The sequence below is a fragment of the Meriones unguiculatus genome, chromosome 7 (assembly GCF_030254825.1).
Source record: "Meriones unguiculatus strain TT.TT164.6M chromosome 7, Bangor_MerUng_6.1, whole genome shotgun sequence".
Classification (NCBI taxonomy): domain Eukaryota; kingdom Metazoa; phylum Chordata; class Mammalia; order Rodentia; family Muridae; genus Meriones; species Meriones unguiculatus.
The window spans coordinates 76,338,163-76,914,878 of NC_083355.1; the positions used below are offsets into that span (position 1 = coordinate 76,338,163).

The following is a 576,716-nucleotide window of genomic DNA, read 5'->3' on the forward strand; positions in this document are numbered from 1 at the left end:
GCCCCACCCCCGTGGGAGGAGCAGCCTTGCTAAGCCATAGAGGAGGACATTGCAGCCAGTCCTGGTGAGACTTGATAAGTTAGGATCAGATGGGAGGGGAGGAGGACCTCCCCTATCAGTGGACATAGAGAGGGGCAGGGAGGAGATGAGGGAGGGAAGGTGGGATTGGGAGGAAAGGAGGGAAGGAGCTACAGCAGGGATACAAATTAAATAAACTGTAATTAATATTAAAAAATAAAAATTTAATTAAAAAATAAAATATCAAATAATGAAATCTTAAAAAGTTGTCCTCTGCATGTCATGTTGCATGTCATTGCACACACACACACACACACACACACACACAACCACCACATGTATGCACAAATAAAAGAAGCAAATATGTTAAGAAAAGATCATTAAATACCTAAAGAAACCAAGCAAGAAGGAGGACCCAAGGTAGGACGATCAATCCTCACTCAAAAAGACAAATGGGATGGACATTGGAAGAAGGAGAAAACAGGAAACAGGACAGGAGCCTATCACAGAGCACCTCTGAAAGACTCTACCCAGCAGTGTATCAAAGCACATTTTAAGACACACAACCAAACTTTGGGCAGAGTGCAGGTAATCTTACGAAAGAAGGGGGAGTTAATAAGATCTGGAGAGGACAGAGTTCCTCTATGGCTAGCTCTTTGACCACCTCCCTCTGAGTGGGGAATAGCCTTGCCAGGCCACAGAGGAAGACAATGCGGCCAGTCCTGATGAGACCTGATAAACTAGGGTCAGATGAAAGGGGAGGAGGACCTCCCCTATCATTGGATTTGGAGAGGGGCATAGGAGAAGAAGAGAGAGGGAGGGTGGGGTTGGGAGGGAATGAGGGAGGGGGCTACAGCTGGGATACAAAACAAATAAACTGTAATTAATATTAAAAAAAGAAAAGATCATTAAGCCAAGCATGGTAGCACACGCCTTTACTCCTAGCACTCAGGGAGGCAGAGGCAGGTGGATCCCTGTGAGTCTGAGGGCTGCCTGGTCTCAGAATGAGTCCAGGAAAGCCAAAGCTACACAGGGAAACTCTGTCGAAGAAGAGGAAGAAGAGGAAGAAAGAAAGAGAGAGAGAGGGAGGGAGGGAGGGAGGGAGGGAGGGAGGGAGGGAGGGAGGAAGGAAGGAAGGAAGGAAGGAAGGAAGGAAGGAAGGAAGGAAGGGAAGGAAGGAAGGAAGGAAGGAAGGGAAAGAAAGAAAGAAAGAAAGAAAGAAAGAAAGAAAGAAAGAAAGAAAGAAAGAAAGAAAGAAAGAAAGAAAGAAAGAAAGAAAAGAAAAGAAAAGATCATTAACTCAACACTTCAAGGTCTCTGGCTTTATTAAATTTCCTTACCAATTCCTGGGTTTCCCAGCTACCGGCTATAAGAAACTAAGTTGGCCACAATCGTAACTATGAGAGATGCCAGCCCTCTCCCTGTTCTACCAGACAAAATCCCCTGATCTTCACAGGAAGCCACTATCACTGATATAATGAATGAAGTGTGGAAGAAATGAATGTGATAGGGATGTGTCATACAGCAGAGGGTGACAGTAAGAAAAGACAACCAGAGAATTGTCACGGCCATTTGGGTAAGGGAGCTCATAAGGAAGGCAGAGCAGACAAAAAGGAAAGAGTGTTTACGAGGCGTTTCCAGGGGGTGTGGCAATAAGCAGGTCTCTGAGTGTTTAGAGTGTGAAATCTCCACGGGCTTCCCTTTGAAAATAGATTCTTGAAACAATTTGAGTGACTCAAATCCTGCCCCCTTCACCTCCTATGGGTAAAAATTGGCTCAGTGCTTTTTAAAAAAATAAGAACTTTGGCCATTTTAAAATGCTCTAATAATACATATATGAGGGTTATCACTCTAATGAATTAGCTAGACATGCTTTAGGTACAGCTTTAAGGGGCCCATTGATGAGGCCATGTACTCTGAATACAGAATGATTATAAGTGCCTATTAAATTTTATCTGGATTTGCCTCCCAACTCAATGGGAAAAAAATAAGACTTTTCTATATATATATATATATATTTATAGAAAAGTCTTATTTTTTAAAGTCTTATTATATGATATATATATATATATACCATAGGCCTACAACCAAAATACAATACATTTCCAAAATCTTAAACAACTTTTCATACCATGACATCAAAAGTGAGAATGAAGATGGAAGGGATTCCAGTCTGATCATCCATTGGGTGATGAATCCACAGTGGGAGGCAGACAGCAAGTGAAATTCAGCTACCTTGGAGAGAGAAATGAGAGGTCCAGTCCTCTTGGTGGGTATTGATGGGGATTGTTTATAGAAATCAAAATGCTGGTGAAGGAGCGCGTGCACACGGACAGGACAGACCCGTCCTGGGTGTCGTAGAGAAAAGGCTGTGTTTTTGCAGATGGTATCTCTTTTGCACATCTCTTATTTTTAAATCATTTATTAATCATAAAGGGTCTCGTCTTGGCTAAAAGGCAAACTGTTCCATTTGTAGCTGCTCTTGTATTTAAATTAACCTTCCTCCTGGTTCCTTACAGCCCATTTGTACCCTCGCTGGAGCTAATAATAGGTACTGTGCAAGGTCAGTCTTGCCTAGGGAGTTCAATTATGATCCTTCCTCTTTCTTAAATCCCTCCCCTGTACTATACAAAGACAGACAGAGACTGAAAGAGTAAAAACTGCAATGCTTTCCACCCCAAGAATGATCCGTTTATCCCAACAAGGTGACCCAATTATCACAGCGAAGCCTCTGGAAGGAGAACCCAGATGAGGAGAGATGCAAACAAATGGCCTAAGCGCTCGGGCTCGGGAAATGGGAAGTACAATGAGAAGAAAGGGATCTTTTCAGAGAAAGGACCCAAAAGCAATCATCCCCAGTAAAAGAAGGGGACGTATCGGCAGGAAAACAGACTGGTATTAGAAGGGAAACACAGAGGCTAAACTGTCCTTAGCTATAACTATTACACACCAGCATTTTCCTGGGTCTCTGAGAAGAATTAAGACATAAAGCAAACAGGAGTCAGGTAAGCTCCTCTGGGGCGTGAGATACGCTATGAATACTTTCAGTTCAGGCTTCGCAGAGGTAATAGAAGACACTCACGGGCATGTATCGTTTTGTTAAACCTGTGTCATGCGTTTCTACAAGATGAAGACTACGAACTATAGTCTAGTTCTTCCAATAATAGTTGAAGGGCTCCTCTGAAAGCCATAACGTATTAGATGCATTAACTTCATTTCTTAATTATTTCCTCCTGGAAATTTTTGAGGCCCTCTGTTAGATTCACATAAATATTCAATAGCTCCTTGAAACCAATCAAAAACAGTAAGTGCCACTAAGTTTGAGAGAGATTAAGTATCTGTTCTTAATTCCTTCTGATGGTAGACTCCCTAGCTTAAAGACACCTTCTAAGTCTATCTTTGACTTGTCCCCGGCACAGACTAGCATAATCAAACTTCAGCATCAGAAAGTTAATGGTTACCACCCTCTCTGTTTCTCAGCTCACACAGCTCTCACTTCTGAAAAGTCTCACACCCATGAGCAAAACATGAAGAAATGATTGGATAACATGAGATTATCCAACAACCACATTTTTCCTTAAGACAAGGTGGCACCATGTCACCCCAGGAAGCCTCAAGCTCACAATCCTCTCATCTTTACTTTCTTTATGCTGGGATAACAGGCATGTGCTTCCATACCAGGCCAGAAGGCATTTATTTCCTTCAAGGAAAGAGAGAAGGAAGAAATGAACCTCAAGGGACACAGCGCAGTCACACAGCAACCACGACTTTTCTCGTGACTCAGAGTACCACCTGGCTATTCATCACCTTCTAAGAGGTCATGATTCCCCGCTAATGAAGAAGGACAATCCTCCTTGACCACTGGAGTCCGTTATGTCCTAGATCATAAATGTCCCCCTCATGTGTTGAAGGTATGATTGCTGTTCATTGTTGGCAGGTGATGGGATCTCTAGAGTGAGTCCAGCAGAGAGACAGGAGCCGAGCTACCACTGACCGAAACGTCAGTAACTAAGAGCCAAAATAAACCTTTCCTCCTTTTAAGTTGTTTATCTCAGGCATTTCTTCATGGCTACTGGAAGCCGACTCACAAATAGCCTTTCTCCTCTACACTTCACCTCACAATGTGGAAAACTGATGGGTTCCACTGGTCTCCCAAGAAAACTGAATGGCTCGAGTCATATAAAATTATAACCTAGGTAACTCTCACACTTAAAAAATAATTCGTTTTAAGAGTGCTGTAGGATTACTCTCATTCACCTGTCGGGAAATTCATATGTGGATTTGTGCCTAATGATTTAACAATGGTGACAAGTAAAAAAAATAAATATATGTATTGTTTTTCTTATTTTTTCCAATGACTTTGTATATTTCAGCAAACGCAGCCTCCCCACCCCCACCCCAAGCAAATCTTAGAAACACAGATTTAAAAAAGAGAAGATTATTCGAATTTACTCAAATCCAACTGTTTCCCATTGAGACCCAAATGGAAATGACACCTGATCTGCAGGACTGAGTGATGGTTACAGAAAAAAAATACCAGTCCGGCCTTCCACTTTCACTGAAAGAGAGTATCAAAAAATGTGGCAGCTGCCTGCTAGTGTTGTCACTTTCCAATGACATGGCCCTGTGGCTCCAGAGGGCTGTCTGAGTCTGCTTCTTTTTCTGTCCTGGAATCCTATGGAATCTCCAGCCTTCTTTTGATAAGCTCCATTCCCCCTTAAATCAGACAGCATCCCAGGCTACCTTTCTTAAATGAGCTTGAAGCAATGGAGATTTTCTTAAGAAAGGTGTCAGAATATACATATCTGGGCAGCTTATGCATGCCATTTCTCTTCAAGTAACAAATCTTGGATCATGACACATTTACTACCGAGCCATTACTACTCTTTAAAACTCTTTAGAAATCACTCACAAGGCTGAAGAGATAGCTCAGCAGGAAAGGACGCTTGCCCAACCAAGCCAGATGACCTGCATTGAATCCCTAGAACGTACATGATAAAGAGAGAGAACCAATTGTGGTAAGTTGTCCTCTGACCTCCACACGCATTTCACGAAGCATGTGCTTGCACATATACACAGACACATACACACACACACACACAAATAAATTAAAAATAGAGTTTTTGTGATGACCTTGTTGTACCCATAACATATTTGTTTTTAGTTTATAAAAGTGTGTGCTTGAAGTTTCAAATATTAAAAGGTGAGATGTGAACTGAACTGAGAGATGGCTCAGCCTTTAAAGGATAGGCTCACGACCAAAAAGAAAAAAGAAAAGAAAAGAAAGAAAAAAGAAAAAGGAGGATTTTTTTTTCTTTCTCAATATTTTCCTTTTCTTTCTTACTTTTCCTCCTCAGTACTAATATGCTGCTCATTCCTTTAAGTTCTCCCAGCATCGGTATAGGCATGTGTGTCTGGAGCTATGTGTGGGTTAGTATGTCTCTACTTGCTTTTTTAAAACAAAAGTATTGGGAATAGAAAGATGGCTCAGCAGTCAAGACATTCATTGCTCTTTCAGAGGACCTGGGTTCAATTCTCAGCACCCAGATCCCAGCTCAAAACCTCCTGTAACTCCAGTGGCAGGGGATCTGTTGTCCTCTTCTAGACTCCATGGCTGTCTGCACACATTTGGCACCATTGACACAGATACACACACATATACATTAATAAGAATAAATATTTAAAACAAAGTGACAGTGCAGTCTCCTGTGTCTATTTACTTGGTGTGCACCTCTGCCTTGTTCTTACTAATTACGGAATCATGTTCTAACTTAAAAATTCTCCAAAATTCCCCGATCTGCTCCTATTGTTGAATATGTATGTTCTCTCTTTTCTCCGTGTAGCAAATAGTCCGTGCAGGATTTTTTTTTTTTTTTTTTTTGTCTTTCCTTAATGTATCTGTGTGGTAAATTCAAAGAAATACAGTTTGTGGGTCAAAGGATAAATTTACTTATGGATTATAAATATTTCTAAAGTATTTCCAAAGAGACTTCATACGGAACAGTTGGGTGCCTGAGAACATGGAACGGCTTCCTTCCTCCTGACCTCTCTATTGCTGTGTATTTATAGGTACACATACATGCTCCTGTAGATGAGGGTGTAGGTACTTGTGGAGGCTAGAGGACAAACCTGGGTCTTATTCCTCAGGAGCCATCCACTTTTTTTTTTTTTCCTTAGAGACAGGGTTTCTGAGTGACCTGGAGCTCTAGGCTAGGCCAGCTGGCCAAGGAGCCTTGGGCAATCTCTGTCTCCACATCTCCAATGCTGTGATTCCAAGCATGTACCAACATCTCCAACTATTTTTATTTGGAGTTTAACTGTAACATGGATCCTGGGGATCAAAAAAGGCCCTCATGCTTGTAAGGAGAGCATTTCCCAACCCAATCCCAAACCCCTATCTCTCCAACCCAACCCCAACCCCTTTTTCAAACCACCTTTGGTGATAGCAAATTTCTTCTTTTAAGAATAGCTTTAACTTCTGAAAAATGCACCCAAACCATTTAAAGCCAAGTCTGATGAATAAAAGTAACGGTGTCACTGGGTAACACCGTGCTCAAGATGAGTTCGAGCTGCGCTGTGACTCTTAAGCGATTAGATGAGGCTTCTTGCTTTTTAAATGATTCTGAAGTCAGCTCAAAAGTGGGGGTTTCGGGGAGACCCAAATGTATTTTCAGCAACAGGGGCGCTGTTGAAGTAAGAGCACTGCCTACAGCAGGGTACTACCGAAGAACATCTTCAGTCAACAGATCTTCAGCCATTTCCTCCCAATACCGAATCCATTCATTAAATATTTCTAATCAGCTAGGTGTGGTGGTACACACCTTCAGTCTCAGCATGGGGGAGGCAGAGGCAGGTGAGTTACCTTAAGCTTGAAACAAGCCTGTTCTGCAAAGCAAGTTTCAGGCCAGCCAAGGAAACATAGCGAGACATATCTGAGAAAGAGAGAGAGGAAGGAAGGAAGGAAGGAATCTAATTTGTTTTTTAAATAATTCTCTTTTATTTATGCCTGTGTCTGTGTATATAAATGCCAGCTATGTGGGGTTGCTCATGGAAGACAGAGGAAGGCTTTGGGTCATCTAGAACTGATGCTACAGGAGGTCATGATATGGGTCCTGGGAACTAAACCTGGGCCCTCTGGAAGCTTTCCTAATCTCTGAGCCATCTCTCCAGCTCTTATTAAATAATACTTACTGCAGCATAATTTCATGATTTCACTATATCTGAGGTACAGAGACCAAACAATGGGCTTCCTTATACCCACTGATGCAAATCAACATCATTACTTTGTCGCCAATCTTCTCTTTTATCCTGTGTATCCTTATAGTCTCCTTAGGTAGGAGGTAGCAATTACATTTCTTCTTTGTTGAATATAAAAATTCTGTAGAATCTCAGAACCTTGGACAACTCAGGAAGCAATCAGTTTGCCCCTTCGCTGACCTCAGCAAACCCTGACTTCCCAATAAATGTTCCAAAGTTCTAAGCAGAACGATGAGGTGAGTGAATTTCTGTGAGTTTAAAAGCTAGCCTAGAACACAGAGCTAGTACTAGGACAGCCAAAGCTATACAAAGAAACCCAGTCTTGGGACAGAAAAAAAAAAAGCCAAAATTTTCTGTAGCATTTACTGTTTTCCATGACATTAATTTTCCTATAATAGGCTGTTTTCACAACCTACCTGATATCAACCTGCCTGAAAAGCTTCGGTATGGCCAGGCCTTGGAACACCTCTGCATGACAACTGCAGCCCTTCCCCAAGGTGCTATGACACAAAGGCTTTTGCCTTAAGCAAAAAGTAAAACTCCCCCAGACTTTGATATACTATACCTTTCACTTTTGTACTACTGTGTGTTATTGTGTTCTTATTTCATATATTTCTGAAGTCAAACTTTGCTTTAAGCTTCATTATCCTCAATGTACTGTGCTTCAAAGCATGTAACTTCAATTTTCATAAAAATCTATTTCTTACATAGGTTGATGTGTGAGTCTGTTAATGCTCACTCGTTCGGCACTTCTCTCCTACCTTCCTCTCCATCTCGTAAATATGAAATGGAAGGAGGGCAGGAAGCATGCACAAGACCATTTTCTGTATTTACATAATGAAAAAGTTGTAAGCAATGTGAAGAAAAAGTCAAAAGGAAATGCAATACAAAGCAATTCGGATCGTCTTGATTGATGTGACATCCTGCAGAAAGTCTACCTAAATGGCTATTGGAACAGCAGATTTCTCTTTAAAAGATGGTGGTGGTTGGATGTTGTTGGTTGTTGATGGATGTTGTTTTATTTGAAACAAGGTTTGTGTCGCCTAGATTGGCCTTACATATTTATGTATCTCATGATGGCCTTGAACTCCTGATCCTCCTACCTCCACTACCTGAGTGCTCGGATTACATGCCTGCAACACCATGCCCTGCTAAAAAGACGATTTTTTTAGAAAACAATTTTTAAAACTGATTAAAAATGGTTTAATATGCTCGTCAGCACAGCTTGCAGGTGTAAAATGTGTGAGTGCCGGAAATTAGAGCTTCTGTGGACTTCCTCTTCAATGCAGTCACCTCAAAAGGGTGTACATGATCACTCGTTCTTCTGCTGTGCAGAATGCCTCAGCGCTGCCTTCAGAGCCTGTCAATCACACAGAGAAATTTAGTCCAGGCATCCCTTTATAGTTTATGCCTTACAAAGTAGAACTCCTCAACTTGACGACCTATGTTTTCACCAGACTTGATGCCAAGTGACTTTAGACATTCCCAAAGACCAAATGTAGCCTCAAGGAATAAAGATTGTCAGCATTCAAAAGGTTTCCAAGCTGGACATGGCGGTGCCTGTCAGTGATCCCAGCACTCAGAAGGCTGAGAGGAAGGACTGTGTCTTTGTGGCCAACCTCACTGTAATTGGGATGAGTAGGGTTGAGGGCGAGAAGGAGAAAATTCAGAGTATCTTGAGCAGCAGCCAAAATATGGAAACTTCCAGGGAGGTGATTTGGAAGGATACAGGCAGGTTTATGCCTACTGTGTGACAATTATCCAATAAATACTGAGTGATAAAAATAAGTTGTGAGCTATGCAGACAGCTCAGTTGGCAAAATACTTGCTCTACAAGCATAAGGACTTGAGTACAGATCTCCATCGCCTGCGCATGTAAAATCCGTGCCAGGCGGCACACATGTAGAACCTCAGTTCTGGGGTCCAGGTAAAACAGGAAGATTCTAGGGACTTGCTAGAGAGCCAGTTTAGCCAAAACAGGAAGTTCTGGATTTGTTGAGAGACCCCTATTTCAAAAATATTAATAATAATCTGGAAAGTGATAGAGGAAAATACCTGAAATTGACTTCTGGCCCCCACATACACATTCCCTGGCCAAGCACACCTGCACACATAACACGCACTTGCATAACACGTACGTAAGTAAATAAATTGTATTTCAATCATTACTGTTAATCACATCTCACAAAGTCCTGCATTCAGTTTGGGTGAGGGGAGGGTGGATAAAAATTTTTTTTTTCTTCTTTTATCCCACAATCTGAAAATCTCTCAGAACTCTTATCCCTTTTCCTGGTTGAGATGCTTAGATTAGCCAAAGTTAAGTCCGGGCTGGAAAGCAGAGATGTGGAAAGCAATAATAATTATAATGTAATCAAGTAGAAAGAAGTTACAAGAACACCTTACTCCAGAAAAGAGCTCATGATTCATATTCAGGACTAAGGGAATGTAATCAACCCTCTTCTTAACTAAAAAGGTAGCCATTGTATCCATGAAACAGAAGTTTCACATAGGGAAAAATGAGCAGTCTCAATATTTTATTTAATCTCTGCCTCCTTGTTCAGCATCATAACCAGCAGTGCCTTCATTCTGCTCATGATTCACTATGTGCCCTGCTGGCCACGCACACCATGGCCTCACAATGAAGGCAGTCCTGGAAAAGTGAGCACAGAGGAAAGACAAGAAATAAAGCACAGCCAGGCATGCCCCAGAAGCGAGATTGCTCAGTCCAGCTTCCTAAGAAGGTGAGGCTGCATCAGCACTAGACTACGTGAACCCCCAGAACACCCACCCAAGAGAGGAACCTGCAGAGACACAGCTCAAACAATCAAGGAGAGAGTGTCAGCTCTCCTCACACTACCCTCCCATTGACTTGACCCCTCCCACAGAGCAGTCTTCTTAAGTGGACTTCGCTAGGCACAGCCCAGCATCTGTAAGGAGCATTCTCAGTGTAAGCATCGCAGCGTAAGCTTCTAGTAAATGACAAAGTGCATACATTGCGGGTTATATAAATACTCAACAATTGAAGCATCTCTGCTGCTCTGCCCACAGAAAACCATTACCACTGTCTTTATGACAGAAGGTTTAATGTAGCTGAATCCCGCTCAACTGTAATATTCACTCGAACACTAAGGTCCAATTTTATAGTGGCAATTTTTTATCCCAAATCACAGTCACAACCCAATCTGATTCTAGTATTCTGATAGCACATCTTCCATGAAATAGCTCTCCTTCAGCCTTACCTACTTTCCAGCTCACTGCCTTCTTAAATCCCCAGAGCCTGGCCCAGTGCTCAACTCATAGTGTGCACTCAATAAATTATGAAAGAATGGATGAACAGTTCAAAATTACAGCCCTTGTCTCCTCCGAGAGGGGCCCTAAACAAGAGAGATAATAATGACAGCCACCAGATGAAGCGGAGTCTTCAAGTACATTCTCACTAATCCTAACCATCACCTTACAAGGCTTAGTACCTACTTAGTACCTACTTTCCATGCAGGGAGCTGACGCTTAGAGTCAACGAATAATAACTTTACCCAACTTGAAATTATCAGTTGGCAGATCTGAGCTATAAACACAGCCTTCTGGTCTCTGGCATCAGAGTTTTTTACTAACTTTGGAAAAGACCAGGTATAGTTCCCCTTATGGTACTTGTTCCTGTCATGATGTAGGACATTTACATAAAGAGCTCCCTCAACTACCATGTAACAACCATCAGTTTTTCAACTCTTGTCATGAATTCTGTTTAATCAGAACATCATCTTCCGGCCCTTCCACTTACAGAAGTAAGTAGTGGAGGCTCAATCCTTGACCTTCATTTGGGGTTCACTCAAAGAGGAAAACCAAGTAAGGAAAGGTGGGGCTCTAGAGATACCTCAGGGGGAGGTTCTTGCCTTACAAGCATGGGAACCTGTGTGCAGTCACCAGAACCAGGCATGGTGATGCAGGATTGTGATCCCACCACTACAGAAACAGATCCCTGGAGCTTGCTGGCCAGTTAACCTAAACTCCTGGTAGGCTTCAGGCCAGTGGGAGACTCTTTCTTTCAAAACAAAGTAGGTGGCTTTGAGGAATGACAGCTATCTTAGTAAGGATTTCTATTGCTTCGACAAAGCACCATGACCATAAAAGCAAATTAGGGAGGAAAAGGTTTATTCGACTTACACTTCCACATGGCTCTTCATCACCAAAGGAAGTCAGGACAGGAACTCAAGCAGGGCAGGGGCCTGGAAGCAGGAACTGATGCAGAGGCCATGGAGGGATGCTGCTTACTCACTGGTTCCCATGGCTTGCTCCACCTGCTCTCTTATAGCACCTAGGACCACCAGCCCAAGGATGGCCCTACCCACAATGAGCTGAGCCATCTCCCATTGATCAGTAATTGAGGAAATGCCCTAGAGCTGGATCCCGTAGAGGCATTTTCTCAACCAAGGCTCTTCTTCTCTGATAACTCCGGCTTGTGTCAAGTTGACACACAAAACCAACCAGTACTATACCTGAAATTATCTTCTGGCCTCCAAATCTGCACACACACACACACACACACACACACACACAAGCACACACATGCACCTATACACCTACCTTCAAATCCCCTCATTTTTTCCCTTAAATGCTCTGTAGCCAAGACCAACTACAAGAACACCTTCTATATTCAAAATTACCCATTCCTTTCTTGTTCCACATTCTCTCTCCGTAAGTCTTAGGTCCTCATAAATAGCTCTAGGAGACCTGAGAACTAGCAGGAGACTGAGTTTCTAAAATCAGCAAGTTAAATAAATAAAATTATTCTTACAGTTATACGTAATATATATAAATAAATATACTGTATAAATAACTGATACATAACTTATACACAAACCAGAGCTGGAAAGATAGCCTTGTGGGTAAAGGCATTTGCCATGCAAGCTTGGAGACCTCAGTTCAATCCCTGGAACCCACCTAAAGGTGGAAGGAGAAAAGTGATCATGCATAAATTGCCTTCTGGCCTTCACATGTATTTTATTGATTATTAATAATTAATAAAAGTTGATTCATACAAAAATAAATAACATGTAGGGAAGTCTAGATGCAGAGGCAGGTATTGGCACATCTCACTCACTCTGCCTATGAGGATGTTTCTGGGTGGCTGGCAGAATTTATGACATTCTTCACTGATGCATGATACTTTCTGATGTATGACAGACACCTTTGCAACATACTTAAAAAAACCCTCTTTGTTGTTGTGACATCTTACTCCAGGGTAGACACTGAAGTCAGAGATTAGCTTCAGTCCTTAAGGAGAAGCGGTGTCACCCAATTACCTGCCCAGACAGGACCAATAAATCCAGGGATAAACACAGCTCAGTTTCTCAAACCACCATCTCTGTTACATTAGGAGAGAAAAAAAGAGAAGAAAGCAGCGCATCAAAAATCACCCTGAGCTACCCGGCCTAATCACTCAGAGCCATACATAGTTTTTACTTTTGTTATTTTCATTCATTTCTCCCCGTATGTCTCCATGTATCTTCTGCAGTTCCCATGGCCCTTTCTTAGACATTTGACAAAGTCACTAGTGCCAGGCACAGGCATTAATGACATCTTCAAGTCTCCCTGGAGATGTTTTCTTTCCTTTGGGGTTTCTCGTTCCCTTCTCCATCTACTTACACACACACAGCGCTTAGAGGAGAAAACATCACATTTTGACACATTAATATTTTGCCTCATTTTCTGATTCCCATCTTCCATCTCTTTTTTTAACTTTTATTAATTACACTTTATTCAGTTTGTATCCCCCCATAAACCCCTCCCTCCTCCCCTCCCAATCCCACCCTTCCTCCCCCTTCTTCACGCATGCTCCTCCCCAAGTCCACTGATAGGAGAGGTCCTCTTCTCCTTCTTTCTGATCTTAGTCTATCAGATCTCATCAGGAGTGGCTGCATTGTCATCTTCTGTGGCCTGGTAAGGCTGCTCCCCCCTCAGAGGGAGGTGATCAAAGAGCAGGCCAATCAGTTTATGTCAGAGGCAGTCCCTGTTCCCATTACTATGTAACCTACTTGGACACTGAACTGCCATGGGCTACATCTGTGCAGGGGTTCTAGGTTATCTCCATGCATGGTACTTGGTTGGAGTATGAGTCTCTGGAAAGACCCCTGTGTTCCATCTCTTATTGGTTGAAGTTATAGGTATCTTAGAGACACTGCCTGGTTGAATGCTACACTGGAGATTCTAAGCAGAAAGATAGTAAGGATGTCTAAAGACGGCCCAACCCAGCAAGCAAGCTGGGGAAAAGATGCTTCACTATAGCCCCCTGGATCACCAACACCCAGTGGCATTTCGTGAGCAAGATAGTTTCCATCCTATTCACTCTCGATTTTGGGGGAAGTTGTGGTTTTTGTGGGGGTTTTTAGCATTTTTCAAAAACTTTAAGCAATGTTCACCAACTTTAGTAAGCAAAATCACTTTAGATGCTGTACAAAAAAAGACTGATCTGATAAATGGCTGACAAAAAAAAATTCAGAAAGGAAAAAAATCTTCTTTTGGAGGCAGGTGGTAAGAAAGGATTTTTCTGTGTAGTCCTGGCTGTCCTGAAACTCACTCTGTAGATGAGGCTGCCCTCAAACTCAGGGACTCCTCTGCCTCTGAGGAGGAATCTTCTTAAGGTAAAGAGGGAAGCCAAAAGCTCTAGACTAGAAATAAACTCGGTCAGCAAGTCAGAGTCTTGAAAAGGGGAAAGCTGTAAAGGTTTGGTTGAAATTCCCGCTGCTGGTTATATTTGCATGCCTGCTCAGCTGCTCGTAAAGGAAGGGCATCTTTATTGAGAACACTGTAGATCACTTTGATTGCATTCCCGTGTACTTTGAGTTGTTCCTTCCTCATCTTCCTACAATAACAGAAATTAAAGGGCAGAGGCATTAGGTAGCAATGATGGATTTTTGCAGCTATTTGGTTTGTGTGGCAACAAACCTTAATATTATTTTAGCGATGTGAGTTATTTGACCTAGAAGGATCAGCCTGTTCAATACATGCAGTGGTAGTGCTGAGGAATTAGCTTTCTTAGCCTGGGGCAATCAATAGATTGACAAACTAGCCTTTTTTTTTTTTAAGTCCAAGGCCTATTTTATGGGAATATTAAGCTTTCGATGTTCCTACAACAAAGGGACTCCAAGCCTGCACAAAAGACTTCGCAGCAGAAAGCCCTCGTAGAAGCTTTTTATGTCTTTAAAGAGGTTCTCATATATACAGAACCAGCCAAAGGTGTGGGGAGAGGTGGCTAATAGACGCAGCCATTCATGTGAAATAACTACGGACAGGTTTGAAAATACATAAACACAACCTTGAACATCTGAGATAGAGAGAGGCACTCTGTGTGAATTACCCTGTGGCTGCTGCAGCTTCAAACAATGCCCCTCTAGCTATTTTGTGAGAAGCAAAATAAGAAGTGAGTAATGCATGAAAAGCTGTGATAATGGGTGAAAGTGTTACTCCGCCATTTGCCCAGACTCGTGCTGAGCTGTCATGACCCAACCATATTCCCGCTATGTCCAGAGGTGGAAAAGTACTGAAGGTTCACAGGAAGCTTGCCTGGACTGTGGAGAACCCTCTAGCAAAGCATCCTTTTAGGCAGTTGGAAAGGACGAAGAAGAAAGCATCTGAGATGCAGATCCCCAAGCCTTCTCAGAGAGATAGTCATTGCTTAAATGAATCCCTCATAAAAAGCTAATCCAGAACTCCAGGAGCTCCAGTCATTAAAGAATACGGGGTGGGCTGTCTTGCGTTGGAAAAGGAACTGCTTTCTCAAGGGGGGGGGGAATATATATATATATATATATATATATATATATATATATATATATATAGTCCTCCCATGGACTCCTGCATAATACCTGGGATTTGCCATTTCCGGTGATGTGTACCTCGGGCCCCACTCTCCCAGGCTTTTAAATATCCCCTATTGAAAAGACAGAGCCCATGCGGTGAATTTTGATTAGAAACTCGTATCATGACTCTCCTAATACCAAGTTGGTGTTTTCAAAGGGTACTGTAATTCCTAGCTGGAGAACTATAATATTTCAAACAAAGGATATGATAAATTATAAAGCAGGCAAGAAATTATTCGATTAAAAAAGACAGTGTGAGCCATTTCCCTCTGGAACATATTAATAGCCCCCCCCGACTGATCCCTCCGATATCCAGGCAGGGTGAAATCGAGCTTTTCCAAGCAATCCACAGCAAAGCCAATGCCAGAGAACGGAGCTGGAGGAGGCAAATCAGAGCCCAGGAGGAGCAGGCACAGCAGTAACGAGGAGCATTGATTACACTTCAAATCAATGCGAGATGCTGACAGGGCGCTGCGGTAGGAAAAGCCGTCAACCAAATTGCGTCTCCTGAGTCCTGCCCGTCAGTGGGTGTTACTATTCATACATGCAAATCAAGGAGAACCGAGCGCAGAACAGAGATTAGAGCGAGAAAGGAGCCAGAAGACTGGCTGGAAGGAAAAAAAAAAAACTTGAGCTCAGCCTGCGGATCAGAGAGGCAAGCATTATCATCAACCTAAAAACCCTCAGGTCCCCCTCCATTCAAGTTCGCAGGTGCTTTGCTTTAGAAAAAAAAAATGTAAAAAATGAACCTCAGATTCCTTTGCATTAAAACGGCCTGGATTCTGTGTTATCATTAAACAGCTCTTCTTTCAAGTTCTGGGAAGGCCTCCTAAATCTCTATCTTCATTAGTCTAATTATGCAATGGGGGAATCTACTTAAAATCTAAGACCAACCTTGTATTTAGCTCTGCATTCTGTCCCCACACACGTCATTACGCTGTTCTGAGTGGTACCTCAGGCAACCCTGGAAAGCATGCCTCTGAGAGCAAGCAAATCTAAGAGCATATTGATACATAGAATAATTACTCCATGTCCTGGTACCATCAGCATAGGAAACCCCAGAAGGTTTTTTCTTTTTCTTTTTTTTTTTTTTCTTTTTTCTTTTTTTTTTTTTTGAGATGTGAAAACTGACTTTGTAACAGGCTTGTACCTATTCAGAACTGCTACAAATGATTTACCAGCTCACAGAGACGATGTGAAACTCCATAACCAACACCAAAATAGAAATTCTTCTCACAGGGAAAATCCACGGTGGCGCAAGGCGTGAATGCTCTAGGAATTGCTGGAAATACCCATAGGAAAAGCGTAACCAGCCTGAAAAATGTAGGCCTAATGTTACTAATTCTCAGTCACAGGGCTCAATCAGAGACACATCAAACAGCCAGAAGATGCACGAGCCTAAGGAAAGAGACCTAGGAAAGATGCAGAATGACCACCACACTCCTGTTTGAGGGAGAAATCTCTTCTTTCCAATTCTATCAGTGAAAGCGTCTTCCCTGAAAAGTCTCAGCCAGCTGTGAGGTGTTTCACCGCAGCAACATCCCTTCATTTACACATGCTTTCATACACACTGATTCGTTTACTCTCAACCTCTACTGAGAATTTCTCTCGACTGGAAATCCATTGCCACAATAAGTAGGAAAACGAAACGAAGATCTGGGGCTCTGTGGGTAGAGGCATGTGTTCCCAAGCCCGGTGGCCTGAGTGCAATCCCTGGGACCCACCCGATAGAAGGAGAAGGCTGACCCTCGCAGACTGTCCTCTCACCTACACTGAAGCACTTGTGTCCGTAGCCTTACATGCACAGGTAACTAAACATAGCAATTACTGTCTGCTGCTTACCCATGAAATGTGCTAAAAATTTTTCCCCAGGGTGCCAAATGTTCTCAACCTAAGCACTGCCAGAACTTTCTTTAGAATTGAAAACAATGGCCTAAGTAGCGGAAAGAGAGCTCTCACATTCCCAAAATTCAGAATTAGTCTTTAATCAAAACCGGATTTGTAGTGATTTGAATAGGGAGAGCCTGTGTAGACTCAGGTGTTTGGATGCTTGGCCATAGAGAGTAGCACTGATAGGAAGTGCGGCCTTGTTAAAGAAATTATGTAACTGTGGGGGTGGACTTTGAGGTCTTCTATGCCCAAGCTACACCCAGTGTGATATACAGTCTTTTTCTGCTGCCTGTGGATCAAGATGTAGAACTCTCAGCTCCTTCTCCAGCACCGTGTCTGCCTCCATGCCACCATGGCGATAATGGACTAAACCTCTGAAACTATAAGCCAGCCCCAGTTAAACGTTTTCCTTTATAAGAGTTGCCATGGCCATGGTGTCTCTTCATAGCAATAGAAACCCTAACTAAGACAGCATCGTAGAAATATTTTTTTTTTCAAAATCTGGAAGTGATCTATCTACCAAGGAAATAGGGTAGCATCTACCAGGCATATGCCGTCCATCTCCTCACATCTCATACCTTCAATCACATTTGCATCCCAACATCAGCACAGGAGATTAGACCACCTTCCCTAATAAAAGCAGAAACTCTGTAAAATTATGTTTCTTTACTTATTTTGTGTGCACATGGGAGAGCATCCCAGAGCGCACACCCATAGGCTGGGTTCTAGCCATTCAACTCAGCGCATCAGCTTGGCAGCAAGCACCTTAATCCACTGAGCCATCTTGCCTGCCCAAGCACAGACCTTTCTATAAACAAAGTTTGAAACAAGCCAAGTAAAATAAAGCGTTCACATTGGGATTCTGGCAGTGAAAAGGGGAGCAAGCAGACCAAGATTCCTTCCCCAAGCATCTAGACAAATGAAGTACCTCAAACCTGTCTCTTCCACTCAACTCACAATGAAATTCACTGTGTGATAGTATCTCTGGCCTCACTCATATCTGACTTAGAAGATACTTAGATGGGATTTGACATTTGGGCTTTGAAGTTGATGCTGGAGCAAACTAAGATTTTGATGAGTGTCTGTCAGCATACATGAGAGACTGGTTTTTGAACCAGAAAAGTATGCAAGTACTTAAGCCTCGATATAAAATGTATAAAATGGTTCATAGTATTTGCATATAACCTGAGCTCCACATCCTCTTTAAGTCATATCTAGATTACCTTTAACACCTAATTCATAGTTTATAAGTCGTTACTATATTGTATTATTCAGAAAGTGATGTCAAGAGGCAACATCTGTAATGTGTTCAGGACCTATGCAAACGCTGACAGGCCTAACTACATTTTCAATCTGTAGTTTATTGAATCTATGGATGTGGAGACCATGGATACAGGGGACCAACTGTGTTTTGCATGAGAGAGAGACATTCATGGGTGGGGGCTGGAATCCAAGAGTGATATTCCATGGGATTTGTTTGTCCCCAAATTTCATATGTTAAAGTGGTAACCCCTAATGTGATGGTATTACAACATGAGGTCTTTGGAGCAATCATGTCATAAGGGCTGAGCCCTCATCGTTGACATTAATGCCCACACAAAAGAGATCCCATGGGGCTAACATACCCCTTCCCTCGTGAGAAAACACAGCTAGAGGTACCTTATATGGCTGACAATATTTTAATTGACTATTTCAAAACAGCTAATATAAATAATGTATAGGTCACAGCCGAATCACCCTGATCTGATGCCTGTATTTATACACACGCATTTAAGCTCTGCTTTGTAGCTTATAAATATAGATAATCGTTGTGTCAGTTATAATTACAAATTCTTTAGAAGGAAATTACTCTTCCGATCTATTTCCATGAAAAGATCCTTTCCCTCACTCTTCCTATCGATTTCTCTTATGACTGTAGCGTTCTTTCTAGATCAATCTCAGGGTTATCTTCACCCTCAAGTGAAAACAGTTGCTTTTGTTAAAAAAAAAAAATTACTTTAAATTATTTCTTTCATGCAATTAACATTCGCCGTGGTTGTTTTCAAATATGTCCACAAATCATCAGATATGCTTATCTCTGTTTCAGCTCAGTTCTCTGCCTGGAGTATGTAACTGTAGTTAACAACTGTTGTGGGAGCCAGCAAAGCCCTGACTGTGTGTCGTTGGCATGAGCAGCTATGTCAACCACCCCAATGCCTCAGATCCAAGGGAATGGCAAAACCTTCCTTTCTCTTCCCTTTCCTTCCTGTCACTTCCTTACCCTTCCCTTCCCTTCCCTTCCCTTCCTTCCTCACCCCTCCCTTCCCGTTCCCTTTTCTTCCCCTCCCTTCCCTTGGCCAGTGTGCAGACATTGACACCGAATGCAGAAAGAACTCACCACAACTTCCTGCTCCCTGATACTGAGAACCTGAGACTGCTCCCCTAGAGAGAACCCTCCAACAAGACCAGCTTCATCTGCCTTTTTGTTCAGCTGTATACACTAAGCTTGCCTCCTTTTCTGGACCTGTGTCTGTGCTTGTCCTTTCTTCACTCCTTTGTCGTCCCAGTGAGGAGAATCCCAAAGTCATGCAGGTGTTTTCCTCATAGCTGTGAAAATCTATCTCACAAAAGTTGGAGAGCGCAGCTCTAGCTGTGACCACCGGAGCGTCAGGGGGCTGGTCACGTTGTGCTCACAAACAGGAAATAGAGAGATGAATGCTGGCATGCCGCTGGATTCCTCCTCTTCTCCTGTTTTAGTTAGCCGGGGACCCCAGCTCACGGGAGGGCGCTGCCCACTCTCAGGGCAGGTCTTCTCTTTTCAGGTAAGCCTCTCGGAACACACCTACAGGTGTGCCCAGAGGTACCTAACTCCCCTAGGTGGTTCCGGACCCCGTCAAGGTGACGGTGAAGCTGAACCATGACAGTACTATTTCGTAAACAGAGACCCTGGGGCAGAAATGACAGAGCACGACCAGAACACACACTGTGGCTGTTGTCTTACTCTCTCGCATTAATCTCTCTAGGGAAAGCAGATACCCATTTCTAAGGATGTGCACCCAACTTATGGACAGTAGCCTCATGACGAAAAATAATAATAACATCTTCTCTCACCTTCATAAAGTTCCTGGACATGGGTGCGATGCCATCCGAGTAGATCTTGCTGCTTCATTTGGACCTTCAGAGGGTAGCAGTCCCGGCCAGTGGAACCTCAGGAAAATCCCTGAGACAGTAACAACCGGTAAAACCTCACCTCCATTCCCAGCCCACGGAAACTCTCTAAGTTCCAACAAGCCAAATTGGGGGCAGTTTGTTATACAACAATAGATAGCTCACAAACTCACCATTACAGAAAAAAAAAAAAAAAAAAGGCTGCATTTGGCATCTGCCCTGTGCAAGACCGGTGCACATAGCCCCACGTATGTACATACACATAGCACCTACATATTCATGCTTTTTCTCCAATGGCATGCATAGACCCGAAGGAAAGTCTGGAACACACAACTTTCGTTCAGACTTACAACAAGCTCATTTAGAAAAGCAGGTTTTCCCCTGCTACACTTTCTTCAGCATTTTACAAAAGCTCTGTGGCTCCCCAGAAAAATGTGCCATCATCACTGGTGTCTTTGGAATGCGACCCCGAGCCACATTCACGCTCCATTCCCGCTGGTCGCCTGCTAGGTGAGACTAAACCAGAAACACAAAGACATTTTCAAAGAAACAAATCCTCGGAAGAAAACTGTCACCTGACTTTAGTGGCAGCGCAAGACTCAGTTTTTCATGAACAGAGCAGAGATAAATGTTCCCGCTTGTTCTAAATGTTAATCGTTAACAAAACAGACCAACATCTAAGATTGTGGATAGGAAGGGAATACAAATGCAGACAGAATGCCTATGCCTGGGGGTGGCACAGACCATCCTATAGCTGTTTAGAAAACCTCTCCCTGGGTCCTAACTCTCAGGCAATGAGCTGATGACCCTTTTGTTTGTCTCGCCCTTTGGATGTTTCTCTTTTAAGGCAGCCTGAGAGTATCGTCCTCCCTGCTCCCCTGCACTTTTCTCTGAAACACTCCACAAGCAGATGCCCTTCTTTCCCCTGCCAACACATGTAGGACCCAACCAGAACCTCCCTGAAGGACACCAGTCCATGCAGCAAATCCCCCAACTGGCAAAGATATGAGAGCTTCGGTTTCAGCCTGAGTGCCATGCCCAGACGCTGAATAAAGGGTCTCTGTGTATGGACAATTGCCCATTCCAACACCAAAGATTTTTTTTAAAAGTTTAAAAAATGATTCTTAATAATATTCTGCTCTACTCATAGACAGGAGCCTAGCATAATCACCATCAGAGAGGTTCCATCCAACAACTGATGGAAATCGATGCAGAGACCCACAGCCGAATAGGCAGAACTCAGTAAATCCTGCAGAAGAAGGGAAGGAAGAATTGTAGGAGCCAAGGATACCACAAGAAAACACACAGGATCAACAAACCTGGACCCACAGGGTCTCACCGAGACTAAACTGACTGTCAGGGGGCTTACGTGAATCTAACCTAGGCCCAAATAACCTGTGTATATTATAGTTGTGTATAGCTGGTGTCTTTGTGGGACTCCTAACAGAGGGAGTGAGGGCTGTTTCCGATGCTTCTGCCTGCTTTGGGAACCCTTGTCCTCCTACTCATCCAGTCTTAATTTGAGGGGTGGTACCTAATATTATTGCAACTTGATATGACATGTTTCATTGCTATCCCCGGAAGCCTGACCTTTTTGGAAGGGAAATGAAGAAGCAGATAGGAAAGGGAGAGAAAAGGAGAGACTGGAAGGAGAGGAAGGAAGAGAAACTGTGGTCAGAATATAATATATGAGATAATAAATTAATAGATTTAAAAAAAAACAAACTAGAAAGAGGTGGAGAGGAAAGAAGGGGGTTGGTAGAGAAGAAGCAAGGAAGGAAAGAGGGAGGGAAGAAAGGAAGGAGGAAGAAAGAAAGGAGAGAAGAAAAGAAGAAGGGAGGAAAGGAAGGAAGAAAGGAAGGAAGGGAGGGAGGGAGGCAGGAGGAAAGGAAGGAAGAGACAGCAATGGATGAGAGCTCCCTCAGGTTTCAATCCTGCTGTTGCTCATTTATCAGGAGTGGTGCACATCAGTGCTCAGCACTTTTGACAAGAAGCAGAAGCAGAGTGTTGGGGCCATTGGATAGCCTGGCTTTGGATCCTGGTTTAGCCACTTCTCAGGATTGTGACACTTAGAGAACAGGACAGTATGTTCCTGGGAACCTGAAGCCACTCAATCTCTTTAAGCCTCAGGTTCCCAAGGTTATAGGGATGTTAGATGATTCAGCCCATGTGAAGCACTGAGCAGCGTCTGGCCTGCTGCCTGTGCTTGAGAGACAGCAGCAGCTACTGATTTATCATGATCACATGACTGCATGAACAGCAAAAAGCTTCTCGGTTAGCATATGGGAACCAAGGAGCATATTTTCCTACTCTCCGTGCTATCCTGTTAGCAGCATCCTATCGAATCATCTACTTACCGTCATTTAGAGAGGATGTTTCTTCTGCTGAGAAATGCCTTGGATGCCAGTGGGGTCTAGTCAGGCAGACCACAAGCAGAGAACTGTGGGTACAGCTAGCACCCCTCCTGATGAAGATCTGACTCCAGGTGAAAGAGAGGCGGAAGCCTGGCCAAATGTACTTTGACTACCAGGCAGCTATGCACTCGACAGGCCTGCATTTCTCTGAGCCAAAGTCATGAATCAGTGAAGTCCCATGTCTCCTAGGATGATCCTACCTTAGTGTTCCTCCTCATTGAGTCATTTTTTGGAACAGTCTCCGGGGTCCTCGTGGCAGAAGTGTGTTTGTTAGGTTTCAAGGCTCAGCAGCTACCAACTTTTGCCAAGTATGTATCTCCTGTAGTCTGAGATCTTATAAGTGAGTCCTGCAATATAAAGAGGCTGGGAGTTGATTTAAAGAAAAGGTCTTATCTGAGCAAGGTGGTGCATGCCTGTAATCCCACTCAAGGAGGCAGAGCCAGTAAGTTCAAGGCCAGCCTGGTCTATAAAGCGAGTCCAGGACAGCAGAGGCTACACAGAGAAACCCTGTCTCAAAAAAAAAAAAAAAGTCTGTCTCTTACTGAGCGAAAACCAATCTTAGAGAATCAAGCATTTTAGTTCCCCTGGCCAACTAACAGTCTAACAGAAAGCCATCAGAATTTGCCTACGATACCCAAAAAATCTGAGGATACACCAGACCAAAAAGCCTTGCTGAGTCCTTAGTGACGGTTTGTCTAGCTCTTGTCTTGGATTCCCACACAGAGTGTGAGATCTCAAACAGGAAAGATTTCATGAGAAGAGTTTCTGTCATCCTTTCTCCCCTCTCCTTCAGAAGCAACAAACCAGGGAGGAGGAGGAGATGATCCTGGAGGGTGTTGTACAGACATTAAGACTAAAGTGACTGTATCTACCCTGGTGGCCTTCAGCTAGGTTGCACATTCTGAAAACAGGTGGCTCTTTTGAGTTCCTTCTGATCCTCAGCTCATCAGGGGACAAGGAAAGAGAATCTGTGTCCCCTTGACTCTAACAGAAGGCTCATCCCCTCACAAAAAAAAAGGGGGGGTTGAGGAAGAGACTGAAGATCCTTCTGACAACGTAAGGAAGCTCTTTACTGGAAAATAATTATTTTCAGCTCCCTGACTGAGATTCATCATGAGATCCCACAGGCTCCTGTGGAGAACTACATAGGACTCAAGAGGTTCATTAGCAGACTCAAGAGAGGGGTGAACTAAGTAGATCTGCTGCCTACAAAGGATATCTCTGAGGTCTTAGTTCATTTAGAATACCCTGTAGAAGTTTGTCATTGTGGATTACAACACTTCCAAATTACAGCAGGATCGTACAGAACATTCTGAGAATCAATGTTTGGGCAGGCAAAAACAGAGTATGTATTCAACCCATGGAATAAAATAAAACAGTTCCAGTATAGGGCTGGGGTCCTCAAAGGTTCAGTCAATAAAATGTCTTCCATGCACCACGACCTGAGGTCAATCCTCAACCTAGGTAAAAGCCAAATATAGGAGAGATTGTTTGTACCCCCAGTGCCAGACTGGGGCAGAGACAGAAGGACCGGGGTTCACCAGTCACCAGCCTCACCAAGAGTGATAAACTGCAGGTTTGGTGAGAGACCGTGTCTCAAAAAAGCATACGGTGAAGCCTGATCGAAGAAGCCACCTGATGTCCACTTCTGGCATTGATAGTCACATGCACACACACATACACCCACGCGAACATACTAACACAAAAACAGTAAACAGCATTACTACAAAGCACACAAAAATAATAAATAATAAACAAAAAACAGTAAACAGTATTACTACAGAGGAGAAAGTTAGAGATCCATTATTGTGCTGCCTTCGCTATTGTATTTTTTTTTCTTTTAAAGATGAGGTTTTATATATAGGTAAACGGAGAACCAGGCATTTTATAGATAAACAGAGTGATTTCTTCTTCAAGCATGCATAGGAATTTGTCTAGGGTATATTTTTCCACAGCCAATAAGGAAGGCTGTATTTGTTTCCCATTTATTCCTGGGACCCAAGAGATACATAGCACTTAGAGCAGAAATTATTTAGCCCCGTGTATTTGTTAGGTTTGAATATTCATCTCTTCCTGAATAGAGGACTGATTGTGACACTGAAATCTTGCATAATTTTTTTTTCAAATAACTTAGCTAGCTCGCGCACTCGGAGCGGCATCTGAGTGACAGTAGCTCATCGCGCCCGACCTTGCCTCCGGCTCCAGTTCGGGTTGAAGAGCTGCATCAGCCCTCTGCCTTAGCCCAGACGCGGCAAACTCTTCGGAAGACCACTGAACGCCTGAGCCCATCGGTCATGCCCCTTTTCACCCCTCACGCCGAACGGCATGGGAAGAGGAAAGAATGCATAAGAAGCTTGCTGTGCGCCTCGCTTTGCGCTACGTTAATATCACTCAGCCTGTTCATTTTTTTTTTTTTTCGTTATTGCCCTCACAAGGAGCCATTTTAGGACATTTTTTTTCCAATCACTCCCCTCTCTCATCGAGTTTAAGAACAACAGATCTACTATGTATCTGCTTTTGTACTGTGTGAACATCTGCATTTGGTCCACAAATCTAAAATCTTTTTTTTTTTTTTTTTTTTTGCCTCTTAGTACCCAGTTTTCCCATCCGTCAGGGCAGGGTAACCTCACTGAAACTACTAGATTATCCACAGTAGGTACTTAACTTGACCCAAGGAGCAATGGCATGATTTAAATATCATTCTGAACCAGACTATCTTGGCTGAATTCAATTCCAAGCAGTACCATTTCCCACAGGCTTGATCACTGGAAATTAATGTGACTGTGCCTCAGTTTCCTCAACTATAAATGGGGGTGATAATAATAATAATAATGATCCTACAAAGATCACTGTGACAATCTAATCAGTTGATACAATGTGTTTAAAACAGTTTTTGCTCTATAGGAATCAACATACTATGAGTTGCTGTTTTATTCGATATACCCCCCCAAAAAAAAAAAAAAACCATTAGGCTAAGTATTTGACAGTGCATCCTTTTTTATCATTGAAAAACTTTTTTATTAATTAATTTATTTATTTGCCTTACATCCCTATCTTAGCTTCCCCTCCCTTGCTCTCCTCCCAGTCTCCCCTCTCACCTTACCTCCCTGCGCATCCTCCCCCTCCTGTTGCCCTCAGAAAAGGGGAGACCTTCCATGCATGTCAACCCACCTTGGCACATCAAGTTGTAGTTGAACTAGGTGCATCTTTTTCTATTGAGACTAGACAAGACCACCCAGTGAGGGTAAAGGGATCCAAAGGCAGGCAACAGAGTCAGAGGCAGCCCCTGCTCCTGCTGTTAGAGGTCCCCCATGAAAACCAAGCTGTACATCTGTTACATATGTGTAGGGGGCCTAAGTCTATCAAATGCACGCTCTCTGTGAGCCCCTACAGGTCCAGGTTAGTTGATTCTGTTGGTCTTCTTGTGGAGTTCTTATCCCTTCCAGGTCCTTCAATCCTTCCTCGACCTCTTCTGAAGATTCCCCGGGCTCCTCCTAATGTTTAGCTGTGGGTATCTGCGTCTATTTCTGTCAGCGCCTGGGTGAAACCTCCCAGAGGACAGTTATGGTAGCCTCCTGTCTGCAAAAAAAGCAGAATATCATTAATAGTGTGAGGGGTAGACTCCCTTTCATAGCATGGGACTCAAGTTGGGCCAGTCATTGGGCGGCCATTCCCCTGACTTTTGGCTCCCTCTTTATTCCTGCACATCTTACAGGCAGGAAAAATTGTACGTCAAAGGTTTTGTGGCTGGGTTTGTGTCCCCATCCCTCCATCGAAAACTTGCCTGGTTACGGGAGGTGGCCTGTGATTCCTTTTGCTAGGAGCCTTAGCTAGAGTAGACTCCCTCGTAGACTCCTGGGAGTTTCCATTGTCCTAGGTGCCCTCCACCAACCAAATATAGTTCTCTTCCCTGCTTCCTCCCAACAGTTGATTCCTCTCGTTCTCCTCCCCCCCCCTCGCCCCGCCTTCCACCCCATTCTCTCCCTCCATCCACCCCACCCCCATGTCTATTCTATTTCTGCTTCCCAGTGGGATTCAAGCATGCTTCCTTGGGCCCTCCTTGTTACTCAGCTTCTTTGGGGACTGTGGATTGTAGCGTGGCTATCCTGGACTTTATGACTGATAACCACTTATTAGTGAGTATATACCATGTGTGTCTTTTTGGGTCTGGGGTCCTCACTCAGGATGATCTTTTCTAGTTCCATCTATTTGCCTGCAAATTTCGTGCTGTCATTGTTTTTAATAACTGAATAGTATTCCCTTGTGTAAATGTAACACATGTTCTGTGTCCATTCTTCAAGTGAGGGACATCTAGGTTGTTTCCAGCTTCTGTCTATTATGAATAAAGTTGCTATGGACATAGTCGAGAAAGTATCCTTGTGGTATTGTGGAACATCTTTTGAATATATGGCCAAGAGTGGCATAGCTGGGTCTTGAGGTAGCACTAGTCCCAATTTTTGAGAAAGCACTATATGGATTTCCAAAGTGATTGTACAAGTTTACATTCCCACCAGCAGTAGAAGAGGGTTTCCCTTTCTCCATATCCTCTCTAGCATGTGCTGCCACTTGAGTTTTTGGTCTTAGCCATTCTGATGGGTACAAGATGGAATCTCAAAGTTATTTTGATTTACATTTCTCTAATGGCTAAGGATGTTGAACATTTCTTTAAGTGCTTCTTGACCATTAGAGACTCCTCTGCTGAGAATTCTGTTTAGCTCTGTACCCCATTGTTAACTGGGTTGTTAGGATTATTGGTGCCTAATTTCTTGAGTTCTTTATATATTTTGGATATATATCCCTCAGTCGAATGTAGGTTTGTAAAGATGTTGGTAGAATTCTGCACTAAAATCATCTGGTCCTGTGCTTGTTGTTGTTGTTGGGAGACTTTTAGTGACTCCTTCTATTTCCTTAGGAGTTACAGGTTTGTTTAAATTGTTTACTTGATCTGATTCAACTTTGGTAAGTGGTATCTATGTAGAAAATTGTCCGTTTCACTTAGCTTTTCCAGTTTTGTCAAGAGCAGGTTTTTGAAGTAAGACTTAATGGTCTTTAGGATTTGCTCAGTGTCTGTTGTTATGTACCCCTTTTCACGTCTAATTTTGTTAATTTGAATACTGTCTCTGCCTTTTAGTGTGGCTAAGGGTTTGTCTATCTTGTTGATTCTTTCAGAGAACCAACTCCTGGTTTCATTGATTCTTTGTATTGTTCTCATTGTTTCTAATTTATTGATTTCATCCCTGAGTATGATTATCTCCTGCTATTTATTTCTCTTGGGTGTGTTTGCTTCTTTTTGTTCTAGAGCTTTCAGGTGTGCTGTTAAGTTGTTAGTATGAGATCTCTCCAATTTCTGTATGAAGGCACTTATTGCTATAAACTTTAACACTGCTTTCATTGTGTCCCATAAGTTTGGCTATGTTATGCATTCATTTTCATTAAACTCTAGAAAGTCTTTTAGTTCTTTATTTCTTCCTTGACAGTGGTCACTGAGCAGAGTTGTTTAGTTTCCATGAGTCTGTAGGCTTTCTGTTGTTTCTGTTGTTGAAGTCCAGCTTTAATCCATAGTGGTCTGTTAAAATACAAGGTGTTATTTCTATTTTCTTGTATCTGTTGAGACTTGCTGTGTGACTCAGTATATGGTCAAGTTTGAAGAAGGTTCCATGAGGTGATTAGAAAAAGGTATTTCCTTTCGTGTTTTGGTGAAACGCTCTGCAGATATCATTAGGTCCATTTTATTCATTATGTCAGTTACTTTCATTATTTCTCTGTTTAGTTTCTGTCTGGATGACCTTTCCATTGGTGACAGTGTATGGGGGTAGGGAGCTTGTGACCAGAGGAACCAGTGTGGAGCAAGAGTGAGGTTCCAGTGTGTCCAAACCTGAAAATCTCTTGAGACCAGCAGGCGTAGGACCGTTCCCTCTCAGTTCTGGGCCTGCATGTCCCAGCACAGGTCACTTTCCTACCTCTGCCACCCTTGTGATGGTCATGTAGCCTGGCCACCTGGTGACAGGTTGAACTTCCTCTCTCCTTATAAGGGCATGTCCAGCAAGCCCCTGGAATCCCTTTTCATACAAATAAGGCATTCCCAGCACCTTGGCCCTGGCCATTGATGTACACTCACCCTGAAAGCCTCTACCTGCTCCCCAAAGGTTTAAATAGCCCTTGTTCTCCCCAGTTAAGCAAGCTCTCACTGAAGCCTGTCTCCCAGGAAATCTGTTTCTTGAGTGTTCACGAATGCCTGGGGTCTCTTCTCTCCTGGCCATCCCTGCCTCCTGCTTCCTCTTCACCTGCAGCAGTCACACGCCTACAGCGCCTGAGATGGGCTGGAAAGTGGAGCCCAAAATAGCAAGCATCGGGGTGTTGCAGTCTCCCACTGTTAATGTGTGAAGTTCGGTATGTTATTTAAGCTCTAGTAATGTTTCTTCTACAAATGTGGGTGCCCTTGTATTTGGAACATAAATATTGAGACTTGAGATGTCGTCGTGGTGGATTCCTCCTTTGATGAGTATAAAGTATCCTTCCCCATCTCTTTTTGATTAATTGTAGTGGCAAGCCTATTTTATTAGATATTAGATATTAGATATTAGATATTAGATATTAGATATTAGAATGGCTGTTCCAGTGTTCTTCTTGGGTCTTTTTACTTGAAAAAATTTTTCCAGCCCTTTACTCTGAGGTAATGTCTATGTTTGTTGCTGAGGTGTGTTTCTTGTATACAGCAGAATGATGAACCCTGTTTTTGCATTCTGTGGATGGATTATTGTGCCTGTGTCTTTTTATTGGGGAATCAAGTCCATTGATTTTTGAGTGATATTAATTATCAAAGATTCTTAATTCCTGTTATTTTGATGTTGTGGTAGTAGTGTGTGTGTGTTTGTGTACTTTTCTTTTGGTTTTTCTGGTGTGGAGTTTTTATTTCTGGTGTTTTCTTGGGTGTAGTTAGCCTCAGAAGTTTTCCTGCTAGTATCTTCTGTAGAACTGGATTTATGGATAGATATTGTTTAAATTTGGTTTTGTCATGGAATATCTTGTTTCCTCTGTCTGAGGTGATTATAAATTTTGCTAGGTATAGTGTCTGAGCTGGCATCTGTCATCTCTTAGAGACTGCAAGGCATCTGTCCCACCCTTCTGGCTTTTAAAGTCTCTTTTTGGGAAATTGGGTGTAATTCTAATAAGTCTGCCTTTGTAAGTTATTTGGTCTTTTTCCCTTGGGGTTTTTAATACTTTTTTCTTTATTCTGTTCATTTAATATTTTGATTATATGGTGAGAGGATGTTCTTTTTTGGTCCCATGTATTTGGTGTTCTGTAATCTTCTTGCACATTTATAGGAATATCTTTCTTTAGGTTAGGGAAATTTTCTTCTTTGACCTTGTTGAAAATATTTTGTGGGCCTTTGAGTTGGAAATCTCCTTCTTCTATTACTATTATTTTTAAGTTTGGCCTTTTCATAGTCTCCCAAATTCCCTGGACATTTTCTGTCAGAAACTTTTTAGATCTGGCATTTTCTTTGACTGATGTATCAATTTCTTCTATCGCATCTTCTACATCTGAAATTCTCTATTCCATCTCTTGTATTCTGTTGGTGATGCTTGCTTCTGTAGTTTCTGTTCTCTTAGCTAGGTTTTCCATCTCTGGTATTTCTTCAGTTTGTATTTGCTTTATTGCCTCTCTTTCCATTTTCACGTGTTAAAAAGTTTTATTTATTTCCTTTACCTGTTTGATTGTATTTTTCCCATATTTCTTTAAGGGATTTATTTATTTCCTCTTTAAAGGCCTCTATCATCTTCATAAGATTAGATTTAGTGTCATTTTCTTGTGCTTCAGCTGTGTTAGGATATGCTGGGCTCTGTTGGTACCGTATTGCTCTCTTTTGTTGATTGTGTTCTTATTCTGGCCTTTTGCTGTCTTGGTGTCCCTGATGCCAGCAGGCTTCCAAGATTGTGAGTGGTGTAGTGGGCCAGGAAATGGGGTGCACAGGGAACAGGGAACAGCTCAATACTGCTGGACTTGCCTCCTGAGGACCTGGCAAGTAGGGATTAGGGGTGGAAAGGGTTTCACCTAGTTGTCCCTGATCAGAAGTATACATTTGCAGAGGGAAAAAATGACTATCCCAAGTTTACCTCTCTTGTAAAAGTAGAAACTGCAACTGACAGCCAGAGCTTCAAGACACCAAAATAAGAATTTCTTGTCCATGTCACCTTCATTATGTCTTGATGCTCACCTCTGTCCAAAAGAACACTTCACATGATTTTGCCAGCCATGAACAAAATGTTCTCTTGCATTTATTTTTCTAAGAACATGTACCTCACCCTTCAAATGCCACAAGCCCATGTCTTGGCCCATCTCCCTGCAAGGGCAGTAGTGCTTTTCCCAGAGAAGATCACAGAGGTCCTTCTTTTTTGTCTTAGGTCTTGCTTGATCTCATTCAAAGTCAAAGTGTCCAGTCTAAGAACCAAAACCTGCTACCAAACTCAGGTGTGTCGGACTGTGATAAAAAGCCTCCACTCCAGTCCTCATTTTCATTTGTTTTTGGGGTCAAGAACCCCCTTTACACTTTGCACAGTTCACTGAGAGATGGCAGTCACTGCAAGCATAAGCCCAGGACCTCATAAGTCTGCATCGTACCCATCTGTCCTCATCTAACAACCTGAACCTGAAATGAGCAAGCTACAGAAAGTGTCCCTGTGTCCCCTCCTAGGACAAAGACCACCCAGACTGTCCAGAGAAGGACAGCATGCGCCTGTGCTAGCCTCCACCAGAGAAGCAAGGATGAGCAAGAGAAAATACAGTCCATTCCTTAACCTAATACTAACTAAGTTCTGTTAACTTGAAAACATTGAGTAATAACTGATGCCCTTTAGAAAAAGGACAGTGATGGCTAGATGCCTGTTTGATGTGAGACAAAACAGTGCTATGGTCAACAAATGTCTTAGAGTGACAGCCAATCATGTTTTATGCTAGCATTTTATAACAGTAGAGTAATTCATACTTGGGGTTTTAAGACTCTGTAAGTTTATTCTATTGTGAATGTATTTCCTCTGCTTTAAATTGCTTTTAAAACCATGGTTTTAATGGATGTTTATGTCCCCTCATAAGGGCAAGCTGTCATTATTTAGCAATTCCTCTCTGGTTGAAGAGTTAAAATGTTTTCCGTTTTCACATTATATAAAAGGCTAGCAGTCACCAGGCCATCTTATAAATCATGTTTGTGTGACTTTCTAATTGTTTTCATAAAATAAACTTCTCGAAGCAGAAATACAGAACCACGTTGGGAAAATGTTTTCAAAGTTCTTAAACATACAATCAAACCTCGGTAAAAAAGATGAGATCAATATTTTCTCCCACCAGCAATGCCTAAAGAGACACTCTGTCATCTATGTGCCTCAGTTTCCTTATATGAAAAGTGGGATAATTGTGCGTATCGAATAAAGACATTTTGACATTAGTTGATTTAAATTAAAGTGTTTTAAATGTGTTCTTGGAACCTACAACCTTAATGATCAGTTTTCAAAATGTTTGCCAATATGTTACGTTTTTTAAAAATTGCGGATTTGGTGCGGGAGAGATGGCTAAGCAGTTAAGAACACTGTATGCTCTTCCAGAGGTCCTGAGTTCAATTCCCAGCAACTACATGGTGGCTCACAACCATCTATACTGGGATCTGATGCCCTCTTCTGGCATCAGGTGTACATGCAGATGGAGCACTCATATACATAAAATAAATAAATAAACAAATATTTTTTTAAAAAATGTTGATTTGTGACTTGTCGTGGCAATGCACATCTTTAATCCCAGCGTTCAGGAGGCAGACACAGACAAATCTCTATGAGTTCAAGTGAGCTCCAGAAAAGCTAGGGATACATAAAGAGACCCTGTCTTGGAGCTCCACAAAGAGAGCAACAGAACCAAAAAAATCTGGGCACAGGGGTCTTTCCTGAGACTCATACTCCAAGTGACCACCATGCATGGAGATAACCTAGAACCCCTGCACAGATGGAGCCCGTGGCAGTTCAGTGTCCAAGTGGGTTCCATAGTAATGAGAAGAGGGACTGTCTCTGACATAAACTGATTGGTTTGGCTCTTTGATCACCTCCCCCTGAGAGGGGATCAGCCTTACTAGGCCACAGAGGAAGACAATGCAGCCACACCTGTTGAGACAAGGTAGACTAGGATCAAATGCAAGGGGAGGAGGACCTCCCTTATCAGTGAACTGTGGGAGGGGCATGGGTGAAGAGGGAGGGAGGATGTGATTGGGAGGGGAGGAGGAAGGGAGCTACAGGGAGAATACAAAGGGAATAAATTGTAATTAGTAAAAATAAAAATTTAAAAAGACACCCTGTCTCAAAATAAATAAATAGATACATAAACAAATAAAACCAAAAACAACATGGCGTTTAACTGAAGGCTTGCTTATATTTTACGCCTCAGAGTTCCCTTGGTCTTGGTGTCTCTTCACAGCAATAAAACAGTAACTAAGACACTGGAGAATTGTGTGAAATAGGTGTGAAATAGGAGAATTGTGTGAAACACTCTAGGGCCCAGTAGTTACAATCCTAAATTATTAGAACATCTGGGAAAGACCTCAGAATCTGCCTGTTGTTGTAAATAAAAAGTGAGTGTTGTGCTATGTCACATTTATTATTAGCCCTAAGATTATTGAGGTGGTATTATTTAACCTGCTACCACAAATAATAAGACAGAGACACCTGTTAGATTTATAATTGCCTTATTTACCTTGGGCTGGGCAGATATTTCACATGCTGGCTCACTAACCTCACCATCCATCGCCCAGCCCCCATGCAATGCCATCCACCATAATCCTTGCTCTTCAGTCTACCTTCCATACATATTCCCATGGTACTTGCTTACGTTCTTCTTCTGGGCCTTTTCACGCCATTATTGGAGTCCTTCTTCCTAGCCCACGTGGTTCCTTCTCCACGCTAACCCATCGGGATGTCCTCCTTCTTCCTCTCTTCCCGTCCCTTTTCCAAGATTCTCTCTTGAAACCAAAAGCCAGGGAACCTTAGCCATGCCTACCCCATTCTGCCCTGCCCAGGGGTAGGCTGTTTACTCAACCAAACAGAGATAATGACTTAGACAGGTTTACAAAACAAGGATAGGTTTAACCAGATCTTGAGGGCTACTGTCAGAAAACCACCAACATCTGCCTTTTGAAAAAACTACCCCAGCAATTCTCAGAGAGAAGGAGATGGTAGAAGAGCCATGCTTTGGAACACTAAGAGTCCAACGGTTTGAGGATCCTGGGCCCAGAGCCTATTTCCCATTTGAGCCTTTTCAGATGGTGCAGGCTGATCCAGGAGTGGCTAATGCTGTGAGGTGTCACACGAATCAGACTGATGCTAGTGTCCATCTTGCAGGAGAGGGATAACTGTTGACTAATGTAAATATAGGATTGTGATGGCCTATTGTGTTGACTAATGTAAATATAGAAATTTGTGAGCCTCAAAGACATATCTAAAACATTTGCAGCTGGAACCATGGTGATGTCCAAGGCCTGAGCTACTGCTGGAGGTTGTGTTAACCTGCCTGGCCTAGAAATCTGAGGCAGGGTGAATGCCAGGCAAGTAGCACAGGTCACATATTAACTGAGCCTACTTCCTGTTTCTACCATCTTCAGAAACTTTTTTTATTAATTACACTTTATTCACTTGGTATCCCCCCATAAGCCCTTCCCTCCTCCCCTCCCAAACCCACCCTTCCCTCCCCCTTCTTCACGCATGCCCCTCCCCAAGTCCACTGATAGGGGAGGTCCTCCTCTCCTTCTTTCTGATCTTAGTCTGTCAGATCTCATCAGGAGTGGCTGCATTGTCATCTTCTGTGTCCTGGTAAGGCTGCTCCCCCCTCAGGGAGAGGTGATAAAAGAGCAGGCCAATCAGATTATGTCAGAGGCAGTCCCTCTTCCCATTACTATGGAACCCACTTGGACACTAAACTGCCATGGGCTGGGGGTTCTAGGTTATCACCATGCATGGTACTTGGTTGGAGTATGAGTCTCTGGGAAGACCCCTGTGTTCAAATTTCTGGTTCTGTTGCTCTCCTTGTGGAGTTCCTGTCCTCTCCAGATCTTATTATTTCCCACTTCTTACATAAGATTCCATGCACACTGCCCAACAGTTGCCCATGAGTCTCAGCGTCTGCTTTAATAGTCTGCAGGGCAGAGCCTTTCAGAGGTCCTCTGTGGCAGTCCCAGCCTGTTTCCTGTTTTCTTCCTCCTCTGATGTCCTTCCTCTTTGCCTTTCAGGATGGGGATTGAGCATTTTAGTCAGGGTCCTCTCTCTTGATTAGTTTCTTTAGATGTATAGATTTCAGTAGGTTCATCCTATATTATGTCTATATGAGTGAGTATATACCGTATGTGTCTTTCTGCTTCTGGGACAGCTCACTCAGGATGATCCTTTCCAGGTCCCACCATTTACCTGCAAATTTCATGATTTCCTTAACTCCATTGTGTAGATGTACCACAATTTCTGCATCCATTCTTCAGCTGAGGGGCATCTGGGCTGTTTCCAGCTTCTGGCTATTACAAATAAAGCTGCTACAAACATGGTTGAGCAAATGTCCTTATTGTGTACTTGAGAATCTTTTGGATATATGCCTAGGAGTGGTATAGCTGGATCTTGAGGAAGCACTATTCCTAGTTCTCTGAGAAAGTGCCAGATTGCTTTCTAGAGTGGTTGTACAAGTTTACATTCCCACCAGCAGTAGAGGAGGGTTCCCTTTTCTCCACAGCCTCTCCAGCATGTGTTGTCACTTGAGTTTTTGATCTTGGCCATCCTGATGGGTGCAAGGTGAAATCTCAGGGTTGTTTTGATTTGCATTTCCCTAATGGCTAATGACGTTGAGCATTTCTTTAAGTGTTTGTTTCTCTGCCATTCGATATTCCTCTACAAAGAATTCTCTGTTTAGCTCTGTTCCCCATTTTTTAATTGGATTACTTGGTTTGCTGCTTTTCAGTTTCTTTAGTTCTTTATATATACTGGATATGAGACCTCTGTCAGATAAAGGATTGGTGAAGATTCTTTCCCAATCTGTAGGCGGTCGCTTTGTTTTGATGACAGTGTCCTTTGCTTTACAGAAGCTTTTCAGTTTCATGAGGTCCCATTTATTGATTGTTGCTCTTAGAGCCTGTGCCATTGGTGTTCTGTTCAGGAAGTTGTCTCCTGTACCAATGAGTTCAAGCTCTTCCCCACTTTTTCTTCTAACCAATTTAATGTGTCTGGTTTTATGTTGAGTTCTTTGATCCACTTGGACTTTAGTTTTGTGCAGGGTGATAAGTATGGATCTATTTTCATTTTTCTACATGTAGACATCCAGTTAGACCAGCACCATTTATTGAAGATGCTATCTTTTTTCCATTTTGGTTTTGGCATCTTTGTCAAAGATCAGGTGTCCATAAGTGTGTGGGTTTATTTCTGGGTCTTCTGTTCAGTTCCATTGATCCACCATTCTGTTTCTATGCCAGTACCATGCAGTTTTTATAACTGTTGCTCTATAGTACAGCTTGAGATCAGGGATGGAGATACCTCCAGAAGATCTTTTATTGTAGAGGATTGTTTTAGCAATTCTCGGTTTCTTGTTATTCCATACGAAGTTGAGAATTTTTCTTTTCAGGTCTGTAAAGAATTGTGTTGGCAATTTGATGGGAATTGCATTAAATCTGTAGATTGCTTTTGGTAAGATGGCCATTTTTACTATGTTAATCCTGCCAAGCCATGAGCATGGGAGATCTTTCCATCTTCTGATATCTTCTTCTAATTCTTTCTTCAGAGACTTGAAATTTTTTCATATAAGTCTTTGACTTCCTTGGTTAGGGTTACACCAAAGTACTTTATGTCATTTGTGGCTATTGTGAAGGGTGTTGTTTCCCTAATTTCTTTCTCAGCCCTTTTGTCTTTTGTATACAGGAGGGCTACTGATTTTTTGGAGTCAATTTTGTATCAGGCCACTTTGCTGAAGGTGTTTATCAGCTGTAGGAATTCCCTGGTAAAATTTTTGGGGTCACTAAGGTATACTATCATATCATCTGCAAATAGTGATAATTCGACTTCTTCCTTTCCAATTTGTATCCCCTTGATCCCCTTTCAACTGTCTTATTGCTCTAGCAAGGACTTCCAGAACTATGTTGAAGAGATATGGAGAGAGTGGGCAGCCTTGCCTTGTCCCTGATTTCAGTGAGATTGCTTTAAGTTTCTCTCCGTTTAGTTTGATGTTGGCTATAGGCTTGCTGTATATTGCCTTTACTATGTTTAAATATGTGCCCTTGTATCCCTGATCTCTCCAATACTTTAAACATGAATGGATGCTGGATTTTGTCAAATGCTTTTTCAGTATCTAAGGAGATTATCATGTGGTTTTTTTCTTTCAGTTTGTTAATATGGTGGATCACATTGATGGATTTCTGTATATTGAACCCTTCAGAAACTTTTAAGAGTTTGGCAGAACAAAACCCTCATATTTCAGACCCATACACACAACGTATAGCCTGGTATAGCATTACAATAAATTTCTTATTTGATGCATAAACTTAGGGCCTTTCTTTTAAACACCTGTTCATCTTCTCCCTCCCTCTCTCTAAAATCCAACATTGCTGATCCTCAATTTCATTTGTGTGATACCTGCCTCAAAGAATCATTCCAAAAATCAACTTAGAACTATATAATTATGTATATAATTATATACATAATATATTCTAACAGTTTCAAGCAATGAAAAAAGTGGTAATTGTTATATCAATAAGATGAGAATTTACATACCTGGGATGGGAGGAGACATACATCTATGGTGATAGCTTGTAATTACAAAATACCAGCTCACAAACTAATCTCAACAGAAGCATCTAATTTGACCTTTAGCCTGGGAATAAAGTCCCAAGGATAGGAAAACTGAGCCACCATGCCATTTTTTTCCAGGTTCTTATTGCTGTCAAGATGTGACAAAGTAAGGAATATGGAGAAGTTTGTTTTAGAGTGAAGTATACACGAGGGAGTATGAGGTTTTCAAGTGAGTTAATGGCACAGGATCTTAGATTTTGCTCATCTTATGAGCAAACTTTGAAGTAGGAGAAGACTGGGGCTGGAAAGATGATGGCTCGGTCATGAAGTGAACTTTATGTTCTTCCAGGGGAACCAGGTTGGATTCCCAGCACCCACATGGTGGTCTGTAACTCCATCCCCAGGGAATCCAACCCACAATGTGCACATGATACGCGCACATGCATGCAGGAAAAACACCCGTACACATAAAATAAAATAAAAGTTAAAAAAAATCAAGGAGAAAAGAATTACACGAAAAAGTGAGGAATTCCAAGAATGTGTTGGGATTCTTTTCCAGAACAAGGTTTATCCCGCACGTTTTGTCCTTAAGTGGGGGTTTTGGATCTACCATGCCATCAGAAGGATGAGAGAGTGCTCAGTGCTACAATGTCAACCATGTGGAGATGTCATCACAGCAAAGCAAAGGACAGTTAGTGTTTGTCTTGTTTAGCGATGCTGGCCTTGCATGGTATTGGGTGGCCCCATGATGTCCTACCGTGAGCACAGCTCTGCAGTGCATCAGCCTCCAGCCAAGACAGTTTGCTGAGCACCACCATGCCTGTCTAGCCCACCCAACCCTGAACACGGAAGGGAAGCAGGAAGAAGAGCTGTTGGTGCCCTATCTCACCCACAGATTCAGCCAACCGAAGCTTAAGCAAACTACAAACTTACACAGTTTGTAAGAGGTAGAGCTTTTGATTCTAGAGCCTAGGAAACAAGAGTCGAAAGCCTGCTGGAGAGACTCTGATAACCCTCTTATACTTAACATGTTCTCTATAATGAGCATTTTAGACTTAAAATACTTCTTCTCGGGCTCTGAAAGAACAATAGCAACCAGTAAACAAAACTGGCAATAGCTATCATTGTTCCACAGTCTTGGCTTCTAGCAACTACTCCAAACACCCCAACTTACTTTCAAGGTTATCTGCAGCGCATAAGGAACCATCAGGCCATTTTTAAAACCTCAGTGATACAAAAGCTACTTGTGACACTTTGCTGGCCCTTCATAACACTCAAAATGCCCTCTCGTAGGCTGGTGAGATGACTCAGCAGGTAAGGTACTTGTCACACAAGCCTAAGGGCCTAAGTTCAATCCACCTAAAGGTTTAAGGAGACAAGTGAGCTACAAAATTGTCTTCTGGCTGCCACATGCATGCTATGGCACATACACACACACACACACACACACACACATACACACATACACACAAATAATTTTTTTTCTGATTCTCGCAGCCTGTCATTTACAAAGCTTTCAATTCATTCCAGTTTCCGGGTTTTGTCTCAACTGCATTAAAAATGTCTCCATAATATTCACAGTAAGATTAAGATCCAAATTATCAAAATGAAAATCCTCTGTCCTGAGGCATAAGCTAATGAAAACAGATATTATTTTATTCAATTCCCCAAACTCCTGATGTGGAAGGTACTCTAGTCAGGACTATTATTCTTGAAGTTTCTCCACAGTGAAAAATATTATCCAAAGAATCATAACACTGAGATTATAAAAAGTGTATCACTCTTTACAGATCAATACGTCTTCTGAATACAGGCTGGTTCTGTGTTCCTAGCTTTTTGCCAGGACCATTCATAGTTCAGCACTTCATAATCACATACAATTAACAGCCTGGAGGCTGAGAGACAGAATGCCCAGGAAGCACTGACAACCACAAATCCGTTTTACAGGAGCATATGGTTGGTGTTTTTTTTTTCCTCCATTGATTTTCTTTATTGTTATTTTGCTTGTTGCCTATTAACATGCCTCTGGGGACTCTTTTCAAGATGTAATGTTAACAAGTAAACACTGTGAGATTGCCAGCCATTCCAGATGACTTTCTTTCCAAGGCACAGAAAGAGGGAGATGAAATGACACGCTGTTATTCGGCAAAACAGAATTATGCAGAAAATGCAAAATTATGCAAAATATCTATGCGGAGCACATCCCTGAAGAATAGAAGGCGTCATTGATTAAGACTAGGAAAGAAAGGAGGAATATATCTGAATATTACTGCCTACTAAAGAATCTTGTTCGTACAAGGGCACCATGGGTATTTCAATGCAAAAGACAGGACTGTCTGTCCTGACACGAACAGACCGAATGAAAGGACAAGACACTGGGGAATATAAGAAATAGAAATTTGCAAAGAGAATGGGTATACAAAGATCTGTCTGGTGCAAGACTCACTCTAGGATAATAATAAAGTCATAAAACCAACAACAATAACATGAGCACAGCTAACATTTACTGAACTGTACCATGTAACAGGCATTGCTGTGAGTGAAGCTTCTCTTCTGCTTTGCTTTCTATTTCTGTAATAAAAACACTGACCAAAGCCCATTGGGGGGTGAAAGGCTTTATAAATGCCTTATGCCTCCACATAACAGTCCATTGTTGAAGGAAGTCAGAGCAGAAATTCAAACAGGAACCTGGAAACAGGAACTGAAGCAGAGAACATGGAGGAATGATGCTTGCTGGCTTATTCTCCTTAGCTCGTTCAGCCTGCTTTCTTAACACAAGCCAGGACCATCTACCCAGGGGTGGCACTGCCCACAACAGGCTGGGCCCTCCCATATCAATCACTAACCAAAAAAATGCCCCACAGACATGACCATATGCCAGTCTGGGGGCGATTCCTCGTTTGTCATCCCCTCTTCTAGGTGACTCTAGCTTACATCCAAAATCAACCTAAGAAGCACAATCTTGCATACACTCATTGAATTCTCGTGACCATTCTGTGAAGTGGCTAGCACTGTCATCCCATTTTACTGTCAAAGATACTAAGGTCCAAAGGAGTTAAGTTACTTGCCTATGATTACATAGTGAATAAATGAGCAAACAACAAAAATAATAATAAATTGACCCTTGAAGACTAACTCTGAAGTTCCTTCCTTTCGGCTGCTAAAAAATGAGACTCGAGCTGATGAGATGACTCAGGGAGTAAAGGAACTTGCTTCATGAGGCTGATGACCTGAGTTCAATCCCTGCCACATAGAGATGGAAGGAGAGAAGCAAATCTACAAAGCTGTCTTCCGACTTCCCCATGTACATGTGTGTATGTTCGCGCACACACACACACACACTCATACACACATCATGCATGCACACAACAATAAATAAATTTTAAAAATTTTCACCATTGGAGAATTCTAGACTTTGATCTTAAATTTCAAGCCTCATGAGCCCTTTTAAGACAAATGAAAACAATGGGCATCTCCTGATGAAAGCATATCTAAACTTGTGTCAAACTTGGCCAGTATTGTCAAAGGCACAAAGGATTCCTTCAGGTGCATCCCTGGGTCCCCGTCCTACACATAACAGGAAATAAAGCTGACACCTGAGATCGACTCTTGGACCTCATGGAAGTGATACACCACAGAGCCATCCTGCTTTGGGTGTGACATCACACAGGTCATGTACAGCAGCTCACATCTTTGCAAGAAGACCCGAGATCCTTTTGTTCTCTGACTTGCTCTAAGACTGTGAACTCATCGTTACATTTTGTCCTTACAGTTCTAATTTGTCCAGTTAGATCCCACTTCACGTGTCCGCTCAGAGCCCTGGCTACCCAGAGGAGCGGGTTAGCCCGACTGCTAAGGACAAATGGAAGACAGGAAGTCTGCTCCGTTATGTTATCTGCTCTGTTCATGTTATCTTAGCATGGAGCCCTCCCTTTCCCCCGGACCCTCTACAAAGCGTGAGTCTCATGTCATTTCGCTCAGAAATCATTTTGTTCAGAACAATTCCAATATTTTTGGCTAAAAAGTAATAGCCAGTTTGGTAGTTTGCTGATATTTACATATTCATACGAGTGGAATTAGCAGGTCCTGTCATGATGGAATCTGAGACGCCAAGTTCAGTGTGTGAAAATTCAGCCCCCCCCCTCCCAAGGAGCTCACAGCCTGAAAATCTCATGCAAGAAAATGACAACCTGGAAGAAAGAATGAATCCCCAGGTTTGGGGAAACTTTCAGAAAACACTGGGGTTTGGGCAGGTGTCGGAGGCTAAGTTGGAATGAACAGAGAAAGGAAAAGGTTAAGAGGCAGGAAGATCCCTGCAAAGACTCAGGGCAAAGAATTTGAATGCCATTTTTTATGCCCTTGGTTCTCAAATGTCAAAGTGCACACTAGTTACTTAATACTTGCCGTAATTATGGCTCTCTAGCCCCTCCCCCCTCTCAGAACTGCTAAGACACAGACGCGTATTTGTCGAGCTGGTGGCTAAAATGCAAGCGGTACATAGGCCATCCTTGGAAAGAGAAGTAACGGGAAGAGTGGAAGCCTTCTACCCACTGCGCAGAGGAGAGTGTGCACACAGAAGTGTGCGCATTTGGCCACACCCATGGAAGCTCCTGGGTGTCACACGTCTACCCGGCGTTGATCCAGAAAAGCAAAAATCAGAAATATCCTCACCAGCCAAGACAAACACACGCAAGGCCCGCTGGTGACACTTGGGAAGGGTCAGTCATGATGCCAGGCTCAGCAGATGCCCAGGACACAGTGTAAGCAGACCCTCCTCTCCGACAGAGGAGCAGAGATGACCTGACACCCTCACTTTAACAACAGAGACTTACCAGGGACTGTAACTGACACCCAGCAAACGTGCCTGTCTATGGTTTTGAGATCACAGATCACCATCTCCTCTGGGGACGGGAAGGAGGAAGAAGAGCCCCCTCTAACAGACTGCATCTTTGCTTTATACAAGGAGACGGGAAGGTCTTGTGGGTGAAAGTTTGCCCAGGCATTTAGCAAGCCTCTGGCTGCCGCTGACTAGCATGGGAGACGGACGCTGCTTATGGCTTAATACTCTGCTGTGATGACACAGCATCCCTGGGCAGAGCCCCTGGGAAGGCTTCGGTTTCCTCTTTACTCAGATACAAACAGATCAGGCACATCCCCAAACAGCCCTTTCAGGGAGTTTTTGGAGAACTTTTAGGCCCCATCCTCTTGAACTCTCAGAGGCACCAACAGACCTCTGAGTGAGCAAAATATAATTACTCCGCGGCTGAAAGCCCATCAGAAAAGTTTCATAGCCCTCACAGTGGGGCGCCTGACGTCCTACTGCCCAGGAGGCTGAGGCTGAAGGATCCCATGAGTCCTTGAGTTCTAAGCCAGCCTGGGCAACATATTAAGACACCATCTTAGGTGTGGGGGTGGGAGGGCGGGGAACTGAACTTCTCATGTTTGCGAAAGGAGGCTTGAGCTCCCAAGAGCTCATAAAGCAGCCCTCCCTGCTGCTGGGTTCTCTTGCTCCAAGCTCACAGCATTCTGAGCTTTGACTGTCGAGGGAATACGGTGTCCCTTAATCATCTGTCTGGACCTAACTGCCTAAGTATTTACTCAGGGTCAAATGGTTTCTGCTGCAATAGATCAGACCTCCTACAAGACGGATGAGAAGGATAAACACCCTCCAGCTAAGACTTTTGTTCTGTGTTCACGTCACTGAAACATTACACATAGGTAAAGAAGGGGACATGGGGAGAGGGCGGGCTTGTGCGGTGTTTAAATGCAGAATAATTGTTGAAAATATTTGCATTTGTCTAAACAATCCTAACTTTTTTTTTTAAGACCGTCATTTACAGCAAATTGTTGGATATGAATTTTTCCGGCAGCAATAATCAGGCATTTTTCATAAAACGGCTTATTTTGCAAGAAAATCACCAAATAATGGCAGAAAAAATATATATATCCGGTTCTAAATACAATGAAGCATGAGGAGACGGAGTCTAGATTAAAACCGGCTCTCACGCTGCGGGTACAGCCTGGAGTCCTAAAATGATGTCTTGCTGTGGCAGCGCTCGCTGGGGAGCTGCTGCTGAGGCGTTAATGGGCCCCACGCGGGTCTTTAGAGTGGCTTCCTCGCGGGGCATCAGTAACATCTGGGCTGAGGGGGTACCGGGGGAAGTCAACAGGGCTGAGCCCCAGAGGAGAGGTGCAGGCTTCTGCCCCGTCCTGGGCTGTTCACCTCTAGAGGGAAGAGCCCCACGGAAGGCCACAAGCCTCTTCAGGGGGCCCTGGGAACCCCTGAGACCAACATTCATTCTGCTCAGTCTCCCCTCGGAAACGCCGCTGTCTGCTTAATAGCTTGTATCTGCTCCGCAGCGATGTGCCCAGGGAGGCTGGCTGCGATGTCAGTGTCTCCGTGATTAATTGCTAGGGTGACGGGAGGCGGGGGGGGGGGGGGGGGGGGACGGGACGGGAGCGTCTTTAAAGCTAAAGTCACCGGGAAACTGTTCGATTGTGTTATCAAATCCAAATTACCTCTAAAGGACCCCTCTGATTTCACCTGAGTTAAACACGTTCAAACATGGGCGACACACGTAGCTGGTCCGAGGTATTTTCCCCTTCCAGATCTGTCTTCGGTTCAGTTTAGCCCACGTGGACAGGGCGTCTCAATGAACCTTCGTCTTCCCACGAGTGGCCAAGATAAATCCACTTCCTTTAGCCCTGGGAGTCTTCTGTAAGGTAGGCCCGCTCTGTGTGCCCCAACACCCTCACCGACTCCGGCTGAGCTCTGTGGGCCTCCCTCTGCTCCTCTGCAGTGTCCCCCGACCTCCCTCATGCCAAGTGGTAGGTATACACTCCCCCGGCTCCACACAGCTCCAGCAAACAGTCCCTGGAATACACCGCTTCCAACTTTCTCCCAGTTTATTCCTTTTTTTTTTTTTTTTTTTTTTTTCTCCAGGTGAAGCCTTTGCTGTAATCTATAACCTGCTCTGGTTTATTTGGAAATAAGCTGATCCCTTTGGCTTCATATATATATATATTCTTATCATATATATTTTTTCTCATCATATATATATTCTCATCTAAGAGCTGGAATTTGTGGAGGGCATCTTTTCCTCCTGTCAGCTGACGCCTACCATGAATCTACCACTCAAGCTGTCACTCAAATGATGGAGGGTGGTGTTTGCTGGAGAGCACTGACTGAACACATAGACTGGCGCTGACTGACTTAGTGAGCGTCCACCAGGCTCACTTTGATTTCACAGTTCTTTACTGTTGGGGAAAGGGTTAATGAGCACACACACACACACACACACACACACACACGCTCTTTATGAGTTTAACATACAGGGTGCTACCTTTGCCCAAGCAGGGACGGAATCGCTTGAAGCATTGAGCCTGATGACCCCAAGCATAAGGAGAGAATAGTCCAGAACCAGGTAACTCGCAGCCCTGTAGGGAGAGGGCGAGTCTCAGGCTCTCTCTCGTCTACTACCCTGGGTGGGATGAGAGCCAGCTTGCAGACCTGGCATGATCAAACCCACTCAGCTCTGCAGCTCCTGACTCCCACGTGATGGCCAGGAAACTACAGACGAAGCGAGGTGGTGATGGTGCAATGTCCTGGCTGAGGCAGGTAGGGAAAAGCTCTTCCCCGTCTCTCTGCCCCTACGCTTGTGCCTGACTGCCATGGTATCCATACCCAAACACTGACATCTACCAAAGTCCTCTGTGAGGACAGCAATCCAAAAACATGTGGGGCCACCTCAGGGCAGCAGCATCCCTCAGCATACCCCTGGGAGGCGAGCTGAACAGCGGATAGTTAGCCCTGGTAAGTCGAGTCCCCCATCAGATCCATGTTATTCTGTGGATGATAAGGAGCAAGAGTTGGTTTGCCTGGTACAACCACTTTGGAAATCAATCTGGCACTTTCTCAGACAATTAGGAATAGCGCTTTCTCAAGATCCAGCTATACTACACCTAGGTATATATCCAAAAGATGCTCAAGTACACAACAAGGACATTTGCTCAAACATGTTTGTAACAGCTTTATTCATAATAGCTAGAACCTGGAAACAACCCAGATGTCCATCAGCGGAGGAATGGATACAGAAATTGTGATAGTTTTACACAATGGAATGCTACTCAGCAATTTAAAAACAAGGAAATCATGAAATTTGCAGGCAAATGGTGGGATCTAGAAAAGGTCATGCCGGGTGAGGTATCCCAGAAGGAGGAAGACACACATGGTATATACTCACTTATATAGACCTGTAAGATAGGATAAACATACTGAAATCTATACATCTAAAGAAAATAAACAAGAAAGAGGACCCTGGGTAAGATGATCAGTCCTCACTTAGAAAGACAAATGGGATGGACATTGGATGTAAGAGAAAACAAGTAACAGGACAGGAGCTTACCACAGAGAGCCTCTGAAAGACTCTACCTAGCAGTGTATCAGAGCAGATACTGAGACTCAAAACCAAACCTTCAGCAGAGTGCAGGGAATCTTATGAAAGAAGGGGGAGTTAGTATGACCTGGAGAGGACAGGAGCGCCACAAGGACCAAATATTTCTGGGTACAGGGGTCTTTTATGAGACTGTTTCTCCAACCAAGGACCATGTATGGATATAACCTAGAACCTCTGCTCGGATGTAGCCCATGGTAGTTCATTATCCAAGTGGGTGCCCTAGTAAGGGGAACAGTGACTATTTCTGACATGAACTCAATGGCTGGCTCTTTGACCTCCACCACTCCCCAAGGAGGCCACAGAGGAGGACTTTGCAGTCCTGAAGATACCTGATAAAACAGGATCAGATGAAAGGGGAGGAGGTACTCCCCTGTCAGTGGACTTGGAAAGGGGCAGGGAGGAGATGAGGGAGGGAGGGTGGGATTGGGAGGGAATGAGGGAGCAGGATACAGCTGGGATATGAAGTTAATAAACTGTAACTAATTTTTAAAAAATTTAAAAATTAAAAAAGTTGGTTTGGAAGTTTCTCACTTAATTGTCTCATCTGTAAAGTGGGGTCATAATGCCTGAATATGAAGAATTTAATAAGCCAAACAATACATTTAACACAGTCCCCAATGCCTCTGAGTCTTGCCATTAACCCACCTCTCTTCTCCTGACAGAAATTAAAGTCTCTTCCTCATCATCCATCTTCTGCTACCAATTTTCTCCTGCTTCTCCCTGTCCTCCCATTCCCCACCTTTTCCTACAACCAGGAAAGTCCAAGGGCCTTTTCTGAAATCACACTTGAACCAAAGAGAGTTGCTGGATCACACATACACACATACGCACACCTCTCCTGTGGCTCCATCCCCTGTCCCAGTTATTCAGTGCCGACAGCAATCCCATCACCACTGTCTCTGTACTAGAAAACCCTTAACTTCTTGGCTCTCCTAGACATTTCCCTCAGGACGTGCTAAGGAAGTCTTCGGAATCAGCCAACTCATGTTGCCACTGCTCATGTCTTCTCTGCCAGGGTGCACTGCACTTCCTCCTTTAAGCTGTTTTTGTCAGCTATCTTGTCACAGGAACAAGAAGAATCATCAATACATTGTGTGTCCCAGGATAACGAAGCATTCTAGTATCTTCCATTTTGACCAAGATTTACTCAGAAAGTAAATTATTTAGAAAGCGATAACCTATATGTAGATATATTGAAAAATGGACATTTGTCTTTGATTATATAAAATTTCTGTACTCAGTTAAGACTTTTGTGTTTTGTCTTTTAAAAAGCAAAACATAACATAGACTGTTACTGTAGTTTCAGTTTTACTGGAATCCACATGCCTTCGGACCTCAGTTTGATCTCCATTTATGGAAACTGTGGTTAATATTTTTGTCTCCCAGTATATTTCTGCTGTAACAATGGAAAAGCATTTTGCTTTGTAGAAGCCAGAATACCACATCAAAAAGATCTAGTAACATACCCTTCGGTAAATTAGCAAAGAATGTAGCTTTATCATTTATTTATTAAATAATGAAGCTGCTTTCATGGCAAGAAGATTTCAAAGTGCACAAGGGTTGACTGGCATCTTCTCACCTTGCTGTAGGAAGCAGAATAATGGTCCAAGGTTGTCTGCATCCTATTCCCCAGAACCTGTGCATAGGTTACCTAACGGGGAGTGGGGGGGGGGGGGGTTCTAGGGCCATGGACCTTGAGATGAAGGGTTTTTATTGTCTTCTTGGCAAAGGCTCTCAGACTAATCACACGACCCTTTAAAAGTGGGCACTGTCAGAGCTGGAGAGATGGTTTGAGGGCTAAGAGCTCTCCCAAAGGATCCAGGTTCAGTTCACAGCACTCACCCACATGGTGGCTCACAGCCATCTGTAACCCAGTACCAGGGGAGCCAACACCCTCTCCGAGCCTCAGTGAGCACCAAGCACACACATGATACCCATATCCACAGATACATGCACGTAAACCACTCATATACATAAAATAAATAAAGCTTTTGTAAAGACTAAAAGTGGGGAATCTTGCCCAGCTGTGGCTGTAGAGATAAGCAGTACCAGAGAAAGGCAAAGTGAAGACTGTGTCTGCCATTGCTGGCTTTGAGGGTGGAGGAAGGAAGGGGAACTAAGAAGTGTTTGCAGCCCCTAGAAGCTGGAAAAGCAACTGCCTCTCTCTGTCTGTCTGTCTCTATCTCTCTATCTCTCTTCCCACCAGCAGGAAAAATGCAGTCTCCTGTGTTCCTTGGATGTTTTGCACCCACCTTTGTTGTGCATCTTAGATTTGCAATGTCTCAGCTCACTACATTTATGATAATTTGTTGCAGCAGTAATAGGAAACAAACCCACTTGGCTGAACTAACCTTAATTTGAAAGCCTACTTGGATGTGAAGTTGTTGGAGCAAGTTAGAGGTTGACCGTTAGGAGTAGACTGGGTTGTTACTATGGTTCTTTTTGTATGTGCTCTTCAGTTGCTGGTTAAGAAACTTCTAGTGACTGAAAATTCCAAATAGATACACAAAAGGTTAGGGCTATAATATGACAATCTACTGCACTGGGGATTATACAGTTTATGAATTATTATGATCATTAAGAAATATTGTTGGAGAGACAAAACTCCGGGCCTGAAGAGACTGATGAATCATCCAGGGACCATGCATGGAGAAGACCTAGATAGACCTCCTGTTCAGCTGTAGCCCATGGGCAGCTCAGTCTCCATGGAAGTTCCCTAGTAAGGGGAGCATGGGCATGAACTTGGTTGCCTGCTCTTTGATCACCTCCCCCTGGCAAGTTGTCACAGAGAAAGAAGATCCAGACAGTCCTGCTGGGACCTGATAGGCTAAGGTCAGGCAGTAGGGGTGGAGGACCTCCCCTATCAGTGGACTAGTGGAGGGACATAGGGGGAAAGGAAGGAGGGATGGTGGGACTGGGAGAAGATGAAGGAGGAGGCTGCAGCAATTATATAAAGTAAATAAATTGTAAATTATTATTATTATTATTATTAAAAACAAAAAAGAAGAAATACTGTTGGGTATAGCCATACATACCAGTAATTCTAGTACCAAGTGAAAGAAACAGAAACAAAGATGAAAACCCAGCCTGGGCTACATGACACTGTCTCAAAAACCAATGAAAAAGAGGAAAGGAAAGAACTATTACCCTAGCGCTACACCAGTTCCCAACAAAAAAAAGTCACTGTTCCTTTACATGGAGAAATTATGAGCATAAGTCAGAGGTTGTAAATAGACTGACATTGTTTTGCTAATGACAGCAAGTGATGTCACAAGATCTTGGTCTACTGTAGGAGACTTGTCTAGCCTTGGTCGAGCCAGGTATGTTAGTGCAAACCTACAATCCCAGCACTTGGGAGGTCAAAATATGAGGGAGTCACAAGTTAGAAGCCAGCCTGAGCTACATACTAGGACAACTAGTTGAGGTAGCATTACGATGAAAAGATAATGAACAATCACTCAGGTTGATCTCAAGTTTCTCCCTGTTTGGGATGGGAAAAAAAAAAGTGTTCAATGAGAAATGGGAAAGATTATAAAGCCAAAAATCTTAAGTCTGGCCTCACAGGGGAATCACTCACTATTAATTAAACAAAAGCACCTGGAGGCTGAGTCTATTTATTTCTTCAAAAATCATGCAAACTCAAAGAAGGGGGAGATAGAAAGACCTGGAGGGGACAGGAGCTCCACAAGGAGAGCAACAGAACTAAAAATCTGGGCACAGGGGTCTTTTCTGAGACTGATACTCAAACCAAGGACCATGCATGGAGATAACCTAGAACCCCTGCTCAGATGTGGCCCATGGCAGTTCAGTGTCCAAGTGTGTTCCCTAGTAAGGGAAACAGGGGCTGTCTCTGACATGAACTCAGTGCCTGGCTCTTTGATCACCTCCCCTTGAAGGGGGGGAGGTGGGGACAGCCTTACCAGGCCACAGAGGAAGACAATGCAGCCAGTCCTGATGAGACCTGATAGGCTAGAGGGTCAGATGGAAGGGGAGAAGGACCTCCCCTATCAGTTGACTGGGGGAGGGGTATGGGAGGAGTAGAGGGAGGGAGGACAGGGTTGGGAGGAGATGAGAAAGGGGGCTAAATAAACAGTATAATTGAATAAGTTTTAAAAAAATTTTAAAAACATACAAACTCACGCTCAGCATTGCACAATTAATATAGGTTTAAGGATTTTTCCCTTAATGCCTGTGTGTAACATATCTTCCTGGCCAAAAGCTCTTAATCAAACTATTAATACATACGAAGTACCCCCAAATTGTATGCTTCTACAGTAGAAGCAAGAGCTGCCACTGTGAGAGTCTAGACTTAGTGGAGTTTCTGCGTAGTTGGCTCTGTAATGTGAAATTTCTTGGTTGCATTTGTTCTTTTCATAAACCAACTGAGCTCACCAAATTGCATGTAGCCGCCTCCCTTCGGGTTTCATGATACCGATAAAAATGTTACAGATTTGAGGAGAATTCATTTTTTCCTTCTGGGACTGTGCGGTGGTCACATCTTATTTTTCATATTTGGCAAATTGACAGATGACAGAGCCCAGGGTGATTGTAGTGAGAGATCCCCCTAATTACCATTCCAAGTAAGTTAACGAATAACTAATCTTACTTAGCCTTCTTCCAGGGAGTGTAGCCAAGCATTCTCATTAATCTGGGGCAAAACAGAAAGGCACCTTCTGGGAAGTTTTGTCTAAATATAATCAGAGCATGCACAAGAGAAATCAAACCATATGCACATCTGGAGATTTTGGAGTCAGTGTTATGTGACTGTACCATCTCTCCAGGATAGAGCAGTGACTTGGTGCTGCTTGCATCCTTTCAGTACCTAGGATTTTTATTAAGACATAAATGTCAGGGAAAGCTTCTTTCTGTTCAATTTATCTAACTTCTCCAAAACCAGACTGAAAAAAGAAAGGTCTCTGAATGTCACTACTTTAGGATTCAGATACTCAGGGCCCATCCCAAATTCCAAACTCTCTGTTTTATTAGTCCCAACACCAATAAGATGCCCTCCCAAACAGTAGCTGAAAACATCCTGTGCACAGCTTCACTGTAGAGTCTTGTTAGAGTCGGTGCCAAAATTTTCAGTGAAGAAAATAACATCATCACAGTCCATATCAACTCGTGTTTTAGCAACCTAAAAGTGAACCATAAGCCGTACAACATTAGGGAAAACACCAAATCAGATTAACTAAAGGTCAAGACAAACATACATATGGACATTTTCTCTGCTTCTCTGCTGGAAAACAGTACTCTCAGATCACACAAAAATCTATTCTTGAAAAATGTTTATAGCTTTAAAGTAAAACATTGTTTTACTCTGAATGTGTCCCTCCAAATCCCTGCCTTGGAAACTTAACCTTCCATGTAGCTGTATGGAGGCGAGGTCTTTGGAAAGACCATGCCCTGCTGAAAGAATTCACTGAGGCTCCTATAAGAAGGGGTGATAACATGCGTTTGCTCTTCTGTGGCATGAATTCAGAGCTTACCCCTCTTCCGTGAGTCTATCTTCTTTCCCATATGGACACAAGAAGAAGGCCAGAGCAGGGTCTGGAAAGATGGCTCAGTGGTTAAGGCCAGCTACTGCTCTCACAGAGGATCCAGGGCCAGTTCCCAGCACCTACATGGCAATTTGCAGCCAGCTGTAACTCCAGTTCCAGGGGATCTAACACCCTCTTCTGACCTCTGAAGGCTTTTGACACACATGGTACACATTACATACAGACACACATACACATAAAATGAATAGAATTTTTCTTTTTTAAAAAAAAAAGCCCAATCCCAGAAGCAGAAAGACACACAGGGTATATACTCACTCATAAGTGGACATATAATATAGGATACACCTACTAAAATCTGCACACCTAAAGAAACTAATCAAGAGGGAGGACTCTGGTTAAATGCTCAAACCCCATACAGAAAGGCAAAGAGGATGGACATCAGAGGAGGGAGAAAACAGGGAACAGGGCAGGAGCCTACCACAGAGGGCCTCTGAAAGGCTCTACAGGGTATCAAAGCAGATGCTTAAGACTTATGGCCAACCTTTGGGTAGAGTACAGGGAATTTCATGAAAAAAGTAGGAAATAATAAGAACTGTAGAGGACAGGAGCTCCACAAGGATAGCAACAGAACCAAAAAAAATCTGGGCACAGGGGTCTTTTCTGAGACTCATACTCCAACCAAAGACCATTGATGGAGATAAACTAGAACCCCTGCACAGATGTAGCCCATGGCAGTTCAGTGTCCAGGTGGTTTCCATAGTAATGGGAACAGGGACTGTCTCTGACATGAACTGATTGGCCTGCTCTTTAATCACCTCCCTCTGAGGGGGAGCAGCCTTACCAGGCCACAGAGGAAGACAGTGCAGCTACTCCTGATGAGACCTAATAGACTAGGATCAGAAGGAAGGAGAGGAAGACCTCCCCTATCAGTGGACTTTGGGGAGGGCATGTGTGGAGAAAGGGGAGGAAGGGTGGGATGGAGAGGGAAGGAGAGAGGGGCCATGGGGGGATACAATGTGAATAAAGTATAATTAATAAAAATTAAAATAAAAAGTGGAAAAAACACAAAAAAAGATATACTTAGGGAAGCTTTTCAAATATATTTTAATAAATAGTTTAAAAAAAAAGTCCAAGGCCTTGGTCTTAAACTTGCCAAGTTCCAGAAATGCATGAGAATAAACGTCCATACTTCATGCTACCCAGTGTTTTCATTGTGCAACCAATGATACTAAAATACCCAAGACCAGATAATGGGTAAAGAATAGAAGTTAATTTGTTAATGGCCATTTAATAGAAGTTCATGGTTCTAGACACTGAGATCCTCAGGAGCATGATGGCAGTACCTGCTTGGCATTTGGTGGGAACCTTCTTGCTGCATCATACCATAGTAGAAGGTATAACATGGCTAGACAAGGCAAGGAAGCCAGCTTGAGTCTGTCTTCCTCATCACTACCTGCACACATGACTTCATATAATCCTAATTACTCCAAAAACTATTAACATATCATTATGTTTATGATGCATGAACTTTAGGGGGGAACATGTTCAAACCATAGCATTCATTCTTGACCACTCCATTACAACAGCAGAGAGTGGACTTCCTGTCATTGAACTTGAAACTGTAGTTTCCTTCCATGGCATTTTAAAGGTGTCCACAATTAAAATAGGTGATTAACTTCATGCTCTCCTAGGTTGTTTCTGTGGAGATACACATATCCTACAGGTGATGGGAACAGAGGAAAAAAAGAATAATAGTCCTAGTTCAATACCACAGATTCTTTGAGAAAAAAGATGGAACTTCAAATACCAAGTAAAAATGACATGAGATTCTTTATCTGAGAGTTTAAGTCCAGAAATAATTCCATGGTCCTCACTTGGCTTTGATACTAATACTCCCTGAGACATGTGTATAACTCCAACAGCAAGATTAAGACTCTGGAAGCACTGTATTAAGGTGGATGTGCCCAGAATAATATACTAGCTGAAAGCCTAGCATCTAAATCCCTTCATCTTCCACTTACTAACTCTTGTTTAATATCTCAAATCTGACTTACCTTATCAACAAAATGAAGATCACAATAAGATCTGTCTTGCAGCATTGTTACGAGGGTAAATGCCCTGCTCAAGGTCTCTGGTTTACAAAGTTAGACCAGAATTCATGTGAAACGTGAGTTGTATGAAAAAGAGGAGGTAAATGGAGCTGAAGGAAAACCTCAATATCATCACTAGACATGAAGGTTCCCCAGAAGGATGAGAGAAAGAAGGAAAACAAAATAGGATGCTTCCAATGACGGTCTGAAAGATCTACAGACATGGCCACTACTTGAGCCCAATCTAAATGTCAACTAGAACAAAGAAACAAACCATAAACTCAATAAAGTCTTGCAAATGTGGTACACTCACCCTCCGAGTCTAAGAGGTTAGCAAGTAGAGTAAAAAGCTGATAAACTGAAACAATAAAGCATCTCCATCCAACCCTGAATGTCCCAGGAATCCTTAAGCTGTGATTGACAGGAGGTGCTAAGATATAAAAAAGAATTGAATAGAATATCACTCTCAATGGATAAAGGCAACTGGGTCAGTCATGAAGGCCAGTAACTGAAAACAGTCAAGTCACACTCACTACCTAGCTTTGTCCTGCTGGAATTATAGCTCTCTGGAAAGATGGACGGGCACTTCATCCACGCCACAAATGTTTGGGGATCTTGTTCCCTTTATGTTTTTCACTCACAAGATCTCTTTTTCAAGACTGAATTGTTAAAATAATAATCCAGAGGAGATACATGGGGGTGGGTGGAGATGGGAAGAGGAGGGATTGGGTTGTGGAGAGGGTGGAGGGAGAGAGTACTGGAAGAAACAACTGAAATTGGGGAACAATTCTGAGCAAGATATTAATCTAGTGCAATGGAAACCCCCAGGAATCTATTAGGAGGCCCCTAGCTAAGGCTCCTAGTAACGGGGGATATGGAGCCTGAAATGGCCATCTCCTATGATCAGGCAAGACTTCCAGTAAAGAGATTGGGACACAAAACCTTTGACCTACAATTTGTCCAGCCTACAAGATGTGCTGGGGTAAAGGTGGCACGGAAGTTGTGGGAGTGGCTAGCCAATGACTGGTCTAGTTTGAGGCCCAGGCCATGAGAGGAGCCCACCCCTGACACTGCCTGGAGAACTAGAGACCAGAGGCAGAATGCCCAGAAACCTGGGATAGAATCAAACACACACACCCCAAAAAAAGTAAAGAAATGATTCTTTATGATATTCTGCTATACTCATAGATAGGAACCTGGCATAATCACCACCAGAGAGGTCCCAGACAGCAACTGATGGAAACAGATGCAGAAGGTACTCAGTGAATCCTGTGAAAGAACTGGAGGAAGGATTTCAGGAGCCAGAAGGGTCGAGCACACCATAAAAAAACCCACAGGATCAACAACCCTGGACTCAAAGAGACTCACTGAGGCTAAACCAACACCTAGGAAGTCTGCATGGGTCTAACCTAGACACTCTGCATATGTTATCATTGTGTAGCTTGGTGGTTTTCTGGGACTCCTAACAGTGGATGTGGGAGCTTTATTTCTGATGCTTTTGCCTGCTTTGGGGACCCTTATCTTCCTGCTGGGTTGCCTCATCCAGCCTTGATATGAGGGGAAGTACTTAGTCTTATTGCGACTTGATGTGCCGTGTTCTGTTGATATTCCTGAGAGGCCTTCCCTCTTCTGGGGGGAAGCAAAGGAAGAGTAGGTGGAGAGGGGACAGGAAAAGGGGGAAAGATTGGTAGAAAAGGAGGAAGGGGAGGCTGTGGTCAGGATGTAATAAATGAGAAAGTAAATTAATAATAATAATAATAATAATTAATAATAATAGCCCGGATAGTCAAGGTGGCAGCTGGAAGTGTCATTCACATGTACAAATACTGATGAATAAACTCAGCCATTTCTGAGTAAATGTGAAGATGATTTATCAGTCATGAGTGATAAGACCTATCAGATGCCTAATGGACTTGAAGACATATACACACAACAGAATATGTGACTCCATAGGGTAGAGAAGACTGGGTCTTACTCTGGTAACGTATCAGGTGACTTGAGTAGGGCACATGAGTAGGCCATTTAATTTTCTGGACCTTGAGGATCTAACTTGTAAAATGAAGCAGTGGAACAAGATCATGAGTAAGATTCTTTCCCAATTATGAATCAGGATTTAGAGAGCATGAAGCCACCATTTCCCGATAAGCACTAAATTGGGTACCATTGCAAATATTAGGGACAATCTGGTTCCATGGCCAGAAATGGTCCTGAGCTGACCAGGGACCCCACCAAGATGGAGGATGATTTCTTCTAGCATAGGGAAGGGGATGGAGACCATCGGGCAAAGAATAAAGAATATGGCTCTTCCATTCTTTTATTTCTTCCCTCTCTATTCCAAAAGCTGCCTGAAGTACTTTCTAAATTAGAAAGGAGCTGCTAGAAGCCAAAGCCACTTCAGTAAAAACTATTAGTAAGGCTGGTTGAAAGGATAAATTCTGTAGTATGCTTGAACTCTAGAGTGACCTGTATGGTGTAGCTACACGGGTTTTTATTACCTAGGAAAAGCTGTACTTAGAACTCTTGGCAAAAGCCTTCATTTGACAACTCGGACTTTTTTCTCTTGGCTCAGATATGGAATCAGTGTCATTGAAAAATATGTTAGACCCCTACTTTTTTGGTAGACACACTGATCTTCTGGTGCTTTGGTATAACTTAACTGCTACCCCAATGAGAAAGTAACTGGTTTTTTGGTGGTGCTGCTGCTGGTTACTGTGGCGCTATAAGGAGCTAAACTCAATCCAGGATCATCTGATTGATTTTCCTCCTTTGCATCTTGGGATGTCTACCTTCTTTGATTTGTGTGTTCATGCAGTCAACATGGATGTGATTATATAAAGTTGGAATACTTTCCAAAACGTTTTGTCTGTGTTAAGAAGAAATGAAGGGCAGTATTTCAACTCACCACTGGTATGGGAATTTTAACTTATGATGGAAAATCTTAAAATTCTGTTTGTTTTGTTGGGCTTGTTCAGAAAATCTCTCTGTCTGTCTGGTTCTCTCTCCCTCATTCCTTCACTGCCCCCCCCCCCGTGTGTGTGTGTGTGTGTGTGTGTGTGTGTGTGTGTGTGTGTGTGTTGGGGTAGAGATTTAGGAATTTATTTTTCTTCTTGTTGTTTTTAGAGGTGTATAATCCTGAAGCAGAATACTTGCTCTTTTTATAAGTCCCTCTTGCAACTTAAAAGGGATGATCTATGATCTCACAAGATTGGATTTCCATGGTGAAATGACTTGCAGGAAAAGACAGTTCAAAACTGAGCACTCAGCTTTAGTTCATGACTGAGAAGTGAATAGAATCCTCTTTATCAGTCATGCTTATTACATTGTTGTGCGTTCATTTCTAATTTCGGCAGCTAATGGCTGCAATGTCATGGTATTTAGCAATAAAAGAATGTGGACCTTCTGTTTCTTTCTCTGCCAGGAATGAACCTCAAAAACATGCTAAATGAAAGAAGCCACAGTAAGGAGACCGCAGAGTGTTATGAAATATTGTTTGAGGCCCAAGGTAGAGGCTGTACATGGGCTTGAGCATCCCTAAAGAGGTGTGAGTGAAAGTGTCGAGACAGATTTTGCAGATAGTTATATCATTTATTTTATAGTTATTAAAAACTGAATTCTATGTTAGCAGTAAGTGTGCTGTCTGGTTTTAAGAAAGCTTGACATTGACGCAAGCTAGAGCCATTCTGAAGGAGGAGCCTCAATTGAGAAAATGCCCCCAACCAGGTTAGCATGTGGGCAAGTCTGTGGTGCATTTTCCTGATTGATGATTGATGAGGGTGGTGCCATCCTTGGCTGGTGGCCCTGGGTGCTGTAAGAAAGCAGCTTGAGCAAGCTGTGAGGATCAAATAGTAAGTGCTGCCTCTCTGTGCTTCTCTATCAGCTCCTGCCTCCAAGTTCTTACCTGGATTCCTACACCCCTGTCCTCTCCAAATTGCTTTTGATCATGGTGTTGTTTGTTTGTTTGTTTTTATCAGAGCAATAAAAACCCTAACTAAGACAGCATGCAAATTTTATACATAAAATACTCCTCAATAACGTTGTGTTTAAAGGGGATTACTGGGAGGTGCGTTAACAGAGGTGAACGGAAGACTAGAGAGGATGCAGGATACAGGACTTCATACACACACTTTATACATGTGTGACACTGTTAAAGAGCAAATTCAATGAGAGTTAGACTGGGGAAAACCCCTTACCCATGGACATTTGGGGCACCATGTGGTATGGGTTCTTGTGACTCAGCACGTGGCACAAGGCTGTTCTGAACGTTGTCATCACAGTCCTGCTGGGATGAGCCTGCCTCAGCCCACTGCCCGGCTCCATGCTCTGCATTCTGCCTCGGTCTCCAAAACCTCCAAGTTGCTAGTCCTTGAACAAAACCGTTCTCCAACTCAGTGTCTCGTCTTCCTTCCTCCAGCCATTAAAATCCCGTGTCTTCTTCGCTGGGAACTTTGAGTGTTATTTCCCTGTGGGAATCGTCTGCTGGAGGCTTTGTGTCCTTGAGGACATGAGCTGACCACGTGCTGCCACCCTCGCTCATCACTCTTCTCCCACGGGATCGTGATTTGGCAGTATCTGCCCGGCCTCTGGACTGGAAAAGGGGACGCTGGACTGTATTCATGGTTATAAGCCCAGACTGGCTCTGCCTCCATTGTCTATTCAGAGGACTGGTGTTCGTGGTGCTTACTTAGGCTGGCGCTGCATCGATTTCATCTTTATCCCCTTTCAGGTGAATCATAGAGGCTCCCTGTGGTGTGGGTTGAGTACAGTGTTCCCCTAAGCTGGCTAGAGCCACGTGGCTGCTACACAGTAGCTGTATGCGTCTCGTTAGTGAACTAGGGGGTGATGGGTGTACTGACCCCAAAGAGTTTAAATGAGGACTGGGTTCATAATTCTATTCAAGTATGTTCTGTTTGATCAGATGACTATTTTTTGTTGTTGTAACTATTAAACTATTTAGCTTTTCACACGCTAAACATGAATTCTATCATTGAACTACACCCTAACTCTTACAGACATATTTTAGTTAAGTAAAATAAATTTGGGTAATCTGAATCACCACAGTAGATAAAAGGTGGGTAACTAGAGTCCGGTCCTTAGATGGCACAGACCAGCCATTGGGATGGATCTGATGCCAGTTCATATCCTAGCTCACTGAAGGAGTAAAATTTTACTATCAATTGAAAACCACCGTATAGCCTCAGCTTAAGATAACATGTCACAGTTTTAACACCCCTCTTTTCTGGTTTTATGTCTGTAACTGTCACTTGATCACACCACAGCGTTCTTATTCCAAACTCTTTAATAGTCCTCCTGGGGCCCTGAGACCTTCCTGAGCCCCATCTCTGCACAACCCCCTTATCACCCCTGCTCAGCATGAGGTTTCAAATAAGAACGCTCCTTGGCTCCTAAAGCCACAGAGCCCACTCTTAACTTTCCTCCAAATGTGTTTTTTCCTTGCCTCTATAATCACACCTCTGTATTGAGTTCTGGCTCTCAATTCAATTTGAGCATCGCCTCTTCTGCGACTCCTCTGAAATACTTAAGAGGTTCTTTGCCCTCTCCTTCCTGAGCACGCCAGACCCTCCCGTCCAACCATTGATTGCACTTTGTGCGCGCTGCTGCCGGCCTGTCAGCCTTCTCCATCGGATTGCAAGCCCTTGCCAGGCAGACACCAAGGCGGTTTTGCTCAATGTTCTGTTTGCAGCACCTTGAACAAAGCCTGGCAGAGAGCAGGTACTCAATACATACTTAAGCGGCGGAGTGTTTACTTTGACACATCAAAAACTTTTAGCTTTAGCCCAGTCTAAATTTCAACTGTTCGGGTGTTCCCAAGTCCTCTGCCTGTTGCAGTGAGAACATCCATTGAGACGGAGAGAAATTGGCTTGATTTTCCATCCCACTTGTGCTGGGCGATCGAATCTCGGCAGGTCGTTGGAAGGTGTTACATTTCTCCTGGGTATCTCAGATGACCTCTTGCAATTTACTCCCTGTGCCAGCTGGACCTTTTCTGTATTGAAGCTCACTGCTGGACACCGTCCCAATTTAATCCTTACCCAGAGTACTCCATCTGGAGGCCCTGTCCATCAGAGAATGGCTACTTAGCGGTTACTTAGCAGAGCATTACAACAAGCTGCTTAAATTAGGACTCGTCCAGTGTTTGAAAGATTCTCTGTGTTTTCCCAAACCCAGAACTTGTTTAACTTTTAGACAGCAGCTAGCAGGCTTGCACACAAAGGGCTCCAGACAGGAGTCCATTCCTCAGTCCTACCCTGGAATTCAAGAGGTCCTTCCTGTTTATTTCATATGCAGATTCGACTGGACTATTCCATGGTCTGGCTTTTACTGCCTATGGGTCGTGTCTTTTTTTTTTTTTTTAATCACCATAATCACCAAGGAAAGGCAGCATAGGGCTGTGTTAAGAGGGTAAGCCCTAGATTTACTTGACCAGCTTCTAAACTGGGTTTTTTTTTATCTTCGTAGGCTGTGTGGCCTTTTTCATATTTGAACTGTTTTAATGTGTGTGTGGTAATTGCAATGATGCCAACTAGTTGTTGTAACAAGGAACAAATGAGCAAATGCAAAATCCTTAGGAAACTTCTTTGCATATAGTAAGTACTCACTAACTCATGATGTTTATATGTATTATATATGTATGTAGCATATATGTACATATACTATATATAAATATATATTTGATAGGTTCCTCCTGGGATAGAATAGACAGTAGAGTACTTCCTGCTCAGTTGCCAAATATAAATGGACTGTACACTGTAAATGTAACTCTTACATGATGGTTTTCCTGATTGTTCCACGTTTGTACTTACTGTATGTAGTTTATTACCGTAAAACAAAGTGCCTTTTTATTTAGACAAAAAAAGGAGATTGCTGGGGGTTGGTCTCATGCTACATATTCTAATGCCAATTACTGGCCCTCAAGATCTGGTTGACTCCCAGGTGGCGTACACCAAGTGACATTGTGTATGTGACTTTGTATGACTTTGCTTGCCAACATTCTCTGGCTAAATAAAGTAGCTGACAGCCTATAAATGGGCAGAAGAGAAGTAGGTGGGGCTTAGGTCCCCAGGCTGGGGGTGATTGGACCATGGAAGTAGAAGGCAGAGAAGAAGAGGAGAGAAGAAAGTCACCACAGGGCAGCAAGGGACTATGAGCACGTGGCCGTGAGGGACAGCCTGACGGAACAGAAGCAGCCCAGGAAGGAATAATTATGGCAAGCAACTTGGGGTGTATAGCTGGGAAATAGCAAAATCGCATAGAAGGTTGATATCTGCTCAGCTCTAGTGCCCTAGAGCTTATTATAAATCCAAAAGGTCTCTGTCTCAGTTATTTGAGAACTAAATGGGTAAAGAAGACCAATAAAGTAATATTCTTTACTTGATATTAATTCCACAGCATATATATATGTCATATATAGAGAGAGATATAGATATATTACATTTTCATTATCCATTTTTCCATGGATGCATATCTGGACCAACTCCATTCCATTCCTACACCCTTGTCTCATTAGTGATCTTAGTGGAAGTGGATCAAAGATTTCTCCATTTAGCAAGATGTCTGTAAATTTGTCATGTATAGTCTTTATTATGTTGAGACACATTCTCTCCATTTCCTAGTTATTGTTAACATAACAGCTATGGACACAGAGACACAAGCGTCTCTGAAATAGAATACAGTCTTTGGATACGTTCCCAGGAGTGACATAGCTGGATAATATGACACTTATATTTTTAGCTTTCCTGAGAAACCTCCACAATGGCCAAGGATGTTTGATAGTTAAAAAATACTGAATAGCCATTTGTATTTCTTCTTTTGAGATATTTCAGTTCTGGTCTACAGCTTATGGCTTTGGCTGAACTGTTTCCTCGATTTTTTTTTTTTATTCTTTGTATATTCTCTATATTAATCTTCTTGGTCACTCAAGCAGTGTCCAGTAGCAGTTCCGTTTCTTGGAGCAAGCCTTCGGGCAAATCAGATATTGACTGGTTACTCCCACAGCTCTGTGCCACTGTTGCACTAATATATCTTGCAGGCAGAACACCATTGTAGATCAAAGACAATGTGGCCGGGTTAGTGTTTAAGTTTCTCCTTTAGCAGCGGGCAGAATATCTTCCTGTACCAAAGACGCTAGAACCTAGGGGCAAAGGCTCTATGTAGGCACCGACTCAACTTCTCCATATGCAATGAGTTGTGTAGGTATTGTCTTGTAGACAGCAACCTATAGTCTTGGCAACAGCCTGAGTTGTTTATGGATTTCCATGGGACCCCTTTGGCCAACAGCACAATCAAATGTAACCCAGTCCCAGTACTGAAAGCTTCATTTGGTGACAAGAGATGGCCAGTTGGGGCTCTGTCTCCATATTATTTGATGACTCCATTTAGATTGCTTTCATGTATGTACATATTGTAGGAAGCTTCTACCATATTATATTTCCATACTACCCCTAAACTGGCCCCTAATTTTAGCTCTTTCTCTTCATTTTAGCTCGTTCTTCATTCTCTTCTTCCCCTTCCATCCCCACTGATCCTCCCATTCCAGTACCCCCACTCATCCATTTATAGCTATTCTATTGCCCTTTACTAGGGAGATTTATTTTCCCACCCTCAGCCCTTACTCCAAACCTAATCTCTATGATTCTACAGATTGTAGCTTGGTTATCACTGACTTAACAGCAAATATCCACATCTAAGCGAGTACATACCATATTTGTCTTTCTGGGTCTGGGTTACCTCACTCAGGGTGATTTTTTTCCTAGAGCCCTCTCATTTACCTATGAATCTCTTCATCTCAATTTTTTAGTGACTGAGTAATATGTTGTTGTGTAAACGTGCCACATTTTCTCTATCCTTTCTTTTGTTGAGGACGTCTAGACTATTTCCAATTCCTGGTTATTAGGAATAAAAGCAGAAATTAACATGATTAAGCAAGTGTCTCTGTGGTTGGATGAAGCGTCCTTTGGCCATATGCCCAAAAGTGGTATCGCTGGGTCTTCATGTAGGTTGATTCCCGTCTCCCTGAGGAACTGCCATGCTAATTCCATGATGGCTGTTTACATTTTTCCTCTCACCAGCAATGGAGGAGCGTTCCCCTTGCCCACATCTTCACCAGCATGTGCTCTCATTTGTTCTATGGATCTCAACCACTCTAACAGATATAAGATGAAATCTCAAAGTGGTTTTAGTTTGCATTTCCCCGGAGACTAAGGTAGTGAACATTTCTTCAAGTGTTTGTGAGTCATTTGAGTTTCCTCTTTTGAGAATTCTCTGTTTAGACCTCTAAACAATTTTTATTTGGATTTTCTTGATATCTAATTTTTTTAGTTCTTTATATATTTTGGATATTAGCCCACTGTCAGAGATGTAGTCAGTAAAAATCTTTTTTTCCATTCTGTAAACTACTGTTTTGTCCAAATGATGGTGTCCTTTGCCATGCAGAAGTTTTTCAGTTTCATGAATCCCATTTATTAATGTCAACCTTTTTAATTTATTTATTCATTCACTTTACATCCCATTCCTAGCCTCCTCCCTCCTCTCCTCCTAGCCCCATCTTCCCTCCCTCTTTTCCCTCTTCCCCCTCCTTTGCCCCTCAGAAAAGGGGAGCCCTCACTACCACCAACCCACCAGCATATCAAGTCACATCAGGACTAGCTCATCCTCTTTTACCATAGCCTGGCAAGTTTTAGCCACACCAGGGGGAAGTGATCAAAAAGCATGCAACAGAATCCTTGTCAAAGACAGCCCCCATTACCCCTACTGTGGAACCCACATGAACTCCAAGCTGCTCATCATGTGGAAGGGGCCTAAGTCCAGACCAGGCACAGTCCTTGTTTGGTGCTTCAGTCTCTGCAAGCCCCCCTGAGCCAAGGTTAGTTGGCTCTGTTGGTCTTCTTGTGAAGTTCTTGTCCCCTCCAGATCTTTCTATCCTTCTCCCCACTCTTCCTCAAGGCTCCCTGTGCTCTGCCTAACATTTGGCTGTGTCTCTGCATCTGTTTCAATCTGTTGCTAGGTGGACCCTCTCGGAGGACAGCTATGCTAGGCTCCTGTCTGCAAGCATAGTAGAGTGTCCTTAATAGTGACAGGGGTTGGCTCTTTCCCATGGGGTAAGTCTCAGGTTGGATCAGGCATTCCCTCAATCTCTGCTCTATCTTTATCCCTGTACATCTTATAGGCAGGGTAAATTTTGGATCAAAGTTTTTGTTTTAATTGTTTATCTTAATGCCTGTGTTAACGATGTTCTGTTCAGAAAGTCTTTTTGTGTGTCAATGAGTTCAAGGCTATTCTTCACTCTCTCTTCTTTCATATTCAGTGCAATAGGTTTTAAGTTGAACTCTTTAATCCATTTGGAGCTGAATTTTGTGTAGGGTGATATGTATCTATTTTCATTCTTCTACATGTAGCCATCCAAATTGTTGAAGATGCTGTCTTTCTTCCAGTGTATATTTCTGGCTTCATTATCAAAAATCATGTATCTATGGGTATGCAGATTTCTGTCTGGGTCTTCAATTCAGTTTCATTGATTTTTGTGCCAATACCATGGTGTTTTTATTGCTATAGCTCTATAGTACAATTTGAGGTCAGTGATGGCGATATCTCCAGCAGTTCTTTTCTTATTCAGGATTGTTTTACCTTTCCTAAGTTTTTGTGTTTACATATGAAGCTGAAAATTGTACTTTGTAACTTTGTACTTTGTAACTTTGTACTTGTAATTTTGATGGATGCAGTAACTTTTACTCTTAAGCATTGAATCTGTAATCTAACTTTGGTAGGATGAACATTTTGACTATATTAATCCTATTGATTCATGAGTATGGAAAATCTTTTCATCTTCTGATTTCTTCTTTAATTTCTTTCTTTAATGTCTTAAAGTTTTTGTCATACAGGTTTTTCATTTGCTTGGCTAGAGTTCACCCTAAGGCATTTCATATTATTTGAGGCTATTGTGAAAGGTGAGTTATACACCACTGAAAACCCTGCCACAAAAAGCAAGTAGACGAAGCCTACCAATCTGGCTGCCTAGCAAGACCTGAACAATGATAAAAAATCAATGAATATGCTTTGGATCCGTGCACTACTCAACCTTATCAGAGAAGCATCTTCTGGAGGTAAATGGTAATCAACAGGGACCCACCACAGGACAGTGTTCAAAGAGCAAGGGACTTTGGAGTCTTCAGCCATAAATAGGATGTCTTTATCTAGCCCTTGCCCTCGAGGCTCAGGGGAAGAGGAAGAAGAGGAAGCAGAAAGACTGTAAGAGCCGAAAGTGGTAGATGACTCCAAGGAAACAGAATCTTCCAGACACAACAAAGCTGATACACATTCAAACTCAGAGTCTGTGGCAGCGTGCACAAGCTCAAACCAGACCAAAACTTATCAGGGAAAGTGGACACAGAGTTCCACCCCTAATCAAGAAGGTATTCACAGTTGATACCTGCTGGAAAGGGAAAAATCAATCTTCTCCAATAGAGTCACACTGGATATTCCAACCACACCTCAGAGCAGACCCTAGAAGAAATTGATCAACACAAAACAATCTATGTTGGGAGACGGGGGTTTCGTTATGTTTTGGGTTTTCTTGTCTTACTAATTTTGTTTGGGTTTTTTTTATCTTTGTTTTTGCCTTATGTTATTTAGAGATGGGGGGAAGAACATGAAGTTGGTTTGCTGGGGTAGAAGATAAATATCTGAAAGGAATTTGTAGGTGTAAAGGGATATGATGAAAATATATTGTATATAAAAACTTTAATAAAAATGTTTAAATATATCAGAAGGTAGAGCAAAATGAGGAAAAGAAGAAGAAATTTTAGTCTGGTTCTCCAATAACTTTATCCAAATTATAAGCACAAAAGATTCATTTATTTTTCTTTACCTTCCAGTGTGTTTCTAATTTTAGTTTTTACTTTCTTCAGCCCTAAGGAGTACTTAGATATGTTATGTTTAATTTATAAGAACTTAATGTTTAAAGGAGTAATCAAAGACTGTGGATTAAAAGTTCTCTTCTACAGAAACACTTTCTTTATGGACATGCTATTAATAATTATTATAAATACACCATATATTAACAAAAATGTGTTTTCTCCTTCCATAAATATAATTTTGCACAATATTGTATAACTGTGTATGTCTGTTCACAAAGTCTAGTTTATTGGCCATTTATTCTGTCTCTTGTCTGTTATATCTGTGCAATTCCCAAATGTGTTACAACAAAATCCCCTTTAAAAAAAAAAAAAAAAACACTAATTGAGAAGAGAGAAATCCCACAGGGTCCCGCCCTCAAACAAAGAACTACAAATTTCTAATGACTATTGAGAGAGGAAGAATTAGCCCCTCTCAGTGATGAGCCCCTTAATTGGTTAGCTAATATAAAAGTGGAATCATATACACACAAACCACACCAAATGGACTCTGCAAATTATATTTATATATTTATGCATATATACCTAACAATAACAATCAAAAAGAGGCCATCAGTTTGAGAGAGAATGAGAGGGGACATGGACAGGGTTAGAAGGAGGAAAGGGAAGGAGGGAGTTACATAACTGTATTTTTTTAATTTAATAAATGTAAAATAAGAATGGCTAAGGATGTAACTCAGGGCTAGAGTGCTGGTCTAACATACATAAGACCCTGGGTTCCATCCCTGGCAACACACACACACACACACACATAAATGAAGAGCTCTTTCCTGCTATCATCATTAATGCTGTTGATTTTCTGGTGTAGCTTTACAATAGCTGTCATGTTTTAGCTTAAACCAATGCAGTAAAATAGCAGAAACCTAGGTGGCCATCAAATAAACTGAGTACAAGAAAAAGTCCAAATATGTCCTGAGTGGAAATTCACCCCAGCTTCACTGCTATCCATAAGACGAAAGCATAAGCCAATGTGTTCCTGGTGCATAATAAAATTCCTGTAAACTGCTTTGCTGCTTACGCTTAGCTATGAGTTTTATCTAATATGCATGGCTTTTTTAAATGAGAAATAACTTGCAACTTTAGACAGAAGAATCCATCCCATTTTATCTAGAGGAATGCTCAAATCAACCATGAAAGATTGCCCAGTGGCCTTTTCAGCTCCGTATATTTACCAAGAATGTATTTACAGCATAGCAGGTACTGCATTAAGTTTGGGGAGAAGGAAAGAGTATTCACCGTCAAGGAGCTCATTCCCAGCCATGAAGCATCCTCCTTAGGTGACTAAACTAAGCACTGATCTGTTTTAATCAGGCAATTCGGTGGCATCTTTCTGAAATATTAGCTTAAGAAAAGGAGTAAGAGAAAGGTTGCCAACCAACTAAAAATAGACAGGGCCTTCTTGCAGCTCACCCCTATCCCTTCTTCCAGAAAATGTGATTCAAAGTCAGAGGGTTTATCCCTTCTTATCAAAAACTGCATTGATCTCAGCTGCCCAAAAGCCTACTCCTGGTTTTCTGCTCATATTCTCTACTGAATTCTTGGATGCTGAGTTTCATTCTTGCTTTTTTTATTTTTTTATTTTATTAATTTTTTTATATTAATCACAGGATATTTACTTTGTATCCCAGCCATACCCTATCCCTCATTCCCTCCCAATCCCACCCTCCCTCCCTCATCTCCTCCCTGCCCCTTTCCATGTCCACTGCTAGGGGAAGTCCGTCTCCCCTTCCATCTGACCCTAGCTTATCAGTTATCTTCAGGACTGTCTGCCATATCCTCCTCTGTGACCTAGCAAGGCTGTTCCTCCCTTGGGGGTGGGGGGAGGTAAAAGAGCCAGTCATTGAGTTCCTGTCAGAAATACTTCCTGTTCCCCTTACTAGGGCACCCACTTGGATAATCAGCTACCATGGGCTACATCCAAGCAGGGTTTCTAGGTTAGATCCATACATGGTCTTTGGTTGGAGAAACAGTCTCATAAAAGACCCCTGTGCCCAGGTATATTTGGTCCTTAGGGAGGTCCTGTCCTCTCCCGGTCATATTAACTCCCCCTTTTATCGTATGATTCCCCGCACTCTGCCGAAGGTTTGGTTATGAGTCACCGAATCTGCTGTGATACGCTGCTGGGTAGAGTCTTTCAGAGGCCCTCTGCAGTAGGCTCCTGTCCTGTTACTTGTTTTCTTTTTTTAAATCAGACCATATTCACTTGTTCTAACTCTTCACTGCTATGCATACTGCCAGAGCAGATAAAGCAATCCTCTCTCTCACCCCGCTGTGAACCTTGCAAGCTACAACAGTGACTGGTCTGACAATATATGCTCACTGGTTCCACAGTGACACAAATATTATGAGAATAACCAACCACTTTCTGATTGGGGCTACAGGCCACTCAATGAGATAGAACCCATAACTGGCATTGTTTAAAGGGGCTAGAATAGGTCATCGGCTGTAGGAAAACACTCAATACTATTATTCTGATAAAAGGATATAGTATTGAAGTGACTCCTGACTTATTGCTATATCCATAGATCAGTTCTCATCAGAGAAGCTTCTCCTTGCAGAAGATGGTGATTAGCACAGAATCCCTCACCCTGTCAACCTGCAGAAAATAAGAGTTTGTGGAGTGTTCAGCCCTAAATATGCATATCACACCCCTCCTGGAAAGGCTAGGGGGTCTTCTAGGAAAAAGGGTCAGAAAGATCATAAAGGCCAGCAATGGTTAATTACATCAAGGCAGCAGTCCTTTCCAGACAAAACAGGAGAGTTGCAAATATGAACTCACAGCAATGCACACAAGCTCTAGCCAGACAAAATCCTAGCATGGAGTGGGAAAGGTAGACATAACATCCATCCCTAGCTGAGGGTATATTGATATCTGGTAGCTACTGGGAGATGGAGAGCTAGTTTTCTTTAACGATGTGATCCCCTAGTAGGCTGACCACAGGCCAAGGCAAGCCTTATTTCCAAGACTAGCTGGGTAATAGGAACTAAACTGAATGGAGAAAGAAAATTTCTCGAAGTTGAGAGAGAAAGGTTGGAAAAGTAGAGAGAATGATTATGGAAGCATTAGGGGGTCTGTATCTCCACACCAGCTAAGTAGGAATCATGCGAGCTACTTCGTGGAATTACTGAGGAGACGGCATGAGATAAGTTAGATAAAGTACATAGTAATGATTCTCACATAGGAAGTTTCCAGTAAGCTATGGCCATCTTCATTTGAAATTTTAATCATTGTATGAGGTGGTGGAGGTGGGGGAGGGGGTAGGTAATGATGGTGGTGGTGCTGGTGCTGCTGGTGGTGCTGGTGATAACCGTGCTGGTGGTAATGGTGCTGGAGCTGGTGCTGGTGCTGGTGGTAGTAGTGGTGGTGGTATTTCTGGGAAAGATTCAGGATTGAACTTAAAAGGATTCTAAAAAGAAACCTGATGTGCAAAGAATAATTCAAACTGGAAATTATAACAGTTCAATTCAATGTTTAACTTTATCATGCGAGAATGACATAAAGAAATTAAGCTCAAGGACTATACATTTTAACTACACAGAAACAGTAAGCAGGTATGCTTTTAAATAACTGACTTGGCCTTTTAAGTGAAACAATTCTCTTATCTCTGGGAAAGCACCATTCTCACGAGTGGAACAAAGTGTGACTGCCTATACTGTAGCAGTTTAATGTGTCCCCAGCCTATAATTGGATTTTTTTTTTTTTGCTACTTTATTTTGTTTTGTTTTATTTTCTTTTTTGAAACAGGGTCTCTTGTATCCCCGGCTGGCCTCAAACTTCACTGAGCAGCAGAGGACAACACTGAACTTCTGAACCTCTGGAAGGAATGCCACCATGCCTGCCTTATGTGATGCTAGGGGTAAGTGCCAGGGCTTTGTGTGAATGCAAGGGGAGGATTCTACCAACTGAGCTCCACCCCCAGCCACCTAGAGTATAATTCTACCATTTGTAGTTTTCCTCTCTCCTAATCTGATGGGACTAAGTCACCCTGATCCCTTGACTGGTAGGAACTTGCTTTGTCCAAAGAAATGGCATGCATCCCTGCCAAACACAAACCTCTGCCTAACTCCCTTCAGCCTTCCTGGGGACCGTGGGGGTGCACGCTGAGTTAAAATCCCATCAGCCTCAAGTTCTAAGGGACTATGACAAGCAGAGCTTCCCTGCTGATTTTCACTGATCTTGTAGCATGAACAAAACTAAACGTTAGTTGTATTAGCCACTAAACATTAAGGGCTGTTTGTTGCTGTCACAGTCAGGGTGTCTATTGCTGTGAAGAGATACCAGTTGTCCACAGCAACTCTTATAAAGAAAAACATTTCATTGGGGCTGGCTTACAGTGCAGAGGTTTAGCCCATTACCATCATGGTGAGAAGCATGGTGGCATGCAAGCAGACATGGTGCTGGGGAAGGAGATGAGAGTTCTCCATCTGGATCAGCGGGCACAGGAAGAGAAATGCCAACTGGGCCTGGCTTGAGCTTCTGAGACCTCAAAGCCCGCCTCCTAGTGACACACTTCCTCTAACAAAGCTACACCTACTCCAGCAAACCCACACCTCCTAACAATTGCCTCCCTGCAGCCAAGCATTCAAACACCTGAATCTATAGGGACCTATTCAAACCACTTGCTATAGCTTTACCTAGCCTGTCCTAGCGGAGTAATGTGAAAACTGTAAAGAAAGTGAATGAATGTCAGAGAGTGACTCAAAACTTCCAGGAGGGGCGCATCACATTTCAACTGCTGGCTGGAACAGCCAACAGGACTAATTTAGCCATTGTGACCTGCACATTTATAAGAAGCTTCCTCTGAGCCTCACTATTCATGCTAACTTTGGGAGATAGCTGTTTCTTTTACAATAAATAATATTAAAGCCTATCTTATAAACTTTGCTTGGTTTGGGCAGGCTTGAAAAACTCTGCGCCTTTAATAGTATGTAGGCACTAAGATTGTCTGTACTAGTTAATATGGGCCTTGAGTATGTGGACAGACTAAGAGCCTTTGTCTCTTTGCCTCTCCAAGAGGAGACAGTTCTGTTGGCATCCCTCTGCTTGCCTGCTTATCACAGCATCAGAAGGAGTTAAAATTCTAAAACGCACAGGTGCCTACTGAAGAGATAAGTAGATAGCAGGACTTGAAAAGCTATCATAATCACAGAATAGGTCCTGGCCTGAAGATTCAAAGCAACCTTTCATACAAAAAAAAAAAAAAAAAAAGCTCACCAGAGTGCAATAATGACAGGATAAGCTACTCTTGCCCCTACAAAACAGAAGTATCTCCTATTTCCTACCTAAGTCCCATGTTTGCTGGCTCAGTCCTACCTCAGCAGGAACTCTATGAGATAAACCATAATTGACCTGCTGTAAATTGCTGCAGAGTTCAGCATGAAAATCAAAAAACGCTCATTGAGCCTTTTAACACAGCTAGAGTGAGTTATAAAATCCTGGTCTATGAGCAAGCTTCACTTGACACAAGTGAAAGTTGCACATGAAAAAGTTAGATAAGAGACAGGGAGAGGGATAGGTGATGATTGTGAAAATGGTGGTGATGAAGATAGATAGACAGACAGACAGACAGATAGGGTGATAGATGATAAACAGATAGGATATAGTTAGATGAGAGATGGGCAGATGGATAGATGATAATAATGTAGATAGAGAGAGATAGGATAGATGATGGGAAGATTAGAGATGAAAAATAGAAATCCATTGATAGATATCTACAGATAAATATATTTACATTTTCTAATATTTGAAATATATATCCATATAGACAGATACAGAGACTAATTGCAAATTACAGAAGTAGCAAATACTTAGTGGCCAGTGATTAACTGCTTCCCAATCTCTCCATCAGGATTTACACCATGCTCCCTATTTTGTGACCCTGTATAAATGTCTGGGGAATCAATTACCTTAACAAAGGCACCTAACTGCCTGGTGTTCTGAAAAGGTAAACCTGTCCAATGAAAGCCTACTCTGTTGAGACTGCTCTGTTTCATCATTTGATGTCTGCCTCCTGTGAGTGTCAACAACTGAAAGAAAGGAGCCCCCAACTCCACGTCAGACCTGAGTCCCCTCTAAGGACTTCTCTGGGCTCTGCATCCAGGAGGACAAGTATCCTTGGTTCTAAAACCTCCACAAGTTTACTTCCTTACTAGTGGACAGTGTTCAGTGTGAGATGATGAGCTGCAATCTAAATATAATCTCTAAAACTGTTTCCAGATGGAAAACCTCTAGTAATAAATGCACAACTAAACATCTGCTCTCACTTCAGGGGAGCAAGAACAAGAACTGAAAGCCCGGAGAATTGTGAGAGGGACGGTAAAATATGCTAAGTATTCTTCCTGAAGTAGGTTTTACTGGACTGAAGTTTGCAGTTTTCTTCACCTGCAGTGCCCATGCACATATCGAGCCCTTAATGTGCCTCTGTGTGTTTCTAGGACCCACACCAAGCACAATTCCTCCCCTGATCAAGAAAGGAGGATTCCAACAAAATACGTACAAAACCATAGGGATAAAAGACAGAAAGAAAATAGACTCGCCAATAACAGGTGTAATTGTGTCTTGTTCTCATCTTACTTACTACAAAGCTATAAGCTGTGGTCGTGGGACTCCTTCTCAGATATTTCTACATGCCAGGAGAGAGTTAACTACAGATGCAAACCTCAAAGTAGGCAAGTGAAAAGCAGAGATTGTTAAAATCAGAAAGAAGTATGTGGTCGCTGACAGTGAGCTCCAATTTGTTTTTGATTTATTTCTAGCACGTTTACTGATAGAAAATAGAGAAACCCAAGCATCTCAACAAAATAAAAAGGCCCAGGGATAGGAAGGTGATGACAGTCTTACCCTGTGGAGCCCTGTGGTTTATGAATGTCTATTTCTCTAATCTGGCCTCATCATCAGTTGCTTCCCAGGATCTTTTGCTTGCGGCACCCTGAATATACTCCTTCATCTCCCGGCCTTCACACATTCTGTCCTCTAGCCTGAGGTACTATTGTCCAACACCTTCCATTTCACCAAAGCAGCTTATCTTTCTGCCTTTGTCCCTCTCACAATCTCCCTCTGACATTCCAGAGCTGAGTTAAATGCTCACCCCAGGCACACCCTGCAGTTAAAACTGTTTGCATAGGCCCAGGGTGTCACAGTCATCCCAAATGGCCTTACTGTGTCTTGGCTCCTTTACATCAGTAGCAAATAGCAGGTACCAGGCACACAGTTCTCAGCAAATATTAGCCAACAGGTGACTCGGCTCACTCTCCTAGCTTCATAATGAAAATCTAACACTAAAGGCTACTAAATGCTTTTTGCCTCTTCTCCAGATTAGAAGAAAGAAAGAAAGAAAAAGAAAGGAAGGAAGGAAGGAGGGAGGGAGGGAGGGAAGGAAGGAAGGGAAAGGAAAGGAAAGGAAAGGAAAGGAAAGAAAAGAAAAGAAAAGAAAAGAAAAGAAAAGAAAAGAAAAGAAAAGAAAAGAAAAGAAAAGAAAAGAAAAGAAAAGAAAAGAGGAAAGGAAAGGAAAGGAAAGGAAAGAAAAGAAAAGAAAAGAAAAGAAAAGAAAAGAAAAGAAAAGAAAAGAAAAGAAAAAAGAAAAAAAACCTAAAAGCCAGAGAAATAGTTGAAGTTCTGGAACCAGACCTACAATTAGTCTTTCCATTTTCTGTCTCTCACTCCATCCTTGCCATAGACCCTGATAGAACCCTGGCTTGTCAAATATAACCTTCACGACACTGTCCTTTAAAACCCGCAGAACAGCTTGTTGATAGGCCAAGGATGAAGGCTAGACCATGTCTGGAATGAACTCTGAAATATTTTTGGTCAGAGCATTAAACACCCAACAGATTGGCAGGGGGTTAGCTCAGTGGCAGAACACTTGCCTGACATGTGTGAGGCCCAAAGTTAAGGCTCAGCACGGGCAAGACCCACCAAAGAGACTCCGGGCTTCATAACGATCCGTCTATAATCATCTGTCTCCCGGCTACCAGCAACCCCGCTCCTGCGCTACTGCAGCGGCCCCTTAGCCGCCTACCTGTCCTTAGCTCATGGTTCATGAGGGAATTCTCCTCACAAGGTGGCCACCAGGTGATACTATTTAAATTCTAGGTCACAACATGGCACTCTGCATCTAAAAATTCTCAAGCGATCTCACAACTCATTTAGAGAAAAGAATCAAATATTCAATCAGTCTAGTTTGCTCTGGTTTTTTGGTTGGTTGGTTGGTTGGTGGGTTGGTTGGTTTTTGAGACAGGGTTTCTCTGTGTAGCCTTGGCTGCCCTGGACTCACTTTGTAGACCATGCCGGCCTCAAACTCACACCGGCCTCAAACTCACATCGATCTGCCCACCTCAGCCTCCCTGAGTGCTGAGATTAAAGGCATGCACCACTGCACCTGGCTTCCTGCTCTATTCTTAACACTTTTCATGAACATAATCTATTTTTTAGCCTTTTTATTATGCCTGATGTGGTGGCTTATGCCTTTAATCCCAGCACTTAAGAGGCAGAAGCAGATGGATTTCTGAGTTCAAGTCTAGCCTGCTCTAAAGAAAGAGCACCAAAAAGAGTACCCAGAAATAAGTAAATATTGTATTATCACTTTATTATTTTGTGTGCATAGGTGTTTTGTCTGCAGGTATGTCTCAGCAGGTATGCATTCCTGATGTCTGAGGAGTCCAGAAGAGGGCTTCAGATTTGTTAGAACTGAAGTTCTAAATGGTTGTGAACTACCACGTGAGGGCTGGGAATTGAACCCTGGTCATCTAGAAAAACAGCCAGTGCTGTACAGCAGAGAAAGAAAGAGGCTGGGATGGGAGTGGTGCAAACAAAATGCCTGAGCAGCAACTGCAGCCAGCATATTTTAAAAACCCAGCTTACAAAGTGTGGATCTAAGTGCGAGGAGCAGCCAGAAGTCAAGGATGACTCCAAATTTCTCATAAAAATGAAAACTTTTTTTTTCATCTTCACTGGTTTAAAAATATGAAATATAATATAGATATGTAAATGTAGCCCTTGGATTTAAATTGTCACCTGCAAAATTTTAAAAAAAAAAGTGATGGACAAGGTACAATCATCCCTGATAAAATGAGCTAGGGTTCTTGTTAGGCCTCAAGCTCCTTAGAAAGGCCCTTGATAAGTAAAAGAACCTGACTGAAGACTGGGGACTGGAGAGATGGCTCAGCATTAAGAGCATTGGCTGCTCTTCTGGAGGGCCTGGGTTTGATTCCCAGCATACACACAGAAGCTCACAACCATCCATCTAACTCCAGTCCCAGCGGATTTTAAATCCCCCCTTTTTTTGAGATTATAATTACATTTCTTCCTTTCCTTTCCTCCCTTCACACCCTCCCATAGATCCTTCCTTGCCCTCTTTCAACGTCATAGCCCCTTTCGTTCATCATTGCTACATATATGAATCTATATACATAAATATCTCTAAATGTAACATGCTCAGTCTGAATAATGTTACTTGTATGTATATTTTCAGAATATTTTGTAGATGTGTCTGTTGGGGCTGGGCTCCCCAGCTCTACATTTTGTTTGGTTGTGTTTTCCTGTAGTGTCTTTTGCAAAGAAAAGTCTCCTTAATGAGGGCTGAGGACACTTACTGGTAAATACGGGGGGGGGGAGAATAAATAAATATAAATAAACACAAGAGCAGTCAACCAAGACAGAAGATCCAAGTTGTGAAAGGCTTCTCAGGCTCCCACTTCCCACATGACGTCAGAGGGTCCTTAACCTGCATTTCAGCATCCTGCGCTGTGATGGACTGGATCATGTCACCCTGGTACCTACCCAAAAGGGAGGCGCATGAGCCCAAGGGGTACCCTCTAACAGGGGACCACCTATGGAGCTGTGGGGTAATATAAGGCAGAATAATGAAGCCCTTCAGAGAAAAGGTTCTCTGGGCTTGCCAAAGAGGAAAAGGGGGGGGAGGGGATAAGAAATTAATAAAGGACACTAAGCAGGAGCAAACGTCCCTCCCTGGCAGTGACTTTTTTTACTCTTTATTAATTACACTTTATTCACTTGGTATCCCCCCCCCCGTGGTTCCCTCCCTTCTCCCATCCCAATCCCTCCCTTCCTCCACCCTCTGCATTACATGCCCCTCCCCAAGTCCACTGATAGGGGAGGACTTCTTTTCCTTCCTTCTGATCCTAGTCAATTTGGTCTCATCAGGAGTGGCTGCACTGTCTTCTTCTGTGGCCTGGTAATGCTGCTTCCCCCTCAGGAGAAGGTAATTAAAGAGCAGGCCAATCAGTTCATGTCAGAGACAGTCCCTGTTCCCATTACAATGGAACCCACTTGGATACTGAACTGCCATGGGCTACATCTGTGCAGGGGTCTTAGGTTATATCCATGCATTGTCCTTTGTTGGAATAGCAGTCTCAGGAAAGACCCCTGTACTCAGATTTTTTGGTTCTGTTGCTCTCCTTATGGAGTTCCTGTCCTCTCCAGATCTTACTGTTTACCATTTCTTTCCTAAGATTCCCTGCACTCTGCCCAAAGGTTGCCCATAAGTCTCAGCATCTACATTGATAGTCTGCAGGGCAGAGCTTTTCAGAGGTCCTCTGTGTCAGGCTCCTGACTTGTTCCCTCTTTTCTCCTTCTTCTGATGTCCAGCCTCTTTGCCTTTCTGGATAGGAATTGAGCGTTCCTCATAATATCCCTCTTAATTAGTTTCCTTAGGTGTACAGATTTTAGTAGGTTTATCCTATATCATATGTCTATATGAGTGAGTATATGTGCATCTTTCTGCTTCTGGGATAGCTCACTCAGGATGATCTTTTCCAGATCCCACCATTTACCTGCAAATTTTATTATTTCCTTGTTTTTTATTGCTGAGTAATATTCCATTGTGTAGATATACCACAATTTGTGCATCCATTCCTCCACTGAGGGACATCTGGGCTGTTTCCAGCTTCTGGCTATTACAAATAAGGCTGCTACAAACATGGTTGAGCAAATGTCCTTATTGTGTACTTGAGAATCTTTTGGATATATGCCTAGGAGTGGTATAGCTGGATCCTGAGGAAGTGCTATTTCTAGTTGTCTGAGAAAGCACCAGATTGATTTCCAGAGTGGTTGTACAAGTTTACATTCCCACCAGCAGTAGATGAGTGTTCCCCTTTCTTCACAACCTCTCCAACATGTGTTGTCTCTTGAGTTTTTGATCTTAGCCATTCTGATGGGTGTAAGGTGAAATCTTAGAATTGTTTTGATTTGCATTTCCCTGATGGTTAATGAGGTTGAACATTTCTTTAAGTGTTTCTCTGCCATTTGATATTCCTCTGCACAGAATTCTATGTTTAGCTCTGTTCCCCATTTTTTAATTGGATTACTTGATTTTTTGCTGTTTAACTTTTTTAGTTCTTTATATATACTGGATATTAGCCCTCTGTCAGATATAGGGTTGGTGAAGATCTTTTCCCAATCTGTAGGCTGTTGTTTTGTTCTGAGGACAAGTGTCCTTTGCTTTACAGAAGCTTTTCAGTTTCATGAAGTCCCATTTATTGATTGTTGCTCTTAGAGCCTGTGCTGTTGGTGTTCTGTTCAGGAAGTTGTTTGCTGGGAGCCACTTTTAAGACGCGTATCTCTCTAGAAACATCCATCCAAGGCATCAGAGCTTTTCAAACACACCAGCTGAAAATGCGCCGTTAGAGGTCAGCTCCACTGACAAGGCGGTACTCATGGACCAGCAGAGATGGATGTCCGTGTAACAGGAGCAGCCAGATCTGTCAGGGCGGCCTCACTGTCCCTCCCGTCCGGGTGAAGTCATGGGACAAAGAGAGAAGAAGGAAGTGCCAACCACACAGTAGGCACGTAAAAAGCTCCCCGGAAAAAAAAAAAAAAAGTACCCAGCCGGCCTCGAGAAAATTAGCGTTCCTTCCAAGTTGCCTCAACACCCGCTGACATCTCGCCCACTGAAGACGCCCTCGTCTCTTTTCTCTAGGGTCTGTGGGTATTTAATCCCCACGTGAGAAAAGAACGGCTTATAACATTAGGACCCAGAAAATCGAAACCACCGTTCCTTTTAAGCCAAGACAAGCCAGATCTGCAGCGCTCTGTCGGGCCCACTGGCTCCATACTGAGAAGTTTAGCTGCTTGGAAAGCGATTTCGCCCTGACAGACGGAGTGCAGGAGTTCAGCGTTCTGCCACAGCAAATTCTCTGCATTTCCATAGTAAGGCAGAGCCCCATCGTTTATTTAATTCCTAACCAGCTGGCTGGGACTGTGGCTTCTGCCACCTTTTCATTCTCGTTTCTTTTTCTCTCTTCTGTTTTATTTATTTTGAATTGAAGTGTATTGGTGTTACACCGGCATTTGCATCGGTGCGCCGCGTGCGTGCAGTGCCCATGGGGGCCAGAAGAGGGCATCAGATCCCCCGGAACTGGAGTTATACAAGGCTGTTAGCCCCGTGCGGGTGTTGGGAACTGAATTTAGGTCCTCTGGAAGAGCAGGAAGAGCTCTTAAGCACTCAGCCATCTTTCCAGCTCTCAGCCTCATCTTTGTTAGTCACTTTTCTCTTTACATACCAGTAGGGACAGGCCCCTTCACTGCCTAGTTTCTACTATTCACAACACTGCCCTTGTTCCAAAGCCCTTAATCTAAACTATCTCATCAGGCCTCTGTCCAATGATCCTACAGGTGTGTGATCAACTAGCCCCGCATCTGATTGCTGTTTCAAATGTCCCCTTAGAAGACATTTGATTAAGATTTGTATCTTTTCACGACTTTGAAACTGTGTAGGTGTGGTTCCTGACTCAGTTGTGCCTTTTAGAAATCATCAATTAGCTGACTTTGGTCTCTCTGTATGTGAAGAGGCCTTACCAAGTTGGCTCAGTTTTTTTGTTTTTTGTTTGTTTGTTTGTTTGTTTGTTTGTTTGTTTTTTGATGTAAAAAAGTCCCGCAGACATCAGGTGAATATGTCTTTCTTCATTCAATGGCAAATCTTTTCCGTAACACCTTAGTGGCTGGGAGCTTTGCAGGGGTTTCAAAGCAAGCCTTGCAAATACAATTTAAAGAGAGTTATCTATAAGTACAACAGAAAGAAATGCGTCTCTGGGCAATAATAAAGTTCAGAGTGTAAGCGTAGTCTAGTTCAGCTGAGCAATGTGTTCTGGAAAGCCAAAATCAAATATTTTAAATTAGTTCAGAGAAATGATTATTAATAGGGATAATACCCATTGCAAATCCTTCTGTGAGGTACACAATCCATTTCTAATGAAAATATATACCTTCCAATTTAATGGTTTTAAGTTTGGATTTGAGCGTTCCGTTTCCCAAAGGCAGGGGATGCATGTATGGATTTGTTTTTCAGCGCTTGGGATAGCTGTCCTAGGTTAGCAGAAATGTTTTACGAAGCAAATAAGAACCTTCAAATTCCAAAAGCAAATTTTAGTCTTTGCCACACCACTTACCCATGGCTTCTGCAGCGGGCACAAGTTGCCAATGAACCCAACACCAGATCTCTCAGGGGCCTTAAGAAAAGCCTCTTCTAAAACAAAATAAGAGCACACATTGTCATAGCGCCTCAGAAGATTAGCCACTGGCCCTCTCCTCGGATTATTTAATTGTTTATCAGAACATAATGCTATTTTCTATGGCATCATGTGGGAACTTACATGTTTTCGCATAGAAGAAACACTAACAGTTTTGTCTATTTGAGAAGACAGCACCACCAAAGTTTGGGTTTTTGCTATCCTGTTGGACATTAGATAGCTTTGTGTCTAACCTTGCACACTTATCTCAGCAAATTTTTTCCTTGGAAATCTCCTTTGAATCACCATCACCTACCCTGCTAACCACCTCAGTAACAAATTAAATACTGACACATACCCTCTCTATACGCCTATGAGACAGTCAACTTCTGTGAAAAGTATTTTTGATACCCGCCTCTTTTCTCTCGCCGAGCTTCTTCTATAGGCTAAGAAAGTCATACAACGCAGAAGTGATCAGCCAGATAGAAGCAAGCAGTTGGTGGGAGCTGCTGGGGATGTCTCTGCTTCCCTGATCAAGATGGGAGTACCTGGCACTTAACTGTCTTTTCCAATGGTTTGTTGAGGAGATTTTTGAAACAAAGGCAACTAGTCTTGCACACAAGAAGCAAAAAAGAATGGCAAAGGGAAAAAAAAGGCTAGGAGACTATCAGAGACGCCAGCCTGACATCACTGAGCCAGCGAAATAGGAGTAGAAGAGGCTGTCAACCCCTAAGCTTATGTGAGAAAAATGAAATCCCATTTCTTCAAGCTTCTATAAGCCCGAGTTCTTTCTTGCCTCCAACCAAACACATTTCCAGCTGTACAGTTCTTGAAGAGCATCCTTCCGTGCTCTCTGTGTTTTTAAGTTTCTGGTTTTCAAACTGAAACACAAATACCTTCGGCTAAGCCTAAAATCTATACTGCAAAAGAGCATAGGCCAATTGAGTCTTGGAGCAGATTCACAGTGCTTTCTATGCCCAGAAACAAATTCATATCCTCTTCATGGGTGAAGGAGAACAAGGCACAAGCCATCTGGAATATCCAACAAAGTCGGTGGGTTATAAACTCTTCCCAGGGATGTTCTTTCCTAAGGGTTTAAAGACAGAGGAGTCAAGGGCTGTGGTGGCACACACTTCTGATCCAGCACCTTAGAGGCAGAGGCAGGCCGATCTCTGTGAGTTCAAGGCCAGCCAGCCTGATCTACAGGACAGCCAAGGCTAAGTGGGAGAAACCCTGTCTCGAAAAACAAAACAAACAACAAAAAGACAGAGCCCCTCCCACACCCCGATATAGGACATCAAGCGAGAGCGTCCTGCAGAGGCTCAACCCACCCTCCCTGCAGGGCTGACTGAGACCTGGCTAAGCAGTTTCCATCTTCAGATTCTCAAAGAGCTGAGCTGCTAGGAACTTCGCAAGCCAAGACTAGATCCTTCAGGGAGTGCTAAACTCAGCGCAAGCGTGTTGGCCCAAGGTTTGCTTTCTTCTCACACTCACGTAGCCAATCCACTTTTTCTACAGTTCTGGCTGTGTACAGGAGGCCTCTTCCGGGCTGATCCATCCCCAGGAGGGTGCAGAGTCCTCCGTATTCCTCTTCTAAATAAGACGCCGCTTTATGCGTCCAGTGAAAGGTTTTACTTGATCTGCCTCATGAAACGAGATCTGAGCCTGTCTGCTCTCTGCTGTGTGCTGAGAGAAGAGGAGCTCGAGCCCTGTCAGATCTTCTATGCTTTCAAGTATTTCTGGTGTCTTCTTTCAAGTCATCATAATATCTGGTTCAACACATGTATTTGTTATTAGTCCTGATTTTTTTTTTTTTTTTTTTTGAGACAGGGTCTCAGGTAGCCTAGCCCCAAACTCCTGATCTTACCGCTTCCATCTTTCAAGTGCTGAGGCCGCAGGCGTGTACCGCTATGCCCAGCTTAGTCCCATTTTCTATGTGACACAGTTCAGACACAAAGATTAATGCAATTTTTTTTGTTTGTTTGGTTGGTTGGTTTTGTTTGTTTGTTTTTGCCTCTTGAGACAGGGTTTCCCTCTGTGGCTCTAGAGGCTCACTCCAGAGGCTGGCCTCAAATGCACAGATCTGCCCTCCCTCTACTTCCCGACTTCTAGGACTAAAGGCGTGCACCACCGCTGGCCAGTTAGCAAGTTTTTAAAAGGCAATACTGGGATTTGAACCCAGGCTTACTCTTCCTGTTTTTATAATGCCTTGGAGCTATTTCCTCTCTTCTCCCAGTCTCTCCTCCCAAGACACATTTCACACTCCTGTGAGCATGTGCTTACACACACATACACACACAATTTCCTTACCTTCTTCAGTGCCTTTAATTTCAAATTCAAAACATTAAGGGGGGGGGCAATTGTTTTACATGTAAAATTTTACTCTGGGAAACAAAATGACCTATAAGGTCACTATCATCTTAGGTCTTTAGAACTATCAACCTATTACATGCATTCTAGTGGTCCCTTTGTTTCTAAAAGTGAGAGTGGTTCTCTTTCTTTCTCTGTCTCTGTGTGTCTGTCTGCCTGTCTCTCTCTCTCCCTCCCCTCTACTCTCTCTTCTTTTCACTTCTCTTCTATTTACTTTTGACCCAGAGGTTTGTGTACTCACAGCCATTCTCTTACCTCTCTAATCCCACATTCTTCCACGCCTTCTCTTCTTCCCTGTTTTGTGTTTCTCCCCAGATCTTTCTACGTCTTAGTGAAAGTGAGCAAACTGGAAAAGCGATGGCAGGAAGGGACAACAATGTAATAACATAAAACTTGCCTGAGAAGAGACTGATTTTTGTTTTAGACACATTCAGATCATCTGTAAATTGCAAGCCACTTCCCTCTATGCCTTGTCTAACTTACAGTGTGCCTGGACAGTCTAAGCTAAGAGCTTATATTAGACCACACGGGAAATGGGATGCAAATGGTCTCCTCTGATAGAGATATCTCTCCTGAGGCCAGGACTCCTAAGTAATGGATATTCACTAATTGTCTTCTGATCTGGGTACTGAACCCCTGAATGTGTTTTGTGTTTTGAGGGATGAAAAAACAGACCCCTAAACAAAATCTTTCTTGAAATGATGAAGCAGAAAGGCTGGAAGATAGCCCTACAATCACAGCAGCCATTCCTCCCATGTAGGAAAAACAAGAGGGGGAACGCTTTACCAATGAGGTGTCTTCTGTGTCAGTTGCTATTCTGAATGGAAGGTGGTGGCCTAGGAATGCCAGATGTCATTTCTTCATCGTGCCTTGCTGTATTTTCAGGTGTGTCATTTTCTCTTCAATAGGAAACAGTTATCAATTTTAGCTAATAAATTAATAAAGTCATTAGTCTACGAGTGAACACAAAGCACATCTCTGAGCTGACTGGAACCACAACCAAGCTCTGCTATCTTAAACTGTCCACAATACAGACCTCACTATTAAATGAGTAAGTAAAGGCCAGACTGTTTGTAAAGGCGACCCCACTCACAACCTACTCACAGCTTCTTGTTGTTTGAGGAACCCACGGGCTTTCTGGGGATGGGTCCTGTTTGAGCACAGTGCAAACCCGTCTTCAAGGATAATTACTTTGTCTGACTCTCACTTTGCACACATCTTTCTCAGAACTGACATCTCTCAGAGAGTGGCAAAGTCTCAGCTCAATGTCAAGTGCAGCGGAGCCTTATATTTTCCTTAAAGCAAAAAGGTTTCAGATATATTTTCCCATCCTGACAGCAGTGACAAATGGGACATTAACTCAAATGGATCACAGATGGGCTCTCTGAACCACAGAGAGCTCCATGCAAATGAGGAGCCACTAATACTTTTGTTTTGTAATGTGTGTGTGTGTGTGTGTGTGTGTGTGTGTGTGTGTATTTTGCTTTTGGGTCCTGGGTTTGTGTGTGTGGGTGTGTGGGTGTGTGCTTTTTTAATGTCAGAAAGACTCAAAGGGATGCACACACACACACACACATACATATGTACGTATGTATTCAGAACAGTTGCCAGCTCTACTTCATTGCCTTTTTCATTTATTGTCAGCAGTAGGGTGCTGCAAGGAGAGCAGTTAGGAGGGCCCAAGGGAGAAGCCAGCGTCAGAAAGACAGAGCCTTTCTCACCCAGGCAGGCACTACGTTTACAAAACGGTCTGCACAAAGGGCTGAGGGACAGATAAATAGACCACTGGCCTTTTAGTGCAGGCCAGCCAGATGATAAACAATTTGGCCTTTTTAGACAATGGGGTCCAGAGTGTAGCCCTCCACTGTGCTTTTCTGGTGGTAACATACCCAGAACACTTCCCCGGGTGCAGCTGCATTCCAACAAAACTTCTGTAAAAATAGGGAAGGGACAGATTGCCCAAAGACTCCAGGGTTAGTGTGAGGGTGACCTCTAAACAGTCATGCTTAGCAAGGAATGGAAGAGTCCCAAAAACATCATGCACGAGGCTTCTACTTGCCAAAGACCTAGAACAGGTGGAAGGCCCTTATAGTAGCCACTTCTGTTACTAAGTTGTGGGGTCGCGGTAGCTTCTGGAGAAAATAGTCAGGGGATTATTTGGGAGCTTCAGGTATCAGCGAACTCCAACCTGCACTAACGGTTAGAAGCAGGAGCTGCTCTTGCAGAGGACATGGGTTTGAATCCTAGCACGCTCATGGCAACTCACAACTGTAGTAGTTCAAGTCTACTTGAGAGGAGGATGCGGATGCCCTTTTCTGACCTCCATAGACAATGAACACGTGTGATGCATGGACATACATGCATGCAAAACACATGTAAAATATGGTTTTGGGTTACCAACATTTTAATAACTTAATAATGTAAAAGCATGATGGTGAGTGCCAGCTAACAATAGCTCAGTACAGCCCAGACTCCCAAATTATGGTACCACACCAAGAAACAGATGAAGAAAAATATTTTTTTAACTTTTTTATTTTAATTGAAATATAATTACATCACATTCCTCCTCCCCTTTCCTCCCTCCAGTGCCTCCCATAGTCCCAACTCCCTCTGGAGCTGAGAGCTTCATTTTCTCTGATTACTATTGTTGTGTGTGTGTGTGTGTGTGTGTGTGTGTGTGTGTACTAATAACTATATAAACACAACCTACTGAGTCTGTTTAGTGTTGATTGTATGTATACTATTTCAGGACTGACCACTCATTATCAGATAACCAATTAGGGGACACATCCCTGGGAGACACTAATTCTTTAATCTTTCTTAAATGAGAAATTTTTTTTTCTATCCTCATCCCCCAAAAGGCTCAAGAGAACAACTGACTCATTTACAACCAACTAAATAAATAAATAAAACAAAGAGATTAAAAGCCACAAGAAGACAACACAATTAGCAACTTTAAAGGCCATTTTAAAGTATGAAGAGGAGGAGGCAGAATGGCATGTTTCCCACAGGACTCTAATTACTTGGCCACATGACTCAACAGTGGAGTTGAGCAGAGAGACAGCGATGGTTTGTGTGCCTTGTGAAGAGTAGATGAAAACTGCTTCAGAGGAAGAAATTTCCTTGGGAACATCCACCCCACCCAACAGAGATGCCAGGATCCTCCTAGCTACTGCCACTTCCCCAACACACACACACACACACACACACACACACACGCATACACCAATCTAAATATTCCTCCTCCCTCTTAGTCCTCAGCTAGTACCATTCAAGATGTATAAGCTGAACTAGTTCAGGCTAAAGTGTTCAGATAACTGCTTTTACCTCTCAGAAGTCTGAGAATTTTCAATTGCTCCCTGGAAAAATCAATCTTTTTATCCAGTGAGAGAGCCCCCCCACACACAAAGGGCTGGTGAGATAGCTCAGTGGTTAAGAGCACTGACTGTTCCTCCAGAGGGTCCAGAGTTCAATTCCCAGCAGCCACATAGTGGCTCGTAACAACCTGATTTTTCTCTTCTGTGTGCATGAAGAAAGAGCACTCACATACATAAAATGAATAAATAAGTGTTGCGTGTGTGTTTTGTTGTTGTTGTTGTTGTTTTTAAGGGAGGAGAAAAACAGATCTTTTTGGATATTCAGTCAGGCAGCTTCCTTGTCGTAATGTCCTCTGAACATAACAGACATTGTCATCTTCAGTGGCACATAAATGATCCAGAAAATCAGGAGTGTTGGCTTTCCCTTCTAGAAGGAGGGTGGGAGGTGTCAAACCCTCTGCTGGGAGACTAGCCTCCTCTTTGCCCGTTCCTCCCTCCCAGCTGTATGTAATTCTGTTCCAGCTGCAAGTGGTTTTGTGATCTCGTGAGATGCTAGACCACTGTATACAAGGTGGAGGGGGACCCCACACAGGGGACCCCACCTCTGCAGCTGTGCTAGGTGAGCCTCTTTGGTGCTATGTGGGCTTTTAGGCCACCCCCACTCCTGTAGGTAACCCCTCCACCCAGGGTTTCTCTCAGTAAGCCAAAAGCTCTTCAGCCCACCAAGGCAGACCCGGTTGCCATCATTACTCTGCTTTGTCATTGGTGCCCTCTCCGTGCTGAATACACTCTTGCTCAGTCTCCCCCAAAAGAAACCTCATGCAACACATCCCTCCCCCTTCCCTCAAAACACAATACATAGGCAGCCGTTCATGCTTTCCTAGAAAGAGCAGACTGGAAACATGATGTTACCAGCTCTAGGTCCTATCCTGGCATGCAGAACACTGGGGACCTTTGAACAAATTGCTCCCTGACCTGCATCTCATCTAAGCCTCACCGTTTTGAAAGGATCATGTCAGGTATAATGGGCCTCCGGGGGTTGGGAGGGGCTTATTGTGCAATGAACACAGAGATCTGCTGCAGACCTGGGCAGTCCAGCTTAGAGGAAGGGAAGATCTTGCCTCAGCAGCCCCTGGCCCACTGGGGCCTCTCCATCACAGATGCAGAAAGGACGGATGCTCCCATGTTAAGCTGCCTCTGAGGAGCTCTGCTGGGGCCAACCAGCAGCCAAGCAATTTTCTTTGCAACAATTTTACATGGTCTTTTTTTAAAAAAAATAAATAAAAAGAAAATAAAATAAAAGACAAAGGGCATGGCCTATAAATCACAGACGCAAGACTGAGCAGGACCTGTGACTTTCTGTTCCCAGACCCACAGACTTCTGCTCGTCCTGTTCTGCCCAGGCTTGCTCTTTAAGCACACAAGCTGCATCTTTAGAAATGTTTGGCCTTCAGCTACCCGCATTTAATCAGAAGACGGAATTGTGAGCCCCGGCTGTGCACTTGAGCAGCTGCGGCCTGCGAAGCACCCAGGGAGGATGCGCTTTGAAGGCCCCGGTTCCTGGTAAAAGCAATGAAAGCCTCCGAGTTCGGGCTAATAAAATCCCCTCTAAAAACTCTCCCTGACCTCACCTGGAGCACTGGAGAGTGGTTTTAAAGCCTTTCTCAGAACCATTTAGTTTGGCTGAAGGGGCGGAAGTGGGGAGAGGGGTGCTTTTCCATCTCAAACCACGGAGCCTGAACTCCAGTGGGGGTCTGATGACCTGCTTCTCCTATAAAGCGCTCAAAATGGGGGGCAGCCTGAGGTCAGGACCGCGCCCCTGGATAAAGGAATGATAATCGCCACCAGAGGCAAGAGATCTTTTTCCAATTAAACTCTCCCTTGCTTCCCAGAAGCCTTTGCCAGCCAAGAGCCTCAGGACAAGTCTCAGAGCTGTGTGAGAGAGAACCGCAAAAGAAAAAGATAATAATAATAACTTCACCAATAGGAGGTTTGGCTTGCTGGAGAAAATAACGAGTGGAAAGGGGGCGGGGGAGGTTGCTGAAACGCAGGGCAGCAAGATCCTGAGACATCCCTGGAGATTCAGAGGCTGCTGAGCACAGCTGGAATGCCCCTGCCTCAGCTTTGCCATGGAGTCTAAACCTTGATAAGCCGGCGCACGCGGGGGCATTGCAAAGTACTAATGAAAACTGTTACTGCTGGGGTCCAAAGGTGGGCCCAAACCAAGTGCCCAGAGGGGGACATGGGGAGGAGCCAGAAGGAATGGCCGTAGGTAACCCGAGCTCTTGTCCAGCTCTGGCCCAGAAGCCAGCCAGGCAGATTATGGATAGATGCAATCTGTCCTTGACTCCTATCAGTCTCTCCGGGTGGATTGACTTTACTTTCTGTGCCCTTGAGGCTCACAGAACCTTCTTCAAGGTTTCCCTCTGAGCCTGCCTTCTTCCTTAGACTCTGTCCAGCCTGGACAAAGGAGTTTGGTTTTCCCAGAACCTGGTTCTCTTAACAACTAGATCCTCTGATCAACGAACCTGCCAGTTAATGGGGATAAGGAGGACAATTTCCTCAAGTCTGAGATTTACACATTGACAAGGCTCTTCCTGATCGATGCCTTCTCAAAAGAAAGGAAAAGAAAAAACTGGGATTTAAATGCTCACTCAGCACTGGAAGTCTCCACCCCGACTAACAGGAGAGAAAACTGACCCCATTGCCAACACTGACCAGGACCCATAGATTAGACATGAACTTGGGTCATACCTGTGGGTCTCCTGGATATTACTAAACCTCCATCTCCTCTCGGGAGCCAAAAGGTAAAACCCTCATGAAATCTTAAAATTACAGCTTCATGAGCTTGTGAAGTGGGGACAGTGGCGATGTCCCAAGAGACATGATGAAGCCACTGCAAGCAAGTGCCACCTGCCACGTCTACTGGGAAATAACAGACTTGCCCACTTCGCTGCTCAAATGGAGCTCAGGATTAGGGCAGGACTGCTTCAATTCCTCCTAACTGGAAAGGAGCAGGAAGTTGGCCAATAGGTCTTACATATTCTGGAAGTACATACACATCAGCAATCTCCTCCAACCACTCGGGCTTTTTGTTCTGGAAGGTCCAGTGTCCTGTGTCTCTTAGTGGTGAGCTTGGTAAGAAATGACTCTGTAATGATGATGCAGAATCTGGAGTATAACTGTAATAATAATAATAATAATAATAATAATAATAATAGAAGCACCTTTGGCTCAATAAGATTTCACCTGGAACAGTGGTTGTATAAGGTACAATAAAGTGTGTGTGTGTGTGTGTGTGTGTGTGTGTGCACGCGCACTTACAACAGAAAGGAAGCAGAGTGAAGGAGATGGAAGGATGGGTGAGTGGGGATGGCTAGATGGATGATGAAGGAGATGGAAGGATGGGTGAGTGGGGATGGCTAGATGGATGAGTGGATAAGTAGATGGATGATAAATGAAAGAGAAAGGATATTAAGCAGAAACAGAATCAAGAGAAAACTACCTATGATATGAAGAAAGGATAAAGACAAAATAGAGTATGACCCCTACTCTAAAGACAATTCTTTCTGAATATCAAAACTCCCTATAATAAACAAACAAACAAAAAAAAACCTCTGAATTGCCACTCATACTAAGTCAGATCCTACCAGAGCAACATTATTAAAGAAAGACCTGAGGATGCAGCCTGTTAAAAGTGCTCTCTCTCTCTCTCTGTGTCTGTCTCTCTCTGTCTCTCTCTCAGCTGAGAGCTCGTGTAATTGCTTTAGTGAAGTTTCTTTCTTCTATTTCCATATGTCTAGACTGCATAGCAGTTCATTCATGGCCATGAATAAAAACCAAAATCCATCCTTTTGGCTGAAGAAGAAACCCCAAGGCACGTGTGGGAGGTAGCAGATCGACAGTGACAATGGCCACTGGTGGCCAGCGGGGAAGTGAAGGAAAGTGGAAATGAGCACTTCTCTCATCCAGCCCGAGATTCAGGATCCATAAAGCACTCAGCAGTTTCCCTGGTCCCATGCGTCACAGAGCGAAACCGTTCCCAAAACAGGGATCGGCACACGTTGCAACCGGGTGGAAAGGAAGTTCCTAGACTACATTCGTTTACCCACTCTGTCCAAATAGGGTCAGTAAACCGTGAAAGCCCAAGTGGGAAATGAGAAAATCTGTGTTCGTCTGTGTGTCTGTGTGTGTGTGCAAATTCTTCTGTGTGCGTGTTCATGCTCTCCTAAGTCTGTGTGTACATCTGTCTGTTTCTCTGTGCTGTGTTGATGCTCTGTGTGTCTGTCTCTCTGTCTCTGTATCTGTGTGTGTGTGTGTGTCTGTGTGTCTGTGTGTGTGTCTGTGTGTGTTCATGCTCTCCAGCTATGTGCACATATATGAGGAGAACATAGGTTAACTTCAGGTATCTTTCCCATCTTGTGTTTTGAGACAGCATCTTTCACTGGGACAGGGCTCATGGATTAGACCATGCTGGCCAGGAAAGCCACGGGAACCTTCCTTTCCCCAGCTGCCCAGTGCTGGAATTACCAGCCCACACCCTCACATTTTACGTGGGTGCTGGGACTCAACTCGGGTTCTCACGCTTGCACGGGAAACACTTTCCCAACTCAGTTTCCTCCACAACCTGAAGGGAAAAAAAATATTTTAAGCACATATATATGTATATGTATGTTCAGAACAGGGTTGAATCCTACTCACTCTCCTCAAAGCGCTCAATGATTCCTTGTGTTCTAGGCCCACTCTCCAGAATATGGTGCCCCATTAAGTCCTCCATTCCCAAGATTACTTTTTGTAACATCTCCTCAGGAATCTGAATAAATCATTCCTTCTCTGTGTCTCATGCTTTAGCAGGCTCAACATCTTGCCACTTAGTGCCAGCATCGACTTGGCCATGCCTTACAAGCACCCAGCCTGTTATTTTCAGGAGGAAAGCCTGTGTTTGCCTTACAAGAGCACCGCCTAGTGTTTGGATTTGGAAGTTCATGCTTTTTTTTTCCCCCTTCTATGAGCTAGGGATATACATTTCTGTGTGATACCAAATGGCCTTGCTCTATAAAATGCTAATAGTTACTGACATGCCTGGCAACATGAGTCTGACACCCCAGGTCCCACATGGTAGAAGGTGGTAACGGACTCCCGCCAAGTTGTCCTGAGTTCCACACATATACCATGGCATATGTGTGCCTACACATAAAGACACACACAAATAAAAATAGACGGACGAACGGACGGACGGACAGACAGACAGACAGACAGATAGATAGATAGAGTGATGGATGGGTGATAGTAGATAGATAAATCGGTGCGAGAAAGAAATAAGCAAACAAAAGTCAGACAACTAGTTAAAATTATAATTTTAGTTAAAATAATTTTTAAGCTAGGCTTTTTGGTTCATGCCTATAATTTCAGCATTTGGAAAACTGAGGCAAGAGAATTTTATAGAGTTCAAGACCAGCCTAGGCTATCTTTAACCAAAAAAAAAAAAAAAAAACTCCTAACAAAATTCTGACAAAACGTTGGGTTCCTACCGAAGCAGTGTGCATTATGAGGCCCAGTAGTAGACACTAAAGGTCAAGCTCAGCTCCTGAGAGAAATGGTTCTGCCCCCACACACACACCGTGGCCACACATGGAGCTTGGAAGAACAACGCTAATAATGAAGCCAGAAAAGTCTAGTTTGTTTACTAGTTTGCCAAACAACCGCAGACAAGTGGCTGAATTTTCAAGCACTCTTTTTTTTTTTCTATAAAATCAGTAAAGAGAATGCCTTATAGAACACAACTGGGACAATATCACAGGATGAAGCGGCCTACTATGCAAATGGTGCTCAATAAGTGTATATAATGCCGCCATTGTTATTGACATGATGTAGGCGCTAAGCTAAGCATTAAAATACAGGACCTGAGTTCCTGCTGCTTAGTCTAATGAGGCATGCAGACTAGTCAAAAGCCAATTACAATTTTTAAGCCAATTATACGTGGTAATTGTCTGCGGTGTTATGTAAACACCTAGAAGGGCTACCAGACCTGTCTCCCTGAGCTCCCTGAGTCCATGAATTAGACTTTAGGTCTGTCTGTAACAGTCACCACGCACAGTCCACTCCTTCACTTCCTGACACTACAGCTGGGAAGGTGATTTGCAGGGTCAGAGGTACTTAGCAGCAGGTTGTTAGCAAAGACTGAAAGCAAAGAGATCTGAAAGACCAGAGCCAAGGAAAGACAAAAGTTCTCAATAAAATGTCTTCTTCATTCCTTGGTTAGCGTATCAGTCTCAGGAAAAAACCCCTGTGCTCAGATTTTTTGGTTCTGTTGCTCTCCTTGTGGAGCTCCTGTCCTCTCCAGATCTTACTATTTCCTATTTCTTTCCTAAGATTCCCTGCACTCTGCCCAAAGGTTGGCCATAAGTCTCAGCATCTGCTTTGATAGTCTGCAGGGCAGAGCCTTTCAGAGGCCCTCTGTGGCAGGCTCCTGACTTGTTCCCTCTTTTCTCCTTCTTCTGATGTCCATCCTCTTTGCCTTTCTGTATAGGGATTGAGCATTTTAGCAAGAGTCCTCCCTCTTGATTAGTTTCTTTAGGTGTACAGATTTTAGTAGGTTTCTCCTATATTATATGTCTATATGAGTGAGTATGTACCGTGTGTGTCTTTCTGCTTCTGGGATAGCTCACTCAGGATGTTCTTTTCCAGTTCCCACCATTTACCTGTAAATTTCATGATATAACCTTGGACCCCTGAACAGATGTAGCCCATGGCAGTTCGGTGTCCAAGTGGGTTCCATAGTAATGGGAACAGGGACTGTCTCTGACATGAACTGATTGGCCTGCTCTTTGATCACCTCCCCCTAAGGGAGGAGCAGCCTTATCAGGACACAGAGGAAGACAATGCAGCCACTCCTGATGAGACAATATAGACTAGGATCAGAAGGAAGGAAAAGAAGACCTCCCCTATCAGTGGACTTGGGGAGGGGCATGCGTGCAGAGGGGGGAAGAACGGAGGGTTTGGGACAGGAGGAAGGAGGGAACCACAGAGGGGATACAAACTGAATAAAGTGTAATTAATAAAGAATTGTTTAAAAGTATCTTATTCGGACCCAGTGCTTAGAGCTCCGAATAGGAGTGTACCTAAGAACCACAGAGCCATAGCCTCAGTGGCTTTCCTTTTGATCAGAGTTCAGTTCTCAGGGACTAACGAAGATGCTACGGTGATGCTATGATCAGTGGGAATAGGATTTGGGATGGGTGGAAGGAAGATAAATGTGGCCAGTAAACGGGCAACAGCTCAACCTAAGCATTTCGTTCTTGACTGCAGTTGGGGTCACACAAATGTGCTAAAATTTCAGGAAACAAGAAGCAGAGAGTGGTAATTGTTGCAAAACTGAATTGCTGAAAAAGCACTAATACACCCTTAGATTGTAAAACGAGCAAGGGCGAGGGGAGTGGATGTTTGGAACCAGATACAGAGCCGTAAGTTCATACAGCAGAAGCAGAGCTGGGGAAACCAGAGTGAGAGCGGCTGGGCCTCACCCTTGTGACAGTGTGCCACTCTTCTATAAAGGTGACCTTGGGGACAAACCGGACAGATGCGCCCTGGGATCTCTCGCTTCCCTGCTTCTTAGACCTGCCTGTCAGTCTACAATTATTTCAATTCAATGCTCAGTCATTTTTATAACAGCTGTAGTTTTTCAAGACCAGTTTTGTCATATAATTTTAATCATTTTATAACCCTACCTGAAAATATTGGGGAAACAGTATTTCATTATTTCATTAAATGGGAGCATTTCCTAAATATGAAGTTTTTTTTTTCCTTTGGGGATCAAAGATTTCATGGCATCCTAAGTGGTCCACATGATTTACTAGGGGTCTGCAAAGCCAGGAGGTTCCCAAGTGGCCTCGCCCAAGAAAGTTGAACTATTTGTTTTTTTCAATTCAGATTTGATGCCTGAGAGTCATTTCTCTTAATGATTGTGGTGGTTTGAATAAAAATGCCCCCATAGGCTCATAGATTTGAATGCTGGTTGCCCAATTGGTGGATTGTTTGGGAAGGATTAGAAGGTGTGGCCTTGTTGAAGGAAGTTGGAAGGGAGAGGGCTTTGAGGTTTCAAAAGCCCCGAACCAGGCTCTTTCTGCCACCTCCCTGAGGATCAGGATTTAAGCTCTCAGCTCCAGCTCCCTGCCACCCTGCTCTTCAACCAATTTTATTATGTTCAAATGGGCATCACACATGTGCAAATGTGTCTTAGTGCTATTGTTGTGAAGAGGCACCATGACCACGGCAACTCTTGTAAACGAAAACATTTAATTGTGTCTGGGTTACCATTTCAGAGGTTTGGTTCATTGCCGTTACGGCAAGAAGCATGGTGGCACGCAGGCACCACGGTGGCACACTGGATTAGGAGCTGATCAGATTACATCCAGATAAGCAGGCAGCAAAATAGAGAGAGCCACTGGGCCTGGCCTGAGCACTCAAAGCCCACCCCAAGTGACACAGTCCCTCCAACAAGGCCACACCCCCTAACAGTATCACCCCCTATGAGCCTATGGGGTCCATTCTTATACAAAACACCACGGGGTAGTGAGCTGTCATTATTCCCAGAGTCTAATCCTTAGAGGTGCTGTGTTTGTCCACTCCAACCACTCTTCTGCATCTCCTTCCCCCAAAGCCACACACTTCACTATAATCAACACTCCTGATTTATCTATCCGTCCTGCGCCTTCCTTGCTTATGGTGGGACTGCCTCTGTGTGTGTGTGTGTGTGTGTGTGTGTGTGTGTGTGTGTGTGTGTGTAACAAACACACACCTTCTAAGTAGCCTACACCTGCATGCTCTTCAGACAGTGCTACCTGCTGATGTACAAAAAAACATGTGGAGATTCTTTCATAAAGTCCCCAAGGCTCTGTGCTCTGTCCTTTGTCCTAAGCAGTACCATTTGTTTTCCTTTAAGAAATTTCATGACTGAGAGCAGTAAAATGAACCTCCAAAGTGTGTAAATGATGTGAACAGTGAAGCTTATTAAAACTACTTTTTCATCCAAATGACCATAAGGCGATAGGGCCAGATTTTTAAATACGCATAGTTCTTGCTGGTTCTGAAGGCAGACTCGGAGATCCAATTACGAATAGGCAACAACGGAGCGGAATGAATGGGGACCGTCTACTCCCTGGGGATCTCTTTAGAAGACAGGTGTTTTGATCATTTCCAGCAGATGCATATATCAGGGGTGCGGGTCATAAAAAGAAAGAGCCAAAAACCACAATTCACACCCCTAGGACAATGACAAGGTAATGTTTTGTCAAACCCAAAAGAGACACATAACTTTTGGAATAGTAAAGCATACAATAGAGTTGCCAAAAAACATGTGACAATAAATCTATAAATTGTAAAATAATGTGTTTAATGAAATACATTCCCGTGCAATACAGAAAATGGAACAAGAGACAGGGACACCAGGAGCACCATCTTGAGGTGAAAACTACCTTCACAACTTCAGAACCACTATTTACACCTGAGTAGAAAAAGCAAGAACTCAGGATCCAACTCATCACAACATAAGCCCAAGAATGTGGAGCATACCTATAATCCCAGCACTTAGGATGGAAAGACCATCTCCAGCTATACATCAAGTTCAAAGCCAAGCAGGATACCTGAGCCCACGTCTAAAAGAGAGGGGATGTTAATCAGGCTTTTTCCCTTGCAAATATGTGTCCTCTTCTTTTTTTTTTAAACAATGCAAATGCTTTACTTAACAATTGCAGAGATTCCCATGGGCCGAGTGATAGAAATCCAGGAGGCAGCGAGCACCAAGTTCAGGGAGGACTCTGACCCCCTGCTTCTGACTCCAGCAGAGTTGGGGGCCCTCACGCTGCAGATGATGGTGTGGCTTGCGTCCTCCATAAACACCACATGCATCCGTTGTGCACTGTCGCTGCACCCGCCCTGCTCAGCACTTTGGTCCATGATGGTCAAGATCTGGACTAAAGTTCACCTTTAAAGTAGACACACGTTCCCCAGCACAAAAATAGACGCTCAATAAATCGCTTATGCTGGGTTGAATTATTACCTCTGTCCTTAGGATAAATTGAATGTCTAAAACAGCCACGTGATTAAATGCTAACAGTTGGATCTAAGAAGCTCATGAGATGAGAAGCTTTCTGCATCAAACTTGATGCTTTGAAAGGCTACTGTGTGTCCTCACAGTTCTCAAAGATGCGGAAGATGACTGCCAGCCTTCATGTTTTTCTGCACAAAAGACGAAGGCAAAAACTGCAAGCCTGGTCCCACACCCTCAGTTCTGCCCTGACATTTTTCTAACTCTCACCCTGTGGACTTCATTTGGCCAACAAACTGAAAAGCTTAGCAAATAAAAGAAGACTTTGCAAAACACCGGACTGTTAATGCACGGTTATGCCCCACAAAACAGTGGACATGAAAATAAGAACCCCCAACCGCAGGTCTCCGATAAAACCCCCAGGACAACTCGGTTTTTCTATTCAACTCAACTGTTCCTTCCAGATTCCGAGCCCTGACTCTGTCTCACCCAAGATTGACCTGGTCTTGGGAGGACTTCCCTGATGCACATCAGCTGAGTACAGTTTGTCCCATCAACTTCAGACCCTACAAAAAGTCCTATTACCAACAGTGGGTGCATGCGCCTGCATCCACAGGAGAAGCGGTGCACAATTTCAAACCAGTGTCGGAGTGGCTCCGTCTCTCACCAGCACTCACCGGCTCCTTTGTCCATCACTGACTGCACAGTTCTCTTGCGGTAGCAGCTGTCGATGATTTAAGAACTGGAGTGGGAGGATTTGAAACAGAGATGACCCTATCCATTCTCTTATTTATTGTGGTTATTATCTGTTGTCAGAGGTAAAGCACCAGGGTCTCCCAGGATCACAGCCTGAGAGCAGCTGCAGTTCATATAGCATTCACAGTGTCCTCACTTGTTACATTTCTCAAACGGAAGCCGTGTCTAGAATGCAGTTAGGCAATGATTGACCGTAATTAATCCAGAAGGGTTACACCTGGGAAGGTGCAGTTGCCCTCCAAAGACAATATTTGGGTACTCTGTGTAATGAATCAGGGGGTATTAGCCACAGGATAAACATAGCCCAGGGCGATGGATTAAGTGACTTCCCGGGCCTGGAAGGAAGAGGGAGAACCCAGGCAGCCCATCTATAGTCTTTAGGAACTAACAAAGGGCAAGAAGGAGAAGGGGAGGACAATACGACAGGGGAGGGGGTCAAAAAGTGGGGGAGGGTATTGTTGTTTCTGTTAACATACTGGTAACTCTCAGTGCCTATGAGGTTCCTGTTGGGAAAAGGTACTACAATGAAGGAGACATTCTCACCATGCTGTGAGCCAAATTGATTAATTCGAATTTAAATGCTAATTGGATACAAAAAAAGTTACTTCCTAAGTCCTCAGTGACTCAAAATTGGGATCTAACAGCAGCTCTAACCCTGTTCTGAATGTCAGAACCTTGTCCTGTTTGATGACAGCCTAATTAAAGAAGACCCTTGGGAATAAAGCCAATAACCCTTGTTAAATTGCACCCCCCACGCCCATCCGCACACACACGCACGCGCACACACACACACACACAAAACCTTATCGATAACAAAGAGCACATGCAAACTTCAGGGATGGTGATGAAGACATTGTTTTTCCTGAGGCTTTCAACCAGACCTCGAGGAAGGCTTGAAACCCCAAGTCCGTCGGTCCATACGGCACTGAGCTGAGCTGAGGCCAGCTGGGCATAGCTTGTGGCGCAGTTCTCCCTACTGAGGCCTCCAGTCAGCGGGAACACTAGGGGTTAGCAGAACCTTGAGGTGTTTGTACTTCACTCCACAGTTGAACAGGAAGGACTTCGGAGTTAGGGTGAGGGTTCTGAGTCTTTCTGCAGCCAGGCTCTGCTGTCCTCAAAGCAAGAGCAGAAGTGAAGCTCCGAAGCCAAAGGGAGAATACAGCATATTTCTCAGGCCAGAAAGATGGCTACGCCAATAGGGATGATTGCCACAGAACCTAACCACCTGCACTCCATGCCCAGGACCCTGTATTATCTGTGTGTGCCTTAAATGAACGACAAGTACCCTTAAGAGGCAGGTGATCTGACATATACAGGAGAGAAGAAGATGCAATCACAGAAATAGTGGGATGTGGCCATAAACCAAGGAGGGCCAGAAGCCACCAGAGGCTGGAAGAAGGAGGTTCTGGAGGGAATCCAGGCCTGCCCCTTCATTAGAGTCCTGAGACATAATTTAGGCTCCTGGACTCTATAACTTAAGACACTACATTTCTGGTTTTGTTTTGAAAGCCGCCAAGTTTGTGGTTGTTTGTTACAACATCAGTAGATAGTCAATCCCTAAATTATCCAATAGGAAGAGTCACTACTCTAATAAATAAAGAAAGAAGAAACCAAAAGTTGCAGGTAGGGACAAGAGTAACCCCCAGTGGTAGAAAGGCCTCACAGTGAAAATGGAAAATGGGACAGTAATGCAAGCTAGCCCCAAGGAACTCCAATCCAAGCGGAGAGGGGCGGTGACTTTTTCCCTTTATTAATATTTTATTTTTATTATTATATATTAATTAGCAAATGGGCTTTACTATGACTCTTTACATATGTAAGTAAGGTATTTTCATCATAGTCACCCCAACATTAGCCTCTCATTCTTCTCCTCACCTCCTGGCTGACCCCCTTCTCTTCCTAGCTAGTCCCCTTTCTATTTGGGGGTCTTTTTTTTAATCATGTATAACCTGACAGATTCTATTTGGGCTGCTTTCAGGATCATGGTCAGGGGCTCTTGCAAACCTAGTCGTATATTTTTTAATAGTTGGATTTTTTTAATTCTTGAGATTATAATATATAATTTCAACATTTCTTCCTTCCTTTCTCTCCCCCAAAACCCTCCCATCTACCCCTCTCCAGTCTCCTTCAAGTTCATGGCCTCTCTTCCACCCATTGTTGATACATGCACATATGTGTGTATATACATATATATTCATAAACATAACCTGTTAGGTCTATAGTATGTTATTATATGTGCATTCTCGAGGCTGACCATTGTCACTAGGCAACCAAATGGTGTGCTCTTCCCTAGGGAAGACACCTATCCCACTCCAGATTTTTCCCATCCACTTTGATGTGTTCAATGGTGTCATCCTTGTTCAGCTCATGACTAGGTAGTAAGGTTGGTGAGATTTTAACGGGTATCACTTCCGACATTCCTAAGAGACACAGTCTCACAGCAAACTCAATTATCCTCTGGCTCTTTTCATCCCTTCTTCTGCAGTGTCCCCTGAGCCTTAGGTGTGGGAGTGTTTTGTAGATGTGTCCACTGGGGCTGGACTCCACAATGTAGCCATCTTGTTGGGAAGGAGGGAGTCAGGAGAGACTGGGATTAAAGGCAGGTGCCAGCATACCCAGCTCCTTGTCTATGTCTAATCAGATTCTATCTAGGCCTTCCTCTAGCATAGCCTCCCAGCACTCAGGGAGGCAGAGGCAGTCGAATAGATGAGAGTTTGAGGCCAGCCTGGTCTACAAGGTGAGTCTAGGACAGCCAGGGCTACACAGAGAAACCTTATCTAGGGGAAAGAAGGAGAAGAGGAAGACAAAAATGACAAGGGTCAGAGGAGTACAGCTGCAAGAAACAGAACGAAAGAAAAGTAAATCCCTTACAATAAAAGACATCATGGGCACTCTATTGCTTCCCTGCTCCAAAACGCCAGCAAGAAACTGTTTAAAAGAATCTTCCAGTCACTTCAGATTGTGTTTGGCAAGCAGGTGTAGAATCACAACTCCAGAAAAACAGAAGCAACAAGATACAGAGTCAAAAAGAGATTGGGTATATTTGTATTAGTTACTTGTCTCATTGCTGCAACAAAGATGCCGACAAAAATCTACTTAAAGGGAAAAATCAAGACGGTTCAGCAGATGTGTCTGCCAAGCCTGACAACCGGAGTTGCATCTAGGGGACCCACATATCCGGATGAGAGAGCCAAGCCTGCAGGTTGTCCTCCGTCCTCCACATGCACACCACGACATGTGCGTGACCACACACTCAGTAAGTGAATAAATAAATATGTAAATATTCCATTTCTAATTTTCAGGAAGGGTTTGGTTAGGGCTCACAGTTCCAAAGGATACAGTCCATCTTGACTGGGAAAATATTTCAGCAGGAGCAGGAGGATAGCATCTTCAACAAATGGTGCTGGTCTAACTGGATGTCTACATGCAGAAAAATGCAAATAGATCCATATCACCTTTCACTAAACTAAAGTCAAGGTGGATCAAAGATCTCAACATGAAACCAGACACACTAAATCTGTTGGAAGAAAATGTGGGGAAGAGCCTAGAACTCATTGGCACAGGAGACAACTTCTTGAACAGAACACCAACAGCACAGGCTCTAAGAGCAACAATCAATAAATGGGACCTCATGAAACTGAAAAGCTTCTGTAAAGAAAAGGACGCCGTCAGCAGAACAAAACAACAGCCTCCAGATTGGGAAAAGATCTTCACCAATCCTACAGCTGAAAGAGGGCTAATATCCAGAATATAAAAAGAACTCAAGAAATTAGATATCAACAAACAAAATAATACAATTAAAAAATGGGGTACAGAGCTAAACACAGAATTCTCAACAGAGGACTATCAAATGGCAGAGGAACACTTAAAGAAATGCTCAACACCCTTAGCCATCAGGGAAATGCAAATCAAAACAACTCTGTGATTCCATCTTTCACCCATCAGAATGGCTAAGATCATAAACTCAAGTGACAACACATGATAGAGAGGATGTGGAAAAAGAGGAACCCTACTCCATTGCTGGTGGGAGTGCAAACTTATACAACCACTTTGGAAACCAATCTGGCACTTTCTCAGAAAATTGGGAATAGCACTGCCTCAGGACCGAACTATAAAACTCCTGGGCATATACCCAAAAGATACCCCACCATTCAATAAGGACATTTACTCAACTATGTTCATAGCAACTTTATTTGTAATAGCCAAAATCTGCAAACAACCTAGTTGTTCCTCAATGGAGGAATGGATACAGAAATTGTGGTACATTTACATAATAGAATACTACTCAGCTATTAAAAACAAGAAAATCATGTGGATCTCCAAGTGAGGGGAACAGGGACTGCCTCTGTCATGAACTCAGTTGACTGCTCTTTGATCACTTGCCCCTGGTGATGTGGCCTTGCCAGGCCACAGAGGGAGAGGATCCACACAGTCCTGATGAGAATTGATAAACAATGGGCAGATGGCAGAGGAGAACTCCCCCTTTCAATGGACTAGGGAGAGGGGACAGGGGGAAGAGGGAAAGAGGATGGGACTGGGAGGAGTTAAGGAAGGGAATTTCAATCGTGATATATAATGAATAAATTGTTTAAAAAAATAATAAAAATTAAAATTTTAAAAAAAAGAAGAAGAAAGGCCCAAAGCCTGGAGGGTCCAAAGTTATCTTGTCATGGCGGGAACAGAAGTCACATGCCGCAGATACTGAAGCAAGAGGGTAGAAGCCTGGACCTTTGACTATTTCCTACAGCAGCACTTGTGTTAGACAACAGAGCCTGGCTTTATTTATTTATTTATTTATTTAGGAGGCAGGGTTTGAGACAGGATTTCTCTGTGCAGTCCTGTCTGTTCCTCGAGCTCACTCTGTAGACCCGGCTATCCTCAAACTCAGAGCTCCACCTGCCTCTGCCTCCCTGAGTGCAAGGATTAAGGGTGTGAATCACCACTGCCTGACTTCCTGGTTTTATTGCACGAAACCAAACAGACTCCCAGCAGATCACATCTTAGTTCTTAAACAGCACTGTGCTCAGGGTAGAAAACACGTTTAACATATGTAAGGCTGTGGGCTCAATCCAAGCATCTCAAATGACCCCTTCAAAAAAATAAAAAATTAAAAAATTAAAAAAAAACAACAACAAATAAAAAGGCAGGCAGAAAGAACTTAGGTCAAGCAAATGAGTTATCTGAAAAAATTTTTATCTCTAAACTTCAAAAGTATACCCTATCTCAATACTTCAGTTTCCTTCCAAAAAAAAAAAGTCTTTTTTATAATTTATTTAACTTTTATTTATTTAACTGTTAAATTTATTTAACAGTGCATGACTGTTTCAAGTGCATGTTTGTATGCATACCATGTGCGTGCCCTAAGAGATCAGAAGAGGGTATTAATTTGCCCGGAGTTACAGATGGTTCTGCACCACCACGATGAGAATCAAACCCACGTCCCCTGCAAGAGCAACAAGGGCTCTCGGCCACTGAGCCGTCTCTCTAGCCTCCAAATATTTTTTCTTAATACATTTTATCTTATGCATATGAATGTTCTGCCTGTATATAAGTGCGTCACAAGCAGAGCCACTGTCAAACAGCAATAATGTAATGTGGTAAATATTTTCCCAAAGTAAAGGTATGTGGGAGAAACATTTTTCATTATCGCTGACAGGTTGAAGCTGCTTTTGTTTAAAAAAAAAAAAAAAAAAAAAAAAGCCTGGAAGTTCCTCATAGTATACTTCTTGGAAAATATTAATACACAGGGGCCACTTAGAAGGGAATTGCTGGTGGCAGTGTGGATGTTCACAAGAGGATATCTGAAGATGTTTGTTATACGCCATACTTCTAAAAAGAAGAATATATCTAGCTTTCTCCTGCCGCTGTAGCAACACACAGGTGTGCCTTAAAAAGCAGCTAACGTTTGTTGTCTTATAGGTTTTGAGGCAAGACATCCGAGGGCAAGATGACATGTTGGCCGAGCCATGTTCTTTTGAAACTTGTAGAGGACTGTTTCACTGCCTTCTGCTAACTTCTCGTGGCCGATTTGCCTTGTTTTCACACAGCAGTCTCCCTGTGTCTGTACACATCTTTTTCCCTCTGTGTGTACCTGTTTCTTTTTTGGTTGGTTGGTTCGTTTGGTTTGTTTTTTCAAGACAGGGTTTCTCTGTGTAGCCTTGGCTGGTCTGGAACTCACTACGTAGATCATGCCAGCCTCAAACTTATAAAGATTTGCCTGCCTCTGCCTCCTGAGTGCAAAGTTCATATTTTCATCATTCTTTTTTAGGGCCTGACCCTAAAGATGATATTTTGACTCCATTATTTCTTTAAAAACCTCATTTCCAAAATGGTCATATAGTCTCGGACATCTGGCAGCACATATTCTTGGGGGGGATGGGATTCAACACACAACACAGATGATTGGTTCATTTTATGAGTTAACTTGGTTGGACTAAAGAGTGCCCAGAGGGCTGGTAAAATATTATGACTAAATGTCTGTGCAGGTGTTCCTTGAAACTGGGCACCTTGCTGGATTCAACAACAAGGCATGGTAGTATATGTCTTTAATCCCAGCACTCAGAAAGCAGAGGCAAGATCCCTGTGAGTGTGAGGCCAGTCTGTTCTACAGAGAGAATTCCAGGTCAGGGGTACATCGTGACAGGGTGTCTCAAAGATGGCGATGGTGAAGAAGAGGAAGAAGAAGAATAAGAGGAGGAAGAGGAACTGCGTTCACTGAGACAACACGAACAAATAATTGGGAGTAGAAATGTGACTCAGTGGCAGAGCCCTTGCCTAGAATTCTATAATCACACAGGTCCAATTCGCAGCAAACAACAAGTGATACCAATAATAATAATAATAACTGGCACACACAGAAAGAAGAGGAACACTTCTAGGCCTTTGTGCTCAATCATTTTAGGGTCACAGAATCATAGCTGGGAGAATGAAGGCAGACTGGAGGTCATCATCCAGAGAACATGAGCCAGGTACTCACTCTCCCCTGGCACCCAATCCTACAAATGAGAGCACAGAGAGTCTGTGATGAGATCTCCAGACTTTCAGGCCACTCAGCTTCTTCTGAGCGAGATGAACGCTAGACGGTGCACATACACCAGGAGTCAATGATCCTTTATAGAGATCAGTGAACTTTCCAAATTCAATTGCTTGGAACCATCGGTACATCAAATAAAACTGTGAAGCCCTCCATCACTTTAGCGATTGCGATTTTCATGTCTCAAACCGGCGTCTGTTGAGCCCAGGGTTATTCAAGGCCTAATGTCCATGGTGCTAGAGTGTACAGTTTAACAAATGGAGTTTTGGATAATTAAATGCCTGCAAAAAACTGAGGTGCTTGAAAACTCTCAAAATCCACCTATTGGCCTGTCCCAAAGGCAAAAGCTGCTACTATTATATGACACAATAAAAAGAGATGCTATGTACATTTTTAATGTTTTATTAAAAATAAATAATTAGAATATCTAGCCATTTTTTAAAGTAGGAGTATCTGATGGCTAACATACAGAAAGCATTGTAGATTTTCACAAACTGCAGAAATGTCTGATCCTTTTAAGCAATTTTTTTTACACTAAAGAAGTGAACATTAGCCCTGATAGACTAAGGTTAAATAGAATAGTCCCTATCAGTGGACTAGGGGAGGGGCACAGAGAGAGAAGAGGGAGAGAGGGTAGGATTGGGAAGAGATGAAGGAGGAGGCTACAGCCAGGATACAAATTGAATAAATTGTAATAAATTATAATAATTTAAAAAACAGAGACTCAGCCAAACTTTGGGCAGAGTGCATGGAATCTTATGAAAGAAGGGAGAGATAAAAAGACCTGGAGGGGACAGGAGCTCCACAAGGAGAGCAACAGAACCAAAAAATCTGAGCACAGGGGTTTTTCCTGAGACTGATACTCCAACCAAGTACCATGCATGGAGATAACCTAGAACCCCTGCACAGATGTAGCCCATGGCAGCTCAGTCTCCAAGTGGGTTCCATAGTAATGGGAACAGGGACTGTCTCTGACATGAACTGATTGGCCTGCTCTTTGATCACCTGCCCCTGAGGGGGGAGCAGCCTTATCAGGCCACAGAGGAAGACAATGTAGCCACTCCTGATGAGACCTGATAGACTAGGATCAGAAGGAAGGAAAAGAAGACCTCTCCTATCAGTGGACTTGGGGAGGGGCATGCATCGAGAAGGAGAAGGCAGGGAGGGATTTGAAGGGGAGGAGGGAGGGAACTACAGGGGGGATACAAAGTGAATAAAGTATAATTAATAAAAAATTAAAAATAATAATAATAAACATAAACAAACAAAAGAGAAGTGAACATTTATAACTGTGAAGAAATTGTTTATGTTTTAGACAAATGTTTAGGAATATTCAATAAAGCATTCATATAAATATTCAACTATGGAGATAATTTGATTTAAATGGTACTTTCAATAAATAAACATTGTTCAACATGAATAAACATTTTAAACAACCCACAAGCATCAAAACCGAGCTGATGTTTCATGCAAATCTTTGGAAAACACCTTGTTTGGCAGTTCTTCCTAAATCCAGCACACACTGTTAGCAACGCTTCCTTACCCTGCGTCATAAGGAGCGTTCGTGTGAAAGCAGAGCCTTTCTCCAGAGAATGGACACACCCCACAGCACTGCCATTTTATTGCAGTCTTTCCTTCTTTGCAGCCTTTTTCTCTTTTAATTTATTATTATTTTATATGCATTGGTGTTTTATCTCTATGTATGTCTATGTGAGGGTGCCAGATCCCCTGGAACTGGAATTACAGACAGTTGTGAGTCACCATGTGGGTGCTGGGAATTGCACCAAGGACCTCTGGAAGAATAGCCAGTGTTCTTAACCACTGAGACATCTCTCCAGCCCCCGACACCCACCCCGTGGCCTTTTACTGTGCATCACTATGGTGTCCAAGGATCTGAACAGAATCAAAAGAGCCCAGGGTTCCAGCTGTCTCCAAGTTTTACATCTCTGTGGCCTGGGGTAGTTTAACCGTGTTTGCCTTCAATCTCACCGTTTGTGAACTAGAACCCAGAACACCATATTCCTAAAGTTGAAGTTAAATAAGATCCTGCTGTCACCTATATGATTTATTAAACTGAAAGCTCCGTTGTAGTCATTGAAAGCAGGCTTTGAGAAGCCACAGTCTGCAGCCTGTAACTGCTCTCACATACTGTGAATGGGATGTTGGCTGGCATAGCACTCTTGGAGAGCAATTTGATCATAGCTGTCAAAATTGGACTTGCACATTTCCTTTGGTCCAGCCACAGGGAATTTGCTTATCATTAACTAGTTGACAAATGTATCACTAGATCAATGTTCCAAAATGATCACTGTTGCCTTTTTGTACTGGGTGGGGGAACTAGGGGGGCTTAGATGTTCGTCAAGAAATGATTGAATCAAATAACATAATTGATTCAACATAATTGAATCCATAAGTTGAATCAATTATGGGACTTGTCACCATAGAAAACCTTTGTGTGTTTGATTATAAAGCTTATTGTCTTCCTTGCTGGTGATAGGAGGGCACTTTTCCTGCCTTCTAAATGGAGGAAGCCTGGCCATCGATAAACTGTGGCCCTTTCCTGTCTCTTCATGCATGTGATTCTGGTGTGTTTGGCGGTTGAGGAAGAACAATTAGACGAGATCTACTCATCAAGACCTCTTTACTTCTTGGTAGAGACCAGTCCACAGCAAACAGCGGCCCTTTCTCCTCCCAGTAGCTTCCCTCAGCAGAGGAAACCCGCTGTTAGCCTCCCCTGGGATCGAGTGCCCAGCTCTGGATATGTGTCACCAGTCTGATGATGTGCACACTGTCTTGTTTCTTTAAGCATTGTCATTAACAATAGAGGGAGGTGGTGGTCTCCATTTGCCTTTTTCTTTACATTTATATTTGATCGAATTGTGGACAAGAAAAAAAAATGGTGATGTTTGAAGAACCTCATGAAGACCACCACAGGCCCCCAAAATGACAACTCTTTGGTGATAGGGATGCCCTTATCTTCTATTGTATGAATTAATAAATCACACAAGTAGTGCTATTCGAAATCGTGTAATGGAAAGTGCACGCCTGTAATCCCAGACAAAAAGATCGCCCACTCGAGGTTAGCCAGTTCTGTTGCGGATGTAAACATGTTTTTGTTTTGCTCCCAGGGGTGGGCAGCTGGTCCGCAGGAAGACTTGCACCATGTCGCCTTCACAGGTTAACTCGGAAGACAAGGGTGCTCTGGCTAAGCTGGTGGAGGCTATTAGGACCAATTTCATCAGAGACGATGAACTCCACCGTCGCTGGGGAGGCCACCTTCTGGGTCCTAAATCTGTGGCTCACATTGGCAAGCTGGAAAAGGCAAAGGCTAAAGAACTCGCCACTAAACTGGGTTAATTGTACACCGCTAAGTTTTCTGTACATAAACATAATTACAAAATTTAAAAGTATGTGTCTTCTAGCTGTGTGGACATGATATTGCAAACCTTTAATCCCAGCACTTGGGAGGCAGAGGTAGAACAATAGCCATGAGTTCAAGGCCAGTCAAGTCTACATGGCAAATTCCAGGACAGCCAGGCCTATATGATAATTCCCTGTTTCAAAAAAAATTATATTTTCTAGCTAGCTTATAAGGTAGTAGCTTTCTGTGTGCTTTTTGGGTAACACACTTCTACGTTTCCCCCATTCCAACAACTCTATCCCCTTTTTAGCCTTGGGTTTCCTCCTCTGTTTTTTTTATCTCTCATATGCTTTATTAACTCCCTTACCTTTAAGGCCTCCTAACTGTTGCCTCATGGCTCCTTTGTTGTTTTCTGGCCCCAACAGATGCTCTCTAATTTAAAGACTGTTGATATAATGCTCTTTTGGAATGTATACACTTTACCCTTGTTTATCCAAATGCTGATTTCTTTCCCCCACTCTCTGGTTTCAATCCGACATTGCATTGTGATACTTTTTCTAAGCATCACCTGTCTCAACTTTGTGTAAACATGCCAAAATAAAACAACCAGCTACAATGTTGAGCAAAGGAGTGGGAGTCAGAGACGGAGAGAGAGGAGAGAGCTGGGAGCAGAGGCTGGAAAGAGATCTTGGAAAGACATGGAGAGATGGACTGGACCTCAGATATCACTAAAAGCAAGTAAAATGGGTAAAATCTGAATGGTAGGAAACTATGTGGGCTTGGAGGTTTAAGATGGAAAAACTATTGCCCAGCATTGTGATCTAGGTTAATTAAATAAATCCCAGTCTCTGTGTGGTGATTTGGTTAAACAACGGTTTAGGATTAACTGCAGCTTTACTAAAAGATGTACAATAGTAAATATTAATCGCCACCTACAACAAATGGCGCCCAACTAATCTAACTATCCAAATACAACAAAGACAGAAATGGAAACATTTAAAGCTAAGAATGAATATGAGAGAGAACATACATCTGTCTTTCTAGTCCTGGGTTTCCTCACTCAGTATAATATTTTCCAGCTCCCTACATTTTCTAAAATTTTCATTTAAATACAGAACAAAAATTCCACTGTGTTTGTGAACCACCTTTTCATTCGCCATTTGTCAGCTGATTGACATCTAGGTTGGTTTCACTTCCAAGCTATCGTGAATAAAGCAGCAGTGAGCATGGCTGGGCATGTGCCTCTGTCACAGGTACAGAGTCCTTCTGGTATGTGCCCGGGAGTGCTAGAGCTAAACACAACAGTTTTCTCAGTTTAAAGCAACAAAACTCAAGGTACGTTAAGTAAATAAGGAATGTAACGTGCTTATTTGTGTGTGTAGATGCACATAAGCACATGAGTGTGCTGGCACAAGTGCACATATGTGTGTGTGGATACACAAGTTGACATTGATCACAGGGTCTCTCACTGAACATGGAGCCCACTGTTTAGCTAGACCAGCTAGCCAGCAAGCCCCCAAGGATCTTCCCCAGCACTGGTGTTATAGGTGTGCTATGCCACTCTGAGCTTTTTATATGGATGCTGGGGATCTTAACTCAAGTCCTCATGCCTTTTAGCAGGCGCTTAACTGACTGAGCCACCTCCCCAGCGGAGAAATACATCGTAAGAAGTCAAATGCTAACACACGAGGAGGCTGGAGGCCAGCCTCAAGGCAACCCTGAGCTGCTGTCATGATGATAGCACAGGAACTGAGTAGCAGGATGCTGCCACACAGGACCACTGCCACTGATACCCTTGACAGCCACTTGACTTTCTGAGCCTTCCCTGTTGTGGGGTCACAACCCCAAGGTTCAAAGTTCAGTGCAGGACCAACCAACCAATACGATAAAGACTCCTACCCAAGAAGGGGCTGTAGGGTCAGGGATACCTCACTCCCTCATTCACTGCAACAGGAGGGCAAGCTAGAAGGTGAGTTTAGAGTGAAAAGGTGAGGGAATCTGGTTGTCTGCTTCTGTTTTCTCAATGCGTCATGACAATGACCATCAACTGACAGGAGGGAGGAGGTAGTAATAGAGCCTTGAGGAGAGAAAGGATGAGAAATAGCACTTTAGAGGATGGTCTTCCATTTACCCATATAGTAAACTACCCCAAAACAGTGGTCTACAAAAATAACAACCACTTATTTACCCATAAATCTGGCAGTTCTCTTTCACGGTACCTCACATGATTGCAGTGAAGATGGTGGTGGAGCTGACGTCATCCTGAAAGGCTGTTCAGACATAAAGCTGGTCCTGGGCTAGGAAGGCAACACTGGAGCACCTCAGATTCTCCCCTTCTCTCCCACTCCCTCTTTCTCTGCATTTACATATATACAAACATATTCGCTTATACTTATTTTAATTGTATATGCATATTTAACATACATGTACACATGTATATAAACACATCTACCAATTGTCGATATTTTTATTTATATGTATATTCACACAGACGTCGAAGGCTTCCCACAATCCAAGAAAAAAACAGCAGCATTTTTATGGCCTTTCTAACCTGGCCTCAGAAGTCACGTAATGTTCATTCTGCTATTTTCTATTCATGGCAAAATAACGGCTTTGATTCTGAGTAGTAAAGTCCTACCCAGACTCAAGGAAAGGGGGTATAAATGGTCTCTCAATGTAAGAAATGTCAAAGAACTTGCCGAAGTAGTTCTAAAGCACCACCAGTAGGAAAAAGAAAGACTGAGGAGGAGAAGGAGGAAATGCCAGGGATACACAGGGTGTTCCTTTGGATACGTGGAAGTCATGTGTTTGTGTACTGACTGTAGGCTTGTTGGGTGTGATGCAGGAAGAAGACAGTCTATGGTAGATTTCATTAACAGTCCTCCCTGTGAGAACATAAGCACCATGAGGGAAGGACTTTTGTGTGACTTGTAGCTAAATCTCGGAGGTCAAAGCTGATCAAAGGGTCCCTCGATATATCCTTGTTGGGTGGATCCCAGCTCTTTCAGTTCTTTTGAGTCAGGATATCTGTCTGCCTCCCTGTCTCCAAGTCCCCCTTTGGACTTGACACAGCTCACTCGAGTGCTTGGATCCTTCGGTCTCACATCTATAAAATAAAGATGGCTTGATTTTTAAGATCTCTTTCAGGCATAAAAGTCATACCTGGCTGCCTCGTCCCATTCATCCGATAACTTGCGACACTGCTGCCAGAGCACATCCATTCAGATGAAGGCACCAGCAAGGCGCCCCCGGGTTTTTACCTTACAACTGATCCACTTAAGACGAAGCCTCTGGAAACACACTGAGTCTAAAAGCAAAGCCTCCTACACTCAATAAATCCTCGTTGGATTTCAAATAAGAACACACAGAGAGAACTATTGATGCTGGGGCTGTAAAGAACCTAAAAACAGATAGATCTAGGCCATTATTTGCCCTCGTGGGTGTTCACATCCTTTCTTAGCTATCACCCAGCCTGGTCAAGTAAATATATCTCTTTTTAATCTTTCCACATATGGCAGTCCCTTTCTCTCCCAAATCCTTTTTGTTATTTTTCTCTGAGCATTCCCCAGTCTGTCTTTGGCCTTCCAATATTTAATGCAAATATTGTGCACAGGGTAGGAAGTTGGAGTGAGGTTGTGGAGCAATTGGAACAAATGACATTGCTAAGACAGCAAAGTTGCCTGAGCATTCATCCAGTGCTCTAATGGCTGAAGTACACCCTGAGGCCGGATTTATAAACCTGGCAACTGCCTATGGGGTGGATTTGAGGACTAAAATTAGGTCTCCTCAAAGTGGCTAGGTAGGGTTCGATGCCGGCTCCACCACTAATAAAATGTATGTGTGATCTTGAATAAGCCATTTCTTAACTATTCCATTTCTTGGTTTGCTCTTTTAAAATATGAGTACGCTAGGATACAGGGTTGCAGGATCAAGCGAAATAAAGTACATGAAGTGCTGTGAACCACCTCTAGGACATAGTGAGTACTTGCAAAAGCAAGAATAGTATTTGGTTGTTTTGTTTTTGTTTTTGTTTTTGTTTTTGTTTTTTTCCATGCCACTTGAAATTCTACCCTGCACAACTTACTCCTTGGGACAAAGGCAGGGACCCAGCCTTGCTGCTACTTCTGCTTCTAACCACACTGCCAGGCTAAGAAGTTCATTCGTTCTCCTTTATTCTACAATGGACGGAATTCTCACGTCAGGCCCCTGTAGCTGGCCCTGACTTGAAAATCTGCCCAATGTCCAGCTCCTCTCCTACCAATTCAACTTCTCCATCATTTTCTTCAAGAACTGAACTAAAATCCGGACCGACGTATGGAGTCCAGCCAGCTATGAGTTATTTGACTGACAACTGATATGAGTTGGTTGACTGATCAGCTACCTTCCTCTAGTCTCCATGATGCTGACCCAGAACGGTGCTCAATGGCCACCATCCTCTATCTCTCTGTTTGCATTCGGTAGCTGCTTTTCACTGCCTGCATCTAAGTTCTCAGTTCTCCGTCATCTTCCATGAACACCAGCCAAACCACTACTTCCTTCCACTTTCTTGGCTAAATAATTGAGGTTGTTAAATCTCTAGGGTTTTTCTCCAGAACGCACAGACCACAGTTCTCCTGTTGTAGAACTCTGCCCCTCGGGGTCAGACAAGGATCCATTGACTGCACTTAGTGACGTGTTCTCATCTTCTGTACTGCCTTACAGGCAGAAATCCATGAGTATTCCAGGGAAAGCCCCCTCATTCCATCCCAGAGACCAAAATCCATTCCAAATGAAAGAGAGTTTGGACTATGATTAATTAAAAAAAAAAAAAAGTCAGCCTACCTAAACCAAAGATGGCAGTAAGAAAGGAATATAAAATAAGGCTGGGCACAGAATGATGGCTCATTGAATAAGCCCAATGACCCATAACCCACAGCAAAAGGAGAAAACCAACTCCTGTAAGTTGTCCTCTAATTTCCACACGTGTGCCATGTCATGTGCTTGCATTCATGCACACACACACACACAATAACAGTACTGATAAACAAAAAGAAGGCTAGAACTGCAGGATGCAGGCAAGCCAGTCGGGCTTTAGAAGGAGAAAGTCCAGTCTAGCATGACAAGGATGATTCTTCAGAGGGGAATCTTCATGTTAGAAGCTATAAGTTTATGATTAAGAAAAACAGTGAGGGAAGCACAGCCTGAGGTTTTCAAAGTGTTCTGGTAAGTTGACAGACCTTTTAGATTATGAGTTGTAGTGTCAGGGCAACCCCTGAACTCCAGGTTCAAAACCTTGAATTCCAATTTTAAAGCCAATCAGCACCTGCTGGAGAGTAGGCCCTTGAGTTATTATGAATGTGTGCATCTCCCCAGAATCCTTTTAAAGTCCTCACCCATGATATGGGTATCAGAAAGTTATGCCTTTGGGAAATAATTAGGTTTAGATGAGGTCAAAAGCTTAGAAAACTCATGATAGATTAGTGGCTTTATAAGGAGAGAGACACCTTAGATTTCCCTCTCCCCCATGTGACGTCATAGCAATAAGGCAAACAGTTACAAGCCAGAAAGGAGGGCCTCAGCAGAAGTGAAAATTTGCCAGCACCTTGATCCTGGACATTCTAGAACTTTCTAGAACCATGACCAAAAAAAAAAAATCAACCACTGAGTCAATGGTATTTTTATGATAGCATCCTGAATTAATTAGGCCAAGTGTTGTGACAGATGCTTGGTGATCACTTGGGAGTCTGAGGCAAAAGGATCACACGTTAGAGGCTAACCTGGGCTGTATAATTATATTATAATGGGGGAAAAAGAGAAAGAGGTGGAAAAAAGACAAAAGAAAGAGAAATCAGAGACTGGATAAAGGTGATGTGGAATTGATATTGTAAACGACAGAGAATGGACTCCACGCCACTTAAAAAGGAGAAGGAAAAACAGAGACTGTTGATTTTGGGGTTTAGGAAATAAGGAAAAGACTCTGAGGATTTTAAATCAGGTAATAAGATAGATATTGATGCATCTAATGAAAAAAGATGCTATCAGGTCTTTTGTTGATTTATTTTTTTGCATGGCTAATAGGTAGGGATGGGAAGTTTGACTTGTTCACTGGACGAGTCTAATAAAGTACATAGGACATTACTGACCTTGACAGCATCATAATGAAAAGTCTGTCTTAGCCTTGGTGGAATTTACACTGCCGTGGTAGAGCACCCAGGCAAAGAACAGTGGTTGCTGGTAAGCAAAGGAAGTCGGTGCAATGTTGATGATTGGGAGCCACAGGTGACAGGCTAGAAGGGTCATTGGGGAGGCCCAGGAAGAAAAAAACAGAGCTTTGCCTGACGTAGGAAGATAGTACAGAGCTCTTAAGTTTGCACTGGAAGTATATAGTCCCTGATTAAATGTAGGAGAGGCAGGAGAGACCACAACAGAAGGGTGTGAAGCAGGACAACTGGTGACACACTAAGATTCAAGAAGAAAAATGCCAAAGTTGTATTTGTGAACCTAAACTTCAAGCAGTTTCTCCCACTAAGTTAAAAAAAAAAAAAAAAAACAACCAGCAGAATGTGAAGGTGTGACTAGCACAGTGGTACTCCACTTAGGTCCACTTCTGGGTTGACAGTAAGATCATCTTCCAAAGGTCTTAAGGATCCTAAGCCTTTGAATTGGGTTTTAACAAAAAAAAAAAAAAAAAAAAAAAAAAGAAGAAGAAGAAGAAGAAAAAAATGGGGTCAGGACTCTTCTGCATTCAGCAGTTCTATTGGCCTCTTTGATCTCTGAAAAAGTCAAGTAACAGATTTTTCCTCTTCATTCCAAAGCTTTCCATGGGTGGCTTCTTGAGAGCCTTTAACTGGTGTGTGGTACCCAGGAGGGAACCCCAAGACTCTGAACAGGCCTGGCGGTGGGCAGGGAGACAGCTGCAGGAGGGCAGGTCCCCCACCTTCAGAAACCTCTTTTGAAAAAAGGAAGCTAGGAGAGTCTAAAGTCGCAGGAGAAGCAACGCAGGTGGAAAGGAAGTGATGAGCACCTTAGAAAATAAGGTAGAAAGGAAAAACAAATTGGAAGTAAACCAGGAAAGTAAAAAAATAAAAATTTTAAAAAAAAGGATTAAGAGTGCTGTGTAGGTATATTAGTCAGGGCTCTCTTCTAGAGTAACAGAGCTTATAAAATGAATCTCAATAGATGAGAGAGAGATTTATTGGAATGACTTACAAGTTCCAGTCAAGCTAATCCAACAATGGCTGGCTGTGAATAGAACCTCCAAGAATCTAGTGACTGCTCAGTGCACAAGGCTGGGTGTCCCAGCTGGTCTTCTGTATATGCTGGAATTCTGAAGAAGGAGACCCCAGTGCCAGTAAGGGAATAGAAACATTAACAAGGTAAGGGCAGGCAGGCAGGAAGCAAAATCTTCCTCCTTCTAAGTCCTTATAGAGACTTCAAGCAGAAATATGGCTCAGACTAAAGGCTTGACTTCCCACCCCAAGTCTCAGATTAAAGGCATGTGTGTGTCTTTTTTAAAGACATTTGATCAGCCTTCCACTTAGCTAGAACTGCTAAATACCGCAAGACATGCTCATTATTACCATTTCTATGTCTTTTTTTTTTTTAAGATAAAGGCAGGGAAGACAATGCAAAAGAAGGTTTCTGCTTCAGATGTGACAATCTTGGAGCAGATGGATAAAGAAGAAACTAGCCTGTGCTTATGACAACTGTTTCAGCTAAAAGACTCTGTACTGAGGTTTGCCAATAACATGACTGCTAAAACATAGATACAGAAGTCTTGTGGCAGGTTTAAATAGTTTAAATATGCTGCTTATAATGTCATCTAAGAACCCAAAGCTATGGCGTTCTTTGCTGCCCAGCTGAAGTGGAAGTTTCTGGTTTCTTTGAAGACTCTGTTTTGTCATGTGACGTTTTGCTACAGACTGGCTTGTGAGAGGGCATGTGATGTTTTTCTGTGAGCTCTCTCTTGCAAGGGGTGTGACTTTGGCTGGCTGAGAACATCCGTGGGTGGACTTTGAGGAGAGGACATCTATAGAGGCCCTTGTGGAGTGAGAATAAGACATGGCTTTTTGGATCAACATCACTACACTGATAATCGTGCTTTGACACTTGACTGTGAAGAGAGAAACATTTGAGAGAACTTCTCAGGGCAATTCAACTGAGTCTTGTGGTTTTCCCTGACTTGTAATGTTGCTGCTTGGTGTTGGCCTTTGGACTGGACTGCTGTATCCTGATGACTGAGTCTGGTAATCCCTTAAAGACCCATCAACCCTAATCAGCAGGAAGTAAATAAAATAGGTCTACACCCCATTTCCCTACTAATCTCCTAGCTAGGTCCAGGGGTTGGAAGGGAGGTAAAAGTGTTAAAACCTGAATAAAGTAGGTTTGGTGAAAATCTAAGACTATACCCAGCCATAAAAATTAATCAACTTTTAGACCCCACTCTCCTTCCTCCTTTGTATTTCTTACCTCTTCTCTCATTGACTGAACCCAGTGGGAAACCGGAAGCCAAGTCTATGAATGCATTATGTCATAATTAGTATACCAGATGGAGATGCTGAAAATACAGTGTTCATGTATAAAATTTGCAAAAAAATAAAACAAATTGTTGTAAGTGTCAATTATATTTACTAATAATTATCTTTTAGTAATGCTTGCTGTTAATTCTAAACAGCTGTATAACCAAATCACCACACAGAGACTGGGTTTATTAAGTTAACCTAGAACACAATGCTGGGCAATAGTTACTCCCTCCTAAACCTCCAAGCCCTCATAGTTTCCTAAAATTTAGATTTTACCCATTATACTTGCTTTTTGTGAAATCTTAAGTCTGGTTCATTCTCCACGTAGTTCCAAGACCTCTCCCTCCTACCTTTGTTCTCCCCTCTCTGCTCACCCTTTCTCCTCCCACTCATTTTCTGCTCTCTGGCTCCTCCCCTCTTTCCTGTCCTCTGACTCCTCCCATTGCTTAACATTGTGGCTAGTTGCTTTATTTTGGCCTATTTACACAAAGTTGAGACAGGATGCTTAGAATAAGTATGACAATGAAATATCTGGATTGAAACCAGAGAGTGGGGGGGAGAAATCAGCATTTGAATGAACAAGGGTAAGGTGTATACATTTCAAAAGAACATTATGCCAACAACAAATGTTAAAAAATTATTTGCCAGAATAGAGATTAATAGGAAGGATGAAGAATGGTATGGCCAGCAAGCTTTTAATCCATGCTCTTAGGAGGCAGAGGCAGGAAGATCTTTGTGAGTTAAAGGCTAGCCTGATCTACAGCTGGAGTTGCACAGAGAAATCCTGTGTCAAAAAACAAGAAACAACCAAAAAAAAAAAAAAAAAAAAAGAATGTCTATATGTCTATGTCGATTGAATTACTATTGACAATAATGAAGTTATGGAATCTTCCTTACGGTCCATTGACAAATGGATAGAGAACTAAAATGAGGTCTAGGGGGCTGGAGCCATGGCTCACTGGTTAAAAGGAAGTACTAAGCCTGTAGAGAAGCCAAATTTGGTTCCCAGTACCGACATCAGGTTAGCCACAACCACCACTAACTTCAACTCAAGGGGATCCAATACCCTCCTCTGGCCCCTGTGCGAACTTACATTCATAAATATGCATACACATGCATAATTTAAAATAAAATAATAAATCTTTTCTAAGGGAGAAGAAAATGAAGTCAGTGTATGCAGCAGAAGTTTTATTTAGCCATAAACAAGAATATATATATATATTTTTTTTTTTTTTTTTTTGAGAAATGGCCAGAACTAGGTATTGTCAAGTAACTGGAATAAGCTAAACCCAACAAGACACACACTGCATGCTTTCTGTCCTCTGTGGAATCTAGGTTTCTACAACATACACATATATACACCACACAACATGAAAATAGGAGGGGGACTATTTGGGAAAAGAAGAGGACTAATGAGGAGTGTGAAAAAGGGTAATGAGGAGGGAATATGATTAAAGTACATGACATATTTGAAGAAAGTGTTACATTGAAGTCCATTGCTTTGTACACACTAATGAATGTGGGGGTTAAAACGACAAATGCCCAGCAAAGGCAATAACAATTGAGAAAAGCTGGGACTAAAATGCCTTAGTCCATCTGTAGTAAAGAAATCCTTTATACTGGATAGCTTATAAACAGAAGAAATGTATTTTTCCTGAGGCAGGAAAAGACAAGATCAGGGCACCAGAAGATTCAGCACCTTGTCCAAGGAAAGTCTTCATGAGTCATCCATTGTGATACATCAGGCTTGCCTCCTGGGTTCTTTCTTCGTTCATTCATTTATTCATTTGTTCGTTCGTTCATTCATTCTCCTTTCTTCCTCTTTTTTCTAAGGCATCTCACAATGTAGCCCAGACTGTTCTCAAACTCACGATCCTCCTACCTCAGCCTCCTAAATGCAAGAATTATAGGTACGTGCCACCATGCCTGACCAAGGCGTTTTCTCATGATAAAAATACTTTGCTCTATCTCTACACTAAATGTAAAAACAAAACACAAAGAGATGAAATTTTCTTAAAAATTGACTTTACGAAAGGGAAGAGTTTTCATACATGTTTTAATATACACATAGAGTATTTCTGTTTCTAAAACATGTGGACTTTTCCTCAGCTTACTTCATTCAGTTACGTTACATTCCTGGAACTCTGTTGGCATTTCAGTGTGAGCTCCTGGATGAGAACTATGCCATTAGAAAGCAGGAAGATTATCCAAATTTTACAGAACTTACACATGGCACGCTCGCTGTTGACTGCTGTGCCCTGGCACTGATTTTAAACTTTCATATATCTCTATGCCATGACCTTCTTTTTCCACAAAGTCCTCTTAGTAAATGAAAGCATCTACACCAAAAATGTTTACAACACTGCAGGTAGGGAACCCTCTAGGCAAGTTAAGGAATGCTACTAAAGGCAAAGACCTATAAAGCAGATAATGATTAAAGGAATGGGGATAGATTAATTCACTTCGTTAAAGGAGCATATAGACTTGAAAAGAACAAAGGGCAATAGCAGAGCTAGAAGAGATACAACTAATTAAAAACTGAGGGAGGTAACACAAGAAGGAGGAATTAACACGGGGACTAGTTACAGGAATGATGGAAGAGCTGAGAAGCAAAATGGACAAGGAAGTAACACAAAGATGAGCAACACCAAGATTTTTGCCACTGCTAAGATGGATGCATCACGGAAAGGAACGCCGAAGCCCAAAGTCAAGGTTGCTGGGAGAAATGGGGGGTGGGACCTGTGCTGAGGCTGACCCAAAGGACAAAGGATGAGACCTAGAGAGAAATGTTGTCTATAAGATTGGAATCATGGTGTAGACTGAGCTGCTGCTGAGGATATTAACTGACAAGTCTACCGGTTCATCTACTGTCCAATTCTAACCAGAAAAAAAAAAAAAAAAAGATTAACCTGAAAGCAACAAGAAAATAACTAGTACTATTTAAGATTTAATAGGAATGTGGGAATAAGAAATAGAAGTAGCACACTTGTAATCCCAATGCTTGGGAGACAGGGGCAGGCAGATCTCTGTGAGTTTGAGGACAGCCTGGTCTACAAATTGTGTCCAGAACAGTCAAGGCTACACAGAGAAACCCTATCTTGAAAAAAATAAATAGAAACAGGACCCAGGCAGTGGTGACACACACCTTTATTCCCAGCACTTGGGAGACAGAGGCAGGAGGCTCTCTGTGAGTTTGAAGCCAGCCTGTTCTACAAAGCAAGTCTAGGAAAGCCAAGGTTACACACAGAGAAACCCTGTCTAGAAAAACCAAGAAGAAGAAGAAGGAGAGAGAGAGAGACAAGAAAGGAAGGAAGAAGGAAGGAAGATAAGGAAGCAGGGCTGGCAAGAGGGAGCAACAGGTAAGGACATTTGCCACATTGTGGAAACAAAAAGTTTCCACATTGCTCCCCAGGCCCCCACAGAGCAAAAGGAAAGGAACCAACTCCCGTACATTGCCCTCCAACCTCCACACACAAAAGTAAATAAACGAATAAGTTTATAAAGAGAGAGAGAGAGGGAGAATGAGAAGCAACAAATACAAAGCACACGTTTCAGGTTTCAGTAGCTCGAGCTTGCTCAGTTTTCTACTACATCCTTGAATTGTTTCCATTCTTCTTTCAGACCTTCAAAAAAGCAGTTCTATAAAGTCCGTTGTTAAGAAGCTCCATTTTGACTTCTTCCCAATATGAGGTAACTTTTCTCTAAGTTTTCTCTTTTTCTAGGTGAAATGTATACTCTCTTCATTAACCTATCATGTCTTTTCTTCCAGGGCATTAATAAAGATGGTAAAAAAAAAAATTGTTTTTGATTCCTTCAGAAAACAACCTGAACTCAGCTCCTCCACATGAAATCTCTTCTTATAGAATCCTTAACTCTTCTCCAAGGTGGAACTCAATGACAAGATTGCTTTGCAGCTACAACACAATCAATCCATTGACCTGAGAGAAAGCCAGTCAGGATTTTAACGCACATCTGGGAAAAGGCTGCGAGGAGGCCGCTCTCATTGGCTAGATACACTTTCTCGTTTCAGCCATATGAATGTCTCAGGACACAGGCAGGCAATCTACGTTCAAGTGATCTGTTTTAAGTGAGGTGGTCACAAATTTGTTATTATATATCAGAACTACTTCTGGTTGATTTAAAAGAAAGAATATCAGAGGGACATGGAGGATGAGGACCTGGGGGGAAAAAACAATAAAGATATTTATGTCTTACCTTCAGTTTGTGAAACTAAAAAATAAAAGTGATTCTTTCTGCCCTAACTACTTCTTAGAACTTTTAGAAGAGCAAATGAGATACATGGTTGAAAATACCTTATAAAATGCAATATAAAGGCATGCAAACAGAGTCAGAACACCTCGGGTTCAAATCTAGTTAAAATATTAACTGCCCATGTATCCTTAACTAAATTATTGAACTTCTGTGTCCTGCTTTCCTCGTCTGTAAAATAAGAAGAGTAGGAGGCCCTCACTGTGTCTGGCCCCTTTTATCAACAGTGAAACCTGACACCATTTACACCCCCCAGAAAACCGTAGGACAGGCTGAGATCACACCTCATCTCTCTCTTCTTCTTTTCCCAGCATAATATTTTTTATTAGTTATTTTGGAACTTCATACAATGAATCCTGACTACACTCGCCTCCTGTTCCTCCTAGGTTCACCCTCTCACTCTTGAGACCTCCCCCTTCCCAGCGAGAGAGAGAGAGAGAGAGAGAGAGAGAGAGAGAGAGAGAGAGAGAGAAGAGGGAGGAAGGCACCACATCCAATTTGTGCTGCCATATACTTATATACTTACTGGAGCTCCGTCAAGCCCCCAGTGGCCAGCCCCTTAAAGAAAACCTTTCTTCTCTTACCCCTGACAGAGCTAGCAGCTGTGAAGAGACACACTTCAGCATCTTTGTCACAAGTTCCCAAGGACTCTATTCAGTGTTTAGCGCTATCCTTCCCTTCCCTTATTCAGTTTTCCTAAAAGCACTATTTGAATAATCTCTGCGTCATTAACACATTGTCGTGGCCACTGCCTCTAGACGGCTCACAGGGAGCCCACACTGCCTCCTCAGGCTGTTCGTGATAAAGGTAGGGCACATAATACGGCGTCTATGATTGCTCCGTAAGTCAGAGCAGAAAGTGGGCCAGAAAGAATGGGATAAATGATCATGATGTTGATATAAAAAACCCAGGCTAGCGGTTAACCCCGTGGAGGCTGCCGCTGCCCCCCGAGAAGTAACAGGCTGACCAAATTGAAAAATCAACCGTTCCTCTGGGATCTGACAGAGGAGCAAGATCGTCATCGAGCAAACTGCTGCCCCCAAAATGGGAGAAACGGACTGACGGCTACAGGCAATCGCAACTTGCCCTGCGGAGGCCTCTGCCAGAAAACTGTGCGTGGCTGAAGCCCCAGCAAAGGCCAATCTAAAGCTTTCGGGGAGCCCATCACAGGAGGCATTTAGAGTTTTACCTCTAGAAGCCCTATCAGATTCTCCCAGCAAACGTGAAGGAAAAGAACCATTTTGGACCAGCCTGATCTACATAGTTCCAGGACAACCAGGCTATGTAATGAGACCCTAAAGCAGAGAGTGTGCTATGCCCTTCCAAAACCCACAGAGGGCCCACTGTGTGGTTCACCTTTAATCCGGGCACTTGGGAGGGAGAGGCTGGCAGATCTCTCTGAGTTCAAGGCCAGCCTGATCTACAATATCGAATTCCAGGACAGCCAGGGCTACACTGAGAGACTCTGTCTCAGCAAAACAAAAAGCCTGTCATCAGAAACCGACTTCTGCCTGTCAGGCCCCATCTTTTAAAGTAGCACCTTCAAGCTGAGTATTAAATATTCAGAACATGAGCTTGTGTGAGACATTTGAGATTCAAGCCATTAAATACACCTTTGTGCCACAACAGAAACGTTTGTTTATTAACATTCCTTTTACCCATGTTAAGAGGGTTTGTGGCTTTGTTTTTGCTTGTTTGTTTGTTTGTTTGTTTGTTTGAGACAGGGTTTCCCTATGTAGCTCTGGTTGTCCTGAAATTCACTATGTAGATCAAGCTGACCTGGAACTCTCAGAGATCCACCTGTCTCTGCCCCCACCCCAAGTCTCGAGACTAAAGGTATGTACCACTATGCCCATCTGGGGGCATTATTTTTAGCTCTGCTTCTACACTAGGCCTCAATAAATCTGACTGAAATTTAAAGTGGAGTCACTCACGCTGAAGTTCCTCTTCACCAAACAGGAACTAAGTTCTTATCAATAAGGGAAGAGACAAAACCAAATTCCTCCAACAGGCCTACTCCAGTTAGTATGATAATTAAGGAACTTGAAAAAAAAATATATGAAAAAAAAATTACAGCCAAGGCTACACAGAGAAGCCCTGTCTTCAAACACAAACAAAAAACAATTAGGCAAAAATAACCTGATGTCAACCAGTAGTTATTTTTCTATCCCTTTTTCTCACTGCCACCTCCTTGAAAGGAAAGTAACTCTGAAATGGCCAGTCTTCTATTTGTTCATTTCTGCTTTCTTCAGCCCTTTTCTTCCTATAAAACCAATCTCCTCTGCTCAGCTCATTGGAACGCCTGTTTTGTTTTATGAACTGGAATGTTGCCTGATTCTAAAATCACAAATAAAGCCAATATATCATGTCTAGCTTTCAACAACAAGAAGAAGAAAGGAAAAAAAAGTAATAAGTCATACCAAAATGCAAAAACGCAGTCCAGAGGCCCAGCTAGGGATAGAATCAGTGTGGTAGAGACACTGGAATTATCCAACTGGGAATTTAAAACAAGTAGGTTAGGGGCTGTCTGGATAAAACAGACAGCATGCACAAATACATGCTGTAAACAGAGGAGGAGAATCCAGAGATATGCTGAAGATTAAAACACATAATTATAAATTATACATGCCTTTGAAAGGCTTATTTGTTGACTGAACAGGGCTAAGGAGAGTTTCTGAGTCAAGAGAAACTTGCAAAACTGAAAAGCAAAAAGAAAAGAGGCATACTCGTGTGTGCCCACAACCCTGTGTGTACCTGTGAACACATCAATATTAAAGAAGTGTGGAATAATTGCAAGCCCCCTGGCTTTCCAAGACCTCAGACAGATTACTGGAATTTACTTATCATTTATACAGTATTCTGCCTGCATGTGTGCCACGCAAGCACAGAAGAGGGCACCAGATCTCATTATAGGTGGTTGTGAGCCACCACGTGGTTGCCAGGAACTGCCCTTAACCACTGAGCCATCTCTCCAGCCCAGATCCTTAGATTTTAAAATGACTTCCCATTTCCCTGCAAACTACAGTCTCCCGGTGTAATGAAAATTCTCAGCTACTGGGACTACCTGCTGCCATTATGGAGCATTGAAGAAGAGCACCATTTCGTGAATCCAGCCTCAGTGGCGTATCCCTGGGCAAAGCTCCCTGAATAAGCCCTTTCTCTGAGCAGGAGCCTGAAGAATGTTGTGTTGGCTGTCAGACTTGGTACACGGCAATAAATAGCTAATAATGTGAAAAGACAATGAAGTCCCAGATATCAGGGTCTTGGTTCAAACCAATGAGGAACTTATAGAGACCAGGAATAAGAGGAAGGTGGGCTAGAGAGGAATTACCCTTTGTATGGAAAGCGTGAGGAGAAGCAAAGAGAAGAACTTCACTGCCAGCATGCCAATATGAAAAGAAAAGAAAAGAAAAAAAAAAAAAAACAGCAAGAAACACCATTAACAATGACAAACTCAATTTCTAAGGTCCCTGAGGCAGCCAAACCAGGAGAAACTGAACAGTAAGCCACATGCAGTGTGTCACTATTAAGAGAAAGACAGAAAGTCTTTTTTTTTTAGAAAAACAGAAGAAAAAAAAATGAGTAGGCATTAAAAAAAAAAAAAATCAGGGGGTGATCTTCAGTCTTCCGTGGCCTGAACAAGGAACTCCAGACAATGCAAACTCTCCGATCTAACTCGGAGCTGCTTCTCTGTGGTCAGCTGACTGTATCAATTAGTAAGATGCTGCTTTGAGTTCAGTCCTAGCTACAGAGATTTCAATAAACTTCCTAAAGTCATTACACATTAATAGGTTCCCTGGAAATTTTCCAGCGCTTCACTTTCCCAAGGCAGCTCTGTAGCTTCCTTCCCAAAGCTGCAACGGCTTCGTAATGACCCCGAGTGTCTCCCTGGCAGTGTGACGGCGCAAGGCTTCCTGGGGCTGGGACTTGGATTCTGGTCCCAGCATTGTCTAATGAGCCTGAGGTCCTCAGCCAAGACCTTCTGCTTCCGGAACGTCCTTATTTGACAAACATGGCTGGCAATGCCGTCCTTCACAGCCCTGACGTCAAGATAAATAACAGATGGATAAGCACTTGGCAAACTGTAAAGTGCAGTGCAAACTGAAAAGAATTCCTTTTAGCAGCCGTGTTTTCAGAGGAGGCTGCCTCTCCGCAGGACCAACCCTTCAGTCGGTTTAGACGAGGAGATGTTTCTCTCCAGCGTGTTCTCCGTGTCCCCCGGCTTTGAGCACCACAGTCTCGGCGCCCCTCTGCTTTCTCCCGCACCTACCTCTGCTCGCCTCCTGCTGTTCACACGCCTTCTCTGACTTTGTCACACCCCTCTCTGCCTTCCTTACCTGAGGAGACATTACCCACTAGTAAGTGCTCAAGTGTCCTTGAGGAAAGCCCAGTAGACTCATCCTGCTTCCACTTTCCGGAGAAAGAGCCACCCGCGGAGCGACCCTGCCAGCTCTAAATTAACAGAGCTCCTGTGAGCCAGGGGCCCAGAAGACCAGGAAAACTCACATTCTGACGAGCACCTGCTCGTTCTCCCGAAGCTCTGCATTCCCCAGTATCCTCAGCATCAAAAGGCCATCGCTTCCCCAAGCCTCTTTGCCCGAGGGAAGTATGTGATGATCAAGAACACTGGTTTCAGCCGGGTGTGGTGGCACATGCCTGTGATCCCAGCTCTCTGGGAGGCAGAGGCAGGTGGATCTCTGTGAATTCGAGGCCAGCCTGGTCTACAAAACCGGACTAGGACAGCCAAGGCTACACAGAGAAACCCTCTCTCAGTGAAGAAGAAGGAAGAAGAAAAATAAATAAAAAACCCACTGATTTCAAAACTGATTGGGTCCCCATGGGCAAAGTGAGCTTGCTGAGCTCACTGACCTCGCTGAGCTTCAGATTTCCCATGAGAATGATGTCATCTGCCTCTCAGCCCTAAGTGCACCAGTTTGTTCTCTTGCTCTGTGATCAAATGCTAGACAAGAGAAGCGACTTAAGGAGGGGTGTATGCTAGCTCATGGGGAGTGGTCCATGATGACAGGGAGGTCATGGCAACTGCATGCCTGCCGTCAGCAGTCAGAAAACAGAGAGCCATGATTGCTCGTGCTCAGCAAGCTTTCTTCCTTTTTTCAAATCCAGTCTCCATGGAAGAGGCTTCCCACACTGAGAGTGTCTCCTACCTCAGTTTACCCAGTCTACAAGCTCCCTTGTAGACATGCCCATAGCTTTGTCTCCAACTTGACTGACAATCAATGCCAATCATCCTACCAAGTAAGCATTAAAAAGAACAATGTCCATGAAAGTGCTTAAAAACATGACCCCATGTGGAGGCCGGGAGGGAGCCTGGAGAGATGGCTCGGAGGTTAAGAGCACTGGCTGTTCTTCTTCCAAAGGTCCTGAGTTCTATTTCCAGCAACCACATGGTGGCTCATAACCATCCATAGTGAGATCTGGCGCCCTCTTTTGGCATGCAGGCACAAATGCAGGCAGAACACTGTATAAATAATAAATAAATCTTTTACTTTAAAAAAAAAAATGCCCCCACAGAGGAACCTATAATCAGCAAACAAAGCATTACTGCTGGACGCGGGCTTCTGTCCCTCTGTCAGTCTAGCCTAGCCTCCTGCCCTCGCCAACCCCTTCTTGTCCTTGGACCTCCTTCTCCCTTCCTTGCCCCCGTTCCTAATGGACCTGAGAGGGCCCGATCCCTCACAAAGCGTGACTATGCCACAGTGTTCTACAGGGACATCTTCTTCACTGCGCCTCGAAATAAGTTCTCACATTCATAGTCCAGCCTGACCTCAGTCAGGGGCCCACCTGCTTCAGCCTCCCGGGACTAGAATTACAAGCTTCAGCATCCAGCAAACACTGACTCTCAAAATGTAAGCACGTAAAACGAAGAGCAAGAAGGGCAGAAATGTTGGAAGGTTGGTTGGTTGGTTGGTTGGTTTCGAGACAGGATCTCACTATGCAGACCAGGTTGGCCTCAAACCACAGAAATTCACCTGCCTCTACTTCCCTGATGAAATGTGTCATTTTAAAGGCCAAACAACAGGCCAGACTTTGCTTTCAGAAACACTTGGTTTTCTAGATACAATTCTAATACAGCTTTGTCGTCAAACTCGTCAGGAAAAGAAGTAACCTAAGACAGACAAGCTTGAGAAGATAGACTATCAGGTTTCATTTAAGGTGACAGCGACTGGCTGGAACCAGTAAACGCATACCTGGAATCTTGATCTTTAAAACGGGGAAAGGTTGGAGAAAGGTTAGTTTGAATGATCATCCGCTCAGAACTCATGGGTGAGCAACTTAATTCCAAAAGTCATTTGTTAATAGTATTTAGAGGTGGGACCTTTAAGAGGTGATGAGGTCATAAAGGCTAACTCGTGGATTAATGGGTTCTTCCTAATGATGGTCTGTTTAAAAAAAAAAAAAAGCCAGCTCCGTCTCTCAGATGTGCCTTGCGTCCCGTGATGCCTTGCGCCACCTTGTGGTTTTTTTCGGAGTCCGTATCGGGAAGAAGTCCTCCACCAAATGCTGAACTTCTCAGTTTCCAGGACTGGCAAATGAATAAACCTTATTCCTTTAAAAAAAAAAAAAAAAAAAAAATTAAAATTAAAAATTACCCAGTGTTTTGTATCTCCTGTCATAGCACAGAAAGCAAACTGACTCAGTAGGCAATGGACAAACAGGAACGGGACTGGGGAGGGAAGCTTCTCACAGGGGCTTACAAAGAAGTAGGGGCTCCCAGCTTCCAAGAACGAGCTTCCAGGGCCCAACAAACAGCAGAAGCCTCTAGAAGGGAGAAACATCCTTCCCTGAACAGGCAGTTGGGAGCCTGTAGGGGTCACCTAGGCCCTCTACATACGTAGTATGGATGTGTAACTTAGTGTTCTTGCAGGACGCCTAACAGCGGGAGCGGGGGGCTGTCTGGGAATCATTTGCCTGCTTTTCCTCCTACTGGGTTGCCTCATCCAGCCTTAGCATGAGCGGATGAGCCTAGTCGGATTGCAACTTGATATTCCATGCTCGGTTGAAATCCCTGGGAGGCCTGCCCTTTTCAGAAGAGAAACCGAGGAGGAGTGGGTCTGGGGGACGGGGAGGAGGACCTGAGAGGAGAGGGGGAGGGGAAGCCGCGGTCAAGGTGTAATATGAGAGAAGAATAAAAATTAATAAACTGATTGATTTAAAAGATCTAAGATGATTTTAAATGTCCTTGCCCAAGGAAATCACCACCGTGAGTTCGCTGGCCTCTAAGAAGCCTTTTCTCTCGCAATGAAACACGGAAGCTTTAGGTGTGAGCTTGTTTCATACATCAATCACCAAACGCAGCTAGTGCTAAGCCGCCCTGCCGGGGTGATATTTGACTAGGAACGAATCGGAAGACCGGTGCCCAGTGAGATTCACAGAAGGGCGTCAGCCAATGCTGAGCTTCAAAGCCGAGCCGGACTTATGCTCCGGGTCAGCTTCCTCCGGCAACACTGGCGCTTGTAGGCAGCTTCACCAGTGTTAGGATGCCTCCATACATCAGGAAAGCGGCAAAGTCAGAAGCCGGTGGGTAGCAAAACGCCGTTTTCAAGACAGTTCCTCCACACTCCTCGGCCAGTGTTCAAGGGTTCGTACAGACTAAACTCTGAATGCCCACATAAACCTTCTCCCTACTCCTCACCAGCTCAAAATGCTGAACTGCCAACGGCCAGTATGACTGTATTTGAAGTCAGGGCCTTTGAAAAAATAAGGAAAGCTAAATATGATCAAAAGGGTAGGTTCCCGATCCAACAAAACTGGTGTATTTGGGGGGTTGGGATTGTGTTGTACCATTCCCTCCCTCCTACATCCATTATCCTCTTCCTCCTTTATCCTCCTCCCTCCTACCTCCTCCTCTCTCTCTCTCTCTCTCTCTCACACACACACACACACCACATATAAACACATCTCCATGTGGAGATACAAAACAATCCACAGGAATCAGTTCTTCCCTTTCACTGTACGGAGGCCTCCAGGGATCAAACACAGGAGATCAGGTCTGGTGGCAAGTGCCACCCACCGAGCCTTCTCACCAGACCTGTGGTTGTAGTTGTGGTAGTTGTTGTTTGAGATAGTGTCCTCTCATACAGTTCATGCTGACTTCCAACTCACGATCCTCCTGCCTCCACCTCCCCAAGTGCTGGGATCACAGGTGTGTACCACCGTGCCCACTAACTGGTCTTGGTAATAAAAGAAGAGAATAGTAAGTGCACCTGCAGAGGAAAAGGCCATGTGATGATACAAGTGTCAGAGGTCAGCTTTCTGAAAGCCAGGGGAAGAGGCCTCGCCAGAAACTAACCCTGCGGGCACATTGGTCTGGGACTTGTAGCCTTCACGACCTTTGAGAAAATAAATTTCTCTCTAAGCCACTTTATCTATAGTATTCTGCTTTGGCAGCTGGAACAGGCTAATGCATGGCCCTAATTAATAACTATGGAACTCATTCAGAGCACTGGATACACAGAGAGATAGACGGAGAAAGACTTTCCAGTAAAGAAGAGAAGACTAGACAGTCTTCGTTAGTCTTTGAAGAATTCTCTTTCAAAGCTTTTTTTTTTTTACAACAGTGTGTGTGTGTGTGTGTGTGTGTGTGTAGGTCAGAGATCAACTAGGCATTGACTTTCTCCTTTACCATGTGGGTTCCAGGGACTGACTGCAGGTTGCCAGGCTTGATGACACGTGCCTCTACCGCTAAGCCATCTCACTGCACACACAGGCACCCCAGAATTCTTTTGACAGGCTCCAGGCTGTTGGTGGGATGTGCCTGAACCCTTCTCACACTGATCCTCTTTATCTCATCCGAATGTTTTTATAATACCAAGGTGATTGCTCTAGAGTATTAATATAAATAGATTGACAAAGAAGGAGTGGGCAGAACAGTAGGTCAGGGGGAACAAAGAAGATGTCTACCCTCACCACACCCCAGCTCCCTCTGCCCCCTCTGACTTCCAGGCATCCCTAGTCCAATAGACTCCTGGATCTCTGACTGTGTGGGGAATGGACAGCTTTTTTTTTTTTTTTTTTTTACTTTTTCTAATTTTCAGATGTTCCACTTCTAAGGGTATATTTTTTCCCATTATTCTATCGAAAGATAATCAAGTTTAAAAGGTGTGGTTTTGCTCACATTATTGCTTTCATGCCTGTGGTGAGGTAGCATATCAAGATCAAGGCAGAGGAAGACGCTTCTGTCATGGCAGCCAGGAAGCAAATCCTTTTTTGAGGAAACACAACCAGAAACTGTTCCTTCCTTGAGATGATGGCTCCGAGATGCAGGCTGTGCTCTGGGCTTCCAACTGGCAGGCTGTAAGTCAGCATTTCCAAGTCCGCTTCTCGGGTTCAATTCACTTGCAAGACCGGCTCACATAAATCATCAAAACACTTACATTCACTCATTTGTGTTTGTCTGCTTACCAGTCTTTTAAGTTAGCCTACAGAGTGACGGGTTCCACTGTGGCATCTCCCGTATGTAAGTGTCATTCTACTTGGTTTTTATTCATCTCCCTTTCCCACTTCCCTCCTCCATTTCCCTATGTTGATCCCAGTCCTCCCTCCCCACTCATCTGTTATAAAACACTCAGATGAGCAAGCAGATGGAAGAGATGCACAGGACGAGGTGAAGCAGGGGGGTGTTCATCAATGATCATCTGTGAGCGGGGCTTAATGGGGCACACCTTTAAACCCAGCACTCAGGAGGCAGAGGCAGAGGCAGAGGGAGGCAGGTTTCTATGAGTTTGGGGCCAGTCTGATCTACACAAGAGAAACACAGGGAGTTCCAGGATATCGGGACATCCAGGGCTACAAAGAAAGACCATGTCTAAAAATCATCATCATCATCATCATCATCATCATCATCATCATCTAGGCACCTCCTGGTGTCTGGCTATCCAGAAGTTCCTGGCACCACTATTTTGGGTGAAGAGAGACTTCACAACATAGGTATGGCTGATTAAACTCTGGTCAGAGGTGGATGGAAGTTGGTTCTGCAGTTAAGAGCACATGTTGCTCCCTCAGAGGATCCAACTTTGTTTCCCAGCACTCATATCAGGAGGCTCACAACCACCTGTGTCTCCACTTCTCGGGTATCTGACACCCTTCTGTGGGCTCTACAGGTACCCACACATGTGACCTACACACAGGCACATATGTAAGTCCACAGGCACCCACACACACACATACACATAAAATAATTTTAATTTTTTTTTAAACACTAGCCATTGATCAGAACAGCCTTCAGCACTTCTCCAGCCCTGTGTGTTGAGGGAAGAGGCTGGCTGAATGCTCCAATCTGCCAAACACAGGAACGCGACCCTATCTCTGCCATTCTGTCCAGGGGACTCCCAGTCCCCCACTGGCCGCCTCATGAGGTTACAAAAGCATCCATCATTTGAGCTCAAGCAAGGGTCTTAGGAGCTATGTGCTGGGACCCGAGGGCATAAACTAAATATCCATTTCTCACTATCTCACAGCATCACTGCAGTCGGTCCGCACAACGCAGCAGCTCTGCAGCACAGCGTGGTAAACCTCGCGTTTGCAAATAAAGAAAGGCAGCGTTCAAAGAAATGATGCAACGTCACAGGACCTTGGTAGCCGAGAGGCTAGCCTGTGCTACATAGTAAAAAACTGTCCAAAGAGCAAGGAAGAAAGAGAACTCCCTATCCTGGCCTCTGCCAAATCCATATCTCTATTAAACTCTGTTATTCTTTTTTTTTTTTTCCTTTTCTTTGTTTTTCGAGATAGGGTTTCTCTGTGTAGCCTTGGCTGTCGTAGACTCGCTTTGTAGACCAGGCTGGCCTTGAACTCACAGTGATCCACCTGCCTCTGTCTCCCTGAGTGCTGGGATCACAGGCGTGTGCCACCATGCCCAGCTATTGTCATTCTTTTTTTAATTTTTAATTTTTTTACACTATAGCTACTTTCTAACTCTTTAAGAATCTCATGCATGAAGTTGGTTATAATTATCACATCTATGACATAAACATTTTTCTGACTTTAACCTTCAAAAATGTTTTTTAACCATCAAATCACAGTACCTCGTCTCTATCATTCATATAAGCAAGAATTGCACTCTTTCTTTCTCTTCCTCTTTCTCTCTCTCTCCCTTTCTCTTCTATTCAAGGGCTTAGCTTCTCTTTACAACTGCATGCAAAGCTTTTTACGGTGTGATCACTCTGCCATCTAGCTTCCTAAGCCAATATAGTTCTTCCTGAGATTCTCCTGGGCCACGTTAGAACTAATCACTACTTTGGTTTAAAGTTCATTGTTTTAGAACACTTAACAAATGTCCAGTCATGCTGGAGCGAAATCACAACAGGAAACATCAACACTCCTCTGCAATAAGAAACAGACCTTATTTGAAAGGTCAATCTATAGTGTTGTCAGTTGAGATTTCTTCTTGTTAAATAAAGGTCAATTGAACAGCATACCTTTCCCCCCCAAGAATCTATAATGTAGATTTGGGACTTAAACTTCACAGGTTAATGTGAAAGGCCAACAGACCAAATGAGGATCCACCTTTCTGCTGTTTCATGAGTCTTGACCATTTATTTGAAAAAGGCAAAGTTTTTCCTAGTCTCATTTCCTAGAGTTTGTGTCTCATTGATCAACCTCACTACTCTTAAGTCACCAAGAATAACAATTACTGTAGAAATTGTGTTGTTTCTAGACAGTGGTATTATACACCCAAAGAACGAGGGGAACTCTCTATTTTGGCCTGCAGCTGTATTCGAGATCATCCTGAAGCACTATTCTTGAGTCCCCAATATTAGAATATAAATGTCTTCCTCAGGCTTGAGGACCCTGTTGCCAATGGAGTGTGAGTAAGGAGCAGCAAAAAGCAGCCTGGCTGGTCTCACCCAGAGTGGGAGCCAGATCTTTCCCTGTGAAAATGTTCCTTTGTTACCAATGGATTTGTGCATAGTTGTTCTGGAGGTCTCAGTGTTCTGCCTTGTTCCTCTGGAGCTCCCCAACACACACACACACACACACACACACACACACACACACGTGTGCGCATGCATGAGCCCACACACATGCACACACACTACACACACAGCTGTTTCAGCAGAAGCTTCTAATTTGAAAGTGTTGTCAATGGAACATGAATAGAATAAAAGGTATACTTCTCATTCCATCATCAGCTTTTAACGATGTTTTAAGGTGAGAAATAATTATAAAATTATCATTTATAAACTTATGAAAGGGGAAGACTCCCAGAGGCCCACCATCATGGCCTGCCCTCAGTAGAAGCCACTGCGACGGGCAAGAATGAAGTAGAGAAGTGGGAGAGAAAAAAGAGGAACCGTTTGAGCACTGTGAAGAGAGGTAGAACCGGAGAGACAAGGGTGAAGAGAAAGAGCCTGATGTGACTAGCCTGCCTTGCCGCCCTAGGCCATAGTGATTACTCATATCAGCCATCGGATATCCCTGGTCTGGGCTCCCGATTAGCTGGACCCATCTCTACCAGCTGCAGAATTCTGGTTTGTTTTTTGTTGTTGTTATCGTTGTTTTTTGTGTGTTTATTTTGTTTTCTGAGTCAGGGTTTCTCTGTGTAGCCTTGGCTGTCCTGGACTCAGTTTGTGGACCAGGCTGGCCTTGATCTGCCTGCCTCTGCCTCCCTGAGGACTGGGGACTAAAGGTGTGTGCCCCCACACCTGGCATGCGGAACTGTGGAGTTCAGGCCCTGTACCTCTCTCTGGCAGTACTGGGCTGCAGGGGCACCGGAAGCCACCAGAGCCACCGGAGCCACTGGAGGGCATGAAGGAGGGAGAGCTGGCCCCACCACTTGCCTACCGTGCAGCGACATGGGCTCGGGAGAGATGCCCTCTGCCCCTCGCCACCTGCGGCAGGTGGGAGTGCCAGCCCAAAGGCATAAGAGCAGGAGTTTACCCTGCCCCTTCCCAGCTGAGGGACTGAGTGAGCTAGCCATGACAGTCCTGGAGAGCTCGCCCTGGTGGTGTGGACGCAGGAGAGCATCCGGGCTGACTAACTCAACTACCACCCAGGCCCAGATCCAGGGCTTCGAATTGGCCCACCCCATCCATGAACTGCAGGAACACAGATCCAGAGCTGCAGGATCTCCATGACACAGGGCAACACAGGGACTCTAAGAGGAGTCCCGGTAAGAATCTATTATTGACGGGGTAGCAGAAGCCAGGAGCCTCAAACCAGACCAATGACTCACTGCAATGAATATTATTTACCAGTAAAGAAGTGTGGACAAAAGATGTACACTGTGGGACACACTGTGACACACTACAGCTTCCATGACAAGATTTTATTTGTTTTAATTTTTTTTATTTTCTGGGAAAGGTTGCAAAGGCAGGGGGTAGATATGAGGGGATGTGATGATGAACGGGACAGAGGTACATGATGTGAAGTTCACAAAGAATCAATAAAAAGTTTCAAAGAAGCTTATGAAAGACTTCAATTAGGTCAAAACGATCGCTGAGTATAACTGAAGAAAAATCCACGTTGTTTACCGGCCTCTGGATGAGCTGCCTCTGTGGGGTTTTATTTTCCTTGAGCTTTTCACACCTCTGTAAATAACGGATGGCAATGAGAAATTCTTGCGTACAGGATATGCAAGTAAATTCCAATAACTGGAGAGATCATTCTATTTCCCCTACCTACAAAGGTAAGGAAAAGTATTCAATGGTGCTTACTGAAAACATGGGAAGATAGACTTTACCCAGAACCACTGAGATAAATACAGCAAACTCAGCTGTGGGTTTGTGCATGGAAGAGAGGTTAGATTCAACCTCTGCTACAGCATTGGCAGGTAGGCATTTATAGCTAAAAGAGCGTGATGGAAAGTTCCTAAAGAGGACTTCAAGGGCAAGGAGGATTCTGGGTAGACCAATAAGAGGCTTCATGCTGAACATAGGGAGCGTGATTGGTTACCAGCTGGGAAGAAGTAGGAGATCAGGTATTAAAAGCTACCAAATAGGAGTTAGAGAGACGGCTCCGTGGTTGAGAGCACTGGCTCCTCTTCCAGAGGACCTTGACTCCACCCAGGTATGAAGCAGACCTCTCAATCCCTGATTCTAGTCAGAGTCCTCATTCACCACCATCTGCTCAGCATAATGACTGTTGCCCTTTTCCTTCAACAAATATTTTCTTTTCGAGACAGGGTTTCTCTATGTAGTCTTGGCTGTCCTAGACTCCCTTTGTAGACCAGGCTGGCCTCGAACTCATGGTGATCTGCCTGCCTCTGCCTCGCCTCCCTGAGTGCTAGGACTAGAGGTGTGTGCTATGAAGCCCAGTAACGAATATTTTTCAGGACACACTGCTTCAGCCTGAGGTGGTGGCACACAGCAGGGATCCAAGCTCTGGAAATGGCAAGGCATGAGGACTGCAAGTTTCAGGCTAACCTTAGCTACTTAGCAAGACTCTATCTCAAAAGCAGATAGATGGATGGATGAAAGGCAGACTGGTTCCTTCACTGAACATAGGTGTAGACTTTTATACACAAACATGGTAGCCAAAATTTCCCTAAAACTAAAACAACATGGAGGCAGGAGAGATAACCCACATGATGTAACATCCCTTTGCATTTTGTTGCTGGGGAAAGCCCCACAGTCTTGGAAACCAGATATCATAAACTCAAGCCCCAACTTTACCTCTGAGCAACTGAGCTTCTCTCTCCTGACCACACGTTTCCACACTTGTAAGATAGAAGTTAAAATTGCATCTCAGAATTTTGTAAAAATGTTTGATAGGCGGGGCTGGAGCAATGGCTCAGTGGTTAAGAGCACCATCTGCTCTTCCCGAGCTCCTGAGTTCAACTCCCAGCAACCACATGGTGGCTCACAACCATCTATAGTAAGATTTGGCGCCCTCTTCTGGCATGCAGGTGTACATGCAGGCAGAACACTGTATACATAATAAATAAATCTTTTTAAAAATGTTTGATAGGGACAGACGCATGCTACAGTAGTTTAGAGCTGGGATCTCTCCCAAGGCCCATGTGTTAAAGGCTTGGTCCCAGCCCATAGTATGGGGGTGAGTAGAAATTTGAAAGGGCGGAAGGAATTATGGTTTTAATGTTAAATATTCAACACAGGTAAAAAGCACTTAGCCCCAAGCTGATGGTGTTATTTTGGGGGGGGGGGCTGTAGAACCCTTGGTGGGTGCGAGCTGGCTGAAGGTTGCTGAGTAGTTAACACTGAGGGTCTTTGCAATGCCTTATTTCCTGCCCAAGCTCTTTCTGCTTTGGCAACATGAACAAGGCATGCTCCAAGCTCCCACTAATAGCCTTTCCCAGCATGATGAACTCTATCTCCTGAGCCATGAGCCAAAATAAACCTCTCCTCCCTTAAGCGTGTTCTGTCATGGCGACAAAGAAAGCTAAGCGATCCGAAGGATCTAATAGGAGATCTAGTCACAGGAGACTTGCCTTTGAGGCGCGCACTGGGATTTCAGCCCCTTCCTCTGCCACCTTCCATCCCGGCCAGGAGTGGAGAGGTTTCCCTCCACCATAAGTGCCTCATCGTGAAGGGCACCCTTACCACCAGCAAACTAAATGTGAGCTGAAACCTACAACACTGTGAGTCAAAATAAACCTATTCTCATTCTCTTTGGTTTTTCCCAGAGACTGCAAATTCATAGAAAAAAAAAAGTTAGAATTTAACTTAAAATTAAAAAATAAGACACTGAATTTGAGAAGAATCCCAACAATCTGGTCAACTATGGAGACTCAGGGGCAATGAGGTAGGGACGGGGGGGGGGGCTTTTAATTAGGGACCCAGAGGTTGGTATAGCCAGGTTATTCTGAAGCAGGAGGTAGTCCCAGCCAGCTAGAGAAAGGATTAGTAAAAAACAAGCCGACAGAGATCTTGCTTCACCCTCTCCATTTCCTTGAGACATCCCAGTCCTGCTTTAGATACCCGGATTGGTCCAGAACATGATGTGGTAGCCCCAACATAAAATCAGGCTACATCAAGTCCTCCGTAAGAGAGAAGCTAAGGAAAAAAAAAAAAAAATGGACACAAAAGTTACCAACCTGAAGCAGGGTGTGGTAAAACCTGCCTGTAACCCAGCTCTCAGGGAGGCAGAGACAGGTGGATCTCTGGGAGTTCGAGGCCAGCCTGGAACACAAGTTCAGGACAGCCAAGGCTACACAGAGAAACCCTGTCTCATTTAAGAAAAGAGAGAGAGAGAGAGAGAGAGAGAGAATAAAAAAAGGCATACCAACCCTGAAAAAAACCTGAAAACATGAAGTAAAAGATCGAGATAAACTGAAAGTAGGTTTACATAAATGGAGGTATTTTCTATCTGAAGGTAAAGAATTAGCTTTGCCCCTTTGTTCTGAGGTCAGTGATAAAGAGATCCCTGCTGTGATGGTTGGTACCAACTTCCCAGGATCCAGAATCACCTGGAAGACGAAGCTGTGTGAACATCTATGAAAAAGTGTCTAGATTCGGTTAACTGAGGTTGCAAGTAAAAAAGCCACTTGGTACTGGATAGCCATGTGGTGTGCTCTTCCCTGGGGAAGGCTGTTTCTTCTACTCTGAGCACTCCTTAGCTATCTCTTGTTCCTCATCTAGGGTTGAGGCCTCCTGAACATTCCCTCTTTCTCCTTAGCAAGTCTATTGTTGGCATCCTTGGTCAGGCCTTGTTTAAGCAGCCCTGTTGCTGAGACTTCATGGGTCTAGCTTCAGACATTTCTAGGACACACAAACTCACAGCAAACTTCATGTTATACTGGTTCTTACAATATTTCCAACCCCTCTTCCACAATGGTCCAGCTCTGAAAATAAATATATACAAGCACTATTATATAAAATGAGCAGGTTATATTTATATGTTGAAGAATATAAATACATACATATATTATATATATGTAATAACAAATTTAAAGAGGCCATGAATTTCAGATTGTATTTGCATATTAAATATATATATATATCAACAATTAAAGAGAAAAAGGTTATGAATTTGAAAGAGAGCAAAGGGGATCCATGGGAGGGTTTGGAAAGAAGGCTAGGAAGAGAAGGAAATGATGTAATTATATTAAAATCTCAAAACAAATGTTTTAAATTATATATGAAACACCCACCCTAAATATGAATGGCCTGTGCCTGTTGCCTTGGCTACCCCACAGTGGAACTGGATCCCTTTTTTTTTTTTTCTTTTTTTTTTGAGACAAGGTTTCTCTGTCCAGTGTGGACAAAAGTCAATTCTTTGTTTTGTTTTTGTTTTTTGTTTTTCATGACAGGATTTCTCTGTGTAGTCTTGGCTGTCCTAGACTTGCTTTGTAGACCAGGCTGGCCTCAAACTCAGAGATCCGCCTGCCTCTGCCTCTGCAATGCTGGGATTAAAGGTGTGCTCCACCACTGCCCAACAATACAGTTTTCAAAAGGATCAAAAATACATACTTCACACGGGCATGAAATAAACACACGCCAAAGACTGAGAGCAAATGTAGGTAAAATTTCCTCCTAGCCTTGGAGTAATCAAAGAGTTCTTAAACAAAATACAAAGCCAAGGTATATTTACAAAAGAAAAACACTAATATCCTGGACTCGTTACAAAGTGATACACATTTTTAAATTATCATTAATAAAACTACGTAAATACTAATATTAAGGTGAGATGGCTCGGCAGATAAAGGCACCCACCTGATGAGCTAAACTGGATTCCCTGATACCCACATGGTAAAAGGAAAGAACCAGTTCCCATAAGACAAGCACACTGTGGTACGTGTGCACCCTTACACACACACACACACACACTCACTTACTCACTCACACACACACACTAAAGCAGTACATGGAAAATAAACCTGAAGATACTGGCAAACCACAATCTGAGAGAAGAATGTTCATATTCCAGACATGTACACATGACAAGAATATATGCACGGGGGCAGACACAAATAAGTACTTTTTAAAGAATAAATATGACATGTTTTGAAGAATTTTATCGAGGGGTTAGGGGTACGGCTCTGTGGAAGCGTGCTTGCCTAGCACACACAAGGTCACAGTGTTTGGTTGTAAAAGATTCTGGGTGATGTCTGGATGACAGTTTTGCTTTAGAGGAACCGGTTGTCCCTTACTGCTCCGGGAATCATAGCCTGTTCTGCTATGAAATGAAACAAAATTCTCCTTGTACTGTGAGATCAGGGCCTCTCTGGTTTGGACCGCAGCAGCTTAGGACGTACTAAGCGACACCCAGTATCTGCCTGGTGGCTGAGGCGGTGACTAACCAGCCTTTACAAAGCTTTAGGCCATAATCTCTCATTTGCATTCACTTAAATGCTTTCAGCCACTCCCCCCACAAATAATGTTTGCCCCACTACAATTAATTGACGTCTGGCTTTGTTCACCTCCGACTGTCCTCAGCGTGCTGCCCTGAGGCTTAGCCCAGCGCTTCCGTGCTTGGGAGAAGCCTAAGAAATGCTAAGGCCCTGTATTCACAGGCCTAATACTCCTGGATCCCAAGCTCAAAATGTAAAGGCCAGCGAGAGCCGAGCAAACAGCGTGAGGGCAGGGCCGGTGGTGTGCAGAAGCGGCGGGCTTGGGGCTGCACAAGATGCCGAGATGGTACCCCTGAAGCACATGCACCTGGAAGCCCTGCACACCCTTCAGGATCCTGAAGCCATGGTGACTCCATTCAGGGGACCACTGTCTGGCAGAATGGCTGAACCCAGATCCTTGCTCCCAGCATGCCTAGCCTCCCCTCTAGTCTTGTCTGGGCTCCTCAGACCTCAAGGCCCTGCACCATCTGAAAGCACTCACACTAGACTCTCACTTGTTCACTCATTTGGTGTTTTCAACACTTCAATAAAGTGGCACCGTTATGGCTGTTTTAATAAAAGAGGTTAACATCTCCCGGAATCACACTTCATTGACACACGTCAAATTTGTGTCCCTTGTGCTTAATAGTATATATTTGTTCATATACTTTCTGTTACATGATAAAGAATGTTTCTGGCCTTTCTGGCGAGTTCCAGGGAGGGAGACTCCAAATCATTGGAATTTCTGAGTCATGGTAGTGTCTTTGTCATTCGGGAATCCCTTGAATCACATGTGAGTTTATGCCAAGAGATGAGACAAAAAATACCAGCTTTGTGATTTTAGGATTAAAGCTTGGCTCAACATGGCCTTAAGGGGCTGAGAAAAGGAGCCAGGTTTGATGGTGCATGACTTTAACCCCAGCACTCTGGGAGGCAGAGGCAGGTGGATTTCTGTGAGTTCAAGGCCAGCTTGGTCCACAAAGCCAGTCCAGGGCAGCCAAGGCTGCAAAGAGAAACCCTGTCTTGAAAAACCATAAATAAATAGATAGATGATAGATAGATAGATAGATAGATAGATAGATAGATAGATAGATAGATAGATAGATAGACAGATAGATGAGGCTGAGAAGGGGGAAAGGAAGGGGAAGTCAGATCAGTTCCCTGGCTAACCAACGATGTCCACATAATGAAACTCCAATAAAATGTGTAGACTGGGAAGCAGAGTGAAGTTCCTGGAACACTCCTCGGGCAGAAGGGGTAGCACAGCAGAGTGACAGCTTGGGGAGATCGTGGAAGCTGCCTCTTGGAACCTTCCTCACACCTCACCTTATGCCTCTCTTCAACAGGCTGGTCCTGGTTTGTAACCTTTAGAATACAGCTGTAACCAGGCAAGGCGGTGCACTCCTGTAATCCCAGCACTCAGGGAGGCAGAGGCAGGTGGGTCTCTGGGAGTTCAAGGCCAGCCCAGTCTACAAAGCAAGTCCAGGACAGCCAAGACAGAGAAACACTGTCAAAAGAAAGGAAGGAAGGAAGGAAGGAGGGAGGGAGGGAGGGAGGGAGGGAGGGAGGGAGGGAGGGAGGGAGGGAAGAAGGAAGGAAGGAAGGAAGGAAGGAAGGAAGGAAGGAAGGAAGGAAGGAAGGAAGGAAGAAAACAGCTGTACTCAATTCTGGGATCTGTGGGAAACCTCCAACCTTGTAGCTACTTTTCTGTGGCTCAGAGACTCCCTGTTATTAGGCACAGTTGGCATCTAAAATGATGACAGCCTCACAAAGGAGGGACATGCCCTTTAATTTGTGTGGCCTGTGCTAACTCTAGAATTAAATTATAGTACATATGTTATGTGTCAGAATACTTTCCAGTTAAGGCACACCACTTTTATGAGATTTTTTTATGCTTAATTGGTATATTTTCCTACTTGTAAACATTACTTATCTTGTGGTGTAATGGAATACAAAATATTTTCTGGGACTTTGATGGATTAGGTCATTGTTTTTGCTTTGGCTGGTGGTGTTTGTAGACCAGGCTGGCCTCAAACTTTAAAAGCTTACTTGAACACGTAGTTTTTTCTTACTGCACTTGTACTGAAAACCAGTTCAGGCCAGCGCAGTCCATCTTATATGCTGCCCAGACATAACTGGGAATATGATTAATAGAAACTGTCAAAGTTTCATGGTCGTTAAGAAGGGAGAAACTTATTCCATTTTTGAAGTCAGATACGTATGCAGCTCAAGATAGATGAGAGTCCTGGGTTGATAACAGATTGCTAGGAACATTGTTTAAGTGGGTTGTAAGGGTCTCAGGCTGCCAAGCATGTTTTAGAAGAGGGGGACTGTTTATAACCCAAATAAAATGGAGTCCATTCGTATATGTGCCTGTCTTACAGGAGATATATTTTTAAAAATACCCAAGCCAACCCAGCTCAGTCTCCAAACAGGCTCCCTAGTAAGGGGAAACAGGGATTGTCTCTGACATGAACTCAGTGGCTGACTTTTTGATCACCTATCCCTGAGAGGGGAGCAGCCTTACCAGGTCACAGAGGAAGACAATACAGCCAGTCCTGATGAGACCTGATAGGCTAGGATCAGATGGAAGGGGAAGAGGACCTCCCCTATCAGTGGACTGGGGAAGAGGAATGGGAGGTAAAGAGGAAGGAAGGCAGAATTGGGAGAGGACAGGGAGGGGGCTACAGTGGGATACAAAGTGAATAAACTGTAATAAATAAATAAATAAATAGAAAAAGAAAAAGAATACCCAAGCCAGACATGCTTACAAATATTGTAACCCTAACAGTTGGGAAGTACAGAGTTTATGACTAACCTGGCCTCCATCACACAGCAAGTTCAAGGCCAGCCTGGGCTTTGTGAGAACCTGTATCAGAAAAGAAGAGAAGAGAAGAGAAAGGAAGGAAAGAAAAAGAAGGGAAGGAAAAGAAAGAAAGAAAAGAAAGAAAAGGAAAAGGAAGGAAAGGAAAAGAAAGGGAAGGAAAGGAAAGAAAGAGAAAGGGAAGGGAAGCAAAGGGAAAGAGAAGGAAAAAGAGCTGAGAGGCCACACACTTTTAGTGCCAGCACTTGGGAGGCAGACGCAGGCAGACGTGAGCCTGGTCTACAGAGTGAGTTCTAGAACATCCAGGGCTAAATAAAGAAACCCTGTCTTGAAAGAAAAAAAAAAAAAAAAGGAAGGAAGGAAAAGAAAAAAGGACAAGGAGAGAGAGAGACAATAGGAGGAAGGAAAAGTTGATAGAGAGAGTAAATATAGTGGAGCTAAGGAGATGGCCTAGTAAGTAGAGCATTTGTCACACAAGCAGACCACACAAATGCTGGCTAGGCATGCTGGCCTGCTTATAATACCAGTTCCTGAAGGTAGGAGCAGGGGATCGATCTCCAGAGCAAGCTGGCCAGCTACATTAGCCAGAAGGTCTCAAAGGAGAGTCTCAGCCTCAAAATATAGAGTGCAACCACAGGAGATACCTGACACATTTACACACACCCAAACACCCAAGTGCCCTTGCTCACATGTGAACACATGCACACACTACACATAGACATGCAAAAACAAACAAACAAACAAAAAAAAAAAGACAGGAAAAAACTACTCCCCCCAAAATAAGGTGAGCACTGTCAATAATACCCATAATGCAGAAACGGCCTTGCAGCCAGTCGATCAAATTACAGCTACAGAGCCTATTAGCAGTGCATCTTCCAGTCACTTAATCCCTACCGGTCTCAGTTTTATGTTCTATAAAACACACATAGCAACACATCATCTTATCTGAAGACCAGTGGGACAATGCCAGAGAAACTGCTCTCACAACAGTAAATAAGTATGAGATCTTGCTGTTACAAAATCTCAAGTCTGAAGACGTCTTTCAAACACAGCATCCCAAAGAACACTCTGGTGTAACGACAGTGTTTTATTGGGTTTTGTTTTGTTTTTTGCTGTTTGTTTGTCGTTTTTCAGGCAGAGTCTCACTAGAACTTGCTATGTAGACCAGGCTGGCCTCAGACTCACAGAGAGCCTCCTACCTGCCTCTTGCCTTTGGAGTGTTCGAATTGAAGACATTAACCCTCACGCCTTGCTAACAGTAAAACAGTAGTGTTTTCTCTCCCAGGGCCTGAGAAATGCCTTCCATCCTGACAACAGGTTAAGATGAGAAGATAGAGTGGTAAGTGGTGAAAAGCTGCAGCATCCTGGGGCAGAGGTACGGCTGAATAAAACACATACCCCGAACGAGTTCTGGCTGGACACCAACAAATAACCCACCCTGGGCAAAAGGCAGTTTTGAACTTCGGAAGCTGAAATATCTGACAGTTTGCCTAAATCATATGCCAATAATTTCAGTATTTCAGAGGGTGAGGCAGGGGGATTGTTGTGAGTTTAAAGCCAGCCTGGGTTACATGGTGAGCTCCAGACCAGCGTGGGTTACAGAGCAATATCTTGTCTCAAAAAATAAAATCTAGTCGGGCGGTGGTAGCGCTCACCTTTGATCCCAGCACTCAGGAGGCAGAGGCAGGTGGGGCTCTGTGAGTTCAAGGCCAGCCTGGTATACAGATGGAGTTCCAGGACAGCCATGGCTACACAGATAAACCTGTCTCAGAAAAACCAAACTAAATAAATAAAATAAAATCTAGTAAGAGTGATGACAAAAACAATAATAATAAAACAATCTAAATCCTAAATCTTGCAATCTTGTAAAGCCTGGCTTGTCAATCACTCACGTACCCCTGCCTGAATTTCTCCAAGGTGTCAATGCTAGTGTACTGAGCCATCTCTGTCGTGGTTGCAATTCCATTTAGGTGCTAGTTTCCACAGCCTTCTCCTTTTGCAGTTGACTGGACATATCATCTGCACTGAGTGTGAGTGTCACACTCAGTGTTCTTGAATGTTAATATGAGTTAATTACCATCAAAGGAAGATGTGTAAGCTCCCCGTGAAGTGAGCTTGTGAAGTGGGTAGGTGAAATGAGGGCATGAGGTGAACAGGGCTCAGCCTAGGAAATCCAATGAACACACTGCGGGAAACAGGCTCCATTTCTCTTTATCCTATTCTCTTATTGATTTGTCTGTGCTGCCATGAATGTTTATCACTCTTGTCAACTAGTCCTTTAATTTTCAATCTTGTTATTATTTAGGAAGTAAAATGCAAACCTCCTTTAGAATTAATATAATGAGACATTACCCTTTATGGGCAATTGTTAGGGGTTTTAGTAACCCATATATCTTTGATTCCTGGGGAAAGGACTTATTGATTTTTCTAGCAGTTGCTGCTAAGGCGTGATATTCAGCAGTAGAGTCTCAGCGAGTCTACACAGGGGAGCTGTCTGCACAATCAGCATAATTACCATCAGGTTGCTTGTGTCTGTCCTGCTAGTGGTACTTACACTCTTACAGCGTTATTAAACTAAGACATTCTTTTCCCTCACTGCCTCAAACATACCTACCGCACTCCCTTTGAATTTAAATCACATACAAGAGGAACTTACAAAGTTATCTCCTGAATATAGTCGTATCCAAACACATCTTCAGACAGATCAGTACAAGTATATCCCCAGGGGCAGGAAGAAAGAGGGCATTAGTTGTTTCTCTATGTAAAAGGGCTCCTCACTTACTTCTCCAAATACTTCTCCACTCTCTCCCTTTCTTCAAGACCTCAGCAACTGGCCACAGTCTTCTAATGGAAATGTACTCATTTGCTATTTGTTAAGGATGTTGTATAAATGTTGGAAGATTGTCTTGTAATGGGTGCTGGCAGTCATATAGATCAGCGGTTCTCAGCCTTCCTAATGCTGCGACCCTTTAATAGAGCTCCTCATGCTGTAGTGACCTCCAACCATAAAATTATCTCATTGCTACTTCATACTGTAATTTCACTACTGTTATGAATCATAACGTAAACATCGTTGTTTTCTGATGGTCTTAGGCCACCTCTTTGAAAGGGTCCTTGGTGTCCCCAAAAAGGTTGCAATCCAAATGTTAAGAACCACTGATCTAAGGGAATCTCTAGACATCCCTGACACAAAGAGCCGAATGTCAGTGAAACACAAAAGAAAGGGAAAGTAAGTTTTATCCCTTCAGGTTGGAAGGAGCCCTGAGGTTGGGAAGCCTATCGCTGGAAGTTGGCTTGGGTATTTACAGCATCCCTGTGTCCTCCCATTCTTTTTACTGGCCCTGTTTAGAAACTCACCCCTGTGCCTTCCCCCAGTTTCACCTCTTAGTGTCAGTGAACAAGGAGCCATTATTTCAGGGAGACCACACTTCCTATCCTTGTCTGTGTCCCTCTAACTTTCCATCAGTTTTACAGTCAACTTCTAGTGACTGCAGGCTTGGTCTCACAAGTTGACCAGGAACATTAAAAGCAAGTTCAGGAGGAGTCAGCCACACACAGAAATGGGAAGGCCTGAGGACAAAAAAACAGAAATCCAGAAACAGAATAACTAAATGGTATGAAGATAGAAAGACGAGGATAATTGAAAGGACATGAGGTAGGGGTGGAGAGCTGGGTGTAAAAAAAACTTTTATTCATCTGTTTCAACTGTTGTTTCGGCAGATAATTGCCTCTGTCTACCAACCCAGGCCTAGTCCTGGAAGTTTCTAGCCTCTGTACAATCTAACCTAGGCCTAGAATGTTTTCAGCCTCTGAGACTTACTGCTGAATAAGCTCACCCTTTCTTGTTCTGAGCTCTGAGCTGGCTGGTTTAATTCAATTGTTCTGGTTCAAACTCCTCTCCCAGCTAGCTTATTCAATCTGGGTTTTCTCTTGGCCTCTGAATTGCTGTTTGGCCTCAAACTAACTCAAGCAATCAGCTCAAATCTCCTGGCTCCTTATTCTCTGCCTCATTCAGTCTTCCCCTGAGTTCTCTATCTCTCTGCAACCTGTTTCTCTATTACTGCCCCAGTTTACAAAAAAAAAAAAAAAGCCTCTTTCCCTGCATTGCCCATCCTTGTGAGAGTTGGGCACATCCTATGCTGTCAAATCTTTCTCTGATTTGACACCTTTTCAGCCACTCAATTAGGCATCACTTTCAAGTATGGGTGCTTCCTTCTACAAACTAACTCTACCTTCATTGTTTTGAATTAAAAGCATGTACCACCACACCTGGACCTAAGCATTTCTTTACCTGAAACTTGCTCTATACCAGGCTGTCCATGAACTCAGATCTGCTTGCCTCTATCTCCTGGATGAAAGGTGTATTTGTATTCCACCCAGATCACACAGACCTATAAGGTCTTTGGATGTGATCTCTTGCCAGCTGGATCACACAACCTGGGTCTTTAAATGTGATCTCTTGCCAGAGCAGCCATGTCCTGGATTAAAATTCCTCTACCTTTCCACAGGCCTCCCTCCATTACCTCACACAAGGGTTGGGACTGGCTAGTGTTTGTTCCCTAAGAACATGTATTACAGAATTTATGGGATGCCATGGTATTAGAACAGACCTCAGCTCATCCAACAGGTCAGATTGCTCACACTAAATCACGAAATGTTATGCTTCTCTCGTCTTCGCTCCCAGATTTTGGTAGATTTGCTCAACTGACAATTTCTCATCCATCCTCAATCTGTAACAATTCTCATCTCTACCAAAACACCCCCAAACATCTTACACCCTCCTGACTACAATAGCTTTCCTAGACACTTCCCTGACAGCAACTGAGGCATAGTTTTCATTTTGCACAGATGAGACCGTGCAAACACTACTTAGCCTAATTGTCCTTGAACTCTATTCTCCTGTCTCCACCTACCAAATACTGAGTTTAGAGGCAAGCATACCTTGATCACAGCTACAGCTTGATCAAAGGCGAAGATGGATTAGTATGAAACTTGTCAACTTTGCATTTCAAAATTCTTGATCCTATGAGCTAAGTCCTTTGGGAGCTCTAAGTCCATTGGCAATATGTCTATCAGTTAGTTCTTTTAAAAACTAGTTTGCCAGGCATGGTGGAACACACTTTTAATCTTAGCATTTGGGAGGCAGATGCAAGCAGATCTCTGTGAGTTCAAGGACAGCCTGATCTAGAGTGGAGCTCCGTGACAGCCATGGTAAAATACGCATAGAAACCCTGTTTTAATATATGTATTAACTACAGTTAAAATCCAATCAGCTTCTTCCACAACCACTTCTGCCACCTTCCCGGTCAAATGAAATAGAAGCAATTGTCAGCTGGGCAGTGGTGGTGCACACCTTTAATCCCAGCACTCAGGTAGGCAGAGGCAGGTGGGTCAGATTGAGGCCAGTCTGTCTACAATGAAAGTCTAGAACAGCCAATGCTACACAGAGGAATCCTGTCTGGAAATACTCCCAACTCGATTCTACTGCCTCCACCCCTAAGATTACTGGCACACACCAAACCCTGCTTACATCTCTACCCTCAGGCTGCTTTCCTAAACCCCTAACCCCAAATTTTTCATATATGCTCAGATGAGAGCTGAAAATAATTCTTTCATCTTCCACTCTACCGTATTCCACAATAATTTAAGCATTTCCTAGAAAGCTGCACTAGTTGTCTATGGGCATTGAAAATTGTGTTGATACTCTTCCAAACCCATTTTCAGTCCTGCCAAGAGCAATTCTTCCATTTTATCAGTTCAGCAGTATTTGAATTTGGCTTGGCCACAAACACCTTACCCACTGAACCATCATCTATACCACCCTGGGACTGCCAGTGTAAGAGGCTAACAACTCACTTCTATCTCCAGGGGTCTAATTTAAGAACACTGCAAACCAACTGTAGCTGCACTCACTTTTAGTCTGAGCACCAGAAGTTAAAGGCAGACCAGCCAGAGATCAAGACAAACCTCAACTGCAGTGAAACCCTGACACCCCCACCACCACCAAAAAAAAGTCATTTTACAAGACTGGTTTTTCTGTGTAGCTCTGGCCTGAAACTTAAAATATATGCCTGCCTGGGCCTCCCTGGTCAAGTTTAAAGCCATATTATGTCCATTACTGATTGAGCCCTCAGTAATCAGCTTTCTTTCTAAGTTTGTACAGTTATCAGCAAACACTTGTCTGTGAGCCACTGCCACAGAGGGCATCGATTCCCTGGAACTGGAGTCTTGGTTTTAAGCCACAACATGGGTACTAAATCTAACCCATGTTCATCAAATTACTACCTCTCCAGACCCAAGGTATTTTTAAAAAGCAATTCTGAGATTACTTCTACAACAAATTATTCTAGCCAAATTAAAAGACCTATCTGGACTGTAAATTTAAGTCAATTGGTAAAGTGTTTGCCTAACAGGCAGGATGCCTTGAGTTGGATTCCCAACACCTCAATGATGTGTGTCTGTCTCCCTGCACTCTGGAAGTAGAGAGATCAGTAGTTCAAGGTCACCCTCAACTACAGAAAATGAGACCTGTCAACAGAAACTCAAAACGAAAACCAAAGGAATTGGAGGTCTTCACTTTTTTTATTCTTTATGTACAAAGACTAGCATGATCGTTTCAGGGGTAGACAGCCTGGAATAATCCATTAAAGGTCGCTCAGTCCAACTGCAAAGAGAAGAGAGGGGAATTTATTAATTTACTTTAGAATGAGATTCTGGTGTTTTCCCTGGATTCCCCTAAGAATTATTTCCCAATAGCACACAAAATGGCCTTAACCCAGTGTTCTGGAGAGCTGTCAGATAGCCAGTTACAGAGGTTCATTTGAGTGTGGGAGTCAGCAACTGTTCTCTAATCTATGAAACATTCACATCATTCAAATCTCTAAACTTTAGCACTAGGCTTACAGTAATTACTTGGTCAATACTGGAAATCTGAGTGTAAAACGTTCTCTGCTGGAACTGAGAGAGCAAAGGAAGTGTGGGCCCATTAAACACAATCTCATTTTAAAAATGGGATTTTAAAAAAAAAAGCCTTTAATCCCAGAAGCCCCAGCCTTGTCTAAAGAGTTCCAGGAGAGCCAGGGCTCTACTACACAGAGAAACCCTATCTCCAAAAACCAAACAAAGGTCCAAATACACAGAAAGTTGATTTTTACACCAAAAAAGCTAACAAACTTGTTTTTGACCACAAAGAAAAAAGAAAAAAGTGACGTTATTATGTAAAACCCGTAGTATCCCTACAAAGCTGTAACATTTTACTCAACCTGTCACCTAAACCTGGCCAGGCACCGAGTCCTTCACCCTTCCCTTTCTAGGACTGTTGACGGCTTAGCCCTCCGCAGCGTGGGCCGAGGTCTAACGCTCCTGCCCGCATCATGGAGGACGGCACCCTAGGGCGCGTACCTTGATGAAGCCAATGTCCTTCGCGTACTGACGGAAACACTGACGGCACATGTTCAGCCCGTATTTCCGGATCAGACCGTGGCGGTTGGAGCAGACGCGGCTGGATGGAGGGGGGGGAAAGAGACGGCATTTATACAGGCCGCAGGAGAGCCAGCATTCCTCACCGCCAGCACCAGGGCCGGCCCGGCCTGGCAGAGCCCGTAATGGCGGCGGCGGCGGCGGCGATGGCGGCCCCGAACGCCGGGCCCGCGCGCCGCCCCGCCACCAGCAGCGGCCCTGTTCCCTAACCACGATCCCCGCAACCCGCTTCTTACCAGGAGCGAGAACCCTGGCCGAACTTCCGCGGGTGACTCCAGTAGAGCTGCTGGTGACCCATCTTGCCTTCAGACAGCCAAGGAGGGAAAAGGACCGAGCGGGCGCACGCATGCGCTCTTCAAGGTTTCCGGAGCCACACTCTACCCAGAATGCAGCGCCGGGGCGCGACGCGACGCCTGCGCGGTGCGACGTTGCTCCAGGGGCGTGCTTCGAGCGACGTGTCTGAGGGCCGGCTGGGCGGGCACGGTCCGTGACGTCACGGCTGCTCGGCAGCTCGAGTAGCTCCCGGCCGCCCTCGGCCCTCGCCGGGCGCGGTGGCGCACGCCTGTAGTCCCAGCTACTCGGGAGGCTGAGACAGGAGGATCGCTTGAGTCCAGGAGTTCTGGGCTGTAGTGCGCTATGCCGATCGGGTGTCCGCACTAAGTTCGGCATCAATATGGTGACCTCCCGGGAGCGGGGGACCACCAGGTTGCCTAAGGAGGGGTGAACCGGCCCAGGTCGGAAACGGAGCAGGTCAAAACTCCCGTGCTGATCAGTAGTGGGATCGCGCCTGTGAATAGCCACTGCACTCCAGCCTGGGCAACATAGCGAGACCCCGTCTCTTTTTGCACCTCTCCAAAACGTCTTTCTTTCCCCCCCCCCCGTCCGTTTTTCTCTGCAATCTCTTAATCTTCACTGAACGCAAACGCTTCCTCCCTTTACTCAGCACTGACACCTGCTGGCGCGAACTTATAAAAACAGCTTAACATAACTGCAGTGAGCACGCGCCGTCGGTAGGGGTTTCCCTCTCACCTTTTTTAACTTGATAACGCTCCTCCGAGAGATAAAGCCGCATCCTTCCGGGGGGTGGGGAAAAACGTTAAGGTCTTTGGTATACTTGAGTATATCACCCTTAGTATATTTGATACCTAAATGTACTTAGCAAAACTTTGTTTCTCGTTTGTTTTAATTGGTTTTTGTTTTTGCAGCAGTCTACCCTTGTAACCGATGCAGGCTTGGAACTCACTTTCTTGCCCATAGTGAATTCACGTTTTCTCTTCTCTAACACTGCTTCAGTCTCAAGTACTGGGGCTTGTTTGTACCAACAAGAGCAGTTTAGGTGACTGAATTTGAAAAAGTAATGTGAAATAAAGGCTGCTTTCCTCAGGTAATTTTTGACAACAAAACATCTAGCAACAAATTTCAAAATATAGATTTCTGACGAAAAAAATCTGGATGCCATGTTTTCACAGAAACCTAAAATTGCACAATGCTCTGCCCTGAAATAAAAATAAAAGCTTTAACTAATTCTACAGGATGTAGCACAGTGTGCCACAGTTTAAAAAAAAAAAAAAACAAGCCCTCTGCACAAGAACTCTTATGAGAACTTAAAGAAAAACTTCATTAAACTATGCTACTTTGGGATTTTGGTAGATAATCCTTACCCAATCCTTACCTTCTTTCATAATAAAAGAGTCACAGATTTAAAGACCAGATTTATTTTAATTTGTGTTGTCAGTTTCTTCAAATCGAGTATTTTACACACAATACACACACACACACACACACACACACACGATTCTCTCAGCTCTTCCAATTCCAATTCTATTATTTGTTTGTTTGTTTATCTTGCATTGATGGAATGTAATACAACGGAGCAGATGAGACACAGGCCTGGAACAGTATCCTGCTGAACAAAGTAAGAAGCTGAGAACGCAGAAGTACCTGCTGGCTGGTGCCTTACTTCTCTTTCATTTGTGCAGCACTGGCTGCTGTCGGGATCACCAGCTTTACCAAAGCAGGCGGCATGCCTCTCCTGGCTAGCCACGCTTTCCTGAGGAGTTTGGATGGCCTGTTTATCAGCTGTCTTGGGACACAAAGAGCATTTGTGTTTTCCTAGCTACCTCTGAGAGATTAGCTAGCATTATGGCAGTAAGTTTCTGCCAATCTGGAAAATATATTTCCACAGGGTTGAGTGTACATACCTGCCCATTTACTGATAGTTACCAAACTTTGGATTATTAGATTGGCTAGACTTCATCATTAGAAGCTATGGTTTGTACTTTTTTATTTTTTGGAAGAGGGGATTGCTGATAATTGAATCTAGGGTCTCACACTTGCTAGCAAGGCACTGTCACTGAATCTAAACTTTCACTACTTCCAGTGACACTCAGTGTTGTCTCAGAGAGCCTAGAAGTTTAGATAAAATCAGATAGAAAACCAGTTCCATCTGGGTGTTGAATTAATCCCAGCGCTTAAGAGGCAAAAACAAGCAGATCTCTGAGTTGGAGGCCAGCCTGGTCTGCATAACAAGTTCCAGGCTGGTCAAGGCTACATAGTAAAACCATCTCAAAATTAAATTTAATTTAAAAATAAAATTTCAGAAATGCCAAAACTAAGTAATGTAGCTCATAGTAAAATTCTGTTTCTTGGCCAGGTGTGATAGTACTTTAATTCCAACTTTCAGGAGTCAAAATGGAACCTGGCTTACAAAGCAAGTTCCAGGTCAGCTAGGGCTGCCTAGTGCAAATCTGTCAAGGAAGAAAAATCTTTGTCAGGTCAGGTGTGGTAGTGCATTTAGGGGGTAAGGTTAGAGGACCATGAATTCAAAGCTGGCTGGGTGATAAAGCATGCTGCATGTCAGCCTGAGCTACATAGCAAGAACCTATCTTTAATAATGATGGTGGTGTTGCTTTCTAGTGTTATGCCAGGTTCACGGTACCCTCAGAGACCACCAGGAAACGACTCGATGCAATTGCAAGAGCTTTAATACGAGAGCGATCGAACTTGGGACCCAAGTCTCACTGGCACAGCAGTAGAGAAGTGGGACCCCGAGCTCTGAGTGAACAAGATTTTTAAAGGGAAAGTCTTTGAGCAGGGGGTTTCCATGGCAGCAAGCAGGGGAACACAAGCCTTGGCGTTACAGAATTGGGTGAAGTTTAGCAGGGGAGGGTGACCTTTTCTGAGGCACATAATCACAATGGCTAAGGCATATAATCACAATGGCTATTTTTCTAAACTATATCTGAAACATTGGGGAGAATTTTCCCACCCGATTCTCAACCGATTCCCATTGATTATTGCCAGGGAGTTTGTCTCTATTTTCAATGAAGCATTTATTCTGTTATATTTCCTGGAGGCTGTTGCTAGGAGAGTTAACTTTGTTTTCTGCCAGGTGTACATTCTGTGATATTTCCTGGTACCTGAATTTAGTTCCCAGTCAAGATCTTTATTTCAAAATGGAGTTATATTCAGGCTATCTTAAGCTCTTCACTAGAACTACTGACAATAAAACATATATTATTCAAGGTTCTCCAAAGGGACAGAATCAATAGGATAAATGGGTAGAGAGATAGATAAATAAATGATTGATATCCATACTGGTAAGGGGGATCTATTATACAATTGGTTCACATACTGCCCCGTCTGTTAACCGAGGCTTACTCCTGGAAGGTTCTTGCCTCTGTACAATCTATTCTAGGCCTAGAATGTTTTCAGCCTCCGGGACTTAGTGCTGAATAAGCTCGCCCTTTCTTGTTCTTTTTAAACTCTGGCTGGCTGGTTCAATTCAGCTGTTCTGGCTCAAACTGCTCTCCAAGATGAATGATTCAAGCTGGTTTCTTTCAGTTTCTCACTATATAGTTCTGTTTGGCCTCAAACTAACTCTAGCAATCTCTTCTAATCTTCTGGCTCATTCCCTGGCCATGTTCTAAACTAGAATTCCTTCACCGGTATTCCTTTTCTTTTTCTTTCTCCCTTTTGGTTTTTCAAGAGCGGGTTTCCCTGTGCAGCCCTAGATGTCCTGACTGTCTTCACCTGTGTCTAGTTTGCTCTCTCTTCAACCTCTCTCTGTAAAACTCTCCTGGTAAAAACTGCCTCTGAATTCCAGGAAGTGAACTGCCATGAACTCAGCTTCACTGAGCTGCCTCTCACCTCACAGATTCATCCAAACTAACTGAACAGCACTGACTAGAACTCAAGAGATCTGCATGCCTCTGTCTCCTGACTGCTGGGATTAAAGGTGGACCTAAGCTTTTCTTTACCTGAAACTTGCTGGCCTTGAACTCTGAGTTCTACTTGCCCTTGTCTTCTGGAATTAAAGGCGTGTCTGTGTTCCCGCCAGATCACACAGACTGAGGTCTTTGGATGTGATCCCTTACTAGAGCAGCCATGTTCTGAATTAAAATTCCTCTACAGAGCCAGGCGAGATGGTACAGGCTTGTAATCCCATCACTCAGGGAGGCAGAAGCAGATGGATCTCTGTAATTAGAGATCAGCCTGGTCTACAAAGAGAATCCAAGGTTACACAGAGAAACCCTGTTTTGAAAAACAAACAAACAAACAAACAAACAAAAAAATCCTCTACAGGTATTCCTTTTTTCCCTTTTCTTTTTTCCTTTTGGTTTTTCAAGACAGGGTTTCCCTGCATAGCTCTAGCTGTCCTGAAACTCACTCTGTAGACTAGACTAGCCTCAAACTCAGAGATCTTCCTGCCTCTGCCTCTACTGGAATTAAGGGTGTGAGCTACCACTGCCCAGCAGTATTCCTTAAACCAATTGACATCCAAAACTAATCATCACACTATATTTTTATGCAAATTTTTAAAGAATTTCATTCATAGTGAGGAATCATGCTAATGCATAGTACCAATTTTTAAATTAATTTCATATATGTATACTTATTTAAATCCCCTTCTCTCTCCTCCCTCATACCCCTCTCAGGCTTCCCTTCCTCTCAAATTCATGACCCATTTTCTTTATTACTGTCACACATATGTGTAAATAAATGCAGAAATAGAACCTGCTGAATCCATTTAGTGTTGCCTATGTGTGTATGTTTTCAGGGCAGAGCACTTGGGACTGGCTAACCATTTAGAGGACTCATGCTTGAAGAAGACTCTCTGAGCAGTCTTCAATTCCCTCTAACCGTGGGCCTTTGCAATTTCCTCCACTCTGACATGTGAATTTGCTGTTGTCATTGTTCAGTTCTTGTTAAGGCAGCCATATTGTTCCCATTTCACGGGTGCAGTTTTCCTGTCATATTTAGAGGGTACAATCTGGAAGCGGGTATGCTTGTCCTCTGACTCTTACAATCTCCCTACCACCCTCTTCTGGGATGTTTCTGGAGCCTTAGGCATAGGGGTTGTGTTTAGACGCAACAGCTGGGGCCGGGCATCCATCCCACGGTCAGTCGTTCTCTTCATTTCATCTAGCTGTGGCTTTCTGCAAAGGTCTCCATCCGCTGCGAAGCATAGTGTCTCCGATGAAGGGTTGAGTTATGCCTGTCTTGGATATACAGACAGATTTAGAATGAAGTCAGGAATTATAGTGGTTTGGGAAGGTGGCAGTAGTTGGTTCTCCTCTAAGATCCATGACCTCACGAGCCACGAGCGTTTGGCTAGGTTTCCAGTCACAGGCGGAACTGCCCTCCTCTTGAATGGGCCTCACATCCAACCAGAGCAGCTGCTGGTTCTCCCCAAGATGTAAGGGCTACTCTTGTATCTGTAGGGATATCTTGTTAGCCGTGCAGAGAAAAACAAAAAGTTTATGTACTTATTATTATTTTTTATTTCTTAAATTACCGCTCTGGGGTTTTATTTAGGAATTCTTGTATTGGGGCTGGAGAAATAGCTCAGCGGTTAAGACGCCGACTGCTCTACTGGAGGACCCAGGTTCAATTTCCAGCACCCACACGGCAGTTCACAACTGTCTGTAATTCCAAGATCTGACACCCTCACACAGACATACATGCAGGCAAAACACCAATGAACATAAAATAAAAAATAAATAAAATTAAAAAATAAATTCTTCTGTGTTCATGTGTTTGTGTGCGTGGGTGTAAGAGAGAATCCTTAAGAAAGTCCCTTTAGAGATGTGGCTTAATGGTTGAGTCTAGCGGCCCCAGAGCCCTTGGTTTAATTCCCAATTCCTCTCACTGACTTTTGTTTTGGTGTTTATTGTTATTTAAAATAAATTATTTCCCTGTGATACTTTCATCTCATGTTTCATTTTAAAACCTGAATCCATTTAAAGTTTAGTTTTCTAATCCACCGCCAAGGTAGAAAGAGAATGAAATCAGAATAGAGACCAAATGGCTATCCACTTTTACAAGGACTATGAATTTAAGATGAGCCTGCTCTGTTGAACAAATAGCGCACATTTCTATGATTTAAGTAGCATATCTACATGTGCTATTGACTTATCCTTTCTGCAAATATGCTTGAGTACCTACTGTACACAAACACTATTTAAATCTTGTAGATAGCACTGGTAACTCAGAATCCAGGAAGCTTGTAGTCTAGAGGTTAAGATATGCAAAAATAATCGTAGCCCGGTGAATGTTCAAGGTGCTGGTGTTCCAAGACAAAGGACTGCCCCAATGGGACATATGGTTGAAAATAAAAAATAAATTCATTGAGAAACGGAAAGCATTCCAGAGAATGGGAGTGGATCAGGAAGCTAAAAACAAAAACAAACAAAACATGAGTTGTCATGGGACTTTTACATAGTGACTGTCTCTCCCAAGTTGGCATAACAGAGACTTTTTTTTTGGCACTTATTTTCTGAGATTCCCGAAGCCTAGGAGAGGAAGGCCTTCCAGCCTATTTTGGCAAACTGGGCATGCTCGCTCCATTTATTGTATGAAGTCCAAGTGGGCAAGGGTCTTTGTCAGCTGACTTCAATCTCCAGTGCCTATTATCTTGACACCATCTAAATTGGTTACACGCCACAGTGAAAAATGGTGATTATAGGCACAGATGAGGACAGTCTGAAAAATTCCGTTTCAGTTGAATGCCTAGTATATGCCAGAAACTCCGGAAAATAAATGAAATTTTAGGTGTAACTGGTGTTTTCAATAAGGAATATCAGTGCCAGGTATGAGAGTGCACACCTTTAATCCCAGCAGAAGCAAAGCACATCTCTGTGAGTAGTTTGCAGAGTGAGTTCTAGGAACCTCTTAAACCAGGATAATTCCTAACTGCATTTTAAATCTTTATTCTTACTCCCACAGATAAATGTAGCTCTCAGTTAACAAAGAAGCTTTTATTTGCAGCACACAGAGACCACTGCAAAATGACACAGTTGGTCAAAACGCAGAGAACCACTGAGCATGGGAAGCCCGCTGGACCAGCAGAGCTCACCGGCACCCACCACGCCCCCTGCCAAGGACGTGGCGCCCTCGGCGGCAGCCTGTCCGAAGACAGAGCGAGGATCCTCCGTGCACGCCGAGCGCGCAGAGGTTCTGTCAGTAAACGTAAAATAATGCTAAGAAGCGGGCACTCCACCCGTCCTAAGGGGACTTTGGAGTGGAACTACGAGAAGCCACAAAGCCGGCAGGCGCAGGCGTGCCACGGACAACCCTGACGTGAGGACCCCCCCGGAGGCCCGGCCCGGAAGAAAGGCGCCAAGCTTCAAAACCTGGAGTCCAGGAGGCCGGCTGGCGGCGCGATGAGGCTGCACTGTGAGGTGGAGGTCCGTAACCAGCACTTACCGGCCTTGGGACTCAAGGCCCGAGGCAAGGGCGTGCGAGCGGTGGTGAGCCTGTGCCAGCCGCCGCGCAGGAGTGCGCTGCAGCCTGGGGCAGGAGCAGAGTCCGACGGCCGAGCCTGCTTGCTGGTCTCCACTATGAAGGACAGGCAGGGAACCCGCTACGAGGTACGCTGACCGGGCGCCTTGAGCGTCCGCCCACTCCTTAACTCAGTTCCTTCTGCTGTGGTGACTGACTTGGTAGATACCAAGCCCCTGAAACTGCAGCTGTGACAGCTGATTGGAGGGGGACAGAGAGATCTGTTCTGCGTCTGTCCCTAGTGCTGGGGTAAAAGACCTGTGCCTGGCTCGGGGGGGTGGGAGGGTTGTTTGTTTGAAAACATGACCTCACTCTTCGTAGCTCAGCTGCCCTGAAACTCACTCTGTTGAGCAGGCTAGCCTGGAACTCACGCAGATCCACTTGCCTCTACTTCCTGAGTGCTGGAATTAAAAGGCGCGGGTCACCACACCTAGCTTTCCAGAAAAAAAAGAATTTAATGCAGATCTAATTGTTTCTTAACTTAAATCCCTTAGTAAATCTCAGGGTTCTTGAATCTTTAGCTCTTCGCTGGTTTGTTTTCATATTCATCCGTACTCCCCCTTTTCCCTCCAAAAAGCCTCTTACCACCCTAAATTTCTGAGTCTTTGGCTCCTCACAGTTACCAAGCTCTCCCTTCCTGGGTTTGCATATGTTCCCTCCACCTGAAGTGCTATTTCCTTATGTACCTCCTGACCGTTTCCCTAGCTTGTTCCTATTCCTTTAATTCTCTCACCTGTAAAATCACATTTCTACTCCTAAACTGGGTGAGGTTTCCTTACCTAGGTTATAGTAGCCCTGCTTGTCTTTTTGTTGTGCTTATTTAGTATCCTCCCTCATACTGTAAACTCTGCCTGTTGTCACCATACCATTCTTGTTAAGCACTGCTCCACGTTCTTATTATGGTGCCTGATACAGAACAGCCTCTCAGCAAAGAGCTGTTGAAGCCTAAAGCAAAAGCATCAGTTATGAAAAGTTCTGAGCACCAGTTATGTCAGTCAGCAGTAACCATAGCAACAAGACAAGCTTTCTGCTCTCAAGGAGCTTGCACATAATCTAGCTGAAGGCACGTTCATCTGGACTGGGGAACTGAGGCTATGAAGGTAGGGAACTACTTCTGGTACTTCTTACTATAGCCATGTGACTGGCTTGGAAGAAGGGGAAACAGTCTCTAAAAAGGAGGGAAAGACACTGAGCAGATAGAGCAATACTGATAAGTGTCAGCTGCCTGAAAGCTATAACTTCGTCTGTTAAAAAAAAAAGTCAACCAAACATAAACTTCATAAAACTGCCTAGACATGGGACTAAAAGCGAAAGTAGAACCTGAAAGAAGACTGCACATTCCAGTTGCAGTGAGTGTTATTGAATAATAATGCCTACTTTTGTTGTCTCCCCCGCCCCAACCCCCTTTCATTTTAATCAGCTAAGAGAGAACATTGAGCAGCTCTTCACCAAATTTGTGGATGAGGGGAAAGCCACTGTCCGGTTAAAGGAGCCTCCTGTGGATATCTGTCTGAGTAAGGTACTATATTGGAAATGGTAACAGGAATGACACAAACCAGGCACCACACCGAATGCTTGGAATCCCGGCACTCTAGGAGCAAAGGCAGGAGGGTTTCTATGAGCCCAATACTAGAGTACTCTACATGGCAAGTTCTTGGCCATCCAGGGAGATACAGAGAGATTGTATCCAAAAATGGAAATCCAAAGACAAAGACTGTTCGGCTGTTCAAGCATCTTGATAGCCCAAATGGCAAGTAGGTGTCTTACTGTTGTGTTTGGGATGGGATCTGAGCCCAGACTGTCCTAAAACTGCTAGCAGTCCTGCCTCAGCTTCTCTAGGGCTGGGAATACAGGCCCGAGATAACACATCAGCTTTCCAGTATCTGTTATTAATACATCTTACATTTTATTTTTGTTTGTTTGTACCAGGCTCTCTCTGTGTAGCCTTGGCTGTCCTAGAACTTGCTCTGTAGACTAGGCTAGTCTTGAACTCACAGATATCTGTCTGCCTCTGACTCCCAAGTGCTGTGATTTGAAATTTATTTTTATGTGTGTCTTAGTCACTGTTCTGTGACTAAGAAGACACTGACCAGAAGAGGGAGGGCGGGTGGGGTTGGGATGGGATGAGGGAGGGGGCTACAGCTGGGATACAAAGTGAATAAATTGTAATTAATAAAAAAATAAATTATGTAAAAAAGAGAGAAAGACCGTGACTGAGGCAGCTCTTACAAAAGAAGCTTATAGTTTCAGAGGCTTAGTCCATTATCATATCATCATGGCAAGAAGAATGGCAGCAAGAGGATATGTGCTGCAACAGTGTCTGAGACCTTTACATCCTTGTCTCTGACCTGTAGATCTGTAGGCAGAGAGAAACAGAGACCACTGTGAACTGCCTTTGAACCTGGGTCCTCAGCAGGAATAACAGGTCTCTTAACTGCTGAGCCATCTCACCAGCCCTGGCTTTTCATATCCTTGCTGTATGCCTGTGCATATCTATACATGGCAGAGGTCTGAGGACAGCCTGCAAGGGTTGGTTCTCTCTGTCCACTGTGTGGGTTTTAGGGATTGAACTGATACTTAAGAATAAGCACCTTGGGCTGGAGAGATGGCTCAGAGGTTAAAAGCACTGGCTGCTCTCCCTAAGGTCTGAGTTCAATTCCCAGCAACAACATAGTGGCTCACAACCATCTAAGATGAGATCTGGTGCCCTCTTCTGCCCTGCAAGTGTATATGCATGCAGAACACTGTATAAATAATAAATAAATAAGCAAATAAATCTTTAAAAAAAAAAGAAAGAATAAGCACCTTTACCCACTGTCTGTCCCTCTCAATGGTCCCGTCCAAACCTTTCAAAGTTAAAATTTAGACCACGTACTAAAATATTTTTTACAGTCCATTTAAAAAAAAAATGATGACATATGGTATGGGTATGGTATGGCCTGGGTATGCAGCTGTAGGATTTGTTTAAGGGAAGAACTAGCAACCATGAAGTACTTAAAATGAGATTTATAATTGCATAATGTATTTTTATTTATTTAGGCCAATCCTAGCATTTTAAAGACTTTCCTTTCAGCTATAAAACTGGCTCATAGAGGTTGTGACATCAACACTCCACTTTCAACACCTAAGCCAGTGAAGACTTCAGAATTTGAAAATTTTAAAACCAAAATGGTAATCACATCCAAAAGGGATTATCCCCTAAGCAAGAACTTTCCGTATTCTCTGGAACATCTTCAGGCTTCTTACTGTGGCCTTGTCCGAGTTGATATGCGTATGCTTTGTTTAAAAAACCTTAAGAAGTTAGACTTGAGTCACAATTGTATAAAAGAGCTTCCAGCTACAATTGGAGACCTCATCCACCTTCAAGAGCTTAACCTTAATGACAATCGCTTGGAGTCCTTTAGTGTGTCGTTGTGTCAGTCCACACTCCAGAAGTCACTTCAGAGTTTGGATCTCAGCAAGAACAAAATCAGGGCCCTCCCTGTGCAGTTTTGCCAACTCCGGGAACTTACAAATCTAAACCTCAGCGATAATGAATTGATTCAGTTTCCCTTCAAGATAGGACGGCTAACAAACCTTCGCTTTCTATCAGCAGCTCGGAACAAACTTAGAAATCTACCTTCTGAATTTAAAATGTTGTCCCTGGAGTACTTGGATCTTTTTGGAAATACTTTTGAAAAACCAGAAGTCCTCCCAATTATAAAGCTTCAAGTACCATTGACTTTACTGGAATCTTCTGCACAAATCATACTATCCAATAGGTAAGACTCTCAGGCATAAAATATGACTTTGGTAGCATCCTAATCTGAGGAAACTCACAGTAATAGCCTTTCAGTTTTTTAACTTTGTTATTTGCTGGAATCAGGGAGTAGTGGGGGCGTTTGCATTCCTGCAGCATTCGGAGGTCAGAGGACAGCTTGTGGGAGTCAGTTCTTTCCTTTACCATGTTAGTTCTAGGGACTGAGCTCAGGTCATCAGGCTTGGCTACAAGCACCTTTACTGAGCCATCTCACCGCAGCAGTCAAGTCTTAATCACTCCTAGTGTTGTACATAGCCTGATGCTTGCTACAGTAGCCTTCATGTTCTTCATGAGCTTGGAATCCCACAGCTCGTTCCATTACTTCATTTGGTCCTCTGCCCTGTCTTTCCAGAAAGCTCTTAACCTGCCCACCCTATCATGAGTTTTATTCTCTACTTTATATTGCTTACTTTTTTTTTTTTGGTATGGTACTTTTTACTTGCTATTTTTTTTTTTTTTTTGAACATTTATTTGCTATCAGTTTTCAATAATATAAGATTTACAAGGGAATGACTTTTTGTTGGTCACCATTTCCTACTTGTGTCTTAAATGTTTTATCTTTGGGCTGGAGAGATGGATCAGTGGTGAAGAGCACTGACTGGTTTTGCAGATGGACCCAGGTTCAGTTCCCAGCACCCACATAGGGACACTCACGGTCACCTATAACTGTACTTCTAGAGGATCTGGTCCCCTGTACACACATGCACTCATGCATGTACAGTCCCCTGTCCATATGTATGCCCACAGGTGCCTCCACAGACACACTTACATTGCACATTATGAAGTAGGACATTCAGACAAAACATTCATACACATGACATAAAAGTAACTAAATTGTTTTAAATATGCTGCCCTGTGTTCCTGACTAATATCAGACATTGATGGTTAGATGACTGTAGCACCATTTCTCAAAATATGGTTCCCTGAGAAGCTGAAACAGCATCAAGTAGGAACCTGTTAAGAGTTGCAGGTTCTTGGTGTATACCCAAAACCTACTGAATCAGGAATTTTAAGAATGGGGAGGTCTCCCTCCCCACCCCCCTCATCTGACCCTAGCTTATCAGGTTTCTTCAGGACTGTTGGTAATGTCCACTGTGGCCTAGCAAGGCTGCTCCTACCCTGTCTGTGGACTTGGAAAGGGGCAAGGAGGAGATGAGGTAGGGAGGGTGGGATTGGGAGGGAATGAGGGAGCAGGATACAGTTGGGATACAAAGTTAATAAACTGTAACTAATATTTAAAAAATAAAATTAAAAATGAATGGGGACCAGGGAGCTCAGCAGTTAAGAGCACAGGTCATTCTTCCAGAGGTCCAGAGTTCAATTTCCATCAAATATGTGGTGGCTCTTAACCATCTGTAATGTGATCTGCTACTGCCTTCTGGCCTGCAGGTGTACATGCAGATAGAGCACTCATAAAATAAATAAATAAATCTTAAAAAGAAAAGAATGGGGACCAGGCTGGGTATGGTGGTGCATAACTTTAATCCCAGCATTCAGGAGGCAGAGGCAGGCAGATCTCTTGAGTTCAAGGCCAGCCTGGTCTAAAGAGTGAGTTCCAGGACAGCCAGAGCTACACAGAGAAACACTGTCTCAGACAAAAAAAAAAAAAAAAAAGGCCGGGCATGGTGGCTCATACCTTTAATTCCAGCACTTGGGAGGCAGAGGCAGGCAGATCTCTGTGATCTCTGGTCTACAGAGTGAGTTCCAGGACATCCAAAGCTACACAGAGAAACCCTATTTCAAAAAACCAAAACAGGGAGAGAGACGGGGACCAGCTGTTTTAATAAACTCTCCAGGTGATTCTGATGTGCCCAGAAGTTTAGGGACTCCGATGTGGCACAGTGCTGAAGTGTGGTCTGTCAAGCCAGACTTGTTCTGGACCACTGTCTTCATCCATTTGTATGACTTTAGAATGTTAGTTAACCTCTTAATCTCATCAGAAATTGGAATAATAGTATTTTACAGAATTTTGAGGCTAAATAAGCTAATGTTATACCAACACATTTTGTGTATGAAGGGCTAAGTAATTGATGGTCCTTTTGCTCTTAGCTCTGAACACTAACTGCTGTGGTTTCATGAGATCGAACTCCATTGGCTTGGATTTTATTTGATTGGTTTTGGTTTTGTTTTCTTTTGTTTTTCATGTTTCTTTCATCTAGATGTGGAAGCTAGTAAGTGAACTAGCCTAGTTACCATCAACTGTTAACTTGACAGTCTAGAAACACCTGAAGAGTCAGTTGAGTAATTAATTGTCTTCATCAGGTTAGTTCTGTGGTACTGTGAAGGAATGTTTTCATTAGTAGTTGACACTGGAGGACCCAGCCCAATGTGGGTAGCCCTGTCTCTGGGCAGGTGGTCCAAGACTATGTAAGTAGCCTGAGCTAGAGTGAAGTGAGTTATCAGTGTTCCTCCATGATTTTTGCTTCACGCTCCTGTTTGGGTTCCTGTGTGACTTACTGATTTGACTATGACCTGGAAGCATAACATGAAATAAGCCTTTTCTTCCCCTGAGATGCTTTAGAGATGGTCTTATTTTATCAGGAAGGAGCTTACCAAGTAGCTAGGCTGGCTGACCAGGGAGCCACCTCCTCTGCTGTGAGATCACAAGTGCTCCACTGCACCCAGATTTTGTATGTGGGTTCTCAGGACTTTGTGCTTACTCCACAGGGACTTCACCTGCTGAGCCATCTTCCCAGCACCCTCTCCCAGCCCTAACCCTTGAAAAGATTAACTTGGTGGTTTGGGGAGAAGTTTTACCGTGTAGTTCAGGTTGGCCTCAAACTTGTAGTCCTGCTTTCCCTCTTGCATGCTGGGGTCCATCTGCACACCACCACACCCAGCTTCTGATTTCTTCTTAAACTGGAGAGTGAATATTAGGCTTGCAAGTTCCCTTCTACCAAGTTAGGTCCTCTGTCCAGTCAGGCCTTGAATTTAGGATCTCCCTCCTTCAGCATCCAGCCTCCAGAGCTGAGATTACAAGCATTTGCCACCAAGCCTTGCTTTTGTTTTTTTTTGTTGTTGTTGTTTTGTTTTCTTTTTATTGAGACAGGGTTCCTCTGTATAGCTCTGGCTGTCCTAGAACTCGCTCTGTAGCCCAGGTTGGCTTCAAACTCATAGAGATCTGCCTGCCTCTGCCTCCCAAGTGCTGGGATTAAAGGCGTACGCCACCACTCCCAGCCAAGCCTTTTTAAGACAGGGTCTCATACACTCAGGCTTACCTCAGTGTGTTTTTGTTTGTTTTAGACTTCTCCCTGGCCTCAACTCCAATCTGCCTCAGCCTCCAGAGTGCTTCCAGAATTATACCTAGCAAAATCTAGATCTTATTGTTTTTGTTCTTAGCACTTGGGAAAATAAAATGGTTATATTGATTGTCACGTAATAATTTACTCTGTTTGTTTGTTTTGAGACAACAAGGTTTCTCTATATAGCTCTGGCTGTCCTGGAACTCTGTAGGCCATGATGGCCTCAAACTCAGAGATCCGCCTGCCTCTGCCTCCCTGAGTGTTAGAATTACAGGTGTGTACCACCACTGATCAGTTTAATACTTTATTCTAATTTCATTATAATCCAGTGCTTTGTTTATTTGTTTTTTTTGTGTTTTTCAAGAGTTTCTCAGTGTAGCCCTGGCTGTTTTGGAACTTGATTTGTAGACCAGGCTAGCCTCAACTCACACAGATCTGCTTGCCTCTGCCTTCCAAGGGCTGGGATTAAAGGTGTGTGCCACCAAGCCCAGCTTCAATGTTCTAATTCTTGTCTACATACATGAAATTAATCTAATAACATTTTATATGTATTTATTCCCCCCCCATTAGGATTCCATTTGGCCCTCATATCATTCCTTTCCATCTTTGCCAAGATTTGGATACTGCCAAAACCTGTGTCTGTGGAAGATTTTGTCTACAGTCTTTCATTCAAGGAACTACTACAATTAACCTACACGCTGTTGCCCACACTGTGGTTTTAGTAAATAATGTGGGTAGAATGGAAGCTCCGATTATCTCTTACTTTTGTTCTCTAACCTGTTATGTAAATTATTCTGATATGTTAAAGTAGTAGTATAATAGAAAGTTCTTTAGATGTAGGACAGTTGAGTATTTGGAGAAAGGGAAGCTCTTTGTATATCTGCATGGGAAGAAATGTATATTAGCATAAGCCATTTGACTCTGAAACTTTAATTAAAGCTGAGTTTTATTTTGGGAGTGGATCAATAATGGCTCAGTGGTTAAGCGCACATACCCTTTGCAGAGAACTTGCAGAGAACTGGAGTTCTGTTCTCAGCACCTACACTGTGCCTCTGTGTACACCAACTCTATGTACTCCAGTTCCAGGGAATCCAGTGTCCTCACTGCAGGGACACCAGACATGCATGTGGTACATGTATATGTAGTCAAAATACAAATCTTTAATCTTATTCTGAAGTTAACATATTCATGATTACAGTGTTAGTTTCTGCCTCAAGAAGCCAGGATATGCTGTAGTTAATCATGTCATGTGTATGTGTGTGTCCTGGTTGGTGTTGGGGATTAAAGCCAGAACTTTGTGTATGAGCTGCATTTAATTTTTTTGTTTTTGTTTTTTCAAGATAGGGTTTCTCCGTTGGCTGTCATGGAACTCGCTTTGTAGATCAGGCTGTCCTTGAACTCAAAAAAATCTGTCTTGTGCACCACCACACCAGGCCTACATCTTATTTTTAACATAAAGTTAAACAGATACTAATGTTAATCACACAGATCATAATAATGTTCTTGGGCTCAGCAGGGAAAGGTGCTTATTGCAAAGCGTGATGTCCAAGTTTGATGGTTGGCACCCACATGGTAGGAAAGAACAGATTCTTGCAAGTTGCACACAGGCATTCAACTTTTTTAAAAATGTAGGAAGAGAGTTGGGCATGGTGGTACACACCTTTAATTTGTTGCACAGAGAAACAACAAACTGTAATGGGGGAAACTGAAGAGATGGCTCTGAGGTTAAGGGCTCTGGTTGCTCTTCCAGAGGCCCCCCAATTCCCAGCACCCACCTGGTGGCTCATGTGGATAGCTCCAGTCACAGGGAATCTGAGCCTCTCTTCTGATGTCCTTAGGCATAGCCCAACATAGCGCAGATATACATCCCGGTAAGCACCCCATAGTGTAAATGTTTAAAATGTAATAAGGGCTGGAAAGAGCTGAGTGGTTAGGAGTTAACACTGCTCCAGGTATTGAGTTCAGATGGCAGCACCCTTCCTAGGCAGCTTAAAATGTCCAACTCCAGCTTAAAAGATCCAAAACCCTCTCTTGTCTCTATTCAATTTTTCTGAAATCTTTTAAAAATCTAACATTCTCATCCCAAACATTCCAAGTTAAGGATGTATAATCAGTGTACATTATTAGATACTTTGTTCTATTCACCAAACACTAAGGCAGGTTAGCTTTCATAAGCTTCACAATGTCCTTTATGTAATCTGTTGATTTTTTTCACTTTTGAAAATAAAGTGAAAAGCTTTGTTTTTTTGAGACATGGTTGCTCTGTGTAGCCTTGGCTGTCCTGGACTCCCTTGGTAGACCTCAGAGTTCTGCCTTTTTCTGCCTCCCTGAGTGCTGGTATTACAGTATTCCTACGCCTGGCAGGAAACTTTTTAGTGACTTCATTACTTATTTGGTGAGAGTAGTATTTGTCACTTAATGTTTTGAGGTTTGGGAACTTGGTAGTTCCCAAATAACAATTGGTAGTTATTCCTTAGCCTGCTTAAATCCTGAGTTCTATCTCCACCCCCAAGCCATAAGGAGGTTGTGGACATAACACATTTAATTCTGGCACTTAGGAGGCAGACAAGCAGATCTCGAGGAGTTGAAGGCTAGCCTGGTCTACTTGAGCTCCAGACCAGCCAGAGCTAGAATGAAGGCTAATGGAGACAACCCTCCCTCCATAGTGATAGTTAATGTTGCTGTTTGGCTTGGAAAGCCTCTAGATTCTTACCATAGAATTCATCCTCTAAAATTTTCCCATTTGAAGCTTTTTTCCTTAAGATTCAGACATTCATATTAGATTAGGCATTACAACAGTTTTATTAGAGCTTTATTCAAAGAGAATATAAGGACAGGCATAGTGGCATACACCTTAAAAAAAAAAAAGAGGCAGAGACAAGTAGATCTCTTGAGTTTGAGGCCAGTATGGTCTTCCAAGACTGCCAAAGCTAGAGACCCCATCTCAAAAATAAAAATTAGGTAATGGGGTAAAGGTCAGCAGTAGAACACATGCTTGGTATATGGAAGGCCCTCAGTTTGATCCCTGGCACCATCACCAATGAAAAGGCTTGCCTTCCTCATTAGCTTTACCTATTTTATTCAAATGGTATCTTCCCTGCATGTGTCTGCACCGCAGGCATGCCCGGTGTCAGCAGGGCTGTAGCCCTGTACTAGTTACAATTGTGAGCCACTAGACAGATGCTGGGAATCTGTCTTACACAAAAGCAGCCAGGACTCTTAGCTACTAAGCCATCTATCTCTCCAAACCTATTTGTATTAATCACTCCCACCCCATAAAAAGTAATTCTTTGGTTACAATAAAATTTTGATTATTTTTTCCAGCCCCAAAAAATTTGTTGCAATTTTTTGAATGAATTATTCAATACATATTACTGTCCATGGTCAGTTAACCAAGATCAACAAGTCTGATAATTCTTAATGGAAAATTATCTTCAACAACAATTAAGTATTAGTCTGCAAGTCATTCTGAGCAGAAGAGTATCTTTGCCGATGGCTCTGGGAAGCAAATTACACAAAACATGCAATGTATTTTTGTGCCCATCAGTTGGTAGTTCTTGTATAAACTGGTAGTTCCCTGTATAATTTCTTGTAGGGCAGTTGGTATAGTGCAAATCTAGCATGCAGGAATAAATAAGGTGCAGTTTGCTAATCCTAATACTTAGGAGGTGAAGATAGACCCTGACTCAAAGTACATTTGAAAACAAAAATGCTAAATATGCAATTCTACTTAGATTCAAAACAGCACATGGCAGGCGGGCCACCTGTAATCCCAGCAGAAGAGGCCAGCCTGGTCTACAAAGTCCAGGACAAGGCTACACAGAGAAATCCTGTCTCGAAAAAACAAAAACATCACCAGTCTTAGTATCACAATAACTTTATTTTCTAGCAGGTTATTTTTCTACTGCCTCAGTATTTCTCTCAGACAACGTGAGTTTTAGAACTGGATCACTTGGCCCTTTCTCTTCTTGTCGCCTCCCAGTTCAAAATGCTTGCACCTCTTAATGGCCAGCATCCTCTTCGATCTGCAGTTGGGCTCCACACACTCAAGCCTGAGCACAATCTTCTTTGTGGTTTTGGCCTTCTTTCTGAAAATTGGCTTTGTCTGCCCACCGTAGCCACTCTGCTTGCGATCGTAGCGCCGCTTTCCTTGGGCGTACAGGGAATCCTTGCCCTTCTTATACTGCGTCACTTTGTGAGGCTGGTGCTTGCCACATTTCTTACAGAAAGTCCTTCTGGTTTTAGGTACATTGACCATCTTTGCAGTAGAAGTGTCTATGCGATGAAAACTGCAATAAAGTTTCAGATGTTAAGGATCTTGAATGTAAAATTTTTAAACTGATTTGTAGGAATACATAAAACACAGTAATCGTCAAAAATGTGCAAACCCACTAAGTATTCATTTTCCACGTGAATAAAAGGCCAGGAACGTGTACGCCTGTTTGAGTGCCTCAAGGGTTGGGCTGGGCTGGGTTGCAGCTCACTTGCCTAGTGTGCGTCAACATCCTGGGTTCAATCACCACTGCAAGCCTATAGAGAAACTAGCTTTCCCAAACGAGACATAAAATAGTTACTAAATAAGGCCCGATGATGTCCCGGAAGGCTGAGGCAGGGGATAGCTAGCTCGAGGTCAGCCTGAGCTCCGTAAAAAAAAAAACAAAAAAAAAAAACCTTCCAAATTAAAAAAAAAAAACAAAACAAAAAAAGCAACGGACCCCTGGAGCGGCCAATACAGACACAGCATTCAATTTTGCCACAGCTCGCTGCCAGGACAACACAGACCAGTTTTCGGACTACCCCAACTCCCATTTCCTAACTCTTAGGTATGACTGTGTAGAATGAGAAGCAGCTCCTTCCCCCGAGCCACGTTAGTCCGGTTCGCCTTTAACCCTCTAAAGCAACAACACCCGCCCGCGGCGCCAAAGGCTGACGTGTTGTTAGCAGCCGGCGTGCCGCGCGGCCCAGCAACCGCCATGCTGGAGCGCGGCCGCGGGCTGAGGACCCCAGCCGCGCCGGGCAGCACCTGCGCGTCCCCACGCCTCAGAGGTCGCCGGCCCCGGCCTCCGGGAGGCCGCCACGGTCCCCGAGGAAGCAGCTACGGCTCAGCTCCAGACTTACCGAGAGAGAGAGAGGTAGAGACACGGCGTCCACGATGTCCGCCTCGATCGCACGAGCCGAACAGGAAAGGGGACAGGCGGAACGGAAGTCGGAACTGAACCTGAGCGACGGGACTCCGAGCCAATAAGCAGCGGCCTCCCCCGGAGCGCCGCCTCCGGACGCTTCTGAGAAGCGCCAATCAGAGGCCAGCGGGGCGGGGCGGAGGGTGTGGGTCCGAGGGCCCGGACGCTTGCGGGCCAGTCGCGGCTTGTCAGAGCGGTCGCCGCCGGAGCGGGGCGAGGCTGCGGCGCTCGGGGTCGGCGTTCGGCCGTGCGAGCGAGGATGAGCGCACCGAGGACGCAGGGCCACGGGCGGCGCAGGTAACGGAGCCGAGGTGCGGCGGCCGCGGCTTCTTCCGGGACCCCGGGGGCCGAATGGAGAGGAGCGAGGCGACGCTGAGCCGCGGCTCGTAGCGCCTGGGCGGCTGCTGGAGCTGCGACGGCCAGAGAGAGAGGATGTGCGGAGCCCGGGCGGCGCGAGGCAGCTGAGAGCCTTCGGGCCCCAGGAGGCCGGGGCCCGGGGATGAGTTAGCGAGGGCCGCCGCGGGGGCCAGTTCCTAAGGGCTACAGGCCAAGGCGACGGCGCCGCCCGCCCGCCCCTTCCGCGCAGAGGCCGCCAGCTCCTTTCCGCGCCCGCGCTCCCGGCCCTGGAGACCATGAGGTTCCGCATCTACAAACGGAAGGTGCTAATCCTGACGCTCGTGGTGGCCGCCTGCGGCTTCGTCCTCTGGAGCAGCAATGGGCGACAAAGGAAGAACGACGCCCTCGCCCCGCCGCTGCTGGACGCGGAGCCCCCGCGGGGTGCGGGCCAGCTCGCCGTGTCCGTAGGCATCCGCAGAGCTTCCAACGAGTCGGCGGCTCCCCTGGTGCCCGCGGTCCCGCGGCCCGAGGTGGACAACCTCACGCTGCGGTACCGGTCCCTGGTGTACCAGCTGAACTTTGATCAGATGCTGAGGAATGTCGAGAAAGACGGCACCTGGCGCCCCGGGGAGCTGGTGCTGGTGGTCCAGGTGCATAACCGGCCGGAATACCTCAGTCTGCTGATAGACTCGCTTCGCAAAGCCCAAGGCATTGATGAAGTCCTAGTCATCTTCAGCCATGACTTCTGGTCCGCAGAGATCAACCATCTGATCGCTAAGGTGAATTTCTGCCCGGTTCTGCAAGTGTTCTTTCCCTTCAGCATTCAGCTGTACCCGAATGAGTTTCCGGGTAGTGACCCCAGAGATTGCCCCAGAGACATAAAGAAGACTGCAGCTCTGAAGTTGGGGTGCATCAACGCCGAATACCCTGACTCCTTCGGCCATTACAGAGAGGCCAAATTCTCACAAACCAAACATCATTGGTGGTGGAAGCTGCATTTTGTATGGGAGAGAGTCAAAGTTCTTCAAGATTACAATGGCCTTATACTTTTCCTGGAAGAGGACCACTACGTAGCCCCAGACTTTTACCACGTCTTCAAAAAGATGTGGAAATTGAAACAGCAGGAATGCCCTGGGTGTGACGTCCTCTCCCTAGGGACCTACACTACCATTCGGAGTTTCTATGGCATTGCTGACAAGGTAGATGTGAAAACTTGGAAATCCACAGAGCACAACATGGGGTTAGCCTTGACCCGAGATGCCTATCAGAAGCTGATCGAGTGCACGGACACTTTCTGTACTTATGATGATTATAACTGGGACTGGACTCTTCAGTATTTGACTGTATCTTGTCTTCCTAAATTCTGGAAAGTCTTGGTTCCTCAGGTTCCTAGGATTTTTCATGCTGGAGACTGTGGTATGCACCACAAGAAAACATGTAGGCCATCCACCCAGAGTGCCCAAATTGAGTCGTTATTAAATAATAACAAACAGTACATGTTTCCAGAAACTCTGGTTCTCAGTGAGAAGTTTCCTGTGGCAGCCCTCTCACCACCTAGGAAGAATGGAGGGTGGGGAGATATTAGGGACCATGAACTCTGTAAAAGTTATAGAAGACTGCAGTGAAAAGAAAATCACAATTGCAAAAGTGACAGTCTTCTATTTTTTTATATTTGTCTCAATAGGATATACAATTGAATAAAGGGTATAGGAACTGGTTTCTGCTTTAATACATAAACTTCTTGTAAAAGGCATCCAAATATATAGTAATCCTTTTCAGTTATGGTTGACTAAATTTTCAAACTGAAATTTTCATTTTGGGATTTGAATTTTAAAATTCAGCCTATATCTGCTTAAAGGTAATGATTATTATTGCTAAAAAGAAAGGGGGAAGTTTTATTTAAATCACATCTGTTAATCTTTGTATCTAAAACTTTGTATACTTTTCCACTTTCAGAACTTATTTTAAGTACAACAAGATTTATTTAAAACTGTCACAACAGTAAAAAGTATTACAATGAAATTAGAGTATTGCTGGAACAAACCCGGCTTCCCTATTGGCAATCACTAGAAAGGAATTGTTTGACTGGTTTAATAACTCAGAAGTTATGTTTGTTAAGCGCCCTGTCAGAAGAGCATTTTCAGTATTACTGATTCCTGTGCTATTGTGTTAAGATCTGCCTGTGCTTTCAACCTTCATATTACCTGATTTCTTTTGGAATGTATTTGATTAATAAGAAAGTTTAAGCACTGTTTCCACCTCAATGTAGAAATACAGTGGTTTTTTTTTTTTTTTTTAGTGCTGCCAAAATAAAATACTCATTTTTACATAAAAAGTTCCCTAATCACTTTGCAAAATGTCCTATTTGTATCAATAAAGGCATTCTAGAAGTTTTGAGTATGAGCATTACATCTTAGTATTTACTAGCTATACGTTGTATAATTTTAAAATGAAGCCTGCTCATGACGGTGCATTCTCTTGGGAAGAAATTGTTTGGCTTTCAAATTAGCCAGGCATAGATAATGACCAGTAAGAAAAGCTGCTGCATAAGGGAAATACTGCCTAAATTGGTTTTGAAGGCCAGAAATGATACAAAGTTCAGTCTTGCCAAGGTGCAGCAGGTCTGGTGCCAGCAAGAACTGAGATACTTTTAAAAGGACAGACACAGAACAGGAAGCAAGCTTGAGATTTACTCCTTATTTTGCATTGCTTTTCCACAATATAATTTTATTCAGCCAAAAATTAGTGGACTTGTTTCTGTGTAAAGATCATTTGAACAAAAAATTATTTTCACCAATCCCGTACTGGAAATGTGTGTGCTTGTTGAAGGTGAAGCAAAGTTCTCTGGTTTTACCCTGTCTCTCAACCTGTCACTATCTTGGCTTTTTAAATGTTTGATCACGTTTGTATCGTGTGTGCAGACGTGTGGGTGTGCACGTGTCTGTGGTGCACGCTGAAGGTGAGAGGGTGTTGGTTCTGTACGCTGAGTCCCAGGGACAGACTCCAAGCACTTGGTGACGGGTACCTTCACCCACTGAGCTGTTTCACCTCGCTCTTTTTGCTTGTTTAAAGATTGGTTTATGTGCATAGCTCTCCTGACCTTGTGTTTGTAACCCTTCCACTTCTGCCTTTAACTGGGATTACAGAGCCTCAGGCACGAAAAGCCAGGGCTGTACCGGAAGCTATACTCTGAGGACGTGGTGCTGGTAGTGTAAATCAGGATCTCCAGGACTTATCCTGACCTGTCATCGCCAGTTCAAAGGATGAAAGGAAGGAAGTGGTTTGCAGGAGTGTTCAAAGGCTGGTGATAATTAGTAGCCTTGTCTGAAACAAATACAGCTCAGCCTTGGGACTAGTGATGACAGAGATTTTCTTTTTTACACTTTCTTTCATGCTGTCCTAAAATATTTTGTGGAGGAAAAAAAAAAAGTACCTGCTAGGATCTCTTTACCTCATTTTAGGAATTATAAACTGATTTTTAAAAGATTGAGGTTTGATGTAAAAGGCAATTTTCTTGTTAGAACATTGACCAGACTTTAAATTTCTGTTCTAAGGTAAATTTATTTTTATGTGTATGGGCATTTTGTCTGCATGTATGTCTGTGTGCCACCTGTGGAGGCCAAAGGACAGCATTGAATCCCTTGGGACTGGAGCTACAGATGGTTGTGAGCTACCATGTGGATGCTGGAAATTGAACCAGGTTCTAGAAGAGCAGCCAGCACTCTTAACCACTGAGCCATCTCTCCAGCCTCTCTAGAAATCTTAAATGTATTCTTTAAAACCAAAAGATGTTTTTACTACTTTAACAGTAACTTCCAAGAAATTACTTGTTTGAAAATGATGAGCTTAAAATTTTTAAATGTGCCAGGTAATAAATCTTTAATCCCAGCAATTGGGAGGCAGAGGCAGGCAGAGCTCTGCGAGTTTGAGGCCAGCCTGGTTTACAGAGTGAGTCCAGGACAGCCAAAGATACATAGAAAAAACCTGTTTCGAGAAAAGAAAAAAGTCTGTAATGTATATTAATGTTTTGCCTACATGTATGTTCACATGCACCTGCTGCTCACATAGGCTAGAAGAGGGCGTCAGATCCTCTGAACCTGGAGTTAGGATGGTCATGAGCTATCATGTGGGTGGTGGGAATGGAACCCATGTCCTCTGCCAAAGCACTAAGTTCTCTAAACTGCTCAGCCATCTCTCCAGGCACAAAAGGATTTTTTCCCCCCCAGATCATTTGACAGGTTTTCTCTACAGCCCTAACAGTCCTGGAACTCACTCTGTAGACCTCTCCTCATATTCACAGACCACCTGCAGAGTACTGGGACTAAGGCATGAATCGCCACACCCAGCTTGAAGATGTATTTTTAATTTCATTTTTATCTGTGTGTTGTTTGTGTGCCACAGTAAGTGTAGGGGTCAGGGTAAACTTACAGAAGTACATTCTCTTCTTTCCTCATGCAAGTACCAGGTATTCAACTCAGGTTCTCAGGCTTGCCAGCAAGTATCTTTATCTGCTGAGCCATCCAACCATACCCCAAATTATCTCAACTCAAATATATGACAGACTTATATGAGAATACATGATTGGTGCAAAAATAACTAGATTAAAAAAAAAAAAAAACAACACCTACATCTATTATAGAGTTCTTTCCCCTCTTAGAAATTCATTTTCACCATAAATATATCCCACTTAGATATGAATAAATTTTAGGAATGTATTCCTCCCATATGTTCATATTTCAGTTAATTGAATTATTGAGAATTTAAGACAAACAACTCAGTGAATATTTATTTTGAAACTTTAATAAAGTAATATTGAAAAACTGAACACAAAAGCCAGTACATACTTGCAGCACAATGGTCTATTTTCAGAGCCCAGTGTACTGGGGCATGCCAGCAGTCCTAGCACTCAGAAACTGAGGCAGGAAGACTGCTTACAAGTTAGAGGGTAGGCCAGGCGACAGAGCGAGCACAGAACCAACCTCTGTCTCACCAAACTGGGGCCAGAGGTATGGCTCAGTGGGTAAAGACCTTCCCACTTAGGCTGATGACTTGCATTTAATGCCTGAGACATATATTGTCCTCTGACCTCCATATGCATGTTGTGGCCCATATGTTTGCAAATAAATAAAAACAAACAAACAAAAAAGAAACTGTCCTTGAGAAAAATATTTCTATTAGAAAAAAAAATTACAGTTTCTATAATTAAGGAAACTGTTAAAAAAAGTATCTACAGGCTTTGTTCATTTGTTTTTTGGTTTTTCAAGGCAGGGTTTCTCTGTGTAGCCCTGGCTGTCCTGGACTCAATTTGTAGACCAGGCTGGCCTCAAACAGAGAGCTACCTGCCTTTGCCTCCCTAAGTGCTGGGATTACAGGCCTGCGCCACCACGCCTGGCCCCAGTCTTTGTTGTTGTCCTGTAGTCCAGGTTGGCCTCTAACTCGTAGCTGGGCCTGACCTAAACTGACCATCAGGTCTCCAGGGCTAGTTGGGATTACAGGCTGCTAGCCTCCCCACAAGAATCAACTGTAAATGTTTATACAATCATTTTATAGTTAAAAGCACAAAGAAGCTATTTTAGGTCCCAAATATTTTTACTCTTACTCAACATTTAAATTTCAAAACAATATAAAATTAATCTAGATCATATAGCAAAGAATTCTGAAAACTGAATGAACAATGAGTCGTGTGGTCTCTAATAATTTGCACACTACCATCCTCCATATTGGTTTCTTTTATACTGTCAAAGTCCGGTATGTTTTGAACTACAGTTTTGTTTGGTAATGAAGACAGGTCATCTCCGTCTAATTCTTTTTCCTTACTTATTACTGGCTCTTTTATGTTTTCCTCGGCTGAGTTGGTAGTACTGCTTTCTTTTATTAATTCAGGATCCATTGTTGCCAGCAGTCCCTGAGGTTTTCCAGGCAGCATGTGAGGACCGTCAGGACAACTGTGTTGAAGGCCCACAGCTGAACTGTAAGTGCTTATTTTTAGTGCCTCAACTGCTACAGATGAATTGGAATCAGCTGTAGAGGTGGTGAAATGTTCGGTGTCTTCCTTTTCACTTTCAGGACATCCTTCTTTGACTCCTTGTTCCTTTCCTTGAAGCCCATCAGGATCACTGCATTCTTGCAACTGTATCAAAAGAAATAGCAAATTAGTCTGAAACAACAGAAACTGAATCATAACAATCTGAAAATCATATTTTAAAATATTTTGTGTATGTATGTATGTGTGTTCATGCATGATACAGCATATATAGAAAGGTCAGAAGGCAATTTACAGGCATTTGGGTTCTCACCTTTTACCACACAGGTGCTAGGCTCAAACATATCAAGCTCGGCAGTGAGAGCCTTTACTGTGTGTGTGCAGCAGGAAGGGTGTATAGCTTGGCGGAGGGGTGTTCAGAGGTGAAGGACAATTTTCTGGAGGTAGTTTTCTTCTTTCACCTTTACATGGGTTTCAAATTCAGTTCACCAGGCTTGCACAGCAAGCACCTGTACTTACTGACCATCTCAACTACAAACCAGCTTCAATTGTCTTTTGAATTGAATTATTTTAGCACTGGGAAGATGGTTAAGCAGCTAAGAGAACCTGCTGAGAGGAGCAGGTTCATTTCCCAGAATCCATATGGTAGGTAACACACACAGCACACTTGTATACATGCAAAGAAAACACGTACACACATAAAATAATGATCTTTATACGAGGTGGTACTTTCATCCTAGCACCCAAGAGACAGAGGCATGCAATTCCAGTCAAGTTCTGTTCAGGCGGTTTGGTTTGAGTCAGTGAGTTGAGAGGCAGTGCAGTGGAGCTGAGTTTGTGGCAGTGCAGTTCATGGAATTCTGAGGCAGTTTTACCAGGACAGTTGTACAACTGTCTATCGTGCAGAGAAAGAACAAGCTAGACACAAGTGAAGATAGAATGAGCCAGAGAACGAGGAGCCAGATTAGAACAGATTGCTAGAGTTAAGTTTGGGGCCAAGCAGAGCAATTCAGTGAGAAATGGGAGAAGCCAGGTTGAATCAGTCATCTTGGTGAGGAGTTTGAGCCAGAACAGCTGTGTTGAACCAACCAGCCAGCCTTCAGAAAGAGTTAGAAAGGTTGAGTAGAAAGGGTCAATCTTAGAGGCTGAAAACATTCTAAGCCTAGATTAGATTTTATGGAGGCTAGAAGCTTTCAGAACTAGGCGTAGGTTGGCAGACAGGCTTGGAGATGACAATTACATCATGAAAATAAGTTACTCTTAAAATCTCCTTCACAATAAAAGAAGCAAACTTTTAAAGATGGCCTATAAACACTTCAGTTACTGCAAGGGCACTGCTGAAGTTTCTCAACCTTTCTTAGGCCAGGAGTGCTGGTCCCTACACTGTTTTGCCCAATGCTGAAGGCCATAAGGATGACCAAACTTAAAGCTTAGCTAAAAACAATGAGTACATTGTATGATAGAGTTTTCAGATTTGAAAGCTGAAAAATACTTATCTATGCAAAATCTTTCTAAAGACATATATGCATAGCTGGAGAACTACTGTGAGATTAAAAACATTCTATCCTTCTAAAAATCAGATTTAAGTTTACTTACTATTTTTTAATTTAGGGGATGGAGAGCAGGGTCAGTAGCTACTTTTCCAGAGCACATGGATTCAATTCTCAGCACCCACATGGCATTCACAGCTGTCTGTAATGCTAATTCCAGGGGATTTGATGCTTTCTTCTAGCCTCCATGGGCACCAGGCACACATATGGTACACAGACATACATGAAGCAAAACATTCATACACATGTGTGACACAGTACATATGCAGAAGTTGCTCCCATATAAGTATTTTTCTTGGATTGGCTAACAAACTAAATTGTCTTTTGGTGCCTTTTTTTTTTTTTTTTTAGCAGTAAGGTCATGATGGATGTCTTTTGAAATGTGTGAGCCTTAAGATGCTTTTGCTGTGGTGCTTCTATAAATATTATCCAGGATGTAAGACTCTTGGCTTTCAAATAACAGCAAGACAAATCACTAAATTTGTTTAAATGCAAAATTCTGATTCCAAGGTTCATTTGAAGTTCAACTACTGTTTAGAAGAATGTTAGATTCACCTGATGTTCTATCCCCAAGGTTGTTCATAACAATGGACTAATCTTTAATATGAAAATAGTGAAGTTTTTAATCACATAGTAGACACGCAGACAGAAGTCTTGCCATCACTCTGCCCTGGCATTATATACTTGCTGTTTCAAGTTCTACTGCCAAGAATTGAACTGTAGTCATTTGTCCAATAGTCCCTTTGACATAATCTTGCCATTAGTCACTCTTTTTTTTTTTTAAAGATTTATTTATTATTTATATGGCATTCTGCCTGCATACCAAATCTCATTATAGATGGTTATGAGCCACCATATCATTGCTGGGAATTGAACTCAGGACCTCTGGAAGAACAGCCAGTGTTCTTAACCTCTGAGCCATCTCTCCAGCCCTAGTCACTCTTCTTTAATGCCCACCAAAATCTTACCTCTGCATGGATCTGAATCTGCTCATCAGTAACCTGAAGAACTTCAATCAGTGGCGGGGCTAGAGGCCTTGCCTGCTTCAATGGGGAGCACAGGACCTCGTCTAGAAACTCATCAACATTTTCCTCACTGACAAACAATCTTTCCTAAAGTAAAAAGAGGAAAAAAAAAAATTTATCTTACAGGTCACACTTAACAGTCATACTAAACGCAGCTCATAAAAGTTCTCACAAAGCTCATTGTTACAGATTTTTAAATGCTTATCCCACCAACACTAAGTGCTGTTGTGTAAAGAGGAAATCTAGTATTGTCCAGAATATAATTACTATGAAAAACATGTAATCATGAGAGCCACCTAAAAAGAGAAAGAAAAAGAAAAGGAAGTCTTGATCTTTCCTAAATTTACTTGGGAAAATAGAGATGTGCTTTCCTTACCAGGATGGTCTTACAAAATACAATTTTTCTTTTTCCCTACATATATGTAGCGTTAGAGGTGGCCCAGGCCAGCCTCTGTGTGCTGCAGATGTCCCTTCTGTCCCCCCCCCCCCAAGTGCTGGGATTGGGCACACATCACACCACCTGGTGCCTCCAGATAGTCCTTAGGAATTCGCACTTCACGGCTGCAAAGGCAATCCCAGCTCTAAGAGTCCAGTCTTCTAATAATCCCTAAAAACCAGCTAAAAAACATACAGCTGGATCGGTTCAAATATACCTGCTAAGTTCTTGACTGTGTAAACTGGACAGAGTGACACAAACCTGTCTTTCCAGCACTTGGGAAGTAGAGGCAGGAAGATCAAAAGTTCAGGGTAACCTTGAGCTACACAGGAATTCAAGGACAGCTTAAACCACCTCAGAGCCTGTGTCTCAAACAAAATGCAACAAGCAAAATACAGAAAAAGTTCTGTAAGCAATTACAATATTTAAAAGAATACATTCTATTTAATTTTTTGAAGCAATGTCAGGTTTAGCAAAGATTGTTTTGTTTTTTAAGACAGGGTTTCTCTATGTAGCCTTGGCTGTCCTGGACTCGGTTTGTAGACCAGGCTGACCTTGAAGTCAAGATCCACCTGCCTCTGCCTCTCTGGTGATGAAATTACAGGCATGTGACACCACACCCAGCTCTAGCAAAGGTATTTTAATAGTGACTTTAAGAACAAGGATAATGGAAAGTAAGGCCCTCAGTGCTGGGCACAGCATCCCACATCTTTACTCATAGTGCTCAGGAGGCAAAAGAACAAAAGACAAGGCCAGACTGATCTACAAAGAGAGTTCTAATTTAGATAAAGAGAGAGAAACACTCACAAGGAGACACACTGAGAACACACTGAGAAACACGTGTGGGCTTTTCAAGGGGCTACAGAGTAGCACTTGGCTGCTCTTCCATAGGAGGAATTGAGTGAGTTCAATTCCCAACATCTATATTGAGATCTGATGTCCTCTTCTGGCATGTAGGTGTACATGTAGACAGAGCATTCATATACATAAAATAGATAAGTAAAATTAAAAAAAATCAGGTCACCATATATTTTAGTTTTAAGAATTGAAATATCAAAAAAATGAAATATCTTAGTGTGCTATGTGTATATAGTTATTTAAAATGAAGTAGATTTTTAAGACAATAACAGATTTCTCAACTATTACTAGAAACTTTAAACATCACTATCACCCAAATCCAAACACAATATAGTTTGTTTATATTCATGTCAAATGAGGAATAACCATTTAACCAATTTAAAATTATTTAATTTATAAGATCAATTCACTGTTACCCCAAATAAGATTATTTTCTTCTGTGCTTTTATGTAAGTAAATATTATAATTACAAAATAAAGATTATTATGTGGTCCAAAGAGAGGGACAAAATCAGAGATAAGTTTCAAGTTCTCTTTGATTAAATAGCATTTGAATTTGGAAGTGAACCAATGAATTAGAAGAATTTTATATTCAGAGCAGTTTGCCTTGCTATTACTTGCAGCTCAAGAATCTTATGGTCTGGATATTACAGAAACATGCCACCAAAAGCATTTCTAAGGCTCACACTTCTCAAAATTATTATCTTTATTTTTTACCTTTTCCTCACTCTAAAAGATCTGACAAATACTTTGGATTTTTAGCTAATCCAAGGAAATACTTGTATGGAAATGGTACCATTAAACTACAGAAAAGCCACACTCATTCTAATGACTGATATTATTATAAAAGTTGCTGAATTCATTCACTGGCCCTAAAACATTTAAGAATCCCTTAGTTACTACATGTGTAAAGTGACAATTCTGGCCTTGAAAGCCAGACTTGAAAAGTCTCTCTATGACTACTTTCATAGAAAATAATTGAAATAAAATTATTATATGTCTCACTATTCCCAATTTTCGTTGAGACTGTGCCTCAAACAGGCTAGCCTCAAATCCATAATCCTCCTGCCTCAGGCTCTCAAATGTTGGGAGTCCAGGTTTACATCACTATGCCCGCTACTCGGGGCTTGATACATTACAGTGAACGATGGGTGTTATGGTCCTATTAGCCCTATTGAGGTAATAATTAATGGCCTAATTATAATGAATCTATTAAAGTCTTCACGGATACAAAATGTAGTTACCTTAATTCCATTTTGATTTAGAAAGCGACCCAGAAGTGAACTGCCCTGGCAGGCTGAAGCTCAGGTCAAATAGTCTGCAGCTATTACTGTCTCTGACAACTCGACTCCGAGAGGCCCCAGGCCAGCACCCTCTACGCTTCTGCCTCTTCACCAGTCTCCCAACGCACACACTCATTTGTTTTTGTGAGACATTAACTCACTCATCTTCCAGGATGCTGGGATTACGGGCATGCAACAGGCTATCGATTATTCTTTCATGGATTTCAAAGTCCTTTAAAGCTTCAGGTTTTAAAGTAGCTTCTCCCCCCACGCACACCCAGTATTTACCGACCACGGTGGAGTACTGAATGTGAAACTCAAGAACCTCCGTAACCCAAAAACAAAACAGAAGCACAACAGGTAACGCAGAGTCGTTCACCAAAACTTCATCCTACAACGGTTGTTTTTCTTTCTCTTGGGTAGCCTCGGTCATTTTGTTTGCCCAGAACTTTATCAAATATAAGTCAAATAGTTAGGGGTCCTAACGACAACTAAAAACAGACGGAAGTTTTCTGTGTAATTTGCAGCAGCCACCAGAGGGCAACCTCGCTGAAGTTAAGCCGCAGCAGCTAACCAAATGGGATGTAGGGAAGGAGACAGGCCTTGTGCTAGGAGAGGGGAGTGCTCTACAACTACGCTTAATCTGCAACCTAGCACAGGACGCAGATTTATCATTACTTGCACAAATTTCTAAACTCAGAAGAAAGCGATTTCCTAAATTAAAAAATGACCACTCTGGGGTGCTTTGGGGACCTAAACCCTTTTTGGGAACGACTAACGTTATTATCCTTTTCTCAGGAGAGACAGAACTCTCAATTTTTTTTTTTTTTTTTTTTTTTTGCATACAATTCCAGAGGTCTAGGAATCACTAAAATCCGATCTTCTCTAGTCTAAGTCGGTGGACATTACGGGCAACTTTGAAGACTTTCAGTGCATCCTTCAGGATAGAATACGTGCAAACTTCACCTTGAGAACGCACTTAACGCGAATATGGATAAACAGAACATACTCGTTTATTATAATGTGGGTTTTTTCAAATAGCGGAGACGGTTACCTCCAAGGAATCGTCGTTCAAGCCGCAATACCACTCTCGCCAATGTCCGCGGCTCTCTGGAGATTTTGCCAGTACCACCACGGCATTGTTTAAAGAAATGCTGAGCTCGGGTTCTTTGGTACCCAACTTATTCTCGGGAGCAAACTGCAAAGTGAAGGAATAACCCGAGTTCTGTGTGCAGAAGCACAGTTTGTAACGGAGGGGGCTCAGATCCCCGTCAAGGCTTTGCGGCTGAATCCCAGGCACCTGAATGAGCAAAGTCAAGGAGTCTTCGTCCTGGTTACACTGTAAAGGAGGGCACAGCGGTTCAACGCTCTCGGTCCCAGGGCCACCCATGGCGGGGCCCGGGGGGTCGTAGCGGGTCCCCTCCTGCGCCACACTCGCCTGGGCACAGAGGTCTCCGTACAATCCCGGTCTGCCCGCAGGGGATTCGGCGTCGCGGCCCGGGAATTCGCTGCAGGGAAGGCTTCGGTCCCCAGGAGCAGCCCCTTCCCCGAGGCCCAGGGGCGCCACCGAGTCCCCACCGACGCCTCGCGCCGGCTCGGGAACGAGCTCCCCTTCGGCGTCTCCAACCCCGCGATCCGCGGCGCAGCTCTCCTCCCCGCCGGTCCCGCCCGCAGACTCTTCCCGCGCCGCGTCCAGGTCCGCCGCGGAAGTGCAGGATCCGCTCTCACTTCCGGCGTCTTCGGCGGGCTCTTCCGGCGTCTCCCGGAAGTCCCGGCGCGCCGCGGCCAGCGCCACGGGCAGCGTTACCACCAGCTGCCGCCGCGCCTTGTTGTACTGCGCTTTGCCGCGGCCGTCGTCCACCGGGTACGGCAGCGGGAGCCGCAGCCGGTAGTCGGGGCTCCGGGAGTCCAGGCACAGCAGCTTCCCCTTCACCTCCAGCTCCGCGCGCTCCGCTGAGCGCAGCAGCGGCAGCTCGATGGTGACCACCAGCTCGTGCGGCACCGTGCTGGGGGCCGCGTCGCGCGAGCAGCGGTAGTCCTGCAGGTCCACGTGGTGGCGCTGCACCACGCTGCAGCGCGGCTCGGTGGGCTCGGGCCGCTGCGGGGCCTCGGGGGCCGGGGACGCGGGCGAGCGGGCCGTGCTCTCCGCCGCCGCGGGGTAGCGGTACGGGTAGGGTGGGTCCGGGAGGAGACTCAGCGGCTCCCCCTCGGGCCGGCCGGGGACGCCCCCGGGGAGGGGCGTGCGGAGCACGGCGGCCTCGGGTGTCCCCTTGTACTTGATCTTGAGGGTCTTGGCGTTCCGGCGGTCCAGCTTGACGCCGAACTGCCGCTCCACCGCATCCAGGGCCGTGGCGTCCAGCATTTCTCGGAAGCGCTCGTGGCTCCGGGCCAGCGCCAGCGCTTCGGGATGGAAGACCACGTCGTAGACGGTGTAGTGGGCCTCGCGCCCCGCATACTGGCGGCCCGGGGCCAGGCTGTAGGGCAGGGACCAGTGGCTGCCTGCTGCCGTGCCGCCCCGGCCCGCCGGCCGGCTGCTGGGCGCGCCCACCAGCGAGTTGCAGCACACGTTCACGAAGCAGCGCTGCTCCCCGTCCAGGCTGGTACGCAGCACGTGGCCCGGCTCTGGGTGCACGAACCTCACGTCCACCCCGCGCTCCCGCTCCAGCGCCGTGATCTCCTCCTCGTAGCGCCGCCGGTTCTCAGGGTCCGTGATCTCCGCAGCGTACTCGGTGAACATTCGGCGGAACTCCGGGTCCTGAAAGGCCGAGGTGAACCGCTGCACCTCCTCTCCGCTCAGATCTAAGTCCTCCAGTGCAGAGGAGGCCGCCGCCTTGGCCATGGTGCCCCACGCGGCCCGTCGCCCTGACGGATGAAGGAGTTCCTAGGATGCCCTTCACAGTCACCAGAAGTGACCGGCCCAGGAAGGTAACGGCCGGCCGGGGAGCAGGGCAGCGCGTGCCTAGTTGCCATAGTAACACCTGGGAGGCGGGGCAGTGATCGCGTGGAAAAGCGAGAAATAGACTCCTGTTTCTTCAAACCAAGCAGACACTACCGTGCCTGCTGCAGGTTTTTGACAGGCTACAACTCACAGTCCTAACTTTATCTGGCCCTTTTTCACTTTTCAAAATCAACATTTAATTTTTGTTCTTTCCATGTTCATGTATTCCACCTTATAGGTGTCCTGCAGAAACTTTGGGGCAAAAGATGGACTCTCCAAAAACAAATCCCAAAGCCCGGTAAATACAGGAAATCTGTTCACTCCTCATAATGTAAATATAGGATCTCATAACTCAAGTAGTAAAATGACAGACTAAGAACTAAGAACAGAACTAAAACTGCACATTAAAACAAATAAAAACACATATTCTTAGATTGACTGTGTAATCTGTAACAGAATATAAGCTCCAAAATGGACCAAAGCAGCATATCTGGTAGTACTGTAATGGGATTTTATGCCAGCAGACTGTAGAATTTTTGTTTTGTTATAGGGCTAGGAGGGGGACCCAGGACCTCATAGCAGTAGCATGAGCTCAATCGCTGACCACACGCCCAGGTCCGGGAGTATGGTCGATTGATAGCTGTTCGGTCCCCGATCAGTTTTGCGTGTGCAGCATTTAGCACAGTTTACACTGCCATTGCTGCAATCACAAGAGCGTTTCCAGGCTTCTCTAGTAACTTGTAGGAGGGAGTGTGTGCACAGAACCAAACCCAGGACCTGCCACCTACAAGACAAGCATTCTTCCCACTGAGCTGTATCCCAAGCCTGTCATATGTTCTTTCATTTCTGCAGGCCTTCCTCTTATAATTTAAGTAACATGTCCTAAGACTGGGATGGCGCCTCATGTCCACTACACCATCTCTTTCACAAATTAAATACATGTACTCAGCAGGAGTAGTAGCTCAGCACGCAGAGGCAGAGGAAGGCAGATCTCTGAGATCAAGGCCAGCCTGGTCTACAGAGCGAGTTCCAGGGCAGCCAAGGCTACACAGAGAAACCTTGTCTTGAAAATCCAAAATAAGTAAATAAATAAAATTCACAAATAATGGCCCAATCACTTGTAGAAATTACTATTGAACATAATTTATATAATTTAAAAAATTCCATTTTGAAGTATACATCTAACAAACATCACTATGTATTAGATGTTTGTATACATATTTAAAGATTTATTTTTAATTGTCTATGTATGTGCAAGGGAGTGCAGGTGCCCACCAAGGCCAGAAGAGTAAGTCATATCTCTGTGCTGGTATAGGTAGCTTATAGCTACCTACTGTGGTGCTGGGAACTGAACTTGGGTCCTCTGGAAGAGGAATATGCATTCCTATCCACCCAGTCCCTTAGAGTGTATATACTTTTAACAGCATTATTGGTAGTCCTCAAGTACTAGAAACTAGCCTAATTCTCACTCATAGTTAGATAATTAATAGCATGTATCTACCACACATCAGCTGTACAGCGCAATAGTTACAAGTACCTTCTAATATAATGTTATGTAGAGGAAACAAGATGCAAAATAATGGTTGGGCTCCGCTACATAATCAATAAAACTTGGCTAAGTAAATCTCACTGTTTGAAACTGGGCTGTACAACTGTATCAGTAAAAAATACCAAACTAGTGTTTGCTCTTTTTAGGAGAAACAGCATTGTGACTGGGAAGGAACAAGCGTGATCTAGAGTGGACTCCTTTCTTAATCCTGGTATATTGTTCCATTGGGTGCACAGCTTGTGAAGATTCATTGAGGTATATACACTGATAATGGGGGATTTATTTCTTGTATTTTAAAAGCTTCAAGATTTGTTTAAAAAAAAAAAAAGACCTTGAGCCAAGTGCAGTGACTCAAGTACATCTATAATCTATCACATAGGAAAGAGAAAGCAACTCAAGTTCAAAGCCAGACCTCTTAAAAATATTAAAATGCCTTCATAGATCTTTGGGGTGAAACCTTCATTCCTACCAGACCACTGAGCCCTTGGAGACCTATAGACTTGGATTTTTCACCAAACCTACTGTATTTAGGGTTCTTAAACGGTTAAACCTCCTCTCCACCCACTAACCAGAGGCAGGGGAGAAAGATTATTAGGTAAAGGGGGTTGTAGACCTTCTTAGAAGTAGTTCCTGGGGATGAGTCCACTCTTCGTTGTCCGGATACCAGCAGTCCAATCCAAAGGAAAGCAACAACCTGAATCAGCACCATTCAGAAGGTTGCGACAAGTCAGCAAAAGCTGCAAGACTCAGTTGGATTGCCGGGAGGACATCTCTGGACCATTGCTCTCTGTCCTGTCTCTTTGTCTGTGGACTCTATCTATCTTCTCTCCTCAGAGTTCACCCACAGATGTTCTCAGCTGACCAAGTCATACTCCCCGGCATGAGACGGCTCACAACAAAACACATGCCCTCTCACAAGCCAGCCTCCAGCAAAACATCACATGCCCTCTTACAAGACAGCTTCTAGCAAAACATGACGTGACTCAACTTAGTCTTCAAAAGAAGAAACTTCCACTTAAGAGACCCATGCATTTCTCCACCTGTTTGGTAGGCAGCTCAGTGAATCCCTGAGACTCTCAAGTCGTAGTAAATAACACCACTTTTCCAGCTTTTAGGCTGAAAACCTAAATATCCTTGACTATTTACCTTATCCTCTACTGCCATTCAGCTACCAAGTCCTACCTTGGCCCTAGTATCTTGAGTTCCGTGTCTGGTCTGCGCTGCCATATCCATCGCAGGCTTCCATAATAAATTGTTTCCAGTCTGGCTTACAATTTCTCTTCACACAGTTGTCTTGGTATCAGTTTAAAGTTATTACTGCATTTGTTTGTTTGCTTATAGTGAATACCAGTGTAGGTCAGGATAACTTGGGGAAAGCCATTTTCTCCTGCCATGTATAATCCCCAGCAGGGGATCACAGTTAGGTTGTCAGGTCCACAGCAAGGGCTTAAGCTGCTAAACTGCCTCACTAGCCCTTGAAACTCCACCTGATTTATGCCACTGTTTCCTCTGATGGACTAGCACTCAAATTCTTTTCCCATGTCTCTTGACCTCTAAGCTACTGTGCAGTCACCATCTATCTCCCCCTAGTTTAGCCTAATGGCAGAACACCCTTGACTCCTAGTCCCTCAAATCTTAAGAATTTAAATGTCATCTTAATTCCCATTGGCATGCTCCCACCTTCAAACATCAAAAATTAGCCCCTGTCAAATATTTTACTATAGGTCCTTTTTGGTACTGTTGTAGATTGGTTTTCCTCATTTGAAGGTGAGCTCCATGAAACCTATAACTCTGCTTTTCTCATGTGGAACTGGATTCCCGGGCACCCAGAATTTATCATGTAATGAATACATATAGTACAGAGGGAGAGAAATATGTTTAACATGTAAAGCCTGATCCCAAGATACTTCTGCGGGAGAAAAATATACACAGAAGAAACTTGGATTTGTACCCAAATATTAAAAATTATTTTTTACTTAAAGATGTATTTTCTTGCCTTTAATCTCAGCATTCTGGAGGTTGAGTTAAGCAGATCTGAGTTTGAGGCTACCTCATGTACAGAGCCAGTTCTAGGATAGCCAGGGCTACACAGAGAAAGCCTATCTCAAAAATAATTTTTCTTTATTATGTATACAATGTTCTGTCTGCATACACACCTGCATGCCAGATGAGAGCACCAGATCTCATATATAAATGGTTGTGAGCCACAGGGATTAAACTCAGGACCTCTGGAAGAGCATAACCTCGGAGCCATCTCCAGTGCCGTGATCAAGTTTTTAAATACCTTTTCATTTAAGGTTTAAAGCTTTGTGGCAGTGGTAACTAAGGCTGACAGGTGAGTCCTGGGAGGTCTTTCGAGGCTCAGTAAACATCCTCAAGGATTGGGTACCTAGTTAAGTCACCGTTATATCTTCAAATTTCAGGACAAGTTTGATGTTTTACTGGGTTTGAACCTCTGGCCTTGTACAAGCTAGCTGAGCTCTCTACCATGGAGCTAAACACCCAGCCCGTTTCCTCCTTTTGAGACGGTCTCTTTGCCCTTCTGTCTTGGACTTAACTACCAAACTCAAGTTTTTGTTCATTGTAAATTATTGTCTTTGGTATTTTTATAACAGCAGAGAAAAGTGAAACACAGAATTCCAAGTAACTATAGGGCATGGGGTGTAGCTCAATGGTAGAGTACTTGCTTAACAGTGAGTGAGGTCCTGGTTCGATCCTCAGCATAGCAAAAACATAAGCAGCAAAACCCTTATGTTTTGTAAGTTTGAAAACTATGCCAAAAGACAATTATGGACAATTATGTAGTAAATATACCAATACTCCAAAACAGATTTTTCTCAACCTTATAAGAAGACATTTTGTGAGTAAACAGTTAATATATTATTAGAGTTGTTATGGTGTCAATAGCCAAAGTTAGATTAAAATAACTCACAAAATTTTAAATAATTCTTAAACATATCTACATATATATAAGACAGCAAAGGAACTGCTTTCTCTATAAAACTTTCTGAAGTTTTATAAAGAATTTTCATGAAATATATTTTGTGTAGAACACTCTAGGGTTATCATAACTTTATTACAATTTAATATACAAATTACACAAGATAAAAATGAGAAAATTAATTTCATGTGTTCTCATCGGTCTCAAAAGCCCTGAAGTTTGCTGAAATAGAAAAATAAAATTAAGCATTAAGTTATTGCTCTTTTCTTAATATTTAGTTGTAGTTACATTTAAAAACAGGTCAATCAATACATTCACATTGTTGCAAATTCAAGAGGAAACGTTGAAAATGTGCTTCACGCCCAGCCTGTTCTCCCAAAGGAATATATCTTCATAAAGGCATTCTCTTCAAAAAAAGGAAGAATTGCTACAAGCTGAGACCAGCCTGGGCTACACAGTAAGTTCTAAGCCAGCTAAGAATGGCTCGAACAAACACACACATGAAAGCTGAGTGTGATGTGACATACACACATTATTCCAGAGGCTGAGGTATGACTGCAAGTTCAGCCTGGGCTACCCTAAAAAATACAAGAGGTGGGGCTATAGCTAATTGGGAAAACGCTCACCTGGTATGTCTAAGACCCTGAGTTCAATCTATAGCAGTATAAAATGTGGGGAGGGGTAGGCTTTAATACTATGTACTCCAGCTGTGCAGTGATGGCTCATGCCTGTAGGCCCAGCACTTCGGGAGGCAGAGGCAGGCGGATCTCTGTGAGTTTGAGGATAGCCTGGTCTACAGAGCAAACTCCAGGACAGCCAAGGCTACACAGAAACCCTGTTTTGAAAAACCTTTAAAAAAAAAAAAAAGTACTCCAAAAGCTGGGTATAGTGGCACATGCCTTTAATCCCAGCTGCCTCAAACAACAACAAAACCAAAAAAGTAGTTTGTTAGTTGGAGAGATAGCTTAACATACTTGATGATCTTGCAGACCAGAGTTCAGTTTCCAGCACGCATATCAGCACACAGCTGCCTGTAAGTCCAGATTCAGGCGCTCTGATGGCGTCTTCCAGCACCACTCTCATCACCAGTCATTTTGGTCTTTCCTGAGACCTTTGAACTACACACATCCAGCTTCTGTCTACTTTGCTGCCAGTTTACCCAGGCTTTGAGAAAGCCATGTGGAGGGCAGGACTGGCCTATTGGAAGAATATGAAACCTCCTCAAGTGTCAGCCTTGTGAGAACTAGCTCACCTACACAGCCAGCCCGAGAATCCACTCAAAAAGTTGTCCTCACCAGAAAAATACCAACCAAGAATTAGCACGACTACTATTCAGTCTAACACATTCCCAGTAGGCCACTGCAGACATACAAGGAAAATTTAAATATATCAAATGTGACTTTCAGCAATATAAAATCAAGAGAAAGCCCCTGCTGGTTTTGTAGGCATGCTTACCTATCTTCTACTGTCTTACTGGAAGGGTAAAAAACTTTGAATGCAAATCCACTTCTTGGAAAAGAGCCCTTTAAAGATAAAAATGTCCGTAAGTAAATTGTATAAAATGAACCCTATTGTTTAATAATCACATTTCTTTCTTTCTTTTGAGATAGGGTTTCACTGTTTAACCCTCACTGTCCTGGAACTAGCACTGTAGACCAGACTGGCCTCAAACTCAAGAGATCCACCTGCTTTTGACTCCCAAGTGCTAGGATTAAAGGCATGCACCACCAGTCTTACAGAATCGCATTTCTTAGTCATGACTTAACAATCACAGGTTGTGACTATAAAATAGACTCTGGCATATTCTTTATGTTGGGATGACTCAAACATTGTATTTACTGACTGAAAAAGTATGCCCCTGTATTCTCAAGTGTTAATTGAGCTGGTGCCAGGCTAGTAGGGTATGTGAATGTCGCTTCCTTGCCTGCCTGAAAAAAAAGGCAAGCTGCTAGTTCTCGTTCTCATAGGCCCCAAAGCCAACTGGTTCATTAAGGAGTGTGGCTTTTTGTAAAATAAAGAGCTGCTTGGGGGCTGGAGAGATGGCTCAGAGGTTAAGAGCAGTGCTTACTCTTCCAGAGGCCCTGAGTTCAGTTCCCAGCAACCACCTATAATGATGGTTCACAACCATCTATGATGAGATCTGATGCTTTCAGGTGTACATGAAGGCAGAACATTGTTTACATAATAAAATAAATAAATCTTAAAAAAAAAAAAAAAGAAAACAGATTTAACCATAACAACAACAATAAAAGAGCTGCTTGGAACTGGTCCAGCCAAAGAAATCCAGAAAAATTAGCAGACAGACACAGGAGGAAGACTGAAGAGACACTGGACAGAGCTGGGAAGAAGGCATGGCGAACCATGTGGAGACGCAATGCTGGAGAAGTTGGGTTAAGTTAGAGGTTAGATGAGAGGCTAGGCGAACAGCCTTAAACTACATAGATGTCTCCGTGTCTTATTTTTTAAACCCCGAGCAGGATCCTGAAAACTCCACATTACTTTAAAGAGAAGGTTACGATAGATAGATAGATAGATAGATAGATAGATAGATAGATAGATAGATAGTCGTCTTGTAAGTTGACCAGTTTTATGCCAACAAATGTCACTAGAAATGCTTTGGCACTGCTCAACTCAGTGTGGAAACACATAGTATTGTAAAATACTAAGCATGCATAGAAGACAGACATGTTCAAGGAGGCTTCCCTGCCGTCCCCGCAATGACGGGTTGACAGATTTCTGGTGTGCTCCCAGCACTACTGAACAAGAACCACATGCAATTATCTAAGATGAAGCTCTAAGGTTACCACAGAGGCTCCGTTTTTCAGTCCGTCTGAAGCCCTGTCTGAAGTACTTGCTGGACCACAGCTCAGTACTCTTAAGTACTAAAGAGAGATAAAGAAAAAAATGGGGCTGGAAAGATGGCTCAGCAGTTAAGCACATACACTGCTCTTTCAGAGGATCCAAGTGCAATTCCCACACGCACCTCTGGTGGCTCACCCCAGCTTCAGGAGCACCTAGCACCTTGTTCTCTGTGGGCACCTCTACTCATATACACATACCCATACACAGACACGTACATATAACTTAAAAAATAAGAAGAATCATCGTTAAGCCAGGCGGTGGTGGCACATGCCTATAATCCCAGCACATGGGGAGGCAGAGGCAGGTGGATCTCTGTTAGCTAGAGGCTAGCCTGGTCTACAAAGCAAGTCCAGGACAGCCAAGGTTACACAGAGAATCCCTGTCTCAACAAACAAACAAACAAAATAATCTTTAAAAAAGAAAATAAAACAGTAATTACATAATATCAAAACCAAGTTTTAAACCTGGTGAATGAATGGTGTAGGAGGTGGCTGCTTGTACACTTCAAGATCAAAGATTGGGAAAACTCACTGGTAAGTTGCTTTTAATATAGTTTCAACTAAGAAATTTTCCAAAGATATGACAAATATGAAAAGAGAGTACCCAATGAGGAAATAGCCTCGTTTATTTGAATGTAATAAATACTGAGGGAATGGAGCAATGGCTCAGCTGTTAGGAGCACTGGCTGCTCTTGCAGAGGACCAAGGTTCAATTCCCAGCACCCACGTGGCAGCTCACAATCATCCATTAACTCCAGACCCAGGGAATCTAATGCGGCCTTCTGACATCCTTGGTCACCAGGCACGTACATGGTGCACATAGGTATAAGAAACAAAACATTTATATGCATAAATAAATCTTAAAAAAAATCCTGGGGCTGGAGAGATGGCTCAGTGGTTAAGAGCACTGTCTGCTCCTCCAGAGGTCCCAAGTTCAATTCTAGGTAACCATATGGGGGCTCACAACCATCTATAATGAAATCTGGTGCCTTCTTCTGGCGTACAGGTATACATGCAGATAGAGCACTCATATACATAAAATAATAAATTAAAAGAAAAACTGGACCACGAATGTCATGCAAAAAAGCCAAGTTAATTATGCTGACCCTTAGAGAATGACTCTCAACCACAGATTGTCCCTTAAGTGGTGGCATCTAGTGGGGGTTCAGGGATACTGCTGAGCTTCGTACAGGGCATATTAGAATAGCCCCTACAACAAAGAATTCCTTGGGCCAATGCAAATGTGCCAAAGTTTATGTGTAGATAAAGCCACACAAAATGTTCATTTGACAAAGTAATAACCAATCCAAGCCTTAACGATTCTAGACCTGACCCAGATAAAAACAAAAACGTATTAAAATTTAAAATTCATAAGAATCACCATGAAGACTAAAAATCACTCGTGGGCCCAAATGTGGTAATTCCAGCACTCCAGAAGCAAAGGCAGCCAGATCTCTGGGTTCAAGGCTAGCCTGGTCTATATAGAGTTTCAGGGCTTCACAATAAGACCCTGCAGATAGATAGATAGATAGATAGATAGATAGATAGATAGATAGATGATATATACATACATACATACCTAGATGATAGATGGATAGACAAACAGACAAACATCACTAGTAAAGAAAATACTATGGGGGGCTGGAGAGATGGCTCAGAGGTTAAGAGCACTTGTTCTTCCAAAGGTCCTGCGTTCAATTCCCAGCAACCACATGGTGGCTCATAACCATCTATATTATGATCTGGTGCCCTCTTCTGGCTTACAGGCACACATGCAAGCAGAATACTATATACTGTATAAATAATAAACAAATAAATCTTTGAAAAAAGAAAATACTATGAAGCCTGGCAGTGTTAGCATATGCCTTTAATCCTAAGCTTGGGAGGCAGAAGCAAAAGCAAGTGGATCTCTACGAGTTCGAGGCCAGCCAGGAAAAGGAAAAGGAAAAGGAGAAGGAGAAGGGGAAGGGGAAGGGGAAGGGGAAGGGGAAGGGGAAGGGGAAGGGGAAGGGGAAGGGGAAGGGGAAGGAAATATTTTGGCTAGGTAGTGGTGGCAGCACTTGCATGCCTTTAATCCTAGAACTGCAGAGGCAGACAGATCTCTGTGAGTTCAAGGCCAGTGTGGTCTACAGAGTGAGTTTCAGAACATCAGTGCTACACAAACCCTGTTTCAAAAAAAAAAAAAAAAAACAAAATGGGGAAGGGGGAATATTGTTAACATAAACTGTGTTTATATAATTACTTGTATGGTACATATTTTCTAAGTCCTCAAGTCAATCATATTTTCAGGTACTAAAGCAGCTTGACTATTCTAGAGTAGTTGTAAGGTTCTAGATAAAAATCAATGAAACTTCATTCACTAGGACATTTGGGCAGTTTCTACAAGTCACAATTCTCAAAAGAAAAGCACCATCAACAAGGTTAAAGAAAATGGTGACAGGACCTGAAAGCAGTTCCCAAAGATGTGACTTTGCTACTCTGAATAGAAAACTACTCATTTGGTTTTATGTTTTGGTCTGCTTGCTATTTTATAAATTGACAGTACTTTATGATTACAGCACATACGGAGAGTTTAAGAATCTATGTATACCAATTATATCAGTGTTTGACTATATGTTTTACTGCAATGATGATTTTATTCTCTACATAAAGTCATTAAAATGTACTGTAGGATCGAGGTGGCTTGGTGGGTAAGGTACTGGGCTGCCGACCACGTTGACCGGAGCTCCAGCTCTGGGCCCCACATGGTAGAAGGAGAATGGATTCTCACCGTGGTATACCCCCGGCCCCACACCTACACACACCACACTGTACCCCTGACCACCCACCACAGCCTTACGGGGTTTATGCAGAGGCACTCTGTGTTGGTCACGGTGAAAGGGTCATACTTGTCTGCAATGACCAGAAGATCAGGCACGGGGTACACTCTCAAAGCGTGGTCATATGCCCAGTAGACGGGGCACACATACAGAGGGAGAGGAGTCAGGTGTCCTTGAGATAGGATGGTCTTTATGAACTACAACAGAACACAAAACCAAGCCAAATGGTTCATCCGTGAAGGTAATAACAGTGAAACAAGTGAATGAAATGGTTAATTTCCATGACGACCTAGAATATTTGTGAATCAAGGAAGCCTTGAATCACAGAACATCAATAACCATTGCTCTTAGAAATTTTAGGGGGGAAAAAAATCTAAGTTTTCACTTATATCAGAACACTGACCCTTTTGGTCATTTTGAATCAGCTGTACATATAATAAGCTCATTTACTAATTCAGCTCAATTAAAAAAAAAAAAGCACCCAGGTTTGGTAATCTGTACTCCCACCAATCAGGAGGCTGACACAGGAGTATTGCCATATATCTGAGGACAGCCTGGGCTATAAAGCCATCAGGCACACACACGGTATACAACCCTACATACAGGTAAAACACGCCTATACACAAATTCATAAAATAAACAGATATAAAACAAAAGGTAATTTATCAGAGAAGGCTACTTACATGAGTAGGAATATCCAAATTGCTACTAGGAAAACGGACACAGTTTCTACACATTTTATTCACTAAGTCTTCACGAAAGATAATAATTTCTTGTGTACAATACTGAATTCTGAAATAAAGCAAGAGTTGAAAATTTGACTTCCTCAGGAAAAAGATAATTTTAAAGGTAAACAGTCATAAAATATGAAGGAAACCTCACTGTACTTCTCAATGGTCACCACAGCAGAGATTCAGGCAGTGTATCTTATCTGTTCCCCCATCAGTTATTTACTGAGTTCTGTGTGTGTGTGTGTGTGTGTGTGTGTGTGTGTGTGTGTGTGTGTGTGTACAGCCCTAGCCCTTTACATTTCCTATGGAAACATTAAACCACTGAGATGTGCTCCCAGCCCTGTTCTTAGCTCTTAATATGTGCCCAATACTATTCAAATGATAAGTGAACATAACAGAAGAAAAATATATGCACTTTACATTCTGATGGGGGAGGAAGGCAGAGAAATTAAACAGACATGACGATGATGTACGCTGGGGAAAAAGAGAATGGTGAAGAGGGATCACAGAGCGTACGGAAGGCTAGGGTACTAAGACAGGATTAAAGCAGGGAAGGGTCATCAGGCACAGTGACCTGAGCACAAGCTTGAAATGGACCAGCAGCCAAGGCATCTGGAAGAGGGGCACTGAAGGCAGGAGGAAGAGGCAGAACACAGGGCCTAAGACTTGAATCTGCCTTGCATGCTGGGGGTACAGAGGCTGGTGTGGATGAAGTCATTGGGGAAAGGAAATCAAAGTAGTAGCAGGGCAGGCCATGCAGGCAGGGCATGGCTACCACAGCAAGGAAGAGGGAGCCCATCTTTCAAGACAGGAGGACGACATGATATGCTTTCTTGTATAGAGAACGGACGACACAGGAGAAGGAGCAGAAACCAGAGGCCATTTTAGAGGCTACTGATCCAAACTAGAGAAGATCGAAGGTCACAGAGGTGAAAGGTGACCAGATTCAGCATTCTGAAGATGACAGGGCTACCTCAAGAGCTGTGTGTAAGGAAACCTCTACAGTTATGGTCTGAGTAACTGCAAAGATAAGGGGAAGGCCCCAGACAGGTGAGAGATGGCGCTTGGGGAGGATCGGAGTGCTCATTTATCTATCAGACATCTGAGGGAGGTGACAGTGGCCATCTATACCCACAAGTATGGGCCTCCTGAGGAAGCTGGAGATACTGTTGCCAACACACACATCCTCTATTGGTTAAATATTTGAATGTAATTAAAATCAAGTTTTCTTTTTACATACCCTCTAAGGCAGTTGAATTCAGAAATAAATTACAAGAACAGCTTTTGGGTGAGGGGAAAGAAGCTGAACACAGAATGCTCTCCTGACCTACTCACCTGCAGGGGTTGGTGGTGAACACTGAGAGCGGAACCCTTTGTCTGAACTCCTTCGTGATGCTCTCCGAGAGCGGTGGCCTAGAAAGACGGCGTGGGGTAGAATGTGTTTATACATTTTACACAACTCTCTTGACTGTCCAAAAAAAAAAAAGAAATGTGAGCAAAGATTACCTTGGTAAAATGGAGCCAAATCCAGGGTCCTCCGGGCCAGGCACAAACACAAAACGGCTACTGCATAAAAAGCCAATGGCAGCCATTAAAAACAACAGTGTGCCCCCCACCAGGAGCCAACACTAAGTCACTGCCCTCAACCAAGTCACGGGCTGCCTGTTTTGTTTTGGTTTTTGATTTCTGAGTAGAGGGCTTGCTATACAGTCTAGGCCAGCCTTAAATACGCCATCCTCTTGCCTGAGTCTCCTCAGTACTGGGGTGCTACCATGCCTGTCCACATTTCCTTAAACATTTAAATAAACTACTAAGTCTCCAGTCTAAAACTATCTGTTAGTGATAGTGCCTTGCCTGCTGACCTGCAGCTGCACTGTCCAGTCACTCAGTGAGCTTTAACTGTCCCCGGTGGGGCTGATGGACTCAATCTCATTTAATTTTATAAGTGCGCGCGTATGTGTATGCGGGTGTATATATGGGCCTGTGTCTGCTGTGACACACATGTGGAATTCAGAGAACATCTTGTGGGAGTTGGTTTTCTCCTTCATGTGGGCGTCAGGAATCACACTCAGTTATCAGGCTTAGAAGAGAGCACCTGCACCCACTGAGTCACCCTGCTGGCCCAGATTAATCTGTCTTTACAGAGGCACATAGGCCAATGCTGATCAGACTGAAGGTCCACCTCTGGACAAGTGGTGTCGCCAAAAACTATGGATAAAACTGTTACTCCCCCTTCCAAAACAGGTTTCACTTTAAATCCTGAGAGTAGTGTAACCCACGTGATGATGAAAGGATTTTATCCAGGGCTCTTTTAACACTCTCAACTTTTTCTTTCTACAAACAGTTCTTTACAATCATTGATATAAACCTCATGATGCATTTAAAAAAAAAAAAAAAAAAGGTAGCCATAGAGATCTTTACCTTTGGTGGATACTCGGGTACTCACATATTATGTCTGCCAAAGACTTTAGGGAATCTGAAAATTATAAAAGATATTTAATTTGTTAAAGTTACAGTTGATTAGATCTCTTTAATAAAATTAAAATATTACATATAATTTGTCAATATAGTTTAGGCAAATATAAAAACACTCTTAAATATTTTTTGTTTTTGTTTTTTAAGACAGGTTTCTCTGTGTAGTCCTGGCTGTCCTGGACTCTCAGTAGACCAGGCTAGCCTCAAACTCACAGAGATCCATCTGTCTCTGCCTCAAAAGTACTGGGATTAAAGATGTGCTCCACCCCACCTGACTTAGAAACACTCCTATTAACAAGATCCTCAATACCTTTCAAAGCCTGAACCTGATTTTTTCCATACGGTGCAGATGAAAAATTTCCACACAGAATAAAGCAGGTTGGAGGTGCCGGTGAGTAACCTAGAGAACAAAAGAACATCACTTTTCGAGACTAAAAATTTTGTTTATTTAGTTAATTTTTTTAAAGGATTTATTTCTTTATTTTATGTATATGAGTGCTCTGGTTGCATGCACACCTGCATGCCAGAAGAGGGCAACAGCGCCCAGTGTCTATGGTTGTGAGTTACCACATGGATGCTGGGAACTGTCTGGAAGGGCAGACAGCGCTCTTAACCACTGAACCATCTCTCCAGCCTCAGTTAATTATTTTTGAGATAGGATCTCTCTATATATCCTTAGCTGGCCTGAAATTAACAAAGATCTACCTGCCTCGGCTTTCCAGGTGATGAGATTAAAGGTGCGTATCAGTGTGTCTGGCCAGCTTTAACTGGGAGAATTGTAGTTTTGTTTTGTTTCTTTTTAAAACAAGGTCCTCCGATGTTGCCCAGACTGACCTTTAATCATGGCTCAATAAATCCCCAACCTCAGGCTCCCAGGTGACAGGGAAAGGGCCCACAGATGCACTCCACCACAAGAGCATGGCAAACATTTAGAACACAATCTCTCACAGCAGTTCAAGGATGACAGTGACAATAACGACGGTGACAATAAGTACCAGAAAACATGATGTGGAGCTTCTCCAACACTTGCACTTGGTCCAACCAGACATCAGATACAAACACAAACATGGTGTCCTTGTTCTCATCTTCCAGCTGTCTCAGTTTTGCAGAAGTCTTCACTGATGCATTAGAAGGCCCTCCAAAAAAATTAATATTTCCATAGTACGCCCTATGTAATTATAACACAGTTATCTCCTATACCATGTTCTGTTTACCAAGAAAGCAAACACATGCCAGATACGATCATGCAACAACACAGTATTGGCGAGGTGAAATACGTTGTCTGCAAATGGCTTAGAGCACACACGTGAACATAGGCTACACTGGCTGTCCGGTGTGCACGTTCTGAAAGCCGTCCCAGGGCATAGCACACACTTCCATTTTAGATCAGCTGTGACTAGCCACCAGAGGCTGTCAAGAGACCCTCAACGAGGCCTACAGCATTCTTCACAGAAGGAGAGGATGGACAGTTAACAGAACCTCACTGGAGATCCCAGCTGCTCTGCTCACTGCTGTATGCTCTCAAGCGCCAGCTCCACAGTCCTGGGAGGTGCCCAGCACATGCAGGGGGTGTAAAGTGAACTGGGGAGAGGCAGGGAGAAAGGACTCGTCTATGCTACTACGGGAGGTCCAGACTGGGGTGAGACCTTTCAGTGATGCAGCCGTCTGGGGGGTCACCTGTGGTCTTGTACGCTCAATAAAACCATTGTCTCACCAGGTAGATATCAGTACAACTGATACTTTGGGCTGTCACTGATGCCCTATCTGGGTGAATAGACCTTTGTTCAGGTCTCCTCAGGAAAGGTGAAAGCAACAGTATACTTCAGTGCCAAAGGAGCAATTTTCATATCCGCTCACTCGCTCCCCTCCCGGGCCCCCGGCTTTAGCTCCTTGCAACTTCCCCTTCTCTATGAAACAAGAGGGCACTGTCACCAGCCACCTTGGCTGGGGCCACGAATGCCTGGCAGCTCAAATGCTTCATTGTTCTGTCCATAACCACAGAGACACAGCACTGCACATTTACAGGGGTCTGGACTAGATGCCATAAATAACGAGAATTTACCACTCATGTTGATACATAAATAATATGAACCACAGCTCATTAAATTCACTTTTCTTTTTATGCCTTTATATTCCTTTTTTTTTTTCAGTTTAAAAATTTTATTTGTGTGTGTGTGTGTGTGTGTGTGTGTGTGTGTGTGTATGTGAATGTAGGTCACATTTATGAGCATTTGTGTGTGTAAATGTACGTCTGCTTGTAGAGTCCAGCAGAGGGCATCAGATCTCTGGAACTAAGGTGGGTGGGTTTCCATCGCTTTTTTAAATCTCGGACACAAAGCCTGACACCTTATAGTGACCGAGACAAACTGTGTTACGCTCACTACTGCCAATACACAAAATCCCAGAGTCTAAATCAAGCCCCTTAATACCTTGTGGTGCTAGAGGGCTCAGTGGGTGGAAATCCAAAGGCATTGACATGAAACACTTGATCTTCAAACCAACCTAAACAATCAAACAAACCAGGTAACAAGTCACTTTTATCTGCTCAGTTATCCTTTTTTGAACAGACAAATTCCTGCCACATAAAGCAATGAACTAAACTACAGAAGTCACCGATCTTACTGAACTGTCCGATCCAGAGCCATGCACAGTCCAAATTCTATACGGAAAACGTTAAACAGGTATACCCCACCCCAACTGAGTCATATTTTAGGGTCTGGTGGTGCACTGGGGGTTTGTGCACGGGTTGGAGTACAGAGAGGAGCTGCAAGGACGGGAGGTGACTGAGTGTGACCATGAAGTCCAAGTGAGCGTGACAGTTTTACGAGCACAGTGTGTCCTTGAGGGCGTGCACACCGGTGGTTTTCAGCGCACAGGAGTGGTGCAGCTTTCTCCACTGTCTAATCTCAGGGCGTTTTCCTCAGCCCTGAAAGGCTTCCTAACGGCCTTTTTCTTAAGAGTCACCTCATCATCCTGCCAAGGTCACATTCCCATCGTGAACGTCCTCCGGAATTCCATCATCGGGTGTCTTCCCCAAATAGGAACAGTTGCACTGTCACGCAAGGCCATGAACAGGGCACACACACTTACCTTCAGCCAGGACAAAGCACGCCTCGGTGTACAAGCCACTGTGGAACTGGTGCAGAGCAGATGAGGAAGAATTCAAGTCTACGCTTGAAACAGTTGTATCGCCAGCATACAGTCTGGGCCCCAAGGCACTTTTAGCTTCGTTGTGTTGTTTTAGATTTCCCTTAGGGGTTGTTTTGGTGTTGGGATGGGAGGGTATTGTGTGTTGTAGGGGAAGGTGGAGACTTGTAGCCCAGGCTGGCCTCAAAACCCCTAAAACTCCTGCCTCTGTGTTCCAAGTGCTAGGATTACAAGTGTACGCCCCCATGTTTGGCCCAGACAAATAATAAACTGCACTGCTGTGAGCTGCCATGTGGGTGCTGGGTAGCAGCTGGTACTCTTAACTGTTGAGCCATCTCTCCAGCCTCTATCTATCCATCCATCCATCCATCCATCTATCTATCTATCTATCTATCTATCTATCTATCTATCTATCTATCTATCTACTTATCTGGAGATAGGCTCTCACTGCGCAAGTGTCTATCTATCTATCTATCTATCTATCTATCTATCTACTTATCTGGAGATAGGCTCTCACTGCGCAAGTGTCCTGGAGCTCACTATGTAGACCAGGCTGACCTTAAACTCACAGAGATCTGCCTCTCTGCCTCTGCCTCTGCCTCCCAAGTGCTGGGATTAAAGGTGTTACACTATCATTCCTGGACAGAATTTTTTTTTTTAAAGGATATAGCTTTACTAAGGTCCAGCTGCACTGTTCCAGTAGGATCTTCTAGAAAAAACTTCCCCTAAAAAAGAAATTAAATGAAATGTAGTCACACTTGTATAAAAAAAAAAGAATGCCATTCCAAATAACTAACATACTACCCAGTGTGACAACAGGATGCATCAGAGAAGCGGCTCTGTAGATACGAGTGATTTCATGTTTGTTTACTGGCAACCTCAGACAACAGCATACCTGAGACTCACAGACAGTAAAATTTGACCGTTGCAGACCACAGGGTGACAAGGAAAGGCATGGCTGGTTGCCACTGGGCCTCACCAGATGCCTTCAACTAAGAGAATGACCCCCAGAGCCCCAGGATGTGGTCAGCAGCTTGGTCATTCAGAAACTCGGTGTCAGTTCAAACAGAGGCCACTGCGGTCTACCTGGAGGCTACGCAAATGAACACCTGGACAGTCTTTCCCACTAATGCCGCAGGAAAGCCGACACAGGTGAAGAGGTTAGCCACGGACTGTTTTCTGTGAAAAACATGCTCCAGTGTTTTCTATGAAAAAGCACTGCTGCGGCCACGCATCGCCACCTCCAGTGCAAAAAAAAAAAAAAACATGTCAAACTTAACTTACCTCTTTCAACTGGGTTATCATTCCAAGAACAATCACGTCACCAACTTTGCTTGTACTACCCAATAAAGTTTCTATTGTTTTAAGCTAAAATAAAACAGAATAAAAACTTAAAGACTAAAAAGCATATTCTAATTTTTTTTTTTTACAAGTGTTGAGAACACATTTTCTGACATGCAGCTGCTTTACAGTAGAAAAACTAATCAGCAAGTTTAGTTTTATCCTACAAAAAGCTGAAGGGTGAAGTGTGTATACTAATGAACAGAAACAGCCAGGTGTGGTGGCTCATGCCTGTGATTCTAGCACTCAGGGTGGCAGAGACAGGCAGATCTCTGTGAATTCCAGGCCAGCCTGGTCTACAAATCAAGTCCAGGACAGCCAAGGCAACAAAGAGAAACCCTGTCTCGAAAAAAAACAAAACAAAACAAAAAACAAATGTAACCAAAGAAGACAAGTGTAGGCAAACAGGCAAATACATAAACATAAAATAAACCTTAAAATTAAAAAAGTTAAAGTGTCACTCAAATAATCAACAAGTTTTTTCAAAATTTATGTCCTAATTATATATACTATTTTTTTAAAGTTGTTATTTACAGTCTCAACCTGATAATTATACTTTATATCAGAAGCCAGAGCTGGTGGTGGTATACGCCTTTAATCTCAGTACTCTAAAGGCAGAGATAGACAGATCTCTGTGAGTTAAAGGCCAGCCTGGTCCATGTAGCAATGTCTCAAAATCAGAAAGAACAGAAAAAGATTACGGAAGTAACAATAATTAGGGCACCATCTTGTTGTGGTGGTATAGCCTTGGCTGGCCTGGAACCTACCACGTTGACGAGGCTAGCCTCAAACTTCCAGAGATTACTCAGTGCTGGGATCAAAGGTGTGAATGAAAGAATATAAATATTCAGCTTCCTTTATCTATGGATTCTACCCCTGAGGTTTCAACTAATTTTGGCTCAAAAATATTTGGAAAAAAAAAAAAGTTGTATCTATATTGATTGTACACAGACCTTTTCTTTAAGTTTTATTTATTTATTTTATGTTTATTGAGCACTCTATCTGCATGTACACATGCACGCACAAAGAGGGCATCAGATCCTAGTGAACCTAGTAGAGATGGTTGCCGGGAACTGAACTAAGGACCTCTGAAGAGCAGACAATGCTCTTAACCACAGAGCCAACTCTCCAGCCCTCTTTTCTTTTATTTAAACACTACCAGGGATCAAACTTAGGTGCTCATGCAGACTGGTGAAGTGTTCTAGTTCTGGTCAAGGGTACCACGGAGCTACATCCAACAACTACATGAACTTCATTCATTCATTTATATATTTATGGTCTTTTAAGAGAGGGTTCCTCTGCGTAGCCCTGACTGTCCTGGAACTAGCCTCAAACTCATAAAGATTTGCCTGTCTCTGTCTCCTGAGTGCTGGGATTAAAGCCGTGCGCCATCACCACCACCACCACCTGGCTGAACTTTCTTATTCATGCCATTATATTCTAAGCAAAAACTTATATAGCATTTCCATTGTATTACATAGTATAAGTGATCGAAGGATGATTAAGTATACAGGAAGATGCACAGGTTACATGCAGCTAATATGTCGTGTGATATAAGGACTGGAACAGCCATGGATCTTGGTGTCCTCCGGCTCGGGTGCTAGAACCAGCTGTTACATATGCTAAAGGATGACAATTTTGTCTCCAAATGGCTATTAAAGAAGAGTTAAGTTGCTCACAATTTTCTGCAAATACAAACAATACTTGATATTTCTGTACACATTGCTTAGTCTACGACATGGGCACAGCTGTTAGCCAACTTTCACAGCCTCCAGACGTGATACTGCTACATCAAAAAGCTTTTCTAAAAATTAGCAGGTAAAATTTCTTTCCTCTTTATCACACTGTGTTTTTAACACAAATAATCCATGTATACTTTGGAAGCAATTAAAAAAACACAGGCAAAGAAGAAATCCAGACATGCATAGTCTCATCACTCCACATTAATCACAGTTAAGGGTTGATGTTGGGGGCTGGATGATGGCCTAGTGGCTAAGAGCACTGGCTGCTCTTGCAAAGGAGCCGGGTTTGGTTCCCAGCACCCACGTGGGAACTCACCACCATCTGTAACTCCAATGATAGGAGATCCAATACCCTTTTCTGGCCTTCATGGGTATGAGGCATACACACAGAGCACAGATTCACATGTAGGAAAAATATCCGTACATGGGGCTGGAGAGATGACTCAGCAGTTAAGAGCACTGGCTGCTTTTGCAGAGGACCTGAGTTCGGTTCCCAGCACCCACATGGTAGCTCACAGCCACCTGTAACTCCAGCCTCATAATGTCTTCTGACCTCCTCAGGCATGAGGCACACTCATGGCACACACACAAATACAGGCAAAACACTCATAGGTGTAAAAATTAATTTAAAATTTTTTAAATAAATATGAATTTAAATTTTAAATAAATATTAAATAAAGTTGATGTTTGGAATTCTACAGAACATCAACGTGAAGCAACAAAGACATGAGAAGGTATGATTGTTTTTAGAATCAAGCCCAAGGCTTTCTACGTGCTAGGCAAGCGCTCCGCTGCCCAGGTGCACCCCAAGCCTTCCAAATAAGTATGAAAGACACCATTCTTGTTGTTTATAAAAGAAAGTTTCCACTTAGATTCTATTAATACAGTCTATTTAGGGATCTGCTTGTTCTTAAGTGCAGCTTAAAGAAGAAACAAGCCGCGAGAGACACAGAACGAAACAGGAAGGCTGAAAAGAGCAATACATTATTTAGCCATGTAAGTCTAAAAAGTATTTTGACAAAGAGGAGAGAAAGTATCGCATGCTCGCATTAGAAAGCTAATACACAAGACACAGACAGACTTTGGTAGGGAAACATTGAGTCATTTCCAAAACGACACAAATTATACTCTAATACAGCTAAGCACAGAAACTGTCAAATACTATTAGTGTTTCTCTTGGTGTGCCACCACTGAACACTAATTTTTGTTGTTTTTTGTTTCTTTGTTTGTTTGTTTGTTTCTGAAACAGAGTCTCATGAAGCTCAGGCTGGCTTTGGACTCACGACAGAGCTAAGGGTGAGCTTGAATTCCTTACTCTCCTGCCTTCACCTAAGTGCTGGGGTTTTAGGCCCACACCACTACTCTCGCAAGCATCATTCTGAATATCATCCCGTATTCCTAATTCCTAATCTCTAACAGACTACTCAGCATAATGAATTCTGACCTACCATGGCAGAGAACACTGAGGAGTTGGGGCCCCCTTCAAACCCACTTAGAACCTCAGGAAAATGGCAAGGCCCAGACGGAATCAAGGGCCATCCCTAAGCAGGGTTCTGAATGCTAGAGAGGAAGGCAGAGCCACAGATAGCCTGACCAGACTGCTGGAACTAAAGTGACAGTGCTATCTGGGGATCGCCCTCTAAACTGGGACAGTGGAGGCTGCACAGTCCAGCTCTCCTCCCCTCAAGCAGCAGCAACCCTAGGCCCACCTGCACCCTCACAGTCTCTCTTCATTGTTTCTTCAGTACACTGGGAGGTGGGGAGGTACTGAAACCAGCATTCCCTGAAGTGTTCCTTACAGTGGATATGGCACATTTCAGTCCACAGATCTGTGGTCTGTGGTGGTCAAGAGAAGGACAGGCAATAGCCAGTATTCTGAGTGAGGGCACGAAGGGTAATGAAGCCGCCCCCAAAGGTGTGCAGGGCTCAGTTTGGAAGCCAGAGACCACATGGACGTTTCCCTGGCACTAGGCCTGCTCCAAAGACGGAGCAGTAATTCTGCTAAAGATTTACAGGGCCCAGCACACTAGACACGGCCTCACCAGCAACAGCCAAGTAGCCCTGCCTACAAACCAGTTGAACAGAAACACAAGTTTATTTTCACTTGAAATTCAGTGAATTAACCGTGCAGTACATGCTTTTTTAATCCCAGCACTGGGAGGGAAAGGTATGTGTACGTTTTGGGGGCCAGCCTGTCTACACAGCAAGATACAGGCCAGCAAGGGTACAAAGTGAGACTCTATCTCAAGCAAAAATTTTTTAAAAAGTAGCCCATAGACTCTCCAAGTGGGGTCCCTAGTAAGGGAAACAGGCGCTTTCTCTGGCATGAACTCAGTGACAGGCTCTCTGATCACCTCCTGGGGGGCAGTGCAGCCTTGCCAGTCCACAGAGGAAGACAATGCAGCCAGCCCTGATGAGACCTCATAGGCTAGGGTCAAATAGAAGAGGAGGAGGACCTCCCCTATCAGTGGACTAGGGGAGGGGCACAGGGGGAGAAGAGGGAGGGGGCCACAGCCAGGCTACAAATTGAATAAATTGTAATAAATGATAATAATAAAAAAACAACAACAAAAACCTGAATGAATTAAAAGTAGCCAGGCAGGCAGGACAGCTGTTGGGGAAAGTACCTGCCACCTAGTCTTAATGGCCTGAATTCAATGCCCAGGTCCCACAGGCGGAACAAAGAACCAACTCCTGCAAGAGGTCCTCTCACTCCTGTGTCATAAGCACACAAGTACACACTAAAGTAAGTGTACAAAAGGTAGCAATAATATTACACCTGTATTAACACATACACTCCTTCATTAAGACAAACCTGGAATTTGCTTCCGCTCTCCTCGGGGTTCGAGCCTATCACCGGAGGGGTGAACAATTCATGTCTGTGTGTCCTCTGTAAAAAAGAGAGATCCTTATGAATTAGCGAACTAGACTGCAACCTGCCTGGGCTACTTTGTGGGTTCTTTTTTCTTCCACTCTTCTCCACCCTTTCAACACCCTAACACTAGATATGAGAGGGGGAGAAAAGGATAGAGGAAAAGAGAGAGCCCTAGATAAAGTCAGGGTTTGGAAAGGGAGCGATATTATCTCTAGACTCCTTCCTGCCGATGAGGGGTGTCTAGCTCCTTGGGGCAAATTTGATCTTTGTTGTCAGGATAACTTTCTTCCTGTTGTGCGTGACTACTTAACCAACCGTGACCAACTGCAAACAACAACCCACCCTACCTCTCGGGGGTCCCAGAGACGTCCCCAGAATTCCAACTATTACACAGTGGTAGGAATTATCTGTAGCTGGCAAAATCACAGCCCTGCTAGAGCTCCAGGCAAATCACAGCCACCTGCTGTGAAGCAGCCCCACATCCCCACATCCCCACCCCTGGGATCAAAACGAAAACATTTTTAGAACATTTGTATGTTTTTAAAGAAACCAAAAACTCCAAAATTGTCACTACACTAGACATTTAAGAGAAAGATTCCTTAAAACACTGAAGATAAACAATGACCCTAAGCTATCACTGTTGCTTACTCTCAACACATTTGAAAACCCCTATGAATTTAATAAGCATGCAAACACCTAGCAATTCCCCAACTGCAAACCCAGGGGCTTGCAACAGGTCGGCAACTCTACCACAGAGCCAATCTCCAATTCCTATAGCAACTTTTAAAACAGAAGTATTAAAAAACCTGAGCATGGAAGCTAGTGAGAGAGAAAAGTCACCATACAACACAGCTCTGTGAGGGCTGGCTGTACACTAGGCCAAAGAGGTCATCTAACAAGACCCAAATACAACATGGTGAGGAAGAAAAAGACAAGACAATTCAGGTGAAGAAATTGAGGAGTCCAAAGGAAGAGGGACATGAGTAAAGGAGCATATGAGAAGCTCTGTATTAGCTAATTCTCTCATCCATCACTGCACCCAAATCCCCAACAAAAAGCAGCTTAAGGGAGGAAGGGTTTTACTTGGCTCACGGGTGAGAAGCATAGTCCATACTGACCATGAGGAAACACAGGGAATGCCTGGCCTGGCCACTTAGCTCGCCTTCTTGTTTGGTTTGTATTTAGTCTGGTGATGGTGCTGCCCACACTGGAGTGGAGAGGGTGATAAATTCCTTCACCCGCCATAAGGAGCCCTCATAAACACATCCAGTGGTAATTTAAAGCATTTCTTGGTCCAGTCAGGTTCACAGTTAAAATTAATAGTCTATGGCCGCCCTGAAAGCACCCACTCTTATCAAGATCGACTACCACCCCATACAGAGTTTAGTGTGAGTGTGCACGCGGTGGACTGTTAGAAGATGCACAAGCAACTACTGAGGGAACTGTCCCTCTCCTCTCATCACGCACTCATGCACTCACGCACTCTGGACAGGCTGGTGCCCCATTTCCCCTTCTGCAAACAGCCCAGGCCTAAAAGATGAAAGCAGAGGTGGACAGACTCAAGGACGAGCAAGTACATTAAGTTATGCCAATAGGAGATACGTTCAAGACTTTTGCCAGGACTACAGGAAGAGAGGACCCTTTCTGACCGCTATGGCTACTAGTGGCCATTTTTGTCACTCCCTAAGGAAAACTTGTTTGAAAGGATAATCTTTGGCAAAAAGGTACACTAGAATCCTAACCTGGCAACATATCAAGGCCAACATGGCTCCCATCTTTTGTTCCTGACCCAGGTGATGAGAGGGTCTAATAAAAGGATATGAAAAAAACAAAAGCTGAGTACAGAAAAGACGGAGGCCTTGAGATGTCCGTTGTATGAGCACCTGGATCTAGCCAGGCTTGAAACCACAGCCCTTTAGTCTTTCTGGTAATACAGGCCAAACGAATATATTCCTTCTTAGGTTTTAGTCTGTTTGAGTTTTTCACAACCTTAAATTAAAAGGACACTCACAGGAAGAGTTAGGGATGTGGCTCAGCTGGCAGAGTCCTTGCTTAGCATGTACCAAGCTCTGGGTTCCATCCCGAGCACCACAGAAAAGTTGTCCACAGTGGTTGGTACACACTTGGAATCCCAGCACTCTAGAAGCAGAGCAGGAGGATCAGAAGTTTAAGGTGGCCCTACCTAGTGAGTTTGGGGCTGGTCGGAGAAACACGAGACCCTCTCTGGGAAAATTCTGAAGTAGAAAAATGACAAAATCAAGTTTGTTTCCAAGAAAATAAATACTATAAAACTGTGAATGGACCTCAGTTCACTTCTATCCATGCCTGAGGACACAGAAGAAGGGCTAAGTGACACACTTAAAACAACACTGCAGGCTGAAATACATGAGGAGGGTCTGGGAATGCTTGCGCATGCCTCTCACGTCACTACTCGGGAGACTGAGGCAGGAAGTCTTTAGCCTGAGGTCAACCAAGGCTACACAGTGAACTTGACACCAACCTTACCTACCCAGCAGAAGCATGTCTCAGACACACCAAGAGGGAGAAAGACAGACTGACAACTCTTCACATCTCTGTAAAAAGCATGAGGCAAATGTTGCAGAGGAAAAGGACAAAGAAGTAAGCTTTGGTAGAGAAAGAGATGAAGCAGGGCAAATTCAAGGCAAGGTAAATTCAAGTTACACAGAAGATACACTGCTCAGTGGCTTGAATAAGGAATAAACAGCATCCAACTGGAGATCAAGAAAGGCTTCAAACGGCAAGACATTGTATGAGCGTGGGTTGGCAGAATTAATATTGTGAAAATGGCTATATTACCAAAAGAATCTATAAGTTCAATACACTCTCCATCAAAATTCCAATGGCATTCTGTATAGAAACGGAAAAAAACAAACAAACAAAACTAAGACCTACAATTCTTATGAAAGTACCAAAACCCTGAATAGCAAAAGCAATCCTGAGCAAGAACAACACCCGATTTCAAACTATGCGACAGAGCCACAGTAACAGAGCCTGTAGGGTACTGGGACAAAAACAGACATATCAACAAAGGGCACAGAATCCAGGACCCAGAAACACACCCATGTCACAACTGTCATCTAATTTTCAACAGGTGCCAAAAACACTGAGCCTGAATTCTAACTCAACTCTCTACATGTGCTCTTTGGGAAAGTCATGAACCCTCTCTAGCTTTCAGCTTGCTCACTCGTAAAATAGGGGTCATGCTGGCATTCGTGAGTCTACTCTTGCTAGTGGACTCAATCGCAGAGCCCACTGACAGTCTACAGAATGACTCTTTTTTAGACAGGGCCCTACTATACAGCTCCAATGCTGGTCTCAAACTTGCAGCAATCCTCCCGCCTCTGCAATCTCAAGTACTGGGATTATCAACGTGAGCCACCAAACCCAGCCTTGAATGACCAACTTTAACATATAAAATTGCACCCTTTAAATATCCTTGAGATTTCCCAAAGCTCCTTTTCCTCCCCAATTTACCGAAGTTCTCCTTGTTCCCAACTTACCTGGTGTAAAATGGTATATCGTTCACGATAAAGCTCAGCTTTATCTCTTGCAGTTCCAAACAGGGTTGGTGCAGCATGATTAGTCATTGATAGACTAGAAATAAAGAAATGTCGTTTAAAATATTGATAGTATATATTATATATATGCATGTATGTACATGATATTACACACACGCTATATATATATATATATATATATATATATATATATATTCCCCGTGGATAAGAGCACCTGCTTCTCTTGCAGGGGTCCTGAGTTCAATTTCCAGCACCCATATAGTGGTTAAATAGTCTGTAAATCCAGTTTCAGGGGATAAAACACCCTCTTCTGAACTCCATGGACACCAGGCATACATGTGGTATATACTCACTCACACATGCAGGCAAAACCCTCATACACATAAAATAAAGAAATCTTTAAAAAATTTTTATATCAATAAATAATACACGGTATACTTACGGAAGAAATTTTTTTCTTTCTGAATTGTAAATAAAATGTGGAATATCAAAAGCTCCAATGATATTGAAAATATGCTCTCTGAAAAACAACCCATAAAACACAGGTCTGACTAATTAAAATACAAGTATTATAAACATTAGCAATTCACATTATCATCTTTTGCATATAATACTTTCACATTTTCTTCAAGCCATGTACCAATTTTTTGAAGTGTCACAAACAGTAAGAGGATAAAGCTTTTAGCTCGTGCATTCTCCTTCTGAAAGACACGAAGGTGACAGGTGTGCCGTCGCCTCCCACCCCCCACATCCCTGCTAGGAGGGCGGAAGCAGCAGAATCAAACTCCTGAGCACAACCTAGGCTAGATGGTGAGACCTGCCTCAAACAAACCGCTAAACTGATGCTCAACTTAATCCATTTATGGCACACAGACTATTAAATCAGAGTGGTTGGAAACACACCATGTCACGACTATAATCTCAACGGAAAAAATAGTAAAGACAAATCGCTTAATAACGAGATTCATAACGTAGGCTGTGACTTAAACTGAGACAAGCAATGACAGCTTCTACAGTAGAACTGTTGGTCGCTAGTCGCTTTCCCGTGAAAACAAGCACCCAGTCAGCCTCCCACAGGAAAATGCCAGCTTTATGCACGCACATTGTCTCGTCGACTGACTGACTGCACTCCTGGACTGCCGCCTCCACCACACCTCGCTCGATCATGTTTGACGACACTGAAAAGGAAGCTCAAAGTCAGCTTTAAAACAGGCATGAAAAGCCGGGCACACAGCTGTAATGCCTCTAGGAGGCAGAGGCAGGCGGATCTCTGTGAGTAAAAGGCTAGCCTGCTCTACAGAGTGAGTTCCGGGACAGCCAGGGCTACACAGAGAAACCCTGTCTCAAAAAAAACCAAATAAAACAAAACAAACAAACAGATAAATAGAAAGACAGCCCAGTGGATAAGAGGATTTGTTCTATTCTTTGGAGATAGAGTTTGCACTGTGTAGCCCCAGCTGGCCTGGAACTCTTCACTTAGACCAGGCTAGCCCCATAGTCACAGGGCTCTACCTGCTTCTGCCTCTGCTAGGATTAAAGGCATGATGCGCTACCATACCAGGTGAAACCAAACATCTTTACATGCGTAGCTCTTTTCTTGGAAATAATATGCAAAAACCAATTTTGGGATTTTTGCAGTAGGTCGAGTATCTCTTATTAAAAAATCTTTGACAGCAAAAGTGCTTTGGATTTTTAACTTTTTCAGATTTTATAATATCTGTCTACTATACAGAAATGAAATGTCTTGGGGATAAGACCTAAGTCCGAATATAAAATTCCCCTTTAAAAGATCTATTTGTTTGTTTGTTTGCTTTGCTTTGCTTTGAGACAGGGTTTCTCCACACAACAGTCCTGCTGTGCTGGACTCCCTTTTTAGACCAGGCAGGCTTCAAACTCACAGAGATCTGCCTGCCTCTGGCTCCCAAGTGCAGGGATGAAGTCATGCACCACCACTGCCCAGCCTGGATGGGCCTTTTTTGAAACAAGGCTTCTATATTTCAGGCTGGCCTTCTGAGTAATGGAAGTACAAACATTTGCCAAGTGCTCGGCTTTTTATGCTTTCTGTACAGCTTACAAATAGCCTTGAGGAAGCTAATTGTGTACAACACCGTGACTCATCACATCAGGGCAAGTAAGGAATTTTTCCATTTGCAGAATTCTTTTACACTCAGAAAGTTTTGAGATTTGGGGGCATTTCTGATTTTGGATTTTCAGCTTTAACTAAACCTGTCTATAGAAAATATTAGGTCAGGAAAACTGTAAAAGCCACATGTCAATACCTTAATTTTCTGTGGTCAATTGCAGACACGATACCTCAAAATATAATCAAGGGCCTTTGTTTTCTAAAGACTACTTAGTGGTAGCAATGTAGCTTTAAGTTCTCTGAGCTTCTGGCTTCAGTGAAGTTGGAGAAGTATAACTTCTCCATTCATTCATTATAGACCTGGCAAATGGGTAGCAAGGTCTTTAGTATTTTACAAACTTTATTCTGTGAGACAGGTGCTTCACAGCACTGATGTCAATATGCCTGCTTTTTCCCTCTGGTTGGTTGGTTTTTGAGACAATCTCACCGTGTAGCCTTGGCTGGCCTCGAATTTACTATATAGACCAGGTTAGCCTTAAACTCAGATCTGCTGCCTTTGCTTCCCCAGTGCTAGGATTAAAGATGTGTGCCACCACCCCTAGCAATATGCCCATTTCTTATTGATGAGAACGCAACTTTGAGTACTAGCCCAAGAACACAGCTAAACAGGTGGTTTGAATAGGTATGGCCCACAGAGACTCAATTTGAATGCTTGGCCTATGGGGAGTGGCACTATTAGGAGGTGTGGCCTTGCTGGAGTAGGTGTGACCTTCTTGAGGGAGGTGTGTCACTATGGGGGCAGGCTTTGAGGTCTCCTATGCTCAAGAGCTGTCCACAGTGAAACATAGTTTTCTTGCTGCCTGCAGATCAAGACATAGAACTCCTCCAGCACCATGTCTGCCTGCATGCTGCCATGCTTCCTGCCATGATGGTAATGAACTAAACCTCTGAAACTGTAAACCAGTCCCAATTAAATGTTTCCAAGAGCTGCCTTGGTTATAGTGTCTCTTCACAACAATGAAACCCAAACTAACACAGAAGTTGGTACCAGGGACTGGGGAATTGCCTGGGATGGACCTGACCATGCTTTTGCTTGGAGGAATGTAGATTTGGGGACTTTGGGTTAGAAAAGCAGTGGAATGTTTTGAGTGCAGCTTAATGGGCCTGGCTCAAGAGGTTTCAGAGAAGAATTTCAGTATGTCTAGAGATTGTTCTTGTGATATTACGGTGAAGAAGGTGGCTGGTTTTTGCCCTTGTCCAAAGAGTCTGCTTGAGAGAGACTAAGATTTAGATTAATTGTATTGACAAAGGAAATCTCAAAACAGCCTACCATAGACTCTGTCCTGTAGTCCACTCTTCTGAAGAGCATTTCGATGAACCGTAGCAAATGAGAAAGAAAAAATACAAAATGTATGGTTCAAGGGTTAAAGGGGAACCAGGAAGTAGAATAGATCTCTGACTTCAGGGTCAGCCTGGTCTACAGAGCAAGTTCCAGGACAGCCAAGTAATCTGTAGTAGTGAAGGAAAGCATCAAAAACAGCTGGTGAAGATGTAACTGAGTGAGGGGCCATGTTCCAGCCCCAGCAAGCAGCAGAACTTGGCAGCTTAGGCCACATGGTTCTAGCTTTAGAGTCAAGGACAGAAGAAGGGGTTATAGAATCTCCCTCCACAGCTAAGGAGGGCCGCTGAAGCCAGTTGTGTGGCCGGGGGGGGTCCCTGTGTGGAGGCCCAGGGAGACCATCGTGTGAAGCTGAGGCATGGATTGCCTCAGAGACCTCAAGAGGTTGGAGATGCTAGAGCCGTGGGATACCTGCTGGGGAAAGCTGCTAACAGGAGTGGACCCAGCCCAAGAGAACGGAGTCTACAAAGCTGAAAGGAGTTGGAGATCTGAAGAGCACTTTGACATCAGACATGGAGATGCAGAGCTTAGAGTTCATTCAGTCTTGCTTTGGTCCAGTATTTTCTCACTGTGCTCCCTTCCCTGTTTTGGAATGGTAATGTATATGCTGTATGTTGGAAGTATGTGACCTGATTTCTGATTTTGATTTTTATGGGGGGGGCATTCCTTTAATCCCAGCACTTGGGAGGCAGAGGCAGGTGGATCTCTGTGAATTCGAGGCCAGCCTGGTCTACACAGTGAGTTCCAGAACATCGGGCTAAACCAGAGGAACCCTGTCTTGAAAAACCAGAGAGAGAGAGAGACAGACCGAGATTGCATGAATCTAAGAAGAGACTTTGAACTTTGGACTTTTAAACATTGTTGAGACTGATAAACTATGGGGACTTTTGAAGTTGGAGAGAACACATTTTGCACTATGTTATGGCTACAAGCCTATGGTGGCGAGGGAGTGGAATGTGGTGTTAATAGATATGGCCCCATAGGACTTGTGTGTTTGAATGCTTTGACCATGGCACTATTAGGAGGTGTGGCCTTGGAGTAGGTGTGGCCTTGTTGCAGGAAGTGTATTACTATGTGGGCAGGCTTTGAGGTCTCCTATGCTCTTGCTCCACAAAGTGTGGAACAGTCTCTTTCTGCTGCCTTCCAAGCAAGATGTAGAACTCTCAGCCCCTGCAGCACCATGTCTGCCTGAATGCTGCCATGCTTCCCATCATGATGATAATGGACTGAACCTCTGAAACAGTAAACCTGGCCCAGTTAAATGTTTTCCTTTATAAGAAAACATTGCCTTGGTCATGGTGTCTGTTCACAGCAATGAAACCCTACCTAAGACAGACAGCAGCACAAATTCAGGCCAGACTGGAAAGTGTACACACTTACTCACTCTGTCTTCAGGCAAAATAGCATACATTTGAAATTAATATATAATGATTAACATCAATCATGATTTTCTACATGTTTACTGGAAAGGAATTTCTAAAGGAAGACTGTGTTTAAAATCCTGCCTTCAGCAGTGAAAAGAGAACTAATTCTTTCCTGCGTCATGAACTGCATCACCTCCTCCATCACTGAAGATGTTCTCCATAACATGAAAGTGAGCTAAGCCTCCTATCCTGTGGGCGGTACAAACACTGAAGCATTTCTCCTTGTTGGGCTGCTGCAGGTAGTGGCAGGGGAAGTATTTAACAGACAGACAGGGAAGTTTAGGCCTTCTCCCCCCCCCCCAACATTTAGAATATCTAACTTAATAAGAGACACGGGTGCAAAGAGTAAGAGAAGTGATCGTTAAGGATCAGATCAGGCCAACAGCAGAGTTCAGCAAGTAAAAGCACTTGCCATGATGACATGCGTTTGATCCTCAGGCCCACAAGGTAGGAGAGAACCCACTCCAAAGCTGTCCTCTGACCTCCACATGTATACTGTGGCGTAGGTGCACACATGCGCGTCATTGTATCATCATCCATACAATTCTTTAAAGAACAAGATCAAATTCAAGAAGTTAAATACAGAAAAGAGGCTGTGGTGAACCCACCTCCCCAGGAGATGAGGAACTACAAAGGAACCATTAAGGAACAGAATACCCTGAGGTCACGCCTGAACTAATTCCTTGGGAAAAGATACTACCACGTGAGTATCTCGGAGCTCTAGGGTATCTTACTAATGGAGCCTCAGTTTCCATTTAAAATTACCTCAGAGGTCGCAAAGCTGTAACAATTTAAGCATCAGAAAACATTACTTACAGGACTGCTTTTCAACTGCATCGATGATCTTTTCTAGGGTCTCGTCAAGCTCCAGTTCAGTGACAGACTGAAGAGCTTCCGTGAGGTACTTGGTGGCTTCACTAGTGAGAGAAAGGAAAGATGAGACCCTAAGTGTCCATTCACTCTTCCCTTCAAGTGGTTCTCATTTTGCCTACAGTTTCTGAACAAAACCACCCTTCCAGCCTTGGCTAACAAAACTGTTTTGTTTGGTGGTGGTGGTGGTGGTGGTGATGGTGGTGGTGGTGGCAGTGGCAGGAAACTGTTATTTAAATCTTAGAAAATACAAGCTTTATAAAAAGTCAGCATAACAGAAAACTCAGTTCTCCCTGTAAAGCCTGAAGTATCAAGGCTTGAAATAGTTAATTCAAAAATAAGCAAACAATTAAAACAACAAATCCCCACAGATCACATTAAAATACCTTAAAAAAAAAAACTAAACTAAACTAAACTAAATGAGCTGGCTATCCTGGACAACCTGACCCCATCATGACTGGAGTGTATGAGGTATGAGACCCAAAGCTAAAACCCCAACTTAAGTCTTACTCTGTTTGTTTGTTTGTTTGTTTGTAACAGGGTTTCTCTGTATAATCCTGGCTGTCCTGAAGCTCACTGCGTAGGCCACGCTAGCCTTGAACTCAGAGATTCACCTGCCTCTGCCTCCTGAGTGCTAGGATTAAAGGCGTGCACCACTACCAACCAGACAGACTTTAGTCTTGTTTGGGTTTTTGGCCCACAGAAAATGTAGGCTAAAACATGAGTGCAGTTTTAGTCTCTAAACCGTAGGGTAATCTATTACACGGCAATAGATAACACTCTTCCCACAGTAAAGCCCACGGTGTTTTACTCCACACAAGGTGTTTCAAAGCTAAAAGATTTGAGTGTGTGTCTCACTGAGTCAACTAATGAGCTTCCAACAGCTTAATAATGGTACTTTTTTTATTATTAATTACACTTTATTCTTTGTATCCCCCTTGTGGTTCCCTCCCCCTTCTTCACGCATGCCCCTCCCCAAGTCCACTGATAGGGGAAGTCCTCTTCTCCTTCCTTCTGATCTTAGTCTATCAGATCACATCAGGAGTGGCTGCATTGTCTACTGTGGCCTGGTAAGGCTGCTCCCCCCACAGGGGGAGGTGATCAAAGAGCAGGCCAATCAGATTATGTCAGAGGCAGTCCCTCTTCCCATTACTATGGAACCCCCTGGTATCTCCCTCCTTTCCTTCTGGACCCAACATTCTTCCTGAACTGTCATGTGCTACATCTGTTCAGGGGTTTTAGGTTATCTCCATGAATAGTCCTTGGTTGGAATAATGGTACATTTTAAGTGAAAGGAAAGAAAAGCCAATTGCTCAGTTACTCCCCTGTTTAAAATTCAAGGATTAACCAAACTAAATTCATCACTTTCTCCCCCAGGAAAACCCAGACTGACCAACCCTTGGACACTACTAGGCAAAACATAAACTTTAAAGTTTCATAAAGCTCATTTAGGAAAACAAAACAATAAACTACATAGAGAAACTCTGACTACATATTCAAACTCTGACTCAAAAGAACTCAGCAGGTACCCTGTATTATAAAACATAAAGACATTTAAAATATAAAGCAAGCTCTTGGAGATGTTCATTCCACAGGACTAAAAAGACATAGGCAGGAAAACTTCCTTTTGAGCAAGCTCTAAACTAGGAAAAGTACAAAAAAAAAAACTAAAAATGTTTTAAATCTATCCAATTTTTAATTCTCCTGAAAACAATGCGAATCCCAAACAGAGACCACAACATAAATCCCATCAGCCAGGCAGTCTGCTTTGACCTGCTTTGACCCTGCAGAGGCGGGGTCCCACCTGCCGTCTTCCCGGGCTCAGTGCGGCCGGGACGACACGGCCCCGCCCAGCCCGGAAGCAAGGCTTGCGCCCGGTGCGCGGAAACCTAGAGAGGCTCTGTAGCCTCAGAGGCGCCAGGCCGACCTCGCCTCCTCCAGGAGAGCATTCCAGGGGTCTCCGCTGGCCCGGGGCGCTGCGGCGGGACTCACCCTCTGAGCAGCAAGCCGCGCAGCTTGAAAGCTGAGACCGCGCGACTCCGCAGCCGCTCCGGCGCCATGTTCGCGATTTGGCGCCACCGCCGAAGCCCCGCCCCCTCGTGGATAGACACGCCCCGTTGCTCCACCCCTATCGGCGCGCCCCGCCCCTATATTCTGGGCCTCCACAAACTCCAGATCCCCGGGGGAATCTCAGATGCTAAGCCTAAAGCAGGAAGCCACTCGCGGGCTCGCCCTCCTGGGGAGTGAAGCAGAGTAGTCTGAGTGGGAACAAGCATTCTTTATCCCAAGTGTCCTTTTGAACACTCAGCTGTCTCAAACTCAGCTACCCTCTGCTTGTACCTTCTCTGACCCTAGCCAAGCTTCCCCGCACCCAGGATCTTCCCTTAGGAGAGTTACAGGGTAGCTCTGTTTAGCGGTTCGACAAAAGCTCTGGAAATACTGTCTTCACTGTTTTCCTCAGCAGGTCCTCTTCTACCACTCCTGTTCCACAAAGCACTTTATTGGAGGGCCTGCTCACAGTGCACTGTCATTAGCAACTTTAAATGCATTAATTGATGTGTTACATACATCAATTAGCAATGTCTCACTTTTCCCACGACAGAGTTTTGTTTTTTTGTAACCGGTGGAGAGACAAACCAAACATTATAAAGGGTTGGCTTGAGGTGAACTGTCAATGAGGTGGCGCTGCTCTTGCTGTGTGTTAGCGCATGCCTTTAATCCCAGAACTGAGACGGCAGGGTGAGGCAGACCTCTGTGAGCTCCCAGGCAACTTGTTCTACATCGTGACTTCCAGGCCAGTCAATGAATCAGAGTAAGACCAAATAAATAATAAATAAATAAATAAATAAATAAATATGCTTGCTATGGAGGTCCATCAGTGAGGGCAGGCTTTGAGATCACGTAGCTTCACCCTGCTTCCAGCTCTCTTCCTCTGCTTTGTGCTTACATGTGAAGGTGTTCTGCCGATTGTTGCCATGACTCCTTCCTCTGCTTTGTGCTTACATGTGAAGGTGGGAGCTGTCAGCTTCCTGGTTCTGCCGATTGTTGCCATGACTCCTTGCCATGGCGTAGTGGGTAAAAAGTGCAAGCCTGAGGAGCTGGGTTCTAATCCCCAGAGCCTACATAAATCCAGGTGTGGTGGTGAGAATCTAATCCCTGCAGCATTCCTGTAGCCAAATAGAAGGTTGGACATAGGGTCTTTGGAAGTTCATGAGTCCCAACAGTGAAGAGCTAAGTGACCCTGTCTGAAATGAGGTGAAAGACAAGGATGGACACTGATCTGACCTCCACATGTATGCTGTAGTGGCACACACGTCATGTACATACATGGATACATCATAATACACACCCACAATTAAAAGGGTTAAATTGTCCTGGTTATTAATTATGCCCACCTCTCCCAGGAGTATGCTGTATGCATTTCTCCACTGCAGGAGGACATTCCGGGACACACCCTGCATGCACTGGAGAGTTCTGCTGAGAGGACAAGCCGAGAGGCAGTCATATGTGGTTGGACGAGACAGGAGCCTGTAAAGTGACCTGTCTTGATTAGACCTATGACTACCGAACAGCACAGGCTGCCCGGGGGGCGATGATGAGATCACAGAAAGCTTTAAAAAGTCAGGGTAAAGATAAATTGCTCTCTCAAACATCCAGGGGATGGGGTTGGGGGGTAGGAGCTGTGAAAAAGTACAGTGTCTCCTGAAAGTGAAGTGGATTATAGAGAACTGAATAAAGAAGTGGCCATGGTGCCCCATTCCACTCTTTTGTCAGAGCAGTTAATACAGGAGATGGGATCTCTCCATACTGCACTTGAAGCTTGCTAAAGCCTTTTTCAGTAGTCCGTTTGCCTGTGGATCCCGAGGCCACTTCACACTCACTGGTATGAAGGACAGGTCACGTCCAGATACCTTCACCAAGGTCACCACCCAGAAACAGTAAAGGGAGATTACCTGAGGACAGAGATGTCATGGGATAGTGACGGAAGACCTTGTTTTGTTTTCTTACCTATTTTTCAATAAGAAGATTTTATTATGTAGATGAAGTGAGGCAAAACTGAGTCTTTTACAGCTTTAGAAAAGCACCTGAGAGGCTGGGGAGATGGCTCAGCTGATAAAGTGCCTGCCACACAATATGAGGACCTGAGTTCAGATCTCTAGCACCCACATAAAAGTTGGGCATGGTGGCACGACTGTAGTTTTTGCAGGGTGGGATGGGGTGGGGGGAGCAGAGACAGATGGATTCCTAGAACTTACTGGCCAGCCAGTCTAGTCAATTGATGAGATCTGGATTCAGTGAGAGACTCAGTCTCAAAAAATAGGGGGCGGGTCAGTAAAGGAAAACACTCAACCCCAACTTCTGGTCTATGTGCGCACCTGCACACACTCATGAACATACACACACACTCACAAACATGCACACACACACACATTTGCTCATACACATTACATGATACAAAGTTTTAAAAAGTAATAATAAAGAGGAAGGAATCTCAAAGACCAGGTAAACCTAACAGAATGAAGATGAGGTTGGTATGGTGGCACACACCTTTACTCCCAACACTTGGAAGAGGGAGGCAGGTGAATCTTTGTGGGTTCAATACCAGCCAACTCTGTCTCAAAAACAAACGAAAAATAGTAGCTGGAGAGATGACTCAACAGATTCAGAACCCAGTTCCTGAACCCATATGGTAATTCACAATCATCTATAATTCCAGTTCAAAGGACCTGATGCTCTCTTCTGGCACTATACACACAGGGTGTACAGACACACATCCAGGCAAAATACCCATACACACACACTCACACACAACTCTTAAAAAAATTATGGAGGCCATCACACCTTTAATCCCAGCACTCAGGAGGCAGAGGCAGGTAGATCTCGGTGAGGCTGAGGCCAGCTTGGTCTATACTAATGAGTTTCAGGACAGCTAGAGCTACATAATAGAAAGACCCTGTCTTAAAAACAAACAAACAAAAACAAAAGCTAGATCAGTCCATATTAGGTACAGTGGGCAAACACAACTATACAATTCTTGAAAGTACTTTAGCCTAGTAAGATACATGTGATACAAAGAAAATTATAAATAGCTGGCACCTGTGAATGTAAACCCATGCAGGTGTTTGCAGAGCTCCTAAGCCATTGGTATATTTTCATGCCTCGATTCACCTGTTACCCACCTGTTGTTAGCAATAAAAATGGTGTTGGGCTATATAATGTTTATTGTTATTTGTCCTATGATTATCTTGGCGGTATCAAGATACCTGCTATCACAATCAAATAAGACACAGACACCTGTTAGATTTTATAATTGCCTTATTTACCTTGGGCAGGGCAGATAGTCTACCTACACTGTCTCAATAACCTCACCATCCATCTCCCAGCCCCCATCCAATGCCATCCACCTTAACCATTCCTCTCTGGGCTGCCTTCCATCCATTATCCCAGGATACTTGCTTATATTTTCCATCTTGGTGTTTTCTCCATCCACAACATCCTTGGAGTCCTTCCTCCCGGCCCAGGTTCCTTCTCCACGCTGACCCATCGTGGTGTCCTCCCCCTCCTCTCTTCTCATCTGTCTGTTTCCTGTGACTCTCTTGAACTCAAAGCCCAGGAACCTTAGCCACGCCTACCCCATTCTGCCCTGCCCAGGTTTTAGGCCTTCAATTAACCAATCAGGTATAATGTCTTAGGCAGGTTTACACAAGGATAGGTATATCCAGGCAGTCACCAAATCTTGAGGGTCAGTAGTTAACATCAAAACACAAACATCAGAGCAAACCCCAACACCCATCCTTTTAATCACTTGAAAAAAAGAGGGGAGGGGTACCCTGTGGGGCTGGGATAGAAGGCCAGAGAAGCTGACATTCTTGTAAAACAAGCTAAATTGGTGTGTGCCCCATGACCTCAGTGTTCTTCAGGTTAGAAGCTGCCAGAAGATCAGAGGGTGATTGACAGAAGTTGTGGAAAGACAACCCAAGCAATGTGCAAACTGTTCCAATGCAGTTTTGGTCCTGATCAAGGGACCAAAAAGCTGGGGGGAGGGGGAGAAATTGGCATTTATTTGGCATTTATTTCTAAAACAAAATTGCTAGCTTTTTTTTTTTTTTTTTAGTTTCAACAGGTGAACTCTATCACAGGTGCCTTGGTAATAGTAAGAACAGATTACCAAAGCACAGGTTGGACTGAAGGCCTCTTTCTGGGGTGGCACAGAATCAAACTCTGTGAAACTGATAGGCATACTCACAGCAATGAGGTGTGTAATCCCTGCCATGAATGCCATGAGGCTATGTTGGAGCCAGCATCCTTTCAAGCGACTGTACCTCCATCAGTAACTGAACTAACAGCAGAGCCAGGAAGGGACTTTGTTTATCCCTGTTAATGTCTGATTCATGAATGACAACAGCAAGGGCTCCAGACAGGAATGGGTGACTGTAACAGTACCAAGAAAGACAGATGTCATATGGTTGGAGAGCAGGGAAGAACAGAGTAGCCAGTGGGGCTAACAGTAGTGTTGTGCCTTAGTTACTGTTTCATTGCTGTGAAGAGACACCACAACCAAGGCAATTCTTATAAGAGAAAACATCTAATTGGAGGCTGGCTTACAGTTTTAGAGGGTTAGTCCAGGATCATCATTCAGGAAGCAGACAGGCATTCCACAACATTTGCATTTCCAAGAAAAATTATTCTATTCCCAAGCAAATAAACATCATCAAGGGCCTATTCCAAATCAATATTGTGTATAGTCACCCTCAGAGATTGACAGTGACAGGGCTACTCATTCACAAATACTGGTATGCAAAGCTGGGCTAAGGACAACTAGCTCCGATGGTACTTAAACCTACCTTACAACCCTACGGAGGCTGAGTTCATTGAAAAGAAAAATGTGTTGCTAAAATAGCAGTTAAAGAATTTGAATGCACTGGGCATGGTGGCACAAGCCTTGAATCCTAGTGCTTGGAAGGCAGAGGCAAGCCAACTGCTGTGAGTTCAAAACCAGTCTGATCTACAAAGCAAGTCCAGGACAGCCAAGGTTACACAGACACACAGACACACAGACACATACACACAAAACCTGTCTCCAAAAACAAAACAAAACAAATTTGAATGCAGTGGAGGGGCATTCCCCAAAGCCACAAACAAACAAAAATAGCAGTGTTAGGCCTGGCCTACAAGCTCACGAGTTGTTTGCCAAGGAGGTACCTTAAGTTCCCCAAGCTATTGCTATTGCCACTGCTATTGGTTGCTCACCAGAATTAGATCGTGTGGTGACTACTCTTGGTTAACAACTTGAGCACATCTGGAATTAACTGAAATAAAAAATGGATGGCACAGCTGTGAAAATTTTTGGCTTAATTTGAAGTAGGTGGATCCACTTCTAAACTGGATGTTGGAGAGAGAAGGCATGCCCTTCTGTCCACGCCTTCTGCTGGCAGCTTACATAAGGACAAGAAAGAAGAAAGCTTTTTCTCTTTGCTGTTTGGATCCTTTGACAGGCCCCTATAGGTGAATCACAGAAGAGACCATTGGGATTTTGGAGCAAGGCTCTATCATCATTTGGAGACAAGTACTTTCCCTTTGAAAGACAACTCTTGGCCCGATATTGGGTCTTAATGGAAATTGAATATTTGACAATGAGCCACCAAGTTACTGTGAAACCTGAGCTTCCCATCATGAGTTGGGTGTCATCTGACCAACTAATTCATAAGGTAGAGAATCCACAGCAGCTATCTATTATAAAATAGAAGTGGTATATATATATGATCAAGCTGGAGCAGGGCCTGAAAGCCCAAGCAAGTTAGCTGAAGAAGTTGCCCAAATGCCTGCTGGTCCTACTCCTGTTATAATGCCATTTGCTGCCCAGTATGCAGCTATAGCTTCATGGAGTGTTCCCTATGATTGGCTGACTGAGGAAGAGAAGAATAGGGCCTGATTCACTGGTGGTTCTTGTTGGAGGATGTTTTGTGCACTGTGTATTCAAGTGCTGATTTCTGTACCCAGAGATCTGGTTGCAGTCTAGACACTGGCATTTCTATGAAGCATCTCCTATCTCAATGTTCTGTAAAATTTGTTCTCCATCATCCTCTGATGGGTTAATAAAGAGCTGAACATCCAATAGCTGGGCAGGGGAGGATAAAGCAGGACTTCTGATCCCAGGGAGGGGGCCCAGGTGAAGAGCAGGGAGTGAAGGTCACCATGAGAGAGTCACTCTGAGGACATGGATGAACAAGAAGTGCCAGAGCAAGACTAAGATGGAAGGTAACAGGCAGGAAGTAGGCCAGGCCAGGGTTAGAAAAGCTCAGAATCTGCCCAGATATAGTGCCTAAAGATATTATTAATAAATATAAAGGTTTCCATGCCATTATCATTCTCCATTCGGTAGAGATCCAGATTTTGGCGGGGTCCTGGATCTCTGGACAGAGAACAGGGTTCTGTTTCTCTCAGGAGCAGCTAGAGCATTTTAGGGCAAGGCCCGTATGCTAGGCCCAGATGTGGAAAAAATTTTCCACAGAGTATTGCAGTTAGCTAGCCTTTTGAGAATGAGATCGCTGGTGGCAGTGGAAGCTCAGGTGTTCCAAAGCCTATGGCGATACCAGAGTGTTACAGCTTTTGGTTAAGCTGCTGTGCTGAGCATGGCAGAGGTGAGGGCGAAAGCCCATGGCTGGTGGGCTTGCAGCTGGGACATAGGCCTGGAGAGGCCCAGGCCCAGAGGGCCAGAGGGCAGACCCAGTGAGATGTACCCCGAAGGGGATAAATGAGGAATCTCAGACGGCCATGGTAGAAAGCTGGCGGCATCACACAGCATGCAACCAGCCAGCAGTTTATTTGAAATCAGGGATCTATAAACCTTGGGCAGTGGGAGGGATTTCGAGGGTGAATGTGTTTGATTGGCTGGGGTCAGGTGGTCAGGAATACTAGATTTGCATGTAGTGGTACTGTGCCTCATGTTCCATGCAGTATCATGGTCCTATCACAAGAAGGAGAACACAGTACTTAATTACCCTATGGAGGGGGGGAGAATCTTCAAGTACAATTGAAGGCCACTACTGAAAACTAAGATCCTTAGCAGGGTGGGGCATTCCTAGGAATTCCCAGATGCTTGTTGGACCAGTTTCGTCATCAGGAAAGAGTCTGGGCCTGAAATCTGCCCTGAGGGCTATGTGATGCTCCTTACAAAATCTGGGGTCACCCAGACCAAGGGGAGGGGGCTTTTAGAACCTTGTTCAGAAAAGGGAGCTCATCATCATAGACTGAGTGAACAAATGGCTATCCAGAGATAGCCTGGCTAACCCTTGCCAGGCCTGTGTCTTGGCTGCAAGCCAGCCAGGCATGGGCTTTCTCACCGAACCTTCAACCTAATCCAGCAAAGCCCCACAGTCATTATCTGGGAGCTAGGGCAGGCATAGGAAAAAAAAAAGCCTCTATTTTTATATTTGGTACCCAACATGAGTTCTGTATATTATGCAAGCACCCCTCTCCCCCCAAAAAAATGGTCAGATGCAGCATTACAGCCTCATCCTGGGACAACCCTGAAAGAAACCAGTGAAGGGAAATTTATAGGCAGCATACATTGTGTTGGGAAGAAGAAATGGTCAGATGTACAACTGTTCACTGATTCATGGGCCAAGGGGTTGACTGGATAGTCAGAGACTTGGGAAGAGCATGACTGGAAAATTGGTGAAAGAAGTTTGTTGAAAGATCTCATCAAATGGGTGAAGGATGTGAAAATATTTGTGTCCTAGGCAAATACTCCTCAAAAGGTGACTTCAGCTGAGGAGGATTTCCTTCAATAATCAGTTAGACAGAATGATCCATTCTGTGGATGGTCAGCCTCTTTCCCTAGCCGTTACGTGTCATTAACCATGAAGTGGCCATGGTGGTGGAGATGGGGTTTATGCCTAGGTTCAACAACATGAACTTCCACTTACCAACACTGATCTGACTACAGCCCCTGCCGGGTTCTAGATCTGTAAGGGAGATTATGCCTGGCATGCAGGCGATCCTTCAGGCTGTCTCTGGTGCTACTGGTCCTGTGATTAAAGTCAACGGGAAAGTAAAACAGCATGATCCAGGCAGGGTGACAAAGGACATAGACCCATAAGGAATGAAGATATGGGTCACTCCTCCAGGAATACAGCTAAAACCTGTTGAGGTTCTTGCCCAGGGATGGAGGAAATACAGAATAGATAATAAAGGAAGGGGGTTATAAACACCAGCTATGGCCATGCGATCAGTTACAGAAGCAAGGATATTTATAGTTGACATGAATGCTTCCACTGTATATTGTTAAGAATTCATTTGTACAGATATTTGTGTTTTCTTTCCTAATTTTTTTACCATGCGATGTAATATCAATTTAAGAGAATATTTATGGTTATCATACTTAAGTTTGAGATAGTAAAAGAATGTCCTTTCAGGGACTTTGCCAGCTATTTTAAATGTATAATGCACTTGTGGTTGTGGTTATATCATGTTAAGCATAATTATGACCTGGTTAAATATATAATGGGGGTTATGCACAAGCTCAACAACATGGATTTCCACTGGCTGAAGGTGGAATAGTTATGTTTAGGTATTATTATGACATGATTATTGTTTTCATTTGGAAATTAATCACAACAGAAGGAGAGACGATTGTGAGTCAAGTTGACAGAGGGTAGGGTTGTGGTGGCTATTCTTGGTTGTCAACTTGACTACATCTGGAATCAACTACAATGGAAATGGAAATTTCCTGCTTGGTTTGAAGTGGGTGAACCCACTTCTAGATCTCAAGGCAGGAAGACACATGCCTTTGATTCGGATTTGAGGTAGGAAAACGCACCTTCAATCTGAGCCACACCGCCTGCTGGAAGCCTGTACAAGGACACGGAAGGAGGAAGCTTTTTTTTTTTTTTTTTTTTTGCTTTTTTGTCTGCTTGTCGTTTCCTTGCTAGCAAGTCTATTCCTTCACTGGCATTAGAGCCTGCTTCTTCACGATCCAGCATATGAGAAAGACCAGCTGAAGCGTCTAGCCTTGTGGGCTAAGCAACTACTGGTTTCTTGAATTTCCAGTTCACAGACAGCCATTGTTGGATTAGCTGTAAATCATCTCAATAAATTCCCTTTGCATATATAGAGAGATTCATTTTAGAATTTTCTGTTACTCTAGGAAACCTGGACTAATACAGATGGTAAGTAACTAATGCCAAAAACACCACATACTACATGTCTTGGTGGAAGAACATGTAAAAGTCAAGAGTGAACTGGCCCTTCCTCCCTCCTCGCTAGCTTGCTAGTGAGAGAAGGCACTAAGCTTACTGCTGGCTGAGAACTGTAACCACTTTGTCAGGGATCCTGAAGGCTGAAGGCTACAGTATCAACGTGTCAGGCCTGATGTTCCACAAAAGGGAATTGGTGCCTGGCTCTGTATTTTGTCAAAAGCCCAGGCTGTTATCTTTGGTCAACAATGGGCAGCAGTTACTGAAGAGACTCAACTGGTCAAAGTGCTGTTGAATGCCCAGCCCTAAAGGGGCAGCTATACATCCTATACCAAGTCTCGGGGAACATCCTGGAAGAGGAGCAGAAAGATGGCGGGTGGAGTGCTGTAGAAAGCTATCATCACTGCTTATTATGTGGTGGGGGAAGGGGTTCCTTGCCATCACTGGATTTTTAGGCAGTTAACAGCAGCAATGAAAGGGGAGTTCTCAAGAGCCCACGCCCCAGCTTTTGTAGGCAGTTAACAGTTGCTAGGCAGGGACATTTTATTCAGTGGCATAACCAGGCTCTTGCAACTGTAATTAAACTCACTGGCTCTTCAACAGAGACTTGAATGGAATTGTGCCTTTGTTCTGCTGAACAGGGGTTTGTCCCTCCCCCACCTCCCCGGAAAAAAGTTTATACAAGTGGAAAAGCAAGACACAGGGCAGTGCAAACAGTGACGCTTCCTTTTGTGTTAAGAAATGGGGAATCGTGTCTGCGTTCACTCTCACATCACCACAAAGAAACAACAGACACTCTCACTCAGTGCCTCAGGTATCAACACCTCCTACTGGGATTAGCAAGCAAGCACACGTAAAGGAAAAAGAAAACCACCAACACCCAGACTCTACAGAACAAAAGCGAAGTTCCTCAGACGGGAATCCGGACCTGAACGCACTACAACCGGGCGTGGTGGTGCATGCACTCTGGAGGCTGAGGCACGAAGCTCCGGCGCTGGAGCACTGTCAGCGCTGCACAATAAACCTGCCTCTACCACACAAGAGAGCCAGGTGGATGCTGGCCCAGGTGGGGTTCATAAACGCGGTGCGCGGCACACACGGATGCTGAAAACAACAAAGCTCACTTCACGTATGAACCGCACGGAGCTGCACAGGCTGCTCGGTGGTTGGCGCATTTGTTCTTGAGGAGGACCCAGCACCCACGTGGCAGTCCCGGATTCCTAAAGACCTAAGAGGTCCACGGGCTAGCGGCCGCGAGAGAGAGGCTCCGGGGAGAGGAGCCGGGGAGCGGCCGGGCTCGGCGGCCCGAGCGGGCGCCGCGCAGACGCGCAGGTTCCCTCGGTTCCGCCTCCGCCAATCTGGACCCTCCTCGCGTTCCGTCGGTGCGCGCGAGCCGGCGCCGAGCAGGCTGGGGCCGCGGAGGGCGGATGGCGGACTCGCAGGCCTTCTGCGTGGCCGAGGAGCGCAGCGGCCACTGCGCCGTGGTGGACGGACACTTCCTCTACGTGTGGGGGGGCTACGTGGTAAGGGGAAGGGGCGGGCGCGCCGGGGCGGCGCGGGAGCGGCGGCAGGGGGAGGGCGGCCGGCGGCGGCCGGGGCAGCTCGCCCGCGCAGCGCACCCCACTCGCCGCGCGCCGCCCACGCCGCTCCCGTTCCCACCAGCCACCAAACCGGGGTTCCGGGATGCGTGCGCCGCCCCCCTCCCCCTCCAGCCTCCGTTGGCTCAGGACTGGAGAGGACCCCAGGGCGCTGTGCCGCGTCGTCTCGGGTCTCGTTGCCACCGTGCGACGCAAAATGCCGAAGTCACCAAGCAGTTAAATTTGTCAGCCCCAAACTCTTTAGTGGCGTTTCTTGGCTAATTAAGTACTACCCCTGGAGCCTCGAAAATAGGTTCGTATTCGCAGCGCTGCCGGCGCAGAATCTTGCGGTTGGAAATTCGTAATTACCATGGCGGTTGGAATGTGTGTTTGCTTTGGTTCTAGGGTCGTAGGGTGAGAGCCAGGGTCGTCGAGCTGGGAAGAGTAATTCAGGTGGTACCTGCCAGCCCCGTTCGTTCACAGATCACAGAGTGATTCCCACGGAGCCCTACCGCAAATGGAAAGATAACTTGTCTTCTGACTTCCTCGGTTGCCCCTGTGTGACGGACCTGTAACACGAGTGAATCAACGAAATAAAGTGCAAACATGCTGTGTGTGTTCAGAATCCTCAGGTCCGAGTGGGTTTCCGTTGCTGTTCTGTGTGCTCGCTTCTAATTTAGTGCAGTATCAGAAAAACAACAGAACTGGTTTTTGAGTGCCCGCTCTTATCTGGCATGCCCCTGGGAGCTCTCCTGCTCTCCTCAGTAGGACCATAGGTTAGGATCTAATGGTAATATTAATAGTTTAAGAGCTATTTTATGAACATGTGTGTTTCTGGCATATGCTTGTTGCCCATGGAGGTCAGAAGAGGGTGTTGGGAATTGGCGATACTGACTGACCTGCACCATGTAGGTGCTGGGACACTGAATGCAGGTCCTCTGCAAGAGCAACTAGTGCTTTTGCCTACTGAGCCATCACTCCTGCCCCAGGTCTCCATTTAATGAAGAAAGGCGTTGACTGTTTAATGGTCAGTGACACTAGGGAGGGGCTTCTTTCTGGAGCTTTATTTTGCTTTACTAATTAATTGAGACAGGATCGCACAGTCTGGCCTGGAATTTCTTGTGTGGCCCAAGTTGTCATCGGAATCAGGACAAGCTCCCACGTGTGGAAGTCTACAGCGGCGAGCTACCACAATTAGCGCTCCCGTTTTTTTGTTTTTTTGTTTGTTTGTTTCTGTTTGTTTCAGACAGGGTTTCTCAGTGTAGCCTTGGCTGTTCGCCTGCCTCTGCCTCCCTGGGTGCGTGATTACAGGTATGTGCCACCGCAGCCCGCTTTTTTGTGTATGTTGTTTTGTTTTGAACAGGGTCTCACATAACTACAGGTTGGTCTTGAACTCCTCATCCTACAGCTGCCACCTGTTGGGAATCACTAGTGGTTATCTCCTGGCCTGGCTTTAAATTAGTTGTTTGTTTGTTTGTTTGTTTTAATGGAAAAACTAGTTTTTGATGCACATACAGTTTTTAAAAATGTTTTTTAAGCCCAGCCACTTGAAGATACAGACTTACCAGACTTTGTTGCTGTGTTTATATTGCGTTGTGTCGATAGTGGTATAAGTTAAATGGAAAATATTAAAATAATCCTGCAAGCCAGGCTGTATGGCAGCACACCTGTAATTCAGCACGTTGGGAGGCACACGCAGGACAATCAGCAGTTGGAGGGCATTCCCTGTTACATGGTGAGTTCAAGGTAGCCTGGGCTACATGAGACAGTCTGTGGAGAAATAATGGTAATCTTCTAATGTCTCCTCTTTGAGTGGATTCACTTTAACTCCATAAATGAAATATATCAGTGTAGAAGTCTCTGGGGCCTTAAAGGAAATGCCTGGGTGTTTTAAGTCTAATTTTACTCTTGAAAGCTGTAATGGATGAGAGCCCAGTTCTCCAGGGGCAGCTCTACAGACTTCTATTCTGTCTACTTGTTATTCCAACGAGCAGAGGTGGTACAAACACAACCCTGTAAAATACAACACAAATTTAAGTCCTGGCTCTATTCCTTCTTAGATCCCAGAATTCATCAGTAGTCCAGTAATGTCCCCAGTGTAAGTGGAGGAAGCAAAAAAGACAAGTCTTATCTCCAGAAGATGCAGGATCTTCCAACAGCTGTTTTGGGATGCCCTCCAGAGCAGGACATGGTTGTAAGGTCCTGGAAGCTGGAGGGAGTCCAGCAGTCAGGGGTTAGGAGAGTGGCTGGTGTCATCTATTTTGCATCCCGACCCGTATTCCTCATTAATATAAGCTGTGTGTGGAAATGGACAGACCTGTGTCCTGAAACCTGATACCTGTCTGAAGTACTTCCTGTTTGAGGCAGTTTTAAAGAACTGTGTATTTGAAACTACTCTCCAGAGGCCAGGTAGTTCGGTGCCAGAATATTCTTTTGTTTCTCCATGACTTTTCTAAGTCGACATTCATGCTGGTCCCAGTGCTGCTGGCAGGAAAAATGTCAGCCGTTTCCCCAGACCCCCCTCCACCAACACACGCACACCAAACAGGGTTTCTCTGTGTGTAGCCTTGGCTGTCCTGGAACTTGCTCTGTAGACCAGGCTAGCCTTGAACTCAACAGTGATCCACCTGCCTCTGCCTCCCAAGCAATGGGACCAACGGTGTGTGCCACCACCGCCCAGCTTCGGTTCCCCAGATTTGGCAGGAAGAGTCATTGTCTGTTCACAGATGGTGCAGGTTCACTCTCTCAGCCGGACGGTTCTGTTTCTCTAACAGAATCAATAAGATGGATTTTTCTTCAAGATTATGTATAATTTTGATGTATAAATATGATAATCTAGTCTGTTATGTATGGAAGGTCAGTTTAGGAAATGTTTGGGAAGAGTGAAGTTAAGAGGGCTGTAGTCACAGAGACAGTTCTACAGTCGTCGAGGGGCTCTGATCCATCAGGCAGCACTGCAGACTAGGAAAGAGATGTTAGAAGCAGTGGCACATGAGGCTATTTTTTGTTCCTAAAAGATAGCATTTTGAAGCCGCACAAGCAATTATACAATAAATTGTATTTTCTACGATACTTCTAAGATAGCTGGAGAAAAATTATATCAGAGCCTTAGGACTGACAAGTTAAATATAGGAAAACTGACCTTCGCTATGAGGAAGAAAGATAGGACTATTTCAGAATCTTTGGTTGGGAAAAGAAAACCTGACTTGGAAAAAAAAATCAAACTTTAAAAAAAAAACAGTATTAAAAAAAAGCACCACAGAACTTAAATGAGAAACTTAATGAGGAAATATTTGTAATGTGTGTGAGAGACTGAACTCCTACAAAAACCAAGAGCAGTGAGTAAGCCCAAGTGAGTTTAAAGAACCAGAGGGGTTCATGTGCTGGAGTCCTTGCCTGATGCACAGGAGGTCCTGGGTCGGACTGAATAAACTGGCCACACAAGTACACACTTGTGGTCCCAGCACTTAGGAGATGGAGGCAGGAGGATCAGATGTTCAAGGTCATCCTTGGCTACATAGGGAGTTAAAAGCCAGCCTGGGCCAGAGACTCAAAACAAAAATGTTTTTAAGTAGAAATAAGATAGGAGTAAAAACAAAACTCCAGGACCTGCTGTAGAGGAGGGCAGCACTGACAATGATTTCTGAAGCTCAAGGTGCCTGGCCTCAGACGCAGAGGGACAAGCTGCATGCCAGTGTGAGTCTGCAGACTGTTCATAGTGTGGCCTCAGCTTGCTGTCTGCATAGACCAGATCCCAGTTCTCCAATCTCCCTGATAACTTGTGACCTCCTTAATAGACCTTTCTTAAATACGAGGTGTGTGTCTTTGTTTGAGACAGTCTCCCTGCAGCTCTTGCTGTCCTGAAACTCATGTAGACCAGGCTAGCCTCTAACTCATAGAGATCAACCTGTCTCTGCCTCCGGAGTGCTAGGATTTAAGATATGCACCATTATCCTAGCTAAGGTTTTGGGTTTTAAATTTTGAAGTATACGCACCAAGGAACACATAAAATACCACTTAGAGATAAGCACACTCACCTGCCAGATTAAGAACCAGGGCCAGTAGAATTTGGTGATTCATAATAAAGATTATAAAATTGTCAACTGTGCAGTTAAAACAAACAAACAAAAAAAACCAGGGCCAGGGAGGTTGTGCAGCAGGTCAGGGTGCTGGATGCCAAGCTTCCTGAACTGAGTTTGCTTCCTGAAACCCATGTGGTAGGAGGAGATAGTCAGCTCCCACAAGTTGTCTTCTGATCTCCATACATGTGCCTTAATATGTGCCTGCCCCCTACACACACACACACACACACACACACACACAGAGAGAGAGAGAGAGAGAGAGAAGAAGAAAAACATTTAGAATTATTACTATCACTTTCAAAGTTTTTTGTCTTTCTGTCTTTTTCTTCATTCTTCTCTTCCTTCCCTCCCTCTTTCTTTCCCTCTTTCCCTTCCTTCCTTCCTTCCTTCCTTCCTTCCTTCCTTCCTTCCTTCTTTCTCATTCATTTTTCCTTCCTTTCTTCATTCCTTCCTCCTTCTTTCTTTCTCTCTTTCTCTCTCCTTTCTTTCTCTCTTTCTCTTCCTCCCTCCCTCTCTTTCTCTCCTTCCTTTCTCTCTTTCTTTCTTTCTCTCTCTTCTTCCCCTATTTTTTGGTTCCATCATGCTATTATCATGGGTAGTAGCTTAAGATAAACTGCCTTTGAATGACAGATTTCTTCCCAGCACTTTTAGATCTATAGGATAACTTATAAAATGTACAATATGAAAAATGAAGCCTTCAGAATGGATGTGGGAGGAGGAGGAGGAGGAGAGAGAATGTAAGTGCAGGTGCTCAAGAGGTCCAGAAGAGTTTCAGGCAGCTGTGAGCTATCTGTTGTGAGCACAGGGAACTGAACTTGGGTCATACTCTTAACCACCGAGTCATCTTTCCAGCCTGTATGGTGTTTCTTTTTATTAATTCCTGTGACACTGCCCCTCTGGTGGCTGAGGGAGTTTTACGTTTCCTTTGGACATCATTAAGCCTTGAAGCTCTTGCAGACAAATTTGACACTACGTGAATCCTACCACATTGTCAGCACTGATATGGCTCCTGGGTTTACTGTTCCCACTAGAAACTGTTGACTCCATTCCTTAATGTTTATTACAAATCTTATAGGAAATGCTTCTGAGTATTTAGGTCTGTGTTCTATTATTGTTCCTGTTGTTTTATTTTTATTAAATTACTTTTTCTTTTGAGTAAGGGTCTTATGTATCCTGGGCTGCCCTCATACTTGCTATGTAGTCAAGGACAACCTTAAACCTTTGATCCTCTTGATTCTGTCTTTTGAGTCCTGGGATCATAGGTGTGCAATCTATGCTCATGAGGTCTGTGAGGAAAACACTATAAGCACTTCACCAGATAAGCTGCAGCCCCAGTGCCCTTCTGTTTTAAAACAATATTCTGTTTTTGTAACTGTTCTGAGCCCTTGGTGTCTACCATCTCACTGGATTATCACTATCTTGAATTTCTTCTTTATTACTTTTTAGTAGTTTTATCGCGTGTGTATCTGTAAACCGTAAAGTAGTTGATCTGAAAATTACAGCATACTTTCCCTTTGTGACTTACCCTTCAGTTTCAGACTATGTATTTTTCTTCCATCAGGTTTACTTGTTCTCTTTATTTTAATTTTAAAAATGGACTTGTCAGTGTATGCACACACACATTTGCTGTGTGTGGGGGCTTTCAGAGGCCAAAAGAGGCATCAGATCTGAGTTAGGAGTATCAGGTTGCTTTGAGCTGCCCGATTGCCTGACATGCAGGCTTGGTGAACTCCGGTCCTCTGGAAGAGCATCAAGCGCTCTTACCCACGGAGCCATCTCTCCAGCCCTATTTATGTATATGTTGTTTAGTCATTCAGAGTGCACTTGTGTGGCTCGTCCCATTTTCCATCCCTATTCATCAGTGCCTATTCATTAAATATCAGCAAATATTTGTCAAGTCCCTTGTAAGTCATCCTTAGATCCATGAATGAATGTGTGTCCCATAGAGTGTTGTATTGTATAAACTGTTACTTCCTTATCTAGTCCACTCTTGTTCTTTTCCCCCTATAACCATCAATGCAGCAATGGACATTCTTACAACATGCCTGTTATACACAAGCAGAGTTTGTGAGTTCTCTAGGGCATGTACTGAAGAATGGAATGTTGGGCCACTAGGCGGGCAAACTGAATTGGAGATTTCAGACTGTTGACAAAATATTTGTACTAATTTGCATCTCCACCAGCCTCCTCATTCTTCTCAAAAGCACTTGATACCATCTGCCCTTATTTTTTTCTGCCAACACAGTGAGGGCAACATGGCATTTCATTGTAGTTTTAATTTTCACCTCTCAGATGAATGATGTTTGTCGTTTTTATTGTGTGTGTGTGTGTGTGTGTGTGTGTGTGTGTGGTGTGTCTGTGAGTGCGGGGACAAGTGTGCTATGATGAATATGTTAAGGTCAGCTCTCTGGAACTGGTTCTCTCCTTCCACCTTGAGGAAGGTCCCTTTGTTTCTGCCATGCTGCATGCTGCTTCAGACTCCAGTCTAGCTGGTGCTCACATTTCTGGGCAGTTCTCCTGTCTCCACCTCCCATCTCTGGGGGGTAAGCTGAGGTTTTCAGGCTTGTGTGGTAAGTACGTTTACCCATAGAGCCATCCTGATGGAATCCTTTGTCCTGGCCCACATGGTTCCTTCTCTATGCTAACCCATCCTGGCATTCCCCTTCCTCCTCTTTCTGTCTCAATCTGCTATCTGATTCTCCTGTTTCCAAAATCCGGGCGCTTTAGCCACACCTACCCCGTTCCACCCTGCCCAGGTTTTAGGCCTCTTAATAAACTAGCCTGGAAATAAATAAATAAATAAATAAATAAACAAACCAGTCTGGAATAATGTCTTAGGGAGGTTTACACAACAATGATAGTACAGTAACCAGATCTTGAGGGCCAGTAATTAGCATAAAAATTGACACATCAGAACAACCCCCACCATTTTCTAATTCTCTTCACCGCAGAGCAGTCTTCTGCAGTGTGTAATCTCCGTGTGCTGCGGGGGCTTTTAGTTTCTTTTTTTGCTTTCTTTTTTTTCCTGTGTGAACCCTGAGTCTTTTTTTTCTTGAGACTTATATATATCTCATTTTATCTTAAACATTCATTTCAGCTTTCCTTAACCCAAGGAACTATTTGTTACTATATAATTGAAAAAAATAATGAAAAAATGGTAATTCTGTATATTCTTTATTTCTAGTCTATTGAAGACAATGAGGTCTATTTGCCAAATGATGAAATTTGGACCTATGACATTGATAGCGGGCTGTGGTGAGTGATTGTGAGTTGTGAAGTGTTGTGTCTCACTAACTCATAGAGGCTTTAGTGGCCCACAGGGAGCTCGGGCGCATTCTGCGAACACCCTGCACCACTTACGATGCCCCTCTCCACTTCTCTACTTCATTTTCTGGCTCTGTCCCTCCTCCCTTCCCAGCATTCCATGCCCCTCACCATTCCTAAGCCCCCTCTGCCTCTGAAGACTGTTTTACTCAGCTCATTCCCAGTCCTGGCAATTCCCATTAGGATGGAAAGTCTTCATTATGGATCTCCTTACACATTTTTTTTTAAGCTTTATTATTTTTTAATTATTTATACAGCATTCTGCCTGCATGTGTGCCAGCACACCAGAAGAGGGCACCAGATCTCACTCTAGATGGTTTACCTTTGCTAGAACAGCCAGTGCTCTTAACCTCTGAGCCACCTCTCCAGGCCCGTTTATCTATTTATTTGTTGCTTTTATTTTGGGGTAGGGTCTCACTTTGTAACCCACACAGGCCCACAACTCTTCATCTTCCTGTCCCAGTCTCCCCAGCACTGGGATTACAGGCCTGTGCCACAGCATCTGGCTACAGTTACATTTTACTTAAGGTTGGAAATGATACTTTTCATGGAAAGAGTACTAAAGGGGGCTTTTATGTGTCTTCTCTGTGATCCTCATTGCAGGAAAATGCACCTGATGGAAGGAGAGCTCCCTACCTCCATGTCAGGCAGCTGCGGGGCTTGCATCAACGGAAGGCTGTATGTTTTTGGAGGATATGATGACAAAGGATACAGCAACCGAGTAATCCTTTTTTTAAAATTCAGGAGTGTGGTCAAATGTAATCGCTAATATGTCATTTCATCTCACATATTTGAAAATGTTTTAAAAAGAAAATAACTGGAATACATATTAAATTTATAGTCATTAAGCTTTAAAGTTAGATGGAGAATGCAGCAGCCATATTCTTTGTCTGTGTTCCCTTACTTCAGTTAGCCGCACTCTTGATTGTTACCCACAGCCAGGAGCAGAAGGGGATGGATGGTTGCAGTGTGTTTTAGACTTCATTTTGCTTCCGTCTTGTTGTCTTCAATTCTGTAATTCAAGTTTCCTAATGGGGGAAGTGTTTACTGGAAATAAAAGCAGTGTTAGTTTTTGGATGACAGAGCTTGAAAAGGTTTTGTTTTCAGATGCTCTGGCTCCTAACGACAATCTCATCTTTTAAAAGCTTTACTTTGTCAATTTACGAACAAGAGATGGAACTTACATCTGGGAAAAAATCACCAAGTTTGATGGACAACCTCCCACACCACGTGATAAACTTTCCTGCTGGGTGTATAAAGACAGGTAATACAGCAACTGAACTTTAATGACCAAAGCTGAGGAAGTGCCATGTTTTTCAGTAACTGTAGACTTGTTTTGATGTCAGTGGCAACAGCAGTCCTAAAACTGATAAAAACTCTGTCCTAAAAATGAACATAGAAGAAATGCTATTTATATTTTTACCTTGAATAATTAAAGTTTCTAGATACTAACACATTGATAGGCTAAAAATCTGAAGCCATAATAAAAAATACACAATGAGCCAGATGGTGGTGGTTCATGCCTTTAATCCCAGCACTTGAGAAGAAGAGGGAGGCAGATCTCTAAGACTGAGACCAGCCTAGTCTACAGAGAGAATTCCAGGACAGCCAGGGCTATACAAAGAACCCTGTCTTGAAAAACCAAAACCAACCAACCAACCAAAGTCTACACGGAAAGGCCAGCTTCCTCTGTCCACCTTGACTTCCAGTTTGCCCCAATGCAGAAAGCCCCGAAGTCCATACTTCTTTTTGTTCTTGGAGCGAGGCTCCCACGTCTGCCGCTGCAGCCTTCTGTAGCTCTAAGCCTCAAAAGCCCATTAAAGCAGGGCAGTGATAGGGCGACTTGTTGAAACTCATCAATTGATTCCATCGTGCAGCAGCTCTTTGTCAGATCCAGACACTTCCCGAGGTTGACTCTAGGGGACTTGCTCACCTGTCCTCTCGATTGTCAGCTTCTTTTCCCCTTCATTTCATTTGACCCATTCCAGGGCTTCACAAAGCTAGGCCTACACTCTGCTGCTAATTGAACCACAAACCCCTGTTCCAGCTGTTGATAACGACCTGAGCCTTCCCCCGACAGACTACCAGAAGTCAGGGTGTGTATTCGAGACCATGAGGCTTCTTGCTTCTGACTCCTAATTTGCCATCCCAGCCTATGCATGATTTTGGTAACTTGGAGCTTTGTTTGCTTGTTTGATTTAACAAGTCCCCAGGTACCTAGTTTGGGCTCTCTCCTTCCCTTGCAGGAGGCATGAGGATAGCCGTGGGTCTCTTCCCCCCTGCTGTGGGTTCATCTCCTGCTGGAGTTGCCTTCATTTCTCATTGTTCCCTCAGTTCTTTGATTTTTTTTTTAAACTATAATTGTGTAGTTTATTTTTGTTCAGGTGGTTAAGGTAAGAGAAGAAATCTATTTGAAACTTCTTTTGTGTGTGGGGTCTCACTCTGGAGCTAGGCTAGAACTCATGGAGCTCAGGCTGATTCGGAACCTCGGAGACTCCTCTCTTGTCAGCCTCCTGTGTTAGTATCCTTTTAAAATTTTTATTTCCTTTTACTGGCTTTTATTATGCCTCTTTCTCCCTTCTCCACCCCAGTTCTTTCCAACACTTCCTACTCCACCAGGTAGAAGAAAGGTTGGTGGGGAGAGGGGTGGAGTTCTCTTTGGCTCTTTCCTGCTGTTGAGGGATGAAGTTCTTTGGGGAAAGTCCAGTCTTTGTTTTAGGAGATCTCCAGCTTCTTGTCAAACTGCATCATCAGCAACCAGGAGCAGCAGGGGGAAGCAGCAGCAGCCTTCTTTCTCAGAGACCACATTCTCTTTGGCCTCTGGCTTTTATTCCCTCTCCAGAGTCCTCAGATTTAAACTGTCTGCAGCTGGCAAAGAGCCCCTCTCAGAGCCCCTCACAAAGCAAATAGCCTGCTGCTGTGGACAGTCTGGGCCATTCCCACATCTCACACCTGGGATTAAAACAAACATGTTTACATAACATAACTGAATTTTTAAAGAAAAAAAAAAAAAAAAAAAAACCCTCCACTACACTCCTGAGTTCTAGAATGGCAGGCATGAGCCACGGTGCTCAGCTATTTCAGCTTATCTGTTCACAAAGACTGTGAACAAAGTGTGCCCTTCTCATTTGTTTTTCAGATTGATATATTTTGGTGGTTATGGGTACAGGAGGCACAGTGAGCTTCAAGACTGTTTTGATGTCCATGATGCATCTTGGGTAAGGAAGTAGTCACTTTTTAATTCAGTACCACTTTAAATTTTAGGAATAATGAACCAGTTATTCTTGTTTTAAGTGCTTCCAATTTGCCATAATTAACCCTATGGAAAACCCTGTGTTTTATTCTTTTACGTTTGTGTCCAGATGGAAGTCGTCTCACTCAGTGGATTAGCCTTCACCGGTCCTTCTTAGCTTACATCATTAGTCACTTGCCTTCTGTTGGACAAGAGAGGCTTTAGCACAGCTTGGGAAAATGTCCTGCTTGACCACTTGTCTATTGTAGACCACAGCTCCATGTGAATGAGTGGCCCAGAGTTAGTCATAGTTCAGCGTGACCTCCGGAGAGCAATGGGAGGGTTGGCGGTGCTCTTCTTTTCTTGACCTACTCTTACCAGTCATAAATTATAAAAATTTTTTTTTTCAAGATAGGATCTTACTCTGTAGCCCAGGATGCCCCGGAACTCATTGTGTAGTCCAGGCTGGCCTTGTGTCCATGGTGCTCTGCCCACCTCTGCTTTTGAAGTGCTGGGACAGTAGGTACAATGCATTGTACCCAGCAAATAAAAATGGAGTCTTATGAAAGATTACTCTCACTGGGTGGTGGCGGCAGCCCACACCTTTAATCCCAGGGAGGCAGAGGCAGGAGGATCTCTGTGAGTTTGAGATCAGCCTGTCTACAGAGTGAGTTCCAGACAGGCACGGCTACACAGAGAAGCCTTGTCTCAAAACAAAACAAACAAACAAAACCCAGACCAAAAAGATTACTGTCACTCTAGTGGGACCGAGACTACTTCAGTCTTCTAGCACAGATCACAACTGTACATTTTATTTTATTTAAGTCTTATTCATTATTTTGTGTGTGCTGTATATTAGTGTACTGAATGCATGCAGGTGCCCTCAGAGTTCAGCAGAGGGCGTCAAATGCCCTGGAACTAGCATTGCAGGTGGTTGTGAGCTGGCTGACATGGGTGCTGGGAAACAAACCAGTGTCTTTTGGAAGAGCAGCAACTGCTCTTATCTGCTGACTCTTCGCTCCAGCCCTGATTGTACATTCTAATAAACATACACACAGAGAAAGACAGAGACAGAGGAGACAGAGACAGAAAGAGTTAGGCCTCTGGAAACCCAGAACAAAGGGCTGAGGAGCTATTAACATATCAGAGCTGACTCTGATGGCCAGTACCTCAGTTCCTACAGAGTCATTCTGGATGGCATACCCCAGCCCCTACTGTAACCTCTGCAGCCCAGGGCTTGGCTTCCGTTCACTGAGCCTTTCTGATCCCTCTATACTCAGCCATTTTGGCCTCTTCAGTCTTTTGGCTCACTCTTGGTTCCTGCTCTCCTGGCCTCTTGGCTTGTGGCTCTCCACTCCCCCTCTCCCATAATGGCCACGTTCAATATGCCAGCCATGTTCACCCTGGACTCTTCCAGATGCCTCTGCCTGTGCTCACCCTCAGATCTATAGTAAACCTCCCCAACTACAGCTAGGCACAGTCATGTCCTCATTTTTTTTTTTCATTCATACACACACATTTCATGCATATAAACAAACATGGATATTTTAAAAACCTCCAATGTATTTTGTTTGTTTGTTTTCAGCTCCTAGGGTTTGAGTCCAGGGCCTTGTGGTTCTGGGAGCTACAGACTCATCCCTCAGCAATTAAAATTAAAATTATTATTATTAGGATATATGTGTGTTTGAGAGAGAGAGAGATAGACAGAAAGCTGTCCTGGCTGTCCTGGAACTTGCTCTGTAGACCAGGCTGGCCTCGAACTCAAAAATCCTCCTCCCTTTCCCTCCCAAGTGCTAAGATTAAAGGCATGCACCACCATGCACCACCATGCTCCAAAAACAGCTTTTATTAGCCTTTATTTTATAATAAGTACGGAAGGTATGCTGCCTGCATCTGTCTATGTGCCATGTGTGTAGTGCTGCCAGAACACAGAAGAAGGTGTTGGGACAGACAGTTGTGAGCTGCCATGTGCGTGCTGGGAATTGAACCCGGGTCCTCTTAGAGTGGTTAGTGTTCTTAAATGTTGAGCCATTGTGCTAGCTCACTCCCCAATTAGAACTCTTTTGAGAACAGGAAGCAGCAGACCTCTAAAGTTTCTTATAGCAAAGAGAAGGTTTGAAATAGGTCTCAAAATATAACTATTCATCCTTGCAACTGAAGACGTGGAAACTGGCCAAGTGAGGGGGTCGCAGTCCTGCAGGTGTGGAGCAGTGTAGCCTGGGATGGCCTGGGGCCCGCTGTGAGGTACGGTTCGCTGTGGTGATGCTGAACTAGTTGTGTGGGTGCCTGTGACTTCCCCAGGGAATAGGTGGCACAGCCATGCTGATGCTTTAGCTACAGCTGTTTGCTTCCGTTTCAGGAAGAGCAGATATTCTGGGGGTGGCACAATGATGTCCATGTGTTTGACACAAAGACAAGGACTTGGTCTCAACCAGAAATTAAAGTAAGTGCTACTAAGCTCCCTGGAGGCCTCTGGAGCAGAAGCCCTTCCTCTGACCCCCGCCTTCTCTCATTTCTCCAGCTTTCCCTTTCTTAAAAAACTCACTTTTTGGTTTCTGGGGCAGGGTGGGGAGGGAATTGTTACTTTTCTATTCATTGATATTATAAAAATCTCTTTTTTTCCTAAGTTCCTTCATTTTATTAATTGAATTTATAATTACTTGTAAAGTAATTTTCACTCTCTTCCTGCCCTCCTCTGTCTTTGTTGTTTTGAGAGGACCTCTTTCTGTGACTACATTGGCCTTGAACTTGCAATCTTCTGACTTCTACCTACCCAGTACAAAGATGATAGGTGTTACCACCATAACCAACTAAAGAAGCTCCCTTAAAAACTACTGACAATTGCTATTTTTTAATCATATATCCCAGAAAAAATATTTTAAAGAGAAGTCATTATAACTTTGCTTTCGTCTCTGAGGAAGTCTTGTGTGGCTTAGGTAGACCTCAAACTTGCTCTGTAGTTGAGGCTAGCCTTGAACTCATTGCCTTTACCTCCCCAGTTCTGGTATTGCCAGAATGAGCCACAGGCTCAGCCTCTGTAATCATTCTTTGCCCGTAAGTGTCTGTGTGAATTATCAGAGTTCTTTTATTTGAAAGTCCTTTTAAAACAGAATCTATCATTCTTCCTTCCTTCCTTCCTTCCTTCCTTCCTTCCTTCCTCTTTATCCTCTTTCTTTCTTTGTTTTTTTCTCTCTCTCTTTCTTTCTTTCTTTCTTTCTTTCTTTCTTTCTTTCTTTCTTTCTTTCTTTCTTTCTTTCTTTCTTTCTTTCTTCCATGTGGAGATCAAACCAACAGCCTCATAAGTGCTAGGCTAGCACTCTATCACTGAGCTGTATCCCAAGCCCAACCCTGTGTTTTCATATGAACTACATGCAATTCTAGCATGACAAAATACATTATCAATATTATTTTATTTGCTAGAAACCAAACACAAATTCAGATTCATTTAAACAGTATATAGAAATCAAACAGAATCAACATCTTTTAAAGATTTATTTTTATTTTGTGTGTTTGAGTGTTTTGCTTGCATGTATGTACGGGCAACACGTGGGCATGTTTCTCAGGAAAGCTGGAAGAGCTCCTAGGATCCCCTGGAACTGGAGTTACAGGAGGCTGTCAGCCAACATGTGCTCCTGACCACTGAGCATCCTCCCGCCCTAGGAATCAACTTTTAAAAATGGTTTTTTCCTAGTTTAACTATTGCAGAGGGAAAGGTTAGTTCATTATTAGCAGCTAGATCTCAGCACAGTTATTCAAGGGAGCCTGAAACATGAGATGAGCTTCATTCAAGATAAAGTATACAGAAGGTTTTTTTTTTTTTTTAATTCTAAGAGTTTTAGAAAAAACAAAAACATTTTCCAAATTCTAAGACATCTAGATGGAAAAGATAAAGGGCTTCTTTGGTTTGGCTTAAACCATCAGTGAAGTTTTTGATTTTTTTTTTTTTAATTTGAGGACTTTTTGGAGTCATATGTAAATTCTTAGAGTCTCTGAGATGCAATAATACATCAGTGGTGAGGGGAGGCTTTTTTTTTTTAGATTTTTAAATTTTTTTCTATTTCAGGCTTAATTTATATGAACTTTTTCATTCTGCTAGGGTGGTGGGCCTTTTAAGGGCAGGGGGGTGCGCTTTCTTCCTAAGAAGCTGTTTGTAGTTATGACTGAGCACAGGATGTGGCCAGTACAGCTGTTTCAAGTCTGTCCTCTGTTCTGCTCTCTGCTTGCAGGGTGGAGTTCCACCACAGCCACGAGCCGCGCATTCATGTGCAGTTCTGGGAAATAAGGGTTATGTCTTTGGCGGACGCGTTTTGGTCAGTGTTCTCAATGGAAATTGTATTTTCATGTGTGATGTTTATAAACACTTGTCATCTGATTTTGTGTAGCATCTGAACATTCAAATAACCTAGAGATTAAGCTACACCTAGTACTAATTTGTATTTATCTCCTGTTTCCCAAAGAGACCCTACACAGGCTGTCACAGATGGTTTTTAATAATATTTTAATGAGAAGAACCCTTCACTTGAATGCAGGGTCAGCAATGGTTAATTTCTCATCGTCCAAGCTCTGTTAGTTCAAACCCATCTCTTCCTTCTCGCCTGGACACACTAATCTGGGAGCTTCATGCTAATTTTCTTAATGCTTAGAATTCACTTTCAATGGTTAAGCTTTCAATGCTAAGAAGAATAGGGCAATCTGTGCTTAATCTGAACTTGTTTTGAAACTAACATTTTATTCCATAAAAGAGTTAAAACACTGTCCAATTATCGTGCTTTTATTTTAGCAAACTAGGATGAATGACTTACACTGTCTAAACTTAGATACCTGGATTTGGTCTGGAAGGTAAGTGTGAAGTCTATATTCTAGTCTGTAAGAGTGGGGGGGTCATAATCCAAGTGTGGGTCTCGAAATTGAGTTGATATTTTTCCTTTAGATTATATCTCTAAACAAGGGCTATAAAATAAGAAATATAAATTTTAATTTTTTTCTTTCCTTCCGTCCTTTTTTTTGAGACAGAAGCTCACCAGGTAGCCCAGGCTGGCCTTGAACTCTGGGTTGTCTTGCCTCAGCCTCCCAAGTGAAAGTACTATAGGTTCTACAGTCAGCTAAATGGAGTTTATACAAACATAGAAGACGTTAAAATAGCAAGAGTTGAAAAGTATCATGAGAAAGTACTGGCTGTATAATGAGCATTCTTTGGAGACGGGTCAAATAGAGGAGAAGGGAGTGGCTAAATGGAGTCATCTCACACCCCTAGATAATGAAACTGAGAAGTCAGATTTTGTCTATGGCTCATTGTATTGTTTAAGAACTAAATATATTTAGGTATTAATTTGGACATCCTGTAATGTGATGGAATCAGGGCTCGTTGTCTATCTTTCTGTCTATCTATCTGTCTATCTATCTATCTAGCTATCTATCTAGCTATATTTTTTTAGACAGGGTTTCTTTGTGTAGCCTTGGCTATCCTGGAATCGATTTGTAGACCAGGCTGACCTCAAAACTCACAGAATTCTACCTGCCTCTGCATCCTGAGTGCTGGGATTACACGTGTGTGCCACCACACCCAGCCTATCTATATATTATAGATATACTATGAAGTAGAAATACCATTAAAAATAAAACCATGAGGACTGGGGAAACAGGTTAAGCAAGAAGTACTTGTGTAGGAAACATGAGGACACATGGGGTTTAGATCCTCAGAACCCATGTAAAAAGTGAAGTGTGTTGCCTGTGCTTCCTGTCAGTACTAGGGATGCAGAGATAGATGGATTCTTTGGGCTCTCTGGCCAGTCAGCCTAGGTGACTCAGCAAGTTCCAGGCTGGTGAGAGACCCTGTCTCAAACAAACAAACAAAACCCCAATGTAGACAGCTCTTGAGGCACAACACCTGTTACTGACCTTTGCCCTCCACACATACACACACAAAACTGTGAGCCAGACATGGTGGTACACCATGTAATCTCTCTTATAACTCAGGAGACTCAGGCAGGGAGACGATGAGTTTGGGGTTAGTTTTGCTCTGTAGCAAATTTGAGACCTGTCTGGAGTACATAGCAATACCCTGTCTTATAAGGAAGCAACTCCCCCAAATAAAAAATAGAACCATAAATGTATGAGCAGAAAGAAATAGGAAGGTATTCTTAAAACTTTGGCATTAGGGACTATGTGAATCTGAATTTGGAAAGTGAAAAAGACTGATTCATAAAACCAGCTAAACTACATTTCTCTGCAAAAAATGTATGTAAAATGTTAAAAGGCAAATTGGAAACTATAAACCAAAAGTCAACTGAAAGCAATATTTGTAGCATTTTAAAAAAAGAAAGATGAGTCAGATATAGCGGTACACAGAGGCAGGCGGATCTCTGTGAGCTCTGGGCCAGCCTGATTTACAAAGTGAGTCCAGGACAGAGAAACCCTGTCTCAAAAAACAGAGAGAGGGAGAGGAGGGGGGAGGGAGAGGGAGAAGGGGGGCAGGGAGTCAAAGTCAAAGGTCCACAAGAATTTAGGGTTAAAAAAGACACTCTAGTGGGAAAGGACACAGATGGGCGGCTCACCAGAGGAGCAGGTGACCAGAGGCCCCTGTGCTGGGCTGGGACAGCACACTCCGTAGACAGTTTCCTGAAAGGTAGTCTGTGGTGTACAGACAATGGAGCAGGGAGCAGCAGCATTCAGGAGAAGGAGGCACAGGAAGGCAGACCTCTGTGAGCTCTCTAAGGACAACCTCCTACAGAGTGAACGTGTTTTGTGGTGGTTAATGACATATAACCACAGTATTTATCTTCCTTCCGTCCCTGCTTCATTTCCCTTCCTCCTCCTCTGTATATATGTCTGGTATAGTGTTCAGGCTGACCTTGAAGTCACTATGTAGTCCAGGCTAGTCATATTTCAGCCTCTTGGGTACTGGGATTACAAGTATGCACCTCCACCCCCTCGCTCAGCTTTTTCTTTAAGATCTGTGGTGAATGCATAGCACTAATGGGCCAAGGCAGGGATATCATGAGCAAAGGCCAGCCTGGCTACATGGCAAGACTGTCTTGGGAAGATGATAAAAAAAAAAAATCTTTTCATTATGATTATTTCAAAGTTGGATTTTAATTTTGTTTTCCCCTGCTACAGGATTTCTGTTAATGGAGAAAACCCCAAACATCGGTCATGGCACACTTTAACAGCAATAGCTGATGATAAGCTTTTCTTATTTGGTGGACTAAGTGCAGATAATATTCCATTAAGTAAGTCCATGCAGCTTAGCATACAGCCATCACCTCCTTTACCCAGTACCCAGGCATTAGGCATCTGGGGAAAGGCGTGGGAGTGGTGTCCTGCGGGGGCCTCCTGGGGATGGGGAGTGGCTAAAAACTGGTTTACATTTCTTCCCGTTGTGTGTGTGTGTGTGTGTGCATGGATGTGGGGAGACAGGAGAACTTGGGGGAGTTGGTTCTCCTTCTACCATGTGGGTCTCAGGGATCAAACTTGGGTGATCAGGCTTGGCAGCGGGCACCCTCACCTCCTGAGCCGTCTTGCTGGTCCCAGGGTCTTGGAATTTTTGTTTGTTTGATTCATTTTTTTAATTTTTATTTTATGTGTTTAGGTGTTTTGCTGGTATGTATGTCTGTGTACCACATGTGTGCAGTGTCCATGCAGGCCAGAAGAGGGTATTGGATCCCCTGGAACTCGAGTTCCTGATGGTTGTGCACGGTCTCGCGGGCACTGGGAATCAAAACTCTGCAGGAGCAGCAGTGCTCTTCACCACTGAGTCATCCTCTCTCCTGTCTCTTGTTTTGCTTTGTAGAGACAGGGTCTCCCTGTGTTGCCCTGGCTGACCTGGAATTCACCATGTAGAACAGGCTGGCCTCGAACTCTGAGAGAGCTATCTACCTTTTCCTCTGGAGTACCAGCATAAAAAGGCGTGCCCCACCACCCCGGCTCATTTTTTTTTTGACTAATGGTGTTTTGTACTTACACTGAATTCTATCTTTTCTCCCTATATCTCTAACCAGATGCTTGTACTGTGAATTGATGTGACAGGGCAGGGGTTAAAGCTCACTGGTTGAATGTTTGCTTGGCATCTGCAAGGTCAAGGCTCCAGGACAGAGGAGAGAGAAAACAGTAGAGCTCCTTTTCATTCCCACACCCCGTGATTCTGTGTCTGCATCTCTTGTCTAGAGGCTTATTGTACTGTAAGCTAGACTGTGGTTGACAGTCTTCCCTCTGAGGCTGGAAAGGCAAAGGTGGAAGGCCAGTTTCTTCCTTTTGTTCAAGAATTCCAACGTGCTCAGCGGGATCCTGGAACCCGTCTAGGTGGTGTTTTGTTCGCTTTCCATGTATTTATTCATTTATGCATGTATTGACTATGTGTGTGTGGTCATGTGTGTGCCGCATTGACATGTAGAAGTCATAGGTCAACTTGTGGGAGTCAGTCATCTCCTGTCCTTTTGTGGGCTTCAGGGACAGAGCCAGGTCCTCAGGTCTGGGCAGCAGGCACTGCTATCCACTAAGCTGTATTGCTGGCCCACAAGTCTATAACTCCTGTCTAGCGCAGTTTTTGTTTTTGTTTTTGTTTTTTCAGCAGTAAATTGTGGCATCAGAGGAACACAAATGACCAAGAATATGTATATTTGTGTTTGACAAATATGTTAGATTATTTTCTTAACCAAAAAAAATTTATCATTTTCCCACTCTATTTGCTTATTTAGTGTGTGTGTGCGCACTCAGTGTATGTGTAACATGGGTGTGGAAACCAGAAGACAACTTTTGGGAGTCAGTTCTCTCCTCCGTCCAGGTGGATCCTGGGAAGCAGGCTCCAGGCTCTGCAGCAGGTGCATTTACCACCGTGTCATCTTGTGGGCCCTTAGCACAAAGCTTTCTGTGGGTAGCGATAGTTTTCACTCCGGAGCTTCACTGTTAAAACTACTATAATGTCTTCAGAAGAGGTCCTGGGGACTCGGTTGGAAGGGTGTTTGCCGTGCACGTGTGAGCCCATGAATTCTGATGTGGGCGCCCACATTAAGATCTGGGTATAGGGAGGAACTTCTGTAATCCCAGCACCAAATGAGGCAGGAGAATTCCTGGAGCCCCAGGTGGTCCAATTACATAGCCAAGCATGATTTAACTTCTGCTCCTCCCACCTCTGTACCTTCTAAGTGAACTCAGTGAGAGAAACCTGTCCTATTGAATCTGAAAGCAGCTTCTTTTTTTTCTTTTTAATTCTTCGAAACAGCGTTGGTTTGTGTGTGTGTGTGTGTGTGTGTGTGTGTATGTATGTGTATGTGTGTAGCCCTGGCTGTCTCAGAATTTGCTTTGTAGACCAGGCTGACCTTGAACTCAGAACTCAGAGACTCACCTGCCTTTGACTCCCTAGTGCTAGGATTAAAGGCTTGCATAAACACGCCTGGCTTCATTTCCAATATCAGTAATCCTCTAGCCACCAAACTCCAGAGGAAGTTCTTAGTAGGATTATTAATTATTCTAGAAATGTTTCTCAGTTTTTGAGGACTTTTTGTTGTTGTTGGTGGTGGTTTTGTTTTTGTTTTGTTTTGTTTTGAGACAGGGTCTCACTTTGTTCATCCTGGCCTAACTAATTACATAGCCAAGCATGACTTAACTTCTGCTCCTCCTGCCTCTGTACCTTCTAAGTGTTGAGATTATAGGCATACACCAACATGCCCTGATGAGGTTTTTAATTAAATTTGGAATACAATAAGACTGACATTTGTACATTTCAATACAGATTAATATCATAACTTTATACCAGCTACTGTTTTTAATTCATACTTGCTTTTTTAAAAAAATTTATGTGTATGGAAGTTTCCTACGTTTATGTCTGTGTAACACATGTGTGCAGTGTCCATAGAGACCAGAAGAGGGCATTAAATCCCTTAGGACTGTAGTTACAGATGGTTGTGAGTCATCATGTGGGTGCTGGGAACAGAGCCCAGGTCCCCTGGAAGAGCAGCTAGTGCTTTTAACAGCTAAGCCATCTTTCCAGCCCCATAATTGCTATTTTTGATCATTAGCATAAGGGTCATTGGATGCTCTAGCTCTTCCTTCCTTATAGAAAAAGATTAAGATGTGTTTGCATGGGTACCGAGACCCTTCGTTTTGTTACACAGCCACAGCATCATGGTTATATGAAAGGTAGTATCCAAGTGACAAAGTTTCTCTTTTTCTCTCTCTCCCTCCTTTTTGTTCCCCCCTCCCCTCACACCTTTTTTTTTTTTTTTTGACCCTTCTTTTTGGTGCTGAAGTTGAACCAGGGCCTCATGTGCTAAGTATAGACGTCACCAAAAGCCACAAACCTTGGTAGTTGTTACTTCTAGGAAGTGGGGCATTCTCATGTTGTACATGTTTAAAATGTTTATGAAAAATATGCAAACTCACCCAAGATAATGATGCAATTGTAAGATGATAAACCTAGAAAAAATTAAAATTATATTCCAAAGGCCTAATCATAATATCTGAACTGTCTTAATATTTCAGGTGATGGCTGGATTCATAATATAATAACAAACTGTTGGAAACAACTTAAACATTTACCTTATACCAGGCCCAGGTAAGCCCAAAAGTAAAACAATTGAGAGTTTTTACAGTATTAAAATTTAGAACAGTGCACAGTGTTTGTAAGGGAACCATAAGCAACAGAAAGTTACTTCTCAAACTAGTTTTATGTTAATTAACTAAATTAATTATTTTGATTATGTTTATTAGAAATGATTTATCTATTTTTATCCATAGTTGTAAAATTGAAAATATTACTTTTAGCTAAATATGTTTGCCTAGTAAGTATAAAAAAAGCACAAAGTAATTTAAAACCTGTCATAAGATCATTTTTAATGTTACTATTTTTAATTAAGAGATAGGAATATGGTTAGCTTTAATCATGGGTTTTTTTTTTTAGAAGACATTTAAAGCAATTTATTGGGATATTTGCTTTTATGTTACTGTAGAGGCAGATTATTTTTTTTCTTACCATCAAGGTGAACAGGGCGTGATGGCCCATCCCTGTTAGCCCAGCACTGGGGAAGTACAGGCAGGAAGAATAGGACCTTAAGACCATTGTTTGCTATGTAGTGAGTTCAAGAGTAGCCTGGGCTACATGAAACCTTTTCTCAAAATAAGCAGCAGTGTGATATATTCATTAATGTGAATATTTAGAAAATGCTGTTTGTTGTCTATTACAGGATCAATATTGTAGAAACAATATGCTATTATGAAAGAAAATCCAAAAGTACCATAATAATTTTTCAAATTGTATTGACTAGTATAATGAAAATGTCCTCATAAGAAATTCAGATAAGCAGGCCATAGGATCATCTGCAGATAGCATGCTGTCTCATGCCACGTATTTCAGAAGTGACCTTCCTCCAGATCCTTTGTTAGCATAAAGTCATCGTATGATACACTTTTCTTTGTTATTTAACAAATGGCAACTGATAGCTTATTTGAGAAAAAGACCTAAATATTCTTATGAATTTGATACATAAATCTGTATATACTGTTTAGAGAACATCATAACTGCATATGCTTTTTATGTTTTTTTGTATAAATGTCATTAGAATATATTAACACATCTAGCCCTTTGAAACTTTAAGAGTTTTTATTGAGACAGCATTCAGCTTGAGCTACTGCTTATCTTTTGGCTTTACAAAGTTACTGAAGACATGCGTGTCCTCATCTGTAAGATGACAGCTGTCATCTTTCCTAGGGTTGTTTTTCTTTGCTTTTATGAATACACTAATTATAATTATGGATGTCAGTGGTAGCAAATGTTTAATTTTAAATTTTCTGACTGATATTTCAAGTCTTAATGAGTAACTTAGCAGAACAATTGTTATCAATAATGTGCTCGTTAGAACTAGAGCTATTTATCTCGATTTCTTTTGACTGAGCTCACGTGTCCTGTCGATGCTATGCTTTATTAGAACGTTTAGGTGATAAGTGTAGAGCAGCTGTGAGAGGACATAAGCTGTCAGTCTGTAGAAAACATCAGGTTGCAAGCTAGATGCCACCAAAATCAAGGCAGGAAAGGCTTTCCAGTGTCCTTCGGAGATGAGATCCAGGTTTCCAGTTTCCCTCAGGCAGATAAGACAGAGGCAGATCTGCCCTCAGGTATGACGTGAGGAGACAGGTGGGGTAGCGTTGAGTGTAAGGAGAGCTCTCTGGGTGCGTGTGTGGTTTGAATGAAAGAGACAAGTGAAGGCGCTTCTCCGTGTGTTCTGTGGCTTCCCACACCACAATGGGAACTGAGGCTGCCTGATTCTCCTCTTAGGGTGCCAGGGTTCCTCGGCCTCAGCACTTGTGACACTTTCCAGTGAACAACTTGCGGTTTCGAGGAACGCCTTGTGCGTTGTGGGATGCCTGGAAGCATCCAGCTTGAGACTGTCCTGCGGTGAAGCGCTCTCCTCTCCAGGCCTCATCTTCGCAAACCTTTGCCTGCTCACGTGACCTTGGAGCGTGCCATTTTGTTAAAAGTGGCTGTTAGGAGTGACTATTGCCTGTAAATATGCCATAGAACGTGCAGGCTTGACAAGCACTGAGTCCTGTCAGATGCCATCAAGTCTGCCGGCATTACCCATAATTCCCATGGCTTCTCTCCTGGAAATTAACCCAGCCCTTCCCATAAATGAGGACATTCAGGGTTTTCCGTCTCTAATCTCATGCCACATCCCTTGACACTATCTGGGTTCCTGCTGAAAACTTAGACCAGTCTCCACTCCAGCAGGTGATACGGAGAATCGGGCAGAGAGTTTACCAAATATCCTATCTCATGTTTCATCCTGGGCCATGAGTGCATTTGTCACTGAGTGTGTGTGGAACTGAAGAAAGTGTGCAGAGTCCCACTGTTTGCACTTGTGGGGGTTAAGTAAAAGGGATAAATGTATAGAAGTAAATATTCAATAGTAAATAAGTGTAATATATTGTTGTTTTGGGTGGCTGTTGTTTCAGTAATTTGTTCTATTAAGAGAAGCACCCTAAATCAGGATGCCATGGGGTTGAGAGCCGCGTGGGCTGTATAATGGGCGCCAGGCCAGCCTGGTCTGAGACATAAGAAACCTGCATCCACAGAAGCCAGGTGCCTGGGAGGCAGGGCCAGGCACAGCAAGTCCCAGGCCAGCCTGGTCTGTGTAGAAAGATTCCCCCACTTTTTTTTTTTTAAAGAAAAATATTGTGCTCTCTTAAAGTCAAAGTAATGACTTTGTAAAATTCTAAGTTTACTTTATAAAATTGAGAATTTATCTTTATATTTTTCTGAGAGCTAGAGCCTATGGAAATACTGAATATAAAGCAATAAAATTGTTTTCAGTAAATAATGTGAAACTTGGAAATAGATGTGAGCTCGCTAGCAGTCCATCTCCCAGAGAACAGTAGATGCTCTGCTCCTTCCTGAGATAATTGGCAGAGTTAATGACTGAATGAACTGATCTTCATGTGTGTTTGCTCTTGCTAGTCAAAGGTTGTGGAGTACAGGTTGGGTGCAGAATACCATACTGGCGTTCTCTGGAAGGGAGAGTATTCAGATGCCGTGCTGGACTGGTGTACCGTTCCAGCCACTCCTGAGAGCAGGAGCACCTAATGTGTAGCATTTGCTGACTTCCAAGGTGTAAAATCTCCCACCAAGCCTGACACCAAGCCACCAACGTGATGACACTGAGCCTGAAGCTGGAGGGAGATTTGCAATACCAGCCTCGAATAGCCAGTGACCCAGCTCCAGCACGGCACAATGGCCATTTCTGGCCTCACAGACGTCAGTCTTTTAGGGAGCTAGAAGATACGCGTGCAATAGCAAATAGAGAGCCGATCTCCAAATGTAAGTTAGGAGAGTGTAAAGTGAGCAAGTCAATGCCAGCGGCAAGAGCAGAACCAGTGCATGGGTGATTTGGAGCAGTTTCTGGGGGTTGAGCCTGTAAAGGAGAGAGTGATTTAACCCAGGTATAAGAAGAGGGAGAACAAAAGCCTGGAGTTTTTATACCTTAGGGTAGGTAGAGATATAGAAGGCTCATCTGGGGAAAGGCAAAAACTAAGCTTTGTAGGGGAAAATAATTGTTCATTGTAAATATTAGGCCAGGAAAAAACAAAAAACAAAACAGTTCTTTTAGCAGAGAGTCCTCCTGATCAGGAAGTTCCTGAGACAACAGTGGATTATGACAGTGGGAGAAGGATTGCCACATACAGAGGCCTTGCGTTCAGCCCCTAGGACTGAATCAGCACAAAACCACACACATATCTGCAGTATATTCCAAAACGTTTAGAAGAGATGAACCTGAACATTCCTGACACAGAGCTGATAAGTGTCTGAGGGACAGAAGTACTGATTACCAGCCATAACTGCCGCACACTTGGGTCTGATTATTTCACCATACCCTGTATGCATGTGCAGGTACTAGGTACCAGTTAAAACTCTTTGAAGTGGTTAAGATGGCAAAAAGCCTTTTAAAAGTATTATCTAATGCCTCTATGTGAATGGGGAGATGATGGATAGAAAAACGAGGGACACATTATGGTATTCTGTACCCACACTGAGAGGTTTGAGGTAGAAATATGAAAGGAATTCCATGTGCGTTTGTCAGCTGGTGGGGCCTGGAGCAGGAATGGAAGGGCAAAGGTGACATGGAGGCTCCCAAAAGAGGTGGGAAAGGTGCCCATTGTACCTGACGGGTTGATGCATTTAAATTCATTTCAGGGATAATATGTGTGAGAGAAAGGGTTTAGCAGAGCTGGGCACCGAGACAGAGATACTAGAATCATTGTAACTGGACCATGGTGTGGTGAGCTGAGAGAGCTGGTTAACTAGACCTTCAGAGTGTGCGCTCTGGAAGTAGCTTCTGCACTCGCCCTTGAGAGCCACTCACTCTGCGCGTACTTTTCCATCACAGGTTATGGCACACAGCCTGTCTGGGAAAAGAAAATGAAATAATGGTATTTGGTGGGAGCAAAGATAACTTACTTTTCTTGGACACAGTAAGTAAATCTTATATTTAAGCATTTTGTCTGAGTGATCATGATATTCAAACAGCTTCTCAGCAGTATTGTTGCTATGGTAACGGCAAAGCACAGAATGACTAGAAGTGATGCCTGGAAGGACCACCCTTCCAAGTCAGAGGCTTTGTGATGTATGTAGGGCTATTTCAGGTTTACAGACCAAGATCAGTCTATTAATTTCATTAGCTAAGTTATTAAAAAGGGCTTTCTCTTTCCAGTGCTGGGGCTCCATCTAGGACCTTGCTTTCACACACACATTGTGATAGCACTAACCCCCCAGGCTATGGCTTCATCTCCTTTTTCTTTTTCTCTCCAAGCCTTACCACAATACAAGAACTTGGAGTTTAAATGTATTAAAATGTCTGTGTATAAAAAAAATGCAAGCCAGGCAGTGGTGGCTCTTTCCTTTAACCCCAGCACTCAGGAGGCAGAGGCAGGCAAATCTCAGTGAGTTTGAAGCCAGCCTGGTACAGAGTGATTTCCAGGACAGCTGAGGCTACACAGAGATACCATGACTTGAAAAACAGAGAGAGGGAGAGAAAGAGAGAGAATACATAATTAAAGTAATAATCACCCAGATAATTAAAATTATATTTGTTGTTGTTGTTTTGACACAGGGTCTAACTATGTAGCTCTGGCTGTCCTGTAACTCACTATATAGACCAGGCTGGCCTTAAACTCACAGAGATCTATTCATCCATGGAATTTATTAATGGACTTAGCTATGTTAAAGTTTGTTTGTTTGTTTGTTTGTTTGTTTTTTATAAAATTGCATTTGTTTCTCTCTTAGCCTGGCTATTACCCAAATAATCGAGACTCTTATTTTAACAAGCCTCACAGCACAGTAACTGAGCTGTTATTACTCATTCCTAACCCTCTAAGCTAATCTGGCTTCCTCCCAGTACACAGCCCAGACATACTTGCACTTTGTGGCTTTCCTGCTCCAGCTCTTCTCTGCTGATGTCTCCTGGACCTCTGCCTGTGGCTGACTCCCCTAATTCCTCTTCTAACTCCTCCTCTGGTTGGCAGAAAGTCTAGCCCTAGTCTCTCCCCTGCTCAGCAATTGGCTATAAGCTGCTTTATTGGCATATCAGGGGACTGTTGTAGAGCAGTGTTTACACAACACTGGAGAACAAGGATTCTCAGAACAAGGACCGCAACCAGATATCGGGGTATAGAAATCAGCATGTGAATTACACAAGAACCGTATGCCTACATGGCCAATCCTTCTAACTCTCAGTGGCTGACTTCTCTGTAGAAGAACCTGCTCTAGTTCTTTTTGTTTTGTGGGGTTTTGCTTCTGCTTTCCGTCTGTTCTACATTTGAGTTTTCAATGTTGCAGCTTTAACATGGCTTAAAGTCAAAGGAATAAACAGGTCACCTGAGGAGAGCCTTGCTCCTCTGCTCCCTGGCCCACGGGAAGTGTAGAGCAGCGGGGCACTCTCACCTGTGGTACTTGGCAGACAAGCACTGAAGGGGCCAATTTGCCTAGGCTGCTGAAGTGTATCAAGACCCTGAGTGAACAGGGATGGGGCACAACTAGCCAGAGTCCCACCAAAAGGGCAGTAGCTCCTTTTCTTGTCCTTAGGCACAGATTGCTTCTACAGAGTGACAAACCTTAAACAGAGATGGCTTCTCTGCAGGGACTTTGGTTGGTTTTGTAGTCTATGGCCACCAGCTCAGACATGTACAATGAAGGCTCCAGAGCAGCCTGCTCTGCTAAAGCACTGGAGCCAAGGACTCTGTTAAAGGCCATCTGCACAAGGCCCTGGCTTCAAGTCCCATCACTGCTCCTCCCCCAGTGGAACATTTGTGGTTTATCTTATTTTCCTTGGCACTAAAAGTCCTTATTTAGGAAGTAGGCATGTTGATACATTCTTATGCCCCAGCAGTTGCTCAGGACATTCAGGCAGGAGAATTGAAGGTTTAAAGCCAGCCTGTGCTACATAAAAAGAACCTATCTCAAAAAAAGAAAAGAAAAGAAAAACAAACAAACAAAAAAACAGTGACGGGGCAGTGGTGGCCTATACTTTTAATCCCAGTGTTCTAAAGGTAGAGGCAGGCAGATCTCTGAGTCAGAGGCCAGCCTGGTCTACAGAGTGAGTTCTGTAAAAGTATCTTTTATTTGCCTGATGTAACTGTTATCTCTGAGGCTTATTGTCTCTGCTAACCTAGGCTCAGAAGTGGAAGCTTTTAGCTTCCATACAGTATAACCTAGGCCTAGAATGTTTTTAGCCTCTGAGACTTGCTGCTGAATAAGCCTACCCTTCCTAGTTTTTTCTGAAGTCTGGCTGCCTGGTTCACCTCAGCTGTTTTGGTCCAAACTCCTCTCCAAGCTGACTGATTCAGTCTGGCTTCTTTCAGTTTCTCACTGAATTGCTCTGCTTGGCCTCAAACCAACTCTAGCACTCTATTCTAATCTTCTGGCTCCTTTTCATTCTCTGGCTCATTCTGTCTTCACCTGTGTGTAGCTTTTTCTCTTTTCAACCTGTCTCTGTACAGCTGTCCCAGTAAAACTGCCTCTGAATTCTACAAACTGATCTGCCACAAACCCAACTCCATTTCACTGCCTCTCAACTCACTCTCAACTGAACTGACTGAGCAGCACTGACTAGAACTCAGAGATCTGCATGACTCTGTCTTCTAGGTGCTGGGATTAAAGGCCTTTACCACCACACCTAAGCTTTTCTTTACCTGAAATTTGCTCTATGCCAGGCTGGCTTCAAACTCTTGAGATCTGCTTGCCTCTGGATTAAAGACATGTCTGTACTCCAGCCAGCACACAGACCTAGGTCTTTGGATGTGATCTCTTGCCAAAGCAGCTATGTTCTGAATTAAAATTCCTCTACAAAGTTCTAGGACAGCCAAGGGCGACATAGAGAAATCTTGTTTCAAAAAAAAAAAAAAGATGGAAGAAAGATAAAATTAAAAATTGAACCATGAACAAACAACCCTCTACTTAGAATACAAAATTTATCATTAAAATAATAGTCCTGAACACTCATGATAGCAAACACCTGTAATTTTTGAACTCAGAAGACCGAGTCAGGTGGATTGCTGTAAGTCTGAGACCAGCCTAAACTACATGGTATTATGGTATTAGTGCAGCCAGGGCTTTATAGCAAGACTCTGCCTTAAATATTATACAAAACCAGGGGCTGACGTGATGGCTCTGCACTTACGAGCACATATTCCTGTTCCAGAGGACCCAAGTTCAGTTCCCGGCACCCACATCAGGCAGCTCGCAACCACCTGTAACCTAAGAGGCCCCGACATCTCTGCCCTCCAGGCACAGACATATACACAGAATTAAAAATAATAAAAATAAATCTTAAAAAATATGTAATTAAGAAAATACATGTATAAAACAAAGTAAGAGCTCTTATTAAATTAAATTATCATCATGATTGTGAAATTATAAAGACCTATTGAAAGGATTAGGGAACTCCTACCATATTCATATATCTATATATGTTTTTTTACTTTTGAAAACTATTAGAGTTTAAAAGAAACCCCTCAGAACAGGCAAGGTGTCAACCCTGGAGCTGCCTGGAGGAAAATGGAGAAGATGGAGCAGCCTAGAGGTCAGACACGTGTTGGCAGGCAGTCACAACAGGCAGGGAGCAGAGCTCAAAGAATGAGAAGCCCACAGCCACCAGAGACTTTAGGAGCATGAAGGCCCTGGCCAGCATCTAAGAGAGAAGAAAAGGGAATAGTTCCTCTCTAAGTCAGGGCTCAGAACCCAGGGGCAGGCCCAGCCTATTGGCAGCTCACAGAGACTGCCATGTTAATTTTATGAATGATGCATTAATCAAAGAAAACTAAACCTTGATATTCAAATGAGAAATCTGTAGGACTGAGGTAGAGTACTTGTCCAGTATGTGTAAGACTGAATTTGATCATAACAACAGCAAAAACAACAAATATTTTAAATATGCCTGGCATGGTAACACATGCTTTAATCCTAGCACTCAGGAGGCAGAAGCAGGCAAGAGTTTGAGGCCAGCCTGGTCTACAGAGCTAGTTCTAGTACAGCCAGGGCTAAACAGAATAACCATGTCTGAAATAAAAAATAAAATACATAACAATAATATTTTAAATACAAAGGAAGACTTCACAGGGAAGCCAGGTGTGGTTGCTCATTATACAATTACAGTGCTCAGGAGCTGAGGCAGAAGGATTATCACAAATTCAAAACTTGCCTGGCTACATAGTATGTTCCAGGCAAGCCTGGGCTACATAGTGAAACCTTGTCTCAAAACAGTGAGACAGCATCAACAGGGAGGAGATGGTGCTCAGTAGGGAGCTGCTGGCCTGTTAGGGAGGCCTTGCCAGACAGAGAGAACCACCTGGAGGCAGGGCATGGAACCTTTAACATAAGAGTAATTTGGAGGAAATACTTCTGTTTTAAGAAGCAAATATTAGCTGGGCTGCGTTGATGCATGCCTTTAATCCCAGAACTTGGGAGCCAGAGCAGGTGTATCTCTGTGAGTTCAAGGCCAGCTTGCTCTACAGCGTGAGTTCCAGGACAGCAGCCAGGGCTACCCAAAGAAACCCTGTCTTGAAACAACCACCCCCCCCAAAATAAACAAATATTAACTACTTCTGTTACTTACTATTCTCAGAGAACAATTGCTAATTTTTAAATTTGTAATTATATAGGGTATTGATTAGATAAAATTTTGCTTACTGAAATTTGATATTCATATACCTCATGTTTTCAAGCAGGAAAAATACATATGTGCAGGTATATGTCTGTGGATATGTACACTTGTATGCTTGTGTGTATGTGTGTTACTAGTTAAAGAGAAATTTATTGGGTATTTTACATTCATAGAATAGAAATGTTCTATAGTTAAGGTACTGTTATTTTCTTCACATCATTGGTAAAACCTTTTTTTTTTTATTGATTAGGGTCACTGTAATGATTTATTGATCTTTCAAACACAGCCCTATTCACTGCTCAGGTAAGTAAATACAGTATTTTTATGTATATATGATATCATACATAATGTATATGTATGTGTGTCTGTCTGTATGTCTGTGTGTATGTGTCTGTGTGTGGCTCTGTGTGTGTCTGTGTGTGTGCTGGGGCTGTAAATTCAGTTGGTTGGAGGTTCACCTACATTCCCAAGGCCCTGGGCACAATCTGCAGCACTGTCTAACTGGGCATGACAGCTGGTGTCTGTCATCCCAGTGCTCAGGAGGGAGAGGCAGGAGGATGAGGACATACTCATCACAGTCATCTTCAGCTGTGTAGTGAGTGGTTTGGTGGGGGTTTGTTGGAGTTTATTGTTGTATTGGGCTTTTGTTTGTTTGTTTTTTTGTTTTTTGAGAAAGGACTTATAGTTGGATGGGTAGGGATCAGGAAAGAATCTAGAAGGACTTTGGGGAGAGAAAGAGTATGATCAAGTATATTTAAACATAAAAATGTTTCAAATAATTAAATGTAAAAATTTTAAAGAAGGCTAATTGTGATATGAGCATAGAATGACCTTTAAGATGTGTACAGTGGCCAGGTGGGGGTGGGGTGGCACACACATTTAATCCAATTGCTTGGGAAGCAGAGGCAGGCAGAGCTCTGAGTTTGAGGCCAGCCTGGTCTATAGAGTGAGTTCCAGGACTGACAGGGTTACACAGAGAAATCCTGTCTTGAAAAACCAAAAACAAAACAAAAGCAAAACAAAAAAATCCATCACCAACAAAAACAAAAACAAAGATGTTCATAGTAAAATATGTCATTCACAAAGGAGCAAACCCTGTTTGTTTGCTGGTGTCTGAAGTAACTGGAGAGGGCACACTCATGTGTCAAATGAGATGAGAGTAAAGGAGACTTGGCATGGAGGAGGAGGAGACTGCGGACGTGGAGGGTGTGATGGTTGCAAAGGAGCTGAACAGCGCAGACTGTTAGCATGGCAAGTTCTGTGCTGGCTTTATTTTATCTTAATTTTTAAGTTAAATTTTTATTTTTTCCTTCACAACGTATTCATTATATTTTAACAATAACAAAATGTCTGCTAAGCAAAGAAAAGGCAAAATATGTGTTATGAATGTGTGATAATCTCTGTGCTTCTCCTTGGGGAGGAGTTATGCTATTTTACAGGTAGTTTATGACTTACATTCGAGAAAATATTTACATCTGCCTAAGAATAAAAACTAGATATAGTGCACAGGCATTTTATCCCACATTTAGAAGGCAGAGGCAAGCAGATCTTTGTGAATTCAGGCCAGCCTGGTCTACATAGTAAATACTAGACCATGAAGAGCTATACGTGAGACTGTGTCTCAAAATAAAAAAGTATAATCAAATTATATTCAGACCATTCATGAGCATTATTTTTAAAATTAAAGTAAACAGTATATTTTTGTAAAGTTGTTTGTAATTCATATAGTAATATCAAAGAGTATATTTCCAGCTGAGCACAGTAGTTGATGTCTTTAATCTTATCACTCAGGAGGCAGGGGCTATATTTCAACTTTTTGGAAATCAAATATGTCTGGTAAATACCATATATGATAAAATATATACACACATACAGTTAAAATGGAAAATTTTAAGCTTGGTGGAGCTTAAAATTTAATCCCAGCATTTTGGAGCAGAGGTGGATGAATCTGAGTTTGATGCTAACCTTGCTATAATGTTGTAGTAAACAAAAAAAATGTGTTGGGCTATATAATGGTTATTATTAGCCCTAAGATTACTGTAGTGGTATTATTTAACCCGCTGTCACAAATAAGAAGACACAGGCACCTGTTAGATTTATAATTGCCTTATTTACCTTGGCTGGGCAGATATTTCCTGTCCAGATATTACTTACACTGTCTCAATAACCTCACCATCCATCTCCCAGCCCCCATTCAACATCATCTGCTTTAACCATCCTCATCTGGTCGACCTTCCATCCATGATGCCAATATACGTACTTGTATTCTTCATCTGGGCCTTTTCACGTCATTATTGGAGTCCTTCCTCCTGGCCTATGTGGTTTCTTCTCCATGATAGCCCAACATGATGTCCTCCTCCTTCCTCTCTTCCCATCTGACTCCTGTGAGTCTCCTGAACCCAAAGCCGGGGAACCTTAGCCATGCCTAACCAATTCTGTCCTGCCCAAGTATGGGCCGTTTAATCAACCAGTCAGATATAATGACTTAGGCAGGTTTACACAGCAAGGATAGGTTTGCACAGCAAGGAAGGGTTTAACCAGATCTTGAAGGCCAATATCAGACCAACTGCCAACACTACAATGTGAGTTTTAGGACAGAACAGCCAGGGATAATTAGAGAAACCCAACAACAACAACAGAATTTCTTTTAACACAGAAGCTGTTATTTAGTTGCTAGAGCTCAAAGACCTTCTGTCTGTCTCCAAAATGCTAGGATTACAGGTGTGTGCCCCATATCCAGATGACAGAGTCATGAAGAAGTAGATTTTAGCTAAAGAGACAAACAGACATTTGTCAAATGGGATACATAGTAGAGCTCTGGAGTACAGCTCAGTGAGGAAGTGTCTACACATCAAACACTTTGGCTCACCAAAAACAGGAAATAAAATAGTGGAGAAAAGAAGAAAATGTAAAAACAGGTCATTGAGAAAGTTTTATTGGTAGTGGGTTATCTGGTGAGGAAAAAGAGATGAAGATGTGAGCCTGAGAAGAGTGACAAAGACTTGACATGTCTCTGGAGCTCACTGGGAGCTTGTTGGCCAGGACTGTGGGCACAGTGATGCTTGGGAGAGAAAGTAGTTAGTTCAGTGGTAGCCTGTCTGCACAGCTGTGGTTTACTTCAGCTTCACAGGGCAACTAATCCCAGGGGCAGAGAACCTGATAATGGTTGGAGATGGCCAGGATGGTGTAACAGGAACAGTGGAGAGGGAATCCTAGCTGCTGGCAAGAGAATGGAGTGCAGATGACCTGAACTGGATAGGAAAGCAAGGTAAAGCTGGAGGAGGTTAAATATTTGGAGAGTTGGGAGGAGTAAGGGAGCCGAGCAGGATGGTACAGTCACTTCAGTGGCTGAGTGGGGGAGTGGGGGCTCAAACCAACCCGTGCCACTTGGTAAGTTCCAGGCCCACCTGGCTACAAGGTAAGACCATTTCTCTAAAGCCGGTTGTGGCAGGCCAGAGTACATCAGGCTAGAGAACTGTGTCAGTAGTTGAGAGCACATGCTGTTTTTGCAGGGGATCTAACCAAGTTCAGTTCCCTGAACCCACAGTGTGTAGCTCGAAACTCCCTATAACTCCAGTTCCAGAAGCTCTACACCCTTCTCTTCTGCAATCTGTGGGGAGCTGTACACCTGTGGAGCACATAAGAACACACAAGCACATGAACATATATATCAAAATTAATATTTAAAAAATTGACACGCAGCTAGGCATGGCGGACCATGCCTTTAATCCCAGCACTCAGGAGGCAGAGGCAGGCAGATCTTTGAGTTCAAGGCCAGCCTGGTCTACAGAGTGAGTTCCAGGACAACCAGGGCTACACAGAGAAATTCTGTCTCAAAAAAACAAACAAAAACATTTATATAAATTTGTTTTGAAAATATTTTTTACACGAAGCTAAACTCAACAAAGAAACAAGCTTATGGTGAACTGACAAATTTCTCAGTGATTGGCCTAGAAAGAGCAGAGGTAAAACTAAGGTGGCCTGGAAGCAGGCCGAGGAGACCAACACTGGGCCACATGTGGGTCTAATACTCAGCTAATGCTAAACATAATTTGAACATATGAGGGCTGAGGAGATGGCCCGGGTAGTAAAGTGCTGGCCATGCAAACATGGGGCCTGAGTCTGGAGCCACAGTACATGTGGAAAACGCTGGACACAATGGCAGGTGCCTGTAATCCCAGCACCGAGGAGGCGGAGACTGTCAGGTCCCTGGTGCTGGCCACCAGGCAGGCTACCCAAGTTACTGAACTCCAGGTTTAGTTAGAGAGCAGGCCTCAAAATCACCAGCATCATCACCATCATAATAATCTGTGGAGAATCATGTGGAGAGTGACTGGGAAGACAGTGTTGACCTCTGCTTGCTGTGCAAAGCCCCATGCATGTGCACACACTTGAACATGCTGCATACATACAGCACACTCATATGCAATACCCTTCACACACACAACACACAGGAGTGTGACAGGAATGTAGTGGTTTTGTTGTGTGATACCTACTCACCATGGTGAGTTGTCCACACTGTGGTCTATGTGATTATTTTATTTTAAATGTTATCCAAGGCATTTATCACTGGCGTGTACATATAATGAAACAAATTATGTATGCTGTCTTATGGACTAGGTATCCCTCATGTAAGTATATAATCCTTAAGCACAATGGGTCTATATCTGTGTTAGCAAAGGCTGTTAAGGTTCTGTCTTATGGACATGATTGACAGGGCTAAAGATAGATATTTAGGATGTCTGCAGTTTGGGGCTGTTACAAAAACTTAGACAGGAGGTCGTCATGGATGTCCTCTTCGGAAAGCACGCAGATCCCCCAGGAGAACTTCCCAGGGAACACTGATGGGTCAGAGACTGCGCTGTCATGCCTGTTGGTGGCCCCCACTGCCTTGCTCAACCTCCACCTGAGTGTTGGCCTCACTTTGCTGTGCCATTCTGACCTCCAGCTGTATTTAACCCACTGACTGAATTGCTCTTTCTCTGATAAAGCTAGGCTTTCCTCTCCAGGGCTTTGGGGAAGTGACTCTCCTCTGTGGTTGTTGAAGTCCTGAGGTCTCAGCATGGAGTCCTTCTTCTGGCCTCTGGGGGTACTTGCTCTCTCATGGCGCACATTCACACAGAGGCACAAACATGTAAAATAACATAATGAATTTGAAAAACAACAAAACCAGGGCTGGTGCTATGGCTTGGCTGTTAAAAACCAAGATTTCTAGCCAAAAACACAACAAAACCACCAGGCAAACAAAAACCTGCATAAGTTCAGTGCGGAGGGATAGCTCTGTGTTAGTGCTTGCCTGGAATTCCTCACCCCTGATGTCAGTCTCCAGCCCTGCAAAGGAAGACAAACAAATACACCTTGAACAGGTACTGTGTAACCTGGGCTCAGAAGCTAACCCTTCCCCTATGCTTTATTGACAGGTTGTGTCTTGACTGCATTGGGAAAAATGCTGTCATTTTGAAGAGTCAGATATCCTTATTACCTCCTAAACTTCGGCAGCAAGTTCTGAAAAAAATAACATTTTGGACTGCAGCCAATTACCGAAAAGAGCAAAGAGTCGGAAAAGAAGAAACAGAAAACAAGCAGCAGTGGGTCAGTAGCCACTGAGTCGCTCTAGGCCCAGGATGTCAAAGCGTTTTGATCAGACTGCCCATTTGACCGTCCCCTCCAGGTGCAGACTTTACTTAAAGGATGCAGTTTAAAACAAATGTTTTGCTAATGTGATTACCTGGTACGGGATATATGGAAATAAGATGTAGTTGACTGCTTATCTGTATAATTATAAACGGATTTGCTTGTAAAAGACAGAATATGTGTTCTTTCCCAAAATAAGTACAGTCACAGCGGATCTTAACCCAATGTGTACTCTTTTCTAGAAAGATTATATAAATCTGAAAAACGGAAATCGCCCCAAGATCTTCAGAAACCCTCTAATACAACTGTGAATGTGCTATAAAATACTCCTAATTAACTTTTGTTACTTCGAGATCACCTAAGTGTCTCCTTAAACAGCATCGTCAGAACCTCCCGTCCCCACCGCTGAGCAGGGAAACGTGTTTTCTTAGTTCTGGCCCTGGGACCACAGAGGGGGAGGGTGGTTTGGCTACTGCTTTGAAATACCGGGCCGCGGGAGATTAGTACTTTTGAGACATGGTAAAATAAACGTTGCCTTGGAAAAGTGTTCCTAAAGTACTATTTGCAAGTAATGTGGGGTGATAATCTGGTATTTTTGACTCTCTAAATCCCCTGTCCCAGCTACGCCACTCTACAGAGTTGACGCTGCAGACACCACATGTCCAGACCTTGGTAAGCTCTCTTCTCTCAGCACCATCGATCCGCGAACAGGAGACTCCGCTGTTAGTCCTCAGAATGGTACTTTGGCCATTTTGAGACATTTTTCTTTATACCAACCATCTTTTTCTTCCATTGACATACTTGTTACAATTAATTACTAAAGAGTTCAATATATGACATTATTTCCCTCCTGTCACCATGTAAGTTATCTCTGAACTTTAAAATGCTGTGAAAGTATATTTCTATATTGTATATAATTTATAGTGAAAATTGTACTATTTCATTAAACTATAGATAATGTTTTATACATGCTGTATTTTAGATGTGTAAAGCTTCTATTTATGTATTAGAATAGCTTATGTTTACACTTTATTTATTGAACACAGAATATAGAATTAATGCCTCACACCTTTGTCAGTGTGGACCAATCAGAGTTCATTTCACTGTGGGGCTGACAGTGTGGCTCAGTGTGTAAAAGCGCTTGCTGAGGAATACTGGCGGCCCAGGTTCCATCCCTGGTACCAGCATCAGGTGTGGGGAGAGAACTAGCACTGTAATGGTTGCTCTCTGACCTTCACATGTGCTCAAACATACAATGCACACATACACACAATAATATCAAATAAATAAAAAATCAATTCAGCGTGAGTTTTTATTTTTTCTTACTATTTTTAGTCTATATAACACTTGGAAAATGAATTTTATAAATATACTTCTTGGGGAAATTATTATTATGAACTTAAATATCATCATTTTATAATTAAAACATAATTAACAGTTGTAAGACCCTTGAGAAGCCACAGTTCAAAGCTTCAGACTCGTCTCCCAGCTTTGGGGTGTCTGAGCATCATCCCTGTGAATCTAGCCTACAGCAGAGGAGATAGAATTCTAGACCTGGAACTGAGCATGCTCTGCTTCTGGGGTGCCCTGTTCCATACCTTGGAATCTTAAGTGACCTGTAGTGAATTAACATCTTTGTGTTATCTTTATGAGTGTTGTGGTTTGAATGAAAATGACTCCCGTAGGCCCATAGGGTGTGGCACTAATAGGAGGTGTGGCCTTGTTGGAGGAAGTGTGTCACTGGGGGTGGGCTCTGAGGTTTCAGATGCTCGAGCCAAGCCAGTGAAACTCTTCCTGCGTCCTGCTGATCCAGATGTAGAACTCTCAACTACCTCTCCAGCACCATGTCTGCCTGTGCGCTGTCATGCTTCCTGCCATGATGATAATGGACTAAGCCTCTGAACTGTAAGCCAGATTAAATGTTTTCCTTGGTAAGAGTTGCTGTGGTCGTGGTGTCTCTTCACAGCAGTAAAACCCTAAGACAATTGAGGGAAATCTCACTTTAAAAAAATTAACTTATTTGTTGGGAGGGAGTTAGGGGTGGCACGTGAGAAGGTGAGAGAAGAATTGGAGGAATTGGTTCTCACCACAAGTTCCTGGTATCCAGCTCCAGTCATCAGCTTGCTGCAGGTGCCTTTCCACAGGGAACCTCTGTTCCAGGAAGCCTGCCTTAGACTGTCTTGAATTTCCTCTAGATTCGATTAGATGGGTTCGAGTAGATTAGGTTATGTTTTATTGGTTGAAAAGCCAGAGGTCTTCTGTTCAGTTAAGAGAGTCAAAGGATATTAACATATAAACATGTAAACATCAACACAGAGTAGGATAAGCAATGCCTTGCAGGAGTGAAGAGCCACTGAAACCCAGGGCGCTGGCACATGCATACACGCAAACACTAATAAATCCAATTTTCAACATTAAAAAATACCAAAGTCAGTTTAAAACTAGCACTAATTTAAAATTTTAATATAATCCATTGAAATGTAGCAATGAACCCAGTAACATAAGACTTTGGCAAATCCCAGAGACACCACTCCCTTCTGATTTCCATTCTCTCCCCCAACCCTCTCTAGCCTCCCTCCCTACTCCTAATGTTCACCCCTGTTCCACTCCCCATCCCCTCTCCTCCTCTGAAAGGCTTCACCTGGCAGTTGGTAGAAACAGATGCAGAGACCCACAGCCAAACATTAGATAGAACTCAGGGAGTCACATGGAAGAGTTGGGGAAACGATTGAGGGAGCTGGAGGGGTCAAGGACTCCACAAGAAGACCTACAGTCAATTGACTTGGGCCTATGGGGACTCACAGAGACTGAACCACCAACCAAAGAGCATGCATGGACTGGTTCTTGGCTCCCTGCACATAAGTACCTTGGTCTTCATGTGGGTCCCCCAATAACTGGAGTGGGGGCCTCTCTGACTCTGATGCCTCCCTTTGGATCCTTTTCCCCTAACTAGGCTGCTTGGTTTGGCTTCAGTGGGAGAGGATGCGCCTAGTTCGGCAGCAATTTAATGTCTCAGGGTGGGTTGTTACCTGGATGGGGAGGGGAGAGGAAGGAGGGGCCCTCCTCCTTCTCTGAGTTGAAGGAGAAGAGAATTTGGGGAGGGACGTTCGAGGTGGGGGACTGGGAGGAGAAAAGGTGGGGTTACAATCAGGGTGTAAAGTGGATAAATAGTTTTCTAAAAGAAGTCTAATGTGAAAAAAGAAAAGAGTTCTTTCTCTTTCTCTTCCTTCCTTCCTTCCTTCCTTCCTTCCTTTCTCTCTTTCCTTCCTTCCTTTTCTTTCTTTCTTTCTCTCTCTTTTTCTTTCTTTCTCTTTCTCTTTCTCTCTTTCCTCTCTCTCTCTCTCTCTCTCTCTCTCTCTCTCTCTCTTTCTTTCTTTCTTTCTTTCTTTCTTTCTTTCTTTCTTTCTTTCTTTCAGAAAGGGTCTCTACATAATTCCAGCTGCCCTTGAACTCACTGTGTAAACCAGGCAGGCCTCAATTCACAGAGATCCTCTTGCCTCTGCCTCCCAACTGCTGGGATTAAAGTAGTGTGCTAAGCAGCACCTGTCTCAAGTTTGTGTAAACATGCCACCATTTGTTCTCTGTATTGTCAATAAAACCACCAGCCAATGCTGAGCAATGGAGAGAATAGGATGGGACATCCTGGTACAGAGGGGAGGAGAAGGACGGGAGGAGTTGGAGAGGAGAGATTGGCAGGAGAGGACTTGGAACCACAAGGAGAAATGAACTGGCCCTCAGATATGACTAAAAGCAAGTATAATGTGGGAAATTTGAATGGGAGGAAACTATGCTGGCTTGGAGGTTTAGGATGGAAATAACTATTGCCCAGCATTGTGCTCTGGGTTAATTAAAGAAATCCTAGTCTCTGTGTGGTGATTTGGGTATACAGCTGGTTTAGGAATGACCACTGATTAACTAAAAGATAAATCAATATTAAATATTAATAATCAACAACATGTGAGTTTGCTGTGCTTCATTACAGAGTCTAGCTGAGGGGTTACTGAGATAAGTGGACACTCCTCCAACTGGCCACACCTGAGGAGCCTTACCCAGGAGGGATGAGGATGTCTCTCCCCATTGCTAACCACAAATGGAGACCCTGAAGTCTTCCCTGGCCTTTTATACTGTAGCCTTTGCCCCAGGCTGTGTGTAGAGTAGCCAGGTGGTAGGGAAGAGCTGGATACTCTGGAGAGAACCTCAGTTCGATTCAGTGGGTGTAACCCATCAGTCAAGCAGCCAAGTGGGATGATCTTTCACAAGGGGGGGGCTACAGCTGAACTCCCCCAGATGGCAGCTGCTTGGCTCTGAGGGCAGTCACAATAACATCTGAGAGAGGGTTAATGGTCAGAATATATAAACTCAAGAAACAAAGATTAAACAACCCAGTTAAAATGGGCTATAAATCTGAGCAGAGAGTTTTCAAAAGAAGAAACAAAACGGTTAAGAAATATCTCAAAAAAATGTTTATCATCCTTAGCAATTAAAGAAATGGGAATTAAAACAACTTCAAGATTTGATTTTTAGTCCAGACTGAATGGCTAAGAGGAAGAAAAAAAGCTGACAATAAAAGCTGGTGAGGATGTGGGGTTCCCCACTCACTGTTGGTGGAATTGCAAATCGGTGCAGCCGCCGTGCAAACCACAAGAGAATTCTTGAGAAGCTAAAAATGATTCTATCGTATGACCCAGCTAATTGCACTCCTTGGTATATATGTGCCTGAAGGACTTAACGTCCGACTGCACATGTTCATTGCTGCTCTAACCATAAAAGCTAGGAAGCAGCTGAAATGTTTTCAACTGATGGAGTGATAATGAAAACGCAGTACATATACACTGTGGAATGCTGTTCAGCCGTAAGAAAAACGAATTCATGAACTTTGTAGGTGAATGAAAGGAACTAGAAAATACTACGGTGAATGAGGGGACCCAGAAAGACACCTGTTCTTTCTCATCTGTGGTTCTTGGCTCCAAATCTTCAGGTATGAGTATTTAACCTAGTGTAACCTTAAACACCAGAAAAGTAAAAAGGGGACCGTGGGAGGCCGGTGTGAGGAGCACCCCAGAGAAAATAGCAGGCTGTGGGTGGTATGAAAGGAGAAGTGGAGATGGTAGGGGTATACTCGGGGAAGGACAGAAGAGGAGAGGAAGAATAAGGAACACCAAGGATGCTTTAAAATGCCACATGGAATCACATTATGTTATATACACCAAAATTTACATATAATAAAGTGTACGTGTTTGTGTGTGTATGTATTTGGATAAAGTTTAGTAAATTAAAATTTAAAAGTTATTTTATGTACACCTAAAATTATACATAACAAATATGTTTGTGTTTGTATGTCTGTGTGTGTGTGTGTGTGTGTGTGCGTGTGTGCGTGTGCGAAGTAATGAAGTTAACAGTTACACCACTTGGGTAACAATGTCCCCCCTCCCAAGAGTTGTAAACTTATAAAAAACCCAGAGCCAGGCATGAAAAATCTTTTAAGTTACAGAAAGTTCAAAATACTCCCAAAACAATATAGGCTGTTATTGTCGCCCTTGGTTGCCTCCAAGAAGTCTTTATTGCGACACTATTTAAATTTTTTTTTTTTTTTTGTGCACCATGTATGTGGGCCCTGCTGAGCCCAGAAGACACGAGATGCCCTAGAACTGGTGTCTCAGGAGGTTGGGAGTCGCCTGATGATGTAGCTCTGGGAACTGAACTCATTCCCTCTGAGCCACCTCTCCAGCAGCAACACTGAATTGAAAACCTTCAGAATTCTACTTATTTGATTTTGATCCCAAGAAATTCCCTGTAAGCGTGTTGTTATAAATAGGTTCTGGTGTGAGTCAGCTCAGAATCTGAAAAATATTCTTGAACGTTGCCTTTGAGGAGATACACAGTGTAAACAAAGAAATGCTTTTTCTTATTTCCTGTGTAGGGACTAAGGAACTCGTGTGTGTGTGTGTGTGTGTGTGTGTGTGTGTGTGTGTTATACATATGCAGGTGGGTGTATATATGTACACATATGTGCATGTATAGGATGTAGAGGTCAAAAGCTGACACGGGCATCTGCCTGAGTTGCTCTCCACCTTAGTTCTTGAGTCTGGCTCTCATTGGAGTTCACAAAGTCATCCAGGCTGGCTACATAGTGGGCTCTGATGACCTGCCTTTCTCCATGTCCCCAGTGCTGGGTTCTGGGGATCTGAACTCAAGGCTTTATGCTTGAATCAGCACTTTGCCAACTAAGCCATCTCCTCAGGTGTCTTCGTGTGTGTGTGTGTGTGTGTGTGTGTGTGTGTGTGTTTGACCAGATCTCTTTGTAGCCCAGGCTGGCTTCAGTCATGGCAGCCCTACTGTCTCAGCCCCTAGAGTGCTGGGGTTGAAAATAACTTCATTTGCAAAATATCTTCATTTGGAAATTTGATTGCTCTTTAGATAAAATTTCAGTGACTTAGTTATAGTCATTTTTACGTTTCTTCCAAAATTATGTCAGGTAACAAAAATTCATGTTAAAGATCTTTTAAATTTTATTTTTAAGCAAACTTTATTATTAAAAAAAAAAAGTCTTGCAAATAAATATATCGCATAACCAAAATTAACCAGACCCAAAGTCCATATAGCTTAACGGACTTATAGAGATACACCTGGCAGTCGAAATCTTACAATTTCGGGAGCTGGAGAGGTGGCTTGGAGGTTAAGGCTCCATCTTAATAGGCTGAGACCGCTTTATTGGAACACTTTCTGTATGATGAAGACTCAGAGCATTTAGAGCCGCTGGGAACACACACACATCAGGAAGATACAGCTATCCTTTGTGGCCTGACTCGGAGCAAGGCGGGTTGTTCTTAATACCCAGGCTTATTTCTTCAAGTGGAGGCTGGGGCTGAGCCATTCTCTCTGGCTAGGGGCTACTGTCCGGAACAGCCTGACTCAATTCCTCAGGACCTGAGGCTATCATCCAGCAAGAGTATTCCACTTTTTATATACACCAAGTTTTCATTACTCATCCATCTGTCAGTAGGCAACTGGATTGATTCCAAGTCCTTGCTATTATGATTAAAGTGTGACTAAACACGGGTGCGAACAGTTCTGTGGTAAGATACAGCGTTCTCTGCGTCTATGCCCCAGAGGGAAACTGGTGGGTCGTACGATAGTTCTATTTTTAATTCTTAAAGAAATCTCCAAACTGACTTCTACGCCCTGTGTCTGCTTCCTCCTCAGGGTTGGACACTGAGCTGGACTGGAGGAGGCTTTGCTGGGGCAGGTGGGCGCGGCACAGGATCTCAGTGGGCCTTCTCGGGAGACAGCTTCACTGAGACAGCTCCTTTAATTGGAGGCGGGGACAGAGGCTATTTAGCCCTTTGGGGAGTGGGTAGAGGCTATGGGGTGAGTGGACATCGTTGGCCAGGGCTAAGGTGCTGGGAATGACTTGTTTGCATGAAGAGGGATCCTGGGTGCTTGCTGGACATGACCTTTTAAGGGCAGACGAAGTTTGGCCTGAAACCTGGCTGCCAGGCTACGTGACTACCTCAAGGGTTGCCGAGGTGGGAGCCGTAAAGCTGTGTGCGCTCAGGCATGCAGCCCCAGAGAAGGGAGGAAACAGTCCTACTCCTGTGGGCCTCAAGATTTGTGGGGTTTGGACATGCCTCCACCTCACTTTTGCTCCAGGCTGGCTACCCTGGTTGTAGGATATCCTGGCCCACACTTTCACAATGGCTGTATTAATTTGCATCTCCACAAAGAGTGAATAAAAGTTCCTTTCTCTCCACATCCTCTCCAGAACTTGCTGTCACATTTGTTGATGATAGTCATCCTGACTGGGGTGAGGCTCTATTTCTAGGTAGTTTTAATTTGCATTTCCCTGATGGCTAGGTCCATTGAACACTTTTAAAAATAGTTATTGGTCATTTGTGTTACCTTTTTTTTTTTTTTAAACTGTCTATTCTGTTCACTTGCCTATTTGTTGATTCAGAGTTTTATTTCCTTTGTGTTTAATTGCTTCAATTCTTTGTAAATTCTGGATATCAGCCCAATGCCTGAAGCGTAGCTGGTAGAGATGTTCTCCCGCACTGTGGGCTGTTGGTGGGCTCTGCTGACTGCTTCTTTTGCTGTCCAGAAACTTGATTTTTTTCATGTCATCTCATCTGTTGATGCTTAGGGCTAGTTCCTATGTTATAGGTCCTTTATTAAAAAGGCTTTATGTCCCCCAATATCCTGAAAGGGATCCATGGTGTTTTCCTCTACAATTTTTAGTGTTTTGGGTTTTAAACTAAGGCCTTTGATTCACTTTGAATTGATTTCTGTACAAGGCGACAGATAATCCGCAGGGAGAAACCCAGCTCGGCCAGCGACATTTGTTAGACACGCTACCTTTTATCCAGTGTGCATTTCTTCTTCCTTTGTCAAAAAGTGAGTGGGCCCAGCTTTGCTGTTTTATTTCCAGGTCCTCTATGCGAACCCATTGGTCTCTCTGTCTATTCTTATGCCAGCACCAGGCCGTCTTTATCACTACAGCTCTACAGTATAAATTGAAGTTGGGTATTTTGATGCCTCTAGTATTGTCCTTCTGCTTCCGTATTGCTTTGGCTATTTGTGGTCTTTTCTGATTCCATGTGAACTCTTGTATTATTTTTTTCTAAACCTGTGATAAAAGGACATGGGAAAGATTTCACAATTTAAAGATTTTCACAATTTAGTGTATTTTTCCTATTTCGCCTTTTACTGCTTTCAAAGCTGGTAATCCATAAGCAGTATGGATTTAAAATCACTTTATCTGTACAGGTCTGGATGTAGGTCTGTGCACCACATGAACACTTAGTGACCCTGAGGATTAGAAGTGGGTAATGGTCCATGGAGAGCTGGCTGTAAGCTGCTATGTGGGTGCTTGGGAATTGAACCCAGGTCCTCTAGAATAGCAGCCAGCACTCTTGACCCCTGAGCCATCTCTCCAGCTCCCATCACTTAACATTACATTTTCTTTTGTAGTCAGCTTTACAGAAGAAACTTTGCTAGAAATGGGGCTGGGGGGTGCAGATCAGTTGGGAGAATGTACAAGGCCCCAAGCTTGGTCCTGGATAAACCCAGGGTGGTGGCACACACCTGGAATCCCAACACTTGGGAGGTTCAGGCAGGAAGATCAGAGGTTCGTGGATACCCTTAGATACATGGTAGTTTTGAAACTAGCCTGGGCTTATTTTCCTTGAAGTCATTTTTTCACAAATCTCATGTACCAGCCTGGGTAATCCTTGTGTCTAACCTTCCTCTACCCCCACCCACTGCTATCTGAAAGGGAAGGCACCATGTGACTGCTCTGCATAGGACAGACAAGGCTACAGAGCATCCAGGATGTGGTCTATCTTCCTGACCACCTTTAAACTTTCCTGAGATGAGGCTTTCAATTTTTTGTACACATGCCCTTGTTGAGTTCGCTAGCCACCAGCCACTCAGCCTCCTCCACTGACACACACATCTCCTTGACCTGCACAGATGGGCCTTCCATCTTCAGTCTTCTGCCTGGACTGCAGCCGGAAGTCTCATTACAGCCTTGTGCTCGGTTTCTGGTTTCTTTTTGACACTCTCAAGAATGGCGATGGCCCAGCACTGTTTGTACCTATCGACTGTCTTGTGGAAGCGGCAGCAGAAGCCTAGCTTCTTGTGGACCAGGGCCAAGAGTGGCTCTGTGATGTAGGCCACCTTCATCCGTTTCTGGGCCAGGGTCCTCTGGAATGCCTAAGTCCAGGCAGACCATGAAAAGCAGGATGGAGGGTGGCAGCCCCCAACAGCATACATACCCTGCTCACGTCCTCAAAGTGCTGCTCGGCCAGATTTTTCTCTTTCACCTGTTTTATTTAAAAAAAAAAATCCATTAACTTTTGTGTGTGCATGTGTGTATATGGGTGTAGGTGCCCAGCTGTGTGTTTGTGTAGGACAGAGTTGGATGACTTTCTCGATGACTCTCTGCCTTCTTATTGTCATTTTCATCTTTTAAATTTAGCATTGGAGTGCGCTCATGTCACAGTGGAGGTCAGGGGACAGCTCTGTGGAGCCGGTCCCCTCATTCCACCTCTCCTGGTGTGATGGTTGATTTTAGCTGTCAATTTAGCTGTTAATTTTGGCTATGACCAGAAGCAGCTGGACACTCCTAGGAGAATTTTCTTGATTAGATTATTTGAGGTCGGAAGACCCGCTCTAAATTTGTACCGTACCTTCTGGTGGCAGCCCACATAAAAGAACATGGGAGAAGGAAGGTTTTGCTCCTTGCCTGCTTGCCCTCCGTCTTGCTGGAAGCTCATCTATCCTGCTGCTAAGGTCCTCTGCCAGTACTAGAACCTGCTTCTTCAGGATTCCAGCAGGGACTGAAGTCTGGCAGCTCTCCAAGAATCCCCTGGGACTCAAGCACCAGGCTGAGATACATTCGGTCTCATTGACTCAACAACTACTCCATCCTTGACCTCCCCATTGGGAGACTTCCACTGTTGGACTCCTCAGACCACAGCCTGTAAGCCTCCCTAATAAATCATATATGTATGTGAAATACATATATATGTATATAAGTGTGTATATGATATACATATATGAATATGAATTTATATACATATTAATTCTATCAGTTCTGCTTCTTTACATAGCTGATTAATACACAGGGGTTCAGGTCATTAGGCCTGTGCAGTGCTTTTAGCCACTAAACCATCTTGTAAGCCCTCAGCCTCACTTTTTGAGGTAAGGTCTTTCTTGATCCTGGAGCTTGCTGACTGTCTAGGACTGGCTGGCCAATAAGCCTCTAGGGTCGTCTCATCTCTACACCTCAGTGCTTGGACTGCAGATGTATAACTTTTACTAGGTGCCAGGAATCTGAATTAAGTTTCTTCTGCCTATATCGAAAGTATTTTATCCACAAAGCCATCTCCCCAGCCCTTCTGTTTTGCTTTTGAGGCAGGGTCTCAAATAGCTGAGGCTGATCCTCCTGCCTCCACCTCCCAAGTACAGGGATTGCAGGGATGCACCATTACAACTGTTGTTTGAGGCAGAGTTTCATGCAGCCCAGGCTGGCTTTCATCTCACTACACAATCAAGGATAACCTTCAATTTCTGTTCCTCTTGTTTCTATCTCCCAAGTGCTAGGATTACAACCCTGCCATGTCCAGTTTATGTGCTGCTACACGTTGAACCTAGAACTCCACGCATGCTGTTCAAGCACTCTACTTATTGAGCCGCAGCCTCAGCTCTCTACTGTAACAGGGCCTCAGACCTTATCACAACAGACTCCATGATGAAAGTGCTCAGCGGGCCATAAAACTCAGCATGTAGACAGCACAACTTGTCAAAATGAAAAACAAAACAAAACAGAGACCTAATCCATCAAAGCCCATAGTTCTAGGAAAGTCCCTAACTGTACTAACCTTACTTTTTGGATTATGTAGTTCTGCTTCTGGCTAGCTGTTCTTGATAAGTGAAATATGTCAACTCAGAACATGGTTTTCCTGCTTAAAAGTTCACTCTGAGGCTCTCTTTGTCCCATCTACTATGAGAACGAAGACCATTCTCGGCAATCAGGTGGTCGAGACCCCAGAAAATGTCGGCATCACTCTAGAAGGGGCACACAGTCATTGTGAAAGGCCCTGGGGAGCTCTGTGGAGGGGCTTCATTCACGTCAGTGTAGAGCTGAGTCTTCGTGGAAAGAAGAAGAGGTGGCTCCGGGCTGACAAATAGTGGGGTATTTGGAAAGGAACTGGCCACTGTCAGAACCATCTGCAGTCATGTTCAGAACATGATCAAGGGTGTTACACTGGGCTTCTGCTACAAGATGAGGTCAGTGTATGCTCACTTCCCCATCAGCATCATTATCCAGGAGAATGCGTCTTTGGTTGAAGTGTGAAATTTCTTGGGTGAAAAATGTATCCACAGGGTTCGGATTGAGGACAGGTGTTGCTTGTTCTGTCTCTCAGGCCCAGAGGATCAATTAATCCATGAAGGAAATGATATTGAGCTTGTTTCAAATTCAGCGGCTCTGATTCAGCAAGCCACAACAGTTAAAAACAAGGATTTATCAGAAAGTTTTTGGATGGTATCTGTATGTCTGAAAAGGGAACGGTGCAACAGGCTGATGAATAAGACCTCAGTTACCCAGCTCTAGGAATAAGATCCTGAATTATAAGTACAATTTGGAGTATCTTTGGGAACAATAAAAGACATATTTAAAAAATTCACTCTGAGGCTGGGTGATGGTGGTGCACACCTTTAATCCCAACACTTGGGAGGCGGAGGCAGGTGTATCTCTGTGAGTCTGAGGCCAGCCTGGTGTACACAGTGAGTTTCCTGACAGTCAGAGCTACACTGAGAGACTGTCTCAAGAAACAAAAACAAAGAGCCCACCTTGAGAAAAGCTCAAATGCTACACTAGGATCCCAAATACCCAGTGTAGTCGCTGGCTGGCTAATAAAGACTTCCTGTTAGTTTAAATTCACATCCAAGCAGTTTTCTCTGGTGGCTACCCTCAGAATACCACAAAACTTTTCTTGCCCAAGTGCAGCTCATCTGGGACAAGGCTGATGTTGTAGAGACTACCCACTTTCAAGCTCCTGACCCCTAGGGCAGGGTGATCTTCACTGCTGGGAGATCAGTTGCTTATCACAAATGCCAGCTTCAGTTCGGAATGAGTTACAGACAGACTTGCAGTATTGAGAGTTTATGGCCAGCGATGTGGACTCTTCTACCTGCCTAAGGAAACTGATGCTGGATTTTCATCTCATTCAGTACCATGAGCCCAGTAGGAACACTGTGCCCTGACAGGGTATGGCCTGGGAAGCAGCAGGAAGACTCTTTTCACTGTGTGGCTGTCACTGATAATGGAGGGTGAGGAGGGCCCTTTCAGCACTGCGGTGTTCACAGTGTCTTCTAGGGCAACACTGCCCCAGGGAGATCTGGATGATGCCTACGGGGCACGGTGTCACACACCTCTGATCTCAGCACTTGAGAAGCAGAGAAGACAGATCTCTATGAGTTGGAGGCCAGCCTGGTCTACATAGTGAGTTCCAAGACAGCCAGGGCTATGTAGAGACACCCTGGTTCAAAAACAAACAAATAAATAAACAACAATAAAAAGAAGAAAGGAAAGAAGGAAAGAGAGAGGTTACTGTTCCCACAGTACACTTTAAATACATCCTGACTGCAGGCAGAGCCATGTCTGAAAGGCTCCAAAAGCAGGGGATCCTTGGGGGTTCTTCTTCACATGTGGAGAAGCAAGTTTCACGAATCCGGTCTGGGTCTTTGTTGGAGAGGGTAGAAATAATGGTTGCTGTTAAACACTATAAAGTGTTTCACTGTGTTGTAAGGATTGTAAGCTTGTAAGGAGGAACACTGGTAGCTCATGCTGGTTAATGCCCAAACGTCAGATAAAGGTAGTGCGACAGTGTCTCAAAACAAAGAAACAAAAACCGGAAAGGCCTTTGTTCCGTACATAATAATGGAGCTTTATATAAGACAGTGGATTCGAAAGAAATAAAACGACCATCTCACAACTGAGAGTCAATCCAACATGTTTGTTTTGGTACATAGTTCTGGTTGTCCTTGGAACTCTCCATGTATACCTGGCTGGCTTTGGGCTCAAAGAGATCAGCTTCCAGAGTGCTGGGATGAAAGGCCTGCATCATCCCATCCAGCTGTTATTTTGTTCTCATGTAGCTCAGCTGGCCTCACACTTTCAAGGAATGATCTTGAACTCTGGTTCTTCCTGCCTCTATTTTCCCAAGTGCTGGACTAACAGTCCTTTGGGAGCCACTCCAGGCCCTTAACTCTTCAGTTACAGCAAGCACATCTTCAGCAACTGGGGGAGTTTCAATGAGAAACGCTTTTTCTGTTGCTTTTGTTCAATGTATATTTTGTTCAATGTACATTTTTGACAGTCCCTAAACGAAGAGAGGAAAGAAAAAATAAAGATGAGCAGCACGGAGAGCCACCATTTAGATGAGGAACCTGAGTTGTTTTCCAGTCCAGCCTTATTTTACGGGCTAGAAATTGGTTTTAAATAATTCGTCATTCTCATCTGGCCTCATTAAAAGCTCAAATTGTGAGTATGGGATTCGCCTTCCTCGTCCAAGGGTGGGCTATAACGGTTTAGGAACAGTCAGGCCTGGAGCACGCGGAGGCGGGAGGACAAGCGTTGCGAGGCCTCGGAGACCAGAGGACCCGAGCACAGGAGGACTGCGCACCGGTAGGACCCGACGGCCGGAGGAACGGCCGCGCAGGGGGCGGCGGCGCTTCCGGAGCGCGAGGACAGTGTCCGCAGCGGACAACTTCCGGCGGCGGCGTAAACAAGGCCCGGGCGGCCGGAGGCGGGGCGGGCTGCGAGTGCGAGCCAGCTCGGCCGCTCTCCCGCTCAGCGCCTGCCTGGTCAGGGGCGGCCGAGCGGTCCCCGCGAGCCCCGCAGCCGCTGCCCGCGCGCGCCCTAGCGCTCGGCCGGGAGGCGGAGGCCCCGCGCGGGAGAGGCTGGTCGCCGGCGCTGGCTGCGCGCCGCGGTCCGCCGCTCCGCTCTCCTTTGTCTCCCGCCCGCGGGGCCGGAGAGAGCTAAGTGCACGGCGGTGGGTGCAACCTCAAGATGGCTGATGGCAACGAGGATGCCCGAGCGGACGACCTGCCAGGCCCGGCCTTCGAGAGCTACGAGGCCATGGAGCTGGCCTGTCCGGCCGAGCGCAGCGGCCACGTCGCCGTCAGCGATGGGCGCCACATGTTCGTCTGGGGCGGCTACAAGGTCAGTGGGCCCGTCGGGCTCCGCTGTAGCGGTCGCCGTGGCTCTTGCTCGTTCGGGAGAGCACCTTCCCGCCTGCCCCGGTGGACTCAGGGTTCCTGGGCTGTTGTCACTGCCCTTTTGAACTTGTGAGTCAGCCCGTCTCCCCCGCACCTCCTCCGCGGTGTTGTCTTTGGAGTGATCGGGACGAGGCTCTGTTAATGTGGGTTGGGTAGCGGTGACTGTGGCCCAAGTTACGGAGAAGGTTGGAGGCGAGGATATGCAAGAATCACTCACACCTTTGGCCCAGCTGATCCACTAAGGCTTTACCATCCTGGCCTGCGGCCATTTAGCCGACAGGTAATACATTGTTTGTCCGCCGTCTAAACCTAGGCCGCAGGGATCGCTTACTCAACCTTCCCGAAGGTGTAGCGGTGTCAGCAACACCTGTGCAGAGCTCACCAACCTATTGTTTGAGTGCAGAACCGTTTTCCTTTAACTGGTTTCAGCTGAGAACGGATTGCTTCTCAGAAGACCCTACTACGAAAATTAAAGGGAAAAAAATAATCCCACCAGTAACCAATGAGTCCCGGCATCATATGTAATTGGAGTGCAAGTCTTTGGCCTTTGTGGCCAGCTCTCTGCTCAGAGGCATTTGCACTGCCTGCTAGACCCCGAGCTGGCGAGTACCGCTGTTTTCGATTTCAAACAGTGCTCACTGGTTTTGCTGTACTGGTTTTAGAATTCTACGATGCCCTCTAATTCTTGGATTTCATTTGGTGCTCCCTCACTTGATCCGTTTGAACCAAAACCATGAACACTATTTTAATGTTAAAATGCCCTCCCCTTTGGTATTCTTGAAATCCAGTTCTCTTCTCCTGTGCTGGGAATGTTTGCTTCAGGACTCCAGGAACAGTTTAGTTTCAGGTACTGCGACCTGGTGATAGTTGGCCATTTTGAGGTAACTGTCCTGATCTCTTCATTTGGTTTAACCATTAGTTGTATTGCCAGTGCAAATTAATGTGTCATGTCGTGCCCTGCTTGCAGGGACTAGGTTTTTGGAGGTTGCTGTCTCAGATAGCTAGGGAGCAGGTATAGTGACCATTATTAAAACGTAAATTCCGGGAGTGGAGGGATGGCTCAGTGGTTAAGAGCACTAAGCCATATTTCTTGGTTGAATTCTTTTTTTCTTTTTTAATGATTATTTATCTTTACTTTTTCATTTTATGTGCATTGGTGTTTTGCCTACTGTATGTGTGAGGTCGTCTGATCCCCTGGAACTGGAGTGAGCTGCCATGTGGGTGCTGGGAATTGAGCTCAGGTCCTCTGGAGGAGCAGGCACTGAACCATTTCTCCAGCCCTCTGGGCTGAATTCTTAACACCCACATGGCAGCTTGCAGCTGTCTGTAACTCCAGTCCCAGGGGATCTGATACCAACCCCTTGCCTTTTGGGGTACTGCACCTAGGGCTTTATAGACAGGCATGCAGGCAACACACAAACATAAATCTTTTTCAGAATGTAAATTCTCTTTGAAGAAGGTAAACCTGTTGGTCGATCACACTTTGGTCTAAACTGTTATTGTTCTCTTTGTAAAAATTAGCACTGAGATATGGTGTCATAGAGTTTGGCTTTGAACTCTTGATCCTCTGTTTCTTCCACCCAAGTGTTGACATGGGAATGAGACTCCTCAGTAGTGTGAGGGAAAATTACCAGTGGAAAATTTCTGATGGTGGGTTTCTAAGGTCCTCGGTGCCTTGGTCTTAGTAGAAAGGGAAGAATCACTGTCAGTGAGGTAGTTGGTACAGGGTCTGCAGTCCTCCCCTTGGGGGTGGGGAGGAAGGGTCCCTAGCTCTGGCTGGCCTCAAACTCCCAGAAATCCCCCAGCCTCTGCCTCCAGTGCTGGGATTTAAAGTGTGTGCACCACTGCTGGCAACCTCAGCTAGTCTCTGGTTGGATCCCTGAGAATAGACACAGGAAGCCTTGGAGATTGTATCAGAGGCAATAAACTGGCTGCTTTCTAGTAGTCAGTACTTGTCCCCACAAGCCAGGTTGGTCTGCTTGAGGTCAGTCCACTCTTCCCTTTCTAGTCTTCACCTTCACTTGTGTTACTGCTCCACATGAAGAGAAGAAAGAGTTACATGGCTGGCTGCTCCAGTACTGCGCTGTTAATACTCGGGTCTATTGGACCCTGATGCATTTTCAGTGAAGTGCAGTTCTTACTGTGTTTTGTCAATGTCAGAAAGTTGCCAGGGAGGATCCAGGAATGAAATAAGGCAGTCCTTACCAGAGAGAAAGATTCCTGGTTCTACCACTGCTTGCTCAGTAACCTGAGGCAAATTATGTACACTTTACAATCTTGTAGTAAGTTTTTGTTAGTATTAAATAAAGGAATTTAAAGACATAGGGTAAACTTGGTCTTTGTTAATACCTGAAGGGAGGTAGAACAGAACAAGGAAATCAGAGTTGTTACTAAGACTCAGTGTTTACCTAGTTGCAGTTTTGCCCTCAGGATGAGTGGGTGAAAGGCAAGCTTGGCTAGAACACAGTGTTAGCATGGGTGGGGCTTGTAAGTCACTTCAAGTCAGGTGACTGAAATCAAGTCCTGGTCTGTTCTGGTCAAGATAGAGCAAGATCTTAGGGCAGCAGCTCTCAACCTGTGGGTCTCCACTCCTTTGAGGAGGGGTTGAATGACCCTTTCACAGGGGTCACCTAAGACCATTGGAAAACACACTTATTTACATTACAGTTCTTTAACAGGAGCAAAATGACAGTTATGAAATAGCAAAAAAATAATTTTATGGAGGGTCACCATAGTATGAGGATCTCTGTTAAAGGGTTGCACGGGTAGGAAGGTTGAGAACCACAGTCTTAGGAGGAGCTCCCCAGGTGGATCTCTGTTAAAGGGTTGTAGGGTTAGGAAGTTTGAGAACCACAGTCTTGGGAGCTCCCCAGGTGGCCCTTGTCCTTTTTGCACGTGTTGTATCAAAAGTGTGACTGAAGATCTGTCTGCCCTTAGCTTTATTGTATGTGTGTTAGTCCTGAAGACTGCATTTAATATTAGTAAGTATACAAAATGTAATTTTATATGATCAATATCTTAAGTAGTATCTCAGTAAGATAGAAAAAAACCTACAAAATGCCTTTTTAAAATATCACTTGCTGGGCTCAGTGCATAAACCACTTGCAGCACAAGCCTGATGATCTGAGTGTGATCTCCAGAACCCATTTCAAGGTGGGAGGAGAGAATGGACAGCGCAAGGTTGTCCTCTGACTGCACGTGGGCACTATGACACGTGTGCTGTCCCACGTGCGCACACACCCCAACACTCTAGTAATAACTAAAATAAAATGTCAGTTATTTATATTTGTAATCTTCTTATGCTTCACAGAGTAACCAAGTGAGAGGACTATATGACTTTTATCTGCCCAGAGAAGAACTATGGATCTACAACATGGAGACTGGAAGATGGTAACTGGGTGTTCGGGTGTGTGGGGCTGACTGGAAAACTTCAAATAAGGTTGCAGAGGAAGTTGAAAACCTATGGGGGGTGTGGGGAGGTTTTTTGTTAGTTTTCTTGAGATGAGGTCTTTTTACACAGCTGTCCTGGAACTTACAGAGATCCTCTGCCTGGGATTAAAGGTTTGCCTCACATTCTAAACTATTAGAAAACCCATTATGAGTAATTGAGATGCTAAGCTTTCTTTTTCTAGAAACAGTGGACTAGGTTAGCTGCTGAGCTTCAGACACAGTGGATACTGTCATGATCTCAGAAGCTTCTAGTTAAGACAAGGTAGAGATGTAGAGCCCGGAATGGGAGGGTGCGACGAGTGCGGTTGGTATTGAGAAAGAGGCTTTTAGTTTGCGTAATTGTTAGGTTTTGTGTGGCTTATATGTTAATAATGTATTAACTTATTTAATGTACATTGGAGTTTCACCTGCATGTATGTGAGGGTGTCAGATCCCTCACCAGAGTGACAGACAGTTGTGAGCTGTCACGTGGGTGCTAGGGGTTGAACCTGGGACCTCTGGAAGAGCAGCCAGTGCTCTTAACTGCTGAGCCATCTCACCAGCCCATGCATGGTATAATTTTTATCTGTTGAAAAGAAGTTTTGAGAAAAGCCTTTTAAAGTAGTATTTTCTGGCTTGCATTAATAGCTGAGTGGCAAAGTACTTGCCTGCTTGGTATGAGGCCCCGAGTTTGCCTTTTCAACTGGAAGAGAAGACAAAAGGTCTGCTTAAAGAGAAAAATGAAGGAATGGAGAGATGGCGCAGGGGTTAGTTAATAAAAGTAGACCGACTGCTCCTCCAGAGGAAGAGCATCTCCCATCTCCCACTTGGTGGCTCACAACTATCTGTAACTCCGGTCATGGAGATCTGATGCCCTCTTCTGGCCTCTGAGGGCAGCGGGCACACAGAGTACAGGCACCAGTACAGGCAAAATTCTCCCCCCCCCCACATAAAATAGGTAAAGTAATTTTAAAAATTAAAAAAAAAAAGAGCCTGGTATAGTATACATGCCTTTAATCCCAGCATGTGGGAAATAGAGGAAGGTTAATCTCTTTGAGTTTGAGGCCAGCCAGGTTTACAGAGTGAGTTCCAGAATAGCCAGGGCTACACAAAGAAACCCTGTCTTGAAAAACCTGAACAAAACCTGTCATATCTGAGAGGGTCCTCAGTGTCATCGCTGCCTGTTCACAGCTGTACAGGTTAGGGATGCCAGTAGACTGTATAGGGCTCTCAGAATCCTGGATTAGCCTTTTGGGGGTGTATAAAGATGTTTCCCTGTAGTTTGTTTCATGAAAGCTTTACACTTTAAAAGAGTTTTGTTCTTTATTGTCAATCTTAAAGCTAGAATGGTAGTTCTACTTGGTTGGTTTAACATAGGTCACAATCATTTTTGTCAATAGTAAATCAGTTAATATGGGCTATTTGCTAATCTTTTTTTAGAGGACTGAAAAATTCCCAACAGAGGAATGTAACATATTTTTTTAAGATTAAGAGTATAAACAAATAAGCCTGCTTTAAGCCAGCAAAGATTAAAATGATAATATCTAATGATGTGATCAGGACGTGTACCACTAATATTGTGAACCTCTAAAGCTGAGCATGGTGGTACATTTGTTTAATTCTAACATGGGAGAAAGAAGTAGGCCAGCCAGGGCTGCATAACTGATAGTATATGTACAGATTTATTTAAATCACTAAAAGGATCTGTTGAATTACCTGCCAGCAGTAGGAATGTTGAAGTTTTCCTTTTGGTCCTTGGTGTGCTTTAGAACAATCAGGGCCATGGAGATGGCTCAGCAAATAAAGGTGTTTGCCGTCAAGCCTGATGAGCCAGGTTTGCATTCCTGAGTCCATACAATGGAGAGAGAATCTTCAGCACCTATGATGTGCAGGCCTTCATATGTATGCTGTGACAACCTGTGCCCACACCGACACAGAAATAAATGTAAAGCAAAGGCCTCCCAGCCAGTTAAGTCCATATAAATAGAAAGCGGACATTTTGAGAAATGCTTCATGGAACAGGAGAGGCTTTCAGAGCCTTTCCTTCTGCCTGTGTGTGAGACTGTCTTCCACTGTCTGGACAAGCTCAAAGGGGCAAAACTGTTTTTTCCGGTTACTTTTCTCTTATTGTGGGGATATACCTTAATCAATTTTGTATTTTTCATCCTCTGGGAAACTAATCATCTAACTTTCCCCCTTTTAGGAAAAAAATGAACACTGAAGGTGACGTTCCTCCTTCTATGTCTGGGAGCTGTGCTGTGTGTGTAGACAGGGTGCTGTACTTGTTTGGAGGGCACCACTCAAGAGGCAATACAAACAAGGTTAGTGTTCCCAAGGATTGTGGTTTGTGGCAGGATTCTCTTTTCTCAGTTCGACCTCAGAGAAGTTCGGCTTATCCTGTGAGCTCTAGTTAAGTGTACTTGATTGTGGTGTGAGTGTGCGTTGCAGGATTTTCTCGACCAGTCTGTTTACTATGCCTTTGTGAAGCCGACGTTAGCAGCCTCTGTGCAGTAACTTCCTAGGTGTTTTCTGCTTGGTGTTCTCAATTGCTTGTTCTAACAACCGTGAGTGGGTATGTAGGTGAGTGTTAACTAGAAAGTATTTTCAAAGACCATTACAGACAAAGGACTTGGAGTGAAGGGTAAAGGTGAACTCAGAAAGTCATAGGGATAAAGTAGTACTGAAAAAAAGAAAGCAAATAGTAACACTTCTCTGTTGTTGCCCTAAGACACAGGCTGTTCTGATTTGTCCATTTTTTTCCAAATAGGAAAAAAGATGTCAGTTGTTCTTTTCACTCCAGTAAAGATGAAGTTTCAGAAAGGTATACACAGTATATAGGTAGACTCATATTAACTCATTGATTTTGCAACTCAGTAAACACTTTGTATGCAGAGTACAAAGCTGGACTGGAGGCAATAGAGATGAATGGTGCCGTTCCTGAGTTCAGGAGCTCACATTCTGGAGCAGACACATTCTGGAGCAGACACCTAAAGGAATCTGACCACATGACTGCAGGATAGCTATCCAGTGGGGACATACGCACAGAACCTGGTGCTCCTCCGTCTCTCAAAGAGTGTTTGACATTGGGTGTATAGGATGGCGTTAGAACACGTGTTTCTCAATAGTTCTCAATTAGAACAGTGCTCGAATTGAACAGTAAGAAGTCACAGTGTTGAGACAGGCTGGCATGTTTATTCAAGGAGAAGTCAGTGGCTTGAGATCTGGGGGGAGCATTGTAGAGTCACTCACACTCCAGACCATCACTTCTTCCTTAGGTAATAAGTGCAGATATGAGAGGAAAGAAGTGGACACGACCTGGAAAGGCTTTGGAGGGGTCGAGGCTGCTTTCCAGGGGGTGGGTAATAGAATGATTAATAGTTACTAACTCTGCCAGAGGTCAGTGTTTTACATTTCACCAAAAGGATACCTAGGTGTCTGAGAAATGTGAGATGTCTGTGTTTTGTTACCTGGGTTCAAGTCCTTAGACCAGTATTTAACCTTTTTATAAGACTGATTTTTATATGTGTGGGTATTTTATTTTATGTGTATGGGTATTTTGCCTTTGAATATGTTTTTGCACCACGTGTATGCCTATTGCCCGACAAAGCCCCTGGAACTGGAGTTCAAGACTGTTGTGAGCTGTGTGGGTGCTGGGAATCAAACCCAGTTTCTCTGGAAGAGCAGCTAGTGTTCTCTCAGTACTGAGCAATCTGGCCAACTCTGAGTATTTACCCTTAAGTACTGACTTGTCTTTAGGCAGGCAGACATGTTAGGTTGAATATGAAGATCCTTGTTTATTTTTGTAACATGGTCCTGCTATAAATTGGTCAATCAATTAAAAAAACAGGAAAATTCAAACTACTTATCTAAAGTTTAGGACAAGATGGGGAGCTTGTACCAAGATGTAAATGAACACATAGCCAATTACTTTGTCATAGAGTAGAAGTGTAGCTAATGAAAGCAAAAGGAGCAGAACAAATTTAGTTTTAGTGATTTAAATAATTTACATTCTGTTGTAAATTCATAATTTTTTTTTTTTTTAATTCATAATCTTGACCCAGACCAGTGTGGCAGCCAGTTGGCAGTCAAGCTCAGCAATGAATTAGATGGCACCTTTATGACACAAATGCCAATACTGAGTTTTCTACATAACCAAAACTAACTGAAATCATTGCTTCTTAACAGTTCTACATGTTGGATTCAAGGTCTCCAGAGAGAGTGTTACAGTGGGAAAGGATTGACTGCCAAGGAATTCCTCCATCATCCAAGGACAAACTTGGTGTCTGGGTATATAAAAACAAGTACGTTAGAAGCGCTGTAGGTTTGTCCTTTTGTGCAGAATGTAGTTACCCTATCCGTCAGCATTATAAATAAGCATGGAGCATATCACATAGTAAATTAATACATGAGTTCATTTAACCTAGCTCCTAAAAGCTAGTTGTCATGTTAAGCATGCTTATTTAATAATTAGTGTGCTCAACTCATTCCATATATCAAGATTAAAAAAAGTCCTGTGACCTAGCTTTCAGACACTTATATCTTTAATGTTTCGGCTTTATATCAAACAGGTTAATATTTTTTGGAGGGTATGGATATTTACCTGAAGATAAAGTATTGGGAACTTTTGAATTTGATGAAACATCTTTTTGGGTGAGTGTTTTCATAATTGCACATGTTTACTTAGTATGTTGAAAGTGCATTCTACCTGCTGGAGAGATGGCTCCATTGTTAAGAGCACCGTCTGCTCTTCCAAAGGATCCAGGTTCACTCCCAGCACCCACATGGTAGCTTGCAACAGTCTATAACTCTAGTTCCGAGGAATCTGACACCATCACGTCAGTGCACATAAAATAAAATCAAATCAAATTTAAAAATGCTTTCTATTTTGTTTTTATTTACTTTCTGAAATTTGTAGCAATTTTGAAATTGTAATTTTGTGCGTGTGAGTGTATGCCTCGTATAAGTGGCACAGTGTTCATGTGTTAGTCAGAGGGTAACTTGGGGGAATGGGTTCTGGAAATTCAGTGTAGGCCATCAGGCTTGGCAGCAGGTACCTGGCCAGCTGAGGCATCTTACCGGCCCAGAAATAATATTACATTCGCTAGTAGTTTATTCATTTTGCTTGTTAATAAACTGGGCAAGCAACGGTTGCATAATTTTGTAAACAATGTTTTACAAACAATTGTAAAATAACATAGTTTTTGTTTTTGTTTTTTTTTTCTGTAGAATTCAAGTCATCCGAGAGGGTGGAATGACCACGTACATATTTTAGACACTGAAACATTTGCCTGGAGCCAGCCCATCACTACCGTGAGTTACTGAAGAAGGAAGTGTGCTTAGAGAACTGGTGCACCAGAGTTGGGAGGGGTCTGAAGTCTTCGTTTTCTCTAATGAGGCCCTCGGTAGCTTTATTGCTCTCCAAGGAGCGCAAGCCTCAGAAGTTTAACAGATACAGAGACTCTGTATTGGACCTTACTTGCTAGTAACTAAACTGGGCTTTAAATTGAAAGTTATTTAAAGATTAGATTTTTTTTTCCTTTTAAAGATACTGTACAATGTGCCAGTCATTTTTTTTTTTTTTAACAACTATTGTAACACTGACTAGCTCATTTAGTGACAGTCTCAGAGATATGGAAACACTCAGTGGCATCAGCTTTCATACTGGGGCTGTCTAGTGGCCAAGTATCTGGCATATTCTTACTCTGTGATTGGTATTTTTCCTGTTGGTATTTTTCCTGTTTGTAAAGTTCACGTTCATGACGCTGTTTTATACCATTTCAATAGGGTAAAGCACCATCCCCTCGTGCTGCCCACGCCTGTGCAACTGTTGGAAACAAAGGCTTTGTGTTTGGGGGCAGATACCGAGTGAGTATAAAGACAGTTTTCAATGGCTGGCTTGTAGGTGCTTCAAATGGTAACTACTTACTTAACTCTTTTTTTAGGATGCTAGAATGAATGATCTTCACTATCTTAATCTGGATACATGGGAGTGGAATGAACTGTAGGTATTACCTTAGATATTTAGAAAAGCTTTCCCAGATACACTTCAAACCCCAGCCCCATTCCCTATTAGTATGTAATAAACGTGCTTCAAGTTTCTGTCATTTTGGATTTAAGTAAACATGATTACTAGGGTCCTTAAGGAAGGAATTTTATTTTTATTTCCAGTTTCCCTAACTATGTGCCTGGTACAGCATGTGTTCAGTGTTTGCTGAAAGAAAATATCTAAAGTTGATTCTGCCTTCAAAGAACATAGTTCAGTATAAAGTATGTAGTTAATATTGAGAGGCTTCTCTTTTTAGCATGTGTCTGATATAAGATGTGCATACATGATGTATGTGTGTGGGGGAGCATGTTGTGTGTGTAGGTGTGAATAGGTCCAAAGCTAACACTGAGGGTCTTCACATTGTGTACTGTATCATGGAGGAAGGGTCTCTCAACTGAATCCAGAGCTCACCAACATGGCTAGCTAGCCAGCTTTCTTGAAGTGTCTCGTGGCCGTCTGCGTGCCACTATATGCACTTATAGGTGGGCTACCATATCCTCTTGTTACTAGTGTAAGTGCTGGGGATCTGAATGGTCCCCACACATTTATAGCAGGTACTCTCCCTGCTGAGCCCAGGAAGCCTTTTTCAAGTGTTCTTTTTCTATAACCATGTATATTTGAAAGGAGTGCTCGGCATTTCCCTGGTGTTGCTTTAAACGTAATTTCACGTATGAGGTGACTGTGTGCATGTGGGGACCAAGTTTAGTACTTGGCACACCCAGTGCTGTCCACGTTTAGTTCAGGATTTTTTTTTTGTTCTTGTGACCGTCTTACAACACAGTATAGGTTAGCATGGAATTCGGTCTATAGTCTAGACTCTCCTCTAACTTGTGGAAGGTTTCTTCATCAACCCCACAGTGCTGGGATTCCGAGTGTGAATCTCTTCTTTCTTTTCCTTTTGAGACATGGTCTCTCCTGGCCGGGGATTTGTCTAGTAGGATGGGCCAGCATACTGTAGGGGCTCACCTCCCCACCAGTAGGATTGCAAGCATGCATCAAGCCTGACCCCCACCCCCTTTTAAATGCCTGCGTTCTGGGACTAAAACGTGGGTTTTCAAGTACTTTATTGACTGAATTATCTCCCACACTCTAAAAACAGATATTATAACTCAACTATTTATTTACTTTTAGAATTCCACAAGGTATATGCCCCGTTGGCCGATCCTGGCATTCACTTACACCAGTCTCTTCAGACCATCTTTTTCTCTTTGGAGGATTTACCACTGAAAAACAGCCACTAAGTAAGTCCTTAAAATATATATTATGGGGGGGAGGGGGGAATGATACATTGTAGCTGTGGATCATATCTTTAGTAGTATATGTAGAGAGACTATCTGGTATATTGTATGGATGTATTGCCTGTCAATTAACAAACCTATGGCCTATATAGGAAAGGGTAGAAGGTGGGAATATCCGGCAGGCAGAGAAGATGGTTAGAGCCAGGTGTGGGAGATATCCAGCCATGCAGGAGAATATAGATTAGCATAAATGGGTTATTTGAAGTTCTGGACTAGTCAGAGAAAAGCCCAGCTCTATGGCCTACATATCTGTAAATATATTTTGAGTCTCATGTGTCTTTTTTCTGGCAGCTTGGGGCCAGGAAGAAAAACCACCCCAATAATGCTACCTATGCTACTCACTGAAATTCAGTCCTAGATGTAGCCTTTCAGGTTGGCTTGTTAGGTTTGGTCTGTAACACCTGATATTGACCTAAATACATTCTGCCTGGTTAAGAAAAAAATGACTTGGGGGCTGGAGAGATGGTTCAGAGGTTAAGAGCACTGGTTGTTCAGTACCAAAGGTCCTGAGTTCACTTCCCAGCAACCACATGGTGGCTCACAACCATCTATGGTAAGATCTGATGCCCTCTTCTGGCAAGCAGGAGTACATGTAAGCAAAACACTGTATACATAATAAATAAGTAAATATCTTAAAAAGAAAAAATTACTTGGAACACTTAAAATCCCTGCTGAAAGGCACACCCAGGAGAGCTTCCTTAACCACAAGAACAGGATTTGACTTTTTAAAGCTGTGCCCTTAAATGTCACACTGACAGGATGAATGTACTTCATAGCCTTTTCTTTTGGTTTAATCAGGTGATGCCTGGACTTACTGCATCAGTAAAAATGAATGGATTCAGTTTAATCATCCTTATGCTGATAAACCAAGGTATGATTTCTTACAACTAATTGAGAAGGCCCATGGGTATAGGGGACTGATAAGAACTGAGGCTGCTTTGGCTGCAGTTTTCCTAAATCTTGGTATTTATTAAGGTTTACCTTACTTCCCCAAAGGAAATCATTACTAGCTTGCTTTCCTACCGTCTATAAGGAGGACACTGGTAATGTTTTAAATTTTTTAAGAATGTTTATGAGGGGAAAAAAATCAAACCAAGAATCATTCATTGGTTTGTAGTAGGATTATTCAAGAAAGAGTAAGTCAAACTTTTCAAAGGCAGGGATTAAAAAAAAAAGCTGGTTGAGGAGGCATATATTTGTAATCTCAGCCCTTACAAGCCAGAAGCAGGAGGAACAAGCAGATGGCCAGCTCTGGGGTCCATGAGACACTAGAAAAGTTGTATGGTTTGTTTTTAAACACTGATAGGATATTCTTAATCCTCAAAAGGAATTGCTACAGGCAGTTTACATACATAGCATTGGTGTTTAAAATGAATTTAAATATTCCAGCCTTCATCCAGGCCTCCAACCCAAGAATAGTCATGCTGCTATGACATATTGGCAGACCTTTCCATAGAATTATCCAGCTTGGAGAGCTTTGTTAATTTCAGTGTTTCTTAGACACTGTGTGGGGCCAACTCACCTTGCTACTGTTTAGGCCCCATAAGATTTTTTTTTAAAAGATTTATTTTATTATGTATACAGTGTTCTGCCTGCATTGTATTGAGTTACTCTGAACTCACACTTTTGTTTTACATGCAGGTTATGGCACACAGCTTGTGCAAGCGATGAAGGAGAAGTGATTGTTTTTGGTGGTTGTGCAAACAATCTGCTGGTACACCACAGAGCTGTGAGTACACCTTCAGTGTGACTGAACATACATTTTGGAAAATAACACTTTGTATAGCAACAATCCATGTGTGCATGTGTGTCATGGGATGAGGACAATAATGTATTTAATTGTCCTATCATATGGGCCTTGGGGATCTAATTCAGGTTGTCATCCTTGGTGACAAGAGCCACTGAGGTGAATTTTTGGAGGGGTGAGAGGGGGCAGGGTATTTGAGACAGGGTTTCTCTCTGTAGCCCTGACTCCTGGAACTCACTTTGTAGACCTCATTTTGTAGCTCTGGCTGGCCTTGAACTCCAAGAGATCTTCCTCCCTCTGCCTCTCAAGTACTGGGACTAAAGGCATGTTCCATCACTGCTCTACTTGTTTAAAGAACAAAACCCCCTCCTATGCTAGGTCTTTTGCTTTTATGTATGTATGTATGTGCATGCATTTCTCAGTGGAGACCAAAAGAGGTTATTGATTCCCCTAGAGTGGGATTGCAGGTTGTAAGCACCCCTAGTTGGGTGCTGGGAACTGAACTCAGGACCTTTGGAAGAGCAGCCAGTGCTCTCAACAGCTGAGCCATCTCTCTCCCCAGGCCCCCTTTTTCTGCATTGCTTAGTACTGAACACAGGTCTGCGCATGCTAGTTGGCATTTTACTAGTGAGCTGCAATCCTAGCTCTGGGACCAGCCCTTTCCCAGTACTCTCCTGCCTTTGCCTCCTAGAGCTGGGGTTACAGAATACCACACCAGCCTGCTTTCAGTGCTTGCATTTTAATGTGTTCCTTTTTTTTTTTCAGGCACATAGTAATGAAGTACTTATATTTTCAGTTCAACCAAAATCTCTTGTACGGTAAGTTCTTACCAGGCATTTGGCACCAGGTATATGATTACTTAAAGGCAATAATGAGTCTTCATTAATGTACTTAATGTACTTCTTAATAAAGTTATTTTTCTCTTTCCTTGTGCACTTTTAGGCTAAGCTTAGAGGCAGTCATCTGCTTTAAAGAAATGCTAGCCAGCTCGTGGAACTGCCTTCCAAAGCACTTACTTCACAGCGTTAATCAGAGGTTCGGCAGCAACAACACTTCGGGATCATAAGGCTTTGTATACAACACTTCTGCTACTGCATGGAGAACAAGCCTGTCTGTCACAGAGCGGCACCCTTTGTATAATTATATGCATTGTTGTAGTTTGAAGCTTTCTGGGTTTTATGTGCATGTGAATGGCCTAGAGAACCTATTTTTGTGTCTAAAGTTTACAATAAATGTATTTAACACCAGTACCTGTCCAGTGTTTAAAAAAAAAAATTCACTGTATTGGCTTTTTATACCAAGAATGGGTATAACATTATTTTTACATTTATCTTTTGATAATTTGGATGTAATATGTGTAAAAACGGAAAAATTCTACATCTTTGGCATTTCACTTATGTAGCCAATGCTGGTCTTGAATCAGTAAAATTCTATTAAGTGATAGCACATTTTTTTTTTAATCCTATCAATCACACCCAAGTGTGTGGGGGTAGGGAGGGGCAGTGTAAGTCAGTCTTATATAGCCCAAGTTGCAATTAATTTCGTATTAATGTGTTGATGTAGTCCTGGGACCCGTGGTCATGTTTATTATCCAGTTAATTAAAAAGTAGCAGTCTGTACCTCATAAACGGAGAGATAATGTATAACTTCACCCTCCATTCTGACACGAGACAGAAGAAAACTGGGCCAGAAGTCTTTAGTGATAAGCTTAACACCCCCCCCAGGTTTCTCTGTGTAGCCTTGGCTGTCCTGGAATTGCTCTGTAGACCAGGCTGGCCTAGAACTCGAGATCTGCCTGCTGCCACCACTGCCCGGCAAAATAAAAAGAAAAGCAAGCACTTTTGCTATTACAGGTTAAGACACTTGAGGCTGGCAGTGGTGGTGCACACCTTTAATCCCAGCACTTGGGAGACAGAGGAACGTAGATCTCTGGGTCTGAGGTCAGCCTGGTCTACAGAGCGAATTCCAGGATAGCTAGGGCTACACATAGAAGCCCTGTAAAGACACTTAACTATTGATAGCTGCTAGAAAATGGCATACAACTTAATGACATTACAAAGAAGAAATCAGGGTTGAAGGTGATGTATATGAATGCATGAAAACAACTGTCATCTTGTGTTAATTTTTGCATTTGGTGTAGATTTGACAAAATGTTTAAGACACAAACCCTAATTTTTAATTGCCCCACAAAAGCAAACCAAAACCTCTCATGATTGGCTGTGATGTGTATTAGATGGTATATACAGTCGACCACTGGTCAGTAGTTTATGCAGTTGAGCCACGTCAGGGGCTTTACATCATGAAATGGGAGAATTACAGATGTGTATCTTTCTAAATTTTCACAAATATTTTAGGAAATACTATTGTAATAGTTTATATATATATATATATAAAATTTGGGAAAAAACATCTTTAGTCCTTTTGGTGATACAGCAAGGCAATGTGTTCATTTGACGATGTGGAAATCTATTAGCATATTGTCTGCATCTTTAACTTCCAAAGGTTATAAAACTGGCTCTTCCAAGTGTTGAGGATTTCATTTCAGCTATTTTCTTTTTACATGCAGAAGGTTAGGTGCAGACACTTTCACTTTTCCAGGAATGTTTCTTGATAAATCTGTGTCCTAAAAAAGAAAAGTGCGTAATATTCTCATACCCTGTATAGTAAATCATGTTTAGTATAATAATGGGTACTCTACTGTGAGAAGAAAGGTATTTACAACTTTTGCCGAGAAAGTCTAGGGTTCCTGGATTAACTGTATTAGGACAACAGAAAAGAGCTGGACTCTAGTCACAGAGTTCTGAAGGGAAACTTTACCTTCACACTGCGGAATAAGTCTTTTTCTCTTGCTGTTGCTTCTTTGGAGTGCATGAAACTGTTCAAGGCTGTCTTTGCAGCTGTAAACAGAGCACAAAACAGTGCACTTGTGGTTTAGTCACTAAACTATTTTAAAATCACAATTTAAAGAAATCCTAAATTACCTTTTCCTTTTTTCTGAACTCCAGGAGTAAGTTTCACTTTGTATCTTAAAAAAAATATTTGTATGAGTTACTACAGGGAGCTCACAAGATTTGTAAAGCCATTGTGCCAACTATTATGAGCGAAATAATAGTGACTTACTTATAGTTTGTCATGGTGGTATAAGGTGCACATATTGGAATGGCAAACATTAGTACATCTTCAGGGTGTGGCTGTCCTGTTAAAGAATCAAACAGATTTTCCTAAAAGAAGAAAGTAAGAACAATTATAAAAGGAATTTATGCTGAACTTTAAAAAACAGTAGGTGCTTGGGGGAGGGAGTGCTGTTAGGCTACTGAGCCCTTGGCTAATGTGCCATCATAAAGGCAAAGGCAAGAGCTAAAACATAACAAAATTATCTGAGTATATAGCCTTTTCTAACAGATAATCTGACAGCAGTGCCCAAACTCCCAACTGTTCCAAAGAAATGAATAATGTTTCAATATATATTTACAACTCACAACAATGGGAACAGTTCTCAAAGTAGCATTTAATTACTTTTAGAGGGGGACAAGACAAGCTGGCCTTGCAATTAAGCTGCAGGAAAACTATCGCAGATTAAAATTACACACACAACTATAAGGAGTTGAAGTCCATTGCAAAGATACAGGGTTTACATATACCTGGGTTAAAGCAGTGGTTTTTATTTTTGGGGTGTGAAAGCCTCTGCTAACCTCCAATTATTTAACAGCCTCTTACTGAACCTAGAGCTCAGACTGGGCAGGCCCAGTTGGTCAACAAGCTCCAGAGAGCCTCTTGTTTCCACTTCCTTTATGCCAGGATTATAGGTACATGCTGCCTTGCCTGTTTTTTTTTTTTTTTTTTTTTTTTTATGTGGGTCCTGGGGATTGAGTTCAAGTCCTCATGCATGCATGCGTGGCAAGCACTTTACAGACTGAGCTATCTTCCTGAGACAAAATAAGAGTCTCATTATGTAGCTTTTGCTGTCCTGGAACTGACTCTAGACCAGGCAGGCATCAGATAACACCTGCCTCTGCCTCCTGTGTTCTAGGGTTATATGTGTGTACTACCACACTTGGGCTTCACCAAGGATTTGACAGCCCTTATAGGAGACTGAACAATATTTAGACACGATTTTGGCTTTCAGAATGAAGGGGTGGCATCTAATAGTCAAGAAAATTGCAGCCAATTTATAACACGGGAGATAGGCCTGGCAACAAAGGATCATCCTTCCAAACTGTTAACAGTGCCAAAAGGTGACAAAGTCTAGGCTACCTCTCCTATTTGCCTTTTTTTTTTAGTTGTGTGTGTGAGAGAATGAACTACATGTGTGTGTGTGCGTGCCAGAAGTGGCCCCACATAGAGGGCAGGAGTACTCTTAACTGCTGAGCCATCTCTTAGGGAGAATTTTAGAACTCAGACTAGTTCTGATTTGTAGGTTATCTACAGGGGCAAAATGCTTGATGACAATTTTTTAAGTAATTTTCAGATTCTCAAGTGTCCTAATGGTGATTATTATCCCCATAATAATTGGAATATTAAGGCACAAAGGAAGGGGAACGATAAAGTATATATTTAGGCTAGGTTGGCCTCCCAGCTCCAAGGAAACAAAGGGAGACATCATCTGAGTTCAAGGCATTTCAAGAACATGCAAACAAGTTTGAGGCTGGCCAGGGCTACCTCCTGAGCCCACCAAAATAACAGAAACAAAAGAATATTTTGAGATCTGCAGAGTTCTATCTAGCATAGATGATCCCTCAAGCCCAGTTAGTGGCCGCCGCACCTGCAGTTGTCTTTTCAGTTGTGAGTAGTATCAAGATATTCTGGTCGCAGATTACAATGAAATTAATAAAAACCACAACTCAGATCATACCTCATTTCCCTGCTGATCCAGATCGTGTTCTTCCTAGTCCCAAACACAAAAATTAAAGTCAGCTATGAAATTCTGTACCAATAAGCCACAAGCAGAAAGTAACTGATAAACAAGGCTGTTGTATAACGCATCAAAACTGAAGAATACAACTTGGATCCTCTAAGACTGTAACGTGGCATTTGAAGCCGGGTCTTCATCTGATAGGCTCCCTTTAATCTCTTATAAATTATAGATACGACTTCCCTTCCTAAAAGCACCACTTCACACTAGGTTAGACCATAATCCATAATCATGAAAGATGAGTAATAATTCCTCTTAGGAGTTTTTCCCTCTCCTTGACCTGCTGGCCTTAAACTTGCACTCCTGCTCTAGCCCTCGAAATACTGGAATTCTAGATATATGCTAAAATAGATATTGTTGAGCATAAAGTTTATAGATAAAACTGCAGATATGGCAATGGTATAATATAAAAACTTTAGAACCAAAATGAAGTTTAAAACCATTAACAACAGTGTTTGGAAAAGGGGGAAAACAGTGACAAAAAGTCCCTGCAAACATCTCATTGAACTAAACATGTAATTATAACTGAACTAAAAACAATGCAAAAACAATAGTTGATTGCGACGGTATTGTAGTGATTATCCCACCTGTCACCTGCAGCCTGTAATTTACACAAATTTATTTTTAAAAGCTCACTATTTCAATATTTATTCATGCATCAAGATGGACTTAACTGTGGCCTTTAAACGATTTATTTGATAAAGCAATTAAATAACTACCTTAGCTAAAAAAAAAAAATGTTAAGTTCTTATTGCCTCTCTAACAGACCTGATAAGTTATTTTTAATATTACATAACAATAAAGTTTGAGTCCTATAGAAAAGCTTACAGAAGTACTTTATTCTCTGCTCAAGAAAGCCCTTAGTTAAACTTGAGTTCCATAGGAATCATGTAGGGCTGGAGACATGGCTCAGTGGTGAAGAGCACTGTCTGCTCTTCCAAAGGTCCTGAGTTCAATATCCAGCAACCACACGGTGGCTCACAACCATCTATAAAGTGAACTGATTCCCGTCCCTGCTCTGGCATGCAGGTGTACATGCAGTAGAGCACTCAGACATATAAAAGAAATAAATCTTAAAAAAAAAAAAAATAGATAGGAATCATGTAAAACCTCTTCCATAAAACTGTTGGTTTGTGTGTGCTATGTGCCATATACTTGTGTCCATGTACCTGTAGAGGTCAGAGGGCAACTGTGGATGTCATCTTCAGGAACGCCATCCAATTTAAGAAAGACCTTTCACTGGCCTGGAGCTTGCTGAATGGGTTCTGTTCCCTGGCCAGCAGGCCTCCCCAGTGCTGGGATCATAAGCACAAAAATTACACCCAGTTCTGGCGCTAGGGCTCAGGCTCTCTAGGAGCACTTTACAGAAAGCCATCCCTTTAGCCTCAAACTAATTTTCCAAAGGCTTCTAATAACTATCGCTACCCATTTTTATGAAACTAATAGTAGTCTTTGTTTCTAAGATGAAAACTGCCTTTCTTGGACTAGTCTTGTCCGTCCCTGGCTCTGGTTACCCCACTTGGGAAGGCTTACCTTGTCATCATGTGGATCATCTACAGCTAAGTCTTGTAAGTCATGAGTTAAAACCTGAAGCGACGGAGTTTCCTTCTTAACGACGTCTAAAACCCTCGGTCCACCTCTGGGTTTCTGTGGCTGTTTTTTCACAGGTTCATCTTTTGTTTTTCCCTTCTTTCCTTTCTTCCCCTTTTCTTCTTTGTTTGAACCTGCAGACTTTCAATTCATCAAGGGGAAAAATTAATATAATTATTAGTACTAAGTCTTTAAACAGTTTTATTTTAATGTTCTGAATCTAAGCTTTTGCTTTCCTTACATTTGTGTATATGTTTATGAGCATAGATGTGCACATGCCACAGCATGCCTGTGGGCTTAAGAGGACACAGAGGAGTTAGTTTTCTCCTCTGAACATGTGGGCTCTAGGAACTGAATTCGGGTTGCCAGGCTTGGTGAAATTGCCTTTACCCACTAAGCCGTCTTACTGGCCCAAATCCTGCTAAGGTTTTGAATGTTTCTCATAGCCTAGAAGCCACTGAAAAGCAAGAGAAATGATTTTACTTACTGCCAGCAATTTCATAATAAGTTCTCGATCTTCTTCATCCTGGTCTTTGTATTTTTCCTTCATTTTTTTCATTTTACTCTGAAATCAGAAGATTAAAAAAAAAATCAGTAGTAAAGAGTATTTTTAAATGTCTCTTTTGTTCTAATAAATATGCTTCTGAACAAGGCACCAAGTACTATAAAGAACAGTAGGGAGGGCAAGAAGATGAATATACCATAGCCCTCATCCTCAAGGAACAGACACCATAATGGTACAGAAGACACAAATACAAGTAAGGCTAAAATAACTTTTTTTTTTTTTTAAGTGGCTTTAAATAAAAGTCTGGCCCACTTGTCCTTTCCTCAGTCCGTGAGCCTCCCTTCTTAGGCCCCTGTGCAAGAATGATGAAACAGGTACAGTGAATTCCAGAGTATGTATATATATATATATATATATATATGTATATATATATATATATATATATATATATGTGTGTGTGTGTGTGTGTGTATGTGTGTGTGTGTGTGTTTTGCCTGCATGTATATCTGTGCACCACTTAAATGGCTGGTGCTCCACAGAGGCCAAAAAAGCATGTTGGATTTCCTGAACTGGAGTGATAGTTGTTAGCTTCCATGTAAGTTTTGGAACTGAATCTGGGTCCTCTGGAAGAGCAAACAGCCCCTTCCTTTTTTACTTTTAAACTTTATACAAAACCAAGAGGAACCCCACAGCTTCACTTATGAGCTTCACTTATGAGTTCTCTACTGAACTAACAGATCATTTAGAAGTTTTTGTTGGTTTTTTTGTTTTTACCTTTTGTCCTCTTTTCATTGGCTGTCCAGCTGCAACATTTTTGCTTGTGTTCTGGTAAGCTTCAGTATGCACAGTACTTTCTTTGTCCTTTTCTTCTACCATTTCTAAATCCCCTGAGTCACTTGGAAGCTTTTTCTTTTTCATTTCTCTAAATATAAACCAAGCAGAAATATCAAATTTTAGGAATGTCAAATGTCCTAAAAAAATGTGTAAAAGGAAAGGGCATCATGTTCATTGTATGATCGCCTCTACTTACCCTGACAATCCCAGGGCACTGTATAGAAAGAGGCTCCAACGATCATGAAAGGAAAGATCTGAAAATCTTTCAAAGATGTACATTCTGCCATCCAACCCAAATAAACCTTTGTTTATCCTTCCTCAACTCTACACTCATGTATCCAACTAACAACCGTGATGTGCAGATCCTGAGACTTGTAGTACTCTATCAGCATGGCTTTGCCAGATCTTAGGCATTCAATACAGTTGTTGGTTGTTGGTGGAGAAAATAAGTGCACCCAAACACAAGCACATTAAGAAAAAAGGGTACATCCTGCTGCTTCAGCATCTTCTATCCCAATGCCACTGTCTTAGTCCAGGCCTTCACTGCCTCTAGGACTTCCTCTGTATTCCTTAGACTCTGCCCTTCCCAGATTTCTGTATTTATCTCCTCTGTTTCCTTAGCTATGTCATAGTCCCAATCATAAATTTCCAAATATTCTCTTGTAAAATAAATATCACTTGTAAAATAAAGCTCTGAGTCCTTAGTTGTTCTAATTTTACCTTCTATACATTTGACTTTAAAACAAACTTTCCTTTTCTTTCACCTCAAGTCTATTTATCATTTCTCCAAAGTATCATACACACATTTTACTTTCAAACCTTTCTCTCTTTAATTTCATGTTAATTCTCCTTGGTGTCTCTCTTTTACCCCCATGTGCCTATCTGCTAGAGTATCTAAGGCACATTCCTTGTGTGCATCGTACGCAGAGCCCAGAGGGCAATGTTTATGTTCCGCTCCATCAAACTCTACCTTATTCCCCGAAACAGGATCTCCCCTGGATAGGGAGCTCACCCTGTCTTCTTGGTTTCTGATTAGGCTAGCTGGCCAGCAAGACCCAAGAATTCTGTATTTTCCTCCTAGTTGTGAGACTACAAGTCCTCATTGCTGTGCTCAGCTTTATACATATGTACTGAGAATTTGAACTCAGGTCTAAATGCTTACATACAAATACTTTAACTTACCTGAGCCATTTCCCCAGTCCATAGGTTTTTGTTTTATACAAAATTTTCCTAATTTCATGAATTTCTATTATTATTAATATCTTAGAATTAAATAGGGAGAAAAGGGAAGGGCAAAAGAGGGTGGAAGGGCCAAGGGAGATAAGATCAAAGGGGGTCTGGAGAGATGGTTCCATGGTTAAGAGCACTGGCTACTCTTCCAGAGGACTTGTGTTTAATTTCCAGCACTCAGATGGCAGCTCACAACTGTCTTTAACTCCAGTCTTAGAGGATCTGGCACCTTCACACAAACACCAATGTCGGTAAAATAAGTTTTTTTGTTTTTTTTTTAAAGATACAGTACAGTATAAGAATGTGTGGAAATATCACAGTGAAATTATTAATTTGTATATCTACTATAAATGAATAACTGAAAAACTTAAAAACCAGTGTTATATTGATCCTTTAATTATCATTTGTAGGAATAGAGTGATGGCTCAGAGGTAAAGAACACAGCTGCTCTTCCAGAAGATCCAAATTCAATTCCCAGCACCCATACAGTGGCTCAGAACCATGTCTAACTCTAGTTCCAGAAAAGTTGATACCTTCTTCTGGCCTCTGAGGGCATCAAGCACAAATGTGGTATATATGTAGACATTCAGGCAGGACAACTTACATACATAAAATAAATCTTTAAAAAAAAGTTTTAAAATAATAAAGTGCTTTATAGTCATACTGTCCTACAATCACTATACATACATAATAAAAGGTCTGTCTTTTTTTTTAAAGGTCTGTCTTACCATTTCTCTATTTCACCTACCTCAGATGAGTTTAAATACAAAAACATATTAGATTTGGACATAAAGAGTCCTGGTGATAGCCCAGGTGGTGCTGTCTTTATTGAGTTCTAGTCTAGTCTGGTCTATAAAGCACATTCCAGGACAGCCAGGGCTGTCACAGAAAAACCATGTCTCAAAAAACGAAAAAATAAAACCTAAACAACAACAACAAAAAAGAATCTTGGTGATTGAAGGAGTATTCAAAATAGTCAATTATGTGTTGGCTAAGTTATTTTAAAGATTAAATTTATTATTTATTATTCTGTGTTTATGTGTGAATGCAGGTCAGAGGACAACTGTGAGGAGCCAGTTCTCTCCTGCGGAGGGATCTGGGGAGTGCACGAAGGTCGCCAGGCTCCTACAGTGTTTCCACCCATGGAGTCATCTCATCAGCCAGTGTCAACTTCTAAAATGTGACTCGGTTATAAATAACATTTTTACCTTCTTTCCTTGGCTGACAAATGTCTTCGGCCTTGTGATTTACTGTTACTCTATTAAAACAAAAAGAAGAAACTGTGAGACCACTACCATTATTTTTTTCAAAAATAAGTTTCAAAAGAAAATTATTCATAAAAACACATTTTTTTTTTTAAAAAACATAACTTCAAAAATAGCTTACTGAATTCAAAGCTTCTTCTCTTGGAGCCAATTTCTGCAGAGGCCTATGAAAACAAAACAATTTATGAGCCTATGAAAGCCACTCAGTCACAAAGTCCTAACACACACTCCATCTTCTTATTTTCTTTTAAAGATTTCATTTGTCTATCTATTTATTTATACAGTATTCTGCTTGCATGTGAGCCTGCAGGCCAGAAGAGGGCACCAGATCTAACTACAGATGGTTATCAGCATCCATGCAGTTACTGGGACTCGAACTCAGGACCTTTGGAAGAACAGTCACTGCTCTTAACCTCTCCAGCCCATCTTGTTACTTATAATCCTACAAATCTTCAAATTTGGCAAAATACAACCAAATCATCTTCCCACACGTTTGTATACATTCGGCATGTGACCCGTGTCAGTCTTTTTCTTTTGCAGACAAACTGTCCTTGACCTCCTGTGTAGCCTGGATTCAGCACAGAGCTGAATCCTCTGTGCTAGCTCCTGCCAGTCACCGTGCACTACAGTCTCCACCATAACCCTGTGCAGGGGACACACATTTTCAAGGATAGAAATCAAAGCATAAACACAGTCGACTGCCCAAGGAGACACCCAAAGACTTAACTTTGGTCTGAGTGACTTCGAAGACATGTTTTAGAGCTCTAACAATAATGCATAAGCCAATCAACCAACCAACCAACCAACCAACAAAAACCCATCATCCATTGTGGTGGTGCACACCTTTAATCCCAGTACTTCAGAGGTAAGGGAAAGGGGATCCTGTGAGTTTGAGGCCAGCATGGTCTACACATCAAGTTCCAGAGACACACAGAGAAACCTTGTCTCAAATAACAAAACAAACTAGGAACAATGGACTATTCACTTGGTGATAAGTCAATGGAGACCAAAATGCCAATTCTTTGTTCAGGATTTATTTATTTATTATTTATACAGTATTCTGCCTGCATGTGTGCCTGCATGCTGGAAGAGGGCACCAGATCTCATTATAGATAGTTATGAACCACCATGTGGTTACTGAGAATTGAACTCAGGATCTTTTGGAAGAAGAGCCAATGATCTTAACCTGTGAACCATCTCTCCAGCCCCCCAATTCTTTGTTTAAAATGAGACTGAATTTGTTGTTAAAACTTTTGTTTAACATTGATTATCTTTTTCTTTCTTTTTTTTTTTGTATGTGTGTGTGTGTTTGTGTATGTGTGTAAGACAATGTTTCTCTTGTGTAGCCTTGGCTGTCCTGGAACTCCCTCTGTAGATCAGACTGGCTCCAGTGGGATCAAAGGTGTGCGCCACTAAGCCTTGCTTTAAGATTGATATTTAATTAATGTATATGTGGGTCAGTGCACTTGAGTAGAGGTAGGCCAGAAGGCAGCACTGGTTTCCTGGAGCTGGAGTTACAAGCAGTTTTGAGTGGGCCATGAGTGCTGCAAACTCACGCACGCTACAAAGACAATATGCTTTCTTTTGAGCCACCTCCTCAACCTCATAGCAGTACTTTCAAATAAAGTGTGTTTTAGGAGAATTTTTTTCCCATTATCTCCTGAGTTCCCTTGGTAAACTCGCACTGTAGTGTCTTTTTCCCCTTTCACATTCTGTGTCCTTTTGCACACGCTATCTCCACCCCACGCTTCTTCATTGTCTGTTTTTAACCCCTCCTGGTCTCCTTTCTAGAGGTCAGCTTTACTCCATACCCATTTCTATGTAGAGGCTAGGATCATACAGGAGAGAATGTGGTTTTTGTTTTTCTAAGTTTGGATAACTCTGCTTCATAGTTTATTTTCCAGGTCCATCACCATTTTCTTGAAACCTCCTAATTTGCTTCTGCAATGCTGGGGTTTAAACCCAGACTTGTCAGCATGCAAAACAAACATGCTATCACTGAGCCACATCCCCAGAGCCTGTAGTTTCTAGTCTGACCTACTTTTGGCTACTTGATGTACTTTTTTCCTTTGGTCCTGGACATTTTTAGCAGAAGATCAATCAATGTTGAAATAGTAACAACAGAAAGGAAGGTGAAAGTACCTGAATAACACTGAGCAGTGCAACATGAAGAGTTGAGTGAAAGTAGTGAAATCAACCTTACTATTACTGTTTTATAAGGATTGCCTCAACATCATTTCCAGTCTATAAAGTAAAACTAAAACTTCTTTTTAAAGTTACCTTTGGGACTGAAGATGGGACAAGTCAATTGTAGTATCGGGATAATCAAGGGTGTCTTCCTTCTCATCCTTCATTTCGCCAATGGGCTCTTGATCTTTTGTAACTGCTTTGTCTTCTCCATCTTCAGAGCTTTCTTCCTGTATTAATTCCTCATTTAGTTCATCTTTCCCACTGTGAACGGCAATGTCTTCTTGGTCAGCCTGAGTCATGGGTTCTTCTACAGGAGTTTCATGCAATTCCTCTTTATCTTCTTCACTGCTGTCACCCCCTTCTGTAAGATTCCCATAAGGAAAGTCAGTATGCAATTCCCAATGGGGCTATGTAATTCCATCGATTCCTAGTTTCCCCAAAGGTTCATCAGAAAACTTTCTGAGCATTTCCACAACTATCTATTCTGACAAAGGATAGCTGTTACATGATCTCTGGGATCATTTTTACCACAAAGGTTTTTTTGGACATTGCAAATACTTCTGTAACAAATCTAAGGTGTCTGTCACAACTACTTCCAAAAGGCAAAACAATAAAAAAGTTGTATAAATTCTTCAGCTTTATTAATTTATAAATGAAAACCAGTATATCTTATATAACTAGCTTCACAATCAGGTAAAAGAAATACTAATATTAGTAACTAGGTCCAGCTGCTATCTTTCCAGGGCTGTCATGAAATTAAATGACAAATTATTGAGTATGTGTATGTATATGTGTGTATCACTTTATGAAGGGAACATGGTATGCATCAATCCATATTATCTAACACTGTAGCTTTAAATTAAGCAATGCAATATGACTCCAAATACCCTTTCTTTAGGTTCCTTAAGTAGGAAGGGAAATTTATTCTGGCAATCACAGTATTTCTCTACTTAAAGCACATATATTACAAAACTCAACCAAAACTGGGCAAACTGGCTTTTACTTGTAATATCCACAATAAAAAACATCAGGATGACGGTCAAAAGCCTGGACTGAACCAAAAGTCTCATGTGAAAAACTATACTTCATATAAATTTATCTTCCTATCACTTCTAACTCCTAAACCTAAAGGGAAATGTTAATTCATATGTACCCAAGTTTATAGGTTAAATATATTTACAAGATATCCATTAAATGCTCAAATTTTACCAAAAGTGTTTTGGTTATGAATTTAACTATTTTTAATTCATTAGAATTTTTTTTCAATTCCTAGTATAAAAAAAGAGCATATTTAGCATTTCCAGAAACAAAATTCAGTAAAATTGATAGTACTTTGGGCTATTTAAAAAAATCTGGTTATCATAGAAGAGCCACAATTAACTTAAGATATAGAAATAAAACTAGAGCATGAAAATCAAAGCCATGACTAGATATGATGGTGAATTTTTATAATACCATCACTTGGGAGACAAAGACAGAAGACTGATGCAAGTTCAATGCCAACCTGATCCATATGACAAGTTCCAGGCAAGCCAGAGCTACAGAGTGGTATCTTGCCTCAAGAGAAAAATGAAGTCACAAGCCTAGCTGGGAATATAAAGATTTAGCAATTGCCTTCCATGCACAGGATATGAGCTAGATCTGTAGACACCACACAGGGGGAAATTAACAACACACCGGGCTTGGTGGGATGCACTTGTAATCCCACAGTGATGGTGAGGAGATAGGCTCCGCTGCTTAGCCGGCCTGGCCAATTAGCAAGCTCCAGACCAGTAAAAAATCCAGTCTCCAGAGAAAAGTGGACAGTGCCTGACAAACAGCCAATGTCGTTCTCTGGCTTCCACACACATGTGCCCAACAAGCACACACATACATCACATGTCAACTACCTAGTTGTTCCATTTCTTCTGACATGAGTTCACTTGTGCAACTTGTCAGTGTTTCCATGTCTTCATCCTGCACTCTGACTTTTCGTTCACCTCGATGTCTCCAGACACAGGACTCATCTACCTAGAGAAAGAGCCCTTCCTCACTGTTGGAACTTTAGGAAGTTATAAATGTAAGCCTAAAGAAAGTAAAGAGTACCTTAAAAAGGAAGCTAAAACCCATCATTAAATATGAAGGAGGAAGGAAATTCTTTTTTCCTAAAAAAGATAATACACATTAATATTATAAAACTTTTTTTCTCCAGTTTTTGGTCTGAAAATATGCCATACCTATGTTGATATACATTTTACCTTGTACTGTAACATGAACATTCACAAAATTTAGTATTATATATAGGAATAATTATCAAGAAAAAGTATGAATGCTTGCTCCCATCTTTTGAATTTTTCAGAACCATAAGATCTATTTATTAAAAAAATTTAAGCTATAATTCTTTTAACTGAACTTTGTGAAATACATTCTCATAACGCATGATGGCATGACAAATGCCTAATTTGCCATGTGAAGACAAAAATTCCCTTATTTCATAATAAAATTTGTATGTGCAATTATAACAAACCACTTCTACTCTATAAATATCTATAAAATGGCTCTTGCCTCCATAATCCAAGTAAGGAGTATTTGTCATGTTAAACTGTTACCTCTAATCATGAAGCTTCCTGTGGTCAAATATTCTCCTGTTGGTGCTGTTTTAGACACCTGAGGAACACAATAATGCATTATATATTATATTCTTATCTAAAGAAAAAAAAACTGAGACAGGCTCTCAGGGATTATGGGGTGGCCTTGAACTTGCTATGTAACTGAGGAAGACCTTGAACTTCTTTCTAATCCCTCCACCTCCTGAGTACCAGGATTACAACTGTGCCCTACCAAACCTTCTTTAAATGGCTCTGGGCTTTTTATACCAGGAAGATGCTCTTTCAAAAATAGATATTTTTTTCTACTCAAGAGGAAGAAATAACCATATTCAAGCCAGCACCTCTAAGTCCTGAAAACTTTATAATTTAGCAAAACTTCTCAACACTCAAGAGGCAGATATTCTTTCCAACAACAGATATACTTACACAAAAGATCTACTACTCCAATAAAATGCCACAGACTAGATTAGAACTAGCTTTTTCTTCCAGCATAGGATATAATTAGAAAACAAGTTTAATAAGTTTACTGCAAAATAAAATTATTAGTCACAAACACACACATACATGTTTTGTTTTTCGAGACAGGGTTTCTCTGTGTAGCCTTGGCTGTCCTAGACTCACTTTGTAGACCAGGCTGGCCTCGAATTCACACAGATCCGGCTGCCTCTGTCTCCCTGAGTGCTGAGATTACAGGTAAGTGTCACTGTGCCTAGCTCTGAGATCCTTTTTCTTGCCCCCCCCAAGATTTATTTATTTATTTTATGTATATGAGTGCTCTATCTGCATGTACACCTGCATGCCAGATCCCAGTATAGGTTGTTGTGAGCTACCACGTGGTTGCTAGGAACTGAACTCAGGACCTCTGGAAGAGCAGAGGTCTTAACTGTTGAGCCATCTCTCCAGCCCTAGGATTCTTTTTTTATAGTAAAACAGCTTTCCTTTTCCTTAAAAATACTTTCAAAGATTTCTTTTATTATTATTATTTTCAGAGATAGTTACTCTGTGTAGTCCTGGCTGTCCTGGAACTCACTCTGTAGACCAGGATGGCCTTAAACTCAGAGATCTTCCTGCCTCTGCTTCCAAGTGCTAAACTAAAGGTGTCTGGCCCCACCGCTCTGCTCTGATCTTAAACAATGTCTATGTAGGCGTGTTTGTGTGTGAGTATGTGCATGTGCCTGCTTGAGTTAAGAACGGGGTGGTGGATCCCCTGGAGCTGGAGTTACAGGTAGCTGTGAGCTGCCCAATGTAGATGCTAGGAATCGAACTTAGGCTCTCTGGAAAAGTAGTCCACAGTCTTAACAGCTGAACCTTCTTTCCAGCCCCCACATCTTAGTAATTTAGTGTGGGGCGCATGCACACGCACTGTGGAGATCAGAGAACAGCTTGCAAGAAGTTGGTTCTTCCCTTCTACCGTGTGGATCCCAAGGACTGAGCTCATTTACTGACTGAGCCACCTCCCCAGCTGCTAAAACAGCTTTTCCTAGGAAACAAAGATGACAGCATTTTTTAAAGAATAGTTTGGAAGTAAAGGAGCTTATTCCAAAACTTATATACATTTGTAAATCCTCTAAATTTGAATGTATCTTTTTAGTTAGAAACAGTCCCTTCAATTAATGGTAGAGGTATAAAATATTATCCCTCGGAGGCTGGAGAAATGGCTCAGAGGTTAAGAGCACTGGCTGCTCTTCCAGAGGTCCTGAGTTCAATTCCCAGCACCCACATGGTGGCTCACAGCCACCTATACTGTCATATACACAGGTATCTATGCAGATAGAGCACTCGTACTTTAAATAAATATAATTTAAAATATTATCCCTCAAGTAGATAATTTCCTAAAACCCATCACAGAAGAGCCAGTAATATAAAATGAAATAAATCTCAAGGATGATAATGAAATTGATTTTTTAACCTACCACATAATTTTTGATTCCTGTAGAATTAACATAGCAACTGTAATTAGTGCATCAACTACAATTCTTGAAAATGTGAATCTATTTGTAGTGGGAAGTAAAAAACAAAATGGATTAATATTAAACAGCACTAATAGCTAGGCTTGGTGGCTTAGGCTTAAAGTCCTAGCAACTTGGATGGCTAAAGCAAGGAGGACTGAGAGTTCAGCTCCTGAGTGGGATATAAAATGAGTTCAATGCCAGCTGTGGAAACTTAGATCTAATCACTAAAATAAAAGTAAAATAGAGGGCTAAGGGCACTTGCTCAATGCAATGTCTCTAAGTGCATCTCCACTACAACAAAAACAAAACAGCACACAAAAACAAAACAGCATTTAGATAAAGGAGAACAATTACTAAAACCAAGTGAATACATAAAACGCACGTTATGCCTCTTTTCTGGATAGGCAAAAGAGAATTCAGAAGATCCTAACCAAGATAAATAAAGTTCAACATTTCAGTCATTGCCAGACCATTCTCTACCAGTATAACTCCATGGGTCACTCTCTTGACTTAGCTCTTTATTCAAATCTTACTAATACCTGTTATTTTATTCAAATTCTATCCCATTGCATGCTTTAAACTTTTTCTTCTTAGCAGGCTATGATACACACACCTTTAATGCAAGTGTTCAGGAAACAAAGACAGGCAAATCTCTGACCAGCCTGGCCTACGAAGCAAGTTTCAGCCCAGCCAACGCTACATAGTGAGACAGACCCTGCCTCAGGAAAAAAAGAAAAGAAAAAAAAAATTGTTTTCCTCTTCACAGCACTGGCTACCTGGTATGCATGTATTTTTCTCTATTACTTAAACAAACTTTATCAAGGTAGGTATTTGCCTACCTTCTATATTCTAGCCATTTGTAGTGAGGTATAGCTCTTAAGAGATTAAGAAAAGGGACCACAGCCCTCATTACCTGATGATGGTACACCCACCAGGCACTAGTGATCACGCGTGCATCCCAAGCAGCACTGTAGCAAAGTGCCATTGTGCCTGCCTCAGTCAAAGTCCGCGGAGGGATGGGCTCTCCTACAACAGCAATGCTATGTTTCAATACCAAAGCACAGGGTTTCTACACACCAAGATGTCAAAGCTATACTTAGTACAACAGTTTCAATCATGTTCTACCTTAAATGTTTTTATCACATTTTGACTTCAAGATCCTACAGTATTAGGGACCAAATTTTTTTTTTAATTTATTTATTTGTTGAGTATTTGTGTGTGTTCTCATGCACACTGCTATAATTCCAAAAATTTTTATCACCTTCCTGCCCCTCCCCAAAGCAATGTTGTATTAGTAATACTTCTATACTTCCTTTCCAAACTTGCTATTTGCAATCACTAAGTTATTTTCTGATCCTATTTTGACAAGTTCAGATACATGAGATTATATGTAGCTTTTTGTTTAGCCTGGAATTTAAGAGCATCTCCTGGGATTATAGGTATAATCTGTCACATCTGGCAGATTATACCTATATATACATATTTTACTTTCCTTTACTATTTTACAGATTTTATTATAGTATTCTGTATCTTGGCAAGTGTGTTACTAATTTTATATTATGGATTAAAAACCAGGGTTTCATGCATGTCAGAAAAATAATGTAACACTGAGCTATAATACCTATTTCTCTCTTTCTTTGTAAAGATCATGTCTTATCCAGCCCGGGCAGGCTTCACACTTACTGTGTATCTGAGGATTACACTGAATTTCTGATCCTTTCACATCTGCTTTCTGGATGCTAGGACAATAGGCCTGCACCATTTATGTGGCACTGAAGATTAGCGCCTGTTAGACAAGCACTCTTCTAACTCAGCTATATCCCACACCCCTTATTTTATTCTTTTTAATGTTAATATTTCTGGTTTATCAACCTATTCATTGCTACTTGTGGTACTTTCAATAAGAGCACCTCCCCTCTCCCCCAATAAATCTCAGGCATTTGAATTCTTGTTTCTCAGTGAGTGGTTGCTTGGGAAGGATTTGGGGTATGTGCTTGTGTGTGACCTTTTTGAAGGAGGTGTATCAGTGGGGGTGGGCTTAAGGTTTCAAAAGCCTCCTGCCAGGCCCAATATAATCTCTCTGATTCCTGTTTGTACATCTGGATGTGAGCTCTCAGCTGCTGTACTAGCAACCTGCAAATTCCCCCCCGCCCCTGCAATTTGTGGCACATTTCACATGAAAAACTCTTAACTCTCTGGAAACATAGGCTTAGTTAAATTCTTTAATTTTAAAGTTGCTTTGGTTCTGGTATTTTGTAACAATAATAAAGAAGTAACTAAGACACAAGTATATATTAATACAATGTATTTCCTTTCCTTTCCTTTTTTTTTTTTTTTTTTGATACAGGGTCTAATGTAGCCTAGGCTGGTTATGAATAACCTGAAACACTGAGTCTCCTGACTCTAAGTCATAACTGCTGGAATTACAGGCCTGTGCCACCACACTTATTACAAATTGTTTATATATCTATTTTAGGTTACGTAGATACTGTTGCTTGCCGACTCTAAAATTCTGGTAATTTCCTTAGGTTTTTTAAAAAAATATAAGAGCAAGGGTGGGCCTTGTGGCAAACACCCTTAATCTCAGCATTTAGGAGGCAGGGGCAGGTGAATCTCTGAGAGCTAGAGGTTGGTATGGTCTGCATAGTGAGCTCCAGGCCAGCCAGAGACCCTGTCCAAAAACAAAACAAAACAAAACGAAACAAACAAAAATCAAAAGCAAACACATACACATATACCCTAGACAAATAACAATACATAAAAATACATAAATAAATGAAAGACCATAGTTTGGTTAAGAGAGTTTTACTTTACCAACTTGAGCATTTTGAATTTCACTTTATTGCTATCTTAGTTTGGGTTTCTATTTCTACTGCTGTGATAAAACACCATGAAAACAAAACAAAACAAAACAAAAACAGCTTGGGGAGGAAAGGGTTTATTTGGCATACATACCTAGTGTACTGAGGGAAGCCAAGTAAGGGACTCAAACTAGGTGGGAACCTGGACACATGAGCTGAAGCAGAGGCCATGGAGGGCTGCTTACTGGCTTGCTCATCGAGACTTACTTAGCCTTTCTTTCTTATAGCTCCACCAGCCACCAGCCCAGGGTATCCCTGCCTACAATGGGCTGGGCCCTCCCACATCAAATAATTTAAAGACCAAAGACTCACTATATAGTCTAGGCTGGCCTTAAATTTTAATATCCTCCTGCCTCCACCTGCAGAGTACTGAGATTACATCTGTGCATGACCACACCTAGCTTACCACATGGTTTTCTATATCAACTGAAGTCCTGGAATGAATCACATGGTGCATAATCCTTTTAATATGCTGCTAGATTTATATTTGACTGCTCATAACTTATCAAGGATTTCGGTGTCTACATTCTGGATGTTGCTGTTTTTCTAGTGATGTATTTATCTAATTTTAGTACTAGGAAATACTGACTGATAGAATGAATCAGGAAGTGTTCTTTATCTCCCAAATTTTGGAATCAATTTTGAAGCACTTACATTTAACTCACGGAGATCCACCTGCCTCTGCCTCTGTGCTGGGATTAAATGTGCGCTCCACCAACTGCCCCGCTGGAATTTTCTTTGTGAAGTGTTTCTGTTAGTTTACTGCCTACCTCAGTCTCTTTACTTGTTACGAATTACTTTCAATTTTCTATTTTTTCTATCATATGATGTCTGTAACATATGAATGTTCTCTGTACACTTGTTGGCAGTGTTCTAGAGATAATGTTAGGTTTAGTTATCAATGTGTTCAAGTCTTCTATTTCCTTGTTAGTCTAATGTTTAATTATTCTATTCATGTTCATTGCTGACACTTTAAAACATTACTGTATGTACCTGTGTCTACCCACTCCATCAGTGTCTGGTTTCTCTCCATGTATTTTAAGACACAACTGTTGGACACATGTTATGACTCTTGCATTCAGGCAATGTTCTTGTATCATTTCATCTTTCTTCATCTCATTTTTGTTGTCTACAGTACTAGAGGCTGAATAATAGTTCTTGTTTATCAGTTACATTAAAATCTTTTCAGGAGGCCAGTCCCCAGAGTGCAACTACATGTGACTCTATATCCAGGTGATTCCACACTTTCTTCTGGACTCAATGGGCACTGCATGGATCATATGTGAACATTCCCACAGACACACACACAAAACTAAAAATAAAATGTTAAAAAAAAAAGAAAATTCCAGATAATGGAAATATATTACCTGTTGGATTCTTAATTACACAGCTGGTAGCTCCATGAAGATCAGCATGCACATAAATGTCTCCTTAAATAAAGACAAATGTGAAATGAATCTTTAAGTCTTACTTCTTTTGTTTTGCTTTTTTTCTAAATTTTTACTTTAAAATTTTGTGTGCATAAATGTTCTGCCTGCATATAGTTGAACCACAGTGCCCACAGAAGTAAGAACAAAACATTAGATCTTCTGGAACTGTTGCTACAGATGGCTGTGAGCTACCATGTGATTGCTGGGCACTGAGCTCACATCAGATGCAACAGATGCAGTGTTCTTAACTGTTGAGCTCTCTCTCCAGCATGTGTCCTTTTTTTTTTTTTTAAGATTTATTTATTTTATTATGTATGCAATGTTCTGCCTACATGTACACCTGAACACCGGAAGAGGGCACCAGATCTCATTATAGGCGGTTGTGAGCCACCATGTGGTTGCTGGGAATTGAACTCATGACCTCTGGAAGAGCAAGCAGTGCTCTTAACCTCTGAGCCATCTCTCTAACCCCCTTTTTTGTTTTGGAAAGAGGGTCTCCTGATGCTGCGTAGGCTACTCCGGAATTTCCGGGACCGAGCGGTCTTCTTGACTTAGCCTCTCTGGCCACGGCAACTGCAGGCATGCACTACACGTCCAGCTTTCAGTCCTATTTGTAAGCTGAAAAAATGGTCACAAACTTTAACATTAAAACACTATAAATTAAAAAAAAAAAATTGGCCTGGACAGTGGTGGTACATGCCTTCAATCCCAGCACTCGGGCAGCAGAAGCAGGTGGCTTTCTGTAAGCTCAAACTAGCCTGGTCTACAGAGCGAGCTCCAGGACAGCCATGGCTACACAGAGAAACCCTGTCTTGAAAAAACCAAAAACCAAACCAACCAACCAAACAAACAAACCAAAAAAAAACACCCCAAAAATTTGATCCACCATGACTTGGAGAACTGGAAACTATATTTTGTAAATATATCAAGATCAAAAGTCCAACAACACAGATTAGCTCAGCAATACTTTTGCAATATCTATTTAACAAGAAGTGGCAAAGACTTTTTCAACAAAATGTAAACCATAAAGCATTAAATCTCTACTAATTAATTCTGTCAAACAAAAGTATAAGATGAAAATCAGTGCCTATTAGTTAAATAATTGATAAATCATTTAAGAGAAAACTTCATGGAATTTTAATCTTACCTGTTGTTAAGTATCTTTTCACGATAATCTCATTCTGTTGCTGATCTCGACCACCTATAATTAGGTAGTTCTCTGAACTGATGAACCACAGAAATTTCTCAAACCTATCAAATTGGAAAAAAACCAAAGTGAACATTTTTTCTGTACAGCAGCCTGAATAAATATAATTTGCAAAACAAAATATAACAAAACAGGAAGCTGTCCTGTCCGCATAGAATAAGATATCAACAATTTAATAGTACAATTACTATTCAGGACCATGCAAAAGTTTACTAAAAACCTGTAGTGTATTTTTACAACACTCTTAGAAGAAACCAAATTCTGACAGGCATAGTGGCACATGCCAGTAACTCAGAAGGCAGAGGTAAGGGAATCTCTATGAGTTCCAGGCAACCCAGTGACACAAAGAGACCCTTGTCTCTCTCAGGGGGAAGGGCAGGAGGGACAAAGACAGGGAAGAAGATCTCACTAAATTCTATAATCTCACTAGGTGGGACATATGTTCTGAGCACTTGGAAGATGAGGCAGGAGAGTCAAAACTCAAGGCCAGCCACAACTATATATCAATTTAAGGCTAGCCTAGGCTATTAGCCTATCTGAAAAACAACAACCCACAAACCAATGTTATCTTTTTTTCTCTCTCTCTGTATTTTTATTGTGAGACAGGGTTTCTGTGTGTATCCATGGCTGTCCTGGAACTCATTCTGTAGATCAGGCTGGCCTCAAACTCAGAGATCCAACTGCCTCTGTCTCCTGAAGGGGATTAAAGATGCGTGACACCACTGCCTGGCTCTATTCCTTCAAAAAAAATTTTAAAAACTGTATGTGTATGTGTATATTTGCATATGAATATGTACACAGGAAAGCATGTGCCCACAGAGTCTATAGGAAGGTGTTGAAACCCGTGTAACTGGGGTTGTAGAGCATTGTGAGCTGCTCGATGTGGGTGCCGAGAACTTCACTCCAGTCCTCTAGAACAACAGTAAGTAGCTCTTAATCACTCAGGCATTTCTCCAATCCCCAAATTATTTCTTTACAAAGGTAGCCTTCTTAAACTTAAGGATGGCATAACAATGAATTAATTCCATAAATCAAAAGTGAAAAATACCAAGTGCCTGAAGATTCAGCTTTCTTTCATCAAGATACCTAACAGGTTCTGGACCACTGATAACGCAAGAAATTATGCCAGGTTGGGTGGTATATACCTGCAATCCCAGAACTTGGGAGGGTAGGCCAAGAGAATCAAAGTTCAAGGCCTGCCTGGGCTACTCAGGGAGACCCTGTCTTATCATTCCCTCTGACAGCCCCCTCCCCTCCAAAAGAGTAACAATATAGCTTTTTTCAAAAGACAGAGTAACTGCAGTTCTCCTTAGTATATTGTCAGGATAGAAAGAATAATAGGATGGAGAGATGGCTCAGTGGTTAAGAGCACTTGCTGCTCTTCCAGAGAACCTGGGTTCATTCTCAGAATGAACATGGCCACCACAACCATATGCATATAATTCCAGTCCCATGGGATCTGATACCCTCTACTGGCCACAAGGAGAGCACAGATGTATATAACACTTATAAGACAAAATTAAGACTAAATAAGTTATAACAGTATATATTTATAAACCATTTAGAAAATGACCATATAGATAAAAAATAAAGATTTGCTTTATTAGATATAACAAAAATATCTTTTCTATGATTCAATCTATACTATTTAAAATAGATTTAAAATATGACATAAAAGCATCAAGCAAGCAATACTCTATTTTATTCCTCAAAATATAACAGGAAAAGACTTTATTTTCTGATTATTTATTTATTTGGTACTAGAGACAGAACTTGAGTTAATCTTGACTGCTTTGTTAACAAATGTCTAGGGACTTGGGCATGCTAGCCAAATACTCTACTACTGAGCAACATCCCTGCCCTTTTTTGTTTTGGAGACAGGGCCTCAACTAAGTAGCTCAGGTTAGCCATGAACTCATGATCATCCTGCCTTAACTTCATGAGTGCCAGGACTGTTTCTAGTATTTTTTGTTTGTATGTTTTTAGTATTACCAGAGATCCAACCCAGGGACTTGGCTGTGCCAGTCATTAGTACTTCAGCTACCGAATTACATCCTGTGCCTCTAATCTAATTTTGTTGTCACTGTTGTTGTTAGTGTTTTTGAGACTGTGTCTCTACATAGCTCTGGCTGCCCTGAACTCGCTATGATGACCAGCAAGCCTCAAACTCAAAGAGATATGTATGCCTGCCTCTGCCTCCTGAGTGCTGGCATTAAATCCCTAATCTGATTTTTGACTGGAGGTACATCAAAAACATTAAAGGTTTACAAAAGGCATGGTGCATCCCTTGAGCTTCTCATCACTAACAGGGAGGCTCTGGCTAGCCCCTCCATATAGCACTCCAGGTCATGCACAAAGCAGCTAGCACATTTACCCTAGCCATGTCATTTTTGCAGGCACAGTATACAATGTTCCGCACTTTTTTCTTTTTCACATAAAGTTATTTTCTTCCTTGCTGAGTGACTTTAATTCTTTAGTTCATTCCCCAAATGACAGAAAAGAGATTTGTAGAAAGACAAGGACAAGCATATAGAGATTAGGAGAGATAAAATATGTATTCTTTAATCAGCCTAGTAAAATAATATATGCCTTATGAGGAATACATAACTAAGAAGCTATGACAGGGGGCTGGAGAGATGGTTCAGTGGTTAAGAGCACTGTCTGCTCTTCCAAAGGTCATGAGTTCAATTCCCAGCAACCACATGGTGGCTTACCACCATCTACAATGTGAACTGATTCCCTCTTCTGGCAGGTGTAAATGCAGATAGAACACTCATTTACATAAAATAAATAAATCTTTAAAAAAGAAAAAAGAAGCTATGATAGTTAATCTAAATTGTAAACTTGAGTGAATTTGGAGCCACCAAAAAACACACCTCTGAGTGTACCCAAGAGGGTGTTTCCAGAAAGGTTGATGTAAAGAGGGAAGACCACCCCAAATATGAGTGGCACAAACCCACGGGTTGGGATTCTGCACCAATGAAAGGATGAAGTGGGCCCAACACCTGCCTTCATCTCTGCTTCCTGACTATGGTTACGATGGGAGCAGCTGCCTCCCTGCCCTGCCACCATGCCTTCCTTGCCATGACCCTTCTCCTGCAGGCAGGGATGCATCCTCAAACTATGAGCATAATAAACCCTTTCTTAAGTTGCTTTTTCCTGGTATTTTGTCATAACAAGAAAAGCAACTACACCAAAACCAGTAAATAGGCAGGAAAATTGCAAATTCATGGCCAGCCTGACCTACAAAGTAAGTTCTAGATCAGGCAAAGACAGACAGATATACAGAGAGACAAACTCACAGGCTCACTTTGTCTTTAAACAAACAAAGAAACCCAAAGACCAAAACAACAAAGAATTTGAATTTATAGTGGAACGCTTACTTCCCTACCTCACCCCCCAGAGATGGTTTCTCTTTGTAGCCCAAAATGGCCTTGAACTTGGTCACAGATCTGCAGTTGCCTTCCCCTGAGTGCTGGGATTAAAGGTATGGGTCGCCATGCCCGGCTTTTGAAACACTCTCCAATAAAGAAAATTTCAGGACTACTCCACTTTATAAGTAAATTCTATCCATATTAAAAGACAACTAAAAAAAGAACATTTCTAGCTTATTTATAAGGCAATATGATCTTGATATGACTCCCTGATAAGAACACTACTAAAAATGAAAATTTTAGGTCAATCTGACCAATAGAAATGTCAAATGTAATCAAACTAAGCAGAAAGAGAACGTAAACAAAAAATATAACAAAAACTTGATAAATAAAAACAAACAAGCAGTCAGATCAGATATAGGAAGTTGATTCTAAATGGCACTCAAACCCAGGAAAACAACTTTTTTTACAACATAAAACCCAGAAATGTCAATATAAATGAGATGTAGCAGAAACTTTTGAAAGCTGAGTCAAATGGATCATTGAGTTCAAGGCTAGTCTGGGACACACAGGGAAACCTTGCCTCAAAGCAAACAAAAAATGGCAACTTAAATAGCATTTTAAGATGGGGTTAAAAACAGGAGGATTGGCTGAAAGTTCTTTATCTTCTTTCTAGCTCTAAACATGACTGCAGTTCCCTTTCCTTACCCTAACAGAAGGCAAGGTAACATGTAACATATGTTAGACATAAATAAAAATAATAAAATAAAGGCCTAACACAATAGATACTATCACTCCCTATCATGTACTATTCCCACTGGGCTCCTTAGATTATGACAGCAAAGTCATAATTGTACAAACAGGACCAGACAGAAAAACAAACAAATAAAAAACCCTAAAGACAAAAGCTCCACGAAAGGCAGGTACCACAGATCATATCACAAGCCCAACCATCCAGAGAAAACAACTCACTAGCATTTTAATAGCATGCTTTGAAATATGAGTGAGAAATGAGGGGCACCAGGTACTCAGGAATCTCTCTACTATGAAAACTACTAGAAAAAAGGAGAGTAGGTAAGCAAGGTCATAAAGCAAAGTTAATTCTAAGTTATTATAGTTATGCAGGCTGAACAAATCTGTACATCTAATGTACAACATGAGGACTGTAATTAATAATTGGAATTGTAAAGCAGGTGTGAATGTACTTGCTTTAATCCTAGCACCTGGGAGGCAGAGGTAGGTGGATCTCTGGGAGTTCTAGGCAAGCCAAGGCTGCACAGTGAGGCCCAGTCAAGAGAGAGCACAGAAAAGGAGAGAAAAAAAAGAGTTAACTCACTGTACATTGGAGGCTCACTCAGAGTAAAGCTCAGGTGCTATTATCATTACCAGCAACAAAATGAGCATTCATGGGACATAACAAATACAATTCTGGTCTTTAAATCTTCTCCAAAATTACGTTTATATATTTAGTGTGTGTGTCTGTGTGTACGTGTACGATCAGATGTGAGTGAAGGTCAGGGGACAGCTTGTAGGAGTTAGGTCACCTTGTACCATGTGTATAAGAGCTCCTTTAGCATAAATGCTCATTATCAGGCTTGGCAGCACTTCTACCGTCCACTGAGCCATCTCACCAGCCCTTGTGCTTTGAGCCAGGATCTTGATCTGAAGTCTTGGCTGGCCTGGCATTTGTTCTATAGTTGAGGTCGCTTCATGAACTCATGGCAAATTATCTCCTGCCTCAGTTTCCCAAATGCTAGGGTTGTAGACATGCAGCACCATACCTAACCTATGGTGGATATTTGCTTGGCTGTGGTAATCAAATAAAAATGTCATGTTGTATACTTTAAAATATAAAACAATAAAATTTAACAACTTGGAGAAGAAGTTGATAGGGACCAAAAAAAAAGTTAGTACAGGGTTCAGGATTGATTCCTAGCATCCTAGCATTTGGGCTACAGAGGTAGGAGGATTGTCTCAAGTTCTAGTCTAGCCTGGTCTACCTAATGAGTTTCAGGAAGCCTGTGCTACAGAATAAGAGTCTTAAAAAACAAAAAACAAAAACAAAACAAAAAACAAACCAGTAATATATAAATTAAAACTTTTATGGCAAGTACTTAGAAAAAAAACAACCAAGCAAGCAGCTCTTGAAAACAGGACAGGAGGTTAAGGAGACTGCTCAGCAGCTAAAGTAACTGCTGCATTAGAACCTTAATTGGATCCCTAGTACCCATGTAAGAAGCCAGGAGAGGGAGCACATGTATGTAACTCCAGACATGGCTGAGGGAAGGGAGATCTGACTCAGTGAGTAGTTGAGTAGCCAAAATGGAGAGATCCAGGTTCAATGAGTGACCCTGTCTCAAAAAAAAAAAAAAAAAAAAAAAAAAAAGAGCAACAGAGGTCTACTGCCCTCTAGCATGCAGAACCGTGTGCACGCACAGGAGAGATAGGATGTGTACAGGGTGAGAAGAAAAATTCTGTGGATGGGCTGAGAGTTGAAGACATTAGATCAGTAAGAACATAGAAAAAAAAGACAAAGAGTTAACTGGAAAAATGCAAGAAAACTGGAGGACCCATTCAGGAGATTCCATATGTAGAACTATAACAAGGCCCAGCAAGACGACCAAGTGAATAAAAGCATTGGCCTTTGGGTTCACACCCTATATGCTAGAACGTGAGAATGGATTCCCACAAATTGTCCTTTGACCTCAACAGGCATGCCAAGGCACACCAACCCCACAACACACACACACACACACACACACACACACACACACACACACACACACACGAGGAGAAAACTGTCAATCAAGTGTCTCAGTTTCCAAACTAAAAGGGTCCACAAAGCACCTAGCACGGACTAAAACATTTTCACCAACCCATATCACCATGAAATTCTAAAGGGAAAAAGCTGTGAGAAGAAAAAAAAAAAAAAGAAAAACAGAGCTCTACAGCTAGTAAAAGGCACAGCCATGCTACCCACAAAACATCAACTGCTGCAATGACTGAAAAGCTGGAGCTAGAGCTCAGATGCCCGGCAGCCTGCCAAGTACATAGAGGTTGGAGACCTGGGGGTGAAGGGCAACACTCAACGTGGGTTGCAGGTGGGCTGGCTCTAGCTTGTGGCATACAACTGGAGCCTATATACTCAGGAGGCTGAGACTGGAATGAGATCAACCTGGGCAATACAGTGAGACTTCCCCTTAAAAACACAAACAGCCCCAGTCAGAGCTGTTGGTGTACCTGAAGTGGCAGAGTGCTTGCCTCGCATGTGCAATGCCCTATATTGATCCCCAGCACTCGTAACTGTGCAGGGCAGAACACACCTGCAATCCTAGCACTTGAAAGACTGACAGTTGAGGCTAGTCTTGCTAGACAACAAGGCTGTCTTATAAAAAAGAAGTTATAGATAACAATAATATAAAAATTATATATATAAAAATATTATACTCTTTTTATGAAAGACTCCATCAACTTGAGGGGAAGTGGAGGGGAGCATGGGAGAGGTTAGGAGGAGGAAAGGCAAAGCAGAAAGTGATATCATTATTTTTAATAACAAAAACGAAACTTTTGGAAAAAGAGAAAAGGAGATAAATAGATGCTTAAGTGACAACAAAGGCAGTTGGCACGTATCTTTAATCCAAGCACTCAGGAGGCAGAGACAGGAGAATCTCCGAATTCAAGGAGAGCCAGGTTTACAGAGTGAGTTCCAGGACAGCCAGGGTTACACAGAGAACTCCTGCCCCCCCAAAAAAAATATGCATTATGCGTGTATATATATGAAAAAATATTGTAGTTAGAAAATCTCCAAGAAGCCGGGTGAAGTAGCTCATACCTTTAATCTCAGAACTAGGGAGGCAGAGGCATGTGGATCTCTGTGAGTTTAAGGTCAGCCTGGTCTACACAGTAAGCTCCAGGACACTAGGATTGTAACACAGAGAGACCCTATCTCAAAAATTCAAAACAAAACAGAACAAAAACCCCAGAAAGTCTCTAAGAGTAAGGATGTGGCTTACTGTGTGAAGGCCTGGGCTTAAGTCTAGTACAATATAAATAAAACTAAATCAGAACAGAGCAATCTCTGACTTATCCAAAAAGGTTATACTAATGGGATGCTAATATATTTAAATATAACTAAAAGTTTGACAATGAGTTTGTGATACAAAAAAAGGGGCAAATATAATATTTTTTAAAGGTGTGCTTTACTTTTATTTTTAAGGTGTGTGTGTGTGTGTCTGTACATGAGTTACATGGCTGGAATTACAGGTGATTGCAAACTGCTCGATAGGTGCTGGAAATTGAATTTAAGTCCTCTGCCAGAATAACATGTGCTCTTAACCACTGAGCCATTTCTCTAATCCTAAATACTTTTGTTTTTAACTCGAAGGAACACAAAACAGAAAAACCGAGCAAAAAAGGAAGGCAGAAGACTTCAGGGTTCAGCTGTGACTACAATTGAATAATCAATCCATAAAAATGTTAAAGATTATCAGTCTTGAAAAAATGATGTCTGCATGTAACATAACGCAAGTGGAAAGAAAATGAAATTCTTATCTTCTGTAATGACAGGTCAATGAAGGATTACAGAACAAAAACCATGCAGTAGTAATATAAGCTATTACAGAGAGAAACAGGAGAATATACAAGTCAGACCTAAGAGAGCTAAAGGTCCAGGTTAGGGAGATGGCTCAGGGGTTAAAGGCAGTTGCCAACAAACCTGAGCTCTATCCCCAGAACCCAGATGATGGAAGAAGAGAAACAACTATTGAAAGCTGTCCCCTGACCTCCATATGTGCTCCATGGCACACAGTTCCTCATTTACACACCTGCAGACCACAAATACATGAATGAATAAGTAAATAATACAACAGGCAATGGGATAAGGATAAAGAATTATAGCACTGGTTTTATAGCTAGTGCTGTATAATTGCTTGACATTCTAAATAATGTACACACATAATTCCAAAAAAAGAAGTAAACGTAAAGAAGAGCACAACACTTACCAATACACTTTTCTTGCTTTTTGGATAGAAGTAACTGTTTGTACTTCTTTTAGGGTTTGCTTCGTTTTCTTTTCTGCTGATTTAAATGCCTATTTATATAAAAACATTTTAAAAATAATTTTAGGATGTATTTACCTAACACTGAAGCGCACAACAGCATAACAAATTGCTTTGGACAGCTTTCACTGTATTGCCCCAGCGGCCTCTAACTCACAGAGATCCTGCTGTCTCAGCCTCATGGCATGGTTAGGGGGTCACTACAACATGAGGAACTATATTAAAAGGTCACAGCATTAGCATTTCATCCAGAAAGACTAGCAAGTACTAAGATCCTGAGAACAGCAGTGTACTATGACTTTAGGAACAGCTAAGATTCCAGTGTAGCCAGAAAGCGTAGGTAGAAAGAAAATTTCAGGCGAGGAGGTAAAAGGGAAACAGATTAAACAAGGCTCAGAAGGCCAGAGAACACACTCTGAATTGTATTAAAATGGTATAAAACTGGAAGCTTTGAGTGGAGAAAAGAATACTGTAATTTGCTTGTGATTTAAAAATATCACTATGCCTGCTAAGGTGCAAACAGACTGTAGTGGAGGAAAAGGTAGAGAGTACTCTCGTAGTGGCCTACTCATGTGGACACAGATGACCAAGGCAAAGGAGTAACGAATCACGGTCAAATTCTGCTTACACTGTGATTGTCGTGTGTGTGTCTCTCATGCCAAAGGCTGGTCTCAAACTGACTGTACATCTTAGGATGACCATGAATTCATGATCATTCTGCCTCCACTTCCCAAGCCCTGGAACTATGGTCAAGTAACACAGCACTCCGTAGATGTTGGTTATGCATTAAATTGAGAACCTAAAGAACGTGGAACTGGCAAGATGGCTCACGGGGTAAAAACACTTGCTGCAAAGCCTGATGACGTGAGTTTGATCGCCGGAGCTCAAATAAAGTCAGGAGAGAAGCAACTCTACAGAACTGTCCTCTGCCTACAATCTCCCTGTGGTCCAGTGCACACACTGCACAGACATATTAACAACAGTAAACGACAGATCTGGGTTTATGAGAAAAGAGTTCTGAAATCTTTAACATCTGAGCACATAAGAATGAAAATGCTATTTGCTGAGATGAGGAAAAAGAGGGAAGTGCAGGTTTGGGAAAGAAAGTCAATATAGGAAATATGCACATTTAAAGAAAATTAAAACTAAAAGACTTCTAAATTAGAAAAGCCCACTTAAGCAGAAAAAGTCATTACAGCTGTACAAAACAATGAACATCATTCTATCAAGTTACCTTCTCAGCAGCTTCAACAGTCCTCTGTGTTTTTTTAGCAGCATACCTCTTATGGTCATAGTATCTAGAAAAATAAACCTATCTTAAATATTAAATGAAATATTGTAGTTTTTAATTTTATAGTTTTAAATCATATAGAACCGAGTTATATATTGCACAAAATTAATTTTTACCAAAGTGAGTATACACACACATTCTATAGCAGTTTCCTCCAAATTGAAACACTCCCTCCCAGGAGGGGGCTGCTAAGAGACCCAGGAAATGAACACACTTCACATGTGTGAGAAAGCTGAAGCCTGCAAGGTTCATCAGGGTCTCCCTGCAGTTAGAGAAGCAGGGTACAGCTGCTCAAGGAGGCTGCCAGCTCAACTGCAAGAGAGCTCTTGGGCTTGTTGAGGTGCCTCCAACTTAAGCACAGGGCTCCAGATGTGCAGTTTTCAGGGATGCAGCTGCTTCTGCATTATCCTTGTTCCTGTAAGTCAGCCTCACTGGTGCTCCGTTAGTAACCCAATAAAAACTCATTGGTTCTTCAAGTTAGACTTTAGTGCAACGGTTACTTTGGTTTGTTGTGGATCCCTTCTGGGATGTATAGATGTGTGTGTATTTCATCTCATACAATAGGCAAAATAACAACTGTTCTTAACATCCTATTGGTTTACTGCAGGTAATATTCTACCACAGCTTTATAGTTGGGGCTGGAGAGACGACTCAACAGTTAAGAGCATTGGCTGCTCTTCCAGAGGACCCTGTTCCTGTCACCACACTGAGGCTCACAATCTGTAACTTCAGTTCCAAGGGCTCTGATGCCCCTTCTGTCTTCCTTAGGCAAAAAGCACATAGCCGAGTGCATAATACATGCAGGCAAAATATTCACACATAGAATAGTTAGTTAACAGCTTACTTTTTGGCATTGGCATAGGCTGACAGGCTGAGATCCACATCAACAAGCAATGGCTTGTTTTTCTGAGGCTTCTGCAGCTGATTGTTCTTTTGCTTTTTCTTTTTCCCTTTTGGTGCTTCAGCATCACTGTTCTCAACACTGACATCACCATCACCATCTTCCTCCTCTGATAACAAGTATGGATTTCTATTAAAAATATTCAATAGTATTTCACTAATGTCAATGACATCACTTTTCACTTCAATTTTTCAATAAAATTAAAAATGATTTAATTATATATTTTCTACTTCCGAAAATCTACCCCACCCAAAAAACATTAAAAAAGAATGCAATGAACAATTAGCAAAATAAAACCAAGCACTAACTGGTAAGGACCACACTTACCGCAGAAGCATTGTAACATGGTTTGTTTGCAGCTTTAGTTCTTTGATTGCACTTGCCACAGGGTCTCCGTGAGCTTGTGCTTCTTTCACAATCACTCCAATTTCTGTCCAGTCTATCTGGTTGGCTAATGCACTTCGAACTACCTGAATGGCTCTGTCGACTATCTGCAAGTTCATCTCTATGAGCTCTCCTTTCAGTTTGTCTATTTCCTTAAGAAACAAACCAACTGTATTTACTATAAAGCCAGCTGAGTGACATATTCTGAAAAGCAGTGGAAAAGCTAAATATAATACCTGAGCCTGCTGAAGAGCTTCTAATCTGTTTTCATGATCCTTTCGAACATTATCTAATTTCTTCAGTGCTTGTTTTTCCTTTTATTAACAAAACAAATTTTTAAGTTAGATTACTTTCAATTACAGCACTTCCACCTCTCAATTCCCAAAACTTTTTGTCCTAACAATTCCTATGCTCTGTCAATATTGTTACATAAGCAGCTTAAAAAGTTTCCCCACAGTTCACTTCCTCAAGCCTTACCATCTTACTAATGTCATACTAAAATATTACCTCCATTTACCTCCTACTCGCTGTATAGAATGTGTGCTTTGGTTACAGGTAAACTATATATAAAGTATGACCCCAATTCCCTTGGCATTATTCAAACAGACAGAATTCAAGATTTCCTATGGCATTTAAGATTTTCTTTCTTAGGTGATATTAGGGATCAAAACCAGGGTCTCATGTATACAAAGAAAGAACTCTACCACTGAGTTACACCAATAGCCCTGAATACATTTTAAACATTTTTTTCTTATATGTCTGTGAATGTGTACTGTACTGAAGTAGCCATGGAGGCCAGAGAGGACCCTGGCTCCCCTGAAGGTGACTCAGAGGTGATTTTATCAGCCCAATGTGGATACTAAAAACTAAACCTGATACTGCTCTTAACAGCTGAGCTTTCTACACACTCTAGAAATTCTTTTGTAAAATAGGTATTTAGAGATTTTATTTTCACTCGTGTGTGTGTGAGTGTGTGTGTGTTTCTGTGTGAGTGCAGTGCCTGTCAAGTCCAGAGAGGGTTACTACTCCCCAGCACTGGAGTTACAGGCAGCCATGAGCCTCTCAGCAGGGTGTTAGGATCCAAACTTGGGTCCTCTGTGACAGCATAGTGCACTCTTATCCAAGGAGCCACCTCTTTAGGCTCCCAAGAAGTTTTTTAAAAGTATAAACTAGGGGCTGAGGGATGGCTCAGTGATTAAGAACACTTGCTGTTCATGCAGAGGACCCAGGTTTGGTGCCCTGAATCCACATGGTGACTCACAACCATCTGTAACTCGTTTCAGGGAATCTGACACCCTCTTCTGTCTCCCATGGGCACCAAGTATACATGTGGTAAACATAAATACATGCAGGCAAAACATACACATTAAAATAAATACATTTAAAACCAACTTTTTAAAAACACAAACCATTGTTTTATTGACATTCTGCAGTATATTCCAGTATTTTTCAGAAGACCTTTTACTCACATAATAATACAAGGGTTCAGTGAGGTTATTTTATCAGATATAACTTATACTTCGGAGTTTGCTTTGTATTTTAGGAGAGGGTCTCATATGCAGCATAAGCTGGCCTCAAACTCCGTAGCCTAACTCCTGATCCTCATGCCTCTAGTTCTCATCAACAGGTATTATAGGCATATACCACAATGTCTGACTCACATTTCAAAATTACTGGTTTGAGGACTATTTTTGAATGCTTTATAGCATCACCAATTAATTATTATTTAAATGTTAGATGAAACAGCCATAAAGCTTAATTTGTAAGAGTGGTGACGATCTTTAAAAACTCACAATGATTATCACAAAAAAAGTTATTGGCATAGTTTGAGTAGCCTTAATGCTAAATGTTTGGTTTAAGAAGTATTTTAGCTTGTGGAGTTGTTCTGGATTTTGTAATACCTATGTTTACATAACCAGATATGCAGCCCTAATCTAAATATCTAAAACCCTTGGAGTACCACTGGTATTCTAATGCATATAACAAAAAATAAGTAGAGCTGTGCATGCCTTTATCCCAGCACTTAGGAGGTAGAAGGATCTCTGTGAGTTCCAGGACAGCCAAGGCTACGTAGAGACTCTGTCTCAAAAAAAAAAAAAATATATATATATATAGATAGATAGATAGATAGATAAGATAGATATAAATAATAATGGGTATTGGGTATTCCCACTAAACATTTGTTCTCTAGCCAAAGTGCTGCCATCGTGTGACAATCACATAATTACATGCTTGGAAATTGTAGTACAAACATACACATAACTTGAAATTTTGCACACTTATTTTTGTTATGTTTAACTTTTTTAAAACAACTTTTCTTTGAAACTACATCTTTTTCCCTTTTTTTCAAGCCCTTGCATGTATCCCCTTTGCTTTCTCTCAAACTCATAGACTTTTTTCAACCATTATATCTCCCTCCAACCCCACAGTTCTTTGTCTATGGCTAAGCCCCCATGGCTACTATTTTTTTTTAATCAAATCTCTTACAAATTAAAAGTGACTTTGATCAGTTTATGAAACAGATCTGCAGCATATGCTCTAAAAACATCATCAAATGTGCTGCAAAAATAGTGCATGTAAAATCCTCATGAAGGAATCATAACATAGAACAAGCAAGAAGCAAGTTTTAAAGAAGCTTAACAAAAACAGCAAAAAGTTTACACTAAGGAAACTTAGTGGACAAAATAATTTTTCCCCCTGGCCCATTTAACATGTTCCTCAGAACAGCAGTCTCATAACGGCCAAACTTGAGACGCTCTGGGTTCCTTTAATATACTGAGTCATACTAGGGTATAGAACAGGCTAATGTTCCCACTATATTTCATTTCCTATAAAAAGATCTAAAATTAGAATAAAAGGGGGACAGAGAGAATGGAATAAGGGCATACTTCTCAATGAGACTCTCATTGGCTTTTATAAAAAACTAAGGGCTGGTCATGGTGGCACATGTCTTCAACCCTAGATCTCCAAGTTTGAGGCCAACTTGGTCTAAATACCAAGTGTCAGGCTAGCCAGGATTGTACTGTAAGTCCTTGTCTCAAAAACAAAACAATTGGGTGGAAAGATGCTCAGTGGTTCACTTAATGCTCTTCCAGAGGACTAGAGTTCAGTTCTCAGTATCTGTACATGGGTTCATAACTCTATATAGTTCCAGGGAATCTGACCTGAGAGTATAATGTCCCATACTACTGGAAGGCACTGATTTTTGTTTGTTTCTATTTTTGTCTTTCAAGACATGGTTTCTGTGTAGATTTGGCTGTCCTGGACTCACTTTGTAGACCAGGCTGGCCTCAAGCTCACAGAGATCCACCTGCCTCTGCCTCCCCAGTGCCACTGCAACTGGCTTGGCAACTGATTCTTAAATGAAAGCAGTATCTATCTGCCAAACCATTCTGACTAGCTAGGCTAATATAAATGTTTTAGTTATACTATACCTGTTGTAAAGCTTTCAAATCAATTTTCTGACCTTCTATCTTGGAATAAAATTCATCCACGGCCTTATGGGGAAAAAAAAAAAAAGGACAATTGGCTGTAAGGAAAGAAAAGCATAGTCTGTACCTCATCTTGCACACACACAGCATTAGCCTGTTTTATACCATAGTTCCTTCAACGGTCCTGACCACATTTCTAGCGATCTAGTATATAGCTAACAATGTCAAGAATAAAACTGAGATCAACTATTTGGTCCTATCTTTAAATGAAAATGGCAACAGTTGTTTTTAGTAGTTGTACTTGTGACTGCAAGGCAAGAACATTTTTTAAGTTTGTTTGCTTGCTTGCTTGCTTTTGCAGTGTTCAGGATTAAATCCAGAGCTTTGTTCATGCACTCACACTGGGCTGCATCCCCAACCCCACGATAGCATAAGCAATTCTTACAACCCATGCCATGCTAACTAGTAAAACAGCAGAACTAGAAAACTCACCTTGTCAAATGATTCAAATTCTATATATGGACATTGCAAATGTTGAGAAAACAAGAAAGGATGAAATTCCTCATACCTATTAAACATATTTAAAATATCACAAATAAGAATATAATTAGCAAACAAAGCAAACTGACTCCTGGCTAGCCATGTACTTACGTAAGTATATCTTCAACTGGTTTGTTTGCATCCAGGCTTGGTTTTACTTCTCTTTTCTGAATTATGTAGCCCTACAAAACCAAAAACAAAACCAGTATTTGACTCACCTATATTCACAATGAAAAGAGATTGACTTTTTGATATTTTTTTCCAAATTAAAGATACATTTTTGAGTATAGAAGAAAAATACTAAAGTATGAGGGTTTTTGTTTGTTTTGTTTTTCAAGACAGGGTTTCTCTGTATAGTGCTGGCTGTCCAAGAACTCTTTGTAGACCAAGCAGGCCTCGAACTCACAGAGATCCACCTGCCTCTGAGAGCTGGGGTTAAGGTATGCACCACCACGGCCAGCTAGGTCGTTTTAACTATGAGGCGATTATAAACGACCATCATTTTTTTCAAGTGCTGGCAAATTAAATGCTTCTCTAAAGTCAATTCAAGATGAAACATTCTGGACAGGCATAGTGATACCTGCCTATAAACCCAGCACAAGGGAGGCCTGATGTGGAAAATCTTCAGTCCTAACACCTATCCTGGGATCCTCCAGAAAGACCTTGTGCCAAAGAAAGAAAACCTGATTAGACAGAGAGTTCAGGTGTTAAGACTGCTTGCTCTTCCAGAGGACCCAAGTTCAGTTCCCAGCACCCACAATAGGAGGCTTAAAACCACCTGTAACTCCAGTTCCAAGTGATCAACACGCTCTTCTCTTTTGACCTCCAAGGGGGTCCACACTTTATGCATAAACCTATATAGACACACACACACACACACACACAGACAGAGACACACACAACTTTATGCATAAACCCATATAGACACAGGCATAGACACACACACACACACAAACCAAACTTTTTAAAAATACAAATTCCTCAACTGTTACAGTTTTGCTTTTTATTTTTGTAAAAGGTTGGGTCTTATGTATCTCTGGCTGGCTTTGAACTTGCTATGCAGACAAGAATGACCCTGAACTTCTGATCCTACCTCCTCCACCTCTCAAGTGCTGAGATTACAGGCATGCACTCACAGTGCCTGATTTAACAGTACGAGGGATCAAACCCAGGGCCTAGAGCACTCTAGGCAAGACTCTATCAAATGAACTCCAACGCAATATTTTCTATTAAAATAAAGACTAGAAAAGCATTTACAGGAGGCAATAAGAAAACAAAGACACTATCCCAGAAGTAGGCATACAGCCTAATGTTACACTATGAACATATATCAAGGTCTTGGGTTCAAGCCTCACACAAGAAAAACAAATCAAAACTCTAAGTTAGAAGCATTTCATTTCTGAAAATTCAAATAAGATAAAAATAATACAAGAAAGCTGGTGAGATGGGTCACTGGGTAAAGGTGTCTGTCACCATGCTGAGAAGCCCGAGTTCGATCGCTAGGACCTACATAGTGAATGGAAGTAGTCAACGCCTGCAGGCTGTCTACCCCCTAGAATCCTCTGGCACCCACACCTAATAAAGAGACACGCGTAAGCGCAGAGTACGTGTTTACGTGGCGCTGCTACCTTTCCATTGAAGTTGGATGCTTTTCTCATAAGGTCTTCTGCCTTCTGCACACAAACCAGGACCTTTTCAATATCTGGTGGAAAAAAAACAAAAAAAAAAACAAGGGGAAAAGGAATGCCAATCAAGGTGATTAAGCACTTTTAAACAACTATATTATTTATTTATTGGTTTTTGGAGACAGGGTCTCACTAGCCTAGGCTGGCTTGGAACTCACTATTTAAAACAAGGCTGGCCTCAGCTTCATAGAAAACAACTTTCTTCTACCTCCCAAGTGCCAAATTAAAGGCATGTGCCACCACGCCTGGATTAATATTCTAAAAAACAATAGAAAGGTAGCTGAGTATGGTGGTACAGGCTTGTAATCCCAGCACTAAGGAGCCTGAAGCAGGACAATCATGACCCCCAGCTTGGGCTATGCAATAAGACCCTATCTCAACCACAAAACTGGCATGTTGTCAGGTCTCCAGGGAAGTAGAAGGAAGATGAGCAACTCCTTATAAGTTGTCCTCTGAACAGACCCACAAACATACTTAATAAAATGTAATAATAAAAACAAGGAACAGGCCAGCGAGATGGCTCAATACGTAAAGGTACTTGCTATACAAGCCTGGAGACATGAATGCATTCCCCAGAGCCCAGCATAAAAGTGGAAAAAGAAACAGACTCCACAAAGTTAGCGTCAGACCTCCACACACATGCTAAGGCCTGGTTCCTGCCCCCCCCAACACATACATATCAGGCACATACAACACACTCACACAAATACTCAGAAATTAAAACAACCAGGAAAGTATTTACTAACTAATGTAAGTGCTTATGAAAATGAAATAGTTGTTTTATTTGTGTAATTGGTATATGTACATAAGGTTACGTTTTAGTCAGCCTATTACTAAATCTTTCTTACAATAAGATACTTTATGCATAAACCTAATTTCCTAATTTTCATATACACTTGTTTTTTTTTTAATCTTACCCTTTGCCAAGGAGTCACAATTTAATTACTACAGTGTCATAATACATTTTAACTGTGAAAAAGGTTATGTAGATAACATTAAGTAACCAAAGTTGTCCCATTTTTCCATGCTTTTGTTCCATGAGTATCCTGTTCATCTTATAACAAAATAACAAAAATACCAATACCATGTTTCCACTGGACAAGGAGGCTATATGGCATTAGAATATTTCAGAAAACATTTTATTTGTATTTTTAAACAAAATTTCATTCAAAAAATGAACATTATCTCTGTATCTTAGGAAATAATAATCCTGAAACAAACACTAGGAATGTTTTGAACATCACACAAGAGACTGTATACATCATAATTTTCCAAGGACAAATCTCCCATTTTTCTTTCATTTCCTTTACTTTTAAAATTCCTTTTAAGTAACAGCTTCACAATATTTTTATTTATTTACTGTGTGCTTTTGTGCGCCTCAGTGTGCATGAGATTAGTAGACAGCTTGCAGGAGTCAGTTCTCTCCCGCATACCACGTGGGACTCAGGAACCAAACTCAGGTCATCAGGCTTGGCAACAGGGGTCTTTTACTGGACCATCTCACCAGCCCTCCTTTCTTATGTATCTTACTCTGATAGGTTAGCTTCCATTAGTAATCACTACAGCCTAACTGACTCACGAAGCCACTCTGCAGAACTGTAGAATTCAAGTGGGTGATGAATGCTGTTTCAGATGTACCCTGTGCTTCTACTATACAAGTTCAGTGATGAGTGCAAACATCAGACGATGTGAAAAGAAAGCTCTAAAGTTCAATGACATTAAGGAAGGTAAAAAGACTAATGTGTATATTAATAGGGATAAATGTCCACACTGGAGGGGTAATGGAGAAAAACCCATATGTCGGGTACTTTGATCAAATTTTATTTTTTGGGATTTTTTTTCTTTTTGTTTTTGTTTTAAATAGGGATGACTTTGTAGTCCAGACTGTCCTCAAACTCACCAAGATCCACTCTAGTGTTGGGATTATAGGTATGAGTCACCATTATCTACCTTCATGTATTTACTTATATATATATATTGTGGAGGTGAGGCTCAAATGTAGAGGTCAGAGGACAACTTGAGAGCTGGAATTGGTTCCTTCCTTCCAATATGTAGATCTCACAGATCAAACTTAAGGTCTTCAGGCTTGGCAGCCCAGTGCCTTTACCTGCTGAGCCATCTTGACAAACACATATCAAAGTGTTGTAAGTCTAGAATTATCCATTCAATTATGACTCTAAAAACTAAAATTATTTCTAGTAAACAAACAAGGTGGTACAGGCTAGAGAGATGGCCCAACAGGTAAGAGTATTGGATGCTCTCTCAGAAGATACAAGTTCAATTCCCAGCACCCACATGATGGCCCAAGTGAGTTATAACTTTAGTCCCAGGACATGTGACATCTTCTTCTAGCCTCCTAGGGCATGCATGTAGTAAACAGATGAAGAAGGAAGCAAAACACTCATACAAGTTACAAATAAGAAGAGAGAAAGAAGAGCTAAGTGTGCTAAGACACATTTGTAATCTTAGCATCTAGGAGGTTGAGACAGGAAGATTCAGAGCTCAAAATGATACTGTGCTACAATGTAGAAGAAACCTTATTTCAAAAATTTCAAAACAAAACAAAAAGACAACAAATGAGGTGTTTGTCAGTAAAACATTTTCTCAGCACTTGTAAGGCCTTACTTGGGTTCAATTTCCAGCATCACAAAACTACTTCAAAGAAGAAAAAGCATCAAAGGAAAACAAACTAAAGTGTATAAATTCTGGACCATGCAGACATACCTTTGTGTTCAAGTTTTTCATCCACTTTGACATTGCCAGAGAATCCACTTTCTATAAGACAGTGCTCAATAAGAGCTGGACCATAGGCTATAAAAGTAAAAAGTACTGTTATTATATTCCTATAAAACTTCACATTTAAAACACAGTACAAATTTATAGCTCAATATGAATAATCTACTCCAGATAATTGGCCAGTAAAAATAATTTTACTTCAGCAAAAAGGTTACTGCGGCCCCTCCTGCTTTGTTTCCATGGCGAATTTTCTGTTTTGTTTTGGAGGATGGGTGGGGTAGGGCTTGATACACTTTCTCTGTATAGCCTTGGCTGTCCTGAACTTGCTTTGTAGAACTCACAAAAATTTGTCTGTCTCTGCCTCTCCAAGTGCTGGGATTATAGGCGTGTGCCTGTTGCTTTTGCTGCTGCTGCTGCTTCTTCCTATATTCTGTTTCAAAAAAGGTTGGGAGAATGGCTGAACAAGTGGAAAAGTTGCAAGTGGAATGGACGGGATCTGAGAAGCAACTACAGAGGTTTAGAAACTGAAATGCTTGGGAAGCGAAAAGCTCCAGAAAAGGTAGAAATAAAAGGTTCAGACCCAGTGGACAGAGAGCTGGAGCTTCCTCCAGAATAAAAGAGGTAAGCAGGAGCTGGAGAGATGGCTCAATGGTTAAGGAGCACTGGCTGCTCTTCCAGAGGACCTGAGTTCAATTTCCAGCAACCACATGGCAACTGACAACCCCTGGACTGATGCTAGCTTCCGGCCTCCACAGGCTCCTGTGTACACACAGTACACATAAACTCACACAAGCACACACACACTTAGATAAGAAAAAAGAAAAGGTAAGCAGACTGGGCTAGAAGGCAGATTGCCGCCCTGTCCTGCGCCTTGCACTCTTGGTGCAATACCCCAACCCTAAAGTGTACAATGAAATGCAAAGGGATAATCAAAGACTTTGGGAGGCAAAAATAAAGAGCTAAGAGTATTTAAAACTACTTGATTTCAAAAGCCACAGAAATCTGCCAAGGTAATCTGAAGCAGGAGAATCACAGTGGGTTTGAGGTTGCCTGGACTACATAACAAGTTTAAATAAAACTAGCTGAGCCATGCCTGTGTCAAAACAAAACAAAACACCATCAAACACACAAAAAGACTTGGCAAAGCTAAGAGGGAGGGAAAGAAGAATTAATATCTGACAGATGCAGTCAGCCTTGAGTCCCACAGCTTTGTAAAACAACAGCAACAACAACAAACAACTAGGTAAGTGGTGATTAAACAAAATTTATTGGAAAAAACCCAACTGCTCTGAATTCTACAATACTCAGGTACTGATAACATTCTATACCATTTTTTTTTTAAGATTATTATTTATTAGCTGGGCACAGTGGCGCACACCTGTAATCCAGGCCCTCAGGGAAGCAGAGGCAGGTGGATCTCTGTGAGTTTATTAGCCTCCTCTACAAAGTGAGTCCAGGACAGCCAGGGCTGTTACAGAGAGAAATCCTCCCTGTCTCAAAAATAAAATAAAAATAAAAACAAATAAAAAGACTATTATTTGTTGTAGGATATTTGATCACATTGTGAACCCCAAGATTGAGTTGTTTATTGGAAAAACCTGTTTCTATTTGTGGTATGGCTCAGCTCTAACACACACCTTTAATCCAGGAGATTTCTGGTTGAGTACTGTAAACAGGATTAAATAAAGTCAACCATAGGTCAAGAGGCATAGCATGCAACTAGATGACAGGGACTGAATTTAGGAAAAAATCTTAGAGAGTGAGTAAGAGGGAGTCAGGAAGATGGATAGAGAGATTCACAGGAGGTAGAGGGCATTCAATTTGAGGGATATTTTGAGATGGTGTGGAGAAGGAGCATGGGGTATGGGCTGAGAAGGAAAATCAGCTGGGTGCATTCTCTGCGTCTCTGAACAAGCTGGGTTTCACCCCAGCATCTGGCTCCTGAGTCATTGGCAAAAATCAAATGATTGAAATTTTGTTACAATTATTTATGTGTATTATGTGTGTGTGAACATGAGTTTATTTGTATCATATAGGATCCTACAAGAGCCCATGGAGGCCAGAACAGTGTCAGATGTCCCAGAACTAGAGTTACAAGCATTTGGGAGGCAGCATGTGGGTGCTGGGAACTGAATTAGATCCTCTGAATGAGCAGTAAGCACTCTTCACCCCTAAGCCACTCACCACTTTTTTAAGGGCTGTTCCTCCTTCTGATCCTCCTGCCTCAAAGAAGTACTGGGATTATAGTGTGTGCTACCAGGCCTACTTTTATGTAATGGTGGGGACTGAAGCCAGGGCTTGGCGACTAGTGAGCAAGCACTGTACCAACTGAGCTACAGCCCCAGCCCCATCTGCACTGTTTTTAAATAAAATCTAGTCACTATAAAAATCTCCAGCTTTTAGGATGAGGCTTAGTGGTACATATCTGCTCATCATCACAAAGCCCCAGTACCACAAAAGAAACAAAAACTTCTTTCTTTGAGAACAAAACCCTACTTACTCAAAAAAGTCCCTTTATACTACTTATTTAAAAAAAAAAAATCAATGCTTTATTTTTATTTATGTGTATGTATTTGTGTAAAAATATGCCTCATGTGTGTGGATAGCCATGAAGGCCAGAAGAAAGTGTCACATCTGGAGCTAGAGTTGTAAGTGCTTGTGAACCACTGCTCACAGCACTGTAAACTCAACTTGAGGATCACTACAGTCCTTTGTTCAATTATTTAAGAAAAATAAAAAGATTTAAATATTCATGGAAGTGTTGTCACACAACATCTTATTACAACGTGGAGAAGTACTCACGAAGTAATGGATTAAGAACTCTCTTCAGCAGTTCACCCTTAGGAGCACTGGCTATTACTTCAGTCAATCTGTGAATAAAATTGACACACTTTTTATCATCTTATATTTAATAAACTTCGTATCAGTATTCACATTCATATCAACCTTATCTACAAGCATTTATTTTATCTTTACAAGATTCTGAAATATAGCAGAAATTTATCTTGTAGTTATGAAAAATGAATCTTGAAAGTAATTTATCTTCGAGGCTAGAGATGGCTTCAGAAGTTAAGAGCACTTGTTCTTTCAGAGAATCAGGTTCAGTGACCAGAAACCACAACAGGGAGATCACAGGCACCTGTAACTGCAGCTTCAGGGGACCGGCAGCCCTCTTTTGGCTTCTGTGCTGTGACACACAGATACAGACACAGACACTTTAAGAATTTTATTCTTTAACTAGAACCAAGTGTGGTGATGTATGCTTATAATAGTGAGGCTGAGATACACGGAACATGCTGAGTTCAAGACTAGCCTGGGCTACACAGCAAGATTCTGTCTCAAGATTATACACATACACATGCCCATAATTTATCCACAATCAGAGGGCTCTTGGAACCTGAAACTTAAATCTAGGTTTTCTAAAAGAATTCAGTATTTTTCAAAAAAGTCATGAATTGCTTATCATCAATGTGACATAAAAGAAACATTTCTAGATGCTGTTTGTAAATCTACATGCTATACCTGAACACCAGCAACAGTTATACCTAATTAAACATTTGCTAAGCACTCTAAGGATGCTGTGGCTCACTGCAGCCCCAAACCACAGGATCTGTCTGAGAACGGTAGAAAATGTAGCCCCTGCATCTACTCAATCAGCAAACATGGAGCAGTTCACAGTTCAGCAAGCCCTCCCCAGTTATGCTGAATGCTAAGCTCGGAGGCCCACCAAGTGCACTACTAGGGAGCAACACCTGCCAGCCAGAAGAAGCCGAAGTCATCACCTCACCCTTTCACCTTTCCTAAACTAGGTCGACCCTCTACCACTGCACTGTCTGCGTCTTTTTGCTGTCTCCTCACAAAACTGCCAAGTCAGCACCTCACTTGCCAAGGAACCAGAAGCATTTTAAGGAACCCAAACTGTAGCATAAAGACATACACTTGAGGGCTGGGCGTGATGGTGTATACCTTTAATCCCTGCCGTCTTGAGGCAAAAGCAGGTGGATCTTTGTGAGTTCAAGGCCAGCCTGGTTTACAACTAGAATTCTAGGCTGTCAGACTTTGCTTTAGAAAGAGAAAGATTTGCTGGCTACAAATAAAATATAATTGCTTATATGCATACTTATATAGTTCAATGTAAGTAAACATTTTTAATTGAAGTTTTTACTAATGTGAAATATACCCTAGTTTATCGTTTAATAAATGGGACATAATTGTACAAACACTGTTACCTTTCCAAAGTCAGCGAAGGTTCAGCAGCTCTGGCATGATCAATGGGATAGCGTTCACGAACAGCAAACTTAACATCATCTGCTTCGTCAGTTCGAAACCTTAGGATATTTAAAATTAGGTACTCATAATCTGTAAGAACAATGTTCCCCTGCAACAGAGTAAAATATAATTCAATGCTTTTCCAAATCAGTCTTAGAATGTCTTAAAATCTGAAAAGATGTCTCCTAAGACCTATTTATGGTTACAGAAATGAATTTGCAAAACAAATAGCACCAGTCACATCTAAATAGGGACCTTTGCCCAACCCAATTAATTAGATTCTGAGGACTCCAAGTTGGAAGCAGCCAAAGAACCCAGAAAAACTTTACATGCTTTGTCTGGTTACTGCACGTTACCTGTAGAACTTCAATACTAAAACCTAACAGTTGGGTGCCTTTAATAAGTATGCCAAAACAAAGCATTAATGCATGCCTATAATTCCAGCACTCAGAAGATAGAGGTAGTAGATTCAAGAGTTCAAAGTAATTCCTGGCTACATAGCAAGTTTGAGGCCAGCCTCGAGTACATGAATCTTTGACTCAAAAAACAACTAAAGTTCAAAGTTTCAAAAAATTCAGGTCTGGTAAAAAATTCACTTGCATTTGAAATGAAAATGCACAGAATTATGAAACAGTATAGTGTGTCTATAAAAGGACAGCAGTGTGGTATAGCCAGGGGTGGTGGGATGCAACTATAATCCCAACATTCGGGAGGCTAAGGCAGGAAGATTCCACATTCCAGGCCAGCCTAGATCCCAGACTCCAATAGAGCTCCTACATAGGGAGCTCTGCTTTGAGAAAAGCCAGAAAGCCAGCTGCGGAAATGGACTGGTGGTGAAGACACACACTGCTACTGCACAGTCAGTTCAAGTTCAGTGCCCACGGTGGGCATCCCGCAACTGCCTCTTCCTCCAATTCCAAGGAAATCGGAAGATATTTTGGCCTCTGTGAGCATCTGCATTCACATGCAAGTGCACACATACACACAGTTTAGAAATGGGGGAGGAAAAAAAACCTTCTAAAAAAGATCCATTAAAAATGTAGGGGGCTGGAGAGATAGCTCAGCAGTTTAGAGCACTTGTTACTCTTCCAGATCACCAGGGTTCAATTCCCAGTGTCAACTTGTTATAAGCCTATAACTTCAGGGAACTAAACATCCTCTTCTGACCTTTGCAGCAACAGGTATACATGTGGTGTACATACAGACATGAAGACAAAACACTCATGTAAAGTAAAATAAAATGAAAATCTTCTTACAAAATGTAAAGCACTGCCGTGGTGCACATCTGTAATCCCAACACTTGGGAAGCAGGGGCAGGTGGGTCTCTGTGAGTTCAAGGCCAGCCTGGTCTACAAAGCGAGTCCAGGACAGCCAAAGCTACACAGAGAAACCCTGCTCTGAAGAAAAAAATAATTAAAAACTAAAGCACTAAATAAATAATTAATCTCTCTTCTGCTAGGCTACTTTCTGATCTTAGGTTACTTTTCTCAGAGTTGTTCCTACTGTAAATATATCACAGCTAAAAAATTTTTAACTTTTTAATCATTGTGTGTATTATATATGTTCTGTGTATGGTGACAGAAGTGGCACAACTGTTACTGTATGTGTGTATGTGTGTGTGTGTGTGTGTGTGTATGTTTGTAGGTCAGAGGACAGGTTTGTGGAATTGGTTCTCTCCTTCCAGCTTTACATGAATTCCAGGTCAGACTTGCATGGCAAGCACTTTTAGCAGCTGAGCCATCTCACCAGATCATATTTATTGTAAGTTTTTATATTTGGTTTCTTAAGATCATTTTGAGTTGCAGGGAACCTCTTTGCACCAAAGTTTAATCAACCCTCAAAATTCAGAAATGAAAGCTAGAAGGCCAAACTCTGGTACACTGAATGGAAAGAACCTTTAAAATCTATTCTTAAGCATCAACAGCTACCTCTCACAGATAGCAGGACTGAACAAATGTTCAAGTGTACACTGCCATTTGTAAATCCTTAGTTTTTGCCTCAAATTCATCACTAATTGGATTTCTGGAATCTAGACAGTATAAATGCCTACTTGCTCAAATCCTTCAAATGGAGACTTCCTAAAGTCAATGAGATAAACTGGAACAGAAAAACCATGAAGACAGACTATAATTCAATTAATTTTATGTGCCACTGTTTGTTTTAGCAAACATCAGTAAAACCTAAGTATGTGTACATTACACAAAAACTTTGTGTTATCTCCAACTTTTGGAGCTGTAGTTTTGAGCTATTCAACTTGGATACTAGGGACTGAATGTAGGTCTTTTGCAAAGAAGCAAAACATTTTTTTTTCCTAAGCAAAATCTCACTTTATTAAAGTCCTAGGTGGCCTTGAACTATAGAAATCTAATTGCCTCTGGCTCCCAAATGATGGCATTAAAAGTTTGTACCACCATGGCCAGCTATTCAGCATTTTATGAGGGTCATGTGAAAGGTATTTTTTAATCAGCCACCATATCTAATACCCATAGAAGTTAGGACAGTAAAGTTTTATTTCCAAAATAAAAAGTTTTTTTTTAAAGCTTTGTTTTATTTAAAAAAAAAAAAGTTGTTGTGGATGAATTAGGATATAGACAAACTGGTTGGTTTTGATCCTAGCACTAGGGAGGTAGAGGGCAGAAGATGGATCTCTACAACAGCCAGGGAAAGAGAGAGAGAGAGAGAGAGAGAGAGAAGGATTAGCAAAGATGTAGAATTAAAAGCACTCTTAACATCATCAATTAAAATGACACTATGTTGAACATGATGAACTCCTTAAGAATAACAATGACTGAAAGGAGAAACAAGCACAGCATAGGATTCTATTTCTTTCCACCTCTCAATTTAACTTACCCTATCATACAGCTCAATGATTAAGTGATAAGCAGCTTCATCACTTCCAAATTGGAAATCCACAATTCTATCCACACCAAGCTGTTTTGCACTGACTAATCTCCGACTCTTCAAATGTTTTCGACACTAACAAGAAACAAAAGAAAAAAACATTTGTTTAATAAAAGTAAATTCCTAACCACTTAGTACTAGTTTATGAAAATTATCTTTATGCCATCAAGAATATTTAAACGGTGAAAAAAACAGTGTGGTCATAAAAAATAAAAAGCTGACAAATGTCTTATCTATTTGGGGTATGTGTGGCAACACATGCACGCCACAGTATGCATGTAGAGGTCAGTAAATAACTTGCATGAATTGGTTCTCTCCATGCACCATGTCACCATGTGAACTCCAGGGATCAAACTCAGGTTCTCAGGCTTGTAGCTTTTGTCCACTGAGTCACACTGCCAGGCCCTAGTGCATGAGAAAATTCTTAAGCCTTTTATTCTAATAACGTTCTGACTGAGATAGTTACTTTGTATTCTATTTTTCAGAATAGTGGCAAGTATGAGAACTATAGCAACCATTGATTTACCATATACTGGACATTTAAAAGCTCTTTATAAATACTTCCTGCTCTACTGCTAAAAAAAAAAATCTTACCATTTAATTAGACAAATATATTTAACTCTTAAGAGTTGCTGGGCATGGTGGTGCACGCCCAGCACTCAGAGACACAGCGGCAAGGCAGGCGATTGCTGTAAGCTGAAAGGCCTCGACTATAAAGTGAGTCCACGATAGCCAAGGCTACAGAGAAATCCTGTCTCCAGGGGAAAAAAAATAGGGCTAAGAGTTTGTAGGTATTTTTTTTTCCTATTTTTTGAGGCAAAATGCCACAATCTTCCTACCTCAGCCCCCTGAATGTTGGGGTTATAGGTATGAACTACCAAATAAACACACCCCAAGACTTTTTTTTTAAAGAATGACATATGAGGGCAAACTCCTGCAATCCTAGCCCAGGAAGAAAGAACATACTAAATTTAAGGTCTAGTTTATACAGCAAGTCCAGGCTGGGTGTGGTGCCATACTCCTTTAGTTCTAGCACTAGGGAGGCAGAGGCAGGTAGCTCTGTTGCTGTAAAAAAGATGAATGTTGGGCTATATAATGTTTATTTTTATTAGCCCTAAGATTATCATGGCAGTATTATTTAACCCGCTGTCACAAATAAGACACAAACACCTGTAGGTTTTATAATTGTCTTATTTACCTTGGGTGGGGCAGATGTTTCTACCTACGCTGTCTAAATAACCTCACCATCCACCTCCCAGCCCCATCCAATAACCCCATGGCATTTTGCTTGTATTCTTCACCTGGGCCTTTTCACGCCATTACTGGAGTCTTTCCGCTCCACCCAGGTGGTTTGTCTCCATGCTAACCCACTGTGGCATCCTCCTCCAACTCTCTTCCCCAAGAGTCTGTCTCCTGGTCTGGTTCTAACTGAAGTAGGCTGTTCTTTTGCTCCTGGGCCTGTTTACGAGTCTCTCTTAAAGAGCCGATAATTGTCCGAGGAGTTTTTATGTTTTAAATTTGGATTGTATCACCGGGAGTTTATTACCTCCACCAAATTACGTATCAAGTATGATTTAAAGGGTATGCATACTTAGTTGGGTACCATTTGGAAACAGATGAAGAATACAAGCAAATACCATGGGATTATGTATGAAAGGTAGACCAGATGAGGATGATTAAGGCGGATGGCATTAGATGGAGGCTGGGCGATAGATGGTGAGGTTATTTAGGTAGTAGGTAGGAATATCTGCCCGGCCCAAAGTAAATAAGGTAATTATAAAATCTAGCAAGTGTCTGTGTCTTATTATTTGTGATGGTGGGTTAAATAATAATCTTAGGGTTAGTAACAGTAAACAGTACATAGCCCAACATTCATTTTTTTATTTATAACACAGATCCCTGAGTTTAAGGCCAGCATGGTCTACAGCAGGAATTCTGGAACAGACACGGCTACACAGAGAAATCTTGTCTTGAAAAACAACAACAAAAGAGTTCCAGGTCAGCAGCTTAAGTGACGTAGACCAAGTCTGAGGGTCTGAGTTGGATCTTACTCTTCATCTCATAGCAGAACTGATTCCTCACAGGTTATCTTCTGACATTCACATACCTGAGAGCCCCAACTTGCGTCTGCTGTTTCCGCCTATGCACATACATATACACACACACACACACACACACACACACTAAATAGATAGATAAATGCTTCAAACTTAAACTTACCTTCATGGCAAAACTAGATGGCATCATATTCTTAGGCCATTCAAATTCTGTTGTGTGAATACGTATACCAGATTCAAGTAACAGTGTAGCTTTAAAATCAGGTCTGTTCAAGAGAAAGCCAAGTTTTTCTTTAGGGAATTCACCAAAGCTTACTCTCTGAAAAGTAAACTTAAAATGCAGGTTTTATATATATATATATATGTCATATTTATTTACTAAAAATAATTCTATACTCTTACTTTTGAAGCCGAATAAGATATGTCTTGTTATCCACATCATAAACATTGTTTACTCTCATTCCTAGCAAGCTGCAAAGATAAAAAGAAACATGTAACAAATCATACTCTTGCTCCCCTCACTTATTAAAGGTTGCGGAAGTGGGATTGTTCAGCTAGCACAACAGACTATGAAGGCCATCCCCAAAATAACTGTAGGCATTTAAGCACAAAGCGGCTCAGGAACACCGGACAATTACCTTCATTTGAAACGGCCCAGTGCTCTGCGGGGGAATACAGTAAACTTTAATCTGACTTATTGCGAGTGGTGGGAATGGCCGAGACCCCTCCCCCACGTGCAACCAGGCTCGCACAGCTGAAAATGAGACAAGTCCAGCACACGGGCCCAAATCTGCGAGTTACAGCAGAAAGGCACTGTCCCCTCTCCTGGGGAGGAACGGTGGGAGATCTGAAGAAACCGGGCTGCCAGTTGGGTGCAATGACCACCGCTCTGGCATCTCCAGCAAACCAAACGTCTGCTGCGGAACTCAGTCCACCCCGGCACGATCCCCCGGGGCCACGCCAGGGAGAGGCGGCACGCGTCCCCGGGCACCTCCCGAGGGCGCCGGCCCGGAGCTCGGACCCCAGGCCTAACCAGACCCCCGAACCCTGGGACAACCGTGGGGACCCGGGGCCCGTCTCGCGGCCACCTGGCGCCCGGCCTCTGCACCCTGCGCGCGCCAGCCCACCCGCACCACCGTACCTCGCATTCAGCTCCGCGAGCACCGCACGGAGGTCAACCGTGCTGAAGCGGCTCTTCATGGCTAAGGTGCGAGTCACTCCCGCAATCCTCTCAGCTGCTGACCCGACGCAGCGCCGCCTCGCGTCTGCGCACGCGCACTTGGCTGGCATCGACGGCAGCCCAGAGGACCCAAAAGTTTCCTGTAGCGGAAGTGCGTCATTTAACCGGAAAAAATTTTTGTCAAGTCGCGATCAGCTCGTTTTTTCGCTGTGTTAAAACAACTCGAAGTATCAGTGGTCTTCTGGAAACTGTGTTTCTCCCTTCAACACTGACAGGGTTAGTCCCGTCCCTTGTGTTTGGGGATTCCGGCTGGCCTCCACAGTGGTCCTGCTGGCGGTTAACGACTTTGAAGCGAGTTGAAGGAGCATTTCCCCAGGAGGGCGCTAGCGCTCTGGGTGGAAGAGCAAGGAGGCCTTCCACATAGGAATTTGAGACCGAGCTGTCGGCTTTCCGTGACCACAGAAAGGGGTCCCTATTTTGATAGGTCATCGCTCTCCGAAATACCTTCAACTTGATTGTAGTGGGTGCTCTGCAGCCCGAGTTTCATAAATTCATTCCACCTCACATACTCAAGAACTTGGCTAAGATGTCAGATAAAAATAAAGTGAGAGTCCCCGGGGGAGAAGGAGCTTGATTACTCCTCCCACACATTCCAGAGTTCTCTGAACCTCTTCTGGTTCTGCGTGCTACTGATTCAAGAATTATTCAGAGTTCAAATATACGCTAATTAATTAGCGTAATTTTTTCCTTTTAAAAGTTCTAGTATTAGTGATAATTTTTAAACTAAGAACAAAAAATATCTATAGGTTTTGGACAGTGACGGGGGTGTGTGTGCGTCCGTAGTGGTTGTCTTTTGAGACAGGGTCTTGCTATGCAGCCCAGACTGCTTTAGAACTCTGTATTCCCTTGCTGAGCTCAGCCCTTTCTAGTGCTGCAGTTACCAACACACAACGTGGGCAACTTTTAAATCACTGAAATATGTACTTAAAAGTTTAAAGTTGTAAGCATTCACATGGTTATAAGTTCTTAGAATGGGTGAGACACCTCAAAAAAGCAGGAAAACGGTCGGATTAGTATCTCTAAATACATAAGGATTTTTATAATTATTATTTTGGGTTATTGTTTTTTTGTTTTGTTTTTGTTTTTTGAGACAGGGCATGCTTACAGTCAAGGCCAGTCTAAACTCACCATATAACCCAGGCTGACCTCAGACTACTTCTGATCCCAGACTCCTTAGGGTTGCGATTATAGGCACATACTACCATGCCCAGACCATAGACCTCTAATGTTGGCAAACATCTTAACCAATTTTCTGTTGCTGTAACAACATTCCAAAGGTTAGAGACTATACAAAGTTCACAGTTTTGGAAGCTGGCAATTTGAAATTGGCCACCTCTATTTCAAATCTAATAAGGGCTGTCAGGCTGTATTACAGTGTCATGAGGAAAGCACATGTGAGAGGGAGAAGACAGTTACCAGGTGAGACAGGAAGCAGCAGGGACTCCGGCCAAGTGCTGCGGTGGCTGTGGCTTCCTCTTCCCTTCCTCCTCCTCCTCTTCTTCAGGGGGAGGGTTCTTGGGGGTGGGTTTCAAGACAGGGTTTCTCTGTGTAAGCAGGCTTATAACAGTTTTCTTTCAAGAGAGTGAAACTGGTTTCTCCCAAGAACAGTACTGTTTCTGAGATACAGGATTCGCAGTGTTCTAGACTACCCACCTAGTAAGATCTAAGAGCCCGGATTTTTAAAGGGTCTATCACCACTACACTAGGCAACAAGCTTCCGGCACTTAAACCGGATCCAAACCATAGCATACTGTAGCATGCATCCATTTTTTTTTTCTATCCTAAATACAAGTAGAAGGCTAAACATATGGGCAGAGCACATCCAGAGACATACATATGTGGGAATTGACCTAAAATTGTTACCAGTCTAATGTACTTAAAATCAAAGTACGAGCACATTACAGAAGAGAACAACAGATGTGAATCTTTCCAGCTCTCAGTTTTGTCAGGGACCCGTGAAGCTTTAGTCCTTCTGTAAATGGCTTCTGCTACTGCAATACCAGCCCCAAGGGTAGCTATGTGAACAATACAGCACAGTGTCCATGTACAGCGACCAGGGACGGACCTGACTACGGTAGTCAGTAAAGGAAGAGACAGACAGACACACAGGCAGAGAGTTGGGATCAGATGGGCTGGGCCAGTGGTTCTTAACCTTCCTGATGCTGAGACCCTTGAATACAGTTTCTCATGCTGTGGTGACCTCCCTCCCCTCAACCATAAAGTTGTTTTGGTTGCTCCTTCATGACTGTAATTTTGCTACTCTTATGAATCGTAATGTAAATACGTGTTTTCTGATAGCATTACATGACCCCTGTGAAAGGATTGTTCCAACCCTCCAAGAGGTCATGACCTACAGGTTGAGACCCACTCACTGGTCTGGGTTTTCTATGCTGCTACCTGAAGAGCAACATGTTTATTCTATAGTGTAACAGAGAGATGGGGTTATTGCATACAGGTGGGATTTATCAAGAAGGCAGATTTATCTCCTCTCAATAGGGCTGTCTCTGTAGGGGAGCAGTCTTCAGGCTGTAAACACCCCAGAAGAGAAAGATACAGTGGGCATTTTCTTCACCCATGCACACAGTTAACATCCACACTGGAACCAGAGGAAGATTTTGCCACACCTCTGAACCTCACCCTAGGGGGAAGGCTTTGCCAATCTTCCATGGGTCTTAATGGGAGCCTTGGCGTCCTTGCCACAACTGTGCCTATGTCAACATCAAATATTCACTCAAGGCTTCATAGTGTTCTGAAGGTCAGAAGTTACAAAGCGTCTGCAGAGCTGCATCTGTGTGTGTGTGTGTGGAGGGGTGTCTCAGGGAAATCCCTTGTGTTGTCTCTCATAGTTCCCAGAGTTGCCATATTCCCTGACCGGCGATCCTGAATGGTTTCAACCTCTGTTTCCAGGCCACGTCTCTTTCCATAATCCTAGTACTCTTGTCTTTTTATAAGAATCCTTAGATTATATTTGGCCCATTGGAATAACCTCTCTACTTCATGACCCCAAAGTTAATGGACTCTGCGAAGTCCTTTTATCCCCTACAATGTCTGTATGGCCGGTTCCAGATGTTAGAATACGGATGTCTTTTGGGGAGGAAGGAACTATGCCATCACTCATGCTTAGGTTCCACAAAGCTGAGAAGTTCTTCCATAGGGCTCAGAAAGGACTAAGGGGGTATAAACGCCAAGGCTAAGAAGGTAGCTCGCTTACAGGTACAGCTAAGCCATTGTGGACCGAGTTCAGGGGTCTGTTCAGAAGAGGAGAAAACAAAGAAAGCAAGAACAACATAACAATGAGATGTACCAAAATTGTTTTGTCTCTATTTTTGTAGTAGGGAGAAGGTAAATTACTTGTTACTGTTACTTTTGCTTTAAAAATATTCAGTATCTTTGTTGTTCCCATCTAATAAATATGTGTGACTTTCAAATTCTTTCTGTTCTTTTGAGGGCAGAGACCAGACCTTATGCATTCTAAGTTAGGACTGCAGCCTCAGACTTCCACGTCTTTAAAGGTTCTGTAATCATTTGCAGTAAACGGATACGGAGGCATGCGTTTAAAACAAATGCTAAGAGGACATTACAGAAAATTTTCCAGTTAAAACTCGCCATTAAGCCACAAACTGCTGGAGAAAGCACTTTGTGTCGGGTGGCTTTTTTTCTTCAGCCACTTTTATACGAACTAGCAGTCCCTGCTGGTTCCTTGGGTAATAACATCTTTTTTGGGATACGTTCTGACTGAACTCCGGTAGGAGTCAGTACTGAGGCGGCTACAAGTCCCCGAATAGCGAGGAAACCTGTTAAGTTTTAACCCTAAACGAAATGTAGAAATGGAGATTATGGGATGGGAATGAGAAAGCCAGAGAGTTAAGTAAGAATAAAAGTGAGTAGCTATATATATATTTTTTTATTGCATGTATCGATTAATTCGTTTGAACCCCAAAAACCATACTTTCCACTGAATTTCCTTCATGTTTGAAGGCAAACGGCAAAAGGTGTAAAAAGAGACGGGGTCTCGCTATGTTGCCCAGGCTGGAGTGCAGTGGCTATTCACAGGCGCGATCCCACTACTGATCAGCACGGGAGTTTTGACCTGCTCCGTTTCCGACCTGGGCCGGTTCACCCCTCCTTAGGCAACCTGGTGGTCCCCCGCTCCCGGGAGGTCACCATATTGATGCCGAACTTAGTGCGGACACCCGATCGGCATAGCGCACTACAGCCCAGAACTCCTGGACTCAAGCGATCCTCCTGTCTCAGCCTCCCGAGTAGCTGGGACTACAGGCGTGCGCCACCGCGCCCGGCGAGGGCCGAGGGCGGTCGGGAGCTACTCGAGCTGCCGAGCGCCGTGACGTCACGAGGGGCGGGACCGAGCCTCGGTTCGTGCGGTCGGACACGCCCGGCGGCTGTAGGGGGCGGAGGCCCGTGACGTCACCCGGACCCGCCCTTCCCTCCTCTTCCCCCCCCCCCCGCAGCCTGGGGGGGGGGGTGTTCTGCTCCGAATCGCGCGTGTTGGTCTTCAAGCTTGTGTTTCCTTTCTCCCTGCGGCTGCAGGCGCCGCGCGAGGGGCAGGGAGAGCACCCACCCGGCTGCCCTGCCTGCCTCGCCTCGCATCCCAGGCCGGAAGCCCCGGCGAATCTTCTATTGTAAACGCCGCGCATTTCACAGGGTAGAGCATAGGCTGTGAGGGCAGAGGTTAGGGGTCCGCAGGGGGGACGAGACCAGCTGGAGGGAGCGAAGCTCTGCCCTGGCCTGTTCCCGGTGTTGGTTCTGCTGTCGTGGAGGAACGCTAGCCAGTGGGTAGCTGGGGGCAGGCGTGGATTTCTGACAGTCGTGTTGTGTTTTGCTTTAGAGCGAGCTTAGGTCAACAAGGCCTGTAAGGGAGAGGAAAAGTTCCGACCACAGGTCTGCAGACCCTCTCTGAGTTTTTCCGTACGCCCTCCGTCCTTTCTGGACTTTAGAAAGGGCATTTCTCAACCCTTCCCTTTTCCCGTAAGTTTAACCTTCCCGTCCCGAAAGGGAAACCCTCTGTGGTCTCTCTTCAACCCAGTCAAAAACAGTTGTTGCCTTGACGACTCTTTCTAACGTAAGACAAAAGCTGGGCCCTGAAGGAGGAGGCGGCAGTGATTTTTTGATAGAGGGCCACAAAGACTCAGTGTAACCGAAAGAGCTTCTCTTGAGGAACTAAATGAAAACGAAGATGCGGCCGAAGGTTAGTTTTACCCAAAGCCTTTAACCCTATTATTACACTAATACATTTTGGTTTGATATTTTTTTTTATCTCAGTGGACCTCATTTCATGGTTTCCTACCGTTCTGAGTTCTCTCACCAGCGGCACATAAACGAAAGTGGTGTGGTTTGCAGCGCTTGTTTAAAAATAAAATAACTTCTGTCCAGGGTGGCACACTCCTGGGATCCCAGCACTCAATGGGCGACTTAGAGGGTCAAGAGTTGAAAGCCACGGTTCTGCCACACAAGGAGTTTGAAGTATGAAAGGAGAGACAGAGAGGCAGAGCCAGAGCCAGAGCAATTCCCCTTCCTTTCTGTGCTTTTGCTGGAGCGCTAGAGGGCGCCAGTGAATGCTGGCCGCGCCGTCCTCCCCTTTTAGCCTAGCATGCAGATCAGGAAAGACTTGGCGATCACGCGCAGGGCATGGGACAAGCCTTGGGAAGAGAGAAACGGGACTCTCAGGCTGAGTAACGTGGAGCCACTCTGCCAGCTCAGGCTCTCCCACCTCCGGACCGTCAGTACCACACTTCTTCCTCGTTTAAATCAGATTCCTATCAAACCAAGGCTGAGGACTAAAGGCTAGCATTCATGTGAATTAAACTAAAGGAGACCCCATTTTTACAGCTCTGCTGTACTTAGCCTTTGAATTTAGAGGTTAAAAAAATAAGGTACCTCTGTTTTAAACAACTAGCCTGTTCAAATACATTAACTGTGGCGAATAATCAGAGGAAATGTATTAAAGGTTCGCAGCATTAGGAACTCCGGCGTCTACAGGCCGCCTGATGGCGTGTCATCCTCAACATGTAATAACCAATTTTCTAGTTTCTTCTACAGTTTTTATCTGTACAGTCTCTGTATCCATACCAACTTTATTACTCTTGTAAAGAAAACTTAAGTTTCTGTCTTTTCATTCATCACTATCCGTTACTATCAAAATTAGTAAATACTTGATTTTATTCATCATTATGGTTGTGTAGGTTGAATTTCTATCGGTTACTCTAGCTACCGTATAAACATCTAACTGGTATTACGAGTTGGTGAGCAGCTATCGGTGGACTTTGTACAAGCCAACTAGTTGTTGGAGTTTAAGAAAGTTTTGGAGGTGTTGCCCACGCTGGTCTGGAGTCCCAGATTAAAGCAATCCCGCCTCAAGCTCCTCCTCCGTAGCGGAAACAGGATGCTGCACCAGGGACAACAGTTGCTTGCTTCTCGGTGCAATCTCTTGAAATGCAGCCTGCATTAAGGGGCATCCAGGCCCCGAACACTCACTGCAAACGGACTGTAAACCCGTCTGCAAAGAACCCCTTAGGTCTCACGGTGTTTAAATTAGTCCTGTGAAGACAGTAAACCGAGAAGAGCGAGGGGTCAGACGGAAAAGCTCTGCAGGGCCTTGGCCTTGCGGCAGTCACCTGGGGAAGAGGCCTAGGCCCAGGAGAAGCTGGGCACGGAGAGAGCGCCGTAGAAGGACCGCCGTGGGGCTGGGGGCGGAGCAGAGTTTAAGGACGGGCTGGCTACCCGGGGGTTCAGGGCACAAGCTTGCTGGGCGGGAAGCCTGGCAGCGGGGAGGGCGGGGCCGGCAACGGAAGGAAGGGCGGGGCTGGTACCCGAAGGGTGGGGGCAGGGGGCGGGGTAGGGGCCGCGGCCCCGGCGGAGCGCGAAGAAACGGCTTGTGGAGCGTCAGCTCCCGCGGGCGCTTGTAGCCGTTGTCCCCGAGCTGGGCCCTTCGCAACAAGCCCTCGCTCCCCCACCGTGGACACACGTTTCTGCGGTTCGCCATAATGGGGTCACCTGATACTGCATACAGGACACTTATTAGGGCAGGTTCTATTGAGACACGGTACCTTGTAGCCTGACCTTAACATTTAATAATTGAGCTACGAGCCAACTGGAATTACGCTTTCTACGATACCGCACGCGTTTTCTTAACGGTAGCACCTTGCCTGAAGGAAGGATCACTTGACAAAGTGCTTGCCCCACTTGGTGACACCCTGGCTTCCGGGATTAGGTCACCAGCATCGCAGAGTCTGATCACGGTGGAGCCTACCCTAACCCTAACACCTGAGAGCTGGAGGTAGTAGGAGCAAACTTCAAGGCCAGCCTCGAGTGAGCAGGGCGTTCCGTGCCAGCTTGGGATAGGTGAGGCGCCACCTCAAAAACAAAAATCAAACACGAATTTCTTGGGTCGGGTTTAATTCTGATAGTTACAAATTACTTAACCGGTGTCATATGTGGTAGGACTATTTTCTCCCATTTAAATACATTTGACTTGAACATGTGTGTGTGTGTGTGTACATATATATGTGTATATATGACAGCTGTGCATAGACATATCATAAACCCATTACAGTGCGGTATTATGATTCTGATCATATTCCCCCAATATTTAACAGAATGTGAGAATACCCATTCTGCTTCTTTACAGCAGTGTGGCAGAGGCTCTTGGCTATTTATTTTGAAAATCATTCCAGTGCTTCATTTAAGTCAACCAATGTTGGAAGGATTCTTCCTCTGAAGGGTTTTCCTAAGCCTGATGTCACATTCAGTCAAAACAATTGGCATATCAATTTGCCTTTCCTGAATTTCTATTCTCAAGTCTGATTATTTGCCACAGTTAATGTATTTGAACAGGCTAGTTGTTTAAAACAGAAAACCAGAGATACCTTATTTTTCACTTCTAAATTCAAAGGCTAAGTACAGCAGAGCTGTAAAAATGGGGTCTCCTTTAGTTTAGTTCACATGAATGCTAACCTTTAGTCCTCAGACAGCCTTGGTTTGATAGGAAATGAAGTTTTTCAAATTGCATAGAGCTTTCAGGTGCTGTGGTGAGAGATCAAGATAACATTCTTTGCTGAACCATTGTCCGTACTTAATCCAGCAAATACATACTGAGCTTCTGCTGGGTTCTGGGTGTTAATTTGGGGGGATAAGTGTTAAGTATTGAAATTAAAACTATATGCAAGGACTGTATTACTGAACATGTTATAGGCAGTCTAATCATGTACAAATTTATGTCTGTTCGTCTTGAATCCCAGGGAAAGGGGCATCATTTTTGAGTAAGGACTGAAGATGTGTATAATCTTGACACCCTGAGTAACACAAATATCTAAGGACTTTCCTTTTGTGGAGGCTTTAAGGCAGTGACATCCTGCTGGAGACTTCCTCCTCTCCAGAACTGGTGTCAGACCACTGAAACTGTAAATAGCATCCCAAGGCGCAAATGGCAACCGACTTTCATTTCTTTGATTGTGGAGGGGGGCATTTTAAGCTTTTCTGTGTGCTGTTAGTCGAGCTGTTAATATTTTGTTTCGGTTTTATGATGTGATTAGTGAGTGCATAGAGTCAAGGTTTGTGCTAAGAGGTACTTCCTAAATACTATATATTATTACAGCTCACATTGTCAATAACGAAGAATGTTGCATTATACTGTGGCTTCTGCTCCACTTTTTATGACCGCAAGGATTCACACTTTCTTCGTGGGTTGCATTTAGGGCTAATGCACTCTGCAAGCAACTTTATTTATATTACTTATATGTACACTACACAGAAGGCACAGGCTGCATCTGACCTCCACTCCACTATACAATGACAAAGCTTTGATTCATTTTGTGTCACAGTTTATTCTCGAAGGGGAGCATAGCCTGAGGTATGTCAAGAAATGAAGGAAAATTCACCTTTTTTTTTTTTTTTTTTTTTTTTACAAGGGATAATATAGCCAGGCATGATGGCATGCTCCCAGCACTCAAGGCAAAGGCAAGAGGAGGTCTGAATTCAAGGCCAACCTGGTCTACATAGTGAGTTCTAGGCCAGCCAGGGCTACATACATTTCCTAAAAAAGAGACAGAGAGTTGGGCAATCTATAGTCACTACCATATTCAGATAAACAATGTTGCATATGCATACTACAGAAGGGTACTGTCTATATAATATATAGTTATGTTTTTCTAAATTATTATTTATTATTTTGAAAGCTAATATTAATGTTTCTTTATATTATAAAGGAAGTGACTTATGTCCTTTATTAAAAGGTTGGTTAATAGCTAGGAGAAGTGCAGATGTTTTTTAATTCCATTCCTCTGGATGTGGAGGCAGACTAGTTCAAGGTCATTCTTAGGTACATATGGAGTTCAAGGCCTGCCTGAGCTACATGCACCCATCTGTCAAAAAACCAGGGCAGGCAGATGGTTCATGGAGTAGACCTGTACCACCAGCTAGACAAGACTACCTCTACGTAAATATATAAAGGTCTTAAAAACTCTAGAGAAATAATTCCATTTTTTAAAAAAGTGAAAAACAAAAGCGCAGTGAGGTGCAACTTCAGGCTCACTATTATCACTGCGGAAGCAACAATAAAGATGCAGCTAATACTCAAATATTGTATGCTTGAAAATAGTTAAAACGGTAACACTTATGTTTTGGGTTGGGCATATTTGTGTGGGGCTTTTTTCCATTGTGTGTTGTGGAATATTTATTAGACTGGAGAGGGCTTCTCTACCCCAGCTAGTTCCCAAATAATTGAGACAGAGACCTTTTAGATTTATAATAAGCTTCAAAGCACAATAACGGGGAACCAACCCTCTAAGCTATTTTGCTATTTCCCAGCTACACACCCCAAGTTACTTGCCATAATTGTTCCTGCCTGAGCAGGCTGCTTCTGGTCCACCAAGACAGCTCCCATGAGCATGAGCTCATGGTCCATACTGCCCCATGGGGAGTCCTTCTCTCTGGCTTCCTCTCCTGCTTCTCTCTCCAGCCTCATTGTCCCTCTCTCTGCGACCCCAAGCTCGTGAACCTAAGCTCTGCCTACCTCTGTTCTGTCCAGTTACAAGCTTTTAGCTATTTTTATTAACCAATCAATTTTAAATTGGGGAGCAAGGCTTACACAACATCTTGGTGTACATAAAAATTTTACTCATCTGGACTGAAAAACTTAGGGACTAGTACTTAGCATGTGAATACATAGCACCAGACTAACACCCAACAATTGTGTTTCATGGGTCTGTTTGTCCATCCCCCACCACTACACAGCCTCAATTATAATAGATATATATTAGTATTGACATTGGGCATATTGTCCTTGGCCATGACAAACATTATTTAGCTTTTCCAGATGAGAAGTTTTCTTGTTTTTGTTTGTTCTTTGAGGCAGCGTCTTACCTGTAGCCAAGGCTAGCCCAAAACTTTTTTATATAGCTTAGATTGGCCTCAAACTCCCAAGTGCTGGTACTACAGGCATGCACAGTCATCTCAGCTTCAGTGTATACTTATAATAATCTTTCCTGTATCTTAAAAAATTAATCTTGCCAGGATAGCTGGATGTGTAGTGAAACATGCCTATAATCCCAGTGTATAGGAATCTGAGGCAGGAGGATCAATTTGGGGGCTCTCCTGGGCTATATAAGTCAAATGTCACCCTGGGATGCATAGCAAGATCCTGTCTTAAACAAAACAAAGCATGTAAGTAGATAAACAAACACTAAAAAAACTTCTTGCCAGCATTTTTATTTTGAGACAGAATTTTATTGTGCAGCTTTGGCTGGCCTGGAACTCTGTAGACCAGGCTGACCTGGAACTCAACCACAGAGACCTGCCTGCCTCTGTCCCCAAAATGCTAAGTTTAAGGATGTGTGCCACTACAGTCAGGATTTTTTTTTTCCCTTTTTGAGACAGGGTTTTATATAGCTCAGGCTCTTCTTGCAATCACTTTGTAACTAATGATGACCTTGAAACCCTGATCTTCCTGCCTTTACCTCTCAAATACTAGGGATTAAACTCATGGTTTCATTAATGCTAGGCATCACCACACCTGGTTTATATCTTCCGTGTTTCTCCTGAGGCTTTTTTCTTTTCTTTTTGCCAAGAATTTATATTTTTTTCAGTTCTTTGAACTATGTTCATAATTGCTTATTAAGGCATTTTAAGATCTTTGTTGAAGAGTCTAAGATGATTTTTATCTTGGTATTGGCATTTATTATATTGTTTTTGTTTGTTTGCTTGCTTTTGTTTTTTTGAGACAGAATCTCTCTGGGTAACAACCCTGGCTGTCCTGGACTTGCTTTGTAGAACAGGCTGGCCTCCAACTCAAACAGAGATCCATCCACCGGCCTCTGCTTCCTGAGTGCTGGGATTTAAGGAGTGTGTCACCATGACTGGTCCACTTAATATCTTTTTAAACAAGTCACTTTGAGTTCTCTTGATGAATAAGTTTGGGCTGAAAAATATTTTGAGCACTGTAAGTTTCTCGATTTTACTTAGACTTCTGTTTCGTCTAGCGGCTCTCCAACAGGGAAGATGTTACTGGGATGGCTCTGGACCACTTTCCCCCACCCCCAACCTCCCCAGTCCTTGAGATGCTAACAAAAGAATTCAGATAAAGAGCTGAGGATTCTCAGCTTGCGAGATGGCCGTGTGTGACCCCCTGTGTGATGGGCAGCACTCTGAACCTGGGTGTGGTGGTGTGCACCTCTAATAGAGCACGTGAGAGGTGGACACAGGAAGATTAGACTCTGAAGGCCAGCCAGAGCAACAGGAGATGGGGAGTGAGAGAGCGGAAGGAGGGAGATGGGGAGAAGAGGGGAGGGGAGGCGAGTGTTTGCTGCTGAGTCCACAGACTTCAATTCCTGAAACCCAGGAGTGGAGGAACTGACTCCTGCAAGTTGTACTCTGACCTCCACATTCCTATTGTGGGACACACACACACACACACAGTAAAAAAAAAAAAAAAAAAAAGAAAAGAAAGAAAGAAGAAATTAAGAGACAAAACTTCGGAGGCACACAGTGTAGTACAGAGGATACTTTGTTTCCAGCAGAGTACAGCAGCAGCACACTCTGGAAGCCTAAGAGGGCTAGTAGCCAAGAGATCATTGTGCTGACCTACTTGTTTTTAAAGGTGTGTGTGTGTGTGTGTGTGTGTGTGTGTGTGTGTGTGTGTGTGTGTGCAGAATGTGCCTGAGATCTGTGGCCAGGGCATCAGCTCCCCTGGAGTTGGAGCTAGAAGCTGCCTGGTCTGAGTGCTGGGAGCCAAACCCCATGACTCTTGAAAAGCAGCAAGTGCTCTTAACCACTGAGCCTTCTCTCCAACACCCCACCCTTGCTGGCCCATTTTTTAGGTAGGAAGTCTCCAGAGGAGAGACAGCGTTTCACGAGGGGTAGTTTCCTGCCCAAGGGAGTAGCACAGCCGCTTGAATGGACTTTTATGGGAGAGAGCCATGCTAAGTTGTCTTTACCACAGAGCCTCCAGACAGATAATACTCTCATAAGGCCTAGGTAGCTGCCTACTGAAGTCTTTCCAGGCAGTCTTGAATGTCATACCTCCACCCAGGGCCAGAGATATGACTCAGACCCCATTCTATATACCAGCGGTCAGAGTCCTGTGGTTACAGTTCTTGTTTTACCAGCTGCTGATCATGAAGGAGGAGTCAGAATCCAAAGACCTCCAAGCCTGCTAATATCCAACTAGCTTTTTAACAAAAAGGGAGCACCACCTTGCTTTTTGCCGGGTAAGGACAACCAATAGTGTAGGTTTCCTGTTGGCGTCCTTTGATGTGATGAGGGGTGGGTGAAGTCCTTGTCACTGCTGGGTAGATGTGGGGCCACTGGCTCCCCACCTTAGCTGGAGAAGGTAGTGTGATACCTTCTAACTGACCCTCTTGTTTTTTACTGACACTTTCTCATAGGATATGGTGATAGTGGGGTCGAAGAGTAAAAGAAAAAACATTTTCCTATTCACTCAACATTTCTGATAACCAAATGTGGAAATTCAGCTCACACTAAGCAGTTTATTAACTCTCTGGACATCAAATGAGTACCCTACAATTCAGTTCTGATGGGAGCTACCCAGACTTAGTGAAATGCGTTCGTGCAGACCCTACTGGCTAAGGGCTTAGTTTTAGTTTGGTGGCACATGCCTGTAACTTCAGCAGTCGGGAGGTGGGTGCAGGAGGATCAAGAATTTAAGGTTATCCTTGGATACATAGCAAACTCCAAAGCCAGGCTGGGCTGCATGAGACCCCTAATAAATAAATGTATTTATGTAAATAAATAAATAGGATGTTCCCCTGTTTCAAGTATGAGTTTCAAGAGCTTGGTGTGGACTGAAATTTCCAGAAAAAAAAATCATGACAAAGATTCTACAAGGCTGAGTGACTGATTAGTGTCATGATTTTAGATAGGATGTTGCAGGTCCAGGACCAAACCATCTTAGGTTGCCTTTAGTCCCCTTAGAAGCTGCATATCACATACGTTTGTCTGGCATGACATCCTTTTGACTATAAGGTCAAACGTATTAACTTAGCCCACTAGTTTCCACTAACCAGAAGCTAAGAATGTCACCAGATGACACCTGAGACCTCAGCAAAGTTTTCTCCACTTTGTATAGCCTGCCAACCCAATGTTCCCACCAACATATCTGGAAAATATAAAAAATTTAGAACTTTTTGTGGTTGTTCTGTGAGTATATAAGAGCTCATGCAACTGCTTTCATAATGGAATATTTGGGGCAACTTGTCTTCCTGGGCTGTGGGTAGCAAGGCTGTTGCTACCATTTCCACAAGTTTTTCATTCCCTAGGCCATCCCTTTCCTGATGTTTTTCTAAAGAGGGAAGGCTTTTCTTCAGATGCCTGGGCTTTGTGTTTGTTTGTTTGGTTTTGGTTTGGGGAGTTTGCCATTTCTAGGTAGCTGGCTTCTTAAGCTTTGGATCTGGAAGATATGAGACAAAAGAAAATTCACCACAAGGCTGCCTCTCTCCACCTTCCAGTGTTTTCTCCCCCCCCCCCCTTTTTGAATGAAGCAGAGTTGGGGGTTAATGAGGATTTTTGTTTTTTAAGATTTATTTTATTTATTACTTATACAATATTCTGCCTGCATGTGTACCTGCAGGCCAGAAGAGGGCACCAGATCTCATTATAGATGGTTATGAGCCACCATGTGGTTGCTGGAAATTGAACTCAGGACCTTTGGAAAAATAGCCAGGATTCTTAATCTCTGAGCCATTTCTCCAGCCCCCCTCATGAAGATATTTTAATACAGGCTTAAGCATGATGGTTAAGAAACAGGCAGGAGCTTAGAAGGAATTAGGGCACACCTGAGAACATAGGTTGTGGTTTTCCAAAGAGTCACATAAACTATGACACACCCACATGTGTGGGTTCCTTAGTGAAAAGTACCCCAGAACATGTCTTATATGTAGAGCCTGTAGTTCTTAGTTCTGCCTAGAAAGAAGAATTGTGAATATATATACCTACGCTATGATCCCAGGTCTATTGCATTTGTTTTTATGACTGTTTTCTGTTCAAGCTTAATGAGGTACTGAAAAACTGCCCCACTGATTTTGTAATGTCCCTTTCTTCTCCCACAATAAGAAAGGCACAGTAGTGCATACCTGTAATCTTAGCACAAGGAGGCAAAAGCAGGTGGATCTCTTGTGAGCTTAGCGCCAGCTTTGTCCTGGTCAGCATAGTGCAGTGGTTCTCAACCTTCCTAATGCTGCTATCCTTTAACACAGTTTCTCATGTCGTGGTGACTCCAAACCATAAAATTATTTCATTGCTACTTCATAACTGTAATTCTGTCACTGTTATGAGTCATAATGTATATATCTGATATGCAACCCTTGTGAAAAGGTCATTCAACCCCAAAAATGTCACAACCTAAGGTTGAGAACTGACAGGCTGCATAGTGAGACACACATAGTTAGCCAAGGCTGCATAGTGAGACACACACACACAAGAAGGAAAGAAAGAAAGAAAAAAAGAAAGGAAGGAAGGAAGGAAGGAAAAAAGAAGGAAATGAAGTAAAGAAAGAAGGCTAGAAAGAAAAAAAACTACTTCTAGCTCCACACCATACATATCTGTAACACAGCAGTTGGGAGGCAAGTTCAAGGCCAGCCTAGAGTTTCAGGTCAGCCTAGACTGCACAGTAAGATTCTGTACAACAAAGTTACTTCTATAGCCTGAAAGAATGTATTATTCATGTGTCCTTGTTTTTTTAAAATAATTTATTTAATTTTATTTTATGTGCATTAGTGTGAAGGTGTCGGATCCCTTGGAATCAGTATTGCAGAGAGTTGTGAGCTGTCATGTGGGTGCTGGGAATTGAACTCAGGTCCTTTGGAGGAGCAGACAGTGTTCTTAACCACTGAGCCATCCCTCCAGCCCTCATGTATTCTTGTTTACCTGCCTGCTTTTCTTTTTTCTTTTTTCTCCCCTTCTTTTTAAGATAGGGTCTTGTGTGCCTCAGGGTGGCCTTGAACTCCTGATCCTGTCCCTCTCAAGTACTGGAATTGTAGTACACCACCACACCCAGCTGAGTTATGAATGCACTGAGTTATTCTAATGGCTCCAGGAAGCAAGTCAGAGATAGATGAAGGGGTGAGATCACATAGCAGTTTAACGCTCTTTATAATATAACTGAGTTAGAATGTACATATACCACACAGACCCCAAACTAAAATGTATTGAGTTAAGCTTATCAATAGTCCACTCCTGGCTCCCGCTATTCTAATGTCCCAGAGAGCAACAGTGACAGTAATGCCTAAACTTTGAGGTTCTCTCTCTTCTTTTTAGAGACAGGCTAGTCTTGAACATGATATGTAGATGAAGATGAACTCATACTCCATCATTCTCCTGCCTGTGCCTCCAGATTGCTAGTATTACAGATTGTGCCACAGTGCCTGTCCCACCCAACTCCCAGATAGGATCCCATGGCGTAGCCCAGGTTGGCCTTGAATATGTCTTTCTGTCATCCCCTCCTGAGTGCTAGAATACAGACATGCATCAACCGTGCCCAGCTTGATGCAATCGTTTTGATGCTAAAATTATTTTACCTGCACACATGTTTTTCCTTGACATGTTTTGTAAAGCTGTAACTTCTGTTTGCATGTAACAGAAGCTGACTGGAACTTGCCTTAGCAAAAGAAAGGTAACTTAATATGAAGATGTAATCTGTCTCAGAAAGCTCAGGGGTTGACATACAAAACCAAGGAAGGATCTGTAACTATAGGGCAGTAGTTACCCTTTTCTTTTTGCTCTTTTCTTTCTCTTGGGCACAGGAGGGGTGAGGAGTGGGGGAGGGATGGGGGCCTTTTAGTGCCACCCAGCGTCCACAGACACAAAGAACGGACTTTGACACATCCTGGTTAATAGATGTAGGTGTGCTGAGACGAAACATGAAATAGTCTTTCTTTGCATCTAATCCTAAATTATCAGCATTAATTTGATTAGTGGCAAACGCAGCGCATACATAAGATTTTAGTGCTTAGCAGCAAAAGCAGGTCTAACACAAGTTTGAGGCTAGCATGGGCTACTAATTGAGACTGCATCTCAAAAAACAAAATGTGGGGATATACCTCAGTGGTCATGCTGGTAGGCAGGTTCAATCCCCAGCCCCCCCCCTCCAAAAAAAAAAAAAAAGAGAGAAGGGAGGGAGGAAAGAAGGAGGAAGTAGGCAATTAGGATAGTTTGTCTACCTGGGGTTCAGGTGGTATGGTCAGAGATGTGTGTGCTGAGGGAGATCTGAAAAAATGGACCTCAAGACTCTACTTTTTGTTCTGTGTTGTGGGCGTGAGTGTCCAGGCAGAAGGACCTGTTCTATTTCTAGCATCTTTAATACACTGTTAAAGATGTGTGCAGCCAAAGCGGTTATGAAGTTCTAGGTCAATCTTCTTACATAATCAAAGTTACTACTCTATAATAAGCATGTTGAGTTCATGAGACTTTTTCTCGTGGTGGTCAAAGGATATAATAAACAGAGGAAAGATCTGTTTCTACATTTGGAAATGAAGCCACGCCTTACAAACTGCTGTAGAGCCCCTCGAGCTTTCTTTTTGTGGCGTTACCCTAGTAGATTCTGAAGTCGGTACACAGAGCAACTGACCTCTCCAGTGAATGCTGCCACGCAGGAACTGCTGCTTCAGGGTCCACCAGAGTCACACACCACTGGCCCAGTCCTTACCACTGTGTGATAGGACTGCTATTTGTGGGCATAGAATGTAGTAGGTGTTTCTAAGCCTACTGTGATGTAAATCCTTTCTCAAAATAGAGACCCATAAATTGTGCTCAGCTAAGCTGTTGTTAAATTGGTTATAGTATAACATTTACCTAGGATTTTACAACCATTTCCATGCTCATAAATCTAGACTGCTGGGTTCAAAACTCTCTGAGTAGAAGCTATGGCAGGTAAACATACTGATAGTTCAAAGGTTCTCATCAGCACCAAAGCTACTCTGGTGTTTGTTCTTGGTACATACACTATGTGTGCTTACAAAGTAAAACCTCAAAAGGATGTGGAGCAGAGACTCTCATGTGTTTGTTCCTGGCTTATGTTTTCTGGTGGCATTTCCCCTTCTATCCTGAAGCTGTCCACCTAGCACAGGCCCTGCATTTCTAAGCTTGATCCACAGGCAGCAGAAGGAGACTGTTAGACTGGACATAATTTGAGCACAGGAGACCTCCAAGCCCATTCCCACCATGACACACTTACTCTTGGGCCACACCTGCTTCAACAAGACCACATCTCCTAATAGTGCCACCCCCTACGGGCCAAGCATTCAAATACATGAATCTATGTATTTGATACATAAATACATTCAAATCTATGGGGGCCATACTTATTCGAACCACCAACACCAGCTGAGCTCTATCTCCAGGCCCTCTCCCTCACACTTTTTATTTTTCTGAAACAGAGTCTTCCTATGCTCAGGCTGCCTCTGAACTTGAGGTCTTCTTGTGTTGGTTTCTTGAGTGCTGGATAACAGGAATACATCATGCCTGGCCTGATTCCCTTCTTTTAGTAGCACTGACTAGTTGATTCTGGTTTTATTGACAATTAAGCTATAATTATGGTATGCTGTCAAAATACCTTTAAGAATCTCAGGAGGCAGAAGTAGGTGGATCTCTTATGAGTTTGAGGCTATATTGGTCTACAGAGCAAGTTCCAGGCCCTTAAGGCTACATAGTGAAACCCTGTCTCAAAACCAAAAACCATCTCAGAAATGGTGAATAAGGGATAAGGAAGAATAATGGGTGCTGGGAACTAAGTACAATAACGTATCAGTGAGAATTTCAGAATTAAATCCATTTTATAGAAGTAAAAAGAGGGTTCTTGTTTTGTTTTGAGACAGGGTCTCTACTATGTAGACCAGGCTGGCCTTGAAAAGTTACTTTTTAAAAATCATTTTTGAAGGATTTGTGCTTTTGCCTGACAGATCTACCTTGATAGGTTACAGTAGGTATATATGTATATATATATATATATATGTATATACATACTATATATATAAAATGTATATATTATGGAATTTTAGGGATGGGAAATGGTAAGTGGGAGTCAAACTTCACAGAATTCTGAATGTGAGAAAAACTTAGCAAGCAGTTCTCAACCTTAGCTGCACATAAGTCTCAGCTGAAACATGAGTCAGGAGTGGAGATGCGCTGTGACCCTAGCAGGTGGGAAGTTGTGGAAAAAGGTTGCTGTGAGTTTGAGGCCAGTCTGTATTACAGATGGGTCCCAGGACAAGCTGGACTTCAGTGTGAAACACTGTCTCATGAAAATCAAAACCAGACAAACAAAAAGCCACAGTCAGAATCCTTTTAAAAAAAAAAAAAAAAGGAAAAAGCCCCAATGCCCGCTCTCAGGTATTTTGTCTGCATTGATCTAGGATATGGTTTCAAAGCTCCTCAGGTGATTTAAATGTGCAGTCAGTGCTAAAAGCCATTGATTTAGGCACCTTCCTGAATTCACCCATAAACACAGTAATTCAGTACACAGAGAAAAAGAATGCCAGGAATGGCTTTTTCAAAATCTTAGCACTTGGAAGGTTGAGGCAGGAGGATTTTGATTCCAGTGGGTCAGTCTGGGTTACATAATGAGACCTTGTTTCACAAACTAAAATAAAAGTCATCTTTGATGGTATATGCTGTCATGTACAACACTTGGTGGAAAGTCAGAGTTCAAGATTGTTTTGTCTATATCATGAGTTCAGGACCAGCAAGATGGCCATGTGAGACCCAATCTTATAATCAGTCCCTAACAAAATAAATAAAAACAATCTTAATTTGAATTTGTTCTACATCATTTATTGATCTTAAGATCTTGCTCACCCTTTTCTGTGCCTCAGCCTCCTCAGCTGTTAAGATGAAGACAGACTGCTAGATTCATTGAAAAGAGATATTTTTTCTCCCAGACAGGTATAGAAATTGATAAGCAATGATGAGTAAGTTACCCAAGTAAGCCAGGAGGAGCTGGGCAGGATTTAAGAATTAGCTGGACTCAGCATCATGCCTTTAATCCCAGCACTTGGGAAGTGGAATTAGGAGGGTCAGGAGTTCAAAACCAGACTGAGATTAAACAACAACAACAAAAACTGCTGCCTCAAAAAAAAAAAAAATCTTATTAACACTTATGTTATTAACACTTAGAAATGAAAATGATTTTTTTCACAAGTAGGACTTTTTCTTTTTCCCTGTTCAAAGTGTGAACTTTGGACAGATCCTTGGGCTAGTAGTTCCTATCTATCCGCTCATTCAACTTTAGCACCTGTCCTATTGATATTGATAACCAGTGGTTTTTCCAGAACTACTTTTACCATGGAGCTCCATGATTTTTCTCAATTCAAACTTGGGTGTCTTCAGCATTTTTACTTTTACAGTGAATACATTGTGAAGAGGATAAATGGACTAGCAAGCCTTTTCTATGTCTTTCCCAATGCTGGCTGGAAACAATTTACTAACCACTTCCTTTGGGTCATTTGTCTGCACTTCTCTGGTTGTGATTTCCACTATCTTCTTCCAGATCTGGTGGCTCTGCAGGTGCTGCCCATGGGACTTTTGCCTATCTGGTTGTTTCAGTTTTTAGTGAAATCAACACAGAGCAGACAGAGCAAATAACCATCAGTAGTCTTACTGATGGTCAATCAGCTTACATTTTCTAGATTCAACTTTGTTATTCTGTAAGTCAGCAAGGATCACTTCAAACACAAGACCCCTGAGGCCATCAGATGCAGTTTTGGTTCTTTGAGTCCTTGTGACTATCGTTTTTCCAAAAAAAATTTTTTTTTCCCCAGACAGGGTTTTTCTGTGTAACCCTGGCTGTCCTGGACTTCCTTTGTAGACCAGGCTGGCCTCGAACTCATGGTGATCTGCCTGTCATTTTTCCAGTGTTCTTAATGAGCATAGCTGGGTTTACATCATGCCAGTCTTTTTTAGAAAATGTATTGACAACTACTTTCTTCTTGCTGCCTTTCATCAGGTCCTTGTTCTTGCCAGCTTCCATGGTGCTGCTCAGAGAGCCTTAAAAAGACAAAAGTACATTGTCCAGCTTTATGCTGAAAAGTTTTTACTGTTTTTGTTTTCGTTAAAACACCTTTTAAAAATCAAAATCATTTTGCACTAAGGCAAAGGATGGCAGGTTGGACACTGGCTTGGGCGATCCTCCCTGCATTGGTTTTCCCAGGGCTGGAATTATAGGTATCTAGTCTCCAAGTACCAGCTGAGAAATACATATTTTGTTTCATAAACACAAATGTTATTGGAGGAAGGATTGCTGTAAGTTCAAGGCCAGCCTGGACAACTATGGAGACACAATAGCTCAATGTAGTTGGCTAGCCTACAACATTCTACCATGGTTCAGGACCCAGGGTTCAATCCCCTGTCCTGCAAGAATTAAAAATGACAACAGAAACAAAGTGTATACACACAAATGCTAGTTTGTTCATAAAACAGTTCTTCGAATAGAAGTATTTCCAAAATTGAAATGCCTTTGATTTTTTTTTCCCGACAGTCACACAATGTAGCCTTGGATTGAGCCCTGTATGTAGATCAAGCTGGCCTTGCACTCACACAGATCTCTCTACCGTCTTTGTGCTGTGATTAGAGTGTATTGCCATACTCAGCTGAATTTTCTTTATTGTTTTTGAGACACTAGCCTAGGTTGGCTTTGAACTTGCAGTGATCCTCCTGCCTTACCCTCTCAAGTACTGGAATTACAAGTGTTAGCCACCACTCCTGGGTTTAAATTTTACTTAAATTTTTTCCCCCAATATTCTAGGCACAGAACAAGTAACACTTCGACTCACTCTTGTAATTGTAATATAAAAAGGTGACTTCATAGAAATGGAGAGCAGAATGGTCATTACCAGAAACTGGGGAGAGTAGGAGGGGTTTGGATGGGAAATGTTGATCAGTGACTATGCTGTAGATAAGAAGTCCTGCTATGATGGTGGTAGATGGCAGATGGTAAGACTCAGTTGCTGAAGATGCCACGTATCTTGATTACAGAACGTAAGGAACTCAAGCTGAAACTGGGAAAACATCCTCCTTGTTGGCCACTGCTTAAAGTACTAGAAAATGCTATGTAGGGTGTTAATTGTCATCAACAGACTTACTCACCTGTGAATTCTTTGTGCAACAATATTTACTGACCAGGCAAGATGAGCCTACAGTTGCAACAGTGGTAATTCTATTATGAGTAACCAAATTTCCAATTGGAAGTTATGCCTATTCCACAGGAGGGAATTCGTGCCTGATACTGTAAACCTAGCCATGGGCTCCAGTGGGAAAGCTATGCTGGTGCTTTGTTAAATAGACCTGACCCAACTATCAGGCTGCCTTTAGAAGATACTTAGAGTATCTGTTTAGGCCCAAAGCCTAGTGCAGCTGTCAGCAATGGACAGCAGTGACTGCATGGACTCATAGTGACTGTTGAGTGCCAAGCCGTAACGATACATCTATACCACATCCTCCCACTCCCTGAGAGTATCACGGAGGAATGGAAGAGCCTGGGGAAGGAGGGGGAGAGGTATGGAACACTGACTTGCAGGCATGGCTTGGCAAAGCTGTTAGCACTCTTGTACTCACAGCAGCCATGATTTATCTACAGGAGATTTGGGCCTGGAATACCCAATCATGGAAGTGGGGAAGGGCTCATGTATCTGTCTTCTCTCCATTTTAAATGCAGCTAACCAGTGAAAGGGGAAGAGGCATGCATTAAGTGGTATAGCCACTGGTATGGTGCTCATGTTCCTGTTCAACCCTAATGAAACTTACTGAATCACAAAAAATAGAAAAAGGCATGAAAGTAGAAGGGGGCTAGCTGAAAAAGTAAATCAGTATGACTGAGAAATATTATGTCCATATTTTAAAATGTCAAGATGAAACTGGTGTTATATATAATTAACATAATAGTCAAATAAAAATCACTCCCTGGAAGGAGTCAAGAAAATAAAATGTTTTGTCTGTGGTATGGCTTAATAGTTGCCTAAATTGTTACCACTTGGAAGTGTAACATTAAAATGATTATATTAAAATTTACTTTTTTTTTTTCTGGTAACTTATGTATCCTTGGCTGCCCTGGAGCTACATATGTAGACCTGGTTGACCTCAAACTCACAGACATCCATTGGGGCCTTAGTGCTGGGGTTAAGTTACAATTTTATTTGGCACGTGGATGTGGGTGTTACTGTGTAGACATCAGTGGAGTTCAGAGAACAACTTGTAGGAATAAGGTCTCCTTTCTCCGTGTGGACCTTGAGGATTAAACTGAAGTCAAGGTGGGTGACAAGTGCTTAAACCACTGAGCCATCTGGACCAGCCCCCAAACTGACTTTTTATAAAGAGAAGCATGATATAAAAGGTTTAAAATTCTCACTATCAATGGCTACATTCTGGCTATTGTTAACTCTTTAATAATTTGTTATTGGGACTGGGGAGATGGCTCAATGGATAAAAAGCACTTGCTCCTAAGCAGAGATACTGGAGTTCGAATCTTCAGTCACACCGAAGTAAAACTCCTGGTGTGGTTTCAAATACCTGTCGCTCCACTGGATCACTCCTGTAATGGTCCACCTTCTATCTTTGGGAGGTGGAGGCTGGAGAACAATAATTTTGAGATCATCCTAAGCTACACAGTGAATGTGAGGCCAGTACTTGTCAAACGGAGTGACACACTCTAGCCTAGGCTGACCGAGGCGGCCCTTCCGCCTCAGCCCCATCAGTTCTGGGCTGGGAGTGAGCCACCATGTCTGGCTGGTGGTTTCAATTTCTTTTTTAAACTATAAAATAAAAACATATTACCATACGCTGCTGTAGCAACTTCTTTTAACTTTCCTCCCCCCTCTTGTGTTGATCTTTGTCCTTTTATGATAAAGTCTCACCTTATGTTATCCATTTAATACAGAAAGGTTTTCTGCGCCAGCAATATGGCTGAGCAGGTGAAAGTATCGGTTGCCAAACAGGACAGCCTGAGTTTGATAGCTGGGACCCACCCGGTGGAAGGAGAGAACTGGCTCTGGCAAGTCTTCCTCTGACCGCTGTGTCCACGCACACTAAACGGAATAGTATTTAAAAATAAAAACCCAGCGATCAGGGGTCAACTTATGGGAGTCGGTTCCCTCCTTCCACCGCACGGGTTCTGGGGACTGAACGCGGCACGCGCTCCGGGCGGCGGAGCCATCGCGGCGGCTCCGAGACTCTTAATTCCTGAGAAACGTGGGTGGCCCTGACGGTACTTACAAAGAGAACGAGTGTGAACGTTCGAAAAGGCAGGGCTCAGGAGCGAAGCCCCGGCTAGGGAACGCGCGAGCTAGGCTGGCGGGCTCTACGGGACACGAGCCTCCCACGTGTCTTCCAGGAACCCGGAGGAAGTCGGGAGGCGACGGGGTACAGGGGAGACCCGGGCGCGGAGGGCTGGGGCGAGCGGGCGGGACCGCGCCCGGGGCGTCCGGGAGAGAGCCGGTCCCCCGAGGCTCCGCTCCCCGCCTCCGAGCGGCGGCGGCGGCGAGAAACCGGGGAGGCCCCCGCGGAGCGACAGGTGGGCGCGCGGCCAGCCCCAGGCCGGCGGGGCCCTCGAGGCGCCTGCGCGAGCCGTCCCGGCCGCCGTAGCCCCGCCCCAGGCGCGTGGCGCCCGTGACGTCGGGCGCGCGGGCCACTCTCCTTTCAGAGGTCGCGCTCTTCCGAACGGTCGGCCCGGGCCGCGCCTGCGCAGTCGGGAGGGGAAGTGAGGCGGTTTCCTCGGCGCCTTTTCCGGCAGCGGCGGCGGCAGAGCTAGGAGGAGGAGGTGGAGGCCGGAGGGAACTCGCGCTCGGGGCGGCGGCCGGAGGTAACCTGGCGGGCCGAGGCCGCAGGGCGGGCCGCGCCGTCCTCCGCGCGCTCGGAGGCCCGGCGGTAACTCCCTTCTCCCTCTCTGTGTCCCTGCAGGCAGCACGGAGTTCCCGCGAGGATCCCATGACCTGACGGGGCGCGGAGCCACGCTCCTCGTCGGGTGACCGGGGTCGGTGCCGAGCCCGGGGCTCGCGGGCCGGCGGGAGGGCCGCGGTTGACCCGCCGCTCTGCCGAGGCGGCGGCGGAGGAGCTGTCGGCGGCGCTCGCGCGGCGCCCGCGGGGGGAAGGGCAGTTCCGGGCCGGCCGCGCCTCGCCCCAGCAGGGCGGCGGCTCTCCCGGCGCAGACGCAGGGCCCGGGCGGCGGGCGATGCCCGAGTGAGCGCGGGCCGGGCCCCCTGCCCCCTTAGCAGGCAGCTTCGCGCAGGCCGCAGGGCGTCCTCGCGGCCGGGCGGCTTCGTTTCGGTCTCGCGGCGGCGGCGGCGGCGGCGTTGTAAGCTTGAGGGGACCCGGGACACCTGAATGCCCCCGGCCCCGGCTCCTCCGACGCGATGGGGAAGGTGCTATCCAAGATCTTCGGTAACAAGGAAATGCGGATCCTCATGCTGGGCCTGGACGCAGCCGGCAAGACAACGATCCTGTACAAGTTGAAGCTGGGCCAGTCTGTGACCACCATTCCCACGGTGGGTTTCAACGTGGAGACGGTGACTTACAAAAACGTCAAGTTCAACGTGTGGGATGTGGGCGGCCAGGACAAGATCCGGCCGCTCTGGCGGCATTACTACACCGGGACCCAGGGTCTGATCTTCGTGGTAGACTGCGCCGACCGCGACCGCATCGACGAGGCCCGCCAGGAGCTGCACCGCATTATCAATGACCGGGAGATGAGGGACGCCATAATCCTCATCTTCGCCAACAAGCAGGACCTGCCTGATGCCATGAAACCCCATGAGATCCAGGAGAAACTGGGCCTGACCCGGATTCGGGACAGGAACTGGTATGTGCAGCCCTCCTGTGCCACCTCCGGGGACGGACTCTATGAGGGGCTCACATGGTTAACCTCTAACTACAAATCCTAATGAGCATCCTCCACCCATCCCCCGGAAGGAGAGAAATCAAAAACCCATTCATAGGATTATCGCCACCATCATCACCTCTTTGAATTGGCACTCTTTTATGAATCGGAACTCTGGAGTTGTACGGTTTAGTGGGGTTGGGGATTTTCTTTGTTTCCATTTTTTCCCTTTTGCGCTCTCTCTCTCTTGCTTTGTGTAGGATGCTCTGATCTGACGTTTGACACGAATCCAGTGCTAGATACTCTTGTGACTTCCAGCGGACGGGGTGGGGTCATAGCAGCTCTTGGTAAAGTCCTTTATAATAATGGTTTGATTTTTTTATTTCAAGAGAATCTTTTTCCTCCCAATGTATGCTTTTTTTCCTTTTTGCCCAGTTTCTTATCACTTGCTGTAGATGGCTTATTTTGCATTCATGCAGACTATGTTGCAAGTCTGTTTCATCTAGTAAACTGAAAATTATTGCTTAATCAAACTGCCGTTTGTCTTTTATATTTAAGGCCCCCCCTTCCTTGTTAGCTCTAATTTTAGCAGTTTCAAATGTGACCTTTTATATCCAAGACCAGTATGGTGAGCTTAGCCCACAGTGGCAAAATAATGAGTAATACCAGTGTAATGTTCCAGTTGCACATCGGTGTGTTAAACAGGTAATGTAAGAAATCCCTTGAAGTGTCAGCTATTAACATGCATGAGTAGGAGTAAAACTCCAGCTCCCCTTACCATAGCTAACTTCGTAAAACAAGCATAACCTGTACAAGGGTGCAGATCTTTTTCACTGCAGAGTTAGCAACTTTGCTGTCTCCCTCTCCTTACATTTAAAAATAGAGTTTTTCCAGAAAATGGAGCAATAATGGTGTATGCCACACACAGATGAAATATTTGTAGATATTTTAAGTGGCTTTTGGGCAAAACTGGAATGTTACTTGTTTCAAATATCTTAAGACCAGTAGTTTTAAAATTACTAAACATTTACTTTGCTCACTAACAAAACATTTCAAAAGTCAAATTATATGCACCTTTTACCAAGCTGGAAAAAATACACATTCCTGTTTTCACATTACAGCAACTGATTAAAGTGAAGATAAGACATTTTTTTAATAGATGAGTGATCTACATCTCAAGACACTGGAAAAGATGTTTTATTAAAAAGAAGGTATTTTGTTTTGCTTCATTGTAGGAATTTTAACTCTTGCAAGTGGATATTCTGTTGGTTCAGTAGCATAACATCTCCTTTAAGGAAGGAAATGTGCTGAATGAATGATGTAGACTTGGATGACAATTAAAGGGGAAGTAGGATGGAGAGAAAGAACCTACAGATGACAATGAATGTAAATTAATTTTTCTTTAAGGGTAAGCATTGTGCTCACTGGTCGTACCGAGATCTTAGCAAGATGAACTGACTAGGACCAGTACTAGATTGAGACCACTATGGTAATGTTTTGAACCAAATGTTAATGTTGACTCAGATTTATGAAGCAGCATCTGGTTCTTACGTAGCCTTAAGGATTAATTTAGTGATCCTCAAGGAATTAAACTTAGGGAATTTGGGAAATGTGGACTGCAAGGGCAGTCAGTATACAGGAAAAGGTGGAATGGTTTCATTTATGAGGGTGTCTGAAAATTAAAATCAAGCCGGATATCATGGTATAGTTGGACAGTATTAGTCCTTCATGTTTTGGCCATATTGTATAATGGAGCTTTTACCAAAGATGTTTGAGAAGCAGAAGGCTATACAAAAATGAGCTGTAAGTAAAACAGAAACATTTAACTTAAAGCAGATGAGAAAAGGTGCTATGTTGTAGGCTCCTATTGGTGCAGAGGGATTTTTGAATTCAAGATGCAACTAAAGCCTAAAATCCTCAGTTTCACATTAATAGAAATATCTCTAGAAAAGAGGCTGATAGATAGTTAAGAACATTTTAGTTGCTTTTTAAAATTCCCAAAGCTCCATCGTAAATGTAATTCTTAGTGTTTTAAAGATTACATTTTAAGGTACATAAATATGGTTATACAAATATCAATGCTATAGTAACATCCTGAAACAAAATAAGCACAAAGGTATAAATGCCTAAACTGGAGGAAACTTGAAACCCTCATGTTGATTCTTCAATGTAGTGTTCTAACTTGTGACAGACAGATTGGTAGACAGCCATTTTTTTGTGTGTCTTAAAATAATTGGGGGCATAGTTAAAAATTTTATACAAGTGATTGCTATTACTGAATGTTGCAGGTGAGATGAGTTGTTTTTAGTTTATTTGAAATGTCTGAAAAGGTGGGAGGGGGGAAACATTTGAAATTTGAAAAACCCTAAACCTTTTGGAAAGAAATTGTAATTTTCACTTACATTTCTTTAAGAGTATAAGAGGTTTATAATTGAAGTCAAACCATAACCATTGGTGATAATGAAGCAGAAAATTAGAGCCTGCAGAAAAAGTTTTACTGGAAGAATTAAAAAAAAAATCCTAAAGATTTTGTTTAATTGCATCATTTCTGTATTTGTGTGAATTTATAAACATGCAGTAAGATTTGAATGAGGTTAATCTTGTCTAATATAAGTAAATGAGTCTGTAGACTGTGATCTCCTCCCCCAGCTAAAAAGTACAGTACTTGGAAATTGTTCTTTATGGTTGTAGTGTTGCTGAAGCACTAACATGCAGAAAATAAAGGAATTACACAGTGCAGTTTCTCACGTTATGTTACTTGGAGTAGATAAGTGGGATGTATTGGAATCTTGGGCCATCTTATTTTCCAGGGATATATGGTAAAGAGCTAATTTGAGACTCACCTGATTCTTAAGATTGATATAAAAAGAAAAATTTCCCCTAAATAGTGGCTGTTTAAGGTGTTCCCTGTTTGAGTAAACAGTTGAAGATACTTAGATTTTCCTTCCCTCCTGTGAAGACAAGGCAAGTGCTCTATCACACTCACGATGCCTGACCATTTTTGCTTTGGTTTTTATTTTGAGATAGGGACTTGCTCAATTGCTCAGGTGGACTTTGAACTTGTGATCCTTGATTTATCCTGCAGTAGTTGGGGTTATAAACCTGTAACCTCCTCAGGAGTCTTGTCTTAATTTTTTTTTCTCTCTCCAAATTACGGTCTTAGCATTTTGAAAGTACGGAATTGTGTTCGTAAAGAATTGGCTTTCAGAGTTTTTTCTTTTTTAGTTGTCTTAATCTTTAATAGTAGAGTTGGATTTTAAAATTCTTTTTAGAGATCGAAGTTGCTTATTCAGTAATAAAGGCAGAATTACAGTTATATAAAAGGTAAATTTGTGGATGAGTAGCTTAAATTATTTTTGAAATATTCTTATAAGCATTCCTTACTAATCCACCAAGGTTTTTTTTTTTCCTCATAGTTTAATTGAATAATGTCTTGATGTGATAAATAGTATGATTTAGATTGCACATTAAGGCTTAGTTTGTTAGTGCCTACCTGGAATTCCAGCACTTGGGAGATAGAGGCAGGGGGATCAAAAAGTTTGAGGTCAGCCTAGTCTATAAGAGACCCCGTTTTAACTAACTAATGAGGCTCATATTGATACTTAGTATTTTAGTACTATGACTTATTGAGATGTCCCAAGGTCAGTTTTTCAGTGGTCACAGTAGAAGGTATTTTCCAATTGTATGTAATGCTTTAAACAGAAATTGAGCCACTGTAATTTGAATAGTGATACATTCGGTTACTATCTTGTTTTCTCTCTTTGTGCGTGTACACACACACATGGCTTATAGTCAGAAAACTCTTGTTTTATAGAGGTAATTTGTAGAACAACAGCAGTTTAAAATATTTTTCAAATCAGGTTAATCACTGAGCATAATATATTTGGAGCTTGGTTGTCAATGAAATCTAATGTTTTGTTTAATCAAATGGTGGACAGTAGGAGAAATGATAGTCAGAAGCTTATGTATTGAGTATTCTGAGGAGCTGTTAAAACAAAAGCAAAGTAACTTCTTGCTTTGCCAAACTTGAAAGCTGTCAAACTAGTTAAACGGGCAGGGAACACTTTTTGGATAAGATCAAAGAAAGTAGGACTGGTCTGTAGAACTTAGGAATTATAATTGAAATTTGTTTATTATATTAGCTAAGATATGCTTCAAAAGAATTAGACTAAGAACCAAGCTAACTTCGTGGGATAGTAAGAAGTACTTTTAACTTGTTATTTTGAGATAGAGTCTTAATATGTAGTCTAGAATAGTTTTGTTTGCAATCCTGTCTCAGACATCTCTGGCACAAGTTTTTTGAGACAGGGTTTCTGTATAGCCTTGGCTGTCCTGGAACTGGCTCTGTAGACCAGGCTGGCCTTGAACTCACAGAGATCCCCTGCCTCTGTCTGCCTCCTGAGTGCTGGGACTAAAGGTATGGGCCACAATTGTCAGGCATGTGCTTTAACACCTCTTTATTTAAAATGTCTTGTGACTACTTGAAACAACTTAAAATTACTTGGCAAGTTTGTCTTTGAGCATTTTTCTTTTAACCTGTTGGATTATTTTACATAGAGGGCACACTTCTTCCTTTGTGTTACCTGTTAGGTTTGAGGGTAGACTTATTTATTGAGAGCCTAATATTCCTGGAACTGTTTTCCTGCAGTGCAGAAAAAACAAAAACAAATGCCTGCCTTCGTGGATTTATAAGGGTGGGTGGGTAGAGAACAGAGATCAGATGTTAAGTATAAATATTGGTGATACACTGTTGCATAGTATGTTATATAGAGAGGAACAGGTAAGGACAAGTTCAAAAGGCTTTACCAAGGTTGTGTTGGAGCAAATATTTGAAGGAAGAAAATAATGTAATTGGTACTGTAACAAAAAGGTACAGTGTAAAGCTAGGCTGTGCAACTTAGAATCAAGGGCAAATCTAGTGGCCTGTTTTTATAGCGGTTGTGCTAAGAATAGTTTTTATGTTTTCAGAGGAGTTTTAAAGATTATTAAGAAATGTAGCTGGGAATGTAGCTTGGTGGTACGGCACTTAGCCTAGCATATGCAAGCCCTGGGTTTGATCCCTATCACAGGAAAAGATTGTAAGAAACGGTGTGACAGAGGCTGTATGGCCTAAAGACCCCTGTCCCTTCTTGGGAAGTGCTTCATGTTTAAGGCCACATTCTTCAAATACTGTAAGCACACAGGGCAGCCTGACATGCCAAAGAAGACTATTGTTAAGCAATTTACCACATTTCTGTATTTAATGAGCCCTGAGACTTGTTTGTGACTTCTGGGATTACAAGCTAACCTGGAGTTTTTATATGGTTTTGTTTGTTGATAAAGGCCCTGCACTTGTGTAGCCCAGACTGACCTCAAATTTATAGTGGCCTTCTTGTCTCAGCCTCCCAAGTGTTGAGATTACAAGTGTACATCACCACACCCTGCTTTTTTCTTTCTTTTTTTTTTTTTTTTAACATGTAAATGTGTGAAACCAGTGGTTTTGGTTCCATTTCTTGAAAAATTTGTGAATTTAAGATGTTTATTTTTATGGTGCTTAATTTTTGAACTTAAATGTTAAAGTGCACTTCTCTGTAGATGGCCTAGATTAGTTTGGAATAGATTCAGATGACATCATTGTGGCCTTTATTTGCTTGGTGTTACTGTAATCAGTTCTGAATCCAGTTTTTTTGTATTATGAAACTTTGCAAGAGGAAAAGTTTTATTGGCATGGCAACTAATATGTTTGGTTCCACCAGTATTACCCTGTTCCATATAAACTAGGAAAAAGAATTGATTCCATATGTGAATTTCTCTTGCCTGGAAAGTTGTTCTTTTCTAATGTAACAGGATGTGGGAATTAAACAAGTGTAGTTAAGAGGAATTATGGAAGTAAGATGTTCTTAGTTTAGTTTTGTTTTTACAGACAAGGTCTCACAAAGTGTTGCCTAGGCAGGCCTCGACCTCAGTAATCCTACCTCAGCTACCCAAGTGCCAGAGTTGCAGGTATAAACTACCACACCTGCCTGGGGTAAGTTCTATGAAGGACATTTACAAATGAGCGCTCAGTGTTTTAGATCACATTTATTTTGTTACATGTACATTATGTTAGGCCTACGTGTCAGGGGTCAGCTTGTGTGAGTCAGTTTTCTCCTTCCACCATGTGCCACCTAAGGATGAAACTAGTGCCCTGGAGGCAGAGGCAGGCGGATCTGAGACCAGCCTGGTCTACAGGGCGAGTTCTAGGACAGCCACCGCTATACAAAGAAACCCTATCTCAAACTAACAGATAAGCAACAACAAAAAACTCAGGTCCTTGGCTTTGGTGGTATGGACTTTTACAAGCTGGGACCCCACAAGTGAACTTATGAAGTGAAAAACTTGGAGCTTCTAGACAATGAAACTCATTGATGAGCAATACGTTTTCTGTTACAGCTGATTAGACTGAGGAAGATCACAAGCACATGAAAGGAAGACAAAAGCATTTTTTTTTTTAAGTTATAGAAGCAGGGATTTGGATCTTTAAAGTTTATTATGGTGTGATAAGTCAGCTATGGATACAGTTCTCTAGCCGAGTTCTTGCCTAGCATGGGTAAGGCCCTGGGTTTGAGTCCCATCATTGAGAAAACGTTTATCAATAACTTCTTTGTTGCAGCTGGACCTAAAGAAATCAAGATCAGGAAGCAGTCTAGCAGTCATATGCTGAATGTCTGCCACACGTATGACATTGTTCCAAGCTTGTAGTACATACACATTCTCAGTATCCTGACAGCCTTGGGAGACAAGGCTCCAATTCGACAGTTGAAGAAACAGGCATAGAGAGGTTTGCGTTACTAAGTGGTGGGGCTGAGATTTGTTCAGGTAGCCTGTACCTTACTGTGAATGTGGCTACATAACACAGTGATTATTTTAATATTTTAGTATTTTGTTTTAAAAATTGCTTGATTTGAATAGTGTCTCTTAATTTTTTAATTCGTCATTTTGAGTTCCTTAGACTGATAGTAGAGACTTCTGTAAAAATCAAGCCCTATGTAGTGGCTCATATATTGTAATCCTCACACTTGGGAGTCTAAGCCAGGATTGTTGCAAGTTCCAATACAACCTGAGCTAAAGACTGTTTCTTGAAGCAAATAAAAGTACTGGTGAGCCAGCATGGTGACGCATGTCTTAATCCCAGCACTCAGAGGCAGAGGCAGGCAGGTCTCTGAGTTAGCCTGGTCTACAGAGCAAATTCCTGGACAGCCAGGGCTATGCAAAAAAATGCCTGTCTGGGAGAAAAAAAAGAACAAAACCAAGAAACAAAACAAAAATGCTTGTGGAATAGCTTAGTGGGTAAAAGTACTTGCTACCAGACCCTGTGGGTTAGTTCCTTGGGACCCACATAGTGGAAGGGGAGTCTGATTTGGGTCCTGAAGATTTTGTATAAACAAAACAATGGGTCAAGACAGCTCAGTGAATGAATTCTTACCATTCATGAGGACCCAGATTCCACCCCAGCACCACAGAATAAATGAATAAATGACAAAAAAGGAAATGATCTCATTAACAGTTATTTTATACAAAATCTTCATGATCTAGATGTATTGTTTTACATTTAAATCATGCTGCAATATGAACTAACCAAATACCCCAGCACAGAAGCCTGAAGTGGTTGGTGACTGACAGACAGGACAGTTCCTTTTTTAAGATGCTAAGTTCTTGGACTTGAGAGATGGGCCAGTGGTTGAAGAGCACGTACTTCAAGAGGACCTGGACTTGTGGGTTGTAACTAACTCCAGCTCCAGCGATCCTGCATTTCTAAACTCTGTGGGCACCTGCTCCATTTTATTTGCTTCATGAAACACGAAACATTTGCACATGCATACGGAAGAGTCACACATACAGACTAAAATGTTTTTAAATAGTTTTTTTTTTTAAAGGGTGATTTCTAATTTTATTCTTAAACCTTTATAAGGATTAAGAATGTTCAAGTTGAGAAAATTTGGGTATAAAGAATTTTCAACACCACAGATTATGGCCTGTGAAACAAAATAGGTCTACTGTTATTATTGTAAATAAGAATTTATTAAAACATGCATGTAGACATTCATTTGTATGTTATATGTGGCTTCTTTAAAATTTTGTATTACATTTTATTTTATGTATATATGTCCAGAGCACATGCAAGGTCAAAGAACAGTTTTTAGAAATCAGTTCTCTCTTTCCACCATGTGTGTCCTGGAAATCAAACTTAGTGCATTAGGCTTGTCAGCAGACATATTTCCTGCTGAGCCATCTCACCAGTCCCAGAGGAACCATTTAGAACTGACACTAGAGGCATCAGGGCTTTCCTTCAACATTTTTTTAGTGACATAGTCAGAAAAAGTGAAAGAGAAGGTTGTAGGCTACTAACATATCTCAAATGTTGACGATGATAGGTGTGAAGAGAGTGGTTGCTAGAGGATATGATGAGGATATGATGACTGTCACAGACAGAGACATAGAGACACTTTCATATGCCAGGGTCTTTTCATTCTCAGACCATTTTTCCTTGTAAGGATTGAGGGAATTGGCATTTAGAGTGGAGGAGATGAGGAACATGAGTTCCTCACAACCAGTTTCTATGAGGTAAGGGAAATTAGAAGAAGAAACCATTGAAAAATGTTGCCCTTTTTTTTCTTTTGCATCATTTAGTAGTTCTGGGGATATTTATGGTGGCTACACCTAAGTAATTCTAGTCCCGAAGCAATTATGCAAGCCAAACAGTGATGTCACCTCTCAGAAATGTACAAATCAGGCCGGGTGTGGTGGCACACAAATTTAATCCCAGCGTTCAGGAGACAGAGGCAGGAGAATCTCTGAGTTCAAAACCAGCTGGTCTATAGAGTCAGTTCCAGAACAGCCAGGGCTATTGTACAGAGAATCCTGTCTTGAGAATAAAAACAAAGTACAAATTAAGTTACAGGCTGGTGGCCTGAGGCTAACATAGCAAATCTAGTTAACACTAGATTCCAGTTTTCTTTATCATTCAAATAGTCATGGAATGCATTGTAAAAGTTAATCATGCTGACTAACTTAATCTCTTAATATAAAAGTTCCCAATTTAAAAAATTTGTTCTACTTACATGTATATGTTACACATGTATGGTGCATACACACTTGTACTTTGATGCCATGGCCCACATAGAGATCAAAGGACAATTAGGAAATTTCTTTTCTCTCCCAACATACGGGGCTGAGTCTAGAACTCCAGTCATCTAGCTTGGCTGTAAGTGCCTTTACCCACTGAATCATCTCTCCAGCCGTCTTTGTTTGTGCATGTGTATTGAAACAGGGTCTCATTCTGTAGCCCTGGCTTGCCTGGAACTAGATACGCTGGCCAGGTTGGCCTGGGACTCACAGAGACTCTCTTGCCTCCGCCTCTGAAACAGAACAAAGTTGTATGCTACCACACGCAGCCTTTTTTCCCTGTATGAAGCTGCTGCTGCTTCTTCCTCCTCCTCCTCCTCCTCCTTCTTTCTTCTTCTTTCCTCCTCCTCCTCCTCTTCTTCTTCTTCTTCTTCTTCTTCTTCTTCTTCTTCTTCTTCTTCTTCTTCTTCTTCTTCTTCTTCTTTTTCTTCTTCTTCTTCTCTTCTTCTTTTCCTTCTTTTTCTACATACATCAAATCATCAAATGTGTGTCTGGTACACACAGAAGTCAGAGTTTCTGAGGACTTGGAACTGGAGTTACAGGTGGTTGTGAACCACCACATGGGTGCTGAGAATTGAACCTAGGTCCTTTTCAAGAGCAACAAGTGCTCTGGATCACCAGGCCATCTCTCCAGGCCCCTGTGAAGCATCTTTTAAGATTTGCAAACTGAGCTTTAATTATTTGTCGGCCTCAGTTCAGCTCCATCTACAGGATCGGAAAATGGAGCATTTAGTGAAATAATAGTACCTGTTGAGTAATTACTATGTGCTTGTCAGTATGCCATGGGCTTTAAATATAACCTTCAGGACAGACCAGCAAAGGAGGAGGCGTTATCTCCCATTTTATAGATAAGAGACTTGGCGCACAAATATTTACGGCACCTGTCCCTGATAACACAGTTTAAGTGACAGATTCTACTTAGACCTGAATCTTGTTAACTCTCCAAAGCAGTGCACTCCAGAATGGGAGACTTCTCACAAACTGCAGGTGTGTGTATGATTTTAAATGTCAAATCTTGTAAGACACCATGGCTGCAATGCATCAGATCTGTCAGTCTATGTTATCGGGTGCCTGAGTGGATTTCTGAAGACAACATTTTGGAAAGGCAGGGACTTAGTTGAGGTGCATAAGGGAGGCATCCCTCTAACAGCAGGGAGTTGGCAATGCTGAGTAACGACCAGGCATTGCTGTTTACATGTCAGTTAGACCCCAGAGCCTGGCTGAAAAGGTTTGAGCGTAGGGTATGGTGAGGGGCAAGAGAGCAAACTGTTAATCTCTCCTCTCCTCTCCAGTGTTGTGAGAGCAAGTAGCATCATACTCATGGAGCTACTTCTCTATATCATTGAATAAGATACTTGTCTGCATGCTCCCTTTTTTAAAAAAGATATTTTCTATTCTTTAATTTCACACCTGTTTGCAATGTGTCGTGATCATTTCAAAGCCAAATTTCTCTCCATTCCACCCAGATTCCCCTAAGATTTCCTCCACTTAACTTTATTTATTTATTTATTTATTATTATTATTATTTGATACAGAGTTTCTTTGTGTAACAGACCCGGCTGTTCTTCTGAATGCTGGAATTTAAGGCATGCGTCACCATGCCTGGCTTCTTTTCTTCTTTAAAAAAAATGGGGCTGGTGGGTGGTGAGAGGCAGAGGCAGGCAGATCTCTGAGTTTGAAGCCCTCTGGTCTACAGAGTGAGTTCTGGGACAGCCAAAGCTATACACAGAGAAACCTGTCTCAAAAAACCATGAAACAAACAAATCAACAACGATGACAACAAAGACAAAACACCCCTCCCCCCACCCCGACAGTGAATCCAATTGGTGACGCCTGCATGTTCATGGATGTGGGACCATGAACTGGAGCATGGGGCAATCGACTGGGGATAAATGACCCATCCTCCACCCAGCAGCCAATCATTTCTCAGGTAAGGGTAGAGCCTCATGCACCGCTCTCCTGTCCACACCGGGATGCCGACTGTCTTGATCTCACATGGATCTTGTACAAGCTGCCGTGAGTCTATGACTGCACCAGCCATGTCACGTCCAGAAGACAGCATTTCACAGCACTCCTCTCCGTCTTTCCGCCTCTTGCCTTCTTCGTGCTCCTCTTCTATCTGCAGTATGTGCTTGAAGGGGGTATGTGCTATAAATATCCCATTTAAGGTCAAGCACCCAACAGTCGCTTATTTCTAGCATTTTGACCATTTGTGAGTCTCTTCATTAACTGCTGCCCACTGCAAGTAAGCTTCCCTGACCACCTGAACAGGACTAGGTTATGGGTCTAAGCATAAGTGTTTAGAGGGTAGTTTGCTTATGTCAACTTAACAAAACAGCCATAGTAGTTTCCTCTTCCTGGGCCCAGGAATAGGCTTTTGATCAGGTTTACAATACCTTCTTTAAAAGTGTGTGTGTGTGTGTATTTGTGCGTATGAGATTAGCACGGGTGCATGTATGATTTATTGCCTGTGTGAAGGTCAGAGAGCAACGTTCTGACCTTCCATCTTGTTGAGACAAGGTCTTTCTTTTTCTGCTGCTATACTGCTGGCCCTTTAACTCCCGGATTCTCTTATCTCCACCTCCCATCTTTCTGTAAGAGTTATGTCATTGCAGATGCTTTCCTCCTGCATCCAGCTTTTGCATGAGTTCCAGGAGTTGGAGTCCTTTGGGTTTACTTGGGTCAGTATAGATTTTATCCACAGAGCCAACATCTCTGGGCCCAACATTGTTCTTTTTCAAGAGCAGCACTGGAAAACCTGATTTCAGAACCCTTAATGACTTTGTCTTGTCTTTGTTTGGAGAGGAGCCAGATGTACTCTTTCTCTGCTGTGCATTGGGCCAAGAATCATGGACATGTACAGTCATGTTCCATTTTATTCATTTTTCTTCTTTCATTAATTTTTGCATTAGGTGTACTTATGAACTTATTCATAAGGAACTCAACATTTACAGTGCGTAATATTGAAATGCATGTGAAAAAATAAGATGGAGTTAAAATTTAACTTTCAAAGGTTTGTGTAGGACATAAGAAAACCACACTTTTTAATGAAATCATCTTTGTGCCAAGAAAAATGTGGCTATTTTTAAGATATGAAAAAAAATCCCTAAAAATTTTAAATATCTTTTAGAAAAATCTGTGTAACTTTTTTTTCTGAATCTGACCCACTGTTAGTTGGATTATATAACAGGACTTCAATTTCAAAAAGCATATAAAGGCTTGTAGAAAGGCTTAGTTTACTTAAGAGCTAATTGGACAGTAATATAGGGAAACTAAAGTATCAGCGTCTGCTGCCCCCTCCCCCACCTTGTTCTGAGCTGAAATCCAAAGGGGAGGGGAAGACAGGGCAGCCCCAGGTTGAGTCATGTAGGGGAATGAGTAAGCGGCTGTGAGCCATAACTTCCAGAGGCCTTGACTTGAGAGCTCAGCGGTGAATCATCTGAGAAATCCTGCTGGCTATCAATGGATTAAAAATTCATTTTCGTTTTACAAATCTTCCAATGCCAGGATTCATTTATTCTGTCAGGAAATTTTACTAGAAACACAGATATTAAAAGTAGTAAATATAGGCTTCCTGTTGAGAGAGTGTAGTGATTAACAGTGTGCGCGGTGATCAGTGTCCCTGTGTATATGTTTAGCTGTAGGTAACCCATGGTGATTCTTAATCTGCTTTTCAAACAAAGTGTTTTTGAGGTCAGTAGCTGATGACTCATTTAACAGAATAGACCTGGGACACTGGTAGCTATTGACACATCATATTTCTGTTTGTGACATTACCGGTATTCCCCTCCCCCAGCCATAAACTATTTCTTAGGCGCTCTGATATTGAAACTGAAAGGAGCACACTGATCATGGCTTAGTTTTGAAGTTTATATGTGTGTGTTCCTGGGAATCGAACCCGGGGCCTCCCGATCCCTGGGCGAGCACTCTCCCACTGAGTCCATGCCTAGCATGTTAAAACCTGAAGTCCAACCAATAATCAGGCCTGTGAGTAAAGGCGGGCACGTGGGTGTACGCCTCAAGCTAAGCACGGGTGCAGGAAAGCCTTAGCCTTTTGCGACTGACCGGACGCTTTCACTTTTGACAGAGTCTTGCTATGTAGCCCTCGTTGGTGTGGTGAGAACTACGTAGTCCAGGGTAACCTTGAACTCAAGGCAGTCCTCCTCCTGTAGGTGTTCACCCCTCCCCCACAGAGGAATTGTAGTAACGTCATTTTCTTCAAACCACACAGAATGCATAACCACCAGCTCTTTGTCTAAAGGAAAGGGGTGTCAAAGGGGAGCCTGAACAACCCTGAAGAGGTTTAAAGGCTTTTGTTTAGCCACTCGAGTCACTCCACACTGTGGGGCTTCTGTGGTCAGGCTCCTGCCAACATCGTTTTCTCCTGAAGAAAGAGTAGTTGGGTTAAGAAACAGCACCAAGTCAAGCTCTCTAACATCAGGACCAGCTTTATGTGCAAAAACTTCCCCCTATTTTCTCAGGAGTAATATGAGTGTTTCTTCTTTTGAATCACATAAACTTGCCGAGATTGAAAATATACCAACTTAGAGACAGCTGGATAAACTCCGAGGGCCACTAAATCATAAGAATGTAGATCTTCCAAAGGGCGGAGGCTGTGGAGAGTGCAGTGAGTCTAATTAAAAACGAAAACAAAAACAGTTTATTTTAATGAGCATTTTGCCTGCACTTATGTCTGTACCGTGTGCATGCCTACAGAAGCTAGAAGGGGCTTCTGATCCTTCTGGGGACTGGACTCAGGTTCTCAGGCTTGCACAGTAAGTACTCCCCCCTCCCCCCAGGTCATCTCATAGCTAATGAATACAACACTGAGATGCAGAAGAAAACACCATCCTGGCCAGCAAGATCTTTTTAAAAATCCCTGCAGGCTTTGTGGGGTGAAGTCTAACATATTTGAGAAACTTTTTGGAAGAAAGAATTACAACTGTTGCATTTAATAAGTGGCAATTAAAGTAAAAAGAAAAAAATGGGATTAGTGAATAGTCTGGATCATTAAACTTATTTATTTATTTATTTATTTATTTATTTTGGTTTTCTGAGACAGGGGTTTCTCTGTGTAGCCTTGGCTGTCCTGGACTCAATGTGTAGACCAGGCTGGCCTCAAACTCAAAGCAAACAGCCTGCCTCTGCCTGAGTGCTGGGACCAAAGGCATGTGCCACCATGCACAGCATTTGCTATGCTATGTCTTGAACCTTTTGATGGTTGTTGCTACTGTTTTTGAGATAGGGTCCAGGCTTGTCTTGAATGGGGCTGCTTTCTCCCCAGTGCTGGGATTACAGATTTGTAACACCACAACACAGCTTTAAAATGTTTATGTGAAGACAAGGACTCTTGTAGCCCAGGCTGATCTTGAATTCACCAACATAGCCAGGGATTACATTGATTTTACTGGTTTTTCTGCCTCTGTCTTTGACTGCTGGGAGTACAGATCTTGCTATACATACCCAAAATTAAGTAGTGCTAGACATGCATTCTAGGCAAACACTACCGGCTACATCCCCAGCTCATAAAACTTTGTTTATACTTTTTTTTTTTTGAGACAGGGTAGCCTTTGCTGTCCTGGAACTCAAAGATGTTCACCTGCCTCGGTACCCTGAGTGCTGGGATTGAAGGTGTGTACCACCAAGCCCAGCTGAAGAATTGTTTATTTTTAAATCATCATCATCAAAACAGATTTAGAAGGCTTTTGGTGGCACTTACTCTTGAGGCAGACACATATATCCGTGTTTGGCGCCAGCCTGATCTACGTAGTGAGACTCTGTCTCAAAAACACAAAAGGAAACAAAAATCAGGTTTATTCAGTTGTATGTTTACGTGATGAGTGCTTTGTATGTATGAGGGTGCATCACATGCCTGCCTGGTGCCCATGGAAGCCAGAGAGGGCATCTGATCCTCAGGAATTGGAGTTTCAGGTAATAGTGGGCCACCATGTGAGTGCCGGGAACCAAAGGACCGTCCTCTGCGAGAGCAGCCCGGAGCTCTTAACCACTGATTCATCTCTCCAGGCACATTTATTTTTAAAAGAGCAAAATTAGAAACCACATGTTCTGAGCTGGGTGTGGTGGCACACGCCTTTGATGCCAATACTCAAGAGGCAGAGACAAGCGGATCTCTGTGAGTTTGAGGCTTGCCTGGTCTCCAGATGGAGTTCCAGAACTACCAGGGCTGTTACACAGAGAAACCCTGTCTTGGGGGATGGTGGTGGCAAAGAAGAGGGGGAAAAATCACATGTCCATTTAGAAAAAATGGGAGCTTTTTGATTTCCTGGTTGGTCTTTATAAAGTATCTATTTCTTGAAATTGTCTCCAAATATTTTGGTATTCTTAACATAAACTGATGTAGTAGAATAGTGTCCAAATAGCCTTTCATTGAAGCTTCAGTTCACGAATAATGTTTCCCGAGAGCTCCAGTTCGGGATTATGGTCAGCACCGAGGACACCCGCCACCTTAGCAATTGTAGAATATTATGAAGAAGAGTAAGCAGAGTTCCATGAACATCTACAAAGAATGGCTCAGCTCCACTGGTGATGGCATCGGGAGGGGAGAATGTCAACGCCAGGGAAGCCTGTGACCTGGAAAAGGACGATCACTTATTATGAACTTATTATTACTCGTGTGGATACCTTGCCTCCTTAACTTTTTGTTTGTTTAAGACAGGGCCCATCTACTATTCTCACTGTGTAGCCCTGGCTGCCCTGGAAAACTCACCTTGTAGACCAGGCTGTCTTTGAACTCATAGGAATCCACCTGCTCTTGCCTCCTGAGGTCTGACATCAATGGCATGCATCATCATACCTTTTCTTTATTAGTGCAAGAACTGCTTGGAATACTTGAAATTAACAGCAGCTCTAGAGCCTGGGTTTAGTCCTGGAACACAGAAGCACCGAATTCCAAGAGACATTGGGCAACAGTTGCATAGGAAGATACAGTATTAACCTAAAAAATCTGAAAGTGAAATTTAACAGTGTCCTATTATCTTAGAAGTTACTATAGGGAATAAAATCATCAAAACCATGCAAAGTATCTAGAACAGTGCTGGTGCTTGCAAATGCTCAAGAAATGCTAATTTTTGTTTTTGGAACTCTCTCATTTGACAAATGATGGGGAACTCAGGCTAAATAATTTTGCATTATCATTCCACACATAAGAAGTAGTTAATCTGAATTGTAAAAAGCTGCAGCCAGTTTAGAAAAAAGTTTGGCAGTTCTTTGGAATGCTATCAGAGTTACCATATGATCTGGTAATTAAGTCCACCTACTGGCTGGGATGGGATTTAGCAGCAGCGTAGCTATCAGGAGGTGGGATCACTGGGGCTTGGAGGATGCTTACTTAGCACGAGATGGTTATCTGCCCAAATCAGGACAGAAGGTACTACTGTGCTCCATTCTGATAAGCTGCTCATCCATTTTTAGAGGGAAAGCACACAGTAAATTTATTAAAAGTGTAGAATTTAGCACTGCCCCCTTTCTAGTTTAGAAAAGGAGAATAAAATGCTTATAACAATTTAAACATACTGCAGTTAAAGAATTGAAATATTTTTTTGTTCCTTTTGGATTTTTATATTCTTTTTTGTTTTGTTTTGATTTTTTTTTCTAAGTATCTGGCTTGCCTGGTATAAAGAAGCATAGGATAGCCTTGGATTCTTGGCAATTTTCCTGGATTAGCCTCCCAAATGCTGGGATTACAGGTGTATAATCACACCCACCTAGAAACTTTCCTTAATAGAAGTTACATGCTTTAACTGTTGGCTCTCCTACATAGAACAGCTCCGAGAGAATAGCTGCCTCGGAAGAACCCAACCCTTTTAGGTGGAGAATGACATTAAGTATTGGAAAGTGAGGGTGGAGCTTAGATTGGTTGGGGCAGTGCAGAGGGTTTTGGGGTAGGGACAGGAGATATGAAGGAGGGTGTGAGAACTCTGTTTGCAATCCGGGTTATAAGTAGATGCACAGAAAGTCGAGGAAATTGTGAGCAGCTGTAACCAGGCAGCTGTGAGATACCATCCAACGTGGCGTAGCTAATTCCAACATCCACCAGCTTGACCCACAATACAATAAACTCATTCATACTTGAGATGGCAGTATGATGTCCAGTGGAATATCCTGGTATGTAGATGATGCAACAAGACTGCATTTGGGGGTTGAATTTTGGAGAAGAATGTGAATTTCTGGGCAAAATTACACCTTTTATGTTAACTTCCCTGGTCAATTTTGTTTCCTTATCACAGTAAAACTGTCTCTGGTGGCAGTATTGGCTGCCATATTTATTTCTAAGCTCAATACTGGTACACAACAGGCAGCTACCATTTGGTTATATTTGTGGACTTATTTTTTTTCTTGTGAAGGGAGTCTGGATTGTAGCCCAGAAAGGCCTTGGATTTTCAGTCTTGTGTCTTGGCTTCTCAAAAGCTGGGGTTCCAGGCAAGACTCAGTGGATTTTTCTAAATCAGTATACCTAAGAGACAGTTTCATCCTTTTCCTTCCCTTCTCCTACTCAGTCTATTTTTTTTGCGGCGGGGGGAGGGGAAGTATGACAACAAGGTTTTGCTATGTAGCCCTAGAACTTGCAGCAATTCTCCTGCCTCAGCCTTCTGTACCAACACACCCCATTTTGTTTCATGGTTCTCATCATATTTAGTGACCCCAACATCAACATCATCCCGGCTGATACGAGAGATCCTTTGACTTTCCTTTGATCCCTCTTCTTGTCTCCTAAATCTTTGCATTCATCCATCTGATGAAACCTGGTACATTCAGAACCACTCTGATATTTAGACTCCCACCACTTCTCATTTGTTTTTTTTTTTCTGTAATTATTTTACCTATTACTGCAACAAGAAAAAAAAATTCAGCATCAGGTTCTTCATGGTGGCTTCATAAGACTGAAGTTGATCATTAACGTAGCTCTACGCTCTACAGCTAAAGTCGACACAGTAATGACTACAAATGTACTGAAATAATCTGTTCTGAAAAACAAAAGATTAAGCTGGCCTTGCCAGTGCAGGCCAGAAGGCTGAGACAGGAGGTTGGCAAGTTCAAGACTGCCTGGGTCACAGAGTGAGTTCAGGGCCAGCCTTGACAATTAAATTAGACTGTATCCGGAAGAGAAAAAAAAAAGTAAAAATTGTGCTGGAGATATAGCTCAGTGATAAAGGACTTCCCTACGTGTCCCAGGTTCAAGAAAAAAAATTAAGAAAATAACTGGAATAATTTTTCAGACCTACACATTGATAAATACTGTCATAGTTAAAGTATTTAAAGTTGAGGCAAGTGTGTGATGCATACGTATAATCTCAAGGCCATCTGGTTTACATAGTGAATTTCAGGCTAGGCAGGGCTACAGCAAGATCCTATCTTCTTTTTTTCTCTTCTCTTCTTGTTTTTCTCCTTTTTTTTGTTGTTGTTGTTTTGTTTTGTTTTTTTGAGACAAGGTTTCTCCGTGTAGCCTCAGTTGTCCTAGAACTCTGTAGACCAAGCTTGCCTCTGCCTCCTGAGTGCTGGGATTAAAGGCACGCACCCCCGCTGACTAGAACAAGACCCTATCTTGAAAAACAAAAACATATAAAATGTCTAAACCTAGTATGGTGGACTTGTATATCATTCCTATAATCCTACTACTCGGGAGGCTGAGACAGATTACCTTGAGCTCTGGGCTAGCCTAGATATAGCATGAGATAGAGTCTCAAAAACCAAAACAGATTAAAATACTTTAAAACTAAAAAAAAAGTTATTTGTGTGTGTTTGTGTGTATGTATGTATGTATGTATGTATACAAGCACTATGTGCTATGACATGTGGAAGTCAGAGTACAACTCTGGAGCATATTCTGTCCTTCCATTCTTACATGCATTCCAAGGGTGAACTCAGGTCTGCAGACTCGCACAGTCGGTGCCTTTGTCCAGCAGTCTTGCCAGCCCCCGAAGTACCTTAGAGACATAACATCTCCATTAATGGGAAAGCAGTTTGCTGTTGGTAACCGGTGATTTAGCAAGTGCTTTAGCGTTCCAAAGGTCTGCTGCTCTGGATTTGTTCTGCCATCATGGTTAAGACCACAGATGGCTTTGTATGCATGTCTTCAGGGAAGATGGCAGAAAACTTCGCTGTTCCAATGTCTGGATCCTCCTAAATGTGGTTCATGGTAAGTATCTCAAAATATCTAAAGAAATATGGTTAATTTTCATTTATTATCAGCTGCGTGTGTGTGATGTGTGTGAGTGTGGGTGTGCAAATGTCATGGCCATGTCACAGGACATTGTTGGCAGCTGGTTCTCTCCCGCTGTGAGTTCCAGCCTGGGTGCCACCTGGGTGCTGGGAATTGAACCAGGGCCTCTGGAGGAGCAGCCAGTGCTCTCAGCCTCTGACCCATCTCTCTAGCCTGCCCTTTTACATTTCTTAAAGGTGCTTAACTGTAAGGTTTTTATCGTGAGGTACAAATTGAGAAGACAGAGGGGACATGCCTGAATTAGAGTTCTTTGAGCCTTCACCAAACTGACAGTTTGGGGATCCGGAGCACTTCTTGGGGATGTCATTACGCATGCTCACCACTGGACGTCTGCTCATCTTCAGCTCTGAGAGCGTGGTGGTCAGCCCCTTGTTCTCGCCAAAGAAATGCCGCGAGCCAATCAGAAGCAAGGACCTGGGGAACCTACTATAGGGAGCAATCCCTGTCCTTCTCAAGGAAACCTTGCTCGCTCTTGAAAACAGGAGAGCAAAACCTCATGGCAAACATGTGCCAAATGTTCATTTCCAGTTGAGTGTAGTTGTGTATTGTGTTCGTACTCCATTCTGTGTAATAGGAAAAGGGAATCCTTGAATTTTTGTACATGGCTTTGACACCGAATAACTCAAAAACGCTTAACAAGGGGTTTTATGCTACTCTGGTCATTCCTCCCATTCCCTGCCTGATGAACAACGTTCTTACTTTCTGTTGCGTGTTTCAGTGTTTACTTCCCATTGGCCTTGACGCTTAGGATGCTATAACCTCCATTCCACCTGGCTCTGCGCCACCTGTTTGGTTATTTCCTAATCGAATTTTCCATTCAATAGCCTCTCCAACCGCCTCTTCTTGTACTAACCTGTCTTACTGAAGACGCCTTCTTTTGATCAACCTGTGAGACCCAATGAATCCCGGGCTTAATTTAGTTAGCCTACATAAAGTCACCCTCCAGATATTTTGTCTTTTCTTAAAATTTTGTGTCTTGAATTTTCTTCTTTGAATTTACTTTTCCTAATCCTAAAGCTTGTAAATTATAAAAATGAATCACTAGTTCTGTTTGTTTGTTTCTTGGTGTAGCGCTGGCTGTCCTGGAGCTCACTCTGTAGACCAGGCTGGCCTCAAACTCATAGAGATCTGCCTGCCTCTGCCTCCCCGAGTGCTGGGCTTAAAGTCATGCACCACCACTGCCCGGCAGAGTCACAATTTTTATGAAAAATCGTAAAAATGCAAAAGGAAAAATATTTCTATCATTTAATTTTTTTCTTAGCATAAAGATATGTTTCATTGCATCACAAACTCTATAGACATATTTTAAATGATACAGTTTGTTCGACATTTCATTTACAATGCTGTTATTTTCTGTTACCAAGGGGAAAAATGAATGTTGACACAATTCCAAATTGCTTTCTAAGATCATTTAATCAATATATGTCCTGACTGTCAGAGCTGCAATGCCATTCTCCCTGCATTTTTCTAGTTCTGTGTATTGTTCTGTGTTTCTCCCACATTTTGAGTCAGGTCTCTCCTTGTATTCCAAGCTGGACTTCAACTCAGTAGGCTGATTTTATACTACTGCATTTTTTTTTTAATTTCCTTAGTTCACAGAGTCCTTGAAAAACATCCCCTCTGAACTCTTTTACTGCACAGTATCAGACCTTACGCACTAAAAAGCTTTATAGAATTTGTCCACGTGTTTCTCCTCATTCAAATGAGAGAGAAAACAGGATTTGTGAGTTGTCTTCGAAGGGTTACAAAAGTGACAGGGGTGGGGCCAGGGTTTAGATTTATTTCCCCATTTCATTTCTTAACAAGTCTTGAAATTGGATGTAATTTTGTGTGCTGTGTTTGTGCTGCTGGAGACTGAATTCAGGACTTTGCAGTTAAGCAAACACTCTACCATTTAGCTTAAATGTAGAATTTTTTTTTTTTTTTTTTAAGGATAAATTGCCAGACTGGGGAATTTTTATAGTTGCCCTTTTTTTTCTCTTTAATTTCCAAGGATGGATTACCAGTTAGGATATCTAACTGCAAACAAAAAAAAGTATTCAACTAACACTAGTGTAAACTCAACTTTACATAAGAATTTCAATGCATTTGTTATATAATGTTACTTAATAAATAATGCCCAAAATTTAATGAATGGAACAATGATAATTTACTATCACCCGTGTTCTTTGTAGCTGAAGAATTCAAGGCGACTTGGCTAGGTGACTCTGTCTCAGGATGTCTGGCGAGGCTGCTGGCAGCTGCTGAGTTATGATCATCAGAGGCTTGAGGGGCTGGAAGACATGCTTGGCAAGTAGACGCTAGCTCTTGGCAGGCAGCCTCAGCTTCTCTCCACGGGGGCTGCTCGGCTGTCCTCCCAGGATGGCAGCTTGCTTTCCCCGGGCAGAGCAAACCAAACCAAGCAGCAGATGAAGCCCCTCTATAAGGCAGCACCTAGTTGCTGTACTCCCTATCACTTGGGTGGCTGAGGCAGAAGGATGCTGTAAGTTCAAGGGCAGTAGGAGTTACACGAGAACCTGCCTCATAAAGCCAAAAACAAAACAAAACAAACAAACCAGAAACAGAAAAAGAAGAAAAGAAAAGAAAGAAAGGAAGGAAGAAAGAAAGGAAATGCTACCTTCACCTCTGTGCCATCCCATCGTCACACAGGTCAGGCCTGATTCACTGCTGCAACAGCTACTGTTGTAAATGGCAACAGTTTATGTCCCAGGATCCCTCTCAGAAGCTGGCTACAATGGTAGGAGGCAACAGCTGGTGTGGAGAGTCAGGTCTAAAATATTCTGGACCTAGGTTCCCTCTTGGCCTCATCACTCTGCCATCTTTCATTGTCTTAGTGTTCTGTTGCTGTGAAGAGACACCATGCCCATGGAAACTCTTATAGAGGAAAGCATTTAATTGGGTTTTGTGTGCTGTTCAGAGGTTTAGTCCATTGACACTATGGTAGGAAGCATGGCGGCATGCAGGCAGACATGGTGCTGGAGAAGTCGTTTTAGAGTTTTATATCCAGATCTGCAGGCATCAGGAAGAGAAAGAGAGAGAGCCACCTGGCCTGACTTAGCCTTCTGAAACCCCAAAGCCCATCCCCAGAAACCTTTCTCCAACAAGGCCACACCTCCTAATCCCTGTCAAGTAGTGCCACTCCTTAATGACCAAGCATTCACATATATGGACCTATGGGGCCATTCCTATTTAAACCACCACACACACTGAAAGCCTTCATCCGCTGTGTGCAATATGGCCCCTAGGATGTGCAAGCTGTTGGTTTTATGGATAAGGCTGGAAGGTGGAGAAAGGCAATGAGTACCTGTCATATGATCTCTGGAAGCTGACGAAGCATCTAGGAAATTGAGACACTAATGTTGATGCCTTCCTCAGCAGGGTTTCTGGAGGGGAAGGGTCTTGGTAACGTAGGCTTGTCTCTTGGTACTCAGTATCTGCTCCAGTGAGTTCTTGCCATCCTAGTGGGAAGGTCATACTACGATATTGAGTGTATGCCCATTGCAGACCACACATTCTTGTAAGCATCTGAGAAGTTCTGAAATGTTTTTAAAAGACAAATAATGAAGGGTCCATTTTGAAGGACCAAAATAATATACCTGGATCAGCAAAACAATGGTGTCTGCTAAAGGCATTATGTTTAGGCCTCTGGTATAACACACATATGGTGTTCTATATTTGTCTCAGTGGTTTTCTAAAGAGCCATAAGTTCTATCTTAGTTTTGGAGCTAGAGTCTTGTGATGCAGCTCAGGCTGGCCTTGATGTCATGATCTTCTTGTCTCACTTCCCAAGTATAAGGGCCACAGGCTTGTGTCACCATGCCCTGCTATGAATTCTGCTTTCTATATGAATGGGCACCCCTGCCCTTGGGCATGCTAGGCAGTTACTCTACCACTGAGCTGATTTCCAGCCCCCAACGAGCAACTGCCAAGTCCACATTTTCTGCTGACTGAAATATAGACCTGTCATTGCCACTGAGAAACTCATAAGCTAGTCACGGAGGAAGTGATTGCATGCACAAAAGGTTTAAGGTCACTTGTGGGAAAAAAAAAAAACACGAGCAAAAGAAATATTACACACATTATATCTTCTGAAAAATGTAGAAGATAATATATCTCAGCACATTAATGAATTTGATAATTTAATATCAGTTCTTAAAATTATAAAGATCAACCTGGGGAGGTGGTTCAGCAGATGAGGTGCTTGCCATGTAAGCGCGAAGACCTGACTTCAGTCCCAAGAACCACAGAAATCTGGGGCAGGAGTGTGCATCCATAGTCCCATTGCTCCTATGGCAAGACTCCAGCCAACCTGGCGTGCACAGAGCAGTAAATTACCTCAAACCTGGTGGAAGGCGAGGACCAACACACAAGATCATCCATCCTCTGATCTCCACAGGCACAACATGGGCCTGCACACACGTGCGCACACACACACACACACACACACACACACACACACACACAGACACACACAGACACACTCACACACACACACCCCACGCTCTAGAAGGATCAACTCTGATAAGTCGGAGAAAGGAGCTAGACAGGTCTGCATGGTCTCGGGCCTGCTGTCAGAACGATGTCTTACTTTCTGTTGTGTCCATTCCATGAGGTTATGCTGGAGTCCCCCCTCCAAACAGCTTTGGGTTGTGCAGAAGCTGTTGTACTTTTAAAAGTAATTGAATACGGAAGATATGGATATGGGCTACAATGTCTTTTATGAGAGCCAATAAGGCCCAGGGATGTATTAGCTGTATTTTCACCTAAATGACAGCATACAGCCTACAGCCAGTCATATTTCCCTCTCTTTTTGGGCCACTAAGGAGTTCTGAGTCTAACAAAGAGAACCGCCCTCCACAATCACAAAGCATTCGCTGCCTGCATTTATATCTGCGCTCCTCTTCTTGGCTTTCTGACCCTGTTATTTCTTCACTCATTTTTGTGTTTGTTCTTCACATTTTGAAAAAGTTTTGTCTTTTATGCACACTTTTTTTTTTTTTTAAAGAAAGAAGAATAGTTTGATTTTTTGGTTGTTGTTTTTTGTTGTTGTTGTTTGCTTTGTTTTCTGAGACAGGGTTTCCCTGTGTAGCTGTTCTGGAACTCAATTTGTAGAACAGGCTGGCCTTGAACTCAAAGATATGCCTGCTGGGATCAAAGGCATGCACCATCAACACCTGTGAAAGAAGAATGTTTTAATTAAAAAATGAAACTGCATCCAAAGAGGAAGACAATGCAATCAGTTCTGATGAGACCTCATAGGCTAGGGTCAAATAGAAGGGGAGGACCTCCCCTATCAGTGGAATAGGGGAGGGGCATAGGGAGAGAAGAGGGAGGGAGGGTGTGTTTGGGAGGAGATGAGGGAGGGGGCTACAGCCAGGATACAAATTGAATAAATTATAATAAATGAAGATAATAATAAAATAAAAATTAAACTGCTCACTAAAATAACTCACATGCTCACGAAAATACCTAAAATTAAAAGAATTTACAGTACCAAATGTTGGGAGATACTATAGAGCAACAGAACCTACAAATATGGAGAACAGCAATGTAAAATACTCTGACTTTTTGGGGACAGCCTGATAGTTTCTTATAAAATGAAGCATGCACTTTTGTAAGTCTAGTAAGTAATTAATGCTAGCTCTATTCTCAGCTCAGATTTAGTGAGTATATTAAGCACATAGCAAGCAAAAGTAAAAGAATACCGTGTAGCTGATAAAAGCTGCAGATAGATAGCAGAAGACCAGCAAATCAAGGGCTCAAAGCATCTAGCAGATAACTGGAGTGGTTCAATGGAGAAAGCAAGCAAACACGCAGCAGAGACTGACAGGAAAGTTGAAGCACTCTGCTAAAGATTTTTTAAAATAAAAATTTTAAAGATTTCTTAGACATATAATAGATATGGGTGTCTTGCCTGTACATGTATGTCTGTGCACTGGATGCATGCCTAGTGTCTACAGAGGCCAGAAGAAATGTCAGATCTTTTAGAATTGGAGTTACAGGTGGTTCGAACCACCATGTGGGTGCTGGGAATAGAACCTGGGTCCTTTGAAGGAGCATCCAGTGCTTTTAACTGCTGAGCCATCTCCCTAGCCCTCAGCTAAATTTCTTGATTGGGAATCCTGGGCAGAGGGTCTTCTTTTCTTCATCCTCTCCATAGATGGATTTCTAGGCTTCTCCATCCCACCATGGACATTTTTATCTTATGGCATAAACAGTAACGTCTGTGAGAAATAGCTTACTTACTAGCTGTTCTCAAGGACACAATGTTTTCACTCTTGAGCTGTTTTGTTGTTCTCTTTGCTCCCTGTCACAGTTAGAGGGACAGCCTGTCCCAGGAAAAGGTATTTTGGAGAACATTTTAGAAAGAACACTTGAAATAAACAAGTGTGGGGCAGAAGGGCCCTCCCCCCCTACAGTCTGCTTTCAACAAGCTTAAACAGCACATGACAACTTACTAGTGTAATGTACATTATAACCTAAGACGAAGAAAAGTGAGAACATAGTAATTAAAACACTCCACAGTGTTTACAGAAGAAGCTTCACGCAGAAGCCTCAATCTGAAAATAACCTATGTATCCATCAATAAATAATGGATAAACAGGGGCTGGAGAGAGGGCTCAGTGGTTAAGAACACTGGCTGCTCTTTCAAAGGGACCAGGGTTCAATTCCCAGCACCCACATGGCAGCACATAGCTTTCTGTGATTCCAGTTCCAGGGGCTCCAACACCCTCTCACAGAGATACATGTAGGAAAAACACTAATGCACATACAATATAAATAAATAAATTACTTTTAAAGAAAATGTAATAGCTGGAAACCAGAAACAACCTAAATGTCCCTCAACCGAGGAATGGATAAAGAAACTCTCCTATATTTACACAATGGAATACTACTCAGCCATTAAAAACAAGGAAATCATGAAATTTGCAGGCAAATGGATGGAATTAGAAAAGATCATCCTGAGTGAGGTAGCACAGACTGAGAAAGACACACATGGTATATACTCACTTATTAGCGGATTTAGTCATATAATACAGGATAGACATACTACAATGCACAGACCCCAAGAAGACAAGCTTGCTGGACATCTTAGGCTTCATGTCGGCCCACTAGTTAGAGGCATGGGGGATATCTTGGACACAGACTATGTTGCCTGCTTTTTGATCACTTCCCCCTGCTGGGACTTCCCTACCAGGCCACAGGGGAGGAAGACAAACTCAGTTCTCATGTGAATAGATGAGCTGGGGTGTCTGGGTAGGGGGGTACCCTATAAGGGAGAGGGATGCAGGAGGGAGGGTGGGTCTCGGAGGAGAGGAGGGAGAGGACAATGACTGAGACGTAAATTGAATTAACTAAAGAAGAAGAAAAAGAAGAAAGGGGGAGTAAAAATACTGTGGTCTGGTTTTTTTTTGTTTTTGTTTGTTTTATTTTTATTTATTATTATTATTATTATTTTTGCAGTGGGCCACATGAATAAATAAAAAAGATACACATAAAGATACACATCTGCAATAAAAAGATACACATCACTGTCATCTAAGACCAACATGAATACATTTCAAAAACAATTTACCAAAAGAAATCTTACAAAAGAGTACCTATTTTGTGTCTACATTTATATGACACCCCAGAATAAGGAAAACTAACTTATGATGAGCTCTCCGAGGGTACTGAAGGCATGAAAGAGTAGGGTAACTAGGAAGGAGCAGAGGAACTTTTGGGAGGAGTGACGATGTTCCTTATTTCGGTTAGGGGCTTTCCTTAGGTGGGAACATTCGTTAAAACCCAGCAAATACACGCTTGAATTATGTTTATCACGATACGGGAAATTGATGTATGGCTACAAGCAAATGTTAAATGATCACACGCTGCTTGCCAATACCACACACCCACACACCCACAAATCCATTTCATAGACTAGCACTGAAGTGTTTAGAGACACGTGGACAGATGTCTGTGATTTTCTCATAAGTGTATAAAAAAAAATCTCAGGGAGATTAATGAGGGTAGAGGAATAGTTACTGAAACAGAACAAGAGATATGTAAGTACTGACCTCATAGGTGTTCACTATAAATGTGCTTTTTCTTTTTTTCCTTTCTTTGGTTAGGGATAAAATCTGGAGTCTCACACAAGCTGGGCAAACACTCTATGACAGAGCCACCCCCATCCCCCATGACATACTTCCTCTAGAGAGGCCACGTCTCTTCCCCAGATGGCCACCAACTGGAAACTAAATATTAAAATTCAAAATATTCAAACAACTTAGGAGACAATTCATTCAAACTAGATCCTGATGACCCCTAACAGTGAAGATTTTGAAATAGGGTGGTTTAATATTGCTGTATTTTGATATATTTTGTCTTGATGACTTGTCCGTAGAGAAACAGTCTCAAAAGTATCAGTTATGGGACAAGATGTGCACATGACCACCTCTCTCTCTCTCTCTCATGATTTAGAGATAAAGAACATGTCTTAGCAGTCTCTCAGAAAGATCGAGGACAGTTACAGGTATGTCACAGAATGCCAGACGCCGTACATCAATAACCACCATATTTGCCCTCTTTTCTCGTAACCAGTTTGAGATTCAACAGCCTAGCAGAGCAGGTGTATGGGGAAACATCTCCACCCTCCCACAAAGGCCATGCCACGCCGGGCCCATGCTAGTTATGTCCCTAGCCAAGGCTTTGTGTTGATGTGCTACACAAACCTGCTCATACCAACGCCGGCAGGCAGAAGCCTCCCCCAGCGAGACTGCAGAGGTGCCTGGTGCCTGGGTGTGGAAGGGTGAGGAGGGCGGGGAAGGGAAACTCATCGTGTGGTAAGACTAAGACAAACTCTTCCCTAGGTCAAGCCTAAGTTTCTTTATGGCTGCTTCCAAGAAGAAAAGCAGCTACAAACACATGCTCCAAAGCAAGGCAGATGAGGTAAAATGAAGCAAGCAGTAAACAAAGGCCTTGGAGTGACGGAGACGCGATGCATGAGAACGCAGTGTGGAAGTTGCAGATGACGCTTTGCTTGATTTGAAATAAAAAAAAAAAAAACAACAAAACTAATCAGTTAAAAAAAAAAAAAAACAACCAAAAATCGTTTGCATAGTGTATACTGTGCTTTAGTCCTCTTTTTTCTCTCCGTCTCTCTGTCATCCTCCTTCCCTCTCTCCCTTCCCCCATCCTTCTTCCTTCCCTCCCTCCCTGTCTCTGTCCTATTACCCTTCTTTTATAAACTGGGCACTGACACAGTGTCTGGGAAAGCAGTGATTGCCAACATAGGGTAGGTTCTATGTCTCTAGAGTTTGCAGTCTAAAATGGATGGTAAGAACAGATGAATTTGGAAGTGTGAGGTATTACCCAGAGCACGGGTAAGTTAGGCTTGGAGAGGGCTGACAGGAAGTGCTTAATGAGGTCATGAGGCATAGAAGAACTATGAGGCAATGGAGAGACAGCATGTCCGCTTTTCTCAGGGCACTACATTCAGGGTTGGGAAAGAGATCATTTTCATCCTATTAAGGAAGTAGCAGTCTATTAACATTTTAGCGAGAGTTTTTATTCAAGAAGTGATACTGGGGCCAATGAGACATCTCAGTGGGGAGAGACATTTTTCTGCCAACTCAGATGATCCGAGTTCCATGTCTGGAGCCTTCGTGGTGGGAGAAGAGAACAGACTCCCGAAAGTCGTGCTCTGACTTCCACATGGGCACTGCAGTGCTTGCATGCGCGGACACACACTAATAAATGAATGTAATTGAAAAGTGATACTGTCAAATGCTTTCACAGCAAGTATAGAGATGATGGAGTGGATGGCTTTTCTCCATAGATGCAGGGATACGGTAAACTGTATGAAAACATTTTTTCTTCTTCTTCTTCTTCTTCTTCTTCTTCTTCTTCTTCTTCTTCTTCTTCTTCTTCTTCTTCTTTTTAATACTTATGTTTTATTCGGAAGGTTCAAAGCCAGGGTATGGGAGTGAAAAAAAAATGTAGCTGGGCTGTGAAGAATGGGAGTCTGTGCCAGGCTACACATTTCGACGCCGGGCACTGCTTCAGAACCAGTGAGAAAGAGGCAGGCGTCCTCACAGGCTGCTTGGGAGGTCTCCTCACAGGTCACGCTGTGGGGAAGAAACTGCCATGCAACAACTCACGGAAGGGAGAGAGGGCAGCATGGCTCTCTCTGGCTCTCTCCTATCTCCCACTGCCCAACTAGTCAGTGTTTACTCCATGATAATTAGCTCCCTCAAGACTGGTTGCTATCTCTTCATGGAATGGCAGATGCCATGTTTGTGGTGTGACATTCCATCCAAGCCTGGTGGGAAGAGACAGAAACCCTGGCTGTGTGGATGGTCAGTGCCAGAGAGTGAAGTACCTGTGACACATCCAATGCTAACTGAAGTTGTTTTTATTTTGCAGAAGGTAAAATACACAATTCAAAGACTTTTCCCAAGGTCTTTGCCAGTGGAGTGGTGATTTCAGGATTTGAAACAATGTAGGTCAGTGCAGTTTGTGGAAGGAAGCAACCATGTCTGAAAGTGATGTCTTACTGAGGGACAGACAAGTGGTTAATCAGAGAAAGATTTGACAGAAGAGGACATGCCCAACTCTCACAAGGACAGACAGGAAAGAGAAGCTACTTGAGAGCAGTGCAGTAGAGTTGAGACAGTAGAGTAGGGGACAGTAGAGAAGATAATGCAGCAGAGTAGGGTACAGTGGAGAGTGCATGGAGGCTACAGTAGAGTTCAGGAGTACAGTGCAGTTCTGGTGTAGTTCAGTCCATGGAGTTCAGAGACAGTTTTTCCAAAGCAGAGCAATTCAGTGAGAATATGACAGAAGCCAGTTTGAATCAGTCAGCTTGGAGAGGAGTTTTGAGCCAGAACACCTGAGTTGAACCAGCCAGCCAGAGTTCAGAAAGAACAAGAAAGGGTGAGCTTATTCAGCAGTAAGCTTCAGAGGCTGAAAACAATCTAGGCCTAGGTTAGATTGTACAGAGGCTAGAAGCTTCCAAGACTAGGCCTAGGTTAGCAGAAGGAGGCAATAATCCTCTGAGACAAAAATTACATCTGGCAAATAAAAGTTATTCTTACATATTTTACTCTTTGGGTGTGTGTGTGTTTGGTGGAGAGACAGTTCTACGGATAGAATCAAGGCCCTGTTCATGGTAGGCATCTGCTTACCCAAAATTACATCCTCATCCTTCTAATCTCTACTTTTGTCTAACATTTTTTTTAATGTTTCATTTAGGACAAAAAACAAGTAAAAATAAGTATAACACTTGTCATTTGGACTTAGCTTTTTTTTTTCCTTTTAAAATGTAAATGTTAGCTAGGCAGGATGGTTCATACCTGTAATCTCATTACTTGGGAGGCTGAGGCAGAATTGTCACAAGTTTGAGCACTGCCTGGGCTACATGGTGAGGCTATCTCATCCAGTCTTAAACAAAACATAAATGTTATCTTAGACCATAGGATATCACCCACGTGAGAGTCCCGTTGTTGGAGCTGTAACCTCCAGGACTGGTTTGTAGTGATTTCATTTGTTATTGTTCTTTCAGGAATACTGGATATAATTTTCTAGTTCTCCTCCGACTTAAGAATTATCCCAGAACACTCTCCCCTGGAGGGACTGCTTTGACAGCCCACAGGGGAAGGAAACGGACATGTTCAGCTCTGATGCAACATGATGAGCTGGGGTGAATGGGAAAGGGAGCTCCCCTTTTCTGAGGAAAAGGGGAGGGGAGAGGGGATGAGACTGGGAGAGAAGGAGGATAGGGGCTAAAAGGATGTAAAGTGGAAAAAAACAAATAAATGAGAAAAAAGGAAAGCATTATCTCAAAGAGGCTTAACCTGTGCAGGTTGTTCATTCCTTTTGCTCTCTGCTCTTTCAAAGTTGAATACAGGACTGTCAAGATGGTTCAGTGGGTAAAGACGCTTGCTGCCAAGCCGGACAGCCTGGGTTCAAACCCCACAGGATGGAAGAGGAGACTCTTCCCTGCCAGTTGTTGGATCTACACTTGCGCGGTGGCATTTGTGGACACAGATTCACACGCAAAATAAACACACGCAAAATAATTTTTAAATAAAAAGTAAGTAAACATCAAAGAGAATAGTATCTGGAACTTTCCTATGAATTGTATTGAATTTTTCTTTTTTATATTAAAAAAAAATTTTTTTTGGTATTGAATTTTTCATCCCCTTGCCCTGTCAAGGAAACAGGGTACACTTAAAACTTTCTTGAGACCTTTCTTTGACTATTTGTTTTCTTCCAATATTTACGTTATTTTCTTTAGGCTACCTTATTTTTGCAGATGTTGGATTGCTGTTCCTGATTTCATAATTACTCATTTCTCTTTGGGCATGTTTCCTTCTGCACACTTTTCTGACCTCTCACTTCCGCGTCTACGCTGCAGCTCTTAATTCTTGTCCAGCTTCCAGTTTTGCATATATTTCTAGCACTGCTTTCCTTTCCTTTAAAATAATTTAAAATTAATTTATTTTTATGCACGTGAGTGTTTTTCCTGCATGTATGTCTGTTACCATATACACGCCTGACACCTGCAGAGGTCTGAAGAAGGTCTGGTAAGTCCTGAAGTTGGAGTTAGAGATGGTTGTGAGCTGCCATGTGGGTGCTGGGAATCAGACGGGGGTCGTCTGCGAGAGCAGCCGGTACTCTTAGCTACTGAGCCATCTCTTCCATCCTTCTTCTTCTTTAAAATTAGTTTTTGTGTGTGTTGTGCTGGGAGTTGAATGAAGAGAATCCTGCACGGTGAGAAAGTGTTTTGCCACCAATCTGTGTCCCCATTTTTCTAAATTCTAAACTATTTAATTGCGAGAGCTGTACGCATTCCAATGTGGCATCCAGTACCTGCGTCAGTGTGCGCGCTTTGCCTTCCGCTCTCTTCTCACGGAGCACTGCAAGCTTGTTTCTTCGCCTTTGGCCCACTCACCCTTCCTTCACTCCACTACTTAAAACATTTTTTTTTTTTTTTTTCAGATGAGATGACTCATCAGGTCACCTGCTTCCAGCCCTGGTGACCTGAGTTCCATCCCCAGGACCCACATGGGGGAAAGAGAGAATTCACTTCTGCAGACTGTCCTCTGACCTCCACTTGCGTGCCACAGTGCACGTGTACCCACACACGCGTGCGCGCGCACGCGCACACACACACACACACACACACACACACACCAAAGTGAATAAAATATAATTAGATTTTTTTTTTCCCAAGCAAAATGTTGGAATTCTTATCCACTTTGTGGTGGTGTTTTCACTGTGGCAATTATTTGGCATTTGCTCTTGTATTGGTTTTTCATTTTCCCCTTTTCTAAACGTCTTTCTTTTGTGGGAGAGGGAGTTGTACGCACATTGTCGGTGTGTAAAATGTGAAAAAGCTCACGTGGGGATAATCACTGCAGTGGTCACCCACAGCTCAGCAACATTCAGAGTCACGTGCATCGTATATTCCCTTTTTTTATCCTAATGGGCCTGAGGTCTACTGTTTATTTATTTATTTTTGGAGATGGGGGTCTTACTTTATAGTCCAAGGCTAGCCTCTAATTCACTGTGTAGTTCAGGTTACCCTTGTACTTGAGGTAATCTTCCTGCTTCAGCCTCTTGGATGTTGGGATTGGGATTACAGCCACCTTAACCAGCTGTCTTATTTATTTTCATTTAATAATTATTATCTTATTGTTTTAATTTTAATAATAAAATTTCTTGTGGTATTGGGGATCAAACCCAGGGCTTTGTACTCTACCAATGGCTGTACGCCTAGACCAATACACTGTTTCAATTTCTGACAGAAAGCTGGTTATTTTTCTGAGTCTATAACAGGTGAATACCATATCTCTATCACTATATAGTATCAAAAAATTGTTGATAGGACTAACAATTTTTGCTCAGATCACTTGCTCATCTCATTCAAGTAGGACATTTCTGAAAATAGACATTAAAAAAAAAAAACAAAACCCTAAATCTCTTCTATCAATTTAAAGGACTCATTTCCAAGAATAGCCATTACTTTCTTTAGTAATGTTTCAAAAATTCTTAGCTCTAAGATGTTCCTGGAATGTGCTGATTCGTTGAGATTTATTCTTGTAAGACTTTCCACTTTATTCTACTAAATACTTGATTCCATTAAGAGCTAATAGCAGGTCTGACTTTTTCCGTGTCTCCGAGTCTGTGCGTTTTGAATTACTGCCCTCTGGCCTCAGTGTGATTCTGGATTCCAGGGTCAGCAATTTCATTCACGGAGTGATGGACGCTGAGCAAGCGATACTGTCGCTGGCTTACATGTGGAAGGCAGAACTACTCACAACCCTTCAGACGTCTCCTTTAACCATCTCTGTGCCCAGGACCGTGAGAAGTGAGTGAAACCATAGAAACTATTGGTCAGGGTTGGTATTTAGGATTTTTCGTCCTTTGAACATCCGTGGTCATCACTGAGCTAAGCGTGTGACCCTCGATGTAGAACGTTTAATTCTGCGAGCTTTTGCACCCGATTACCAGAGTCCAAGTCAGATTCTGGTTCTAACAGCTGTGTGAGTTTAGGCAATATTGTTTATTTAAAAGCTAAAATTTTAGCTGGTCGTGGTTCATTTCAGCTCCTGCAAGGCAGAGGCAGGCAGATCTTCTGTGAATTTGAGGCCAGTCTTGGTTTACGAAGCAAATTTCAGGTTATCCACGGCTACGTAGTGAGACCCTGTATTAAAAAAAATCAATAAATAAGGGGCTGGAGAGGTGGCTCAGTGGTTAAGAGCACTGGCTGCTCTTGCAAAGGACCTAGGGTCTATTTCCCAGCACCCACGCATAGCCTCCTGTAACTCCTGTTCCAGTCTTCTTCTGACCCTCACAGGGACCAGGCACACCTGGTATGGTAAACAGGCAACCCTGAAGGGAACGCATTCCTATAATAAAAATAATGATATAATCAAAAAACAAATAAACACATAGTAAAATAAAAATAAATTATTTATAAATAAATAAATTATGTGTGTGTGTGTGTGTGTGTGCGCGCACACACACACACATGCATGCCAACATGTTCAATGACATGTGTGGTTGAGGTCACAGGACAGCTTGCTGTAGTCGATTGTCTTCTTCCACCATGTTGGTTCAAATCAATCAGGTTTGGCGGAGTGGGCTTTTACCCACTGAGCCATCTTGTTGTCTCCCTGGAAAAGTTCCGTAAGTTCCCGACGCCTCTGTTTCTTCATCTGTAGAGTATGATTATAATTTGTTTGTTTGTGACAGGGTTTCACTCTGTAGCTCTGTCTGGCCTGAACGTGTTAGGCAGAACAGGCTATCCTTGAACTCACAGAGATCTGCCTGCCTCTTCCTCCCAAGTGCTAGGGTTACCAGTGTGCACCACCACAGCAGACTATAAAATGTTACTGTTTGTAAAACACTCTGAACTGCCCACACCCTCTGCATGAGCATTAGCTACGGTGACAAGTACTACTCACTCGTTTGATTGTCCTCTGCATCCGTAGCAAAACCAGCAGGATGGCTCTTCACCAACTAGAATTAGTGACTCACGCTGATTTGAAAAACGACTGTTCCCTGTTTTCTCCCTCTTCTGATCCCGTTTGCCTTTGTGTGAGGATTGATCATCTTACCCCGGGTCCTCCTTCTTGCTTAGCTTCTTTAGGTGTACAGATTTTACTATGTTTATCCTATATTATATGTCTAATATCCACTTTTAAGTGAGTATATGCCATGTGTGTCTTTCTGCTTCTGATTCAGCATGATCTTTTCTAGTTCCCACCATTTGTCTGCAAATTTCATGATTTCCTTATTTTTAATTGCTGAGTAGTTTTCCATTGTGTAAATGTACCACAATTTCTGTATCCATTCCTCAGTCGAGAGACATTTGGGTTGTTTCCAGCTTGTGGCTTTTATGAATAAAGCTGCTATGAACATGGTTGAGCAAATGTCCTTGTTGTATTCTTGAGTGTCTTTTGGATATATGCCTAGCAGTGGTATGGCTGGATCTTGAGGAAGCGCTATTCCAAATTGTCTGAGAAAGCGGCAGATTGATTTCCAAAATGGTTGTACAAGTTTACATTCCCACCAGCAATGGAGGAGGGTTCCCTTTCTCCACAACCTCTCCAGCATGTGTTGTCACTTGAGTTTTTCATCTTAGTCATTCTGATGGGTGTAAGGTGAAATCTCAGGGTCATTTTGATTTGCAGGAGCCTACCACAGAGGGCCTCTCAAAGATGCTACCCAGGAGGGTATCAAAGCAGATGTGAGACTCATAGCCAAACTTTGGGCAGAGTGCAGGGAATTTTATGAAAGAAGAGGGAGATAGAAAGATCTGGAGGGGACAGGAGTTCCACAAGGAGACCAACAAAACCAAAAAAATCTAGGCCCAGGTGTCTTTTCTGAGACTGATACTCCATAGAGATAACATAGAATCCCTGCACAGATGTAGCCCATGGCAGCTCAGTCTCCAAGTGGATTTCTTAGTAATGGGAACAGGGACTGTTAATGACATGAACTCAGTGGCTGACTCTGATCACCTCTCCCTGCCGGGGGGGGGGGAGGAGGGAGGGCAGGGAGGCTGGGAAGCCTTGCCAGGCCACAAAGGAAGACATTGCAGCCATTCTGGATGAGAAGCTAGGGTCAGAGGGAAGGGGAGGAAGACCTCCCCTATCAGTGGACTTGGGGAGGGGCATGAGAGGAGATGAGGGAGGGAGGATTGGGAGGGAATAAGAGAGGGGGCTACAGCTGGGATACAAAGTGAATGAACTATAATTAATAAAAAAATAAATAAAATTTAAAAAATAATTAAAAAAAGAAAAGTCACTGATTGGGGAGCTTGTGTGTGAAAGAGGGACTCCAAACTTGAGCCTCAGTGTCTACTAGACTGAAAATTGCAAAGGAAAAACCACCTGAAGTCTCTAAGCAGGAGGCCTGGGATATGGGCCCTCTGTGGCAGTCAGCTGAGCCTGAAGAACTAATGAACGTTTCAGAATGAGGATGTTCAGACACTCATTCGCTAAGAAGGAAGAATGAGGGCCTCAGAATGGCTTCTAACTAGAAGAAACTGTCTCTCCTGTAAATAAAGAAAATATGATGGCCTGGAAACTCAGCATTCCGGGACAAGAACAAGATGGAATATTAGAAGGGAGTTGTGGCGTGTGCCGCGCTTTGTGAATATTTTAACTTTGTAGATCATGGGCCTCACGTTCTACTTCTTCTAGGTTTGTTTTGTTTTGAGGCTGGGTAGACAACTCTTGCTGTGTAACCCAGCCTAGCTTGAACCTGTGGTCTTTCTGACCCCATATCCCAAGTGTTGCGCTTACAGGATTGTGCCATCACACCTAGAAAAAACACTAAGGAATTTTTAGCAAAAGCCTGGGGCAAGGTGTTTGACTTCCACAAGCTTTGTATAGGTATGGTGGCCAAGCTGGGCCATTCCTTCTGTATTTCCTCCTCATTGCGACACACTCCACCACAACACACCAAAGACATGGTAGTTTTCTTCTGGAGTACGAAGACCTGTAAAGATAGTCTCACGAAGGTAATAGGAGACCTAGGGGATCGGATCGGGTGCAGCATAAGTTCCACGAGTCACGGGCTGGGTGGTGTGAATTACAGCCCAGTCTCCATCTGGGGAGAGGAACTGGGTGATCTTAGCAAGAGACTTGGCTTCTTTGACTCTCGTCCTTCTCCATAAATATTACCTTCTAGTGCTGCTGTAAGGATCAAATATGGTCTTCACAAAATACTAGTGCACAACCAGTCACAGCTTCGACGGCTGAGGCATCTGACCTGCTTCTTTTGTTTGTTTTGTTTTGAGATGGCGTTTCTCTGAAGCGTGGTGTTTTCTTTCTTCAGTAGAGAAGTGAAACCAGAAATATGAAGACATAGTTATGTGTAACACTTATTGTATTTGGAGTTTTTAATGTATCATAGGAGAATGCAGGATGCCAATGTTTAGAAAGCCATCAGTTTTATAAAGTGATTAGGAGAACGTGGCAAAGCAGATGTGTTTGGATATTAGCTGAACATTAGTAGCACAAGACGCGATTTAGACCCTAAGGGTAGAACTGTCGTCTCTAGAATCTCCAGAAGCAGCTGCTTTAATGTGGTATACACAGGAAGTGCTGAAAAAAAAACACTTGTTTAAATTTTACTAAAGCTCACGTAATGTATATTTATACAAACATTTTCATATTTATATATCCATTTTTATGACTGCCATTTCTGTATTTGAAAATGAATCATAAGAGGGGGAAAAAAAGGATAGGAGTCAAGCAAAGCTTTTACTCGAGTTGTTGATGCTGGGTGGGAGCACGGACTTATTTATTGTCGAGAGCCTGCGTTTCCATGCTTGGGTAGGCATGAAGATAGGAATAGCGATGTGAGCAAAGGATCCGTTAGTTTCTTCAACTTATGCTTTCTTTTGCATGTGTTTACCTTTTCTGCTTATGTTTTAATTTTTCTTAATAAGCATGTTGCTTTCATCACTCTTACATCCTAATCTTGGGGGTGAAGAAGTGGCTCAGTGGTTAAGACTGCATACGGCTCTTGCAGAGACCCAGGTTTAACTTCCGGAACCCACGCTGGAGGACTCACAACTGCCCGTAACTCCAGCTCCAGGGGGCAATCCAACAACTCTGACTTCTGGAGGCAGCTGTACGCATATGCTCATATCTCAGAGACAGACAGAGAGAGAGAGAGAATTAAAAAGAAAAAAGCTAAATTTCCTAAGTGTCTGTAAGGCGTAGACACACACAGGCATACCAACATACTCTAAGAAGCGTACTAGGCTAGGCGGAGCTTAAATGTTAAACATAAGACCAACAGGATGAATGAGGAAGTTCTTTTTTCATCCTTTTAGGTCTTGAGGGGTTTCTATGCTGGAATAAGGTCTGAAGAGGTTTGTTTCTTGTGTCCAGTGCATCTATGGGTATACATTCACACTGGTGCTTTTGTTTCTTGAGACAAAGTCTCACTATGTAGTTCTGGTTGGCCTGGAATTCCCTGTATAGACCAGGAAGGGCTGGAACTCCCAGAAATCCACCTGCCTCTGCCTCCTGAGTGCTGGTATTAAAGGTGAACACCACCATAGATTTTTTTTTTTTTCCAAAAAACAAAATCTCACTAGATAGCCTAGGTTGGCCTTGAACTTTCGGTTTTCCTCCTCTGCCTCCCAAGTGCTGGGATTCAGGCCTATACCACCACACCTGGCTTCTTATGGCTGTATATAATTGACCATGTGACCCTGCCTTCATAGCCTCAGTCTTTTTTATATTGGTTAAAGATTCTATTAACTATGTGAAAATTATAATTTCAGAGGACAACTTACTGCAATCAATTCTTTCCTTCGGTTATGCTGGTTCCAGGGATTGATCCCAGGCTATCATGGTTGGCGGTGTCTTTAGCTCTTGAGCCATCTCACTGAGGCCCCTTTCCGTGTGTAGGTAGGGTGTTTGTGCGACTGGACTCATGCCTATGCGGAGGCCAGAGCAGGGCACCCGGCGTCTTGCTCTATCACTTTCTTCCTTATTTCTTTGGAACAGGCCTCTCACAGAACCTACAGCTAGCCCCATTCCCACGGTGCTGGAGACACAGATGTATGCAACCAAACCCATTTTTAAAAGATTTGTTATTGATCCTTTGTGACTTTCATGTCATGGATCCCAGTCCCGCTTATCTCCCATCCCTTTGTCTTTGCCCTTCACTCTAAAAGAAGAGAAAATGAGAATAAAAACAAAACAAAGCAAAACAGAAAAAACCTCATCTCGTCATATGTGCCACATAATACACCCTTCTGTCCACACACCTTTACTTGCAAATGTTCATTGCAATGAGACATTGGTCTGGCTCGAGGCCTCTGGCTTCTGCTACACCATCAATACTGGATCCTCACCGGGACTCCTCTCAGAGATCCTGTTGTTGCCCTGTGTCCTGGAGAGCCTGCACCTTTGGATCTGTGCTCTAGCAGTTCACAGATGGGGTAGGTAGGGGGATGGGCCGACTCAAAGCCCTGGATCTGGGCCTGGGCGGTAGCTGAGTTGGTCAGTCCGCCAGCTCTCCTGCGCCCACATCACCAGCTGAGCTCTCCAGCACTGCTCTGTCTAGCTCTCTAGCTCACTCGATGCCACCGCTGGCAAGGGGCAGGGCCAGCTTTCCATTCTCATGCCCCGGGTCTAGCTCACTCTCCGTCATCACCAGGGCTATCTCTACTATACTGCAGGGCCCGGCACTTTCTGGGTGCTGCAGTCTTAAGGGAAGGGGTCAGCTCTTCAGACCAGGGACATCTGCATGGCCTTTCCGGAAGCCTGAGCCTGGGTGTCACCATGGCCTCAGGCTGTAGAGCAGGCCACTCAGATCAGCATTCCCCACCCCATCTCTCACCCCCACGGCAGCACAGCATTCAGATAGCCACATGGTCTCTGGTGGCAGCCCAGACCATAGACACCCGCATGGCCTCTGCTAGTGACTTGGGCCAAGACATCTATACAAACCCCAGGTGCAGCTGGACCACAGACCCAGGCATGGCCGTTGGCAGCAGCCTGGGCCAGGTGAACACTATATCTCAGGTGGCTGACTGCACAGGCTCCTGACATCTGCCTGGTCCTCACTGCCGTTCCTCTTTTCCCCACAGGGTACGAACCGCTCGGCTTCGCTTTCTCTCCCATCTCTCCATCACGCATTTGCCCATGGTAGTGGCGTCTGCGGTGGGCACTTAGGTGTCTTTCTTTAGGACTCCCCAGGTGATGGGGTGGGAGGAGCCAGGGCAGGAGTGTAGGTGACCGTCTTCCAGCCCCAAGTCCATCTTTTTACCTGAGTGCTGGGGATCAGAACTCAAACCTCCAAGCTTGTATAGCAAGTGCCTCCACATCTGATTTTTTTTTTTTAAATCGAAGTTACAGGCATATGTAGTAGAGAGTTAATAAATCACACTTACATTCAGGACTTTAAAAAACAACCCTTACTGTGTTTCCCTGAACTCTTCATATAGACCTAATGGCCTAGAACTCTCAATATAGACTGGGCTGGCCCCAAGCTCACAGAGCTCTGCCTGCCTCTGCCTCCTGCATGCTGGGATCAAAGGTGCACGCTACGGCGTGGCTAGCTTTTGGTTTAAAGAGTAATGAGAAGCAGGGTGTGGTGATACACGCCCATTACCCTACCTCTTGGGAGGCTAAGGCAGATGATAGTGATTTTGAAGGCAGTTGGATCTACGTACTGAATTCTAAGCCAACCTAGGCTCCAACAAACAAGCAAACAAACTTGGACTATTATGTCACAGTCTGTGGGTCAAGCCTGTAGTGAGTTTATTTGGGGGGTCTAGGGTCTCTCGGTGAATCCTGACATTACAATGAAGCCAATGGATAGAGCTCTGGACACGTGAAGGCCTGCCTGGGCTTCTAGGTCTGTTTTTAAGTGGCTCGTTCTCATGGCCAGTACATTGGTGAGGAGCCCTGTTAGGAATATTCTGGCCATATCTTGTCACTCTGTCAGTGTATTAGCGTTGATCCTTGGGAGCAGGCCCACCTTGCCGTCAGTCGTTCCTATATTATTACTATTATTTCAGTGCTGGAGAGGGGTCTGTGGTGATTTGAATGAAAATGACCTCCATAGGTTCATAGGGAGTGGCGCTATTAGGGAGTGTGGCCCCGCTGAAGTAGGTGTGTCCTAGTGGGAGGAAGTGTGTTGCTGGGGCGAGCTTTGAGGTTTCAGAAGCTCAAGCCAGGCACCGCGCCTTTCATCCTGCTGCCCACTGATCCAGATGTAGAACTCTCGGCTCCTTCCCCAGCACCGTGTCTGCCTGCATGCCACCATGCTTCCCACCATGATGACAAAGGGCTAAACCTCTGAACTGTAAGCCAGCCCCAGTTAAACGTTTCCCTTTATGAGAGCTGCTGTGGTCATGCTGTCTTTTTCACAGCAATAAAACCCTGACACAGGAACTAAATACTACCGAGATACAGCCCCAGCTGTCAACCCTTAGTTTTCATTTGTCTAAGACAGCTATGGACTAGGAATCAAAAACACCAAGGATATTTAATCTCGAGAACGTTGTCAGTTGGGCCGCTTTGTGGTATGGCTTCCGATTGGAGGACGTCTCAGGCTGGGATCGATGATGGCGGAAGAGTTGTGAGTTAGCCCTGTTCACAGTATGACCCGCCTGTTCTGAATCACACGGGCAGAGTAACTCCAAAGGAAGCCACGCCGAGCTTCCCAGGAAGTCACTCACCAGGTTCCCAGTGTGTGGGCGGGAGCAGAGAATGAGAAGAGTGGCCTTTGGACTCAGACAGTAGTTTCTGTACAGTCACCGATGGGGTGGCCTCACAGCTGACCTCAGAGCCTGGTACATCTTTAAATGGAAGATGACAGAGCGTAGCTCGAAGGATCTCTGTAAGGATTCATGGGGAAAAATTTGAACAAGGTCCTCAGTACATTGTCTGGGTTAAGCATTCAAACATTTGTCTAAACACACACATACATACACACACACACACACACACACACTGTGTCTCACCTCTAGTTCCTCCCTCCTTTTTTTTTTTAAATCAGTTAAGACATTTTAACTGAGATCTCTCTCTCTCTCTTTCTCTCCGTTTTCAGCAATACGTTTAAAACATCTTGGTTAAAAAACAGCCAGAGTGGAGCATTATAGGATAGAGTTCAGGATATGATTATGGGATGGAACGTAGTTATGTGCCCAGTTTTGGATGCTCTGAGAGTTTGTGAGGTAGGGGTTAACAAAGGGAAATCCCTCTCTAAGAGTTAGATGTCAGCCTGAGTTTAAAGGGCAGAAAGGGTCAAGAATTGGGAGGGTGTACTGCAAAGACAAAGAGAGGGAGGGAGGCCATAGCTTGAATGAGCGAGGCAGACCCTGGGGAGGGCAGCATGCCTTCTGCTTCAGCCTCCCAGCAGCCTCCAGAGCCAATAGGGGTCCTTGAAGTGATGGCGCTGTTGTGGCCTTCCATCAATTCCTAGCAGGCAGACGCGTGTCCTGAGCACTAAGCACACACAGCAGCGCGTGAGGCAGAATTGCGTGGACAGGAGGCCAGCAGAGTGAGGGTCCCTTCTGCCTCTGATCCAGCGGGCTGGGGATGCGAAGGGGATGGGAGAGTTAACCTCCAGAGCTAGCTTGCTAGCCATGACCTGCGTGTGTCACCTTATTCCCGCTGTCTTTTCCCGTGTCACGTGTAGGCTTCAGTCCGGACAATTTCAGCTTCTTATTTTGATTTTTGAGAGGGAATCTCTGGTAGCCAGGAATGCCTTCGAACGAGCTAGTATCACGCGGGAACTCTGATCCTCCCGCCCCTACAGACGAGCAGCATCAGGCCCGTCTGTATGCGGTGCCAGGGGTGAAACCCAGGGCTCCGTGCGTGCTCTGCTCCCTATTAACCGCCTCACCCCCCCAGCCCTCATGGAAGGTTTTTCTTTTCTTAGAGAATTGATGGTTTGCAGTGCACGGCAAACGTGCTCTCGGCGCCAACACCCCCCCTTTGAAAGCTTCTGAGTGAAGAGGCTGGTGGGGCTGGGCATGAGTTTAGTGCGGAGAAGCTGAGAGCATCCCTGGAAGGCTTGGGAGATCCGTGTCCGCTTCAGGTAAGTGGGTAATTAAACTGAGGGGTGGTTCCTGGGAAAGTGCCCGCGGTGGAGCCGAGCCTCCGGGACTCACATCGCTTGGGGTACTGGCCTCTTTACTCTCTATAGCCGCGTTGAAGAGCCAACAGGGAAGGCTGTGAGTGCCGAGCTGCTCAGGCAAGCATGGCATGAGGAGTGACTCATATCTACTCTCAGGCTCTCGACTCATAAGAAGATTAATTCAGCAGAACTCAAAATCCAGGGGAAAACGGACCACTGGTTTTTTGTTTGTTTGTTTTTGTTTTTTAAATGTGGGGCTTCTGCGCAAGCCTGGGCCTTTTCAAATCGCTTCATCTGACATTTCCTGAAAACACTAGCTAATATTATCCCGTCTTTTGCAAGTGCAAAGTTGTGTTGAAACATTCTCTAAGCCAGATGGTTAACACTAGAAGTTTCTAACATTTGGGCTGAGTTTGAGCTTGGCTCTGACATTGTTGCATGGTTGGTTTACTTATTCACTTATTTAGAAACAGCCGGGCTTGGTGGCACACCCCTTTGATCCTAGAACTCAGGAGGGAGAGGCAGGCCAATCGCTGTGAATTCAAGGCCAGCCTGGTTAACAAAGCAAGTCCAGGACAGCCAACGCTACAAAGAGAAACCCTGTCTTGAAAAATCAAAAACCAAACCAAACCAACAAATAAAAAACAATGTCTTGCTAGATAGCCCAGGCTAGCCTCAAACTTGTGAACCTCCTGCCTCAGCCTCCCAAAGTACCTTTATTACAAGCACGTCACCACACCTAGCAGAGGGAAGTGGTTTGTTTGTTTTTGGTGGTGTGGTGTGGTAAGGGGGACCGAGAGTTGTACCTACGGCCTCACTAATGCTAGACACAGCTTTCAAACACCTGTCTTTCCTTTCTGCATTTTCCCTTCGTCCTCCAGCACTGGCTTGCTTTGGTGTCTGCCCTAGGCAAAGTACACATGTAGAGAGCATGAAAAGCAGTGAGTCACACAAGTCTTCTGGAAGAGTGCTTTCCTGCCCCACTGGGCAGATCCATCAGGCAAACCCACTCAGCCAACAGTAAATACCATAGTCCAGGCAACAGTGTCCTTTGATCTTTTCAGTTAGAACTAGTAAGCCAAGTAACTAAGTCTGAGCAAGAAACAACAGGGAATTGCTTCTTAACTCTGAGGCATGTCTGGTCTTTACCAGTTGCCTCTAAGACACCACTTAAATCCACTATTCTAACATGCTCTTTTATATTCTTCTGGAATTTCTCTACTCAATGATTTTTTTTTTTTAGGTCGTTTCCCAGGATTTTTCCCTGCTTGTTTTTATCAGTGTAGCAGGCGTCCATGTACTACCCTATCTCTTTGAATTATCGACTGTAACTTATAACTTACAGCCTTTTCTTGATAACAGAATTTAATACAATTTCAGGCATTTGAAGATACCGCTTAGGTCGTTAAAAACCTAGGCATTTTCAGGGGGCTGAGAAGTGAGACAGTGGATGAGTGTAGATTTACACTTGCTCTCTCAGTGACCTCCCGGTTACGAAAGCGGAGACAGCCAAAATACACCTGGAAGTACACTGGTCTGAAAAACAGTCTCAGAAGAGAGTTCAAAGGTTGGCGTAGATCTTTGCAATTATCAGCCTGTAAACAAAAGGTAAAACCACAAGGGGAGTAAACACCCACAGAAGGCAGAGTCTCAAAAGGGAGGGAGAGAGAAGACCCAGCCTTCAGCAGAGCAGATTTGGGAGGGAATCCTGTTCCGCCTAAGCTGAGGCCACTTGCTGGGTGAGGCGGTGCTGGGGAGGCTGAGGCAGGGGGACTGGGTGAGTCTGAGGCTAGCCTGGCCGCAGAAGCTAAGGAGAGTGGAAGTTTTTCAGGACAGGGGGTTGAGCATGTGTCTTTGGGAGAAGCAGAGAACAGGAAATAGCAGCGAGGGATTGTGGGAAACCATGGTGGTCTCAGGAACAAGGAAGGGTCCTCAAGTGCAGTCCTTCAACTGGATCCTGAGTGTGTGCATTATAAGAGTGCCACGTGTGTTCAGGTGCACTTGTTCATATGTGCGTGTGTCATTGCCAGGGGTGGACATTGGAGTCTTCCTCTATCAGTTTCCAGCTTGCTTTTAAACTGGAAAAAAAAAAGTGTATTAATTCTTGGAGACTTTCACGGAGTGTACTCTGATCATTTCGCCACCCTGCCCCTCTGTCCTCCATTGTCCTTCGTGACCCCCCTCCCCACCCACCTTCACGTTTTCACTTTCTCTTCAAAGTTAAACAAAGCGACAACTCCTTCAAGTCCAGTTTGTGTTGGCTAGTTACGCCCAGGCATGGAGCCCGTCCACGGAGCGTGGCCGGTCTACCAGTGGTCAGACCATTAAGGAAAACCGACTTTCCTTTTTCCAGCAGCGACCAAATGCCGATAGCTCCTCCCTCAGGGTTGGGACCTCGTGCCTACCTCCCCATCTACGTGTTGTGATTTCGATCAGGCTCGAGCTTTCCAAGGTCTTGTGTGTGCTGTTACAGTGGCTGGGAATTCATAGGAGCATCTAGCCTGCCGTGCCTGGAAAACACTGTTAGGTCATCAGCACCTCGAGCTCTTACAATCTTCGCATCTGCTCTTTCGCATAGATCCTTGAGCCTTGAGGGGAGGGCTGTGATACAGATATCTCACTTCGGGCTGACGACCTGAACGTCTGTTTTTCTCTGTGCGCACTCCAGCTTCTACCTTTTTTTTTTTTTTTTTTGGTAAAGACCGGCTCTCAGGTGAGACCAGCCAGCGGTGAGCTCCAGCCATCTGCCTGTCACATGCAACATGTGTGTTGTATGTTTGAGCTTTTACATGGATGCTGAGGATCCGAACTCAGGTTTTCATGCTTGAGCATCAAGCACCTTATCCGCTATCCGTCCTCCCAGCTCCCCAGTGTTTTGTTTTGTTTTGTTTTAATGTATGGTCTCATTATGTGGCCCAGGCTGATCTCAAACTTTTATTCTCTGGACTCAGCCATCACGCCCAACTTAGAAGTGTTTACATTTGTTTCACTGTTGAGATAGTACCTCACAGTGTGGGTTTGAAATGGCAGCCATCCTTCTGCTTCAGCCTTTGGAGTGCTGGGATGTCAGGGTGAGCCACCAAGCTTGGTGGTCTTTAAAAATTAAAAAAATGGGGTGTGGGGTCGGGGGGGGGAGATGGATGGATAATATGGCTCAGTGGGTAAAGGCACTTGTCATCAAGCCTGATGAGCTAGATTCAATCCCCAGGACTCTCTTGGTGAAAGGAAAGGACCAGCACAAAGGGGAAAAAAGAGAAAAGGAAGCAACTGCCCAGGGCTGTCCTCTATCTCCAATTATACACCCACACCCTCTAAATAAATGAATGAATGAGTGAATGAATGAATGAATGAATGAATAAATAAATGAATAAATAAATAAATAAGTGCAAACAAAATACAGCCCTCTCATCTTTTTTCAGACCTCATACATCTCTGCTTTGGACTCTAGACATGACTCACTTTCTTCTGAACCCCAAAGGGATTCTTAAGATACAAAAGCTTACGTCAAAGGTCACCCCCAACGCTAAGGTCAGCCACTGTGGGAAATTCTGACCAGCTAAAGGCCTGATTCTGGCGTGTAACCTGGCTTAATCTACCCAGCTCTGTGAAAGTCTTACCGACATAAGATTGACAGCTGAGCAATCTGGTTTAGCCTACCCAATGAATCAGTGAGAATGTGGAGATCTTTATTGGCGAGAAAGTGGAAAACTCCTAAGGGTAGGGAGGTCCTCCTGAGAGATCGTACTGCTCCTGATGTAATAATAGGCCAGAAAGCCTTTTATTATGGGGTAGGTGTGGCAGCTGAGAAACGGAAAGAAAGAAATGTGAGTCATACAAAAATCCTCATTCCATGTCCTTTGGCCATCGCCAGTCACATTCAGGAAAGCGCTGGTGTTCTCGGTGTGTAGTTTCTGCAAGCTTCCGGTCTGGTGGAGGCTGAGACGCGCGGTTGTACTTCCTGCTCTGTTTAACACTTGCTGCTACATGAGATGGAAAGTTCCTCGCTGGTAGAGTGGTCGGCCATAAGGGAAGTGACAGGGACATGCCACTCACCTTGCTCTGCTTTGCTCGGGGGCTTTGAATCTCAGCCCCAGGTCTCTGCGTCACAGTTTGGGGTACTTCCAGGGGCAGGCTCACCTCTTCTGCTCTGGGGTTTAGCAGAAGCCTGCCTGTGCCTGCTCAGGCTGTTCACCACACCTCAGGGCTGGGCTCCAAGCTGCTTTCCAAACCTGATGGACAACCAGCCAGAACCTGCTGACTGTTGGCTAGTGGCCAACTTGGAGGCCCCTGGCACCGTGGCTCTCAAGATCCTGTTAACTGCTGTGTTCAGAGACACAGAGCTGGGGACTACAGAGGACAACCTGGAGGGACATTGTCCTTCCTTTAGCTAAACTGACAAGACCTTTAAGTATACAGCAGAAAGTCAAGGAAAATTAAAAATAAGACACCTTGAAAATATCTTGGCTCTACTTAAAATTTCCCAACTTCATCTTGACCTACCCCAGGCTGGACTTGAATTTACAGTCCTCCTGCCTCTGAGTGCTGGCATTACAGACAAGCGCCACCATGCCTGGCTCAACTTTTTCCTTTTGAATCCTTTTATTATATTTAGTGTGCACCCGCACTCACCACAGCACACATGTAGAGGTCAGAGGCCAAACTGTCCTGGCGGGAGTCCATCCTCTCCTTCTTTCAGGTAGGCCCAAGGTATCAAACTTCAGTTTTCAAAGTTAGTAGCAGGGTAAACATTCATTACGTGATTGCTCAGCCCCCTGAATAGACTTTAGAAAGTAGAAAGCGGGCAATACTACCCTCTAGGGTAAAACATGCCCTTAGGCTCTATCTGTCTCATCCTCACCAGAACGCTTGTCCCCTCTCCGGAGTCCTGGATCCCAACCAACCTCTAGAAGAAGGTTCTCTTGCCAGTCACATTTTCAGGCTGTTCCTCCTGATGCTTCCAGCTTCATGAGGGGACTTCTTTCCCAGCTGGACCTAGGCCGCAGGCTCCGTCTTCTGTGTCAGCCCCAGTGCTGAACAAGCAGTGAGGAGTGGCTGTTGAGGGAAGGTGCACCGCTGACCCATTGTCACAGTGCTGAGAATAACCTTTCCTCTACACACTTAGATTTGGAGATGTCCGTGGACATCTTTTTCCATCCCTCATTTTTTTGTTTTTTAATAAAGTGTCATTTTCCTGCTAACTCTTCTAACACAGTTTGTGTCTTATTTACTGTTGTATAGATCACGATTGGTATCCTCTTGCTCTTGGAGAGATTTAAAAATAAGCCCATTTCTGTTTTTCTGAGAGTCTGTGTATACGCAAAGACATGAAAACAGCTATCCTAACTGTGGTCCTTGAGTTCGGACTTCCTTCTTAGCTTTGTCAGGAGCCCGGCAGGATTCGTGCTCGGCAGGGTGGTGTAAGAGGTCAGAGGTGAAGGGCAGAAGGTCATTCTGAACAAGTCACTCAGTCCCTGAGTTTGGGATTTACTATGGTCATGTAAACTGAACAGGAAGCAATGTGGAGCCAAGGATCAGGGAGGGCCAAGGGCATTGCAGGAATCGGGGTCAGAGGTTAGAAATCCGTCTGCTACTAAAAGTTCTGAGCCTGAGGAAAGCTTTTGCAAAGGCAGGATTCCAAGAAACAAAAGGCCTCACTTCCAAGGGAATTAAAGGGAAGCTAACACTCTTAAAGCTACAATACCCTTTGTTCTCCCTAAGCGATGCTGGTGCTGCCTGTCTGTATGTATGTGTATATTTGTGTGTGTATGTGTGTGGATTGAACACAGGACCCTGGGTGTGCTAGGAAAGTGCTCATCACTCAGCTGCACTCTCAGCCTCAGAGTTTATTATTCCCTTAGCATTCTGTGAACGATGCAGGGATGAATTTCCTATCAGAGTTGTGAGTAGGCAATGCTCTTACTGTATTAAGGGGTGATCCCTACCTAAGACCTGGAGGGTACAGGGCCTAAGTGAAGCTCAGCTAACCAGACTCTCCTCTCTAGAACTTAGAATAACAAGAGAGGAAGCAAGAAGTTTAAGGATGGGCTTTGCCAGCAGCGCTGGTGGTGCCATCCTGTGACTGAGGGCCTTGACCGTCATCTCTGCTCTTCACTGTCCCTTAGTTTCCAGTCCCTTTCCAGAGGCCTGCTCCCAAGCCCTCCTGTGCAACTGGCGAACTATTCAATCTGTCCAGTCTACTCCAGCTTAGGAGAAATTAAGCAGTGCTGACTTGTACGCACTGCATCAAAGAATTAGACGGGTTCATCTGCGGACCCTGCCCAGAAGCCTAAAGAGGTGGTCCTGCAGCTGCTAGCTGGACATCTGGCAGACGGTGTGGACACCCCTTCATGAGAGAACTGAACTGACAGACGTTAGAATCCATCTAGGCAAGGGTTTGGGGCATGTTTTAAAGTGGACACAATTATCTGAATGTGAAGAGAAGTCCCACAGAGAACAGATTCTACAGAGTTATTCTCCCCACACCTGGGGAACAAGAGACACAGAGTTTTTCCATGTATTTAAGTCAACTCTCCTTCCAGTACCACGGACTGAACTAGTGTATGCTAGGCAGGCATTCCGCTACTAAGCTATATCCGAAGGCTTCTTTTTACTTGGTGACAAGATCTCACTACTTGCCCAAACTGGCTTTGAATTTGTGCTCTTCTTGCCTCCGTCTTCCAGGTAACTGGGTTAGGGGACCGGGCCACCAGGTCTTGCTTAAATCAACTTAGGAGAATTTTTTTTTTCTTCTTTACACAGGGTCTCTATGTGTAGCCCAAGATGGCCTTGAACTTCCTGAGATCTACTTGCCTCTGCAGAAATTTACTTGCCTCTGTCTACCAAGTGCTGGGATTAAAAGCGTCCATTATCACATCCTTCAACCTGACTTTAATTTTGCTTTTTCCTTACAAGGAAGGAACTATACCCTCATACATGGTAAACCAACCCCAGTTTCCCAGGACCTCTAGGGTCATTTGGATTTTTTTGTTTGTTTGTTGTTACAGTGTTTTAATTCTCAAGGGTCATTTGGAAGCTCAGCGTGTGATGGTGTTAACACCCGGAGACTTTCTGGTCTTCAGTCCCCAATTTGCATTGGTGACTGCTGAGACCACCACTGTCCTGGCCAGTTCTGGGACACGCCAAACCTGATGGCTTTTCTAAACTTTTTTTTTTTTTTTTTTTAGTAGCCTTTGAAGCATGAAGATCTTTGACAAGGCCATTGCCGAGGTTTCTGTGTCCCTGGGTCTCCCACACAGCTAAGATTTGAAGAGTTGATAACCTCTCAAAGGAAAGGGTCGAGCTGCTCATGCTGGAGGAAGCCTGGACCTCCCTTCCTGTCTCTGGGACTCTTTTAATCTGATGAATAGTCCATTTTCTGAATGTATTTATATTTCACTTATAGGACCATCTATACCACCTATTTTAAAAATAAAAATTAAAGAGGAGAATGTCAGCCAGGTATGTTGGTATACATCTCTAATCCCAGCACTGGGAGGCTGAGGCAGGAGGATCCCTGTGAGTTTGCAGCCTGGGTTACATAGACAGACCTGTCAAGGTGGAGGTGGGGTATTTACATGAGAACTTGTTCCTTATGCCACAAACCTCCATCAGGGCCTGATGTACAAAGCTTTCTTTCCATTCTTTGCTCATAGAGAAGGAAGGGGAAGGTCTCTACATGGGGGCGGGAGAATAATTTTTTTTTTTTAAATAATAGAGTTCTAAAAAGTTTTGTCAAAAATGTCTAAAATTAATGAGAGGAAAAATTCTTGATGCCATAAGCTGCCACATAGAAGGGTTAATTGGATTTGTATTTGATGTCACCATCTCCTGGGAGCCTTTGGCGTTCTCTGAGAAAGACTGAATGACCCTTAAGCTACTCCGCCATGAATGTCATCTCCCTCCTCACTCACCATCGCCTTTTAGAGTTAGGAATGAGGAATCTTTCTAATGCACACTCTAAATCAAGATAGCAATCTTATCTGTAATTAGAATGGAGTCAGTACTCAAACTGAAACCAAATATTTGTGTTACAAATGAACTAGCACATTATATAACCCATGCAGCTCATTATGGGTCTTAGAGTTCAGCAGCTTCTTTGAATGGGACCTATCTGCTGGAGACAGGGGCAGCAAAGCCACTCCCACGTGGGCCCAGTAATTCATTGAGACATTAGAAAAAGCTTATACAATTCCTTAAACATTCATAAACATTATAAAGGTTAATTCCAAGAAGTGAAGAATCCGCATTTTTTGGAATTTACATTCCCAGGTCACTTCATACACATGCATTCTATGTCGATATTTCTGGGGAGACATGAACAAACGTCTACTCACACCAGATAGAGAACCAATGAGAGAGCAAAATGCAGACAGCACTAAAGTCCAACCTGATGGACCAATGAGTTTTATCTGGACTATTTACGGGAATACGAGTGAGGGGTTACTTGCAGGAGCAGAAATATTCATGGAGAAGATGTAGCACATGGAAAATACAGAAGACGACTAAAAAAAGAAGCAATCCTAAAAACCTAGAATTTGAAAGCACAGAATAAGATTATAGATATGGATTTAAATGTATTGGGAAATGGAACTAATGTAAGTGGATTAAAGTCGTTGGTATGAAAACAAAAATTGACAGCGTAAACTTAAATATGTGTGTGAACTTATTAGATGTGAACGATGCACCGTTTACCAGCGTGCATCACGAAAGCCCACCCAGCATGGGTGACAGCTCACAGAAGCTCGGAAGCTGAAGCACGCAGCACAGCAGGTTGGAGGTGCCTCTTTTAGGCAGCTCAGGAGGTCTGGGCCTCTTCCGGATAGCTTGACTGACCTCTGCTTCTTCTAGGCAGCTCAGCTTGTCTGAGAGTCTCCGAGCAACACTCACAGCTTGTAGATGACTGGGAAAGAAGGGGTCTTAGTGTATCTGCTCATTTTCTGGGACTTCCTGAAGCCTTTGAGTTGTTTGCTTCCTAAGCAGAAGAAGCTTCCCCACAAGAGGGAAAGCCTCCCCTCTACCCATTATCTCACCTCATTTCTAAGGTCCTATGTCTGAAGAGGTTCCCTCCAAGGGCAGATCCTGGTACAGCCAGTGAATTGCTGTACTGTCACCTGGAAGGGAAGGAGACAGTCAGGTCTTCAGAGACCCACCACCACTGTAGATGTGTGACACAGGGACCCTGACTCACATGGGCCCACAGCAGACAAGGGTTCATTGCTGCATTTAATAGGGACAATGGTGGGTTGGTTCTAAGATTGACTTAATCAGGGGCTTAGTGACATCATGGAAGTCCTGGATTGTGCCCATTTTTACCTCTCTGTCACCTTCTGTGTGGCTTCTCCTGGCTGTGACAATCAGATTTCCTGCACCAGAAAAAAAAAAAAAAAAGGAATGGTTTCTTCACACCTGTCTAGACTGAACAGCATGAGAATTCCTCCCAATGTCATGCCCCACTCACTGGCTCAGAATGAATGGAGCTCTCCCCTAACACTTGACCTGATGATGACCTTTCTGGAACACAGAGTCTCTGAGACAATTCTTTATAAGGGAGGAAGGAAGGAAGGAAGGAAGGAAGGAAGGAAGGAAGGAAGGAAGGAAGAAAGGAAGGGAAAACGGAAGAGAGTTTGAAGTCACCCAGCACTGTGTTTCATGTCAGCTCATCTGGTTCATAGGCTGCACAGTATAGTCCCTGAGCTCCAAGAGACCATCTTGCCAGCCACCGGTATTTAACCCCACCAGCTGCCCCCATTTCATGTCTCCAGTGGCCTTTTATTGAAAACTTGAAAGAGTCCCTTTTCTGTCTTGTCTGTGGACGAGGCTGGGAGATCAGAACTCCATCTGTTCATTAATTCTTTTGCTGTTCTTAAATCTTATTTGGAGGGGGGTTAAAAATAACTTTTTAAAATGTGTACATGCTTGAGTTTATATGCATTATATGCAGAATATGTGCAGAAAGCGTCCAAAGCCAGACGAGGGGTTAGCATCCCAGGGAACTGGAGTTACAGGAGGTTGTAAACCACCATGTGGACGCTGGGAACCAAACCTGGGCCCTCTGCAAGGGCTATAAGTGCTCTTAACTGCTAAGCCATCTCTCCGGCCTCCCCCCTTTTAATAAAATCTCCTATAGCCCAAGCTGGGCTTGAACTCTGTACGTAGCCAGCACCAGCCTAGAAGCCCTGATTTTCCTGCCTTTATGTCTCAAATGCTGGCATGATGGGCCCCTGCACCATGCCCAGATTAATAGGTATTCTCTAAATATCTGCTCTACATCAACCTGGAAGGGTGTTGAGGATATGATAACGTTACAGCTCAGCTTCTGCCCTCAAGGAGTTCATTCAGGAAACTAGCAGGCAGGAAGCTGGCCTAGTGCTGAGTCACTACTCCCAAGCACAGCTACAAGTAGACAGAGGAAGGGCTCTCCACTCGGTTCAGGGGCACTGTGGGGGTAAAGCATGCACAAAGTAGACTGGAGACCAGAGCACATTTCTGATGTTTCCAAATTACTGACTTAAAAAAATAAATTAGGAGCCCTGTGTGGTAGCCTACACCTTTAATCCCAGCACGTGGGAGTCAAAGGCAGGCAGATCAGCCTGGTCTACAAATCGAGTTCCAGGACAGCCAACCCTGTCTTGAAAATACCAATTTGAAAAAAAAAAATAACAGTCAATTTATAATTAAGGGTTTATACGAAGCATTTCCACAATAAAAAGAGAGCGTGGGGGGGGGGGGGGTTGTACTCTCCAGATTTTGAAAACGTTTCTTGGTAGTCACTTCCCTCATTTTATAAGAAGCATCTCTTAAGAGCAGGTGTTAAAACATGATGCTAAATATTCTACTTTCTTGGAATGTTTCATTTGAACCCCTTCCTTCCTCTCTCTCTCTTTCTTTCTTTCTTTCTTTCTTTCTCTCTTTCTTCCTTCCTTCTTTCTTTACTCAGGATTGTGCTAAGCAGCCCATGCTGACCTCAAACTTGGGGCTGTCTGCCTCCTGAATCCTGGAATTACAGATGTGAACCTCCACGACAGCTCTGCAAATATCGCTTTTGCTTGCTGCAGGGCTGATGCAGGAATCGGGGAGCTACCTTGTGATGCCTTGGGAACTGCTACGTGATGCGGAGGTTCCCGGTTGTTGACAATCACCCCAAGCCTCAGGTGTCTTTCCTTTTGCCCCAAGTGTCCACCTACTCCCTGCTGACACATACTGTCCTTGGCTCTTCATTGTTCACAGAATATCTCCTCTCCCTCAGGGAGGCCCCTGCTCACAGGATGTTCCTATCACAGCCATGCAAATGACACCAGAATTTGCAATTTTGTCCTATCTGTCTTACAAGCATTGATCTTGAATTTCCATATTACCATGGATATTTCCAGCTGGGTTATTGCTAGAGACACTTAAAGTTAGCGTGTTCTCCCTCACTACCCACTTCTCTCTTACTTTTATTCCGAATAGTTATTCAAGTCCAATATGAGTCTCACCTCAGCGAGGTGCTTTCTGATTACTTTTTAGGCAAAAATAAAATAAGTATTCCTGAGTGCTCATCATAAGGTTTAGCCTTGGTCAGAGTACGAAGAGAAGAGCAAGTTGCCAAGTCCTCTTTCCCGCAAAGCATCCATTCAGGGGGTGAGGGACAGGTGCTAGGAAAGTGTTCATGAGGGTGGACACTGGCCTCTTGAAACTCTGACATCTAGAATCCTAATCATCTGGGAAATGACAGAGACACAATAAAGTGCCTTAATTTGCTGGATGTAGCCGCTGTCCCAGGGGCTTAAGATGGAGCAGCTTCATCTTTATGTGTGTGGGAGAGAGCCTGTGTCCCCGGGCTCCCTGCTTTCTCTCCCGCCTCGCGGCTTTTGAGACAAGATCTCACTTTGTTGGCCTCAAACTCATGGTGATCCTCCTGCCTCAGGAACCTTGTCTGGTTCATTTTCCTTCTTCTCTCTCTTCCTCCCTTTTCTCTTCCTCCTCCTCCCTCTCCTTCTATCTTCTTTATCACGTTCTTTTTGAGAATAGGGGTGCTCCTCCATCCCCAGGCTATGTGGTGCCAGGGTCTTGTGCATGCGAGGTCGGTATTCTACTTACTAACCACCCGTCCCCCCACCCCTTCTTACAAGAGAAATTTAGGGCACAGATGGCTGTAAAAAACTCACCCAGGGCTACAAAGTTGACATTTACTCCCAATAAAGCTAGAAATACAATTTTGTTTCTAAGTTTGTGTGGCATCAAAATAAGACATTTAACTCTAAATAGGACCCGAAGCGTCCGTGTGCCTACTTTTCAGCAATGTTAACGTTCTGGAGAAATATTAATGATGAAAATACACTAAAACGGTATAAAGTAGTGTGCTTTTTTTTTTTTTTTCTCGCTCGCCTGGCTTACACGTGACTTGGCACAGCCACCTTTACTTAAATCACAGCTAATTTTGTACATCATAGGTTTGGCGTATTAATCTTGGTTGTTAAAAATGCTGTGTTAAAATACTATTTTTCTTGGATCACGAGCTTTTGGAAACCTCCTTAAATCCTGTGCCTGAGGCAAGTGCCTCATTCTAATCCCAGCCTTGACGGAAATAAGGTTCCAAGCCAGGCCTTCCGCTCCAGTGCTACACTCTTTCTCGCCTGTTACACTACCCATAACCCCGCCGTAGCTGGATTTTTATGTCCATGTCTTGTTTAGCATAAACCGTAAATTTAGATCAAACCGTAAATGCCTCGAGAGCAAACACCATTATTGACTGGGCCTCCTGAGTTCTCGGAAGCTCCCAGCACAGTGATTGGTTGGCGTACCAAGGGTGTTTCATAAAGAAACTTTGCTAGCTCACTGAACTTTACCGTTACTGCCAGGTACCTTCACCACAGGTCAAAGGTTGTTCTCTCCTCGTGGCAAGTTCCCCTAATATATTTCAGCCTCACAAAAATAGTTAATGGAACAGCCCATATCATTTAAAGATGTGAGTGAACACGGCTGTTGAAGGAACTACACAAATAAAGCACTTCCTTCAACCCAGTGTTCTCCCTTTGGTGATAATTTTAACATTTTTCAGGAGAGTATGGCCTCTGGTGAGAAAAAGACAAAAGTTTTCTTTTGAAGATTTATTTTTTAACTTACATATACGTGAGTGGTTTGCCATCACGTCTGTGCACCACATGTGTGTCTGGTGCCTGACGAGGCTAGAAGATGGTTCTGGATTCCCCGGAACTAGAATTATAGATGGTTGAAAGCAGCCGTGTGGGTGTGCTGTGGGGTATTCAGCGAAGAAGCCTGCTTGGACATGGGTGTAAGCCAATAGAAAGTCTTAATTAGGCAGCCGCTGACCACGACCGGTGATTGGGTTGCCAGTGTAGCCCGAGCCTTTCTCGGGATGAGCTTAAGCACGATATGCATGTTCTGGGTTTGACACACGTCAGTTAACGAGAACAGCCAGCCGGAGTGGAACTGCGGAAGCCAACAAGCAAGGTCAGTACATTCAGAGACTTTCCCAGAACTGCGGACTTTGATGGATGAGGCCTTTGTTTCAGTTTTGACAGGTGCTGCTGTCTACGTGCTGAGTTTTACAGCCCGAATGGCACTTCCATTATGGAGTCAGTTGTGCTAAAGGCTGGGGCCCTGTTACGGGAGCTGGGAATCAAACAGCAAGTGCCCTTAACAACTGAGCCACCTCTCCAGCCGCAGCCCAGAATTTTGGAAGTGAACAGATCACTAGTAGCAGAGAGGGGCAGAATGCTCACTGGTGTCATTACCAGCTCCTGGGGGACGGTAGGGGGTTCACCAGAGCTCTCCTCACTACCTCAGCCGCCCTGCTGCGGAGTCCCCCCTCCCCCACAGGTGTATCCACTCCTTGTAGTAACCTCATTACAGGCTGGCTGTGTTTCTCCAGCACTCCTTCAGGGAGTGGCAGCGGAGGCTGAGTATTTTCACTTTTGACATTGAGCTACTAGAAACATGTTTTTTAAAGAGAGAGGATTAGCAGTGAGTGCAGCAATTTCTCCAGGGCACATTATATAAACCCTCTGAGAGCTTTCCTCAGGGTGGGGACCCGGGTGATAAAGGAAACCCATTGCACCAAGAGACATTCAGTCCTGGGGCCCGTTCTGCCATCCCTTTCCTCATCATTCTTCCACCTCCTCTCCCTCCTCCTCTTCTTCCTCCCTCCTTCACTCTCCTCCTCCCCACTTCATCTTTCTTTTCTTCTTCCTTCTCTTTTCTAGGCAAGGTCTCACTGTGTAGCCCTGGAACTTGACATCACCCTGCCGAGGCCTCCCAAGTGCTGGGATTGGAGGTGTATGCCAGCACCCCAGGCACACCGATCCACTCTTGAGGTGGACTGAAAGCCTGAGGTCACTTTGGTTTGTTGGGCTGTGTGTCTGGATTTTCTGAGCCAGGCTTAGCTCCTCTTGGATTTCAGTTCTGAGTGTGCTGCGTCGTGTCATCTGCTTACTTATTTTACAGAAGAGAATTCTTAGAGTCTGCTTGGGACTTGGGGGTACTAGGGGTGCTTCTGGTTTATGCAGGGATTAAAACGCCATCCAGAGCCTGTTCCCGAAGTCACACCCTTACAAAGTACAATACAGAACACGGTGTAGTCACCGAACACCTGTAGGCTTTAGGGGGCATGCCTAAGATTTGTCTCACTTGAAGAAACGAGGCATACAGAGAGGTGGCTGGGCTGTTAGTTTGCTCTGAAGATAGCTTTGCTGAACGCCACCACCCTTCTGCTAGCTCTGTGCCCTGAAAACCCTGTGCTAGTCTTGGTGAGAACACGAGCTCATCCATGATGAGGCAGAAGAAGCACTCCATTCACGGCTGGGGAGGTAGATCATTGGTCCAGCGTCTTCTAGCATGCCCAAGATCCCTGGCTTGATCTGAAGTGTTCTGAATAACAGAACTGGGGGCTGGAGAGGCAGCTCAGTGGTTAAGAGCACTTACGGCTCTTCCAGAAGACTGAGTTCAGTTCTCGGCATTCACACAGAGCTGATGCCTCTTCTGGCTTCCACTGGCACCTATACACACGTGGCACGGATGCACACAGCTGAAGATCTTTTTTTTGGAAGGGGATTTGGGACAGGATTTCTCTGTGTAGTGTGGCTGTCATGGAACTCAATCTGTGGATCAGGGTGCCTCTGCCTCCCGCGTACTGGTATTGAAGGCATGCACCACCACCATCCTGCCACAAAAAATCTTTAAAAAGGAAAAAGAAGGAAAGAAAAAAAGAAAGGGAGCCAGAGGACATATTTTTTCCCAGTGCAGCTAATTAGTTGCTCCAGGGGCAAATTCATGTTCACCATCCCGGCCACCCGTAGATTAGGGCCAGGTGTAAAAGCAAGTGGCTAAAACCTCAGAGCTGAACCAAGTCCACGGAAGCTTCTGCTCTAACAAGCCGAGCGAGTTGCGGGGGTTAGATCTGAATGGTGAGAGGAAGTCGCTCCCGAAAGGGCTGTCCAGGAAGCAAGCTCTGATCACTGTGTTGGAGACTTTTAGGTCACAGGGTGAGGCAGCAGGGGACTGCAGTCGCCACCTTCCTTTAGGCAGAGGTCTCTGCCGCTTCTCTGCACTCCCCCCATTTCTCTCAGAAGATGGCAGGCGATTTTCAAGCCCCGCCTGGTGGAGTTGGTAGTAACTTACCAACCACCTTCTCTGTGGTTCTCATTGTCATCCTTGTGCTGTTGGTCATCAGTGCTGTACCTGACATCCGGAAATACGATGGTGTGACAGAAAAAGTGACCCTGCAGAGCAATCCAGGTGCCATGGAGCACTTTCATGCGGAGCTTCTCTGTGCTCAGAGGAATCTCGACATCGCTGGCTTTTCCTGGCTGCTGTCCTTCCTGCTTAGACTCTCATCTCCCAGCGGGCCACACTGCTGGCCTCCAGCAAAGCCTTTAAAAAGGAGAAAGTGCACGGAGGAGGATGACCAACTAAAGGAGGGAGCTGTGGAGGACAGAGGCAAGGTGGATGTTGGGAGTGCTGAGGTGAAGTTAGTAGGAACTTCTACATAGCCTGAGGAATGCTCTGAAGGAGCTAAAGGATGAGCTGGCTGGCACCAGGGAAAAGCTTGAGAAAGCTGAAAACGAGGCTCTGGCCATGCAGAAGCAGTCCGAGGGCCTTACCAGGGAGTATGCCCTCCTGCTGGAAGAGCGAGCCACGCTGCAGGCTCCTGTGCACAGTCCCTCGGACAAGAAGGAGGAGTAAAGCTTGTTTTTCTCCCCTGCCTGAAGCCGGCTTCCACCTGACCCAGGCTCACTGCTTCCTGGGAGCTCAGCCTGTCCCTCTTGGGTTTTTTCCCTTCTACTTCACCGGTTTTCTTCCACAGCTGATAGATCATCATTTTGACCCCTTTACCCATACTAAGATCATAGCAAAAGGGACTTAATGGTTGTTCAATAAGAGTAATTTGTCCACTGTCCTGCCTGGCCAGGGTACTTTCCACTCCTAGAAATGTAGGAAAGCGCTGTGACCTGGCTCACAGTGGAACCCCGTTTGTTTTGCCATGTGTCCTAAAGGAAGCTGTGAAGCAGGCCAACTGTTTCACTCTGGATCAATAAAGGTGGTTATGTTTTTTTTTGTTGTTGTTGTTGTTGCTGTTTTTTTTTTTTTTTAAAGAGTGGTGAGATATTTACTCTCCAGATATGGAAAAGAATTGGTGCCAAGTAAGGAGACAGATGTAATAAGGGGGGTAAGGTGGACACACGAAACTCGGTGACTCATGCCACCTCACTGAATTTTCAGGGAAACCGGTGATATTTTGTAAACAAGGCAGACAGAAGTTTACCGAAGCGTGTCACACTCAGATGGGGACAAACCACAATCAGCAGTTGGATTTGCGCACTTTTAGGCCAGAGGGCCACACAGCAGTGATAGGTTTGGAAGGCAGAGACCTAAGGACTTGTCCACACCCTGGTCAGGGCTGTCACTATACAGAAGGGGTTTGGAAGGCTGAGAGATGAGAGCTTAAATATGACTTCCAGTCTTAGGTTTAGACATCCAAAAGTTCAGCGCAGGCCTGTGATCTTACACTTGGGAGGCAGAATCGAGAGGATCAGCGGTCAAGGTCATCAGCTACATGGCAAGTTGGAAGCTAGCCTGTGCTGCTGGAGATCTCTTCTCAATACCCCTATCCCCACACGCAGCACACACCCTAAAAAAAGGAAAGGAGGGAAAAGGGGTTAAAACAATGACCACTAGAAAGACCCAGAAAGGATATAATTTTTAAAATGTAAGTTGAGAGCCCCCACTACCATGGGGCTCGTGGCTGCCGACGAAGAGAAGGAGACACAATACTGTTGCTTGAGGAAGCTGTCTGACACGCACATTGCTGCAGATTTCCCAAGACTGGATAGTGACGGCCTTAAATAATAAATGCCCTTTCAGAGCCACATGCTCTCCCATAGGGGAAGGCTTACAGTGTCCAAAGGACCCTCTTGCTGTTTCCCCACACTTCCCTCCACTTTTCTCCCACAGAGCTGGGCCCTACTGACTCTTGCCACCCTGAAAAGTTAGTTATAAGCCCTTATTCTAATGCCTGTTTACAGAGGAAGCTTGTGTCAAGGGTAGCGCATAGCTCCGGGACAATGCAAAAGGGTGATGGAGATGGAGGGGTGCCTTCAGATGCGCTTCCTTGTGCGAGTGACAGTTGGGGGACACTGAGGCAGGTCCAGTCAAGTCAATGCAGAACAAGAGTGGGAGAGCTTAGTGGCAATGATCATGTCTGCAAATTTATGTGAGACTTTGTTTGTACAAAGAGGCAGAGACCCCAGTGTTTCTGTGGCGCTGGGGCTGTTGTACCTTTGGGTACCCAGAGAGTTTTCCACTCGGCCTTCAGTGGCCTTGTGATGTAACAGTGTCTTAGGATATCGGAGCATTATTCTGTCTATGTAGAGTTGTTTCAAATTTTGGGATTTTTTTTTTTTTTATTCATAAGTTTTCTTGCTGATGCTGCCATCTTGTTTTCTTTGTTTGTTGTTCCGTCTTTTTGAGACGGGGTTTCTCTGTAGAGGCCTGGCTTTCCTGGAACTCTGACTCTGTAGACCAGGCTGGCTTTGAACTCACAGAGATCCACCTGCCGCGCTGGCAACAAAGGTGTGCGCCGCCACGCCCAGCCTGATGCTACAGTCTTGTTTAGGCCTTTCGTCTCTGAGCCCAGGCGTGATTAGTGGGGACGCTGCTACTTCTCCGCTGTACACGGAAGGGGAGGTGGGAAGGCAAATGTCTCATAGGAATGGTATGAATGTCTATTTGTCTCTGATTGCTGCCCAGTCTTTAGCTCTATGCTTGACACTAAACAAAGGCAAGAAGAGCTCCTAGGGGGCTTTCGGTTCCATCCCGAGAGTGGGGGCTGATCTTAAGGCAAGCCTTTCTTCCTAGGGGTCCAGACTTTCTGTAGGACTGAAAATTTTCTCTATGTCTTCCATAATGAAAGCAGGGTTGAACATTTTTTAATTTTTAATCGAACATTTTCTTTTTCTTCTTCTCTTTTTTTAAAATCACATTAACAGCAGGGGAGTGTTTTACTCGCCTGACTGGTTCATACTATTCTATTCAGGTTTCAGTCAAAAGTTTCTACACCCTGCTGGGCGTGGGAGGCTGTGACTCACTGGGAAAGATGTCTTGGGGTGTTGAAGGATGACTGGGGACTTCTCAGTTTGGCTCAGGCCATTTTGTTCTTCCTCTGCTCTCTCTTGGATTTTGACATGGCTGTTTGCTCCTGAAGGAGAACGAGTCAGATGAGTATTCAAATATTACATTAATTCCTCTCTAAGTGGCCCAGCAAGTTTTTACTGGAAACTTAAACAGGAGCCTGAGGAAAGAGAGGTGGGAGGAGAGCGGCAGAGCTAAAAGGGCAAAGGAAACTGAAAATGCTCCCGTCTGTTTTGCGACTCTCCCTTTGTCCATGATCTTGGTGCCTTTGCACACACAAAGAACAAGAAAATACCTGAATGAAAATGACCACAAATTAAATTATTGGTGCCACTAAGCCCTGTCTGCCCCGACTCTGTGGCCCACCTGGCCTATCAGGGCTCAGAGGGGTCATCGAACTCAGTCAATTACATTTTGCACCCTATACACCCTGGCTTCATCCTCTCACAAACCAAGGGCTTACCTGGAGCCCTACTGGCAGCAGACTGAGCACCAAGGGGGAGGTAGATGTGGAAGTGAGGCTGGGTGGTGGGACGGGGTCTAACGCAGGCATAGCGAGGGGTCCAAGCCACACGCTGGTGTGTTCCTGCTACTCCCGAGCCTCTTCTTGGTGCTCAGGCTCGGTTACTGAGGTCTGTTACCCTGGGCAGAAATTCACTGGAGCACAGGCTGGTCTCCTGCCATTCCTCCTGCCTCAGCCACCCACATGCTTGGATTACAGAGCGTTAGGATTACAAGGTATGAGCCACCACACCCGGCTCCCCCACAGACGTTTATTTCTAGAGCTGGTAGTTTATTTTATTTGCGACTGGAAGCTTCCTTCTTTCCTCCTCACTCCCTCCCCATTTCTTCCTGTTAGTATTACTAGTCCATCAAGAGTTATGCCTGAAGGTGTTTAAATCAGGCATGTTCTGGACTTGGCTCCAAGCCTAGCTGAGGCCTAGTAGAGGCCTAGAAGGGAACTGTCTGAAAAATACTCTTCAGGGTCAGATGCTTCTCTTGTACATTCTAACCGACAGTCAAAGAAGAATGGATACCAACGCTTCTTCAGTGATTTAGAAAAGTTGAAGAGATAGTGGCTAATGCATTCTGTGAGCCCGATTTTAACCTGGATCTGAAGTCAGAGCAAGAGACCACGAGGAACTCGAGCTGCGGACCAGTCTCTGTAGGGAACACCGATGTTCCTCAGCACGATGCGAATGAATAACATTCAGCAGATTAAAAGGGCTGCGTGACCAGGAGGGGTTTATTCCCAAGAGACAAAGTTAGTTCTCTATATGCAAATCAATCAGTGTAAACCTACCACATTAATAAGATGGAAGAGATGATCAGGTGACCGTCTTAATTGATTCAGAAAACTCATTTGACCTAATTCAATATTCTTTCATGTTAAAAAAAACATTCAGTAAACTAGCAACAGAAGGGAACTTCTTCAGTGTGATGAAGACAGTATGAAAAATCCTAGCAACACTGCTTAGAGCTGAGAGGCTGAACGTGTTTCTCCTTAAATCAGGAATAAGAGGTACAGTCTCTTACTGAATAGTGAATATTTCACACTATAACCATTCAACCTAATATCTGAAGTAGCCCAAGGCAGCAATGAAAGGACATAAAAGACATAAATTAAAGAAATGAGAAATGAAATTATCTGTTTTCACATGGCATGTTCTTACTTGTAGAAGACTTTAGCAAGGGAATGGTGGCACACACCTTTAATCCCAGCACTTGGGAGGCAGGGTTTGAGGCCAGGCTGGTCTACATAATGAGTGCTAGGACAGCCAGGACTATACAGAAAAATGCTGTCCCCCAAAACCAAAAGCCAAAAACAAACAAAGCAAAACTCTTTAAAGATTCCACAAGTCAAAAGTGAAGACGAAGCAGGAGGTTGGAGCTGTCACTTGGGTGGCACGCATGAAGCCCTGGTTTCATTCTCAGTTCCACAGAAAACTGGTTGGTGCTGCGCTCCTCCCGCACACGGGAGGCAGAAGCAGGAGAAATAGGCCTTCAAAGCCATTCTGGATTATGTAGTAAGTTTGAGGACAGTTTGGGCTACCTGAGACTGTTTCAAACACACGCATATGTGCTCAAGAGAGCATACACATGCACACACACATACACGAATACGTCACACCACTACCACCAACACCATCACTGCCAACAAAAACGTAGCGAAGCTGAAACAGGACTTCAAGAAAATTTTAAAAAATATGAATTCCGCTTACAATAGTATCATAAAGTGGAGTAGATCCGAGTCATTTTAACCAATGTGATCTAAGACTTCTACACTGAAAACAACAGAGCATTGCTGGAAGACATTAAAGACGATAGAAGAACAGAGAAAGATACGCTGGTTGTGAATTGGAAAATTCAGTATCATTAAGATGAAAACGGTACCCAGATTTATATACATATTTTATACAATCCCTGTTATGGCCTCAGTGGCATTATTTTGCACAGAGGTAGAAAAACCCGTTTTAAAACGCACATGGAATCGCAAAAAGAAAAATCCCAACCAGCCAAAATAACCTTTAAAAACAACAAGATCTAAGAATTTACCATGTAGCCATGAGAACAGCAAGAAAAGCAAAGCCAGAAAGTGAGGACTGGTTTGGACAGAAGGGAATGTTTGCAGACTGTCAGTCGGGACGAAACAGTGCAGCCGTTTTAGAAACCGGTCATGGTCTTACGTGACGAAAACAGTTCGGCAGTTTCTCCAAAAGGTAAAATAAGATGCTACGGAGTGAAACAATTTTACTCCTAGGAATATGAAAATAAAAAAAAGAAAAAAAGAAAAATGAAAGTAGGAACTCAAATGATGCTGTCCATCAGTGCTCGCAGCAACGGTATTAAGGATAGCCAGAAGCTAGGAGCAGCCTGCCTGCCCACCAGTGGGTAAGCTGATTTAAAGATTGAGACATGAGTACACCGGAATAGTGATCAGATGAGAAAATGAAAGAAATTCTGACAAAGCTATGGCAGTGTTGATAGAACCACACTGAGTGAAACGCACAAGACGCCAGAGGACGTATGTGGTAAAATGCCCTGTCATATATACATATGTGTATATATATATATGTGTGTGTGTGTGTGTCAGTCATATATATGTACATAAAAGCAAGCTGGGTAAGCCACAGAGAGCCAGTCAGAAGGCAGCATCCCTCCATGGCCTCTGCTCAGTTTCTGCCTCCAGCTTCCTGTCCTGACTTCCCTTCGGGATGGACTATGATCCGATGAGTGAACCAAATAAACCCATTGCTCCTCAAGGCGTTTTTTGGTCATGGTGTTTTATTTCAGGAATAGAAAGTAAGCTAGGACAAGGGTCTAGGACCAGATAGACAGGAAAAGAGGTCAAAAGGGCTGGGGGATGGGAACTTGGCGGTTAGCACTTTGTAATACAATGTTTCTGTTTGAGGTGATCAAAAAAGTTCTGAACATGAGCATCGGTAATGACTGTACGACATTGTGAATACACTCAATGCCACTGAAATGCACACTTAAAATCATCATATATACTATACAATTATTACATATATTATATTAATTACATTATATATATTATAGCCAAGACTGGGCAAAAATGAGTGGTAAATTTCATCCTGTATGTTTTATTAAGGTCTATCTATTTTTAAATATCCAGCCCAGGGCCCCGTCCTTAGAAGAGCTGAGAGGCTGATGTGAAAAGCCTGAGGTGGGAACCCGAGGGAGGAAGGTGAGGAAGGAAACAGGCAGACGCAGGATAAGGGCAGAAACTAGTCTAAATTTCCGCAGACCATCCGGAGCGGGCTCTGTCCTCCTTTGCAGCAGAATCTTCTCTCTCTCCAGGGAGTCTGGCCCTGAGGGAGGTAGCCCTGTGTTGGGTATGCCTTCATATTCCACAGGTGGGCAGCTGGAGGGAGGGCTAAATCTGTGGGGGTGCTGGCCTGTCCCAGCCTTGGAGAGATTAGTCAGTTATTGAGAAGTGCTTCAGAAACACACCCAGGATCTTGTTGACTGGCCTTAGGAGCCTACATCGCTGGGGGGGGGGGGGGGCACAGAGCTCCTCAAACTGCCTTCTATTGGTCCAGGCTTGTTGGATTGCGTCCAGACTCTTGCAGAGAATCACTGTATTGTGCATCCTGTGGGAGAAGTTAAACATATTTTGTGGTCCGGTTTGTGAGGTCTTTTTATAAAGTCTCACGTAGCCCAGGTTGGCCTCAAGCTAGCTGCTGATCCTCCTGCTTCCACATCTCGAAATGCTGGGATTACAGACACACACCACCAGGCCTTGTTTTATTACACTTACTTGTGTATGTATGTGTCTTGGTGCTCCAGCGCTCTTGTGGAGGTCAGAGGACAGCTTGTGGGAATTGGTTCTCCTCTCCACCATGTAGGTCCTGTGAACTGAACACCGTTTGTTAGACTTGGAGAAAACCACATTCTACTGCTAAGCCATCTTGCCGACCCATTGTGCCTCATTTTGATGCTGGGGAACCCAAGGCTTCATGCTGGGCAAGCACAGGACAACTTGTATGTCTACAACTCAGTGTGGGGGTGGGGGAAGGTCTTAGATAAAGGAATTGTAAGGTCTTTGATAAATAAGCCACAGCAAATTTCATTTTTAACTTTCTTGTATTAATTTCTTATTTTTAATTTTTACATTGAAATGAATTATATATAAAAACAATCATAGAATATGTTCTGTTCTTGGAGGAATTTTTTTTTTTTTGGAAAAATATAATTTTTTTTAGGGGTATTTTCTGAGACTGATACTCCAACCAAGGACCATTTGTGAAGATAACCTAGAACCCCTGTACAGATGTAGCCTGTGGCAGCTCAGTCTCCAAATGGGTTCCCTAGTAAGGGAAACAGGGGCCATCTTTGAGATGAACTCAGTAGCTGGAATTTTTTTTTTTTTTAAAACTTAATGTTCCCTGTAGTCCTTCCTGCATTACTAGATAGAGTTTTCCCTTGTTTCCTGCAACAGACACATTCCTTCTAGGTTGTACTGCTGCAGCACAGCCTTATTACCTCCTATTCTAGCAAAGGACACAAGCCATCTTCTGCTTCCCACTGTCGAAAATTTATGTGCATAAGGGTGAGTCTTTCTGAGGGCTGTGTTTTTAGGGGTGGATCTTTTGGCTCATAAAGCATGCACATTCAAGGGGGACTGTTTTCTTTAGTTGTTTTTTTGTTTTGTTTTTTGTTTGTGTGTGTGTGTGTGTGTGTGTGTGTGTGTGTAGCCTTGGCTGTCCTGGAACTCACTCCATAGACCAGGCTGGCCTCGAATTCCCAGAGGTCCAGTTGCACCTGCCCTGCATCTGCCTCCCGAGTGCTGGGATTAAAGACATGCACCACCATCACCACCAGCCAGCTCTGAGGACCATATTTTTAAAAGATTATTTTTATTGAATGTTTGGGTGTTTCCCTGCATGTATGTATGTGTACCGTGTGTGTGTGTGTGTGTGTGTGTGTGTGTTTCCCCGCCTGTGGAGGACAGAAGAGGGCCCCAGATCTCCCGGAACTGGACTTACAAATGACTGAGCTGCCATGTGGGAGCTGGGAAAGAAAGCCAGGTCCTCTGGAAGATCAGCCACTGCTCTTAACTGCTGAGTCGCTGCTCTGATTTTCAAAGATTACATATCGCCAGCACCCTGTGCAGGAATAACCGGCGTCATTTTAAATGTCGTTGTCCCGATGGACCATTTGGGCTCTTCATCCTAGCATATTAGTTTTGACCATTTGTATTTTATGGTCCATTATTCTTGAGTTGTTCATATCCCTGTGGATGGCTGTGAGGTATTTATTTACATCACTTATTATATCCCATCATGAGTAATCACCACATTTATTTACTGATCGGGTGGTTACCAGCGTTTAGACAGGAACATTCGTGTGTATGCTGTTTGGCATACCATGTGCACACACTTCTGTGTTTGTATGTAGGTAAGGGAAGAAACTCCAGGTGAGGAGTGAGGCCCTAATCAACTTGATCAGTCTGTCTGTGAATTCTTTATGTCTATGTGTTTGTTTGCTGTTGGGTAGCTTGCGCCTTACTATTGATGTGTTCCGTTTGTCCTGCGCTTCAATTCTGTTGTCAGTCATTTCTCCTGGTCTTTGTTTACAGTGCCTCTTATTTCACCAAGTCCAACACTTTCATATAGTCACATCTGTACTTGTTTATTCGTTACGTTTTCTGCATTTTATGTCTTGCTTGGAAAGCTCTTCTCTGTCTCAAATTATAATAATTCTCTTGTTTCCTTCAAAGAGTCATTTTATTTTGATTTTCACATTAAGCTTTCTAATCAGTCTAGATTTTAGTTTTGAGTCTGAGAAGTGGAGACTAATTAATTATCTAGCACCTGGGGGAATGAATAAAATTAAACCATTTACTGCTCAGACCTTTTAAAATCTATTTTTAACATCTCAAAATAGAGGATAACATCACAGAGATAAGAGACTATACATTTTTTTTAAAGCTCATTTTTCCCCCCACCCCAGAAGTCTCTCTTAAGTGACACTTGTTACGGTCTCAGTGAAGCAAAGGTTAAGTGGTGTGCTGCACTTTGAAAGCCCTCAGCCACTGCTTGCTCTGCTCTTAGAGACCAGAACGCGGCCTCATGAATCTGGGCATCTAGCAGAAGAAACATGCCATCATGGAACCCCCAAGTAGCCTGAGTGAGTGCACAGGGGAGAGGAAGTCCACTCCTTCCCAAGGCTCCAGTTTGCCTTCGTGGAAGCAGGAATCTCAGACTGTGCGTACGCTCTGCTCCCATCCTCAGGAGAGAAAACTAGCTTGAATTTACAAAGCTCCAGACTGGCTTCCTGTAATGGCTTCCTCAGGCAAAGCTGACCAGAGGAAACCATTTTTTTTTTTTTTTTTTTGCTTGGCTGAGGGATTGGTGCTGGGATCATAAGGGGAAGAGGTGTGTCTGGAGATGCTCCATTCTCCCCTTAATCTGAGACAAGTCTCACAGGGCAGGCCCGTGCTGGCTGTGCTCAGGGCACAGTTGTGTGGATGTGTGCAGATGCTCTGGGCGCTCAGTGAGGCTGTGTAGCTAACAGTGCTGCTTTTCTGGAAGATTGCTCTGTTGGCTGAGCTCCAGCAGTGAATCCAAGTGGTCTGAAAAGGCAAGTTTTGCTGCTGGCCTTTTGTAGTTTCACGTTTTAAAGATTCACTGGCTCTTGTTCTGGAAGTAATGAGATCCTCCACTTTTGCTCCTCTTGGCACCCACCGTGTGTGTGTGTGTGTGTGTGTGTGTGTGTGCCATACATGTGTGATCACAGGATTTTCTGCATGGGCATGTTTTATGGCTGGATTGTTTACACCCAAAGAAAGGCTGTGATTAAAGACCGTGGTGTGTGGCAGATTTCCTTTGATTTTAAGAATCTCGTATCTGGATTTGTGCAAACCGTGACCAGAAGCTTGAAGGAGAGCCTGACTGCTCCCTTAGGGCCAGTTGTTTGGACTCTCTTCAGGATTCTGCTTCAGCAGCCATCGGAGGGAAATTGACGCAGGAGAAACCAGAGTGCCATTTTTCAGAGGAACAGGTGTATTTTTCCACACATTTGAGGGGCGGGGAATGAAGTCTCAGAGTTTTGAGGAAGTCAAGGGTGAAGTCAGCAGAGACGGTTATTTATATCTGTGTGATGTAGATCAAAAGCCCAAGCTTACATTCCGCTATCATCACTGAACCAGTTCACGGAAGAGGAAGGGCGGATTTGGCCTTGTCGAAGATCTTCCGCATTAAGAATTTCTAGCGTGGTTTAGATTTCGGGTAATCTGTACGGGGGCTCTGTGGTGTTAGAAGGGTGACCGCATGTTCCTTCTTCAGCTTGCTTTGTGGATAACACAGCTCACTTCCAGTTAGTTTATCAACTGAGAATCAGTTATTTTTTTGTTTCTTTGTTTGCTAACCTTCCCAAAACAATCCACAATGTCAGCATCCCTGTCTGTGTATATGTGTGTGTGTGTGTGTGTGTGTGTGTGTGTTGGGAGGTTGAATTATCGTTAAGCTTCAAATGAGGATGTACGACTCTAGCAAGCACCAACAACATGGGATTAAGAATCCCTGGTTCTCTATTTTATGGTGCATGTGTGTGCGCATGCGCGCGCGCACACACGCGCGCGCGCACACACACACACACACACACACACACACACACTTCCATCTTTACAGCACTTGAGTTTTAATTTTTTTTTTTTTAATCCTTCAGGCTCTTCTCCTTATGGGAAATGAATGTGTTTGGGGACAAACATGTCAGAATTGTGGGGGAGAAACTTGGCAATGAGTGGAGCTGTGTGATATGCTTGACAAGAACTGAGGAAACAGCACACCTCAAGTTTTTCTCAGACTGTTCTCAACTTCTGGTTCAGAAACATGACTCAGAAGCCACACAAAGGGAAGCACCCCTGCAGCTCAGGGACAGCCCTCTCAGCCAGCCTCACTAAGGAGCCAGCAGTCGCCATTTCCGCCATTTCCGTAGAGCAAGACCTTAGCCTCTGAGGGAAAGCCAGCCTAGCCCTGCTCCACCAGGCCGGGACTGAAAGAGAGGGCATTTGCCCTTCATACAGAGAAGAGCTGAGGTAAATGTCTGAAAGGCAAATACCGATAATGATGAGGCAAAGAGGAACTCCAAGTGGAGGGAAACAGGCATGCTTTGGCATAAACACTGAGATTTTTTTTTCCCTGGGGTTTGTTTAACCCTGGTCTTTGAAAGTTTGCCTTTTACGAGAGTAAACGTGGTTTAATAGTGAGCAAATATTAGTCCACATAATTAGAACCTGTGGAGATGAACAGGAAACATTCAAGGGAGGGCTTCGGGTGCTTGCAAGCAAGGCTCAAATGAGAATCCTGGCATGCCGACTCCCTCTTCTTCCCCCAAGGGGAGTGTCCTTGAATGGAGCCACCGTGAGTGTAAGAGGGAACAGACACTTGTGAAAACTATGAACGGCACAGGAAGACTCTGAACTTATTAATAAGGTTCCAGCTCAGATTTTTATTTTTTGTTTGTTGAAGGGGTGTGGGCATCTCCTACCCAACTCCTGTCCCTTTCAGATATGAAATTTGTAAGCTTCCTCCACTTTAGGGTTTGAGTCTATTATCAACACCATTTCAGGTTTCACTAAAGAAAGTTCACTGTGACAGGAGGAGGAACAGGAGGAGGAGGAAGAAGAGGAGGAGGAGGAGGAGAAGGAGGAGGAGGAGGTCAGCTTGCTTTTGCAAACCCTCAAATATTCTGCAAATGGTTTTCTTTCTGGAGGAAGCCATATGAGTTCTCCTCTCGCCATCTTGCATTCCTTACATTCTCAGGCCTGGTCACATTAGGACAGAGCCAGCAGCCAGCAACCTTCATCCTCAGGCTGCCAGTGTTGAATGGGAGGCAGGTCCAACTCTGACTGCATCAAGTCTTTTCCAGACCTCAGTAAAGACAGATCAATGAATGGCCATGTGACTCACCCTAATGCATAGGAAGGTGTGCTATACACTACGAGAGAAAAACAAACAAAGCACTGAGGGAAAATTGATCTTATTTGGGGAGATTTATCTGTGCTGACATTTGAAATAAGCCTGAAACATGAGTTGAATATTGATTGACATTAAAAATGGGTCTCTCTCTCTGTGTCTGTGTGTGTGGGTACATATGCACACATGCATGCGGAGATGAGAGGTCATGGTTGGTCTCTTCCTCATCTTCATCTTATGTTTGAAGTAGAGTCACTCAATGAACCAGGAGCACACCGCTTTGGCTAGATTGGATGGCTCTCAGTCTCTAGGGAAGTGCCTGTCTCTGCTCCTTCAGGGCTGGGGTGGCACTGAAATGACCAGCTTTGACCTGGGTGTTGGCGATCAGAACACAGGTCCTTCCGATTGTACAGCAAATGCTTTACTGACTGAATCACCTCCCCAGCCCTGTATTCCTGTGGTATTTGTAATGCCAGTTGCCCCTGTATCAAACCCTGTCCTGGCACTAGTGCAGGGCTAGTCTTAGCTGGCTCTTCTGCTCACAGGAGCGTCCTGACTACTTCAGTGGGCCACATTTCACCTACTCTCAGCCTAGGTGGCTGAGATGGGATTGGCCTCACCTGGGCTGTAAGATAAGCAGTGGCCCAGTCTGGCCAATAAGAGAAACATATTTCCTCAGCACAGTGATTGGCAATTGATTCTGGGGTGGGCTTATGTTTCAGATTGGATGAGTTGGGGAGGTTTTTTAAAAATTAATTAATTAACTAATATATTTAAACAACAACACCAAACTACTGGGGATAGGGCCTTTTCTTTCTGCTGGGGATCCCAAACTGATGGGCTCATTCTGAACCTTCAGGGGAACCGTCCACTGACAGAGATGTCTAGCAATAAAGATAACTTTCAATCCTTCATTTGAGCAGTTGGATCCATTGGAAGTGAAACTCTACTCTTGAACGCTTTGGTGATGTGAGGCAATGTAGTCACTTTTGAGTCATTTTGCACTGTTCCTTAGCAAGAAAAAAAAATCTTACAAATGTCTTCATTGGTTTGCTTTAAAAAAGAAGCTGTGGTAAGGCAGACACAAAGTAGGGTCCCAGCGTCTTCCCACCAGTCACCTCCAGGTAAGCTCTCCAGCCCTCGGCAACAAAGACCTCAGGGCTTGATTCTTAAACTGTCTGGTCTGAGCCATTTTAAAACCATAGCTGACTTCCGTGTGCAGTGTGTTTTTCCATGAATCAGAGAAGAAGCATGCAGCACTGAGCCACAGCGCAGCGGAACTGCCAATTTGCTCTCTGTGTCTTTCCAAGCCTCGCTTTTCATGTGTCACATGGACGTGAAGAGTTGTGATGACAGTCCAGCCGGATTTATTAACAGCCGAATATCCTATTCAGAAGAGATGTATTACCGGAGAAGTGAATTCGGGGGATTCACAGAACTCAGAACTGTGCCTCCACAGTGCTTTTTCTGCTCCTTCAGGAGAGCTCCTGACTAGGCGCTGCTCCTGAAAACGTAAGGACAGAGAGAATAGCACTCTCCCTGGGTGCTGCCGTGCCCTTGGTACTAAGGTTTGCCCACAGTGTCTCTGAATTTCAAACAAGGTAAGTTCTAGCTTTATAGGTGGAGAATGAGGCCGACACGGACAGTCACTGCTCATCTGTTTTCTCCTTGGTCCCCCACAGGCAGACAGATCCACGTATGGAGTGCTTCCAGGTCAAAGTTGAGGTGCTGTTAGGTGTTTGCTTAGCTGTGAATATCCTTGAGGTGTGCCTCTGGCTACTGACAAGAGGGGAAACCTTCTGGGGATTCCTGGAAAAGTGATGCCTTCTAGATCTGGATCCTGTCACTTGCTGCTTCTTCCTGTCTGGGACATGGGTGTGAGCCTAGCGACAAAGAAGCCATGGTGTAGCCTTGATGTAACCACAAAGAAGAATGATAGTGGGACAGGAAAACAGAAATGAGCTAGGCTCTGATTAACCCAGGGAGGGTGGAGGTCCGTCAGACAGCTCACTGTAGACTCCTAGCCGACTCCAGGAAGGTAGGCTGCAAGTTCAGGGCTTGCTCACACTTCCCCATGAAGCGAGTCCTGAGTAAGATGCAGATCCGAGTTTGGCGTCGGGGAGACGGCTGGGTGGGAAAACGTTCACACCATTGTCGAGGGTGCTGTGGGAAGCTGTGGGAGTGAAAGGAGATGAAGTGAAAGTGGAGATGAAGTGGCTAGACAAAAAAGAAAGTCAGGAAAGGCACTCATAGCTGGACGAGATGAGTGGAGGGAGGTGGCATCCAGGAGCCAGGGCCTCTGAAACACAAAGCAGAAGGCAGCAGTCACGTGGTGGCTCATTCCGCCATCGCTACAGAATTAGCCACCCTCGAACCCCAGCGGCTTAACTACATTGTATCACTTCCCACAATTCTACCTTCTGAGCTGATTGCAGCTGGGTGGCTCTGCCTGTCAGCTAGGCTCTCAACACTCAAAAAAAAAAAACCAACCCAAAACACCAAACCAAACCAACCCAACCAAAACAAAAGCTTTACTTGAACATCTGGGGCCCCTAGCCAACTGTCTGAGCCTCCCTTTCTCCCTTCGTGGAGCTTCTGTGTGTAGATGGCTTGGGCCTTTGCATAGCAGGGTGACCTCCGTGTGGTTGGACTTCTTTCCCACGCACAGCTTCCCAGTCAGAGACAAAGGGTATCACTGCCTGTGCACTGAATGTGTGGCACCGGAAATGCCAGAGCATTGTTTCCTGTATGCTCCGCTTTCAACTTCGTTCTGTTGCTCAAAGCACATCTCAAGGCCAGCCTGGTTAAGACAGGAAGTGTCGTCTACTTCCGGGTGGGAAGACTGATATATCTAAATGGAGAGAGGTGTGTTAATAGTGGCCTTCCTAGACTTCCTGTGCAGGGGCAAGGGAGGGCATGGATGAAGGATGACCAGTCTGTGTCTCTGGAAGGTTGATACAAACATCAGACCTAGGTTTTTGCATCATATCTGAAATCAGAAAGGAGACTTCTTTTCAGACCCCCGATTCATCATTAGTAACTCAGAGAGAAGAGTGTTCGAGTAAAGGGCTGGGCCTTGGACCCCCTTCCATTTCCAAGTGGTATGGATTAAGCACGTACGTCATGGAGACGCTTGAGTTGAGGGTCCAATTTTCTCTGGGAATCCACAGAGATCAGGGGGAACTCAGCTGGGTGCTGAATGGTGACAGTGGGCACTCAGCCTGGGTCTGCCTGGGTACATCACTGAGTCCTGACCAAACGAAGAGCCCAGCCAAGGCATTCCCTAACACTCACAGGAAGGACGCACAAGGGTGTGGAGGACACGGCATCAACTCCAGGTACTCGTCTTCCAACTCTCCCAACTCTGCCCTATGAAGTCACAAAAGTGTGCATCCCTCTCACCCAAGAAATAACCAGCGGTGATCTTTGAGGGGTAGTGGGTGCAGGACAGACAGCGTGGGGAGCTGAAACACCCGAAGGGCTGAGAACACCCCCTCCCGAGGAAGCCGATAAAACTATTAGGGAGGCTGAGAACATCCTTGAAGGGCTGAAGATGCTCTGGAGGACCCGAGAGCACTGAGAGCAATCCTGGGGGAGGGGATGAGGACAGTTGTGAGGAGCTGAGAACACTCCTGAGTGGTTGAGAACACTCCTGAGAGAGGTGAGGACCCTCCTGAGTGGCTGAGAACACTTGTGAGGGTCTGAGAACACTCCTGAGAGGGACAAGGACACTTGTGAGGAGCCGGGAACATTCTCAAGGGCCTGAGAACACTCCAGAAGGGCTGGAATACTCTTGAGGGGGAATGGGAACTGTTGAAGGCTCAGAAACACTCTTGAAGAGGCTGAGAACATACTCAAGAGATGGAGACGCCTGAGGGGCTGAGGAGAGTGATTTCAGGTCTCTTCTCTTCATGGCTTTTCTACACCCTACTAAAATTTACCCAGCAAGGGAGCTACGTTATAATGGTTGATGGTGTAAAAATCAAGCTGAATGGGTTTAGTAATCTACAAGCTGTGGAGTGTAGACAGGCTTCTAGGGGATGGGATGGGTAGGAGGCTCTTGGCCCCACTGTTCAGAAGATGGGAGCATGTAGGGCGTGTTTAGGTAGAAAGCAGAGTTTCGTCAGCAAGCGGCTTGGGTTTTGAGGTGGCAGGGAGATGTCTGGGAGGACATGGCCACAGTGCCTTAGAGTTTCTATTGCTGTGAAGAGGCACCATGGCCAAGACAACTCTTATAAAGGAAAACCTATAACCGGGGCTGGCTTACAGTTCACAGGTTTAGTCCATTCACCATGGCAGGAAGCATGGTGGCCCACAGGCAGACATGGTGTGCCGGGAGAGGTAGCTGAGAGTTCTACATCTTGATCCGCAGGCAGCAGGAAGAGAGAGAGAGACTGGGCCTGGCTTGAGCATTTGAAACCTCAAAGCCCAGGCCCCAGATGACACACTTCCTCTAACAGGACCACAGGGGCACACCTCCTAATAGTGCCATTCCCTATGAGCCTATGGGGGCCATTTTCATTCAAACCACCATGCATGGAAAGGGTGCAGGAGTCTGGACTCTAGCATTGGTGCAAACGAAGCAGAAGCAGCTGAGAAGCACTAAGGGAGAGGCGATAGGAAAGCAGAAGGGAGAATCAGCACATGACAGGGCTGAGGGAGGGGAGCCATCAGATGTCCTCAGTCTTGTGGATACCCTGTCACTAGGCTCTGAACTCACTAGGAGGAAACACACTCTGCGGCCTCCTCCCACCCAGATCACTCTTCTGCTTCTTCTGGTGGAAGGCAGCACTGACTGGACTTCCTCAGCCTGCCATTCCATCTGTCTAGGTTCACCTGCCTGTAGGCTGTCTTCTCTTTCTCGTCAGAAATATTGAAGGGGCAGAGAGGAGACTTCCCCAACTCTCACAGAGCCAACTGGAGTTCTTTCTGAGAACCCAAGAGGCCCAGTAACTCCCTGGGCTGTTTCCCTTAAGGTCAGACTTGATGAGGGTTCGGAGCCTTCTCTGACATACGGCCTGGGCCTCCCAGGTCAGAGGCCTCTTTCTCCTGAAGAGTCTATCGGGAGAAAGGTGAGGAGAGTGAGGCGGGAGCTGTGGAGTTGCATCCTGGAGTCTCCGTGTGCTGTGGCTTTCAGTGTCCTCACTCTGAGTGCTCACCCTGAAGTTGGTACCGGGCATCTCTGAGCCCACTGCCCTTTTCCATATTCATGCTGGCAGCCCTGTTGCAGGGGCTCAGAGTTGAATGTCCCGGCCCTGAGATCTTTGGAAACGTCACATCTTCGAGTAGCTGGCACCGCACTGGTGTCTCTCTCTCCTGGGCCTCTTCTTTTGAAGAACGAATATAACATTAACGAATGACATGATTTCCTTTGGGTGGGTTTGCGGGCAGTAACAGCAACGTGCTCAAGCTGTTCTGAGCGGTTTGGGTTGTCAGCGACTTCAGGGGAAGTAGATGTGAGAAGGACTGGAGGCTGCCTGCCTCTTACCTTGGTTCCTCATTCCCATTTACTTCATGGTTAAAACAAACACAAGACATTGCCAGCCTGTGTTTATCCTTGCTGATATCCTAGGGATTCTCCCTTTGACTTTTTCTCTTTGAACCAGCAATAGAAAAGTTATTTTGAATCATGTGTGTGTGTGTGTGTGTGTGTGTGTGTGAGAGAGAGAGAGAGAGAGAGAGAGAGAGAGAGAGAGACACACACACACACAGAGACAGAGAGAGAGGACATTAAAGTGTCTTTTTTGTTTGCCTGTTTGTGTTTTTTTGAGACAGGGTTTCTCTGTGTAGCCTTGACTGTCCTGGAACTCACTCTGTAGACCAGGCTGGCCTCAAACTCACAGAGATTCACCTGGCTCTGCCTCCCTGAGCACTGGCTTAAAGGTGTGTGCCACCACTGCCCAGCCAAAATGTCTTTTTTAACTGGTTATCGGCCTTTTGGGTCCTTTACTGAAGTTGGATCCCAGCATTTCTGTTAGACTGGCTATCCAGGGAGCCCCTGTGAGCCACCTGCCAACACTTCCCAGCCCTGGGATTACAGAAATGCATTGTCACACACGTGCTGTGTGCTCTGCGTGGGCCCTGGAGAGTCTATCGGGAGTCTCAGGGCCTCACGCCTGCACAGCCAGTGCCTCCCCACCCCCACAGAGCCCTCTCTCCAGAACTCTTTGGTTTCCAACTTGGATTTCAATGTGATGATTGCATTCTAAACTTGACAGAGACCTACGGGAGGCAGGTTAAGGTGAGACGAAGTGGGGGTGGTTGGGAGGGGTGAGGATGGATGGGAGGGGTGAGGCGTCTGCCATAAACTGGAATTGAGGAAATGTAGGGGGCAGCCAAAGCTTTCAGAAACACGGAACTTCTCAAAGCATTTCTCCAAAACAGTTGGCCTCAATTACAGCAGGAGAATGGATGGTGGGAATGGCAGAGGGTCTCAGGCTGCTAAAAAACAACCCTGTTTTTAACAGCAATACAGCCGTGATAATCAAGGAAAGAAAGTTTTCACACAGAAAACACGTCAATGAGTCACTCCAAACTGAGATCTTAGAGTTGCTCCCAGCACGGTTCCCTCACCAGCTTGGAACTCACCAGCATAAATGGCAGCCTTCTGGTGTGAGAAATGCGCCAAGGTAAGCAGGCAGGGCAGAGCGGCAATCTGTGCCCCCTGTTTCTTTCTGCCCGGCAGCCCACTCATGCAGCTGGGAGGCAGACCCCACCAGCTCCTCGGCCCATTCGGATGGAAGGCTCAGCTGGTGGCCTCGCCACTGCTTTGGGGCGTGCACCTCTCATCTGAGTGTCTGGCCTCCCCTGATCCGTTCTCTAGGTATCAGGACCTCTTCAGCCACGCCTCCGACTCTGGGCTTGTGGTTCTGTGATGGTTGTCCCACCCCAGGCCTGCTAACTCGCTTGACCCTGGGTCGGGTGCTGTTAAGTGAATAAACTGGGGTTTGGGGGCGGAGTGAGGGTAAGACCCAGACATAACATTTTCAGGAAACGGCATTGTAATCCGGTCTCCTGAGAAGAGATGTCATTTTAAAGGAATTTCCAGGTGTGAGTGAGGGAGCGCATGAATGAGTGTGGGAGTGAGTGAGTGTGTGAGTATGTGTGTGTGTGTGTGTGTGTGTGTGTGTGTGTGTGTGTAAGGTGGTGATGGGGAGATAATGGTAAGGCAGAGGAAGTTGAGGAAGAGGAAGAAAACAGTGGCTATCATTTATTAGTCTGTTCACCCGTGTCCCACGCAAGCGGTAATGTTTAGGCACGTTCTCCCAGGCACCCAGGATCAAATGCACATTGGAGTCCTTATCGTCTGTGGCCAACGCAAGACACTTTCAAGCAACTCAAAGGAAAATGGACCGCTCAGTCCCCGCAAGCAACCTTCAATAATTCTTGCAAGATTCCCTGTCCCAGCGATCTGTCAAAGACTCGGGAATAACAAGAATAACACGAGCCGTCCTGGGTTGAGTGGGGACTGTGCACCGAGGGGTTCCCACGTGTTGACCCAGCCTGGAGAGCAGATGACATCATCCCCTGAGACTGATGGAGCAAGGCCTTACCCAGGACCTCTGCTGCCAGGTACATCAGCGCCTATCTGGACCCCCGCCCCACCCCAGAGGCAAGCATCGTCTGTGTTTCCAGGCTGTCGGTGGGAGGAGCAGGACCCAGAGGCTTGCCCTCACTTTCTTCGAGGAATGGCCAGGTGTGAGGAGCCTGCTGTGTTTCCCCGTCTGTCCAGGGTCCTCGTCTCTAAGGCCCCCCCAACTTCTTTTCCTGGGGTCCCTCAGTGCTTCGGGGCTTCAGAAGTGCCCCGCTTCTCCCCGCCCCCCCCCCCAGTCTCGGTGTTGCTAAGAAACGTAGCCTGAGGGTCCAATCAGCATCGATTGGGGGCTCTCCAGGTGCTGCTATTGGAATCGCTGGTGCAGACTTCTGCTGTACACTAAGGTGAGAGAGTAAGCTCCCTGCTGTGAGTCTCCAAGGAGCGGGGAACCTGTCGCACTGTGTTCCCAGCTGAATACCTGGTGACACGTGGTGGGGTTTCCTTGGAGGGAAAGGATGCGGGAACATGGCGAGGGAAAGTTGGGGTAACTGGAGAGGGTAGAGTGTGAGAGAGCGTTAGCAGAAGGAAGCCTTGAGGCTTCTCTGGGACACCCACCATGGGCTCTTTTGAGGGTTACTGCCAGCACTCTGTCAATCACTCCTTCCCGTCCCCTTTCTCCCTCAGACACATACTCAGTTGCAGAAAATAAATTTTTTTGAAACTTGAACTCAAAATGCTAGAATGAGTAACTGGGTATAAACTGGGTCACGAGGAAGTGACAACCAACACAGAGACTATTTGAACTGCTGAATCAGGCGTTTCTGCACCACGTTATGAAATACACAGGAAGGAAAACAAACAGATGATAGGAATGGGAGGAATCCTACAACAATATCTCCATCCACAGATTCTGGCTTAGCATGGGCTTTAGTTTGCTGAAGGACGCTCCAATATTGCTCCCCAGAGATGAAGGACTGGAATAAAATAGATAGAGGAAAGACATCTCAGCCGAGGTAGACAGCACCTGGGATCACGTGGGCCCTGACCGTGAGCATCCTTGGCCTGTGTGTCTTAGCTGCTCTGCTCCACCAAGCAGGCAGGTGTGCGGCAAAGCAAGGTAGCCCAAAATAAACTCACAAATAAAGAATTTAAAAATCTGCTCCATGGGGCTGGAGAGATGGCTCAGGGGTTAAGAGCACTGGCTGCTCTTCCAGAGGACCTGGGTTCAATTCCCAACACCCACTTGGCAGCTCAGAGCTCTCTGTGGCTCCAGTTCCAGGGTCTCTGATACCCTCACACAGACATACAGGCAGGCAAAACACCAATGCACATAAAATAAAAATAAAATTTAAACAAATCTTAACATTAAAAAAAAAATCTGCTTCATTTGTTCCCCTCATATAAACAAAACCCATTTCTTTGGGTTTTACTGACCTTATGCATGTATGTGTGTGCAGGGGGTGTGCATGCCTGTGTGGCGCACATGTATGAGCACGAATATGGAAGCCAAAGGTCAATCTTGGGTGCTGTTCCCCAGAAGCCCGCTAACCTTGTTCTCTGAGACAGGGTTTGTCTCTGGCCACAAGTTTAGGATGGCTTCCCCACAAGCCCCAAAGATCCTCCTGGGTCGGCCTACCACGCTGGGATTACAAACACACACCGTCATACCTCTGTTGGTTTTAATTTAAATGTGGACTTTGAGCATCAAACTCAGGCCCTTACACGTACACAGCCAACACTTCTTATGAGCTATCTCCCCAGCCTAAGATCTTAAAAACTGTAATAAATAGTGAGGCACATACATACACATACATACACATACACACACACGCCAGCATGTCAGTGGCAATCTCTCTAGCCTTGCCAACCACCGGGTGCAGCAAGTGGGCCCGAAGGGGTGCCTGCCTGAGCAGTGGGCTACTTCGGAGGAGATGAACCCCGAGCTAACGGAGCCCACATCTTATCAATGGGCCACAGACAGGCCTATCCTTTGTTCTGGAGGGAAATGTTATCTGTCTTCCAAGGTTCTGCTCAAGCCCTCCTCTTGCTTTGGAGACATGGTAAGTTTATCTCCCAAGGCTGAGTGCCACCCACAAATCCTTGGAGATACGGTCACATGACAGGTGCTCAGAGTCTCTGGTCACAAGCGATACAGAAATGTGGGGTGCAGAATCCTCGCCAATAGTCTTCTTTTCAGGGCCTTCAGTGTAGTTTTGATCAGAACTATCTCACGTGTCTCCTTCAGCCAAGAGAGATCACACGAAATTGAGTGCAGCTGGGCAAATCGGTGTGCACTGGGGTCGAGCTTCTGTTTGCAAGGAGGTAAATGAGGAGGGCGCATCCTTGGAGCAAGGCAAGTTCTGTGCTCAAGCGTTTGTCGTCTGTGCGACCGGAATAAAATTATGGCTTATCGATCTGACAACTCTGGCATAGGATTTGTGCTTTCGGTCCCAGACAAGTGCGTTTTATTGGTTTTGAATAAGTTATTTGAGCCTGTTTAAGCGTGTTGCACAATTTCAGAGCGACAGCCGAGTAAAATCTAACTGTACAGCTCACAGTGCAGAGTGCTTGCCCAGCGGAGGCAAGACCAGATCCTTAGGAAGGGGCGGGAGAAGCAGGCCATGCAGTTCTGTTTTTTGGTGTTTTGAGCCGAGGCCTTTTCTTTCGGATTATCTATAGCTTTAAAAACACGCTCACCCTGCGAACAGATAGGTGTTTGGGAAGAGCTTTATAAATATGCCTTTCTGGTATCATTTATTTTAAGAGTATTTCCTCACCTCATGACAGTCACTTGAGGCTGACAATGTTTCCATGGTAACCACGTTCCAAAAGAGGGGGGAAACCACCCAACAACAACAACAACAACAACAACAAAACAAAAACTCTGGCTACTGGTAAACATCTGTCCTTCAACAACTCAACCCCTTAGAGTATAGGTTGGCTCCCCACGTGGTGGCGTGGCGGGGCTTCACACTAGGGCACAGGCCATGCCCAGAGCAAAGGGGATGTGTGCTGGTTCTGGGGAGGAGGTGGGATGTACGGACCCCGGGCGGGGGAGCCACCAGCCTACATGGTAGGGTTCCCTTCCCCACCGAAATGCCTTTGTTTTCTTTTCTGCAGCACGGAGAGCTCTGAAGCTATCCTGTGCCAACATGGAAGGGGAGGGGAGGAGAGGGGGTGGGGCTGAGCATGGCTTTCCTTTCAGAGCCTTTGCTCCATGATTTTTGAAATACAAATGCTCCTCTCCTGAGAGGGAAGGGAAAGTTTTGAATCGGGTCTTGGTTGATTCAAATCAGAGTCCAGTGGCTTCATGGGAGGAATGGGCGGGGCGGTGGCAGGGAGTGTTTGCTTGTTGTACACTGAGGGGCAGAGAGCTTTGTTTGCAGCAAGCTTTTGTGTGTGTGTGTGTGTGTGGTGACGGGGGAAATGCTTGTTAGAGAGAACAACTTTAAAAACTTAATTTTCCTTGCCAAGAGCTAATGGGCCGTCTGCAATGTGCATGAAATTACATTCCGAGCAGCCGAGAGCAGCCAAAGGGAGGCCTCTGCAGAGCGAATTTGGCATCCATCTATCATCCCCATGCGAGACAATCCGGAGGCGCTGGCGTTACTCATGGTTGTAACCAAGAAAACAAACAAAAGCCCCGAGAAACCTCACTGAGCAACAGTCAGCCATGGGGAAGCAAAGCCTGACGTTTCTGTCCTCGTTTCTGAGTGCGCTAGCAAGACCCCACCGCTCACTTCCAACCTAACCACATCAGCGCCGAGGTTGTGTAATGAAAGGAATCTGCACACAGACTGCCCCATCTCCTGATATCTTAAGAACTGTGAACAGAACAAAGGACTGCTTTTCTTCTCCTTTGCCTTGTGTTTGCAGAGGCGAATGTGTTTTCGTGAGATGGGAACCCAGGAGATGGCCCAGTTGGAGAAGCCCTTTGTTTGTCCCCGTAGCCAAGCTTTCATGTGTTCTGGTGACCTCTCAGCTAGGCACTGTTTATTCTCTAGGACTTCCCAGGTGAGGTTCTCACCGGGCACTCCCCCCACTCCCAAGAGGTGAATGTGACAACTGAAATAGCTAAATGACTTGCACGGCATCACAAAGCTGGCTACAGAGGACCACACCCCATGTGTAAACCCGACATATAGGCCCCCTCTAGTTCTGTGGCTCAGGGGTCCCTGGCAAAATGCTACAGCATAAAGGAGAGAGAAAAATCAGGCTTTGACAAAACTTTAGGGAAAGGGGGAGGCTGTGAAGGTGAGGGCTGTGTCTCTAAGGACGGTGAGCCTTCTCATCAGAGATGTCCTCAGAAGTCCAGCCAGGGTTTCTCTGCTGTCAGGGTCACTTGTCCCCTGCCCATTGGGGTGGCTGCTGCCTGGCTGCCTCTCGTGGTAACAAAGCCTTCAAGAGGGAACCGTTTTAGATAAGCTCTCCTTCAGATGACATTTCTGAGGTGAGCCCTGTCTGTTTGGGTGTCTCTGCTTCTCAGAAAATCTACAAAAGGACTCACACTTCTGATATGTAGCCAGTTCCCCCAGAGCCCTTGCATTCTGGTCCTGGGGGAGGGGCAGAGTCAGCCCCAGAGTTCCTTTTCTGCAAGGCTCCTGTTGTACCAACAGTGATAATGTCTGAATCCATGCATATGGTCAGCAAAATGCACCCCTGGTTCATGCTGCCTGCTTTTCTCTATGAGTGGAGCTCTGTTTAAATCGGACAATGTGTTTGGAACTGGGAAGTGACTGTCTGTTGTTGGAAATCAAAAAGCCCAGGCTGATACCTTCCACTGGAGTTTCTTTACCTGCCCTTCATACTGCAGCAGATCAACTTTCTCATTATTTACCCTTCGGTTATTAAAACTATGACAAAGATATGTGACACCCATCCCCGAAAGGGAACGATTTCAGCTCAGGACCCCCAAGACTAAGTTCTCAGCACAAATATTTATTTGCCCCAGAGGGATGAAGGGCAGGGAATAAGAGACAAAGATGGGAGCTAGAGGATGAGGGAGAGGGGGAAGGCGGCAAGGGAGGGGAGAAAGGGATATGTGTCCCGGAGGTCAAAGCACTGACTCTGGATAGAGAGCAGACAGAGGTGGCACACAGCAAATGACGGTTTACACAGGTGAAGTGGGAAAGCCCGTGCTAGGATGAGGCGTTTAATTTTGATCGGGCAAGTTCATTAGGTGAGCCAAAAGGGGCTTTTAGTTGCTGGACCTTGGAAGTCAGCAACTACCTTCCCTCAGAAGAAGGAAGTGGCCAAATAAGGGAATAGACCTTGGTGGCCAGCTTCAGGAATGTAATCTAATGGTTTGTAGCAAGACAAAGGGAATGGGGCCGGAGAGTGGGGTGGGGTGGGGTGGGGTGGAGTGGGATGGGGGGAGTAGGGCAAGGCCTGCCAGAGTCATATGTTGCCATCAGGCTGGCTAGAGTCCTTTCACCCCCACCCCAAGCACAGCATGACAATGCCTTGATTTAAGAAAATCTACAGGCTCCTCTAATAACGTAATGGGATCAATTAACATGGCTTAAAACCCAATATATCAAGCCCCGTTGGATGAACCCACACTATGAAATCTTAAAGGTTTGGTTTAACCAATGTTTGAAAGCACAAGTTAGCTGTTTCTCTGAAGATTAATGAAAAGAAACATCACAATTGGGGATAATTGTTCACATCTGCTAGGCGATGCTTCTATTTGAAAGGACAATGTCAAATTATGCGTTACAATAGCTTTCAGTTTGTGAGGAAAATTGAGATGGGAAAATCCAAGCCAATGAAAGCCACATTCTTGGAGGAGATAGTCTCTGCACGAAGACCCAAGGTAACATGTGCTGTTGGCAGACATTGTTTCCTTCTCTTGATTATTTGGCCTTCGCCCAGGTGAGGTGGGAGGAACAGATGCTCTGACTCTCGTGAGAGAATAATTCCCTTCATTGTGTTTGACTGCCTTGTTTGTGCCACTCGGCATGATTGCAAGGCTGTCTGTGGCACGCACGAATGCGCAGTGAGGGGCCAGGAGACCTTGAGAGAAGTACAGAGCCCATCCTCCCAGGTCCCACTGTTGCTAACAAAATCATCTTTTGACATCCTTCATGCTCGAAGGCAAGCTCTACTCAGCTGCTGATGCCGGCCACAGACCGGCCTGCTGTCCTGGGCCCGACCCAGGGACTGAGGTTAGCACCCGAGGCAGAAGCCGGGCCCTGCACCTGGCAAAGTGCAGTTTCCAGGAGAGACGTGAACAGAGATAGGCAGTGCGGGGGAGGGGAGCTGTGGCTAGGGCAGGTCGAAGAAGCTGAAGTGTGCTGTGAGTTAATTCTCGGTCTCATGGTGTAGCTCAGCCCCAAACTTGTGATCCTCCTGCCTTAACCTCCTTCGTGCCGGGATTTCCTGTGGATCCTACCACATCTGGCTTAGAACTGGAGATTCTAATGAGAGGCTAATGAGGTCTAACTAAAGAAGACCAATGGTCACTGAGTGGCCAGAAGTGGAAAGATTAGAAGATGCTAGTCAGAGATCCTTCCTTCCTTTGGGTCCCTTTGAAGGAGACACAGAGATGGAGGTCTGAACGCAGAAGTCAGGCTTGCTTGCTACATAGTGTAGAAGCAAGGGCAGAAACCTGCTGGCTGCTTATCAAGATGTCTTCTCTTTTTTTCCCTTAGTGCCACGACCCAGGTTTTAAGGTGTCAGTATGCTCAGTTGAAAGATCTGGCAGCCAAGATGGTAGCTTGAGGCACCAAACCCGGAAGGTGTGAAGCAGATACTTTGGGGGCGAATAGTCTGAGGGCACTCTGTAAGAGGGCATAGACTGCCATTCCTATTTCTTCCTGGGACAGAAAGGTTAACGGAAGAGCTGTAACTCTAGCTGCCGTGTTGTGCCGTTAAATTATCTTGAATTAGGAAGTCATCTATGAGGGATGGTAGAAGGACAGACAGAAGCAGCCTGGAACCTTGGTGACACTGTAGGTCCCAGGCCAGGTGGACCTCCCTGGAGGAGGTAGCAAGCTTTGCCTTCCTGAGGGACCCACAACTTCTGTTGCTGAACCTCTGTTACTTCTTCACTGACTTTAAAGAGTGCAAAGCTGTGTCTATTTTGCCATGCTTATTTGTTTAAGGGAAATAACCTGTGAGGTGAAGGTGAGTTTAAATGACCAAGTATAATCTATGAGCTAAAGCACAAAAGGAATCAAAGCATTATGTACTGTGGTGTTATGTATGTATTGGGATTAAACAAAAAGCAACAAGAGGCTCTATCCTCTCACGTATTTTGACAGATCCAAAGGCGTGGTAGACCTCAGGTAGAGCTGGAGATAGTACCTGGACAAATCAATGAAGATCCATTGTGTGTGTGTGTGTGTGTGTGTGTGTGTCCCACCAGCTGAGACACACCAGCTGTGTGTGTGTGTCCCTCTCCTCCCCTTGTTCCTAGGCTGACCTCAGCTTCACTACCCTTGTCTTCCTGCCTTAGCCTCCAGAGTCCTGGGGTCACCACACCTGGTTTCTGTTTCTTCTTAGTCTGTCGTGGTTCCAGGGTTTCCAAGACTGTCCTTTCTGGTGATCGCAAGATGGCTGAAAGGGACATGGTTTGACCTTTGTCTTTGTTCATATATGGTTAAAGAAAACTTTCCCAGAGGTCCCCGGCCGAGCACCCCTGCCCGGGTAGATAATCTTTGATGTGTGACAAAACGTCACCTGGGAAGATGCTACACACACCTCTCTCCTCAGACAGGGAACTGATGACAGACCAAGGTAAGGATACCGCCAAAAGCCAACTTGCTTTTATAGGGGTTCCTTACAGGAATGTGGGTGAAGGTTACTTCTAGGAGCAGAACTCAGACAACTGCATCACCACGACCTCCCCCACCCCCAGCATGGGCGACACCTCACAATGCTGGGAACCTGGAGCACACTGCACAGCCTGCAGGCAGCTCAAGAGACTGGAGTGTCTTTTCCAGGCGCCTCAGTCGGTCTAAACCTCTTCCAGACAGCATCTGTTCCGGGAGTCTTCTTTTGCAGGTTGGTTGGTTTGACAATCTCTGCTGCTTTTGGCAGGCAGGGAAGGGCCTAGTGTAACTGGTCAGTTTGGGGGCCTTCCTAGAGCTCTTTTTGAGTGGTTCACCTTTCCGTTTAAAGGGCTTTCCTGTAGGGTGGAATGTTACAACAATCTCTGAGGCTATCACCCCGACTAGTGTGGGGGAGCTCATGGGTTGGCAGAAAAGCACCAAGTTCCTTATAGTGAGTGATTTGGAACTAGGTTACCCCTAGTAGCCTGAAGCACAGCTGGGAAGTACGGGGCTTTGCTGGAAAGAAGAACAGAGGGAATGTGTGTGGGGAAGAGATAAGGGTGACCTTTATCTCTTCTGGTCATCTCATCAAATAATGTCACCTAGTTTTTTGGTTTGTTTGTCTTGAGGCAAACATCTTTCAAGTTTCATCCTTACTAGTGTGAAACCTCAGACTTGCTGATTGAGATGAGGTGAGATGTGAGGTTTCCAGAACACCTGTGCCTCTTTAGCCTCCATTGAGGAACTCAGCAGCAGGGATGGCTTGAGTTCTACGAGCCGAGCCGTACCTCCCCAGGTCTTGCCTGAGAGGATGAGCCATTAGGACCTGTGCCCTCATACATGGGGGAAGCTACACTCTGTATGAAGGGCAGAAAGCAAGAATGAGGGTGTAGGGTAACTGGACGGGTAGGTTTTGAAAGCAATGAAGAAATGGGCCTTGAGCGAGGCATAGGAGGAGGGTCATCAGGTGAGTACCACTCGTCAAGGACCCTGAGGGCTTTTGTGAACCTGAGCAGAGAATGAGCGCAGGGAGCACGTGAAGGATTGAGAGCACATTTCTTTTGCAGTCTTGACTGTATTTGCAATCCTGGTGCTGGGTCCCACTGAACAGGAAGTCTTCAGAAGGACGGGTAGTTAGTAGTTCTTATTTTGGGTGCCTTTTAGGGGGCTGTGTTAAGATGACAGGAAGTGGAGCTGGGGGGGTGTTCAGTGGGTAAAGGGCTTGTCCAAGCATGAGGACCTGGGTTTGCAACCCCAGTGCCCATGCAAAAGTTGGGCATGGCAGTGTCCATTTGAAACCCCAGCCCTGGGGAGGGGCAAAGATACACACGTCCCGGGGGGTTGTGGGTAAGCCAGTCTAGCTGAAACGGCAAGCTCCAGGTTTAGTGAAAGACCTTGGTTCAAAAAATGTGAGAGGGGCTAGAGGGATGGCTCACTGGCTCAGAACACTGGCTACTCTTCCAAAAGGACCTGGGTTAGATTCCCAGCACCCACACGGCAGCTCACAACTGTCTGTGACTCCAGTCCCAGGGGGTCGGATGTTCTCTTCCGGCTGCATGCAGTGGGCATGCATGTGGTGCACATAGCAACATGCAGGCGAAACACTCATACACATAAAAATAAATAAAAAAATAGAAGGTGAGAGAGGTAAAGGAAAACATCTGATGTTGACCGTCAGCCTCCAAATGTTCTTGTACAGGCTAGGACACACACACACACACACACAAACACAAACGCACACGGTGCGAGCAAGTGACCGTAAAATCACTTCCTGTCACTTTCCTGACACTTCCAGGAAAATATTTTCCAGCCCAACTAGCTCCTCAGCCCTGCTGCTCTCCTGTCCCTTCCACAGGTCCTTGGAGGTATCAGTTTTTCCTCCCTACAAGAGGAGGGGACTATGAGGTCTATAACCCAAATAGTTCACAGCACGGCACCTGTCTCATTTAAGATTACCTCCCACAGGACTCAGCCAATGACATGCATGTCACACTTGGTGCTTGCTCTGCTGTGGCGCGGCGTGGTCAGGCATCGTGGTCACAGTCACCACACCCATTCTGCCACCTGCCTCAGTGGCCTCCGATTCAAACTAGGAAGGTCACGCAGTGAAAGATGAAACACGTGATGACAGTGGCCCACCATCCACTTTATTACAGCATTCTCCCTAGAAATACCACAACATGGGTGAATCTGAGCTCTGTCAGTTAGCAGATGCCATGACCTTGACATTCTTTAACATTTTTCTGAGCCTCGTGTCCACATCTGTGAAATGGGTACACTCACAGCATGTTGACACTGAAGCTTTCTGTTTACATTTATCTCACCACAGCTGTGATGAGGACTAAGTGTGCTAATACAGGTAAAACGTTTGGTATAATCCTGGTACCATGACCATTCAATGGTAGCTATGAAGGAGAAGGAAGACCTATCTTCTTTTTACCTCATTCAGTCGTGCAAAATTGGGTTTCCTTGTAAAATTACCAGTTCCCCAGAATCCCAAGAGAAGGTAGGAAGCTCTTTGTGTAAGGTATAGGAAGCAAGGAGAGGTTCCATAAAGGTCTTTTGACGCCAGCATTGTTCAAGGCAGGGGCAATCAGACTCTCAGGATATCTGTGTGGGTATAAAAAGGTTCTCCCCATCTTGGGGTTCCACAGTTTTTCTTTCTTTTTCTTTCTTTTTTTTTTTAAATGTGGTCATTTCCTCCATCTGAAGAGCCACAGAGAAGACATTACCGCTATTCAAAAAAGAGGTAAACTGAGGCACAAAGCAGTCTCCACATATAGGTGCACCACCTTCCCTCCTCTCCAAAGGGAAGCTGAAGTAATTATAGAGCTAGAGACAGACTCTCTTGCCAGAGACCTGGGACTGGGGCATCTGAGTGACAAACTTCCATGGAAGGCCTCAGGCAGGGGGAATTACGTGGGATGTCATGAGCACAGTGACGAGCCCTTTTATGCACGTTCCACCCTCTAGATTAGTCCCTAGTCAGATGCCCCCAGGAAATTGTGTTGTAGATAAAGCCTTGGGTAAGACAAAAGCTCTGTACTCTAACCTCTGTCTGGCCTAACCTGCTGTGCGCCCTTGAAAGAGGTGCTTAAGGTTTGGTCATGAGTCTTTGCTTTGAAAATACTGCTAGTTAGAGTCTTTCAGATGCGCTCAGTAGACTCCTGTCATACGTTCAATGCACATCCCATCTGTCTTTCTAAAGGAGGATTGATCATCTTACCCCATGTCCGCTCAATTGATTATCTTTTTTAGGTGTATAGATTTCATTATGTTTATCATATCTTATAGGTCTATATAAGTGAGTATATCCCATGTTTGTCTTTCTCCTTCTGGGATATTTCACTCAGAAAGAGTACAGGGAATCATAAGAAAGAAGGGGAGTTAGTCTGATGGGGAAAGGATAGGAGCTCCACAAGGACCAAATATATCTGGGCACAGGGTCTTTTCTGAGACTGACATTCAACCAAGGACCATGTATGGATATAACCTAGAACCTCCACTCAGATGTAGCCTGTGGTAGCTCAGTAACCAATTGGTTTCCCAAAGTGAGGGGAACAAGGACTGTTTCTAACAGGAACTCAATGACTGGCTCTTTGGTCTCCCCACCCCCCAAGGGAGGAGCAGTCCTGTTAGGCCACAGAGGAGGGCTTTGCAGCCAGTCCTGAAGATACCTGATAAAACAGGATCAGATGAATGGGGAGGAGGTCCCCCCCATCAGTGGACTTGGAAAGGGGCACGGTGGAGATGAGGGAGGGAGGGAGGGAGGGACTGGGAGGGAATGAGGGATCGGGACATGGCTGGGATACAGAGTTAATAAAATGTAACTGATAAAAAAAATAAAAAATAAAAAATAAAAAAAAAAAAGAAAGAGGTGCTTAACCTAATACACTACTTGAGAAAATCTGGCTCAGTATCTGTGGTTGTCTCTTCTGACTGCCCGCGTGAATCGTGTGTGTGTGTGTGTGTGTGTGTGTGTGTGTGTGTGTGTTATGATGTGTGTATGTGGCATACATACTTGCTAGTATGTACTAGCACATGTGTGTATGTGTGTGCAACAAGCTTGTGGAAATGAGAGGAGGGTGTTGAAAGCCTTTTCTTGATCATTCTCCCTCCCTCCTTCCCTCTCTCTCTCTGTCTCTCAGACTTCGTCTCTCACTGGAGCCGAAGCTAGCTTCAGTGAGACCGGCTAGCCAGTGAGTTTCAGGACTTGCTCGTGCCCTCCTCACACCCTAGAACTGAGGTGATAAGCAGCCATCACACACCAGGTTTCCTGTGGGTTCTGGCATCTGAAATCAGGTACCCAGGCTTGCATTGCAGGTCCCTACCGGCTGAACCATGTCCTCAGCCTTTGGACTGACTGATCCAGTGTCTAGAGGCGTTCTCAGTGGCAGAGAGGATGGGAACCATGATGGAAGCCATGCTCTGGCCCTTTACTGCCTGCAGGACATGCCAGGTGGGAGGCAGGGCAGGAGCTGCAGAGCGTGTGCTGGGTGGTTGGGGAGCAGGTGTTCGTGGGGACAGCTACTATTTACTCAGGCCAGTGACAGCTTGGCTAGCATAAGGCAGAGAAGAATTCTTTTCCTTGTTTTATGATGTGACTAGAACATCTCTTCTTCTGTCCCTGACCTAGAGCTACATCATCACATATTCTGGGTCTCAGGAAGGGACTTTAGACTTGACTGAATTAAGCCACTCGCTTTCCTGGGTCTCTAGCTTACAGATGTCAAATTGGGGACTTAGCCTATGTAACCACATGAGCCATTTCCTTACAATGAATCTATCTGTCTGTCTATCTATCTATCTATCTATCTATCTATCTATCTATCTATCTATCTGTCTTTCTAATCTATCTATCCATCCTTCCACTTACCTACCACTGGTTCTGTTTCTCTTGTGACTCTTAATACAGAAAGAAAACCTCCAGCAATTACCCCTTGGCCTTGACACTGTGAGGAGTCAAGACACATGTGATCTGTAGAGACTCCATCTGTCAGCCTTCTTTCAAGGCTCCTTTATTTCCTTTTATTGGCATTTCTTATGCCTCCTTCCCCCTATTCCACCCCAATTCCTTCCAACACCCCAACACCAGGTAGGAGAGAGAAGGTTAGTGGGGAGAGGGAGTTTGGCTACTTCCTGCTGGTTAGGGATGTGGTTCACGGGGGCAAGTCCAAGCCTCATCTCAGGCTATCTCCAACTTCTTCTCATCAAACTGCATCAACAGCAATGAGAAGCGGCAGGGAGGAAGCGGCAGCAGCCTGCTTTCTCAGAGCCCCTCCACACTCTCTGGGCTCTGCCATTTATTCTCTCTCCAGAGTCCTCAGAATGAAACTATCTGCAGCTGGCAAAGAGCCTCTCTCAGAGGCTGCATGAGGCAAATAGTTTGCTGCTGTGGACCTTCTGAATCAGTTCCCTACCCCACACCTGGGATTAAAACAAAAACATGTTTAGATAACATAATTGAGCTTTTAAAGATTTATTTATTTATTTATACAGTATTCTGCCTGCATGTACACCTACATGCCAAAAGAGAGCACCAGATCTTATTACAGATGGTTGTGAGCCACCATATGGTTGCTGGGAATTGAACTCAGGACCTTTGGAAGGACAGCCAGTGCTCTTCACCTCTGAGCCATCTCTCCAGTCTCATAAATGAGTTTTTTTTTTAAAGCCAACAAAACTTCCATAACACCATCCATTCTAGAAGGAGGAAGAGAGAGCTAAATTAGGATTCCAGAACTAGCCAAGTACAACGTAGACCCCGCTACTCAAGAAAAAAATTCAGCGGCCTGAGGAGATGGCACAGCAGCTGGCATGCCCGTGGCACAAGCGTAAGGAACTGACTTCAGCACTGACCTGGATGTTGTGTTTTGAACTTGTAATTCCAGTGCTGGAGGGGGAGGGAGGTCCTGGGGACTGGCCTGATGTCCAGCCACTCTAGCCAATCGGCAAGCTCCAGGTTCCATAAGCGTCCTTACGTCAGAAAATGAGGAGGAGAACAACAGAGGAGACAGTGGACACTGATCTTTGGCCTCCACATGGGCACATACGGGTGTATGCATCCCCTACACACCCATGTGCACACAAACATACACAATAACTGCAAGGAAAGAAAGAATTTCAGTTTTGAGACCCGTGAGTTTACACATGCTTCCAGAGTGCCCTGGACCAATAGGATGCATCCTTCCCACCGGGCAAGGCCAAGCAGAGTAAAACCAAATGTAATGTGGCTGTTGGCGACAGACAGTGGTCATGTCAGAAATGTCTCAGACACGGCCCTTATGGCCTCCTTCAGAGCCAAGTAGTTCATTAGCATAAGAAACAGTGTCCTCAAGGATGAGTGCCCTGGTTGATTGGCAACAGACAACCTGGGTGAGCAGAATTTAGTCTCATTGCTTAGAAGGTATCTGTGGTGGTTTGAATGATTTCATATGTTTGAGTACTTGGTCTCCAGTTGGTGGAACTATTTGGGAAGGATCAGGAGGCATGCCCTTGTTGAAGGAGGTGTGTTACTAGGGGTGGGCTTTGAGGTTTCAAAAGCCCCTGCCATTCTCGGTGCTGTCTCTCTGCCTCCTGCTTGTCAATGTAAGCTCTCAGCTACTGCTCCAGTGCCAGTACTGGAGTGCCAGCTACTGCTGGCTGTCCTGCTTCCTGCCACGACAGTCATGGACGTACCCTCTAAAATTGTAAGCAACCCTCCCCCCCAAATAAACGCTTTCTTTTATAAGTTGTCCTGGTCATGGTATCTCCTCACAGTGATAGAACAGTGACTAAGACAGTATATCAGAGGGCCTTTTGGGAGTAGCAAGCTTGAGAGATCCCAAGGAGGGGCTCCTCAGACTTAGAGCTTACTTCTCAGTGACATCCAAAGTTGAGAAAAATAGAACACAGTGAAAACCATAAATGAAATGCTCATTCCTTGGCAGGAAGTGGCAGAATTCTTTCTGTTCCCATAATGCTACTATTTGCTGCTACTTCAAGTAAGTGATTAGTGGGTTTCAATTTTAAAATAAATAAGCCCACCAGCCACTGACCCTTCACTAAATTGGCTGTTGTCATCATACTTAATCACTGCCTAGTAGGCATATCATTTCCTTCTGAAAACCCATCATCAGCTGCTGGCAGCAGCTCATACTGTTCTTGCTTAAATTTGTTTGTTAATGGATGGTTTGACTACGACTCTTTGAGTAGTAAGTAGTGGCAACTCAGGACTGAAAAAGAACGTGAAGCTCACGGATTATGTTTCTTCCTGGGAACAGAGGGCTCTGACAGGGAACACATAGGATATGGACCCACCTCCATATTTTAATTTCAAATGTAAATGATTCTCTAAGGTGTTTAATGAAATTTAAAAAATTGAAAGCGTGCTCATAGTCCTCACTGTTCACAGAGCCACGATCGCAGGAAGGCACAGCTGTGACAAAGGGGCTCCGAGCTGGCAGCAGGGCATCTGACACAGCTCTACGGCTTGGGACCGCTTCTCAGGCTGGCCACTTGTATACTTCCTAGTTCAGTTTAGAACTCATTAGAATCTGTCTCAAATGTCTCCCAGGGGTTTGCAAGGTTTGCCTCATCCTGTGCTGTTCCACACAGGGAACCAGAAGGTAAAAGACTCATAAAATTGGGTAACATTAGTCCCTGGTGACCTGAGATGCTGACCATATGTGAACAGTTTCTCAACACGCATTTAACCTAAGTATGCATACATGCTATCTTGAGTACAGGAAGTGACTTTAATTTTTTTTCTTAATTTTTTTTTTTACACTCGTGTTACCTCTACCCTTTAAGCCATCTCTCTGACCCTACTTTTCTAAAAATCAAAACACTACAAATCTATTCTAGGATAGTGTATAAAAACTATATAGCCCACTGGTCTTCGTTCATTTTGTGCTGCTAGAACAGAATATCACAGACTGAGTTATTTATAAAGAACAAAAATTGTTTGGCAGGATTCCCAGAACCTACTTAAAGATAGGAAGAGAAACCTGACTCCACAAAGTTGTTCTCTAACTTCCACATGTACAAACACACACAGACAACATGCACACACAACAGCAGCAAAACAAAACAAAACAAAACACACACACACACACACACACACATATATATAACAGTGATCACAAGAGTGGGCTGTTAAAAGTTCTTGTAAAGGTCCCTTTTAAAAGTTCTTTTAATAACCCCTTTTATGTTTTTTTTTTTTTTTTGAGACAGGGTCTCACTCTTAGACTTACTATGTCACTCAGCCTGACCTTGAACTCAGAATCTTCTTGCTTCAGCCTCCTGACTGCCGGAGTTTCAGCTCTAATGACCCCCCTGGACACTGTTGCACTGGGCATTAACTTCCCAGTCCATGAACGTTGCCAGCACATTGCAATCACAGCACCTTTCCCATCCCATGTACAGCCCCCTCTCCAGCCTCTGTGGACTAGATTATCTAGACAGAAAGAAGGAAGCAAGACAGCCAGAGCATGGGGCGTGGCTTTGGGGAGACACCACAGAGCATGCCCAAGGCAGGTGGGGACTCCTGGTGAGCATTCCTGTGGAGACCCTGAGCCTAAATGAAAGGTGGAAACATAGAAGAGCCTCGGAGGACAGTATATGCTTCATTCACTGTTTATGCTGTTTTGGAGCTGAGGGAGAAACTCTCCCCACCCCGAAGGTTCAGGCTAGGAAAAGACAATCTTTGAGCAGCTCTTGGGCTTCTCAGCTGGGGCCTGTCACTCTGAAGTTCCTAACTCACTTTCCTGAGGAAACTGGGCGTCTCAGGGTGCTTGAAGCCAGAGTTCCATGGAATAGATCCTCCTGGCAGGAAGCTGAGCGGAGGAAGTCTGGTGTGTTGGAAACACATCAGTGTTCCTCTCGGGGCAGGAGGGAATATGGGCTGGGCTTCAGCTAAAGGGTTAGATTTCCTCCATCTTTAGAGCAGGCAGGGAGGGAGTGGGTAGGTAGCCACCGACAGGCACAGGATCGCCTTTCGAGGAGGGGGGGTCACCACGGAGGGTTTCAGACTCACAAAGGCCCTTCTGCTGAGGGCAACACGAGGGGTATTCATCTAGAGAACAGGCCCCAGAGATCTCAGCCTTGTGGTTTTAATGACCCAGATAGTCATTGGTTTACTGTCATCCAAGTTTAAGAAGCCTGACTGTGACCTGTGAGAAGAAGAAGAAGAAGAAGAAGAAGGAAGAAGGAAGAAGGAAGAAGGAAGAAGGAAGAAGAAGAAGAAGAAGAAGAAGAAGAAGAAGAAGAAGAAGAAGAAGAAGAAGAAAATTACCCAAGTTATTTGTGTTTTGCCATCCTAGGTCGTGGACCAGCCTGAGGTAGGCTCTTCCAAGGCCACCAGACTGAACCACTAGGGGTTAGGGACCCCAAATAGCTTATCTTTTCTATCTCTGGAACTATGGCCTTGAGCCCATAGCCTCAGGCACTAGCTCATCTAGTTAGGCTTTGAAACTTTAAGAGCCAACAGTTTATAAACTGCTCAAAGAGGCAGAGGCTCAGAAGGCAGAATCCAGATTTTCAAGTCCTGAAGGGGGGGGAGGTGAGGGGGAGACTGAAGCTGGGGATGAGGGAGGGTGGGGGGCTGGATCCTGATGGCCACTGGCTTGCTCACCCAGTTTCAGGAAGCAACTGAGTTCCCATGGCCCCTGAGACCCCTGCCAATGCCCTGAGAGGAATGCGTGTGCTGGGCTGGCACCCTTTGGGTAGAAATAGGCAGGGTTTTGTGCCCCGACCTTGGAGCAAAGCTGGAGTGTTCAGCGTGCTCAGCCTCAGCTTCCACGTGGAGAAACCTGATCCTTCTGACTGGAACACTCCTCTCTTTGTGCTTCTCCCTACAGGAGTGTCTTGCTCCTGGCTAGCTCTGCTCGGCTCAGCCTCCTGGCTTCAGCTTCCCTTCCGAGCACCTGACGGCTGTTGTTTTACCGTGACTCACTGCTATTATATCAGTCTGGGCTTTTCTTTCCAGCATTTCACTGCAACCCACTCGCAGGCAGGACTTTCCACGCCAGGACTGCGGGGCCGGCAGGAGAGAACTGCAGTCCATCTGCCAGCATTTGAATAGTTTCGTACTCTCGGCCACCTGGACTAATTTCGTTTCCTTGAACTGTGCAAGCCCAAGGCATCCGCCAGGTTGCTCCCTCTGCAGAGCGTCACCCACCTGCGCATGTCAGGAGCTTACCGCACTGGTTTCTGTCTGAGGCCACCTTTGCACGGGCTTCCTGAAGCTCCAGCCAACTTCCTGTTGTCTTCACATTCTGTTTGCCTGAGTTCTTAAGGTGTTTCAGATCAATAAAAATGCAAGGGTGAGCTGGGCCAGACGGTCCACGCACTTTGGAGACCGAGTCTCCATGAATGCTCTGGAGGAGATGGTGTAAGACTCACCCAAGGCGAGTCCCATCTAACAGGAACCCCAAGCAACAAACAATCCCACATCAATTAAATGTAGGAACCTGCATTCTCCATCCTACACTTTGCGATCCAAAACTCATATATTAAAGGTTCTGAGAAGTTTTATAGCAAATCTTGCTCTCTTTGAAGCCACCGTCTCCTAAACCCAGCACGATTCCTGGCCGCAACTGTCTTCTTTTAATACCTATTTATAACCCCGAAGACCTAATTAATGTCTTTTGGGCTGTATTTTAGAAAAGTATCTAGCAGTAGTTTTTCAAACTAAGGAGGCACCTGATTATTTTTTTTTAGGTGTGTTTTGGACAAAAGTGGCATTTTGGGTTGTCACAAATGTGGTGAGGTGCTATTGTATGTGTGTGTAAGGGGGCGGGGTTGGTGATGATAAATTTCCTACATTACAGCCTGGTTTTAAGACAAGAAGACCTGTCTCTCCCAGGTGCCAGTTCATTCCGGGGTACCCCGGGAGGCAGGATAGGCTAAAGTCTACAGTGTTTCCAAGTCTCCATGGTTCAGATACCCCTCGCTGACCCCCTCCTTGATTTTTGTTAGGGGTTCCTGCTCTTCCCCCATCCCCAAATCCTGTCTGCCAGCTCCTGGAGAGAGTCCACCTTTTTTTGGGGGGGGGGGAGTGTCGGTCTGGGCACATTTGGAGTTGGCAGAAGCAACCAGAGGGCTTCTGTCTGTGGCTTCATCTATTCAGGAGAAGGAAAAAAAGGGTGTGGTTCAATTGGTCCCTGAGGAATGCCGGGGAAGCTACTGTATTATATTTAAAAAACAGCTTCGGCCTCTCAGAGAGGAAAGGAAGAACCCCAGCCTCTAGCTCTAAAGAAAACACCTCTAAAGAAAACATCTGGCACCTCGCCAAGGTCAGGCGGCTGGAGAAAAAAAACGGTAACAGAGAATGGTCTTCCCATCTTCCCGAAGTAAGGCGACTACAGTGGCGAGGTCCCCAACACCCCAAATTTGCAGCTCAGAATCTCCTGACTTTGCATCCCTGCTTGGGACAAAACGGAAAATGCCTGTGGCAACTAGCAAACGCGCCCAAAGGGGCAGCGTGTGTTTTGTGAAGACAAGGGGTGGCTTCCGGGACATCGGCCGGGACTGGGGGTGGACCTCAGGCTGGGAGCCGGCGAAGAAGCTTGGCCTGTCCTAGCCCGGCCAGGCTGTTGGTGTCGCCAAGCAGCTGCCGGTTTCCCGCGGGGCGCAGGTGCAGTCCGGCTTTGCATCCTGCAGCAGGACGCTGGAGAGGACACAGGCAGCCAGCCTGAGACTTGGTTCCTGAATTCAACTGAGGAAGTCACCAAGGAGCTCGGAGGGGAGGGCAGCCCGGGGATGTTGGCTTGTGGATTGTTTGGGATGCCTGCCTCTCTCTTTGCTTCCTCCCCTAGCAGGATGTGTGGGGGCAAGGGGAGTGAAGCCTTTTTTAAAGCCATTGAGAATGGCCTGGCCGTGGTGGTGCAGTGGTGGTGCATGCCTTTAATCCCAGCATTAGGGAGGCAGAGGCAGGTGGCTCTCTGTGAGTTCAAGGCCAGCCTGGGCTATAGAGTGAGTCCCGGAACAACCAGGGCTACATAGAGAAACCCTGTCTCAAACGAACAAACAAAAATTTAAAATGACCTTTAGAGCAATATCTTAGTTATAGTGCTGGTTTATTGACAGGCCTGGTAGAGAGGCCTGCTGCTCCTGCTGCTTGGGCATTCGGCTTCCCACATTTTCCACTCTTTTTCCCTTTAAAAGTACCCACAGAAACAAATTTTTGTTGATTTTTCCCCCCAGTGTTAAAAGTTATAGCTGGTCCTGGTGGTGCACACGTATAATCATATAATCGCAGCTCGGTGGAAGGCTGAAGCAGGTAGGTCATGAGTTTGAAGCTACCCTGGATTACACAGAGAAACATTGTCTCAAAAACAAAGGGACAAACAAAACAACCTCCCTCCCCCAAATTATAAACATTTAGGGGGACTGCAAAAGGTCCTCTCAGTATTAAGCGTTACCGCCCATCAAGACCATTTGAGAATTTCCTGGCTCCCCAGCAGAAGGTGACCCAAACTACTGTTTCCTATGAATTACAGGCTACATATTTATAACTACAAAGCTAGATGACCCCACACAGAAATGAAAGACTAGGAATTAAATACATTCCCTGGTGCAGACAGATGAGGGGTCATGGCTAGGTAATAAAGATAAACAGCTTCTTCCTCATCAGGACATATGACACAGCAGTTCTGAACCAATCAACCAGGAAGACAATCATGTCTTCCAACTGACCAACCCTAAACTGGGCAAGAAAACTCTTTAGAGGCTTTAAAAGCCCAGCCCTCAAGAAGAGCCAGTTTTGTCTTCCGGAGTCTCTCTCTGGTTTGCAGAGGGCCCGTTTCTCTGTGTCTGCTGCTGTGGGTGTGTTTCCTCATCCCCAGTAAATGGCCTTTCTTCAGCTACTTATTCTGTCCGCAGTGTTTAAGATTTTTTTTCTGCTGCTACCTGTTGTACTTCTGATTTCATCTGCTTCGTAATTCTTTAACCGGTGGAGAAAACAAACCTGATCAAGACCCCTGGATTGTACCATTTCCAGACCCATAGGTTGCATCAGAAACTTAAAATGTAAGTGAATCCTCTTTAATAAAAATGCAAATCACACTTGTCTTTGTAGAGAAATAAAAATAGCTCCCCAAGTAAATAACCCCAAAGGTTACAGTTTGGGGGCCCCACGGGACTTTAATAATATTTAAAATTTCAACTTTGCACCTTGCTTCAGCCCTTTTTTGTTTGTTTTTTTTCTGAGCGGATTTAACCCCCCACCTTATATTTTTGTTCCCTGTTTATCACCCATAGATTCCCTAATTAATGAATGTTGTAAATCATTGACACACTCACCACCTCTCGTCCAGACCTATATTCCTCTCATAGACTTCAGCCCTCTAACAGCATGGCGTGCACACCAAACTGTCAGGTATGAAAAATCAGCATTCCTCTCCAAATAACCTTCATCTTTCTCCTGCATATTTTATTAATGCCATGTCTATGGTCAGAGGCTGGGATCTTGGCCCTTAGAATGCCTGTTATGCCTTCAGCTCCAGTACGAGCCTTTGCCACCCAACCCCCATACACATAACTCCTAGGCTTTAATGAACTGTGGCTGTGCAGCTATTCATACTCGGATAGCTAACAAAGGAGGGCTCAGCATAGCCAGCTCACTGAGAGCCCTTTCTTGGCAAATTTGACAAGGAGACATACAGTGAGTATTTCACAGTACGAGAGAGAGAGATGGAACACTAAAGGTCAGGGGCCTGCAGGTAGTCAGGAGGTAGTCAGGAGGTAGTCAGACTGGCATAGCCAAGGAACTCCATGATGGAACATCTTAGCCGGGCTGCTAAGATGACAGTGGTCGTGTTTATTTATTTAGACAGGGTTTTGTTACGTAGCCTGGGCAACTCTTCTTCCTTAGCTTTCTGAGTGCTGGAATTACAGACGAGTGCCAGTGGAACTGACTTAGCAATTTAGTTTATGATGCTGAGAACTGAATCCAGGGACTTGTGTACAAATATCAGACAAGCACTCTGCTGCTGTCACACACACACACACACACACACACACACTAGCACTTTGCTTTTTCTAATTGGTCTGGGAAGACTCTGGGTTCTGGAGACATGTTCCGGGCTGTCAGGCAGCAAGCTCTCATTGCTCCCAACTGGGCCACCCAGGGTGGCCGTTCCCAAGCTGCTATGGAACTCATCCTCATTGGTGTATGGCTCTTCCTTTTTTACCCAAATTTGGCCTCAAAAGAACCCCGCAATTCCCTAGTTGGCCTTCGAAGGGGCCCCACAATTCCTGAGAGCTCTTTGCATGTGTCTGCTTCTTCCAATCCAAAGCTCTCGACTCATCCTTCCATCCTTTCTAATAACTTAATAGTTAAGAAACAATAGGATAATCTCATTATACGAACAATGAAAACTATATCCCACTGTTGATAGGAATGTAAACTGGCCTAGTCGCTGTGGGAAACAATGTGCACGTTCCTCAAAAAGCCATAAGGACCGAAAACTCCACTCACAGATACATAGTCAAAGGAAAGGAAATGAATGTGGGGAGAGGCTCACCCGCATTCTCATGTACATTGAAGCACTCGGAACCAACATGGGGAGCCATTACCAGGTGAAAGTGCAAGGAAAACATTCTGGAGCTGGGGGTGTGGCTCAGTGGTAGAAGACATGCTTAGCATGTTCGAGGCCCTGAGTTCAACCCCCAGTACCACAGGACAAGAAAAAAAAAGAAGAAAATATGGTCTTTATGTCTGTCTATTTACTCTTCAGCCACAAAGGAGGAGAAGTCTTGTCCCGTGCTGAAACACGGATGAAATCAGGGGAACGTGATGGTAAGAGAAACAGGGCACAGAAAGACCAATGCATGTTCTCATTGCCGGAGGATGCGCTTTTAAAAAGTTGTCTCAGAAGCAGAGGGTAGACGGGAGTCTGGGAAGGAAAGGATGGGGAGACGCTTTTAATGGGTGCAGGGGAGCAGTTGGGTGGAGAACTACGAAGGAGTAGGTGGCTGTGGCTAATTGCCATTAGTTACATACTTCAAGACAGATAATTAAGAGGATGCTTATTTTAAGATGGGGTCTCATGTGGTCCAGGGTAGCCTAAAACTCATCGTGTAGCAGAGGCTGGGGGTATGCATTGCTAGGTAGGGGTGGGATGCTGGACTGTCTCTGGTGGGGGGTGGGGGGAGCTGCCTGGCCTTGGCTGGCAGCTTTTCTTCACTGGTTTCATTGTTCTGGCCAGGGACCACTCCTGACCAGAGTCTCACGTTCAACTTGGATTAATTAGCTGGCAGCCTCAGCAAGAGCTTGCTGCTCCTTCTGATGTTTTTGGTGTTGTGAAGCCTTTAAATTTTTGTTTTTGTCTTTAATTATTTATTAAGCTAAGTTGTTATATTTAACCCTATGGTGTATTCTGTTGGTCTCTAAAATTGAAATATCGAAAGACTTCTGGTCTTAGTTTTTTTTGTTTTTTGTTGGTTTTTTTTTTTTTTAATGAGAATTATTTTTGGCTTTTTCCATGAGAATACAGCTTAACCCCTGTAGGTTGGGTTCAACGGGTAGTCAGTTTTAATTTTAGTGGGAGATGACTGAAAAATTTGTGGGTTTTTTAAAATAGGTGTTACATAGCGTAGATTGGCCTCAGAGTCACCATAGAGCCAAGGATGACCTTAAACTCTGAGTCCTCCTGTCTCTCAAATACTGTTACAAGTGTTTGCTGTAATCTTAACCGCTTTGATGCCATATGAGAAAAGTGTGGCTGGGTATGGTGGCACATGCCTGTAATTCCAGCACTCAGGAGGCAGAGGCAGGTGGATCTCTGTGAATTCGAGGCCAGCCTGGTCTACAAATAGAGTCCAGGCTACACTGAGAGAAAAAAAAAAAAAGTATCGTTGTAAAGTACCAATCCTTAACTGTCACCCACTAAGCTTCAGCTAAAGTATATTCCTTGCCTTTTTCTAGTCCTGAGTGTCTTGGCAACCAAGGCAGCAAGGATCTGGGGAAGAAAGATCCCTTACCTAAAGATGGATATCCCAGGGGCCGCACCCAAAGCTTCAGTCAGGCTGTGTACACGCAAACTCCACTGTGCCCTCCAGGCGGTGTGCTCTGCAGAAGTAATGGTACCATAGGCTGCCCCATTTCCCTCTGCTAAGGAATTGCCACTGGTGGTAGACTGGATGGTCTGGTCATATTTATTTGGGGCAGGGGCTGAAGATGTTACAGTTGCTATAGTGAGGAAGAGTTCCTGGGACTTCCTGGGAGGTCTGTTTTAGCTTCTGCTTTTCTGTTAATTATTTTGGACACAAGGTCTCATTGTGTAGCCCAGGAAGTCCTCCTGCCTCAGCCTCCCCAGCACTGGGATTACTGCTCTGTGCTATCACGCCTGTCCTCTGGTTCTTTTATGATGCACAGAAGGACAACTCCTGCCTCCAGAGGTTGAGTAAGCAAGGGCCAGCTGTGTTTTCAGTGGTTGTTTTTAGGGTTGTGATTTCCTAGAGGGAGCAGAGATTGTCCTGATCCTCACACTGTTTGCAGAGGCCTGGCATCCTTCAGATACAAGCAGGGCTCTCCTGCCTGTGTAGCTCCAGTGTTTTTCTTGGAGTGGGACATCCAGGCATTCCTCTGAAGCAAGGTGGGGTGGGGTCATGCTGACCCACGAGCAAACTGACCCCTCCATTTTATTTACTTTCTTTGTTCCTTTGATAGAATACTGGGCAAAAAAGCTCCTTAGGAAAGAACAGCTTATTTTAGCTCACAGTTTGAAGGAACAGTTAGTTATCAGGAAGCCCCAGCAGCTGGCTGTTTACGGTCTTCCTTTTTATGCAGGCTGGTATCCCAGCTCGAGAAATTGGCACCACTCACATTAGGGCTGGTGTTCTCACCCCTGCCTACCCAAACCAGAAAATCTCTCACAGACCTGCCCTAAAAAAATGATTCTAGATCCTGTCAAGTCCACAGTCACTATTAACCACCACACAACCCCTGAGCAGACAGAGCAGGTAAGGGTCCGCTTCACCTGGTCTGTGGGGGCCAGGCTTCCCTTTGATTGAGCCAGGTACCAGCTCACATTGCTGGCCTAGACATTTTTTTATAGCCAACCGTGTGACCTGGGAGCCTTTGTCAAGATTTCAAGAAAGAAACCAGGACTCAAGTGACATCCCTTTATTTCTAATTAATGTCCTGGAATAATAATACTATTATAGTATAATACAGCCAACCAAATAAGGGTTTTCTGAGGCTCTGCCCTACCCCCTCTAGCAAGGAACTACACCCTTTCCATTTCCCTTGCCCATCCCAGATCCTATTAGCACTCAGCTGGGGACAAAATGAGCCCTTCCCCTTAAAGACTCCCTTTCTGGTTCCCCTCCCTTCTGTCTTATTTATGTATCCTATAAAGATACTGAAGTTAGTGAGCCAGGTTTGCCTGGCCCCGGTGTCAGGCTCAGAGAGGCCTATGGAGTCTGAAGCACCAACCAAGGACAACGCATGGTCTGGATCTAGGTCCTCTACACATAAATACCCAACGATCATCTGAGGCTTCATACGGGCCCAATAGTCAGGGGAGTGGGGGTATCTCTGACATGGACTATGTTATCCGCTTTTTGATCACTTCCCCCTGATGGGACTTTCCTACCAGGCCACACAAAAGGAAGATGAACTCAGTCCTCATGTGAATAGATGAGCTGGGGTGTCTGGGTAGAGGGGATCCCCTATTCTGAAGAAATAGTTGGAGGGAGGATGTGGGAAGGTTGGAGGGATCTACGGTCGAGATGTAAATTGAATTAATTGCTAATAGTAAAAAGAAACCCAGGCATCTCTGGTTGCAGTGGGGATGAGGAGGGGTGGGCGTGCTACTGCTGAGATGGCTCGCTGTGAAGAGCCTGTCCTTGAAGCCCTTTCGGAGGAGGACCCAGATTCCATTCCCAGTACCCATGATCAGTGTCTCCCAACCGCCCAGAGCTCCAGCTCCAGACTAGATGCTCTAGTCTCCGTGAACACCTGCGCTCCTGTGGTGCACGCACACACACACACACACACACACACACACACACACACACGCACACACGCACACACGCACACACGCACACACGCACACACGCACACACGCACACACGCATACGCACACGCACACGCACACACACACGTAAATAAAAATAATTTAAAGGCATTTTTTTAAAAAACCTTTTGTTTTGACTGCTCAGCACTTTTTTCTTTTCACATTATCATCCTTTTTCTACTTGGACCGCACTGGTTTGTGCTTCTGGTTCTGATGAAGCCGTCTGACCAAGGAGCCTCAGGACTGACATTGGCTCAGGCCACGTCATCAATGGTGGATTCAAGGCTAGATATGGGTCCAGATCAGACAAACAAAGGCCAGTCCCTGGGTGTCTTCTGTGACTGATAGAAAAGAGGGACTAACCTGTTCCTAAGTGATCCTAAGGCTGCCAGTGGCCGTGTGCCTACCACATGGGGTTAGAGGAAAGCAGCTTTGAGAGAGGGACTGCCGAAGCTGCTGAGGTTAGAGGTGCCTGGGACCCCCAGCGCAGGTGTCTGTGACTAGATGTTTTCACTAACCTGGAAGCAGGAGCCGATGCAGAGACCATGGCTTGCTCAGTCTGCTTTCTTATAGAACCCAGGGTCAGCAGCCCAGGGGATGGTACCACCCACAGCGGGCTGGGCCCTCTCCCATCAACCACCAATTTAGGAAATGCTCTATAGGCCTCATTTTTCTTAACTGAGGTTTCCTCCTCTCAGATGACGTCAGCTTGTGTCGAGTTGACTAAAACTAGCCAGAGCAACAGGCTTGCAAGACTTGCATTCTGTAGCGGAGTATCAGCCTAAGAATTCTTTCCTGGTTTGAATTCTTCCTCACCTAAACCTGCTCCTGCAGTGGGGCTGGCTATCCAGGCCACAACTTAGACAACGGTTCATGGAGTCGGTGTTCTCTTTTCACAGTTCTTCACATCAGCAGGTCACAGTGGACTTCTGTGGGACGGGCAACTTCATGCCCTACCCGGGTGCCAGCGGGAATTAGATTCACTTCTTAATGACTCCACTCACCCACCTGCATATGATTTCAGCAAGATAGAATCTGTTTTCTTCTCACGTAAATAAAACCTGGATGGAGGCTTTCTGAAGCTGTCAACAATGCAGTATCTTTCTATCTTACTTTCTCACCCTCCTTAGCACTGGGCACATACACCCCTCCCCACCTCTGGGAGAGAGTGCCCTTCTCCACCCACACATTGCTTTCCCTGATGTGACTATGCAGGGAACCAGGAGCAAGGGAGGCTGGAGAAGGTGTCTCATTTCTGTGTGCCAGGTAGGTGTCAGGACCGTTTTTCTAAAGCAGGGTAAATAGATATTGAAGGTTCTGTAACAAGATCCTTACGGGGTTAACTCCACAACTTGTGGGACCAATGAAGCCCCTGGGCAAAGGGGTGATTGATTGGACAGCTCAGTAACACTCCCCTCCCTGCAGTGAGTGCTGAGAAACGGCTTGGGACCTCAGGGGAAACCTTCACAGTTATTATCTGTCCTGACCACTCTCAGGTCACCACCCAGGTCAATCCCACAAGAACAGCTGGGCTGACAATAGTGTGAGGCCTCAGAACCAGTTCAGGAAGCTTCCAGGGAGCCTTGTCCTGACTTGACCCCATCTGGCTGGGAACAGACAATAGCAGCTTTCTTCGTGCCAAAGTGGGGAGGGGTTTCTTGATGTGTGTGTCACTACCGTTCACATGTGTGTGTTGGGGGTGGGTGGGTATAAATAATGGACCGGTGGCATTCCATACAGGGTTGTTTGGGCTCTTTCTATAGCTCAGGAGAAGTGTAACTGGATTTTAAATACCATCCTAGTGGGTCATTAGCAACCATGCCACAAACTCTTGCCCTTCCCCTTTCACTGGTTGATGTCAGAGAGTGCTCAACTGATAGGTGGTTCAGGTCCTCAGCCCCTCACGAACCAAGAGTTGGCATCATCATCTGTGTTACTGAATACTCACATCCATCTCTGCGGTGCTTACAGGACTGCTGTAAGCACTGTGGAGAGCCCTGGAGATGAGAAAACACACTCTTCCTCCTCTCATGAAGTTTAAATCTACCAGGGAAAATAAGAGTCATCTCAAAGGTCTCCTAGCATCATGTGAGTTTCCAAAAACAAAGGAAAAGCTGGGGAGAGGGGGAGAAGGGGGTGTTCCACTTCCTGTACTGACAGCTGAAGTGCCTTGAACAAGCTGATTTTGCAATCCCCGGATGTCTTTCAGAAGAGATGACGAGCGTGCATCCTAACTCACACGGGATTAGGCGTGGAACTCACAGGTGAAAGCTGTCCTCAACGACAGCAGCTCTGGCACCTCCTGCCAATCCCTGTCCCCCCCTGCTTTCTAGCTGAGCCCTACCTCAGTTTACCCTCTCCCAAGTGGAGCCACTGTGCTCCTGTCTTCGTCGTGCCCACCCCCACACTCTGCACTGGAGTAGCTTCCTGAGAACTGGGTTTTAGTCAAATCTTTCTTGGAGATGTCAGTGTGACATGACTGGATTTTCAAAAACGGCCGATTTCGCTTTGAATTTATCTTTCTTGGATTTCTTTTTTCCAGGAGTGATGAATGAAGGACAGACAGCCAGAAAAAAACTTCCAGGGAAATAATCAAGACAGCAGAAGAAGAGGAAGCCCCAGACCTCCTGTGCCTGGTACTCTGTAGCGCTAAAGCAGCTCCCTTATGGAAGGGAAGAAGGACCATCACCCCTTCTTCAGGAGTGGGGTCCTTGATCTGTCCACATGTAGTTTTCATTTGTTTGCTTGGTTTTCCTTGCTGTGTTCACTTGGTGTTTACTGAGCACCAGTCCCTGGCTTGTGAAATCCTTGTCTCTATTTGCTATCTGGAGGGTTTGCACTTATCTTTCTTTCCTATATAATTAGCTGCATTTCCCAAGAGTGATTGGCACTCGCAAATAGATGTTACCCAGTTTGCAAAAAGGTATTTTCTGATAGCAGTGTCTCAGTTGCTCAGGGAGGCGCCTCCTTCTCCATCCAAGCTTCACGTGTCATCGGCCCAGATTAGTGGCCCTCTTCCTGGGCATCCTACAGGCATATCTTAGTCACCAGAGAAATCCGAGCCACCTGGATCTAGCTAACAAAGACTCCTGTCAGTAGGGCTTTAGTCACCTGCCAGGTCTAAATGTAGCTTCCGCCTCTGGGATCAAGGGAAAGGAAGCTGGAACAGCGGCACTATGGATGAGAATGACAATAATGCTTAGAAGCAGAGTTTTATACTTAAGGGTTAAGAGAAGAAAACAATTATGGGAACAGAATTGTGCTTGGTGTGCATGAAACTGACTTTGAGATTTTGATTGGCTTCCAGCTCAGAGTGAAATCTCATGCTGTCTTAACAGTCACGTATCTAGGGAGGGAAGTGGTAGCCCATCTGGCTTGTAACCCATCAGGTAAAGCCTGAAATGTTAGGTTTAGTTCTGGATTCATGTTTTAAGAGACACCTTAACCCAGAGAAGGGTTTCTGGAGGATGGTGATGTTAAAATATGTGAGGACCATACCATATAACCTCAGTCTTTAAACATGGTTTAGGGATGTGACAATTTTCTCTCTCTCTCTCTCTCTCTTTCTTCCTTTCTTTCTCCTTCCTTCCTTCTTTCTTTCTCTCTCTCTTTCTCTCTTTCCCTTCCTTTCTTCCTCCCTCCCTCCCTTCCTTCCTTCCTTCCTTCCTTCCTTCCTTCCTTCCTTCCTTCCTTCCTTCCTTCCTTCCTCCTTTCCTTCTTTTTTGAGACAGCCTTGGCTGTCTTGGACTTGTTTTGTAGACCAGGCTGGCCTTGAACTCACAGAAAACCGCCTGCCTCTCTTCCCTGAGTGCTGGGACCACAGGTGTGCACCACCACTCCTGGCTGTGACTATCTTCTTTAAATATGTGATTGGTTGGGTGGGAAAATGCCTGGAGAGCTGAAGGTAGAGATGAGCCTTGTCATTCTCAGATCATGGTCCTACCACCTTAAACATTCACTTGTACCTTCCTTTATCTTGTCTCATCCTCCTGCCTCAGAGGTAAAATCATTCCTTCTTCCAGGCTGATCTCCTATTGGATATACCTTGATGGTAGCCACCCCCAGAAACTTTCAGTTTTCTTCTTTTCAAAAGTGATTAGTATGACTTACCTCAACCTGTGCTCGGTGACCCAGTGAAGCAGGTGAGACCCTCTGTTCATAGGTCAGGGGACAGTGGGCGTCACTTCTCTTGAAGCTGTGATCAAAGTACAGGTTAAAGCAGTGAGGATTTATTTTGCTTGTGGCTTCTGAGTTTTCAGTTCATCTTAGTGGGAAAAGTGTGATGAAACAAAGCAGTGTGGCAGGCCAGGAAGCAGAGAGAGGGGGAGCTTGCCCTTGGCTGGCTTGGTTTTTCTCCTATTTCTTTGGGGCCTCTAGTCCATTAGATGGTACCCCTCCCAGATGACATGAGAGCCATACCCAAGCTTTATGAATACATGGCTTGGGCTGATCCCAGAGCATTTCTAACTATCCCAGGACTGGAAGCTTCTAGCCTCCGTACAATGTAATCTTCTCCAAGCTTGGGCCTTGAGGGCTTCAGCTTCTGCCTGCTAACCTAGGTGTAGGATGTTTTCAACTTCTGAAACTTACTGCTGAATAAGGTCATCTTTTCAAGTTCTGAACTCTGCCTGTCTGTTTCAACTCAGCTCCTCTGGCTCAAGACTCCTCTCCAAGCTGACAGATTCAAACTGGCTTCTCTCCACTTCTCAATGAATTGCTCTGCTTGGAAAAGCTGCCTCTGAACTCCATGAACTCATATGCAATTGAACTTCACTGAACTATACTGTACCCCTGAATTCTACTGTACTGTATCCACAAACTCTCCTCTCTCTCTCTCTCTCTCTCTGCACTGCTCTTAAGTAGCTCCTATTTCCTGTTTGTCCTTGTGAAAGTTGGGAACACCCTATCTCTTGCTGTCAAGTCTTTCTCTGATTCATCACTTTGTCTGCCCCTCAATTAGATACTATTATTTGGGATTAAAGGTGTGTATGCCAGCCAGAGGAATTTAACTTGTAAACTAAGGGTGTGTCTGTATTCCAGATCCTCTACACCTCTCAGAGTCTCTCCTAAATTAATCTTCTCTGTAAATGCGTTCACAGACACACCCACAGGGCTGCCCTACCAGTCTCCTAGGTTTTTCTACATCCAGCCAAATTGGCAGTGAAGAGGAGGACTCTCAGGGATGGAGGATTAGATATTTAATGGCATTCCCAAGCTCACAGTTACCACAAAACAGAACTGGGATTCACTTCAAAGTCTATTACCTTCAGACCCACTTTCACAATGTCAGATACTCATTTTTCATTCTCATCTGATACCTTAAAAGACATCTTTCTTCAAGTATCACTGGCCATTTTAAAGGATCAGAGGACTCAGTTTATGTTGGGATCCAGGACTCTGTAGACCTTCCCTCATAGGCATAGGAATGATGTGATTTGAATATGTCTCTCCTAATTCATAGGCTAAAACTTAACCCTTGATGTAATAGATTAAGAAGTGTGGCCTGAAGCTGGGTGTGGTGGTGTACACCTTTAATCCTAGCCCTTGAGAGTTCGAGGCTAGCCTGGTCTACAAAATGAGTTCCAGAATAGCCAAAGCTACACAGAGAAACCCTGTCTCAAGAAACAAAAACAAATTTAAAAATTAAAAATAAAAAACAAAAGGAAGTGTAGCCTTTGCAGGATGATAATGCTTCCCCCAAGATCACTAATGGAAACTCAAGTCCAGGCATGGAAAACCTTCCTTCCCTCCCCTTGTTGATCGGGGGTGGGCCCTCAGAGACTCCCCAAACAATACTGGCTCTTGTCATTGCCCTTTGGTTGCCTCCCAGATCCCGAAGTTAAGAAGCTCCGAATGAAGACACCGTACACTTGAGACCCGGGATGTGGAGGAAGTGAGCTGGAACTGAGCTGGAAACCTCCTATCCGAGGGCTAGCTCTCTTTGGATTAAAAAGTGTCGTGAAAGCTGCCAGGATATCGAAGCGATCAGCCGTCCTGCACCGCTGTGAAGCCTGTGTGTGGGCACACCTTTTAAAAACTATTTAATCTGGGTTTCTTATGCCTCTTCCTCCCTTCTCCATCTCAATTCCTTCCAACACCCCAATACTAGTAGGAGAGAAAGAAGGTTAGTGGGGAGAGGGGGCTTAGGTCTCTTAGCTACCTTCTGCTGTTTAGGGACATAGTTTGCTGGGGCATGTCCAATCTTCACAGCCAGGAGATCTCCTACTTCTCATCAAACTGCATCAACAGCAACCAGGAGCAGCAGGGGGAAGCAGCCACCGCCTTCTTCTTTCCCAGAGTCCCCTCAACAATCTCTGGGATCTGGCATTCATTCCCTTTTCGGAGTCCTCAGATTTAAACTATCTGCAGCTGGCAAAAAGCCCCCCCTCAGAGCCCACATGAGGCAGAGTTCGCTGCTGTGGACGATCTGGATCAGTTCCATATCCCACACCTGGGATTAAAACAAAACCATGTTTACAGTCCAAAACTTTCACATCACCTACGAGCCGTAACAATGTCTAGCGTGGCAGGATGCCCTCAGTGTTTCCATAGTGGCCACATCGTGGGTAATCAGCTGCTGCCTAGTTGGAATTGAGGTCCACTCAATAGGAGGGAAATCATGCCTGCTGCTGCAAACCTAGATCACTACCTATGGCTGGAGAGGTTACGGACCCTAGAGGAGAAACTAACCTACACCATTATAATTCCTAACCGCATTCTAAATACTACCCTAACCCACAAATTACTGTAGCTCTCATCACACACACACACACAAAAGCACCTGACAGAGGCTACCACTGAGATCCACAGCTGCTCAAAAGGCAGAGAACAAGTGATCGTGAGCTTCCTAGCCCCAAGGGCTCCATCTACAACACAGCCTCTACACCTAAGGCTTAGAGAACACCGTGGAAAAGGGGACAGAAATGTTTTAAGACCCGGAGGGCCAGGACACCTACTGTAATACAGTGTCTTCTAGACATGACAGAGCAATTGAACCTCTGAAATCCTGACAATATGGTTGCTCAAACAAGACCTGCATAACGACACCAGCAGCCAACATGACAGTGTGGACGAGGAAAATTTTACGAGGCGCCATCCCTAGATGAAGCCACACAGGCAATGTGTGGCTGCTGAGAGGGGGGAGGATCAGTTCTCTCTAGGGCTATGCCCCCGGGTAGGCTATCCAACACCAAGTGGTGAGCCCCAAACACATGCACATACAAGCAACTAGTATGTATGGAGTTGGCAGGATATATGTATGTGGGTGCATGCATGTCACGTTAATATTTATAGAAGAGGTCAGGAATTTGAAAGGGGCACAATGGGAGAGGGAAAGGAGGGTTGGAAATGATATAAATAAATTAAATATATGAAATTCCAAGTTAAATATATGAAATTTATATATTATACATTAAATATATGAATATATTAAATATAACATATATTAAATATATTCATATATTAATATTTAATACTTAATGAATATATTTCATATATTCTCATTTAATATTCATATATTAAATGTTTATTTATATTATTATAAATACATTTATTGATATATTATATATTAAATATTTCATATTTTTTAAATATATGAAATTTTAAGTTAAGAAAGAAGCCAGGTGTGGTGGTGCACACTTTTAGTTCTAGCACTTGGAAGGCAGAGGTAGGTGAATCTCTGTGAGTTTGATGCTAGCCTGGTCTACATAGTGAGTTTTAGGACATCCAGGGCTGCACAGTGAGACCCTGTCTCAGAAAAATAGAAGAAAAAGAAGAAAAGAAGAATCAGGAGGAGGAGGAAGAAGAAGAAGGAGGAGAGATTTCATAGTGATCGAGTCTGTGTGAGGGCATCGCCCTCATGGATGAGATTGGTGACTTCTAAGTAAGGTGGGAAAGAACAGTTTTTCCCTTTTGCTCTTTTATCCCTCTGCCCTGTAAGCATCTGTCTTGCTTCCACACAACTTCTATGTGAGAACACAGTAAGAAGTCAGTGCATGAGAAAGCCTCACTATGCAACAAACCAGCTGGTGCCCTCCTGGCCTCAGGACAATGAGATGACAAACTGCCATCATTTATAAATTACCCAGCGTGCGATGTCTTATAGCAGCACAAACAGATTAAGGTAAGTTAAGATGTGGGGTACAAAGCTGGAGAGATGGCTCAGTGGTTAAGAGCACTGTCTGTTCTTCCAAAGGACCTGGGTTCAGTTCTCAGCACCGACAGCTCACAACTGTCTCTAACTCCAGTTCCAAAGGATCTGATACCTTCATACTAACGCACATAAAACAAAATTAAATAAATTTTTCTGGAGAGATGGCTCAGCCGTTAAAGGCTAGGCTCACAACCAAAAATATATGCTCTGCTGCATCTTGGATCACGAGTATCCCCCAAATGCCCATGTCCCAGGTGGTGAACATTTACAAGTCACGGCTGGGGAGATGGCTCAGTTGGTAAAGATGTTGCCACATAAGTATAAGGACCTGAGTCTGGACTCCCAGCATCCAAGTAAGAAAGCTAGAGGCAGAGATAGGAGAATCCGTGGGACTTGTTGGCCAGTCATGCTAGACAAATTAGTGACCTTCAGGTTCAGTGAGAAACCTTGTCTCCAAGATAGATAGATAGATAGATAGATAGATAGATAGATAGATAGATGCATACATACATACATACATACATAGAGTAGAGAGCAATATATGACCAGCACCAGCTTCTGGCTTCCACACATGCATGCAAAAACATGTATTAGTGAATGCACACACAATCTATAGGCACACGCACCAAGTTCTGAGGTTTAGCGTAAACAGTTTAGGTCTGCGGAGGAGACCCTTCCTCTCTTTCTGCTTGCTTTCTTCCCCATGGACTCCCAGGTACAAGCCCAAAACGACAGGCCAAGAGACCGTGGAATGATCCCTCTGAAACTGTGAGCCTGAGAAACCTTTCCTCCTGACAACCTGTTTATCTATCTCAGATACTTGTCACACCCACGGAAAGTTGACTAACAGACTCCAAGCTTAGTTCCTGCCACAAGCCATGCCACAGCCGCCGCTGGCAACTCTGGGGCTGCATTTGGTCTGCAGAAGTATTGTACAACGTTATAGAAAAAAAAAATCATACTCCAACCAAGTACCAGGCATGGAGATAACCTAGAACCCCTGCACAGATGTAGCCCATGGCAGTTCAGTGTCCAAGTGGGTTACATAGTAATGGGAAGAGGGACTGCCTCTGACATAATCTGATTGGCCTGTTCTTTAATTACCTCCCCCTGTGGGGGAAGCAGCATTACCAGGCCACAGAAGATGACAATGCAGCCATTCCTGATGAGAGCTGATAGACTAAGATCAGAAGGAAGGAGAGGAGGACCTCCCCTGTCAGTGGACTTGGGGAGGAGCATGCGTGAAGAAGGGGAGGAAGGGTGGGATCGGGAGGGGAGGAGGGAGGGGCTTATGGGGGGATACAAAGTAAATAAAGTGTAATTAATAAAAAAAAGATAAAAAAAATGATCCAATATTTATGTTGAGAGAATCATATTTGTGGCTTTGGGGAGCAGTGGGACAAAATCAGGAGAGCTCATAAAACTGGCATCTCTTGACCGGATGGACAGTGTTGTTCAGATAGAATGTGTCTGGGGACCCCAGAAGGTCCCCACACTCTCTGCCGCTCCCTCATATGGAGACCAGGCACCACCCTTGCACTGGTGTTGCCGACCTTAAAAAGAAGGACTTTTCTACAAGCTGGTTGCTATCCAGAATGATGTAGAGTTTCTACACTTGTACCTCCTGACCCTCAGCGCCCCACGGGAAGGCTTCTAGGCTAGCCAGGGCTTAGCCAGTCACAGGGACAGGAGGTGAGTAAACGTGCCCATTTTAAACAATTACATGCGGCTGACAGACAGGCCTATGACGCTGGGAAGGACGCTGGGGAGACTGAAGGAGGGACTGCAGAAAGTAGAGAAGGGCCGCTCAGCCCTGCCAGGACTCCCCAGCTCTCCTTTCGGCTCATCCTGTCCCATCTCTGCACAGTGGCTCCTTTCTCTTCACTGGGGATGCCTGTGTCTCATGGTGAGGATCATGGCCACTCAAAGCCCGGGCTTAGAAATTTCAGCAGACAAAAGAACTTTCTTTCTCCACTTCTGAAAACCAGATCCAGGAGAGGAATCTGCCTTTAAGTGGGTCATCACTCAGGCTGCTTTCTTTCTAAATCATTAGGGTGGTCACTAATTAAGCAGGTGATGTTACTTAATCTCTTAAAACAAAAGAATGAGTAGAGGCCATTACCACTTCTATTACAAGGGAAGACAGACAGAGAGAAGTTAAGGGGCTCTCCAAAAGCCACACGGCTACTAACTGATGGAGTCTGAACCCAGACAGTCTGACTCCAGAGCCCATGTTTCTGCCCTCGTTATCTGGGTGTCCAGGTTCAGACTGCACAGCTCCAGGGAAGCAGCAGAGCGTGGTACGCACAGGCAGAGAGGGCCTGCACGTACCCACTCCTTGATCAAGCACTGAGGTCCCGATGATGGCTTGTTCAGGGAGAGATAAACCTGTAACTGGCAACCCCTTCCTCACCACATCTATCAACAGAGGCCTGGCTTCCCAGAGAAAGAAACCAGGCAGGCAGCTGTCATGTCTGACCATATCAGGAGCTTCTAGCGTCCGTCATGGGCTAGAGTGACTGCCAGGCTTGCTGTACGCTCAGAGACATCTGAGTCTGGAAGGGCATAGAGGAATAACATTTCTGTAACAGGGTCTCATTTCTACTCTTACCATCTTCTTCTATTAAGTGACAGAAAGGCCGAGGCAGGAGGATGCCATGAGTTGGAGGCCAGCAAAGACTGTATAGAAGAGGTGGAAGATGGAGAAGGGGAAGGGTGGGGGTTGGGGGGAACAATAAGAGGGAGTAAGGGCAGGTTCTTATGTTTGTTAGGATTTGATGAGCTCAGTAACCAGCTGTCCATGCAACACGACACGTGGAAAGCGCTAGAGGATGTCAGCTACGTAAGACTGAACACTCAGCCTGGCTGTGAGTGAGTGAGCCATGCAGGGTCCTCAGCCCTCACTTGTGAGAGCATCAAGTCTGTTCCCCTGACAGTTACTCAGACCCCAGCTCTCCCTTGGTTTCTCTCCCCGTCCCCCACCCCCGGATCGGGGAGAGGGAAGGGAAGGGGATGGGAGGGTGTGCTGAGCAAGTGAGTGGCTGTTGGGGCGCAAGGGTTGAGGGGATGCCAAGGGCTTCTGACAAACAGTGATGACAGTGAGTAAGATGCAAAGGGAAAAACAAAACAGAAAGAGACCCAAACTGGTGGTTGAAACTTAAAGATGATCCAGTTGACAGTTGTTCAATCCCCCCCACTTAGACGTCACTACATAGACCAGGCTGACCTCCTACCTATTGCAACCCTCCTGTGTCTGTTCCCTGAGTGTTAGGGTTGCAGGAGAATGCTACTGTCTTAGTTCAGGTTTTATTGCTGTGAAGAGACACCGTGACCACCACAACTCTTACAAAGGAAGACGTTTAATTGGGGCTGGCTCTCGGTTTCAGAGGTTTAGTTCATTACCACCATGGCTGGAAGCATGGCAGCAGGCAGCAGACATGGTGCTGGAGAAGGAACTGAGAGCTCTACATCTTGACCCACAGGAAGCAGAAGGAGGCTGTGTGCCACACTGGCCTACCTTCATCTTGCAAGTCCTCAAAGCCCTGCCTCCACAGTGACACGCTTCTTCTAACAAGGCCACACCTCCTCATAGTGCCACTCCCTGTGGGCCAAGCATTCAAACACATGCGTCTATGGGGGCCATTCTTACTCAAACCACCAAAGCTACCATACCTAGCTCTGCAATGACTGGAAAAAAAAAAGGCTAAAATATTTTTTTAATAAAATTTTTTTATTACTTACATTTTATTCACTTTGTATCCCTGCTGTGGCCCCCTCCCTCATCCCCTCCCAGCCCCACCCTCCCTCCCTTCCTCATCTCCTCCCATGCCCTCCTCAAGTCCACTGATAGGGGAGGTCCTCCTCCCTTTCCCTCTAACCCTAGTCTATCAGGTCTCATCAGGACTGGCTGCATTGTCTTCCTCTGTGGCCTGGCAAGGCTGCTCCCAACTCATGGGAAGATGATCAAAGAGCCAGCCACTGAGGTCATGTCAGAGACAGCCCCTGTTCCATTACTAGGGAACCCACTTGGACACTGAGCTGCCATGGGCTACATCTGTGCAGGGGTTCTAGATTATCTCCATGCATGGTCCTTGGTTGGAGTGTCAGAAAAGAAAACACTCCTGAAGCCAGATTTTTTTTGCTTCTGTTGCTCTCCTGAAAACTAAAATCTTAGCTGGATGTGGCCCCATAAGCCCAACATCCTCGAGGATGAGTTTAAGGCTGGACCAGGCTGCGTGGTGATTTCCTGGCTCACCTGAACTGAAGAGAGAGACTCTATCTGAAAAACCAAGAGCAAAACAAACAATCAAAGAACACCCTCTACAAAGAGGTCCCATAAGATGGGTCTGTGGGTAAAGACACATGCAGACAAGGCCTGATGTTCACTCCCCGGGACCCTCATGGAGAAAGGAGAGAACCGATTCATGGAAGTTGTCCTTTTCCCCACACAAGTGTGTCTTTGCACACATGTACACATGCACACACACACATGCATGTGCACACACACAAATGTACACACATGAATGTAATTAAAACAAAACAAACACAAACAGCAAAGGAAACATTTAATAAAAGCTGAGTGCGCACACTTAGAATTCCATCCCTTGGGAGCCTGAGGTAGGAGGATTAAAAGTTTGAGCCCCCTCTCAAAATCTACAATAAGCTCTGAGGCTGATGAAGGTTGCTCAGAGGGTAAAAGCCTCTTTAAAAAGCTTACTGTACAACTACCAACCTGACTTCTACCCCCCAAGAGCCACATAAAGGTGGAAGGAGAGAACGCCTCCTCAAAGTTTATCTCCACACACACGCCACGAGCACACGGGGCTCTCATCACACAGTGTATGTATTAGTAATAATTATAACAAATAAATTAAAACAGAATCAGAATCGATAAGGCAAACTGCCTGATTGGAGCGCGGTGGTTTGTTTGACCTCCCTGTAGGGTTGCTGGGAACAAGGTTTGCAAACCAGATCCAAACCCTTGCTCATTCTGCTGGCACTGCTATGAACTCTTTGTCCACCCATCCGCCACAAACCCAAGCTCTGAGAGCAACAGCCATTTCATCTGCTCCAGGCTGTGTGTAAGCTCCTGGGAGCTTACCGAGCTACCAACAGGGGCTGGGGTGGCACTGGGCTACCAAACTTTGCCTCCCTTTGTAAAAATCTGCTGCTTTGGTGCGGGTTGTTGGCTGGCCTTCTCATCTTCAAGAAGGCTAACCAGGGGCCTACGAGATGGTTCAGCGAGTAAAGGCACTTGCTGCCAAGGTTGACGACCTGAGCTTCCTACCCGGCACCTACATGGCAGAACGAGAGAACCGACTCCCAAAAGTCATCCTCTGACCTCCGCATGTGTGTGTGTGTGTGTGTGTGCGCGCGCGCGCGCACACACACACACACACACACACACACAAAATGACGTGAATGACACACACACAAAATATACGTGAAATAGATATGTAAAAAGAAAAAAAAAACTTGGAATAACTTAAGCGCCAATTGGGGGCAGGGGGCGGGAGGAGAATCCAGGATTCTTGCACACAGCACTGAATGCTGAGAGGGGAAGGGTAGACACTAAAGAGCCTCTTATGGTGTGAGTTAGACTCAAGCATCGGCTGCTACATTCTACTGGCCAAAACAAATCACTGCTCCGGCGAAGGAGAGCCAAGAGGGAGAGAAACAGATTCTTGATAGAATATCAGTCACACAGAAGAGGGTATTTCTATAGCAGCGAGAGGAACATGTGGCTATATTTTTTTTTCCTTCACTCCATCGCATCTCATTCTAACGCTTCCAATTAACGTGGCATGTGTTTGGGAGTACAGAGATAACAAAGCGTAGTATGTGTGGGAGAATGTGGCAGGCGCTGCTAGCTCCACTCATTAGTCAGCTCCCATTTCTTTCTGATGAACAGAACTCCAGTTATTATTTCTTCTTTGTTTGTTTCAAGGTGGCAGTGTGCCCAGTGACAAATATTCCTTCTCCCCCAGATTCAACTAACAGCTGTTGTCTCCGTGTGACCTATTTCTGGCCAATAAATGTAATCAGAGGTCTCCCAAGGAGGGCCTTAAGAAAGCTGTCGTTTTCCATCTGGGAGGAAACAGTCAGGAGGACGTACCGGGTTTGGTTTCCGTTCCCTCTGCTCCCTCCCTGTGTGGGTCATGTGTGTATCACCTGGCGGGGGAGCCACCCCTGAAAGCCATGCAGCTGATGTGAAGGGCAGTGGGTTGGAAGGACAGAAGCCGTATGCCCTCACGGCATGCCTCTGGGCTTCCAGAGGCCAGACAATGAGGAGGGCTGGAGAGCCAGTGTAGATTGTGGGGGTAGAGTAAGGCAAGGGGATCCCTCACACCAGAGTCTAACTGAAGCCTCTCACCAGCTAAGAATCCAAACAGGATTAACAATATCCGAGATTCACGAAGAGGCACTATTCCCTTTGTGCAGGGATATCTGAAACAAAAATAAATAAGTAGCAACAAGTTACAGCTAAGGCCTGAATAAATACACATGACCCTTCCCTTTCCCAGCTGCTCCATTAGAGGTTTCTAGGAATCTCTTCAGAAACTCCTTTTATAGTATAGGATGACACGTTAGCACCTCTCCACACCCCCATCCCCTTGGGCAACACTGGCTGCTCCGAATTTATCTTATCAGATTGTAATACCATCCAAGTTACCTCTGGAGCCATCCTGTAATACGGCTTATAAAAGGGAGACGGATTCTCAGCAACCCTCTGAGATTTGAGAATCCCTGAAATGGCATACATGGCTGCTTCCAAGACACTTAAGTGTCATGGTCCTTTGAGAAGTCCGTACCCATGTTCTCTGTCACATCTTATTTTTCTGCAGAATGCCTTTCATTTTTTTAAGATAAATCCTACCTCTGCTTCCTACTACCTTATCCTGAAGTTCTTTTCTATAGTAAAGTCAAGGACCTATCTTCATCTGAGTGCAGGTCCCTTAAAGATGAAGGGAAATCCTCAAGCTGCTGGCCGCAGTATTGGGCTGTGTCTGACAAGAGTAACTCCTACTTGGTTAAGTCATGAGAACTGTGGTTTCTACTGCCGAGGAAATTCCTAGGAGATATGGCTGGGAAGGAAGGCAGGGGGCTGACCAGAGCACTGTGATACAATCATTAGGCGGACACCAGAGCTGCCGCGAAAGCTGACGTGAGTCTGTCCTATGCACGTGTGTCTGTGCGTGTTTGGATGTGCACGGGTCTGGGTGAGGAAATGAGTGTGTGCATGGAAAGAAATGGTCTTAGCCTCTTCTATTGTGCTGCAACAGAATACCACAGGCTGGGTAATTCACAAGGAACAGAGATTTATTTGATGGTTTTGGAGGCTGAAAAGTCTTAAGAACATGGTGCTGGCTTCTGGTTAAGGTCTTCTTGACGTATCATAAGATGGCAGAAGATATCACATCAGCAAAAGCAATGGAGGGAGGGAGTGTTCAAATCTGCACTCTTGGGCTGGGGAGAGGGCCATGTGGGTTCTTGCTGCACACACCACACACACCTCACAACTGCAATCCTCAGAACCTGTGTATAGGTTAAGCTGTAACCCCAAGTGTACCCCACAAGGACACAGGAAGCAGAGAGTGGGAAGTCTCCAGGGTCTTGTGGTCCAGGGAGCCTGGCTTACACAGCAGTAGAGAGACCCTGTCTCAGTTGGTGTGAAAAGACAAGGCCCAACACCCAGCAGCTGTCCTTCAGCCTCCACGTGTACACACATCTGCACCCCGCAAATGCAGAAACACAGACAACGGGCTGGAGAGATGTCTCAGACGTTAAGAACACTAGCTGTTTTTCTAGAGGACCGGGGTTCAGTTCCCAGCACCCATACGGTGGCTCACAGCCATCTGTAACTCCAGTTCCCGGGGATCCAAACCTACAAAGACACACGGTGCACAGACATAGATGCAAGCTAAATACCCATATACATAAATACAAACAAGCACAAACAGCAATACACACAGACCAGAGAAAACTAATCTTGTGAGCATGAACTCACTCCCATTATAATGACGTGAAGCCATTCAAGAGGACAAAGGCCTGGCCTCACCATCATGAAGATCCCACCTCCCAAAGTTGTGACACTGGGAATTAAATTTCGAACACATGGACTTGGGAAACACTCAAATCATTGCAGATGTGCTACAGTGGCAAAACTTTAAAACAAACTTGAGTCCTGACTTTGAAAGCCTGAAGTAATAAGCTGAAAGTGGGAAGATAATGGTAATGGCTACAAAATGTATACTTAGATTCTTTAAAATGATGTTGGAAGGAGGGCTTAGTTTCAGAGCCCCAGGGGGGTTGAGCTGACTGAAGAGCCTTTGGATGAGATCACAGAAGGAGCTGTGAGTGCCAAAAGTCCGGCTTTCTGTCTGCCTATAGTCTCCCGGGCTGCCAGCCCACAGCCTCTGCACAGTGCATGCCCTGGGGAAGAGCACCAGCCCGCCTAAGAACTGGCCAATAGAGCTCATCCAGAGGAAGACCAGGATGCCAGCCAGGGAGGAGGGAGTTTACCTTGGCCAAGAAAAGGCTTGGCGAGGGCTGATGATAACTGTTATAGTCATCTGTCTCATGTAGCAGCCACTCCTAAAGCCTAGCGTCTTACCAACAATAACCCTTTGCTCACAATTCTACAGCGGGGGCAGGGAGCTTTTCTCTTTCCACTGTGAGGTTTCTGCCTATCTGGGGCCTGTGCAACATCCAGGGACTGTCCTCCCTCTCTACATCCTCCTCCTCTATGGCTTCTCTTCCACAGGAAGGCAGACTGAGCATAGCTTCTCATAGCATCAGATCAGTAGCGGAGACGGCCCTAGGGTTCTTTGCATCTGCACCCAGCATTCCCAGCACTTTCTGCTCCACCAAGTGAGCCCCGAAACCAACCCGAAGGACAACGTGGAAAGCAGTCACACAAAAATCCAGGGATGTGGCTGCTTGGGGGCTGGCTTATAGCAGTCTATCAAAATAAGTAATACTTAAAATTCACAAAGAACAGTTACCTGTGCTGTCTTATTTGATCTTGACAACAAAACCAAAATACAGCTACTGGTGCTAGAAAACCCAAACCAGAGGAGCCTCCTAGTTTGTAGCATTTACTAACACCACACGGTGCACATACAATGCCAATTTTAAAGAAATATTTTTTATGGCCTGTGTGCCATAAGTGGGCTACGGTCCACAGAGACCAAAGAACAGTGTTAAATTCCCTATAACTGAAGTTACAGACAGTTGTAAGCTGCCGTGTAGGTTCTAGGAATGGAACCCCAATTCTCTGTAAGGGCATCAAGTGCTCTTAATCACGGGGCCATCTCTAAAGCCTCCTAAGTTGCCAAATTTAAAAATATATGTTTTAAAACTTTACCTTATGTATATGGGTGTTTTGCCCACACATATGTCTACGTACCACAACTGTGACCAGTACCCACAGAGGCCAGAAGACAGTGTTGGAGCCTCTAGAACTGGAGTTAGAGATGGTGCTGGGATTTGAACCTGGGTCTTCTGCAAGAGTAGCCAGTGTTCTTAACTGCTGAGCCATCTTTCTAGTCCTGTAGGTTACCAATTGTAAGTGTAATTGTAAGTTCGAGATCGCCGGGTGTGAAGATGGGAGACAGTCCCACAATCGTTGGCCATGACCCTGTAGAGTGGGCCTTGTATCTGCTTACAGGTACTGTGATCGCCCCCACTCAAAATCACACACTGCTAACGGTGGCAGGTGTGGGACTCAGTCAAGCTGTGTCCATTTGTGCAGCCTCGCCCTGCCTTGTAGCATTCCCCTTCAAACACAGGAAAGGCCACTACAGAGGAGAAGCTGTCATCTAGCTTGTCCAAGAAGACAAAAATAAGTCACCTTAAGTTTGGGAGAGGGTAATTTCCATGTGGGAGTCAGTGTGGGGATTAAAGCCTAGAACTGTAGAGCCTTCCAAAGGGCACGGGGTGCTTCGTGCCAGGCTGTGAGTCATGAAAGTGGTGTCAGTTGGGGAATAAACCTTTGAAGACTTCTGAATCTAGGAGAAATTGAACCAGACAACATCCAAGGTCCCATTTGTCTCTTGTACGCTTGGTTGTAAGGATGTAAAACTCCTCCAGACTGGATTCACTTCAGGCCCTTTAGAGAACAAAGCAGGCAAGGGGAGCAAAGAGAACCTTTTGAAAGAGGGAGGAGGGAAAGGGAGGATTAAATCTTGGAGCATGGCCAGATGAGAAGTCCCATTCTGGGGAACTAGGAGTCCTTTACAATCAGTGTTGGAAAATGGTCGTGACTAAGGCTGATTATCTAAGCAAGGCCTAGGCGGTGGAGCCTGAAGACGCCTAACACCGAATCCAAATTTAATTTCATTTCAACTCGGTTCAAATGACAGCAGCTAGCTCCAGTTCTGGTGTGTCTGAAACTTTAGCAGTTCTCAGCGTGGCGGAGAACTGTGGCAGAGCACAGCCACAGAGTGTAGCTAGCTGGCTTTAGATAATCTGCTGTCTTTCCAAATAGGCTGCTTTAACTTTTCTCAGGATTTAGCAGAGTCTCTTTTGGCTCAGTGAGAACCCAGCCTCTCCTCCCTCTTGTCTCACGGAGCTCTGTGGGGGCCGTCAGCATTATGCTGGGAGGTAGAGTCGGACACTTCTGCCCCTGGCCCCTGGGACCGTCTATTTTAAAATGAGGACCCTGAAACTGAAAGCTTCCCTGAAGGCGCTGCTCAGACCCAGAGGGTGGAATCCCAGAGTTCGTGAACAGACACCCAGGGTGATGCCTGGGATATCTTAGGCATCACTAATTGTGCCAAGAGATGACACAGAGTTATGGGGACCTGGAGCGAACGGGGAATGCTTGAGGCAGTTAGGAGTAGAGGAAACTCATTGCTGCACTAAACAGTTCACCGCCTAGATGGTCTCTGGCCCTGAGGAGCTGGTATTTCTTAGTGCTGAACACAGAGAGAAGAGAGTCAGCTGATCACAGAACACCTGGCTCTGCTCTCTCAGCAGGCAGCTCCCACAGGAACCACCACACTGCTGGGCTTCAATATAGCCTTCCCAAATTTGTGGGTTAGGACTCTAACCCCCACATTCATATGGTGATAGTATTTGGAGGTGCAACCTTTGAGAGGCAGTTAGGGTTAGATAAGTCAGTTCAGTGGCTGTTTATCAAGAGGAGAAGTTGAGCTGGCTTGCTTCTCCCCCCCCCCTCGTTGTTTTGATGTAGTGTGGAGGCCCTCACTAAGTATTGGCATCATTCTCTTGAAATCTGCAGCCCTTGGAACTGTGAGAAACAATTTTTTTTTCCCTTATGACTTACATAGACTGTGGGGCTAGGAAGATAGCTCATGGGTAAGAGCACTCCCCATGCAAGCCTGAGGACTTGAGTTCAAATCCTGAGGACCCATGTGAAAAGGCAGGTGAACCCTGGTGTGATAGCTAAATGCATGTGTCTTATATGATTCGATATAGTCCCATGTGATCATTTATCAGCACAGATACATTACTTATCAGTTTGTGCTTCCTGATATGTTGGCAGATGGTGGTTTGTTCGCATGCATAAATAAGATTCAGAATCATTCTACTTCAGTTCTTATACTTGAAATGGCTCTTGACTTACAAAACGAAGCCATTCAAGGCTGGACACACAGTGAAGCCTTCTGTTCTGTTCTCCACAGCATAGACTTCTGCTGTGACCGTGTAGCCACTGTCTTGGTCTCCCTGTTTCTTTTGGCTCACTCACTGTGGGAGAAGGTTGTGGGAGAAGCTAGCCACCGCGTCCTGAAGACAGTCAGGCAGGGAAGAAGGCTGCGGTAGTGAGCAGCTGTGTCTCTGGGCAGTAGACGGGAAGGAACCGAATCCTGCAGCGACCACATGACTGCATTGGCGGCAGATCCTTCCCCAGCAGTCTTGGGATGACTTCAGCAGACAGTTTGGCTGAGACCACAGGCCAGCGCCACCAAAGAAGCCTGCGGGTTTCTAACGGGCAGAACTGTGAGATGATGTTCATTGTTTTATGTTCACTGCTGACTATACGATAATCAAAACAAACAAACAAAGAAACAAACATTTCCTTTTCTGGCTTTGCACTTTTCCTGGGGGGAGATGGGGGAGGTGAATACGTGCTTTCACAAAAAGCCTCCAATTTGCCCTGCTCAGCTCCAGGGGATGAAACTGTAGCAAGCATTAGGCTTGAAGGAAGCTTCCCTTGAGGGCTGGGGAGAGGAGCACAGGAATGAGGGACCTTTTCAGGCCTTGGAAAGGGTTGCTGTGGGCTGTGAACACATGCTTGCTCCTGAAGGCTTTTGTGAGACCGTCTTTGGAGCGAATTTTAACCAGATAAACTGCATAGTGCATGGATCTCAAAGTGCTGCAGAAATGGAGTTCCTCAGGTCCTTCCGAAACTCCAGAGAACAGGAATTCTCAGGACTCTGGCTTTTCAGTTGAGGCCGCAATTCCTGATGCTGCTTTTTAGAACGAGGGCAGAGTCGGCACTCAGCACTGATTCCTCACCCTCACACGCTCCCTGTGGATCTTACCATGCAAACATTTCCAAGACAGGAAGCATCCCACAGGGGTTTGCATTTAGGAGGACACAGTCCCACTTGGCTTTTCTGATAAACTTACTCATCGGTGGGTCCAGAATTGCAGGCTCCACGAGCCAAGTCCTCCACGACAACACTCATGAGTGTGCACCAAGTTCAGCTCGGCTTTCCTTTCTCTCCAGAAAACCTATCTCGAAGAGCAGAACCTGGGCACCTAGCGTTTGTTTCCTAAAGGACAGCTGAACTAGGTTTATGCTTTTTCCCTGGCCTTTGAAGTGTAGAAACAAAACCTTTGGGGAGCCTCTTATTTTTAAGACACAACAGGGAATATGGCCGTTTCCTTCCCTTTAGAACACATGGAACCAACAAACCAGGAAGGGCGGGGGGCGGGCGGTAGGGCTGCGGCCGTGTGGTCCCTGAGGTCAGGAACAAGCAGGAGGGGTGGAAAAGCGTCCCTCTGCAACACATGCCTTCACAGTGTGCAAAAGCATGCCAAGTTAATCTGGTGCAGCTGGGGAGGATGGGCGGCTCTGTCAGGATCTGTTGTTCGTAAGCCAACCACCTCATCTCTCCAGCTGTCCGTGTGTGTGTGTGTGTGTGTGTGTGTGTGTGTGTGTGTCCGAAAGGAAACAAAGATGCAGAGGAAAATGAAGGCGTTGGAGCTAGAAGCCAGTTTCTGCCAACAGACAATGGGCATGATTGTGCTTCAATGCTGTCAAAGGGCACGAGACACCAGTGTATCCTGTGACGGCATGAGGGCCCTGCCATGGCTGTGTCCAGACGCACTCTTTCAGAATCTCAGGGTCTTGGAAGATCCCTGGTCCAGGAACGTCAGGGGATGGCTGGTTTCTTGGTGGCCTCTCCAAGTAAGAGAAAATGCAAATATTGTGCTTGCTCGGTAGCTTCCTCAAAACTGGGGGGAGTCTTCCTCAGCGCAGGGTCACACTTGCCTCTCAATATTAATTAGAAACAGTCCTGGTCTTGTTTCAGGACAGCTTTCCCGGACAGTAGCCAAAGTCTAACCGCATGTGCGTGCACACACACACACACACACACACACACACACACACACACACGGTGTGTGGCATGGGATTGGGGGGGATAGGGATAATCATCTTATGTGATTTCCTGCTCCTCCAGCACCCGTGTCAGGCAAGCAACTACCATAGCTCCTCTGGGTAGTTGCCTCACAGTGGAGAAAATATCTACCTTATGAATCTGAAGGCAGGACCCTAGTGAGAGGCTGCCCATGGACAGTCTGAACACCAAAAACTAGTCTCTGGCATGCATTTACTTGAACTTGACCTAACCCCATTAAAAACTCAGCAATTCAGAGACAGTTGATGAGTCCCATAGCATGAGTCCCGTGGGCCATGCCCCACCTGAGACTAAGGCCTGGCCCTACCCACCTTACTAGATATGCGGAGAGCTGAGGTGGACAGTCCGGCTTGCCCCGAACATCTTCATCCTAGCAGAGGGATGTGGCTGGAGACATTTCGTCCCTTCCTCCCATCTCTACTTGGACAGTGACAGAATTAGATGCTGTTAAGAAAGAGAAGGGTACTTACACCTGAGAATGGAATCGGCCAGAGGAGTGGGAAAGGCCTGTGGCTCAAGGGCTTTGAGCCACGAGACTCTTAATGATGTAGCCTCGCCTTCTCTGGCACGAAGGGGCTGTGTGTGCGTGTGTGTGTGTGTGTGTGTGTGTGTGTGTGTGTGTGTTTGGTGTTTTGGGTACTTGTAGTCCTTGGAGAGGTTTTCAGTCTTCCCCTCCCATTGGTTTTGTTTGTTGTTGTTGTTTTTTGTTTCCCATGTCAATCTTTAAAAAATATTTTAACTAGCCAGGTTTGGTAGCCACACCTTTAAACCCAGCACTTGGAAAGCATAGGCAAGAGGATCTCTGTGAGTTCAAGGCCAGCTTGTACTACATAGTTTCAGCATAGCCAGGACCATGTAGAGAGACCCTGTCTCCAACAAAACAAGCTGACAAACTTTCTTTCTCTCTTTCCATATATATATATGGAAAGATATATATATATTTGATATATATAAATATATATATTTGATATTAATTTTTTAGGACAATGAGTGCTTTAGTAAATTCTCTTTCTTCCTGGTCTCCCCAGTCCCTGCTAATATTCCTTTTAAACACCCCACCCTGCCTCATGCAGCTGCCTTTTCTCTTTCAGGAGAAAAGAACGCATGAGTCATACATCAATCCTGCTGCCTCTGGAACCCCCCTCTCCTCTCTGTTCTTCATACCTCAAGTCCACTGAGATGGAAGGCCCTAGAGCAAGTCCGTCTGCTCAGCTGTGCTGACCTTTCTGGTAGAGCGGGCAGGCCAGAGTTAGATCTCATGTGGCTATGGGCAATGCAGGGAGAGGACAGGCTGCAAAATAAGCACGCTCTGCCCGCACCTTCATCTTGGACTTCTACTGTCCAGAACTGTCAGAAAATAAATGTCTGCTCCTTAGGCTACTCGGTCCGTAGTATCTTCTATGGTAACCCAAAGTCATGCACAACCTCTTCCCGAAACCCAGTACATAAAATGGCTCCTGAAAGCTCTTTCCATTGCCTCCTGTGCCACTCTGTTTCCAGGCTCTCTTCTCTGACACCTGGATTCCTGTCTCTACGTCATACTACCACGTCACCTTCATTCTTCTCTTTCATTCTTCTGAGAGTCTAAAACCACGACTTGATCCCTCCTGTCAGTCGGGACAGGCTTGGTTACGCTGTAGTAACAAATGACCTGAGAAGCCTCAGTGGCTCAGCACACTTGTAATCTGTTCCCCTTATGGACTGGCTGTGGCTCTGGCTCTGTTCCAGGGGGCTCTCATCCTGCACCCCAAGCTGATGGCATAGTTCCTGTTTGGGTCAGTGTCGTTCCGATGGCTGAGAGAAAAGAGAACACGGTGTACCCTGGACTGATTAGCAAAGCACTTGCCTAAAATTGACGTATGTCCACTTCACGTGCTAAAGCTTCGTTTGCGCCAGTCTGACGTCACTGGGGGCGATATATAGCTCCTTCCCTGGGGAAGGGAGACAAAGACTTGTAAGCACTGCGACAGTCTGCCGTGATACTCATTCCTCCATCTCAGCGTCCTCTTCTCTCCTATGACCCAAATGCTGTGTGCTGAAAGAAACTTTGGCCATCTCACTGCCCCGTGAAATCCACTCTCTCAGTGATCTTATCTTAATCCTAAATGGTGACCCCCACACTGAAGTTGTTTTAGGTGTCTCCCTGCTCATAGCCTTTTAGGTGACCCATCCATCCACTGTGGACAGCAGATCCACACGATCCATCCACTAATGAGTACACCTGGCTGGACCCCCAGGGTGACCTCATGTCAACTAAAATATAGGTTCACAGAGGCGGGAAGCGGGACCAAACTGAGCCTCTCCTTGGAATTACAACCACCAATTAAGGAATAATGTACCTCTTGGGGATGTGGTTAAAGCTGAGAGGGTGCCTTGAGGCAGTCAGAATCCTGGCAGGCTGGGGTTAGGAGAGGATGGAAACAGAGGAAGCAGCTTTGAGAGTGAAGCTGAGAACAGATGCCTAGGAGACAGGGTCACCACGAGGGTGGGTGTGGCCTTCCAGGAGAACGACGGAGAGGCCTGACTTGATTATAGGACTAGCCACGTGGTTTGCCACCGTAAACTCCCATTTTCTTGAGACATTCGTCCTCTCAACAAAACCTGAGTGAAGCCCTATATGAGTTTAGAGAGACGTCAGTTTCTCCTACCCCTGATGAGATTACACTGGGCTCCAGTTTAGACTCTCATCTAAGGCAAGGCTTATGGGTGCACTCTTCATAACCCGGGTGCAGTGGGGGCCTCTGTAAGCAGGCTTCCAGTGGCTTACCACCAATACCAGTAACAGTTGGTTCACGATCATCCTCTCTGTAGCCAAGACTGGAGTATCAACTGAAAGCATTATTTTGGGACAAATGAAAATGAAAACAGTCTCCACACCCACTTAGCTCGAGCTTTTGGGCTTCCCAACCACTCTGGGAGATTCACGAGCCAGGATGGATGTTTGGAACTGCTATAGGTACCAACTGTTTTAGTTGAGTTCCTTGGAGTAAATTGCTGAGCCTCAGAGTCAGCCTCTCCAGAGCCGGGCAGAAAAGGCCACTGGGGAAAAATTTGGTCCCCCACAAGCATATGGACAGAGAAATGTGGATTTTCTGAGCCTGAGACGGTTCCTGGCCTACTGTGGATGGATGTCCGGGAATGAGTTGGAAAGAGATGAAGGGCTTGTTCCTGTGAAGTTTGTAAGATGTTTGAAAGTAGCCGAGGCTGGGGTAGCCGCCTGAGACAGACACAAAGCGTGGCACGGCACACAAACTGACAGACGAAACGAGCTGGGGGTTCTGTCAGTCAGAGCAAAGGTCTGCCACAGCATTGCATAGATGGAGCCCACCATGCAAGCCACCAACCGTAAAGCGAACGGCATAACAGTTGCAGGGCGCCTGTCTGGTTACCGGGCTGTGGTCTCTACCCATCAGCTGCAAACCTTATGTCTCAGTTTCCTCATGTGTCATTCCTAACCAAAAGAGTTGGGACACTAAGCTCTTTGGAAGTCTCTGGCACACAATAAGCGTGATTATATCGTGATTTCTAGTGCTGACAGCCTCCCAGAACCAGACACTCGATTCTCAGAAAGACGCCTTCTTGAGAGGCCTTGAAGTAAGCCACGCCCGCTTTGACTTTCTATCAGCCACCGGGCATCGGGAGCTGGCTGCTTGGCATTCCTCCAGATACCAAAGTGAAGCCGAGGGGAACCCCTGGAGACCAGTGTTGCCACCTTCCTCTGTTCCTTAGAGGGACTGGGTGGCAGTTTGCTCCATTTGGGGCATTTTGAGATGGGTAGTGCAAGAGACAGAGCTCACGCTTCCAGAGGTCAGAAGGCCAGGCAGGGCTGGTCCTTACTGAGGGCTTGTGGGAGCGTTGCCTTCAAGCTCTTCTTAACTGCTGCTTGCTGCCTCCTATCTTTAGCATTCCCTGGCTTGCGGACACATGGCTTGACCTTTGCCTCCACTGTCACAGATGGGTGTTGTCCCCACGTGTCTGTCACTTAAATTTCCCCTTTTTATAAGGACATGAGTCATGTTAAATCAGGGCTGATAATAATGACACATTCTAACTTAATAAAGACCCTGTCTCCAAATGAGAACATATCCTAATTTGAGGGTTTAAGGCTTTAACTTGCTTTTGTGAGGGGGGAGGCCTCATCGTACCTAGAGTCGGCTTGAGGGTGGTATTCACCTGCTCAGCCCTGACAGCTGGCAGTGGGTCTGCTGTCCTTCTTCTCCTCAAGTCCTGACCTGTGGACTCCCACAGCCAGTAACCAGGAAACAGACCCACTGAGCCTTGAAAAAGCCAATGCAAAGACACGCTGAGGGTACTCAAGTCTCAGCCTGGTGTTTCCAACACCTGGTGCCCTCTTAGGAGGGGAGTGGAGGGAGGGAAGATGAGCTACCCTGCTGGACCTCCTATGACTCTGCATTGCAGGGACTTTTGTCAGGTGAACCATTGTGGGAGCTCAGAGGATGCTGTGGGCTGTAAGAGCATTTGGGGGGTCAAAAACCCTGAGGGTAGCCAAAGAAAGGGCCAGGGAAAGAGGCATGTGTGTGTGTGTGTGAGAGAGAGAGACAGAGACAGAGAGTATGTATGTATGTATGTATGTATGTATGTATGTGTATATGTGTATGTTTGTGTGTATGTGTGTATATGTATGTGTGTTTGTGTGTGTCTATGTGTGGGGAGGGGAAGGTGCAGAGGTGATGTCAGCTGTCTTCCTCTATGGGGCTAAGGCCCTCACTGTGCATCTTTCCTTACCTGAAATCTGAGCTGCCAGCTCTACAAGGGCCTACCCCCCTCGGTGGCACCTAGTAGGTCATCAGTAAATATTTGTTAAGTGACTGAACTTGAGGGTGTAGGATACTATTAAGATGACAGTTTCAAGGATGTCTTCAGTGAGACTCTTGAGTTAATGTCCCCAGCACAGACAGGACAGGGCCGGCTTCTCTCAGGACCCCGTGCACCCAGAGCACCTGGCTGGGCTGCCAGGCAGGCCCTGAGGAGGACTCCCAGGCCCACGGTACCCATAACTTCACAAAACCAGCTCCAGCCAGGGGCAAGCCCAGGAGGATGGCACAGAGAAAATTTGGGCATGTGGTTGTAGATCACTGCCCTGCGGAAGGAGGAAAAGTGGGCTCCCGCCTTCTCCAGGGCCCCACATCATCCTCAGGCCCCAGAGGGAAAGGAGTCAGAGAACTGTCAGCACTGTGGATAAATTGGGTCACACTCAGCTTAACGAGAACTACCTGCCTCACCCTGCCTTGCTCAAGCCCTCCCTAAAAACCAAGAAATAATCAGCATGAGTTCTTCAGGCTTTGGGCCAATGGCTCTCAGCCTTCCTAATGCTGTGACCCTTTAATATGGTTCCCCATGTGATGGTGACCCCCAATCATGAAATTTTTTTGATGCTACTTCAGAACTGTAACTTTGCTATTGTTATGAATTGTAACGTAAATATCTCTGCTTTCTGAGGGTTTTATAAGACCCCTGTGAAAGGCTTGCTTGACCCTCAAAAATATAGCAACTCACAGGTTGAGAACAGCTGCTTGAGGTTTTAGACACAGAATCTTCCCAAAGGCAGTGTTTGTAAAGAAAAAGTCCATTTTAGGGGCGAGAGGTGTTGGTCAGGCTGTAGAGCTGGCCTCGTGTACATGAGGTTCTATTCCCAGCACCCCATAAAACAGGACACAGTCATGTAAGCCTCTCATCCCAGCAAGGGGGAGGGCAAAGAAGGAGGTTTAAGGCTTTGTAAAGAGTTTGAAGCCAACCTGGGCTACATGAAAAGGAAAAGAAAAGGAAAGAAAACAGCCGGCTTCAGCACTCAGTCAAAATAAAAGCCAGGGCCCAGGGTCTGTAAGGCTCTCAAACTCTTTAAAACTCTTCCAGCCTGCCTGGAGAAAGTCCCATTGTCTCCATCACAGCCTCCTAGAGAGGAAGCAAAGGAGAGAGCCCTCAAAAAGCACTGCATTCTGAAGGAAGGAGCAAGAGAGTGTGCCCTCAGATAGCCCTGTGAGGGCTCAAGGGTTCAGGAGATGAGGAACACTCCAGTGGAGACAGTGAAGTGGAAAATGGAGATTCGTCTCCACTTTGTCAGGCAAGACAAAATCACATTCTGTATTCTGTTCCTCGGCATCTACCACAGAGATACCACTGAGTCAGCGTGATACGGCTGAAGGCCAGCCTCTACTGAGAAAGCGGAAAGCTATGTCCAGGCCGGGGTTTTCTCAGCAGAGGGGGCGAGGTGCTGGAAGCGATCACAAGCCTTCAAGTCGTCTGTGACTCAGTATTCAAACACTGCACACTCAGTAGTATTTACACTAAGGAGGATGGGCCAGTGCTATAAATCAGGGTTGTCCTTTCAAATCACTTAAAAAAAAATAGGAGTGTGTGTGTGTGTGTGTGTGTGTGTGATGTGTGTGTGGTGTGCATGTGAATGCATATGCCTGTGGAGGTTTGAAGAGGGTGTCAGATCCCCTAGAGTTACAGATAGTGGTGAACAGTCAGATATGGGTGCCGGAAAGTGCTCTTAACTTCTCTCCGGTCAAGTCGTGGGCTTCGTTTGTTTGTTCTCCCCTGCGCCACCAAAGCTACTGTATTCACCAGGACTTGGGAGGAGCCTGGAGAGGACTGTGGGGTAAAGGCCGTTTTTGTGTTTTTCCCTAACATAACCACAGAGTCAGCATTCTCTCGTGGAGACGCCAACGGACTCCAGTCCTGCCCGGTCTGTGACCGGAAGTGACCTTCACTGCCTGGAAATGAAGGACACGGGGAGCACAGCCTCCTGAAGCAGCAAGTCCTTTCGCTCATGGAAAAACCTGACGTAATGCTTACAATGGTGGCAAGCCAACGCTTGCCTGATCAGGAAACAGCCTGATAATCTGGGGCTGGCTTCCTTCTAATCCCCCCTGAGAGAGGTGTGTCAGGCCTCAAATGACTTCTTCAAGCTAGCAGTCCCCTCTACTTCTGGGATCATTTCCAGGGGTCACAGGAGGCTGAAAAGGTAGCAAGCTATTGTCACTCAGTGGAAAAGTATGACCGGGGTTGTCTATGGGTCCTTTACTCTGTGAGCTGACCTAGACAAGCAGACCATTAGAACCAGGCCTTTAGGCCTGGGGAACTGGGTCCTGGGGGCCTCCAGAGGACTTGTCCGTGCAACACCCTTCCCCCAATGAGTGGGTACTTGGAGACACAGGCCTAACTCGGCCATTGCCCATAGTTGTGCTGACTGCATGGGAAGGGCCTCCACGGTGTTTTGGCACAGACCTGCCGGAACAGGGGGCTCAGGATCTGTCTGCTGGGAGGCAGGCCTATGGATAGACACCACTGAGAGGCTGGGGAGCCGGGGAAACCAGGGGCGAGGCTCTGAGGGGAGGAGTGCAGATGGCTCAACTGCCAGCAGCCCTCAGCCCTGGGAGAACCATAAACGGATGCCTGGGCCTGGGCAGGTACTGGGAGGCCAGCCCTCTGCCCCATCAGCCACCTTTCCTGTGGCCAGAAGGCCCCGGGGCCACACCCAGGACAGTGCTAACCAAACCACTGGAGCACTGCTCTGGGGACTTATGTGACAGTGGACTTTAGTTTCTCAGCACGTGAGGGAAGCCGGTCTGTGAGCTTTAGACATGCTCCTGGGTGCACACTCTCCCAAAACACCCAGAGGGTATCAAAGGCTGGTTGTGCTTTTTGGGAGAAATGGTGGAGGTACTCCTTGAAGGCTTCCACTCTACTTATTTGTATATTGAGTCACCTAGGCTGGCCTGGAATTCACCATGTAGCCAGAGATGACCCAGAATTCTTTGTCCTCCTGCCTCTACCCCTCAAGCGCCGGGATCGCCGGCGTTTGCCACCTCACGCAGTTGAGCAATTCTACTTATACGTCTTGATAAAAATCTACGTCAAGGATCCAAGGCCACTGCGGAGAAGGCCTTATCATCCCACGGGGCCTCCTGGTGAAGAGTCCTTGGCCCAGTAGTGGTGCCCCTATGCCATGATCATACACCCACTTAGGAAAATACCCCAGACCCCACTGAGGTGATCCAGCATCACCAGAAGGCACCATGGTGATGGGAGCAAAGAGAGGTGCCAAACCACACTTCTGCCCAAGTTTACCATGTCATGCGAGGCCAGCGCTACCAGGGACCTTCCCTGGGCTGTGCTCTGGCTCTCTAAGCCACTTCCTGTTTCTTTTTCTAGGTTAAAAGTGCTAGAGTTAGTGTGAGTCACTCCGTCAGGAGGTTTGGAGTCCAAGGCTGCCTCTTGGGGAGGCAGTGGGGGCTGGGACTGCAAAGGCCACCACACCTGTCCATTCTTAAGAAAACACACACGTGTTGTCTTTAGGAATGCCGGTGCTAGCGGCAGCTTGGGAAATCTGCTTGTCTTGTTTGTGATTCCGCTGCTGAGCTCACACCAGGTCCTAAGTTCCCACAGGCCCTTGCACAAGTATACTTTTTGAAGACTTTTTTTTTTTTCTGACCTCCCTGGAAACATTGCTTTGCAAGGGGCCAGCCCTGGCTAATCATCAGGTGACAGCTGGGAGTCCAGTAAAGATGTGGGCAGGAGGCCACTGGAAAGCATTATCTTCAAGTAACTAAGTTTCTAAGTCACTAAGGAGGAAACCACAGCTCAGAGGTGAGCCAGCCTTCAGCAGCCTGGGTTCCCGTGAAGGAACAGGTGGTGCACAGTTCTGTGGGCTTCCACGACAGCTCCCAGCCTGCTCGCTCTTGCAGGTTTTACTATGTGCTGGGGGAAAGATTGCTCTGCCGGGACCCTGAATGCCAAGGACAAGACATTGGGAGAGTTGGTCAAAGCCAATGTGCCCGGATGCTATTTCTGCCTGCTAGTTCTACTCCCTGGCATCCATCCCCGCCCCCGCCCCTATATGAAACCGTCTTTTACGCTAGGACAGGTTGGTGACCTTACGTTCCAAGGTGATGCTCCAGCAGGGAGCAGCTTGGGGCTGGATCCTAGAAGAGGTGGCTCATTTTGCAGACAATACCTTGTTCCACAGGAAGGAGGAGAAGGGGAGAGGAGAAAAAAAAAAGCAGGGAAGGATCCAGGAGTTCCAGCCAGCTTGGTAAACAGTAACAGGGTTGCCGTTCTGTCTAGTGACAACCTTTCTGGAAGTGGAAACAGGCACACTGCACCTGTCTGTGCAGAGGAGCCGTGGCTTTCCATGTAATCTACAGAAAAAGACGCACAAACAAGTGTGTGCCTCTTAATTAGTGAAGACACAGAGAAAGGAATCCGCAGACACCGTTAAATCCTTATGCTATGCCTCACAGACTTGGGGAGTGTTTGCTTTAACACTTAGCCTATCCCAGCTGATGCAGGACCAAAGTCCTCTAAAAGGGTCATAGGTTTTGCCCATTATTTGGAATACAACCACAAGACAGTGATAGTCACGGCCATATAATGGTTATAAAACACCATATAAAACTCACCTGTCATAAGACAATATTATTCTGCAATAATTAAAGATCCAAGAAATAAATCATAACTCTGCAGAGAAATATTACTTTAGACATTTAGCATCCTTGAAATGTATTTATCGAGGTGAAAAGAGCATGACGCAGAGTTTCTTGAAGAAGAGGAAAACACGCAGAGGGTGTTTTAGTCACTTTTCTACTGCTGTGAGGGGACTAAACAGAACTTGGGGAAGGAGTGCGCTTGGCTTACACTGGTAGGCCAGTCCTCACCGGGGGAACACAGGGCAGAGGTCAAGGCAGGATCGCTGCTCGTTGCCTTGATACCAGGCTTCAAGGTTGGACTTGCTAGCCACGTTTTTATTGTGCCCCCCTGGGTCAATTCCACCACCATAAGCTAAATGCCTGCTTTATGGTCTCGGCCAGGACCCGCCCTCCTGTCCTTTTTGCTCCGGGCTCTACTCCACCGACAAAAAGCTTTAGGAGGAAGTGCTTCCTCACCACAGCGGTTTCCAGAGTTTTGCTGGACCTCAGGACTCTCTTCTCTTTGGGATCCCAATCTGGATGACTTTGGCAAGCGCGACCACAGTTCTGCCTCTCCGAGACAGCCGAGGGTGAAGACTATGGTGTCTCCACCGCACCAGTGAGGGAAGCCACAGGCTAACTCTAGGCCTCCTTCCCTGCAGAGATCAGCAGTGTGGTCACAAGACAAAGTGAGAGCCTGAAGCCGCGGGCCTGACCCCGAGCCTCCACCATTCTTTCCAAGTTCACTTTCAGCAATGCTTTGGGTTTTTGTTTTGCCTTCCAAACACATGGTCTCAACAAAATTTAATTCAAATTCCATTTTTTTCCCTGCCCTATTCATTTCCCACCCTCCTCAGCACATCCTTGTGTGGAGGGACAAAAAACAGAGGTTTTGTCCAAAGAACCTGCCAAGGAAGGTTCTTTTCTGTTCTACGAGGAGACCAGCTAGTAGCACAAACTACCCATAGCCCGACAGAAGTATTTTAATCAAACTTGCTGTGTTTTTAGCAAACCACAGGCTCCCAAATTAAAAAAAAAAAGTAAGGAAAAAAGTCTCTCTTTCTAAAAGAGAGTTCTAGAAAGCCACACTAACCAGAGTGGGCCTCTCTGAAGCAAATGAGAAACTAAGCCAGGCCCTGCTGAGTCTTCTGAGAGAACCTCCATAGAAATGTTCATCATTCCTCTTCCCTTCCCTATCAAGTCAAACCGTATCTGCAGGCCCAGCCAGACCCAGGACCCAAGAAGGCTCTTTGGAATAGGTCAGCCCATCCATAGCAGCCTTCGACACTTCCTTTTTTAAGTGGAAAGGTTGTTTCATGAAAGTTTCTCATTTAAATATGCAGCTTAGACCACTGGGATAGCTCAGTAGATAAAAGTGCTGGTGGGATGGCTCAGCGGCCTGATGAGCCCTATGAGTTCTATCCCTGCATCCCACAGAGTGGAAGGAGAAAACCGACTCCCTCAATTTGTCCTCTGACCTCCACACAACACACTCAGAAAAAGAAATGTAATAAAAAAAAAGCATGCAGTTTTTCCTTATCTTCAGAGTGTCTGTTTAAAGAGCATCAGTTAACTAGTTGGACAGAACTAATTACTTCTATATAATATGTTTTTATCCTATATAAAAAAAATGCTTATGGGAAGTCTGGCATGGTGGTGCACACCTTTAATCCCAGCACTTGGGAGGCGGCAAGATCTCAGAGTTCGAGGCTAGCCTGGTCTACAGAGTAAGTTGCAGGACATCCAGGGCTACACAGAGAGAGCCTGTCTTGAAACAAACAAACAAACAAACAAACAGTTTATGGGATGGAGATATAACCCGCCCAATGCAGTGCTTTCCTGACACATACAAAGCCTTGGGTTTGATTCCCAGCACTCCATTAAACTGGAGAGCAGCAGCTCAGTGCCTGTACGTCCTGCATTCAAAGGTAGAGACAGGAGAATCAGAAATTCAAGGTCAGCCTTGACTACTTGGCTACTAAGGAGGTCACGGCCAGCCTGAACTATAAGAGACAATGTCTCAAAGCCAACACACACACACACACACACACACACACGTACACACACACACACACACACGTACACACACACACACACACACACACCTCTGTGCTCGGATACTTACGGTAAGTTTAATTTATAAATTTGGTGCCATAAGAGATTAGCTAATAGCAAAGTGGAGCAGCATATTGCTCTTGCTGTGACAGTCTGTAACTCAGATGGCTATTAAATGACTATCAGGAAAGTCTGTTTTTGGCATCATCTGTGAACTATTTTTGGATTGTGTCTAACCTCAATAGCTCAAACCATAGAAAGGGAAGCCTTGTATGTGTGTATGGGGTGTGTGGTGGGAGGGGTTGTGTTGGGGGGGTAGGGGTGGTTATTATATAATCCAAGGGCTACAGATCTATACACAACCACATTCTTGTTAGTGCTGAACTGCGGGCTGCTTGTCCCCATCCTCTCAGGATCACAGTCCCTTGAAGATTTCCCTTCTCTGTGTGGTACCCAACACAGAGGAGAATTAAACACATAGACTTTGCAGGAAGAGAACTGCGTGCTTGTCTTTGAGCAAGCTACTTACCTACTCTGTGTCTCGGCTTCCTGTGAGCCTGGCTCCTTATTTGTAAAACAGTCTTAAGGGTAGTGGTGAGAAGGAAGTGAGAACATTCACATGACACACTTCACCCTCAAAGGCTTAGCATTCCAGGGCGTGAAAGCAGCTCCCCGGCCCTGAAAAAAACCTCTGTAGAGATGGTCCCCTGTCCTTCCTCCTTGACTCTGGTATCTGAAGCTGCTTGGCCAACAGACCCTAGGTAAGAGGCTCACACAGGTTCCCTACTCTATGCCTCAAGAGACTGTCAGTGTCTAGGTCCTGCCTGTTCCTGGAACCAGGCACCACGCCATGAGGGGACTGGGGACACAGAGAGGTGGAAAGTTCAAGTCAGCCAGTGACATAAAGACGAGGAGCCTTTCAGCATGACTTCAGCAGCAGCCACCACCTGACTAAAGGAAAGGAGGGCATCAGTGATGCAAGTACAGTCCCCCCAAATAATTAAGAGTTTCCAAGCAATGGAGCGTTAACCCATAGCAGTCTGACCTTGTGTCATGGCTGCATATTGCTTGCTGGAGTCCTGCAAGCCTTATGAGCCTCCTTCCGGTACCTGCACAACCTTCGTCTGAAGGCCCACCTCCCTAAACATGACTTAAATGGATTCAACACCATTCTACGGGGTCCAGGGGTAGACATGTGATCTGTCCTGACTGATGAGAGCTCTGCATCCTCCTAGTTATCATTGGTTTGTGGATGGGTGGGGAAGCATAATCAACATTGCTACGAGAACAGAGCCGACTGCTGGAGCAGCAAAGTTGGCAGGAAGCAAGCTTAGGATAGCAGCTGGGGAAGCGTCCCTGAGATAAAGCTGGCACTAATGACGTAAGCTGAGATGATGGGTGTCAGAACAGAATCCCGCCGGCATCATTCAAACGTGCAGTCAGGCTGGCCCAGTGGCCGCTGCTGATTGTCTCCTTCCTTCCTTCCTTCCTTCCTTCCTTCCTTCCTTCCTTCCTCCCTCCCTCCTTCCCTTCTTGCCTCCCTTCCTCCCTCCCTCTCTTTCTTCCTTTCTTTCCTTCCTTCCCTCCCACTCTTCCTTCCCTCTCTTCCTCTTTCTCCCCCTTTCTTCCTTCACCACCTCTCGGTATGAACTAACATTTTCTGCTTGGTTTCAACTAACATCTGCTGAGTATCGGCTGCTTGAAATCAAGAAGGACCCAACTAATGGGTTGGGGCTTAATGAATAAATACGTTTCAGCCTGAATTCGAGACTGCCAGCTTTCAAGGAGTCTATTGTTTGGTTCTCTCACTCTTCTTTACTCAGTTCCATCTGACTGGAGAACCAGGGCAAGAAACAAAATAGCCCAGAGAGACTGATGCCTGCTCAGTCATTAAAAGTGAGGATTTAGCAGTCTGTTAAGAATTTATCCCTTATACATGCTTTTTGATATATATGTAGAGGAAGTCAAGAGTGGAAGGCCATTCTGCCTTGGGGATTTGAAAACAAACGTTTTATGTTGAACATATTTTCTTTTTTAAATATGCAAGAATGGCAATGGAAGTGCATTGTTTCATGGGATTTACAGAGATTTGATGCAGGCCAGTTTACCCTTCTGAACTGCTGGTGGACCAGCCCCATAAAACTAATTCTGCAGATGTATCAAAGCTCCCACGAACAGTTTTGCAATAGATACTGGCCTCTGCCTGCTGTTCCACCTGCAGACCAGTCTAGAGCTCACTGAGCCTACCCACAGCTCCTCCTGTGTCCTGGCATGACTATGCCACCTGGAACCTGAGCGACTGTCTCAGGTCGCTGGCCCTACTGCCAACAGCGGATGTGATCTCTCTCCTGGATATGTGGGCAGAAAAACTGCACCTTTATACCTCCAGGCCAGCCAGCATCTTGAAAGGCCACCTAACTGCCCTAGTGACCTCTCAAAGCCATCCTCTACTTCTGCCCAGAACAAAGCTAATCTGTTCTCTGCCCTTCTCCTGGCCCAGCATTGAACTATCACCCACACCAACCTTCCGAGACTTTGCCTGAATAACCAATCATTGAGTTTCCTGGGCTCTTGTGATCAGAGCCACCATTCCATCCTATGCACACATGAATCCTTTTTGCCTGCTTTGAAACTAGATCTTTCCAAGGACAGGACCTTTCCCCTACACCTCAGAGTCCTAGGATGGAAAGTTCTAGCCCTTTGCGAAGGACCTGCCCTTCTGTCATCTTTGAAAAAATGAATTTTATATGTGGGTCTGGGTCAATAGTCTGTCCTTCAATCTGCTCACCTCTTCAGCTCCAAAGTCACCTTTTTTCCTTGTATTTCAGCCATCCCTGTGTCCTGTATGTTCTCAAAACTCATAACTGAAATGTTCAACGCCAAAATCCTACATCCAGTATTCATACAGTAGGTTTGTTTTTACAGAACCTATAGGTAATTAACAATTCCGCTTTCCCCTGAATTCACACACTTAGGTCTGGAGGCTTTGCTCAGTGAGAGCACTTAAGGCCTGGTTTGATCTCCAGTACCACAAACACTAAACAGAAACAACAATGACTCAACAACTATCTGCTGGGTTCACATATGTGCCCAGTGTTGCCAGGCTAGGCCTCTGAGACATTGTTTTAATCTGGAAACAGAAGGGTGTTTTAGAAAGTTGGTGCCGCAGAACACACTTTTCTAAAACTTTGTGACTTCAAATAATACAAATATATTTAGCCCGACAGTTGTCTGCCAGGATTAGGGTCAGGGATGGTCTAGGCAGTTTGGCTACTCTAGGTATCATCTGAGTTCATTTGCTCATCTGTAGTAGGTGGATAAGTGAGCCATCTGGTAGGGTCCACAGTTCTTGTAGACCTCACTTAGGTGTTCCTCTGTATGGCTTTCTGACAGCAGATAGAGCTTGTGTGTCTTCTCAGTATGGGGGTCTCAAGGTGGCCAGACTTGTTCCATGTTAGTTGGTTTCCAAGAGTAGATTTGGACGTTAACAAACTTCTTGAAAGTTAGGTCCAGAGTTGGTGGGGTGGTTAATAGGTAAAGGTACTTGCTATGCAAGCCTGAAAGCCTATGTTCAGTCTCTGCAACCCATATAAAAAGTTGAGATGGTGTTGTGTATCTGCAATCCCAGCACTCCTAGGTCAACAGGGGTGTATGTGTGAAAACAGGAGACTCACCCATAAGCTTGCAGGCCAACTAGCACAGAACGCATAGTAGGGCAGAGACAATGAGAGAGACCGTGTCTCAAACAAGGTAGAAGGAAAAAACTTACTCCCCAAAATTGTCCTCTGATCTCCACTCCTGTGGTGTGGTATACATAAATCACCACCTCCACCAGAGCCTGCCAGCAAAGTCAAACAGTACCTGAGTGTGGAGTGAGGATTGAAATAAATAAAGCAAGTCACAAGGGATCAGCTCGAGAGGGCTGTCAAAAACAAAACAAACAAACAAACAAACAAAAAACTGCAGCTGTAAGTTTATTCCACAATTCCATTTTATAGGCAAAGCAAAACAAGTCACATCAATACAAGAAAGAGGTTCATGGAACTGCCAAACTTGTTTTCTTAAACCACTTCCCTGCAGCAGATATAATCCACAGTCACACAAACAAGTTTAAGGAACTTGGCAAAACATCCTGCTTATCTGTCTCAAGGTGAAAGCCCGGGTGAGAACAAGGTTTTCACTGAATACTCAAGAACAAAGCAGCTTGACAAACAAGCAGCTCTTCACAACCTACTATCATACACAATTAAGTAAACAGATAGGGAAAGAAAGAAAGAAAGAAAGAAAGAAAGAAAGAAAGAAAGAAAGAAAGAAAGAAAGGAAGGAAGGAAGGAAGGAAGGAAGGAAGGAAGGAAGGAGAAGGAAGGAAAAGGAAGGAAGGAAGGAAGAAAGAAAGAAAGAAAGAAAGAAAGAAAGAAAGAAAGATTTTTTAAGTGAGGTCCAGAATTGGCACAACATTCTTCATGCCTTATTCTGTCAGCCAGAGCAAACAATAACATTTTAAGGTCTTTCAATGGAAGGAGAGACATGCATGTCTTGACCAGTGAAGCAGTGTGTGTGTAGAGTGAAAGTAGGGCAAAATAGGAGCCATTTTGGAGACTGTTTCCTACAGAGGAGGAAGACCATGGGTTGGCCGACAGAGGAGCAATGGAGAGAACTGAAACGACAAAGGGCACTTGAGCAGCGTCCAAGATCGATGTGGCTGTTGGGGAAAGTCTGAGAACATAGTATTCAAGTTAAGGTGGGTAATGCTAAAAGTTTCTAGTCTGTGAAGGTCTAGCCGTGAGGAAGATCTAGCCTAAAAGCTCTAATGTGGGAACAGCCTAGGCATATTTAAGGACGCTAGAAAGGACATGGGTTGGGAATGTAGATAGGACAGAGAGTGTGGCTGGGGGGGATAGAGCATTCAGAGAAACCAGATCTCATCGACCAGAGGAAAGAGGCGGGACTTTATTCCAAAACTGCTCATGGAAACCAACCATTGCAGGGTTTCAAAAGGAGAAATGGCAAGATACAATTAATACTATGAAAGGTCACTCAGCTGCCCTGCAGAGGACAGGCTGGTAAATACAAGCGTGGAAGCTACAAAATGGGTAGGGCTGCTGTGGGAGCCAAGGACATGCAGCTTGCCTCAGCTCCTGGTTGTTGGGAGACCAGAGAGAGGTAGGTATGGGGCATGGGTGAGCAGGAACTGCTGAGGTTAAATCTATTCCGTCTTGGTTCAAGTCCTCTTCATGCCAGGGCAACCATCCCAAAAGCTTTCTGCCTGCCCCTCACCCAAACACAGCTGTCAGACTTAGTGTCTTTCCTTCAGTTGGCTTTTTAGTTTCCTAGATTATTTTAAATGAGTATCCTTGCATACAATGGTTTTTTTTTGTTTTGTTTTGTTTTTTGTTTTTTGTTTTTTTTTTTTTTGTAATAGGCTATGGCAATTTCACCAGGATTCATTTCCTGTCCTTGCCCCACACTTTCCCTTTGCTCCAGCCACACACCATTACTCATGATCCCTGACTGCATGCCAGCTTATGATCATGCTGTTTCTTCTGCCCAGGGGGTTCCTTTGTCCTCACAGCCAGTTCCTGGTCCTCATGTTCCTGCACTTCTTTACCATGTCACAAGTCACTTCTACTGTGCTTCTTCCGGAGCACCCGTCTCACTTAGATCTCTGCACACTCGGCTGCACTTGCTGACACAAGGCAAGAAGAGATGGTCAATTCCACCTCTTCCCATTAACCATGAGCTTTTGCAAAGGCAGAGGCTGTTTCTAGAAGCCAGAAATTCTTCATAAGCTGATGCCAGAGTCTGAAGATGCACACAGCCAGGTCAAATCCCAGCAGAGAGAGGGACTGTATATCCAGGGACAGGGCCCTCTGTTCTCCCCAGCTGAATCAGTGCAACACCTGACCAGTCTTCCGGTGTCCAGGGAGCAAAGTGTATGAGGTTCTCTGGGAAGGCCCAGCAACGCATGTTGACTGTCGGCTTCACTGCTTGTGACTTCACCACCTCCTGGCAGGAGTCTCAGACTGCCGTTGCTACTAGACTAGACTCTTTGAAGATCTGAAAAGCCCACGGCTGCCTATGTGGAGTTCACTGTGCTTTACAATGGCCAACCTTGAGCTCCCTAGACTATCTCGCGTACTTTTGCCTGCTGACTTCTCTGTTGGAGTCCTTCAATCTGAGAGGGTCCGAAGAGGCAGCTGCAGCTTCCTCGGCTGCAGTGGTTTGTTGCGGTTTGCCTGGTGGTCCTGCACAAAGAACAGCAGAAGAAACTGGGTATCTGGGAAACTGGATATCCTGTAGTCTAAGAGATCAACACACCCTTTCCCCTCTCACCTCATCTGCTTAGTGTTGCGGGGTTAGAAGAGATTGGGGTGGAGAAGGGTGGCAAATATAGGAACCCAATAAAGTAGCCCCCAAAAGCACACCTACACCAGACATCTCCTTGAGACTTATGTTCTTGGTCTCAAGAGAAGATTCACCTGATTCACCTCACATCCACAGTGGGAGTTTCTACTGAGCCGAGACTTTGAACACACACACACACACACTTTTTCTTGCTGTTACTCATCAGCCCAAATATTTCACCCATCTTTCATTGCTGCCATAAATAATGATATGTGTGTTCTTGCACACTCTTGAAAGCACCAACGATGCAGCAGAGAGCAAATGCCAAGTTTTTATTTGGCCATGCTCCAAAGTTACCATCGGTTTTCTAACCGTGACAGGTCAGCACGGAGCAGTTAAAAATCACCCTTGGACTTTGTTGTGATCCTCACAGGCAGATTAAGCAAGTGTGGAGTGATCCATCCCAGACTTGATCTGCAAGTCAATGATCTAGAATAAAAGCTCATTCCTCTCATTCCATCAGAGCGCTTTTTGTGTAGGGATGACCGACCGTTGCTATTGTCATGGATCGAGGGAAGGCAAAACAACAGAGGCACACAGAAGAGACAGTCCAAGGGATTCCTTTTCTAGGACACAATACATACTTAACACATACACAAATAAAAGGCTTCAATGGAAGTAAGAGAGGGAGGGAGAGCAAGAGAGAGAGAGCATTCATGAGTGAGCTCGAGCTGGTGGCTAACTCTCAGTCAGCTGCCTCACAGCTGCTGCTCTGAGTTGCTGCCAGGGTTGTCTATGAGAACTCACTCCTCTTGGCATCTACACAAGTGTCTAGACTGGTGAGTGCCAGTCTAAGGCAGCCAGGCATCTGGTCCATGTGGAGGCTACCACTGAAGAGTATCCCAAAGCCAACACACAGAGGGACACGGGTGCTCCTGAGACGTCCCAGTTACACCTGGGCTTACTTTAGGGACTGTGGGCCCCAGGGTTAGAGAATTCACCTAAAATACCCCATGGTACTTGTGTTTTTCCTGCTGCATAGAGGTGAGAGCTCAACAGGTGGGGATGACGGAATCAAGAAAGATTTCCTTTGGGTGGATGGTTACAACGCTTAGGCATCGAGAAGGTTGAAATTGGATTCCCCTCCCCTCACTGTGTTAATACAGCCACCTACAAGGGTCTCAGATGTGTCGTGTGTAGTTTTCGGCATGAGACATGTTAGGTATGCTGAGCGTGGGACCCAGGCAAGTATTTGACTCTTTAGTGGGTTCTTTGCACAGAGTTACAAATGAGACTCAGGTTACGTGACTTTTAGAACCTCACACAGGGCCTGGAGCTTTCCTGCTATTGCCTTGTCCCCTCCCTCCTCTAAAGATCTTTCCTGTTCTTCACTGACCATCTGCGATGGTACAATGAATCTGAGACTGTCAAAACAAACCAGGTCTCCCTTGGTTTTACATGATGAGGCTCTGCCAAAAGAGCACACCCAGATACTCACTAATCTTGACTGATTAAATTGCTGTAGCTGTAGAGAAATGGCTTGCAACAGCTTGGGAGTCAAAGTGGCTTGGGAATATATCTTGGCCTTCCAAGTAGCCTTTTATTACCCACCTCTGTGTGTGACCTAATTCCTTGTGACTATTGGGTAAATCTGTTCAGATTGTACAAACAGACCCCTGATTTGTACCAAGCAAAAGGCTAAGAGTGTTGTTAAATACCATTGGAAGCTTCTAAGGAGGCTTCCCTGCTTTGCCATAACCCTGCCTGCCAGATGATTCCACCAGTTTGTGGAAAGTGCCATGCTTTGTGGTTTTCTTTCTTCTGTTACTGTAAAAATTTGACGAAACTGTCACCACGTTAGAACATGGTATTTGGGGCAGCCTGAACCTACATTTGACTCCGGAGCAAACTACGTCCCATTCCCTTTGAAGTAAGAGCTGGGTGTTTGTTGTTGTTTGTTTTATTTTTGTTTGTTTTTGAACTCACAGTTTCAGGGTGTTATAAATTGAAACCACAGACTTAAGCCACAGTTTATGCCTCTAAAATCCAAAGCCAAGGAAGCACTTAGTGAGATTAACGCAGTAGCTTTATGCCAGAGGTCAAGGTCAGTGCACCTGACATACCCTCAGGGTTCTCCTGATCCTAATAGGGCTGCAGCAGCGGCAGGTGCCTAGCTTCCCATGAAAATGTCCAAACACTGGAAGGAGTAAGCACTTTTCTCGTGTCTTGCTTTAAAAGCTAAGAAACGCTTTTTAAAGTCCCCATGCCTAATTTTCTTCACGGTCTTCACCTTGAGGGTTGCAACATTGACCGTGGCTAAAGCAGCTCCCATCAGAGATAGAGCCTGAGACTTATCCCCCTTCCTTCCTAGGGTAGAAGAGGCACAGAAACCCAGGTATGACAGCCCGGCAAATGCAAGGGCATGCACAGCAAAGTGCTGCTGGGTGGGAAGCCAACTCACCCTCCCACGCCCTCCTTTCGGACTTCTATCTAGGATTCTTCCTCCTTGATCCAGTATTGGAGATAAAGCCCAGACCCTCGTGCATGTTAGGCAAACAGTCGCTTATTGCTAAATTACAGCTCCAGTCTCCATTTTCCTTTTATTAACTCAGTGTTTCTCCATCTTGGTTTGTTTGTTTGTTTGCTTGCTTGCTTTCCTTTTCTTTCTTGTTTTTTTTTTTTTTTTTTTTTTTTTTTTTTTTTTTTTTTAAGACAGGGTTTCTTTGTGTAGCCCCAGCCATCCTGGAACTTAATCTGTAGACCAGGCTGCCCTCACACCCAGAGCTCCACCCTGCCTGTGTTTCTCAAGTGCTGGGGTTAAAGGTGTGTGCCACAACTTTTCTCAGTATTCTTCACTTCCTGAAGTCCCTGACACATACCTCACTGTCTGACCTAAGTTAAATGCCTGCCTGGAGCTCTGTTTAGTGCAGTCTTTGAGCCAGGCCACACTAACTAAAAACACTGGAAAACAACGAGAACATCTCAATAATTTGGAGAAGCGACATAAAGGCAAGAATCTCTTTTTCTCAGGCGCCTCTTCCTTTAAGTCACCCTAAATTAATGGGCCGAAGACACAACTTGAATAATTTCTTTGCACTAACCTCTTCAGCACTCTATGCCATATATGACTGCTCCTCAGAGTCATTAAGAGGAACAGGATAGGCATGTTGACCCATGCCTTTACTCCCAGCACTGGGAGACAGATCACTGGATCTCTGTGTGTTCGAGGCCAGCCTGGTCTACAGCCTGAGCTCCAGGACAACCAGGGCTCTGTAGAGAGGCCTTGTCTCAAAGAAATCAAAACAAGAGGACAGATGACTGAGTCACACCAGGACTGCTGTCCCATTGCTCCTCTTCTGTGGGACAAGGCACTCCATTTTCCAGGACCACATGCTGCAGCCACGAGGCTCACAGTGGGCCCTCCGCTCTCACCAAGTGGGCTTGTCACCCATACCCTTCCCCCAAACTCTTCCTGTGTCCTGCTCAGTATTCGGGCTTCTAGATCCCACCTCTCCCCTGGGATTCTGGCCATCTTGTTGACTCAGTGGCTGAGGCATCTGTATAGTCTTGGATACTTGAATCCAAGTGCAAACCCTCTTATCACTTGGCCATGGCCACATGAGATACTTGGCAAATAGCCCTTAGCCCCGAAAGTCCTCAGAACTGAGAGGGGGGAGGGGCTTGGACAAGCAGGAAGTCACAGCTGGTGTTTGAGATAACCAAGGTTCAGCGTGATTTCTCAGGCATAACCTGTCCTTCCTGGTCACTCATGGGACTTGCCCCTTTGCTATTGTTCTACGGTTTTTAACAGACAAGTCCATCCTGCCAGATGGGGGTTGAGGGATGAAGGAGAACTGGCTCCCTCATCACGTCACTTATTTATTTATCTGTTTATTTGTTTATTGACAGGGTCTTGCTATGTGTAACCTAGAATATGCTGTTTAGACCAAGTTGGTCTTGAACTTGTGATCTTGCTTCCTCTGCCTCGTGAGTCCTAGAGATTACAAGTATGTGTCCCCACATCTGGCTAAGTCTTCGGGTTTTTAATTTTGTTTTGTTTTGTATTTTTTGTTTGTATTGAGACGGTCTCTCTATGTAGCCTTTGCTGTCCTGGAACTCACTATGTCGACTACCAAGCTGGCAGAACTCAGAGTTCCACCTCCCTTCTCACCTCCTCCTGTGACTGCCCTCTGTCCTCGGGGCGGTGGTTGGCTTCAGAGCCCAGCCGGGGTGTGTGTTGTATCTCTGGACAGACCCTGAGGAGTCATCTCCCTAGTGTGGAGATCCACTGTATCATTGGCAGCTGATGACATCTACCCTCACCCACTGCAGGTCCCCAGAACACTCTGGAGTGAAGGGGCTGTCTTCCATCTGCTGTGGGTTGAAGCAATGGACCCCTCCCAAGAGGAGACTGACTCCCCCATCCTCAGTCAGGGTCTGCATTTTCTTGTACATGGGGCTGTGCCTAACAGACAGACATCAGCAGCGTAAATAAAAAACTTCATTTCACATTCTGTGAGGTGACTATGGTTCCTACTTAATGCAGGCATGAAGGGATGGCTCAGGACATAAGACAGACACCCGGAGTTCAGTCCCTAGGACCTAAATGGCGTAAGAAAAGAACCAACTCCTGCAAGCTGCCCTCCAACCTCCACATATGTGCCGTGGCATGTGCGTGTTTACAAAAGAAGCAAACACGACAAAAATTATGGTATGTTTATAAGTGCTTGTTATTTTCTTCTCCAAACTTTCTGTATGCTTAAAATCAGATGATTTGAGAGAAATTTAAAATAGAAAATAAACTATTTTTCTACAGTTATGGCTGTGCTTAAACACTGAGCCTGCAATTATTATTTTCAGTTTTTTTTTCTTCTCAGCATGATATCTGGGTGCTGGGGCACTGACCTGCAATCCCAGCATTTAGGAGGCTGAGGCAGCAGGAATACCAAGAGTTTCAAGCTAGCCTGAGCTATTTAGTGAGTTCGAAGCCAGCCTGAGCTAGAATGAGGCCCTATTGAGAGAGGGCTGAGGAGGGAAAAGAAGAAAGGGACAAAAGGAGAGAGGAGAGAGAAGGAAAAAAGGGAAGTAGGAGGTAGAGAGGAGGGACTGGAGAGATGATGGCTCAGAATTTAAGTGCACTTGCTGCTCTTGAAGAGGATCCGGGTTTCTGTGCCCGCATCCATGTTGGGCTCACAACCACCTGAACTCCACATCTACCTGACCTCTGACCCGATGGCTTCTGAGAGCACCTGTGCTCATGTGCCTACACCCACACAAAGGGGCGCACACACACACACACACATACACTTTAATTTTGAAAAACCTGAAAAGGGAACTCTTCCCATATTAGTCTGCACAAGTCAGCTCCTCAGAGTGTCACGGTTAAGCGGACTCTCATAGTGTGCAGTAGCAAGACCACAGTACTGAATATTGGGGGCACAGCATGGGCCCTGTTTATTCAGGGCATTCCCAACTCAACAAGGGCAGAAGTGGAAGTCTGGGTAACCCTGGCTATATGGCCTGAATTCTTGCCTTTTCTCGAAATTTAAACGTTGAGGCCCTAATGAGATTTGGAGTTGAGGTCCGTGCAAGATGAGATCACGAGGGTGGGGCACATGACTGATGGGACTGATGCCTTTATAAGAAGAGGCATGAGAGAGTCCCCTCCCTCTACCACATGGGAGCACGGAAGGAAGACAGTCCAGAGGAAGTGGACCGGCTGGCACCTAGACCTGGCACTTTCCAGGCTCTAAAACTGCCAGAAATAATTGTCTGCTGGTCAAGCCATCCACTCTTGGAGTTTGCCCTGGCAGCCCAAACAGGATAAGGCAGTTGGGACCTGAAAAGTTTGGGGCAGCAGAGGTGGGACACGCAGGGTCTCAGGGAAATGATGGGTCATTAACTGGTTCAGAAGTAGTTTAGTATTGTAATGATCATTACAAATCTACTGTGGTGACCACAGTGTGGGTGGTGTCTGCTTTCTGGAGAGAGAAGGCAAGCAGCAGACGGAGGAAACTAGTGTCAGATGGCTACTGTAGGGAGCAAAGCAGCAGAAGAGAATGGGAAGCCTAGAGGAGGAGAGCCCCCCCCCCGTTTCCCTCCATCCCTCTCTTCTACCCCTACCTGTCCTTGAAGCCCCATGCTCTGAACTGAGTCACACAGCCACACCCGCATCTGAGAAACAAGTACTCATCCGTGGGTAGCAGGTGGGTGCGGTCCACCCCCAAAGGTGCAGAGACTGGAGATTAGAGACGGCCAGCCGCGGCCAGGGAACCCCGTGGTGAGAGTGTGGTGTGGGCAGATAACTTGCTAGTGTTTGTTAGGACGTGGTTCTCCATGCACCTCACACCTGTGGTGTCACACTAGCAGAAAGCACCGATAGCCCATGGGGTCCCTTCCTAAGAACGACTGAGCCTCAAGTAGTCTTGGAAAAGGGGGACCGTGTCTCCTCCAGAGCAAACACTTGTTTGGTGTTGTTTAGTGTCTGGTAAGGACTCTGTCTTATCTGCACACCAGGTGGACATCTGTAATCCCTGTCCTTGAGAAGTAAAGACAGTTCCTTGGGTAGCAGGAGCTAAAGTTCAAGACCAGCCTGGGCTATAATGAGGGACTCTGTGTGTGTGTTTATGTATTTGTTATATATACACATAATTTATTCTAACTCTAATCATGGGAAAAATAAGTTCAAAATGAATCACATGAAATGCAAGCAGCTGGCCTCAGCACGGCCTCCCCCTCTGCTGCAAGGGACTTTCCCACACAGCAGGGTGTTTGGACATACCTTCCCTCCATTCCTAGTCTTCCATCTGGCATTTACAGAAGATAGAATTGTCTAACCCTGTCCGCATTTGAAAAAAATAAAAATCCCAGGGAAGGGCTCTGGTGAGCCCAACAGAAGTCCTGTGCCCACTCTAGGGTCAGAAGAGGGCAGGGAAAGGAGGGGCAGGGTCAGGCTATGGTCTAGCTGTGCCTTTCAGAAGGTACAGGGAGGTCTGGGAGCCTCCTGCAGCTCTGGACGGCAGCAGGGAGAGACAGGTTAGCCAGGGAGGGCTGGGTTGACAGGAGCTGCAGATTCACGGATGCCCCAACGTTTCAGAGCAAGGAGGAGGAGGTGAGGTCATTCATTGGTGGGGAGAAGGCTAGAACTCCAGCCAGGGCCGGCGTTCTGTTTTGAACTTAGAAGCTTCGGGGACAGACAGTGGAAGAAATCTCACAGATCGCTGGGTTCACAGTTCTGCAGGTCAGAAAATCGTGGGCATACCCAGCCTCCCACGGTTCCTTGAAAAAGGCAGAAGGTGCCACCACATCCAGTCCTCCTGGCAGTGGAGTCCTCCTCCAGTGTCACCAGGCCGCTGCGGAGAGGCAGCCTGGCTAATTATGAAGGCGGAGAAGCCGGAGCTGGTAAACTGCCCGCATCCGAATTTCTGTCAAATGCCTGCGCTTCCCGTGACTCAGCGAGGGCTGCTCCTGCGGCTTGTTCCAAAGCACACTGGGAGTTGTTGGGCAAATATTTGAACAGCCTTTCTAGCTGAAACCCAGGAGAAGCTAAGCCCTCCAGCTTCAGAGCCTGCCATCCCTCGCCGCCAAAGGCTCTCTCAGCCCCTGCTACAGCCAACCCTTGCAGCAGCAGGCACCGCTGAGCAACTAGCTCCAAACCGGCTTCCCAGAAAACATGTCACCGTTGCAGGGAGGGGAGAGGGAAGACAACCAAAGGTCCAGGGCACCCTGCTCCCCTCTCGGAGAGCAATCTTTATCTCCCGTGGTCTGATCGCATGCTTATTCTGTGTTCAGAGAAAACTGAGTCTGTGATAAATCTCTTGATTGAGAGTGAGTCAGACCCGGGTGTGAATTCCAGTTTCCCCATCCACAAAGTGCTAATTACAAACGCACCTTCCTCCTGGGAGCAAGTGAGAGTTAGTGAGACAAGAGGGAAATGCTGGGCATGTCCCTGCCAGCAACCCAGAAGGACCCCTCCACTCCGATTCCCCCTCCGACCCTCCCTCCAGGCAGGCTCAGGTAGAGCAGAGGCCCTGCCCGTCTGCTCCCTCCGTGCTGCACACCTAAAATAAGCCTCCACGGGAGACTCTGGGAATTTCCTGCAGTTTTTAACTCTCAACGTCCTATTTATAAAGCTTTAGTCACTGCAGTTGTTTCGCAGCCGCTGGGCGTGTGGAGACAGGTCGTAACAGGAAACAGGCTCACAGGAGGCTCACTCAGTCGCACCCGCAGGCTTTGGGGGAGTCTGGGTCTGGCCTTCACTTGAGGAGACTTAACTGGACTGGGTCATCTTCTCCCCGGCCACCCACACCGGCCCTGACGTAGTCATGAGGAGACGCTGCCTCTTCGAGGGTTTCTTAAGGCAATCGAGGCCTATCTCCGTGGGAGACCCCCAGGCCCTGGCACAGGGTATGGTCTGAACACATCTTTTGCTTCCTGCAGCAAGAACAGGCCTGCCCAAACAGTCTCTGCCCACCCCTGTCTGCATAAAAAGGCAGTTTCTCCCAGGAGCTTCAGGGCTCAATCGCCTGTATGCAGAGTCCTTGAAAACAATTGAGGGACAAAGAGCGGGAATTGAGCTGCTTCCAGCAAAGCTCAGTCAAACCTTTTGCTCCTGTTTGAACCCTGGGCAGAGCCTCAAGGGAGAACAAAGCCCGCTCACTTCCTGCTTTCACAGGCGCTCTGCTAGCCACTGAAATCAGGCTCTCTAATCAGGGCTGGTAAAGTAAACTACCTCCTGTCCCCAGTGTCCCCAGAACACTGTGCAGGTCAGAGGTAGCCCTGTTTTTCATGGGGACATGGAGGTCTCCCAAACAAGCAGGCTTATGGCTTAGCTGTGGTTTTTCATAAAGCAAGGTCAGTAGGTAGGCTAAGGTTCTCAACCAACTTCTCTTGGGAGCCAGCGCTAAACTTCTCCTGGGTTTAGTGCTGACTCCTGAGGCTCTGGGGTATAGCAGGCTTGGTTCTGAAAGGGTCCTTTGGCTTGAGAAATTTTGGGGTCCTAGTCCTGACAGTGTGGTGGCTTCTGGAGGAGCTGGGCCTCTCTTAGCTGGTGGGTGTGGGCTGAGGTAGAGCACCTGTCAGAACCCAAGCCTGTCTCTTGTGTCAGGGCTCCTCTATGTCTTATACTAGAGGTGCGACGACTCCGGGGACCTCTTTAGATGGCACCGGGGGTCATCTGGCCCATTCTCTGGAATCTCAGGCCCTTTTACCGTCTACTGTTTCATCTGATTCTTAAGTCCCAGGCTGAGCACACTGTCTTGGCCCAAGCCTCCTGTTCTATTTCCTCTGGTCTCTTTCTTTCTATATTTCTCTACCTCTTTCCATTCATAGGACTTCACACCCCCCTTTTCTCCATCTCTGTGTTTGCTGGCCTGACAGTAAGTCTCCAAAAGCTACATGGAACCCACAAATCAGCATGCAGAGGCCGAGAGACCTTCCACTTCTCATTGAGTCACACCTCCCCCAGTTCCTACCATCAACCACCACAGAGGCTGGGGGAGGGGCATACGTCTCATGATTTCATAGAAACAATGCTTCAAACAAGTGAGAATGGTTAAGGTTCAGCAAGTGTGTCAGACACAAGAGCAGCCCGCAAAGATCAGGAGCAGCTGTCTCCGCCCACAGTCGCTGCTAGAAAGTATTACTCTGAAGATGCTATTCATAACAGCAGCATGAATTACCAGATACATAGGAGTTCATTAGCCAAGAGCACACAGAATGTCTATAAGCTTTTTTTAAAGTTCTAATAAGGAGACATAAAATGATCTGCATTAAGGGAGCACATTCCATGTTTTGGATTGAGTGTCCTAGTAAAGGATGTCTTGGATTGGATAACTTTGTAAAGACCTAATTGCATTAATGATTCAATTATACATTGAAGACAGAGCCAATCGATGTGCTGTGCTGGCTGGCTGGAACGCTATAAATGGATAGCTTTTAAAATGAAAAGTAGAGAGGAGATTTGCTCAGCCAAACAACACTACAAAACCACAGAGATGGCAACAGTGTGTAAGAGGCTCACAACCAGTCCCAGGGAACAGAAGAACAGAAAAGCAGGCTCAGAAACACACCCACGATCTGTTCATCCATAGACAGATGTCACTTTGCAGCAGGGACACGTTCTAAGAAAGGCTTCTTAAGAAATGTCCCCATAGGATGAACCTCTTAGAAAGCAGATCAACGGACACAGTAAACACTGGATATCTGAGGTTGCTGCCAGAGGTAACATGGCAAAAGTTTGAAAAGAAATGTTGGAGTAACTGTAAAATGATGCTAAGTAAAGTCTGGCAGATCCATGAACCAGTAACGGACTGTGTGGCCACAGAGGGATGAATGCAAGGAACACAAGATCCGAGTGAGTTACACTGTCAGCTAAGGCTCGGTTGAGGGAGCCTCTTGTGTTATTAACACTGGGGCTGGTGGAGCAAAATGTGTACCTTGCCTCCCCGTGTAGCTTAAATTGAACTTTTGACCAGTCTCTGCTTCTGGAGCTGCCCCCTTAGTGTCAACACCAGGCTCTCACTGTGCCTGTGTAGAGGGGTTCCAACTCAGAAGAGCAGAAGACAGATTTAGGCAAAAGATAGAGTCCATTCTGCCCCTAACAAGCCTGCTCTGAGGATCTGACAGAGTTGGAGATGGAACGTTTACACCCTCGCTCTAGAAGCTGAAATCCTGACTCTTCAGCGTGATGGTGTTAGGTGAGTCCCATGAGGTATGGTTAAGTCACAGGGTGGGACTCCCAGGAATAGTATTAGTGCCATTATAAAAGAGCTCTCTGACCCCCATCTGCCCAGCCTATTCTAAAACGCCAGGACACAGAGAAGTTGCCACCTCTGACCCAGGAACGCTGACCTCATCAGACACTGAGCCCACTGACATCTTGATCTTAAATTTCCTGGGCCCTAGAGCTGTGAGCACTCCATTTCCACTCTTTGGAAGATTCCCAATCTGTGCAGGTTTTATGGATTAAGACAAGCCACATTTGCTCTGACGGGTTTACACTTTCCTGAACTCCCCAAAGGATACAGAATTCTAAGATAAATGTGGCATAAGGCCAGTCATTGCTAAGCTGTTCGTCATTTGTTTGGCATGTCTGTGAAACAGCCTTCATTCCTCTTGTTTTAGGCCATCTTGCATGTGACGGAGTCAGGGACCCATTCAGTGCGGCGCCATGTGTTAAATGCTCCTTGGTGCCCGCTAGCTCGGCATCTCATTTGCAAGGGAGCATGGAGGGTGTAATAATGTGAACAAACCTGCACATCACTGGACTGTAAAATCATTAAAATATTGAAGGGTTTAAAGACTTAAATGACCCAGAAAAGCAAGAAAATATGCTTAAATGCAGATCTCAGTCATTAAAAAAGCATTTGTTCCGCCACACTGACCTCCTAAGAGAATGGGGGGAAAGCAAGAACACACACCATGAGCGTCTGGGCTAGAACAGGAGCTGTGCTCCTCACTGGGCGCCCAATGAGGCAAAGACTCTGAGGTACCCAAACTGCCCTTCTGGGGTGGTGAGGCTGGAGGGTCCAAACACGAGCAAAGCTGCAGTAAATCCACTGTTCTAGAGTTTTCTGAACTGCGAAAGCGTTCTCCGAGAGAAGCCGTCTCTGAAGGGAAGGTAGTAGAATCAGCAGGAGGTGAGGCAGCTGGAGAAGACTGTAACGGGGTGGGGGGGTGAGGGAGTATGGAGGGGAAGAGGAAACACTGAGGGAAGCAACTAGAAGAGGCTAACAGCTCCCTGCCGGATCCTTGTTGGCTCTTTCCCACCAGGTCCTAACATTTCAGAAGATCACCAGGGCTGACATAACAAAGGCCTCGGGGCTGGGAGGCTTAAACAGTAGGAATATGTTCCTTATAGCTCCGGAGAGCGGAGAGCTGAAATGTGCCTATCACAGCATTCGTTTCTTCTGAGGTCTGAGAGGAAAGGCTATGTCCCCAGTGTCTGTGCCTGGGCCCTGGGTGGCCATCTTTGCCCTGTGTCCGTATATGTCTCCCTTCTGAACGTTAAGAATCCCTTCTTGTGAGGACACCAGCGATCCCAGCTAAGATGGTAGAACTGAAGCATCTTTTGTTCAACTCTGTGAATGAGAAAGATCAAGAACAGATAGCGACTCTATCCCTCGGAGAGAGACTGAGAAACTGGGAGAACTGATAAAGACTCCAGTCAGGTTGAGTGCCATCACAGCTGACCTCATTTAACTTCATTTCCTCTTCATAGGCTTCACTTTCAATATGGTCGGTCGCACTGGAGCACTGGGGATTAAAGCTTCAACATTTTATTTGGGAGAGGAGGGACACCGGTCTGTCCCAAATAGTAACTGAATGACGATAATGCATACGAGAGGAGCTTATGAACAGAAACTACTAAAATCTCACTGTGTGTGGAGTAGCTCCGCCTTCCTGAGGGGTTTGGCCAGTGTGAGTGCAGCTCTCAAAAACTCCCTCTGCCAAAGAGGAAGGGCAGAGGCAAGGCAAAAGCTGGGATATGAGTCATCAGCGAGTTACATGATTCTGAGCAAAACAGCGTGAACCCCTGAGCCTCAGTTTTCTTACTTGTAAACTAAAGAAGCTGAGTGTGCCCATTGGCATTTCCACCTGTCCAAGCACCTCAGAGCAAGGAAAACAAAACAAAACAAAACGACAACAACAAAAACCCAGCAAAACCTCCTCAAACACCTTGGCAGCTAGAATTTGCTACCCCAACTCAACCCCTAGCCAGACTCAGGCCCTGCCATCGAGATGTGCTGGTATGAAGGGGACTTGAGCACAGGTGTAACTCAGAAGCCACTGTCCCACTGCTCCCTGTGCTGGAAGGCCTGATCACAAGTGCCAGAAGAATCCATAGAGGGCAGTGTACAAGCTGTGGGGTGTTACAGGTAGACTATGGTTCTTGAAGGGCAGCTCTGGGAGTGGGGTAGTGAGACAGCAGTCATGGAGGGCTCCAGGGTTCCTTCCTGAAGACAGGGTGGCAAAAATAGGACAGGGACATGGATGGGGACACACACACACTCATTGCTGCACTGTCAAAAGACTGGCCACATCAAAATGTCCATTAATGGTGATCAGCTCGAATACACTGTGGTCCGCCTGCATCCATGCCAGAGCGCTGCGCAGCCTTCTAAGGCACAAAAGGGGGTTTCGCATAGTGACATGGAGTAATCCTCAAGAAAAGCGAGAGGGAAGAAAGCACAGCCCTGTTACACAGCCACTTAGGAAGAGAAGATACAAATGTGTATTTGGAAGAACCTGAAACTTTAGAAGCTATCATTTGTCCCTGAATCTGCCATTCTCTTCTGCCTCCTAAGTGATGAGATTACAGGCACGTGCCAGACGCTGGCTCTGAACAAATGAACAAAGAATTGTGGTTTGGACCTTAATAGTTTCCTAAAGTTCAGGAGGTAATTAACCAATTTATGGATTTACAGCTTTATAGATTTAGTGGAGGTCTTATTATAAGCTCTCTGCTCCCCCTCCATCCTGGTAGCCATGAACAATCTTTCTCAACCGCAGGTACCCTCTGTGACATCCTGCCTCTCCTCAGGCCCAGAACAAAATAAGGACACAGGGCAAAGATGTTCATCCAGGACCCAGGAGACACACCTGGGACATGCTTGTCCTCTCAGGCCTCAAAAATACCTAATGCTGTGATAGTCACATTTCAGCTCTCCACTCTCTGAAACTATCAGGAACACATTTCTACTGTTTTAAGTTAAGCCAAGTGACCATGGCCTGAGACTTCTGAAATTCTAAGCCAAAAATACTTATTTATTATAATTTTTTTCATGTATTTGTCACAGCAACAAAAAAATGACTAAAACCCACAAAACCCACAATGAACTGGTCTCTCTCTCTTTAGTAAAAAAAGCAGGACTAAGATGTTAGGTCTTAAACTGTCAGTGAAATAAGAGCTGTGGGATGTAGCCACCTGCCCCAGTTCTGAATAGCCGGAGAGTGGTCCAGGAGGTAAGGGAAAGAATCAGGCCTATTTACAGCTCACAGAATGGAGCTTCAGATGCATTTGGCTCTTCCGGTCTTTCACAGCATTGCAGAGACAGTGTGGGTATTTTTATTGTCCCTGTTTCACATATGAGGGACAGAGAACAAAAGAAGGTGAGCAGCTTGATAAAATCCATGAGGCAGGCGGAGTAGACCCATCCCCTTCCTACAAGACGTGTTTCCTCCTTTAAAAATTTTTTTTTTACAATAATTTTGCCTTTTGTGTATATGAATGTTTTGCCTGCATGTGCGGATGTACAGCTTTGCGTGCCTCTTGCCCTCAGAGTTCAGAAGAGAGTGTAAGATCCCCTGGAACTGGAGCCAAGGACAGTGTGAGTCACCATGCTGGGACTCAAACCAGGGTCCTCTGCAAGAGCAACAAGTGCTCTCAACAGCTGAGCCATCTCTCCAGCCCCCAGCAATATATGTTTCAAGATCTCCCCCCACTGAAGACCCGGACATTTTTATATCTATATTAAGCATTTTTTTTTCACACACTGAAACCATGATTTCATGCAATTCGAAGTGTGAAAGCAAAACTAGCATGGATTTCTTTTGCCGTAACACAGCTCCTTCTGCATGTCTTAGCAAGCCTGGCATATGTTTCTCTTTCCTTATCATCATTTCCTTTGCCTTTTTCTTCAAAGCCACTTATGTGTCTTGACCATAACACGAATCTCCAAATACAAAGACAGTGGCTCTGATGAAGGTGGCTATTGACAAACAGGTAGACCCATTGGGAAAGAGTTGATTTATATCTGTGAACTGAAGCTGGGGGAGAGAGACAGAGAGACAGACAGAGACAGAGCAATTGCTAGGGAGTTGTGCCCTGTGTTAAAGGTTCCTTCTCCAAGGCCAAATGATGGAATGTTAAGATTACGGAGACTTGCACACTGTTGCAGACCAGAGTCAAATTGTCTTGGGCTATTTTCAGTCCCTTTGAAAGCCATTGGCTGCTCACACCTGCGTCGGCCTGACACCTGCCTGCCCTTCAAAACTCTGTGAGGTATTCTTAGCAGACCACTGGCTTCCACCAATCCAAAAGCTAAAAGTGCCACCAGATACTATCTGAAACCTATTGCAGGCTTGTCTTGTCTGGCCCTGCTTTGTCATTACCTGGCTACGTGCAGCCCCAACTAATATATTTATTAATGGATTTGAGGAGCTCTGTTCTGCATTTCCAGGCCACAGCCACTCATATTTGGCTCCAGTATAAACTATCTCTTATTGTCATTGAGGACGGAACCAGGTTTTTGCATTGGCATATCAAACAGGGGTGTGTTAAAACTCATGAATTTCTTAACTTCCGGACATTTCCATTTAATACTTTCAGACCATGCTCAGTCATGGTTGCTGAACCAGTGGAAATGAAGCTGCAGGCCAGAAGGACTTTTGCAAAGCTCTAGTGTAGAGCTTTCTTCTCTTTGTGCTCACTCTCTCTGGTCCCCCAGGCAGAGAGCACTTACATTGTTGGGGATAGACGTGAGGCCCTCCCCAGCAGGACTCCAGCGCCTATCTTACTTGCCTCACCCCAAAGTTGACCCATAGGCCTGTTAGGAGTGGGCCCAGGCCTAGCCAGGACATCAACGCTGGCAAGGATGAAGGATGGAGAACAGGCATCTAAGCCACTGGCATTTTGTTTGACTTTCTACAAGAATCACCTTAGGGCCTTGAAAACCGCTGGCAACAGCTCCTCTCTCAGTGACTGCGAAGTTCATCTCCGGCTGGGGATTTTAGATGTCCCTCCCCGGGCGATTCCAAGGGGCAGCAAAGCTGTGTGTGGTGTGGGGAGGAGGGGCAGCCGCAGCAGTGACGTCACCTGCACGCCTGCTAGAAATGAGGCTTCTCTCACCCCAGACCTACTGATTCTGAAACTGAGCAGGCGCTGAGGAGGGAGTCAGCACTCTTAACCAGCCCTCGACACAGTTCTGACGCTCTTCTTTAAGCAGGAGGCTAGAGACTGATTGTCACTTGAGGTCGTTTGCTTCGTCGACTATTGAACAACAGTTCTGTCTATTATGGGGTTAAGAAATGATCCTGGCCCGGGATTTCTCCTGAGAACATGTGAGAAAGCATTTTAGCGTGATTAGGAATTCGATGTGGCCTCTGAGATGGGGAACGGCGCACGCGGATACCACTCAGCAACGGTGGGCCAGACGCTTCCACCGGCAGGAAGCCTTGCCTGCCCAGGGAGAGTGTAACCAGTGAGGAGGGTGGGCAGGTGAACATCAGAGCTGACCCAGCAGATGGGTACTCACTCCCTTTCCCCAGACTCCTCAACTTTGATGCTGTGTTTGCTCCTCAAAAACACCACAACAGGTTGTTACGGAGATGGTGGCTTTTCATAACAGAAATGTGTCCCCTCATAGACAAGGAAGGAACAAGTTAAATTGAAGATGGCAGCACGGTGGCTTCCTCCTGGGGCTCTGAGGGAACCTGCCTCCTGCCTGTACCTGCCAGCTCTATTCTGGTATTCCCTTGGCTTACAAATACATCACTGCAGAGGGGTATTAATTCAGAACATGGCTGCTCTGGCAAGAGATCACATGCAAAGAAAGACCTTCTAGGTCTGTGTGATTCAGCTGAAACACAAATATGCTTTTATCCCAGGAGACAGAAGCATGCAGATCTGAGTTCAAGGCCAGCCTGGTATAGAGCAAGTTTCAGGTAAAGAAAAGCTTAGGTCCAGTACATGCCTTTAATCCCAAGCAAGGAAGGTAAAGTTAGTTTGGAGAAGGAAGCTGAAAGTGCTGCCTAACTGAGTGGCAGAAGCAGTGAAAAGTTTGACAGAGTAGGATACGCACAACTTATGAGAACAGAGGGGAAAGGGAAGCTACTGAAGGGAGCGACACACAGAGGCAGTTCTACAGAGAGAGGTTGAATGACAGCACAAGCTGGACACAGGTGAGGGCAGAACGAGCCAGGGAATGAGAAGGAGCCAGAAGATTAGAAAAGATTGCTGCAGTCAGTTTGAGGCCAAGAGAGTGATTCGGAGGCTGAGAGAGAAGCCAAACTGAATAAGTCAGCTGGGAGAGGAGTCTGAGCCACAACAGCTGAGTTGAACCAGGCAGCTAGCTATGAGCGCAGAAAGAACAAGAAACGGTGAGTTTATTCAGCGTAAGTCTCAGAGGCTGAAAACATTCTAGGCCCAGATTAGATTGTACGGAGGTTAGAAGCTTCCAGGACTAGGCCTAGGTTAGCAGACGGAGGCAGGAAGCCTTTGAGACAACTGAAGCAGCGAATAAACGTTCCCTTTACACATCACTCCAATGCCTACCTCACCTTCCATGACCTTCCCTTTGGTATAAAACCCCTCTTTCCTTTCTTCTAGTAAGGACCACAGTTTTTAGGTTTAGGCTCCAGGATACTCTTGTTCATGACTGCAAAGATTCTATTTCTTCCCCCCCCTCCTTTTTACATTTTAATTTATTCATTTTACATCCCAGTCTTAGTCCCCTTTTTTCCCTCCTCCCCTCCCCTGCTCCTTAGAGAAGGGGAGAGCCCCTACCTAACCCATCCCAGCACATCTAGTCACATCTGGACTTAGTGAATCTTTTTCCCCTGTGGCTTGGTGAGGCAACCCCACCAGGGGAAAGCAATCGAAAAGCAGGTAACAGAGTCCATGTCAGAGTCAGCCCCCATTCCCCTTACTATGTGACCTACATGAGGACTGAGCTACACACGGGCTACACCTGTGTAGGGGGCCTAGGCCCAGTCCATGCACGGTCCTTGGTTGGTGCTTCAGTATCCACAGGCACTCCTGGCCCTGGTTAGTTGGCTCTGTTGGTCTTCTGGTGGTGCTCCTGTCCACTCTGGGTCCTTCTGTCCTTCTCCCCGCTCTTCTACAAGGCTCCCTGCACTCCACTCAGTGTTTGGTTGTGGGTCTCTGCATCTGTTTCCAATGAGGTGCTGGGCAGAGCCTCTCACAGGACAGCTATGCTGGGTCCTGTCAAAGATCCTCTTTCTAAACAAGGTCACACTCAGTTTCAGCTCAGGAATCAGGACTTAAGCATCATATTTTGGGATCAAAACTCACCCTGTTGCAGGTGGGAAGTAAATTTCACTGTCTTCAGCTGCCTCTGCTCATGCTGATGCTGAACACATGGGCTTGGAAGTCAGCACAGTAGACTAGGGGTGTCCAGTCTTTCAGCTTCTCTGGGCCACATTGGTCTAAGAACTGTCTCGTGCCACACTTCAAAAACACAGTGTTCAATACAGTCCATAGCGAAGCCTGTCTTCTCAGAAAATCCACCAGAGCGCTCCATTTTCCTGTGCTCGTTTAAGCCTGGGCACGAACGTAGGGCATCCCTCTGCTGTTCTCCTTCATTGGGGCAGAGGATTGGGGATTATGTGACTACCCACCATCTTGGAACTTCAAGCGCTGGGACCTGGCGGAGGCAGGGATCCACCCCGTGCACTGCCCTGCACAACACCAGCCAGGCCCTTCGCTCTGTTTGTGCCAGCACCCCACAAATCCAGCCCCCCCCCCCGCTTCCTTCACAACCGCTACCTCAGCTCGCCAGCAATCCTGCCTACTCTTTGTATCCCAGCCCGCCTGCGCTCAGCTTTATGCTCTTATATTCCTCCCATGGGGACTAGTGTAGGGCCAAGCTTGGGTAGACACTCTGCACATTTTGTTAATAGAACAACCTGGGCCTGACTCGATAGGAGATTCAGTTTCTAGCATGGAAGCGTGAGTTTTAATGAGGTTGGGCCTCAGCTGCCAGTGTGTGCCTTGAAAGGACGTAGGAAGAGTCATACCACATGCGGGCAAATTAATAACGTGGTTGAGTTTGTAACATCCTTGGTAATAAAGGACAAGGCCAGAACTTACATCATGGTGAGTTCAGGGCTAATCTGCGAGCTTTGTCGCAGCCAACCACTTTGGTTTTCTCCTCTTACGTCTGCACTCAGCAGTGCTTCTCATCACTGTATGACTTAGCACTAATTACTTTCACGCTAAGCCCTCCAGCCTGTGTGGGAATTTGTGAAATCCATGAGGCAGAGAAATAGCCGAAGTCTCAGGAGCCTTGGGTGGAAAAATCGCTTTAGTTTATGCTAATCCCAGAACACACATCCTGAGGTACAGTTGGAGGGAAGGTGGGTTTTGTAGAGCTGAGTTCTACAGGCTTATCTGATATAACATGGGGGGGGAGTATCTACCTGCCTTCATCTCTTATGACTCATCTGTGAGTGTGGATCAAAAGGGCATGGTACGTGGATGGAGAGATGGCTCAACACTTAAGGTCACCGGCTGCTCTTCTAGGGGGCTCGGGTTCAGTTCCCAGCACCCACATGGCAGCTCCCAACCATCTGTAACTAGTTGCAGAGAATTTGATGACCTCTCTGGTCTCCACAGGAACAAGGGACTGGAGTGCCACACTGACATCCATGTGGTCAGAACACTCACATATAAAATAAATACTCCCTCCCACCGCACAGTTTAAAATATTTTAATCGGTTTGCGCGTTCATTCAAATTTTGTTATTTTCTGACTTCCCGGTCTATGGTGGTTTGAATAAGAGCATCCCCTATAGGCTCATCTATTTGAATGTACAGCCATCAGAGAGTAGTAGTATTACAGCAATTAAAAGGATTAGGGGGCATAGCCTTGTTGGAGAAAGTGTGTCACTGGGGGTGGGCTTTGAGGTTTCAGGTGCTCAAGCCAGGCCCAGTGTCTCTCTCTCTCTGCTGCCTGTGGATCCAGATGAGAAGAGGCTGCTGTAGCCTCTCTAACCATCCTTTGCACAAATGGATTCAAATTTAAAATACAAATATTCGCTGAACTGACAGTTCCTTCATAAATAGCAAAAAAATCCAATACAAACACATGTACACAAACACTCAAGTGTGCACACACACAGGCACCTGCAAATACTTATTTCAACATCATTTGTAAACATTTAAGCTTAGACCCAGTTGAAATACCCTTTCCTGGATGATGGTTGAATTCTGAAATATGTAGACAATGAATTTTTATGATAAAGTCATAAGAAAGAATGAAATAATCCCCCTGGTTTTTTTTGTTTTGTTTTCTATTCAAGGCCTCACTACATGGCCCCATGCTGGCCTTGAACCTGTGATTCTTCCTGCATTGGCCTCACTAGTGTTGGGATGGCAGACATGTGCCACCATGTCCTGCAGGATGAGGTAAATATTGATGTGATAATATGGAATGTTCTACAAGGCACATTAACTGAAAAGCAAGAGTGTGGAGGAATAAGACTAGAGTGCATAGAATATGTAGATAGTAATCCTCCCCGGGTGTAAAAAGATGGATGCATTTGCTCATTTATGCAAACTGAAGTACACGTTAGTGTCTCTTCTTTGGGTGTCTACTTACTTTTGAGTTTACGGCACATCAGTTTACAGCACCATTTCTAGTTTGAATCTAGAAATGGTACCATTGCATCCGAATTGAAATGAAAAAGAAAGTCAGTCTTGTTGGCTCAAGTCTGTAATTCCAGGACTCTGGAGGTACAGAAGGGAAGACTGTAAGTCTGAGGCTCTAGATTAAGGCCCTGTCAATAAATAAACAAATAAGGTGCTTGAAAAACTAGACGTCTTCTATTCTAAGAGAAAAAAGAACAAGAACAAAGTTGCTCTATCACCAGAGGCTGGAACTTGGTCTCGATGCTGCTATTTGGCCAACTACTCTCTGGCCTTGGTTTTCTGACCTATAAAATGGAGTTGATTTCAGTATCTACTTCCTCAAGTTGTCATGAAGATTACACAAATGAATGTAATATGTACCAAGTACATAACCAGCACTGAACATACCACATACTTAAAATCTACTCTACTTGAGAAAAAGGAAACACCCATATTTCCACACAATAAGATTTAATAGCTTTACTCTCCTTCCTCTTCTCTCCAAGGTCTCAACTGCAATAACTGATCATATCTTTGTCTGTTGAACATTTATAGGGCACTTTCCTTTAGCAGTGTTGTTTACTGCAACACAAATAAACCGCTCTTTTTTTAATCTTGAAATCATTTCTGAATCCCACAATTATTAATTTCAAACACAGACTTGCCCTTGTACTTAATTATGAGCCCCCAGGAGTTGGGAGCGTAGCCCTTTTGTTCATTTGCTAAGAGTTTGGCTGCTGACTGTGGTGGTAGCATCCACAAACATCCCTCAAACCCTTAGGCTGTCCTGGTATGAACTCATTGCCGCAGAACAAAACACTGGTTTAATAAGGTTTCCATTGACACCCTAGTGAGCACAATATGGAACTCCAGGGATGCAGACAGCCTGGGCTCCGGAGTCAGCTTCCTCCTGTCTGAACCTGCTTCTTTGTTTCTAAGAACTAAGGTGTTGAGTTAAACCATCTGTTCCGCTCTTCACAGTCTGAAAGACTAAGTGGATACAAACTGTGTCTCAGAAAGCTGGGATCTTTTTAACAAGACAGTTCTCTGGGCTGCAACTCCTTGCCTCCTCTTCAAACACCAGGAGCAGTGAGTGTTATACACAGTTTCCTCTGAGACTGAAACATTCCAGCCTGCAGGGACGCTCCTTAAGTAGGAGGTTACACAACCCCAAAATAGCTTCAGGAAGTCCCTGAAACTGATCAGATTCACTAGGCCCCTCCCTGTTAAAGTAATGAAAGATGAAAGTCTCTCTCAGAAGATTGGAACTGAGCTTCCAGCCAAGATGCAAAGAGACCAGACCAACTTCCTGGAAGAAGCAGAAACAAGCTGAGCTGCTTAGAAGAGGTTCAGACCAACTGAGTCACCTGGAAAGGACACTCTTCAACCTGTTGAGCTGCCTACAGGTTGTGTAGCGTGCTCTAGTTTCCCAGCTTTTGTGAACTGTCCTGGGTGGCCTTTGGTGTTGCATCTGTCTTTGAGTCATTTCTGCTCCTGTAAGTAACCCATCACCCATATTCCTATACCCTTTCAGCTTTGGTCTGTTGTGGATTCCCTGTCTGGGGTGAGTAGATGTGTGTGTGTGTGTGTGTGTTGTGTCTTTCCAGGGAAGGTTTTGCCACATAACAGTGAAATAATTACAGGACCCAATTATTAAATGCTGAGATCTGAATGCTTTTCTTTAAAAACACCATGATGGGCTAGGGAGAAGGCTCAATGTTAAAGGATAGGCTCACAACCAAAAATATAAATGCACTGCAAAATAATAGGGGGTGGGGGGAGAGCTACTGACATTTCAGAGGTCCAGAGGGACATGGCTAAAAGCTGATGTGAGGCCTAACTTCCTTTTTTGGAAAGGTAAAACAGTACTGAATGGACAAAACAGCTTCCATCTTTGCCTCAATATATAGATAGAGATGCACAGCTCAGGCCTTCTGACTCAGGCACATCATGGTGTGTGGAACCATCGGCCTTGGGTTCTACCTTTCAAATTTGTTTTGTTTGGGCCATGCTGATAATGTCAGATGGTACCCCAACATCTTCTGGAGTCCTTGAAAGCCTTCCGGTCAAATACCTGATTCCACATGAACATTCTCATTCATTCTATCACCATTAGAAGATATTTCCCAGGTCTGAATAAACACATTGAAATCAAGGCCATTCTCTGCCCCATTCTCTGCATGAATACAGGAAGTGGGCATGTGAATCTCCATGGGGCTGCAGGCTGCAAGAGTTAGAATGCCTCACAGGCACAGACAGACTCAGAGTAAGAGAGACATGCATTTATCATGGGCAGCAGCTGCATCTGTCCCCGAGGGAGCTGTGAGGAAGCACTGGCATTCAGCTCTGGAAATGGCTGTGCCAACCAGTCTGAAAGAGCAAGCTCATGGAGTAGAGAATGGTCCCCACTAGGCAGGGCTGAGGCCATCACATCAGATGGCTCAAGACTTCAGAAGCTGTGAGAGGTGGAGCTGATGTCTTCCGGGAGGAACCAGGCAGCATCTGACCCGGGTAGCCTGTAGACAGAGTCTCAGGCCCTTAGGCAGGACTCCAAGGCCTCCACAACCCTCTTCCACGATAGGAACTTATCACTTAAAAAAAAAAAGTCCAGTTGAGCCTTTTCTCCAGTGACTCTCAATACCAGAGCTTCTTAAAAATGTCCCACTTCATTCCCTTGCCCAAGGAATTATGTGCCCAAGGTATACGGGTATATGAATGAGTATATGCATTGATAGTAATACATAAAGTATTTTTAAAGTATTTCTTCAGTACCTATATTTATGTATATATGTATGCGTATCAATATTAGCAGTATTAAAGATGTACATAACTTTACATAGTGTGCTGGCTGATTTTTTTGTCAACTTGACACAAGTTAGAGTCATCAGAGAGGAGGAAGCCTCAGTTGAGAAAGTGTCTCCATAAGATCAAGGGCTGTAGGCAAGCCTGGAAGGCATTTTCTTAGTGACTTGATGTGGGAGGGCCCAGCCCCTTGTGGGAGGGGTCATCCCTGGGCTGGTGGTCCTGGGTTCTAGAAGAAAGCAGGCTGAGCAAGCTACTCTTCCATGGTGTCCACATCGGGTCCTATCTCCAGGTTCTTGACCAGTTTGAGTTCCTGTCCTTGAGGCTTCCCTCAGTGGATTGTGACTCTGGAAATATAAGCCAAATAAACCCTCCCCTTCCCAAGTTGCTTTTGGTCCTGGTGTTTCATCATAGCACTAGCAACCCTGACTGAGATGCATGAACCCAACAGATACACTTGTTTATTTTAGTAAAGAAAGCTTAGGGGACAAGGAGATGGCTCAGTTGGTGAAGTGCCTGCTTGCAAGTGTGAGGACCTGAGTTCAATCCCCAGCACCCTTGTACAAAGCTGTGTCTGGTAGTATATGGTAATCACGGAGCTGGGAATTACAGGCAGAATTATCCCTGGTGCTCACTGTCTAGCCAGTCTAGCCAGGAGCTCTGAGTTTATTGAAAGACCCTGTCTCAAAACATGAAGTGAAGAGTGACAGTGGATCTCTGGCCGCCATATGCATTTAAATGACACACAAATGATATAAGTGCATGGCACACATATGTTTTTTGAAAGGGAAAAAGTTAAGTAAATCTTATGTGACCATCTGATGCTGCAGGACATGGAGCATCTTCAGTGGTTTTTAGTGGCCAATATTTCCATTTTAGAATTGCCTTCATTATCACAGTTTATTCATTTTGTATCTTAGCTCCTCCGTCATCAACTCTCAGTCCCACCCTCACTCCCGTTTTCCCCCCAACCCTCCCAAAGTCCACGGATAGGGGAGGTCCTCCTCCCCATCTATTTGACCCTGGTCTATCAGGTCTCATCATGACTGGCTGTATCATCTTCCTCTGTGGCCTGGTAAGGCTGCTCCCACCTCAGGGGGAGGTGATCAAAGAGCCCACCAACTGAGCCCATGTCAGAGACAGCCCCTGTTCCCCTTACTAGGGAACCCATATGGAGTCTGAGCTGCCTATGAGCTACATTTGAGCAGAGGTTCTAGGTTATATCCATGCATGATCCTTGGTTGGAGCATTGGTCTCTGCAGGCCCCCCTGGGCCCAGATTTTTTCGTTCTGTTGGTCTCCTTGTAGAGCTCCTATCCTCTCCAGGTCTTTCTATCTTTCCTCTTCTTCCATAAGATTCTCTGCACTCTGCCCAAGGTTTGGCTATGAGTCTCAGCATCTGCTCAGAATTGTCAGTGCTTGAGAGCTGCTTCCTGTAAGTACATTGTGTAAAATGGCAGAGTAATGGGAAGAGGTATTCCAAAAATTGTTGGAAATTCTGCCCTAATTTCAAGCCAAATGTTATATAAAGATTTAAAAAAAGAAAACTCAAATCAGCAAGCATTAGACATCCCAACACAATACAGTCCAACTAATCTGAGCTGGCTGCTGAAGAATGGTGGTGAGAAGCATTTAGGATTTTTGTCTTCCCATAATTAAACAGACAGCAGAACCCTGTGTACATATAGTAAAAACGCTGCAGTTCCTAACATGTTCTATTCCGGACTCTGAGCCGAGGGGGTAGGCAGTGTTCATTGGTACCACGTTCCCAAGATGTGTGTCCAGAGCCAGGGCTGCAGTGACGTTCCAAACCAGTGAAAGCTAGAGTCACTCTGGATTTGACTTAGAGTTAATTCCTTGTTATTGTACGTTCAGAACCCCCTGCTGTTGTCAAATGGTTCATGACTCCCACATTCAGCTATGAGAGCCCATACGGGGTCATGACCCTCAGTGTAAGAAGTGCACTATAGATGGTACTCAGCAAACAGAAGGCAGTGGTGGCACACGCCTTTGACCCCAGCTCTCAAAAGGCAGAGGCAGGCGGATCTCTGTGAGCTCAAGGCAAGCCTGGTCTGCAAAGTGAGTTCCAGGAAAGCCGGGACTACAGAGAGAAACCCTGTCTCGAAAAACCAAAGGAAAAACAAAAGGAAATAGAATATCTGATTGCTTTGAACTTCAGAAAAGTAATTGATAGTGTTTCAATATAAATTTATTCCAAGTATTTCATGAAACATTCTTTTAAAAAACCTTTTCATTGTATTTTATTTACGTGTGTGTGTGTGTGTGTGTGTGTTTGTGTGTGTACACTACAGCATGTGTGGAGGTCCTTAATACAAAGCACTATTTGTTTATTCAAGATTTAACTAGAACTAGGCATCTTGGGCTTTCCTGAGCAGTTCCCCCGCCCGCAGGCTTCCCTCTGGGGCCCAGTACGCTCTTGCTCTCAAGTTGTCATCAGAACGACTCCGCTGTCATGCTCTGGATGAGGCGCTCTCCAAGCCCTGGCTGGAGACCTCCCACACTTCCCACCTGGCTTAGGAGTGGGACACTTGGGACTGATTTAACGTTATGATCCTTTCTCACAGCCTTCCCTCATGTGCAGTCAAGGTGAGGTTCAGGCTGCAGTCCTCTCAGAACTGGAGCCTGCCTTCTGAGGTCTACCGAGTGGCCCCTGGCAGGCCTTCACCGCTGGAGATAGGAGCTCCTCATCCACAGGAGCCTCTCTGTAGGGCTGTTCACAGCTTGGCCTTTGGCTTTCCTCAGAGCTGGGGTGAAAAGAGAGTGAGAGAGAGAGGAAGTCTGTTCCCTGGTGGGAAAGGGGGAAGAGCCTTGAGCATGTGAATACCAAGGCAGGCATCTCTGCGGGTCATTGTAGAGGCCACACACTGTAACATTCCATTTTGAGGGTTTCAGGGCGGTCCTCAAGCTACAACCAAGACCACAGTTTTAAAGGATACCACTGTTTTTCTTCACTTGTTCCTCTTTCCAGTCCTGTATCCATCTACCCCTCTGTGATCTGAGACAACAAGGAACAAACAGAAACGAAGACAGACAAATCAAAACGACAATGTTAGTAGAACTGAGGAGCGTTGGGCCACAAACACTTGTAGACACTGTGTAGAGAGAAATGATATGTCATTTCAGGACAGTGCAGGGCTCCTGAGAAACTATAGCACTCGGAGATGGGGGGGATGGCTCTGCCAGGAAAGCGCGTGCCTCACAAGTAGGAGGACCGGAGCTCCTATTGCCAGCACCAACAGACAAGAAAAGCCAGGTGTGGCGGCATGTGTCTGTATCCCCAGGGCTGGGAAGATGGAAACAGGTGGAGAGAGCCTAGCTCCATCAGTGATCCAGCTCCGGAAGCATGACTGAGGATGCCTGACATCAACCTCTGGCCTTCACACACACACGTGCACACGTATGTACAGGCACACACCACACACAGGTGCCTGAAAACATGAACGTGTGCAAAGAATAGATAAACATGCACACACATAAAATTAGTCAGCAATAGTGCTCTTGGAGAATTTTCTATGAAAACTAACTAGTGGAATAAATGAGTGGGGGGGACAAATATGGCGTTCTCCAGTGTTCACGCCGCACCTAGATCGCCCATTGCTCTCCTAACAAGCAGCCGGAAACCACAGGAGAGCTGGGTGTGAAGTTCAGAGTCTGAGCATGTGCCTGGTGCTGGGGGTGGGGCTGCCTTCATTCCTCAGTGCTGTGAAAGTTTTAAATTGTATTTTTGCAATTTAACCTCAAACAGACCCACTCTGTTTTCCAGGAAATGCTATATTCCCTCAAAGTACAGCCATTCGTGTTTTATCCATCACTGACAGGCTTCTCAGGAAATCTGTGGGAAGTCCTGAAGGAGGTATGTAAGGAGAGGAAGAGGAAAGGAGGGATAAAGGGAGGTAGGGAGAGAGACTCCATTAGCTATCTGGTCCCTACCTAAAGACAGAGTGGCCCCATCTTGTGACAGGTGGGGAAGGTGTGGCCTTTGAATTGGAATCCCTACAACCACAGTGTCCCTGAGCTATAGTTTTAGTGAGAAAATAGGGACCGCAGATGTTTTAGTGAAGCTTAGCCATGGTGACTTTTAGGATGCACCCTAGAAGCCAAGGCGTGCCTCTCCCAGCTTGAAAGGCAGGAATGTAACAAGGACCTCCATGCCCAAACCTGACATTTTCTCCCAACCCTTCTGACATCCTAGAAAGGGACACATCCCACAAAAGCCACCGTGACTCATGACTCATGTTCAGCTTTCATTCTGACTTATAATTTAGCCCCAGACAGATCCCCACTGTTCCCTGGAAAATGGCAGATTCCTGAAAAGGACAGTCCTGCTTCCCCTGGCAAGGTTCTCACGGCATCTGTACAAAGTGCCGATGTAGGTGATTCATCCTTCACAGCTCTGATGTGGAGAGTCCTGTGAGGGGGAGAGTATCTCAGCAGCCTCCTCCCTGGGCCCTTCTCCACTTCTGTCCCTCATGGCTTGGGAGACATTTTTTGCTGGTGGGGAAGACAGTCATCTGTAAACTATCAGTCTATCTCTGTCCCTTTTTAATTATGGCTGTAAAGGCTCTGGGTAAGTTTGTACAGTTCAATGGCTCAAACTTATATTCAAATTATGTACACCATGTGTGTGTGTCAGAGGTCAATGTCCGGAGTCTTCCTCGATTGCTCTCCACTTTGTGTTTTTAAGACAGCTTCAGCTAGACTTCAGCTAGCCAGGAAATCCAGGGAATTGTCTTGTCTCCACCCCCCACCCCACACCCCCCCACCAAGCTGTGATTCCAGGCATGAGCCCAGCCCTCAGCTTTTAGTTTTAAAACATGGGTTCTGAGGTTTGGCTTGGGTCCTCATGCTTGTTCAGCAAACGCATCACCAACTGAGCCACTTCTCTGTTCCAAAATGCCACTGTAAACTGACTGTTTTCTCACGAGTTGAGCCAGTTAGCAAGAGAAACGGCATTTTGCTTTGGTCTCTCTGCCTCTCTGCTCCCTCTTTGAAGACAGGTGATCATGGACCTTAGTCTCCATGGGGCAAATGCTGTCTGCATGTCCTGTGGCTTTAGGAATCAAATCGAAGGACTAATGCAAATGAAAGCCTGAGCGCCTTAAAGAGGGCCATGAAGATGGCTCAGTGGGTAAAGGCACTTGGGGCCAAGCCCAACAACCTGAGTTCAATCCCCAGCACCCACACAGTGAAAGGAAAGAACCAACTCCCCCCAAATCGTCCTTTGGCTTTCCCACATACACTGTGGCCCATGTATGCCCACAGATACATGCACAGTAAGTAGGTAAGTAAGCAAGCAAGCAAGTAGATGTAATAAAAATAGAGAGAGCCACAGGAATGTGAGATGGTTAGGGTGACAGCAAGCTTCATTTGGCAAGCCTCAGGCCTCTCTGGATGCCTGAGGATCGCTCTGGTAGCAACGCTTGCGTTGGAGACCAGGCAAAAACTTCTGCACCTTAACAGTAGCCTCTTACCCAGTAACCGCAGTAATCTTAATAACGTCACAGTGATACGGCCTTGTGCTCTCTGTGTCATAGTTTCATTACCTAAGAGGATAAATTTTGCCCCGCTGCACTTCGGGAACATTGCCTCCAAAACAGTGACGAAGCGACTTCCAAGGTCATGTCTTTGACATTAAAGATGCCCATATCTCCCTGTGCCTAGTTTTAGTTTAGTTTTCTATCAAATGTAAATATGGAGCGGTGTTCTCTGTCTCTCTCTCTCTCTTTCTCTCTCTCCCTCACTCTGTTTGTGCGTGTGTAAAATGTCACGGTACTCACGTGAAGGTCAGGGGACAACTTCCGGCTCCTGTCCTTTCCTTCCATCTTGTTAGAGACAGAATTCCTTTTGCTGTTTGCTGTTGCGCACACCAGGCCAGCTTGCTCTGGAGCTTGTGGGGATTCTCTCTCTCTTTTCATCTTGCTGTGGGAACCCTAGGGTATAGATGTGCTACTGCCCTCACTTTTACTTGGGCATCTTAGGGTTCAAATGAACGTCCTTCACATTTGCGCAGGAAGAACTCTGATCCCATGAACCTATCTCCCCAAGGAACCTTAATCTGGTTTTGAAACAAGCAATTCTACCTCAGTAATGTTAGTTGGTGGTGGTGGACAATGCCCAGGCTAACCTTAGCCACGGATCATAGTTAAAGAGAAGGTTATAAACCTTTTTTTTTCTGTTTCATTAACTTACATGCAAGCTTGTAATTAATGTCTCATTAAGACATTGCAACCATATCAAAAGAAATGACAAAAGAGAAACAACTATATGTTCACCTTTCCAGCCTTTCCAAAGGATGAAAGCATTGGGTTCAAAGACTGAACTTAATCTACCGCTGATTTCTCTTCTTGCTAAGGCAGCCGGAACTCAGGGTTAGGGCCAGGGCAGCTGGGAGCTCAGGGTTAGGACCAGTGCTTTCCATAACATTTTGCTGCGAATTCTTGGGGGGGGGGGGAGTCGAGGTTAACAAACTTGTAGTTGTTCCAAAGTGTAGCTACTGGGTTAAACTTTATTCTGGGTGTTTCTGTGAAGGTGTTTTGTTTGTTCATTGTTGTTTTAAGGTAGGGTCTTCTACAGCCCAGGCTAACCTCTGATTCAGTGTTCCTGATGATGACTTTGAACTCCTGATCTTCTTACTTGGGAACAGCCACCCATCACAAGGCCCAGCTTTGGTCTATTCATTACAGCAGCAGAGATCACCACAAAGTGCAAACCCAGTCTTCTGAAAGTCTGCTCTGTTTTCTACACCATGGTAAGCTTGCACACACACAGACAAAGCAGAACGTTGGGATAGGAGATTGCCTTGCCTATGTCAAGGACAATGACTGGTTAAATGGTTGAGTCCCCTTCCCCGCTTCTGGGCTTGAGGACGCCATCCGAGTCACTCAGTCTGAGTTTCCCCATCTGAAAAGCTGAAAAAGCTTTATAAACAGCTGGTATGATTCTGGTAATATTTTTACTTATCATATATTTATTTTATGTATATGAGTGCTCTATCTGCATGTACACCTGCATGACAGAAGAGGTCATCAGTTCCCAGTATAGACAGTTGCCACCAACCATGTGGGTGCTGGAAATTGAACTCAGGATCTCCGGGCGAGCAGACAGTGTTCTTACCCACTGAGCCATCTCTCCCGCCCTATATTTTCTAAATGAACACTAAAAGCTAACAGTTCGGACTTTACGCCAACCTCTGTCCCAAGCAAATACACTTTATTTTATCTCCTCAACGGCCCCACAAATAGAAAGGTAGTGCAGAGACTGAGGGATGGAGAAGTGTAGCCATTTGCCTGAGTGTGTGGCTGGGGTATGGCAGAGCCCGATTTACTGGTCTGCCAGAATGTGGGCACACCCTAATAATGAGGCTGGACCCCAAGGGAATCAGCTACTTTCAGTCTCCTGGCCTTATATGAACCCTGGGATACAGGTAGTCGATGGTGAGGTTTCGGGGTGACATTCGGGGTGAGGTCTAGCACATAGCAAGCTGTATACTCAAGGAGAGAGAAGAGTTTTTAATACAGAGCCTGCCGAGAACTGTGTGTGTTGAATCTGATCCCATGAGACAAGGTGAGGAGGTGGGGCCTTAGTGAGGTCAAGAGGTCACGATGGGGAGGACTTTTTTTGTAAATTAATTGCAGTGACCTTATCAAAACATGGAAGAGTTTCTTTCTCCACTTTCTGCCTTGTCAGGACATAGGGAGAAGGCATCACTTGACAATCAGGAAGAGGGCCTCTCCTAGATCCCAGATCCGTTGGGACCCTGGTCTTGGATGTGCGGCCTTCTCAAGGTCTTTCCTCTGGGAGTCTGTGTCTTAGTTTCCCATAGGGACAGTACTCACGTTGGATTAAGATCTTCTCTAATGACCTTCTTCAACTTAATTATGATTGAAAGGCCCGATCTTACTCATTAGTCACATTCAGGCGTACTGACGATCGTTAGGGTTTAAACATATGACGATTGGTGGGGGTATGTGAAAGCCCCCAACAAGGGCAAAGTTCAGCTCTGTCTAGAGAATGGATGTAGCAACAAACTCGTAATAAAGTGTGTCTGTTTGTTGAGCATCTGAAGACTTTCCGAGTCACTGCCCTTTAAGAACATGTTTAGCCGGGTGCAGTGGTGCATGCCTGTAATCCCAGCACTCAGGGAGGTGAAGGCAGGGGGATCTCTGTGAGCTGAAGGCCAGCCTGGTCTACAGAGCGAGTGCAGGACAGCCAAAGCTGCACAGACAGAAAAACAAAAACAATTAAACATTTTGCTTTACTGACTATGTCAAGCTTGGTGATCCTGGGGGCCTCAGGACCCTATTTCTGAGGTGTGTGTGAGTACAGGAAAGCAGGCAGCACAGGGACAATCAGTTTTTCCAGTTATGTGTCTCTTTCCTTGACATGCCCTAGTCAAGTGTGTGACCACTTCTGGGTTACTGATGCCAATTCCCTTCTTCATTCGATAGAGAAAATCTGGGGACACGAGTGGGGAGCCCCTCTCCCTCCACACCCCTGGGCACACTCACCCACAGCTCTTCCTCCTCCTGGCTCCCTCTGTTCTGTAGAAGAGGCTGCCCTCTTATTTCAGAACCAGCTCACGTGCCTGTGCGCTGCATCTCACCCTCTCCTTCCAGGCCTGCGCACGCCTCACTCCACGGGACATCTTCCTGGAGTTGTACCCCAGTTCACACAGTCCCCCTTCCAGCTTATTCTCAGCAGACTGTGACGTGGGTCAGGATCACTACTCTTTCCTTCTCCATGTTCTTGCTTCACCTTTCATTCACATTGACTTACTAGTCTCCACAGGACCTGGCACACACATCATAGGTACTAAAAACAGAACAAAACTATGGGTTTCAACCCCCTCGGGGGCCACATGTCCAGTATTAACGTTGTGACCCACGACAGTAGCAAAATTATAGGAAATAATTTTATGGCCGGGGGGTGGGTCACCACGACATGAAGAACTGTATCGCAGGGTTGTAGCATTGGGCTACGTAATCAAATATTCTTTCAGAGATAAGTTCAAGGATCAGGCAGGATTCAGCGACGCCGCAGAGCTGTGGGATTATCCAGATGGATGGGAGCAAAACGACGTCAGTCGTACCAGTCAGGATAGACTCTCTAAAGCGACGGCCTGTGCAGAGACCCGCCAGGGATAGAGGGGTAGGTTCCTCTGTGCGTACGAGTGTGAATGAAGTCAGAGAGAAATCACAGCAGCCACAGGCACCTGCCACTGCCACGTCGGGGCGTGGCGCTGGACGCCTGCCTGAGAGAGGATGTCTGTCACTCTGCCTGTCACTGAAGATGATGGCCAGGGCCCAGGAGCACCAGTGGACAGATGGGTCAGCCAGGTGATCCAGAGCAGCCAGAGCCAGCGTGGCGTCTCTCAGTGACACAGCCTGGGTGTGGTCCTGGCTTTCCCTGTACACACATCCCAAGCTCATCTGGCCTTCGGCTGATGAAGATGTGGAAAATTGCAACCATCTTGGCGATCTTCTGTTCTCCGACCCTTATCCCCTTCCGCCTCCAGGTGGGCACAGAACTTGCTTTCTCTGAGGAAGGCTGGCAGCTGAGAGACAACCCCAGAACACTCACATCCCTGTGGCTGCTTCTCGGCAGGAGCCCTTCCCACAGGCCTGGCTTTGCACCCAAGGCCTTCCCAGGGCCCCTCCGCCAGCCTTTACATCCTCACAAGTCAAAGCATCCTTAGGCTTCCTGAGTGGACCCAAGGTCCCTCATTTACCCAAGAACAAGGAAACAAGAGTAGAGAGCCAGGGAAGACCTTAGTGGCACACACTTCCATCCTCAGCATTCGGTAGGCAGAGTCAGATGGATCTCTGTGAGTTCCAGGCCAGCCAGGGTTACATAGTGAGACTACGTGAGGAGTGAAACTAAGTCCATTTGGAAACCCGAGTCATTTCTGATTCTCTAGTAATGAGAAGACCCGACCTTCAATCAATAGCCAGGACTTGCCAATCTCAACCTTGCCCAGCAATACACAATGTCCAGGAGCTGGCTCCTTTGCCTGAGAGTGCTACCTGCTGACCCTCCAGCGCCAAACAAGGCAGCATGCATACAAATGAGGAGAGCTGTTGACCACTCCCTCTGGTCCCTGTGAACAAAGGAAGTCAGCCTGCAACTCTGGAGAACTCAGCTTTACTTCCTCAGATGCAGTGTGCTGGCAGAGAAGGGGGCAGAGGGAATTCGGCCTTTAGTGTACTGTATCAACCAAAGGAACTCAAGAATCCACGCCCCTTTCAAGTTGCCACTTGGTTCGTCTGTTGTTTTTCCTGCTTGAACATCCCGAGCACTCTGTGGGTAGACCAAACAAACGCACCTCACCCCCTTTGTCCCTGTGCCAAAGCCCTCGGGAATGATAGCCACTCAGCAGCAGAAGGGGTCAGAGGACTCAGCCTTTAATGTCCGGCTTCTGGCTTGTCAGGAGCTTACACTAAAGAGCGCTGAGGCAACTCTTTAGTCAGGAGAGGCAAAGGGTGGTCTGAGGAGATCTCCTCGGTCCCTCTTCTAACCACAGTCATAGGCAACACTGAATAGTTATAAGGACGCCCAGGAAACTCAAAGGGAGAGTCTCGGGAAATCTCTTGTGGTAGAAGGAGAGTTTAGCAAGGCAGTGGGTAGAGGGGAAGGGTGTGTGTTGAGGGTGTGTGTGAGGGGACAGGGTGGATCCACTACTAATTAGGCCAAGTTGGACAGAGAGAATCTCTTTACAGAGTCCTTCCCTCCCCTCCGGGTCTGGAGACACTGGTAATAGCAAAGCCACACAGTCCTCCAGCCTTTTAGGGAGCCATTGCTAACAGTCTCATGGCCTTCACTCTTTCTTACACACACACACACACACACACACACACACACATCCTACTCTCTGCTCACATTTCACATGTCAGAGATGGATGAGGGAGAAAGAGAAAGACACGAGAGAAAGACAGATCTTTATCTAACGGCATAGTTCTGAGTTGCTAAGTAGAGATATTGGTTAGGGACTTGCCTTGGCCCTGATTGCATTACGCAAAGTCATAGAAGGCGACATTAAGATTTGCCTTGACAGTCTGGAGCCCATCCTTATCAAATCCCAACACTTAATCTGCTCTCTCATTGGTTGGTAATTTAATTCTCCTGCAAACACAGTTAATGAGATGTCTTTACGAACATTAATGTTGAGATTGGCTGAACACTGCGGTAGGAAAAATAGAGGATGGTTGTTTTATGTCTTTGAAAAGAAAGGCCCTGAGCCTTTAATCCCAGAATTTGGGAGGCAGAGGCAGGTGGATTGCTGAGTTCGTAGTCCAGCTTGGCCTACACACTGAGTTCCAGAGCAGAGAGACCCTGTCTCAAAAAAAAAACAAAAGAAGAAGAAGAAGAAGAGGAGGAGGAGGAGGAGGAGGAGGAGGAGGAGGAGGAGGAGGAGGAGGAAGAGTCAGGATCTTTCTGGAAAGTTTTGAAATTCCCTGTTTTGTTTTGTTTGTTTGTTTGTTGTTTTGTTTGTTTGTTTGGTTTTTTAGGGAGGGTGGAGTGAAGTTCCACTGTGAATTCCACACTGGTCTCAAACTCAGTAAGTAGCCCAGGCTGGCCATAAACTCTTGCTCCGCCTACTCCAGCCTGCTTAATTTTAGGCATGCGCTGACCATCTTCTTTTAGAATTTCCTCCTCCTGAATTTAGTCTCAGACCGACACACATCATGACACAAGGACCGTAAACGCAGCAGATTTACGATGAAGGGGCGAGGTCAGGTGCTTGCTGTTGAGCCCAACAAGCTGTTTGGTCCCGGGACCGAAATGTTGTGGAGAGACCTGATTCCTGACAGTTGTTTTCCGACCTTCGCTCTACACCCGCGCAGACAAGCAGAGAAGCACGCGCAGGTCTTCAATAAAGGGCGGAGCTCGGAGATGCCCTACCCATCTGCACCACCTAGAGATGAGGGCTCAGCCCTGAATGGCGCACCTGTGCAAAACGGCCCCACCCCCAAGGTTCAGAGAAGAAGGCAGAAGAGGAAAGGAAAGGAATGTAAGGGCCAGAGGATGGGGAGGAGCCCTTCGAGGCGCTTTGAGGACAGCCATGGTCATTACAGTCACGAGCTGTCTTGTAGTAAGCAGGACGGGATGAAGTTTGTTGCACAGCCTGTCTGGTTCCGTGGACAGATACACGTAACCACATCCAACGTGGTTTTACTGTCGCTGGAACCTAACTCTACGTTGGAAATGTCCGAATGGCGGGGAGGGAGGAGGGGCGGAGAGCACGGACCACCTGATGGGCAACAAAAAACTATTTTAAATACCTCAGCAGAAACTTGGGGTCTGAGTTCAGCCGTAGCTGTGGGAGCGGAGGGGTAGGGCAGATCTGAGAGCCATTGAGGAACCTCACTAAAAGGTCACAGGCAGTCATCCATGTCCAAAGGGCATGCTGAAGGCACCAAGGCCTCTGCAGCCCACACAGCTACTGTGGATAAGACTTACTGGATTTATTAGAACCTCAGACTTTCCCAGCATCTGCCGGGAGGTTGTCCCGTAGTACACACATTGTACAACTTTAGAACCAGCAGCTACAGTTCACACGGTTTTGGTTTAGTGGCAAAAGCAGCAAGGATATCTGCTATGTGACTGGCACCCCGATCCGCGGTGCTCATCCAGCACCTAGCCTGAACATGCTACATGGCTGGCTGCTGTATGTGGTAGGCAGCTGCCTGTCTAGGCTCAGGGGCAGAAGCGGGCGGATGGTGATGATGACGTTTAGAAATCGCTCCCATTGTACAGATGGAGAAAAGGCCCCGCGGGAGAGCCGGAGAAATACCAAAGTAATTAGAAGAGAAGGAACCAATGAAGGTAGAATCCTCAAATGCCTTCTGCCATGGCTTGGGGTGGGCCCCAGGGAGGGTTAACTCCTGTGCTCAGTGGGGTGACTGAAGAGAAGGGACATGAATGTGGTTTGGAGTCTGGGTTTGAGGATCAGAGTGAAGGGAGGAGCTGACGGTGCTTCCTTTGAAAGTTCCATTGAAGATAGCGGGTTAGAATTTTTCTTCTGTGGGGTAATTTGCCGTAGTTATCCATCTTTGGGAGGGGGGTGGAGTCTGGCAGTTTGAGTACAGCCTACTTGTGATACAGTAAGTGAGAGGCCAGGGTACCAGGCCAGGGACCACACCTGACACCTACTCCACCTTCTTCAAGGACTGCAGCCGTGTGCCGAAGATGGGGATGCTCTAAATGCTGGGAAGGAGCTAAGCCAACCTGCAGGACGCCTGCCCTCCTCCAGGGCAAGCCAGGAGAGGTACTGGACTAGAGACGGAGCTGGCCCCCGGGTTGCACGTGTCACAGAAGCCTCCAGATGTGATGTTCCGGTTTGGTCAGGAGGTCTGAAAAGGTTAAGGTGGACCTAAGTTCGTATTGACTCATGTAGTTGTAATTCATAGCTTCAGGCCGGAGAGCATAAAGACAGCTGATCTCTACTGATAGCAGGTTATTCCTAATAAACTGATTAAAGGTAATTAATAAATTACCTTTAATTTTTTGGTTCGGTTTGGTTATTTCTCTGTGTAGCCTTGGCTGTCCTGGACTTGCTTTGTAGACCAGGCTGGCCTTGAACTCACCACAATCCACCCAATAAGGAAATTCTTTGAGTTAACTGCAGTTCTCCCTCCATTTTAAAAAGTACACTCTCCGTGTACCCATGCCCATGGGTGCTCGGCTGCCTCAGTCTCTAGCCAGTTATAGATAAGGCAGAGGATGTCTAAGCTCCATCCCTTACTGACAGTTTCTGGAGAGAGAATTGTTCTTTCTTGAGCTGTGGCCACGGAGAAGACCCCAAGCTCCAGGGACAGCCCACACCCACACCCGTGCACGCCTGGGCAGTGCTGACTTAATGTCTCTGTTAGGTTTCTAAAACACCCTGACCACGGTCGGCTTGGGGATTAAGGGTTTATGTGTCCACATCACAGTATATTGTGAATGAAACCAGGGCAGGACTCAAGCAGGGCAGAAGCCTGACAGCGGAACGGATGCAGAGGCCACGGAGGAAGATTGCTGGCTGCTTTGCTCCCCACTCCTTGCTCAGCCTGCTTACTCACACCAACCAGGGCCACCCAACCAAGGGTGGCACCACCTTTGGTGGCACTCACCACCCCTCCCACACCAATCATCAATCAAAAAAATCGCACCATAGGCCAAGTCTAGCTTGGGCATTTTCTCAACGGAGGCTCTGTCTTTCGAAATGGCTCTACCTTGTATCCAGGCTGACATAAAACTGTCCAGCATAGTGGGTTATCAAGAAAAAAAAAAAAAAAAAAAAGCATAATGTTGGTTGAAGGGGGCGCTGGAGTGATGGCTCAGCGGTTAAGACCACTGACTGTTCTTCCAGAGGACGCGGGTTCAATTCCCAGCACCCACATGGCAGCTCACAACTGTCCGTAACTCCAAGATCTGTCTGTGCAGGCGAAACGCCAATGCATGTAAAATAAAAACAAACAAATTAAAAAAAAAAAAGGTTGGTTGAAGGATGTGTGTATTGAGGTGGATATGGGGTGATTTGGAGGGGGTAACTAGGGGTATCTAGGATCATATTTCTCAAATGAAATCCTCAAGAATTAAAAGAGAAACCTTTATTCCATAATACAAGTCCACTGGGTAGATGTCTGCCTTTTTTTTTTTTTTTTCCTCAAGTCCACTGGGTGATTTTCTCACAGAGTCTTTCCTAACCAGCAGTGCGGACTCCCCCGGTTCCTTTGCGCGGCTGCAGAAGCTCGTTTTCGCCTGTAGCTTGACTGTCTCCCTCAGCTTCGGTTATTCTTCACGGATGAGGAGGTAGCTCCAGGGTTTGGCCCGCATCTCACTGACTTATCTTTTCAAAGACTCGATCTTTATTATTTTAAAATTCTCTGTGTGGGAGCACATGAATGGAGTGAGCAGATGCCAGAGGTCTTGGGTGCTTCCGGAGTTATAAGAGGGTGTTGGCTGCTCAGAGTGGGTGCTGGGAATCCAACTCAAGTCCTCCCTGGGAGCAGGACTTGCTCTTAGCTGCTGAGCCACCTCTCCTCTCCACTGACTTATCCTCCTTCCTGAAACCTAACAAGAGTAAGGCTGTGTCTTCTTGAAACCCAGCACAGTGTGTAATTGATCTGAGTGGAAAAAGTGTGTCCTGTGTTTCAGAGAAGCCAAGACTCACTGGGTAACAGGTGAAGGGAACAGAAAATGTCCTGAGATCCTTTGGTGTCCTGCTTTCTTCTAAAGTCTCACACAGGGGACCTCAGCCTTGAGTTAAATGTGCAAAACGGCAGCAAATACAGTTCATTTCTGCCCCCTCTGCATTCATATTTTTTAAAAGAATTCTAATTTTAAAAGTTATTTCCCCCTTCCCTCTCCTCCCTCTAATCCTCCACTCCTTGCTCACTCCTGTAACTATGGCCTCTTTTTAGCAATTGTTCCACACACAGTAAATTCTTAAATATATAAATACAATCTGCTCAGTCTGCCCAGGGTTACTTGCATTCTATGATTTCAGGGCTGAAGACTTGGTGTTGGATATCCAATTAGGTAGTTCAGTCCTGAGGAAGAGCAGTTCTCCCCTTCCTCACTCCTTATCTGTCTATAGTTCTTTATGTAGGAGTGGGACCCCATGGGATGACCCCATGGGATTCCCCCGTCCACATTAGCATGCCTGTTGGTGTGTGCGTTCAGGTCTTGTGTAGGCGGCCATATTGTTGAGATGGGTGAACCTTCCTGTCGTTTCTAGGAGAAACGTTCTCACAGAGGATGTGTGATCTGCGGGTCCTCTGGCTCCTAAAATCTTTTTCCCACCTCTTCTGAGACATTCCCAAGTCTTACGTGTAGGAGGTGAGTCAATTGGAGCCAGTCCACACTAATGCTTGCTCTCTGCATTTCTGACCAGTTTCTGTCTTCTGTGGTGATCTCCATCTGCTATAAAGATTGGTTTCTTGGATGAGGGGTGTGAGGTACACTTATGTTCTTGTGTAAGGAATTCTGCTGGCTTAGTGAAGTGATGGGAGTAGGCTTTCCTGTAAGATCCACAGCCTCGCTAGCTCAGGGTAGTTGTCTAGGTTTCCAGCGCCAGGCATGGTCTCCCTCTTGTTGAGTAGACCTTATGTCTAGTTGGAAGCTGTTGGCAGTGTCACATTGCACCCTTAGGGCTGTTGGGCCATTTTGGTCATTGTTGTGTTTCATGGGTGTTATACTTGGTAGTATTTTGATGGGTCTTCAGGAACTTCTCTGCTAGGTTCTATCCTCCACAGCCTCCAAGTGTTCTATCCTGAGACCTCTGTGTTTTCTCTGGATTGGAAAACTACCACACCCTAGTAATAGTGCCCTATGCCTTGCCATATAGGATTCTTTTCCTCCTCCTCCTCCTCCTCCTCCTCCTCCTCCTCCTCCTCCTCCTCCTTCCTTCCTTCCTTCCTTCCTTCTCCTCCTCCTTCTTTTTGTTTTTTTCAAGACAGGATTTGTCTTTGTAGCCTTGGCTCTCCTAGACTCACTTTGTAGACCAGGCTGACCTTGAACCCACATCGACCTGCCTCCGTCACCCTGAGTGCTGGGATTAAAGGCGTGCACCACCACACCCGGCTTTCTTTCTTTCCTCTTTCTTTCTTTCTTTCTTTCTTTCTTTCTTTCTTTCTTTCTTTCTCTCTCTCTTTCTTTTTTCTTTCTTTCTTTCTTTTCCTTTCTTTCTTTCTTTCTTTCTTTCTTTCTTTCTTTCTTTCTTTCTTTCCTTTTTCTTCTTTTTTTTAAATAAAACCAAACTCTTCGTTCTTCCTCTCATGATTCCATACTCTCTTATAATGAAGGTGGAGTCTATAAGAAGATGTGATGAATTATGGGATGAACATAAAAGTAACTGGCAGGCACGCTGCTACACTCAGAATCTGATGACTGGGGCTTTTATTGTCAGTTACTGAAGTCTGAGAATGAACTGGGAGCCCGCCTCTTCCCTACCCTTGCTCACATACCTTATCCTGCTGTCACAACGCTAGTCACTGCCATTGTATCTGTTGTCTTATTGCTGTTTCAAAATACTTTTAAAAATTGAACAAACGACAACAACACTTAAGGAAGGGTTTGTTTAGACTCAGTTTGAGGATACAGTCCATTCCAGTGGGGAGCCACGTGGGCAGGAGCTTGAGGCTGCCAGCCACAGTCTTCACAGTTAGAAAGCAGAGAGCAGGAATGTTGCCGCTGTCCTGGACTCGTGGGTTTCCCCAACTCAAGAGACTCTAGATAGTCTTCAAGACATGCCCAGAGATCGGTGCCATTTCCTTCTCAAGAGAAAAGCAGACTGTTCAAGTGTGGGTTCTATGAAAGGGTGATCTAGAACTGACCCGGGAGTCGGGCGGGGGACGGTGGCTCATACCTACAATCCCACTGCTGAGCCGGGGGAATTGCTACAAATTCAGTCAGCCTGGGCTGCACAGTCAGCTCTAGGCTAACCTTAACCAAAGAGAGAGACTCTGCTTAAAAAAAAGGGGGGGGCAAATAAGCAAAAATTAGCAGGGCTCTTGTACAAAGCTCACAGGGAATTCCAGTCCTGATGTCCAGGCCTGCTGGGATAACAACCAGACACCACTTCACAGAGAGCAGACCAAGTGTGTCTAACACATACTTTGTAGTGAAAAATCGCTTTTAAACAACATTCTTGTTTTGATTTTTTGGGACAGGGTCTTTCTACATAGCTAGCCCTGGCTGTCCTGGAACTATGTAGATAAAGCTGGCCTTGAACTTACAGAGATCTGTCTGCCTCTGCCTCTGCCTCCTGAGTGCTAGGATTAAAGTTGTGCACCACCAAGCACAACTTTTTAAAAAATACTTTGTAGCAGTACTTAGAAAGATAGCTATCTAATTTATTTACTTACTTATTGTGTGTGTGTGTTTTTTTTTAACAAGGTCTTATGTAACCCAGACTGGCCTCAAACCTGCTGTATAGCTGAAGATAACCCTAACCTTCTGATCCTCCTGCCTCTGTCACTTAAATGCTGGGATTATAGGTGTAAAACAGCCATTAAAAACGTCATTGTATTTATAATACTTATAATGTTTACAAGTGTCATTGACATGTAAAAGCATTCTCTGCTTAAACTTTTATTACTGAGGAGAGTTAAACTTGCTTTTCTTGTTTTTCAGTTTTAGAAGCCAGCCCTGCAATCTGAATGAAGTCTGTGTGCTGACATGATTCTTTTGAACATTCGTGTACTGGCTCTTTTTATCTCCACTTGACAGTGAGCTACAGTCACTGAGAGGAGGGAGTCTCAGCTGAAAAATTGCCTCCTTAAGATGTGGCTCTAGCAAGCTCGTAGGGAATTTTCTTAATTAGTGATTGATGTAAAAGGCCCCAAACTCACTCTGGGTGGTGCCACCCTGGGCTGATAGTAAGAAAGCAGGCTGAGCAAAGCATGGGATACAAGCCAGTAAGCAGCATCCTCCATGGCTTTCTGCACCGGCTCCTGCCTCCAGATTCCTGCCCTGCTTGAGTTCCTGTCCTGACTGCCACTGAAGATGGACTGTGATACAGAAGCAAAGTTGTACATGGTCATAGTGTTTCATCACTGCAATGGGAACCCTGATCTAGTCAGAGCATGTCAGCAGCTGGGTTCTGAGCAGGTGCCTTTCTTCCTTCCGTGGTGGCTGGGATTTCGGCGGGTGTCTGGAGATCAGCTTCTGTACAGAGAATGAAGCAATCCTGGGGATCAGGGTTCTGTCTCTCTCAGGAGCTGATAGAGCCTTTTAGGGCAAGGCCGGTAAGCTAGGCTGGGATGTGGAAAACTTTACCACCAAGTGTTACAATTTAGCTCTTTTAGAATGGGATTGCTGTTGAAGGTAGAAATTTGTGTGTTCCAAAGCCTATAATGACACCAAAGTGTTACAGCTCTTGGTTAAGCTGCTGTGCTGAGCATGGCAGAGGTGTGGGAGAAAACTCAGGCCTGGTGGGCTTGCAGCCAAGACACAGACCTGGCAAGGCCCTGGCTCAGTGGACCGGATAAATGATAAGTGATGAATCTCAGGCGGTCCGGGTGAAAGGCTGATGGTATCACTCAGGTAGTCAGCAGCAAGCACAACTCACGCCCTCCAAACATTTATTTGAAATCAAGGATTTATAAACCTTTGGACAGTGGGAGGGATTTTGAGGGTGAATGTGTTTGATTAACTGGGGTCAGGGGGTCAGGGATATTTGATTGGCATGTACAGCACCTCATTTTACATGCAATAGCATGGTCCTATCACAAGAAGGAGAACACAGTACTTACTTATTCTATAGGTGGGAGAATCTCTAAGTACAACTGAAGGTCACTGCTGAGAACTAAGATGCAGGGTGGGGCATTTCTAGGAATTCCCAGATGCTTGCTGGACTAGTTTCCTTATCAGGAAATGATCTGGCCTGTAATCTGCCCTGAGGGCTATACTTCTTACAAGACCTGTGGTATCTAGATTGGGGGGTGAGAGAACTTTTAGAACCCCACTGAGAAAAGGGAGTCTACCGTCGTAGACCCAGCACAAACAAATGGCTCCGGGGAGACTTAGTTCCAGACCTTAGAGAAATGACTTATTTACAGATAAGATCTTATCCTATAACCCAGGCTGGCCCAGAATTAGGTAGTTTAAGCTGTCTTCAAACTCTCATTACTCTTCTTGCCTCGGCCCAGTGCTGGGATTACAAGTATGACTTAGCATCCTTGGCAACTGTTGTACTTTAATTTCCTGGGTTTGATCCATGGTAACAGCTACCTAACTGCTCTTAGGTTTAACAGAGAGAGAGAAAGCACAGAAGGAATACTTGGATATGGATCCAGAGCAATGGGATGAGGATTCTGAAGCACATTTAAGTTCCCATGTTCAGAAACAAATACTTCCTCCATTCCCACGGCCTTTTAACACTCATGGCACTTACTTTAAAACTACAAAAATGAGCTAGGCCTGGAGGCCTAGGCCTGTGAGACCAGCTTTTTGGAAGGGTGAGGTAGGAGTATGACAAGTTTAGGGCCTTCCCAGTATACACAGTAAATATTCCAGTTCGAGAAACTTAGCGAGACCTGGTCTCCAAATTAAAAAGTAAAGGGAGGGCTCTGTGGTAAGTCACTTTCCCAGTACACATAAGGCAGGAGGTCCAAAGCCTAGCACTGAAAAACAAACAAACAAACAAACAAAACTATTGAAATGTACATACATTACACACCCATCTTAAGTGGATGACAATGATCTCCCCCACCTTCCTAAAATGGCTGACTCAGCTCTGTGGATCAGCGTTCTTAACCTTCTCCTGCCTCAACTGCCATTATGATAGGGGAGGGGTGCTGACGTGCATGCTATACTCTCAGAGAGATGCCTGGGTTTCGCAGTGCAACAGATAAAATCAACCTGCATTATGCAGGCTTCCCAAGTCTCCACCTGTAATTCCACTTCTATGTTATGATGTTTACTGAGCACTTACTATTTGCCAAGTACCCAGGTGTACTGCATAGAGCCAACGACTTTAATTCCCATGGGAACCTCTGAGGCCCGTAACACGATGATCCTCTACTCACAGGACGATCAGAGTTTAGGGAACGAGATCACATAGGCAGTAAATCACAGACAGACCTTGGAATCAAATCTGGATCATGAGGTCCTTGGGTTTATGTTCTGACACACTTTATTCTGAATGCAAGTGGAAGAAACGCTGTCAGATAAAGGGTTTGCTCTAGCTCGCTACACAAACTGCACATTTTATTGCAAGTGAAAGTGCCTTGCCACGGAAGTGTGTCTGGGCCTTCTGCAGTCTGTGCCCTGTGGATCTTAAGGTTTTAACAACTTCACCTGCAGACAGCTCTGGCCTTCACTGCTTTGCCGTTCAGAATTGTGAAAAACAAAAATTCGGCTTTCCTACTAGCCTTCAGTGAAGCTCTGTCCACCCTCAGATTGCAGGATTGTGGAAGAGCCACGGACAGGCAAGCTTCTGTCTTTTGACATGAAATCTGCTACTCCAACGAAGAAGGAAGGCCGATTTAGAGAACTAGTTAAAGCTAATTAGAAGTTTTAAGTACTTGTAAGCATGCCAGATATAAAAATAAAAGTTCAAGGTGAACTTCGTTTTCAGAACTGCACTAATCAAACCGTTTCAGACTCTTTGCAGACTCTCTTCCGTGTACAGATGGGATGAACGGCAGAAAAGCCCATTTGTCAATCACAGTGTGTGCGGCCTCATTGAGTGGCAGGGCTTGAAAAGAACGAAACAGAAAGCTACAGCAGCTACAACTTCCTGGGAAAGCTATCTCGCTCGGCTTCTGTGGTGTTTTCTTCAGCAAGGACCTTCCTGATGGGTAGGCTTGTTTTGAAAATCAAATTTAGTTAAATTTTAAACCCTGAGGGTAACTGCAGTCAAAAATCCCACTTGTACAGACGCCTTGCTAGAAGGTGTTTAAAGACAAAGACAGATGATGCCCCCTACAGGGGGCATCGAGAACCACAGTCCTAGCTCTAGGTCCCACTCTGGAACCCTCCTCCATTGCTGTGGGACTATTCAAAGTCTTAATGACCGAATTTAACTGGAAAGCTTGAGGAAAGAATGAAAAAGAAGTATAAAAAGATCCACCACCATTTTGGATTATTACTTCTTTAGGTAATGAAAACCAACCCAATTTCACCAAATATGACCCACAGACACAGTTACAAACCAAGGCAGAGAAGGCACGAAGTTATGTAGCCACAAAGGCCTTTAAAGTTCTATGCAGAACACAGAGGAGACTCAAGTCTTTGGTGATGAAATCTGAACTCTGCCTCTTTGAACTGGAGAATGCCTCTTCCCCATGCCCCCTCCCTCCTCAGACTTTTCTGACAGTGATTTCAGTTTCTAAAGTTGTTCCACAGGTTTTCAGATTCAGCTCTGTGTGCAGGACAGGCCGCTCTAATCACAGACCATTTTATTCGTAAGTGTTCTCCTCCCTTCTCTCTGCTCTCCCGCCTCGGGAAGTAGACACAGGTTTCTTTATGGTGACGGGTCTCCTTTTGGGATAAACACGAAAGCTATCCGGAGTTCCTCAACAGCACCACGCCTCTGGTTTAATTGGGCTCGAAAGATGCTCCAGCCTAGCATAGCTGTTGGCTTCTGCTTGCTTCAAGTGTTTCCGGTGGCCTCACAGTGCGGCTTAAGAAACACTGCCTATCCCATTTCACGGCAGAGAGCCAGGCCCCAAGACTATTAATGACACTCTGCTATGCTTGCAGACAGGATCCTAACTTGACTGTGGTCTGGGAGGCTCCAGCCAGCAGCGGATTGAGACAGATGCTGGGACTTGCAGCCAAGCATGGGGCAGAACTCCGGGGGTCCTGTGGAAGTGTTGGGAGAAAGATGGAAGGACCTGGAGGGGACAGGAACCTCACAAGAAGACCGACAGAGACAACTAACCCAGACCCAGGGGGCTTTAGAGACTGAGACATCAGCTAAGGAGCATGCACGGTCTGGACCTAGGCCCCTGCACACATGTAGCCAGTGGGCGGCTTGGTCTTCTTATGGCTTGTCTGGTGAGCAGCGGAGGTGTGTGTTTCTAACATGGACTCTGTTGCCTGCTTTTGGATCACTCCCCCCTGGCAGGGCTGCCTGGCCTGGCCTCGGGAGATGAAGAGATGCTCAGTCCTGATGGGACTTGATGTACTGGGGAGGGTTGATACAGAGGGAAGGGGCTCTCCTTTTCTGGGGGAAGAGGGAGAGGGGAAGGGGAAAGAGATGGGGAGGAGGAGAGGAAAAGACTGGGAGGAGGGAGGGGACACCCTTGAGATGTAAAATAAAATAAATTTAAAAAGAAAATGAAAATCAATTTTTAAAAAAGAAACACTGCCTACAGAGCGAGTTCTGGGACATCCGGGGCTACACAGAGAAACTATCTCAAAACAAACAAACAAACACCAAACTTAGCACAGTGCAGGGCCAAACCACTCCCAGCGGACTTCCCCTCCCCGAGTTCTGCTAAGTGGATTACAGGCCCCACTGTGCACAGCAGCAAACCCACTTGTTCCAGAGGACCCTAACTCGTCTCTCTTGCAGTTCCTCCAGACACTAGCAATCACCTGAAGTTGGACAGCTGATCCGCTGGCTGCTGACCACCTAGCAGCATCACCTCACCCAGCTGTTGCACCTGCCATTTATCCTTGAGATCCATCGTGTTACCATGTGGCCCAGAATGGCCTTGAACCTTCCAGGTGTTTGGATTCCTGGTGCGCACTGAGCGAGCTCGCTCTGGATGTAGTCCAGTTCTGCCCCAAGCTCTGGTCTAAACAGCCAAGTCACTCTCCCCGGTCAACACAAGCCTAAGCATAGGGCCTTGTTCATCAACAAGCAGGCCTCAATGCGCCAAATACTGAGCTCTTCCAAAATAGGGGTTCTCCCAGGCTTGTGAGAAATGCAGCTGGCAACCAGAGTGCTCTCTGAAGGGCACCCCTCCGTTTGCAGTACAGCTCTGTTGCCCTCGTTAAACAGTGATGAGTTTTGAGATCCCATTTCACTCTACTACAAACTACTTAACTCTAGTCTGTCGCTCCTTTGGGTCAGGTCCCCAGAGTCAGCGAGTGATGTGGAAGGACAGGTAAGGAGTGGGTCCCGCTTGCAGGGAGGAAGGAAGTGGGTACTAAGCTGACTGTGTGGGTTAAGCCAGCTGGACCACACGTGGAAAGCAGAGCTCCACTGTGGAAGAAGACAAGGGGAGCAGGGTAGGAGAAGGTGGAAGACTCTGTGAGGGGTCAAAAGTCGAAATTCATTCACATCACACAGCAAGCTGGAAAGCGCGACCTATCGCCTCCAAAGCATCGCACATTCTGCTCCTACTGACTGCCTGGGGCAGACTGCTTCGAGTGCCACATTCGGACAGTGTTCTGAAGATGTAACAGCAAGCCTTAAAGACGGAAGAAAGCTCCCAAAGAAAGAACCTCCTGAACCGATTCTTCTCTTTAAGTCTCTAATTGCTCTTTCTGGGAGGCAGTCATTTGCTAAAAATGTTCATCTCTTCAAAGCCATTTTGGAAGCATTCAGTCACAAGGTTTCAAGAACGGTGTTTATTTCAACACATAAAGCATGCCATCTAGCACCAACGACTGTAAATTCCAGAATTCCATCTGGTTACTACTTTTTGGAACCAGTGTTAAGACATCGACAGATAAGTCTATGTGAGCAGATGATTACTGGAACAAAAACTGGAGACAACACCATACAAAAACATTTGAAAAATGTGCACAGAATTTTCAGTTACTCAAAAAAAAAAAAAAAAAAACAAACCAAAAAACAGTTTCATATAATCATGATATATGTCTTAATATTGGTATTTTAAAATCAGATTTTCTTGCATACACAAGAAAAACTGTGCCAGCCATGTGAACACAGAAGCCCGCAACTGGCTTTCTTTTCTCACGCCTTCCTTCTGAGACAGCTTTTTGTTCTCTTGGTTTCCTCATTCATCTTCTTAGAGACTCACTACAGTATACTTAACTATCTAATTCACTCACCTACCTGTGATGGATAATAAACACTCTGGCCAGTAAAGAAACAAGATAATATTTTCAGCTTCTCTTAAAATAACATGTAAGTATTAAAGATATCACAAGAAAAAACCAAACAAAACAAAAAACCTACTGCACAACTATGTAAAAGAAAGACAGGCTGCCTTTGAAAATTTACTGCTTTCAACTTAAACATTATTATATAGAAACAGATAACTATCATTAGGAATTGGATCGGGTCAACTGATCTCTAGTTTTGTTTCTTTCATTCATGTTGTTTTTGTTGTTGTTGTTGTTTTGTTTTGAGACAGGTTCTTATTATGCCTGGAACTTGCTCTGTAGGCCAGGCTGATCTGGACCTCGAGAGATCCACCTGCCTCTGCCTCCCCAGTGCTGGGATTAAAGGTGTACACCACCAGAACCAGCCCTCGAAATATTACTGCATAGTAAGTTAGACATCAATAGAAATTGGATCAAATTATCTCTAGTTTCTTGAAAATGTACTGAGTCAACCATGCTGCTTCAGACTTGAGGCTACCCTCAAAGTTTATTTTACTTGAGTGATTGTCAATGTTCTTGTAAAGCAGAACTTGACGCTGAGCTGAGTAAAGCTAAGTTCTACGTCAAGCCCACGGGCAGGCAGGTACTTCACATTGTGGGCAGTCCATGGTAGCCATCATCCATGTGCAGATCTCGAAGGACGTGCTGGGGAAATCTGGAAATGCAATCTTCCCATGCTGAATGCACATGCTCCAGTCACAGCTGTACCCAGGATGTTAGGGACGTGCGTAAGATGAAAGAGAAAGGAGGGTTTCATGATGGCAGTTTCTATAGGGAAAAAGGAGACGTTTAAACATGAATTTCGCAACACCAAGTATTTCCTGAATATTCTATATTATGCAATGCATCCAGGAGTGTCTAAACACAATTCAAATGATCACATAGAATGTTTACAGATAGTTCTTAGCTGACATCTAAAGCAGATGTGTGAATATTATCAAAATTAAAAACCTTTGGGTTGCAAAAACTACATTATCAAGAAACTCAAGACACTGACAGAACAGGAAAAATTATTTGTAAATCATACATCTGGTATAAATAGGTAGTCTTAGCACAATTTAAAAATGGGCAAATATTTCTCTAATAACACAAGAAGATACTGAGTACCATGAATTACTAAGGAAAAAAAAAACCTGCTATGAAATCCTGTACCTCATCTACTACAACAGCTACAGTCAAAACAACAGACAGTGACAAGCCTCCGTGAGCATACGGCAGGGACAGAGCTCTTGCACACAGTGTGAGAATGTAGAGACAGTACAGCAGCTCCAGAAGTTTGCTGACTCTTCACCATACCTATGCGGCCTCTAGGTTCAGATAGACCCAAGATAAACGCACACACAGAGATGGTCACAGCAGCACTGTTACTTTGGATGAGAGACACGTGAGAGGAACGCTACCAGCTGCTGAATGACTGGGTGGATGGCATGAGCAGAACCATGCACAGGATTTGAACCAGACACAGAAAGGAGTGTAAGGTGAAGCATGCTACATGGAAGAACCCCAACACTGCTGAATGAAAGGAGCTAGACACAAGCGTAAACACAAGGAGAGCACACTTGGATAGAGCACGTAGAACAAGCAATATGGAGTGAAGGCCAGAGGCATTTCTCTTCTGTATGATGAAAACACTTCAGAATTACAAAGTGGTGCTTTATTCAATTGAATATGCTAAAACCCCCGAGGTAAATCCTTTTTTAAAGCATTTAAAGCAAAAAACGGTAAATTTTATGGAATGAGAATTACATCAATTTAATAAGGAAACAGGTCTTTGTGAAAAGAAAACCCTTTATATTCAGAAACATAAGAATATTTATGCTCTCCCATTCCACAGGCTTGGTCTGCAGGTACAACGGGGGCAATCCACATAAAATGTTAGGGCAGGAAAAAGACCCAAAATAGCGAACACACGTTCTATTTAACTGAGGCTACCCTTCTTTTACAGGTCAATCTGCCCATTTTCCTTTTAAAGGAAAAAAAATTACAACTAGCCTTTTAAAAAGTTAGAGAGAAGCGGAAACTACAAAGAGCAAATCGGCTACCTGTCTGAATTAATGTTCAGTGCCATAGTCTGGGAAGATGCCCCTTAGAGGCATATGTTCAAGGTCTGGTCCCCAGCACAAGGCTTGCTGGGAAGTGCTGGGAGCACTGAGGGGGAGGCATACTGTCAGGTCTTCTTGTCCTCTGTGCATGCTCCTCCCTTTCTCTCTTGTTCGTCCTTGGCCAGGAGGTGAGCGAGTGAGTCTCCTTTGTGGCACGCTCCTGCCATCCCCTACAGCTTGCTCATAGGCTCAACAGATGAGGCCACCCACATCCAGGACTCACGTGAGCCAAGTTAAACTCTTCTGTGTTTCACTGTCTGAAAGTGACTGCTGGTGGACATACTCAAGTTACACAGCCATTTAATTTATGAAAGAAAAGGACTTTAGAGGGGCCTACAGGGGGGACTTTAGAGGGGGTTTAGATCAATGGCACCCGGCTTGCCTATCATGTGCAAGGCCACGGGTTCCTTCCCCGGATGGCAGAAACAAAGCCAGTCTTGGCATTTTTGAGACAGTGTCCCACCATGTAGCCCAGCCTGGCCTCCAGCTGCACAGCCTTCCACTTCTTGAGTTCTGGGGTTGTGACCAAGAACGTAAGGAGAGTCAGGTAAGTGATGGAAATGCCGAGTGCCAGTGCCGCAGCCAGCCAGCACTGCCACTGACCATGCTTAGCTCACAGGCACGAATCAGCTGATGAAATCTCAGAGTATGGACAACTGTGAATGCACGTACTGATTTTTTCTTTCTGATGTATATAATATGAATGTCTTCGCTTCGGTATTCTTCATCATGTTTGTCCAAAGGAATTTCCTCAAAGTCAAAGTCTAGCTGAAGGAGCTATAAATTTAAAGGACATATATGTTAAATTCAGTAATTTGGACAAATTTATGGTAATGAAGTCAGGATGATGGTCGCTTCTGGAGAATGACTGACTGGTAAGGGCAACGTGGAAACCTTCTCAAGCCAGGAAATGTTCTGTATCTTTATGCTGGAGCAGTTATCTGGATGAAAATGCATGAGCTGAGAACCTGATGTATGTGTACTTTACATGTTTTAAATAAATACAAGTTACTGAACTTAACTTTGATTATACATAACTTCAAAATTCCAGTAACATTTTCTCATAGTCACGAAAAACACAGAATATATACAGGCATTTGTTATCTCAGGGAGCCACATGCGTGCTTTTGTCATTAAGCCAAAGAAGTCCTTTCAGCAGACAAAGTTTCAACACTACACAGTTAGAGCTTCAAAATGAGCCAGCTTTTAAGAGGTTGAATTCGTGCCCGTAACAGGGTGTAGGTCACTTCTTGGGGGAGAATGAAGAACAGATAAAAGACAGGGAAGATAGGCACTTCTTTTTCAACTTTGAAAACAAACAACAAAACTCTGAACAGCGTTACCTATGTAAAACGAGCAATAAAAGCATACAGAAAAACACAGAGGTAAAACTGGTCGCCTCCACATTTCTATCATGTATTTGTTAAAACACACTGCTGATAAGCTCTGCAAGCCAGTCTTGAACACTGTTTAACGGTGTTGAAAACTGTCTCAGAAAAGACAAGGTTAGGACCAGCAGTCTTCGACACTGCTCTGTAGAACAGTACGGACTAGTGAGACCAGAAAAACCCTCCAAGACTGGAAAGGGCTCTGTGAGGATGGCTGCTGCGGAGGGCTTTCTCCTTGGGTTCTTATCAAATGTTTTCCCCAAATGAAATTGCCTGAGACATGGACCAACCACATACAGCTCCCCTGGAGGGAAACTGCTACAAAGACGGACCTAACATAATACTCACCTCGAAATATTTTTTCTCAATTTCTGGATTTTTCCCCATTGTACGCTGTTCGTAACAACATATAATACAAGTTTCAGATCCACTGAGATCTTTTAATGTTTTCAGCAATGGTTCCAAGGACTATAAAAAAAAAAAAGTACAACTTTCAGCTTATTACTTCTAGAATTTCCTGTTATTGACTCGTGTCTTTTTTGTTTGTTTTGAGCAAGGGCCTAGCTATGCAGACTCAGATGACACTGAACTTGCAGTGATCCTTCAATTTCAGACTCACAGGTGCCGGGATTACCCCATGTCACCATGCCAAGCTAGACTCAAATCTTAAGTCTAATTTCTTCTCATCTAAGTTAATGTGGTATTTAAACAATTTATTCTACAAAAGTAAGCCTGACTCTAATGGTTTAAGATTTATTTTTATTACTTTAACTGTGTGTATGTGTGTCTGTGTATGACCATGTGCACAACGCCTGCAGAGGCCAGAGGAACTAGATCCCCCTGAAGTTACAGAGGGGCTGTGAGCTGCTTGATGTGGGTGCTGAGCACTGAACTCAGGTCTTCGGGAAGAACAGTACGAGCTCTTAACGACTCTTAACCTCTTCAGCCTCCTGACCCTAATTTGAACATCAGTTAGTTCAAGGCATCGATTTAAAAATAAATAATGCCCAACACTGTATAAAAACAGTATGTAATGAAAAATCATTCGGCGCACTGGCACACGCCTGTAATCCTAGCACTCTGGGAAGCAAAGGCAGGTGGATCTCTGAGTTCCAGACCAGCCTGGTCTACAAAGAAAGCCCAGGGCAGTCAAGGCTACATACACAGAGAAACCCTGTCTTGGAAAAAAACAGGAGAAAGGAGAGGGGAGAGAAGAACAGGGAGGGAAAAGGGAGAGAGAGAGAGAGGGAGAGGGAGAGAGAGAGAGAGCTGGGATTGAAGGTGTGAGCCACCACTCCTGACTTGCATCTTAGTTAATTTCAACGTCACGGTTAACAGTCAGTGTTTGGGAAAGGTAAGAAAAAAACCCAACCAAGCAAAAAGGTATCTTAGTTTTCATAATATATCCAAGTGGGAAAAATCCTTTTAAATGTTTTAAGTTTTCTCAACCACTATTCACAGGCCCGTACGCTTATCCTAACCTGATGGGTATTGACGCTGGTGACTTTTGTCATCTTTTTACTGCCTCATCATCCATGCAGATAACCCACATCCAGAGAGGTTACAGCGCGGCCAACCGTGGGCCTCGGGACGCGTGAGGTGCAGTTCATCTCCCGGCACTCACCTCCTCGTAGTATATGCAGTCAGCCATCAGGATGTAGTCTGGTGACGTCAAGTCTTCTATTTCTTCCCCCCTTAAAAATGTCAAGCATAAGTCTTTAACTGACGCTTTAACGGTTTAAAGGATTCATTTTGGACACGAGAAGCAGGAAGTTTCCCTCCTATTAAGCATGCGTTGGGCAAAATGCAATTTAAAGCCCGCAGAGGCGGTTATCTGAAAACAAGCTGAAAGGCCATACAAACCATTTCAGTACCTTGGCTTGAACAGAACCAGTCACAAGATGCTTGTTCATATTAATATTCATTTTCAGCAAGTCCTGCAGCTCCTCGAGATCAGTGACTACAACATCTGCCCTAAAAAACAACCTCTAGTGAGGTACAGGCGCACGGCCGCACGCCGGTGACGGGCCGCCGGGCGACCACCGCCTGCCCGCCAGCGCTTACCCGAGGGTCGCAGCCATGAGCCCCACGGCGCCCGTGCCGGAGCCCAGCTCCAGCACCGAGCGGCGGCTCAGCGCGTGGGCGCCATCACCAGAGAAGCCCGGCGTCTCCAGGTATTTGGAGAGGACGATGGCGGCGTCCCACACGACGCAACCCACGCCCCCGGAGCCGTACTGCTGCAGTCGGAGCACCGTCCCGTCCCGCTTCTCCAGCACCCGCACGAAGCTCCACAGCGGGTCCTCCGCGGCCGGCTCCGCGGCGGCCGCCATCGCTGCCCCCGGCCGCGGCAGGCTGCGCCGTATGGTGACGTCACGCCGCGCAAGCCCCGGGCTTCCCAGCGGCTGTCCACCGCGCATGCGTGAGTCTCAAAAGTCTCCAAAGAAGGTAGCAGGGGCCAGCTGACCCTACCTCGGAGTGGCCCGGCCGGCTGCTACTTCCATTAGCACTTTAAGGCACAAAGCAAACGACAGTGTTTTGTTTTGTTTTGTTTTAAACCTAGCTGGGAATGGCTCACACAAAGCTTTTGGCTATAGAGCTAGGCAGCATTCCAGGTCCTATCAAAAACGGTTATATAAAGGAGTTTCCTAGTGTGCAACTTTTTTTTCATATGAGTGCATGAAAGTGGTGGCTGGGAACTCGCGACTTGCTTTTAGTGGTAAATTAAAGTTAATCCTTCAACATTTACATCTCCTAGAGCCAAAAAATGGCCAACAAGATCAAGTTCCCAGGACTCCCGTAGTAGGTTTGCCTTTCACATGGATCCATGCTATGTACACCACACACACACACACACACACACAAATGTAATAAATCGGTAAGTAGGTGATATAGACAGGCAGATAGATGATGGATTCATTCTTCTAGATTTTCTTTTTTCAGCTTTGTTGCTTACTGTTGTTTTTTTCAGGATGGTCTCCTATCCCAAGTAGGTTCAGACTCATTATATAGTTGAGTCTAGCCCTAACTCCAGATCCTTCGGTCTCGGCCTCCCAAGTGCTGGGATTACAGGTATGCCCCAGTGTACCCAGCTTCTCCTAGTTCTTGGTGATGAAAAACAATATTGCAAAGCTTTTAAAAATTAAGACTGAGGTGATTTATTAATCTTGTTAAGAACTCTGATACAAAGCACAGTAAAAGGCCACAGACCAGTAGATGAACAACGTGGCTTTTGGCTACTTTACAACTGCTGCTGCTGCGCTATTAGCATAACATACTTTGATCACTTTGAACAAGAGTGTCCAAATGGCAAAAGCTTTATCCTCCGTCTGATTAAAAAATTTAATAAAGCTTTAAGTATTTTCTGTTTAAATATTACCAATCTGGAAAAACTTTTAAAAAATTTCAGTTAACATGAGATTAAAGAAAGTTAATGGGTTTTGAAGACAAGGCAGTTGGCAGTTGGTTCCTATGCCATAAGAAACTTCTGTTCTGGACTTACAAATTAGTAAAATAGCAGATTGTATTATAGGCCTCAAGCCACTTAAATTTATATAGGTTATTAGCATTATCTTTAAATATATACAATATAAATAACCTGTATATACATGGCATATTAACTTTGTTTTCCCAAACATAGGCAAATCATTAGCTCAAGACATCATACACTGCAAAACAAAAGGCACATCTTAATGAGAAACATGCCCTTGCTTCTATAATCAGGTTATGTAGAATTGTTTATAATTTTAACAAAATAATAAACACAGTGCATTCTATTATTTCCATCCTATTGTCCATTTTTGTCTTCAGCAGCAAATACTGGCATTTAAGACATGGCCTCAAAGAGTTTAAGAACAGTGGGTGTTATTCATAGTTCTCCTAGATGTAAAAACATGTGAGTTAAAAGCTAGAAGATGATCAAAGAGGGTTTAAAAACTAGTAACACCACAACACACCCTCTATATCTCCATAAATTGCCTTAAAAAGGTATCTATTACTCAAATTTGAGAAATTCCTCAAGAATGCTATCCCCTCGCAGTACAGTCAGTATCATTTTAAGCCATATGTTAGCAGAGTCTGCAGTGCAAATAGAAACTCATTATACTGGCCTTTGGGCAGCACTGAGGAGCTGGGGCAAGGCAATGCTACTGGTCACCTGAGGGTTATAGTGAAGGGCTTTTGCAGTTTAATTTTTCAAATTCTTTTCTTTTGTTCTGTTTGTTTCTTTTTGTTTTTAAATTTTGAGACAGGGTTTCTCAGTGTACTATCCTGGCTGTCCTGGAATTTTCTCTGTAGACCAGGCTTGTCTCAAACCCAGAAACCCACCTGCCTTTGCTTCCAGAATGCTGGCATTTGAGGTGTGCACCACCATGCCTGACAATTTTTCTGATTCTCAAAAGCTTATTTGATCAGTAGCATTTTTGTAAGAGCATTATTTGTAAAAAGTACTAAAATACTATGCCTTTTTTGAATAAATTAAAAACCTTTACAAACACTATTCCAGTGTCAATGACTACACGTGGCCAAGGTCATTGAGAAGTTTCTGCATTTTCAAGCAAAGGCAGTCTGTACAATGGTGGGTGTGAAAGCTCCCGTTTGTAAGTCTTTGGTGGCAGTTTTGGCAGGTGAGGGCTTGAATTCTGCCTTGGTGGAACAGGAGGAGCTGCAGGATGAGTGAGATTGTTGTGACTGGAGCTGAGCAAATGGCATCTGCGTGGTACTCGTGGAGAGGGTGTGCTGGGAGGAGTGCTTGGTGAATTAGGACACGTATTAACGTCTCTAAGCCAGTCTGGGTCTCTGTGAGGATGTCCCAGTGGAGGTGGCTGAAGATTGAAGGGACAGTTTATAAAGTGTTCCGGAGGCCGAAGAGGAACTGGTGGTGGGGTATCAGGAAGAGGGTCTCTCGGAGGAGGTGGAGGTGGGCTGTGCACAGGCCCATCAAATGCACCCACGGACACAGGAGCTCTTGGCTTTACCTTTGGAGGAGGGGGCTGTCTTGGAGGAATAGCAGGAGGATCATCATCAGATTTCATAGTTCCCTAAACAGAATAGAAAGGGACATGTATAGTCTCTTTGAAGATGTACAAGATAATTTTAAAAGACTGAAAAAATTCTGTGTCAAGTTAAACCTAGAGGCTCAAATTAAGTTAATATGGTTTAATTTTCAGGTTCCTGACTTAGTTACTTCCAGTTTAATTTGGGCTCAGTTTAACATGTGGATATATAAGAGGTTTGTACTAAAACCTTAAACATAAAGCTACGTATCATCTTGCTTTGTTTCTAACATTTCAGGAATTTATAAAGTTTATTTGTGGCAACAGGTCAGTGAAAATAATATAGTTGTATAGTCATGAAAGGACATGGTAGCAATAGCATTTACTACTTAGCTACTACTCACTGAACAACTTCTTCTATTTTTTCCCATGGCCCGTATAGCAGATCTCAAATTGTGACCCAGGGAGCAGCAACAGCAGCATCAGTAGAGGATGGCTTAGCACAGCCAACTCCTAGGCCCAGCTGACAGCCCTACAACCTGGGCTCAACAACCGACTTTTAACCTTACATTTGAGAAGCACTGGTCTAAAGTTTTCAGGTTCTTTCATGTTGGAATTCTACCTCCTGCCCCAATCTACATAAGAAAGACAATGTACTTCTGATTATCTGATAATTTTTCCATTTCTTTTTAAGTTTTTAAAACTACTTAAGTATTCTTCAAATACAACAATCTAAATTCTGAAGATTCATAGACTGTGGCTAAATAAGAGTACTATTTTGAAGATTCACAACTTGGCGTAAGTTGAGGCAAACCCAGGTCTAGATGTCTACCTTGGAATTAGAAGCATCATGATCAAATTTTTTCCGAGGAGGAAGCGGAGGAGGAATTAGTGGCTCTTCACTCAGTTTGTGTAAACTTCCACATGAGCTGAAAAAAGTCTCTGGGGAGAGAAAAAACTGGCTTACCATTCTCAGTGCAGTTACAGGGAAAAACTCCATTATAACTTGTGGTTCCTTCTGCCGCTGTATTTGTCAAATGTGTTCTTTCTCACTAATAGCTAACTATTCGTTTGTTCATCTGTCTTCTACAGTGAATTTTAAGCTTTAGGGGACACCATGTGCAGGTGTCTAAAGCCCCTAGCATCTACCACAGCAATTGGCACATGGCAGTTGTAGTTAAAGGGAGGCACATTATTAAGATTAATAATGAAATTCTGATCTGGACCTGGTAGGGCAGGCTGTAATCACAGGTAGCAGGATCGTAAAGTTCAAGGGCATCCTGTGTAACTTAGTGCCTCTGTTTAAAAATAAAAAGTATATTAAAAGAAAAAAAGTTTCTCTGTATAGCCTTGGCTGTCCTGGACTGGCTTTTTAGACCAGGCTAGCCTTGAACTCACAGAGATCCACCTGCTTCTGCTTCCCCGAGTGCTAGGATTACAGGCATGTGTCACAATGCCTGGCTAATCAGCACCTTAAAAACAAAACAGACACCCTCTCCTAAAAGCCTTTTAAAAAGTAAAACAAAACAAAACTGAAAATGTGTGTGTATGTGTGTGTGTGTGTGTGTGTGTGTGTGTACTCGTATGCAGTTGTGTGGTGGTATATCAGCTTCCAGAGGATGGCCATTGTGAACAGAAACTCTAATTTCTAATACAGAGTAAGTTACTGCATAAGTAAGCAACCCAAAAGTAAAGTTTGCAATATAAATACTACTGATGGACGCCACTATATTTCAACCAACCACAGTAAGCTGAAGTTCACATCTGATGGATTATTTAGAAAATTTAAGTTATCACAGCTATAAATAATAAATAAATAACAATATAGCAGTGCTAAATCATTAGGACAGTTAAAAATGAGTAAGACACAATAGAAACACTTGCTACTTCTCTCTGACTTAGAAAGCTATGGGCTTCTGTTGGTTTTTCTCTGTTTTGTGGAGCCTTTACAAATGAAGGCAAGTCCTCTAACAAAGACAGACAATCCTGGCCCAAAAGTCAGGGTTTTCTGATTCTTTCAAAAAGGAAACTTTGTCTTGGCTGCCACAGGCTGCAGTTTCACTGTGCCCTTGACTTGGAGTCAGTCTCTCTCTCTCAGGAAAGTCAGCTTGTCACAGTTCCAGCAGCCCTCACTGCATTTGAATTGCCCTCCACCCCTTTAGCTCTCCTGTACTACATGACCTAATGGGGACCAAGGAGACAGGAGAAGGTACAGCTTTAAAACTCGAGTACTCCTCGAGCAGAGATTTGAAAAAAACACTATAGCCAATATACCAAGAGACAGAAGACAGTACACTCAGAAAACCAGAACTGGATGGTATTTAAAAGCTGGGGGTGGGGGGAGAGAAAGAGAGAAAGATTGTTGGGGAGAAGTGTTAGAGAGATGGCTCAGTGGTTAAGCGAACTTAATGCTCTTGCCAAGGACCCAGATTTGGTTCTGAGCATCCACATGGTAGCTCACAGCTACCTATAGCTCCAGTCGCAGGGACCCAACATTCTCTTTTGACCACCACAGTTACCTGCACATGGGAAACATAAACTCACGCAGGCACACACACATACATATATACAAATAAACATCTTTTAAAAACTAAGGTACGTAAGAGGGAACCAAAAAGAATTCCTAGGCATTCAAAGTAAGGACATAAGGAAATATGCTGAAGAAATGGGGAATAATGTAACAAAATCTAGGAAACAGAACAAAGTAAAAAAAGAGATAATGTCAGAAAAACAAAACAAAAAAAAAACAAGACAATTGGAGGAACAAGGTACAAGAAAAATGAATCTCAAAGCAGAGTATAGCACATGGTTAAGAAAAGAATCATTGCCCAAAATTACAAAGAATACTTTCTAGAAACTCACTGAGTCAAAAGGAAGGAAAGGGCAGTATCACAGTTCACTGTGAAATGACAGTCACCTAGAGAAAGAGATGGGCTCAGGTATGACAGGCACTGGACACCATCCGGCAGACAGGACTGGTGTTCTGAGTATGTAACCAATACACAGTAAGAACATTTCCACCACAGAACAGAAAGAAACCTAAATAAACTCCAAGAAAGTCAAGAAACCTCTGGAGATGAAGCCTCAACTAGTACAGAGCTCAGAGGTGCCAAGAAGGACACCAGAGAACCCATTTTCAGGTTAATGAGAAAACCACTTAAAGATCGGGGTAAGTTTCCTACGAGGCCTGACTTCATGGAAAACTGCTATGAAAGGACAGGGGAGGATGTGATCAGGAGCTGTTTAAGAACAGCACAGAGCAGAACAAGCCAACTGTCAGCTGCAGGGGACAGGTGTACCACAAAGGCAGTGTAAGCAGGCAGACTACACTTGACTGAGCAGTGATCCAAACATGACACAAACAAGAGAGCACGTGCCGCTCTCACATCCAGAAGCTATCAACCCTGTCCAAGTAATGGTCCAGAAAAGAGCACAATATCGAAACATCGTTTAGGAATGTGAACATGGCATCAGAGAACAAGAACAAGGGGAAGACAAGAGGCAGGGAACTGCTGCTCAGGTATTTGGAAGCTCTGTCTGCCTTCGACATTCTTCACATATATAATTTTGATAAGGGTTAAAAAATATATGCAACAAAACACGTAAGAGACTACAGGTATTCTTCTTCCACAGGACTCACTATGCTGGCACAAATAAATACCAAAAGTTACCAACATTTATGGGCTTGGGAGGCAGCTCAGCAGATAAAGCACTTGTTACTCAAGCATGAGAACCTAAGCTTGACCCCAGAGCACATGGAAAAATGGATATGTAACATGAATGTTTCTACAACAAGTCGACTTTAACATTCATTTATTTCTCCCTACCCAACTCCAAGAGAGAGACAGAAAGGAGGCAGGGAAGAGGGTAGAGAGGGAAGGAGTTTAGCATGGCGGCAGGCATAGTAACCTAGAACTTGAGAGATAGCAACAGGTAGATCCCTGCAGTCCACTGGCCAGCAAGTCCAGTCTCATCAATGAGCTCCACGCCAGTGAGAGATCCTGACTCATAAAGCTCCCAAAGAATGCCATCCGAGGTTGACCTCTGACCTCTACATGCATGTGTACACATACACATTTACCCACATAACCATGCACCCACACCTTATACACTAAATTTTTAAAAAGGAATTAATACTTAGGTAATAAATTATGAAATATGAATGGTAGAATAGGTTTTTTTAACTTAATGATTTAATAAGATGTAAAAAAAAAAGTGATCAAAGAAAGGCTAGTTTGGGAACTTGATAAATATTTAGTACAGTTGTCCCTTGGTATCTAACAGCTGGTTCCATGACATTACAGGGGTATTAAGCATCTACTGATGCTTTAGTCTCTTAAATAAAATGGTATCGTGTATGTATATATCCTGTAACTTTGTCACTAGATTTTACTTACCTTACGCACCACAATGTAAACTCTTACATAAACTATTGTTTAGGGAATGATGCCAATAGCAAAAGGCCTGTGCATGTTGAAGTACATGCATAACCATTGTTGGTCTAACCATGTTCTCAGTCTGTGTTGGTTGAAAGCAAATAGGTAAGCTACAGACATGAAGAGCTGACTGTATCATTTCTCTGAAGAAATAAATTAGAAGTGATTCAAGTCAGGCAACTGAGATGGATTTACTCTACATCCTAGGCCAAGAAATAGGTTAGGTGTTCTCTGTAGTTACTTCATTTGATCCCTAACAAGTGTGAAGATGGGAAGTAGTTTGTTCAAGTTCAGACAGGCTCTAAGACATAGACTAAAATAATTAAAACAAAATTTAAGCAGTACCAAGTTGTAAGTGATTCAGACTATTTATAATATTTTCTTTTAGTCTGGGGATGCAGCTCAGTACTGCAATTGCCTAGCATCTGTGGAGCCTGGGAAGGGGTGGGGTGAGGATTGGGAGTAGAGGGGTGAGGGGAGGAGAACAGGAAGAGGGAAGGATGAAAAAAAAGAAAAAACTTTTCTTTCATTTATTCTTTAAACGTTGTTAAACCCCCCCCCATATGAAAACACACTTTCAATAAACCAGATTATGATCTTTGTAGTCATCTCACTGTAACAACTTATGTCTTACTTACTTGACTGTGGCAGGAGGACTGGAGCAAAGATGGTATTGCTGCCTATTAGAAAGAAAACTTCATTTGAATAGGAAGCTAACATGGATGATTTTTTTTTTTAAAGAAAAAAAATACACTAGCACATGCCTTTAATCCTAGCACTCAGAAGACAAAAACAGGTGGAACTCTGGGAGTTCGAGGTCAGACTGTCCATACAGTAAGAAAGTTAGGGTACATAGATTCAGAGACCCTGTCTCAACCCGTGTCCCCAAAAGTAAAATGCACTATACAGATAACACACCTTCTGTCCTGCTAGTTTGTAACATGAGCCTCATCTTCATTGTACCTACAATGTTTTCTTCTATAGCCTGATTTCTTCTCTATCACAATCTTTTTTCATTTCCTTCTGTTAACTAAATAAATTAGAAAACATACACACACAATGCATAAATAATACGTTGTTCTTTTTTTCCCCCCGAGACAGGATTTCTCTATGTAGTCCTGGCTGTCCTGGAACTCACTCTGTAGACCAGGCTGTCTCTGCCTCCCGAGTACTGGGATCAAAGATGTGCGCCACTACTGCCTAGCTGCTTTGCTTTTTTACCACTTTTTCTTTTAGATGCCACATTCCATACCATCACAGTACCTTAGTTTTGTTTCCTGTTGCTGCAGCAATATCCTTACAATAGCAATTCAGAGGAGAAAGGGCTTATTTCAGCTCACAGTTCCAGGTTATAGCCCGTAGTCAGGGACAGCGAGCAGTGTATGTATGCTTCTGCTCAGCTCACTCCCACTTTTTTCTAAGTGACAGTATATCCCAATGTAGCCCAGGCAAGCTAGAAACTTGTTATGTAGCCTAGGCTGGCTCTGAAGTTAGAGATCCATTCACCTGCCTCTGCCTCCTGAGCTCCCAGGACCCCATTTGAGGAGTGGTGTCACTTGCAGAGGTCAGGTCTTCCCACCTCAGTTCACGTCATAAAGACAATTCCCCACAGACATGCTCACAGGCCAGCCTAACCTAGACCATCCCTCAGGAAGACTCTCTTCCCAGATAATTCCACATTGTGTCAGGCTGACAATTCAAACCAACCACAACACACAGGAACAAAAGGTTCCAGAGTTCTCCAATTGGGAAGAAGAAACCAATTACTCAAAACACAAACTCCTCCTCTTACCAAGACGTTTCGTTAAGATTCTTACCACAGGAACTACTGAGGTCCACGTCTAGAAACACACTGTGGTCTGAAGAAGCAGACACGGGTGGGGTGGACGGTGTGTTGGGAGACGTTGGTGCTGACACTGTTGATTCAAGCTCCGTCTCAGCGATCCTGCTAAAGCTTATCTTATACGGTTCTCTTTCCAGAGGCGTCGGGTGCCCTCGTAAAGTGCCTGAGGTAGAGCCATGGCGGCCGGCATTGGGCCTTATTCCAGGAGATTTTAAAGAAAAGGTTGATTTCCTAGGCTGGGAAAAGTAAATAACTATAGTTAAAATAGCACTAGCATGTGGGTAATTTGTTTATTTTTAAGTGCATTCTTTTGTTATTTTGTTTTCTCAAGACAGGGTTTCTCTGTGTTAACAGCCTGGGCTTTCCTGGCGCTCTCTTTGTAGAACAGCCTGGCCTCAAACTCACTGTGATCCATCTGCTTCTGCCTCCTGAGTGCTGAAATTAAAGGCGTGCACCACCTTGCCCTGGTTTAAAGCACACTGTTTAAAGAGTGTGATAAAAATCACTATCTTCAAGGGCAGTCTGTGGGATTTTGGAAGTAATTTCCAGACTTGATTAGATAATCATGCACTTGATAAGTAAACTTTTTTAAATATAATTCTGAGATTAAAAATTCTTAAAAATAATTGTGTAAGCAACTTTTTTGCTCCTAACTACTCAATCCTAAATTTCCCTATTACACCACTTGTATGTTAATTTCACAAACGTTTCCTGGGAACAGAATGTATGTAACATGATGTTACGTGTACTTCGTCTTTTAGAAGAATTTTTCTCCAGACCTTAAGCAAATGAACAATCCCTACACTAGTCTTTAATAACTTCATAAAAAGTGCTACTGTTCTTCCTGCTCTACTATGCTAAAAAACCCGAAGAGTGATAACCCAATGAAAGAACGGGATTCTGAATCAGAAAACCTGAGTAACACTCAGCTGCATCATCTGGAAACTATCTTACTCTGCTGAGCCTCAGTTACTAAAAAGATTCATTTCTTATTACATTTACTTAGGAGTGTGTGTACACGTATGAATTCAGGTGTCCATGGATCTCCTGGAACTGGAGTCACATGAAGACGCCAGCTGCTTGAGGTAGGTGCTGGGAGCTGACCTCTGGCCCTCTCTCCAGCCCTGTGCCTCAGTTTTTACACTATAAATGATGAAATGATTTACGTCACAGCTGGATGCAGTGTAGCTCAGGTGGAAAAGCACTTGCCTACTAGCATACATGTCCTGGGTTCAATCCCTAGCACTGGAAACAATCTGTTTCATACAACTATCATGAGGACGGGATGACCACCTAGCTCACCGTTTTATCACAGACAGCTCTGTTCTGATGGTTTTTATTTGTTCCCTCACCTAGTTTTACTTCTGGATACTTAGATTGGTTTTCCACTCTTGCTTCTGTCACTGCAAATCTCCAGAACACCTATGAACTGCAGCACATTCCAGTGAGAGGGAGCTCTCCTGTGTAACTGCAGAACCAACGGCAGGAGCCACAGTGGTGCCAGAGGCGCCCCACAATGCAGCCCTGAGTTCCTTCCCTGGCCTCTTTGTTTCTTCCATCCAGATACTTGCTTTGGGGCCTCACTTATTATACCTTTCCTCTTACATCAGGAGGTACAAAAATGGACAGGTAAGTAAATAATACTAAGATGAAGGATATTTAGTATGTATGTGGATCTAGTTTTTATATCCAGTACTTTTTTTTATATTAGTTTCTATCAAAAGGCTGACATCTGAAGCCGGGAAGTGGTGGTCCACACCTTTGATCCCAGCACTCAGGAAGCAGAGGCAGGTGGATCTCTGAGATTGAGGCTAGCTTGGTCTATAGAGTAAGTCCAGGACAGTCAGAGACACCCTGTCTCAAAAAAAAAAAAAAAAAAAGTTGGCATTTTCTGCTAAGTATTATTATTTTCTTTTCTGTGATGTTAGGGAGTGAACGCAGGGCCTTGTACATGCTAGGTAAGCACTCATTATCTCTGTGCCCCACCCCCACCCTGCGTACATAATTTTGGAAATAGAATAGTACTGTAGAGTAAAACAACAACTAAAAAAGCTATTGGTTATATAGCAATTTTAAGAGAAGAGATTGTTAAATACTGAAAGTATTTTTAAGAACATGAAAACCTTCCATGATTACAATGGACTTACGAATCGAGGTGGCTGTTTGCAGTTTCGGGGTTCAATTTCTAGTGACTTGTTGAACAAATAATCTGTAAACTCCTTTTCAGATAAAATCCCCATGGGGTTGAGGTTTTCAAAGAATCTCTAAAATTAAACACATACACATAAGTATGCACCTTACGTCTTACTAAAATCAGATCCTGAACGCGTTAACACTGAAACAAGACACCACAGTATTTGAGACGGTCATAGAGGTTGCTCCTTCTGCTCTGGATTTGCAGCAGGACTGTACAGTGACGATTATGGCTGAAAAGCACAGTGTGTTGTACATAAGCAAAAAAGTGCAGTGAATTGGATTAAGGTATATTCAAAACTAATTTACAAAACAATTATAGCTTTACATTTTTCTGTGTTACCCTCCAAGACCAAAAAACTGTTTACACAAAAAAATTTCTACAAGCATATATTCTAAGCTTAAATAATAAGTGTTTTAAGTAGAAAATTGAGATGATTTAGAAAAATGCCAAAAAACAGTTTGTGTGTCTGTGTGTGCATGCGCTCATGTGGGTGGGCACACATGAGTGCTGGTGCCCATGGCTCCCTTGGAGCTGGAGTTATCAGACGATACGAGCCACCTGATGCGGGTGCTGGGAACTGAACTCTGGTCCTCTGGAAGAGCAGTGTATGCTCTTAAATCCTGAGTCATCTCTCTAGCTCTGCAACTCAGTTTTTAAAACTACAAATGATAAAATGATTTGGGCTAAGGATATGGCTCAAATGGGAAGAGGAGCAGTTATTTCACTGATGGGGGACTTCACCATCTTCTGAACTTTATTATCTGCATGAATACATGAATGCTAATGCTATTACTCATCTAGCATGTCCTAGGACTGATTTCACTAACCTATACATTCACCCACACTGGTATTCACTGTTATGCTAATAATGATAAACTCTTTGTACACAAACTTTTCTATACATTTCTTATGCTTTCTTAAAAAAACATAAACACCAGAATCCAATTATTAGATTTAGCTTAATTTAATTTCTTTATGGGACAGGGTCTCAAAAAACCCCAGGCTCCTCTTTCCTGCCTCAGCTTTCCAAGCGCTGGGATCACATGCATGTGCCCAGCTGGCTAGCTTTATTGAATTTTATGGGGTTTAGGAACACATACAAAAGCAGACACTGGGTTTTAA

At 44.2% G+C, this 576,716-nt stretch overlaps 12 protein-coding genes, 5 long non-coding RNA genes and 3 pseudogenes across 32 annotated transcripts in view; 10 read left to right on the top strand and 10 right to left on the bottom strand.

Annotated features, from left to right (window-relative positions):
* Positions 1 to 146,093: 146,093 nt before the first annotated feature.
* Positions 146,094 to 147,439, bottom strand: Rps29 (ribosomal protein S29). The gene is made up of 3 exons (XM_021650940.2): positions 147,246 to 147,439; positions 146,932 to 147,031; positions 146,094 to 146,194 (listed from the first exon to the last, which is right to left on the bottom strand). Exons 1-3 carry the CDS (start codon positions 147,305 to 147,307, stop codon positions 146,186 to 146,188), a joined length of 171 nt encoding a protein of 56 aa, XP_021506615.1. The 5' UTR covers positions 147,308 to 147,439; the 3' UTR covers positions 146,094 to 146,185.
* A 7,192-nt stretch (positions 147,440 to 154,631) lies between these two features.
* On the top strand, positions 154,632 to 163,137 carry Lrr1 (leucine rich repeat protein 1). The gene is made up of 4 exons (XM_021650942.2): positions 154,632 to 154,880; positions 156,212 to 156,310; positions 157,831 to 158,552; positions 162,403 to 163,137. Exons 1-4 carry the CDS (start codon positions 154,674 to 154,676, stop codon positions 162,641 to 162,643), a joined length of 1,269 nt encoding a protein of 422 aa, XP_021506617.1. The 5' UTR covers positions 154,632 to 154,673; the 3' UTR covers positions 162,644 to 163,137.
* Positions 163,138 to 165,693: 2,556 nt separating this feature from the next.
* Rpl36al (ribosomal protein L36a like) lies at positions 165,694 to 167,105 on the bottom strand. Its single transcript, XM_021650923.2, has 2 exons — positions 166,951 to 167,105; positions 165,694 to 166,121 (listed from the first exon to the last, which is right to left on the bottom strand). Exon 2 carries the CDS (start codon positions 166,088 to 166,090, stop codon positions 165,770 to 165,772), a length of 321 nt encoding a protein of 106 aa, XP_021506598.1. The 5' UTR covers positions 166,091 to 166,121; positions 166,951 to 167,105; the 3' UTR covers positions 165,694 to 165,769.
* A 527-nt stretch (positions 167,106 to 167,632) lies between these two features.
* Positions 167,633 to 169,745, top strand: Mgat2 (alpha-1,6-mannosyl-glycoprotein 2-beta-N-acetylglucosaminyltransferase). Its single transcript, XM_021650924.2, has one exon. It carries the CDS (start codon positions 167,645 to 167,647, stop codon positions 168,971 to 168,973), a length of 1,329 nt encoding a protein of 442 aa, XP_021506599.1. The 5' UTR covers positions 167,633 to 167,644; the 3' UTR covers positions 168,974 to 169,745.
* Positions 169,746 to 172,130: 2,385 nt separating this feature from the next.
* Dnaaf2 (dynein axonemal assembly factor 2) lies at positions 172,131 to 181,405 on the bottom strand. The gene is made up of 3 exons (XM_021650925.2): positions 179,537 to 181,405; positions 175,850 to 175,993; positions 172,131 to 173,478 (listed from the first exon to the last, which is right to left on the bottom strand). Exons 1-3 carry the CDS (start codon positions 181,319 to 181,321, stop codon positions 172,978 to 172,980), a joined length of 2,430 nt encoding a protein of 809 aa, XP_021506600.1. The 5' UTR covers positions 181,322 to 181,405; the 3' UTR covers positions 172,131 to 172,977.
* A 4,621-nt stretch (positions 181,406 to 186,026) lies between these two features.
* Positions 186,027 to 215,326, bottom strand: Pole2 (DNA polymerase epsilon 2, accessory subunit). 2 transcript variants are annotated; one of them, XM_060387569.1, is made up of 19 exons: positions 215,209 to 215,326; positions 213,163 to 213,263; positions 208,543 to 208,618; positions 207,883 to 207,960; positions 207,423 to 207,516; positions 203,842 to 203,916; positions 199,228 to 199,311; positions 198,612 to 198,668; positions 197,887 to 197,935; positions 197,226 to 197,298; positions 195,792 to 195,964; positions 195,107 to 195,196; positions 194,743 to 194,797; positions 193,828 to 193,884; positions 193,657 to 193,734; positions 192,274 to 192,382; positions 191,611 to 191,787; positions 187,366 to 187,433; positions 186,027 to 186,132 (listed from the first exon to the last, which is right to left on the bottom strand). In XM_060387569.1, the coding sequence occupies exons 1-19, from the start codon at positions 215,274 to 215,276 to the stop codon at positions 186,114 to 186,116; spliced, it is 1,581 nt and encodes a 526-aa protein (XP_060243552.1). In that variant the 5' UTR covers positions 215,277 to 215,326; the 3' UTR covers positions 186,027 to 186,113. The 2 variants fall into 2 exon arrangements, with proteins under 2 accessions (XP_060243552.1, XP_021506608.1); XM_021650933.2 differs by having other exon boundaries at positions 193,828 to 193,887.
* Positions 215,327 to 225,647: 10,321 nt separating this feature from the next.
* Positions 225,648 to 263,838, top strand: Klhdc1 (kelch domain containing 1). 3 transcript variants are annotated; one of them, XM_021650938.2, is made up of 13 exons: positions 225,651 to 225,937; positions 233,258 to 233,328; positions 234,001 to 234,118; positions 234,543 to 234,661; positions 236,537 to 236,615; positions 238,989 to 239,072; positions 240,856 to 240,939; positions 241,410 to 241,468; positions 243,746 to 243,858; positions 247,106 to 247,178; positions 251,500 to 251,584; positions 256,520 to 256,572; positions 261,690 to 263,838. In XM_021650938.2, the coding sequence occupies exons 1-13, from the start codon at positions 225,842 to 225,844 to the stop codon at positions 261,874 to 261,876; spliced, it is 1,221 nt and encodes a 406-aa protein (XP_021506613.1). In that variant the 5' UTR covers positions 225,651 to 225,841; the 3' UTR covers positions 261,877 to 263,838. The 3 variants fall into 3 exon arrangements, with proteins under 3 accessions (XP_021506614.1, XP_021506613.1, XP_060243553.1); XM_060387570.1 differs by lacking the exon at positions 225,651 to 225,937 and adding an exon at positions 225,966 to 226,304; XM_021650939.2 differs by lacking the exon at positions 240,856 to 240,939 and having other exon boundaries at positions 225,648 to 225,937.
* A 9,570-nt stretch (positions 263,839 to 273,408) lies between these two features.
* LOC110556909 (large ribosomal subunit protein uL6-like) lies at positions 273,409 to 273,996 on the top strand (annotated as a pseudogene).
* A 2,182-nt stretch (positions 273,997 to 276,178) lies between these two features.
* Positions 276,179 to 290,454, top strand: Klhdc2 (kelch domain containing 2). 2 transcript variants are annotated; one of them, XM_021650936.2, is made up of 13 exons: positions 276,179 to 276,631; positions 279,998 to 280,077; positions 282,320 to 282,437; positions 284,302 to 284,417; positions 284,685 to 284,766; positions 285,343 to 285,426; positions 285,901 to 285,981; positions 286,059 to 286,117; positions 287,294 to 287,403; positions 288,259 to 288,331; positions 289,102 to 289,189; positions 289,973 to 290,025; positions 290,150 to 290,454. In XM_021650936.2, the coding sequence occupies exons 1-13, from the start codon at positions 276,479 to 276,481 to the stop codon at positions 290,271 to 290,273; spliced, it is 1,221 nt and encodes a 406-aa protein (XP_021506611.1). In that variant the 5' UTR covers positions 276,179 to 276,478; the 3' UTR covers positions 290,274 to 290,454. The 2 variants fall into 2 exon arrangements, with proteins under 2 accessions (XP_021506611.1, XP_060243555.1); XM_060387572.1 differs by lacking the exon at positions 276,179 to 276,631 and adding an exon at positions 276,821 to 276,967.
* An 864-nt stretch (positions 290,455 to 291,318) lies between these two features.
* On the bottom strand, positions 291,319 to 341,663 carry Nemf (nuclear export mediator factor). Of its 2 annotated transcripts, XM_021650928.2 has the most exons (33): positions 341,539 to 341,663; positions 340,800 to 340,868; positions 340,561 to 340,663; positions 338,290 to 338,415; positions 335,400 to 335,548; positions 333,973 to 334,040; positions 331,159 to 331,245; positions 328,378 to 328,451; positions 326,861 to 326,931; positions 326,702 to 326,777; positions 326,213 to 326,275; positions 323,015 to 323,092; positions 322,722 to 322,930; positions 322,338 to 322,523; positions 321,437 to 321,500; positions 320,146 to 320,234; positions 311,712 to 311,815; positions 310,502 to 310,564; positions 307,187 to 307,299; positions 304,322 to 304,379; positions 303,819 to 303,877; positions 303,623 to 303,743; positions 301,824 to 302,094; positions 299,665 to 299,707; positions 299,487 to 299,536; positions 296,989 to 297,136; positions 296,197 to 296,274; positions 295,653 to 295,850; positions 294,060 to 294,092; positions 292,328 to 292,428; positions 292,189 to 292,232; positions 292,025 to 292,104; positions 291,319 to 291,830 (listed from the first exon to the last, which is right to left on the bottom strand). In XM_021650928.2, exons 1-33 carry the CDS (start codon positions 341,595 to 341,597, stop codon positions 291,753 to 291,755), a joined length of 3,213 nt encoding a protein of 1,070 aa, XP_021506603.1. In that variant the 5' UTR covers positions 341,598 to 341,663; the 3' UTR covers positions 291,319 to 291,752. The 2 variants fall into 2 exon arrangements, with proteins under 2 accessions (XP_021506603.1, XP_060243554.1); XM_060387571.1 differs by lacking the exons at positions 340,800 to 340,868; positions 341,539 to 341,663 and having other exon boundaries at positions 335,400 to 335,498; positions 340,561 to 340,583.
* A 4,802-nt stretch (positions 341,664 to 346,465) lies between these two features.
* Positions 346,466 to 400,202, top strand: LOC132655425 (uncharacterized). Of its 2 annotated transcripts, none has more exons than XR_009593238.1 (3): positions 346,466 to 346,843; positions 398,223 to 398,418; positions 399,327 to 400,202. It is a non-coding gene; the product is annotated as an uncharacterized LOC132655425 (long non-coding RNA). The 2 variants fall into 2 exon arrangements; XR_009593237.1 differs by lacking the exon at positions 346,466 to 346,843 and adding an exon at positions 395,926 to 396,182.
* On the bottom strand, positions 361,362 to 362,043 carry LOC132655061 (small ribosomal subunit protein eS1-like; annotated as a pseudogene).
* LOC132655239 (uncharacterized) lies at positions 362,073 to 365,695 on the bottom strand. Its single transcript, XR_009592975.1, has 2 exons — positions 365,362 to 365,695; positions 362,073 to 362,142 (listed from the first exon to the last, which is right to left on the bottom strand). It is a non-coding gene; the product is annotated as an uncharacterized LOC132655239 (long non-coding RNA).
* Arf6 (ADP ribosylation factor 6) lies at positions 365,791 to 369,700 on the top strand. Its single transcript, XM_021650935.2, has 2 exons — positions 365,791 to 365,947; positions 366,046 to 369,700. The coding sequence occupies exon 2, from the start codon at positions 366,498 to 366,500 to the stop codon at positions 367,023 to 367,025; it is 528 nt and encodes a 175-aa protein (XP_021506610.1). The 5' UTR covers positions 365,791 to 365,947; positions 366,046 to 366,497; the 3' UTR covers positions 367,026 to 369,700.
* On the bottom strand, positions 388,991 to 393,488 carry LOC132655424 (uncharacterized). 2 transcript variants are annotated; one of them, XR_009593235.1, is made up of 5 exons: positions 393,357 to 393,488; positions 390,934 to 391,519; positions 390,518 to 390,654; positions 389,650 to 389,880; positions 388,991 to 389,354 (listed from the first exon to the last, which is right to left on the bottom strand). It is a non-coding gene; the product is annotated as an uncharacterized LOC132655424 (long non-coding RNA). The 2 variants fall into 2 exon arrangements; XR_009593236.1 differs by lacking the exons at positions 389,650 to 389,880; positions 390,518 to 390,654.
* Positions 400,203 to 406,771: 6,569 nt separating the features above from the next.
* LOC110556910 (B-cell receptor-associated protein 31-like) lies at positions 406,772 to 426,427 on the top strand (annotated as a pseudogene).
* Positions 426,428 to 438,971: 12,544 nt separating this feature from the next.
* LOC132655240 (uncharacterized) lies at positions 438,972 to 447,810 on the top strand. Of its 4 annotated transcripts, XR_009592978.1 has the most exons (4): positions 438,972 to 439,623; positions 439,705 to 439,938; positions 444,490 to 444,651; positions 445,292 to 447,810. It is a non-coding gene; the product is annotated as an uncharacterized LOC132655240 (long non-coding RNA). The 4 variants fall into 4 exon arrangements; XR_009592976.1 differs by having other exon boundaries at positions 438,978 to 439,938; XR_009592977.1 differs by lacking the exons at positions 438,972 to 439,623; positions 439,705 to 439,938 and adding an exon at positions 440,526 to 444,263.
* Positions 447,811 to 555,242: 107,432 nt separating this feature from the next.
* LOC132655426 (uncharacterized) lies at positions 555,243 to 556,846 on the top strand. Its single transcript, XR_009593239.1, has 3 exons — positions 555,243 to 555,411; positions 555,959 to 556,017; positions 556,316 to 556,846. It is a non-coding gene; the product is annotated as an uncharacterized LOC132655426 (long non-coding RNA).
* Positions 556,847 to 558,121: 1,275 nt separating this feature from the next.
* Vcpkmt (valosin containing protein lysine methyltransferase) lies at positions 558,122 to 564,513 on the bottom strand. Of its 3 annotated transcripts, none has more exons than XM_021650944.2 (6): positions 564,192 to 564,512; positions 563,991 to 564,101; positions 563,752 to 563,821; positions 562,476 to 562,595; positions 561,343 to 561,516; positions 558,122 to 559,405 (listed from the first exon to the last, which is right to left on the bottom strand). In XM_021650944.2, the coding sequence occupies exons 1-6, from the start codon at positions 564,455 to 564,457 to the stop codon at positions 559,391 to 559,393; spliced, it is 756 nt and encodes a 251-aa protein (XP_021506619.2). In that variant the 5' UTR covers positions 564,458 to 564,512; the 3' UTR covers positions 558,122 to 559,390. The 3 variants fall into 3 exon arrangements, with proteins under 3 accessions (XP_021506619.2, XP_021506620.2, XP_021506621.1); XM_021650945.2 differs by having other exon boundaries at positions 561,412 to 561,516; positions 564,192 to 564,506; XM_021650946.2 differs by lacking the exon at positions 561,343 to 561,516 and having other exon boundaries at positions 564,192 to 564,513.
* Positions 564,514 to 565,257: 744 nt separating this feature from the next.
* Sos2 (SOS Ras/Rho guanine nucleotide exchange factor 2) overlaps positions 565,258 to 576,716 on the bottom strand; it is an 86,725-nt gene continuing 75,266 nt past the window's right edge. For all 4 annotated transcript variants that reach the window (XM_021650932.2, XM_021650931.2, XM_021650930.2 and 1 more), the window contains exons 19-23: positions 575,545 to 575,661; positions 573,372 to 573,633; positions 572,193 to 572,234; positions 567,951 to 568,060; positions 565,258 to 567,163 (exon numbers count right to left, since the gene is read on the bottom strand). In XM_021650932.2, coding sequence (XP_021506607.1) covers positions 566,654 to 567,163; positions 567,951 to 568,060; positions 572,193 to 572,234; positions 573,372 to 573,633; positions 575,545 to 575,661 — 1,041 coding nt within the window. In that variant the 3' untranslated portion in view covers positions 565,258 to 566,653. The remainder of the gene's footprint in view (positions 567,164 to 567,950; positions 568,061 to 572,192; positions 572,235 to 573,371; positions 573,634 to 575,544; positions 575,662 to 576,716) is intronic.

Coding starts and splice junctions, on each gene's coding strand:
- Rps29 (XM_021650940.2), bottom strand. CDS start 147,307: ATGGGTCACCAGCAGCTCTACTGGAGTCACCCGCGGAAGTTCGGCCAG. Junction 147,032..147,245: donor GGCCAGGGTTCTCGCTCCTG/GTAAGAAGCGGG, acceptor CCCTCCATCCAG/CCGCGTCTGCTCCAACCGCC.
- Lrr1 (XM_021650942.2), top strand. CDS start 154,674: ATGAGGCTGCACTGTGAGGTGGAGGTCCGTAACCAGCACTTACCGGCC. Junction 154,881..156,211: donor GGCAGGGAACCCGCTACGAG/GTACGCTGACCG, acceptor CATTTTAATCAG/CTAAGAGAGAACATTGAGCA. Junction 156,311..157,830: donor TGGATATCTGTCTGAGTAAG/GTACTATATTGG, acceptor TTATTTATTTAG/GCCAATCCTAGCATTTTAAA.
- Rpl36al (XM_021650923.2), bottom strand. CDS start 166,090: ATGGTCAATGTACCTAAAACCAGAAGGACTTTCTGTAAGAAATGTGGC.
- Mgat2 (XM_021650924.2), top strand. CDS start 167,645: ATGAGGTTCCGCATCTACAAACGGAAGGTGCTAATCCTGACGCTCGTG.
- Dnaaf2 (XM_021650925.2), bottom strand. CDS start 181,321: ATGGCCAAGGCGGCGGCCTCCTCTGCACTGGAGGACTTAGATCTGAGC. Junction 175,994..179,536: donor TGAACGACGATTCCTTGGAG/GTAACCGTCTCC, acceptor TTTTTACTTTAG/GAAAGATTGTTTGTCAGTGA. Junction 173,479..175,849: donor AGATTCAGATCCATGCAGAG/GTAAGATTTTGG, acceptor CTTTTGATACAG/TTGCAAGAATGCAGTGATCC.
- Pole2 (XM_021650933.2), bottom strand. CDS start 215,276: ATGGCGCCGGAGCGGCTGCGGAGTCGCGCGGTCTCAGCTTTCAAGCTG. Junction 197,299..197,886: donor GTGCTTTGTCCTGGCTGAAG/GTAAGTGTGTGT, acceptor TTGATTGTTTAG/GTTGGTTTGAAGATCAAGTG. Junction 192,383..193,656: donor TTCACCACCAACCCCTGCAG/GTGAGTAGGTCA, acceptor GCTTTATTTCAG/AATTCAGTATTGTACACAAG.
- Klhdc1 (XM_021650938.2), top strand. CDS start 225,842: ATGGCGGACTCGCAGGCCTTCTGCGTGGCCGAGGAGCGCAGCGGCCAC. Junction 225,938..233,257: donor ACGTGTGGGGGGGCTACGTG/GTAAGGGGAAGG, acceptor CTTTATTTCTAG/TCTATTGAAGACAATGAGGT. Junction 243,859..247,105: donor TGCAGATAATATTCCATTAA/GTAAGTCCATGC, acceptor TTAATATTTCAG/GTGATGGCTGGATTCATAAT.
- Klhdc2 (XM_021650936.2), top strand. CDS start 276,479: ATGGCTGATGGCAACGAGGATGCCCGAGCGGACGACCTGCCAGGCCCG. Junction 284,418..284,684: donor GTCTGGGTATATAAAAACAA/GTACGTTAGAAG, acceptor TATATCAAACAG/GTTAATATTTTTTGGAGGGT. Junction 290,026..290,149: donor CAACCAAAATCTCTTGTACG/GTAAGTTCTTAC, acceptor GTGCACTTTTAG/GCTAAGCTTAGAGGCAGTCA.
- Nemf (XM_021650928.2), bottom strand. CDS start 341,597: ATGAAGAGCCGCTTCAGCACGGTTGACCTCCGTGCGGTGCTCGCGGAG. Junction 322,524..322,721: donor CATGTTACAATGCTTCTGCG/GTAAGTGTGGTC, acceptor TATTTTTAATAG/AAATCCATACTTGTTATCAG. Junction 303,878..304,321: donor AGGAAGCTTCATGATTAGAG/GTAACAGTTTAA, acceptor TATCTTTTTTAG/GAAAAAAGAATTTCCTTCCT.
- Arf6 (XM_021650935.2), top strand. CDS start 366,498: ATGGGGAAGGTGCTATCCAAGATCTTCGGTAACAAGGAAATGCGGATC.
- Vcpkmt (XM_021650944.2), bottom strand. CDS start 564,457: ATGGCGGCCGCCGCGGAGCCGGCCGCGGAGGACCCGCTGTGGAGCTTC. Junction 564,102..564,191: donor CTCATGGCTGCGACCCTCGG/GTAAGCGCTGGC, acceptor GTTGTTTTTTAG/GGCAGATGTTGTAGTCACTG. Junction 561,517..562,475: donor TTGAGAAAAAATATTTCGAG/GTGAGTATTATG, acceptor TTAAATTTATAG/CTCCTTCAGCTAGACTTTGA.